The sequence below is a fragment of the Eubalaena glacialis genome, chromosome 15 (genome assembly GCF_028564815.1).
Source record: "Eubalaena glacialis isolate mEubGla1 chromosome 15, mEubGla1.1.hap2.+ XY, whole genome shotgun sequence".
NCBI lineage: Eukaryota > Metazoa > Chordata > Mammalia > Artiodactyla > Balaenidae > Eubalaena > Eubalaena glacialis.
In genome coordinates, this window is record NC_083730.1 from 27,982,180 (window position 1) to 28,500,223 (window position 518,044).

Consider the following 518,044-nt stretch of genomic DNA (forward strand, 5'->3'; position numbering starts at 1 on the left):
AGTGTCAGGCATGGCATGATATCAGAGCAAGAGCCCCTTAAGACCTTCTTCATCTAATTATTGATGCCCCTCACTTCCTTTACAAGAGAAAAATCCTTGACATAATAAGAAACATTAGTGTGAATAAGCACTGCTCCATGCAGATATGGACAGCTGCCATAGCAAAAAGATGAGGAAACCATGGAGGCCACTGAGGGAGTCAAGGTCATAGGAAAGGAAGGGTAGGTATACAGAAGACTCTGGGACTTCACAATTTCGTAGTGGTTTCTTGTTGTCATTATCTTTCTATCTCCATGTGTACAGAGAGAACAATGGGCAGATGTGAGCTGGGTCCAGAAAGATGCAGTGAAGCCTCTGATTATAGAGCCTTCATTTTTCTTTGTGGGTAAATTGGCCTGTCCAGCCATCATTTAATTGAGCATCTACTGTATGCCAGGTGCTGTGGGGAATATAGAGATTTTTAAAAAAATGATGCTTCCCTCAAGGGAGAAATAGGCAACGATCTCACAAAGATAGAAGTGAATGACAAATTCACTAGAAGATAACATAGGTGAAAATCTAAATGACCTTGGGTACGATGATGACTTTTTACACAAAACAACAAAGCCATGATCCAGGAAAGAAATAGTTGATAAGCTGGATTGTTTTTTTGTTTTTTGTTTTTAAACTTCCTCCTCACTTCGTCCCCTTTGAAGTCTAGCTTTTCTTTTTTTAATTAATTAATTAATTTATTTTTAAAATTTTATTTTATTTATTTATTTATTTTTGGCTGCTTTGGGTCTTCGTTGCTGCGCACAGGCTTTCTCTAGTTGCAGCGAGCAGGGGCTACTCTTTGTTGTGGCACGCGGGCTTCTTATTGCGGTGGCTTCTCTTGTTGCGGAGCATGGGCTCTAGGCGCGCGGGCTTCAGTAGTTATGGCACGCGGGATCAGTAGTTGTGTGGCTCGCAGGCTCTAGAGCGCAAGCTCAGTAGTTGTGGCGCACAGGCTTAGTTGCTCTGCGGCATGTGGGATCTTCCCGGACCAGGGCTCAAACCCGTGTCCCCTACATTGGCAGGCGGATTCTTAACCACTGCACCATCAGGGAAGCCCTTAATTTATTTTTTAAGCTGCATCGTGTCATGTGGGATCTTAGTTCCCTGACCAGTGATTGAACCCGTGTCCCCTGCAATGGAAGCGTGGAGTCCTAACCACTGGACCGCCAGGGAATTCCCCTGATAAACTTCTTCTGCTCTGCTAAAGACACTGCCAAGAGAATGAGAACACAAGGCACAGACTGGGAGAAAACATTTGCAAAATATATATCTGATAAAGGATTGTTATTCTAAATGTACAAAGAGCTCTTAAAACTCAACAATAAGAAAACAACTCAAATTTTAAAATGGGGAAAAGGCACCTCATCAAAGAAAATATACATCTGGCAAATAAGCATATGTAAAGAAGCTTAATATCATGTCATTATGGAATTGCAAATTAAAACAACTTATTAGAATGGCCAAAATCCAAAGCACTGATACCACCAAATGCTGACAAGGATGTGGAGCAACACACTCATTGCTGGTATAGACACTTTGGAAGACAATCTGCTAGTTTCTCATAAAATTAAACATGCTCTTATTATACCATTTAGCAATCACATTTCTTGGTATTTACCCAAAGAAGTTGAAAACTAATGTGCACACAAAAACCTGCAGCTTTAGTCATAATTGCCAAAACTTGGAAGCAACAAAGATGTCCTTCAGTAGAAGAGTAGGAGAGTGGTACATCCAGACAATGGAATATTATTCAGTGCTAAACAGAAATGAGCTATCAAGCCATGAAGACATGGAGGAAACTTAGATGCATGTTGCTAAGTGAAAGAAGCCAATCTGAACAGGCTACATACTGTATGATTCCAACTCTATGACATTCTGGAAGAGGCAAAACTATGGAGACAGTAAAAAGATCAGCAGTTGTCAAAGGACAGTGGAGAGGGAGGGATGAATAAGGCAGAGCACAGAGGATTTTTAGGGCAATAAAACTACTCTGTATGGTACTATAATGGTGGACACATGTCTTATACATTTGTCAAAACCTATAGAATGTATAACACCAGGAGTGAACCCTAACATGAACTATGGGCTTTGGGTGATAGTGACATGTCAATGTAAGTTCATCGATTGTAACACATATACTGCTCTGGTGGAGAATGCTGAAGTGGGGGACGTTGTGCATGTGGGGAGAGGGTGGGCAGCGGGTATATGGGCACTCTGTACTTTCTGCTCAGTTTTGCTGTGATCCTAAAACTTCTTTGAAGAATAAAGCCTTTTTTTTTTGTAAAGGCAAGGTATACAAGCAAACAGTTTAAACTTTATTAGCTTAAAAAATTGCATGGAAATACATCAACTGTCAATAGTCAGTTGCCTCTAAAACATGGAGAACATCTTTATAATCTCGTGTTAGGCAAAGATTTCTTAAGCCAACACCATAAACATTCACTAAGAAAAAAGATACATTGAGCTTCATCAAAATAAACTTCTGGGGGTTTTTTGCCTTTCTTTTGTTTAATTTTGTAATTGCATTTGTATCTTAATAATCCACATAATTGTAGTGTTTAAGACTATTTACAAAAACAACATTCATGGGAGGTCTACAAATCAGTACTTCTCTGGATGTTTTCTGTCACTTTGAAAACTAGTGACAGACTTTGTTATTTTTTAAAAAGAAATCATGTATGTGTGATAAAAAATTCAAAGAGGACAATGTAGATGCCTAGTCCACAGTGAAGGTGGCAAGAAGTTAGTTTCTTTAAAACCAAGGAGGTGCCCTTGCACCTGCAGGACAATTTGTTGCCCCATCCATAGGGAGGAATAAGCTTCCTGTTACGGCTGCAACTGCTAAGAAGCTGGCCTTGCTGTGATTTCTCCCAGACGTTTTTAGATACCGTGTGGCTGACAGGGTCTTGGTGCTCCGGCCGGGTGTCAGGCCTGAGCCTCTGAGGTGGGAGAGCCGAGTTCAGGACATTCGTCCACCAGAGACCTCCCATCTCCAAGTAATATCAAACAGCGATAGTTCTCCCAGAGATCTCCATCTCAACGCTAAGACCCAACTCCACTCAATGACCAGCAAGCTACAGTGCTGGACACCCTATGCCAAACATTTAGCAAGACAGGAACACACCCCACTCATTAGCAGAAAGGCTGCCTAAAATCATAATAAGGTCACAGACACCCCAAAACATACCACCGGGCACAGTCCTGCCCACCAGAAAGACAAGATCCAGCCTCATCCACCAGAACACAGGCACCAGTCCCCTCCACCAGGAAGCCTACACAACACACTGAACCAACCTTAGCCACTGGGGGCAGACACCAAAAACAATGGGAACTATGAACCTGCAGCCTGCAAAAAGGAGACCCCAAACACAGTAAGTGAAGCAAAATGAGAAGACAGAGAAACACACTGCAGATGAAGGAGCAAGGTAAAAACTACCAGACCAAACAAATGAAGAGGAAATAGGCAGTCTACCTGAAAAAGAATTCAGAGTAATGATAGGAAAGATGATCCAAAATCTTGGAAACAGAATGGAGAAAATACAAGAAACTTTTAGCAAGGACCTAGAAGAACTAAAGAGCAAATAAACAATGATGAACAACACAATAAATGAAATTAAAAATTCTCTAGAAGGAATCAATAGCAGAATAACTGAGGCACAAGAACGGATAAGTGACCTGGAAGATAAAATAGTGGAAATAACTACCACAGAGCAGAATAAAGAAAAAAGAATGAAGAGAATTGAGGACAGTCTTAGAGACCTCTGGGACAACATTAAATGCACCAACATTCGAATTATAGGGGTCCCAGAAGAAGAAGAGAGAAAGAAAGGGACTGAGAAAATATTTGAAGAGATTATAGTTGAAAACTTCCCTAATATGGGAAAGGAAATAGTCAATCAAGTCCAGGAAGCACAGAGAGTCCCATACAGGATAAATCCAAGGAGAAACACGCCAAGACACATTAATCAAACTAACAAAAATTAAATACAAAGAAAAACTATTCAAAGCAGCAAGGGAAAAGCAACAAATAACATACAAGGGAATCCCCATAATGTTAACAGCTGATCTTTCAGCAGAAACTCTGCAAGCCAGAAGGGAGTGGCAGGACATATCTAAAGTGATGAAAGGGAAAAACCTACAACCTAGATTACTCTACCCAGCAAGGATCTCATTCAGATTCGATGGAGAAGTTAAAACCTTTACAAACAAGCAAAAGCTAAGAGAATTCAGCACCACCAAACCAGCTTTACAACAAATGCTAAGGAAACTTCTCTAGGCAGGAAACAAAAGAGAAGGAAAAGACCTACAATAACATACCCAAAACAATTAAGAAAATGGTAATAGGAACATACATACCAATAATTACCTTAAATGTAAATGGATTAAATGCTCCAACCAAAAGACATAGACTGGCTGAATGGATACAAAAACAAGACCCGTATATACGCTGTCTACAAGAGAACCACTTCAGACCTAGGGACACATACAGACTGAAAGTGAGGGGATGGAAAAACGTATTCCATGCAAATGGAAATCAAAAGAAAGCTGGAGTGGCAATTCTCATATCACACAAAATAGACTTTAAAATAAAGACTATTACAAGAGACAAAGAAGGACACTACATAATGATCAAGGGATCAATCCAAGAAGAAGATATAACAATTGTAAATATTTATGCACCCAACGTAGGAGTACCTCAATACATAAGGCAAATGCTAACAGGCATAAAAGGAGAAATCGACAGTGACACAATCATAGTAGGGGACTTTAACACCCCACTTTCACCAATGGACAGATCATCCAAAATGAAAATAAATAAGGAAACACAAGGTTTGAATGATACATTAAACAAGATGGACTAAATTGATATTTATAGGACATTCCATCCAAAAATAACAGAATACACTTTCTTCTCAAGTGTTCATGGAACATTCTCCAGGATAGATCATATCTTGGGTCACAAATCAAGCCTTGGTAAATTTAAGAAAATTGAAATCATATCAAGTATCTTTTCCGACCACAGCGCTATGAGACTAGATATCAATTACAGGAAAAAAATCTGTAAAAAATACAAATACATGGAAGCTAAACAATACACTACTTAATAACCAAGGGATCACTGAAGAAATAAAAGAGGAAATCAAAAAATACCCAGAAACAAATGACGATGAAAACACAACGACCCAAAACCTATGGGATGTAGCAAAAGCAGTTCTAAGAGGGAAGTTTATAGCAATACAATCATACTTCAAGAAACATCTCAAATAAACAACCTAAACTGACACCTAAAGCAATTAGAGAAGAACAAAAAACCCCAAAGTTAGCAGAAGGAAAGAAATCATAAAGACCAGATCAGAAATAAATGAAAAAGAAATGAAGAAAATGATAACAAAGATCAACAAAACTAAAAGCTGGTTCTTTGAGAAGATAAACAAAATTGATAAACCATTATTAGCCAGACTCATCAAGAAAAAAAGGGAGAAGACTCAAATCAATAGAATTAGAAATGAAATAGTAGAAGTAACAAGTGACACTGTAGAAATACAAAGGATCAGGAGAAATTATTACAAGCAACTATATGCCAATAAAATGGACAGCCTGGAAGAAATGGACACATTCTTAGAAAAGCACAACCTTCTGAGACTGAACCAGGAAGAAATAGAAAATATGAACAGACCAATCACAAGCATTGCAATTAAAACTGTGATTAAAAACCTTCCAACAAACAAAAGCCCAGGACCAGATGGCTTAACAAGCGAATTCTATCAAACATTTAGAGAAGAGCTAACACCTATCCTTCTCAAACTCTTCCAAAATATAGCAGAGGTAGGAACACTCCCAAACTCATTCTACGAGGCCAACATCACCCTGATACCAAAACCAGACAAAGATGCCACAAAATAAGAAAACTACAGGCCAATATCACTGATGAACATAGATGCAAAAATCCTCAACAAAATACTAGCAAACAGAATCCAAAAGCACATTAAAAGGATCATACACCATGATCAAGTGGGGTTTATCCCAGGAATGCAAGGATGCTTCAATATATGCAAATCAATCAATGTGATAAACCATATTCACAAATTGAAGGAGGAAAACCATATGATCATCTCAATAGACACAGAAAAAGCTTTTGACAAAATTCAACACCCATTTATGATAAAAACCCTCCAGAAAGTAGGCATAGAGGGAACTTACCTCAACATAATAAAGGCCATATATGACAAACCCACAGCCAACATCGTTCTCAATGGTGAAAAACTGAAACCATTTCCTCTAAGATCAGGAACAAGACAAGGCTGTCAACTCTCACCACTACTATTCAAAATAATTTTGTAAGTTTTAACCACAGCAATCAGAGAAGAAAAAGAAATAAAAGGAATCCAAATTGGAAAAGAAGAAGTAAAGCTGTCACTGTTTGCAGATAACATGATACTATACATAAAGAATCCTAAAGATGCTACCAGAAAACTACTAGAACTAATCAATGAATTTGGTAAAGTAGCAGGATACAAAGTTAATGCACAGAAATCTCTTGCATTCCTATACACTAATGATGAAAAATCTGAAAGAGAAATTAAGGAAACACTCTCATTTACCATTGCAACAAAAAGAATAAAATACCTAGGAATAAACCTACCTTACGAGAGAAGAGACCTGTATACAGAAAACTATAAGACACTGATGAAAGAAATTAAAGACGATACCAACAGATGGAGAGATATACCATGTTCTTGGATTGGAAGAATCAACATTGTGAAAATGACGATACTACCCAAAGCAATCTACAGATTCAATGCAATCCCTATCAAACTACCATTGCCATTTTTCACAGAACTAGAACAAAAAATTTCACAATTTGTATGGAAACAAAAAAGACCCCTAATAGCAAAAGCAATCTTGAGAAAGAAAAACGGAGCTGGAGGAATCAGGCTCCTGGACTTCAGACTATACTACAAAGCTACAGTAATGAAGACAGTATGGTACTGGCACAAAAACAGAAATATAGATCAATGGAACAGAATAGAAAGCCCAGAGATAAACCCATGCACATATGGTCACCTTGTTTTTTGATAAAGGAAGCAAGAATATACAATGGAGAAAAGACAACCTCTTCAATAAGTGGTGCTGGGAAAACAGGACAGCTAAATGGAAAAGAATGAAATTAGAACACTCCCTAACACCATACACAAAAATGAACTCAAAGTGGATTAAAGACCTAAATGTAAGGCCAGACACTCTAAAACTCTCAGAGGAAAACATAGGCAGAACACTCTATGACATAAATCACAGCAAGATCCTTTTTGACACACCTCCTAGAGTAATGGAAATAAAAACAAAAATAAACAAATGGTACCTAGTGAAACTTAAAAGCTTTTGCACAGCAAAGGAAACCATAAACAAGATGAAAAGACAACCCTCAGAATGGGAGAATATTTTTGCAAATGAAGCAACTGACAAAGGTTTAATCTCCAAAATTTACAAGCAGCTCATGCAGCTCAATATCAAAAAAACAAACAACCCAATCCAAAAATGGGCAGAAGACCTAAATAGACATTTCTCCAAAGAAGATATACAGATTGCCAACAAATACATGAAAGGGTGTCTAACATCACTAATCATTAGAAAATGCAAATAAAAACTATAATGAGGTGTCACCTCACACCAGTCAGAATGGCCATCATCAAAAATCTACAAACAATAAGTGCTGGAGAGGGTGTGGAGAAAAGGGAACCCTCTTCGACTGTTGGTGGGAATGTAAATTGATATAGCCACTATGGAGAACAGTATGGATGTTCCTTTAAAAACTAAAAATAGAACTACCATACGACACAGCAATCCCACTACTGGGCATATACCCTGAGAAAACCATAATTCAAAAAGAGTCATGTACCACAATGTTCATTGCAGCTCTATTTACAATAACCAAGACATGGAAGCAGCCTAAGTGTCCATTGACAGATGAATGGATAAAGAAGATGTGGCACATATATACAATGGAATATTACTCAGCCATAAAAGGAAACGAAATTGAGTTATTTGTTGTGAGGTGGATGGACCTAGAGTCTGTCATACAGAGTGAAGTAAGTCAGAAAGAGAAAAACAAATGCCGCATGCTAACACAAATCTATGAAATCTAAAGGAAAAAAATAATTGTTCTGAAGAACCTAGGGGCAGGACAGGAATAAAGACACAGACGTAGAGAATGGACTTAAGGACATGGGGAGGGAGAAGGGTAAGCTGGGATGAAGTGAGAGAGTGGCATGGACATATATACACTACCACATGTAAAATAGCTAGTGGGAAGCAGCCACATAGCACAGGGGGATCAGGTTGGTGCTTTGTGACCACCTAGAGGGGTGGGATAGCGAGGGTGGGAGGGAGACGCAAGAGGGAGGAGATATGGGGATATATGTATATGTATAGCTGATTCACTTTGTTATAAAGCAGAAACTAAGACACCATTGTAAAGCAATTATACTGTAATAGAGGTGTTAAAAAATTCAAAGAGAAAAGGTAGTTAGAAAATAAAATGCATACAGGAAGATATTTCGTTCAAAATTTTTAAAAGCACCTAGCTGACATCAAAAGGCTGTAATCAATGAAAGAATACCCTCTCTTCCCTACCACAAAATTTACAATAATACATTCAATATAAAGGTGGCAATATAAAGGTGACTCCAACAACTGAATTTTCATTATGTTGTCTATAGCACTGTGAAATATCTGTCAAATGTAAGCAAGATGATTCCTGGGCTGGACTAACTCAGGCTTTCTGCTGTTGTGTGTTAGCATTGATCTCAGCAGCCCACCTGCTGATGACCAGTGTGACACGTTCCTGAGATGGGAAGAGCTAAAGTTCTGTGTTTTGAAACACACTGTTGAAAAGAGGAAAAGATGAGTTATAGACTGGGAGAAAATATTTGCGAAAAACATATCTATATCTCTCTTTATAATATACATGTAAATAATCAAGAATAAGAAAACAAGCAACTCAATTATTAAGTGGGCAAAGTGAACAGAAATTTCATCAAAGAACAGGTATAGATGGCAAATAATCACATGAAAAGATGTTCAACATCATTCGTCAGTGTGCAAATGCAAATTAAAGCCATAGTGAGACATCATTATATACTTGCTAGCATAGAAAGAAAAAAAAATGACGATACCAGTACTGGCAAGTTCAGCCCTCATACATTGCTGGGAGGAATGTACACCACTTTAGAAAACAGTTTGGAAGTGTCTTATGTTAAACATTCACTTACAATATGATCCAGCAATTCCATTCCTAAGATAAATGAATATTTATTCCCACCAAAACCACTATCCCCACTAAAACCTATACATAAATAGTTATAATAGCATTTTTATTCATAATTGCTACAAACTGGAAACAACCCAAATGTCTTTAAACTGGGAAATGGATAGATATTAACTGTGATACATCTATACAATAGAATACTTAGCAATAAAAGGAAATACTGCTGATATACACAATAATATGGGTGACTCTCAAATGCATTGTTAAGTGAAAGAAGATAGACTCAGAAGATTACGTAACATGAGATGCCCTTTACGTGACATTCTGGAAAGGGCACGAAACAGATTAGTAGTTGTCAGCAGATGGGGGTGGCAGGGGATATTGACTTCAGAGAGTCATATGGAATTTGGAAGGGGGGATAGAACTGTTTTATTTATTTTAATTTTCATGGTGGTTACACAACTCTGCTTTTGTTAAATCTCCTAGAACTGTATAGTTTAAAGGGTAAATCTTAAGGTAGGTAAATGTGATGGTTAATTTTATGTGTCAACTTGACTGGGCTAAGGGATGCTCAGAGAGTGGTTTATGAGGAAGTTTCCAGAAGAGATTAAAATTTGAATTGATAGACTTAGTAAAGAAAGTTGCCCCCACTGGTGCATGTGGGCATCATCCAGTCTGTTCTTGAGGGTGTAAATAGAACAAAAAGGCAGAGGAAGGGCGAATTTGCTTTCTTTTTTTTTTGCTTGAGCTGGGACATCCATCTTCTCCTGCCCTCAGATATCTGTGCTTCTGGTTCTTGGGCTTTTGGACTCAGACTGGGAATTATACCATTGGTCCTCCAGTTCACAGGTCTTTAGACTTGGACTTACACCATCTGCTCTCCTGGTTCTCAGGCCTTCAGACTCTGAATTACACCACCAGCTTTCCTGGTTCTCCAGCTCGCAGACTGCAGATCGTGGGACTTCTTGGCCCCCATAATAACATGAGCCAATTCCTGTAATAAATGTCCTCTTCTATCTATCTATCTATCTATCTATCTATCTATCTATCTATCTATCTATCTATCTACTATTGGTTCTGTTTCTCTGGAGAACCCTGACTAATACACTAATTATATATCAATAAGCCTGACCCGCCTAAATAAAAAATCCATGTCAACAGAATAAAGAAGAATCATATAATCATCTCAATAGATGCAGATAAATGTATTTGAAAAATTCATTAAAAACACTCATTCATGATAAACATTCTCAACAAACTAGGCATGAAAGGGAACTTCCTCAACTTAATAAAGGATATCAATGAAAAACCTACAGATAATATAATTAATGGTGAGATATTGAACAATTTTCCTCTAAAATGGGAAAAAGGATAGCCACTCTCCTATTTCTATTCAAAATTGTTCTGGGAGCCCTAACAAATACAAGAAGGCAAGAAAAAGAAATAATAGAGTTACAAAGGAAAAAAATATTAACTTTGTGTGCACAGATGTGATTGTATATGTACAAAACCAAAGGAATCAATAAAGAAACTTCTAGAACTAATAAGTGCTTCGTACTATGGGGCACAAGATCAATGTTCAAAATTATTCCTATTTCTATATACTAATGATAATTGAAAAACAGGGTTTAAAAGATGACATTTTAAAGCAACAACTCCTCAGACAGAGAAAAATACTGTATGATATTGCTTATACGTGGAATCTAAAAAATACAACAAACTAGTGAATATAACATAAAAGAAGCAGACTCAAAAATATAGAGAACAAACTAGTGGTTACCAGTGGTGAAGGGAGTGAGGGGGAGTGTACAAACTATTGGGTGTAGGATAGGCTCAAGGATGTATTGTACCACGTGGAGAATATAGCCAATATTTTATAATAACTGTAAATGGAAAGTGACCTTTAAAAATTGTATATAAAAAAAACAACAACAACAAGTCCTCAGTAGCAGTGAGCACATCTAGTGGCCAGATCTTTGTTTCTAAAACCATTCTCCAATGAACAGGAGCAGGGTCCTTGGTGAAATGGCTGATTCTAGGACTGGGGCAGGAAATACACAGGATGAACCTGGAGCATCCTGCAGTGCCAGAGAGTAAGTGCTAAGAGTAAGTGCAAACAAACAAAATCAAAAAACACTTTGATAGGGATATGTCAAAGCAACACAGAAAACTGAAAGAGCTCCCAAAGGCTCAAAGCTGGAACAATTTGTACAACAAAATAAATAAAGTAGTATTAGATTATAATCCAAAGTATGTAATAAATATCCATGAGTCCATACTATTATAAACAAATGACTGAATAAATAAATAAATGGGAAGGACAGATCACCCATGCAGAAGAATTCCAAATAATTTATGTAGATATACTACTTCCACACTCCCAAAGTGTGGCTGACCACAGTGACTTCTTTCCAAAGAGTATGTATGGAGTATAGTATGGAGAGGGGGAAAAAGTAACTTTACAGTGGAGAAGCCTGACCAACACTGCCTCAGCCAGGTGATCAAGGAAGGTAAAATCAAGAGTGATTAGTCATGTTGGTAGCATGTACCCTTGATATGATATGATGAATGTGGCACTTTACCTCTGCGGTCCTCTTGCCAAAAACCCATACTCCAGTCTAGTCACAAGAAAAACATCAGACAAACCCATCTGAGGGGCAGTCTACAAGATACCTGACCAGTACTCCTCAAAACTATCAAGGTCATCACAAATAAGGAAAATCTGAGAAACTGTCACAGCCCAGACGAGCCTAAGGAGACATGATGACTAGATGTAATGTGGTGTCCTGCATGAGATCCTGGAAAAGAAAAAGGACTTTAGTTAAAGACTAAGGAAATCTGTAAAACTCAGACTTCACGGAAAGTGAGGGGAGATGAATCTGAATGTGGAATGTAGAATAGTGGTTACCAGGGACTGGGGCGAGGAGTGGGGAATGGGGAATTATTGCTCAATGGGAGCAGAGTTTTAGTTTGACAAGATGAAAAAAGTTCTGTGGATGGATAGTGGTGATGGTTGCACAACAATGTGAATGTACTTAATGCCACTCATTAAACTGTACACTTAAAAATGATTAAAATAGTAAATTTTATGTTGTGTATATTTTATCAAAATAACAAAAATAAATTTTTAAAAATAAAAATAATTTTAAAAGGAGGCTCAATAGGATACTATTCCACAGAAGACTCAGATGAAGTGTGCAATGTTCACAGTCATCAAACTGAGTTGTAATAATGAGATGCCATGGCCAGTTTCATATTTCTGATTTTTGACTCTCTATAAAAGGTTGCTTAGCAAAATGATGTTGTGTCCAACTTCAACTTAATAACTCTATTATTAATAAAATTTGTTTTCATATTGCAAAGACATGTCCTCATAAAAGAAATATAATTATCTAATGATACAATAAATATTTGTTTAAAAAATTGGGGGGCAAAACTAATAAAAGCAAACAAAACCTGTATCAATGTCTAACAAATTAAATATTCTTAGGAACCAAATTTTATAAATGTAAAACATTAAAAACTAAAGTCATTAAACCTTCTTGATAAAATCTATACAAAAAAGACTAAGGAAGTCTGAATAAACTCTGGACTCTACTTAATAACAGTGTGTTAATATGGGTTGATTGATTGTTACAAACGCACCATACTAATGTAAGTTGTTGACAATAGGGGAAACTGAGTATGTGGGGTGTATAGGAACTCTGAACTATTTCGCAATTTTTCTTAAAAACTGTTCTAAAAATAGTTTATTTTTAAAATGCCACTCACAATAACATCAAAAACATAAAATACCTAGGAAGAAATTTAACGAAAGACGTGGAAGCCCTCTATGCTGAAAACTACAAAATATTATTGAGAAAAACTCAATAAAATATGAACAAATGAAGATGTATTCTACGTTCAAAGATTGGAAGATAATATATTTCAGATGTCATATTGTTAGGATGACATCCCATTTTTTTTTGTTTTTTTTAAATTTGAATTTAAAAAAATTAAAGTATAGTTGATTTACAATATAGTATTATTTTCTGGTGTACAGCAAAGTGGTTCACATATATATGAATATATATATAATCATTTTCAGATTCTTTTCCATTATAGGTTATTACAAGATATTGAATATAGTTCCCTGTGCTACACAGTAAATCCTTGTTGTTTATCTAGTTTATATATAGTAATGTGTATCTGTTAATCCCATACTCCTAATTTATCTCTCCCAGCCCCTTTCCCCTTGGTAACCATAAGTTTGTTTTCTATGTCTGTGAGTCTGTTTCTGTTCTGTAAATAAGTTCATTTATATTAATTTTTTAGATTCTACATATAAGTATTATCATATATTCATCTTTGTCTGACTTACTTCACTTAGTATGATAATCTCTAGATCCATCCACATTGCTGCAAATGGCATTATTTCATTCTTTTTTAGGGCTGGGTAATAGTCCATTGTATATATAAACCACATCTTCTTTATGCATTCATCTGTTGGTGGACACTTAGGTTGCTTCCATGTCTTGGCTATTGCAAATAGTGCTGCCATGAACATTGGGGTGCATGTATCTTTTTAAATTAGAGCTTTTGCCTTTTCTGGCTATATGTCCAGGAGTAGAATTGCTGGATCATATGGTAACTCTATTTTTAGTTTTTAAAGGAACCTTCATACTGTTCTCCATAGTGGCTGCACCAATTTACATTCCCACCAACAGTGTAGGAGGGTTCCCTTTTCTCCACACCCTCTCCAGCATTTATTATATGTAGACTTTTTGATGACGACCATTTTGGCTGCTGTGAGGTGATGGCTCATTGTGGTTTTGATCTGAATTTCTCTAATAATTAGTGATGTTGAGCATCTTCTTGTGTGCCTGTTGGCCATCTGTAGATGACATCTCAATTATAATTCCATCAGACTTTTTGTAGAAATATCAATTTCTACTTATTAAAGCTGATTCTAAAAATGCATATGAAATTGCAAAAGGACCTAGAATAAGCAAAAAAATCTTAAAGATTGAAGTTGGAGGACTTATACGTTCAGATTTCAAGACATATATAAAGTTACAATAGATGAGACAATATGTATTTGGCATATGGATAATTAAAGAGATCAATGGAATAGAATATCAAATTTGAGTAAACCCATAGATACAGTATAACTTGACTTTCTATAAAAGCACTAATGCATTTCGATGGGAGAAAAACGTCTTTAACAATAAATGGTATTGGAATAACTGAATGTTCTTATGGAACAAAAATGAACCTTTACCTCTACTTCACACCACACACAAAGATTAATTTGAGATGGATTATAAATTGAAATACAAAAGCTAAGTCTATAAACCTTCTAGAAGAAAACAGAGGGAAATATCTTTGCAACCTTGGGGTGGAAAAAGAATTCTTAGAACTCCGAAGTCCCTAATCAGAAAAGAGAAAAAAATAGAGAGATTTGACTTCATCAAAATTTTAAATTTCTAATAATCAAAAGATAATATTAAGAAATGAAAACACAAATCACATTCTAGTGGGAAATATTCATAAGCCACATATATCTGAAAAAGGACATGTATCCAGAATATATTTTGAAAACCTCCTACAAACAAATCCATAATAAAAGACAAATATAACAGCATTATGAAAAGGGCAAAAGTTTTAAATAGGCTCTTCATAAAAGAAGATATAAAAAGTTGTTAATAAGCATATGAAAAAGCTATCAATTTCTCTTCCTTTTCCTCCAACACCTTCTTTAGCCCCAGGTGTCAGATAAGTGTGTGTGTGGGTGAGGGGAAAAGGAACAAATAGGGTGAGTGTGTGTGTGTGTGTGTGTGTGTTTAGAGAGAAAGAGAGAGAGAGAGATTAAAGAATTGGCTTTTGCGATTGTAGAGGATGGGGAGTCTAAAATCTGCAGAGCAGGCTGGCAGACTGGAGACCCAGAGAAGAGCTGAAGTTGCAGCTCAAGTGTGAAGGCCTACTGGAGGCCGAATTCCCTTTTTCTCAGGGAAGGTCAGTCTTTTTTCTCTTAAGGCTTTCACCTGATTGGGTGAGGCCCACCCACATTATGAAGAATAATCCACTCTACTCAGAGTCTACTGATTTCAATGTTAATCTCATCTAAAACTTCTAGAATAGTGTTTGACCAAATATCTGGGTACCGTGGCCTAGCCCAGTTAACACGTAAAATTAACCATCACATTCAGCAAACACTGACTGGACGTAACATCCCTAGGTATGCCTATTGGTGATACAGTAATGAAGGAGAGAAAGGTTCCTGTCCTCAGCTCTCCATGGTCTGGCCAGGTAGGGCAGCTGCACGCAGAGGAGGAGGCAAAGAGCTTAGCCTGCAGGTGGGTATGAAGGAGTGAAGGCAGGGAAGGTGACATTTGAACCAAGTCTTGAAGGTTTATTACTATATCCTGAGCTCCTAGAACAGTGCTTGGCACATAGCAGGTGCTCAACAAGTATTTGTGAATGAAGCTGAAAGCCATAGAAAGAGAGGTAGATTAAGATAGTGACAGTCATCACATGCCTGGCTGAAGAGTTGAACACAATGGAGAGTGACGAATGGATTTTAAACAGCACATGAGATCAGCATTGACAAGCAGTTGGTGGCCGTGAGGAGAAAAGACTGTAGGGGCTGACAGGGGAGACTGGAAGAACCATCCAGAGTCTACTACACTAGACCAGGCATGACATAAATAGGAAGCTAGCTAAGGCGTTGACAAGCCTAATTGGTAAGGAGTGAAGAGGAGATTTAGGAGGTGGGACTGAATGTTAGAGAGGCTCCAGGGATGCACCCAGCACAGAAGGCCCTCATATACCCTTATTTTACAGATGAGGAGTCTGAGACCCAGAGAGGGGAAGCAACTTGCGTATGGCCACACAGCATGCTGACAGCATATATTGGACGGCAACCCAGGTTCCATCTCTGGTCAGGTGTTCCTTCCATGCCAGACAGTCTGTGTTCTGCTCTCTCTTGCTCTCTTAGCCAGCCTTGTCCTCAGGAAAGTTTCCAAAGTCATCCCAGCCTCTGCAGTGGGAGGGGAGTCCCCAGGCCTCCTTACTCAGAGCTGCCTCTGGCTGCTGACAGGCCGGAGAGGCAGTGGGTACTGTGGTAGGCGAAGGTCACTTGAGGCTTCTCCTGGAGCAGCTGCCGGCTCTGCACAGCTATGGGGCTGACCCCCAGCGGCAGTTGTTATTTTAAGTAATTCATGCTGGAGGAGGAAGTGACTGAGGAAAATGTGAAAATGAGTAGCTATTGCAAGATGTGTGTGATAAATGAAGCAGGGAACATAAAGACAGACCAAGAGGCACATCTGTTATTTTTGTTCCTTTTTATAGCAACCTCTAAGTCAAACTTTTCACACCAAGTAGGAACCTTAGCTGCTGAGCGATTTCCTGACCCAAGCACTCATGAGCCCGGATGGGAGGGGAGGAGGGAGGGTGCCGTCGGGGCCCTGGGAACAGTGTGTGAACCCTCAGAGCAGCACCCCAGGCCCAGGCGCCAGGCACAGCCGGATCTGAGGCTCTGAGCAGGAGGGGCTGGAGGGCTTCGAAGGCCGTGCTCCTCTCACTTCCCCTCTGTTTACTGAAGAGCAGGGTGGCGACCTCAGTCAGTCCCTAAAACCAGGGATGTCTGCACCCACACTGCCCCTCACCAGCAGCCAAGAATGCAAGGGGGCCGTTTTCACAAGAATATGGACCCGGTACCCTGAACCTGGGGGAATACTGGCTTTCTCTCTCGAGGCGCTTTCCCTCTGTTGAGAGGCAGAGGGAGTGCCCGGTGCCCACGTGCCAGTGGGGACTGAGCCTGGGGGCTGCCAGAACTGTCCTGGCGGAGGGAGCTGCAGGAGCCAGATTCCGATCTTCCTGCAGGGGGACTCTCTCTCTTCCGAGGCTCATCAGCGGCTCAGAGAGGGATTGAGGGGCTGCTGGGGGAACCCTATCCCTGAGATGGCCCCAGTCAGCCTGCTCAGGGCCTCCTCTGGATGCACATGGGAGGCTCTGGAGCATCATGGGAGCGTGTAGGGATTAAGCTGTTAGCCATGAGCGCCTTCGCTCTCATTGTTTGTTTCTGTTGATTGTGCGCTCAGCTCTGTGCTGAGCGCTACTGTGGGACTCAGGGAGAGAGGGGTCTGCCCTTGCCTGGGCATAGTCACCTCCTGGTTGGAGCTGGAGCAGCTTCGGAGAAACAAGAGGGACAGATGAGCGGGAGGACGGGAGGCAAGACCAAGGCTGGGAACAGGGGCGGGAAGAGGGTTTCAGGAAAATGATTGAATACCTGGAAAAATTGCAATGAGGCATGCAAAAGAGAGGGACATGGCCTTGTACAGGAGTGGGGCTGGAAGCCACAAGTCCACAGACTTCCCTGTCAGCATGACTGGGTCGTTTTCTCCAGCAGTGGGGACAGCCTGGAAGCAGAAGTGGATGGCGAAGTCATCACTCGCTGTGCATTGGCCAGGCAAGCACTGTACAGCAGGAGGACCATCCTCCCCTTCTCCCTTTTATTTGGAGCAGGAAGTAAGCAGCAACTAGGTGTGGCTATGTGACTGGGTTCTGGCCGATGAGAGGTAAGAGGAAGGTGTTGGATGGGAAGGTTCCAGAGCAGGAGGACAGACTGCTGGGGCTCTCCCTTTTGTTCTCCCCTCCTCTTCCTTCCTCCGTTATGCTGTCTGGAACGTAGACACCATGGCTGGTGCTCAAACAGCCATCTTGGACTATGAGACAATGTGCGAACAGTAAGAGAAGAGCATGGGTCCCCCATCCACTTAGAGCCACCATCCCACCTCGGGGCTAACTACCTCTGGATTCCTTTTATGTGAGAGAAAAATAAACTCTAATGACCTTAAGAACTGCTATTTTGAGTTTTCTATTATACGCCACTGAACCTAATTCTAACAGACACAGATCACGTATGAGGAAATTGTGGGTAATTATAAGGATGTCAATAAAGTGATTGACCATGGGGTTTGAACAAAGTAGGAAAGAAGCCAGGAGGTGGCCGGTACACTGGGAATGGGGACTCCAGCCCCCTTTGGGCACTAACGCAGCAGAGTAGCCTATTGGGGGCAGGAGATCTTTAAGAATGGAAAACAGGAAGTTGTGGTTAGAATTTCTGATTTTATGGTTTCAGAGTCTGCATGACAAGATGTGGTCATAGTAAGTGCTAAGGTTTCCTAAATACTTCCTGTGCGACCGGCTCCCTTTTAAGTAATTTGTGTGCCTACTCTCACTCCTCACTATAATTCTGGAACGTAGTTTCTTTTATTAGCTTATTTCATAAAGAAAGAAACTGAGGCTCAGAGAGGTCAAGAAACTAATCTGAGGGGACGAAACTGGTGACTGGCTGGGTTGGCAGTAGAACCCAGGTGGTGTGACTCCAGCACGCAAGCTCTCAGCCAGCCCTGGCTTCTGCCTTGCACGGCACTGGGGACCACGGGGCAGAGTGGGGAGAAGCGTGTGAGCCCAGCGGGGTGAAGGCCTGCGAGGCTGGCCGGAGGCTGGGTGTGCGAATCTTCCAGCACGGTGGCAGGAGGTGAGGTGGAGGGGAGGCAGCGAGTCACAGTACCAAGCGTTGAGTCGACAGACCCTTGCCCTGGGCCCTGGGGTTCTGAGGGCTTGGAAGACGACACAAGGTTGTAGGGAGCCAGCACCCTGCAGCGTGAGTTAGATTTCAGCTGAAGCAGAAGAAAGGTAGGCTCTAGAACCAGATGGCCTAGGGTCGGATCCCATGCCCACCTCTTCCTCACTGTGTCACCTTGGACAAGTTACTTAACCTTTTGTGCCTCAGCGTTCTCCTGTGTATGGGCATAATAATAGGTCCTACCTCATAAGACTATGCAGATGAAATGAATTAACACCGGGGAAGCACTATGGACAGCGCCCACACACAGGGAGCACTCGATACTCTTGCTGCTGCTGTTTCACAGAGCTTCGTGGAGAAGGGAAGGGGCAGGGACAGAGTGGATCAAAGTGAGGAGGGCAGACGGTGAGAGGATTCCATGGAGGAACCACGGGGCCAAACCACCTCTCAGGGAAGGCTCTCCTCCTTGTCCTCTGCACATCACTCTGAACGTGTCCCTGGGCCTCCTCTCCTGGGTTACTTGCTTGTCAGCCTCATGTTTATAATATGAGGAACGACCTGACTCCTTCTTAATAAATGTCTGAGCATCTCGGGAAGGGTGAGGAGTTTTCCTCTGAAACTCCCATGGGTTTCTGAACCCATGCCCAGGTATCACTAGGCACCTGTTTCATGATCACTGTCTACATGGTGTTTGTTGGATGATGGCATGAGCTGCCCAGCTTTGCTCATGTGGCCAGGATGGGGCCTGACTTTGGTCCACTGCCCTCCTCATCCGGCCAGGTGACCGGTTTCCAGCCCCGCCCCTGCCCTGGCTGCAGACACTACCTTGGCCCTGACTGTTTCACATTCCGTCTGGTTCCAGAGGGTCCCACACACTCTGCACAGCCAGTGATTTCCTCACTCATGTCTGCAGTTATTATTAGGCACTGTTGGAACGCAATTCTGCTGAGGGAACTGTTTTTATTAGCAAGTGTCATAAGGTTGGTATTTGTGCATCTGTTTAGGAAACATTCTGGCGAGGCTGAGACAAGTATTAGTGAGGACGACAGCGAGTCTGGGAAAGAACCAGGCATCCCCGGGCCAACAAAGCACCTGGATGGCTACAGGACTGTGGGCAGGTCAGAATTCCCTCCCCAGTCTCACCATCCCCCGGTCAGGAGGGCTGCAGCTCCAGGCAGTGGCTGGCCCAGCCTCAGAGCCCAGGGTCTAACCTTACCTGTGCCGCTGACCCGCTGTGTGATGATGGGCAAGTCATCTTGCCTCAGTGGGCATCACAGTGTCAATCTGTGAAATAGACATAATGAGTGTCATCTCACAGGGCTTTTAAAAGGCCCAACCAAAAGTATAAAAGTGAAAGTGCAGTGGCTGTCATATGGGCCACCACGTGTGGAGTGCCAGCACGCACAGGTATTGTGCGGAGTACAGGAACCAGCGGATTTGACCCTCAGGACGGTGTGTGGGCTGGGGTGAGAGAGGCTACGTCTCTTCCAGATTCACAGAGGCTGTGAGCAGAGGAGCTGATCTAGATCTTGGTGAGTCTGGCTCCAAAGGTCAGGCTGCGCCAGAAGGCACACCAGCCTCAAAAAGTTACCAGCACATGCCACCCCCACCCCTGGCTTGCCTGGGAGGCCCGGGAAATGAGGAGAGCAGAAGAGAAGACGGGGTAGGACAGAGCTGCAAAGAAAAAGGGAGAAAAGGGAAGGATTCCAGATGGGCGATTGGATTGGGGGAGCACAAGGAGGGCTCTGGGCGCCGGTGGTTTCTTTTTTTTTCTTAGTGGTAGTTACCTGGGTGTCTTCACTTTGTGATAATTTATGGAGCCGTACACCATGATTTTTACACTCTTCTGTACATATGTTATACTTTTTTAAAAGGTTAAAAAGAAAAGAGGAACTTTGTAGCATACAGTTAGTACAAATGTATTTTTAAAGTTCATACTCATTATTACTTATGCAGATCTCATCTGCGTCTATTCTAATGACACTAAAAAATTATGTTTAAGAATCTGAAGGTATCCAAGTAAAATTCCCAAGAGCCTGGGTCAATGTATAAATCCCAGAACTGAAATTCTGAGGATCATTGACCCTTCCCTGTGGCTGAGTAGCTCCTGACATGGAACCCACCAGCGGTTGTAGGTCATCTTTCCTTCTTCTCCCATCTAGAAGGTGATTTCCTCCAGCTTCCCTTTTATTTAGGTTGACTACAAAACTCAGGTTAGCTAATGAGATGTGAGCAGAAGTGTTATGTGAAACTTCAGAGAATGTCTTTTTTAAAAAAAATTTTTACTGGAGTATAGTTGATTTACAAAGTTGTGTTAGTTTCAGGTGTAAAGCAAAGTGAATCTATTATACATATACATATATCCACTCTTTTTTGGATTCTTTTCCCATATAGGCCATTACAGATTATTGAGAAGAGTTCCCTGTGCTATACAGTAGGTCCTTATTGGTTATGTATTTTATATATTGTAGTGTCTATGTGTCAATCCCAATCTTCCCATTTATCCCTCCCTCCCTTACCCCAGAGAATGTCTTTAAATGGAGAAAGACCTCCATTTCTTTATCTCTTTCCTCATCTTGTTAACTGGACCTTAGATCTGATGGCTGGAGCTCTGGTGTCTATTTTGGAACATGAGGACAAGAGCTACTTCCTTGGAATATTAAAGTGATGAGCTAGAAGGAGCCTGGATCTTCAAAGACTTTTTTGAATGAAGCCATTCTCCTAGTCCTAGATTGCTGTTGGATGTTTGTTATATAACAGAAAAGAATGTATAACTTTATTGGATTTCTGTCCCTCAGAGCTGAACCTGATTCTAACTCATATTCCCCCCATGAAAGACATGATGGCTTTTCCTTGTCCACCTTGGGCCTCACCGTTAACCAAGGAGCTGTTGGGAAGCCAAGTTGTCACTCACCAGCCTGAAAAATACCATTAACCACTTCAAACGATTAGGCCCTACATGAAAGCTGAATGGACAACCCAAGTCGTATGATCTTAGGGGATCCAGGGGGTCTCCCAACTACCTCTTTCACACACATGGTGCCTGAAATTCTATCTTTATGTATTAATTCATAAGATTATACAGCTATGAAAATTCCTACTCAAATACAAATGATTCTAGTGGGGGTACTATATTATATTATATTATATTATATTATATTATATTATATTATATTATATTATATTACTTCTCACATTAGCATGAAGGCTTTTATCTTAGAAGTAGAGACTGAGTTAGGGAATTTTAAAGATGAATGGGACCTTGGGGGATCATTTAGCCCAGTGTTTTCAAACTATGCTTCAGTAAGCCCATGCCTTTCTATGAGGGTGCCTAGGGAATGCCATTTGGGCTGAGAAGGGGCGCAAGGGGAGGGATGAAGAACACAGAGCACCCTTTTGCTTTGAAGCCAGGATTTTAATGCTGGAAAAAGTTTTAAAAACCAGAGCTCTCTTTTCTTTTATAGGCTCAAAGTCCAAGGTTGCCAATAGGTTAATCAAGCCTGAATTCAGATGGCCAGTTAATGGCAGAGCCAGACCTAGGATTCAGGTTTTTGATGCTTAGGATCATGCTCTTTCCATGATTCCATACTTCCTTAGGTCAGCTTCAGATGTGTAGTGAGACACAAGACAGGTAATCTTTGGTGGGAGGAAAGTGAAGCGGGCAGATCATGGTCTGGGCTCCAGTGGGGATGCTGGGACAGCAGACAGGCTGGACCCTGGGTGTGAGTGGTCAAGAGCTGACGGGGGAAGAGGAGAGCCACCGGGGATTGCTGACCACCTTCACAAATTCGTTAGGACTCAACTCTCCCTCTTTCTCCAGCCATAGTAAATACTGCTGTCTAGAGTTGTACAGCTTTATAGTTTATAAAATGCTCTTACAGCTTTACATTTAATCTTCACAGACCTACCTCCTTTGGGGTAGGTATTATATTTTCCGGTTTACATATGAGGATACCAGTGGGCTAGAGAAGGTAGCTGTCTCTCCTGAGCTCACAGAGCTGTGACCTAAAGCGTGTCACCTTCTGACTCCCCATCCCTAGCTCTTTCCCACCATCCAACAGCATCCCCACACTCCAGGGCACTCTCAGCCACTCTCTCCCGCCTGGCAGGCTTTGCAGCCAAACACCAGGACGTTCAGAAAACAAACATAATCTGCTTCCTCACTTGTAAGTTGGCCGACCTGTTGCCTGGCTTCTCTCTTTTCCTATGAGCTTGGTGACTGTAGTCATGGGTATAGCACCGGTAAACCAGTAACATGTGTTGGAGGCTGGTGGGATGGGCAGGAGACAGAGCCCTGCCCAGCATGGGTGATGCTGTACATGGTTCTGAAATGGCATTTCTGGGATGTTGAAGGGGCACAGGTCCCTACTCTCTCATTTATTTTTTCTCAGCACTACTCGGTCACAGCAACAGTGTCCTATTAAAAAGAGGAAAAGGGAAACATAAGTGAAAAAAAAATGCTGCTCTTGGTGGACACGGCGATTGACTCTCCAACATTCATTCCATCTTCAACTCTGTAGCAGCAATGTGGTTTCTGGAATTGACCCCAGCTCTTGGGGAGGGTTCTTAGTAGACTAAGCCAACTATGATAACACCATTGCCTTGTCAGTGATTGGTTCAAGGACCCAGATGTAAGCCAACCCCGTGCATGGCATCCGTCCAGTTATTATGGGTCCCAGGTTGGGGGAGGGTGTCTTTCTCTTTCTTCCTCTCTCTCTCTTTCTCTCTCTGTTCTGTTAATGTCTCAATTATTGCTGACAGCCACTATATAACCATGAGGACAGCCATGCTTAGGAAGAAGCCTATACTTTACATGGCAGAGCTAAAGATAAAAAGAACCTGGGTTCTAGAAATACTGATTAGCCAATTGTTGATCCCACCTCACCTCTAGTTTTTCTGTTATGTGGGAACATAAATTTCCCTATGGCTCCTGTATTTTACTCAAAAGCTCTTAACTGGTGCACTGACCTTCAAGACACAAGATTTATTATCTCCAGAAGTGAGATGGAGTCTCATCAAGCAGCCCATATTCATGCTCAGTGGTTCCTGATGACCAGGGGCATGTATTTATGGTACAGCTGGTCAAAGTTAGAGGGCATTCTATGCATGGGAATGTCATCCTGTGATCTCCAGGCTGCACTTCAAGGATAAATGAATCTGTGCTAACCTGTTGACAATGGATAATGGATTAACATGTTATAATCTATCAGGCCTTTGTGGACATAATGCCTGAACGCAGGGGAATGCCTTTTACAGTGACTCTTTATGTCAGTGGAGTAGGGCTTTTGCATAGGGTTCTGCCTATCACATGATGTGGATCAGGGGCAGCCACCTACAGCCTGTAGGCCAGCTCTGGTCATGCCCATTCGTTTCTGTATTGGGCAACGGCAGAGCTGCCTGCAACAGAAGGGGTATGGCCCATGAAGCCTACAGAATCTGGCCTTTCCAGTAAAAGCTTGCTGACCCCTGGTAAACAGCACCATCTGCTTGGCCTGTAAGTAACAACGGTCTGGGCAAACCCACCACATAGCAAGGCCAGGCCATCCTACTGGTGACTATGCTTGTGGACGAGGCTCTGTTTTCAGGGTCTTCAGGCAGAATACATCAATCCTGTTGTTTTTCATATGAAAGTATTGACAAGAAAACATTACAAGAAGTTTCCTTTAAAGAGCCCTGTTTCCACTAATTCCTATCATAACGTCAGATCCATGTTCCTCCAGAAAACCACTCTCCATTAGATTGCATTGAAGACACAGGAGGATGTGGTCAAGGTGCTGCTCACCTGAAGCCTTCTTTCCAGTACTCTCTGTGCAGCTGTCCTGGGACTGGCCTTTGTTACAGGCACAGACGATACTTCACATTACATTTCCTTCCATCAGGAGCACTGAACGAAAGCTATCAGAGCCTTTCCCAAGAGGAGGGCTTTAAAAGGGAGGGGGAAGAGAGGGTTTTTGTACCAGGAACCAGAGGGAGCCCTGGGAAGTGAAAACAAAAAAAAAAGTGTATCAGAGACAGGCTCTGAGCTGTCCCAGTATACAGTGGACCTGCTCTGAGCATGCTTACCGATTTCCATGAATAGCAAATGAGCTGGACGGTGAAGCACTGACTACGGTGACAGCTTTCATGAAGCAGTGAGCCTGTGCCTCTACTCCTTGCCTGCTCCCCTGGAAGGGGCAGAGAATGCCTTCTCAAGTTGGTACAGTAATGAGAGATCCATGGTGGGGCTGCCTGCCAATGGGGTGTGGGGCGCTGCAGCAGTGGGGAGGGGTCTGGTGTTGGCAGGGAGCAGGAAGATAAGCTGTCACATCCGTGTCTTTGCAGGCATTTCTCCCTCAGACTGTTCTCCACCAACCTGCAGATTGATTTATCTAAAATGCAAATCTGAGCATATCATTCCCCTACTTAAAATCTTGCAATAGTTCCGTGGATAAAGTCCCAGCTTCCTGTGCTCTGGCTCCTGCCACCCCCCAGCCTCATCTCCAGCCACACTGAGCCGGCTGTGCCACGTCTGCTGCTGCCCACATGGCTCCTCTGCCCAGCATGCCTCGTCCCAGTGCTCTACCTGGCCAACCTCCTTACCTGTCACAATTCATGTCAAACACCGCCTCCTCTGGACATCTTCCTTGCCATTCGGCCCCTGCCCACCTCCCCACCCCTGACACCCTGATTTGGGTTTACAGTCACACTTATCCTGCTCTAGGGCGCTGTGTGTCTGTCCTCACTGTGCTGTGAGCTCCTTTAAGGGCACAGACTATGACTTACTGATCTCGTTTCCCTGGCATGTCATACAATACCAAGAACATGGGAGCACCTCCATCACGGCTACCAAACATCTGGAGCTTTTAGGACCCAGGACGGCGGGTAAATGACACGTGCTCTGCTGTGGCCATGGCGTTAGGGCTGGGAACCTCCCCTGGTGCTTTAGAAATCGATGATCACAGGGGAGAAGTCATCCCTTTCCATTTCTCAGGTACCTAAGGAACATTAAACATTTCTAGGCAGCTACATTGATAGGCATTTTTTGAAATTCTAGCATTATACAGACCAGCAGCAAAATGTGTCTCGGGGCCAGCCCTGGGTTGTAATGAAAAATGTTCAGCTGAATTTGTCAGTGCTCTTCCTCAAAGGACAGGACCTGATCCCAATGTTTCTTCCCCAGGACTCTGCCTTTAAGGTGAGCAAAGGAGATCCCAGGTCCCTTTTTGGCCACCATGTCACCTAAATGTGTTCGATTTTTGGCTGCGCTGCACGGCTTGTGGGATCTTAGTTCCCCGAGCGGGGATTGAACCCGGGCCCTTGGCAGTGAAAGTGCAGAGTCCTAACCACTGGACCACCAGGGAATTCCCTCTAAAAGTGTTCTGAGTGACCTTATTATAAACCGTGTAGCCGTTTCTATCTGTGGGAATATGACATGCCCGAGGTAGAAATGAATCTCTCTGCACTGCAATGCCCTGGATGCATAAACTATTATGGAATAATAATAACGTCTCTACCTTTTGAAGCAAACTGGATAAACTGGGGCAAGTGCAGGAGAGAAATACCTGTGTAAACAAAAAATTTTGCCCGCCTTTCCAGTCCTGCAAGTATAAAGCCATTAGCCACTGCAGTCACCCACCGACAGTGAGCCCTGAAGAAAATTCAGGATGGAGAAAAACAGGAAGCATTCTGTGCTTTGGATATACTGGCCCCTAGATAGTTAAGATGCGTATCTAAAGAAAATTTTCAAGTGATCCCAGATTCTTGCATCTTCCCATACATAGAAAAGCACTAAAATCGTTAACTTGAAATGTCTGTTCTTTGTGATTAGCAGTCATCTTTTGATGTTTGACTACATGTTTTTTCCAGCAAAAAAAAAAAATTCATGTATCCTGGCTCCTCCCTTACCTCTTTGGCGTAGTTCCTCAGAGCTGTCTGAGAGGCTGTCTCCTGGGCTATAGTCCTCGGTAGGGTCCCCGAATAAAACTTAACTCACAACTTTATGTTGTGCATTTTTCTTTCAGTTGACACCTGGGAGGTGGTGCTGAGACAGAAGAAGGACGTTTCTCAGGTTGGAGATGTGAAGGCCGAAAGGTGACTTCATATCCATGTTCGAGATTATTTCATAAATTATTTAGAACAAAATTCGTACTTCATAAGGGAACTGAACAAGGAGTTTAAGTTATAGTTACAGTCTATAATAATAATTTATTGAAAACAAGACTGATGGCACAGAGTCCAGTGTCTGAAGCTGCCCATGCAAGTGGCAAACCCTGGCTCTCTGGATTACGAGGCCATCCCTGGGCATTTCTAGTCAGTGGCCACAAGACACCCTCATCCCAGACAAAGTGTCCCCAAACCACAAATCTGCCTTGTTCATACAAATATAAAGATGCACAAGAACGGCATGTTCTTATCACAAACTCCTTGAACACATGGGTGGAATGCCACTTACATAATCTGGCAGTCTGCAGTTGTGCCATTTGTTATAAAACCCAGCTTTCTTTTTCTTTTTTTTCATCAAAATTAAAAACCTTTTGTTTTAAAGGAAAAAAAATCAAGAAAGTAAAAAGACAACCCATACAACAGGAGAAAAGTTTTGCAAATTATATATCTGATAAGGGACTTTTTTTTTATAGTGGATGTACTTTTTAAAATTTTTTATTGGAGTATAGTTGCTTTACAATGCTGTGTTAGTTTCTACTGTACAGAAAAGTGAATCAGCTATACGTATACATATATCCCCCCTGTTTTGGATTCCCTTCCCATTTAGGTCACCGCAGAGCATGGAGTAGAGTTCCCTGAGCTATACAGTAGGTTCTCATTAGTATCTATTTTATACATAGTATCAGTAGTATATATATGTCAATCCCAATCTCCCAATTCATCCCACCACCCCCGTTTCCCCCTTGGTAAACCCAGCTTTCTTAAACCAGTAGAAACCTCTAAGATCTTTTCAAAATAGGAATCTTTCCATTTTCTATTGGAGACAATGCTCACAGCATGAGTAATGCCCATCAGTTATCAGTTATTTAGCAGATTGTGCCAGTGTTGACATTTATTCTTGGCTTAATTGTGCATGAGTGTGTGTTTTAAACAATGATGCAGCTGTCCCCATTCCCGGCAATTAGGATATAAAAATGGTGTTCGCTGAATCTGGCAGAGGGACCAGTTCTCCATGTGTTTACTCTTTTGTTTGCAAGGCCTTCTGAGTATTTGCTGCAATTCTACAATCAGAAGATCAATTTGGCTTAAAATAGAACCATGTTTCCATTAATAGAAACAACAGGGACTGCAGACCTCCATGTTTCAAGATCTTCAGTCTCTTGACTCCATCATAGATGCTTGCGATTGCATGTATGTGAAAGACACTTCTTTGACTTCCTGTGGAGACAGGTTTAAAATGCCATTAGGATCAGAAGAGCAGTGTCAGCAGAGATCTGGACTATTGCTAATCATCTGCAGAGTATCAAGCGATCCAAATTCCTCCCATATGTAAGTTCCAGGGCCCCAGTGGACACCAAAATCCACCAGTGCTCAAGTCCCTTACATAAAATAGCATAGTATTTGCATAAAACCTATGCACATCTCTAGATTACTTATATTACCTACTACAATGTAAATGCTATGTAAACAGTTGTAAATACAGTTTAAATGCTATGTAAATAATTGCTGATACACAGCAAATTCAAATTTTGCTTTTTGGAACTTTCTGAAGTTTGGATTTTTTTCCAAATATTTTCAATCCCTGGTGGGTTGAATCTGAGGATGTGGAACCTGTGGATATGGAGGGCCCACTATACTGCCACGAGATTCTATCTATGGCTAATGCCAGCATCAATATTCTTCGCTGCTGATTCATGCAGGTGACCAGGCCATTGAGGAGAGACAATATCCAGGGTTTAAAGCTGTTATTTTCTCTTGACTATTTTGGTTCTTGGCTTGGTGGGCTTTTTGCTATTAGATTAGCTAGTTAGTATCAGCTAGGATGGGACCAGTTCCTTATTTGGTCATGGCAAGTCTGAATAAATTACCTACGAAAAAGTAACTTATCCCTTTGGAAACTGTTTAGCAGTAGTCACTAAAGCTGAGCATAAGTACTCCATGCCCCAGCAACTTCACTTCTAAATCCTGATAGCCAACAGATACGCACGCATATATGCACCAAAAGACATGCACTGGAATATTCATGGCTGCAACTATGCAGACGTCCGTCAACAGGAGAATGGATAAACAAGTTGCACTACAGTCCAACAATGGCATACTATAAACTGAACTCTAACACACAAGGCATTAGTTTTCTGTTGCTGTGAAACAAATTACCACAAACCTAGCAGTTGAAATCAACACACACTTACCAGCTCACAGTTGTGCTAGTCTTAAATCTGGGCCCGGTGTAGCTGGGTTTTCTGCTGAGGGCCTCACAGGCTGAAGTTAAGGTGTAGGTGCTGAAGCTCAGGATCCTCTTCCAAGTTCATTTGGGTTGTTAGCAGAATTCGGGCCCTTTTTTGTGACTGGAGGACTGAGGTCCCTATTTCCTTGCTGCCTGTCACCAGGAGCCAATGTCAGCTCCTAGAGGCCGTCTGTATCCATGAGGACCCCTCGATCTTCAAAACCAACAATGAAGAATTTCCCTTGTGTCAATTCCTCTCATACTTCATTTCCCTTTCACCAGAAAAAGCCCCATACTTTTTCAGGGCTCATGTGATCAGGTCCACTGAGAACAATCTCCATACCTTAAAGCCAACTGATTTGGGTCTTAATTACATCTGCAAAATGCCTTTACAGCAGCACCTAGATTAATGTTCAATTGAATAACTGGGAGAGGCTGCGAGTACAAGAGAGGATGAGGAATCTTGGGGGCCGTCTTAGAATTCTGCCTACCACACAACAGGGATGAATCTCACAGTCAATGGTGGGCAAAGGCAGTCAGACATGAAAGAACATATAATGTATGATTCCATGTCCATCTTCCATAAAATGTAAGAAAAGGAAGCACTGATCTTTGGTGTTAGAAGTCAAATGGTGGTTATTCTTGAGTGTGTAGTAACTAGAAAGCTGCAGGAGGAGATTCTGGGGGACTGATAATGTTTTTGTTTCTTGATCTGTGTGCGCTGGCTACATGGTGTATTTAACTTGTGAAAACTCAGCAAGCTGTACATTTTTAGAATAATTTGGATTTATTATTTTAAAATAGACTCGTTTGGTTTTTCCAGGGAAGCGTGCATCCAAAGACAGCTATAAGTGTCGGTACCTGATGTGAGTGGAGAATAAGCAGGAAAGGAAAGGAAACAAGAGAGTGTCTTGCCTGGCGTGATGGTGATATACCTTATGCACACTGCGGGCAAGGGCCAACTAAGTGAAGAGCTAGGACTCTGTTAACTTGAGCCTGCGTGCTGGATCTGCTACATAATTTATGTGGCCCATTGCAAAGTGAAGTACTGGGCCTCCTTGTTCAAAAATTGAGAATTTGAAAACAGTAAGAGTGGAACGTTAAGCCAAGGCTGAGGGTGTGGGTTATGGCACTGGTCCCACTCCCTGGAAGCCAACCCTGCCTGTGGGTGTGGGAGAAAGAGCTACCTCTCGGATTCCAGTCTTTGAGCTTTGAACCTATTGACTGTAGACTGGGTTAGCCGGAGCCTAGGAGGTGCTAACTCATTAGTATATGCAAAAGCAAGCACTTTGATGTGCAAGACACCAATCAAATGTGGGGATTATAATAATAATGGACCATCTAAATGTTTATGTATTATTTCTTTCGTTGGCTAAAACGCCTACTGGCAACCTCATGGATAATATGCATTTGATACATAGATAGCACAGGGTCCACTTTCACCTTGTAAATTAGCATGAATTCCAAGACATTGGTGGAACCCTAATCATGAGATTTAACCATGTGTTCTTTGGTCTTTTCAGTTCAAAGAGCAAACTATTAAATGCCGAGACCAGAATATTGGAGTCTGGGCACTTCACCGTCAAAGTTCTTTTTCTTGCTGAGAGATTCGAGTTCCAGTCAAGTTCCAAGTTGAAGCCCCGACCTGACTCTAGAACCTCCCCGACTGGCTGGAGGGCCCTGGGAAGGGGCGCCCTAGAATCATCCAGTGAGGGCTACTTGGTGACCGCCGGGGGCACGTGACTCTCAGGCGGTGGAGACTCGCAGTGCCAGGCTGCCAGGGCTGTGGCTGGGCGTGCGGGGTGGGGTGCGGGGGGAGGGGAGGAGGGGGGAGCACAGTTCGTGGTTAGGATTTCTGATGCGGTACGGCTTTGGCATTGCATTTCTGTTTATTTTTCCCTGGTGTGCACCCCTGAAGCACAGACCTTTCTAGACAGTGACTTACTAAAGCTTTGGGGGACAGTGGCTCCCGAAGGCGGCCAGCTGCCTGACCTAAGATTTACGAGTGGTTCCAAGGATGAGACAAGGTCCCAGTGTCTCGGTGACAATGAGGTCTTTCTTTGACGAACAGGCGGGAGCTGCGGCTGGGGAGTGGGAGGAGGCCTGTGGCCCTGGCGGAGAGCCCCTGAATCTCCTCCCTGCTGGAGTGGGGCGCCCGGGACGCGGACGGGCGATCCCGCAGGCCATCAGCATGCAGGAGCCGCGCGCTCCGTCCTTGAAGGGCTACCCGGCTGACCTTGCTCCGCTTTCTCCGGAGAAATCTCCCCGAGAGCGCGAGGACGCGGCCGCGGCGGTGACTCGGTGCCTTGCGCGCCGCATGCAAATGCTCCCCTCCAGCCAGCCCAGCTCCGCAGTCGCGGTTTCCCTTCCTGCCTCCTTTTTAAATTCCACGATTCAAACCCGGCATTTTCAGCTCCACCCCTCCCCCTTTCCATCGCCAGCCTGTCTTCACCCAGACTGTCCGGGTGTTTTGTCCCCTACCTCCCATCTGCAGAACTGAAGGCCGACCTTCGCGCTCCCTCGCTGCAGGCCCGGGGATCGGACGTGGCCCGCCAGGGCCGGGCACTGCGCTCGAAGACCGATCCGAAGCCTGGCCGGAGGGGGCGGTGTGCGGCGCTCTCGGGCGCACAGGCGGACCTTGCCCGTGCCCCGCTCCCCATTGGCCGCCACCTCGGCAGGAGGGGCCGCCCGCGCTCAGGGCACCTGGCGTCGCCCCTCCGCAGGGAAATCGGAGGCTGCCGGGTGCGGACGCCGGGAGGGAAAGGCATCCGGAGGGAAGGCTCGGGGCCGCTGTCGAGTTCCCAGAGGCCTGCCCTGTTCTGCCAGCCGCACCGCCGCGGGCGATGCTCGGATGCCCCTGCTCCGGCTTCGCCAGCCGGAAACTTTGCCCGGAGAAGTCCCCCACCCTCCTGACCGCGCGGAGAGGCGCCTGGTGGGCCGCGCGCCCCCGGGGGCCCCGCAGCCCCGCGCGTGATTGCGGGGGCCCCCAGGCGCCTGGCGCACGCCGCGCCCCGCCGTGCGCGAGCGGCCGCCAGGATGCGCTACGCGGACCCCTCGGCGAACCGGGATTTGTTGGGGAACCGAACTTTGCTCTTCATCTTCATCTGCGCCTTCGCCTTGGTGACCTTGCTGCAACAGATCTTGTATGGCAGGAACTACATCAAGAGGTAAGAAAGTCCGAGCGCGGGTCGGGGCGCGCGGAGCCCGCGGGTGAGTCCCCAGGGGGCGGCCGCAGCATCCGCCTCGGCGTCCCCGGGGTGAGCGACCGTGGGGTCTGCATTTAGCCTCGAACACCGCCGCGTTAGGTTCGGGTCACCGCGCTCTGAAGCGCATCTCTCCTCCCAGCTAGAGGAGAACGCCTGCCCAGCGCTGGCCGGAGGCGCCCAACAACTTTGTTCTGTTGTGAAAAATGCGGGACAGGTTGGAGTTCGGAGCGGCCAAGCTGACGATAAATCCATGTGAATGCCCTGAGCGGCCGCAGGGGTCAGATCGGTGTCCCCAAATCTACAGCGCCATGACCATTTGGTTGGAGGGGAGGCTGCCGGGTGTGGAGGGCTCAAAATCGGATAGGGTTACCACTCTAGTCCTGAACTTTTGTGGGGGCCCTTAGGGGAAAAAGCATATTGTTCCCCGCAGGAGTGCCGGGTTAGGTTGGGGGGATAATGGGCTAGGACGATGCGACAGAGATAGTGAATCCTTATAAACCAGTAACCACTGGATCTGTGAAACTCACAACCTGATCCCTCTGAAACAGATGGTTCTTTCTCATCCTTACGCAGAAGGTCAGAGCTGCAGCAGAAGTTAACCCTCCCCTCCTGGGCTCTCCTCCCACCCCACCTCATCCACGGGCCAACTCCATTAAGAGATAGAGCAGTAGGAGGTGTCACTCAGAAACTCGGGCCCAGCCTCAGTCCCTGTGTGTGCGGAAAATATATGGAAATGCCAACCGTTTTCTTCTGCCTGCCCTGCTGGCTGAGGGGAACAGCTTCGGGTTACTCTGCCTGGTTTCAGGGCTTGGGGAGAGGGCTGCCCTAGGATCCTCCCATTTCAGAGCCTCTTTTGGAAAGAACCCGCCTCTCTTTTCTGCTGGAGGTTTTTCCTTTGCTGTCAGTTGTCTTCCTACTCTCGCTGCCCCTCCCCGGCGAGGCTGATAGAAAACAAAATGCCTGGCTAGCTATATAAACATCCCGTCTTCTCTGAACTTCTAAATAATAAAACAGTTGTTCTCTTTTCATCCTTTGGATTCCACATCAGTCATTTGTGCCCCTAGTCTGGGCGGCAGTCAGGGATGGGAGAGTGACATTGCTGCTGGGCCTTGGCTCACAGTAGGAAAGCCAAGCAGTTAGGCCATTTTCCGCTCCATGTCCCAGAGCTGGGTAGGATGAGGCCCCTTGGCCAGGACATTTGTTTCCAACCAGCCACTGCTCCTGACCTTCCCAGAGACCGTTTTTCTCTGGTTGAGGGCAGCTGACGAGCTCTGCCTGGTGCTGGTATCTTTAAAGGACATTTTCAGAGAGTCTCCTGGCTTGCTGGAGCCCATTGGGCCTGCTGCCCCCCAGAGATGACCCTGCTGGGCCCCAAATGGCCTGCTTGCTGCACTTACTCCTCAGCAGGATGGCTCTGGGTTCCTACCCCCTGCTGGCACCTACCCAGAGCTGCCGGGGCTGCCGAGATCATTGCCGCCTCGTCAACAGTGGGAGAATATCCATGCCCACGGCAAACGGCAGCTCAGCTTCTGAGTGCTTGCCCCGGCAGGCCCTCCCTGATCTTGGGTGGATGCGCCGGCTGCCCGGAGTTCAGCGGGCATACCAGTTGCATCCCATCCTCTCACACAGAGACCCTGAGCCCCTCAGTCTCAGAGGCCACCTCACAGGCCTCACTCCAGGGACTGGATAAATCCAATCAAGCAAGCAAAAGTTGCATGTATTCAATCCTGGAAGGGCACCATGGGGTCTTTAAAGAAGATGATGTGGTCCTGGTGTCCAGGGGGCTTGATGTCTACTTGGGGAAACACAACGGCCACAAATGAGATAGGAATGAGCGTTGAAATGTTTAAGGCGGGAGGCACCACTGGGCTGGAGCTGTTAGGGAAGACTGCCCGGAGAAGGCTTGACCTGAGTGGGCCCGTGATGGAAGGAGAAGCTTTGGGCAGGTGAGCGGAAGTGCACATCAGGAACCGAAGAGGGCAGGAGCAAAGGTGCGGAGATGTGGCACTGCCTCCTCGCACCTCTCCCAGGTTGACCCTACCTGTGCTGTCGCACTTGGCTTAACCTTTGGTTAGCTGCTCCTGGAGGCTGTCCTGACCTTGAACCAGGTTGCGGCTGCCACATCGGAGCACGAATAGCACCTGCTCCCCTATCTTGTTTCCTACACATCTCATCACTGTAATGAATAGACTTGATGGGATTATTGGTCTGTCTCCTGTGTAGAAACACTTGAGTGTTCCTCCAGCAGATGTCCTGGAACAGCCTGCATCAAAGTCACCTGCATGGCCATTGAAATGCAGATTCCCGGGCCCCTCTCTGGGGGTGGGATCCAGTAACCTGCTTTTTTAACAAGCTCCTCAGATGATTTTAACAAGTCCTCTCTGCTGCTCTAGGCCCCTGGTTCTCAATAGAGGGCAGTGTTGTTCCCCAGGCAATGCCTGGAGACACTTGCTTGTCACAGTGGGGAGAGGAGAGCATCTGACATCTTGCAGGCTGAGGGCAGGGATAGGGCTAAAGATGCTGCAATGCATGGCCCGTCCACGACAAAAGACTTATCCAGCCCCAAATGTCAGCAGTGCTGAAGGGGGAGAAACCCTACTCTAGATGAAAATTCCATGAGGTAGGGGTTCAGTCTGTTTTGTCCCCAGCTGTACCCTGAGTGCCAAATATGGTGCCTGGCACATAGTAGGTTCTCAAAATATTGGGTAATGAAGAAACAATTGAAAGTGGTGTGTGCGTGCACACGGGCAGGGGTAGTGATCACAGGGACACAGTGAAGATGTGGATCCCACTGGCGTAAGGGGGAGTGTAGGGAAGGAGGGGATGGACGTAATATTGGGTCAGCGGCTTCAGTGAAGTGCTTTGCAGATTGGGAAGGACAGTTGGAACTTGGTTCATTAGGCCATAGGGAGCCACATGTGATCCTTGAGTAGAGTAGGGATGTGATGAAAGCCTTTTAAGGAAGAGGTAGAGAAAGGGAGAGAAAGGGAGGCGTTGTCACAGCCTGGTCAGAAGTGAGGAGAACGTGGTGCTGGGGGCAGGTCTACTTTGGAGCCAGGGATTCATTTGTCCATTCTTTGCTTCTGTGCTGAGCTGTGTGGATGCATTCGGCAGAGCCTTCATTGTTTGATGTGACACAAAGAGCTCAGGGGCACAAAGAGGGCCAGCTGTTCCGGTGAGAATCAGGGACAGATTACACCAGAAGGAAGTGGGGGTGTGAGTCAGTCTGCATTCTTTCTTTGGGCCCCTGGCTTCTCCCTCCCGGAAGGGGACACTTCCGGGAAAGGGAGTGGAGGGGAGACGGAGGGGAGGAGGAGGGAGGAGGAGAGGAGGAAGGTGGGGCAGCGCAGGTGGCTTAGCGGGCTCAGGGTCTCTACAGGAGAAGGTGTGCTGTATGTGGATTAGGAGGGAAAGGCAAGAAACAGAGCTGTGAAGTTTGCCCTTGGTGCTTCTTGGCTCCACATCTGTTCTTGATTGAACAAATCCTTAACGAAGATTTCCTACACGCTGAACACCACAATGGTGTGCAAGACAGACACAGCCCAGGGTTCTCGGGAGCTCACAGTCTATGGGGAAGACAGAAGGACACATAACACATACACAAGCCACACTGGAGGTGTGGACAAGGAACTCTAAGGATGTGGAGGGAGCCATAGTGAACCAGGGTATCTTCAAGGTGCAGGGAGGCATTTGAAGGAAGTCTTAAGGAAAGGGGAATGACCCCTAAGAACATGGGAATATGGAAGGATGGGGGAAGATACCCAGGTTGAACAACGGTAGAAAGGTGCAGGGGAGACTTGAGTAATTCTTCATACCTCATATATAGCTGGGGGGAGGGTGGGGCAGGGTGAGGCAGGCAGGGCCGGGTTATGGAGAACTAAGTGGGAAATATGTGAGAAGGAGCTTGTCTGGAGCAAAGAGGGTAACAAGTTCGAGTCTAGATCTGCTCAGACACTGCAAGGCAATCCACTTGGAACTCTCCAGCAGCTCATTGGAAAGGAGCTCGGGAACTGTGGGTGGACAAGAGCCAGACTAACAATGGAGATTTTGGAGTCGCCAAGCATCAAAATCAGCATTTTTCCAACTTTTATGATTGTTATCCACAGTTAAGAAATATGTTATACCCAGAGATCCAGGACACACTCACATACACATCCAACTGCATTTTGTGAAAGAATATTTGGCCTTATTATGAGAAATTCACTTTAATATTTTCTATTCTACTTCATTAAATAATTCTGTTTCACTTCATTTAAAACATAAATTCAGCCTTAAAAAGGAAATTCTTTTTTTATTGTGGTATAGTTGTTTTACAAAGTGTGTTAGTTTCTACTCTACAAAAAGGACATTCTGATGCATGCTACAGCATGGACGAACCTTGAAGATGTTATGCTAAGTGAAATAAGCCAGTCACAAAAGGACTAATATTGTATGGTTCCACTTATATGAGTAGTCAAATTTATAGAGACAGAAAGCAGAATGGTTGCCAAGGGCTGCAGGGTGGAGGAATAGGGAGTAAGTGTTTAAGGAGTACAGAGTTTCAGTTTGGGAAGATGAAAAATTTTGGAGATAGAAGATGATGATGGTTGCACAACAATGTGGTTGTGCTTAATATCGCTGGACTGTACACTTGAAACAGTTAAAATGGTAAATTTTATGTTATGTATATTTTACTGCAATAATTTTTTTTTTTTTTAATTCTGGGGGCAAACCACTGAATTGATTTTATAATCTGTTGGTTGAAACCCTTAGTTAGAAAAACACTGGCCCGTGTGATGGAATTGGATGAAATCACCCAGGAGAGAGCAGAGTGAAAGATGAAGATGGGCAGGGAGGGGCACAGAGGAGAGCCTCGAGGGGTGCCTGCACCTAAGGGCTTGAGAGAGGCGAGCTGGCCGGAAGCTGTGGCCGCAGAGAGGTGCAGGGGAGGGAGGAGATGGAGGTGTTGAGGAAACTAGGGATAAGGGCACCAGGCTGAGAGTGGGCACCTGTGACTTGCACTGCAGAGGGATCAGGTATGAAAGGGCCAATCGGGGTTTGGCACTAGAGGCAAGGGAGGTCTTGGGGTGAATGTTGGGGACAGGGCCAAAAGAAGGAGTTTCTAGAATGAGGGCATGGAAATTGTCCCCTCTTCCTTTGAGCCCTCCACTGCTCCAAATTCCCTTTGTTAGTGCTAAAATCTTCACATAAACTCATATCCCTGGAGTGTTAAGGACTTCAGTTACTCATACTTTAACAGAGGGGCAGGGAAAGGGCAATGTTTCTGTTTTTTTGTTTGTTTGTTTTTTTTAAGGTAGAAAGGACACTGTGTGATCTGGTCGCAACCTGCCTTTTAAACTTAATCTCAGAGGACGACTAGATAGGCATGGGCCTTGAATGCCCTCCTTCACTGTCTCTCAGTGGAGCTTTATAATTCTCCATAAAGAATTTGAACATTTTTTGTTAGATTTATCTCTAGCTGCATAGTTTTTACTGCTATTGTAAAAAAAAATCTTTAAAAAATTATATTTTCTAACCATTTGTAGCTAGTATAAAAAATAAATTTGATTTTTTTGTATATTGATTTTATAATCAGCAAGCTTGAGGATAATAATAATAATCAACACATAATAATAATAATTTATCTGTAGAGTCTTCTGGGATTTCTTTGTAGACTTTTTTTTCCCTTTCATTACAACCATCATACCTTTTTTTAAAAAATTAATTTTTATTGGAGTATAGTTGCTCTACAATGCTGTGTTAGTTTCTACTGTACAGCAAAGTGAATCAGCTATATGTATACATATATCCCCTCTTTTTTGGATTTCCTTCCCATTTAGGTCGCCACACAGCACTGAGTAGAGTTCCCTGAGCTATACAGGAGGTTCTCATTAGTTATTTATTGTATACATAGTTTCAATAGTATATATATGTCAATCCCAATCTCTGAATTCATCCCCCCCCTTTCCCTCCTTGGTGGCCATACGTTTGTTCTCTATGTCTGTGTCTCTATTTCTGTTTTGCAAACAAGATCATCTATACCATTTTTCTAGATTCCACATATGTGTTAATATATATTTGTTTTTCTCTTTCTGACTTACTTCACTCTGTATGACAGTCTCTAGGTCCATCCACGTCTCTACAAATGACCCAATTTTGTTCCTTTTTATGGCTGAGTAATATTCCATCATATATATGTACCACATCTTCTTTATCCATTCCTCTGTTGATGGACATTTAGGTTGCTTCCATGTCCTGGCTATAGTAAATAGTGCTGCTATGAACATTAGGGTGCATGTGTCTTTTTGAATATGGTATATGTCCAGTAGTGGGACTGCTGGGTCATATGGTAGTTCTATTTTTAGTTTTTTAAGGAACATCCATTACTGTTCTCCATAGTGGCTGCACCAATTTACATTCCCACCAACAGTATAAGAGGGTTCCCTTTTCTCCACACCCTCTCCAGCATTTATTGTTTGTAGATTTTTTGATGATGGCCATTCTGACTGGTGTGAGGTGATACCTCACTGCAGTTTTGATTTGCATTTCTCTAATAATTAGTGATGTTGACCATCTTTTCATGTGTTTCTTGGCCATCTGTATGTCTTCTTTGGAGAAATGTCTGTTTAGGTCTTCCGCCCATTATTTGATTGGGTTGTTGTTTTTTTTTGATATTGAGCTGCATGAGCTGTTTGTATATTTTGGAGATTAATCCTTTGTCCGTTGCTTCGTTTGCAAATATTTTCTCCCATTCTGAGTGTTGTCTTTTTGTCTTGTTTATGGTTTCCTTTGCTGTGCAAAAACTTTTAAATTTAATTAGGTCCCATTTGTTAACTTTTATTTTTATTTTCATTACTCTGGGAAGTGGGTCAAAAAAGATCCTGCTGCGATTTATGTCAAAGAGTGTTCTGCCTATGTTTTCTTCTAAGAGGTTTTATAGTGTCTGACCTTACATTCAGGTCTTTTATCCATTTTGAGTTTATTTTTGTGTATGGTTTTAGGGAGTGAAGTAAAACTGTCACTGTTTGCAGATGACATGATACTATACATAGAAATCCTGAAGATGCCACCAGAAAACTATTAGAGCTAATCAATGAATTTAGTAAAGTCACAGAATACAAAATTAATACACAGAAATCTCTCGCATTCCTATACACTAACAACGAAAGATCAGAAAGAGAAATTAAGGAAATAATCCCATTTACCATTGCAACAAAAGTAATAAAATACCTAGGACTAAACCTACCTAAGGAGGCAAAAGACCTGTATGCAGAAAACTATAAGATGCTGATGAAAGAAATCAAAGATGACACAAACACATGGAGAGATATACCATGTTCTTGGATTGGAAGACTCAATATTGTGAAAATGGCTATACTACTCAAAGCAATCTACAGATTCAAAGCAATCTCTATCAAATTACCAATGACATTTTTCACAGAACTAGAACAGAAAATTTTACAATTCGTATGGAAACACAAAAGACCCTGAATAGCCAAAGCAATCTTGAGAAAGAAAAACGGAGCTGGAGGAATCAGGATCCCTGCCTTCAGACTATATTACAAAGCTATAGTAATCAAGACAGTATGGTACTGGCAAAAAAACAGAAATATAGACTAATGGAACAAGATAGAAAGCCCAGAGATAAACCCACAGACATATGGTCACCTAATCTATGATAAAGGAAGCAAGAATGTACAATGGAGAAAAAACAGCCTCTTCAATAAGTGGTGCTGGGAAAACTGGAGAGCTACATGTAAAAGAATGAAATTACAACCCTTATACCTTAATTTACTTTTCTTATCTTACTGTGCTGATTAGGACCTTTGATATCATGTTCAATAAAAATGTCATAGAGAATATCCTGGCCTTAATTCTGATATTTTTCCTTAAATTTTTTTAAAAAAAAGAATAGCTATATTGAAATATACTCATAAATCCACCCATCTATAAATTCATAAAATTCACCCATTTGAAGTATACAATTAAATGGCTCTTAGCATATTCACACAGTTATGCATCCCTCACCACAATCAATTTTAGAACATTTTCCTTACCCTGCAAAAGAAACCCTGTACCCCTTAGCCATCACCCCCTAGTACCCCTATATCTCCCAGCTCTAGAAATGAATAAATACACTAATCTGTCTCTATGGATTTGTCTATTCTGGACATTTCATATGAATGGAAACATACAATATGTGGTCCTATGTGACTGGCATATTTCACTAAGCGTATTTTCAAGGTTCATCCATGTTGTAGCATGTGTCAGTTCTTCATTTCTTCTTTTTTAATTTTTATTTTATATTGGAGTATAGTTGATTAACAATGTTGTGTTAGTTTCGGGTGTACAGCAAAGTGATTCAATTATACATATACATGTATCTATTCTTTTTCAAGTTCTTTTGCTATTTAGGTTATTACAGAATATTGAGCAGAATTTCCCGTGCTATACAGTAGGTCCCTGTTGGTTATCTATTTTAAATATAGCAGTGTGTATATGTCAGTCCCAAGTCAGTACTTCGCTTCTGTTTATTGACGAGTAATATTCAATTTATGGATATACCATATTTTATTTATCCATTAATGATGGAATTTTTGGGTTCTTTCCACATTTTTGCTGTTATGAATAAGACTGCTATGAGCATTTGTGTACAAGTTTTTCAGTGGACATGCGTTTTCATTTCTCTTAGGTATATACCTACAAGTGGAATTGTTGGGTCATATGGTAACTCTATGTTTTACCATTTGAGGAATTGCCAGGCTGTTTTCTGAAGTGGTTATACCATTTTACATTCCCTCCAGCAGTGTATGAGGATTCCAAGTTCACCACATCCTTGGAAACACTCATTATTATCTGTCTTTTTGATCAGTCATCTTAGTGGTTTTGAAGTGGTATTTCATTGTGGGTTTGATTTTGTGTTTCCCTGATGGCTGGGGATGTGGAGCATCTTTTGTGTGCTTATTATTGGCCATTTGTATATATTCTTTGGAGAAATGCCTATTCATATTCTTTGCCCATTTTTAAATTGGACGATTTGTCTTTTCATTATTGAGTTTTAGGTGTTCTTTATAGATTTCAAATATAAGTCTCTTGTCAGACATATGATTTGAAAAATATTTCTCTCATTTTATGGGTTGCCTTTCACTTTCTTGATGATGTCCTTTACAGCATGAAAGTTTTAACTCTGATGAATTCCAATTCATCTACAGTTTTCATTAGTTGCTTGTACTTTAGGTGTCATATCTAAGAAACCATTGCCTGTGTACAATATCCAGTGTCACAAAGATTTACACCTATGTTTTCTTCTAAGAGTTTTTATAGTTTTAGCTCTTATGTTGAGGTCTTTGATCCATTTTGAATTAATTTTTGTATATGGTGTCATTAATCCTGATTTTAAGGGAAATGGTGGTAAAGTGTCACCATTGAGTCTGTGTGCTTAGTTTTGTTTTGTTTTTTTTTTTTAAACATCTTTATTGAAGTATAATTGCTTTACAATGGTGTGCTAGCTTCTGCTTTACAACAAAGTGAATCAGTTACACATATACATATGTTGCCATATCTCTTCCCTCTTGCATCTCCCTCCCTCCCACCCTCCCTATCCCACCCCTCTAGGTGGTCACAAAGCACCGAGCTGATCTCCCTGTGCTATGCGGCTGCTTCCCACTAGTTATCTATTTTACATTTGGTAGTGTATATATGTCCATGACACTCTCTCACCCTGTCACATCTCACCCCTCCCCCTCCCCATATCCTCAAGTCCATTCTCTAGTAGGTCTGTGTCTTTATTCCCATCTTGCCACTAGGTTCTTCATGACCTCTTTTTTTTTTTTTTTTTCCCTTAGATTCCATATATATGTGTTAGCATACTGTATTTCTTTTTCTCTTTCTGACTTACTTCACTCTGTATGACAGACTCTAACTCCATCCACCTCATTACAAACACCTCCATTTCATTTCTTTTTATGGCTGAGTAATATTCCATTGTATATATGTGCCACATCTTCTTTATCCATTCATCCGATGATGGACACCTAGGTTGCTTCCATGTCCTGGCTATTGTAAACAGAGCTGCAATGAATATTTTGGTACATGACTCTTTCTGAATTATGGTTTTCTCAGGGTATATGCCCAGTAGTGGGATTGCTGGGTCATATGGTAGTTCTATTTTTAGTTTTTTAAGGAACCTCCATACTGTTCTCCATAGTGGCTGTATCAATTTACATTCCCACCAACAGTGCAAGAGTGTTCCCTTTTCTCCACACCCTCTCCAGCATTTATTGTTTCTAGATTTTTTGATGATGGCCATTCTGACCGGTGTGAGATGATACCTCATTGTAGTTTTGATTTGCATTTCTCTAATGATTAATGATGTTGAGCATTCTTTCATGTGTCTGTTGGCAATCTGTATCTCTTCTTTGGAGAAATGTCTATTTAGGTCTTCTGCCCATTTTTGGATTGGGTTGTTTGTTTTTTTGTTATTGAGCTGCATGAGCTGCTTGTAAATCTTGGAGATTAATCCTTTGTCCGTTGCTTCATTTGCAAATATTTTCTCCCATTCTGAGGGTTGTCTTTTGGTCTTGTTTATGGTTTCCTTTGCTGTGCAAAAGCTTTTAAGTTTCATTAGGTCCCATGTGTTTATTTGTGTTTTTATTTCCATTTCTCTAGGACCTGGGTCAAAAAGGATCTTGCTGTGATTTATGTCATAGAGTGTTCTGCCTATGTTTTCCTCTAAGAGTTTGATAGTGTCTGGCCTTACACTTAGGTCTTTAATCCATTTTGAGTTTATTTTTGTGTATGGTGTTAGGGAGTGTTCTAATTTCATACTTTTACATGTACCTGTCCAATTTTCCCAGCACCACTTATTGAAGAGGCTGTCTTTTCTCCACTGTATATGCTTGCCTCCTTTATCAAAGATAAGGTGACCATATGTGCGTGGGCTTATCTCTGGGCTTTCTATCCTGTTCCATTGATCTATATTTCTGTTTTTGTGCCAGTACCAAACTGTCTTGATTACTGTAGCTTTGTAATATAGTCTGAAGTCAGGGAGCCTGATTCCTCCAGCTCCATTTTTCGTTCTCAAGATTGCTTTGGCTATTCGGGGTCTTTTGTGTTTCCATACAAATTGTGAAATTTTTTGTTCTAGTTCTGTGAAAAATGCCAGTGGTAGTTTGATAGGGATTGCATTGAATCTGTAGATTGCTTTGGGTAGCAGAGTCATTTTCACAATGTTTATTCTTCCAATCCAAGAACATGGTATATCTCTCCATCTATTTGTATCATCTTTAATTTCTTTCATCAGTGTCCTATAATTTTCTGCATACAGGTCTTTTGTCTCCTTAGGTAGGTTTATTCCTAGGTATTTTATTCTTTTTGTTGCAATGGTAAACGGGAGTGTTTTCTTAATTTCAGTTTCAGATTTTTCATCATTAGTATACAGGAATGCAAGAGATTTCTGTGCATTAATTTTGTATCCTGCTACTTTACCAAATTCATTGATTAGCTCTAGTAGTTTTCTGGTAGCATCTTTTGGATTCTCTATGTATAGTATCATGTCATCTGCAAACAGTGACAGCTTTACTTCTTCTTTTCCGATTTGGATTCCTTTTATTTCTTTTTCGTCTCTGATTGCTGTGGCTAACACTTCCAAAACTATGTTGAATAATAGTGGTGAGAGTGGGCAACCTTGTCTTGTTCCTGATCTTAGTGGAAATGGTTTCAGTTTTTCACCATTGAGGACAATGTTGGCTGTGGGTTTGTCATATACGGCCTTTATTATGTTGAGGAAAGTTCCCTCTATGCCTACTTTCTGCAGGACTTTTATCATAAATGGGTGTTGAATTTTGTCGAAAGCTTTCTCTGCATCTATTGAGATGATCATATGGTTTTTCTCCTTCAATTTGTTAATATGATGTATCACGTTGATTGATTTGCGTATATTGAAGAATCCTTGCATTCCTGGAATAAACCCCACTTGATCATGGTGTATGATCCTTTTAATGTGCTGTTGGATTCTGTTTGCTAGTATTTTGTTGAGGATTTTTGCATCTATGTTCATCAGTGATATTGGCCTGTAGTTTTCTTTCTTTGTGACATCTTTGCCTGGTTTTGGTATCAGGGTGATGGTGGCCTCGTAGAATGAGTTGGGGAGTGTTCCTCCCTCTGCAATATTTTGGAAGAGTTTGAGAAGGATAGGTGTTAGCTCTTCTCTAAATGTTTGATAGAATTCGCCTGTGAAGCCATCTGGTCCTGGGCTTTTGTGTGTTGGAAGATTTTTAATCACAGTTTCAATTTCAGTGCTTGTGATTGGTCTGTTCATATTTTCTATTTCTTCCTGGTTCAGTCTCGGCAGGTTGTGCATTTCTAAGAATCTGTCCATTTCTTCCAGGTTGTCCATTTTATTAGCATAGAGTTGCTTGTAGTAATCTCTTATGATCGTTTGTATTTCTGCAGTGTCAGTGGTTACTTCTCCTTTTTCATTTCTAATTCTATTAATTTGAGTCTTCTCCTTTTTTCTCTTGATGAGTCTGGCTAATGGTTTATCAATTTTGTTTATCTTCTCAAAGAACCAGCTTTTAGTTTCATTGATTTTTGCTATTGTTTCCTTCATTTCTTTTTCATTTATTTCTGATCTGATCTTTATGATTTCTTTCCTTCTGCTAGCTTTGGGGTTTTTTGGTTCTTCTTTCTCTAATTGCTTTAGGTGCAAGGTTAGGTTGTTTATTCGAGATGTTTCCTGTTTCTTGATGTAGGCTTGTATTGCTATAAACTTCCCTCTTAGAACTGCTTTTGCTGCATCCCATAGGTTTTGGATCGTCGTGTCTCCATTGTCATTTGTTTCTAGGTATTTTTTGATTTCCCCTTTGATTTCTTCAGTGATCACTTCGTTATTAAGTAGTGTATTGTGTAGCCTCCATGTGTTTGTATTTTTTACAGATCTTTTCCTGTAATTGATATCTAGTCTCATAGCGTTGTGGTCGGAAAAGATACTTGATACGATTTCAATTTTTTTAAATTTACCAAGGCTTGATTTGTGACCCAAGATATGATCTATCCTGGAGAATGTTCCATGAGCACTTGAGAAAAATGTGTATTCTGTTGTTTTTGGGTGGAATGTCCTATAAATATCAATTAAGTCCATCTTGTTTAATGTATCATTTAAAGCTTGTGTTTCCTTATTTATTTTCATTTTGGATGATCTGTCCATTGGTGAAAGTGGGGTGTTAAAGTCCCCTACTATGATTGTGTTACTGTCGATTTCCCCTTTTATGGCTGTTAGTATTTGCCTTATGTATTGAGGTGCTCCTATGTTGGGTGCATAAATATTTACAATTGTTATACCTTCCTCTTGGATCGATCCCTTGATCATTATATAGTGTCCGTCTTTGTCTCTTGTAATTGTCTTTATTTTAAAGTCTATTTTGTCTGATATGAGAATTGCTACTCCAGCTTTCTTTTGATTTCCATTTGCATGGAATATCTTTTTCCATCCCCTCACTTTCAGTCTGTATGTGTCTCTAGGTCTGAAGTGGGTCTCTTGTAGACAGCATATATATGGGTCTTGTTTTTGTATCCATTCAGCCAGTCTGTGTCTTTTGGTGGGAGCATTTAATCCATTTACATTTAAGGTAATTATCGATATGTATGTTCCTATTCCCATTTTCTTAAATGTTTTGGGTTTGTTATTGTAGGTGTTTTCGTTCTCTTGTGTTTCTTGCCTAGAGAAGTTCCTTTAGCATTTGTTGTAAAGCTGGTTTGGTGGTGCTGAACTCCCTCAGCTTTTGCTTGTCTGTAAAGGTTTTAATTTCTCCATCAAATCTGAATGAGATCCTTGCTGGGTAGAGTAATCTTGGTTGTAGGTTTTTCTCCTTCATCACTTTAAGTATATCCTGCCACTCCCTTCTGGCTTGCAGCGTTTCTGCTGAAAGATCAGCTGTTAACCTTATGGGGATGCCCTTGTGTGTTATCTGTTGTTTTTCCCTTGCTGCTTTTAATATGTTTTCTTTATATTTAATTTTTGATAGTTTGATTAATATGTGTCTTGGTGTGTTTCTCCTTGGATTTATCCTGTATGGGACTCTCTGTGCTTCCAGGACTTGATTAACTATTTCCTTTCCCATATTAGGGAAGTTTTCAACTATAATCTCTTCAAATATTTTCTCAGTCCCTTTCTTTTTCTCTTCTTCTTCTGGGACCCCTATAATTCGAATGTTGGTGCGTTTAATGTTGTCCCAGAGGTCTCTGAGACTGTCCTCAGTTCTTTTCATTCTTTTTTCTTTATTCTGCTCTGCAGTAGTTATTTCCACCATTTTATCTTCCAGGTCACTTATCCGTTCTTCTGCCTCAGTTATTCTGCTATTGATCCCATCTAGAGTATTTTTAATTTCATTTATTGTGCTTGTCATCGTTTCTTGGTTCCTCTTTAGTTCTTCTACGTCCTTGTTAAATGTTTCTTGCATTTTGTCTATTCTATTTCCAAGACTTTGGATCATCCTTACTATCATTATTCTGAATTCTTTTTCAGGTAGACTACCTATTTCCTCTTCATTTGTTAGGTCTGGTGTGTTTTGACCCTGCTCCTTCATCTGCTGTGTGTTTTTCTGTCTTCTCATTTTGCTTATCTTACTGTGTTTGGGGTCTCCTTTTCACAGGCTGCAGGTTCGTAGTTCCCGTTGTTTTTGGTATCTGTCCCCAGTGGCTAAGGTTGGTTCAGTGGGTTGTGTAGGTTTCCTGGTGGAGGGAACTAGTGCCTGTGTTCTGGTGGATGAGGCTGGATGTTGTCTTTCTGGTGGGTTCGTCCACGTCTGGTGGTGTGTTTTGGGGTGTCTGTGGCCTTATTATGATTTTAGGCAGCCTCTCTGTTAATGGATGGGGCTGTGTTCCTCTCTTGCTAGTTGTTTGGCATAGGGTGTCCAGCACTGTAGCTTGCTGGTCGTTGAGTGAAGCTGGGTCTTGATGTTGAGATGGAGATCTGTGAGAGATTTTCGCCGTTTGGTATTACGTGGAGCTGGGAGGTCTCTTGTGGACCAGTGTCCTGAAGTTGGCTCTCCCACCTCAGAGGCACAGCCCTGATGCCTGGCTGGAGCACCAAGAGCCTTTCATCCACACGGCCAAGTACGTGGGGATTTTCTTGCCTTTTGGGAGGTCTGACGTCTTCTGCCAGCGTTCAGTGGGTGTTCTGTAGGAGCAGTTCCACGTGTAGATGTATTTCTCATGTATCTGTGGGGAGGAAGGTGATCTCCGCGTCTTACTCTTCCGCCATCTTGCCCTGTTGTTGTTTTGTAGATATCCTCTAGTAGGGTAAAGAAGGTTCCCTTGCGGAGTATGCTAAAAAGTTTTGTTGTTTTACTGTGTTTGGATACTAATTTTAATCAGATGCTTTTTCTACATCTATTGGACGATATGGACTTTTTCTCCTTTACTCTTTTGATGTGGTAAATTGTACTAATAGATGTTAAACTTATAATTTTAGAGATAAACCCATATTGTTCATGGTACATTATTTGTTTTATATGATGTGAGATTTTATTGACTAATATTTTTATTTAGGATATTGTGTCTCACGTTCTTGAATGATATTGGCATGTAATTTTTTAAACGTTATTTTTGTCTAGTTTTAAAACCAGTCTTGTAAAATGAGTTGGGAATGTTTCCTCTTTATCTGTTTTCTGGAATAGTTTATGGAAGCTTGACATTTATTTTTTGAAAGCTTCGTAGAATTCACCTGTATAGCCACCAGCACCTAATGTTTTCCTTGTTAAAATTACTAGAATTTTAGAATTAAATTATGGATTATTAGAATTAAATTACTAACTCTTTTTCTTTAATGCTTCAAGACCATTCAGGTTTTTATATTTCTTCAATCATTTTTTGTCAAATTATATTTTTACAGAAAATTTTCAAAAGATTTCAGATTTATTCGTACAAAGTTCATAATATTCTCTGTTACATCTGAGTTTTGGCCACTTTTTTTATTCCTAACATTGTTTATTTGTTTCTTTTTCTATTTTTTTCTGATCTTTATTAAATGGACAGCTTCAGGCTTCGTTGATTTCTCTCTTGTATCTTTACTTTCTATTTCATTAATTTTTATGCTTTGGTTTTATTCTAGTATTATTTTTCTAACTTCTTAAGTTGGATGCTTACCTCTTTAATTTTCAGTCTTTAGTATTTTCCATTGTAAACTTCTAAGGTTATAAAATTTCTTCTAAATAATTCTTTAGTTATAGCCCTATGTTTTGGGATGATGATGATGATAACAGCAATTTGGTGTTATAGTGCATTTACCATATGCCAGGTACCAGCCCAAGTGGTTTATATATTACCACACTGAATTCTAACACAAGTAATAGATGCAATTACTATTCTCATTTTATAGGTGAGGAAACTGAGGAACAGTGAAGTTAAGTAATTTGTTCAAGGTCATACAGCTTGTAACTACCAGAAGTATTTTCATTGTCTTAAACTTTTTATGTATTTATATATTAAAAAAATTTTTGGCTGTGTTGGGTCTTTGTTGCTGTGCGCGGGCTTTCTCTAGTTTCGGCGAGTGGGGGCTACTCTTCATTGTGGTGCGTGGGCATCTCATTGTGGTAGCTTCTCTTGTTGTGGAGCAAGGGCTCTAGGCGCGTGGGCTTCAGTAGTTGTGGTGCGTGGGCTCAGTAGTTGTGGCTCGCAGGCTCAGTAGTTGTGGCACACGGGCCTAGTTGCTCCACGGCATGTGGGATCTTCCCAGACCAGGGATCGAACCCCTGTCCCCTGCATTAGCAGGCAGATTCTTAACCACTGTGCCACCAGTGAAGCCCCTTTCATTGTCTTGAATTTCAAATATTTTCTAATTTCTCTCATGATTTATTTATTTTTGCTCATAAATTTAGAAATGTTTTAAAATTTCCAACTACTTTATTTATTTATCTTTTTGAATTTTTAACCCAAATTCATTGTGATAATATGAGAATATGGTATTTATAATGCTGATTCTTTGAGATTTGTTGAGATTTTCTTTGTGATCTAGTATGTGGTTGATTTTCATAAACATTAGGTGTGTACTTGAAAAAAATGTGATTCTCTCATTGTTAGGTGCAGTATTCTTACTTGTCTTTTCTATCAAGTTGTTTTTTTTAATTTTTCAATCTTCTGTATCCTTATTTTTTTTGCTTTTGGCTCAGTTGTTCTGTCAATTTCTAAAAGATGTGTATAGAAATCTTCCTCTGTGATAGTGGATTTATCAGTTTCTCCTTATCATCTTACCAACTTTTACCTTATACATATTGAAGTGATGTTATTGGATGCACACTAGTTTAGACAAATTGTCTTTCTAGTGAACTGAATCTTTTATTAAAGTGTAGTGAGTTTATTTTTAGTAATATTGATACATTGAACCTTAAAGTTGATGTTGTCTAATATTAATATAGTGAAACAGCTTTCATTTGGCTAGTATTTGCTTGTCATGACTGTCTCTATCCTTTTGTTCTACATTTCCATGTCTTTCATTCCATGTCTATGTAACCAGCATATAGTTACAGTTTTTATATCTAGTCTGACAATATTTATCTTTTACCTGGAAAGCTTAGTGTATCTACATTTATTGTGATTACTGATGAATACCATATGATATTAGAATATTATTTCTACCCTCATATTTTGTGTTTTTTATGTATTCTGCTTTGCTTTTTTTTCTGTCTTGCCTTTGGATTATTTGTGTTTTCCTGGCTGTAGGAAGAGGTTTCTAACAAGAATCTTCATCTTGGGTAGGCCCTGTTGCCATTGCAAGGGAAGCATGAATCATGGGGATTGAGCGATGCCCCTAGGACAGCCACTGGCTTTAGAACTCATCTACTACTTCTTTCCTTACCATATTATTCATCCATTTAAGAAGGAGTTTTACACACATTATGTGTATTTTAGTTGTATTTTAGTGTTTTGTAGTGGGAGATGTTGCAGATTGGGTTCCCTGGAAAGCAGACTCTTTGCCAGAGACTAGAATGCAGAAAGTTGATTAAGATGTGCTCTTGGGATCAACACCTGAAGAAGGGAGAAGGAATAAGATTGAGCAGGGGGAGAAATTGAGCTGCAGTGCAGTCCCAGAGAAGGCCTTAGCCACCCTGTAGGATTCCCTGAGTTGAGCCTTCCTCAGGGTGAGGAGGCTGGGCCTTTGTACATCTGGGTTGAATTTTCAGTCATTGGATGCAGCTGCCTCTGGAAGAGGCTGGTCTTGACCAAGTTGGCTCTCCTTGCATGAGGCAATTCCCAGAGGGAACTGAGAGCTGGGGGCTGTCAACTCTGGGCACCCCCAGAAGGTGGGGGAGAAATCCTTCATTCCTGAAAGGACACCTGCCACGGAGGGTTTTTCAGTCTGTCATTTTGCCAGAAATAGAAGTCCTCGAATGTCTCCATCCCCTACGCCCTCCCCAAACAAAAGTCTTACCCCCATGATCAGCCTGTGCCTGAAGCCCCACTATTTTCTTTGAAAGAACAGAGTTCTCAAGGCTTTTCAGAGTCTCAAGTGACTTTTCCAAAAACTTGAGGAGCCCACTATACCTCACCCCTTTAGTGAAGACAGAACAACCCACCTTGCAAGCCCCAAAAGGATCACCTGAAGCCCTACTCTTAAGGAGAACATCACTCCTGCCAGCCAAGGGTCTTTTATACACATCACGTCTGTCCTGACTCTGTGCCTTTACCCACACTGTGTTCCCACCTGCTATGCCTCCCCGACTGTCTCTCTGCCAGTCCAAATCCGGCTTCTCCTTTTGTTCTCAGCCCACAGTGTGCTTCCCCTGCTCTGAATTCATAGCGCTTGTGCTGTCTGTACTTAGCACAGGCTGCCCAGCACTGTCGTGTTGCCTTCTGTGTGACTGCACAGCAGGCAGGAGCCCAGGCTGGGCCTGCCTTGTCCTGCCTGGTGTAGACAGGACTCCTCTATACTCTGTCTTCCCTCCAGCCTTCCTCTTTCCTGTGCCTCAAGGGGGCAGATCTGGGCTGCCTGCATATGCTGGTGCAGGCCTGAAGCTTGAGGATATGAAACTGGGTCAAGGAAAAGTACAGCCTGACTTCGTGCTGTATCTCAAGTGCACGTTCGAAGACTCTCACCGCTGATCCAACTCTCCCCCTACGCAGAGGCAAAGCCCTCTGTTTGACTGCCTGGAGAAACAGGCACAGCCCCAGGAGGTGGGTATCACAGGCACTGGAGGATCTACCGGGGGGTGGTTCTGGAGCGGGACGGTGCCTAGCGGGGACAGGGTGGAGATGGAGGGCGCCCTAGAGAGGAGGAAGGGGCTGAGCTGACCACCGCCTGGAGTCTGTGCTTGGCTGGCAGAACCGCTACAGTTTTGCTGGTCAGAGCAAGTTTTGATGGGGCACCTGCTGTAGGTTTGGGACTGGGGGGAGGCAAGCAAGGAGCCCAGGGAACAAAGTTTAAGGAGGCTCCCTCTCAGGTGTCGACCCTGCGCTTGCACGAGGTGGAGGGTGGGGCCGCCCTCGATTTTGTGCCCTGGGTGCCTTGCTTGCCTCCCTCTAGGCCTGGCCCTGGGCTCTCTGTGCCCAGCTTGCACTAGGTGGTGGGTTTTAATCAGCTTCCTGTCCCTTCCCCAGATGTCCCTCAGGGATGCAGAGCTAGCCTCTCACTCCTCGCCCTTGCCCATCTCTCTCTCTAGTTATTTTCTTTTTGATATTTGTAATTTCCAGGCAAATTTTACCTCTTAGAGGATCTGGTTTCTCCCCTTTGACTCATCCAGGCCTATTCACTTCTCATCTAATAGGCTCTCATCCAATAATTCTCAAATTTAGCTTTCAACCCTATGTGTAGGGACCCCCCCCCGACCCCTCCACATACATACACCTACAGGTGATGGATTCATCAGGTAATTACATGAATTATTAATATTCATTAGGGGTTCATGAGCCAGGCTCTAACCTAAACAATAATCCTAAATGAGGATTATCTCATTTAATCTTCTCCATAGTCCTGTTAAACAGATACAATCCTCCTCATTTAATACTCAGAGAGGATGAGTAACTTTTGTAAGTCCGCACAGCTTGTAAAACCCTTGTAAGAGATATTTTATTCATCTCTGAATTCCCAGGACCTAGCACAGAGCCAGACATTAATTGTTGAATGAATGGTGCATACAAAGAGAATCCCCCAATTTTTCCCCTACAGTCAATGAATGTCCATTAAACACTCATTCAGCTTTGTGCTGGGCGAGAGGGGATGTTACTCAAGAATTATTATGCTACATGTCCTTAAGGAACTTACAGAACCCTGAAAGAGACAAACATGAAAAATAGGTAAGATGGTATATAAATACATTTGGAATTGTGTGACATAGACTATAAATCTTGTAGGTTTCAGAGGAGACAGCAATCAGGATGGTGAGTAGTGAGGTGGGACTTGATGTGGGCTTCGGAGAACTAGTGGGTTGCAGAGACTGGGGTTGGAGATACTCTGGGGGACAGGCTGGGGTGCTGAGGCTGGAGGAGCAGGTGATGGAAGTCACTGAAGGCTTTTACATTTCTCTTTGTTCCCTGGCGCTCTGAGGCCAATGGCCTCTCTGGTCTCGGTTTAGTCTTAGGTAGTAAGAGTAGGTGGCCTAGATGCTTTTGTCACAGGCTGGGCTTTGCCAGACCCTTTGAGGGGGCCCACAGGTCCTGCCGAGGCCCTGGACTGTGGAGGGATGGAAGTGAGGCAGGTAAGCCAGGAGGTGTGTGTGTGATGCCATGCATAGAGGGGGATGGCGTTATTGGGAGAAACAAATACCCAAATCCACAGACGCTCAGGTTCCTTACAGTCAGCCCTCTGTATCTGCGGATTCCACATTCATGGCTTCAACCAACCGTGGACTTGGAACCTGCCAATGCGAAGGGCTGACTGTACCACAGTCTGGGGGCTTAAACAACGGAATGTTATTGTCATACAGTTCTGGAAGCTGAAGTTTAAGATCAAGGTGTCTGCAGGGGGGTTCCTTCTGAGGACTGAGAGGAAGAAGGAACCCCATGCCTCTCCCCTAGTTTCTGGTGGTTTGCTGGTAATTTTGGGCATTTTTTGGCTTGTAGATCTCTGCCTTCATCTTAACACAGGTTTTCTCCCTGTGCACATGTTTGTGTCCAAATTTCCCTTTCTTTATAAGAGCACCGGTCATATTGGATTAGGGGTCCACCATACTCCATTGTGACCTCATCTTAATTTAACTAATTACATCTGCAACAACCCTATTTCCAAATAAGGTCACCCTGGGATTAGCACTTCAACATATGATTTTTTTTGGTGGGGGCAGGGAGACACAATTCAACCCATAACAGCCAAAGGAACTAAGAGGAGCCAAGGCTGGGGCAGGAATGAAATGATTGGGGAAGTTTAGCTGGACTGGGTTCCACAGGTCTGGGGAACAGTGTAAGGTGCTAACCTCGGAGACACCTGCACACGTAGAACCTGGGGGCTGCCATAGGATGGAGAAAATAGAATTAGTGGGCGGTCTTGACAGAGAGAGTAGTTGGAATGAATGCTTGGATGAGTGTTTGAGGGAACCCTCCCCCATGTCCACATCACTCCACTGCCATCCAAGGAGGGAGGGGGTCCCCACTCTGCTCTCTGTGGTGTGCTGTTTGCGGCCTGAGTCCCGGAAGAAGCTGGAGGGCTGGCGTGCACATCCCCATGGTACCCCATGCTCCTCCTGAAAGTGGCCCCCCTCCTTGAAATAAATGTTGAGCAAAGATTTGACAAAGAGTAGTTGGAAGGGCTGTAACATTTTTGGATGGCCTAGGGTACCCACTCTTTGGGTCTGGCCCTGACAGTAGAGGTCTGAAACGCCAGGCAGGGGAGCAGGACTGTTTGGAGGTTGGCCAGGGGGGAGCCCAGCTTCTCTGTGATGCAGAAGCTGGGGTGGAGCGAGGTTGCCCCAGAGTTGTGCCTGGAGCTCATCTGGTTTCTCTCTCTGGAGCCCTCCCATGGCTGGTGCCCCCATGTGCACCCTCCCCTCCCTGCACCTTGGCACTGGCTGTACTTGGACTCCCCGCGGGCCACTCCTTAGCCAGAGGCTTCTGCAGAACCATGGATGGCCTTGGCATCCAGGAGGCTCACCGGCACCAAGGGCCTTTCAAGGAGGTCAGCCCTTTGCCACCTGCCCGCGGACCCCCACCCATGCCAGTGCCCACCACTTGCACCACCAGCCTTCTTTCTCCTCTGGGGGTGGAGAGCATGGGGGGGTCAGCCTGGGGAGTGCCCCCCCATTCCTGTCCTCAGGATGCTTCACCTGCAGCATCTTTTCTGTTGCCCCCAATGAAAGGCTCCACAGGCAAACCCTGGGGAATGAATGCACTTCCCTTTCCCCCTGAGGTTCTTCTTGGGGGGAATGTTACCGTCAGGAAAATAAAGTGAGTCACTAGTGAGTCAGGATGGAGACCGGGTGAGGGAGTACGTGGAACCTGGTAATTATGCTCATTAATCCCCCTGCAAAGGCTTCCCAGCAGGCAGGCACGTCCTCTCTGAGCTGGGTGGGGAGGGCCTGCACCTTCTCTGAGAGGGCCTTCCTGACCACCCACCCCAGCTCCTTCTGTGGACCTGCGGACAGCGGAGGACTGTGGGAGGAGAGGAGGGCAACATGCAAGCCCTGGGGGGGAGGCCAAACCCCCAGACTCCTGGGGGCCCAGCTGAGTTCTTTGCTCAGAAGACGACATTGGTCACCACCCTCCTAGATGGCTTAGAGGGGCTGCAGAAAGGTAGCGCTGCTTCACCTGCCACCTGCCCTGGACCCCTTGCCAGCCTCAGAACGAGCCACGGTACTCATGCCTCAGGCCCCTGCAGGTGCCAGTCTTCTTCTGGGCCATTCTTTTCCGGATCCACCTGTTTCCTCCTCACCTGCTTCATATCCTGCTCAGATGTCACCTTCTCAGGGAGAAGACCACCCTGTGTGGAGTAACTCCTCACCCCAAACTCCTTATTCCCCTTGCCACCCTTTATGTTTTCCACAGCACTTTTCACCATTTGACACATTATGTGTTGTGTCTCCTATTAGCTTATCTGTCTCCCTCTGGTCAAAATTAAGTGTCACTGGGGCAGGGCCTTTGCTAGTTTGTTCACTGTTGAACCCCAGCCTGGCATGGCTGTTCAACAAATATAGAATAATAAAATAATATATGTATATGTATATGTATATGTATACACACACACACACATATACATATATAATGAAATAAAAATAGCATGAATGGATAAAGGAAAGCTATCATGTCAGCTGTGGGGTACAACATAAGTGCTTTGCTGATTATTTATAGAAGAGTGGTTATACATTTTATTTGACAAGCTTGGTGTGAAAGAAATAGCTCATTTCCTCATTTTTTTTTAATTAAAAAAAAAAAGACTAAACTGTATCCACCAGCTGGTGGGAAACTTAGTCTATCATTATTGAGGTGCCTTCCCTCCGCCCCCCACAGGGTAGTGTGAAGGTCCTGGAGGCTTGTGTGGAACAAAACAGTTGGGGGGCTCCCCGGGCCATCCCGGCCTCAGCCAGTCCACTTCTGCTCCCTGGAGGATTCTGGAACCCTGGGTCCAGCCTCCCACAGTGCCCCAAGCAGCAGTCTTTTTGAGGCCCCGCTGTCCATTTAGAAGGGGACAATGGAGAGGAACTCCAGACCACCATCGTGGGCTTTCTGGACTTGAGGAATCTCCTGCTCAGCCATGGTTCCACCCACCCATCCCCAGACCTGAAGGGCCTCCCACTGCCTTCCAGGTTGGCCTTGCACAGTTTCTTCGGTGAGCTGGGAAGCTTTCAGCCTCCACAACCCACATGGTCCTAAAGTAAGAGGTTGAAAAAGCCAAGCTACCTTCTTGGAATGGAGGAGGGAAAATACAAATGAATAATTCAATAGGTTAGCCTCCCACGAAAGTTAAGTACTGATGTTTTGTGAATGATTTTCTTCTCTTATTATTCTTTTCGAATAGAGCCGACTCAAGGTTATCTTGTCATAACAGCAGCTCAGTAATTTGCATTCCTAATATATGCTTTGTCCAGTGGGCGGGAAAGGGCGGTAGCAGGCGGGGCTCGGGAGCTGCACACCCCTGGGCTTCCTCTGTGGGTGCCTTCTGTGATGATGAGGCTGCCTGTTGTGCAGGAGGCAAAGGCTGAGGGTCGCTGACCCAGCCCCCAAGATGGAAGACCCCAAGGTGTGCTGACTCCTGGCATAGGATCCCGCACTTTGGTGGCTGAACTGGGAGGCCAGACTCCTGAATTCCAGGCCTAGCTGTGTCTCCAGCTGGCTGAGAGGTAACTCCCACTCTCTGCCTTAGTTTCCTCGACTGGGAAGAATGATGCACACTCTGTCTCCCTCCTAGGACTAGGGGCAGCATCGAATAAAAGGATATAAGTCAAGGGCCGTCAGTGGGGGTCCCCAGGCTGCGTGCAGCCCTCAGCAAGGGGTATTTGGTCTGCACAGCATTTAAATTGGAAAATTAAAAATAAAATCTGGGTTTCCGGCATCTCTTGGAAGAATGAACAAAATGGCAACACAGGGCCTATCTTCTCATATGGCAGCAGCAGGCTGGGGCTCAGGGCACCCACCGGGGCAGGAGTAGCATAAGAATCCCAGTTCCTGCTGCCTTTGCTTCACTCATTCTCTTCATTCACTGTCTGCCTCCCGGGAGACTTGACCGCTCACTGGTGGAAGTGAAGCACTTTGTGGGAGCATAAAGTTTTGATGTACAGTTGGATTTTTATTGGATGTTTTATCCAAGGTGTGTTACAGGTGAAATGGCCCAAGGAGAATGAAGATGATGATTGGTTAAGGGAGAGTAAGGGTGTTATGGGACCATCCCCTGCTTTAGAGATCAATGTCAGGGGATGAGAGTGGCCCTTCTGACCAGCACGGGGTCCCTCAGGGCGGTAAGGGCACCATGTTCTTGGTGGCCCACCAGCTTGACACTAAGTTGACTCAAGGAAAAGAGGTGGATTTGGTTCTGTTCTTGGTCAAGACCTGAGTCAAGAAGGGCTTTTAGTTCAACTGCTGCAGCTGCTTCTGGCTGCTGATCCCTTGGTCCCCATCCTCGTAGGGGCCTGGGCTCTCCTGATGGTGCGGGGGGAGGACAAGGGGCCACAGTCTGGGTGACCCACACAGCAGGTCACTGGCCCCGGAGGGGCTTGCGTGGCAGCAGTTACTCAGGAGAAAGGCACAAAACTCTCTGGAGCAGATCCTCCTCTCAAATCTCAGCATGAAAAAACTTTCCCTGCTTGGGTTTCCCCATTTTTCCTTTCTGTGTGAATACAAGCTGTCCTCATCACCATCCCTCCTGTTTGTGCAACATGAAAGAGTTACCCGAAGGCTTTTGCATCTGCTTTTTCTTACTTGAGAAAGTCCAAAAATCATTTACTAAGGACCTACTAAGTGCCTCCAAAGGTCTATACAGTTGTCTGCGATTATTGTTATTTATTATTATTATCATTATTATTGTATTGCTCTGAGTTTGCATTGTTTCTACTTTTTTAATGTGATTATAAAAATAATACATGTTTGTTTTAGAGCTTATAGAAAGGACAGAAAAGTATAAATAAGCAGGGAAAAAAATCCCTCATCATACCACATTCAAAGACGTATTAGCTTTAGGGAATGTTTTCTTCTAGGCTTTCCTCTGAGCATTTTTTTTAAAGAAATGAGATCATAGTGAACTTACACATATATTCTATTTATTTGTTTATTTTTTACTTAAAGTTAATGATTTCCCTGCGCCTTTTTAAATGACTTCATAGATATGATGTTTTGGGGGCCACATGGCCACCTGTCATTTAGCACCACAGTTCCTTAGCCTTTCCCCAATGTTGGGTATTTAGGACGTTTCCTGATTAATAAAAGATTCCAGACAGCTGTGTGTCTGGTTCAAAGCCCTCTGATCTGTCGACGAAAATTCAATTAACTATCAAGTTAAGAAGAAAAAAAAAGGGGATTTTATTCAAGCCAAACTGAAGATTATAACCAGGGAAGCAGATTCTCAGAAAGCTCTGAGAACTGTTCCACCTGTTAGAAGTCGAAGGCACAGTCATATACGTTTTTGAGACAAAGGATTGTACATCAAAATGACATACTGATATTTTACATAAAGTTCACCATGGATACATAGTCCACGTAAACACATACAAAGCGAACAGCAAGTCACCATGACCCCCTACAGAAGTGGGAAAGAACATTACTCTTTTAAGAAGTTACACTGCTAGCTTCAGCAGAAAGAAAAAAAAAAAGATCTTTATTGAGCAGGCACTCCCGTCTTTGAGGAGCTCTGCACATTAATGCAGCTGCGCCCTGCACATTAGGGAGGGAGAAGGCCCAAACAAACACAGAGAGATAATTTTATGTTTAATTTTTCTTGTGCTGCCTTAAAATATAAATTTTATTTCATCAGATCAAAGTTTGATCATTTCCTGAGGATCCTGGAAGGGTTATCATTGGGACTGAAGGTATAAACATTCTAATACCCTCTGATACATATTCCCAAATTCTCTTCCTGAAAGGTGATTGACACCAATGACCAGCCCTAGGTATTAACATTACATGTATTTTGTCAACTTGATAGGTTAAAAAAACAGAATTGCATAACTTTCATTTGCATGCCTTTGGTTACTAGTGAGATTAAACCCACACCACAATTTACCTTGATTTTGCATGTGTAAGATTCACAAAGCACAAAAGAGTATGGATGTGGAAAGTAAGACTCCTTCTCACCTGGTCCTCCAACAGCTTTCTCGTCTCCTCTGGAAGAGAACACTGAGTTACATGCCGTTAAGTTGTATGTTATTAGATTTAAGCTCTTACACGTTTGTTAGAATTTATATATCTGCTTTTGTGGACTGTTTATATCCTTAGGTCGAGGATTATTTCTCCCCTTGGACAGGTGAGGAAATTGAGGCTTCAAGAGGTGAAATGCCAGGAGTCACATAGTTAGCAAAAGGGGGTGAGCTCCGGGGGTATCTCTATCCGGGAATCTTTGGAGGCAGGAATGAGGCGGCTGCAGGCACGTGTGACTGGGAGGGAATGCCTTCTCACCCAGGAATGTCTCCCTCATCAAACTGCGGCTGCTGCCCGAAATCCCACCAAGGGCTGGCCCGCAGTTGGGCCATTCCAGTGTCTGAGAACTGGGAACTGGCAGCTTCTGAGGTGAGCACTGCACGTGGCACGTGGCCGAGCCCTGGCCCTGCCTCCTCTGCTCTGCTTTTCTGGTCCCCTCACACCCCACCCCAGGCCAGTTCAGGCCCCCTAGCCAGTTGCCCTTCAAATCCAGCCTCTCCCTGCCTGGAAGGGTGAGAGTTTAGAAACACCTCTGTGTCTACAACCCCTCTACCTGCCCCAGGAGGGCTGCACCCAGTGAGGCATCTGGAGTGTGTCCCCCCACCCCACCTTGTTTCTTCCTCTTTCCTGGGACGTGAAAACCTCCTGCTCTAAGTTTCCTCAAGAGGGACCCTGGAGAGGGTGGGATTCAGGATCCTGGAGTTCTAGAACCTAAAGGTACCCGAGTCAGCCCCCTTTCCCGACTCTGCTTGCTTAAGGGATCTTGGGTAAGACAATTTTACATCAGGTTTGTATACACGTCTCTGCTCTAGAAAGGGCTATAAGCATGTAGGGATGACACACAGAGAGGTAGGCAAAGGGGACCAGTGACTCAGGGCAGAATGTGTGGTGCCGAAAGGCTTATGAGAGAGTGCTGACTGGGCCGGGGGCTCAAGGAGGAGAAGACACTTCAGCTGGACTTTGAAGTTTGGGTGGGATTCGAGTAAGTGGGGGATGGGATGAGGGTGAGTGGGAATGCCAAGGGCAAAGGTGTGAGAGTTGAAATGCCATGGTGGGTCACGAGGCTGCAGGCAAAGCTGCAGGCAGCTGCTGGAAGGGCCCCTGAGTTGAGGGTTTGGAACTTGTCCTTTGGCGATGGGGATTCTTGGAAGGTTCTGGAACAGAGGAGGGGTGCTGCTGGCATGGTTCTTAGGGAGCCAGCTCTGAGGGAGCATAGGAGTGCGTGAAGACTGGAGATGAGGCTCGGAGGTTGGTGCCTTCCCATCCTCTACTGACCTGGGGAATGTAGAAATGACAGTGGCTTCAGTCTCCCCCTGCAGAGCCCGAGGAGGCATGACCTTCCTTGGAGGTGGCTTGTGAGGACAGGATGCAGATGCCATTTCATCCGGAGGCACCCGGCCAGCCTTTGTGTGATCTGGGCTGCAGGCCCAGTGCCCCACTGGGTTGGGCACTCAGCGCCTGGAGTCCTGGGCTCTGGCATCAGGGGTGCGATTTCCCAAGGAAACCCAAGTGTCCACAGTGCCCAGCGCCCTGCACCCCACGGATTCAGCCTGTTTTGGCTCAATGTCCCTGGTGATTCCGACATCTGAGGGGGCATTTCCTGACACTTGGCCCCAGGGCCTGCTGTATGCAAAGGCAGGTGGTGCAGTTACCCACACACTGTGAATGGAGCGCTATGGATGCACCACACCCCCGCCCCCATAAACCATCTCCACTGGCCTCCTCCAGTGCTGAAGCCCCAGGTTAGGAATCTGTGACGCTGGGTCTCCCATCAAAATGGGGGAGGATCTCAGAGAATATTTAAGCAAGCTCCTTCATTTTACTACAGTCTATGGTTTTGGTTTTTTTTTTAAACTTATTTATTTATTTATTTATTTTTGGCTGTGTTGGGTCTTCGTTTCTGTGCGAGGGCTTTCTCTAGTTGTGGCAAGCGGGGGCCACTCTTCATCGCTGTGCGCGGGCCTCTCACTATCGTGGCCTCTCTTGTTGCGGAGCACAGGCTCCAGACGCGCAGGCTCAGTAGTTGTGGCTCACGGGCCCAGTTGCTCCGCGGCATGTGGGATCTTCCCAGACCAGGGCTCGAACCCATGTCCCCTGCATTGGCAGGCAGATTCTCAACCACTGCGCCACCAGGGAAGCCCTATGGTTTGTTTTATAGAAAAATATTATCACTAAATGATTGACGGCAAAGGCAGCAGCTCTAATACTTGAAATAATAATAATATAAATTTATAAATAGTTAAAAATATTGGATAATGACAGATACTGTATGATATCACTTATATGTGGAAGCTAAAAAATAAAACAAACTAGTGAATATAACAAAACAAAAATAGACTCACGGATATAGAGGACAAACTAGTGGTTACCAGTGGGGAGGGGATGAGAGGAGAGGCAAGATAGGGGTAGGGGATTAAGAGGTACGAACTATTATGTATAAAATAAGCTACAAGGGTATATTGTACAACACAGGGAATACAGCCAATATTTTATAATAATTGTAAATGGAATATAACCTTTAAAAATGGTGAATCACTATGTTGTACACCTGAAACATATAATAACATTGTACATCAACAATACTTCAATAAAATCTTTTTGTAGAATATTGGATAATAGAAAAGTCGTGTGTGTGTGTAAAAAGCATGGGGACAAAAGGGGAGGAAGAAGCAAGGGCCTTGGGATCAGACATGGACTTGAATACTTTCTCTGCTCCTTCCAGGTTCTGGGCAGATTATGAATCTAATCTTATGAGCCTCAATTTCCTCATTTGTGAAATGGGGGGATAATAATACCTACCTCCAAGCTGTTGGGAGGATTCAAAATAAGAAAAACCTATCACGGTGCCTGGAACATATATATATATATATATATATTTTTTTTTTTTTTTGGCTGTGCTGTGCGGCTTGTGGGATCTTAGTTCCCCGACCAGGGATCGAACGCGGGGCCGTAGCCATGAAAGTGCAAAGTCCTAACCATTGGACTGCCAGTCCTAACGCTGGAACATATATTTTTTAACTCACTGCCATACATCTTAGTAACCCTTCATAAGTTTTGGAGGATATTATCAATGGAGGTAATGCCACTCTCATGGGCACTTCTGTCTGTTTTTAAATTGCTTCTCCAATGTATGATTTTGTCTTTTGCCCTGAAACTCCCCCTGGCAGTTGACTCTGGGAAGCCTGGGCCGCTTTTGCTACCCTCCGACGGCTGCAGGAATTACTGCCATGAGAGTCAGGGGTTAAGAGACATGACTGTGGGTTACACAGCAGGAGACCTAGCTAAGCAGGGCTGTCATCAGCGACAACAGAGTAAAGCTGAGCCTCAGTGAGCCTATCACAGATTTCATAATCAGAAAATCTAGACCGAAGCTATTTGAATTTTAACAGTCACAGAACTTTTAAGTAAGTACAAGGTGTGAAGTGGCACCCTAAGCTTTTCAGTGCTCAGGGCCTTAAAATATCTGAATCCAGTCTTGAATAACTCAGTTTAAATAATTCTTTACATGTCACATTTCCCCAGGTTTAAGGCAACGTTTAATGTTAGTTTCACCAGCAAGGTGCAAAGATTTCTCGAGGCTGCCACAGCCCAGGAAGTTCCCTGCAGCGACTCCAAGTCCTGTGATTGCAGTTCTGCACTTTGGTTTTAAAAAAAATTATTTTAACACATTTTTATCATGAACAAATTGAGAAGAAGATGGAGAACAATGTGACAAACAACCATGTAGTCACGACTGTGGATTATCAATGTTAACAAATGTTAACATTCTGCCCTATGTATTTCAAATCTTTTCCTCTCTTTTAAAATAAATTAGACATAAAAAACAGAGCACCCTTTGTAGCACTTGATTGCTATATTTTCTATCTTGTTTGCTAATATTTTCATGTGTGTTTGTGTAATCACCGGAGCTGTAGGGTAAGCACTGAGAAAACATGAGTTTGCTCACCTTGGGGTCCTGACCCAGGCCCCGGCACAGTTGCTGGCACAGAGTAGATGCTCAATAGATTTTTGTTGAATGAATGAATGAATGAGTGAATAAAGCTTCTTTTTCCTTTGTTATCCTCCTTCATATCTCCACGTACCTTTTCCTCACTGGAGTTTCGTTGGCTAATAATGGACAATTCTTACACTTAGCTCAGGAATAGAATTCAAATTACTGTGTAAAATATATTGGTTTTGAAAATTACACAATCAGGTTTTTTGGAGATGAATTAGAAAATGTTGCTAAACTGAAAGAAGGAATAAACCTGAATCCTCCCTTTCAAAGATAACCAGCTTTATGGTTTAAAACCCTACAAAAATGGGATCATTAATGCATATCCCCTTTTATAACTTGCATTTTTCACTGAATTTATTATGCACATCTTTATGTGTCATAGTTCCTGCTAAATATTGTAATAACTGATGTCTTCTTAGTAGTCTGTCACTTCTACAACCCTGGGAGGACTGTCTTGTGAAGGGACACCCGGGTCTCACAGGGGCCAGTTTGGGCGGGAGAGTGAGAATGCTTCTGGCTGACCCCTCGTGCGCTCGGTGGACACAAGTCTCGCTGGCCGGACTCTCTCTAAGGAGCCTGTGAGTTTCCTAGCTGAGTGCTGGGCTGGGAATTGCTTGAATATGCTTGTGAACCAGCTTATTTTCAAAATCGCAGGTGGAAATACTACTGTTTTCTTGGCCTATAGACAGTCTGGTACAGGCTTTTAGGAATAAAGGTTTTTACAGTGAGAAAGCCAGAAAGTGCTGGGTTTAAACCTTAGGTTGGCCACTTGTTAGCCTTGTGGCCTTGGGCAAGTTACTAAACCTCTCTGAGCTGCACATGTCATCACCTATAAGTGCAGAAAATGGGACTTGCCACATTAGCCTGTTGTTGGAATAGAGATAATGTATGTGAAGGGCCTGGTTCACTGTAGGTGCTCAGTAAATGTTTCCCTTCCTGATAAACCAAACCCAAATTCTCTCTAAGAAATACCTCGCAATATTACCTCGAAATATCTCTTTGAAAGGAAACATAACAGATAAATAAATAAAGGTATTTATATTATAGATGTTTACAATATATTTATAAATGCATATAAGATAGATTTATATATTATACGTATATAATATTTATATTATGAATAGATAAATATATAAAGAACTTGAGCCAGAACCAAGTGGAGCGCTGCTCTTCCCTGAACACTAAGAACGGGACGGGCGTTTTGCTGTGGCTTCGGGCTCTGTCCTGTGAGCTGTGCCTATTCCTCCCCCAGGCCGGCTCCGCTCCGCCGAGGAGGCTGGCGAGTGTGAGAAGAGAATCGGAGTCACGTGGCAGAGCATCGATTGAGCGCCTCCTGTGTGCAGCCTTCTGCTCACGGGCCCCAAGGGCGTCCTCCGCCCAGCGTCTGGTTGGAAATGGGGCAGACTCGCAGGCGGGAGGTGACCTGGTCTTGCCATTGAGGACACAGCTCAGCCCTGTAAAACTTTCGGTCAAGAACTTTGGAGACATCGAGACAGTTCTCCCGACTTGAAAGATGGGAATAGAGGCCTAGAGAGATGTAGAGACTTGACTGAGGTCACTCAGCTCATTAGTGGCTGATCCGGGTGGACCAGAGCCCAGCTCCAGCCACTGTCGCTGCCCCATTTCCCTTAGTGTAGAGACTTTATTAGAGGGCTTTATTTTTAGGGGTTTAACTGTTTTATTTTTGTTTGCTTTATTCTCTACTTAAAAGTTAAAGTTTACCCCACGTACCAGGGTCTTTAACGGGACTTTAAAATTCTAGAAGGTGCACTGGAGCTCCGTGTTGTGGGCAGTGGTTCTTAACGAGGTCGATTGTCTCAACAGGGGACACTTGGCGATGTCTGGAGACAGTTTTGGTCATCACGGCAGGAGGGTGGGGGATGAGGAGCTGCTGGCCTCAGAGAGTAGAGACCAGGGGTGCTGCTCGCCAGAGGATCACAGGACAGTCCCACAGTAAGGACTGTGCAGCCCCCAATGTCAGCAGCGCCAGATTGATGGGGCGGCGGCAGCCCTTTCCTCTGTAGCCTTCTCTTTTGACTTGGTCAGCTTCCCTCCGGGAAACCCATCCATGCCCAGACCTTTGTGGGGGCTGGGTGGCTGGGACCAGGCGTGCTCAGTAAGCTGACTTCCAGGTCAGCCCAGCTGTTTTTAGCCTGGTATCTCCGTATATGAAGAGTGCCGTCTGCAGGGTGGGCAGGCAGAAGGCCCGGACTGCTTGGGCTTAAGGCAGGGGACTTGGGTGTGTGGAGGTGGGGAGTGTTTAACACTCCTTATAAACCTGAAGCAACTCTCCTGCCCGCGGCTCCATTCTGCAACCCCACCTTCAGTGGCCCCGGCGCCGTGATTTCCCGAGCCTTCCTGCGTCCTGCATGGAGAATAGATTTACTTCTTACAGGCGGTCAGGGCTCCACTGTCTCTGGCCTAAGGCACTTACTCGTCTGCTTTGCATCTTCCAAAATGTTGTCGCTGGCCCCTGCTACTCCTCTCCATCCATGCTCACGCCCTTGTTATGCCTTTACTGTCCTTTCAGTCAGGTTGGGGGAGGGAGCGAAGAGGACCATGTGTGTTGAGTCCATTATCTTAAACCAGGAGGCGTGTCCTTATGAGTTGGAAACTAGATTTCATTAAAAGCTTTGCCGTGTGTGGGGCCTCTGGGGAAGGCAAGGAGCTGGCGAGCTGGAGCTCTTCTGGTGTGAGTCTCTGGAGGCGGAATTGAAGGGCGCACCAGGCGGGGTAGGGGAGCTCTGCGACCTTGATCTCACTAAGCCTCAGGTTCCCTGCGTGTACAATGTGTAACCCTGCCCTGCCCGTAAAGGTGAAGTAAGGGCACGGATGTAGACGAGCAGAGAACACTGTGAAGGGCTGTGATTTATTACCGTCATCCTGCTGGGTGGACATCTCTCTCTTCTCCACTAGGCGTGATCAAGGCGAGGTGTCATGTGGCACGCGCCAGAATGTGACTCTCTGGTGATGGGCTTACCCAGCACGTGAGCATGAGTACCGACTGCCTCGTTCTCTTGCCAGAGGTCTCCAGTTTGGTTGGCAGAGTGGTGATCAGCTGGCCAATTGGACGGGGATCTTTAATGTCATGGACGACCCAGCAGTGCAGAGTGGCAGTGACTCCAGCTCCAGGTACAGACCCCGGCGAACGACCAGGGAAGGGGGAAGCTCATCCCAGGGTGACCCTGCATCCCCTGCCCCATGGCCTACCCCCCAGGGCTGCCCTCAGGGAAGAAGCAGTCTCAGCACAGTGGCCCAGAGCTCACTTTGGGATCCTGCCTTGTCTGCTTTGACAGGAGGGGTGAGGGCTAGGACCCAGCCAGAACAAAGCAGGGACTCCTGGGCCCCTCTCTTTTGGGGTGGGGGCTGGGATGGGGGCTGGAGAGGGTGTCTGGGTCTCCAGCCTCCATTTGAGATGGGGGCAACATTCCACCCCTGCTGCAAGGCTTCCGGATACCAGGCCACAGGTGTGTGTAGATTTGTGGGGGTGAAATCGGGCTGGGTGAGGGTCGTGGGCTCCCTGTTCCTCTGAAATCCCACTGCACAGGCCATCCCTACTCTGCCCATCTGTGAGGCTGACCTTGGCTGGGGAAGAACGTTTTCATCAAATACGATGTTGAGGGCTTCCCTGGTGGCATAGTGGTTGAGAATCCGCCTGCCAATGCAGGGGACACGGCTTGGAGCCCTGGTCCGGGAAGATCCCACGTGCCGCGGAGCAACTAAGCCCGTGTGCCACAACTACTGAGCCTGCGTGCCGCAACTACTGAAGCCCACGTGCCTCGAGCCTGTGCTCCGCAACAAGAGAAGCCACCACAATGAGAAGCCCGCACACTGCAATGAAGAGTAGCCCCCGCTCGCCGCAACTAGAGAAAGCCTGTACGCAGCAACGAAGGCCAAATGCAGCCAAAAATAAATAAATAAAATAAATAAATTTATTAAAAAAAAAAGATACGATGCTGAGAATTGACATTCATACCATCACATGGTTATTTCTTCTTGATCGGCTGTAGTGTTTGGAGTTAAATAAGTAATTAAGGGCACTCTGTATATTCAGGAGTAGGAATTCAGGAACTATTTGTAGAATGAATGAAAATGGAATATTCTCAGGTGGGGCACACTCATTGCGGGGGGCAGGGGGGAGCATTGTGGGGAATTTTTCTGATAAGATGGGATGCTCTCTCTGTTTGGAGCTGGGTGTGGCTGGAACTTCCCAGCTAAGGGTTTCCTGGGGCTAAGTTGTTTGTTTCCTTAATTTTTGCATTTATAAGTATGGGCTAACTTTCAGATCAGTTTCCCTGGGAAAGAGGCCTGAGTTTTCACTGCTGTTAATTTTGACACCAAAACATCAAATCGACCCTGCAGAGGAGACGTAGTATGTTTTTCAGGGACCTCAATGCCTATGATTTTGTTCAATGCTTTGAAAAAGAACAGATGTGGCTCCAGTGTCAGAAGCCATTTGGGAAGGTGTCCACAGACAGGCCTTGGGGTGTGGTGGGCGGCCTCGGGCCGTGGCCTGGGATCAGGGTCTTATTCTGGCCTTTTAGGAGCCCAGTTCTTTCCACATATGCGTGGTGGGAGCCCTGGCCAGCCGCTTGGCCCCTGGGATGTCACCCAGTGAGAGTGACAAGTCCAGAGCTGTCTGTTCCATATGTTGAGCCTCCAATGTTGGTCCTTCTGCTGTGTGACCTGCCCACACAGATGGGGAGTGGTCTAGATAAGTCTTCAGGTGTCTCCCTGGGAAGGACTCCTTGAAGAGCTCACTGAGAGGTGAGCTAGAAGGTGCTAACAAATTGAGCAAGACAGAGCAGGCCCCTGGGAGGCCATTCTGGGCAGATGTCCTGGGCAGGGGCTGCACGAATTCTAACTTTTCCTCCTGCCAGCAGCTTTGTTCTCTCTGCCCTTTTCCTGCAATCTTGTCTCTAATTTCTCTACCTATCTCACCCCACCTAGTGTCTCCTCTCCCTTTCTTCCTGTTACCCTTTTTTGTCCACTTTTCTTTCTCAGTCCCTGTGTTCTGCCTCTCTCCTCCTCCCTCTCATCTCTCTTCCCCTTTATCCTCTCTCCCTCTCTCAGCAACTCAGGCCAGCCTTCCCTTCCCTGTCTCCTGGGGTCCCTCAGGGCCAGAGACACCTCTGGCATCTGTCAGGTTCCCTTTATTCAACATTGTTACCAATTGAGTTGATTTCCTTCCAGAGAGCCGCCATTTGACCAAGAGCTCCCTTAGCCACTGAATAAATGTGATGGCCACACATTCCAAGTTCTTCTGGGACACTTCCAACTCATATCCCAATTTCCAGTTGACCGCCAAACTCCCCACATATGTGAGAAAACACAGTATGTATTTCACACGTGTAGAAAATAATGGTTAATATAATTAGAACTGACCTGTATGTTGGTGATTCTTTTCTTTGGCGTGGGAGCAGCTTCTGCCTTCTTTAAAATGGACAGGACAGCTCCTGGCAGCAGACGTTCAGGGCTTGGGGGACACTGTGAAAAGGGCTCTGCAGAGTGAAAGTGCATCATCCCAGCGGACAACTCTCTGTGCCTGGAATACGGATGAGCTTTGTGGTATTGTTCACCTACTGAATAATTCAGCGTATGCCGTATTTTGCTATCTGTAGCTGTGTGGTATGTTGAAATGTGGTACACCTGATGTCATTTTTTATTAACACTGTTGGAAGAGAGGTCAGGAGGTACCATTTATAACAGAGGATAAAGAGGGGCAAAAAAAGAAATGACTCGTAAATTGAATACTCAACCAGGAGCCACAAGGAGAAGGAGCAGGTCCAAATGATCGGTCTGGAACACTCCAAACAGGACCGCAAAGGAAATCCAGGCCAGATGGTGCTCATAAAGGCTGTGGCCAGGTCTTCACTTTGGACATGAGCTGGGGGAAGTCCAGACCCAACTGGAAAGTGTATGAGTTACAAAATATACACTGACATATAGCTTTATTGATTTCAAATCTAGATCTAAAAGCGTCCAATAAACATCCCTAGGAGAACTGCTTTAGTGAACAGATAGGAATAATTGTTAATCAGCCAATGCTTCTATTTAAGTGGGTGCTTTGAACAAGCAGGAAGGTCTTTGAAGACAGTTCTCATCATGTTCAAATTATGTGTTTATGTTTCTGTCTCCCCACCTAGACAGTGATTGTGCTTCTCCATTTTTGAATTTTTAGCACCCAGTATGGCAGCGGCTCAATAAATGTTAATTGAATAAAAGAATGCATTAAGCAAGAACATAGTAAAGACTATTGTTAAGAACGCAAACTTCAGTGTCAGTGTCCTGGAATTCTCCCTTAGAGATTTATTCCTTTGGATTAAACCTTGTCTTCTGGCACTGTCTTTGAAAATTAATCCCTGGGAAAGGGAAACACTTTGGAATCATAAACTCTTTCACAGTTTGGAATGACCAGAGAATGTTTTCTTTTGAGAAGAGCAGGTAGTAAGGAAGTCTGAGAGTTCTGGGTGGCAGAGTGGGAAAGGGGAAACATAGTGGGGGAGGGGTATGTAGAAAAATAGAAGGCAATGAAGGCAGATGATGTAGTTTTGCAATAACTGACTGAGAACTACACCCCCCCAAACCACCCCCACCACGGCACATGGTGATTCTGGAAAGGGTAGATAGGGGAGGGGAAGGGGAGAGAGAGCACTTGTCCTGTCAGCTCACTGCTTTGACCTCTCCAGCCCGGCCAGCTGCCTGCAAGACCAGTGACCACCTGGAGGGCAGGGGAGGCACAGCACCCGTCTGTCTTGCAAAGTGGATAGGCAGCGTTGCCTCCGCTGCCTCAGGACATCCCAAGGGAAGGTCCCCCGGTCACAAGGGCTGAGGGCAGTGGAGGCAGGAGTCCCCCAGGTGCTGACTCTCAGCCTGGCTTGTAGCCACAGCTCAAAAGCCTTCACTCAACTTCTGCCAAATGGATCCTGCTCCATATCCCAGTCCTGTCCTCCTGCCGGGATCCACCTCCCACTAGGCCTCCTCCTGGAAGCCTTCCCTGATAGCCCCTTTCACTCTATGTTCACTCTAAGATGTGTCTGCACAGAGGGCTATTTCTATCATTACACAGGCAGAGAACTCTCCAGCAAGTGCACATGAACCACTCTGTGTTTGCTCGGGCATTCCCCAAACCTCGAGGAGCCTCCTACCCTGGGGAACTGGGCTGGACTGCCTGTGAATGCAACTTCAGGGCCCCCCGGACACGATAGCTTCAGACACAGCCCACAGGCAGCCTGGCTGGCTGGCCCCATCAGCCCCTCCTCCCAGGGTGCACACAGCCTTGGCCTCCTGCTCCGAGATGGATGGCAGGAGATGGCTTGCAAAGATAGCTCAAGGAACACTTCTCTCTGAGGTCTAGGGCAGAGCTGGCCCAGACTGCCGCCCGCCCAAGCTGTCTGTTCCCGGGACAGCATTTTTCCTGTGCTGCTGGGCTTCTGACTGGGGTGCTGGGGACTTTCCACAGAGGAAGGTAGCACCAGCCACAGGAGTAAAGGGCAGGCCCCAAACTGGTGACACAAGAGCCTCTTCGCTCCGCAGAACAGCAGGCCAAGTAAGTGTCAAGGCTAGAGCTTTTCTCTCTGGGTCAAGGTCTGTGTTGTGCCTAGCATGTACCGTGAAGTATGGGGTGTGGAATCGTCATATTTCAGAGCTGGAAGGAACTAGACTGAATTCAATTTAGCACTTTATTATGCTATATTGAATTGCTCCCTAATTGTTTCAAGACAGTGTATAATTAAGGAATAAATTGTGTGATACGGATGGCAAGTGCTCCAGGAGCCTAGTGTAGAAGTCAGAGGCGCTTCCATGGAGGGGCTAGACTTGGCTTGGATGTAGATGCGTGATGCCTGTGGCCGAGTGCTACTGGGGGCTGGCTGTGTGCCAGGCATGGTGCTGGGCGCCTGACACGTATTACTGCAGTTAATCCTCACACTCAGAGCTTTGAGGTGGGTACTGTCATTGCTGCCATTTTACAGAGGAGGAACTGAGTCCCCACTTCCAGGTGTGGTGGGTGGTGCAGCTGGAACACACCCCATGCAGTGTGACTCTGAGTCCTAGCACTAGTGGGCCATGCACGACGGAGGGGTTCTTCTTTCTGGGCTGTGGACAGACATCCAAGGTTGGGTTGGGTTGGGTCCCCTCGGTTCTCCTTGCCAAGTCCTCTCAGACCGTCTATTCCTGCCCTCAGCTCCTGGCTGTTAGACTGGACTAAAATGGCCATATTGATCTAGGTAGGTGATTACGCGCATATCTTCTTCGAGTATTGTCATTAACACTAGAGGCAAGACAGTCTTTAGGGTCTTTCATCCCTTCCTCTCCTCTCTCCCACTTTTTATATTCTGTGTCCACCCACCCTCCACCCCCAGCCTCTATGCTTCGTGTTTTCCTGATTGTTATCCCTGAAAAATGCTTCCTTCCATCTGCTCCTGGGGGTCCTGGATTTCAAAGAGGAGCCCTTGGTGGCAGGGTTAGCCCAAGGGAAAGACTTTTCCATGGTGGACTTACAGGTGTGGTGACAGCTGTGAGGGGTGGGGTCTGCATGCCTGCATTGTGGGTGCAGGCTGGCTTAGCATAAGCCTTTCTGGTCAATTTTCACTTCTGCAGAAAAGGACCTAAATAAATAAATAGCCGGAACTCTTGGGCTCCATCCAAGATGGCACTGCTTCCTCCTTTCCTCCCACGCACCCAATGTGGGCCTCTGGTGGCAGAGAGACAGAAGAAGCTGACTGTGAAGGCAGGGTTGTTGGGGCCCTGAGACTCCTCGGGTGGTGCCATTCCATGAGCTTTGTGGCCCTTAGTTTAGTCTGAATTGAGTGTCCTGGGCAAATAACCACTTACATGATCCTTTCTGTGCCTCAGTTTCCTCCTCTGTGAAACTCCCACCTCGCTCAGTCACTGGTGGAGTCCCCTGGGTGGGCTCACAGCTGGCAGGAGGTGCTCCCTCTCGGGGCCTGGTTTCCACATCAGATGATCGCGGCCTCACCCTTTCCTCACCCCCCGCCAGCTCCTCAAACCCTCTGTTCCTCGCTTCTGTGGCCTGTTCTCCCTCCTCTCCTTCTTCACAGCTCCCATGCTTCCTGCCTCCTGGACCGTCAACAAGAATTTTATACCAGTCACTTAGCACGGACAGGAGGCCACAGAAAGGAGTGAGAATGGAAAGAAATGGAGAATGGAAAGGACAAGAGATCTGGGGTCTGGCCGAGAGGACCAGCATCCACCTGGTAATCAGTTTAGGGAATGCTCAGAAGGTAAGACACCAGGGTCGTCCAGTTGTCCACTCTGTGTAGCCATGCATAGCCCACACCACCTTCTTCAATGGCCATGAGGTCTGTGGGACAGTGGGCAATGGGGCTCCCAGAGCCTCACAAAGAGGCTGTCTTCCACTGCAGGCTTCCCTGGGTGGACTGAAAACCTTCCCTCCCTCCCACTCAGCTGGAGCTCCTAGGTTTACCTTTTGAAGCCTCACAGAACACTTAAGTCTGTTCTTCTTCATCCAGCTTTTCCTTCACACATCAGGGAACCCCATTCTCTCCACCTTACCCACGGCCAGCTCTGCATATGCTCACTATCTTAGTCAGTGCAGGCTGCTATAATGAAATACCACAGGCCAGGAGGCTCATAAACAGAGATTTATTTTCCACAGTTCTGGAGGCTGGAAGTCTGAGCCTGCATGGGCGCCAGCATGGTCAGGTTCTGGTGAGGCCCCTCTTCTAGGTATCAGACTGTCATCTTCTTGTTCTGTCCTCACATGGTAGAAGGGGCTAGAGAGCTCTCTGGGGGCCTCTTTTATAAGGGCACTAATCCCATTCATGGGGGCTCCACCCTCATGACCTCATTACCTCCCAAAGGCCCCACCTCCTGATACCATCACCTTGGGGGTTAGGATTCAGCATATGAATTTTGGGGGACACACATTCAGCTCACTGCATACACTCATTCCTTCACATTGAGCCTCCACAGTCTCTGTCTCCAGCTTCTCCTACTTCTGGCCTTCTATCAACCCACACCAGTGAGGCTTTTGCCTCCCTGCTCCCCCAAATCTGTTCTTCTCAAGGTCACTGATGACCTCCTAGTTGCTAGATCAGTGGGGCCTTCTCCATGCCCCTCTTCCTTAACCTCTGTTAGCATTGGATGGAGCTGACCTGTTTGTCCCAGAAACGCTCTCTGCTCTGTGCATCCACGTCATAGGGCTCTCCCGGTTTTCCTCTGTCCCACAGGACTTCCTTTTCGGTCTCCTTTGCTGGCTCCTTCTCCCCTGCCACCAGCTGAATGTCAGAGCTGACCGCAGGCCCATCCTCTACCTTCTTCTCTCTTATGTTTGCTCTCTGTCCTGGAGATCTTATTGAGTTCTTTGTCCCTTGACTCTGGGATGGGTATCTCCAGCCTGACCTCCTCACTGGGCTGCAGACGTGTGTATCTGACTGCCTAACCGATCTCCTCTTGGGTGTCTGAGAGTCATAGCAAGCTTAACATGGCCCAGGAACCTTTGATTCACACCCAAACCTATTTGTCTCCATCATTCCCACCTTCTTCAATGGCTCTGTGATCCAACTAGTTGTCCAAGCTAAAATTCTGGGATTTACTGTGATTTTTCTCTTTCTCTTTCACTTTCTAAACGTTGCCTTCAGCATGTCCTACTGGTTCTTCCCCTAACCTCTTTCCTGGTCCGTCTCCTCCCCACCATCTTCTCATGCTGCAATCACTTCCTGTCTCCATGTTTCTTCTCTCTCTTTACAGGCTGTTCTCCCTACAGCAGCTGGAGGGGAACTTTTAAATCAGATCATGATATTCCCCTGCTTGGATGCTCTGCTGTGCTGGGTGGCCCATGAGGCCAACTTGACCTGGTGTTGCTCACCTCTCTGACCTCGATTCCTCTCACTTCCCACCAGCCCCTCTGCCCTGGCCACACTGCTGCTGCTGTCCTGCAGCCTTCTTTGGCCTCCCATAACCCTTCCAGGCACCCTCCCATCCCCTGTCCTGCTTTACTTTTATAGAGCTCATCACTACTTGGCCCTATGCTGAATTAATATTTTGTCTTTTCTCACGGAAGTCCACGAGGGTGGGGCTTTTGTCTGGTTTGGTCATCGCTGTATCCTGGCCTCAAACAGTACCTGGCACATGGTAGTGGATCAGTAAGTCTTTGGTGAGTGAAAGAGGAGAAAAGCTGTCCATGGACGGGTACAGACAGGCAACAGAGGAGTTGCACGTAATCTGGTATAAGGACTGGGCTGGAGGTGTGCCCAGGGGCTGTGGGCACAGGGGAGGGAGGGCAGGGAAGGCTGCCAAAGGAAGCTGACACCTGGGCTGACATCTGATGGATGAGCAGGTTGTAACTAAGAACACACAGCGAGGAAGAGTATTCCAGCCAGAGAGGAAAGAAGACTGACTCACATCCCTGTCCCTGGGAGAGAGAAGAGGGCTCCTAAGGAAGGAGGAGTGGCGAGATTGGGGGGGAGATGAAGTGGGTGGGGGCTACTAGGGAGCAGCTCTTGGCTTGGGCACCTGGGGATGGTAGTCAAAGCCACCAAGAGCTGTGTGACAATATGTGCGTAGAAGATTGACCAGAGCTACTTTAGACCCATGAAGGCTCCAGGCTGCTGAGCCGAATTTTACAAAGGGGAGCTTTTTAGGGCTCCCTGGTCTGGCCCAGAAAATAAGGCCGCCATGTATGTACTCTTGCAGGGAATGTGCTAGATACGGATCTGGGGCCCTGCGGAGCTGCTGGCTGGGGAGGAGGAGTGTCAGCATGAGGCTTTGCCCCTGACCCTCCCCCTAACCTGTGCCAGGAATAACACTCCACTGAGGTTCACACTGGAAGCAGATTAATCCCAGTACAATCAAGGGTTGCGCTCAGAGCGTTAGGCTATGTAGCTTTCAGTTCTGATTTCTCAAAACAGCTCTGGGGATTCCTGTGGACAAATGAAGAGACACTGGTCCAGAGAGGGCCCTGGTCCACGCAGGGGTCGGAGTCAGGTCCCTCCACCACCCAGGAGGGGCAGTGTGTCCTGGCAGCTGTGACTTGCTATTGTTAACAGTCAAACCCTTCTTGCTTCTCCCTGCACCTATCTGAGAAGACACTCCAGTCCTCTGTGTGTCAGGCTGTAATTTCCAGACTTTGATTTCTGTGTGTTTGCCCTCACGGTTAGTATGGTATCTCAAGATGGCAGCTGTTCTGCTCTAAAATAGCACTGAGCTCACTGAAGGGCCGTTGGCCTTGGGAAGGGGAGGGGGCTGCTTACTGAGAAGCTCCCAAATGACCGTGGCTTATGCCAGTCAGGGAGACGGGCTGCACTGCGGTGACTAAGGACATGGGTTCTGGGCTCTTGAAAGTGTGAGATTCCTTTTTTAGTGCCTCCATCCACTGGCTGAATGACCCTGGGCAAGTTACTTTACCTCTTGTAGCCTGAGTCTCTGGTGTAAACCGGGGCAGTAATGCCTGCCTTATAGGGCTGTTGGGAGGATTAAGTGAGGCCAAGTTAAGGATCTAGTATCAGGCTACCACATACAGTTGTGCAAGGTGGGCACTGCACAGAAGTATCTAGCCAAGTGGAGTTGAAATCCAGCTCACTCTCATTGACAAGCCATGTGCCTGGCATGTGAAGAAAAAGGTGCTTTTTCCTAATTCACACAGAGGTGCCATACCCACACTGTTCCTACCCAGTGTGGGATAAATAAACCACTCTGTGGTTCTCTGAGACTCTGCACCAGGCTTGACAGGGGCCCAGGGGTTCAGATTGCTGAGCTGGGGCAGCTTCCCTACTCCTGGGGCTGGTGGAGGTCCAACAGGTGTGCTCTTGCATGACACAAGGACTGCCCTGGGCTCCTGTTTTCTTGAACAGCATTAGTATCTGGGGATGAAGCGGCGTATTAGATAGAAAGCTGAATGCATGGGCTTCATCTTGTACCAGCCAGTGGCTTCTGGGTCTCAAAATATTGCGGCCTCTAAGGAAGATCCCACAGTCCTGAAGGAGCTCTGGAGGTGGGATCAGGTGAACAGAGGAGCCCTCTGTGGGGCAGGCTCATGTGGAGGGGCTGGGAGGAATGACAGAGCCAGACTCTGCACACTGGATCCTGGGCATGCTGAAACGAGGCCTCCTCAGCCTTCCAAGCTGGAGCCCAAGCCTGTGTGGGAGGAGGGGAACCAATATTCAGAACCGTTGCGGTCACGTCTTCATCTGTCTTCTCGCTTAGTAGGGGTCATTGCCTGCTGATCAGGCAGCCAGCGCTGCCCAGCTATGCCCCCACACTCCTGAGGGCACAGAGATGGGGGCAGGATGGATGCAGCCTGGCACCAGCATTGGACTTGGCTGCCAGAAGCCAAGTGGCATCTGAGATGAGCTGGGCTCCTGATCTGAGCGGCTGGGACTATTTATACCTGTGAGGTGCCCGAATGTGGTGCCAGCGTCCCCTCCCCTTTGAGGTGGGTAGAGATCGTCTTTCCAGAGTTGAAAGAAGAGACAGTGACGAACTCACCTTGAGAGGCTAATGGAGTTGAGGAAGTTGGAGAAACTGCTGCTCTCAGTCTTCTAGCAGCTCAAGGGAAAGCTTGAGATATTTAGAGAGAGATCCATGACTTAAAAGGACATTTGTTAGTGGTTTCTTATAGTAAGAGAAAACTTATAAAAATATATGAAAGTGTTTTTAGAATCACTCATAATCCCATTACTCAGAGAAACCTACAATTTTTTTAAAACATCTTTATTGGAGTATAATTGCTTTATAATGGTGTGTTAGTTTCTGCTTTATAACAAAGTGAATCAGCTATACGTATACATATATCCCCATATCTCCTCCCTCTTGCGTCTCCCTTCCACCCTCTCTATCCCACCCCTCTAGGTGGTCACAAAGCACTGTGCTGATCTCTCTGTGCTATGCGGCTGCTTCCCACTAGCTATCGGTTTTACATTTGGTAGTATATATTAGTCCATGCCACTCTCTCACTTCGTCCCAGCTTCCCCTTCCCCTTCCCTGTGTCCTCAAGTCCATTTTCTACATCTGTGTCTTTACTCCTGTCCTGCCCCTAGGTTCTTCATAACCACTTTTTTTTTTTTTTAGATTCCATATATATGTGTTAGCATACGGTATTTGTTTTTCTCTTTCTGACTTCACTCTGTATGACAGTCTCTAGGTCCATCCACCTCACTACAAATAACTCAATTTCGTTTCTTTTTATGGCTGAGTAGTATTCCATTGTATATATGTGCCACATCTTCTTTATCCATTCATCTGTTGATAGACACTTAGGTTGCTTCCATGTCCTGGCTATTGTAAATACAGCTGCAATGAACATTGTGGTACATGACTCTTTTTGAATTATGGGAGAAACCTACTATTAATATCTTGTTACAGTCCTTACCTTTTCCCATGTGTTCATGTATGTATATATAATTCTTTTTGGAGATCATAGTTTGGTAACTTGCTTTTTTCACTCAACATTATCATGAGCATCTTCCCATTACACACAAAAATTTAAGCATCATTTTTGATGTCTGCATGATGGTCAGTATCCAGACCAAAAAGGGATTTCTATGGCTTCCTCCAGAATGCCATCCTTGGGCCTCCTGTCAGAAGCAGAATCGAGGGGTGACTCATGTGGCAATGCTTTTTGCAGTCTTATTTCCTCAAGTCATTCGTCTTTAAAGACTGAAATGGAGCAGCACAGCCTCCCAAAAGCAAAGCCCAGATATGCTGGAGAAAGAAGCAAGGGCTATTAGCTCCATTTTTCAGCTGGAAAACTAGGCTTTAGACCCAGGCCTGGAGTGATTTTGATGACGTGGCTGAGGTACCACATGGAGTGTTTTCAGAGTACCTGGGATTTGTTATCATCACATGTGGTAAGACACACAGACATGGAAATGACTGTCATGAAGGAAGAGGTTTTTATACTTACAGATCTCTAGAAACAGGAAGCACACCATGCCATGTAGGACCACACAGGAAGCACCAGAGTCAGTCAAGAAGCAGAAGGAATGAAGGGGAAAAGTGGGCAAGAGCCATATAGGCAAAGCCTATATGGAAGGAATGGATGCGACAGTGTATGCAGGCTTAAGATTGACTAGTGTGAATAATTTCAGTGGGCTCTGGGGCAGAGGGCTGTCCCTAGTTGTTTGGCAGCTGGCCTTGGGGTGATTAGGGCAGAGGGATAAGTGGCCCTAAGTGTGAGAGGAGGAGGTGGTGGTGGTGGTGGTGGAGTATAAGCTCTGGATTGCTTGGTTTGCGTACGAAAGGTGTGCTCATGGGCTGTTTACCATCTCTAGGAATTGACTAGTTCTAGGAGAGGCAGTCTCTCCAGGGCCAGCAAGGCCCCAGATGTCAAAGCATCAGAAACACATAGTTAATCCATGGAGTCTGCAGCAGAGATGGGTGATCAGGGACATCCCCACGTCCAAGCAGAATTCAACATGGGCTTTATCCTCAGGGTGGTAGGGGAGGGGTTTACTAATAGCAGCAGAAGAAGGATGGCAGCCAATCTAGATGGTGGAGAACTTCCTGAGTTATTCATCTCTGACTCAGCTCTGCCATCAACTAGCTGAGGGACTGTAAGCATGTCTCCGACTCCCTGGGCATCCACTGGCAGCTCTTGCCCTTTAACGGCAGGAGAAAGGGAAAGAAGGGAAATGGACATGCCTTGGGCACTTCCTGTGTGCCAGGCACTGTACTAGTGCTTTCTCTGAAATTCTCATCAATTTCTTCTCTCAGCCCTGTCACAGGTGTACTGCACTTTTAATGCTGATTTTGCAAATGAAGAAACTAAGGCTCAGGAAAGTGATGGGCCTAAGGTGGCTAATGAGGGGCAAAGAAGGATATGAACCTTATTCCAAAATCCTCTCCACCTAATAGCCACTAAACACACCACACAAGACCATTTGGAATCATTGAACTGCCTAGTGATGTGCATATGAGTGATGTTGGGGATTCAAGAAAAAGGAAGACTGAGTGGAGGCTGGCAGAGGTAAGGCCAGGATGGCCTTGTGAAGGCAATGGAAGGGCTGGCTGATCAAAGGGAGGTGCTGCTTGGTTTTAACTTCCTTTGAGAGTTTCTTTCTCCTGTTTGTGGATCATTAATTCATAGTATTGTTCTGGCTTGGTTAGTAAGTGGGAAAAACTAAGGGAACCTTGGGGATTGTATTTAAGTGCTGGCTGGAACTTTAAATACCACCTCGTTCAGATTATTTTTAGGAGGAGAAAAAAGAGGCCCAGAGAGGGGAAGTGATTTACCCAAAGCCACACAGCTGGTTTAGAGGCATATCCTAGATGTGTCTGCAAGTGTTCCAACTCCCTGAGAACGCTAGGATAAGCCTCCTCTTAATTATCTTCTGCATCATTATAATCTGGAGCTTTTCTTAGTAGCATCCTGAGATCATGGCTTCAGATGACCCAGTGGATTCCAAAGGGCTTTGTGTCACTGGCTCTGGTTGCAAATGATGATCTTTGTGATAAGACACCAAACCTCACTTACTGTTATGTGACTGGAAAAATGACATGAGTTGGAGCCAAGGTCATGGACTTTTTTGTAGCCCCAGGCTGACACCTTGTTCTTAGTTGCAGATAATAGAATCCATTTTAGCTAAAGCAGAAAGGGATTTATTAAGGGTAGAGCTAGCACAGAATCATTGGGAAAGCTGAAGAAAGACTCTAGGCTAGCTTCCAGGAATGTCTCTGCAGACTGCATCATGAAATTGGGCCACCGTGGAAGCTGCTGCCTCTGATATAATCGCAAAGGTGCTGCCACCACTACAATTTCCAAGAGCCATGCCACCTCTGCCACATTCTGCACCAGCAAAACAATACCTTGAGCTTTGTCATTCTTCTAGAACATGGCTCTGACTCAGTCTCATGCTACTGATTGCTGAACCTAAATTGCTTCAAGGACCCTAGCTACAAGGGAGTCTGGGAAATGTAGTTTTTAGCTTTCTTGTGTCTGTAGTACAAAAGGTGTAGAGATACCAAAGACAAATTCCCTGTTTGAGATACTCCTCATTTGGAAGGGGAAATAGATATATAAACAGACTATTATGATACAATGGTATCTGCTCTAATTAGGGGCAAATGTATAGAGGGACCCTGAGAGTGAGCACTAGAAAAGGCTTCCCAGAAGTGGGGGCATCTGAGCTGGGTACTGAAGAATCAATATGAGTTTGCCAGGTGAGAAAGACAGAGAAAGGAGTTGTAAAACACAAGGGAAACAGAAAAAGGAGAGTGTGATATTTTGGGGATCCTCAGTGCCTAGTTCTTGTGAAATCTGCTTAAATTCTTTTAAGACATGAGAGAAAGGAGAGGATTTATTTTGTATAAATAGGAGCCAATTTGTTGTATAAAATATTTTAATATTCTAAAATATTATTTAAAATTTATTAAATATATAATTATATTTTTAAAAATAACTTAAATCACATTAAAATGATAAAGAACAAATATTTACAAATATAATAGTTTTAAAGTGTTAAATATTAAATTATATTTTTAAAATATTTAAAATACCGATATTTTAAAAAGAAGCCAATTTATTGGATAAATGTCTCAATATTTCTAAAGCAGCACAGACATAAGTTTGTCTACATAAGTTAGTGAGAATATATGTGAAATAGCTGCTGCCACATTTTGGGAGGTTTGTGGGAAATGCTCAAGGACTGACTTTATTTTAAATCCTTGGTTGTGGCTTGCAGTGCCCAGCAGCAGTCCTGGGGCTCCATCCCCACCTCCTGTTCTCCAGGGCTACCTGTCGAGAGGCCACTGCCCCAAGTTTAGAGAGGCTGACCCTGCAGGCTTCTTGATTCTGGGCTGTCACGGGATCCCACCCTCCCAGCTTAATCTGCCCAAGCATCTTCTGAAAGAGAGGCCTTGAGGAAAGGGTGCACCTGGCCTCTGCCCTGGAGGCCCCTTCTGCCTCTGTGGCCAAGTCCAGCAGTGAACTACTGTGTTTTACCTTGGTGGGAACCCTCCCCCCGACTCCCCCCGCCCCCGACTCCCCCACCCCCCAGGCAGGCGGATGTTCCCTGGGCTGGTGCAAACTGTCAGGTGCGGCTATGGGAGGCCAGAGGGCACTCTCCAGGGGATACCATCTGTCCTCGTAAGTGGGTGGACAAGAGCAGTCTTGACTGTATGCACTGGTTCACAGCGCAGCTTTGCCACCTGCCACTCACACGGCTCTGGCAAATGAGTTAACTCCCAGAGCCTGCATGTGATGACCACTTTCCTGGTGGGCTAGTAATAAAGATTGAAAGGGAATATGATGCTTAATGAAATAAGTCAGACAGAGAAAGACAAATACTCTATGGTATCACTTATATGTGGAATCTAAAAAATAATACAAATGATCGTACATGCAAAACAGAAACAGACTCACAGACTTAGAAAACAAACTTGTGGTTACCAAAGGGGAGAGGGAAGGGGGGGAGGGATAAATTAGGAATATAAGATTAACAGATACAAAGTACTATATATAAAATAGATAAGCAAGAAGGATATACTGTATAGCACAAGGGATTATACCCATTATCTTGTAATAACCTATAACGGAATATAATCTGCAAAATACTGAATCACCATGCCGTATACCTGAAACTAACATAATTCTGTAAACAACTATACTTCAGTTAAAAAGAAAGAAAAGTGAATGCTTCCATGTAGAGTGCCGGGCCCTGAACGTGGCCCATGACAAGGGCTCAGCAGTATTGGCTGAAATTGCTATTGTTATTCTGCGTGAAGCTGCAGAAGCTACTGTGAGGTGGTTCTGACATGCCTGGAGCCAGCTGGTGTGTGGGAGTGGGCTCGGGCCCCTCTACACTGACAGCACCACCTGGAGTGCCACCTGTTTAGCCTCAGTTTTCTCAGCTGCCAAATGGGGAGAAAGAAAGAGTCTCACCCAGTCACAGCGTGAGCATGGGCATCAGTGAGCTAATGGAAACAAATGCTTTTTATAGTAGAAAAAGCAGCTTGTGTTTTTTCAGCTATGCTTGTGGCTGTCATTGTGTGACATTTTTCCCAAGAGGAGGAGAAAAGAGAAAAGAGCAGGAAAGGGCAGGACCAGCTGAAGGCCTGTAGCCTCACTGCCCCGGCTCCCAGGGCTGCCTCCATCAATGACTGGTCAGAAGAAGACCGCAAATGAGAACATGCCCAGAGCATCCTCTTTCTCCTTCGAAGCCACCACGTGGAACCAAACCTCCTTCTACATGTCATGATTTACTGAAATGGGTTCATGCTTATACTTCCAGGTTGATGGGGGTGCTGAGAGTAATCAGCCACCAAGTGATCAGGCCAGAGGGCCCCAGCAGTCCTGGAGACAGACCCTCATCAGGTCGTCTGCTGGGGTGGGCTGGTTTGCTCTATTAATTTGGCCAGATACCACCCCTCTGCCCCCCGCTCCCTGACAACAAGAGCCCCGACAGGTCCCTGAAAGTCTGGCCGCTGCTCTGCGTAGTAACCTCTGTCCCTATTGGTCCCCAGGTACTTTGAATTTTACGAGGGCCCTTTTGAGTATAACTCCACGAGATGCCTGGAGCTGAGGCACGAGATCTTGGAAGTGAAGGTGCTTTCCATGTGAGTGTGGCCGGGTGGGTGGTGGGCGCAGGGCGGTGCATGTGGGGACGGGCAAGGCAGGGTCGGGTGGGGGGTGAGGGATTGGCCCAAGGAAACTGGAAACTTGGTGCATCACTACAGAGAAAGAATTAGGGTGCTTCCCCGGGGCCTCTGGCATTCGGAGAGCTCTGGAGGGCTCGACGCAGGGATGACTGTTCGTGTTTTATGAAAAATGCCAAGTTTGCAAGGTTACCTCTGGTGACTGGGCGTTCCAGTCCCCGGCTCAATTACCAGCCTCCATGATTATCATCACTGGGCTCCTCTTGGATAGAAATCGAAGTGGGCACAGGAGCCTCTTATCTGAAATTCAGTACTTTGTGGCTTAAGCATTGCCCTCTTGCTATTCATTAATTTTTTTTTTATTATTTAAAGGATACAACATTCAAGTGGTACAAAAAGATATACAGTGAGAAGTCCCCTTCCCACAGCTACCCCCCTCCAGTCTCCCCCTCAGAGGCCACCCATGTATCCTCATGCATCCTTCCAGAGGGTCTGCATAAACCAGCACCCATGGGTGGATGTCTTTTACCTTTTTTTTTTCTTTAATACAAATAGCAAGAGAACTGTGCTCCCCACTCCCCACCAACAGTGTATCACCCGTGGCTCTTTTACAACCTGTGTGAGGGAAAACGCATTACATGCTGGACTCACTGGTGTGTATGTGCCTCCCTCACAGGACTGCCATGAATTGAGAGGAATCTGTGTCCTGTTAATCATGGTAGGATATATGTTTATTTGAAAACAGTTATCACTGACCCTTGAACAACATGGGTATGAACTGCGCAGGTGCACTTATATGCAGACATTTTTTGAGAGTAAATGCTGCAGTGCTGCTCGGTCCAATGTTGGTTGAATCTGCAGATGCCAAGGAGCTGTGGCCAGGGAGGGCTGACTACAAGCCCTGTGCTGTTCAGGGGACAACTGTACATCCGATGTGGGAGAAGTACAGCTGATTCGGAGCCGGCAGTGCTGGGTGCTTATGTGGACTCATGGGCCCCTGACACGAGCCCAGGACTTCCATCCATGGCCCACAGGCAGGAGCCACTGCCCCTTTAGCCACTTGACATGATTTCCAGGTCATGTGGGTCATTCATTGAAAGAGCTTGGAGCTTGGGGTCAGACAGACTTGGGATCCAAAGCTGACTCTGGGCCTTAGAAGCTCTGCATCTTTATACAAATTACTTAACCTCTTTGAGTCTTTCCTCACCTATAAAAATGAGGACACAATTACCTACTTGTAAGGGTTGCAGTAAAGACTAGCTGAAGTAACATATGTGAAATAGATAGACCAACAGTGCACATCTACAGCAGCACACGTAATAGGTGCTCAATAAATGTTAATGTGCTCTCTCCCTCTCCTCCCTCCCCTTTCTTTCCGTTTTGGAACCAGCAGCAGCTTTTCTGGGCTGACATTCACAGACTCCAGCAGCTTAGTAGTGCAGGAAAGCCCCGGGGATAAGGCCAAACGTCCAGCTGGGATCAGCTGCGTTGTTCACGGTCCTTGTTCTGATCGAGGGTCTGTATAGCTTCTAGAGGGACCGCAGGAGGCAGCTCACCCTCTGTCCATCCCACCCAGCCCGGAGCGGAGCACACCATGGAGGCGCTAGGAGTTACCTGGGCCAAGAGGATTCCAGACTGAGGGGACAGTTTGTGCCAAGGCCTGTGTCAGGAGGGGCCCACTGTGTCCCAGGCTCTGAGAGCTGGCCTGAGGGGGAACAGGAGCCGTGTCCCTGGAGGAGCAGGCAGGGCTGGACCTCGTGGAGCCTTGCAGTGCGGACCGGGATTTAGATTTTATCCTTTTCTTAGGTCCATGGGCACCCATGGGAAAGGTTTTAAACAAGTGGGGGCAAGGGGGAGGATTGGTGTTTGGTACACTCTGCCGAGGAGCTGTGGCTTAGTGACGAAGACGTCTGCCCAGCCCGCAGTCAGGAGCCAAAGGTATAAGCAGAGAGCCTTATCTTTTCTCAGAACTCAGAGATCTCGGCCCCTTAAAGGTCTCACTGCGGAAAGCTGGAGCATTCTCACAGAGAGCATACCTTAGAGTTTTCAAAGGGTAAATAATTAATCTTTTAAATTGTAAAAGGCAGACAGGTTCTTCATGGTTACTTCAAGATCTAGACAGGAAGTCTGAGAGACCATATAAATGGGCCATGCTTCGGTCACATCCCATCCCTCTACCCATATATTTTCTCTACATTAGTATAAGTCCTTGTTTTGGTTTGCTATGGCTCCCATAACAGAGTACCACAGACTCGGGGGCTTAAACAACAGAGCTTTATCTTCTCACAGTTCTGGAGGCTGGAGGTCTGAGATCAAGGTGTCGGCAGGCTTAGTTTCTCCCGAGGCCTCTCTCTTTGGCTGATACATGGCCATCTTCTCTCTCTGTCTTCCCAGGGTCTTCCCTCCGTACCTGTGTCCTAACTTCCTCTTCTTATAAGGACATCAGTCATATTGGATTAGGGCCCACCTTGGTGATGTCATTTTAGCTTAACCACCTCTTAAAGACCTTACCTCCAAATAGAGTCACATTCTGAGATATTGGGGTTTAGGGCTCAACATATGAATTTTGAGGGAGATATAATTCAGCCCATAATAATCCTTATCACAGCTTCCATTTAGGGACCATATTAGAAGTTACCAGGCCCTTTGTTTCAAGCCTAAGTCTTGAACATTGCGGGGTGTGATGGGAACCTCATTTCCCCCCATGATCTGTGGCCACCCTTTGTCCTTTGTCAGGGACTTGTGTTGGTGACAAAAGGTCCTCTGCGTGTTTGGCTCTACTTCTTGTCTCTGCCTTTGGGACACCCTCTCTGGTCTCCTGAGCTGAGCGGCCATCCCAGCTGGCGACTTGTGAGCTTTACCCCATCTGTCTCTTCCATGTCAATTGCCCTCCATGTGGTCCCCTGGCCCTGGAGTCTCGGCGCTGGTGGTACTGGGGGTCTGAGAGGAGAGAGGCCAGGCTGTTCATGGGGCATGTGAGCCTGCTGGGTCATCAGGGAGCAGTGATACCAGTGGCTCCTTTCCTGAGTCCTCAAGCTGAGGTCAGTGGGCTCCCGCAGGGCTGGAATCGGAGAAGCCAGAGGCTGGTCTCTAATCCGAGTGGTTCTGATGGTTCTGGGCACCTGTGGGCTTCACTGTACTCCAGCCCAGAGCCAGGAGTGGTGCTCACGGCGGAGACCCTGAGTCATCCGGAAAAGGTTAAATCTCCATCTGTGCATGGAGGGGGCTGGACGGATGTGCCCAGAGGCCCTTCCGGTATATGAACGTCAGCTGGCATTCCGTCTGAGGAGACAGTGGGGTGTGTGATTCATCTGGGAATGATTCTGATCCAGAATTGCTCCAATCAATGGTAAAAATCAGTCAGCTGGAAAATTCCCATATGGTAAAGGCCTCGTTCCCAGACAATGTCCAATACAATGAGGATTTACTCTGTGATGATTTGTTACGAAATCACAGTGTCCCTAATACTTGTAAAAATTATATATGCTGACTTTTAGTCATTCTAGGGCCGCTTTATTTTTAAACCATTTGCTGCCTGTGCTCGCACACTGATGGGGGCCATGCCTGGGACCTCACCCTTGGTGTCTCCTGCCACCGCTTCCCCATCTTTCTGGGCTGGGGAACCCTGCACAGAGCCCTGTACTGAGACCAGGAGAGAAGCTGGGAGCAGGGCTGGCTGGGCAGAGCTTTCAGGGCTGGGATGTCCCTTTGTGCCCACACTTTTCTGAGTCATGTTGCCTGATCCTGCCCAGGCTCAGGACGTGTCTGTTAAATGAATGAGAAAGTGGACGAAACCTAGGTGGGAACAGAAGAGGCCATGGCGGGAAAGGGGGAGAACGAAGATGGAGAACGAGATGATGGTGATCATCTCCTGCACACGACTAGGAAAACCAGGTAGAATACAAAAGTTTATAAAAATAAAAAGCAAAGGTCCCCTTCCCCACACCCTCTCCCCCAGGCCTGCTACTTGGCTGTTTCTTCTGGGAATTACCTTGTACCTCTCAGTCCTATGCGTGCCACGCATGCCACGTTTAGCATTCATTGACGTCCTGCTTTGGTGGGTGAGGATTCAGCTCCCTTACCCAGCCCAAACCATCCCCCCACTTTTCCCAGTTGAGGGGTACTGCTATTTTTAGTTCTTCTATCTATAGATTGTCTAAGTAACCTATTTCTTGTTCTACCAAATATTGGCAGTATCTCTTGATCCTGTACTTTGTAAGATGAGGCTATTAAAATTACCCCAACTTTTTAGTTCCAGCCTCTGGCTTCAGTCATCCGTGAGTTTACCTTTAGAATGTCAAGGCTGATAACATTTACATTCTGTTTGTAACCATAGCAAGCCTGTTTTGGGGCTGCTATGGGCTGACTCTAAAATGTGAAGATCAGAAAACAGTGATTCTCATCTTTTTTCCTATTCATTTTTTCCCCTTTTTTTCTGGATCTTCTAGTCATCTTTTCCCTTTTGAACACTTTGTCTCTATCATGCCCCATTTTTTTTTCCTGCCTGTCCATCGACCAGGCATTCCCCCAGGGTTTCCCTTCATCCTCTTTCTCCATCCTGGACAGGCTGCTCTCTTGGTGGGTCACACACTGTTGTCACTTCCCTTCTCTGCCTCCGTAGGTTAGATTCACCTGGAGTTGCTTCTTTCTTGGTTTACTCCTTCATTTTGATTCCACCCATCTTCAAGTAAATTCCCCCCAAGTGGTGGGTGGAAGGTAAGGGTTTGAGTCCTTCTGTGTCTCAATGACCTAATTCTTCTCTTAATTTTTGGTTTGGTGGGGTTGATATTTTAGGTGAAAATCATTCACCCCCAGAATGCTGAAGACCTTCTCCATCATCTTCTGGTATCCGGGGCTGTATGAGCACGGTACTAGTTGTTCCTTTGGAGGTGACCTGTTTTCTTCTGTCCAGAGTCTTTACAGATCATGACAGTTCTGGAATATCCAGATGGTGGACCTCAGGATACACGCTCATGGAGACCTCTTAATCTGGAGCTCACTCCAAACCCTTGAACTTTCTCTTGGATTTCTTCATATTTCCTCCTCTCCAATTTTCTCCACTTCCTCTTTCTGGTACCTCTAAGAGTGGTATGCTTCTGGATGGCTCCTCGAATATCTTTTAATCTCATCTTTTCTATCTCTTTGCCCTTTGCTTCTATTTTCTGAGAAATTCCTTGACTTTACCTTCCAACCTTTCTAATGAATTTTTTTCCCCCCAAGAGCGCTTTCTTTTTAGATTGTTCTCAGAGCAATCTAGTCTTTTTTATCTCTCTTCTGGAATATTAGTCATGTCTTGGGATAAAGGAGGTAAGTGGTTGGCTCAACCCTTCATCTTAAAGTAAAGGTGATCTCTGCATTTGTAAAGCAACTTATAAAATTTTTTAATACATATTGTCTCATTTGATCTTTCTGACAGCCTTTGAGATCAGCAGAGCAGAGGTTATTATATCTGTCTTACAGATAAAGCAGCTGAGTCTCAGAGAGATTAAATGACTTGTCTGAGGTCATAATGCCAGTTAGGGATGGAACCAGGATTCCAGGCTGGGTATCGAGGCCCCGACCTTGGTCCAGTGTGTGACAAGGACATTGGTGGCACAGAGAATGGGGCCTGGATACTGGTAACAGTTGAACTTGGGACCCTGGCCTTCAGTGTTGCCAGGGTTGTGTTTCTGGAGGCGTTAGAGGCATTGGCTGTGCAGGGTGCTGCCCTAGGGGCCTGTGAGTTGCAGGGAGTGAGGGAGGGCAGCAGTGGGTGAGCAAGGGTGCCGCTGTGTAATGGCACCTCTCCTCCAATGTCACGTGAGCTAAAGAAGCAAGAGCTGCTGTGGGAGGTTTGGGAAAGCTGGAAGGAAGGCATCAGGATGAGAGGAGGGACTCCTCCAGAAGGAGAGGAGGGACTCCTTCCAGCTCTTTAAAGCTGCCAGGCAGGTTCCTGCCCCAGGGCCTTTGCACTCACTTTTCTCTCTGCCTATAATACTCTTTCCCCAGATGTCTGTGTGGCTCACTCATGCATCATTTCAGTTCTCTGTGCAAGGTTCCCCTCTTCAGGGAAGCCTTCCCTGATCAACCCATCCGAAATAGTCACTTTTCAACCCCTGATTCATTTTTCTTTTTTTTCTTATTTCTTTTTTTTTTAAATTGAAGTATAGCTGGTGTACTATATTATATAAATTACAGGTGTACAATATAGTGATACACAGATTTTAAAGGTTATACTCCATTTATAGTTATTATAAAATATTGGCTATATTCCCTGTACTGTACAATATATCCTTATAGCCTCTTGCTTCATTTTTCTTTTTTCTTTTTTTAAAATGGATTAACTTGGTTTTCTCTTTGTTTGTTTTCTGGGCTGCACCGAGCGGCTTGTGGGATCTTAGTTCCCCAATGAGAGATTGAACCCGGGCCCTCGGTAGTGAAAGCGCAGAGTCCTAACCACTGGACCACTGGGGAAGGCCCTTGCTTCATTTTTCTTTGTAGCACTCACCACTCCCTAACATGGCATTAAATATCTGGGTTTGTTTTTTTTCTGGTTGTGGTAAGAATACTTAACATGAGATCTACCCTCTTAAATTTGTAAGTGTCCAATGCAGTATTGTCAACTGTAGGCATTAAGTTTTACAGCAAATCTCTAGATCTTATTGGTCTTACATAACTGAAACTTTATAGCAACTCTTCATTTCTCCTTCCCCGAGCCCCTGGTATCTATCATTCTACTCTGTTTCTATAAGACTGACTATTTTAGATACCTCATACGAGTAGAATCATGCAGTATTTGTCCTTCGGTGACTAGCTTATTTCACTTAGGATAATGTCCTCCAGATTCATCCAAGTTGTCACATATGGCAAGATTTCCTTTTTTTTTTTAAGGCTGCATAATATTTCATTGTATGTATATAATACATTTTCGTTATCCATTCATTCATCAGTAAACATGTAGGTTGTTTCTATATCCTGGTTATTGTGAATAATGCTGCAGTGCACATGGGGGTGCAAGTATTTCTTCAAGATTCTGATTTCAATTCCTTTGGATATAAACCCAGAAGTGGGATTGCTGGACCATATGATAGTTCTATGTTTAATTTTTTGAGGAATCTCCATACTGTGTTCCATTGTAGCCACACCATTTTACATTCCCACCAACAGTGTATGAGGGTTCCCTTTTCTCTATATCCTCGCCAATACTTGTCATCTTTTGTTTTCTTGATAATAGCCATTCTAACAGGTATGATGGAGTATCTCATTGTGGTTTTGATTTGCATTTCCCTGATGATTAGTGGTGTTGAGCACCTTTTCATGTACCCGTTGACCATTTGTATGTTTTCTCTGTAGAAATGTCTTTTCAAGTCTTTTGCCCATTTTAAAATCAGGTTATTTGTTTTTTTGCTATTGCATTGTAGGAGTTCCTATGTATTTTGGATGTTAATCCCTTATCAGATATATGGTTTACAAATATTTTCTCCTGTTCGGTAGGGTTGTCTTTTTACGCTGCTGATTATTTCCTTTGCTGTGCAGAAGGTTTTTAGTTTGATGGAGTCCCACTTGTCCATTTTTGCTTTTATTGCTTGTGCTTTTGGTGTCATATCCCTGTATATTTGCTTCCCATTTGTAAGGTCTGTGTGGGCAGGGACTTGTTTTGTTCACCACAGTATCTCCAGTTCCTGCCATATCGAGGAATTCAATAAATAGTTATAGAATTTACTTGAACTCAGACTTATTGATTCATTCATTAATTATTGATATACTCAACAAATATTTGCCACTCATCTGCTATGTGCCTTAGCACTGGAGTCACAGTCAGGCATGATCCCCTGCCCTAAGGTATTTACTATTTAGTGGGAAATATCAGGCATAGGTAATGACAGCTTATGGGTTTTACAGAAGGGGAAAGTACAGGGGGCTGTGAGTCAGCATTGTCAAGACAGCTTAGTTTAACAGTAATAATAACTTACACATGTAGGGCGCTTTCCACGTGCCAGACACCATTCTTAGTCATTTATTGCATTGTCTTGTTTAGTAGTCTTAACAAATCTGGGTGGGTGAGCAATAATCTTGTGTTATGCCCATTTTCTAGGCGAGAAAACTGAGGCTTAGAGCAGTCACATAGCCTGCCTGAGGTCCCATAGTTAAGAAGTGCCTAAACTGGGTCTGAGGCCCAAGTCCCCTTCTGTTTCCAAAATCTATGTACTTAGTCACTATCCTGTATGACTTTTCCTGCAATCACCCCTCCCCGCACCAGTCATATACTCTCTCTGTAGGTGAAGCTTGCCTGGTTTGGGAACAACTGTGTCCCCCTCCAGTTAAACACAGGGGGACACAGCTCTGCAGAATGAACCTGTTTTTTTACTTTACAGTTAAGTATTTGCCTTTTTTTGAAATCATGCACCTAAGATTTTCCCTAAGATGTGCACATGGGTGGACAGACAGGGGATTTTGCCTATAATTTTGAGGGTTCATAGGTTTCCGTAAGACCTTTGGTGGACCTCAAAGTAAGAACCGCAATTAACGGTAGTTTTTTGATAACACTCAGCTCCTGGGGGCTTGTCACTTTCCCATTCATGACCAAACCAGAATGACCTTTAAAGGTCTCCCCTTGCACCAGTGTCCAAGACTAGCCAGCATCTGAACTGGGCCACAGCCAGGTAACCCTGGACAACTGTATAATGCCTAACTGTGAGATGGGGAATGTGGGAGGTCAGGAGGCAAAAGTCATGGCTCTGCCTTTAAGGAACTTATGGTCTGTCCAGCATCTCCCAGCATTCCTGAGAACTCCAGTCAGAGGCACCGCTCAATGGGAAAAGGGTTCCATGATCCAATTCTTTTTGCTGGTTTCAGTCAAAGGAAGAATCCTACATGATTTAGACATTCCCTTTCCAGGGAGTGCTTTGGGATGTCACAATGCTGAGATGTCTAAACCCAACTGGCATAAAGCCTTGCAGATGGTGGTTCAGACAAAAGGCTTCTCATCTCTTCCTCTCTGTCGCTGGAAATTGTGATCTGCCCTTGAGAAAAGAGAAAGAGAAGGGCATTGTGCCCTTGAAATGAGCCCTACTGTGTGCTGAGCACAGTGTGGGGTGATCTACAGACCTTAGGGAAGTGGTCTTACACCCTCTATAGACAGATGTTCCTGGGAGAACTGTGAAGGCCCTTGGGGGTGGGCATGTGAGGAAGGATGTTTTAAAATGTGCCGGGATTTGTTTTGATCACATATAGTAAGACACACAGGCATGCAAAAGGCTATTGTGAAGGAAGATGTTCTTATGCTCACAGATCCCTAGAGACAGGAGGCACAGCACACCATGTAGGGACACATGGGGAAGCACCAGGGTTGGTCAGGAGGCAAAGGGATGAGGGGAAAGCAGAGGTGAGACCCTTTGTTGTGGTTTTCGTGGAAAGGAATGGACAAGGCAGGATAAAAAGGTTCAGGATTGGCTAGTTTGAATAATTTCAGTGGGCTCTGGGGCATAAGGACTGCCCCTGGTTGTCTGATCCCTAGCTCTGGGCTGATGAGGGCAGGGACTAGTGGCTCTGTTCATAAAGGAGGTGGTTGAGGGTGTGGGCTCTGGACTAGCTGAGGTGTGTATGGAAGGCATGCTTGCAGGAGAGTGGTTTGCTATCTCTAGGAATTCACAAGGCCCCAGATGCCAGAGAATCAAGAGTATAGCAAATTAGAAAACACAGTTAATACAAAGGACCAGCCCAGGATTTGGCATAAGGGGGAACAGGAAGGGAGCATGTTTGGGGATGATGACATTGTCCAGCCTGGCCCTTTCATGCACTCTCTGTCCTCCACTCCCAAGGGTGAAGCAGTTGGAGCTGTTCGACAGGTGGAAGAGCCTCCAGATGTGCAAATGGGCAATGAACATCTCTGAAGCCAACCAGTTCAAGTATCTATGACTCGTCTGTGCTCCCCAGCCCTCTGCTCATATGGTCCTCCCAGCCACCCCTTCAGATCTTCCTCGTCCTGCAAGGCCAGCCCCCAGGGACATCTTCCCCAGAGCTGGCTCTGATTGGGCTTTGCAATCTGGGAGTGGGGAGGTTCTGACTCAGCACACAGGCTGAGGCTGGCGTCTTGCTGGGTGTTGTCCGCCATGTTCCTGCCCTTAGTCCTGGCAGCAGCCCTGTGTGGTCAGTGCTATTGTCTCCAGTACAGCCCCTGACTGTGAGGGGAGGTGCTTGAGGTCTCCAGTAGGCCCGTGCGTTTAGGTACATTAAGCATCTTCCATGGCCTCACCCCGTTCCCCACCCCGCTCCTCGGGCAGCTGCCCTAACTTAGCAGTCCTCTCCTTCTCAGAGCACTTGGGCTTCTACAGCCTAGACCAGCCATTTGAGCCCTGCTGTAGCTTATTCCCTAACTGCTCTCTAACCGAAACTGACAGGTTATAAGCTCCCAGGAGGCAAGAGCTGTATCTTAATGTTCTGTCTTTGAGAGCCTAGCAGATGTCCAGACAGTCTCTGCGATTAGTGGTGAGCTACAGGGGCCTCTCCACTCTAAAATTCTAGGAGTTAATGGTATGTTTTTAGTGCAGGGTAGACCTTATTGAATGGAATTGACAGAATCCTGGGAATGTGTGTATAAATTGGATTTTAGCAACTCAGGCTGTAGTTTGAATGTGCTGAGGAGCCATCTGCATGAAGGAATCCTACATGGGAAGCTGTGAAAAGCAAATAACACTAAGTATTTTGTATTTTCTGTATAAGTCATTTGTTCCAGTTTGTTGCAATTCTGGGCCAAGTTGAGAGGCAGTTTTAAGCGGCACGTTTTAGGAACGTACTGCAGGTGCCAACAGCCCCCAACCAGAGGCCTCTAGGAGACTGCAGAAACCCAGCTAAGGCCCGGCAGTAGTTTGCAGAGACCCACGTATCATAGACTAGAATGTGGGCAACAGGTCCAAGGTCTGTGCTGTAAATGCAGCCCCAATTCCACCTTTAGAGCGAAGCGATACTGCGGGTGGTGCACGACGGGGAGGCCCAAGCACACCGAGGACACACTGATAAGCACTCAGCGTGGACGAGGTCAGTGAGATGCCAAAGGATGTTGTCCAGGCTGAGAGCTGGACAGAAGCCTCGCCAGTGGGATTCACATACCTAAGGAAATAATGTAGCAACGGGAAGATGATGTGGCAAGAGAAAAACCAGGATCCGCGGGGGAGCCTTTGGCAGGGATCAGCCAGCACGATCCGGGGAGAGGCTCTGGGGGAGCTGAGACCTTTCTGGCGGTGGGGGAAAGAGAAGTGACATCCAGTCTTGCTATGCTCTAAATGGGAAAAGCTTCAAGGCCAGTTGGTCGTCCCCCTTTGCTCTCATTACAAGCTCATTGCATGATGATGAGATCCTTAATTTAGGTGCAAGAACCTGGTGCAGTGAAGCAGGGTGGGATGGGGGAGTGTGCTAGAACACAGGCATGAGCATTCCAGTGACAGGAAAGGAATCCTGTAACAGAGGCCTTCCCCCGCCCTACTGCTTACAAATGGACACACTGGCATTCTGGTTTATATATCAGTCACTCGTGAGCTTGGTTAGTTTGAGTCAGTCTCCCTCACTTGTGTACTCGCCAGTGGGCTGACAAGATGGAGTTTCTGGACCAGCCAGATGCTGGTTTGTAATGCTGACCTATGGCTCCTGCCTGGCCAGGCCTCTGGCCTTGCCCCTGGGAAGACTCAGTCACATTTTAAAACCCAACCCTCCCTAGGAAAGACCGCTCTCTATGGCCAGCAGCCAACTGAGCTCCCCAGTGAAGTCCCTGCAAGAGATAAAGTCACAGAAAATAATGTGTGCAGCCTTCCTGGCTTTGGCAATCTGGAGTCACAGGATTACAGAGGGTCAGAAGAGCCAGCCCTGCATTCTACAGATGAGGAAACGGAGGCTCAGAGAGGGGAAGAGACCTGCCCAAAGCCCCACAGCTGGTGGGGGCAGAGCAGAAACTAGAAGCCAGGCCTCTTGACACCAGGTTGGCGGCTCAAGTTTCCAACCCACACCTTTGATGTGGATTTTCCAGAAAGTTCGTCCTCAACTTTAGTTAGTGGTCATCATCCAGACTCCATTGAGATGGTGTTCCATTCCTCCCAGGGCTGCCCAGAGGCTGGATGTAACTGTGCCCAGAGCCAGTGTTGGGGAACGAAGGCCAGTGTGTACTGGCCCCCTGCTACTGTTTGTGGAGAAAGTGGGTCCTCATGGGCTCACAGCCCCCTGTGAGAGGGTGGCATTTTGCATCCTTTGTCAAATCCAGCCCCTCTGCAGCCAGAGTGGGGCTTTGGGTCCCCAGGATAGGGGAGCAGGATGTGCCTAGGATCTGACCCCATCACCAAGCCTTGCAGGCACCCTGGGAGAATACACTGCCGGGCGGAACACCAGCTGCAGAGAAGAGAAAATCAGGATTCTCTGGCCTGGCTGGCTCCCAAGCCTGCCTCACAGCCCCACTCTCCCTTGAAGGCTGTTTTTTTAAGCCTGCTTGCATCGTCTGAGCTTTACCCTTTCTGTAGCTCATGTTTGAGTGTTTTTGTCAGTGAAAACCACAGTGATTTTTTTTTTTTTAAATAATGAACTCCTTAAAACTTTCGGAAGCCAGGTTCCACTTTCTGCAGGCAGTCATCCAGTATCAACCCACCATCCCAATTTCTGACCCTCCCCTATTCCTAAGACAGTTTGTAAATCATTGAAATGGCACATTTCTGTTGACTGTGTATGTCTTGCTTTTTGACCCCATCAGACAGGGTTAGCCTTGTCTAGAGTCAGATATGGGGGCCAAGAAACAAGGAAGAGCTCTCATGCCTGTGTTTTCCTTTAGAGCTGGATAAGGAAGTGTTTCTGGGAAGTAGTAGAAGGCTTAGCGGCTCTTGTGAAATCTCACCTGGGGAATGCTTCAGCCCGCAGTTGGCAGGACTTGATAGTTGACCCCCACGTGTCTGACATTGTGCAGGATCCAGAGAGGCAGTGTCCCTGCCACGCAGGGGCTTTCGTTCAAGCAGAGAGGGAGTTGACAGATGATGAAGCGAGTGATGCCCAGTCTGTGCTCTGGGCCTTTAGAGGCCAATGCGGCCAGTGGGGACAGGGCAGCTGGGAGCTCACAGAGGGAGACCAGGCTGGACCCTGAAAGGCTTGGGCATTGGGAGGAGTACTGAAACAGAAGTGCGGGGGCAGGGGAAGGGGTGGGTGGGAAAGTATGGTGCTCCCTGGCCTCCCCAAGGGACCTCAGTTCCATGACCCCTCTGTTCTCTGAGAGGCTCTGCTCTGCCCTGTGTCACTGGTCTCTCTCCATCTATCTCCTGCCTGGCAGGTCCACTCTGTCCAGGTGCTGCAATGCCCCCTCCTTCCTCTTCACCACCCAGAAGAACACGCCCCTGGGGACGAAACTCAAGTATGAGGTGGACACCAGCGGCATCTACCACATCAACCGGGAGATCTTCCACATGTTTCCCAAGGTGCTGCTTTGGGCAGGGCGGTCCGGGTGGGACAATGGAGCTGACCCAGGAGGGCCCTCTGTGGCCATGCCCGTGTGGCGTGGCATCACTCAGCTGTGCCCTGCACCCAGCTGTCCTGGTCCTGGCTTGCCATTCTCTTAGGCTCAGTACACCGTCCTCCGGGGTTCCTGGGGGTTCTGTCTGAGCACAAAGAATGCCAACTGGCTATTATTTGAATGACTTTTGGCAAGAAAGTGGTTGTGAGGTTTTGGTTATTGCCTTGCTTGCAAAGAACATCCCAAAGCTATCTGGGAGCAGGATTAAGCATTTGTCCCCAACCCGAGGGAGGCACAAGAGCAAAAATGTACACGCAAAGGTTGTGTGCACAAGAAACCTCAAACCGTACAAAGTAAAGCACTGAAAGATTGATCTCATATTGGCTGACCTTGGGCAGTCCTTTTTGTCTTTCAAGGCTTCACTCTCACTGTCTGTAACGCTGGGGTTCGGACTAGGAATAGGTTTGGCTGCTTAGAACAGAAAATCTAAAATATCAGAGACTGAAACAAGAGAGACGTTTATTATTATTTTTTCCTTCACCTATGAGAAGCCTGGAGGGAGGCTGTTCATCCAGGGCCAGCACGAGGCTCCTTGGCCAGGGGGACCACAGAATGAGTGACCCACGTGAGCAAAGCGCTCAGATCACAGAACCCAGGCGCAGGCAGGCGCTTCTGGCCTAATCGTTGCACCAGACCCTTGGAGAAGGGACCCTGGAGCCTGTATGTTCAGCAGATGAGGATGGTTACCACCTGAAGAGGAAGGTTCCATGCAAGGTGTTTATAGGCACCCCCTGGAGAGCGCCAGCCCAGGGCAGGGTTTAGTGGGTCCAGTTTGTAGAACTGCTGGCGTTCTAGCAAACTAGGGGGCGGGGCGGGTTCAGTTCTTGCTGGATGAAATGTGAGGGGCTGGGCTGCCCTGCTCCGGGGAGTGCTAATGAAGCAAAGCCCAGGGGTTCCCTGCATTCTTGCTCCGAGCACCAGAGTGCACTGGTATGACTGGGCCTGGGGGGGAGGGGAGCAATGGGGAGGAGCTGGAGGTGGACGGGTGTCAGACATATCCTCCCACAGCAGCGCTGGAGGACGATGGGGTGTGAGTCGTCTTTACGAGGTGGGTCTTTCAAGGCCTGGAACGTGAGACTGGTGACAGCAGGTGAACTTGCAGGTAATGCCAGTGGGTGACACACAGCTCGGGTATAACATATGGATCCAAGGAGGGCCATGGGGATGGGCCACTGAGGCCCAGGGAAGTGGAACAGGGGTTGCCAAATGTGCAAGCCATATGGTCTCTGTCACAGCTACTCACCTTTATCATTCTAGCATGAAGCAGCCACAGACACGAGTAAGCAACAGAGTGTGGCTGGGTCCCAATAACGCTTTAGTTCCCATTAGACATTGAAATTTGAATTTTCTATGTTTTACACATCACAAAGTACTCTTTTTTCCCACCCTTAAAAAATATAAAATCTATTCTTAGCTTGCTGGCTGTACAGAAATAGGTGGTGGGTCAGATGTGGCCCACAGGCTGTAATTTACCACTCCTGAATTAGAGTATGTGATGTAGAAGTATTTCCCGAACTTCCTTAAGGTGAGTTTTTTTTGGGGGTGTTGAAAAATATGCAGCTTCTTGGGCTTCTACCCCAACCCTGAAGATTCTGATTCTGTGGTTCTGGGATGGAGCTAAGAATGTATATTTTCAGAAAGTACCCAGGTAGTTTCTGATTTACAGAAGTGTGAGAAACACTGACATAGAACATAAAAAGCCCTTGATGATCTCTCCAAAAAGGACTTTGTTTTTATTCTTTCTCTGGTCAAAGTCAAACAGTGCAGTTCCCCCCACTGGCCATGAGACGCCCTTGTTTTCCCCGTCGCGGTTCCTGGAGCCTGTCCCTCTAGGGAAAATGTGCCATGAAGAAGGAGAGTCTCCCACAGACAGGTGCAGCATCTCCTTTGGATTTAGCCTAATTTCTGATGATCCCATTGTAGTGGGATTTTCCGTGACGCTTGTCTGGCAGTTGGTTCCAACGGAAGCCCCAGGTGCTGACCAGGGCCACTGTCACGCAGGGCTGGCCAGCTGGTGTGAGATAGGAGGAAAGCTGCCCGGCAGCCTCTGGGTGACAGAGATGGAGGGTAACTTCAGGGCCATCCCGTAATAACCACCTGGTCCCCTTGCAGAGACACCTCGGCGCCAAGCACTGCAGTGGGTAAGCTTTTCGTCTGCTCCAGTGGTTCTCAACGTGGGGGGCAGGGAGGTGGAGACATTTGGCAACATCTGGAGATGCTTTTGCTTGTCATGACCGGGGGGTACTCCTGGCATCTAGTGGGAAGAGGCCAGAGATGCTGCTACACATTCTACAGTGCACAGCCAGCCCCCGCAACAAGGAATGATCTGGTCCAAAGTATCAGTAGTGCTAAGTTGAGAAGCTCTGCTTTACATCATCTCAAATTTAGAGTCACAGGAAATACACGTTACTATTCTTATTTGACAAATTACAAAGTTTAATTTGTAATAAATTTTACAAAATTTACAAAACCAAGTCACCGAGAGCTCAAAAAACTTGTCCATGGTTTCCTCACCTCATTGTGGGGCAAAACCAGGATTGGACTGGGTCCGTTGACTAGGGTGCCCAATCCTGGTTTGACCAAATATAAGTCCTGCATCCCAAGCAAAGTGCCCTAGTCCTGGGCCAACTGGGATGGTTGGTCACCCTACCCTGGACTCTGGGTCTACACTCATGCCCTGAGCCTGCCTGGTCCCACCTGCCTCAGGATGCCCACGAGGCCTAGAATGGGGACGTGGCCTAGAACCACAGGCCAGTATTTGCTTTTTCCTGCCTACTTGCCTGTGGTCCCCTGGAAAGCATGCCCAGGGAGTCTCTGTGGGCAGCCAGTGCCCAGACCAAGGTAACACCACCAGCCGAGGTATGACCAGGTTGGAGTGCTGGGGGATGCTCCCTCCCAGTGCCCCCGTGGGTGCCATCATTACTAGACTGAGTCCTGGGCTCCCTGTGCTGAACGCTTTTTCTTGACAGAGATCCCAGAGTCCCTGCCTCTCACTGCTCCCCTGGTGTGGCCTTGCTTGCCCACCCCTGGTCGCTTGTCTCTGCTGCTGCCAAGTCCTGGCATCTGTCCCAGTCTGTATGACCTTTCTATCCCAGGCCTGTGCCCTCCCCATGGAGCAGAGGGAGGGTCTGCACCTTACCCCGAGCTGAAAGGGGTGAGGCTAGGTTTAGGGCCCTGGTCCCTGGTGGCTCTGCCACATCTCTGCTGCTGTCATCTCCCAGAAGGTCTGCATTAACCATTAAAATATGTGGACTAAAAGTAAAAGCTGAGCTTCCACTGGGAAAACCAGAGGCAAGCAGGGTTAGCCATAACTCGTACTCTCGTCTTTCTGGAAACCGGAGGCATCCCAGGGCTTATCGAAAAAGGCTGTGGAGATCTGGCTTCCAGTTCTAGCTCATTCCTAATTGCCTGTGGAACTGAGAACGAAGCTCTTGACGTCTCTTTTCATCTGCAAAGTGGAATAACCGCTTTTCTCCCACATTTACTACAAGGCTGTCTTGTGCGGCTACGAGGAGTGGAGGTGGACGTGGACACAGAGGTGAGAGCACCAGATGAAGGCAGGGGTGGCATTGCCTCTGACAGCTGTGCCCCTGTCTCCCCAGGACATGCCCTACTACCGGTCCCAATTTAAGAAATGTGCCGTGGTGGGCAATGGGGGCATCCTAAAGAACAGCCGCTGCGGGAGGGAGATCAACAGCGCCGACTTTGTCTTCCGGTAAGAATTGCCCTGGGTCTGCACCTGCCACTTCTACCCCCACGGCCCTCCCCCTCCATGCCTGCCCCCTTTCTGGTTCCCCAGCCTGCTAATGCTGCCATTTACATGATTAATCCCCACTCCCCACCCCTGCAGACCTCATGCTCTGGGTGGTCCCTTCCCCCTTTAGCTCTGTCCCTTGCAAGGGGTTGAATCTCTCAGGTCCTCAGTCTCCACATCTGCAGAATGGGAGCAATGGCATAATAGATGTGAAGACACTGAGGACTCCCAGGGGTCATGCAGATCTGTTGGTGAGGTCGTCTGGGCAGCCACCTCTCTGGTTGGGTTCCACTCTTCTGGAAGCACTGCTTGGAACCAGGGTAGTCTTGTGGCTGACACCAATATGAGCTTCACCCTGGCCTTACCTAAGCTAGACACTTGTCCTTGTATTTCTTCTTCCTTATGTAGAAGCCCTTCTTATCTCTTTGGGGATCCTCACTTACCTCTTTAGCCTGGGTGAAGAAGATAGGTTGAAAATGAGAGCTTAAAGCAAAGAGACTGGGGTTGAGGCTGCAGTGGGATCTCATGGATCATGGATCTACAACCATTGGGCCACCCAGGGTTGGTGAGGGAAGGGGTTGAACTTGCCCTTCCATGCCCAGGCACAAAGATTCCACCCAGCTGGTTTCCTCTGTGTTCCTCTGCCCACATGATCACCAGCCCTTTCTTCCCCATACCCCAGCTCCCCAGCTCCATCTAGAATGACATACCACATGCAGTCGGGCTGCCTCATCTCTTCTGCAGGTGCAACCTACCCCCCATCTCGGAGAAGTACACCATGGATGTAGGGGTGAAGACAGATGTGGTCACGGTGAACCCCAGCATCATCACAGAGAGGTCAGTGGCCCTCTTTCTAAACCTGTGCTGTCCAATATGATAGCCATTCATCATGTGTGGCCACTGGGCACTATCCAGATTGAGATGTGCCATCTGTAAGTGCAAAACACACGCTTGATTTAAAAAACTTAATATGAAAAAGATGATGGGCCATACCTCATTAAAGTTTTATATTGATTACATATTAAAATGATAGTATTGGGGGTATATCAGGTTAAATAAAATCTATTGTAAAATTTAATTTCACCTACTTCTTTCTACTTCTCTAAATGTGCTTCCTAGAACATTTAAAATTACATTTGTGGCCTGCATTATATTTATTTTGGACAGCACTGGTCTAGACTCTCTTCCCCTAGAGATGGGTCAGAGAGCTTTCCAGTGTGTGACGGGGGCAGGCAGCTCCCTACACAGTGTGTCCGCCAGGCAGTGGGGAGAAGCCTCATGCAAAGACCTCAACGCCCCCTCCTGACTCCCCTCCTGGGGTCTGTCTGGGAGGCCTGGGGGAGGGGCTAATGGGGTTAAAACTCCAACTGGGGCATAGTCACACCTCCAGGTCAGATGAAGGGTAAGAGGAGGGGGAGTTGTTAAATTCGGTCAGATGCCCGGGCACATTTACAAGGAGTCAGCTGAGTGAGGGAGCATTCAGAGAGGTGCGCAGTGAGCCAGCTGGGAGGGCTGTTCAGTGTAAAGAGAAAGGCGAGCGAGGGGCTGCGGTGGAGGAAGGGCTCAGAGGACAGGCAGCTGGTTTGGTGTTCTTCACTGGGACCTTGGGGAAGGCAGGACAGGTGAGTCCCGAGGGCTCTAGGGAAAGCCTCCACTTCCTCGCGCCTTCCCCTCTGAGCCCGCCCCGGGCACTCTCAGCCGTATGGGTTAAGTATTACCCTTCCCCTGCAACCACACACTAGATATTTGTCCCTTTGGGTCCAGATTGCTCTCTCCGGCACTCGTTTACAAAAATATAACCGTCCCGGAGGAAGGCGGACATTCATCTGCTAAGTGACTGAGCCGAAAGAAGGCGGGGGTGGCCTTGAGAGGCTCCTACGTCCTTTGAAAAGACCCCAGGGTGCAGGGGTGGGGCAAGCGGAGGGTCCCGGGGCCCCGTCTCACCCTGCGCCCCCGCCAGGTTCCACAAGCTGGAGAAGTGGCGGCGGCCCTTCTACCGGGTGCTGCAGGTGTACGAGAACGCGTCCGTGCTGCTGCCTGCATTCTACAACACGCGCAACACCGACGTGTCCATCCGCGTCAAGTACGTGCTGGACGACTTCGAGTCGCCGCAGGCCGTGTACTACTTCCACCCGCAGTACCTGGTCAACGTGTCGCGCTACTGGCTCAGCCTCGGGGTGCGCGCCAAGCGCATCAGCACCGGCCTCATCCTGGCCACGGCGGCGCTGGAACTGTGCGAGGAGGTGCACCTGTTCGGCTTCTGGGCCTTCCCCATGAACCCCTCGGGCCTCTCCATCACCCACCACTACTACGACAACGTCAAGCCCCGCCCGGGCTTCCACGCCATGCCCTCCGAGATCTTCAACTTCCTGCACCTGCACAGCCGCGGCATCCTGCGCGTGCACACGGGCACCTGCAACTGCTGCTGAGGGCGGCGCAGGCTGCCCGCCAGCCCGGCACACGGAACCTCGCTCCTCGCCCGCCCGCCCGCAGGGCAGGGCGAAGGCCTGGCGCTGAGGCTGGCACGCCCTCGGACGCTCGGCTTCGGGCTTGGGTCCTGTGGGCTGGGAGGCTGGGCTGGGGGCCAGGCAGAGTCAGCTCCGTGCCCAGCGCCCCCCACCTGCGCACGGGTAGCGCACTGCTGGGCCACACCTCCAGGTCGCGCCCTAGGGATTGCAAGTGAATCAAGCACATTTCCACTCAGTTTTAGCAACCAAGAGAGCACAAACTGTAAGCCCTCTTTGCAGCTAAAAGAAGGCCCCAGCGGGGACGGAGAAGAGGGAGACAGCACATGTGAGCATGGTTAGGATTTAACTCAGGATTTTGGGTTCCTGAGTCTTATACCCAGGCCTCAGCCCTGAATTGTTGTAGAGAACCTCAGAGCTTAGAGGCCAACCCAGCGGCCAGACCTTCCTGTGGGGACAACGGCTCAGAGAGGTCCAGGGATTACCAACCAAGGTTCCACCAATCAAGTCCATTAAGCGGCACTGTGAGATCTGATGCAAGCCCTGTGTGTTACGATCTTTGCCGAGACACGGTCAGCCAAGGAGAGGCACACCCTTCAAACACATCCTCAGGCACACACATAAGTCTTGGTGCCTCCAAGTTCAATCTTGCATTTGATCTTTTGATGAGAAGGAAATAAACCAGACCAGCCATTTGCACTAAGGTTTCCAAGCCAATGTTATCGACTCAATAAGTGCTTAGCGACTTGCTTCCTCTTCTGTCTCCCTATCTTCAGCTCTGTTTTAACCAGGAGTTATTTATAAGATCCGGCCCTCTGTGTGTTCCTGAATACTGCAGAATCCTGCTGTATAATGTTCCTGAATTGGAATCGTAAGACTCCAGACTGGAAAGCGCTGACATGTGACTGGTGAGCTTAGCGGTGGAAGTGAGCCATGGTCTCAGACACCAGCATCACTGAGGTTCTACTGTAAAGGTGGGACTTCCCACAGCACTCAGCCTGGTGACCTTCACACGCATGGACCCACAAGGCCTCTGCTTTGGGAAGTCAGCTGTACCTAGGCTAAAAGGGGTTCACATGTCATTTCACATCCCTTTGCTTCCCCCGTGGTATTTCCACCATGAATGCGGCTGTGCCTAATACACACCGTTGGTGAATTGCCTTAGAATTTAGCTTTGTGGAATCGTAGAATATTAGTCCTGAAAGACCTTCAGCCCCCTCCCTCCTCCCTCCTTCCCTCCCCCCTCCCTTCTTTCCTCCCTTCCTTCTTTCCTCTCACCCTTCTTCCCTTCCTCCTTTCTCCCCTCCTTCCCATAAACATTTCCAGAAGCCTATTCTACTTTGGTTTGGGGCTGGGCTTGGGAAGACATGATGACACGTAAAGGCAGTATCTCTGTCTTCTAGGAGTGGAGGGCAGACCATAGACAAATTCTGGCCCCGCCCACTGGGTGTTCAGAGGGGGAGGGACTGTGAGAGCGCAACACAGCAGGGAACGGGACCTTTCATCTGATCACCTCATTTTACAGGCAGAGCAATAGGCCCAGCTGGTGGGAGACAGGAGGGCACAGGCCTTGTCCCGGGCCCCCAGGCTCCCCATCCAGGGCAGAACCCTTTCCTCTTGCCTGGATTTCATGTTGGTGGGCCAATATGGAGCAAGTGCTCCATGCACGACACTGTTCTAGATGCTGGCCTTGGTTCTGAGCTCTGGTCCTCACTGGGAAAACCTGGGGCTGCTCTGAGCCTGTCTGCTTGTCTGCAGAGCAAGGAAGTAGCCAATGAGGTAAATTAGGCCCAAGCACTTGGCGAACCAGGATACACTACTAAGGACGGTGGATGGTTATGCTTCCTTGTGCTCTGCCTATTTCTCCCAAGGAAGGCACATCTGGAAAGATTCCAGTTAACTGAGGTTTCCAGCCACTTGTTTATGGTTAATTGAGCCCCTTTCTTGAAACTACAGAATGTCAGAACTGGAAGGCTCTTAAAGACCATTTTGTCTCACATAAGGAAACAGGCCCAGAACAGGGAGGTGATCTAGGTCAAGTCGTGCCAGGGGCTCTATTGAGTGCCTGCTGAGGATAGAACCCTCTGCCAGAAGCCCTCTGTTTATGTTCCAGATGAGGCAGTGTTTGGGGGCAAGAGCCTTGGTGAGTCAAATACCACAGTTCTCACAGCCAAGGGTGTCATGCGCTGGTGTCTGCCCCAGCCAGGTCCCTTGTAGGGGCTGGGGATGGAGCATCATGACCCACCCTGTGAAGGAGCTGGACTCCTTGCTCTCGGTCCTATTTAAGTCTCTGGGTCTTAGGGCAAGTCCCTTCCCCTCCCTTAGGGTCTCCGTTTCCTCATCTCTACAACTAAAGGCTTAAAAAATATCCCTAGGATCTCTGTAATCTTTAATTTTATTTAAGTTTTTGGAAGTACTCATGATGTATGGATCTAAGCCATAAATAATATTTATTACTATAATAGCTAAGATTTACTGCACGCTCATTCTGTGTCAGGCCCTACACTGGGCACTTTCTTTGCACTGTCTCCTGTGATCATCACAAGACCCCCTTGGGTAAGAAGGCTCCATTGGGCAGGTGGGGAAACTGAGGCTCAGAGCCATTCAGTGTCTTGCTGATGGCCAGGCACCCGGTGGAGGAAACTGCACCTGCGTCTGTAGAACCCCAAAACCTGTGCTCCAAACCTGTCTTAGCTGCTTCCTAGCCAGTGTCACCAGGGCTGGAACAAGAGGGATCCTGACTGAGAGGCCACTGTAGGGTGGTGCTGGGCCCTGCTCTAGGGACAGTGCTCTGGGAGGCTGTTATGGGTCCAGGAGGGAGGCTGCTTGTAGGTGCTCCCCCACCCACCCAGCCCTGGCCCTGGCAGCAGTACAGATGCACCCACAGTGCAATGTATGCAGGGGAGTTGAGGCCGTCTCCACATTTTGCAGAAGGGGTACATATTAAAAGATAGCATGTTGGGGGACTTGCCCAAGGCCACATGGCCGGCTAGTGACTCAACTGGGACTCAGCCTCCTGACTTCCAGGCTACACTTTTCTCCTGCAGCCAGTGTTTGTAGGCAAAGCACCTTTTCAAAGGCTCAAAGAGACCTGGGCGTTGACTCAGGAAGCCCCACCCCACCACTTTCCTCACAACCCCACCCCCATGCCACCATGCAGACTACCAGTGACACTCTTGTATAAGGGAAATCAATTCCCCAAAACAAAACAACCATCGTGTCTTCCTTTGTGCTAAGCCCACTGCTCCAGGCTTGAAAGGCAGCAAAAACAAGTAAACGACTCTGTGCTCAGCCAAGCAAAAAGGAAGGTGGCTCAAGGTCAGATGTGGCCTCTGAGACCGTTTCAGCAATGCTGCTGCGGCAACTCTGCCCACTAATCACCTGGTGCTGCAGAGAGCAGGGAGCCCATTGCCCTTGACTCTGCTGAGTATGGGGGGGAAGCAGTGGCAGCACTTCCTGACAACTGAAGGACAGCACAGAGCTGGCTTCAGCCAGGCATTCAGCAAATTGTTACTGAGCGCTCATTTTGTGCTGGGCATCGTGCGAGGGGCCGTTGAACTAGTGATGCGCAGAATGTAACCCCAGCCCTCTTGGAGCTTATGGTCTGGTGGGCATGTCCAGATGCTGAACTGAGTCCCCCAGGCACACGTAGGAGCTGAGCTGAGTGCTAGCAAGTCTGGGCTCAGAGACAGCACGAGAGGAACACCTGGCCATGCCGGGGTCAGTCCTGAATTCTGAAGGCTGGCAGGATGATTGTAATTGTCAAAGCAGTGGATCCATGTCAGGCCTCATCCTCAACAGCCATGTGACGTGTGACAGGGTGACCACACTGGTCTTTTGAGTCCTCTCTTCCTTTTCATTTTTTTATAAGGAACCACTTTCCCCCGACTTTCCTCCTGCCTCTCTGAACGCTCCTGCTCAGGCTTCTTTGTTGACTCATCTTCTGTGAAGCTTCCTCAGGGTTCTTCTCTCTTTCTAGGAGCATTTCTGCAGAAATCACATCTGTTCGCAGCCTCAAATCTCTCCTGTCCTTGCATCTTACACCCCTCTCCTGGAGGCCGTTTCTCCCTTGGAGCATCAGGAACATGCTTGCCGTGGCCGTCTGAATGTCTGTACCTGCTCAGCATCTCAGACCTCAGCATGTCCTCAACTGGTACAGTTAAAAGGACAATCTGGATTCAAAGTCATGTGCCCTTACTTACTAGTGACCTTGGGGGAGCTACCAAAGCCCCTGGAGGCTCTGATTCATCATCTGAGGTTGAGGCCAGGACACCAGCCTCACCAGCTGTGGAATAGGGTTGCACAATGCCTAGCACAGTGCCAGCACAAACTAGACACCCAGAGAGCAGTTTCCCTCTTCCTCCTTTCTTCCCCTGCTGAATGGCTCTACCACATCACTGGCCCTTCAGCCCCAAACCTGGGTCACTCTTGGCTCTTCCTTCTCCTTCACTTTCTATGTCTATTTGTTCACCAAATTTTATCAATTCTGATTCATAAATATCCCTTGAATTCATTCCCTACCTGCATTCCTTCTGCCACTGCCCTAACTCAGACCCTTTTGACTGACCATTCTGCTTCTAGAGAATTAACTTCTGGAAACACCTTTGGTGGAGCCCATTGCCAGCTTATACCATACAGTCCAGAGTCCTTAGCCAGGTGTGCAGAGCATGTCCCAAGCTGGCTCACTCACCTTTCCAGAGACCCTCCTGCCACCACCATCCCTCTAATACTCCTCTAGGTGCTGTGCCTTTGCACAAGCTATTGGAAATGCCTGGAATGGCCCCACATTCCAACCTCCTCCCTCCTCCCCTTTACCCCACCACTTTTGCAGACAATGTCAGGTGATGGTCCCCACCTCTTCCTCTCTGTGAAGCTGGGCTGGGCACTCTCTGTGCTTCTGCAGCAACCATCACTGACTTCTGTTAGGACGTCCTCACAGCATACTACATGGGTGCCCCTGTGTCCTTGGCCGAGGGTCTGTCCTTTCCCCAGGAGAATGCATTGTATCTGGCTCATCTTGGTGCCCTCAGCACTGGCACAGAGCCATGTGTTAACTATAGCAGCGGTGTCTCTTGTTAGCTGGTGGGTTCCAGTGGTTCAGGAGACCCCATTAATAAACCGAGTAACACCCTGGGGTAATTGTAAGCTTAAGAGAGTACTCTGCTGATTATTTTTTTGCCTGGTACCTTCTATGTGGGGAGCACTGAGCTATACAAAGACTTCCCCACCTGCCCTTGGGGAGTTTGGGGCGCAGGAGGCTGAAATGTCCCTGTTGCAGTTGCTTGCCGGTTCCATCACCCAGTCTCCACTACCTTCTTTTTGCCTCCTCCCATTATAATCTTGCTCATCTGCTTCTTGCCTGTTCTTCAACCCTCTTTCTCTAGTTTAAACAAAAGAGGGAAAGATTTTCTTTTTTCCCTTCCCTCCTTCAGAACCATAGAGATTTGTCAGGATCTGAAATCGCTGTGCTGAGGTACAAGCTGGGTAGCAGTATACGAGGGACTTATCAATAGTGGCTCAAGAACAAGTGGAAAGTGCTTTAGTTATTGGCTGGGAAACAGATGAGTTGAGCTTTGCAAAATGTCCACTCCAGTTGCCCAGTGGAAGGCCAGGAGCTTGGGGGTCTCCCTGTGGGGAGGGGATGGTGCTGCTCTGAGCTCAACACACACCCTGGCCTCTCTCCCTGCAACCAGGGCACCCTTCTAGGAGGAGGCTGGCTGTGGCTTACAGCCAGGTGAGGCCAGGCTCAGGGTGTGCCGATGCCCAGGGTGTGCCCTGTTCTCTTTGTTCTTTGGAGGGCTGGTCAAGCCAGGCCAGTCTGAGGTTGATTACATCCTACAAGGCGTCCTGATAAAGCAGTGTGTTCTTCAAAGGGTAGACTGTAGATCACCTGTATCAGAATCCCCTGAGTGTTTGTTAAAACCCCTGCCTCTGGACTCAGAACCTGGGGGAGGGGTGGTGATTCTGAGCAATCAGCACTGTGACATCTCCCGGTGGGTGGTCTTGGAGCCCATGTCCGCTGGAGAACTGGGCTCTGCACTGCTTGTGGGTCAGTGGCTACTGCCACGTGAGTGGTGATGTCTGGCTTGATATTCAGACTGGAGCCTTAAGTGATAAAAGAGCAAAACCAAGAATCTGGCACACAACTTCAGCGAGTTCTGGAAATATGAATATAAAATATAGTCCACTATTAAATTAGCAACAAAAATTAACTGCTCAGGAATCTATAACATTTATGAAATCTGTTTTGGCCTTGACACTATCAGAGATTTTTTTTCTATTTTTCAACTGTGGTAAAATATACATGAGATTTACCATCCTAGCCATTTTTAAGTGTACAGTTCAGTAGTGTTAAGTTGTGTAGCCAATCTCGAGTTCTTTTTTAGTTGCAAAACTCAAACTCTATACCCATTAAAGGGCAATTCCCCATTTCCCCTCCTCCCAGCTCCTGGCAACCACCACTCTGCTTTCTGTTTCTTTGAATTTGACCACTCTAGGGACCTCGTATAAATGGAATTGTACAGTATCTGACTTTTTGCGACTGGCTTATTTCATATAGAATCATTTAGATATAAGCTGTTCTCAAATGACATGAACTGTTTTTAGTGTCCCTATAATAGGATTCTGATTTTTGCCTGGAGCAGTTGTCCTGGGCCCTTGGTTGGTCCCTAGCTTCTGGCAACCTCAGCATCCTTTGCTGAGGGTCAGAACAGTCCTGGTCTTGCTTTGCTAGCTTGGCTCAGCTGTGCTGGCCAGCCAGTGTCCTAAGAGGCAACAGCACAGCTTCTATAAGTGTTTAGATATTTCCCCTGCATGGTCTCTTCAGTGAACCTTCTTTTTTTCACTAGAGAGAGAGAGAGACAAACATACATACATACATACATACATACATACATATATTACCGTGACTTAGCTCTTGGCACAAAAGCCAGAAATCAGTGACTGTCTCTCTTTCCAGTAGGGGGATGGTTCCCTTGGCAACCAAGTAACATTTTTTTCAACTAAATGACTTGCTCAGCTTTGAGGTAAAAGTTTTATTTCCTCTAGAATTATAGTTCTCAACCTTATATGCACATTGGATTCACCTGGGGATCTTTATAAAACCACCCCCATGCCAGATCCTCATCTTCCCAGAGAATCTGATTCACTTGGCCTGGGGATGGGACCCCATATTCTTATTTTTAAAAATCTCCTTGAGTGACTCTGTTGCACAGTGGTTGAGGCTCATTGTCCTGAGGCGGAAGGTCTCTGCCTTAGCGGCACATCGGGGTCATCTGAAGAGCTTTAAGAACCACTCGTGCCTGAACTTTGCCCCCAGAAGTTCTGACCCAGTTGGTCTGAGGTGTGATCTGAGTATGAGGGCTTTTCTGACTCTTCAAATAATTCTACTATGCAGCCGAGGTTGAGAACTGTTGTTCTAGGTCAGCAGCTCCTGTGTCAGAATCACTTGGAGAGCTCATTGGTTCTTGGGCCCCTCCCTGGAGTCTGATTTGGTGAGCCTGGCGTGGAGCTTCCTCTCTGGTTCCTAAGCGGTGCTGAGGCTGGTCCTGGGACTACGCGTTGAGGAGCCCTGCTCTATATGATATTGTAATAAGCTCAGCCCTGCTCTGCTGCATTTGTTTCCTGGTTAGGGGTTGGGAGCATCGATTCACGCTTGAGATTTCTGAAAGGTACCAAACAGCTCTTTTTCTGAACATTTTCAACATTTAAATAAACATTATGAAATCTTTTTAAAGCAAAGTTATGTAGGTTTCTTCTCCCAGGGTTAGTAGGCTCAGAGTGTACCTGAATTAAGAATTCATCTGTGCCCAGGATCAGGATGCGTTTTGGGATCAGAGCTAAGGGGTTGGGTCTCTGGAGCTTGGAACCAGCCTGTGACCAGCTGAGGGTCACCCTGTAACTGATGTTGGGGTAAGATCAGAGCACAACAATGCTCTCTTTAACACAAAGCTGGACCAGGCGCTCTGCCTACCATGCCCATGGAAAACAAAAAAGGAAGGTGGTGATGAGGAAACATCTCACAGAAATGGGCTGATGTGACCCAGGGTTCACACCTGCATTATGTTCCTCCTTCTTTTCCCACCTTCCGCTGGAAAAGGCTCCAGTTGCAACCAGCGAGCTAGTGCCTGGATCCTGCCTCAATCTCTTCTGTCTCCAACTGGAGGCAAGTCCCCTGCCCCTTCCCTCTGAAGATGCCCCCAGCAGTGTGGTCCCAGCGAGCACTTTATCCCCATGGCAGCTCACAATTCCTCATTCAGCCGCAAAAATTTGTTAAGGGAGGAAATAGTTACTGTGTTATTGAAACAAGGTCAAAGCACACCTCACTTCCCAGGGCCACTTACCCAGAAAGTTCACTCAGCCCCAGGCAGCTGTGGACTCAGTAAAGGAAAATTAATTTTAAGCCCCCAAAGTAGCTGCTATAAAGCTCTGTATCAAAGACCAAATATTTTGCTAACAGCAAATCCCTCATGGCATTCACTTTAATTTTAAATTCAAATCTAGTGAACTTGATTCTGGTTTCTAATAATAAAGCAAATTAAGAGAATGATAACAGGTGCTAGATTTAGCAAGAAGTGGCAGCTAATAGACTAATAATAATGGCATTAAAAAGACCAAATCTATACATCTCAGAAAATACCAAGTGATCTGAGGCTATTTAGTGGAGGGGCAAGTAGTTTAGTGGAGGGGCCAATATGTAGTAATAACCCCAAGGGCAACAAATGACCCCTCAGAGCAGCCCATCCTGTGGTATCCACAACCACGTAGAGGTACGAAAACGCTCAAACAACGTTCGGTAGACTGTGTTTAAGCAGGCAGAGAAGCGTTTTATCCACTTGGAATTATTTCCATCCCCAAACACTTAAAACACATTCATAGACATCTTGGTGCTTAAAGGATTAGCCCTTAGTTATCTTGAAGTTCAGGTAGGTGAACTAGTTCGTTATCTGATAATATAGGATTCATGAGATGGGTAAACTCACTCTTTTAGACTTAGTTTCCCTCTGACATTTGCTGCCTCCCCCCAGAAGGAGGGAGAAGGGCACCCCTTCTACCTTCCCGTCTTAAAGGGGACGTGCAGCGAGGCTGGTTGTGGTGGCCGGGGTGTCTTCTTACTGCACCTCTGCTTCCACCTGTGGTGTCTCTATTGCACGTGGGAGGCGGATGGGGATCTCAGCCGGGGCCAGGGCAGGCTCTGCAATGACTCGGCCTGGATTTATTTGTGAATTTAAGAATATGACTATTTTTTTCATATTCTTATGAAAGTGAACACTTCTACTTTCTACACATCTTCATCATCCAATTTCTCACCAGCCCTCGCTGTGTTCCTAGGAGGAGGGTAAGGCAGGTGGTGGCATCCCGACTGGATTGAGGCCCAGGAAGGTGACAGAGGCGTGCCCCGGGTCACATGGAATGGTGGTGAGCTCCGGTTGGGTGCCCAAGCTCCCCAAGGGGCAGGGGGAGGCAGCCATGTCTTGCTCTCACCCCTGAAGCCCTTGTGTTTTCTTCCCTCTGGGTTGTTAGGCTGACTGCAGTGTGGTTCAGGCCTGGGCTTTACCCCTGGCCTCATGCCTTGCCCAACGTCGGTGAGGAGGGGCCTTTTGGGGCTCCGTTCCCCTCCGGGCCCCAAGCATGGGGGCTGTACCTGGTGGGGGGAGGGTGGCAGCTGCCCTTGGCGGAGGGTCACCCAAGGCCGCGGCAAAGCAGGAGTGTGGAGGGCGTTGGCAGCAGACACAGTGACGCAGCCCCCTGGTGCTGTGGCCGTTTGCGGGGAGGCTGCTGGGATCCCAGGTGACAGCTCCTGTCAGCCCTCCTGCACCTTCTCCGGCAGGACCCTCGGCCCCCACTGTGGCAGGCTTCTAAGCCAGTCCCCCTTCCCAAGGTTTGGGGGACAGCTGGTCCTCCCTGAGGCTTCCACGCTCTGCACACATGTTTTAGGGGTGCAGCAGGGTCTTGGTGGCCTGCAAATTCCCTTTCTGGACCCAACTGACCTCCCTTCAGAAAGCCATAACTCTTCTTCAAAGCCGTATTGTTTGAACTGTGAAATATATGTAAATGTATATGTATTTTTTAAACTAACACTTTAACTCAACGAGGGTACAACTGTTCAGTGCTACAGTGTGGACTCAAAAACCCCCGCCACCTTGCTCCCCAAATGAAGTCAGGACAGGTGATGGCGGACCACAGGGGAGCTGCGGAAACCTCGGCCCTGCAGCCGCGTGCTCCCTGCCCTGCGCCTGCACGTGCTTTCAGCCAGGCTTGATGGCAGTTTCCAGGAGCGCATGTGTAGGCAGCCAGTGGAGTACCTCCGAGGGGCTGGTAGCACCGACTCATCCCTAAGTGACCCCCTGTGTGTGAAGACAAAGTGGCCACGCGGACGTGACATCCATGTGCTCTTCAGGGCCATCCCTCCCTTGCTTTCCTCTCTCAAGAGCCGCATCACATGGCACTGTGTTCTGTAGAGCCTTTCCCATTGGAGAAGAAAAGGGAGACTGAGATGTTGTTTGCTGGGGTGTAGAGAAACTCGATCTGGGTGTGGAGCTGGAACATTGCTTTAAAAAAACTCCCTCCCTTCCTCTGATTGATTTGCTCCCTCTGTTTGCCCTGGAGAGAAACACTCTGTGCCATTCCAAAGCGTTGGGGAGATGGGGCTGCAGCCCGTTATCTTATTTTCATGCAAATTTTGTTGAGGAGCAGGGGTTTATACAAACTCCTGCAGCATAATTCTAGCTTGTATGTATGTGGCTGTCCTTGAGTGATCCTGAAGTGGTGACTGTGACTTATGCCTAAGAACATAATCAGGGTAATTTGTATCTGTCACAGTGTTTGAAAAGCCCTCAATTTCCATCCAGCAAAACCAGTCAAATGGTTCATTTAGCAAAGACTCTCTGGCTGTGGCCGTGTGTGTGTCTGGGGATGAGGCTGGACTAGGCTGATGCAGCACAGCCTAATGTGGGGAGGCTCCCAGCTCTTGTGAAGAAGGCATGGCCACTTGGGGCCCATCTTTGGGCAGCGCTGGCCTGTCTGTGTCTGGCAAGGGTGGCAATGTAAGCATAGGGGCTCACAGGAAGGGCTCAGAAACCAGATCTAGACTAAGTTGGGTGGAGTGCTGAATTGACAGTATACAGGGAGCAGGAGGACATGGAGGACCGCAGGCTTCCACTAAGGAAGGAGGGTCCCTGAGGGCTGGAGGGCTAGGGCAGGTGGGATCTGAGATGTGCTCACACCTGGAAACAGACCCATTAGCTACATAGACTTGTCTCTCTCTAAGCAAACTAGCTCTGTCAAGGTCCGGAGTCACAGCAAAGGAATCTGAACACTAATTACCCTCTTATTTAAAAAAAAAAAAAAAGTTCTTTCAATGCCAATATCCATTAGTGTGTTTAAAATAGGATTATATTAAATAAATAAATAAAATATTCATGCACAAACTGCCTGGCTGGGTCTGGCCTGCCTTATGAGATGTAGATAAAATTGCTTGGATTCCACAAATCTGCATTTTGGTAAGTCCAAAGCCTTTCCTATGATTTCTGCAAGCTCCCAGGGGCTAACGTTTTCATGATCCCTCGGCCTTCAGACTTTTGAGCTTTTGAGCATGTTTCTGTTTTATATCCCTTAACCACCTAGATTAGATGCAGACTTTTCCTTGACATCAGTGATCATATAATGCATTCCAGAGTGATGTGGGAAGAGATGGGAAAGGGATGGAAAACATTCCAAACAAGCAATCTCAAATGTAATGTTGGGTGTCCTCTGGCTAACCCACTGGCCAACCTCCCGATGGGGATACTTCATGTGGCCCCAGCCTCAGTCCATCTATCTGGCTCCTCCTCTCCTCCCCCTTCTTTGGCCTCCTGTTCTTACTCCCCAACTCCCTCTCAATGGAGAACACATTTCTGCTATTTCTCTTTGGAGCTGTTTAAACATTCTCTGTGTGCTTGGTTTCCTGCAGAGCCTAGATCTCAGCTCGCCTTTTACCTTCCCCCTAACAAGAACTTCCATGCCAGCTGGAAGATATTTAAACTTTCCTTATTACCATTGTAAAATGCCAAACACTCAAACAAGCAACTATGGAACCTAAGGATACTGTTTGAAGGTTATTCCTGAGACCTGGACACTGTCTATTATAGGAAGAAAAAGAGCTGAGCGTCAGGGAAATAGGACTTCAATATATATTTTTGAATAAATGAATGAATGAACCAATGAACTGGGGAAAGAAGTTGAATGTAGTTCATTTATTTAATAAATAGATGCATACTATTTGTCACTTCATTCATTCATTCAACAAGCATTTCTTGAGCCCCTACTTTGGGCCAGGCGACTTGAGGATTTGGGAATACAAAGGTGAGCAAACACACATGCCATCTCTGCATTTACAGGACATAGAGTCTGGCCAGAGCAATAGAGGTAATAAAAAAATTCCACAGTTCAAAGTTTAATTATAGACAGTGCTTCAAACGAGTATGTGGTGCTGCAAGATGCTGGACAAATCTCCCTGACCTGGGGTTGAGCACAAAGAGCACTCTGCTGGAGAAGGGACAATTGAGATGAGAGCTGGAGAGTGAGGAAGGGTTAACCAGGTGAAAGGTAAGGGTGGAGTTGTGTGGGAAGTAAGTCCAAGTAGAGGGACCTGGATGGGGAGAGAGCTTGGGACCTTGGAGGAAGGATTTTGCAAGGGTAGGGAGGGGGTACATGGCAGGAGATAAGTCTGGAGGGCTGGATGGAGGCAAGACTCTGTGGGGAAGAGGTGGGTCATGTTAATGATTCTGATTTTGATTCTAAGAGAATCAAGTAGCCCTTGAAGGATTTTGAGGAAGAGGACATAGTCAGATTTACACTGAAAAAATTCCTGAGAGGTGAGGACAAGGTGGCAAGTAGGAAGACCCTGAGCTCACCTCCTCCCATGGGCACACCAAAATTACAACTAATTACAGAGCAACTATCTATGAGTATGACCTAAAGACTGGCAGAAAAGATTTTCCATAACTAAAGATATAAAAAGGAACAGTGACATGGGTAGGAGGGGCAGAGATGAGGTATACTCAATACCTACATCCCTGGGTAGGTGACCCACAAATAAGGGGAAGATAATCACAATTGCTGAGGTTCTCCTCAAGGAGTGAGGGGTCCAAGTCCCACAATGGGCTCCCAGCCCAATCCTGCACTGGGAAAACAAACCCCCAAAATGGCTGGCTTTGAGGGCCACTGAGGCTTGCATAGGGGAGAGCCAGAGGACTGTAGGAAACAGAGACTCCACTCTTAAAGGGTGCACACAAAATCTCACACAATCTGAGTCCCAGCACAGAGGCAGTAATTTGAAAGGAACCTGGGGCAGACCTACTTCTTGATCTTAGAGAGCCTCTTGGAGAGGCAGGAGGCAATTGGACTCCCCCTGGGGATGGGAATGATAGCAGCAGCCATTTTTGTGAGTTTGTCCTTCTGCTAAAACATTCTGGCTCGCAAGTGCCATTTTGGAGTGCTCTACCTAGCCTATAAGTGCTGGGAGCTTACCCACCCACCAGCAGGACAAGGCCCCATCCACTAGGGGGCTGGCAATAACCCCAAGATGTTCCCGGGTCATTCAGCCAGCTGCCCCAGGACCTGGCCTTCCCCATCAGTGGGCTGGTAGCCACCATGCAAGGCAGGGCCTGGCAGCCAACTGGACCAGAGTCCAGCCCAGCCTACCAGCATGCTCACAGTAGTTGACCCCACCACAAAGAAGCGCCCACACAACCCACATAGGAGGTGTCCCTGGAGCATATAGCTCTGGTGACCAGAGGGGAGCATGCTGCTGGGCCTCATAGGACATCTCCTATATAAAGCTACTTCTCCAAGATTGGGAAACATAACTGACCTATTTAATAAATAGAAATAATCACAGAGAATTAGGCACAATGAGGAGACAAAGGAATATGTTCCCAATAAATTAACAAGATAAAACCACAGAAGAACTTAGAAAAGTGGAGATAAGCAATATATCTGATAAAGCGTTTCAAGTAAAAACAAAAAATGTTCAATGAACTTGGGAGAAGAATGGATAAACACAGTGAAAATTTTAACAGACTTTTAGAAAATATAAAGAAGAACCAAACAGAACTGAAGAATACAATAACTGAAATAAAAATGCACTAGAAGGAATCAACAGTACATTAGATGATACAGAGAAATGGATCAGTGACCTGGAAGACCGAGCAGTGGAAATCACCCAAGCTGAACAGAAAAAAGAAAAGGAATTTTTAAAATATGAGGGTAGTTTAAGAGACCTCTGAGACAACATCAAGCATGATAATATTTACATCATAGGGGGTCGCAGAAGGAGAAGAGAGCTAGTGATAGATAACTTACTTCAAGAAATAATAACTGAACACTTCCATAAGCTGTGAAAGAAAACAGACATTCAGTTCCAGGAAGCACAGAGAGTCCCAAACAAGATGAATCTAAAGAGGTCCACATCAAGATACATTATAATTAAAATGGCAAAAATTAAAGATAAAGAGAGACTCTTAAAAGCAGCAAGAGAAAAGCAACTAGCTATGTACAAGGGAACCCCCATAAGACTATCAGTTGACTTTTCAACAGAAACTTTGCAGACCTAAAAAAGTGGCATGATATATTCAAAGCTATGAAAGGAAAAAAACCTACAACCAATAATACTCTACCTAGAAATGGAAATAAAAACAAAAATAAACAAATGGGACCTAATGAAACTTAAAAGCTTTTGCACAGCAAAGGAAACCATAAACAAGACAAAAAGACAACCCTCAGAATGGGAGAAAATATTTGCAAATGAAGCAACTGACAAAGGATTAATCTCCAAAATATACAAGCAGCTCATGCAGCTCAATATCAAAAAAACAAACGACCCAATCCAAAAATGGGTAGAAGACCTAAACAGACTTTTCTCCAAAGAAGATTGCCAACAAACACATGAAAGGATGCTCAACGCCACTAATCATTAGAGAAATGCAAATCAAAACTACAGTGAGATATCACCTCACACCAGTCAGAATGGCCATCATCAAAAAATCTCCAAATAATAAATGCTGGAGAGGGTGTGGAGAAAAGGGAACCCTCTTGCACTGCTGGTGGGAATGTAAATGGATACAGCCACTATGGAGAACAGTATGGATGTTCCTTGAAAAACTAAAAATAGAACTACCATATGACCCAGCAATCCCACTACTGGGCATATACCCTGAGAAAACCATAATTCAAAAGGAGTCATGTACCACAATGTTCACTGCAGCTCTCTTTACAATAGCCAGGACATGGGAGCAACCTAAGTGTCCATCGACAAATGAATGCATAAAGAAGATGTGGCACATATATACAATGGAATATTACTCAGCCATAAAAAGAGATGAAACTGAGTTATTTGTAGTGAGGTGGATGGACCTAGAGACTGTCATACAGAGTGAAGTAAGTCAGAAAGAGAAAAACAAATACTGTATGCTAACACATATATATGGAATCTAAAAAAGAAAAAGAAAAAAAATGGTTTTGAAGAACCTAGGGGCAGGACAGGAATAAAGACGCAGATGTAGAGAATGGACTTGAGGACATGGGGAAGGGGAAGGGGAAGCTGGGACAAAGTGAGAGAGTGGCATGGATATATATACACTACCAAATGTAAAATGGATAGCTAGTGGGAAGGAGCCACATAGCACAGGGAGATCAGCTCGGTGCTTTGTGTCCACCTAGAGGGGTGGGATAGGGAGGGTGGGAGGGAGACACAAGAGGGAGGAGATATGGGGATATGTGTTTATGTATAGCTGATTCACTTTGTTATAAAGCAGAAACTAACACACCATTGTAGAGCAATTATACTCTAATAAAGATGTTAAAAAAAAAATAAAAAATAATAAAAAATTTAAAAAAAGAATACCTAGCAAGGCTTTTATTTAGTTTTGAAGGAGAGATGAAGAGTTCTATAGATGAGCAAAAGCTAAGAGTTCAGTACCACTAAACCAGTCTTACAAGAAATGTTAAAGAGACTTCTTTAAGCAGAAAAAAAAAGGCCACAACAAGAAATATGAAAATTATGAAAGGAAAAGTCTCATTGGTAAAAGCAAACATACAGTAAATATAGTAAATCAATCACTTATAAAGCTAGTAGGAAGATTAAAAGACAAAAGTAGTAGAATAATCTATATCCACAATAAGTAGTTAAGGTATATATACACAAAACAAAAAGAAGTAAAACATGACATCAAAATAATTAAACATGGGGGGGGGAGTAAAAGTAGGGTTGTTAGAATGTGTTCAAACTTAAGAAGTCATTAACTGAAAATAATTATATATATATATAGATGATCTATATTTATACCTATCTCTATTATCTAGCTAGCTAGCTAGCTAACTATGTTGTTATATATGAGCCGCAAACTATGGTAACCGCAAACTAAAAACCTAAAATAGATACACAAAAAAGAGAAAGGTATCCAAACATAACAATAAAGATAGTCATCAAATTACAAGGGAAAAGAACAAAATAAGAAGGAAAAAAAGAACTGTAAAAACAACCCCCGAACAATTAACAAAATAGCAATAAGTACATATTTATTAATAATTAGTTTAAATGTAAATGGACTAAATGCTCCAATCGAAAGACATAGAGTGGCTGAACGGATACAAAACAATCTTACATATATATATATGTATATATGCTGCTTACAAGAGACTCACTTCAGATCTAAAGACACACATAGATTGCAAGTGAGGGGATGGAAAAGGTATTCTATGCAAATGGAAATGAAAAGAAAGCCGGGTAACAATACTTATATCAGACAAAATAGACTTTAAAACAAAGACTGTAGCAAGAGACAAAGAAGGATATTACATAATGATCAAGGGATCAATCAATTGTAAATATATATGCACCCAACATAGGAGCACCTAAATACATGAAGCAAATATTAATAGACATAAAGGGAGAAACTGACAGTACTACAATAATATAGGGGACTTTAACACCCCACTTACATCAATGGACAGATCACCCAGACAGAAAATTGATAAGGAAACACTGGCCTTAAATAACACCTTAAACCAGATGGATGTGATAGATATATATAGACCATTCCATCCAAAAGCAACAGGATACATGTTCTTTTCAAGTGCACATGGAACATTCTCCAAGATAGGTTGCATGCTAGGCCACAAAACAAATCTCAGTAAATGAAAGAATATTGAAATCATATCAGGCATCTTGTCCAACCACAACACTATGAGACTAGGAATCAATTACAAGGGGAAAAAAAAAGCAAAAACCACAAAAACATGGAGGATAAAAATATGCTACTAAATAACCAATGGATCACTGAAGAAAGCAAATAAGAAATCAGAAAATACCTGGAGACAAATGAAAATGAAAACACAATGATCCAAAATTTATGGGATGCAGCAAAAGGGAAGTTCTAAGAGGGAAGTTTATAGGAATACAAGCCTACCTCAGGAAACAAGAAAAATCTCAAAGAACCTAACCTTACACCTAACGGAATTAGAAAAAGAACAAACAAAACCCAAACTTAGTAGAAAGAAAGAAATCATAAAGATCAGAGCAGAAATTAATGAAATGAAGACCAAAAAAATAACACAAACCATAAAAAAGATCAATGAAACTAAGGGCTGGTTCTCTGAAAAGATAAGCCAAATGAATGAACATTTAGCCAGACTCATCAAGAAAAAAAGAGAGCGGGCCTAAATCAATAAAAGTAGAAATGAAAAAGGAGAAGTTACACCTGACACCACAGAAATACAAAGGATCATAAGAGGTAACTACAAACAATTATATGCCAATAAAATGAACAACCTAGAAGAAATGGACAAATTCCTATAAATGTACAATCTCCCAAGACTGAAACAGGAAGAAATAGAAATTATGAACAGACCAATTACACCTAATGAAATTGAATCAGTAAAAAACAAAACAAAACAAAACAAAACTTCCAACAAACAAAAGTCCAGGACCAGATGGCTTCACAGGTGCATTCTACCAAACATTTAGAAGAGAGTTAACACCTATCCTTCTCAAACTATTCCAAAAAGTTGCAGAGGAAGAAACACTTCTGAACTCATTCTCTGAGGCCAGCATCATCTTGATGTCCAAACCAGACAAAGATATCACAAAAAATAGAAAATTACAGACCAATATCAGTGATGAACATAGATGTAAAAATCCTCAACAAAATATTAGCAAAACAAATTCAACAGTACATGAAAAGGATCATACACCATGATCAAGTGGTATGCAAGGATGGTTCAGTATCTGTAATTCAATCAATGTGATACACCATATTAACAAATTAAAGACTAAAAATCACATGATCATCTCAATAGTTGCAGGAAAAGCTTTGACAAAATTCAACACCCATTTATGATAAAAACCCTCAACAAAATGGATGTAGAGGGAACATACTTCAACATAATAAAGGCCATAGATTACAAACCTATGGCCAGCATCATACTCAATGGTCAAAATCTGAAAGCATTTCTTCTAAGATCAGGAACCACTCTTGTCAGTTTTATTCAACTGACAATTTAGTATTGGAAGCCCTAGCCACAGCAGTCAGACAAGAAAAAGAAATAAAAGGAATCCAAATTAGAAAAGAAGTAAAACTGTCACTGTTTACAGATGACATGATACTATATATCGAAAGTCATAAAGACGACCCCAAAAAACTATTAGAACTAGTAAATGAATTCAACAACATTGCAGGATACAAAGTTAATACACAGATCTTTTGCATTTCTATACACTAAAAATGAACTATCAAAAAGAGAAGTTAAGAAGACAATCCCATCTACAATTGCATCAAAAAGAATAAAATACCTAGGAATAAATCTAACCAAAAAGGTAAAAGACATGTACTCAGAAAACTATAAGACATTGATGAAAGAAATTGAAGATGAGACAAACAAATGGAAAGATACACTGTGCTCATGGATTGGAAGAATTAATATTGTTAAAATGACCATACTATTCAAGGCAATCTACAGATTCAAGGCAATCTACAGATCAATGCAATCTCTATCCAAATAACTGTAGCATTTTTCACTGAACTAGAACAAATAACTCTAAAATTTGTATGGAACCACAAAAGACCCTGAATAGCCAAAACAATTTTGAGAATGAAGGACAAAGCTGTAGGTATTAGGCTTATGTATACAAATCGTAGTAATCAAAAAGTATAGTAGTGACACAAAACCAGACACATAGATAAATGAAGCAGAATAGAAATCCCAGAAATAAACCCACAGTTATATGATCAATTAATTTGACAAAGGAGGCAAGAATATGCAGTGGGGAAAAGACAGCCTCTTCAATAAACGGTGTTAGGAAATAGGACAGCTATATGCAAAAGAATCAAACTGGACTTCTTTCTCACACCATGAATAAAAATAAACTCAAAAGGCATTAATGACTTATATGTAGGTACCTGAAACCATAAAACTTCTAGAAGAAAACAGTTAGTATGCTCTTTGATATCAATCTTAGCAAAATTTTTTGGATCTGTCTCCTCAGGCAAGGGGAACAAAAGCACAACTTTAAACAATTGTGCTTGATGGGACTACATCAAACTAAAAAGCTTTTGCACAACGGACACTATCAACAAAATGAAAAGGCAGCCTACTGAATAAAAGAAGATACCTGATAAGCAGTTAATACTCAAAGTATACAAAGAACTCTTATAATTTAACAACAAAAAATGAACAACCAGATTAAAAAATTGCCTCAGGACCTGAATAGATATTTTCCCAAAGAAGAAATACAGATGGCCAACAGACACATTAAAAGATGCTCAACGTCACTAATCATCAGGTAAATGCAAATCAAAAACCACAATGAGATACCATTCATATCTGTCAGGATAGCTATCATAAAGAAAAAACAACAAATAACAAGTGTTGGCGAGGTTGTGGAGAAAAGAGAATCCTCGTGTGCTGTTGGTAAGAATTGAAATTGGTGCAGCCACTATGGAAAACAGTATGGGGTTTTCTCAAAAAAATGAACACTAGAACTGCCATATGTTCTGAGTATTTACCAGAAGAAGACAAAAACACTAATTCAAAAATTTATATGCACCCCAATATTTATTGCAGCGTTATTTACAATAGCTTAGATATGGAAGCAATCTAAATGTCCATTGATAGATGAATGGATAAAGAAGATTATAGATATAGATAAATAATGGAATACTACTCAGTCATAAAAAATAAAATCTTGCCATTTGTGACAACATGAATGGATCTAGAGGGTATTATGCTAAGTGAAATGTCAGTCAGAGAAAGATAAATACTGCATGATCTCACTAACATGTGGAATCTAAAAAATAAAACAAACAAACAAAACAAAATGAAAACAGACTCATAGATACGGAGAACAAACAGGTGGTTGCCAGAAGGGAGGGGGTGGGGAGATGGGTAAAATAGGTGAAGGGGATTAATAGGGACAAACCTCCAGTTTTATAACAAATAAGTTATGGGGATGTAATATACAGCATAAGAAATATGGTCAATAATATTATAATAACTTTGTATGGGGACACATTGTTATTAGACTTATCATGGTGATCACTTCAAAATGTCTGCAAATGTGAAATCACTATATAGTACACCTGAAACAAACATAATATGTATGACTATATTTCAATTAAAAAATATTTTTAAACAAAGGAAAAAAAGAAAATTTTCCCTTCTGTGATGTGGAGTGTGGAATTGCTGGGGACCAGTTAGGAGGCTACTGATGGTGATGAGGACTAGGGTAGAGCAAAGGGGTGGAGTTGAGAGCTCCTGAGGAGATAAACAGAGTAAGCAGACCATGGAACAGGTTCAGAGATGTATTGGATGGGGGTGGGGGAGGGGAAGTGAGGTGTCAAGGATGACACTTTCTCAGCAGAGACACAGAAGGCTGAGACACCAGCTCTGCCCTGAGTATGGGATTGCCCGGTGGAGGAGAGAGATCAGCAAGTGTGACAAAGTCACCAAATCGGAAGTTTCAACCGAGGCACCAACCAACAATGGATGCCACCTCCCTAGGAGGTGCTGGACCATGTACACAATTTTTAGACAAATTAGCTCAAAACTAGTTAAACTGTTCTTGGCCCCTTCATGCAGACTGAAGATTATAAAAGAGGTGGCAGAGTTGATAGAATAGTTGGTTTTTGAGAAGGATTTCCAATGTAGAGACCGGTGACACCCCTCTCAAGATAAAGGAGTGGGGTGGGGGTCAATGCTACCTCTTAACCCCAGGCTTAGTGAGAGGGGCTTCCATGGGACCACCTGGGGAGCATGTCATGGATTCCCTGCACCTGGAATGCAGGGCACTGGAGCCCCACTCTTGCCTGGGGAAGGTAAAGTGGCCCAGGGCAGCATGGTCCAGCGAGTGGGGAAAGTTCCGATAGAGTCCTGGAAGAGATGTGCGGCAGAGAGGTCAGCCAGAGGTCATTTGAAAGGGGATTTCTGTGGAAGAGGGCAGCCTGCCAGGGTGAGGGACCCTTGGCAGTGGGGGGTTGTGGGGATGCACTGCTGGGACAGAAGCTGAGGTGGGATTAGGAACTGTCCATCCAAAGGAGGGGCAGGGAGCTGAGTTGGAAGGAGTCCTGGGAGCAAACCCACAAAGTTTCCCAAGGAAGAGTTGGCCTTAACTATCCAAGGGGCCCAACCCTGCAGTGGGGTGGGGGTGGGGTGGGGTCAGACCTCCAGCCCCCAAGAGAGGGAGGAGGTCAGAGGGATAGAAGGCTGTTCCACACCTCCTCCCCGTCCCCGACCTTGTGAAAATCACAAAGAATGAGTTTGGTGAGTGTGGTCAGGCGGGGTGGGGTAGGGTGCAGGGGCCTGGGACTGGGCTGGAGTAGTAGACAGTGCCAGATTTGGGGGGCCTAGTTAGCGGAGCTAAGGAGTGGGTACTTTGTTTTCTAGGAGATGGTGCAACAAGGGAATAATGTGTCCGCATCAATTTTCTGGAAAAGCAACCTGGCAGGAGTGCAGTGAGGAGGACGGAGATTTGCTGGGCATCCAGCTAGGGGACCTGGTCCCAGTGAGAGAGGAGGAAGGTGGGGACTAAGAAGGTGGCACAGGGGACAGAGAGGAGGGGTCGACTGCAAAGACGTGCTCTAAGGGTTTTTGTCCTTGACAATGGGTGTGTATGTGCATGCACTTTTTTGATTGGGACAGGAAGAGGAGTGGGTGGAAATGGGGGTGGGGGGTTGGAGCCAGCATGGCTGGAGAATGGGGGGGGCATAGGGAGGGGTGAGGAGACGAGAGCCTACGGGCCTTGAGGAGGAATCAGGTCTCTATTCTAAGGGCATGAGAAGCCTTTGGAACATATACACTGGGGAGTGACATGATCTGATTTATTTTTAAGTAAAATCCCTTGGGCTGCTCTGAGCTGAGTGGATAGGAGGGAAGGGGACAGAAGTGGTTGAAGGTGTGCTTTCCTGATACACCAGGTAGCAGGAACAGGGACAGGGTTTGCCTAAAATGTCTGTGAGAACTAACATTTCAGTGAAATAGGAAAACCGCCAATCCCACATCACTGCATCACCTGTCCTGCTCCCAGAATAAGAGGTGGTACATTTTGAGATACCAGACCAGCTGGTCCCTTGAATGAGAAATTAGGGACACGAGGTGGGTAGGGAGCCACGGGAGGGAGCCAGAGCTGCCAGGACGAGCACTCCTGTTCTTTGCACTTGTATATGCTCTGTACCCACCCCCAACACACATACCTGTAATTCACTCATTCACTCATCATTGCTTGAGTCACACTCACACTCTGCTAGGCACTGGGGATACACAGGACCTCCTGGGAAGGAGCTGTGTCTGGTGGAAGAGAGAAGTCATTGGGGAAGATGAGTTTTTGCCCTCGTTCTCACCCCTCACCGTGTCCACACCCTTTGCTATGTACGTTTACATCCCTTGACACTGGGCTCAGACATGTGCATTGCTTTGCTTGGTTGAGGTTGTTAGCAGATTGATGAAAGTGCTTGCCTTGTCAGGGTGGCCCTCCTTGCCCTTCGACCATGGCCATGAGAAGAACTTTCTCTGGGCAGCTGAACCCATTAGCGCAGGCCTGCCCTAGCCACAACCAGCTGGTCCTGTAGCTGGATGCAGAGCAGTTAAGCCCGGTGTAGATGTCACCCCAGCTGAGCCCCAGACATGTGAGAAATAATGCTTATGCCACTGAGATTTCTGTGGTGGTTGTGTCGCAAGAGCTGGCTGGTACGGAGATGCACACTCTAGCTCCAATGTCAGAGTGGACTCGGGCTTGCACAAGGAAAGCACCAGGCATGTTTAGAAAACAGAACTTCTTCAGTTTAATTGCAGTGTGGGTTTCCTAAGGGGGAGGTTGGGTCAGATTACAGGACCTCCAATGCCATGGAATTCTATTAGTGCTGGCGATATTTGTTATTCTTTTTTTGGCAACCCAACATCTGAATGCCCTTCTAAAGTTTGAGGAGAGCACAGGTCCCAGGGTAAGAGGTGAAAATGCCAAATCCTCACTTTCCCAGCCTCCTTCCCAGCAAGGTGTAGGCACACCACTTAGGCTCGACCAATCAGATGCACAAGCCCCAGACTCTGAATTGGCACAAGGCAGCAGAGTCCATTCTGGTCCAGCATCGGTGGCAGCGGGGTCCTTACCCAACCACATGACCTCAGGCATCTTTCCAGGGTGCAGCCCCTAAGCATGGTTCTTAGCCCTCTGGAAAATGCTGAAACCCCTCTTCCCCCCATTAACTTTTAAATAAATAATTTTTCTACTTAAACTAGCCAGTGTTAGTTTCTGTTGCTTGCAATCCAGAATCCTGGCTGATAAAATTTGGCTGTACTGAGGTGTAACTGATGGTTTTTGAACTGGAGAGTGACACGACCAAAGGCAAGCTTTAGGAGAATTGATTCAGCAGCAGGGGGATGTAGTTAAAGGGGAAGGAGACTGGGGCAATGAGTTCGTTTTGTGTGTGTGAGAGAGCATGTGTGTGCAAGCATGCATTTGTGCACATGTGCCAGTGGTCAATGGGATCAACAGGCCCCTCCTTTAAGCAGAAGTTTGGGGTCCCAATAATTATCCTGTCTGCCCTTTGTGTCAGCTTTATCAGAGTGCAGAAGTATACGTCCATGTTCAGGGCCTCATGGTAAGCCTAGGTTGGACGTGGCTGACACAGACCTCGCTCTGCCTGGGATGGAAGGTAGGTCTGCAAATCATGCCCGGAGCACCTTTTCCCAAGTCAAACACGTGCAGGGTCCTCACACCAAAGAGCCTGGGATGGGGATGGGGTCAGCAGCCAGGACTGCACCGGGGGCCTGGCCCAGATAAGCTTTCATAGTGGAAGACAGCAGATGAGGCAGGCCAGTGAGAGACAGGGCAGAGCCTGAGGCCCAGCACTGCCCTCTCATGCTCCCTTCCAGTCAATCCCCTCCCCACGTGCCTAGCCCCTACAACCACTAGGCTAGTTTCACCACTTCTAGAATGTCAAATACATGTGATCAGACAGCATGTAGTTTATTCTGACTGGTTTCTTTCGCTATGAACAATGCTTTCGAGACTCATCCGTGTTTTGGCATGTATCACCTCTTCTTCCCTTTTTTATGGCTGAATAGTCTTGGCCAGTCAATGGGCATCTGAGTTGTTTCTAGTTTGTGACTATTATGAATAAAGCTTCTATGAACATTCAAATGCAGCTTTTGTGTGGACATGTATTTTCACTTCTCTTAGGTAGATACCCAGGAGTGGAAATTATGGGTTACGTGGGAAGAGTCTTTATAAGAAAGTGCCAAACTCTTTTGCAAAGTGGTGGTACCATTTTACACTGCCACCAGCGGTGTAAGAGTTCTAGTTGCTCCACGTCCCCATCAACACTTGGTATTGTTTCAGACTCTGCTCTCTTAATCATTGTGTTCTAAGGCCATGGGATTCTCTAAAAATATTTTGATTTCAGTTTTTTGAAAAAATTCCAATGAAAATTTAAATTATTTTTTCTCTGAATGGGTCCTCATGTAAAATGAACACTTCATTTCATTTTTTTTCTCTGAATGGATCCTCATGAAAAATGATATTTCCCTAGTGATTTCCCAGTAATCTTTAAGGTCTCCATCCTGAAGAACCGAATGCATAATTAACAACGGAGGTCAAACCATATGGTGCCAGCAGGGGGCGTGCGTCACCCACACTTAAACTTCACTCCTATTCCTCATTCAGTCTTTGAGGGGACCCTACACCATCCCTCAGCAGAACAGAGGCGGAGGTAAAGTTGATCTTTCCTGAGTGATGACGTTTAGGGCCAGAAATGCCTTCCCCTGGTAGGGACTTGGGTGGCTCCAAAACACAAAGCTGCCCCAGGCTCTGGGGAGGGATGTGAGTGCTGACTGCTGCTTGGATGTCCTGCGTCACCCAGGAGCTTTGAAAACTCCCACTGCCCAGGCTGCCCCAGACTGAGTAAATCAAGATCTCTGGGACAACCCAGGCATCAGCATTTAAAAACTCTCCAGGTGGCTCTGATGTGCAGCCGGGGCTGTGCACCCCGGGATGGAAGCTTGTTAATCCTCCCCCATGGCCCAGGTGAGCTGATCAAGTTAGTGAGTTCACCTGGGACATATAGGTCACGGTGGCTCCAAATTTCAGTACATAGAAAAACGCCTGGGAGGAGAGGGGGTTGTTGAAAATGTAGATTCCAAGTTTCCCCCTCAGAGATTTTGATTCAGTGGTTGGGGGTAAGGGATCAGAAATTGTCATTTTGATGAGTTCTTCTGCAGAGTCGAATCCAGAGTCCTGGAATCCCACGTTAGGAAAAATTGACCTTGACAGCATCTCAGGGGTAGGAGACTGAGAACAGAGAAGGGGAGGTGGTGCCAGGGGGTCCTGGGCACTGCGGCTTGGGGCTAAGGGCACTGTAGGTGGGCTCAGCTCCGGGCAGAGAGGTTGTGAGACACAGAGATGACGGAGAGGAGCCGTGAAAGTCTTGTGGCTGTTGCAGACCAGCTCCCTCCTCTCTGCATCCCACCTCAGGCTGGGGGGCCAGGCGTGGCGGGCAGAGGCCCTCCTGCCCTCCTCAGTCCCCGGTGGTCTTGGGACAGAGCCCCCTCTGTCTGATCTAGGTTCTGCAGCAGAGCCTAGAGCTGGCGCATCACGGTGGCCACTAGCTGGGTGGCCTGTCATGGTTCCTTACTGTGCACCTGCACCTGCCACTCAGTGTCATAGAATGTCCCAGCTACCTGATGGAAAGTCTGCCAGGTCCAAATCCGCAAAGGCCCCTGGAGTGCCCTCTGCTGTAGGCAGACAAGCAATGCTATCCAGCCCTCATATCTCTTGTGACACTGTCACCCCAGGCAGTGCTCCCATCCTTCTTCCTGGATTGAGCTGAAACCTGCCTTTCTGTAATCACCACCTGCGGGTGTAAGATTGCCCTTTCAGCCTTAGTCTAGACAATCATTCACATTTGTAGGCCCTTGAAATGTCCTCTTCTCCAAGCCAAATGTGCTCAGAACGATATTGGTTCTGGAACATTTTACCAATACATCGTGGTAAAGTGTGTTTGCTTTTCAGCTCATTCTGTTTTCCTTGTAGCTGCTTTAGAGCTCTGCTGCAATTTGTTCATTCGAGCATCCATTCATTCACTGAACAAAGGGGTACTGAAGGCCACAGTGTGCCAGGCATCTTATAGGTACTGGGAACCTAACATGAGCAAGGGGGCACCAGCCCTGCCCCCACCGAGCTCAAGGCTGGGAGAGGCGGGAGATGGGTAACAAGTAAGCAGGACCTTACAAGACAGTCCTCCCAGGAAACTGGATTTTTGATCTGTTCACTAGTGTCTTTGATGTGTTAGTGTGGGTCGGGACCCACAGAGGAAGGAGGACACCGGCGGTTGGTCTTTGCCTACGGAACCCGAAGGAGGGCTTCTGGGACAATCTGAGATGCTAACGAAGCATCACACACAACCCACCACCCCCGCCCCCGCCATACAAAATAAGAAAGAGAGAAATCCTCAGTCATGAACATTTATTAAGCTTCTACTGTCTTCCAGAGGCTTCTGCTTACTGAGTATTTTCTCCAAGTGCTCAATATGCTTTAATGAGTCATTCTCCCCCTTTTATAGGTGGGGAGACAGGCTTGCCCAGGCTGCACAGCCAGGAGGTGGTGGGCAGACCAGTTTTGTCTGATGACCTCACGCCTCCAGGACAGAGGAATGAGAGTTCCAAGTGGATTGAAAATTTCTAGCTTTCAGGATTTACATAGAAATCTTAAATTCGGGTTGTAAGAAATCTTAATAAAATCTTAATAAAACAAAATAAGCAAGGAAGAGGAGTCCAGTGGCCCTAAGGGAAACTTTCTTGCTGATCAGAGGTAGAGAGGGGCCTCTGGTTCTCTCTCTCTGACTCAGAATCCCCATGTGGGGCTGCAGGGAAGGTAAGGGCTGAGTGGGGTGGGCATCCAGGTGAGCTCTCAGGGTTTCTATTACCTCCTTGCAAGTGCAGAGGGCAATATGGGTAAATGGAGAGCTCTTGTTAGAACAGATGCTGGTTAATCTTGCCGGCCTGTCGGGGCACTATGGGGGTCACCTAGGACTCGATGGGTTTTCCCAGTGCCCTTGGCTCTGGCTACAACACCAGGAACTCACGACTCAGAAAACACTTTGTGGGTGGTCTGAGTGCTCATCAGAGCAGCAGGTCTCTCCTGGTGGAATGGCCACTTCCAGAGCCAGCAGTCTTGAGGAGATGGAAGCAGAGAGATGGAGAAGCATCCAGTAAAAACATTGCCTGCCCCGTAAGATGAGCAGAGGTCATGAATAATAGAGAGAAATGGAGTCCTCTGAGTCCTGGGGGCCCAGCTTGTTTGGGGCCCTGCCCTCCTCAGAAAGGTCTCAGGCCCTGGGGGCATCTTTCACGGCCCTTGGGGCTGTGAGGCTGGGGCATCTTTATGGGAAAGGCCCCACCTGCCCCTGCTGTGAGGCCAGGTAGGGAACAGATGCCAAGGGCTTGATGTCACCTGATTCTCCATGAAAGGAGGAGGGGGGCGGGTGGGGAAGGGAGGGGTAAGGAGGATAGCCTGTCCTCAGTCCCCATGAATAAGTCATGAGACCCAAAGAGAACCACACGGCAGGTGCAGAGGAGGTGGTCAGGGAGAGGGTGCCAGAGAGAGGGGCCAGAGACAGGAAGGGCAGAGATAAAGCACCGAGGTTCTGCTCAGGGGCCAGCGAGGAGAGGGGAGCAGGACAGCTCTGTGGGCCTGTGTGGGCTCTGGCCCACCCAGGCGTGTGCACGGGAGCTCCAGGTGAGAGGGCCGCGGGTCCAAGGAGGTGCAAAGGGGTGGCAGTGAGTGGCAGGAAGGGACGGCGGGCAAAATGATGCCCCAGAAGAAAAAGAGGAGAAAGAAGGACATCGACTTTCTGGCCGTGTACGAACAGGAGCTGCTGAACTACGCCTCGGAAGATGATGAGGGGGAGTTGGAGCACGAGTACTACAAGGCCAGAGGTGGGCGGGGTCCTGGCCTGCAGGGACGGGGGCACAGGCAGGGGCAGCGCGGCCCATACGATCCTCTCCCTGGTGCTGAGGGAGGAATCTTAGGTTCCAACCCAACTCCTTTCTCGTGGATTATCCTGTTGGGTCTATACTACATCCCCTTGCGGTACACTGGGGCCTCCACCGTACCGAGGGTCACAGAGTCTTAGTGGCACAGAATAGACTAGAACCAAGGTGCCCACACTCTCCAGGTCCTACACGTCCCAGAAGCCATGTTCCCGCCTGGTCTCTGAGGGGTGGCCTGCATCAGGCTGTGCAGAGGCCTGTGGGAAGAGACCTGGGCACTCAGCAGGTGCCGAGCAGGGGCTGGGGGCCGCTGCCCACTGTGGCCGATGGAGGTGAGGGCCTGGGGCTTTGCAAGGCGATGGCCCTGGCCCACATGGGGGGGGGCAGTTGGTGCTTTGGACCCAGGGCCCAGTCCTTCTCCTCTGGGGTGTATGGGAGCTGCTTAGAAATGCTCTATCTTCTTGTCAGGTAAACCAGAGAAGGGGTGAACTGGGGATCCAGGAGCCAGGGTTGGCTTGCAGACAGCTTTTTTTTTTTTTGCTTTGTTGTTTTTGTTGGTGTTGTTTTACCTTTACAATTAAAAAAAATATGATTGACTGTGAATGCCCATAGGCAGCGGACTTTATCACTCATAGGTCTGTTTTACTCCTCAATGCTGCCTGCCTGGTCCCTGAAGGCATTTAAGTTCTCAGCGCTTCCTCTAAACTGGCTCACTACTCCCTGTAAGCACCAGACTCCCCCATTCATTCACCAGATAAGTATCGAATGCTTGCTCTGTGCCTGCCATGGGCTTGTTTGCCCTCCTTAATTCCTGTCTGCTGGGAGTTCCTTGATTATATCCGATTCTGTTGGGCTTGTGGCCTCAGCCATCCTGACCTCTGTGCAGGGTTGGGGGGTCCTCCTTTATTTGTCCTGACTCCTAACCCAGCTCCCAGCACAGACCCAAGCTCAGAGAAGGTGGTCGCTGCTATGGCACTATGAGGCTGTGACTCTGCCGAGGCCCCTTTCCCAGCGTGGTGTCCTGGGCACCTTCTGGGGTGGAGGTGGGTATTGTGGGGAGGAAAGAAGGACCTAGAACAAGTGAGGTGTTGCCGCCTTTTCTCAGCACGTGTGCTCCAAGCTCTGTCTGGTGGGGCTAGGGGCATTGAGGCTAGATGTGCGGGCAGCACCCATAACAAATACTCTCAGCTTTGGGGTGATTTGCCCCAGCCAACACGACTGCTGGTGAGAACACTTGAGAACCTCTCATAGCCGCCATCCCATCCACTTCTGTTCATGGGTTCTGCCTGCCTTAGTGTGACTATATGATCCTTCACAGCTTCCCTCTTCTTTTTACCCTTCTCAAAGCCTTTTCACTTCCATTCTCACTTTGAATCCTCAAGATCCCTGAGAACAGTCAAGGCAGGTGTGATTAGTCTCAGGTTAAGGACTGAGGCTCCGAGAACTGAAGTGATTTCAACAAGGTCACAAGCAGGAGAGACAAGAACTTCAACGGTTCCCAAGACAAGTCCCCACTTCAGGTCACAATGCTGTTCAGTAGAATCATGTATTTAATGCATCAGGCACCACGCTGAGCACTTTACCCATGTGGATCGGTTTAATCTTCACAACAACCCAACAAGGTGGGTTGGGTTCTTAAAATCTGCTTTTTCAGGTGAGGAAACTGAGGCACAGTGAAGTTAAGTAACATGCCTAAGATCACAAAGCTAGTAAGTAGCAGAGTTAGGATTTGAATCTTGCTGGTCTGGCTGGTCCTTACTCTTGTACTGCCCAATCTGCTCTGCTAAAAATAGCTGGAGAAGAGCAAGCCAGGGTGGGTGCCATGCTGACATTTCTAAGAGACACAGACCCACTGACTCCGCAGTCAGCTACAGGACTGGGCGATAAATGTGTATGATTTTGACAGTAGTCACTATCTGAACTTTACCTGCACTGTCATTGTTACCCTCTCTGTTGTAGAACGATGTGTCGCCTACTCCCTTTGAGCCCTGGGTTCTTGCATTACGTGGAGAATCTTGATGAGTGTGATGGGGAAGAAGAAGAAGGAAGAGGAGAAAGGCCTAGGTTTCCTTCTCTGTTCCTCAGGTCGCCTCCAGGCTACACTGGAGTTTACCAACAGCCAGAGGGAGGAGAGCAGCTCCCTCCATGCTCTGAGGGTAGGCTGAGGCCGGTGCACTGGTCTACCTCCTGACTAATACAGGGCCCGTGAGGGCAAGAGAGTGACTCCTACCAGAATCTGGGATCCGAAGGGACCTCAGAGGCCATCCTGCACAAGCTTCTAACCCTGGGGCCCTTTTCTCTCCTGTATCCCAGACAGGGGGCTACCCAGCGTCTGTTGGAATACAGTTTCCCAAGGCAGCCTTCCTTCTTGGGGATGTTGTTAATGGAGATGATGGTAGTGATGTTGAAGATGATATTGATGTTGATGATGACAACAATGGAGATGATGGTGGTGGTGATGATGGTGATGTGATGATGGTAACAGTTTACCACTTCTGGAATGAATATCTTTCATCCAACTGCGAAGGAGTATCTGTAAGATAAATTCCCAGAAGTGGAAATATACTAGGTCAATGAGTATGAAAGTTGAAAACTTTGTTTTATTTGATTTAATCCTTATGATAATCCTTCAAGGAAGAACTTCTCTCTTTCAGTGATAAGGAAAATGAATCTCAGTAAGAAATTTGGTTGAAATCATACAGCCAGTATGGTAGAATTGAGATTTACATACTGGTCAATTTATTTCCATAGTCCACATTCATTTCATTGATTGTTTCATTCATTCATTTGTTTTTTCATTCATTCATCTATGTAATTATTTATCGAGCATCTCCCATTTGTCATGCTCTGTGCTAGGAGCAACCCTTGTTGCTGTTGACAGTTCTTCTTTGTGCTGACCAGGGGATGTTACTAGTTGGGACCCTCCTCTCTGGACCAAACAGAGTTTTGTGTCTTCCATGAGATATTTGTCTTCTCTAAGATAGTTCTTCAGCTGTCTGAACTTTTTAAATTAAAAATTTTAAATTGAGGAATAATATACATATTATATATATGTATATACAGCATATTATAGAATATATATAATATGTATGTGCACATATATATTATATATGTTATATATATATATATATATATATATATATATATATATATATATATATATATATATGGCACAAAACTCAAAAAGGAACAGCTGATGAATTTTTACACATGTGCATGCTTGTGTAACCACCATTCAGAACAGGACACAGAACATTTCTAACCTCCTGAAAGCTCCTTTACTCTTCTTCCCAGAGGTAATGGCCCTCCTGATTCTATCACATACATTAGTTTTTTTGCTCTTGAGCTTCATATAAATGGAATCACACAGTACACACTTTTTTGTGTGTCTAGCTTCTCTTTCACTCAACATTATATCCAAGAGATTTATCCATGTTGTGACTCGTTATATAGCTTGTTCTTTTTTATTATTTGTGTACTACTGCATTTTATAAATATATCACCATTTGTTTAACCATTCTATTGTTGATGGAATTTGGGGTTATTTCCAGTTTTTAGCTATTATGGATAAAGCTGCTACAGATCTTGTACACATTTTTGGATGGACACATGCACTCATTTCTCTTGGATTTATAATTGGAAGTAGAATCACTGAGTCATAGGGTGGGCTTATGTTTAGTTACCAGGGCTTGTACCAATTTATATTCCCACCAGCAATGTATGAGAGTGCCAATGGCTCCACATTCTTGACAATACTTAGTATCTGTCTGTCTTTTTAATTTTAGCCATTCTGGTGAGTATATGTAGTGTCTCATGGTAATTTTAATTTGCATTTCCCTTATGAATAATGACGCTGAGCCCTTTTCCCTATGTTTATTGGCCATTTGGATATCCTCTTTTATGACATGCCTATTTAAGTCTTTTGCCCATTTTTCAACTTTATTGAAATATAATTAACAATAAAATGAATCTGCTTTAAATGTGCCATTTGATAGGTATTGACAAATGTATACATCTATGTAACCACTAGCACCATTTATATATAAGGCATTTAAATTATCCCTCAAAAGTTCCATGTGCCCCTTCCCAGGCAATTCCCCCTAACTTCAACCCTAGGCAACCATGCTCTGCTTTCTGTTATAATAGATTAAAGTTCACATAGCTGGCATTACATATCGTGTAGTGCTTTGTGTTTGACTTCTTTTGCTCCACATCGTGTGCTTGAGATTCATCTGTATTGCATATGTCAGTTGTTCATTCCTTTTTATCACTGAGTAGAATTCCACTGTATGGATACACCACACTTTTTTTAATTCATTCACTTGTTGATACATTTAGGTTGTTTTTCCAGTTTAGAGCTATTATGAATACAGCTGCTATGAAAGTTTGTGTGCAGATCTTTGTGTGGACATGTTCTTATTTCTCTTGGGTAAATACCTAAAAGGGGAATTTCTGGGTCTTATGGTAAGTGTATGTTTATCTTTAAAACAAATTATTGCTCATTAAAGCAATTGTGTGGTCTTTCTTTTTCTTATTGATTTGTGTGAATTCTTTACATTTTCTGAGTATGAGTCCTTTTTTTTGGAGACAGGCAGACCCCGGAGATATTGTGGATTCGGTTCCAGAGCCCAGCAATGAAGCAAATATCACAATAAAGCGAGTCATACCAATTTTTTGGTTTCCCAGTGCATATGAAAGTTATGTTTCACACCATATTGTAGTCTATTAAGTGTACAATAGCATTATGTCTAAAAAATGTACATAACTTAATTTAGAAATACATTATTGCTAAAAAATACGCTAACCATCGTCTGAGCCTTTGGCAAGTCAATCTTTTTGCAATAGTAACATCAAAGATTACTGATCATAGATCATCATAACAAATATAATAATAATGAAAAAGTTTGAAATATTGTGAGAATTACCAAAATGTGACACAGAGACAGGAGTGAGCAAAGCTGTTGGAAAAATGGCACCGATAGACTTGCTTGACACAGGATTGCCACAAACCCTCCATTTGCAAGAAACACGATATCTGTAAAGCACAATAAAGGGAATTGTGATAAAACAAGGTATTATGGTGGGATGCCTGTGTGTGCATTCCAAATATCTTCTAGTCTGTGGCTTGCCTTTTCATTCTCTTGATGTTCTTAATTTTAACTGTCTAATTTATCATTTTTTAATGGTTAGTGTCTTATTGGGAAGTAGCTGCGTACACTTGGAGCAGCTATGGAGGTAGTTTCTTTATCCCTCTCCCATACCCCAGACTTGTTTCTCTAAACCAGGCATCTCCAGGCCTATATGTCTTCTCTCATGTGATGTGGTTCTAGAATTTCCACCGTGCTGGTCATTTTCCTATGAACACTCAGTTTGGAAACATCCTTGTATATGTGCAAACCATATGGGCAACACTTCAGGTCCTGGAGTTATCTCAGGGAGGGCTCTAGGAGTTGTTTGCCGATCAGGAATCCCTGTGGTGTAGACTGTGAAGAATGAAGGCTTTGGTTACCACAAGAGACAGGGAGTCACGCAAATGTACTGCTTCCTTTCTCCCCCTCACGGGGACCTTCATCAGAACCAGGGACATCAAAAGGAAAGACATCAACAGCAAACAGAACAAGCTTCAAGGGGACAAAGAGAGGGGAAATCAGTGCCCCTGCCTACAGGGACTCACTGGCAAAGTTCTGCATCCCCCTTACTAAGATGTGTTATCCTGAGATTGCCATGGCAACACCCAGGAGGTCACAGGAAGTGAGGCCTGCAAGGCAGCCTTGTGTAGAGGGCAGAGAGAAAGGTGAGAGCCAGGGGCAAACTCTGAAGAAGGTCTTGGCTAGGATGGCACCCATGTGCTGTGCTGGAAAGATCACAGACAGGCATTGGGAGGCCTTGGGCTGGGCTCTGGTGTTGACATTATGTATTGTGTGACCTGGGCTTGTCCCCTTGTCTGCAGGTTCCTTACCTGTAAAATGAATGTGTCGCATTAAGTGGGAGATTGTGGTCTCACAGCAGGGCTTGGTGTGGGTCTCACCCTGGCTCAGAGGCTTGCGGGTTGCAGCAGGGTCAGAGCGTGCTCTGTGGCTGGGCATCCCCCTGTGGATCCGGCAGGAGCTATGGCTTCTCCGAGCCCACGTAGGATTCTGGGCTTTCTTCTGAGCCTGTGGTCTGTCTTCTTTCCTCCTCCAGTGTACGAGGTGGTCACAGCCACGGGGGATGTTCGTGGTGCAGGGACGGATGCCAATGTCTTCATCACCATTTTTGGAGAGAACGGGCTTTCTCCCAAGCTCCATCTTACCAGCAAGTGAGTACCAACTCAGCCTTGGCGGGGTCCTGGGCTGTTAGTGGGGGTTGATAAAGTTCTGGAACCCATGAGAGAAGACAGGTGTGTCCACAGGTGTATTAAGTGGTGTGGGCCTTACTAACAACTGATCACATGCCAGCCAGGCCTCTCCCAGTGATTTCCTTAGCTCCTCTCTTGATTTTTTTGTGTATAGTAATGCTTACTTTGGATCTCAGAATTCCCAAGAATTCATATTAGCTGTCCTTTGATGTGGGAGAATAAGCCCTCAGGATCAAGAAACCTGATCTAGGCCCAGCTTTACCATTTAGTTGCCATATAACTTTGGTCAAATCTCTTGGCATCCAAAGCCTTGGCTTCCTCATATGTCATCTGGAAGTGATAATCCTCATTTTACCAAACTCATAGGACTTTTGGGAAGAGGGGACAAGGCATGCATGTGACGGAGCCATGAGCTTAAATGCTCTGTACCTACGTCTCACCTGGGACCAGCATCATACTGAACCTGCCTGCCCGCTAACGCACACTCAAGTCAGTGCGTGTGTTTGTGTAGATGTGCTTGTGTGTGCGTGTGTGTGCACACTTGTGCCCTCCATTTCATTGTGTCCCACTGAGAGCAGAGGCTGCTGTCTCTTCCTTTCCATCCCCTCTGCCCCACCACACATGTGCACACACAGTTACTACACATGGCAACATTCTAGCTGAATCATGGAATTCCAGAGATGGCCAGGGGCCTTACTGGTGGCCTGGGCAGCTGTCTTTCACCCTGTGCTGAGTGGAACAGGGGATTGGTCAGTTGGTTTTGGGATCCCAATACCCTAGCATTCCTCCCCCTGGAGCAGCTTGACTTATGCTTATCATATCCACCGAGTTTCTCAGTCAGATTCTCTTTGCACCAAGGGCTCTGTAGCCAAGAAAAATTTGAAAACAACTAAATCTATTCCAACCTGCTCACGGGGAATCTGGGGCCTAGAGGTGAGTGGTGAGCAGCTCTGAGTCATGGAGCTTTTGATGGTAAAGCTGGTCCTCAAACCCCAGGGTCTTGATGCAGACATTTCCTCAAGCACATGACCCCGTGGCCCTAGAGGGTGTGTGGGAGACTCCCCTGCAGGCCTCCTGGGGCTCCAGGGTGTGACCTCTGGAGTTAATAGCTTGGCACTTCCAGGGGCGGCAGGCGAAGCAGTAGAAAGGTGGGTCCACAGGCCAGGAGATCCACAAACTCTGTGCTTAGCAGACTGACCAGGCCCAGGGGAACACATTTACCCTGAAGGCAGCCTCTGGTGTAAATGCGGCAGCGTTGAGGCAGGCATAACGTCCTATTTTGTCCATTTCCGCAGAACAGGGTACCTGCCTTCTTGTACTGCTTGCACTGCCGAGTGACTCGCTTGTGGAAGCCCTTTTCTCCAGTGCTGTGGGCACGGTAAAGAGAATACATGAAATGTCCATCCTCTCTGCCATGTGTTCTCCCCGGAGTGCACCCCTCTAGGGAGAAGCCACTAGACCCTGGGGAGCTGGCCGGCTTCGTTTCTGGAGTCCCCAGCCTGTCTTTCTTTTTTTTTTAAACAAAAAGTGCCATTTCCCCTTTTGTGGTGGTTCCTCACTGCCTTTCCTCCTTTCATGCACCTGGATCCTCAGACTCTCCCCCCTCACCTTTTTCCTCTGTCGAAACACCTTCTCAGGAAGGTCCCCAGAGTCAACTTTTATAACCCCATGTGAAGGTCTGTCACTGTGTCCCCTCTCCCTGGGAGTCTGAGTTCCAGCCTTCCTTCTCAATGGGAAGGAAAGGCTGCGTCACGATAGAAGGGTCTCAGGCATGACTGAGCTGGCAGGGCCAGCAGGTCTCCGGGTGGTTCTGAAACCACACAAAGGCAGCCAGCTTCTCTGAGACAGCCTGCATGTAGGAATCAACTTCCCCCCAATTACTCCATGGGTCTGCTGGTGGGGGTCTCTCCTGTATCTGTGTCCTGCTCCAGGCTGGGCACCAGGGGCACAGATTAGGCCAGGATCCCAATCCAGCTGGTCCAGAGGGTTCTTCAGGATCCCGCAGGAAATGGGTAGTTTCAGGGATACAGGCACGTTTGCAGCATCAGCTGTATGTCCTTGGAGAGGCTGGAGAGGTGATGCATAGAGGGATGCATAGGTGGAGCCAGAGGATGATGGGAGGTCTGTTTTGTGCCTGCAGCATCTATCCCAGTTCTTTGCAAGTAGAGCTCACTAAATGATTTGGTATCAGTGTGGCTAGAATAGGACTTTACAGGGAAGGATATGTGATCTGAACCTCGACAGGTGAACAGGACTCACAGAGGAGGGGCAGAAAGAGGGTACTTTAGATGAGGGGGAACAGCTTGAAAAAGTATGGAGGCCACAAGGGACACTGCAGGCCAATGGGGGCTGGATTGGGACTTACCGGCTGCATGGAGGGGCAGAGAGGAGGGAGGTGGGAAAGGCAGGGGAGGACCAGACTGGAGAAGGCCTTGTGGAGGCTTGACGTACTGTGCAGACAAGAAGGGTTAATCTGACCGCGGTGAGCAGGATAAACAGGGAAAGAGGAGACCAGAGTCTGGCTGCTGCAAGACCTGAGAAATTGTCTAAAAAGAGAATTGCATAGACACAATCCTCACCATCTGAGACCCTTCCAATTCAAGATGGAGACCTCGAGTCTGGGAGAGGAGCACTGCTTTCCGAGGAAGTCCAGGTTGCCGTGTAACCAACATGCAGGCGGCCACGGAGGTCACCAAGCTCTGCGAGATTTAGATGCAGTGAGCCCAGCCCAGCCCTCACCCTCAGCAGTCCCTGGGGTCTGGCTCAGAATGCCCACTGGTCTCGAAATCTCCTCTCCTCACACTGTCTGCCACTGTTCCCTCCTCGCCACACTGTGTCACCCCAAACCCACACCCACACCCACACCCATGTGTCAACTGGAACTGAGCTCCTTTTCCTTGTTTTACACCCACAAACACACACACATACATCCACGCAAGCACACATATACACATGCACACCTACACACACACACACAAATTACAAGGCATTTTGGTGTGCATCAGACTTCACTGATAACTCGGGGTGCCAGAGTTCACATGGAAGCAACACAGACAACTTAAAATAGAATACTAGATAGACACCCCCCCCCCGCCTGCCCGCACCAAGGTCTTAAAGTTAAGCCACCACCCTTCCTGGAATTTCTCCCCAACCCCTTTCTCTGCAGCCTCTGGCTGTGTCTCTCACCCAACCTTTCTCTCCTGCCTCTCCCTTGTCCTCTTTCTTCTCTCTCCCATCAATTCCACTCTTTCTTGTGGCCTTTCTCCTCTGCCCCAGGCCTGTACCTTCTACTCCCGGGTGGCTTATTAGGATTTTTTATTCTCCAATACAAAATAATTCCTGCTGCAAGAAGAACCTCGGTGCCTGATTGTTCTCACCCTCATGGTCTGGGGTCTAAATTCCTTGGCACACATTGGACCCTCTCTTAGGCAGCAAAGAGTGGGACACGTTCACTTCTATTCCGCTGCTAGCTGACCTCTGCCCTGACCTCCACACTAGCGAAGTGCCAACAGCTCTGGATCCCAGAGGAAGCCCTGTTCCCCGTTACCCAGGACCACCCCCAACAATGAGTCACATGTTTAGGATATGGCAGAAGGATGGGATCTCATGTATCTTCTGGAACACGGTTCTCCTGTTGAGAATTCACCAACTGCGAGTGTGGGAGAATCCTGGCATTTTAGCCTGCTGGCTCTGCCCATGGGGCAGCTAAAATGCCCTGTGCTGCCTGGAAAGGGTGGGATCCCTGTGAAACGGCAGGCACGGGCAGGGAGCTGTGTCCTGCATTTGAGGATTGACCAGGAGCTGTGGAAAACCTGCCATCTCCCACAAGGAAATGTGAAGAAGTGTCTATTTCTGATGTTTCTTTGGCCAGGGACCTCAGTCGTTTGCTGTTTCCACACCGCCTTCAGTCAGTTTTCTGAAACCCACCAGCATTTGTATTCTGACTTATTGGAAGGGGGGATTTCGGAGTCTGACCCCAAGTGGGCTGGGGTTGGAGCTCATCTGGGATTGTTTTGGCCCCTCCCTGAGATGAGGGAGTCTGTAGAGCCCTGTCTCTGCAGTCCTTTGCTTTCCCTTCTCTGAAGAGAGACCGCTGCAATGCAGAAGGCTTTGCTCTTGTCTGCCAGGATATTGGTCTCCATGTTGTAAACACTGTGGATGATTGCATCACATCCTGTGATGCCCTGGATGCTCCAGTGTGGTCCTGAGACAGCGTGGAGCACGCCTTCTGCCCATCCTGGCAAACCTTTCCTCCTCATTTCCCTTCTTCCACCTCGCTTTTTAAAATTTCTTTTTTGAGTGACTGTAAAGCAGCATGGTCGATTATTTAACAAACATGCTGGAAAGTACAAATCCACATTCCACCTGGTCGCGTGCACAGGGCCTTTTTGAAGGTGCGGAGCTCCCCTTGCTGGATGCAGCTGCTGGAGCTGGAACTCTTATGAGAAGCACCCTAAAAAGCCAGCTGCTTTCCTTCCAAATCACACCTTGTCTTTTCTTTTCCAAATCACTCTCCTCTTCCCCTACTCATTGGCATTGGTTGTTTCCCAAATTCCATGCACCCTCAGCAGATGAAGCCCAGCGAGCCTCAAATTCATTCCGAAGAATTCACCACAAGCAGCTGTGGGCCGGATGGAGCGGGTGTTTCTGAAACAGGGGACTGTGCTTTTTTCATAATTATGAAAACAAGATGTGCTCCCTTCAGAAAACTGAAAAAAATGAACACAAGAATAAATAACCAGCACTTCATAATAGTCTTATTATGTAGACATGATGTTTTTGTATAAATCCTCCCCCTCTTTATTGTTTTTAAATGAACTTGGTGTCCTTTTTGTATTGGTTGTTGTTTATACATTCTATTTTTAACCTGCTTTTTCTTTTAAGCCTATTTCATAAACCTGTTTCTGTTGTATTAAATACTCTTTCACAATAGGATTTTTAATGGCTGCATAATATTCCATCATAGAGCTTCCCAGTGTGACTGCTTTGTAGGGTATTTATATGATATAGAGACTCCTGTCTATTCTAAAAATCGATTTCCTTGTCTTGTATACTGAAACAGAAAATACCTCTTATCCATTTCCTTGTTTCCCATTCACACAGTCCTGATGCACATAATCGATGTTCATGTGTTTTGCAAGTCGTTTAACAACTGCTTTGACTCTGCAACAGAATACAGGCCATGTTGTCACTCACCCTTGGAAGTGAGATTCTGACAGGTCCATGTCGCCAGCCTGGGGGCGGGCCTTTTCACTCCAGCAAAACCCGGATGTTCCCGCCACTCTCTCCTCTCGCTCTGTTCCCCGGGCTACACCACTGGGGGCTCTTCTCCCTGACAAGGCGGCCTCGATGCACATTTTCACCTGATTTTGTGAGCTCTGCACTGCTTTAGGAGGGCCCTGGGCCCCATGTCTCATGACGTGCCCACCATAAGGAAATATCTCCCCAGACCAGACTGTTTGCCAGAGTGGGTCTGTTTGCAGAATCACAGCTTCTGGGTCTCTAGAACCTTAAAAGCCTTCTGTTACTGAGAGAGTCTGAGCCTTTGCTGCCTTGGGGAGAAGCCCTTTCACCTCCCTCTTTATTTTGAAACACGTGATGGCCAATAAACAGACATATCTTCTGCATTTTTCTTTTCCCATGGGCTGTGTGCCGGTGCTGAAAGCCCTGGCCGGGAGCACTGAGGGAGGTCCATAGCTCTCAGCCCTGTGAGGCCTTCACTGTGGGAGCAGGAAGAGCTGCAAGCAGGCCTGGGCTCAAGCGGCGGGTGTCCTGGCCTACACAGAGGACAGAGCAGATGTCCACGTGAGATTCAGGCTTCCACTCCCAGAGGACTCGGTGCTCCAGCCTTCCTGTGTCTAAGCTGATGGATGCTAGGACACTCCCGAGTCTGGACTTGCTTGGGCATCTCATTGAGAAACATCTCAGGGGCACTTGCTTCTGTTTGCACCGTCTGTAGGATGCCAGATATGCATTCCCTCACTGCCCGCACTTCCCTGGTCGCTGGTTTGGGTTGAGTGTTTCCTTCCTTGGAATGGCAGGACCATGGCCCCCCACCCAAGGTTTGCATCCACTTGGGGCTGCCATTGCAACTCTCCCCAGCAAGAGCAAGGCAGGTGAGGAGGAGAGGCCAGGAGGCCTGCAGACCCAAGAGCACCATGGCATTTATCACACCTTCCTTCCTCCTCCACTCTCCCAACCCAGAGCAGCCACAGAGCATTGGATCATGACTTTGGAGAGCCAGGTTCTGGTCCCAGCTCTGCTACCAACTAGCAATTTACTTGTTTGTAAAATGGGGCTAATGTTGCCCACCATGCTTGCCTTAATGACACTTAGCAAGGATCCCATAAGAACCTGGGCATGAAAGCAAGGAATGAATACTAACCATCCTTGCCCTCCACCTCTCCAAACCATGTCAGAAAGGAATCTCAGAATGGGATTGGCTGCCAGTAGCACTTCCTGGAGTGGGATGGTGGAGGAAGTAGGGGGATGCCAGCCTTTGGCTCTCCTCCAGGGCCTGTGAGCCAAGTGCTGGTCTGTGCTAACTGTGCATACCTTCATTGCAGGGGCGAATCTGCCTTTGAGAAAGCCAACATCGATGTGTTCCGGGTGAGAACCAATAATGTGGGCCTCATCTACAAAATCAGGTGAGAACCTGGTCCCTGACCAGGTTGGGGTGAGATGAAGGCAAGTAGAATAGGAACTGATTTCACTACTGGTACTTTTGGGTGTTGATTGCTCTCCTGACGTCATCTGAGGGGTGACCAAAGACCCAAGTCTTTCCCTCCCACTCTGAGTCACTGTTCCCTAAACTTGCCCATTAAAGAGTTTCACTTCTTTGGGTTAAGACAACTTGAGACAATTTTTCACACACTTGGGAAATATGCTCTGAAAAACCCTAGCAAAGTGGTTAGTAGACTCAGTCCAGATTGCCTTCGTTCAAATTTCTGCCCTGCCATTTACCAGCTGTGGGCCTTTGGGAAGGTTTCCTCTCCAAACCTCAGTTTCCTTGTCTGTAATAATAGTGCCCAGCTCCTAGGGCACCATTAGAGTTAGTGAGAACTCAATGAGTCAGTGTTTAGAATATTAACTGGCATACAGTAAGCGCCCAGTGAGTGTTAGAGATGCCAGGTCACATTGCAGGATGCCTTTTGACAGAGATCTCCCCTAATCTTGCACTCTCTGGTGGAGTTTTTGTGAATGTGTGGGGAGGGATAACTCTGCCAGCCTGGTTGCTGAGGAACAGCCTTCAGTTGCCCCTTTTTGCCCCCCTCCACCTACTACCACCCCCAATCAAGTCATGCCCATTTTCCAGCATGTCAAGATCACTTATGGTCTGACTGTACCCAGACTAGAGGGCCTGGACAGAAAGGAAATGCTGCCTCCATTCAGTCCTTGTTTTTTTTTTCCTCCCACTAGAAAATATAGGGCCATGAACTCTCTTTACTGGGAAAATAAGGGACTTATGAGGGCCCCGGCACTGGTTGTGTGGGGAAAGGGGGTTATGAACAGGGAAGGGGCTCTTATGGGGGAGGGTCGGGAAGAAGGTGTCAGTGTGTGGGAAAGGCAACCACTAAGCTGAGGTCCACTATGTGCCAGGCTTCATGCCAGGCAGAGGCATGCATCCTTGCGTATATCATGTGTGTCATCCATCTGTGTGTCATCCATGTGTGTGCTGTCTTGGACTGTGGTTGTCCCGTTAAGACCTGCAAGTTGTAAGGCCTCACTGTGATGGGATGCTTGGTGCAAAGTGAGGTCATCCAAGGGTCAAGTTCTGGGGAAGAAACTGGGCCTCAAAGAGAAAACTGGACTGTCAAGGATGAAGAGGACTTTAGGAAGTGGGAGAAGATAACGGGGGCCAAATTTTGAAGAGTCTGGATTTCTGCTGCCCAGCACAGTAGCCCCTGGCCCCATGGGGCTATTGATCACTCTAATGTGGCTAGCCCAACCAGATGCACTGTGTGTGCAAAAACACACCAGATCTTTGAAAAACTAGTATGAAGTAAAGGATGTAAGATAGCTCATTAATAAATGTTTACACGGATACCCACTGAAATGATAAATGAATTAAACAAAATATATTATTAAAATTGGTTTCACCAGTGTCTTTCTTTTTCAATGTGGCTACTAGAAAATCTAAAATTACCTATCTGGCTCACACATGAAGCTCATGTGATATTTCTATGGGGCAACACCAGTCTATGTGGCCATGGGGGATCCTCTGGGTGGTGGGACTGAGTATCTGGGGTGAGGGGGTGGGTCTGGGAGTCAGGGAGAGAGGGGAAGCTCAAGATGGTCCCACTGCAAGCCTTAGCAATCCTGGATTTTCCATGGAAGGCAATATTTCCTTGTGGGCAATGTAACGATGCAACATTCATTCATAAGCTCATCCACCTTGCAAGGAGTCCCCACTTTGTAGATAAAGAAACTGAGGTCTGAGAGGTAAAGTAACAACAACATCAAAATGATTAAACCTCTCTTTGGAACAAACATTGGGGTATTTCAGTATGGAAGAGGCGTCGTTTCTGTTCTGCCAGTGATGGTGTGGGTGTCTGTTTCTGCACCAGAATCGAGCATGACAACACAGGCTTGAACGCCAGCTGGTACCTGGACCATGTGATTGTGACCGACATGAAGCGGCCTCACCTCCGTTACTACTTCAACTGCAACAACTGGCTGAGCAAGGTGGAGGGTGACCGCCAGTGGTGTCGCGACCTGTTGGCCAGTTTCAACCCCATGGACATGCCCAGAGGTCAGTGCCCAGGCTGGCTTGCCCGCCATCCCTCCCTGCCTGCACTGGGCTCACCCAGGCCTCTGCCTTGTTCTGGGCAGCCCCATCCCCCCTTGCCACCTCTTCCTGTTGGCTAGGGCCCAGGGGAAGCCCCAGCTTTTCCTTGGGTCCCTCCCAAGAGCACGTTCTGGGGGCTCATGAAAGTGGGAGATGCAGGAGGCCCTGGACCCGCGATGGAGGAATGGGCGCAGCCATGAGCGTACCCTGTGATTTCAACAGCTCTTGTTGATGCGTATGTATCTACGGAGCGTTCCCTCTGAGTTCAAAGGCAGTTTCCCCTGTCTTCCTATTCCCTAGCTTTTCTTCTGATGCCCAAGGAAGGTGAGTTCCAGCCAGGGGGGCATGGTGGATGTGAATCGCAATCTACAGCTTCCAGAGTTCCATTGTGCTGCCCCCAACTCCTCCTGATTTTATGAGGAGTAAAACAACTTATTTCAAGTACATTTCTGGCCCAAATCCTTAAATTCAGTCATTTTTAGCTCTACAGGAAAAATGGGAAGCAGGGGATCAAAGCATGTAAAAATACACATTGTATCTCATGTCCTATTTTATCACTCCTTTGTCACCTAAAGTCCTGACCTCACCTCACCCCATTATTGAACGTATTTGTCTTTTCAAATAAGGGGACATCACATGTGGGTACCATCATCATAATAGCCTGCTTGCACAGAGTCATGGGCCATCGGAGGGGAAAGGAACTTGGCGGCCAGGAGAAGAGAAGTGACTTTCCCACGGTCACCCAGTAGAACATATTTCACCTCCCAGCATGTACCCAGTGGTCTCCAAGTGCCACTGGCTCTTGCACCCCAGCTGAGCACATAAACATATCCTCTCTTCCAATGGACTTCAGCTCTCAATTTCTCTGTCTACCTCTTATCTCCCACCTCCCAGTTGACCTTGAACACTTGCCCCATTCCTTTGTTGTCCCCATCACAATAACCTGCAACTTCACTGATTCTTTTTTTAAAGATATGTTATCCATCTTTTACTACAAAAGCCAAATTTGATCATTGCAGAAAATTTAGAAAATATGGAAACACAATTATATAAGAAGAATACCTGTAATCCCATCACCTGGAAAAACATCACTGATGAAATTTTTGCGCACTTATTTCTAGTCTTTTCTATGAATATATAGTTTGAAAGGATGGGCTGTTACAACATCCCCTGTTTTAGAGCATGTATATTTCTAAGCCATTAAATGTCACTCAACACCCCTACTTGTAATGGCTGTGTCGCATTCTGGTGTAGGGAGATACCATCATTTATTCATTGAATCCTTTATAGTTGAACATTTATACTGTGTTCCCCCTCTAAATTTTTTGTTATTATAAATAATACTATTATGAACAATACACCTAAATCTTTGCACAGATAAATGGTTCTTTCCTTAAGATAAATTCCTAAGTGGAATTTCTAGGTCAGATAGAATACACAGGGTTAAGGCTTTTAATGGGTATTCCCAAAGTGTGCTAGAAAGGACCCATCAGTGCACAGTCCCACCAGCTGTGCAAGAGCACCCACTCCACTCGGCCTTGCCAACAGCTGGTAGTTTTGTTTAATTTCCCAGCTGGATGGGAACAGGAGCTTTTATTATTTTTTTAAATTAATTTTTTATTGGAGTATAGTTGATTTACAATGTTGTGTTACTTTCAGGTGTACAGCAAAGTGAATCAGTTATATGTATACATATATCCACTTTTTTTTAGATTCTTTTCCCATATAGGCCATTACAGAGTATTGAATAGAGTTCCCTGTGCTATACAGTAGGTCTTTATTAGTTATCTGTTTTATATATAGTAGTGTGTATATGTCAATCCCAATCTCCCAACTTATCCTTCCCCCCACTTACCCTCTGGTAACTGCAAGTTTGTTTTCTACATCTGTAACTCTATTTCTGTTTTGTAGACAAGTTTATTTGTACCCTTTTTTTAGATTCCACATATAAGCAATGTCATATGATATTTGTCTTTCTCTGTCTGACTTACTTCACTCAGTATGACAATCTCTAGGTCCATCCATGTTGCTGCAAATGGCATTATTTCGTTCTTTTTTATGGCTGAGTAATATTCCATTGTATATATGTACTACATCTTCTTTATCCATTCCTCTGTTGATGTACATTTAGGCTGCTTCCATGTCCTGGTTATTGTAAATAGTGCTGCAATGAACATTGAGGTGCATGTATCTTTTTGAATTATGGTTTTCTCCAGTTATATTCCCAGGAGTGGGATTGCTGGATCATATGGTAACTGTATTTTTAGTTTTTTAAGGAACCTCCATACTGTTCTCCATAGTGGCTGTACCAGTTTACACTCCCACCTATAGTGTAGGAGGATTCACTTTTCTCCACACCCTCTCCAGCATTTATTGTTTGTAGGTTTTTTGGTGATGCCATTCTGGAAAAGGAGCTTTTCAATGTTCTCTCTTTGATTACTGGTGAGGTTGAACATTTTCATATGTTTATTGGCCATTTGTGGTGTGTGTGTGTGTGAATTGTCTGCCCATGCCCCCTGTGCCTATCTTTTCTATTGGGGTGAATTTCACCAATTCTCCTATAGACCTTAAGCACTTTAATCCTTGATCCAGTCTCTTTATCAGGATGAATCCTTAGCAAATTTTCAAGCTTGCCATCTTTCTCTTTTGTTCTCTTAGTTTCCTCTTTCTTGGCCTTTTCCCTCCTTTTAGCTCCTTATCCAACCTTCTGCTTTGGTCACATGAAAATCCATTGCTCCACTGTTAGGAGAAGAGCTTCTGAAAATCACCATTGAGAAAGAATGAATGTAACTCAGTGGTTCCCCAACTTTCCACAAGAACTGTCCAGGGTAGTGTTTTCTTAAAGTCTCTGAATCAGGCTGCCTAACTGGGCTCCCTGCTCCTTTATGGGCTGGGGGGCATTGGGTTTTTAATATTTCCAGGCTAGATTCTGGGAGAGGGAATGAAAAACATGATCTTCAAATATTCAGGGACTGCATTGGTAAACAAAAGGTTAAGTTTCTTTTCTTTTCACCTGGAACTATACTAATTTGGTGTTTGGAGGTCTTTGATCATCAAAATGAGGAAGATAATTATTTCTTTATTCGTAGTTTGACAGGTAAAAATATTTCAAAATGTGGGATGTGAGCCACAATAGAAGGAAAAGAGAGGAAAGGGGGCATTTTCAGTGTGTATTCCATGCCCTCCTCCCCTTGTTCCCCTCTCCCCACCCCCAAGGGCCATCTCCCAAAGTTCTGGCTAATAATCGGCTGGAACCTTCTTTCATTCCAGCTCCTCAGGGAAGGTAGGTGTTCCAGGCTGATCGACCAACCCTTTGACCAAGGTGATCAGCAGATAATAGTGGAGTGGAGGGGACTGGGCCTTGATTAGTTTTCTAGATGGTTCCTCTACAGGGGATCTCACATATAATGCTTAAAGACACAAGTGCCTGAGGGGAGCTTGCCCTCCCTGGTGCAGAAGCTAAGCCGAGGTGTACTGGAACTGCTGCCCTGGACAAGAATGTCACCCTCGCCGTGTGGCACAGAGCCTGGCATTTCCTCTCTAGGCTTCTGTTTAAGTATACTTTGGGGGAGGGACCCAACATGTTCCTACCACCTTGAGGGGAATGGCTGAGTCAGGGCTGTCCTCTTCCTCATGGAGCCACTGGCATGAGTACGAACAGAGACAGCAGGTTCAAGAAGAAGGAGGTAGAAGTCGACAGTCATGTGGATGGAGGATCCAAGAACCTAGTTCTATTTCTTAATTGTCAATCGGTTGGTAAAATCTGGCACCTTAAGGAAACCAGGCAATAGGACCAACCAAAAAGGCTTTTTCTTTTGGTTTTCTTTGCATCTGATCACCAGGCCTGGGGGCCCAGGCTGTTATATCTCCCCAATCCATCTGGGGTTCCCAAATCCCAGCCACTCACATTCCTCCTTCAAGACTTTTGCTTTATTCAGATATCACTTTCGTTATTATTACTCTTCTTTAACTCACTTTTTACAACTTATATTAACTTGTAAGTATATTTTAAAAAGAAAGTCGATATCGCTATCATTAAAAACTTTATTGTTATCCTTTGCTACAAATATCAAGGATAATTAGCACATATTAAAATAAATACGCAACATTAGATAAACCTCATGTTATCACCCCTAGCATCGCACGTACCACCAGTGGTGTGCAAACTGCATCCTTGGAAACACTACCAGCCCTGCTCTGAGAGAAAGGGAAAGCAGAGGCCGGGAGGGAGGGGAGGAGGGCTGCGAAGGTATCTGGGCTCTCCTCTTCATGAGTCTTTGCTTCACTTTGTCCTTGCCACACTTCTGGGGGTGGGGGTGAGGGAAGGCAGGCAGGTGTTAATTACACAGATGAGTAAACTGAGGCCCGGGAGGTAGTGACTCATCCAAGATCAGACAGCCAATCACTGACAGAGCTGGGACTCGAAGGCAGGGCTACTAGCTGTTGGTGGAATGTGCCTTCTGTCTGCCCCTTGGACAGGGCAAGACCAAGGGCACCTGAGAGATCAGAGCCTGAGGGATCAGAGCGAGGGGCTCATGGAGGTCAGCTGGCCCAGTCTCCTGCTGTCACAGGAGTCCTTCCACAGCATCCCTGCCAGTTGCTTCTCCAGCCTTGGTTTAAATCTAGCCTTTCTTGAGTGGGGCATGCTGCCCAACCTCCCAGGGCAACCCATCCCACTGCTGAGCAGCACTTGTTGTCAGAAGGGTCAGCCTGAAATTAAACCCCCGTGAGTCTCCCTGAGATGTTTGCCAGTCTGATTCGGACCTCCCCTCACCCGGCGCAGGAGGTTTTCACGTCAGCCCTTAGGCTGTAGGAAGACAGGGCTCTCTCCTCTCGGGATTGCACCCCCAGGTTCCTCAGCCTCTCCTCTTGTGGCTCATCCCCAGCCTGGCTCCTGCGCAGCTCTGGTTTATCACTGCCCCTCAAGAACGTGCCTCCTAAGCTAGAACCCTGTGTTTCAGATGGGGCCTCATCAGAACAGCGTGCAGAGGGCCTCCCTGACTCCATTGCCTGCTTCTTTTAAAAAATTATTGTGGAAAAATATACATAATATTTATTGCCTGCTTCTTTTAAAAAATTATTGTGGAAAAATATACATAATATTTACCATCTTAACTATTTTCAAATGCACCATTCAATGGCACTAAGTACATTCACATTGTTGTGAAACCATCACCACAATCCATCTCCAGAATTCTTTCATCTTCCCCCACTGAAATTTGTACCTATTAAAGAATAACTCCATTTTCCCATCCCCTTCCCCCCACCCCTGGTAACCTCTATTCTTCTTCCTGTCTCTTTGAAAATGACTACTTAGGAACCTCATATAAGTGGAATCATAGAATATTTGTCCTTTTGTGACTGCTTATTTCACTTAGCATAGTATCTTCAAGGTTCATCCACATTGTAGCATGTGTCAGAATTTCCTTTCTTTGTAAGGCCAAATAATATTCCATTGTATGTATAGACTGCATTTTATTTATCCATTTGTCTGTCAATGGACCTTTGGATTGTTTCCACCTTTTGACTATTGTGAATAATGTTGCTGTAAACATTGGTGTACGAATATCTGTTTGAGTTCCTGCCTTCAGTTCTTTTGGATATATACCCAGAAGTGGAATTACTGGATCATATGGTAATTCTATGTTTAACTTTTTGAGGAACTGCCACGCTCCTTTCCGCAGCAGCTGCACCATTTTGCATTCCTACCAGCAATTCCAATTTTTCCACACACTCATCAATACTTGTTATTTTCTGGGGTTTTTATTTGTTTATATTTGATAATAACCATCTTAATGGTTGTGAGGTGGTATCTCAACTGTGGTTTCGATTTGCATTTCCTGGGGATAAGTGATGTTGAGCATCTCTTCATGTGCTTATTGGTCATTTGTATATCTTTTTGGAGAAATGTCCATTCAAGTCCTTTGCCCATTTTTAAATCAGGTTGTTTGTTTTCTTGTGGAGTTGTAAGAGTTTATCCAGAATATATTTCTGGATATAAACCCTTTATCAGACATGATTTACAAATATTTTCTCCCATTCCATGGGCTGCCTTTTGTGCTGTTTGTGTCTGCTGGTGCATAAAAGTTTTTAATTTTTATGAAGTCTAATTTATCTAGTTTTTCTTTTGTTGCTTATGCTTCTGGTGTCATATCCGAAGTCACTGCCAAATCCTATGTCATGAAGCTTTTGTCCCATGTTTTCTTCTAAGAGTGCTATAGATTTAGCTCTTACATTTTGGTTGTTGATCTATTTTGAATTAAATTTTGTATATGGTGAAAGGTAAGGGTCCAACTTCATTCTTTTGTATGTGGATATTCAGTTTTCTCAGCACCATTTGTGGAAAAGACTGTGCTAAGACCATTCCCCATTGAATGGTCTTAGCACCCTTGTTGAAAATCATTTGGCCACATATATGAGGGTTTCTGGGCTCTCTGTTATATTCCATTGGTCTAAATGTCTGTCCTTATGCTAGTACCACACCATTTTGATTACTGTAATTTTGTGGGAGTTTTGAAATCAGGATGTGTGAGACCTCCAAATTTGTTCTTCTTTTTATTTTATTATTTTATTTTATTTTTTAGATTTTTTGATGTGGACCATTTTTAAAGGCTTTATTGAATTTGTTACAATATTGCTTGTTTTATGTTTTGGTTTTTTGGCCCTGAGCCATGTGGGATCTTAGTTCCCTGACCAGGGATCGAACTTGCACCCCCTGCATTGGAGGGCAAAGTCTTAACCACTGGACCTCCAGGGAAGTCCCTGTCATTCTTTTTAAAGATTGTTTTGGCTATTCAGGGTCCCTTGATGTCCTGCTTCTTTTTTTCTACTTTTTTTGTTAACAGCTTTATTGGGATATACTTCACATACCATATAATTCACCCTTAAAGTGTACATTCAATGGTTTTTTGTATATTCGTGAAGTTGTGCAACCATCACCACAATCAAATTTAGAACATTTTTATCATTCCAAAAGAAGTCCTATATCCTTTAGCAGTCACTCACAACACACCCCTCCCAATACTCCCTAGCTCTAGGCAACCATTAATTTACTTTCTATCTTTATAGTTTTGTCTATTCTAGACATTTCATATACCCAGAATCATATAATACGGGGCCTTTTGTGACTTGTTTCTTTCATACAGCATGTTTTCAAGGTTTATTCATGTTATAGCATATATCAGTACTTCATTTCTTTTTATGGCCTAATAATATCCCTTTTTATATTTATACTACATTTTATTTATCCATTCGTCGGTTAACGGACATTTGGTTTATGTCCTCCTTCTTTTAATTCACCCTAAATTCTCATTAACTATTTTTAACAGTGACACTACACCATAATCACCTGGAAGAAAAAATGAAAATGCTGTCTCCACCCCAGGTCCTCAGTCCTTGCCCAGGACTTAGAGGCTGCTGGAGAAACCTATGGATTCTCCTGACTCATCCCCACGTGAGTCAGCAGGTGTGGGTGTCCCAATCTTGGCTGGCTCTCCACCACTTCTCAACAAAAAAATGATCCAGGCAGACATCACACCTCCTAATTAAGCATCTCAGATATATATGCAGCCTGAACAGGGAGTTTGCAGTCACCTCTATGCTCATTTCCTTCTTAGAATGGGTGTCAGGGGTCCTGGCACCTTCTGGGGCCTGGGGAAGGTTGGCAGCTGCTTTTTCAGCATATCTGTGTTGATTATACCTGGAAACACAGTCCTGACTCTCGAATCGTTCCAGAAGCGTGGCGAATTTTCCCTCCTGCCATCTGCTTCTTTGCATTCCCCCACCTCCATTGACATGGACACCTGATTCCCTTCCTGGAGGATTTATTTCATCCTGTCTGGAATGGCTCACCCTTTTGACACCCAGAACCCAGAGGGGCATCGACATTTACACACTGATGAAAGCCCTTGGACAGGATCTAAGGACAGTCTCCCAGACCTTGAACTGAAGCCTCACCATTAGCAACTGCCATTGGTGATGCCCCCCTGAGCTGCTCTTAGATTCTGGGTCAGGGTAAAAACATGGTCTTTTCCCTCAAGGTGCTCACGGTCCAAGAGAGGACAGACATTGCCATAGTACAGGGTATTCACAAAGAGGGTGGAGGGCATGATGGCTCAGAGCTCCCGTCTCAAGTCACAGAGTCCTAGGTTCAAATCCCAACAATGCCACCTACTAGCTATGGACAAAATCCTTCTTCAGACTGTGTCTTCGTGTGCATATACCTTACAGTTAGTATCTTATTTAAAATTCATAACACCCTGAGGAAGTAAGGTCTATTATTATCTCCGCTTTACACCTACAACGAAGGTCAGGGTGAACTTTCATGACCCTGAGTAGTCTCCTCCTCTGTTTCTTGATCTCAGGCCAGCAACTTCCCTTTCTCAACCTGTTTGCTCAGACTGTGTTGGCTCTAGTGTCTGGCAGGCAGTGCTCTGAAAGCTGTTCTCTCCGACACTAATAAACCATGAAGAGGTTTCAAGGGACCCATGGGAAATGGGATTGAAGCCTGAGGCACAGGATGAGACACCCTCTCCCCACCTGTTCCCAGATTGTGGAGTGGAAGCCAGACTACTGAGAGCAGTTTCTGGGGTTCAGGCCCCACCTCAGTTACCCCAAAAAGGACTGAATAGGACTGCTCTCGCCAGAGCCCCAGGGCCTGCCTGCCTGCCTGCTGCCTTGAGGGCTTCTCCTTTCTCCCAGACATATGTCTCAAGTCAGTTAGAGAGAAAATTGTGGATCGCCCACTAAAACATATACCAGGGTCAGAGGAAACCTCAGGGCCCGTGCCTCTTCCCCCTCACCTGCTCTCTTTCACCCTTTCCTTCAGTTTTCTCCATGCCACCCAAACCCCATTGGGTCTAAAGCCCCAGCCTCTCTGGAAAGCATCACCTGTGGCCTTGCCTTGGGTTTTTCTCTCCCTGCAAACTCTGGAGAATTGAAGTCTGTGCCTTCCACTGTAGTGCAGTGATTCCCAGCGTAGTCCCCCCACCCCAAAGGCAGTTAGGGGATGTGTAAGGAATCTCATGGGCAGAGAGGAGGAACTTTTCCACCTGCTCCCTGAGGTTCAGATACATTCTGGCTGAATCAGATACAGCCAGAACGAGCCACTGTGGCTGATGGGGGTGTGCTGTAGCCCTCAGGAGTTTTGAGATGGATAAATGGCTGAGAAACACCATATCTCAGGGACCGCTATTTGCCTCTTTGGGCTCTAACTCCTTAATATGTATCTATCTGGTGTCTCCAGCTAAGCTCAGGTTTCTCTGAGGGTAACACTTTCACTTGTGCCTGCGCACTTGGTAACTTCGGTGGGGCTTGGGTGAAGATCGATAGGACGTGGGCTCGTGTGTGTATGGGTTGTGTGCAGACACACCCACTCATGAAGACCAGCAGCAGAGATGGGTGGAAAGAGCTCTCCTGGGGCACAGAGAGCTGGCTTCTAGACTTGCCCCTCTGTAATTGTGCCCCTTAGGCAGGTTACTTGTCCTCTGGGTTGCCTCCTCATCTTACCAGAAAACCCGGATGTTGTCCAAGGTCCCTTGAGGCGCTAGCTTCCTCTGGTACTCTGCTAGCTAAGCATCTCTCGGCCCTTTCACCTGGCTCCATGTTTCTTCCGCCCAATGATCCCCTTGATGCTGGGTCACCTTTAGTGTGACATTCATGGGGCACAGCGCCCACATGCAGTTGATAAGCACACTGCAGACTTACACAGGCTGAGAACGCCGGGCTACCCATGCCTTTCTGGCCCCAGGGAGGCTCAGGGCACATCCCTGAGGCTGGAGGTGGGATGGGGGTGGCCTTGAAAGATCAGGGGTGGGGACATGGAGGTAGACAGGCAGGATAAGATGGAGTAGATTTGGAGTGACCCAGTGTTGGGGCTTGAAGGAGCATAAGCCAAGGGCTCTCACCGGTAGGGAGGCACGGGCAAGACCTGTTTAGGGCAGACATGGCTTTCTCACTGCCAATATGACATCATTTCCTGCCTTCTGGCCAAGTAATTGTCCCTATCCTGGTGCCTACCCACAGACCCTCCCACCTTGAAAAGCACTGAGTTGATCACGTGGCTTAAATCAGTACCGAGCCCACATCGCAACAGGAGAGCCTGCCAGCTTGGCAGTGAGACAGGCCTCTGAAGGCAGGAGCTGAGTTCCAGCTGGCCTGGGGGCTGTGCACACGCCAGGGCTGTCAGAGCGCAGGCACAACAGTTCATCAGGGTTTCAGACCAGGCCTCACTGACAGCCGAGAGGGCCCGTGCATTCAGAAGGGCCCGGAGTGAGGTGGGTCCAGCCACCACCCCTGCTCCCAGCTGGGACCTGTTCGTTAGGGACAAGCCTTCTTCTAAGGAGCATTTAGTCTTCTTTGGTGGATTAATAATAAATACGACTGCAACCAGTTTTGTGTTGTGCTCCAAAGAGACTGAGGGGCTGGTAGTTGGAGGAAAGGGAGCCCGAAACAGCTTGGGCAGGTGGGCTGCAGTGTGCAGGCAGCGGGGAGGCAGATGACATTCTCATTGCTTCCCAGTCTGGAGCAAATGGATTGGCTTTTTATTTTTTGGGCTCTACCAAATGAGACAGCCAGTGCTGGGGGCCCAAAGTTGCCCAGAGCTGGGGACCAGGTAAAAATGACATTGTGTTCCTCTGGCACAATCACTGTTTCCACTCCTGTTTATTTCATCAGGTAACTGGGTTATAATTTCCAGCCCAGGCCATGCTACACAATGATTATGACACAGCTCCGGGTGTGCACCAGGTCTTGGCAAGACCGTGTTGGGCACAGTGCCCAGGGTGCATTTGAAAAAAGGACAACACAAGAAAGGGATCGTGATTAACGTCTTAGGGGCACGTGCAGACTGTGCTGACCTGCAGGGGATTACGGACAAGCCAGAGGACTGCATGGTACAGGAGCAAATGCAAGCAGCCTGGGTGACTGATGCAAAAGACATCCATTGTGAGAGCCTTGCCAAATAAACCGGCAGCCCTGACCTACTCCCAGATTCTACTGGATGATATCATAGAGTAGCTAGATCATTAATTTAAAAATATAGCTCTCTGGGTCAGAAAGCACATGGGCTGTGCACTCTGGGTTCTAGTTCTGGCTTTGCCCCCAGCAGGGATGGGACATGGGGCAGAGCTCAGTTCCTCTCCTGTCCTCAGTTTCTTCCTCTGTGGAGTAGGGGCACTAGGTGGCCTCTTGGGTCTTTTCAGTACTAGTAGAGTGTTTATTTTCACAAGCCAACAGAGGATTGTCTGGGGCTAGCCTTCCTCTACGGAGGCAGGAGGAGAGTGGCTTTTGGCCCCTCCCCTTCTGCAGTGGATGCTTCTTCCCCATTTCATCCTCACCCCCTAGTTTCTATTCTTTTACACATGCCCGTCTCCCCACCAAGAGCTCTGTCTCTGAACCCCCAATCTCTGTGGTCAAAACCTGGCTCTGCCTTTCTACCAGTTAAGCATGTACAGATGCCTTAATCTCTGTACCTCTATTTCCTCATCTGTAAAGTGGGGATAACATTAATTCCCACTTCAGAAAGTGCTTGAGCTGGTTAATTAGGGGAGTGAACATTAAAGGACTTAGTGCAGTGTAGAACATAGAATAAATGGTCAGTACATGAGGCAAGTCTGGTTGTCGCTGTTGATACAAAGCCAGTGTTTCTCCCCCTGCTGCTTCTTCCACATCTAGGCTCACGCTGACACTGAGATGCACAGACTCAAGATTCTGGCCTCTCAGACTCAGAAAGGACTTTGGAGGCACTAAGTGCCAGGATCCCCTCTAGAATCCGGCAGGCTCATCTAGACAACTGGGGATAGGCTCATGACCTTGACGGCAGCCAAAGCTTGCGAGGGGCACCACTCTTCCCAAACCCCTTCCCTCTCCCTGACATTTCCCCTGAACCCAGCTCAAATGTTACTCAGGGTCCCCTGAGCTCTATTTGCTGTGGCTGCTGCATGGGAATCATGATTCCTTGGAACCCTACAGAGGTGGTCCTGGGTCCACAGACTCACAGCCACGAGGGCTTCGGGGTGGGGAGAGCAGGGCCAGCCCCGCAGCACTCTCCTCCTCTGAACTTCACAGCAGCTTCCCACCCACCCCATCTGCTGCCTCCTAGCATTGCAGAAAGTCATCTCCGGAAAGAGTGGGAAGAAGAGAGCTGCTTTGAATGAGGCCCCAGTGAAGAGTATCAGATAATTTCCAAAAACGACCTTATCTACCCTCCTCTGTGTTACAGAGAAGAAATCAGAAGCCCAGGGAAGTTGAACAAGCTGCTTTTGGTCACACAGTGTAACTATAGGCAGAGCTAGAGCTTTGGGCTCAAGAGGCCGGCTCATGCTCCTCCAATGTCATTCAGTGATTCAGTGGGCAGTGCGCATTTATTGGGAATCTTCTCTGCACCAGATCCTGGGCTCTGGGTAAATATATAAGGCCTTTTCTCTGTAGGAGCTTAGAGTCTAGAGGGGAGAGAGTCAGGCCAGTAAATAATCACAGTACAAAGGGATAGAATGTTGTAGGTGGGGGATGACCCAGCCCAATGGAAGCACAGAGGAAGGAGGAATCAGGAGGGCTTCATAGAGGAGGTGATGCTCAATCTGCGACTTCATGGGTGAGGAGTTCGCCAGGCTTTCAAACAGAATGAGGGCACTTTAGGAACTGATGGGTCCTGGTGGCACAGTGTCTCATTCACAAAGCTGGGGTCAGACCCTCAAATTTGCAGCTTCACTGTGGCCTCAGGTTCCCTGGGACCACTGCCAGCAACATTCTCTTTCAACGAACCAGCCAGAACCTTTGGGGGAATGCATGGAATTGTATATTTGCCCCATACTTGGTTATTTTGGTTTTCAAATAGGTGTTTATAATAACCTTTGTTTCTATTTTTGGAAATTGCACTTTCGCAGAGCTATATTATGTAATCATGAAAATGTGAATTTATGATACAGATATTGCCTTGGCCTGTGGGTGTCCATTCCAGCCACCAATGGTTTCCTACTTGACCCCTCCCCTGAGCATCAAGTGTTTTCCAGATTCTTTTCCATTATAGGTTATTACAAGATATTGAATATAGTTCCCTGTGCTAGACTGTAGGTCCTTGTTGTTTATCTAGTTTATACATAGTAGTTTGTATCTGTTAATCCCAAATTTATCCCTCCCCTGCTTTCTCCTTTGGTAACCATTAGTTTGTTTTCTATGTCTGTAAGTCTATTTCTGTTTCATAAATAAGTTCATTTGTACCATTTTTTTAGATTCCACATATAAGTGATATCATATGGTATTTGTCTTTCTCTGTCTTACTTCACTTAATGTGATAATCTCTGGGTGCATCCATGTTGTTGCAAATAGCATTATTTCATTCTTTTTTTCTGGCTGAGTAATAGTCCATTGTATATACGTGCCACATCTTCATTATCCATTCATCTGTTGATGGACATTTAGGTCCATGTCTTGGCTATTGTAAATAGTGCTGCTGTCAACATTGGGGTGCATGTATCTTTTCAAATTAGAGTTTTTGTTTTTTCTAGATATATGCCCAGGAGTGGGATTGCTGGGTCATACGGTAACTGTATTTTTAGTTTTTTAAGGAGCCTCCATGCTGTTCTCCATAGTGGATGTACCAATTTAACATTCCCACCAACAGTGTAGGAGAGTTCCCTTTTCTCCACACCCTCTCCAGCATTTGTTATTTGTAGACTTTTTGATGATGGCCATTTTGACTGGAATGAGGTGTTACCTCACTGTAGTTTTGATTTGTATTTCTCTAATAATTAACAATGTTGAGCAACTTTTCATGTGCCTGTTGGCCTCATGTGCCTATATGTCTTCTTTGGAAAAATGTCTGTTTAGGTCTTCTGCCCATTTTTTGATTGGCTTCTTTGTTTTCTTTTCTTTTTTTTAAATTAAGCTGTGTAAGCTGTTTGTATGTTTCGGACATAGGGAGGTATTATCACATCCCCATTTTGCAGATGAAGGAAAGGAAGGCACAAAAAGGTTAAGTAATTTGTTTATAAGTGATGGAGCCAAAAGTGAACCCAGAGACTTGAACTTAATCACTGTGTAGGACAGCTTTAGAGACACCTCTGTCAACATTTTGGTGAATTTCTTTTCTATTCTTTTTTTGTGCATGAATGTATTAAACACTATATATTGATGAAAAATGGTACTATATTATAGTCAGATTTATAACCAGTTTTTTTCACTTAATAGCATTGACTAATCTTCTAAACTATTATTTTAAATGGCTGCATGGTATTCCATGAATGAGTGAATACTATAATTCACCCCCAACAATCCCTCATTTTGGGTATTTTGAAGTTGTTCTCAATTTCTTGTTATTATTAACAGTGTTGTGATAGACATCTTTTTAGGTAATCTATGAACACAATTATTTCCCAGCATAAACTAATTGTTATGCACAGGGATTGAACTGTTGGCTCAAGGGGTTCGCAGAATGATAAGTCTTTTGACACATATTACTCACCTCGGGCAGCAACTGAGAAGTGCTGGCTTCCCAGCGCTGTGGGAGGATAAACTCCAGCCATGGAGTGGAATCTGGGTTGGAAAGAGAAGAAATGCAGCCACAGTTGCTGAGTGTGCGGGTGGAAGGGAAGGACCTTCGGCGGCGCAGCAGGAGTGGGGCAGGCGAGCAATGGGGGTGCATGTGGAAATAGCTCCGTGGGGCTTGGCAATGAGGGAGGTGAGCACGAGGAAGAGTAAAAGCTTATCTACTCCATACTGTTAAAACACCTGATAGCATTAGGCTGACATCACGGTTTCCTAGGAAATATATGAGCTGTATATTTATTTGGGGGTGGGGGGGATGAAAAGAGCAGAGTATTTTTTCTTGATTACCACCCAAGAGCGACTATTCATGACTGAGTGATGTTTTAATGTCATGTAACCAGGCTCAGCTGAGTTCAACCCACGGCCTGTGTTCTAGCACGTGTTAAGTGCCAAATAAGTGATGCAGACCCCAGAAGTTCTGGAGTGGAGCACTTAGGGCTTGGGAGGTAGGGCCCTTCAGAGAGAATCTGGGGTTTAAGCTACACCCGGTAGGGTGGGTGGAATGACAGCTAAGGAGAGAGCCTTCTTGTCTGGATCCCTTGAGTCCAGGTCTGGGCTTCAATCTTTTCCAACTGTGAAAACTTAAGTGTCTCAACCTCCTGCTTCCATCGATTGCCTCATCAGTAGATGGTGATAATAGTCATTGTGAGGATTACATGAGATAATAGGTGTGCTGGCCCACACTAGGTTCTCAGCAAGCCCTGGAGACTCTTATTATCTTGATTAGTGGGTGTGTCTGCAAGGGCAGCGAGGTCGAGGGCCTTATAGAGAAAGCAGAGGTGTTCCAGTCCTGTTTAAAGAACAGGGTGAATCTGGGTGAGAGATTTGGGTCTCTGGACCCGAGGGAAGAAAGAGGAAACTGTCTGGGGACAGCACTGGGGGAGGGAGAATTCGAGTCCATGGGCCTGGGAGGGCATTCACTGATCAGTGGCCATGACCTAGCTCTCAGCATGGAGCCTTGGCTCCCATCCTTGGGTTCTGCAGACCACATTCTCCCCATACCCACGCAGGCTTGAGTAGTTAGGGGCATTCCCTGGCTGGGGGGAGAACGTTCCCCCTCGGCTCCCACCCCCAGGGCAGCCCCCCCTGAATCTCTCTCCCTGCCATTTTCATCTCCTCCCATGCAGCGCCTGTGAGATCTCACTTCTGTGTGTTGGCATCCTGGCTCTGGGTGAGCGGAAGTGCCGGGTGTCAGGGTGTGAACCTGGCAGATGCGATTCGGGGTGGGGTAAAATCAAGACCCGTCATCCTCCTTCCAACCCTCCTCCCCAGTCTCACCTGCCAAAATAAATAAAGCCACGTTCTAATTAAACAGGATCTGGGGATGGGCGAAAGGCAGGGAAAGAAACTCAGCCCATCATTAGCTCATTCAGGATTCTCTGCTTCCTGAAAAAGCCTGGACCACGTGAGCTGCTCGGAGGCTCCAACCATGTTGGGCATGGGATGGTCTCTTCCTTGGCAAGTGGGACAGAGGCTTAGTTATGGGGTCTTTGCTAGGCTTCTGCTGCTGGGCACACGAAGAGCAACTCAGCCGGCTCAGTTGTGCACGTGGCACCAGGACTTGGGGCTTCCGGCCCCCTCAGGGCTCTGCCTCCCCCTGCCACCCAGGGTTGCTCTCTGGAGATGTGTCCCGTCACTGCTGTGTGCTGACTGTTCCAGACAGCGTGCCGGGGAGGCTGTGGGAGTCGCTGGCACACCTGGCGGCGCAGGAGGCATCTGGGGCCTGCCAGTGCCTGCCTTTTCTGGAAGCCTGCACAGGCAGCTTCCAGCTGGTCCGCAGGGGCCAGATATCCTGTTTGGAAGGAGTAGCCTTGTGCCTCTGCAATGGGGCGTGCAGAAGCAAAAAAGGACAAGGGCAAGGCTGGACTTGGGTATCCCCTGGGCAGGGCAAGAAGGACACAGACAACCCAATGATGTGGCCTTGAGGTAGCAATCTGTCTTTAAGCTGTAAATGATACTATCTGTACAGGACCCCAGCTCAACGCTGTTTGGCTTTGGAAGGCACCATGTGATCGGCACCGTGATCTGTATCTGGTGTATATTGTTCAGATCAACGTTTCAATTAGTTTGTCCACTTCGAGCTCCCGCTGCCCTTTAGTGGAAGGAGGCTACTACCTGAAAGGTAGGGTTGCTGAGTTCAGATGTACAGGCTATGCACTGCACAAGTGCAACTATGTAAGGAGATTCCTTTCACATCATAGAGCTTGTAGATTTATGCATTTATTATGACAGTTATCCAACAGATGGCAGTAACGTGTCTTGAGGAAGGGATCCCTTTATCTAATTTGCACAAAGGCACCGTTTGGGCTAACGGTAACCCTGCTGAAAGGCCAGAGAGAAATCAGTTCTAGGGAGAAGTTTATAACAGATAATATGCCAAATGGGTAAACCACAGGCCAACTCTAGGGCCGGGGTGGGCCATCTCCAGTCCCTGTTTCTCCCATGCTCACTCAGGAAGGGGGATGAACTCCTTGTTACCTCCTCCTCCGGCCTGACCTTCCCCTCTCTTCCCATCTCTGCTCCTTGCTCGTTCACAACCAGGCAATGAGCTGAAAGGCATAACACCTAAGGTTGCAGAACTGGACCTGCCATCATCCCCACCTTCAGAAAACCCCAGACCAGACCCCCTTCTCCACTGGACTCAAGGGAACACCAGACTCAGCCTAGTCACACAACATTGTAAGAGCAGGAAAAATGGAGCACAGGACCTGCTCCTTCTCACCCCTTCCACCCCAACAGAGCAAGGGCAATAGTTCCCCCACCTTCAGAGCCCTGAGCTGCTTAGCTAGTGGTTAGGATGTGCTGTGATTATCCTGCAACCAGCAGCTGACTCCCCTGCGCCAGGCAGCTCTGTTCCCATCCAGGCCACAGAGAGCAGAGTCGCCTGCAGTCCTCTGCCAGAAACACACAGGACGGTGCCTGAGAGCACAAGAGAACACAGGGCAGGGGGTGGCCAGACCCGGCCTTCTACCTGTCTTTGTGTGGACCATGAGCCTAGAAAGGCTTTTACATATTTAAAGGGTTGAAAAGAAATCAAAACAAGAATAATATTTCATGACACAGGAAAGTTCTGTGAAGTTCAAGTGTCCATGTCCATAAATAAAGTTTTCTTAGAAAAAAAAAACTTTCTTTTTTTTCCCCAAGAAAAGTGGGCTGGGCCCAGTTTTCCAGCTGGACCCATTTGCTTATGTAGTATTTACATAGGATTGTATCCAGCTGCTTTGGTGCTACAGCACCAGAGCTGAGTAGTTGCAACAGAGACCAAGTGGCCTGCAAGCCCTAGAATATTTATTATCTGGCACTTACAGAAAACTGTTGCTGACCTCTGGCCAAGAGCATGAGAGCCCATGAGCTATTCTGGAAACAGCCCTGGATTTGGAGACAAGAGACATGGCTTTGAGCCCTGCTGGCAACGTTTAGCAGCTGTGTGTCCTCAGCTAGGCCACCTTGCTCTCTGAGCCCCAGTACCTCGTCTGTCAGTAAGAATGTCCACAGTACCTGCCTCCTCACGTGGCCCTTGCATGGATCAGACTCCATCAAGGACACGCAAGTGCCTTGTGAACTGCAACACCTGTGTGAAGGTTTAGTATTATTTGCCAGGGAAGGTGAGTCATTCCTGGCCTCTTCTTTCCACCTTTCTTCTCATCATCTTTCTCCAGACTGCCTTGCTCCCTTGACCTCTGGGGCAGGGATTATTCCTGGCCCTTCCCCTTTCCCCCTGGCCGAACCACCCACTGTGCCAGAAAGGCAAGTTTGCGTTTGTTGAAACTCTGATCACGGGAAATTGGGGGGCTCTCACGTGACCACTTAAGAGGAAGCCTTGCTGTACTGTGCTGGCCGTCTGCCAATGGCGAGGGAACGGAGCCCTGCTTTTATTCTTTCATCAATATATGCACTTCATCACAACTTAGAATGGGCGCTGGGCCCTAGGGCTTGCTTGGAAAATGGCAAATCAGATATTATGGGGTTCTGCCTGAAGAGGAAATATGGGAAAAAGGAGAGAGAACAGTAATAAAAGAAGCTTCTTTGTCTGTCTGTGGGGCCTTTTAAAGAGCAGATTTAAAAGGCAGTTCTTGGCCTCTCCTCAGTGTGATCAAGGGTGATCTATCCATCCAGCCAGCTACATGGGGACCCAGCGCCTCATCTTGCTGTAGAAAGTTCCACAGAGTTTAGAAGACAGTCTAGCCTTGTTCCAGAATCTACTTCCTCCTGCATTCTGTTCATCTGGCTTCCTGATCCCTGGGCACGGGCCCCTGATAGCCTCACCTGGCAAGGCCTGGAAGCTTTCTCTGGCCTATTGGCCCCTGACCCTTGGCTAATCACCCTGCCGCCTCACTTTGGCCCTGGTACTCTGCTTCTCTGGTCTTTCCAAGGATGAGGATGTGTGTTCCCAAAGCCCTTCGTGGGCTCCTGCTTCCCAGGCCTCGTCTGCATGGGCCTTGGGTACCTCTCCCATCCTCTGAGATGTTTCCTTGTTCTCCTGGCTTCCCTCCATAGTCTGCAAGGCTGTCTTTCCTGGTCAAATGTCATGGAATTGCAGATTGAAGAGGACCCTTAGTGTTCTCACATCCCTCACCTCTGCCATTTTCTCCACAGCATCCCTGACAGGTGGCTCCCCACCAATGTGCTTGGCATAGAGAGACTGCTTAGGTGTCTCTGGGATTGGGAAACTCACTTCCCCCGAGGGCATCCCAGTCCTTTGTTGGATAGCCCTAGATACTAGAAAATGTTTCTTTTGGTGAGCTAAATTATTCCTCTTTATAATTCAACCCACTAATTCAAATTCCGCCTTCTGGAATGATTCAGAGTGTCTGCTACTCTGAATCATTCCACAAATATTCCCCGGCCCCCTCATCCTTTCTCCTGCTTCACTGTGCCCAGTTCCCTTTGGGGTCCTGTTGCCCCTCTGACTGATGCTTAGCAGTGGCCTTCAGAGCCTCTCCCAGTCCCCATGCCACCCTGGCACCACCGGCCCTGCAGAGGGGTTTTGCCTCTGTGTGAAGTGAGCCCTGGACTGCACCTGAGAAAGAACTTGAACCAAAGTGAGTGGCTCTCAGAGGCCCTGCCAGCCAGATGAGGAAAGAACCCCTGCAGGAGGCCTGTGCACCTTGGAGGATGACCAAGAACAGGATCCGCTGGATGAACCCCCTGATGAAGGGTCCCTGGAAGGCAACCTGGAAATCTGCCTTGTTAACAAGCTCCCCTGGGAGCCTGAATGTGGCCCAAGTTTCAAGTCACTGAGCCGGGGTTTGCCTGTCTGGACTCTTCTGAAGGCCCTGGCTCCGTGTCCCATCTCAGAAGGGTCTTAGTGGTGAAGCAAGAAGGGGCGGGAATCTGAGAACAACTGTCCTACTGAAGCCTTCATTTGGGGACAAAGATTGGAGGGTCTTCCCTCTCCCTGGATGGGTTTCACCAAGTAAAGATTGAGGAGAGAAAGAGAAGACTTTGCTCCTTCTTGGCTCAATGTCCTCAGCAGGTCAAAGGCCAACCTTCAGGGCCGTGTGGGTGGAGTGTCCTCCGTGGGTCCCCTGCAGGATTCTGCACTGTGTCATCTCTAGAGGGCAGCCCTGTACTGCTGGACAAGATTCGAGATGGGAAGGGATGAAATTAGTTTTCTTCTCACCTTCCCACCTCAGTCCTTTGCCCTGAGCAACTTCACGAAACTTTGAGATTTAGGAAATTCAATTCAATTAGCTTTTCAATGTACTCAGTGAGACTCTAATATGTGCCCAGCACTGTGCTAGGGGCTGTGAGAGAAGCCATATGAGAGAAGGAAGTCCTGCTCCCAGACCTCTTTTAAGTTCTTGAGGAACATAGAATTCTCACCTGCAGGAAACAGCAAACAGCACAAGGAAGAGATGGTGAAACTTGGAAATCATTGACACAGACAACATGGCAGAGCCAAGGAGCACAGAGGAGCAAGACACGTGGGGGCTGGGACATGGAGGAAGGCTCTAGGGAGGAGGGGGGCAGAGGGGCCCTGATTTGGGCCTCAAATAAAACAGCTCTAATTTTTATCAGCTTCATATACTAGGCATAAGACATCTAAAAAAAAAGATGCTGGTACATGAAAAATAGAAAGCTATTGTAGGAAGGGAAAGGGAAGTGAAAGTTGTCTCAGCCCTTAGAATTGTTGGCACCCAAAGAAAATCTAGAGGAATCTCCATTTCACACCACATAGCAACCCTTGGCTTTTGCTACCCGACCCTAAGGCAGGCTCCGGTTGGGGAGACCCGGGCAGGACTCAACATGTTGTCAAGTTTACCTTGAGCTCCACCACCCCCTGACTTGAGGCCATGGCCAAGGCTGAAGCATTCTGGGGTTACAGAGAATGGATTTCTGTTCAATAAATGGAGCAAAGATACAGGAAGCTGATACAGGTCTTTAAATGAGGTAATGCCCGAACATGCATTTGCTAGCTATTATTGGTTCCTCTGGTCTTTGCATTGGCTATGGCCTTGACAACTTACATATAAATTCGATTTTTATTTGCATAATCAATTTTCCCCCATGAATTTTTATACTGTGATGCAGCATAGAGAACAGATTGGAGAAGACAGAGTAGAGGCTGGGAACCCAGTGGGAGTCATTTCAGTATCCAGGGGAGAAACGCTAGTGGTGGGTTGGTTGTATTTGGGTTGATTCATGCATCCCAAGGCAACAAGTTAGTAGATGAAAACAGAAGTCCCCTCTACCTCTGATTTCTGCTCTGCATGCAGTTCAGCCATGACCATTTAGAACCAACGTCAGGCGACTTGTGTCTTGCTTGGTTATTGAAAGTAATGGTGACAATTCATGCATTGCTGGAGGGAAGGGTGGATGGTTGGTAGCTACTTTGGCCTCTGTTCTTCTCTACTCAGGACCTGAATGAGCTGAGACTTTCTCCGTCTTCATTTCCAGGTAACAAGTATGAAGTCAAGGTATACACTGGTGATGTCATTGGTGCAGGGACTGATGCTGACGTCTTCATCAATATCTTTGGAGAGTATGGAGACACAGGTAATGGGTTTGAAATCCTTTCTTCAAAAGCCATGCCCAGAACTACTTCTTAGGTGGGCTGTTTTCCACCCTCCTGGCAGAGGAAGGCAACTCCGGTTTCCTCTAGGCTCTCCTGTTGAGCCTCTCTCTTCTTCTTGCGACGTGGTTTGTCATGGCCTTCCTTGGGCAGCATGGTGTCCGTCTTGTCAAGTTTGTGTGTGTGATGTGTTTTCAGAATAAGTTGTGCTTGGTTTTTTGGTTTATTTAAAATCATCCTGCATCCTATAACAGACCCAGGCTCCACATCTCCAGGGGACTCATCCTCACTTACTCTCTATCTCCCTAGGCTCCATGCCCATCTTGAATTATATTTTGGGATGTGACTGGGCATGGTCTGATTCATTGCAGTGATTTGGGACAGACAAGAATGGGGCCAGGGGATAGAATTACACTTGGCCTCATAGGTGGAGCAGGAACTGAGGGCACAGACACAGCTGCCGGTGTTGGAAGGAAGTTCAGGCCAGCAGAACTGAGACAGGTGGTCTTGTCCTGTTGCTGCCAATTTAAGGGAATACTATAGGAGTCAGAAAGCTACAAAGACATGAATTTTGGACACAGTATATTAAATAATTAAAAATGCATTGCTGGGATTTTAAGAAAAAAGAGAAATCTCCAGGTGTCAGAAATGAAGAGAGAACTTAAACCAAAGTATCAGCTATGAATTGATGCTGTGGATCTTGGAAGCAGGGAGCCTTTATGTTCAACAATCTATAGGATGGATTTCCATACACATTTGGGTCAGAAAATGATATTTTGGCTGTGTATGAGGCAAAATATGCAAAAAATTAGAACCACGCATAAAGCCAGGATCCCTGAAGGTTCACAGGAACATCTTCAGTGAAAAAATAGGCTAGGAAAAAAATTGCTCATCAGTATAGTAAACTTATCTCTGTAAGAACTCTAGATTAAAAAGACAGTTGATGGGAAATTGATATCTTAGGCTTACACACATGTGGGCTTGAGGTCTGATTTTACACTACAAGTGTGATTTGGGAACCCTCCCCCTCAGGTACAGAAAATTCGTTCCATGCCAGTAATACCCTTCGGTGCTTGGCAGAAGCACTTGCAAGACTTCGTGAGATTCCCACAGATAAAGTACTGGAGATGAGTTCACTTTCCAAAACTACAAAACACTCAAGAACACAATCCACCATGACTAACCATCAATAGACACAACAGACAATAAGACTAAATCCTCCAGAATTTCAGGTAATAGAGTAATCTGAGAAAGGCTATAACTTAAGTATGTTTAAACTGTCTATAGACATGAAGGAAACAGTTAAGGAAAACAACAAGGCACTATGAAAAATATAGCAAACAGAAATACAGGAAATGAAAATATAGTTACTAAATATAAACACTTAATGGATGGGTTAAACAACACAATTAGAAACTGTTGAATAGAGAATTATTGAACTGTAAGATAAATATAAACAAAATATGCAGATGTGGCAGAGACATAAAGGGTTGGAAAATATCAATGAGAGGTCATGAGATGTGGAGGAGAGAATAAGTTCTGACATGTTGAACAGGAGTTTCAGAAACAGAATATATAGAATAGGTGAGAGGAAATATTTGAATAGATAATGGCTGATCACGTTGTTTCAGAATTAAGCAAAGATATGAATCTTCAGATTAAAGTAACAAAAGACATTGAACATGATAAATAAAAACAGATCCACATTTAGATTCATTGTAGTGAAGCCAAAGGCCAAGAGAAAGATCTTAAAAGTAACCAGATTTGGTGGATTATCTTCTATAAACGCAATTAGATTGATAGCAAATTCCTATCAGCAAGCTATAGAGGATATAAGTTCATGGAATAATATCTTCAATCTTCTGGGAATTCCTTGGTGGTCCAGTGGTCGTGGAACTAAGATTCCATAAGCTGTGTGGCACGGCCAAAAAAAAAAAAGCAAAAACAAAACAAAAAACAAATAAAAAAACCCCAAACTTCAATCTTCTGAGCAAGGACATATATCAACCTAGAATTCTGTACTCAACTAGGTTATCATTCCAGAGTGAGGGCAAAATTAATGGATTTCCAAGCAAACAAAGAGAAATAGGACTGACCACTCACTCATAGACCCACGCTTAAACGACCACTGAAGGATATACTTTAAGAAAAAGAAAATTGTACCCAGAAGAAAAGTGTGAGATGCAAAAAAAAAAGGTGAGCCCCAAAAATGATAATTATATAAGAAATTTAAGCAAGCATTGACTATATAAAATGATACTAATAATAACTATTATCAAGACATGAGAAAATGTGGACCCTAAACACTAAAAGATAGTGCTCTTTGAGAAAGGAAGGAGATAATGAGAGTTAAAACATAACTTGGTTGTAGCCCATTCCCCTGCCCTAGGAGAGCAGAGAAATTAACTTTAGACTTTAATACGTCAAGTATGCATATTAAAATTGTAAAAGTAACCACCCCCAAATAGAAATGTATAATTTCTAAACCAATGGAGGGAATAAAAGGGAATAAAGACCCAATCAACAAAATAGAAGTCAGGAAATGAAGAAAGAAAAAGCATGGCTACTAGCAAAAAGTAAGATAAGTGTGTAAATAATACAGTAAATAGAAATAAACTAAACTCATCAATTAAAGAATAGATATTCTCATATTAAATTAAAAGAAATAAAATCCAGCTTAAATATATGATACATAAATGTCTGAGAATATATACAATGGAATAAAGTATACCAGGAACATATCCACTACAAGAAAGAAGCTGGTGCAGCTATATTAATATCCATCAAATTAAACTTTCAGACAAAACATTTCATTAGAAATAAGTATATTATACAATGACAAAAAGAGCAATTAACCTGGAAGATATGATAATTCTGAACTTCTACAGTTTTAACAACATATTTTCAAAATATGTAAAGCAAAAAATAATAAAATTCTTGGAGAAACTTGACAAGTACATAATCATAGTAGAAGATTTTAATACCACACTCTCAGTAACTGATAAGTCAAATGGATAAAAATTTAGTATGGATGCAGATTTTTTTTTTTTTTAAACATCTTTATTGAAGTATAATTGCTTTACAATGGTGTGTTAGTTTCTGCTTTATAACAAAGTGAATCAGTTATACATATACATATGTTCCCATATCTCTTCCCTCTTGCATCTCCCTCCCTCCCACCCTCCCTAGCCCACCCCTCTAGGTGGTCACAAAGCACCGAGCTGATCTCCCTGTGCTATGCGGATGCTTCCCACTAGCTATCTATTTTACATTTGGTAGTGTATATATGTCCATGACACTCTCTCACCCTGTCACATCTCACCCCTCCCCCCCCCGTATCCTCAAGTCCATTCTCTAGTAGGTCTGTGTCTTTATTCCCGTCTTGCCACTAGGTTCTTCATGACCTTTTTTTTTTTCACCTTAGATTCCATATATATGTGTTAGCATACTGTATTTGTTTTTCTCTTTCTGACTTACTTCACTCTGTATGACAGACTCTAACTCCATCCACCTCATTACAAACACCTCCATTTCATTTCTTTTTATGGCTGAGTAATATTCCATTGTATATATGTGCCACATCTTCTTTATCCATTCATCCGATGATGGACACCTAGGTTGCTTCCATGTCCTGGCTATTGTAAACAGAGCTGCAATGAATATTTTGGTACATGACTCTTTCTGAATTATGGTTTTCTCAGGGTATATGCCCAGTAGTGGGATTGCTGGGTCGTATGGTAGTTCTATTTGTAGTTTTTTAAGGAACCTCCATAATGTTCTCCATAGTGGCTGTATCAATTTACATTCCCACCAACAGTGCAAGAGTGTTCCCTTTTCTCCACACCCTCTCCAGCATTTATTGTTTGGAGATTTTTTGATGATGGCCATTCTGACCGGTGTGAGATGATACCTCATTGTAGTTTTGATTTGCATTTCTCTAATGATTAATGATGTTGAGCATTCTTTCATGTGTCTGTTGGCAATCTGTATATCTTCTTTGGAGAAATGTCTATTTAGGTCTTCTGCCCATTTTTGGATTGGGTTGTTTGTTTTTTTGTTATTGAGCTGCATGAGCTGCTTGTAAATCTTGGAGATTAATCCTTTGTCAGTTGCTTCATTTGCAAATATTTTCTCCCATTCTGAGGGTTGTCTTTTGGTCTTGTTTATGGTTTCCTTTGCTGTGCAAAAGCTTTTAAGTTTCATTAGATCCCATTTGTTTATTTGTGTTTTTATTTCCATTTCTCTAGGAGCTGGGTCAAAAAGGATCTTGCTGTGATTTATGTCATAGAGTGTTCTGCCTATGTTTTCCTCTAAGAGTTTGATAGTGTCTGGCCTTACACTTAGGTCTTTAATCCATTTTGAGTTTATTTTTGTGTATGGTGTCAGGGAATGTTCTAATTTCATACTTTTACATGTACCTGTCCAATTTTCCCAGCACCACTTATTGAAGAGGCTGTCTTTTCTCCACTGTATATGCTTGCCTCCTTTATCAAAGATAAGGTGACCATATGTGCGTGGGCTTATCTCTGGGCTTTCTATCCTGTTCCATTGATCTATATTTCTGTTTTTGTGCCAGTACCAAACTGTCTTGATTACTGTAGCTTTGTAATATAGTCTGAAGTCAGGGAGCCTGATTCCTCCAGCTCCATTTTTCGTTCTCAAGATTGCTTTGGCTATTCGGGGTCTTTTGTGTTTCCATACAAATTGTGAAATTTTTTGTTCTAGTTCTGTGAAAAATGCCAGTGGTAGTTTGATAGGGATTGCATTGAATCTGTAGATTGCTTTGGGTAGCAGAGTCATTTTCACAATGTTGATTCTTCCAATCCAAGAACATGGTATATCTCTCCATCTATTTGTATCATCTTTAATTTCTTTCATCAGTGTCTTATAATTTTCTGCATACAGGTCTTTTGTCTCCTTAGGTAGGTTTATTCCTAGATATTTTATTCTTTTTGTTGCAATGGTAAACGGGAGTGTTTTCTTAATTTCACTTTCAGATTTTTCATCATTAGTGTATAGGAATGCAAGAGATTTCTGTGCATTAATTTTGTATCCTGCTACTTTACCAAATTCATTGATTAGCTCTAGTAGTTTTCTGGTAGCATCTTTAGGATTCTCTATGTATAGTATCATGTCATCTGCAAACAGTGACAGCTTTACTTCTTCTTTTCCGATTTGGATTCCTTTTATTTCTTTTTCTTCTCTGATTGCTGTGGCTAACACTTCCAAAACTATGTTGAATAATAGTGGTGAGAGTGGGCAACCTTGTCTTGTTCCTGATCTTAGTGGAAATGGTTTCAGTTTTTCACCATTGAGGACAATGTTGGCTGTGGGTTTGTCATATATGGCCTTTATTATGTTGAGGAAAGTTCCCTCTATGCCTACTTTCTGCAGGGCTTTTATCATAAATGGGTGTTGAATTTTGTCAAAAGCTTTCTCTGCATCTATTGAGATGATCATATGGTTTTGCTCCTTCAATTTGTTAATATGGTGTATCACGTTGATTGATTTGCGTATATTGAAGAATCCTTGCATTCCTGGGATAAACCCCACTTGATCATGGTGTATGATCCTTTTAATGTGCTGTTGGATTCTGTTTGCTAGTATTTTGTTGAGGATTTTTGCATCTATGTTCATCAGTGATATTGGCCTGTAGTTTTCTTTCTTTGTGACATCTTTGTCTGGTTTTGGTATCAGGGTGATGGTGGCCTCGTAGAATGAGTTGGGGAGTGTTCCTCCCTCTGCAATATTTTGGAAGAGTTTGAGAAGGATAGGTGTTAGCTCTTCTCTAAATGTTTGATAGAATTCGCCTGTGAAGCCATCTGGTCCTGGGCTTTTGTTTGTTGGAAGATTTTTAATCACAGTTTCAATTTCAGTGCTTGTGATTGGTCTGTTCATATTTTCTATTTCTTCCTGGTTCAGTCTCGGCAGGTTGTGCATTTCTAAGAATCTGTCCATTTCTTCCAGGTTGTCCATTTTATTGGCATAGAGTTGCTTGTGGTAATCTCTCATGATCGTTTGTATTTCTGCAGTGTCAGTGGTTACTTCTCCTTTTTCATTTCTAATTCTATTGATTTAAGTCTTCTCCCTTTTTCTCTTGATGAGTCTGGATAATGGTTTATCAATTTTGTTTATCTTCTCAAAGAACCAGCTTTTAGTTTCATTGATTTTTGCTATTGTTTCCTTCATTTCTTTTTCATTTATTTCTGCTCTGATCTTTATGATTTCTTTCCTTCTGGTAGCTTTGGGGTTTTTTTGTTCTTCTTTCTCTAATTGCTTCAGGTGCAAGGTTAGGTAGTTTATTCGAGATGTTTCCTGTTTCTTGAGGTAGGCTTGTGTTGCTATAAACTTCCCTCTTAGCACTGCTTTTGCTGCGTCCCATAGGTTTTGGGTCGTCGTGTCTCCATTGTCATTTGTTTCTAGGTATTTTTTGATTTCCCCTTTGATTTCTTCAGTGATCACTTCGTTATTAAGTAGTGTATTGTGTAGCCTCCATGTGTTTGTATTTTTTACAGATCTTTTCCTGTAATTGATATCTAGTCTCATAGCGTTGTGGTCGGAAAAGATACTTGATACGATTTCAATTTTCTTAAATTTACCAAGGCTTGATTTGTGACCCAAGATATGATCTATCCTGGAGAATGTTCCATGAGCACTTGAGAAAAATGTGTATTCTGTTGTTTTTGGGTGGAATGTCCTATAAATATCAATTAAGTCCATCTTGTTTAATGTATCATTTAAAGCTTGTGTTTCCTTATTTATTTTCATTTTGGATGATCTGTCCATTGGTGAAAGTGGGGTGTTAAAGTCCCCTACTATGATTGTGTTGCTGTCGATTTCCCCTTTTATGGCTGTTAGTATTTGCCTTATGTATTGAGGTGCTCCTATGTTGGGTGCATAAATATTTACAATCGTTATACCTTCCCCTTGGATCGATCCCTTGATCATTATATAGTGTCCTTCTTTGTCTCTTGTAATAGTCTTTATTTTAAAGTCTATTTTGTCTGATATGAGAATTGCTACTCCAGCTTTCTTTTGATCTCCATTTGCATGGAATATCTTTTTCCATCCCCTCACTTTCAGTCTGTATGTGTCTCTAGGTCTGAAGTGGGTCTCTTGTAGACAGCATATATATGGGTCTTGTGTTTGTATCCATTCAGCCAGTCTGTGTCTTTTGGTGGGAGCATTTAATCCATTTACATTTAAGGTAATTATCGATATGTATGTTCCTATTCCCATTTTCTTAAATGTTTTGGGTTTGTTATTGTAGGTGTTTTCCTTCTCTTGTGTTTCTTGCCTAGAGAAGTTCCTTTAGCATTTGTTGTAAAGCTGGTTTGGTGGTGCTGAACTCTCTCAGCTTTTGCTTGTCTGTAAAGGTTTTAATTTCTCCATCAAATCTGAATGAGATCCTTGCTGGGTAGAGTAATCTTGGTTGTAGGTTTTTCTCCTTCATCACTTTAAGTATATCCTGCCACTCCCTTCTGGCTTGCAGAGTTTCTGCTGAAAGATCAGCTGTTAACCTTATGGGGATTCCCTTGTGTGTTATTTGTTGTTTTTCCCTTGCTGCTTTTAATATGTTTTCTTTATATTTAATTTTTGATAGTTTGATTTATATGTGTCTTGGCGTGTTTCTCCTTGGATTTATCCTGTATGGGACTCTCTGTGCTTCCAGGACTTGATTAACTATTTCCTTTCCCATATTAGGGAAGTTTTCAACTATAATCTCTTCAAATATTTTCTCAGTCCCTTTCTTTTTCTCTTCTTCTTCTGGGACCCCTATAATTCGAATGTTGGTGCGTTTAATGTTGTTCCAGAGGTCTCTGAGACTGTCCTCAGTTCTTTTCATTCTTTTTTCTTTATTCTGCTCTGCAGTAGTTATTTCCACCATTTTATCTTCCAGGTCACTTATCCATTCTTCTGCCTCAGTTATTCTGCTATTGATCCCATCTAGAGTATTTTTAATTTCATTTATTGTGTTTTTCATCATTGCTTGGTTCCTCTTTAGTTCTTCTACCTCCTTGTTAAATGTTTCTTGCATTTTGTCTATTCTATTTCCAAGATTTTGGATCATCTTTACTATCATTATTCTGAATTCTTTTTCAGGTAGACTGCCTATTTCCTCTTCATTTGTTAGGTCTGGTGTGTTTTGACCCTGCTCCTTCACCTGCTGTGTGTTTTTTTGTCTTCTCATTTTGCTTATCTTACTGTGTTTGGGGCCTCCTTTTCACAGGCTGCAGGTTCGTAGTTCCCGTTGTTTTTGGTATCTCTCCCCAGTGGCTAAGGTTGGTTCAGTGGGTTGTGTAGGCTTCCTGGTGGAGGGGACTAGTGCCTTTGTTCTGGTGGATGAGGTTGGATCTTGTCTTTCTGGTGGGCACATCCACGTCTGGTGGTGTGTATTGGGGTGTCTGTGGCCTTATTATGATTTTAGGCAGCCTCTCTGCTAATGGATGGGGCTGTGTTCCTGTCTTGCTAGTTGTTTGGCATAGGGTGTCCAGCACTGTAGCTTGCTGGTCGTTGAGTGAAGCTGGGTCTTGATGTTGAGATGGAGACCTCTGAGAGATTTTCGCCGTTTGGTATTACGTGGAGCTGGGAGGTCTCTTGTGGACCAGTGTCCTGAAGTTGGCTCTCCCACCTCAGAGGCACAGCCCTGATGCCTGGCTGGAGCACCAAGAGCCTTTCATTCACACAGCTCAGACTGAGGCACAGCCGTTAACCTTTGTGGTGTGAGCCATGCTGGCTTGAATCCAAAGACAGATACAGAAAGGAGTGAGGAGTCATGCAAATTTTATGCATCAAGTTCCCAAATGCACTCAACCTAAGTATGTAAGGCCAGAAATTACTGCAATAAATATCTCAACTCCATGGACAATTTCCTAGTGTGGTCAAAAGACAGAAGTAATTCAATAGCTCAGCAGTCCGTCCAGTATAGTGACAATCATTCTCCAGTAGCTCCTCTCAACCTGCGGCACCCAGCCAGCCCCCTGGATGCAGATTTTAACAACACAGTTAATAGCCTAGATCTAATGGAAGTATGTAGATTCCTAAATCCAACTGGTAGAGAATACACATTCTTTTCAAGTGCATAATGACAAATACAAATGAATCAATAACATAGAGACAACATTCTTTGATCACAAGTCAATAAAATTAGAAGTTTCCTTCAACCTCTGGCCCCATTTAGAAATAAAATTTAATTTTCATAAAAACTAATGATCATCTATAAAATCATTAGAACTTAAAAATCATTAGAACCAATGAGAAAGTTTAGTAAAGGTGTTGGATACAAGATTAATACACAAATATTAACATAAACAGCAAGCAAATATTTAATTTAAAAATATATGATTTACAATAGCAATTATATGTCTAAGAAAAACTAGCAAAAGCACATTCTGGAAAAAAATAAAGATTTCTACTTAAGGATACACAAGAATAACTAAATATATGGAAAAATATATTATGTTCATGGATGAGAAAAGACTTAAGTTCAGTAAGATATCGAAATTTCTCAGATTATTCTATAAATGCAATGCAATTTCAAATTCCCAAAAGGCAATATCCCACAGCTTAAGCTGCTATTAAAATTCATGTCCACAAAGGGCTAAGTATTGCCAAGACAACTTTGAATAATGAAAATAGTATTAATAATATGAGGATATTTACCCTGCCAAATATTAAAACATTCAGATCTCTAAAACTAAAACAGTGAGATATGGATAGAAGGATAAACAAATAAACAAATAGAATAAAGAGTCTAGAAACACACAGAAAGTGGTATTATAAATCAGAGGGAAGAGGATGAAATATTCAATTACTGATGTTTAAACAATTGTCTAACCATATGAGAAAAGATAAAAGTAGATCTTTTTACCTTTCATCATACACAAAAATAGGTTCCAAATGGGCTAGAGACTTAAATGTGAAAAAGCAAACTATGAAATTTTTAGAAGAAACTTTGAGTGTCTTTTTAAAAATCTCAATTTAGGATGGAGTTTCTTGAACAATTCACTGAAAGCACAAACAACAAAGGGAAATATTGATAAAGTCCATTAAAACAAGAAAAATGTCTATATGATAAAAGCCATAGACAAAGGAAAGACAATAGAAAAATATGATAAAGTACATGATCAGGAAAATTATGGAAGAGCAAGGTCTAAATGGCCAATATATATATGAACCAATCTCTCAAATGTATGTATTGAATATATATATGAATGTCTTTCCAAATAATCTTTTAACCATTTCAAATAATCAAGGGAATGCAAATTAAAACCATAATTAGACGCCATTGTACACACACTGAAACAAAATTTTAAATATATGTGTTAATAATGATTATGGGGAATGGGAACCCTCATGCACTGCTGGTGGTAGTTGATGTAGTACAACCATTTTGGAAGGTAATTTTGCAATACCTAATACATTGAAGATGAATACACCTCAGGACCCAGCAAATCTATAGGTGTCTATTCAGATCAGTTCTTACAAATATGTAGCAGAAGGTAAGTACAAGAGAGTCCAATTCAGTGCTATTTACAATAGCAATCAGCTAGAAACAATCAAATGTACATTGGTGAAAGAATGCACACATAATAGTGTTTTCTTCATTCAATGACTATTATACAGAAGTTGGACGAATTCTGTTACTAGCATCAACAGAATAATTTCAAAAGCATGATATTAACTTAAAAAAAAGTAAGCTGCACAAGGGTGTGTGATGATAGGACGATGGTAACAGGAGCAATAGCAACGGCCCCGTCCCTTATACAGCACCTACCATCTCCAGGCGCTGCCCTAAGGGCTTTGCACACATCCATTCACTTAATTCTCACAGCAGCCCCAATGAGGTGGAGCCCTTATCATCCCTATTGTACAGACAAGGAACTTATCTTAAGACAGAGCGATATGCATTATGATGTTATTTATGTAAAATTCTAAAACATGCAAAAATAATATATTTTCTTTATGGATACATACATGTGCAAGCAAAAATTCATGGGAACAATGGATACCAGTTGACGATAGTGTTTGTTTGTGGGAGGGTGTGGTGGGGGAAGGGATGGACCATGAGACTTTAGACCTACCCGTCATGTTTAATTTCCTTTAAAAAAGAGAAAGGCCTAAGTTAATTACACAAAATATTAATATCTGTTATACCTCTTACATCTGGGTGGTGGGTACATGGATGTCTATTATTATTATTTATATGTTTGAATTGTGGCAATTTAAAATTTAGAAAAATTTAAAGAATCAAATTTTGGAAAAGAAAGAAAACAGAATGGCATAAGCAAAAGGCTGGTGCTTAGGTGGGGTTGTAAGGGTTAATATGACTGGTAGACCTCAGAGGGTAATAATGGAAAACTGCAAAGTAGAAGGAACAGGTTAGATCAAGTCCTAACTATGTGTTCAATACCTGTGGACTTTTGGCCAGTTGTTTAACTTCTCCAAGTCTCAGTTTCTTCATCTGCAAAGCAGAGTTGATAATACTTCCCTCCTAGATTGTGTCGTGGAATAAGTGAGGGAAGAAACCGTGTTAAACACCCAGCAGTGTCTGATGATAGTTATCATTGCTGTTTTCCAAAGAAGGAGTCAGGCCTAAGGAAGCCTGCTGGCTGATGTCAGGGTCCCAGCCACAGCCCCTAGACCAACGACCATGGTTGTGCTCCTAGTTCAGGACCAGCAGCCGGTAAACAAGGCAGGGCCTCAGGTCAAGGGATGGGGGTGCAAATCAGTTTATTAGGGTGGGGACTCTGGGCTAAGGCAGAAATCAGAAGCCCAGCTGTGGGTCCTGGGCACAAGCCACACACAAGGCAAGCCTCGGCCTTGACTGGTGGCTGGAGGGATTTAAGGAGCCTGTAGATCTCAGGGTGAAGCTACCCCTTTTTTTTTAAATTAATAAACTTTATTTTTTAGAGCAGTTTTAGGTTCACAGCAAAATCGAGTGGAAGTACAGAGAGTGTCCACATACCGCCTGTCACCACCCACAACCTCCCACCGTGGTGACTTTTGAAACCATCCTTCAGTGGGCAGCCCATTAAAGTCTGGAGCTGTTTCTCTCTCCTCCTCTGGTCTCTTTTGTAACTTTCTCATGTGTCTGTGCATACAGGCGAGCGTAGGCTGGAGAATGAAAAGGACAACTTTGAAAAGGGAGCGGAAGACAAGTTCACACTGGATGCCCCGGATCTGGGGCAGCTCATGAAGATCAATGTTGGCCACAATAACAAGGGGGGGTCTGCAGGCTGGTTCCTGTCCAAGGTGGGTTCAGCTGACTGTCTGTGGTCCCTTGGCCTGGGAGGCAGGAATTCTGGCTCTTCAGAAGTTATATTTCAGCCCTAACTTCCCTCTTTAGATCTGTCTCCACTCTTCTGCCTAAGTCCACTGGCCAACCATGCTGCCCTCCCAGTAGCCTCCAAGGCTTTGCCTGTGTTATCACCTTCCTAGAAGGACCACTTCTGTCATCTGAACCCAGCCAGGGTCTGATCATCCTTAAGGGCTCTGCCATGAAGTGTTCCCCCTCTGGCCACCAGAACCTCTCCCTCCCATGAATGTCTATAACCCTGCCGGCTTGTAGCATTCATTTCACCTTAATCATAAGCTACATTGTGACTTATCTTGGCCTGCTGCTTTGTACCTCAAACTTCTGGATCTCAGGTCCTCATAATTTCACCTACCCAGGACAAAGTGAAGAATCAAGAAGAAAGCAAAAAGGCTTCTGAGAAGCTAAGACATATCTGGCTCAAAGTTCATGAGGAGAGCTTATGTCCCTGGCACTACCTTGCCCTGCCCTGATTTTGAAGGCAAGACCCCTCAGATTCTCACTCAGTGCTTGCTTATAATCCCTTCTAGCAAAACTTGCTACCTGTAATTTTAAACCTATAGCAGAAAATTAGAAGGAAAAAGAGACACTGTAATTGGTAGGGTTATTGAGAACTGTAATGGGGAGTCAGAGAAGATATAAAAAGCCAAAAGAATACTGAAAAATTATGGAAGTCTGAGGTCATTTAGAAAATGGGCTACCAGGCCTTTGTATGTATTTTCCTTAGTCACGAGCTTTCCATATATTTCAGCTCATCACAGAATGATAGGAAAAGATTGATGTGTAACATATTTTGAAAAATATTTTGAAAAGGTCTTATGGCCTAAAAACAGAAAACCCTCGGATTATAACAATTTGACTATTTAGAATGAAGCTGTCTGATAGTTGAGGTTTTGTTATTCCTTAATTTATCATCTTGTGTCAGTTAGGAACATATCTGGCTGCAAGTGTCAGAAAATTGAAGTGCAATGTTAACCAATCAGGGGTTTATTTTTCTTATCTCACATGAGATACAGATATGGTCAGCTCAGGGCTGGTGCAGCTGCTTTCTGAGACACCTGGTCTCTCTCTGTGTCACCATCCTCAGCACTGTGGCTTTCATCCTCCAGCTTGTTGTCTCATGATCACGTGGCGGCTGCTGAACCTCTCTGCATCTTATCTGTGTTCTAGGCAGGAAGAAAAGAGAAGACCAAAGGGGAAAGACATTTTTCTGGCAAGTCTTGCTTTATTTTGAGAGAAACAAAGCTTTCCTTGGAACTTTTTCCTGTGTCACGTGGCCACCCTAGCTACGTTGGAAACTGGGACTTCAAGTAGGCTTTCCAGCCCTCATAGTAGAAGTAGGCTAAGAAGGTGATTGGAAAGGGTGTTGAGTAAGCATCCTTGAGTGTCTGCCACACGTCTCTCCATAACTAGCCTCAAAGTTCCTTGAGGGCACCTCCCAGCTCTTGGCATGGGACAAGGTGCTGAATCAGTGAAGCAAGGAATGGCCAAGTTTCCTTTGGAAAGAGGGGGCTGGCCTGGCCCTAAGAGCAGCCAGCCTAATTCTGAACAGGGTTCTGGGAGGCTAAGTGGAACTGCTGCTAGGATTGGAGAAGAAATGAGGCAAGAGTCCAGATCCCAAAGAGCCAATGCACGAGCAGAGGTGTGTCTTCAGGGCAGACAAGGGAGAGGAGGCAGGTGTGTTTTAGGACCTCAGCCAGGATGGGGCACAGAGCAGGTAGCTTGCAGCCCAGTTCCTTCATCCTGGGAAGGAAGACTGAATGAAAACACAGGTGTAGTGGAAGGAGCTGCAAAGTGCACCCAAGGGCCTGAGGGAGGCCTTGACGTAGTCGTTGCAGCTGTACTTTGTGAAGGCAGCTTGCTTCTTGATCACCTGGGCTCTCACCCCCTATGCTCTCAGAAGCTACGTGAAGGAGGCAGGTTTGCACACCGAAACAGGTCCTTTTGTCATCTTCATGCTCAAAGGACAGGGCAGCTTGGCAAGATGTGAAATATATGGGTGAGAACACTTTTTTCCTTTAAAACATTATAAATCTTGTTCCATTACCTTCTGAAATTTGACATTGAAGCCAAGCAGACTTTTGTTTCTTTCTGGACAAACTGTTTTGTGGTTTTTTTGTTTTTCAGCCAGGATGCTTATAGGATTTTTTTCTTTTTATTTATAACTTAAGTCTTGCCAGATAATGTCTATGAGTAGGGTCTTTGTTAGTTCATTCATCTCCCCTCCTCTCCCTTCTCCTTTCCTCCCCTCCTCTCCCATTTCCACCCTTCCTCCCTCCTTTCCTTCCTTCCTTCCTTCCTTCCTTCCCTCCTTCCTTCCCTGTTTTTAACTTCTCTGGAACAAGATGGGTCTTTTCCGTGATGCCTAGGATTATTTGTTTGTTTATAGCTCAGAAAAAAGATTTCCTATTATATACTAGATTCTTGCTTGAATGGCTTTTTTCGCCTCTCTTCTTCAGGAGCACCAGTTATCCATTTATTGGATCTCCACTCTCTGTCTTCCAAAGATCTCAGTTTCCCTTTTATTCCTTTCATCTCTATTTTCTTTGCATTCCATAAGAACTTGTCAAATTCTCCCCCACCTCATCATTGATTTGCTTTTTCACACTACCAGTTGCATTTCTTTCTCCTATTAATATGCATTTTAATTCTGAATGTCTCTTCTAATTATTTTTTTCTTCTTACAAAAGTAATATATATTTATTGTAAAAAGTTTAGGAAATACAAGTAAGCAAAAATAAGATAATCTGAACCACCATTATTTCACCACCCAGAAATTACATATCCTCCAGACATTTTTCTGTGAATGAATACACATATGTCATTTTTAATAATGGGTTCATAATAAGCACAATGTTTTACAAACTGCTTTGTTTTTACTTTCAAGTGTAACATGCCTGTTTCCCCATGCTATTGAAATAGAATAACATTGATATTTCACAATGTAATTTTTAATGCCTGTAATAATATTTCATTGCCCAGATATACCACGAATTATTAAACCAATTCCCCTTTGTTGAACATTTCAATTTTTTTCTCAAAATTATTGATACTATAAATTGTGCTGCAACAAACATTCTTGTAGCTTATCTTTATACACATCTATGATTATTTCCTACAATTAATTCCTAGGAGATGGTTAAAGGGCATGCAGAATTGTAAGAACTTTGATGTATTTGCTGCTGTACAGTATTGCTTTTCTGGATACCTTTCCCATGTAATCTAGCTCTCTTTTCATATCATTTTATTGCCTTTTTACTGCAACCCTTTCTATTTAAAGATGTTTACTCCTGTTCATAAAGACCATATCTTCTCATATCCTATTAAACATACCCGTTTCTTGAATTCTTTTTCTGTAACCTTTATCCAGTCCTTTCCAGAGTTCTGCTCTTCTTCTGATTCTTCAGAATGATGTTTCCTTCCTCCCTCCCTCCCTCCTACTCTCCCGCCTTCCTTTTCTTCTTTTCCTCTTCTAACTGGTTGCTAGTCAGACACTATTTTAAACCAGAAGCCCAAGCAGGCTACTTTCAGTGTGAGATTGGTTATTCTCTTTGGAGCCAGTATTATGTGTAGGGGCAAGTTCAGGGCCTGGTTGGCAGGTCCCCACCTGCCCCCCCGAGTGCCAAGGTGGGTGTCCCTCCAAAGGTTCACTGGCTTCTGAAGAACTCCTAACAGTCTGTTCCTTTAACTTAAGCCAAACCAAAATGCTCCTTGGGGATAAGACATAAAAATAATTCAAGAATTTTGCAGGTCAGAACACCTGGATTTACTAGATATTTTCCTGAAGGAAGAATTATGATGAGAGAGGAAGAAGGAGGGTTTTAGGTCCCAGGCAGGGTGGGCTCAAGCTGAAAACCAGAGGCTAGGGGAAACCCTGGGCCACCTCTCATTACTTTGTGACTACCCAATGCATAGCCAGCCCTAACCTCCTGCCTTCCCTCTTGACTGGGTCTCCATGCTGCCCCTCCTCACCTAACCTCCACAGAGACACCAATTAAAATGCTGTTAAATTGTCTGCATTTCCAAATTTGACACTTGCACAGCAAGTGCTCCCATTCTCGAAGTTGCCCGGTTGGTTGCCTTGGACATCACATTGACAACTGCTCCTTTGGTATTTATGTGTGAGGGCTTGGTGGGATAAATCTGAAAGCCAATATAATTAACCCCTTCATAAGTCATCTCCCTCCTCTTCTTCCTTAGTCAATTGCCCATGTGTGTTCCTCAGCCCCCTGTTCTTCATCCCCTCTCCGGGGCTGGCATCCTCCCTTCCCCAGGCTTTGCACATGGCTCGGGTCCCCGTGTCTGCTTAGTCCAACAATTGTGACTGACTCAAATGATCAGTTCAGCTCAATGACCACCTCAGAAGGGCAAGAGTCACAGGATGGAACATTACGCTGCCAGTGGGCCTTGCCCTTGGCCCATCTGCTTCAGTAGAGGACTTGCTTGAGGCCCCGCAGCTCTTCAGTGGCAGTACTGGGACCTGCCCCAGGTCCTCTGGGCTCTGAGTCTGGACTCTCTCCACTGTGCCATGCCTTAGAAAATCCAGAATTGGATGGATCTCCTGCCACATGCCTTAGGGAGCGTAAGTTCAACCAGTACCACTGGCTCTAACAGGAAGAGGAGACAGAGGCTAATGAACAGATTTCAGGGACCTCAGGAAGCCCAACATGGCCTCATGTCACCAATTTATACTCAACATTCAACAAACATTTACTGATTGATTATTATATCCTAAGCCCCGCGCTACCAACCGCAGCTGTTGCAGTGAACATGGTTCTGCTTCTAAAAGAGATAAGACGAGTTCCTGAATACTTCCTTACTGTAAGGCAGGTTACTTACTTTAACCTTATGTTCCAAAACTTCAGGGAAAGTCCAGCTTTCAGTGAACAAACATTCTGTCCTAAGTGTCCCACATGTGTTGATCAAACCAAATTTCCCAGTTTGAAAATCAGAAAACAGAATCACCCTAACTTTAATACGAAGCAGGATGAGATGAGTCTTACGTGAGGTACAAAAAAAATGTTGGGTGTGTTGTGCCTGGTTGGGCAACAGAGAAGGCTTCAGGGAGGGTCTGTTGGAGCTGGGCCATGAAGATGGGCAGGGCTTTGCCAGGAGGAGAGGGGAGGAGGACTCCTTTGGGCAGAGGGGATGACAGATGAGGGGCAGCTGGAAGGTGGCACAGGGATACTAAATAACTGGACCAGGGCACAGGGCTCAGAGAACTGAGAAATAATGTCAGGGAGAAGGTGAGGGCAGGACCACCGCAGGCGCTGATCAGAATAAACCATCAAAGGTCTTTATTGAATGAGGCAGCCGAGGCAGTAATGAAGGAGTGGGTGTGTGGGCAGGCTCAGAGGGGAGGGATGAAGTGTAGAGGAAAGGGCGAGAGCATTGGGGATGTCACCATTCAAATGCTGTCATTTACTGTTAGTCATATTTGTGGTATGTTACACAGTAATCGACACAGTATTGCAGTGTGATGAATGAGGTGCAGAGCGTGTGGGGAAGTAGGAGGACACCGGCCCCCCTTCCTTCACTGAGCTTTGTTCCCCCCATAGAACATTCCCTTGTTCTTCCATGATCCCAGGTCTCCCCTGCTAACCCCTGGATGCCAAGATTTTTTCCAAGTAGGTTCGTAAACTCCAAAGTCTTCCTCTTTTATTTTTTCCTGTGTCAAAACTTATCTGTCCCTTGCCCTATGATCTAAGAACTCCAAATGTAAACCACAGTTCAATAGTGGTTCCTGGAATGTGGCAATGACTGCTTATGAGTCAAGCAAGGGCCACCTTTACTGGATAACAGATATGCATTTTCAAAGGGATGATTGGAAACAGGGATAGGTCTTACATTCATTTCCTGCCCCGTGGCTGGTACAGAGAGGGAACACTGTGGATCACCCAGACTGTCTGCATCTCAGGCACCTCGGCATGTGGGCGGGAAGGAGGAGACCCTTCAGCTTCTCCAGATTGCCCTATGTGTGTGGGGTTTGTTTCTTCTGCCCAGAATGGGTCTCTGCTCCAATCAGGTTATGGAAAGTTGGTGGAAATTATTCCCATATGGAGGAGGGAGAGCTGCTGTGAGTCATGGTTGACTCTCTACATTGATCTGCAAGGTATTGACTCCAAGACAAACCCCATGTGCTCATGCAGACATGTTTACCCTGTGCGGGAGGAAATGCAGGCCCCCGTGTCCTGGACTGTGTGGGTGTGTCTGTGAACCATCTGGAGAGAACAAGAAAGAAAGAACCCCTGCTTGGCAGCTTCATCTTTTCCTCCTTTTTTTCGGGATTGGTTTATCCTTCTTGGCTTTTCATAACGGTGGTCTCGCCTCGTAACTGCTGTGTCCCTGTTGCTGCAGGACAGAGCGGGCTCCACCGTGGACAGGCCCCCTTGTCTGGCTGCCATCTCGCCTCCCAAGGGCTCATGTCCCCTGGTTTCCCTCTTGCTTCTTGGAAGGTCAGCTCAGCCTATAGGCTTGTCTGCAGGTGAGAATATTCCTCCAGGAGATAACAGCTCTTGTCTTCCATTAGGTTATTGCTTCTGTCTGTCTGTCTGTCTCTCGCACACACACTCCGGGTGTGTGCTTCTATCATTCATGATAAAGGCCACTCTGTCTTTCCAGTCTTATTTTACAGTTGTCTCTGCCAGAACAACAGACTCTGTGAAACTGTGGTCTGGAGGGAGCGCCACCATTTCATTCTGTTAGCAAAAACCATTCCTGAGCTGCCTTGAATTCTTAAAAGGAACTTTATGAAAACTCAGGGATGTCTGGGCAACTTGTGAACACAAGTGGAAAATCTGCTTGTTCTCCCCCAGAGGGGCCCTTACTAATATCCTTTAAGCAACAGGGGTCATGGGTCCCAAGCAACAGGACCCATATCTGCAGAGGCCAGAATGCCTTTGGGAGAGCCCTCTGCCACGTCCCCCTGGACAATCTTCCTGTGCTGACGCAGGCTCCTTCCGCATCTCACTTCTCTGCTCCTTCCTACCGCACTCACCATTTGCTACTAGATGTGTTCCAAAATGTTGCACCCTCTGGGAGCCAGCTTCCTCCAGCCTCATCCCGCAGACCTTAGGACTAACAGACGTCATCAATAATTGTTTATATATTTCAATACACATTTGGAAAATTTCCACAACTGTTCCTGGACTTTTATATCAGTGCTTAAGTGTTTATGTCTCAGCCTTTCTTTGTGATTTCGTATTTTGGAATGTCTAATTTTTAGAATCTTGGTGGTTATTCAAATATTCATTCATATATTTTCTCTTCCCTTTGTGGTTTAGTTGTGCAAGCTAGTTTTGTCCTACAGTTATTTAATGGCAACACATTCTATTTTTCAGATTAGCTGAACTTCTCAAGCCAGGAATTTCCATCAGCTATCAGGCCAGGAGAAGGCCCTTTATTGATGACATCTTTGTGAACTGTGAGGGTGGTTTGTCATTTGCTCTTGGAATTATGGCTGGCACACCAGTCTGTGAACATTTAAAGACAGAAATGGTGAATCTGTGTATCTGTCAATTAGTAGACTTGACAGCTTATCTGATAAACTAAGCCTTTTCTTTCTTCACCTTGCTTTTCCAACTCTGTGAGGGTCAGAGTAAAGGGGGTCAGGAGGTATAGCCCAGATCCGTGGCTCCCCAATCTCCCCACAGCCTCAACCCTGGGAGATGAAAGACATAGAGAAATGTGCAGATAGGTGAATTGGGAGAGGCTGGACTTCCTTTCAAGGCAGAACCCCTTCTGGACAGGCCACAGAGGTCTCCAGGCACTCAGCTCTGAAAGTACAGACACTCGATAAAAATCAGCAAGCTCTGAAGGCTGACTCACACCAACCAAACTTACAAGGGACTGATTTATAAACCAGAGCTTAAATGCTGGTGTATCTGGAGAGAGAACCCTCGTGGGACGGCTGGTCCTGGCCACTGGCTCAGGCCACTTGTGGGTGGTATCTCTGGTGGGTGGTATCCTCAGGAGTCCAGCTCTCAGCCCAGAAGATTCCTTGATGAACATTGCATTAGAACAAGGTGAGGTGCCTTTAGGCAGACCAAGACATGCCCTGTTTCCACACCACAGACACTTTGATCTTAGGAAGTGAGTCTTTCACTGAAAATCGGAGCCCCACTCTGTCAGGCAGTCCTGGGAGTACATGGGAAGATATTTTTTACTTTCCAACTCACCCTGTCTGTCACCAGATGCATCTGCCTTCCCATTATGACTGGAGGACTTGGTCTGGTTATTGATGATCACACTTATCTCAGAGTGAGTTTTCAGTTGGATGTTCCTGGGACATTTTAGGAGGGCCCCTCAGCTCCTTGGTGAGCTCTAGAAGACACATTTGTCTCAGCCTCACCAACCTAGCTCACATGTGAGTCCCTGTGGGGGCTTCATGGATGCTCAGTTCTCCTAACCTCACTGTCAGTGGCTGACCTTTTCCAACCTGGTCACCAGATAATGGGATTCTGTGTGCCGGATTCAGCGCTTGTAGTTCCCTTTGTGTGAACTCTGCTTCTCAGCAAGAAGGTCAGAATCCCAACCTTCAGCAGGCGAGGAAGATGGTGATCTTGATGCTGTCTGTAAATCCAGGCTTCCAGTTCTAGCACCCCAGTCTCACAGGGTACATCCTGCTAAGTTTCTTGCATAGCATTTTTTTAATGATCCTTAGCAGAGGAGGGAACAAGGCTCAGTAATTTAAGGAGTTAATTGTCAGTCATCCCTGTTTGACTCTCAGTGCTTTGTAAGGTTTTCCTGACAAGAGGTGTGTCCTTGTGATAAGCTTTCCTTGGGCCACGAGGAAGATGAGAAAGTATACTTGGAGTTCACTCAAGTGATGGAGGAATGGATTCGGTCACCAGGTGTGACCTCAATGACACTTAACCTTCCTTCCCTCTCTTCTCCTTCCCAGATTGTCATTGAAGATATTGGGAACAAAAGAAAATATGATTTCCCTCTTAACCGCTGGCTGGCCTTGGATGAAGATGATGGCAAAATTCAGAGGGATATCTTAGTGGGCGGAGCTGAGACCACAGGTAGAATGGAAGAAAGGGGAGGCCCAATTGGCTAATATTTCACTCTGCCTGAGGGTCAGTGTTCTCATCTGTGGGTCTGGAGGCCTGCAATCAAGTGGGAAGCAGCCATGTCTTTAGACAACATTCCTCCTGCCCCTGAAAGTGTTCTGTCCCCCCGGGCTGGAGTCTGGGGCTCTGCTGATACCAGAGGTGATGGGGAGGCGCCCCTGAGCAGACACTGACTTCCCAGGGCAAGAGAAGTTAACCACAGGATGGAGCCAGGATGTGAACTCCCGACACATGTGGATGTTTATGAGGATGTTGGCCGACTCTTACCTCCTCCTACTATTGAGTGCTTCCTATATGGCAGACTCTCTCTAGGCACCTGACTCATGTCATCTCCTCTAATACTCACAACAACCCTATAGTATGGGAATGGTTACTGTTCCCGTTTCATAGTAGAGGAAACTGAGTCACAAGTTAAGAGACCTGTTCAAGGTCACACAGCTGATAAGTGACAAATCTAGGATTTGGTCTGCCTCCTAAATCTCTACCCTGTGTGAGTTCCATGGAAAACCTGAAGCTCCCAGCATGGAAGTTCATAGATGTTCCAGAATATCAATGTTGGTGAACACACACAGCTGAGAACATGCTCTGGGACAGACCCTCCCATGGCTCCCACTGCACAGAGAATGAGTCCAAGTTCTGAGGTATAAGATAAAATTGCTCCACGATTGGGCTCCAATTGACCATTTCAGCAGCATCTTTCAACGTCTTCTACTACCACTTCCACACACACACTCCCTCTCCCTCCCCCGATCTGCACACCTTTCACTCTTTCCCACACCTACCTCCTCTCCCCGCTCCCCCCACCTCACCCACATGCCTTCCCTCTCCCCTCCCCTTAGCTGCTGGCCTTACTCTTTCTCTTCGGAATATGCTTTCTCCTCAGCCTGTGATGCCATTTCTCTTCTTTCTGCTTCTCAAATTCCTGCTTCCAGTCACTTCCTCTGAAACTTTCCCTACCCTCTCTAGACAGAGCCATCTCTCCCTTCTCTTGCTCCAGACATTTTGGGAAGAACGTGATTGCTATTGTTTAGGACACCAAATGCTCCTCTGCTCCAGTGCTTTTCAACCATGGCATTATGGCGCCTTGGCCTGGGTGAGGGGCGCCACATTGTCGGGTGTGTCACGACTTTGTATTCTATAGTTTGCAAATTATTTACTTAAAACATCCACTAGAGCAGATTTAATATGCCCCCTTTAACTGTGTTACTATTACTTGCTTCCAGTGGTAGACGAGGAGAAATGACAGTGAGAGGCTGGAATTGCTGACAACCTAGGCTATGGCAGTATGTCTAGTGTGAGAACACCATCTGTCCATGTGTTGTGAAGTAAAGCTGGACATCCACTCTTTGAGGGCAGTGGCTATTCCTTTTTATCTTCATAGTCTCCCAAGGCCTGTCATAGAGTAAGCAATCAGTAAATGTTTGTTGAGCAAGGGAAGGTGCAAATGTATGAATGAATAATGCGTCCATGTAGTTGCATGTGCTATCTCCCAAAGACATTTTATTTCTCTGAGATCAGGGGATGGGGGTAGGATGAAAGGGAGGTGGGAGACTAACAAGGCTTAAAGTACCACTTGCCTTAGACTCTGGGACAGTGTGAAAAAAGGCAGACCACACCTTAGCAGAATTTCCTATAGTTTCCTGTTCAAATGTTTGTCTTTGGTGTTTTCCTTTAGTCTGTCTCATTTCAGAGTTTAATCTCCTCTTGCTGGCTCTTCCCCAGAACTCCATGTCCTCACATTGCCTTCTGACTGACCAAAACCCCAAATGGCCCAACCCACAATGTCCTCTCCCTCCCTCAATCTTCGGCATCCTACCACCTCAGGTGTTAAAGGAGGACATTAGTGCCCTCTATTAAGAGTTATGTTTTTAAGTTATGTGCAAAAGAGCAAGCTCCATGAATCAGATAGTCCTGAATATAAATCTCTCTTAATCGAATTGACTATTATAATTAAATGAGACATAATAGAATTCATCTGGCAGCTATTAATAATATGCACATGGTAATTAGCATTAATAATAAGTACTATTCTTAACCAACCCAAGCTCTTCCTTCTCTTTGTTAGTTTCCTGTAACGGGGGCTGGCAGCTTCCTGTAACCTGCAGTTTGTTCCTAAACTCAGATGCACTGAAACACCAACTCCAAAAAAGATAAAGTGAAGTGGAAAGGGGCACTGGATGTCGTCTGGGGGAGGAGGACTTAGGGGGATGGGGATGTACAGCAGAGGGAGGGCCTAGGGAGGTGTGGCCAGGTGGGGGAGAAGGTGGGTAGGATATTGTTGTCAGCTTGCACTGAACCCTCTCCTGCCCCCTGTTGTTTCCATACCAGCCATCTCATATATTGTCACCGTCTTCACTGGGGATGTCCGGGGTGCTGGGACCAAATCCAAAATCTACCTGGTCATGTACGGGGCCAGAGGGAATAAGAACAGCGGGAAAATCTTCCTGGAGGGCGGTGTGTTTGACCGTGGCCGCACAGACATCTTCAACATCGAGCTGGCTGTCCTCCTCAGCCCATTGAGCCGGGTCTCCATTGGACATGGCAATGTGGGAGTCAATAGAGGCTGGTACTGTGAGAAGGTAAGGGAGGCCGGGGAGGACCCTGCCCTGATTCAACCCTTCTCTTTAACTTGCAAATACAAACTCTAATCTGAATCCTACTTCCTACTTCCTTTGCACCAGTTACAAAGTACATGAGAAATCCCTCTCACGGGCCGTTTTTTTTTTTTTTTATTCAAACAGAAAGTCACAAAAATTATAATCATCCTCATCAGTTCACTCAGTCCCATATAATTAATTTTTTTTCATCTTGATCTTCTGTTAGCACTTTTATGAATTCATCAGTTTTCCATTAGAGTTCAGAAAATGCTTATTCATTCAATTCAGCAGTATAGTCAGTTACCAGAAACCTGTACTTGTCAGAGTCTTTTCCATGAATTCCTTAAAGATGAAACCCTTTTATAGGAACATTTTTGCGAAAGCATCAGAGTACACCCAGAACTGTCTGTAAATGACAAAAGACTTAAAAATGACCATGGTTAAAGATTAGATGAAATTTCATAATAATGCAATTGACAAGGAAATTTAGTTATTTCTGAGATATACCTTTTAAAGTAATAACTAGAATTATGACTTATAACATTATACCAGAACGTATAAGATTTTTAGAAATTTCATGTAATGTCTGAAACATTTATATTAACATATTTCCATACAAGTAACCCAAAGAACGTTTAGTATTAGTTGCTTTTTTGTTTGTTTGTTTGTTTTTTATACTGCAGGTTCTTATTAGTCATCAATTTTATACACATCAGTGTATACATGTCAATCCCAATCGCCCGATTCAGCACACCACCATCCCCACTCCACCGCGGTTTTCCCCCGTTGGTGTCCATACGTTTGTTCTCTACATCTGGATCTCAACTCCTGCCCTGCAAACTGGTTCATCTGTACCATTTTTCTAGGTTCCACATACATGCGTTAATAAACGGTATTTGTTTTTCTCTTTCTGACTTAACTTCACTCTGTATGACAGTCTCTAGCTCCATCCACGTCTCAACAAATGACTCAATTTCGTTCCTTTTTATGGCTGGGTAATATTCCATTGTATATATGTACCACATCTTTATCCATTCATCTGTCTATGGGCATTTAGGTTGCTTCCATGACCTGACTATTGTAAATAGTGCTGCAATGAACATTGGGGTGCATGTGTCTTTTTGAATTATGGTTTTCGCAGGGTATGTGCCCAGTAGTGGGATTGCTGGGTCATATGGTAATTCTATTTTTAGTTTTTTAAGGAAGCTCCATACTGTTCTCCACAGTGGCTGTATAAATTTACATTCCCACCAACAGTGCAAGAGGGATCCCTTTTCTCCACACCCTCTCCAGCATTGGTTGTGTGTAGATTTTCTGATGATGCCCATTCTAACTGGTGTGAGGTGATACCTCATTGTAGTTTTGACTTGCATTTCTCTAATAATTAGTGATGTTGAGCAGCTTTTCATGTGCTTCTTGGCCATCTGTATGTCTTCTTTGGAGAAATGTCTATTTAGGTCTTCTGCCCATTTTTGGATTGGGTTGTTTGTTTCTTAAATATTGAGCTGCATGAGCTGTTTATATACTTTGGAGATTAATCCTTTGTCCGTTGATTCGTTTGTGAATATTTTCTCCCATTCTGAGGGTTGTCTTTTCATCTTGTTTATGGTTCCCTTGCTGTGCCAAAGCTTTGAACTTTCATTAGGTCCCATTTGTTTATTTTTGTTTTTATTTCCATTACTCTAGGAGGTGGATCAAAAAAGATCTTGCTGTGATTTATGTCAAAGAGTGTTCTTCCTATGTTTTCCTCTAAGAGTTTTATAGTGTCTGGTCTTACATTTAGGTCTCTAATCCATTTTGAGTTTATTTTTGTGTATGGTGTTAGGGAGTGTTCTAATTTCATTCTTTTACATGTAGCTGTCCAGTTTTCCCAGCACCACTTATTGAAGAGACTGTCTTTTCTCCATTGTATATCTTTGTCTCCTTTGTCATAGATTAGTTGACCATAGGTGCATGGGTTTATCTCCGGGCTTTCTATCTTGTTCCATTGATCTATGTTTCTGTTTCTGTGCCAATACCATATTGTCTTGATTACTGTAGCTTTGTAGTATAGTCTGAAGTCAGGGAGTCTGATTCCTCCAGCTCCGCTTTTTTCACCCAAGACTGCTTTGGCTATTTGGGGTCTTTTGTGTCTCCATACAAATTTTAAGATGATTTGTTCTAGTTCCATAAAAAATGCCATACCAATTTGATAGGGATTGCATTGAATCTGTAGATTGCTTTGGGTAGTATAGTCATTTTCACAATATTGATTCTTCCAATCCAAGAACATGGTATATCTCTCCATCTGTTGGTATCATCTTTAATTTCTTTCATCAGTGTCTTATAGTTTTCTGCATACAGGTTTTTGTTTCTCTAGGTAGGTTTATTCCTAGGTATTTTATTCTTTTGGTTGCAATGGTAAATGGGAGTGTTTCCATAATTTCTCTTTCAGATTTTTCATTATTAGTGTATAGGAATGCATGAGATTTCTGTGCATTAATTTTCTATCATGCAACTTTACCAAATTCATTGATTAGCTCTAGTAGTTTTCTGGTGGCATTTTTAGGATTCTCTACGTATAGTATCATGTCCTCTGCAAACAGTGACAGTTTTACGTCTTCTTTTCCAATTTGTATTCCTTCTATTTCTTTTTCTTCTCTGATTGCCATGGCTAGGACTTCCAAAACTATGTTGAATAATAGTGGTGAGAGTGGACATCGTTGTCTCGTTCCTGATCTTAGAGGAAATGCTTTCAGTTTTTCACCATTGAGAATGATGTTTGCTGTGGGTTTGTCGTATGTGGCCTTTATTATGTTGAGGTAGGTTCCCTCTATGCCCACATTCTGGAGAGTTTTTATCATAAATTGGTGTTAAATTATGTCAAAAGCTTTTTCTGCATCTATTGATATGATCATATGGCTTTTATTCTTCAATTTGGTAATATGGTGTATCACATTGATTGATTTGTGTATATTGACGATTCCTTGCATCTCTGGGATAAATCCCACTTGGTCATGGTGTATGATCCTTTTAATGTGTTGTTGGATTCTGTTTGCTAGTATTTTGTTGAGGATTTTTGCATCTATATTCATCAGTGATATTGGTCTGTAATTTTCTTTTTTTGTAGTACCTTTGTCTGGTTTTGGTATCAGGGTGATGGTGGCCTGATAGAATGAGTTTGGGAGTGTTCCTTCCTCTGCAATTTTTTGGAAGAATTTGAGAAGGATGGGTGTTAGCTCTTCTCTAAATGTTTGATAGAATTCTCCTGTGAAGCCATCAGGTCCTGGACTTTTGTTTGTTGGAAGATTTTTAATCACAGTTTCAATTTCATTACTTGTGATTGGTCTGTTCATATTTTCTGTTTCTTCCTGGTTCAGTCTTGGAAGGTTATACCTTTCTAAGAATTTGTCCATTTCTTCCAGGTTGTCCATTTTATTCACATAGAGTTGCTTGTGGTAGTCTCTTAGGATACTTTGTATTTCTGCGGTATCTGTTGTAATGTCTCCTTTTTCATTTCTAATTTTATTGATTTGAGTCCTCTCTCTCTTTTTCTTGATGAGTCTGGCTAATGGTTTATCAATTTTGTTTATCTTCTCAAAGAACCAGCTTTTAGTTTTATTGATCTCTGCTATTGTTTTCTTTGTTTCTATTTCATTTATTTCTGCTCTGATCTTTATGATTTTTTTCCTTCTGCTAACTTTGGGTTTTGTTTGTTCTTCTTTCTCTAGTTCCTTTAGGTGTAAGTTTAGATTGTTTACTTGAGATTTTTTTTGTTTCTTGAGGTAGGCTTGTATAGCTATAAACTGCCCTCTTAGAGCTGCTTTTGCTGCATCCCATAGGTTTTGGATCGTCGTATATTTATTGTCATTAGTCTCTAGGTATATTTTGATTTCCTCTTTGATTTCTTCAGTGATCTCTTGATTATTTAGTAACGTATTGTTTAGCCTCCATGTGTTTGTGTTTTTTACGTTTTTTTCCCTGTAATTCATTTCTAATCTCATAGCGTTGTGGTCAGAAAAGATGCTTGATATGATTTCAATTTTCTTAAATTTACTGAGGCTTGATTTGTGACCCAAGATGTGATCTATCCTAGAGAATGTTCCATACACACTTGAGAGGAAAGTGTAATCTGCTGTTTTTGGTTGGAATGTCCTATAAATATCAATTAAATCTATCTGGTCTATTGTGTCGTTTAAAGCTTCTGCTTCCTTATTTATTTTCATTTTGGATGATCTGTCCATTGGTGTAAGTGAGGTGTTAAAGTCCCCCACTATTATTGTGTTACTGTCGATTTCCTCTTTTAGAGCTGTTAGCAGTTGCCTTATGTATTGAGGTGCTCCTATGTTGGGCGCATATATATTTATAATTTTTATATCTTCTTCTTGGATTGATCCCTTGATCATTACGTAGTGTCCTTCCTTGTCTCTTGTACCATTCTTTATTTTAAAGTCTATTTTATCTGATATGAATATAGCTACTCCAGCTTTCTTTTGATTTCCATTTGCATGGAATATCTTTTTCCATCCCCTCACTTTCAGTCTGTATGTGTCCCTAGATCTGAAGTGGGTCTCTTGTAGACAGCATATATATGGGTGTTGTTTTTGTATCCATTTAGCAAGCCTGTGTCTTTTGGTTGGAGCATTTAATCCATTCACGTTTAAAGTAATTATCGATATGTATGTTCCTATGACCATTTTCTTAATTGTTTTGGGTTTGGTTTTGTAGGTCCTTTTCTTCTCTTGTGTTTCCCACTCAGAGAAGTTCCTTTAGCATTTGTTGTAGAGCTGGTTTGGTGGTGCTGAATTCTCTTAGCTTTTGCTTGTCTGTAAAGCTTCTGATTTCTCCATCGAATCTGAATGGATCCTTGCTGGGTAGAGTAATCTTGGTTGTAGGTTCTTCCCTTTCATCACTTTAAGTATATCATGCCACTCCCTTCTGGCTTGTGTAGTTTCTGCTGAGAAATCAGCTGTTAACCTTATGGGAGTTCCCTTGTATGTTATTTGTCGTTTTTCCCTTGCTGCTTTCAATAATTTTTCTTTGTCTTTAATTTTTGCCAATTTGATTACTATATGTCTCGGCGTGTTTCTCATTGGGTTTTTCCTGTATGGGACTCGCTGCGCTTCCTGGACTTGGGTGACTATTTCCTTTCCCATGTTAGGGAATTTTTCGACTATAATCTCTTCAAATATTTTCTCGGGTCCTTTCTCTCTCTCTTCTCCTTCTGGGACCCCTATAATGTGAATGTTGTTGCGTTTAATGTTGTCCGAGAGGTCTCTTAGGCTGTCTTCATTTCTTTTCATTCTTTTTTCTTTATTCTGTTCCGCAGCAGTGAATTCCACCATTCTGTCTTCCAGGTCACTTATCCGTTCTTCTGCCTCAGTTATTCTGCTATTGATTCCTTCTAGTGTAGTTTTCATTTCAGTTGTTGTATTGTTCATCTCTGTTTGTTCTTTAATTCTTCTAGGTCTTTGTTAAACATTTCTTGCATCTTCTCGATCTTTGCCTCCATTGTTTTTCCGAGGTCCTGGATCGTCTTCACTATCATTATTCTGAATTCTTTTTCTGGAAGGTTGCCTATTTCCACTTCATTTAGTTGTTTTTCTGGCGTTTTATCTTGTTCCTTCATCTGGTATATAGCCCTCTGCCTTTTCATCTTGTCTATCTTTCTGTGAATGTGGTTTTAGTTCCACAGGCTGCAGGATTGTAGTTCTTGCTTCTGCTCTCTGCCCTCTGGTGGATGAGGCTATCTAAGAGGCTTGGTGGGAGGGACTGTTGGTGGGTAGAGCTGACTGTTGCTGTGGTGGGCAGAGCTCAGTAAAACTTTAATCCACTTGACTGTTGATGGGTGGAGCTGGATTCCCTCCCTGTTGGTTGTTTGGCCTGAGGCAACCCAACACTGGAGCCTACCTGGGCTCTTTGGTGGGGCTAATGACAGACTCTGGGAGGGCTCATGCCAAGGAGTACTTCCCAGAACTTTTGCTGTCAGCGTCTTTGTCCCCATGGTGAGCCACAGCCTCCCCTGCCTCTGCAGGAGACCCTCCAACACTAGCAGGTAGGTCTGGTTCAGTCTCCCCTGGGGTCACTGCTCCTTTCCCTGGGTCCTTCACAGGGTCCTTTGGATTGTAACATGCCCATCTGTCTTGTCTTGCTGATGGTCAGGAATGGAGGCTGTTCTGTACTTGCAACCAGCAGCCAAACACAGAGTAGGTTATCCAGAAGCGCTCAGTTGATGGTTGTAGACTGTCCTGATTACTGATATGGTGTTCTGCTTCAGGTTTTAAATTGCTCAATCAACAAGTATTTTTAAATACATGTTTGTATTGTGGAATATCTATGCTTTAAAAAATATACATAATAAAAGTAAGATATAGAGAATGATTCAAAAAAACAAATATCAATTTTTCCTACCACTCTACTTAATAGAACATTTCCAATGCTTTCGAAACTCCTCTGTGTCCTTCCCCAATCATATAATCCTCTCTCTCCCAAAGAGATATACTATTATGAATTTTGTCTATGTGTGTATTGTTGGTAACTAGCAGTTTACACTCAACATTATGTTTTAGTGATTATCTGAATTGATAAAAGGAGTTATAGACCATCCATTTCCCATCCATTCCATTGCATGAATAAATTCCAACTTATTTGCCCATTCTTCTATTGATGGACATTTTGGGGTTGTTTCTTTTTTCTTTTTTTTTTTTTTTGGTTATGAAAATGTGCTCTTTTTTTTTCTTTTAACATCTTTATTAGAGTATAATTGCTTTACAATGGTGTGTTAGTTTCTGCTTTATAACAAAGTGAATCAGTTATACATATATATATGTCCCCATATCTCTTCCCTCTTGCATCTCCCTCCCTCCCACCCTCCCTATCCCACCCCTCTAGGTGGTCACAAAGCACCGAGCTGATCTCCCTGTGCTATGAGGCTGCTTCCCACTAGCTATCTATTTTACACTTGGTAGTGTATATATGTGCATGCCACTCTCTCACTTCATCCCAGCTTTGGGGTTGTTTCTTGATTCTTGCTATTATAAACAATGCTTCCATGAAATTCTTGTACGTTCATCTTTGTATAAATGTGCAGGATCTTCTCAGGATGGAAGTTCTAGGTCGTAAGGTAAGTGAATCTTTAGTTTCGCAGCTCAATTGTGTTTCCAAAGTATTCCAGTTTGTTTTCCAAAGTAGTTGCGCCATTTTATTCTCCTATCAGCCATGTATAAGAGACAGCCTTGTCAACACTAGATATTGCTTGAATTTTAAATTTTCACCATTTTGGAGGTTGTAAACTGATCTTATTGTGATTTTAATTTTTATTTTCATGATTACTACCTAAGTTGAAAATCTCTTCATTTCTTTTTTTTTTTTTAATGAAAGCTTCTTTCTTTCTTTATTTATTTAATATTTATTTATTTTTGGCTGTGTTGGGCCTTCGTTTCTGTGTGAGGGCTTTGTCTAGTTGCGGTGAGCAGGGGCCACTCTTCATCACGGTGCGCGGGCCTCTGACTGTCGCAGCCTCTCTTGTTGCGGAGCACAAGCTCCAGACGCGCAGGCTCAGTAGTTGTGGCTCACAGGCCTAGTTGCTGGCCTGCGGCATTTGGGATCTTCCCAGACCAGGGCTCAAACCCATGTCCCCTGCATTGGCAGGCAGATTCTCAACCACTGCGCCACCGGGGAAGCCCTCTTCATTTCTTTATTGGCCATTCATGTTTCCTTTTATGTAAAATGCATGTTCATATCTTTTGCTGATTTTTCTGTTGACTAATCTATTGCTGGATTTATTTTTAGGGGTCCTTTATTAAATCTGGATGTTAATCCTTTGTTGATAGTGTATGTTCAAACATCTTCTCGTAGTTTGTTTACAGTGTTCTTTGAGGGAGAGAAGATTTAATCTAAAAGTAATCTGTCTTATCTTTTCCTTTATGTTTAATGAATTTTGTATTGTTGAAAGAAATTTTTCTTCTCCTAAAGCTATAAAGACATTTTAATGTATCCTCTTCCAAACTTTGTAAAGTTTGATTTTCCAATTTATATATTTACACCTTTAATCTACCAGGAATTGATTTTTGTATGAGGTAGGGATCCAACTTTATCTTTTTCTATGTAGATATCCAAATGTCCCAGCAACATTTATTGAGAGGCTTTTAAAACGTGAGTAAAGTTAAGAATCACCTGGAACTCTTTTTAAAAATAGAATCCTGGGATCAAACCCAAACCTACTGAGTCAGAATTTCCAGGTAATATGGATTTATAAGTGCTTTAGATAATTCTTGTCATTAAGGAAGTGTGGGAAGCACTGATTTACTAAATAGTAATTCTCTCCCTACTGTTCTGAAAAGGTAACTGTCATTCGTCAAATTCCCAAAATGTATGATTTGCCTCTGAGCTTTCTAGTCTGTTCCATTTATTGATTTAGTTTATTGCTACACTAATGCATTACTCACTATCTTCATTTTATACCTTTATACTAAGACTTGGTATCTGCTAGGGCAAATTTGCCCACTTTATTCTTCTTCCTCAGGTGTATGTTAACTTATTCATGAGCTTTTAACTTCCATAGAAATTTTACAATTTTCTTGCCAAGTTCCATGAAGAACTGTTGAACAGAATTCAACTGGATCTGTAGATCCATTTGGAAGAACTGACATCATTACTATATTAACTTTTCCTATTTATGAACATAGAATAATATCTCTTAAATTTTAGCTCTTAATATTTTTCAATATAGTTTTATATTTTTCTTAATAAAGGTCTTGCATGTCTTTGTAGATATACTTGTAGAGACTTTACAACTTTTGTTGCTATTATAAATGGTATCTCTTTGAAAATTATATATTCTAATTTTTTTTTTTTTTTTTTTTTTTGCTGCTATAGACATAGAAGTACTTTTTGTACATTGAGTTTACATATAGCCATCTTGCCAAACTCTGTTAGTAAGTCTGATCATGTCTACAGATTTTGGGGGGGGATAGTTTCTCTGTCCTCAGTCATATTGTCCGTGAATGATGACAGTTTGGTTTCCTTTATTTTCAAAGCTTATATATATTTTTTTGAATTTTTGAATTTTATTTTATTTATTTTTTTACACAGCAGGTTCTTATTAGTTATCCATTTTATACATATTAGTGTATACATGTCAATCCCAATCTCCCAATTCATCCCACCAGCACCCCCACCCGCCACTTTCCCCCCTTGGTGTCCATACGTTTGTTCTCTACATCTGTGTCTCAGTTTCTGCCCTGCAAACCAGTTCATCTGTACCATTTTTCTAGGTTCCACATATATGTGTTAATATACGATATTTATTTTTCTCTTTCTGACTTACTTCACTCTGTATGACAGTCTCTAGATCCATCCACATCTCAACAAATGACTCAATTTCGTTTCTTTTTATGGCTGAGTAATATTCCATTGTATATATGTACCACATCTTCTTTATCCATTCATCTGTCTATGGGCATTTAGGTTGCTTCCATGACCTGGCTATTGTAAATAGTGCTGCAATGAACATTGGGGTGCATGTGTCTTTTTGAATTATGGTTTTCGCAGGGTATGTGCCCAGTAGTGGGATTGCTGGGTCATATGGTAGTTCTATTTTTAGTTTTTTAAGGAACCTCCATACTGTTCTCCATAGTGACTGTATCCATTTACATTCCCACCAACAGTGCAAGAGGGATCCCTTTTCTCCACACCCTCTCCAGCATTGGTTGTTTGTAGATTTTCTGATGATGCCCATTTTAACTGGTGTGAGGTGATACCTTATTGTAGTTTTGATTTGCATTTCTCTAATAATTAGTCATGTTGAGCAGCTTTTCATGTGCTTCTTGGCCATCTGTATGTCTTCTTTGGAGAAATGACTATTTAGGTCTTCTGCCCATTTTTGGATTGGGTTGTTTGTTTTTTTAATATTGAGCTGCATGAGCTGTTTATATATTTTGGAGATTAATCCTTTGTCCGTTGATTCGTTTGCAAATATTTTCTCTCATTCTGAGGGTTGTCTTTTGTCTTGTTTGTAGTTTCCTTTGCTTTGGAAAAGCTCAAAGCCTATATTTAAAATTTTTTCTTTTCTTATTTGACCACATAGATGAGAACCTACAGCACAATGCTGAGTAGAAGGGTTAATAGTGGGCATCTTTATTTTGTTTTTTGTTTTAAAGGAAGTGCTTCTAATGTTTTATTTAGTTAATTATGTTTGTTGAGAGGTTTTGATAGAATCTTAGCTTAGATTAGGGAAATTCTATTTCTATATTGTTAAGAGTTTTTATCCTGAATTGGTGTTGAATTTTATCTAATGCTTTCTCTGTAATTAGTTAGTCATATGGTTTTTCCTTTTTATTTATTAATTTGCTAAATTATATGACTGTATTTTCTAATGGTAAACCAACCCTGAATTTCTATAAGCCAAACTTGGTCACAATGAATTTTAATTTTATATGTTTCTGGAATTGGTTTCCCAACACTTTATATAAATTTTTTGTATTGACGTTCATGAGTAGCATTGACCCTTAATTTTCCTTTCTCTAATAGTGCTTGTCAGGTTTGATCCTAGGATGAAATGAAAAGTATTTCCTCTCCTGAAAGAGGATATATAAAATTGCAATGATCTGGTCAAAAAAGTATGGGGTTTTGGGTGCATGCCTGTATGAGGGAGAGAAAGAGAGAGAGAGAGAGAGTGAGAGAGGAATTACTGATTTAAAAAAAGGTTTTGTTTTTGTTTTGCTGGTTATAGAATTATTCAGTCTTCCCTTTCTTCTTGAATCTGAATGAACTATATTTTTCTTGGAAGGTGTGTATTTGTAAGCTTCAAATTTACTGGCATAAAGTCAGATATGGTATTCTCTTACCTTTTAACCTCTGCTACATCTGTAATTATAATCCGCTTTTCATTCCTAACATCATTTATTCATGTATTCTTGCTTTTTAAAAATATAATTCTCACAAAAGTATATTTAGCCCTTTCAAATAACCAACATTTGCCTTTGTTTTCACTCTATTATAACTCCATTTTGTATTTTATTTTTCTTAATTTTATTACCTCTTTTAAATTTCTCTGGGTTTCAGTTGTTGCTATTTTTCTAAATTCTTAAGTTGGATTCTTAGCTCATTAAATTTTGGTCTTCTTCTTTTCTCATACTATAATTTTTGATACTATAATTTTCTCTCAAAGTAGTGCTTTACCTGCATCCCACATGTTATACTTGCATTATCATTCAGTTTGATTTTATTGTTTCATTTTAAAAATCAATTTTGTTGAGGTATAATTGACATAAAATAAAAATGCACTATTTTGAACTGTACAGTTCTATGAGTTTTGACAAACTCAAATACACTGTGTAACCATCACCAGAATCAATATATGGAATGTTTCCATCACCCAACATGTTCCTTGTGCTCTATCCCAGTCAATCTCCCCAACTTCAAGCAACCATTGATCTGATTTCAGTTATTAAAGGTTAGATTTGTCTTTTCTAGCATTTTCATATATTAGTACTTCATTCTTTTTATTGTTAAGTAGAATTCCATTGTAAGGGTATACAAAAATTTGTTTATTCATTCAACTATTTGAGTATGCTTAGGTCATTTCCAGGTTTTGTTTTTGTTTTTCTCTATTATGAATAAAGCTGTTATGAACATTCATGTACAAGTTTTTATAAGGGCATGTTTGTAATTTTGTTGGGTAAATACCTAAGAGTAGAATTTCTGTATCCTATGGTAAATATACATTTAACTTAAAAAAAAATCTTCTAAGCTATTTTCAAAATGGCTGTACAGTTTTGAATGCCCACCAACACTGTATGAGAATCCCAGTTGCTCTATATCCTCACCATCACTTGGTAATGTCAGTCTTTTAAATTTATAGATATTCTTATGCGTATGTGGTGGAATTTAATTATGGTTTTAATCTACATGGTTCTGATGACCAATTATGTTGAATATTTTTTTTCACATGCTTATCAATCATTTGTATATCTTCTTTTGTGAGGCATTTTTTGCCTCTTTTAAATTTTTTATCTTTTTATTATTGAACTATGGGTTGTTTATACATTCTTTTATTTTTTTTAACGTCTTTATTGGAGTATAATTGCTTTACAATGGTGTGTTAGTTTCTGCTTTATAACAAAGTGAATCAGTTGTACATATACATATGTTCCCATATCTCTTCCCTCTTGCGGCTGCTTCCCACCAGCTATCTATTTTACGTTTGGTAGTCTATATATGTCCATGCCACTCTCTCACTTTGTCACAGCTTGCCATTCCCCCTCTCCATATCCTCAAGTCCATTCTCTAGTAGGTCTGTGTCTTTATTCCCGTCTTACCACTAGGTTCTTCATGACCTTTTTTTTTTTTCCCTTAGATTCCATATATATGTATTACCATACTGTATTTGTTTTTCTCTTTCTGACTTACTTCACTCTGTATAACAGACTCTAACTCCATCCACCTCACTACAAATAATTCAATTTCGTTTCCTTTTATGGATGAGTAATATTCCATTGTATATATGTGCCACATCTTCTTTATCCATTCATCCGATGATGGACACTTAGGTTGCTTCCATGTCCTGGCTATTGTAAATAGAGCTGCAATGAACATTTTGGTACATGACTCTTTTTGAATTATGGTTTTCTCAGGGTATATGCCCTGCAGTGGGACTGCTGGGTTGTGTGGTAGTTCTATTTTTAGTTTTTTAAGGAACCTCCATACTGTTCTCCATAGTGGCTGTATCAATTTACATTCCCACCAACAGTGCAAGAGTGTTCCCTTTTCTCCACACCCTCTCCAGCATTTATTGTTTCTAGATTTTTTGATGATGGCCATTCTGACCGGTGTGAGATGATATCTCATTGTAGTTTTGATTTGCATTTCTCTAATGATTAATGATGTTGAGCATTCTTTCATGTGTTTGTTAGCAATCTGTATATCTTCTTTGGAGAAATGTCTATTTAGGTCTTCTGCCCATTTTTGGATTGGGTTGTTTGTTTTTTTGTTATTGAGGTGCATGAGCTGCTTGTAAATTTTGGAGATTAATCCTTTGTCAGTTGCTTCATTTGCAAATATTTTCTCCCGTTCTGAGGGTTGTCTTTTGGTCTTGTTTATGGTTTCCTTTGCTGTGCAAAAGCTTTTAAGTTTCATTAGGTCCCATTTGTTTATTTTTGTTTTTATTTCCATTTCTGTAGGAGGTGGGTCAAAAAGGATCTTGCTGTGATTTATGTCATAGAGTGCTCTGCCTATGTTTTCCTCTAAGAGTTTGATAGTGTCTGGCCTTACATTTAGGTCTTTAATCGATTTTGAGTTTATTTTTGTGTATGGTGTCAGGGAGTATTCTAATTTCATACTTTTACGTGTACCTGTCCAGTTTTCCCAGCACCACTTATTGAAGAGGCTGTCTTTTCTCCACTGTATATGCTTGCCTCCTTTATCAAAGATAAGGTGACCATATGTGTGTGAGTTTATCTCTGGGTTTTCTATTCTGTTCCATTGATCTATATTTCTGTTTTTGTGCCAGTACCATACTGTCTTGATTACTGTAGCTTTGTAGTATAGTCTGAAGTCAGGGAGCCTGATTCCTCCAGCTCCATTTTTCGTTCTCAAGATTGCTTTGGCTATTCGGGATCTTTTGTGTTTCCATACAAATTGTGAAATTTTTTGTTCTAGTTCTGTGAAAAATGCCAGTGGTAGTTTGATAGGGATTGCATTGAATCTGTAGAGTGCTTTCGGTGGAATAGTCATTTTCACAATGTTGATTCTTCCAATCCAAGAACACGGTATATCTCTCCATCTATTTGTAACATCTTTAGTTTCTTTCATCAGTGTCTTATAATTTTCTGCATACAGGTCTTTTGTCTCCTTAGGTAGGTTTACTCCTAGGTATTTTCTTCTTTTTGTTGCAATGATAAATGGGAGTGTTTTCTTAATTTCACTTTCAGATTTTTCATCATTAGTGTATAGGAATGCAAGAGATTTCTGTGCATTAATTTTGTATCCTGCTACTTTACCAAATTCATTGATTAGGTCTAGCAGTTTTCTGGTAGCAGCTTTAGGATTTTCTATGTATAGTATCATGTCATCTGCAAACAGTGACAGCTTTACTTCTTCTTTTCCGATTTGGATTCCTTTTATTTCTTTTTCTTCTCTGATTGCTGTGGCTAAAACTTCCAAAACTATGTTGAATAATAGTGGTGAGAGTGGGCAACCTTGTCTTGTTCCTGATCTTAGTGGAAATGGTTTCAGTTTTTCACCATTGAGGATGATGTTGGCTGTGGGTTTGTCATATATGGCCTTTATTATGTTGAGGAAGGTTCCCTCTATGCCTACTTTCTGCAGGGCTTTTATCATAAATAGGTGTTGAATTTTGTCGAAAGCTTTCTCTGCATCTATTGAGATGATCATATGGTTTTTCTCCTTCAATTTGTTAATATGGTGTATCACGTTGATTGATTTGCATATATCGAAGAATCCTTGCATTCCTGGAATAAACCCCACTTGATCATGGTGTATGATCCCTTTAATGTGCTGTTGGATTCTGTTTGCTAGAATTTTGTTGAGGATTTTTGCATCTATGTTCATCAGTGATATTGGCCTGTAGTTTTCTTTCTTTGTGACATCTTTGTCTGGTTTTGGTATCAGGGTGATGGTGGCCTCGTAGAATGAGTGTGGTAGTGTTCCTCCCTCTGCTATATTTTGCAAGAGTTTGAGAAGGATAGGTGTTAGCTCTTCTCTAAATGTTTGATAGAATTTGCCTGTGAAGGCATCTGGTCCTGGGCTTTTGTTTGTTGAAAGATTTTTAATCACAGTTTCAATTTCAGTGCTTGTGATTGGTCTGTTTATATTTTCTGTTTCTTCCTGGTTCAGTCTCAGAAGGTTGTGCCTTTCTAAGAATTTGTCCATTTCTTTCAGGTTGTCTATTTTATTGGCATATAGTTGCTTGTAGTAGTCTCTCATGATCCTTTGTATTTCTGCAGTGTCAGTTATTACTTCTCCTCTTTCATTTCTAATTCTATTGATTTGAGCCTTCTCCCTTTTTTTCTTGATGAGTGTGGCTAATGGGTTGTCAATTTTGTTTATCTTCTCAAAGAACCAACTTTTAGTTTTATTGATCTTTGCTATTGTTTCATTCATTTCTTTTTCATTTATTTCTGATCTGATCTTTATGATTTCTTTCCTTCTGCTAAATTTGGGGGTTTTTTGTTCTTCTTTCTCTAATTGCTTTAGGTGTAAGTTAGGTTGTTTATTTGAGATGTTGCTTGTTTCTTGAGGTAGGATTGTATTGCTATAAACTTCCCTCTTAGTACTGCTTTTGCTGCATCCCATAGGTTTTGGGTCGTCGTGTTTTCATTGTCATTTGTTTCTAGGTATTTTTTGATTTCCTCTTTGATTTCTTCAGTGATCTCTTGGTTATTTAGTAGCATATTGTTTAGCCTCCATGTGTTTGTGTATTTTACAGTTTTTTTCGTGTAATTGATATCTAGTCTCTTAACATTGTTGTTGGAAAAGATACTTGATATGATTTCAATTTTCGTAAATTTACCAAGGCTTGATTTGTGACCCAAGGTGTGATCTATCCTGAAGAATGTTCTGTGCACACTTGAGAAGAAAGTGTATTCTGTTGTTTTTGGATGCAATGTCCTTAAAATATCAGTTAAGTCCATCTTGTTTAATGTGTCATTTAAAGCTTGTGTTTCCTTATTTATTTTCATTTTGGATGATCTGTCCATTGGTGAAAGTGGGGTGTTATTAAAGTCCCCTAGTATGATTATGTTACTGTCAGTTTCCCCTTTTATGGCTGTTAGCATTTGCCTTTCATATTGAGGTACTCCTACGTTGGGTGCATAAATATTTACAATTCCTATATCTTCTTCTTGGATTGATCCCTTGATCATTATGTAGTGTCCTTCTTTGTCTCTTGTAATAGTCTTTATTTTAAAGTCTATTTTGTCTGATATGAGAATTACTACTCCAATTTTCTTTTGATTTCCATTTGCATGGAATACATTTTTCCATCCCCTCACTTTCAGTCTGTATGTGTCCCTATGTCTGAAGTGGGTCTCTTGTAGACAGCATATATACGGGTCCTGTTTTTGTATCCATTCAGCCAGTGTATGTCTTTTGGTTGGAGCATTTAATCCATTTACATTTAAGGTAGTTATCAATATGTATGTTCCTATTACCATTTTCTTAATTGTTTTGGGTTTGTTATTGTAGGTCTTTTCCTTCTCTTGTGTTTCCTGCCAAGAGAAGTTCCTTTAGCATTTGTTATAGAGCTGGTTTGGTGGTGCTGAATTCTCTTAACTTTTTCTTGTCTGTAAAAGTTTAAATTTCTCCGTTGAATCTGAATGAGATCCTTGCTGGGTAGAGTAATCTTGGTTATAAGTTTTTCCTTTTCATCACTTTAAGTATGTCCTACCACTCCCTTCTGGCTTGTAGAGTTTCTGCTGAAAGATCAGCTGTTAACCTTACGGGGATTCCCTTGTATGTTATTTGTTGTTTTCCCTTTGCTGCTTTTAATATTTTTTCTTTGTATTTAATTTTTGATAGTTTGATTAACATGTTGCTTGGCGTGTTTCTTCTTGGATTTATCCTGTATGGGACTCTGCGCTTCCTGGACTTGATTGACTATTTCCTTTCCCATATTAGGGAAGTTTTCAACTATAATCTCTTCAAATATTTTCTCAGTCCCTTTCTTTTTCTCTTCTTCTTCTGGGACCCCTATAATTCAAATGTTTTTGCATTTAATGTTGTCCCAGAAGTCTCTGAGACTGTCCTCAATTCTTTTCATTCTTTTTTCTTTATTCTGCTCTGTGGTAGTTATTCCCACTATTTTATCTTCCAGGTCACTTATCCGTTCTTCTGCCTCAGTTATTATGCTATTGATTCCTTCTAGAGAATTTTTAATTTCATTTATTGTGTTGTTCCTCACTGTTTGTTTGCTCTTTAATTCTCCTAGGTCTTTGTTAAATGTTTCTTGTATTTTCTCCATTCTATTTCCAAGATTTTGGATCATCTTTACTATCATTATGCTGAATTCTTTTTCAGGTAGACTGCCTATTTCTTCTTAATTTGTTTGGTCTGGTGGGTTTTTACATTGCTCCTTCATCTGCTGGGTATTTCTCTGTCTTCTCATTTTGCTTAACTTATTGTGTTTGGGGTCTCCTTTTTGCAGCCTGCAAGTTCGTAGTTCCCGTTGTTTTTTGTGTCTGCCCCCAGTAGATAAGGTTGATTCAGTGGGTTGTGTAGGCTTCCTTGTGGAGGGGACTGGTTGCCTGTGTTCTGGTGGATGAGGCTGGATCTTGTCTTTCTGGTGGGCAGGACCATGTCCAGTGGTGTGTTTTGGGATGTCTGTGAATTTATTATGATTTTAGGCAGCCTCTCTGTTGATGGGTGGGGTTGTGTTCCTGTCTTTCTAGTTGTTTGGCATGGGGTGTCCAGCACTGGAGCTTGCTGGTCATTGAGTGGAGCTGGGTCTTAGTGTTGAGATGGAGATCTCTGGGTGAACTCTCACTGATTGATATTACGTGGGGCCGGGAGGTCTCTCTGGTGGTCCAATTTCCTGAACTCGGCTCTCCCACCTCAGAGGCACCGGCCTGACACCCGGCCAAAGCACCAAGATCCTGTCAGCCACACAGCTCAGAAGAAAAGGGAGAAAAAAAAGAAGGAAAGAAAAATAAAATAAATAAAGTTTTTAAAATAAAAAGTATTATTAAAATAAAAATATTTTTTAAGTAATTTTAAAAAAAAGAAGAGAGAAAACCAAACTAATAAACAAATCCACCAATGATAACAAGCACTAAAAATGATACTAAGTTAAACATAAAAATCAGAAACTAGTCAGTCACATACAGCAAACCCGAAGTCTACAGTTGCTCCCAATGTCCACCACCTCAATTTTGGGATGATTCATTGTCTAATCAGGCATTCCACAGATGCAGGGTATATCAATTGATTGTGAAGATTTAATCTGCTGCTCCTGAGGCTGCACAGAGAAATTTCCCTTTCTCTTTGTCCGCACAGCTCCTGGGTTCCAGCTTTGGATTTGGCCCTGCCTCTGCATGTAGGTCGCACTCTGGCATCTGTTCTCCACCCACACAGGAGGGTGTTAAAGGAGGGCTGATTAGGGGGCTCTGGCTCACTCAGGCCGGGGGAGAGAGGGGTATAGAATGCGGCACAAGCCTGCGGCGGCAGAGGCCAGTGTGACATTGCAACAGCCTGAGGTGCGCCATGTGTTCTCCTGGGGAAATTGTCCCTGGATCACAGGACCCTGGCAGTGGCGGGCTGCACAGGCTCCCGGGAGGGGAGGTGTGGATAGTGACCTGTGCTTGCACACAGGCTTCTTGGTGGCTGCAGTAGCAGCCTTAGCATTTCATGCCCGTCTCTGGTGTCTGCGCTGATAGCCGTGGCTCACACCTGTCTCTGAAGCTCTTTTAGGCAGTGCCCTGAATCTCCTCTCCTTGTGCACCCCGAAACAACAGTCTCTTGACTCTTAGGAAGTTCCAGACTTTTTCCTGGACTCCCTCCTGGTTAGCTGTGGTGCACTAGCCCCCTTCTGGCTGTGTTCACGCAGCCAACCCCAGTCCTCTCCTTGGGATCTGACCTCCGAATCCCGAGCCTCAGCTCCCAACCCCCACCCATCCCGGCGGGTGAGCAGAGAAACCTCTCAGGCTGGTGAGTGCTGGTTGGCCCCGATCCTCTTTGCAGGAATCTCTCCGCTTTGCCCTCTGCAGCCCTATTGCTGCACTCTCCTCCATGGCTCCAAAGCTTCCCCCAAGCCCACTCCCGTCTCCACCAGTGAAGGGGCTTCCTAGTGCGTGGAAACTTCTCCTCTTTCACAGCTCCCTCCCAGAGGTGTAGGTCCCCTCCCTATTTTTTTGTCTCTGTTTTTTCTTTTTCCCTACCCAGCTACGTGGGGAGTTTCTTGTCTTTGGGGAAGTCTGAGGTCTTCTGCCAGCATTCAGTAGGTGTTCTTTAGGAGTTGTTGCACATTTAGATGTATTTTTGATGTATTTGTGGGGAGGAAGGTGATATCCACGTCTTACCCCTCCGCCATCTTGAAGGTCCTCTCAATGGTGGATGCCATTTAAAAATTTTTTGACATTTACTTTACAGTGTGCTTCAATTTATGTATATGTTCCAAGAGTTGAATTTAAGATTTTGATTTTATTTATTAAATTCAGTTTGTTACTTTTGTTTTTGAATCTTCTATCTCCTTAATAGCATTTTGTCTGTTTGATCTATTAATTACAAAGAAAGATGTGTTGAAATTTCCAATGTCGCTGGTAGATATTTAAACTTCTTACTGTAGAACTAACAATTTTTGCTGTATATAGTTTTAGGCTACGTTGTGAGATATAGAATTAGTATAACCTTCTGGTTAATTGAATCTTTATCACAATCCTATCTGATGCTATCTAGCTTTTAACTGATAAATTTAGTCATTTATGTTTATTATAACTATTAACATGTCTGTTTGTCCTGCTTTTACTATGTCTTTCTTTTTTTTTTTTTATTAACTGATTGGTTGTGGTTTTTTTTTCTTGATAGTGATTTGGAAATTATACACTCTTTCTGGTTTTTTTAGTGGTTACTATTGAAATTTTAGCGTACATACTTACTGTGACAAGACCTAAATTTAACCACCATCTCTAATTCCCTCTTAGACAAATCAAGAACCTTAGAAATTTCTAATGATAATAACCCTGCATCTAGGTTGCATGCCAATTTTGAAAGTAGAGTATTTTAGCTCTACTTTGAATTATTTTTAAACTCACATATTATATGCTGTTGTTTTGTAGAGTCATATTTGTTCAGATTTACCTACCTGTTTGCCAGTGTGTTTGCTTGCCAATTCTTCTTGCATCTAAGACCTCTTTTCTGGTGTCAATTTTCTTCTTCCTCCTGAAGCACTATGCTTTAGAAGTTCCTTTGGTTAAGTAAGGTCTATTGGTGGTAAACTCTGTTTTTGTTAATTTGAAAATTATTTTATTTCATTTTAATTCTTGAAAGAAATTTCAGGATACAGAATTCTAGATTGAGTTCTAATGCCCCCACCCCCCAATATCCTCTGGCTTCTGTTAGTCCAATTGCCATCATCTGTCTTTTCTCTCTTGATGTTCTTAAGATCTCTGTCTTTGGCATTCTGATGATTCTCTTCAAAACGTCTAGGTGTGTCTGGGTTAGACAGAATGCCATGTTCTAAACCCATAAGTTCAGAATGTGGGTAGAGATGGAGAAGGTGTAGGAGAGAAGGTTAAATAAGGATCAAGTCCTGAAGAGGTAGTTAGTTTTTGTATTAAATTATAGATATTAATTACCTTTTATGTGATTGACCTTTTTTCCACAAGACAAATACAGGGTATTAATTTAGTATTCTAGCTAATTTGGTTCAGATGGAGATTTTACAATGTGCATAAGGAAATATGGTATTCAAAAAGGGTATGTGTATAGAGAAAAATGTTTGAGCTTTGGGCTAGTAAATTGGAATATGGATGATACCTACTTGGGAAGATTTCTTAGAGGAGGTATTTCTTGATCTAAGATTTAATGAGATAGGCAGTGGGAAGAAAAGTGACATTCCCTGAGGGTAGTAATGCAGACAACCCTAAATGTGGGGCTAAGGAGGCTGTTGAACATTACAAAGAAGTCCCAGCCAGGGGACCTACTGTAGGAGATGTGATCTGCTCCCCCAGGTGGTGATTTTGTGCCCCTTCACTGGCATCCAGCAGACCTTCCCTTGCAGCAACTGGCTGGATGAGAAGAAGGCAGATGGGCTGATCGAGAGGCAGCTCTACGAGATGGTGTCTCTCAGGAAGAAGAGGCTGAAAAGTAGGTGGAGGGGCCCAGAGTGAGCAAAGGCCAGGATGTCAAACCACTGGGCACTCCTTCTTCTCAATTCTCCTCTGGAAAGGAAGGGAAAGGGTCCCCCAGGCACCTCAGTTCTCCAAGGTACAGACCACACAGAGTTACAGACGTGGCACCAAGGCTGGTACTCCAGCAGCCCCAAATCGTTAAGCTGCTGTGATGGGCTAGTTGTTAAACTGAATGGTTGAACACAGTGCACTCTGAATGTACTGGCCACAGGGTGGGTGGAGTCAACTCTTCCTCCTATTTAAAACATACTAATAGACTCACCATTAAAAGGAACATTAAGGCACACTCTTTCAAATAGCAAGGAATCCTTGACTTCCCAAATTTAGTATTTGTTATAATGGGTTTCTGAGAGTAGGACACACCTGTATACCACCTGCACTTCAGTCCTGATCACCTTTGATTTGCTTGTCTTCCCCACTGGTAGCTTGAAAATCTCTTTACTTTTGAAGTTTATGGTACAACTTGACCTGTCTCTGCAGAATTCCCATGGTCCCTGTGGGTCTGGACGACCGACTTGAAGAAAGCTGGTACCAACTCTCCTATCTTCATCCAGATTTATGGGCAGAAGGGGCGGACAGATGAGATTCTCCTGAATCCCAACAACAAGTGGTTCAAACCCGGAATAATTGAGAAATTTAGGGTAGGAAGTGTGACAGAGTGGGAGGGAAGAAGGAGGAAGGGGTGTAAGAAGCATTTGTCATGGGATTCTGGTTTTCTAAGCCAGGTTTGGATCCAGTTTGAAGACAAAAAGGTAAAATAGAGTCCCTAGACCCCTGCAAGGAATGCCACATTTAATGTACGGGCAATGTACTGATGGGGTGCAGTTTAGATCTGGCCCTTCATCTGAATCAAACAGTCCAGAACCAAGCATGGGAGAAGAAGCAAGTATGTAATGGCTTTGGACATTCAGGAGCCTGGTGACTTGGGGAATCATTGTAGAGCAGAGACCCTGAGCACAGTTAGTGTCAAACCAACCAATGTGGACTGAATTAGAGAGTGAGGAGCAAATTTAAAGGAAAGTATACATTTTGGAACATTTAAAAAGAAATTCAGCTTTAAATTTTCAGTATGTATGTAAGCAGAGCAAGGCTTGTTTTGTCAACGGAAGTGCCGCTCTGACCTTTAGGTAAGAATAATTTGTAATTTGCAGCTCTCTTCTCAGAGCACCCCGTTGGTGCTTCTATTATACCTTCAGTTCATTGCTCTTTATGTATTTGTCTTCCTGGCTAGACTTTGAGCCCCTAGGGAAAGGGCATGACCACTGTATTGATCTTTTTGTCTGTTTCAGTGCCCAGCAGAGTCCTGAGGCTGTGGGCCTGTGCTAATTTGCAGGGCTGCCATATGGATTTTGTAATTGAAAGCTTATTGCTTGGAAGATTTTATTTAGTCTGGATCCTACTGTGGGTCAGTTATTTTTGTTCAGTTTCACCAGCCCAGACTGAACCTTAACTCTACATGGCTGTCTCTCCCTCATGTGCCATTGGTTAAAAGAGCACAAGAAGATAGAATATATGAGGGTGGTTTGAAGCAAACCCACCCTTGATGCTGAAGAAACAGCTCAAAGTGGGTACCCTCCTGGCAGGGGGTCAGCTATGAGGATAAACACATTTCACTTGGTTCTGTCCACTCAGGCCTTGTTATCTCTCACCATAGATTGAGCTCCCAGACCTCGGCAGGTTTTATAAGATTCGGGCATGGCATGATAAAAGGAGTCCTGGTTCTGGATGGCATTTAGAAAGGGTGAGATGTACCATCTTGGGGGTTAGAAGGTGGTTGGGAGAGGAACCAAAATGGTCTCTTTCTAATGACCTTGTCTTGTTAGTTTGCCTTTATCTGTTGGGAGTGTGGGTGGGGAAGGGTTGTAGTGACACCTAAATTTGGACACATGACACATGGACTTCCTGATGGGGACAGGACTTCCAAAGTAGACTAAGAAGTTGTTTAGGTTTCAGCAGACTTGCACTGTGTCCTCATCACCTGGCTGCTAGGCAACTGTGGGTCTCCAGGGGACCAGAGGGATAGATATTAATCTGGCACTCCATCTTCCACAAGAGTCATCCCTAGGGGACGGCCTTGTCCTCCTTGAGATGAACTAGCAGAACGGGAACCTCAAGGCATGGATGAATATCTCCTGTACAGCCACTTGCTCACTCCAGGGCTTCATTCCAGATGACCCTGATGAACACTCTGACCAAGGACAAGTATAACTTCAACTGCAATCGCTGGCTGGATGCCAATGAGGATGACAATGAGATCGTTAGGGAAATGACTGCTGAGGGTCCAACAGTACGGAGGATAATGGGGAGTAAGTATTGACTGGGTCTCATCCTGGGGGAGGTAATGGAACTCTTACTTGGTGTGCCAATGGGTGTCTAGCCCATGAGCTGGTAGTCTTGTCCACTATGCATCATCAGGCTCCCTCTGAATGAGGAATGGGTTTAGAAGGTCCTAGACTCAAGACCAGCTTGTAGGAGCCATCTCCAAGGCATGATGCTAAGGCTTTATGATGGGCATGGGTGAGAATGGGGAGATTTCTGGGTCTTCAGGTTGGCTATGAGGGGATGAGAAGAATCCACACTTAACAATATTTCTGCAGACACTCCCTGAAATTAAAGGGAACATCCTCTTCAAATTATGCATAAGATGGTCCTCAAAAAGGAAGGCTGGATCTGGGTTCTTTATAGCCACACTTGACTGCTCCCTTGTGAATCCTCTATTTCTTTTTGAGGCTAGTAGGAGAGAGCTGAGCTTTTAATCTGGAGTCTAGCATCCACATTCAAAGAGGGAAAAGGAGATAATTTTGCCTCTAGGTTATACCACCAGAGTGCTGGCAAATACATGGCACATGTCCTATGCTTTTCCCTTGGCAGACATTACTGAGTAATCACAGCATTCTCTCCCATTTAGTCTGATATGAGCTTCATAGCCCTCAATATAGCACTGCAAGCAAACATTAGCAATTGATCGGAATTGGCACTTAATATAATTAACCTATTTTCTATCCTTGTGGCTGTGCTTAATTTTTTTAAATAGTAAAATAACATTGCAAAATTACAAAAAGTAAATTACAATGTCACCCATAGTTCCAGTAGTCCTTCTAGGTATTTGGATAGTGTCACTTCTCAGGCATTTGCACACCAAGTAGAAGCTCTGTATATATATTTTTAAACAATTTGAACAGAGTTAAATACACAAAAACATAGAAACCCCAAACAGCAAATATCTAAAAAGGGATCACCCTGTTAGTCTAATTAGGCAATGCTTGCAATTAGTACTATTTTATGATTCTTCTTCATTTTTAATTAAAATGGACTATGGAATTAATTAAAATGGGCTAATTAAAATGGACTATGGAATATTTGTGTTCAAAGGTCCTTAAAATAGACTGATGCAGATAAGGAAACTGAGGAAGTTCTTGCCCTGATTACACAGTTAGAGACAGAGTGAGACCTAGAACAAGATCTCCTGCCTCCTGGGTCAGCAAACTATACTCTGCCTTTTCACATTCAGCAGTATTTTCTTTGGAAACAAGGCTATCATCTCCCTGTAAATATGATAAATAACATATGATTCCTGCCCACCCCCCAATTAGGACTCCAGGTAACATGTATCCCACCAAGGCAGAAACACACCCGCTGTTACCTGATCTGCCCTCTTTATGTGCCAGAATTGAGCCTGCAGATATGAACAATTGAAGAGATGGTCTTGGGATCTAACTGCTTTCTAAATTCTTCTAACCAGTTCTCATAATTTTAGCTCCTCACTCCCTATTTCTGAAGTTACCTGGTGCTGTCATTCCTGAGACATTTTGCAACCTTACTTCTCAAATTTCACAGCTGATAGCGCTGATCAATTCTCTCTGGTCTGTTAAGTCAGGGGACCTCAAACTTCAGCATTGTCACCTGAAGGGCTTCTTAAAACACAGATTGCTGGGCCCACCCACAGATTTTCTAATTCAGTAGGTCTGGGGTGGGAGGCTCAGGAATTTGTCCAACAAATTTCTAGGGGCTGTCAGTGCTCCTGGTGAGGACCCACTGTGCTAAGGCACTGTGAAAAGCACACTTTTCTAGCTGTGCTCCAGCTTCTGAAATTTGGTTGCTGTTGTCTATATTCATCCCTTTCCCCGAGCCTTATTGGTGAAAATTTTTTGTTTGGTTAAATCTTTAAAATACTTGTATCCTATCTTTTTAGTGAGTTTTTTTTCATAGAGAAAGCTGCCATTTTTACCTAAATGCCCAGGATGTTCTTTTACCTCCATCTCCTCCTTACCTTGACTGAAGCATGGCTCCCCTCCCCCCAAAACCCAGTTTTCCGTCCTCACAACTGTGGGGCTAGCGGGAGGGGGCATTCTCCTGACTCCCTCTGTCCTTTCGGCCTTGAGGCTCACACCACCCACAATGTGGCCTCTGCCCCAGCTCATTTCCATCTTCTGTTCACTCTGGACATGTTCGTCTTTTGCAAGGTGCCCCCTGGTCATTCTCTAGACCCCTCAACTCCTACCATTGTTCTAGGACAGTGAAATAGTCTGCTTGGGCTGCCATAACAAAATACCACAGACTGGGGGGCTGAAACAACATAAATTTATTTTCTCACAGTTCTGGAGGCTAGAAGCCCAAGATTAAGGTGTTGGCAGGTTGGCTTTCTCCTGAGACCTCTCTCCTTGCCTTGAAAATGACCATCTTCTTGCTGTGTCCTCACATGATCTTTCCCCTGTGTGTGTGCTCATGTCTATGTCCTAATCTCTTCTTATAAGGACATCAATCATATTGGATTAGGGCCCACACATACGACCTCATTTTACTTTATTTACTTCTTTAAAGATCCTACTTCCAAATACATTCTGAGGTACTGGGGGGTTATGACTTCAACATATGGATTTGGGGGAGGGGGGACACAATTCAGCCCGTAACAGATAGTGTCTCTGAAAGTATGCTCAAGGTCCCATTTATATAAAAATTGCCTAGAGTGTTTGTTAAAATGAAGATCCCTGGGCCCAATCCCAGATATACTGACTAGGCTCTCTGAGGGCTATGCCTGGTAAGCGGTATTTTTATCAAGCACACCAAGTAATTTTTGCGCATATCAAAACCTGAGAGCTTTTGTTCCGCTTCCATCAACGTCCATGTGGAAAACCCATTCATCCACGTGCTGGTCCTCATCCACTCTGCTCACCTCCACCTCCCTCCCATGCAACCAGCCACCACCCAGTACCTCACTTGGGCTCATCCCACAAAGCTGCTCCTCTGAACTCTGACTCAGTCCCCACCTCTGACTCAGGCTCCTGCCCTCCCAGGCCTCTCATGACCTTGATGACACTCACACCACCCTTGAACTTGAACTCCATCCAGTTCCTTCCTCCCCACATTTCTCCTGCTCTGTCAAGGACTTGTGGGTGTGTGGAGGATGTATTTCAGGGACAAGCCGTTAAGAAATCATCCAGGGGAAAGAAAAAGTGGTCCTGAAATTGGGCAGGGTTCAGGTAGACTGCGGAGGAGGACATAAATTCAAGAAATACTCTGAAGGTGGAACTGGTAGGAGTTGAATGAATGCTGTAGACACAGAAGGGAGGTAAACTCCCTGCTGAGGAAGATGGGAGAAACTTTGTTCAGGCATTTGGGCTAGGTCTTCCATGGTAGGGATTTGATAGATAAGGAGAGATCACGGTGGGAGGGGCGGGGAGGAAGAGCATTTCTATAGGTTACATACAAAAACACCCTTGAAACATTTTAAACAGTGTATAAGATATGGGGCTATCATAGCTGTCTTTTGTTTGTTTTTGCCTTCTGTGATACTATTAAAGAACAACTGCAATTTAAAAACATTCTCTAATGACTAGTATTGGATTGAAGTGAGATAAGCTGGGACCTGGCACCATTTACTGGAGTGCTTGAACCTCTAGCAACAGAATACAAAGAAACTATAAGGGACTAAAAATAACTGCACACATAACTGCAGTTGGGGGCAATTATAAGATACAAAAAGACCACAAACCAACTGCCATTGCTGAGGTACCGGGAGCGAAAGCATAATCCCTGCACACAGCACCACCAAGGGTGTGGGCAGACACCTAAGCCACCCCTCCAGCCTGACCCACCAATCCGCCCCCACCCTCACCCCATTTAAGGGACCAGCTTGCCCTCCTCAGAGAGCAAGCAAGGGCACCTCTTACTTGTTTTCACTCCCTCGTGCTGCAGCACGAGTCCCAGTAAAGCCTTGCCTGAATTTCTCTTCTGGCCTCTTATCAATTTCTATTGATTAAAGAGTTCAAGGACCCGGGTCAGTGACAGAAGGGCTGTCTGTCCTGGCTATAAGGGCAGTTTAATGCCTTCTGGCAGTCCTTGGCAGTACTTTGGAGCCCATATCAACTCGAATTTCTTTTCCCCAACTGTTCTTTCTGGCCCACATAAATTCCTCTTGTTCTTGGAACACTCCCATGTCCTCACTCACCTCTACAGGAACTCAAATCTCCTTTTCTGGTCTGGATGCTTCTTTGTAACAGTAAATAGAGCTGGTGGCAACATCTCACTTCCCCGGTTGGTACCAAGGTATACCAAGGTATAATGTGCAGGGCTTCCTGAAAATCCCTTCAGTGGAGAGTCTTGGATTCATGTAAAATGAGTAAATACCAATTTAAAACAAATTCTCTAAGTTTGAAATTGTGTACTCCTAGTTTACTTAAAAAATAAGGGCCAGTCAAACAAGCAATTAACACCACGTCTGAGAGCCAAGATGCCTTCGGGGGTGATTGCACTGATTAACACAGACCAAGAGACACAGACGAAACACTCACCAGCCCACAACTTATCTCCACCTTGCCTTTCCCTCAGGAGCTATGTGAGATAGTAAAACCAATGAGATCTGCATTCCCCACTGCATGCCCAGCAGAAGGGATTACATACCACTGATGAGCGACAAGAGACCACTGGACTCAAGTGCTGAAAACTGTAGCTTCTTGCTAATCAGGCTGAGCTGTAATTTTAAAATTAAAGTACAAGAGGCTCTAGGACTTACCTATCTGTTTAAAGTCTTTCACTGCTGATGGCTAATATAATTATTTTTAATTGTCCACAGACTTCTTGCCAGGAAGGTGCTTAGAACCTCAGTGGCAGGTGGGCTGGGAGTGGCCCCTAGAGAGAATTGGGACCCCTGACAATGTCCAGCCAATAGGACCTTTGAGCTCCTGAACAAAGGGGACTGGAATTCCCAGGCATAGAGATTTCTAAATTCCCTTATCAGCTTGCCTCTGGGAATGGCCTTATAGATACAGCCCAGAAAGGCAAAACCGACCTTCATCAAAAGTCAGAATGAAGTGAGACTGGTGCCCTCCCTTCCCTTTTGTGCTTCCACGTTACAGTACTCACTCCAGTTAATGCTATTTGTTCCTCTTACTGTTAACACAGCCTATCATTGGGAGCTTAACACAAAAGCATCAGCTTCATTTATGCGAAGGCTAAAAGTTTAAAACATTTATCTTTTGCATTTTAACAGAGTTGATTGGAGAGACAGCAGTGGTTGAATTTCAGGTGCTGTCCCTCTGAAGAGGCAGTGTTGGGGGCAGGAGACTCTTTACCAGCCCCATTCAGGCAGGTCTGTGGATAAGCAGTTATCCTTGACCTTTTCTTCTAACAAATGCTTTTGCTATAGACACTATATATTCAGACCCACATATGTAAAGGTCAAATTTAATTTTCAGATGTCTTCATATCTCCAAATAAAAATGGGTATACAACTGAAAAATTAAATTAAACTTACTGGTGATTTGTCTCATTCCTCATGTACTTTATCTTCATTTTAGATGGACCACCAATGAGTAGTGTCCATTTTTTAAAACAGCTTTATTGAGGTATTCATTTTCCATACAATTCATTTATTTAAAGTATTCAGTGGCTTTTAGTATATTGATAGAATCATGTATCCATGACCACTATCAAATTCCAGACCATTTTCATTGCATACCCATACCCATTAGCACTCACACCCATTCCCCCACCTCACTCCTTATCTCTGTACTTACCCATCTGTTTAAACCAATAATCTATTTTTTGTCTCTATAGATTTGCTTGTTCTGGACATTTCATATAAATGGAATCATTTAATATATGACTCTTTGTATCTGTTTCTTTCACTTAGCATAATGTTTTTAATGTCCATTCACATTGTAGCATGCATCTGTATTTCATTTCTTTTAAATGCTGAATAATATTTCACTGTATGGATATACCACATTCAACTGTTAATGGACATTTGGGTTGTTTCTACTTTTTGGCTATTATGAATAATGTGGCTATGAATATTCATGTAAAGTTTTTGTGTGGACATATGTTTTCAGTTCTCTTGGATATACACCTATGAGCTGAATTGCTGGCTGTATGGTAATGCTGTTTTGAGTTTTGAGAAACTATCATACTATTTTTCAAACAGCTGCAGCATTTTGCATTTCCATCAGCAATGTATGAGAGTTCCAATTTCTCTACAACCTTGCCAACACTTGTTATTCTTCTTTATTATTCTTTTTTGCTATTGTTTTGGCTATTCTGGGTTCCTTGAAATTCCATATGTATTTTAGAGATGGCTTGTCAATTTCTACAAAGAAATCATTTAAGATTGTGATGGAGATTGCATTTTATCTGTAGATCAGTTTGGGAAGTATTGCCATCTTAAGAATATTGTCTTCCAATCTGTGAACATCTTTAATTTCTTTCAACAGTTTTTTAGTTTTCAGAGCTTAAGTTTTTCACTTTTTTCTTTTTTACTGAGGTATAATTGACTTACAATGTTATATTTAGTTTCAGGTGTACAACATAATGATTCAATATTTGTATATATTGCAAAGTGATCACCACAGTAAGTCTAGTTAAAATCCATCACAACACGTTGTTACATAATTTTTTTCTTGTGATGAGAACTTTTAGGATCTACTGTATTAGCATTTTTAAATATGCAATATAGTATTATTAACCATATTTGCCATGCTGTACATTACATCTCCATGACTTATTAATTGGTTTTCACTTGTTTTTTTAAAATTTATTCATAACTATTTTATTCTTTTTGATGCTATTTTGAATGGAAATGTTTTCTTAATTTTATTTTCAGATTGTTCATTGAAAGGTAATAGAAATACAGTTGATTTTGTTATATTGATCTTGTACTCCACAACTTTGCTGAACTGTTATTAGTTCTAATAGTTTTTAGTGAATTCCTTATGATTTTCAATATACAAGATCATGTCATCCATGAAGAGAGATAGTTTTACTTCTTTCCAATCTGGATACCTAATTGCCTTGGCTAAAACCTCCAATACTATGTTGAATAGAATTGGTGGGAGCAGAGATCCTTGTCTTGTTCCTGATCTTAGGGGGAAAGCATCCACTCTTTCACCATTAAATATGATGTCAGCTGTGGGTATTTCATAGATGACTTTTATGGGTTGATGAAGTTCCCTTTTATTCTTAGTTTGCTGATTTTTCATCAAGAAAGAGTGTTGAATTTTGTCAAATGCTTTTTCTGAGCCTATTGAGATGATCATGTGATTTTTGTTTTTTTATTCTATTGATATGATATATTACATTACTTGATTTTCAGAAATTTAACTTGTATCCCTGGGATAGATCCTACCTTGCCATGGTGTATAGTTCTTTTTTATGGGGCTGGATTTGTTTTGCTAATATTTTTTTGAGGAATTTTGCATCTGTATTCATAACATTGGTCTGTAGTTTTCTTTTCTTGTGGTACCTTTGTCTGGTTTTGGAGCAGGGATATGCTAGCCTCACAAAATGAGTTCGGAAGTATTTCCTTCTACTTTATTTGAGAAGAATTGGTATGAATTCTTCTTTACATGTTTGGTAAAATTCAGTAGTGAAGACATCTAGGCCTGGGTTTTTCTTCATGTGTAGTTTTCTGAATTCTGATTCAATTTTTTACTTGTTATAAATTTATTCATATTGTCTATTTCTTCTTGAGCCATCCTTTTACTCTCAACCTATTTGTGTCTGAATCTAAAGTGTGTCTCTTCCATATATCAGATAGTTAGATGCATTATTTATTCTGCCAATCTCTGTGTAATAAGGAGTATGACTTCTTTTTCATACTTGACTGCTGACAGCTTTCCAGTTACACCAGTAGCTTTCTGCCTCATGTCTGGGAAATTTTGTAAGAAAGCCTGGATGCTCCCTTCCTTCACACTTGTGGAAAGTTCAAGCCATACAAGGACCCATGTGAAGAAACTCTCACCCCTTAACCACCATAAAATGTCAAACCAGTCATCCCTCTCTGCTGTCTCCAGCCATTTTTGGACCTGCTTGAGGGCCTATCATGCTCTCCCCAGAACTCCTCATTATGTGAATAATCATTTTATATTCACTCTTGGTACATGCGTGGTATCATCAGCCTTGATAGCTGAGCAAATTTGGAGTAGGGAGACCCATCCTGTCTCTGCAGGATTACCACCATATTTTGCCTTTTGATTGAAATATTTAGTCCATGTACATTTAATGTAACTACTAATAAGGCAGGATTTATGTCTGCCATTTTGCTATTTGCTTTCTATATATCTTGTCTTTCTTTGTTGTTTCTTTATTCTTCTTTCTTTTGTGGTAAATAGATATTTTCTAGAATACCATTTTAGTTCCCTTGTTTCTTTTAATATATATATATATATACATATATATATATATGTATGTATAGAGAGAGAGAGTTATTTTCTTAGTAGGAAGAATTACACTTAGGGAATTATACCAGGGAATTACAATTAACATCTTAACTTATAACATTCTAGTTCAGATTAATACCAACTTAATTTCAATAATATACAAAAACTCTGCTCCAGTGTAGGTTTGTTTCTTTTCACCTCCTTTGTGCTATATTGCCATACAGATTATATCTTTGTACATTATAAACCCACCAATGCAGTTTTATATTTATTGCTTTATGCAGTTGTCTTTTATATAAGATTTGAGAGGAAAAGAGTTACAAACAAAAATTAAAGTATACTGTCTATATATTTACCTAAGTCATTGCTTTTCCTGGTTCTCTTTATGTCTTTGGGTGTGTTCAAGTTACTGTCTAATGTCCAATGTGAAGGACTCCCTTTAGTATTTCTTGTAGAGCAGGTCTAATGGTGATGAATTCTTTTATTTTTGTTTATATGGGAATGCCTTAATATTCCCTTCATTTTAAAAAATAGACTTTTTAGAGCAGTTTTAGGTTCAGAGCAAAATCCCTCTGCTTCACTGACTGCTGCTTCTCATCTGAGTTGCTGGCTTCTCCTGGGCTTGACCTCTAATGTTGGTATCCCTCTATAGTCCTTGTCTGCATCCTCTCCATAGGGGATCTCATCTGGTCCTGTGACTTTCAATGGAATCTATATGCCTATGATAAACAAAGTCAGGTCAACACTCCTGACCCTCCACACACATATTCAACTGCCATCTTGACCTCTTTTTATGATCATCTAATAAACATCTCAAATTTATAATGAACAAACAACCATTGATTTTTATCTCCAAACCCATCATTCTCCCCAAGTGTCACTATGTCTTGTTGCCAACACTATTCACCGAGTTGCCCAAGCCAGAAACCCAGGAATCATCCCTGGTTCCTCTCTTTCCCTCAATTACCTATCCAGTCCATCACCAAGTACTGTTGTTTTTACCTCAAAAATATATCTCTAATCTACCGACTTCTCTCCATCTCCACTGCACCCCCAGTCCTAGGCATCCTCCTCTCTTTTCTAGACTACTGTAATTATTCCACTAACTGGCCTCTCTGATTCACTCTTTCTTCCCCTACAATCAGTTCTCCACATGGCAGCCAAATGCTCTTTAAAACATAGATCAGACTAAGTTACTTCCTTGCTTAAAGTCCTTTAAAGGCTTCCTGTTGTATTAAAAACAAAAACACAAAGGAAGCCACATGTCTTACCTTGACCTGCCACACATCACCGGTCTTAACCCTGTCCACCTCTGGGCCTCATCTCACCCCCTCCTTCTCCCTCCACTCCAGCCATATTGGCCTTCTCTCTGCTCTTGAAACATAGCTGCTCATCTCCACATTGGGGCTTCACACTTACCAGCACCCTCTTCTCTCACTGCGCCTGTGGCTGGCTCCTATCACCAACATTTTAGTCCAAGCCTTGCCTCCTTGCAGCAAGCTTTTCTGCATCTCTAAATCATCTTCACCTCCTTACTGCACACCTCCCTACTTCCATCACACCCTATGGCATCACTCCATTATACTATCTTTGTTACAGATACAACTCAGAAATTTTCCTGTTCATGATTTATGATTTTACTGTCCATCTCTCCTTTCCACTCTTCCATTCTCAACTTTAATATAAGTGCCATTGAACAGGAGTCTGTTTGTCTTGCTCACTGCTGAATCCCTGCACCTATAATAATGCCTGCCACTTACTAGGCTTCAGTAAACAGATATTGGGCAAAGGAATGAATGAATGAATTTCACTTTTAGCTTAGGAAGTAAGGCCGTGATGTGCCAGATGCAGGTTTGCCTCCTCCACTGTACATTTTCAACATGGGAAGAAGATGCTGCCCTTCCCACAGAAGCTGCACTTTGTGCCTTTCTTTCTGCTTCTCTTCCTGGCATGTCCATAGCACTGGGGAGTTCTGAAGAGAAGGGAAGGCTCAGTTCTGGTTCAAAAGAAAAGTTATCTTACTTTTCTTAAGAAGACAGGACTCATGAATTGGAGGACAACCTAAGGCAAAAAGTCTACTGGGTTGGATAGAATCAAGTGCCAAAATGTTTGAATTAGACCCGTGGTCCCCAAACACTGCCAACTCCACCAGAGTCCCCTGGGGGAGCTTGTAAATAATGCAGTTTTAGGGGTCCCGCTCTGGAAACTAAGATTTGGGAAGTCTGAGGTGGTGCTCAGGAATCTGAATTCTTATAAAAGTTTCCCATGAGATTCTGACAATTAGCCAGGATTGGGAACCTCTGGTCTGTCTGGGACAAGGGGTTTGCAGATGAGCTGGCCCTTGACTGGTGTGAGGCAGCTGGCAGAATGAGCAAGGTCAGCCCAGATGAGAGCTGGGGGGAGAGGGGGAGGCAGTGCTCAGCGGTGGGGAGCAGCAGGGCCAGTGCTGGGAGCAGGGGGCTGCCAGCCAGTTGTGTCCCTCTCTCTGCCTGCCAGTGGCCCGGTACCGCGTGACAGTGTGCACTGGGGAACTTGAAGGTGCGGGAACGGATGCCAACGTCTACCTATGCCTTTTTGGTGATGTGGGGGACACGGGGGAGCGGCTGCTCTACAACTGCAGGAATAACACCGACCTGTTTGAGAAGGGCAACGTAAGTTGCAGCAGTGCACCTCCCTCAGCCCCGCCCCACCCCTTCCCATTCCCTTGTCTTCCCTGCTCTAAGTAGAGCTGATCGCTGGTACTGGTGCCTCGGCCATCAGAGAGGCTGTCTCTGGGTGTGGGAACAGGGAACTACATGCATGACAGCCACCAGGCTCCTAAGACTGGGAGCTGGAGAGCCACCTTAGAGAGGTCACGGTCCCCTTCCCACACCTTAGCTTTGAGAAGAGGGCAGAGCAGGAAGACACTTGGGGTGGGCAGGGAAGGAAGCTGGGCACCTTATGTATGGACTGAAGGTCCCAGGCATGCAGAAAGCTGGGACACCTGAAGGAACATTGCTTCTCCACTAGGCATGACCACTGGAGGCAACTTGTTCGTTTCCTTTTTGAAAAAGAAATCTGGAAAGACGCTAAACATGGAAGTGGGAGAACTGGGTTCTATTCCTAGCCTCACTACAAACGTGCTGGGTGTTCCCTTTGGTTTCCCCAACCATCACCTGGATTTACTGGGGAGGCTGTGTGAAACAATGGGGAAAGAGTCAGGCGGATCGGGGCCAGACACTCCATTCTCTGAGCCTCAGTTTCCTTGCGTCTGAAATGGGGGAAAGGATGCCTACCTGTGGCTGGCTATTGTGAGGATTAGAGATGATGAATATACTGCCTGCCAGCAGACCTGACCCTCAGCACACAGTAGGTGCTCAGTTAAGAGTCATATTTCAATAATGTGAGACCCAAGGTTGCTCATCAGGTGAAGAGATTTGGTAAGCCTTGGTCCTCTCCTTCCTCTGCCACCTCTTCCTTAGCAAGGGCAGGGCAAGACCTGGAATTCAAGTGGAGGTCTTTCTCCACCCTTTCCTACTCTTTTCTTTCTACATCTTCTGATTCCTTCCTTCATGAATCCCACCCTCGAGTTCCTGTTCCCAGAGGGCCCCAGGTACACTTGTGTAGACTTGGCAACTCTGCAGCCCCTGCTGCATTCCTGCTGCTTCACTGGCAGGCAAAACTGTGAAATTAATAAGACCACTGGTCCCCCTAGTCATTCCCTTTCTCAAAAGGGAGCCAGTGTCCTTCTGTAGCAAGGAGCCAGAGGAGATTAACCAAGGAATTAATTCATGATAAATGGTTAGTGACTGATAACAGCTTAATATATTAATCCTCCTAGGGGATTTGCCTTTTAAAAGGAGATCACAGGGAATGGCCATCGTTTATCCAAAAATACAGATCTCAGTTGTTGGGAACTTGACATCGAACATAGTCCAGTGGGAGAAATTGAGGGAGAGGTGCAATCTGTTCTTTATGGGTAGCCCCTGGCCCACCTGTGAAATAGCCCAACCCATTGGCTATGGCTTTTAGGATTTCTGGGCCTGTGTCTTCCCTTGGTGTTTGGGTCCCAGGGGAGCCACCGTCTAACTGGCCTTGCTGTCTTCCCCACAAAGGCCGATGAGTTCACCATTGAGTCCGTCACCATGCGGAAGGTAAGGCGGGTGAGGATCAGACACGACGGCAAAGGCAGCGGCAGTGGCTGGTTCCTGGAGCGGGTGCTGGTGAGAGAGGAGGGGCAGCCCGAGAGCGACAACGTGGAGTTCCCTTGTCTCAGGTACATGAGTCCTGTCTGTTTTGATTTTCTCCAGCTTAGGTTATGGGCCTTAGCTTTGGGAAGACTCAGCCTATTCCAGGTGCAGGGAGCAAAATAGTAGCTTAAGGATATAGCCGGTGCAAAAAAAGAGGTGGCCCTGCTGGTGGCACTTAGACCTGAGCCTCATATCCCCGTTGCCCCCAACACACACAGGTGATGGAACAGCAGCATTGGGTGTCCCAGTGTGGTGCTACTAAGTCTATTAATTACCAAAATGTTGGCATTTTTCAATGATAAAATATGTCAACTTCAGACTTTAACTGAAAGTTACCTCAGAGGCTTTGTTACATGCTGAACTAAACTTTTGAATTAAAGGTGGTTTTTTCCCCATTTGGATGGCCTTCTACCACATCTTTTCCCTTTTAATATCTTGTCAAGATATTTTACTTTGTTTTCATTTCCTTACGCCAGCTTACTAGTGAGGTAAAATTTCTTTTCTCTTTTGCCTTAAGCATTTGGATTTCTTTCACAGCCAGTTTGGGCTCTATCAGACGTTCCTGATAGAGACATTTCTATAATGAGGAGCAATACCAGCGTTTTTTATGCTGTCTGGTTGGCCATTCCCATTCGCCCGTAGCAATGTCTGGGAGGTGCATGCTTAACTGGAGCTTTGGATCAACTAGGCTCTGCAAATCCCAGGCCCAAGCTGAGTCTTGCACCTATGGACGAGGTGCTGCGTGTCCAAGGTCACTTCCTTAGGGCTGGCCCAGGCTTCTCGCCTAAGGGCAGCCCTCCTCGGAGTGGGTGGGAGCAGGTTGCCGAACAGCCCGGCAGCAAATGCATTGCTCTTTCTCTACCAGGCACACAGACACACTCGTGCACACATGTGCATGCAGACACATTTACTACAGCTGATTTGCTTACCACCACACCAGCCCAGGAAGAGCAGTTTCCCAGCTATGGAGGGCCACTGGGGCAATCCCAGCGCACAATGATTGTGAAATGTTTTGTCCATGACAAAGGCATCTACAGTCTTCAAAGTATGGCCACTGTTAGTATTAAGAGGATTACATTGGAAAGATAGGTAATGATGCAGGCAGTTCCAAGTCAGTGGCACTAATAGACAGAAAGAGGCTCCAAGTAAGGGTTGGGGAGCCAGAGAAGGCTTCGCAAGAGAGGTAGAACAGGACCTGGGCCGGGAAGGAAGATCGGAGAGTGACTGGATGGTGAAGAGAAGGGAGGGTGGGTCATCCAGGCTGGAGAAGTGGTGAGAGGCATGGGACTGAGGAAGTGGTTCGCAGAGGTTGATGAGGACTGCCTGGCACATGGGGAGGGAGCACGAAGAAGGAGGGGGTGGGAGAGTTCTGGTCTCTCTTCAACACTGACCCGTTTGCTCCCTGCTGGACCCGGAGGCTGCCTGGCTGGGATGCTGGATGGAGCAGCCTTCCTTGTTTTATTCCCATCCACTCAAAAGATATTTATGAAGCATTTATATATGCTTGCTCCCTGTCCTCATGAAGTTTGTTGTCTGGAGGGGAACTAAACAATAAGCAAATGAATACACTAAGAAAGCCACAATTGCTAACTTTCAGGAGTGGGCTGGAGGAAACACACAGTGGTGGCAGCAGCTGCTGGACAGGCCACACTGAGATGGAGAGGGTGGGTCAGAGATGGAGAAGGTGGGTGGGTCTGTCTTCATGGGGACATTTAGGCTGACTTCTTGCAGGATGAAAAAGAGAGTGCCAGGGGAAAGAGCTTGAGGGTTCTAGAACTCCAATGAGACCAAAGCAGGTGGACAAAGGAGAAAGCCACCCGGTGGGGTCAGAGGTGGGCAGAGGCCCATATCAGGAGGGCTTGGTGGGGCTCTTCCATTTTAGGTGGTTCCCTCTGGTTTCTGGGTGGAGGACAGGTAGTAGGGAGTCCAGAGAGGAAACAGAATGGCAGGAGGTGTTGTGGGGTCCATGACGGTATGTATTAGTTTGCTAGGGCTGCTGTAACAACGTACCACAAACTGAGTGGCTTAAACAACAGAATTTTGCTTCACAGTTCTGGAGGCCAGAAGTCCAAACTCAAGGTGTCGGCAGGACCATGCTCCCCTGAAGGAGCTCTGAACAGGGTCTGCTCCATGCCTCTCAGCTTGTGGTAACCGCAGGCGTTCCTGGGCTTGTAGATGGCCATCTTCTCCCTCTGTCTTCACATTGTCTTCCCCCTGTATGTATCTGTCTCTGTGTCCAGATTTCCACTTTTTATAAGGATATCAGTCATTTTAGATGAGGGCCCACCTTAATGACCTCATTTTAACTCAATTACCTCTGTGAGGACACTATTTCCAAATAAAGTCACATTCTGAGGTACTAAGGTTAAGGCTTCAACAGATCTTTTCTTGGGGGGGGGGACACAATTCAGCCCGTAACTTGGCAGCCTGGCCCCAGGTGGTGGCAGTGAAGGTGGGGGGAAGGGCTACACCACAGGTGGATCCTGGAGGTGGAGTTCATAGGACCTGCCACTAAGAGAGAGGAGAATTGGAGACCCCAGGTCTCTGCCTTCAGTAGGTGGGCAGAGGTCACCCTCTCTACCAAAATGGGAAGCCTGGGGAGCAAGGGCTGAGGGTTGGGGAATGGGTGGACTCTGCAGGTCCAGTGGGGCCATGTTAGTTTTGAGATGCTTGTGCATCAAGTAGGCAGAGTCAGGCCTTGAGAAATAAATTCAGGAAATGAGAGCATAGAGATGGAATTTAAAGTCAGGGAAATGGAGGGGATCCTTTAGGGAGAGTGTGGATAAAGAAAATGAGGACTGAGCCTTGGGACAGATAAGGAAGAAGAGGGGGAATGTGAAAGGGGGATGAGGAAGAAGTCTGAGTGTCCACACTGCCTGAATTGCCACGAGCATGGTGCAAGGGCCAGAAATCTGGCCACCTACCTGCTATGTGACTTTGGGCAAAGCTCTTAACTTCTCTGGTCTTCTGTGCCTTCCCAACCAGCAATTGTCTTACGGTGATTATGAGGGTGAAATCTGGTTGCACTTTGAAAGGAGCCAAGTCTGCTGATGACACAGGTGATGCTGTTGCTGCTGCTGATTGTAGGGCCGACTAGGAGCTGAAGCCTCTGACATACCCCAGGGCTCTCCACGCCCCCAAACACTTAAGAGTTCACACATTTTTTAGAAAATTGATTCTTTTTTTTATTTCCCTGATCTATACAGTAGGTCCTTGTTGGTTATCCTTTTTAAATACAGCAGCATGTACATGTCAATCCCAAACTTCCTAACTATCCCTTCCCTTCACCCCTCCTCTCCGGTAACCATAAGTTCATTCTCTAAGTCTGTGAGTCCATTTCTGTTTTGTAAATACACTCATTTGTATCATTTCTTTTTAGATTCCTCATATAAACGATATCATACGATATTTCTCTTTCTCTGTCTGACTTACTTTATTCAGTATGACAATCTCTAAGTCCATCCATATTGCTACAAATGGCATTAATTCATTCTTTTTTATAGCTGAGTAATATTCCATTGTATATACGTATCAAGTCTTCTTTATCCATTCATCTGTCGATGGACATTTAGGTTGCTTCCATGTCTTGGCTATTGTAAACAGTGCTGCAATGAACATTGGGGTGCATGTATCCTTTCGGACCATGTTTTTCTCCAGATAAATGCCCAGGAGTGGGATTGCAGGGTCATATGGTAGCTCTATTTTTAGTTTTTTAAGGAAACTCCATACTGTTCTCCAGAGTGCCTGTACCAATTTACACTCCCACCAACAGTGTAGGAGGGTTCCTTTCTCTCCACACCCTCTCCAGCATTTATTGTTTGTGGATTTTTTGATGATGGCCATTTTGACTGGTGTGAGGTGATATCTCATTGTAGTTTTGGTTTGCATTTCTTTAATCATTAGCGATGTTGAACATCTTTTCGTGTGCCTCTTGGCCATCTGTATGTCTTCCTTGGAAAAATGTATTTAGGTCTTCTGCTCATTTTTTGATTGGGTTTTTTGTTTTGATGATATTAAGCAGCATGAGCTGTTTGTAAATTTTGGAGACTAATCCCATGTCCGTCCCATCATTTGCAAATATTTTCTCCCAATCTGTGGGTTGTCTTTTCATTTTGTTTATGGTTCCCTTTGTTGTGCAAAAACTTTTGAGTTTAATTAGGTCCCATTTTTTAATTTTTGTTTTTATTTCCATTACTCTGGGAGATGGATTGGAAAAGATATTGCTGTGATTTATGTCAGAGAGTGTTCTGCCTATGTTTTCCTCTAGGAGTATTAGAGTGTCTGGTCTCACATTTAGGTCTTTAATCCATTTTGAGCTTATTTTGTATATGGTGTTAAATAATGATCTAATTTCATTTTTTTACATGTAGCTGTCCAGTTTTCCCAGTACCATTTGTTGAAGAGACTTTCTTTCCACCATTGTATAGTCTTGCCTCCTTTGTCATGGATTAATTGACCATAGATGTGTGGGTTTATTACTGGGCTTTCTATCCTGTTCCATTGATCTATAGGTCTATTTTTGTGCCAGTACCATACTGTTTTGATGGCTATAGCTTTGTAGTATAGTCTGAAGTCAGGAAGCCTGATTCCTCCAGCTCCATTTTTCTTTCTCAAGATTGCTTTGGCTATTCAGGGTCTTTTGTGTCTCCATACAAATTTTAGGGGGTTTTGTTCTAGTTCTGTGAAAAATGCCATTGGTAATTTGATAGGGATTGTATTGAATCTGTAGATTACCTTGGGTAGTATAGTCATTTTCACAATATTTAATCTTCCAATCCAAGAGCATGGTATATCTTTCTATCTGTTTATGTCTTCTTCAATTTCTTTCATCAGCATCTTATAGTTTTTGGAGTACAGGTCTTTTGTCTCCTTAGGTAGGTTTATTCCTTAGGTCTTTTGTCTCCTTAGGTAATTTATTCTTTTTGATGCAATGGTAAATGGGATTGTTTCTTGACTTTCTCTCTCTGATTTTTCATTGTTAGTGTATAGAAATGCAACAGATTTCTGTGTATTAATTTAGTAGCCTGCAATTTTCCCAAATTCATTGATGAGCTCTAGTAGTTTTCTGGTAACATCTTTAGGCTTTTCTATGTATAATATCATGTCATCTGCAAACAGTGACTGTTTAACTTCTTCTTTTCTAATTTGGATTCCTTTTATTTCTTTTTCTTCTCTGATTGCTGTAGCTAGGGCTTCCAAAACTATGTTGAATAAAAGTGGTGAGAGTGGGCATCCTTGTCTTATTCCTGATCTTAGAGGAAATGCTTTCAGCTTTTCACCATTGAGTATGATGCTAGCTGTAGGTTTGTTGTATATGACCTTTATTACATTGAGGTAGGTTCCCTCTATGCCCACTTTCTGGAGAGTTTTTTATCATAAATTGGTGTTGAATTTTGTCAAAAGCTTTTTCTGTATCTTTTGAGATGATCATATGGTTTTTATTCTTCAATTTGTGGATGTGGTGTATCACATTGATTGATTTGTGGATATTGAAGAATCCTTGCACCCCTGGGATAAAACCCACTCAATCATGGTGTATGAGCCTTTTAATGTATTTTTGGATTCGAATTGTTAGTATTTTGTTGAGGATTTTTGTGTCTATGTTCATCAGTGATATTGGCCTGTAATTTTCTTTTCCAGTGGTATCTTTGTCTGATTTTGGTATCAGGGTGATTGTGGCCTCATAGAATGAGTTTGAGAGTCTTCCTTCCTCTGCAGTTTTTTGGAAAAGTTTCAGAAGGATAGGTGTTAGCTCTTCTCTAAATGTTTGATAGAATTCCCCTGTGAAGCCATCAGGTCCTGGACTTTTGTTTGTTGGGAGTTTTAAAATTATAGTTTCAATTTCAGTGTTTGTGATTGGTCTGTTCATATTTTCTAATTCTTCCTGGTTCAGTCTTGGACAGCATGGACATATGGGTCTTGTTCAGTCTATGGACAGAATACATACGGGTCTTGTTTTCATATCTATTCAGCCAGTTTATGTCTTTTGGTTGTTGCATTTAATCCATTCACATTTAAGGTAATTATCAATATGTGTGTTCCTATTGCCATTTTCTTAATTGTTTTGGGTTTGTTTTTGTAGGTCTTTTTTCTTTCCTTCCTCTTTTGTTCTCTTCTCTTGTGGTTTGTTGACCATATTTAGTGTTGTGTTTCTGTTGCTTTTTCTTTTGTGTGTGTGTATCTATTGTAGTTTCAGGTTTGCTGTTCCCATGATGTTTTGATATAGCAGTCTATATATGTACAAGGTTGTTTTAAGTTGCTAGTCTCTTTCCCACCTAGAGGAGTTCCTTTAGCATTTGTTGCAAAGCTGGTCTGGTGGTGCTGAATTCTCTTAGCTTTTGCTTGTCTGTAAAGCTTTTGATTTCTCTGTCGAATCTGAATGAGATCCTTGCCGGGTAGAGTAGGCTTGGTTGTAGGTTCTTCCCTTTCATCACTTTAAATATATCATGCCACTCCCTTCTGGCTTGTAGAGTTTCTGCTGAGAAATCAGCTATTAAACTTATGGGAGTTCCCTTGTATGTTATTTGTCATTTTTCCCTTGTTGCTTTTAATAATTTTTCTTTGTCTTTAATTTTTGTCAGTTTGATTACTATGTGTCTCAGGGTGTTTCTCCTTGGGTTTATCCTGTATGGGACTTGCTGCGCTTCCTGGACTTGGGTGGCTATTTCCTTTACCATATTAGAGAAGTTTTTGAGTATAATCTCTTCAAATATTTTCTCTGGTCCTTTCTCTCTCTCTTCCCCTTCTGGGACCCCTATAATGAGAATGTTGGTGCATTTAATGTTGTCCCAGAAGTCTCTTAGGCTGTCTGCATTTCTTTTCATTCTTTTTTCTTTATTCTGTTCCGTGGCAGTGATTTCCACCATTCTGTCTCCCAGGTCACTTATCCATTCTTCTACCTCAGGTATTCTGCTATTGATTCCTTCTAGTGTATTTTTCATTTCAGTTATTGTATTGTTCATCTCTGTTTTTTTGTTCCTTAATTCTTCTAGGTTTTTGTTAAAAATTTCTTGTATCTTCTCAATCTTTGCCTCCATTCTTTTTCTGAGGTCCTGGATCATCTTTGCTATCATTATTCTGAATTCTTTTTCTGGAAGATTGCTTATCTCCACTTCATTTAGTTGTTTTTCAGGTGTTTTATCTTGTACCTTCATCTGGGACATAATCCTCTGCCTTTTCATTTTGTCTATCTTTCTGTGATTGTGGTTTTCATTAGGCAGGCTGCAGGATTGTAGTTCTTGCTTCAGCTGTCTGCCCTCTGGTGGATGAGGCTATCTAAGAGGCTTAGAAAATGGATGCTGATATCTTGCTGAGGTGTGTGGTGATGGCATTTGCTGCTTCAGGACCCAGGAGGACTCTGAAGAACCTGGAGGTAGAACCTGGGCTCACAGACTGCTTCTTTTTTCACCTGAGCTGTTATTTTACTCCCTGGGAGAGGAGAACAAACAAGGTCTATTTATCAGAACTTCTCTGCCAGGATCAGGAAGTGGTGAGCATCTTAGCTGTGGTAGGTGTGTGTGTGTTTATGTGTGTGTGTGTGTGTGTATGTGTGTACATGTGTGTTTAGGTGTATTGTTTATGTGTGTGTGCATGTGTTTATGTGTGTACATGTGTTTATGTGTGTGTGTTTATGTATGTACGTGTGTGTGCACATGTGGGCATACTTGCACATTTTTGTGAGCCCAGGGAAAGAGTAATAAAATCTCCAGCAGACTGGCTTATCCATTTAGCAACATCTCACTCTGAAACTGGGCTGAAGTGTTTGAAGCTGAAAGAAAATGACTATATTTGGAAATACCTATTAATATCCTGCAAGTATTTAGGTGGAAACTGAAATGACAAGTCATGGTTTCCTCTGCTGCTGGGGAGGGCCTGGGGATGGAGAAGTGGTGGAGAGAAAGAAGAGAGAACAGATGGGATTTTGCGATGGCCAGTGGCCTGCTGACTATCCACCCTCTCTGTCCCTGTGAGCACACTGACAGGGCCACATCACCGCCTCCTCCTCCGTGGTCTCCAAGTCTGTAGGAGATGCTGCAGTGACCTCAGCATGACAATCAGAGGTCGATTGAGGAGCTCTAGCCAGCACTCCCTTGTTCCCAAAAATCTCTCCCTTACCCTGTCATCAAAGACATGAGTTTGTACCTTCATGTCTTATAATCTCAAACAGTTTTTGTTGTTCTAGATTCACAGCACCAAAGCTCATGGGAAGCATAACAACTTAATTGTCAGCTAATGTTTTTTTTTTAATTGAAGTATAGTTGATTTACAATATTGTGTTAGTCTCAGGTGGTGATTCAATTATATTTTTCAGATTACTTTCCATTATAGGCTATTACAGGATATTGAATATAGTTCCCCGTGTTATACAGTAGATCCTGTTGCTTATCTATTTTATGTGTAGTAGTCAATGATAGCTAACAGCCAGCTGACAGCAAGGTCCCATGGGAATGTAAGATCATGTGCTTGGGGGGGAGGGCGAGAGCGAAGAGATGGGAGAGACCACAGTGTTGCCTGAATTGACCCTGGGGAGGGGGGCAGTATATTGGCAGAGAGGACTGTGGTTTAGAGAAGCCTGAGCTCCATGTTGGGAGTGCTGGGGAGGAGGCTGTGCCTTGACTTCCTTTGATAGGTTCTGTGGCCCAGGAATTGTCTCCCTCTAGGGAGTATAATAGGAGTGGGCTGCAAAGACAAGCACCAAGATGTAGACAAATGGTCAAGAAGCAAGTATGTTGGTTTCCCCATTGCCCTGGAGAACACTGAGGGTGTCTCTTCTCTTGCCATCAGCCCATATCACAGACTGTCTCAAGTACTGGGGCCTGGATAACTCATGCTTGCACGATTGTCTGATTTCCCAGCCTGGGTCTCTGTGCTCCGTGGGAGCAGTGCTTTTCAGGCAAATTGGTCCAATGTCTTTCCCACTGGCAGATGCCACGGCCCACTCCGACATATTGATGAGTCATAACCATCAAATCCCAGCCTTGCAGGGTCCAGACCCAGCTTCTCCTTGGTGGCAAATCTCATTCATCCTTGAGGACTCAGATCAGAGGCCCTTCACCATGAGCCCTTCTCATTTCTCTACACTTCTGTTGCACTTACTTTGGTTTAACATCCATCCTTGTCTTGGTCTCTGGTACCTCAGCCAGTCTATCCTGCCTTCTTAACTAGACTGCAGGTTCTCCAGGGGCTGGGCTGTGTCTTATTCATCATAGTGCATCTTCTCTGCCTTCTCCCCACCCCAGAGCTCTCATCACAGTGTCACGCACATGATGGACTCAGAAAAAGAGGTGGGTTTTTTTTTTATGATAATGATGACACAGGTGTTCATGGCTTTTAGGACAGACTCTTTACCATGATTACCGAGGTTCCACATCAAGCGACCCTGCCACCTCTCCAGCCTCATCTGCCAGCACTGCACCGTTCACTCGTTCCATTCCATCCACACTGGCTGTCCGTCTGCTCCTGGAGGCTCCACTCCGTCCTTGCATGTTGTTCACTCTGAATGCGCCTCCCTCCTCTCCTGGTTAACTCCTTGTCATCCTTCCAGTCTCAGCCAGATATCACCTCCCCAGGGCAGCCCTCCTTCCCCAGTCTGGGTTGGGATCCTTTGTTCTGAGCTCTGGTAGAACCATTTCCCTTTGCTGAGTTCAAAGCTCTGGCCTCCTGGTGACTCTGCATGAATTGTGTGATGGTTGGTTGTCGGGCTCCCCCACTCAAAGAGCTAACAGCCCCTCATTTGCCCACCAGGTGGTTGGACAAGGATAAGGATGATGGGCAGTTGGTCCGAGAGTTGCTGCCCAGCGACAGCAACGCGGCACTGAAGAGTAAGTCGTCCTGAGGACAGGTGGTAGGTGTGCCCTGGGCAGGACAGATGCCCTCCCTTGTCTGCTTAGAAGGCAGTTGGAGAAAGCACACGCCCTTCACTCCACGGAGGCAGCACTGGGCAGGGTGGAGAGGAAGAGGCTCTGAGGGAGGATCTGGAAATCTGTCTGTGCTGTGCACACAGCCACTTTACGGCCCTCAGTGTGGGGCCCTGACGCATGTGGGCCTCTGTCAATGAGAGTAACAAGAGCGGTAACACAGGCTAATGTTGCCCATTGCTGGGGGTACCTATCATCCAGGGCCTGGAGAGGATAAGCACGTTTGGAAGGGGCTGTACAATGAAAACATTGTTTTCAATGCCAAGAATTATCCTGGAGGCCTTACAGCTTTCCTTACTGGTGTTATTTCTTCAAGTGCCTTGGTTTGATCATGAGCATTAGACAAAATTTAAAAGAAACATATCCAGAATCCTCAGTAATACCAACACCTCATTTCTTTTCCAAGACCTCATATTTATCATTTATTATCTCATGTGAGCCCTGCGATAACCCCAGAAGGTAGGCAGAGCTGATGTTGTTACGCCCATTTGTCAGATGGAGACACATCTGGCGGAGCTAAATATCTTTGTACGGTCAGATAGAAAATTGAAGAGTTGAAATTCTGCATTCTCTGAATGCAGAATTACAGAATTTAAGAGCTGGGATGATCCTTAAGAGATGAACTAATGCCCCCACTGGACACACGACCCATGCCTATGGCAAGGGGATCCCCTAGTACAGCCAGGTCTGCACCCAGCAGTGGAGCTGGTACCAGCGCCCAGGAGTCTGTGTCTTCCTGCCTTGCCCTTCCCACTCCAGCAAGCCCTGCTTTACCACATGGATAGGACCCTTCAGGCTCTCCACTCCCAAGTCAGAGCTTTTGAAAGGATTTAGATGGAAAATGATGTAAAGAAGAGGTCTTTTTTTCTCAGTTCCTGCTATATCTTTACAGCAAGAAGGACAAAAGCCACTTCCTCGGTGCCCTCAGGTGCCCCTGGAGGAGCTGATCTGGGCCAGACCCACAGGTCTGGCCTCTACCAGGGCCTGGCGGGTCTGTAGGGCTGCCCCCGCAGCAGCTGTGCTCAGCTGCCTTTCTCTGAGTCTTTTTTGCCAGTTCTGGAAGGCCCTGAGACAGCCATGCACAGCGGGCCTTGGAACTAGCATCACTTGCCTTCTCAGTGCTTCCCTCCTCATTCCCAAGACCCACACCCTGCACCAAACCTATAGGGCTTGGGGTCGTGGCTCAGGTTATCCCAGGACTTGCCTTTTACCAGGCATTTGTATCCTCCCTTGTGGACAGACGATGAAGACCTTTCTAGGTCATAAGATGGAGTAACATCAGCATGGCGTTTCAGTTGAGAACGGGGCCGAATGGGGTCCACGTTAGGGTTTCACTCATAGCTGACTCCTTCTTCTTTTTTTTAATATCGCCAACTATTTTACTTTAATATATAAACCTTAATACATAATAGTTCAAAGAAGGTAGTTGTGGTTATTTCAATATCATGCCAGAAAGTTTATTTGATAAAACTCAGCTTCCATTTCTCAATTTTCTCAATTTTTAAAAAATGAATACAAGGTTACTTTCTTAAATGATTGTATAAAACACAACTCTGAAATATGCTTAATGATGAACTCCTAGTGTTTAATGCTAGGCTGGCTCCTTCTTAACTGTTGCCATCTTGGGCCAAATACATCATCTTCTGAAGCTCAGATTCCTCACCTGTAAAACCGCGGTCAGAACACTCAGCACTAACACGTGTAAACGTGCTACACACTGTCTGCAGGGAGGCACATGCTCCCTTTGCCTCAGTTTCTTCATCCATCAGACAAGAAATTGCATGAGGTGTTTGCTTTAAATCCTTGTAACCCTTACATTTTAGTATTCTTTGCAAGCCTTCCTGTTCCCAGTGCATTCACACCCTGTGGGGCAGGCCAAGCAGGTATTAGAATTCCGATTTTGAGATGAGGGGGGCTGGTGGGAGCCACCCTCCAGTCTCAGGGCTACGGAAAGAGAGCAAGACCCTGGGCTCCCAACCCCCAACCGAGCGCCCCAGCCCTGGCGGAGCGGCCTCCTGCCCCACGCTCCCTCCCGCTCACCCCGCACTAAACCCTCCCTTCCTGCCTCCTGCCTCGGGCTATCCAGACTTCCGCTATCACATCAGCCTGAAGACTGGGGACGTCCCTGGGGCCAGCACAGATTCCAGAGTCTACATCAAGCTCTATGGGGACAAATCTGACACCATCAAGCAAGTTCTTCTTGTCTCTGACAACAACCTGAAAGACTATTTTGAACGTGGCCAGGTGGATGAGTTCACCCTGGAGACCCTGAACATTGGACCCGTAAGTCTTCTTCCTGAGACCACGTGATGGCATCTTACCCGTTCACCTGCGTGTATCTGCACATGGGTTCACACACACACACACACACTCACAGACACACATGAACCCACTTTGAAGGAAAAAAATGCCCAGGGGCACGGGTAGTGAAGTACATTGTTTTCCAGTTATGACCTAAGCAGCAGAAGACATGTGAACAGTGGTCAAGCTTCCAGCATCTCTTTGGGGCTTGAAGATGTATCCTTAGTGGCTGTAATCCCAACATTTCCTTTACCTCTATAGCCAGGACTGATGGACCTGGGTCCCAAACACTGGAGAAGGGGACACTGGTGTGCAGGGAAGGAAGAGAGGAGGAAAAGCTGTAAAGAGGGGCTGAAAATACTTCCCAATTCCAAACTAGAGTGTGAATCAGAGTGACACTCAGGAAGCCTGTTTCAGTGTTTACTCCCAGGCCACACCTGAGAGACTCTGCCTTGGAGGATGGGGCCCCCAAGAGTCTCCCTCCATCATGTCTCCAGGTGGCCCTGCTGCAAGGGGTCTGAGCACTTCACCTGGAGAAGTGTGGGTCTGACTGCCTGCACACAAGTGTTGGAGACTTTTCTAGAAATGTCTGAGCTGGGCTTCATGTTACCACCTACTCCTCTCAGGGGGTGGCTTGTGGAAACTGAGAGGGTTACAACCTCCCCTTTGCTAACCCCTTCCCCTCTTGGTGAGCCCTACCTTATTTCAGGTGCTCTGGGGAATGATCTCATGTCAGTCATTTATATCTTGAAGGTAATGAACTTAAATCAAGATTTTCCTTGATCAAAATGTATTGACATTTTAAGCTGAATTAATAATTGTAGACTGAAATGCTGTTTGCATTACTAAGGATTTCTGGCAACAGCCAACAGATAAATGAGACATCTGAGGGATGGGGGAGGGCGTTTGGGCCCTTCTTGTGTTTCTGAAACCCCCTCAACAAACAGTGTGGCCAAGAGAGGGGGAGCATGGTTTCAGGCTGCCGACTGCCTGGGTCTGAAGCCCAGTGTTTCCACGTACCTGCCGTGTGCAAGTTACTTGATCTCTGTTTGCCTCAGTTTCCTCATTACTATCAAAAGGGATCCCAATGTGGTTGTTATAGCATTAACTATGTTAGTAACACCCACATGCAGTAGTGTGTTCAATAAACACTAGCTGTTATTGACTGAATCATTGCTCATGTCCGGTGCTGGTCGTTGTGGAACTGACAGGCAGTCCCTGCCATTAAGGTGCTTTCTGTCACATCAGGTAGAAAATACCTGTCCCAGTCTTTGCTCTGTCACAGTCCCAGCACCACAGAAAGACAACGAAGCTCTCCCGTGCCCCTTGGCACACACCCCAAAGGCTCTCAGGCTGTGTCTGTAGATATAGTTGGTCTCCTTCCCACAGTTCCAGGGGATCGGGCTACATGCACTCAGTTGCGATAGTGTTTCCCTTACCAGCTGCAAAGGTGCACTTAGTATGCATAAGAGTGAGAGCAAGGCTTACAGGGACAATTTTCTAAGTCTAGCCTTTGGGCACCAGACTCACGGCAAGCGTCACTCCTCCAAACCACCACAAAGAGAATCTAGGGGGTGCTGGAAGGGATCTCAAAGGCCATCTGATAATTCCATCTGATGTTAGAATTGCCCTGTATACAGCATTTCAAAAAAAAACATAAAAGTCATTTGAATGTTGAAGAACCAGGTACAGTTAAGGATGGTAACATGATCATTTATGTGCTCATCTATGTTACCTGTGGGCAAAGATGAACATAAAATATAAAATAGTGAAGCAACTGAACTATGGAGTATTATAGGGAAAAAATGCACTTCAGTGCTAAGAGTGAGAGGAAGAATTGGACCCAGAATGACAAAGCCCTAAGAGGTTGTCTGCATATTCTGTCACCTATAGGATGGGTGTGTCGAAGAAGACATGCAAAAATACGTACAATAGTGTATGGTTTAAAACAAAACAAAGCCAAATCACCAACGTGGCTATCGGAAGCTGATGGTTAATATTTTGAACGTGTGCTTTCTTGTGCATTCACCACATTCTTAGGAAGTCCACCACCTAACTTTCAGTACATACTGGAGCTTTCAAAGCTCCTGCCACACCTGTTCCCCCACTTGTTTCTCACAACGTACCCAGGAGGTGAGCTGGACTAAAGACTTGAGGACAGAGGCTCCAGGCAGGAGAGGTGGTGCCCTGGTCCCCTGGCTGGCTGCTGGCAGGCAAGCCTGGGACCCAGCCTCCTCCTGCTAAGCCTGCGTCTCCCAAGGAACTGGAGACCGGGTTGAGGAGGGCCATTTGTGCCAGTGTTTAGGGGTGGGCAGGGATGGAGGGATGAAGGTTTCTACACAGTGGCTCCTCACTCACCTGCACCCTGGGTTTCCTTCCAGATCAACCGGCTGGTGATCGGGCACGACAACACGGGCATGCACGCCAGCTGGTTCCTGGGCAGCGTCCAGATCCATGTGCCCCGCCAAGGCAAGCAGTACATCTTCCCTGCCAACCGCTGGTTGGATAAGGACAAGGCCGATGGGCGCCTGGAGGTGGAGCTGTACCCCAGCGATGTCGTGGACATCCAGAAACGTACGGAGGTGGCCATGGTGGGACCGTCAACAGTGTTCCCCGCAGGGTGGGGCAGCAGGGAAGGAGGAGGGACTGTGGGCGACTTGGGTCTTGTCTCAAAGAGGGGAAGCTTCCAGTTGTCCCTGGTACCAGGGTTCTGGGAGGGAAACGGGGCTCCTTTTACAGATGGGGAAACTGAGGACTCAATGGATAAAACATTATTTTCGGGGATAAAGGCAGCAAATGACTTTATTAAGAAATATACTTTCTGAGAATTCCCTGGAGGTCCAGTGGTTCGGACTCCACGCTTGCACTGCAAGGGACATGGGTTCCATCCCTGGTCAGGGAACTAAGATCCCACATGCTGCATGGCGCGGTCAAAAAAAGAAATATAGCTTGTCAGCCCTGTGTACAAGAGGCGTTTGAGAAATAGTCTTCTCCCCGGGAAGATTGGTGAGGAGATAAGCTGTTTATTCATTTATTTATTCAATAAATATACGTTGAATGTTTCTTGTGCCAGCACTGCCCTAGGCTTTGCAGAGGCAGCCATGAGCAAAACAGACCAAACCCTTGTCCTCATGGACTTTACATTCCACCAGAGGAGACAAACAATAAATACATAATATAATGCCAAGAAAGAGCTAGAAGAAAAGGAAGCAGGACAAAGGGTTAGCAATGGCAGGGGGTGAGGGACCTTTTTGGACAGGGTGGTGACATCTTTGGATGGAGGTGAAGTTCAAGGCGATCTGGCCACCATTGCACATGATGTGAGAGCCATAGATTAGGTAGGGGTCAGAGAAACAAGAGGTTATCTAGAGGGTCAGGAAGACAGTGGGACCAAACCCTGGTACAGACAATGTCCCTTCCCTCACCTCTGCGTTTCCGCACCTACCCTGAAAGCAGCCATCCAAGGCTCACTCCCACAGGAAGCTTCTCTGAGAAAGAACCCCACTACAAACTCAGCTCTTCCTCTTCCAGAACTCCTTGTGTCTTTTCATTGTGTGCATTTTCTCTCCCCAACTAACCTGTAAACTCCTTGAGGGCTGTGTCACATATACATGCTTTGTAATGGTACCTGCCAGTATGAAGAATTAACTCCTTCCCTCTTTTTATGAGTTAAAACTTGATTTCCATCATAGTAATACAGGTACTAGTTAACAAGATAAAGATAAAAAAGCAGGAGTTCCCTTACCGACCTCTTCCCTCAACCCATCCCCTTTCTTCAGAGGTAACAGCTTTTTAATTACTTTAGCTTTTTCCTCTGAAATGTATCTCCATATTTTCAATAATATGCTTACCAATTCCTTGATTTTTCAGTCATAGACATTAATTATTGACTTCCTACTATGGAAGAGGAGGATTTAGCTTTTTTAACACAGGCTCATGTGCATGCATGCACACACACAATCCCCTCCTTCCAGCCTTCAATAATCAATATTTGATTTGTACATTATTATAACCATGTAAATATTCTTCACTACTGACACCTACTTATAACAATTATATTTAATTTGTATACAACTTTTTGTTTTTTCTGGAGTTAATAATAGCCTCATTTATTCATTAGCAGAGTTTTCGATATACCCATCTATATTTCTATATACCCATCTGTGTACCCATATATCTGCATTAGTGTGCTAGGGCTACCATAAAAAATAACACAGACTAGGTGGCTTAAGCAACAAAAATGTGTTTTCTCCCAGTTCTGGAGGCTGGAAGTCCAAGATCAAGGTGTCAGCAGGTTGGGTTTCCTCTGTGGTCTCTATCCTGGGCTTGCAGATGGCCACCTTCTCACTGTCTCTCACAAGGTCTTCCTGTGTGCATGTGCATGTCTGTGTCCCAATCTCTTCTTACAAGGACACCAGTCATTGGATTGGGACCCACCTTAATGGCCTCATTTTAACTTAATCACCTCTATGAAGGCCCTGTCTCCAAATACATTCTGAGATACTAAGGTTAGAGTATCAACATATGAATTTTGGGGGTACACAATTCTGCCATTACACCATCTTATCTCCATCTTCCCAATAGAACTAAAATTCTTTTCATATGTTCAAACCCAACAGGAATTCTGTTGGTTTCCTCTCTGCACTCTTCTCCCCCACTCGCTGTCTCAAGGGAAACTCTGTCCTGTTCTCTAGGCTGCCATGAAGCTGTCCTTTTGAGACTTCCTTTCTACTATCTTTTGGACATTCCATTCTTCTCTCATCTGGGTCAGATCTCCCGTTTCCTGGATTTCATGCCTTCCTCTGCTTTGGTTTATTCCCTCATTTTAGAGAGAACACATTCTCCACTGCAATGGAAAATTTGAATGTCTGCAAATGTCTTTGGTCTACTCTCACCATTGATCCATAATTTGGCTTGTTAGAGAATTCTGAGTTAGAACTCAGAGTTTAGAAGGAATTATTCTACAATCTTCTAGCTCCCAGGGTTGCATTTGGGAAGTCTGATGCCATTCTGTTACCCAACACTTTGGGTTTTTTCTCTCTAAAAGCCTGTAGGATCCTATTTTTATCCCTAGCATTCTGAAATTTCATGATGTCCTCACTGCCTTTTGTGATTTTAGTTTCATCCAATCTTCTGGGAACTCATGGGCTCCTTCAGTCTAGAAGCATTTTTTAGTTTTGGGACCTTTTTTTGTATTTATTTCTTTGACAATTTCCACCTCTCTATTTCCTCTGTTTTCTTTAGAACTGAACTTCTAGTGAGATGTTGGACTTCCTCTGATTTTCTTACCTTTCTATCATTTGTTCTTGGGAAATTTCCTTTTTGTTCTTCAGAACTGTCCTTGACTTTACCCTTGCTTTGGAATATTTTATTTCAGCTACCACATTCATTTCCAATAGCTGGCTGTCGTTCTCTGAATGCTCATTTTTATCTATCCTAATTTTGTATAATCCTGGCTGCTATTGTTCTAAGAACCAAGAGAGGGAACTAGGTTCAGGGTTCTCTCCATTCAGAATGCTGGTTTTTCCTGAGTCCCCCTGTTGTCCATCTGCTAGCCCACCCTCACTCCCAGCTGAGGCCAATATCTCTAGTTCAACTTCTTCAGGCTTTCAGCTAGTCCTCTTGTTTTCAGCCCCCAATTTCTCACATTGCTATGGTAGTGGGAGATCCCTCATCTTGTTGAAAATAACAGTCTTAACTTGAAAAAAATTATGATTTTGTCTTATAGCATTGCTGAGAGGGCAAGTCTTGTAATAGTCACTTTGAATAAATATGGTCCCATAGTTCTGGGAGACATTTTGCTCTCCTATGGGAAGTGCCCTCTAGGGGTAAATACCTGTAACACATTTCCACCCTCTAACAGCTTGATAAAGTATTACTACTTCAAAATACAGACAATTCTCTGTGTAGCTGTATCTGTTGATATCATCTGAAAGGTACATATATTTAAATGAAAATTATCATTTCAACCCCTCCTCCTTTACTGAAAATAAGGAAAAGAAACAAACACACAGCCTTTTACTTCTTTCTGCACTGTGGTGTCTGCCCAGGGGTAGGCACACAGCAGAGGGTGCCAGCTGGTGTACTGACTACTCTTCGTCCCTGGTTCCAGAGGACATGTGTGACACAGAGGATAACTGAGCTTTGGAGTCTGTTGGCTTGGGTTTGCCATTTCCACCACCGACTCAATTCTTCTAAGCCTCAGCTTGGCAATCTTCAAAATGGAAATAATGGGGTTTATGATATTGATGGGAGGGTTGGATAAGATAATGCCTAAGAAGCACCAGACACATGGTACAGGCTTGTGTAATGTTTGCTTTGTAATGATTATTACTACTGTTATTACTAAATGTCCCATTTCTCCCCCATGTGCCCACCCAGTGATCCACTACGAGGTTGAGATTTGGACAGGGGATGTGGGCGGCGCAAGCACCACTGCCCGAGTCTACATGCAGATCTACGGCGAGGAAGGCAAGACAGAAGTGCTCTTCCTCTCCAGCCGCTCAAAAGTGTTTGAGCGGGCATCCAAGGACACATTCCAGGTGTGTGTGGGCAAAGCAGTGGGGTTGTCAACAGAGGGCCCGGCAGATGTCTGAAAGTGGAGGGATTGGTTCTCAGCCCTGGCTTCTTATTAGAATCACCTGGGGAGCTTTAGGAAAAAAGTGCCGCCTGGTCTACACCTGCATCAGTTAAATCAAAACCTTTATGGTGGGATGTGTTTTCTGGGAATGTTTCTGAATGCTTTACCAGAGATACTAATGTGCTGCCAATTCTGAGAACTGCTGGAGCAGCTGATTCTAATTTAGCAAAATACGGCACGAGACCCTTGGTTACTACATTCTTTCCCAGCCTTGGCCTTGGCCTTGGCCTTGTACTGATTCTACCACTCACTCAGGCCGAGGGCAGGGCCGTGCCTCCCAAACAGGTTACTGGGAGTCTTGGGGTCTCCCGGCTGTGTTCTGAGGGCCCCAGGCCTCCTCACTTCCCTTTGAGTAGAGGAGAAAAAGAGATGAGAGTGCGAGCATGTTGTTGGCAGGAGAGGAGGGAGGATGCAAGGGTGGTGCCCCTTGGGGCGGCACATGAATGTTTTATGTGGAACATGAGTGCATGTGTGCATGTGTGTGTCTGCAGACCTGTGTGTGCATGAAGTGTATTCATGCTGGCTGGTCTATGAGTGTCTGTGTGCCACCAGCGCCTTGGCCCTCAGCAAAGAGTCCTAACCCAGTGCCCAGCAGAGAGGGTCCTGGCTGAGCTGGGCCAGTGTCACAGGTGTCTGGAATGTTAGCACTGGAGGGGGCCTCCGGGAGTCCAACCCCTCATTACACTGCTGAGGATGCAGAGGCCCGAGCGGTTCACCTCTCTGAGCCTCAGCTTCTTTATCAACTCAAACCTAGCTTCCTAATACCTGCCTGGCCTGCTTCACAGCCCCTGGAAAGATCAAAATAGTCAAAGTCAGGGAAAGTACTTGGGAAATCAAGTCATGGAGATGTAAGAGCAGGGCATCTTCTGCATGTGAACAGACTGCATGGCTGGATACGGTGGTGGCTGCATTCACGGCTGGGCAGACAGATGGGGGGAGAGGGGACAGCAAGTGAGCTGGCTTGCGAGGATGCTGTGACCTGGAAAGCACTAGAGAGGAGATGGAATGTGCTGAAGAAGGGACTTACCGTAACCGGAGCCCATCCCCTATGTAGCTGAGAAGAATACGTTCCTCTTCCTGGGGGCCCTGGGCTCCATTCTGGCTAATAATTTTCTCACAAAGGTGGTTTTGACTGCATTGTGGCTTCATGAACCGGGAGTCAGAAGGCCCGAGTTCTCATCTGGGCCTGGGTTCCAATTATGGGACACTGAACAACTCATAGGACAGCCCTGGACCTCAGTTTCCCCAGCACACAAGCAGAGAACTGGTGGGACTGGGCTTTGAGGATTGTCAAACACCCAGGCAAGGGCCCGTCAGCACAGGGAGCCCTAAGAGTGGCCCGACCGGCAGGAACTCCATGTGAGCCGTCCCCTGAGCTCTGCGGGGGCCAGACCTCCCCTCAGTATGAGGCTCAGAACAGAGTGGCAGATCGAAGGTCGAGGACCTGATCCTCTGAAGCAAAGCTAAATCCACGGACACTGCCCTTTGAGCCAGCCACGTGCTAGGCCCAGTGGGAGAGAAAAGCAAGAACGAACAGTCCCTGCTCTCAGGAATCCCCACTTGATGTGCAGACACCAGCGCACATGGGCAAAGAGGGCATCCAGGCCGGGCCAAGCCCTGGGCCCCCTCCCCTCTGAGCTCCCAGGGAGAGGAGAAGCTGGTGTGCGGGAGGGGCCTGGGGGAGACTTCCATTTTTTGAAAAATAACACTTATTTTTTTGCTTCTTGCAAAATTTATATATAATTAATGCTGAAAAAAGATGTTCGGAAGGAGAACACAGAAAAGCACAAACTAAAAAAAAAAAAAGTAATAATAAAGCTCAGGAATTAGAATGAGTAGGTTTTAGAGGTAGAGGAAGGAATGAAGGCATTCTGCATGAGGGAACAAAGATGAAGATATGGAATTTAAAAAAATAGGAATGAGTGTGATGTGCGTGGTGTGTATGTGTATGTGTGTGTGTGTGTGTGTGTGTGTGTGTGTAAAGGGGGGAAAGAGAGAGAGAGGGAGGGAGACCATCTTTACCCTCTGGACAGGGGTTTAGAAGGACACCCGCTTGGGGGGAGGGGGAGGCGGGAAGGGAAACCAGGCTTGCGTGGGGGAGAGGAGGAGAGGGGGCAACTTTGAGCTCAGAGGTCCCAGCCTCTTTATCCCACGCTCCTGGCACAAGAGGTGCCAGGGTCCTCAGGGGGCGGGGAGGATGCCACCCCCGACCCCCAGCCACTGCCCCGCGCTTTGAGCAGCTGGAGGCGGCGGACGTGGGCCAGGTCTTCAAGATCCGGCTCGGCCACACGGGCGAGGGCTTCGGACCCAGCTGGTTCGTGGACACCGTGTGGCTGCGGCACCCGGCAGTGCGGGAGGCGGACCTCACGCCCGAGGAGGAGGCGCGGAGGAAGAAGGAGAAGGACAAGTTGCGGCAGCTGCTCAAAAAGGAGCGTCTGAAGGCCAAGCTGCAGAGGAAGAAAAAGAAGAAGAAGGGCAGCGACGAGGAGGACGAGGGGGACGAGGAGGAAGAGTCCTCGTCGGAGGAGTCCTCGTCGGAGGAGGAGGAGGAGGAGACCGAGGAGGAGGAGGAGGAGGAGGAGTTCGGACCGGGGATGCGGGAGGTGATCGAGGAGTACAAGTTCGACGCCCACCGCTGGCTGGCCCGGGGCAAGGAAGACAATGAACTTGTCGTGGAGCTGGTGCCCGCAGGCCGAGAGGGTCCTGAGCGTAAGCCTGAGGAGGTGTCAGACAGTCCCCTGGGGGGCGGGGCCCAGGGAGGGGGAGGGTGCCCAGCTCTCCTCTCACGTGGGGGGCCCATGGCTCTCCTGAAATGCCTCCACGGACAGTTCTTTGCTGGGGTCGGCATTGCCCTTGTCCTGAGACTCTTGGAAGGAGCCCTGGTATAACTTGCTGTGACTCAACGTGGGGGACATCAGTAGAAGGGTTGCTGACTGTGAGTTTTGCCAGGACTCTCAGCCTCTTGGGCTTCATGGCAAAGGGAAGTCTTGGGTAGGGAGGAGGGATGGGTTCAATTCTAGGTTAGTGTAGATGTGGGTGTACCCGGAGGTCCTTCCCACTCCCACCATCTGGCTGGATCAGAGGGGTTGAGCCTCAGGTCCACCCCGAGGCCCAGGTGTCCTCAACACTGTGTCTTTTGTGTCCCCAGCCAACACCTACGAGGTCCAGGTGATCACAGGGAGTGAGCCCAAGGCCGGCACCGATGCCAATGTCTTCCTGACCATCTACGGGGAGGAGTATGGGGACACGGGAGAGCGGCCCCTAAAGAAGTCGGACAAGTCCAACAAGTTTGAGCAGGGGCAGGTAGGGCTCGGGCTCTCTGACCCCAGGCGATGGGTGGGACCCAGATGGAGAGAGCCCTCTGGCGATTCCTGAGGCAGCTCCACCCAGCACAGCACTGCTGTGTCCAGTGGTGTGCTCTGTTCAATCCAGCCAGGTAGAATGGAAGTGCCTCTTCTGTAAGCACCGGTGCTTTGTGGTGGGGACGAAAGAAAGGCACAGGTGGGGGTCAGTGCCAGGAAGCCCACAGCAACTAACTGGAGATAGTATGGGTAGCAGATGCTCAGGTGCTGAGTGAGTGGGGCAAGGGTTCAAGGAGGAAGTGCTGACCGTAAGATGGTGCTTTGGGGGAAATTAGTGAGAAGGAGGGATGTGAACTGGGCCATGGTGGATGACTATGGTGTCGATGTCTAAAGATGACAGTGAGAGGTGTTCTCTGAAGATGTGACTGCATGACAAAGACGTGGGGGTGGAAGTGTGGAAGGCCAGTTGAAGGACAGTGGGTCTTCTCGCTACGCTGTGGTTAATGCCAAGCCATGGTGGGCGCTGCCTCTGGGAAGCTTGACGGGACCAATTTAAGGGGTGAGGGCATGAGATCCTTGAAGGACAGGCTGAGAAGCCCGACCTGCGTCCTGAGGCAGTGATGCCACGAAGGCTTTTGAGCATTTAGAGAAATAAATGCCTCTCCCTCTTCTAGGTATAGTAGGAAAAACATGGAAAAATACATCTGTCATTCTTGTCCTTTGAGATTTTACTCCATCCTCTGGCTAGACTGTCTCTCATCTCACCTTTCCCATTTCTGCCCCATCCCAAAGCCAGGTTCCCTTATCAACACAGAGGAAAACCAGAAATAAACCAAATCCATTAAAAATACTTCTGGGCTCGTTGCTTGATTTATTTCAGATATCCCTTGCTTTTTCCTTCAACACTGCCTTCCCATGACTTGAGAATCAGGATTTATTTCTGTGTTTCAGTACTTTCCTTTAAAAATTATAGCCACTATGATGGCTGGAATTGGAAGAAAATTGCTATAGAGGGTGTAACTGGTACAGTTGACGAAATTTGAATAGGGACTGTATGTTAGATAATAGTGTGTTGACTTTAAGTTTCCTGAATTTAGTAATTGTACTGTGATTATATGAGAATGTCCTTGTTCTTAGAAAATCTATGTTGAAGAATTTGAGTGGCGAATCATGATATCTGCCATATACTTTCAAATGATTCAGAAAAAAAATAGAGAAAGGGCAAGAGAGTGTGGGAGAGAAAGCAAATGTTGCAAAATCTAAGTGAAGGGTATACAAAATTTCAATGTACTGTTTCGGAAAATTTTCTGTAGATTTGGAATGCTTTTCAATATAAATAGTTTAAAAAGTTATAGCCAAGAAGATCTCATTCACGTATCGGGTCCTGGTATCATCTGCTTCCTCCAGTGCGTATGTGTATACTTGTATCGTACACAGTCTCTCTTGTCATCTGAATGGTGAGCAATCCAAGTCTTACACTCCGAATTCTGTCAGTCACTTTAGATTTGCACTTTGGCTTATAGTAGGTACTTAATTAAAATTTATGTTTGAAGGAGTTTATGCACGTATGTGCACACACAGCACGTGGCCTCAGCACACACCCAAGCAACAGGTCGTACACACACAGACACACACACACACACACACACACACACTCCCCATAACACAAGTGGGAGCACCCAGCCAACCTGTTTTCTCCTCTACTCCTCTCTTACGGTCACCTTCGTCACCCTCCTACTCTTCCCTCCACCTTGCGGGACACAGTGAAAGTGAGACCTCCCTGGCAGGGGCAGGTGTAAAGACAATAGTGCAATAGGTGGAGGGAATTAAGAGTTGCAAACTTCCAGCTATAAAATAAGCAAGTCACAGGAATGGAATGTACATATAAGGAATATAGTCAATAATGTAACAACTCTGTATGGTGATGGATGGTAACTGGTCTTTATGTGGTGATCATTCCATAATGTATGAAAACATCAAGCCACTATGTTGTACACCTGAAACTAATATAATATTGTATAGTAATGATAACTCAATAAACAAAAACAAAAACCAATAGAGTAGACCAAACACCAGACAACTGGCTGCATTTTCCATTCCCCCTTCCCCCTGATGCTTTGGGTCTTACAGCCGGTCTCAGGCTGCCCAGGTCCTGGGAAGGTGAAGCTGATGGCGAGGTGGGGAGGGCTTCCCCCCAGTGTGCTACTCTGACCCTTCCCAGACAGACACCTTCACCATCTACGCCATTGACCTGGGCCCCCTGACCAAGATTCGGATTCGCCATGACAACTCGGGCAACAGACCAGGCTGGTTCCTGGACAGAATAGACATCACTGACATGAACAACGAGATCACGTGAGTGAGACTGGAGGGGAGGGAGGGAAGGCCATGCCTGCCACTAAGTAGTCATGGAAAAAAGGGTGGGGGTGGGGTGGCTGTGATGGGTGAGAGTGGGGGTGGGGTGGCTGTGATAGGTGAGGGTGGGGGTGGGGTGACTGTGATGGGTGAGAGTGGGGGTGGGGTGGCTGTGATGGGTGAGGGTGGGGGTGGGGTGGCTGTGATGGGTGAGGGTGGGGGTGGGATGGCTGTGATGTGGGTTTGGCCCATGGAGCTGGCTGGGTGGGCATTGCCTCCCTCCCTTCCCTCTCCTTGAGCAGCCCCTCAGCTGCTTGCCCTATCAGGTGACAGTCTGGTAGGACATCCAATCCAGTTCTTGACTCCATCATTTCAGAAAGTCAGGTTTTCTGTCCTTGCCATGGCCCAATCTCCATGGCCAGACTTAGAACCCATAAGTCTCTCCAGGTACAATGTGACTTCCAGGACATTGTTTTAATGTTCTAGACTAGGAATAAGCAAACTTATTCTGTAAATGCCAGAGAGCAAATATTTTAGGTTTTCAGGGCCATTTGGTCTCTGTTACAACTGCTCGACTTTGCCTTTGCTGCAGAAAAGCAGCCATAGATGATGCTAAGTGAATGGATGTGGCTGTGTTTCACTAAAACTTCATTTATAGACACTGAAACTTGAATTCCAAGTAATTCTCACATTTCACAAAATATTATTGTTTTTAGATTTTTTTCAACCATTTAAAGATGTAAAATCTCTGCTTAGTTTGTGGGATGTACATAAGCAGATGGGCCAGATTTGGCCCACAGGCCATAGTTTGCTGGCCCCTGCTTCAGATTCACAACTAGCCCCAGGAGCCAGGCTGGGAAGGGTGAAGAAACCATACCCCAGGAAGGCAAGGCCACAGCCCCAGCGTCAATTTGTGCTAGAGCCAGGACCAGATCTCCAGACCATCAAAGATGAATCTGATGTGTTTCCACCACTAGGCCACATTGCCTTTTGGGCAAGAGAGGCCAAAGGGCAATAGACAGGAAAAAAGCCTGGAGCTGTGGTGGGGAGGAGTGGAGGGAAGCAGAGAGGAAAGCAGACAAAATCTTGAGGGGGTTGTGGAGCTGCCGAGGGCCCGCCAGTGCCTGGAACATAGCAGGCACTTAAGTAAATATTTGTTGAATTAAGCAGCTTCTTGGCCTGCAGCCTGGAGATGGGGCTCACCCCATCTCCCACCTCCACCCTGCCCCACCAGCCCAAGAGATTACTCCAGACAGGGACACTGAGGCACAGCTCACACACAGCCTGAGGTCATGGATTCCCATGAGGTCATCATGGTGGCACAGAAGGGTTGTGGGACTAGCCCGTGGCTGGGAACCAGGGTCCTGACCTGGGGTAGGTCCTCTGCCAGAAACTCACCAGGTCACCCTGGAGAAGTCGCTCCATCTTTATGAGCTTTCATTTGCCCTTCTGATAAATGGGCTTAAAGATGCCAGCCCAACTTCTCAAGATGTTCTCAAAATCTAAGGCATTTAAGCTTGACAAGGATAAAGTGCTGCAAAAAAAGTAAGGACAGGGACAAACTGTGAACATTCTGGCTTCCCCTTGCAGCCTGGTTAGGATCAGTGAACTCTGTTCGGTTGATTTGGCATTTCTAGGCCAACCCAACAATTTTTAAATTATTGTAGTTTTATAATCTATTTTAATATCTGTCAGTACTTGTCTTCTTTCATTATTCTTGAAGAATATTAGCTGTTCTTACCTTTTCAAATCAAAACATTAAGTGATTTTTTAAAAAATACCCTGTTGGAATTTTAATTGTTTTGCTGTTAAATGTATGTGTGGAGAATTGCATATTTAGAATGTGAAGTGCTCCCCCCGAGCACACATTTCCATCTATCCAAGTGTTTCTATGAGGTACCTCAGTAGTGCCATTTTCTACACATTTTCTGCCACTTGCTACACATAGGCTACATGTTCTTGTTACATTTATGCTCATGTGTCATATTTTTATCACTCTTGTGAATGGAACCTTCCCTTTACTCCTCTCTCCTCTTCCCCTCCCTTTCTCTTTTTCCTTCCTCCACTCCTCGCTCCCCTCATCTCCCCCTCTTCCCTCGCCATCCTTTCTCATTGGTGCTGTACAGTTTCTTTTCTTTGTTTCCTTGGTATTGAAGCAGCAGTAAGGGCTCTGTGCTGAGCCAGCTCCAACTACTTGCAAGTGGAGAGAGCAACTCTGAGCAAAGCCTGCCCTGGGAGATAGATGTAAAATCATGGGAGACTGGTTCAAGATGGTGGAGTAGAAGGACGTGCGCTCACTCCCTCTTGCGAGAATCACAGCTAACTGCTGAACAGTCATCGACAGGAAGACACTGGAACTCACCAAAAAAGATACCCCACATCCAAAGACAAAGGCAAAGCCTCAATGAGATGGTAGGAGTGGTGCAATCACAATAAAATCAAATCCCGTAACCACTGGGTGGGTGACTCATGAACTGGAGAACAATTATACCACAGAAGTCCATCAACTGGAGTGAAGGTTCTGAGCCCCACATCAGACTTTCCAATCTTGGGGTTTGGCAATGGGAGGAGGAATTCCCAGAGAATCAGACTTTGAAGCCTAGCAGAATTTGATTGCAGGACTTCGACGGGACTGGGGGAAACAGAGACTCCACTCTTGGAGGGCACACACAAAGTAGTGTGTGCACCAGGACCCAGGGGGAAGGAGCAGTGACCCCATAGGAGACTGAACCAGACCTACCTGCTTGTATTGGAGGTTCTCCTGCAGAGGAGGGGGGCAGCTGTGGCTCACCACGAGGATAAGGACACTGGCAGCAGAAGTTCTGGGAAGTACTCCTTGGCGTGAGTCTTTCCATAGTCCACCATTAGCCCCACCAAAGAGCCTGTAGGATCCAGTGCTGGGTCACCTCAGGCCAAACAACCAACAAGGAGGGAATTCAGCCCCACCCACCAGCAGACAAGCATATTAAAGTTTTACTGAACTCTGCCCACCAGAACAACACCCAGCTCTACCCACCACCAGTCCCTCCCAACAGGAAGCTTGCACAAGCCTCTTAGATAGCCTCATCCACCAGAGGGCAGACAGCAGAAGCAAGAAGAACTACAGTCCTGCAGCCTCTGGAACAAAAACCACATTCACAGAAAGACAGACAAAATGAAAAGGCAGAGGACTATGTATCAGATGAAGGAACAAGATAAAACACCAGAAAAACAACTAAGTGAAGTGGAGATTGGCAACCTTCCAGAAAAAGAATTCAGAATAATGATAGTGAAGATGATCCAGGACCTCGGAAAAAGAATGAAGGCAAAGAGCAAGAAGATGCAAGAAATGTTTAATAAAAACCTAGAAGAATTAAAGAACAAACAAACAGAGATGAACAATACAATAACTGAAATGAAAAATACACTAGAAGGAATCAATAGCAGAATACCTGAGGCAGAAGAACGGATAAGTGACCTGGAAGACAAAATGGTGGAAATCACTGCCACGGAACAGAATAAAGAAAAAACAATGAAAAGAAATGAAGACAGCCTAAGAGACCTCTGGGACAACATTAAATACACCAACATTCACATTACAGTGGTCCCAGAACGAGAAGAGAGAGAGAAAGGACCCGAGAAAATATTTGAAGAGATTATACTCAAAAACTTCTCTACCATGGGAAAGGAAATAGCCACCCAAGTCCAGGAAGCGCAGAGAGTCCCAGGCAGGATAAACCCAAGGAGAAACACCCTGAGACACATAGTAATCAAACTGACAAAAATTAAAGACAAAGAAAAATTATTAAAAGCAACAAGGGAAAAATGAAAAATAACATACAAGGGAACTCCCATAAGTTTAACAGCTGATTTCTCAGCAGAAACTCTACAGGCCAGAAGGGAGTGGCATGATATATTTAAAGTGATGAAAGGGAAGAACCTACAACCAAGCCTACTCTACCCGGCAAGGATCTCATTCAGGTTCGACAGAGAAATCAAAAGCTTTACAGACAAGCAAAAGTTAAAAGAATTCAGCACCGCCAAACCAGCTCTACAGCAAATGCTAAAAGAACTTCTCTACGTGAGAAACACAAGAGAAGAAAAGGACCTACAAAAACAAACCCAAAACAATTAAGAAAATGGTAATAGGAACATACATATTGATAATTACCTTAAATGTCAATGGATTAAATGCTCCAACCAAAAGACACAGGCTCGCTGAATGGATACAAAAACAGGACCCGCATATATGCTGTCTACAAGAGACCCATTTCAGACCTAGGGACACATACGGACTGAAAGTGAGGGGATTGAAAAAGATATTCCATGCAAATGGAAATCAAAAGAAAGCTGGAGTAGCAATACTCATATCAGATAAAATAGACTTTAAAATAAAGAATGTTACAAGAGACAAGGAAGGACACTACGTAATGATCAAGGGATCAATCCAAGAAGAAGATACAACAATTATAGATATATATGCACCCAACATAGGAGCACCTCAATACAAAAGGCAAAGGCTAACAGCTATACAAGAGGAAATCGACAGTAACACAATAATAGTGGGGGACTTTAACACCTCACTTACACCAATGGACAGATCATCCAGACAGAACAAAACTGGAACAAAAAATCCTAAAATTTGTATGGAGACACAAAAGACCCCGAACAGCCAAAGCAATCTTGAGGGAAAAAAAACAGAGCTGGAGGAATCAGATTCCCTGACTTCAGACTATACTACAAAGCTACAGTAATCAAGACAATATGGTACTGAAACAAAAACAGAAGTATAGATCAATGGAACAGGATAGAAAGCCCAGAGATAAACCCACACACCTATGGTCAACTAATCTATGACAAAGGAGGCAAGGATATACAATGGAGAAAAGACAGTCTCTTCAATAAGTGGTGCTGGGGACTTCCCTGGTGGTACAGTGGTTAAGAATCCTCCTGCCAATGCAGGGGACACGGGTTCAAGCCCTGGTCCGGGAAGATCCCACATGCCGCAGGGCAACTAAGCCTGTTAACCACAACTACTGAGCCTGCTCTCTAGAGCCCGTGAGCCACAACTACTGAGCCCGTGTGCCACAACTAACTGAAGCCCACGTGCCTAGAGCCCGTGCTCTGCAACAAGAGAAGCCACTGCCATGAGAAGCCCGTGCACCACAACGAAGAGTAGCCCCCACTCCCCACAACTAGAGAAAAGCCGCACGCAGCAACGAAGACCCAACACAGCCAAAAATAAATAAATATAAATTAAAAAAAAAAAAGTGGTGCTGGGAAAACTGGACAGCTACATGTAAAAGAATGAAATTAGAAAATGCCCTAACACCATACACAAAAATAAACTCGAAATGGATTAAATACCTAAATGTAAGACCGGACACTGTAAAACTCTTAGAGGAAAACATAGGAAGAACACTCCTTGACATAAATCACAGCAAGATCTTTTTTGACCCATCTCCTAGAGTAATGGAAATAAAAACAAAATAAACAAATGGGACCTAATGAAACTTAAAAGCTTTTGCATAGCAAAGGAAACTATAAACAAGATGAAAAGACAACCCTCAGAATGGGAGAAATATTTGCAAACGAATCAACAAACAAAGGATTAATCTCCAAAATATATAAACAGCTCATGCAGCTCAATATTAAAAAAAACTAAACAACCCAATCAAAAAATGGGCAGAAGACCTAAATAGACATTTCTCCAAAGAAGACATATAGATGGCCAAGAGGCACATGAAAAGCTGCTCAACATCACTAATTATTAGAGAAATGCAAGTCAAAACTACAATGAGGTATCACCTCACACCAGTTAGAATGGGCATCATCAGAAAATCTACAAACAACCAATGCTGGAGAGGGTGTGGAGAAAAGGGAACCCCCCTGCACTGTTGGTGGGAATGTAAATTGATACAGCCACTATGGAGAACAGTATGGAGGTTCCTTGAAAAACTAAAATTAGAATTACCGTATGACCCAGCAATCCCACTACTGGGCATATACTCAGAGAATACCATAATTCAAAAAGACACATGCACCCCAATGTTCATTGCAGCACTATTTACAATAGCCAGGTCATGGAAGCAACCTAAATGTCCATCGACAGACAAATGGATAAAGAAGATGTGGTACATATATACAATGGAATGTTACTCAGCCATAAAAAGGAACAAAATTGGGTCATTTGTAGAGATGTGGATGGACCTAGAGATTGTCATAGAGAGTGAAGTAAGTCAGAAAGAGAAAAACAAATATCATATATTAACACATATATGGAATCTAGAAAAATGGTACAGATGAACAAGTTTGCAAGGCAGAAATAGAGACACAGATGTAGAGAACAAACATCTGGACACCAAGTGGGGAAAGCGGGGCTGGGGTGGGGTGGGGTGGTGGTGGTGGGATGAATTGGGAGATTGGGACTGACATATATACACTAATATGTATAAAATAGATAACTAATAAGAACCTGCTATATAAAAAATAAATAAATAGAATAAAATTCAAATTAAAAACAAAATCATGGCCGTTCAGAGGAAGCAAAATTAGAGCAGCGAATCTGCTCTCTCTCTCGGAGAGACACCATCTTCCCCGACAGGGCCTATGGCCTCCCATGACCTTTAGTAGCTCAGGAATAAGCCCTTTGCAGCCAGAAGGGTAAATGAACACTGACCTCATTCCTCAGCTGCCCCTGGACCCAGTCACATATCTCCATGCAAACTGACTCCACCCTGCCTCCTCTTTGCCGCTCATTCCCCACCCCCAATCCATCGCCACTCTGTCAGAAAAGCTCAGCCAGACCCCCTCTCCCCATCTTCAGCACCCCCTGGTCAGAGCCTCCTGGCTGGTCCCTCTGCTTCACCCAGGCCCTCCTAGTGTCTACAGCCATCCAGCCCTCAGGCCACGTCCCTCCTCTGCTCACACCCCGCAGAGGCCTTCTTGGTGATGAAACTCGGGGCCCAGCAGCCACACAGAGTGTAAGGGGAAGGGCAGGGGCACAAACCCAGAGCTCTGGAATTCCAGACCCACTCTGTTGCTACGCTGCTCTTCCAGTACCACCAGTTGACATACTTGATGTGCTCCAGCCTTTATGCACAAAATGGGAAAGGCCACTCATTAAATAGATTTTACAGCGTTCAGTTTTGCAATCCACTCATTCCAGTTTAACTTTCAAGTGAAACTCGTACTTTTAGTGGCCCCGAGCTTTGTTCCAATGCTCAGTTTAAACCTCCTGCTGACCCAACCCCTGGCTCTTCCTTCCATTGCCCTTGCTTAAGTGGAGTGGTGGGCATACCTGGCCAGAACACCTGCATGCCTCTCTTCCCCTTTGCTCCTGAAAAATCCCTACCTACTCCCCTCCGCAGACCTGCTTGAGCAGGATTTATTCCTGTGGGAGGAAGGGGAGGGGGCCAGTAGGCCCAGTCCTCCACTAGACCTCCTGTGGGTGCTTGTTGTTGCTGTGGGGATAGAGGCTAAACGTCCAGCGCTCAGGCCCATCCTGGCTCCGGCTCTGGTTCTCCTGCCTGCGGAGGCTGCAGCCATGGGCGTGCTAAGGGCCTTTAACTTCATGGTGCAGGTATCTCAGGGACCACGGGGGTGGTGCCAAGAAGCCAGGCTCTGATTCCCCGCGCATGCGCTCTTCACGGGTGTGGGAGGGCTTGTGCCTTCCCCTCTTACTGACTTTTTTCTCTCCCAGCATCAGTCTCCCCCAGCTCTTTCTTTATGCATCTCTCTCCCTCTGTCCCTGTCTTCCTCCAGCTTCCCATACTTTCATTACTCCACCTTGGCCCCAACCCCACTCTTTTCTTTATCTCTGTCTCTCTCCCTTAATCGGCCATAATTTAGAACTAAAGCCTATTATTCATAAATTAGTAAAAGTTTAACTTTCCCACTCATACATTTGAAAGGCAGAGAAGTGGAACGATATACATTTTTCACTTGAACACTAATTTCATAGCAATTTAGTTTATATCTCCCAAGGTTGAGCTCCTCCCACCCTTTAAATCCACATCCGTCGATACACAGTTGCCCCTCTGTGCCCCATCCGAGCCCCCGGGCCGAGGTGGCGTCCTCTGGAGCTGCCCCACTACCGTGCTGATGTTGGCAAGCAGTAAGGACTGTAGGAGGATGTGGGGCTCAGACAGGGACGAGACCCTTGGCCTACACTGCTCCCACCTCTCTAGACTTTGACCAGACCCTGAATGCATCTTATGCACCTGGACAGTGGTGGAGAAGGGGTGCAGGTGGGGCTGTAGAGATGGGCTGCATCCCCAAACCCTCTGAGTTGTTCTGGAAGCTCAGGGGCCCAGTGGGAACGGTCCAGCCCACAATCTCCAGAGATCCCAGGCATGGACTGAAAAGGAAGAAAGGAAGTGTAAGAAGAATCACCATCATCATCTTCACAATAGTTTTAGCAAATTCCTAACCAAGAGCATACTGAGAGCCAGGCATTTTTTTTAAGCACTTAAAAATGTTTAAGTCATGAAATTCTCACAACCACCTATGAAATAGGCATTATCATCCTCATTCTACAAAGGGTTGCCTGATAAAATGCAGAATGGCCAATTAAATTTGAATGTCAGATAAGCAATGGATAATGTTTTAGTATAGGTATGTCCCCAATACTAGATAGGACATACTTATATTGAAACATTATTACTTGCTTATCTAAAATTCCACTTTAACTGGGAGTCCTGTGATTTTATTGGCTAAATCTGGCAACCTTCGCACAAAGAGGTAAAGAAACTTGTTCAAGCTCACATGACTGTAGGCGGCAGAGCCAGGATTCAACCCCAGTCTGGCTCTAGAGGCGAGTCCTCAGTTCCCGCGCTCTGCTGCCTCTCTTGGCCCCCATCCTTCTTTCCCTTCCGTCCAGGCGCCTTCCTTGCTCTGGGTTCAGCCTCTCCACTGAGGAGTCTACCTTGGACCTCCCTTCCCTGGGTGGCGCCTGCTGTCTGCTGTGCCAGCTCCTTGGCCATACTCTTTGCACCTTCCAGAAGCATAATTGGGTCATTCCATTAAAATCCACTAATTCAGCCCTTGAGTATGAAGCCCCTCCTACGTGTACAACATTCTGTACCAAAGTGGCTCTGGCTAACAGGTTGATTCTAGAAAAGGCTGGAACAGTCCCCAGAAGCCCCTTTTCCTCTACATTCCTCCAATAGGACCCTGATTGAGGGTCTGCTGTGCTCCAGGCACTGTTACCCAGCCATTTTCAGTGGGGTTGTATGGAAACCACATCCCATGTTTGTTGTCTACTCCAGGCAAGTGACTAATGGGGTGACTCCCAGTCTAGGTAGGATGGGAGGGCAATGCTGGGGGTGTGGGGGAAGACAGGGGAGCATTTGGGCCCCATGATGGCCTCTCGTTCCTCAGCCCATGACTACTGTTTCATGAGACCTTTCCAAAGAGCCATTCCCCAATTCTCCTCACCCCCTGTCCCCACAGGTACTACTTTCCATGCCAGCGCTGGCTGGCAGTGGAGGAGGATGATGGCCAGCTGTCCAGGGAGCTGTTGCCAGTGGATGAGTCCTATGTGCTGCCACCAAGCAAGGATGAGGAGGGTGGGGGAGATGACAACAACCCCCTCGACCACCTGGCCCTGGAGCAAAAAGGTTTCCTAACCTAGAGCTGATTTCTCCCCCTCCAGCACCCCTCTCCTCTGTCTCTTCCCCACTAGGTCTCCATCTTCCCTTCCCCTGTGGGCTCTGGGCACTTCCTTCCCTGGGAATCTATCTGTTCTCTCATTCCTCCATGGCAAGAATGGGGAGGTGAAGGGGGTGTATTCTCACATGTCTAGCATACGGCTGGGTATAAATTACATGGCCTAGCATAGAGTTATTGTCAGGAATAGAATGGAATGGAAGGAATGCAATGGAATGGAATGCAATAGAATAACTATAGCTGACTCTGACTTAGTCTTGTGTCTTCCCCTCCAGGCACATTATAGACTCTCAATATGAATATTTTTGTCAAGGGAAAGAATGAACTTTCAAGAGTTCTATGATGCTTGTGCTCCCTTCCTTGAAACATGCATCCCTAAAACTTCCCAACCTGAAGGAGTCAGACCAGGGCTCCTGGCTGATGAACCTCTGAACCCCACAGTCACCCCAAGTCTTCCCCAAGCATCCTACAACTTTACTGATTGAGGGTTTCCTGTGTGAGCTGGACATGGGGTGGGGGGACCTCATCTCTGCCTTCAGGAAGTTTCCAGACTAAAGGCAACTGCAGAAGAACACATGCTACAAGTAAAGTGATTCATGAAAACAGCCAATACGAGCAGAGAAACATGCTCAGTACGTTTTCTTCCTCCTCCCTTCATGGGAGGTGCAATCTACCACTCACTTCTCCACACTCTTCTCCTGGCAGATAAATCTACCACATTCTCAGTGACCATAAAGACCGGGGACAAGAAGAACTCGGGCACCGATGCCAATGTCTTCATCACGCTCTTTGGCACTCAGGATGACACTGGTAAGAGGGCAATGCAGGGCCGAGGTTCACCCACATTCCTCTCCAGGGAGACTGGGAGATTTAGTGCAATTTTCCAAGAAAATACTGGACATGACTCTCCCTCTTTCTCCCTCTCTTTTAAGAAACCATATTTTAAAATTCTCTTTATTATTTTATTTTATTTTATTTTATGAAGAATACTTAACATGCAATCTATTTTCTTAACAAATTTTAAATGTATGATACATGGTCATTGACTATAGGTATGTGGTGTACAGCAGATCTCTAGATCTTATTAAACTTACTAAACTGAAACTTTATGCCTGTTGATTCTTAAACCCCCATTTCCTCCTATCCCCAGCTCCTGATAACTACCATTTCCGTCTTTGATTTTATGAATTTGATTTTGATACCTCATTTAAATGGAGTCATGCTGTATTCATCCTTTTGTGTCTGGCTAATTTCACTTAGCATAATATCCTCAAGAACCATCCACATTGTTGCATATTGGAGAATCTCCTTTTACAAGGCTGTATAATATTCCATTTATGTATATACCATATTTTCTTTATCCATTCATCTGTCAATGGACATTTAGGATTTTTTCCATTCTTACCTATTGTGAATAGCGCTGCAATGAACACATGAGCGCTAATACTTTTCAAGAATCTGATTTCAATTCTTTTGGATATATACCCAGAATTGGGATTGTGGGTTCATATGGTAGTTCTCTTTTTAACTTTTTTAGGAACTTTCATACTATTATCCATAGCAACTGCTTCATTTTTCATTCCCACCAACTGTGTGCAGGGGTTCCAATTTCTCTACATCCTCACCAACACTTGTTGTCTTTTGGTTTGTTTCGTTTTTTTAAAATTTATTTATTTTTGGCTGCATCAGGTCTTACTTGCAGCACATGGGATCTTTCATTGCGGTGCCCGGGCTCTTTGTTGCAGCACAAGGGCTTCTCTCTAGTTGTGGCACGTGGGCTTTGTAGTTGTGGCACGCAGACTTACTTGCCCCGTGGCATGTGGGATCTTAGTTCCTGACCAGAGATGGAACCCGCATCCCCCGCATTGAAAGACAGATTCTTAACCACTGGACCACCAGGGAAGTCTCCTTTTGTTTTTTTGATAGTAACCATCCTGACAGGTGTGAGATATCTCATTGTGGTTTTGATTTGCATTTCCTTCATGGTTAGTGACAATGAAAGTTTTTTCTTATACTGTTGGCCATTTTTATGTCTTCTCTGGAGAAATATCTATTTAAGTCCTTAGCCCATTTTTAATTGGGTTCTTAGTCTTTTTGTTATTGAGGTGTAAGATTACTTTATATATTTTGGTGATCAACCCCTTATAGATATATAGTTTGCAAATATGTTCTCCCATTCTGTATGTTGCCTTTTCACTCTATTGTTTCCTTTGCTGTGCAGAAACTTTTTAGTTTAATGTAGTCCCTCTTGTTAATTTTATTTTGTGTTGCTGTGCTTTTGGTGTCATATTCATGAAATCATTGCCAAGACCAATGTCATAAAGTGTTTCTTTTATGTTTTGTTCTAGGAGTTTTACAGTTTCAGTCCTTCTGTTTAAATCTGTAATTCATTTTGAGTTGATTTTTATGTACGGTATGAGATACGGGTCCAAATTAAGTACTTTACATGTAGACATCCATTTCCACCATTTATTGGAGAGGCCATCCTTTCCCCATTGTGTATTCTTGCATGCCTCTGACTCTTAAAAGATTTCATGCAACTAGCCCCAACAGAGAAAGGCAATTCTTTTTTTCTTAAAAATCTCCCTGTGAGATGACTTGCCTGCCTGGGTTGTGAATGCCAGTTCTTTTAAAATTCTTCCTAAATCTTACTAAGTCAGGCCTACTGCACTCTGGGGGCAGAGAGCTCCCTGCCCTCTCTTGGGCCTCACTGCTGCCTCTACCACCCTACAAGTGTTTGGAAGCCATGTGAATCATCTTCCCTTCAGTATCCTCTCCCCAAGTAATGGTGCCCGATTCTTTGTCCAGGCTTTTCTGAAAGTTTTTACCATTTCCTGTGCCGTTCCTTGAGGTGTCACTCTGTTTGCCTTTCAAAACTGTAGCAAAGGGGCTCCTCAGTCCAAACAGCGAGTGATCTCTTCTCTGTGTCTTTTGCCAGCTTTCTCCTTCTGTTCTAAAGGCAGAGGTAGCCCTAACTCTATCTCTACCTCAGTAGCAACCTGGGAACCAGTGGCTCTTCCCAACCTCCAGTGAGATTCAGCCAATGGGTTCCATGGTACTCTCTGTATGAGATGCTCAAGGAGTCTCGGGGTCATTCTGGAGCCTCTGTCAAGGCAATCAGAGAAGGTGGCATATAGTGCTGGAGTCAGCCATCCACTTGGACCACGTGTCCAGCCATTCTGTCTGAGTTCAGAGAGGAACCAGTCCCTCAAATATGTAATCATCACATATTTACTCAAAACCCTGTGGGTCCAGAGCTCTATGCCAAGAATTGCTGAAGAATGAAGGAGTTTAATCCCTGACTTTGGGGTGCTCATATTCTAATTCAGCACTGTGCTGATATAGAGCATGGACTCAAGCTTGACTGATTGGTTTAAACTTCTGCTCTACCACTTATTAGCTGTGTGACCTTGGGCAAGTTCCTTAATCTCTCTGTGCTTTAGTTTCTTCCATCTGTAAAATGGAGTTGCCTCATAGAGTTGTGTATTTAATGAAATTGAACGTGTAAAATATTTGAGACAAAATGACACTCAATAAAACATTTATTATTATTATTATTTACTAGGTTAGGTAATGCAGATATAATGAATGAATCAGGCCAAAACTTATAAATGTATGTCCTTGCAATAGTTACTGAGCAATGGTCAATGAAATTGAGGGGCCCTAACAACTGCTTTTATTTGCCAAGGGATTGCTATGTGTTAGGCACATTCTTGAAGACGCAAATCATCATCTTATTAAATACTCACAGCAACTCTATGGGGAAGACCATCCCTTTTGACATTCGAGGAAACCAGTTTCAGAGAATTAAGTAATTTGTCCAAGGCCACCCAGATGCTAAGTGGCAAAACCGGGCATCTAACCAAGGTCTGTCTGACTCTTTGTGTGCTGAAACCAGTCTGCAATGAGTCTAGATTATCAGAAGACTTCCTACATGAGGTGGGACTTACAGGGTTAAGGAGACTTGAAAGCTGAGACAGGAGGAGATGGTGATGATCCTAAAACCACCTTAAATTTCAGACTGACACGCAGCCAGAGTCCCAGGACAGATAATGTATGTGAGATGGCTGGTCAGGGGCATTTGAAGCCAACCCACCTTCTGTCATCCAGAGAAGAGTCTCCAGAGAATTCACACATGCCCCATCCCTGCAGGGGAGGCCCTGTTTCCCCAGGGAGCGTGGGAGGGTGGCTCTGTCACTGGCTCCCTCCCCACCATGGAGAAACGTGGGGATTGTGAAAGGGGAGCACACATTGACTTAGGGCCCCACCACTTCCTCCTGGATGACCTTGGATAAGGCACTTAATTTCTGGGTGTGTCTCCTTTTCTTTAGATGCAAACTAGGAATAAAAATATATATATGTCAAAAGATTATTGTAAAGCTTAATAAAAGGACATACATACACATGCACACACAAAATGCCAAAGACGCCTAGTGGATGGTAATTGTACAGTCTAAATATGATGAAAGTTCAGAAATTTGGTCATTATGAGGAGAGACGAAAAAAGGTGGTCAGACTAGGTTGGAAGGTCTCAGGTCCAGCCAGTCATGTTGGGGTCATTTGGTTGGCAGGAATGACCCTCCTGAAATCCTCCAAGACAAACAGTGACAAGTTTGAGAGGGACAGCATCGAAATCTTCACAGTGGAGACCCTGGACCTGGGAGATCTGTGGAAAGTCAGGATCGGCCATGACAACACAGGTTTCTGCCTTCCCTTCCTCTTTTCCTGGCTAAGAACGTGAGGACCATGGGCAGGTCCCCGTGGGTGTCTAGGCAAGAATCTGAGGTAGACTTGGATGTCATCTGCCTTCCATAATGACACAGCTTCCTCAGTCCCTTCAGTCTGGTGGAGTCCTGGCTGCATGCAAAGATTCTGGTCTAATTGATCAGGGAGGGGCCAGGACGCTGGTGACTTTTAAAGCTTTCCCCAAAACTGCACTCTCAGAAATTTCAGTGGGCAGCTAGATTTGAGAATCCCTGATCAGTGGTTCTCAAATTTGAATGTGTATCAGAGCCACGCAGGGGGCTTGTTAAAACACAGATTTCTGGGCCCCACCCATAGCCTTTGGTTGGAGTAGGTCTGGGGTGGGACCTGAGAGCTTATGTTTCTCACTGGTAATGCTGAGGCTGCTAGTCTGGGGGCTTCACTTTGAGGACCACTGATGGAGCCAGTTCTTCCCAGAACCCACTGACACTGCAGCCAGACAAAAGCTGTGCCCAAGTTTGTTCTCTCTCAGTAAAGCAGACTCATTTTCTTGGTCTTCAAACCATATCTTCTAAGCCTGAGGAAGGAGGCCTTCCTCCTTCCCTCTGGAACTGAGGGACAGGGTCTCTGCCTGGCTACCATTTCTTTCTTTAAACCTGAGCACTCATTTTCCCAGGGAGGAACATCGATCCTTCACTAGTTTCCCTTGCCTTCATGCATCACAAACTGAGGCCAGGGACCCCAGCGTTTCGCCCCGTCACTGGGTGAAACTACGGAGTCCTTGTTAACACAGGCTCTCTCTGGCATCTCTGGGCTCCCTCTTTGGAGCACCTTCCACCTTGGACAGTGTCCTTGCTTCCCTCCCCTCAGACTCTCTGCCTCCTGTTATCTCCTCCCCATGCTCCTTTGCTCTTGCTAATTTCACTGACAGCAGCCTGGAGTGTGATCCACCTTCAGCTGGGTGCAGGGGAATCAGTTCAGTAATGCTGTAAGCAAAAGGGATGGCATGTTCACGGTGGAGCTATAAGCACCAGCCGTCGAGTAGGGAAGGATGTTTGGAGTCCCTGAAGTTGTTCCCAGGAAACCATCTGTGTAGAGGTCCTTGATGAGTTCTGTGTCTCCTTCCCTCCAGGCAAGGCTCCAGGCTGGTTTGTAGACTGGGTAGAGGTGGACGCCCCATCCCTTGGAAGGTGCATGACATTCCCCTGTGGCCGCTGGTTGGCCAAGAATGAAGACGATGGTGCCATCGTCAGGGACCTCTTCCACGCGGACCTTCAGACAAGGCTGTATACACCATGTAGGAATCGTGCACAGCAAGGCTGGGCCTCCTCCTGCACCCCATCCCTCACCACCCCAACTCAGTCTCAGTCCATCATCCAGTGTTGACCCTTGGCCAGGCGCACCTTGGAAATTCCCCGGGCCCTGTGCTGGCTGTGGACAGAGCCCTGGACCCAGGGAAAGGAAATATGGGGTGTATTCCACACTGTACCCCAAACTAGCTGGTGACAACAGGCAAAGAGCCTGACTTCTCTGGAGTTCAGTTCTCTTGTCTACAAAATAGAGATAATAATGTAGAATAGTTGTAAGACCCGAAAGGAAGAAAAGATAAAGGTCTAACAGTGAAGGATCATTATCAACCCCTTCACCAATCCTCACTCCAGTCATTAACACACCAAAGAAATCACCACTATAAGATTTTATCCTGATTGGGGGGAAAAAGAACTTTAAAAGGAGGTAAATGTAATTCCTTTACCAGCTAAAGGAAAGGAGGAAGTGGAACAACTAGGTGAAGTTTTGACACTTCCCTTCCTCTATCATCATCAGAAAGTCTGTGCTGAGGGGTTGGGGGGCAGGCCAGTTGGAGCCAGTGGATGAGTAGCAAGGGGTGGGAAGAGAAAAGAAAGGACTCTCACCACTGTAGACTGGCTGATCCAATTGGCTGTTGTCCCCTGAAACATAATGCTACTGTGTATAGAGTGTCTAGAGCCAAGGACCCCACTGAGGACACTTTACAAATGAGGAAACCAAGGCTTGTAGGTGACTCGTCCAGGTCACACAGATAGTCAGGCTAGAGCCTGTGCTTTCAGCCAATCTGTTGTACTAGCTCTGTGATGGGAAAGGCATGGAGACCCTGGTCTGAGGTGACAGGAGCTTTCTGTGGGCACTAGGCATGACAAAACACCTCCCCGCACCCTGTGGTTGCTAGGCAACCATGTGAAGGTTCAGGTCCCTGGGTAGCAGCTCCCAGTGAAGGGACCATCTGGGGTGGTGGTGCTGGTGAAGAACTTGACCTGCCTGTATCCTGTTTTCACCTCCCCTCTGACTTTGCCCTCTGTCCCGCACCCTTAGTTGTCCCTTACGAGATCACCCTCTACACCAGTGATGTCTTTGCCGCTGGGACAGACGCCAACATCTTCATCATCATCTATGGCTGTGATGCTGTGTGCACGCAGCAGAAGTACCTATGCACCAACAAGAGGGAGCAGAAGCTGTTCTTTGAGAGGAAGTCCGCCTCCCGCTTCATAATGGAGGTACCTGGGTGTGGCAGGCTGCCGGGGGAGCCAGGACTGGGGGCGGCATGGGCCAGAAGACAAGGAGAAGGAGCCCTTTGTCCAGAGTCTGACATGTGCCTTCCCTCTGATGCACTGCTGTGAGTGAGGGAGACAGGCAGCCCATCCAACCTCTCTGAGCCTCAGTACATCTGAGTAGCCAGGAGGACAGTGAACCTGCCCTTCCAGGACCAGTGTCTGAATCAAAGGTGATCATGAGTAGATAGGGCTTAGGGAGCTAGAAGCACAATTCCAGTTCCATTGGGGCCATCTCCAGTGCTACCAACAACAGAGACCCATGGAGAGAGCCGGCTTCCAGACTTTCTCGTCATATAATTGTCTCCCGTTCATCTGCTAAGCTATGGCCAATCCTCTCATATACAAAAGAGCATCCGTATATTCCTCGGTTCCCCCTCAACTCTGGCCTGAGAGTTGTTCGACGCTTACTGTGTATGTATGTCACCACATCCACACCTTGGTATTCTCTGCACTCAGTCCCGTGCCTCCCTGTGCACTCCACTGAGTGCCAGGTGGGGTGGGAGAGACAAGGGAAGAAGAGGACCCGGACTATGCCTGCAAGGGGCTTGCAGTCCAGCTGGGGAACTCCAGATCTCACACGAGGCTAATGAGAGAGTCTGGCGATCATCATAGTAACTGATCCTGGGGGTAAGAAGGCACCGTCATAGGGCTTTACCCATATTACCTCACTTAACCCTCATAGCAACTCTGCGCTTTAATTATCCCTGCTTAAATATGGGGAAACTGAGGCACAGAGAGTTTAGTAGTTTACATGAAATCACACAACCAAGGCATAGTGGAAGCAGGATTCAAAGCCAGGAGGACTGGCTCAGAATATGTGCTCTTAGCCGCTGTAGTAGACTAGTCCATGGTGATGAGGGCAAACAGTGGGGCTGGCTGAGCGTGCTATAGGTGTTCAGAGATGGGAGAGGGCTCCCTGGAAGTGGTGGTTTTGAGCTGGAACTGAAAGTGGACATGAGCGGGAACAAGGAGGGAAGGCATTCCTAGCAAGGGGAACATCATGGCCAGAGGTGGAAGTAAACACAGCAAGTGGTTTGAGATTTGGCCAGAGGGGATAGGAGGAGAGTGATGTGACTTGGGTAGAGGACGAGATGGAGAAGGACTTAAAGGGGATGACTCTGAAGGACAAGAGATGGGAGCCTGGGGAGCCTGGGCTCTCCAAGTAGTGGGGACCTTTGGAGATGTGCCCCTTATTTTCTGGTGGGAAACAAAGTCCAGAGCCCCTTCCTTCTTCCTTGGGCTGTGTCTGCCCCAGGAGACTCCCTTTCCCCTCCCCACCTTCTCTGGGAGCAGTCAGCACTTGTGGGAAGTTTGCCACCTTGGTGGAGTTTTTTAACAAGGAAAATTCAAGGGTGATTCATCTATGCACACAGAGCAACACCTGACCCACCCGAGATGTCATGGCGTGTGCGTCATCCAAGCCTGATGCCGTCAGGGGCCCGAGCTGTGATTACACCTCAGCATGGCTTCCGGGGAGTTTTATCAATGAAGTCTGCTAATGGGCAGCTATAATTTGCCAGCAATTTGTTGCTATCTTATTTCTTTTTTCTTTTCAAATCTATCTGGGAGCTGGGTGTATGAGAGCTTAGAAACAAATGAGATCGCTCTGTGTCCCTGTCTCTCCATTTCTCTTTTCCAGTTGATCTTCAGATAAGAGGTGGAGCGCTGGATTGCGAGCCCATGACCCTGGGTTCTGGTTCTGCTCAGCCTCTAACTCATGAGCAAGCCCCATCCTCTCTCTGTGGCCTCGTCCTCAGACACACGGATCGGCTGGGAAAATAACAACAATAGCTAATATTTACTGAGCACTTCCCATGTGCCAACCTTGTTCTCAGCACTTGGTGTGTGTCAGCTCATTTAATCCTCATCACCATTCCAAGAGTTAGGCTGGCAAATTATTCCATTTGCCAGCTGCCTGGCAGCTCAGTGTCCTTGCGTGCACATTCTGTGAGCCACGATCTCACCCGTAGCTTCCTGTTTCTCCTGTTGTCAAAGGATAAGGCCCTGTGAAATCACTGGTCTCTGTTTAATGATTCAGAAAGCCTGGGGACTCATGGGGGACACCACTTCTCTGATGAAGCATGGGTGAGCTGGCCAGCGGGGAGTTGGAGCGGAGCTGCAGGGCAGCAGAAGCAATGACAGTTATAGCATCTTGTTAACTCAGGGCGTCTCCAGCAATGTGGTGCCATATTGGTCACCTGGAAGGAGACAATCATTGACAAAAAGAAGCATGTCTGCAATGTTAGATGTAGGAGTGACCTCGAAGTGTTGCTCTGCCCATGCCTCTGCCTTCAGCTGAGCAATCTTCTTATTTGATAGATGAGGCAGTTGAGGCCTGGAAGGTCAAGTGCCTTGTCTAGATCACACAGCTCGTAGGGCTGCAAATGGGAAGGATGGAGATGGGGTGGGAATAGGGGGAGGTTTCTCAAGCAGTGCTGATGGGCCTCCCCATGGCTGCTGACTGTGGGTGTGTGTGTGTGGAGGGTATGCAGTGGTGGGAGCTGTTCTAGTTCATTCCCAGGTCACATCTGTCTAGGGTTATAGAGGCTTTGCATTTGATGAATGACTCAATCACTCATTCAGATGCCATTCACTCATCAGGAGCTCTCATCCATCCTGGAGCCGTCTCCCTGTAGCGCTGAGAACTTGATGGAGCAGGCCAGGCAGGTAGCTTTGCACAGTTGCTGCCAGGAAACTCAAGTCTGCACACCCTCTTTAACCCCCAACTGTCAAAGCAAAAGGCATGAATTCCATGGACCAACCTTGAGCCAGGGCACCTGGGTATTACCGTATTTCCCTACCCTCTTTTCCCTTTACCCCGACTCCCTTGTTTATACCCACCTGTGATTGCCCAGATCCCCATAGGGATGAGGCAGGGTGTGAACTGATACATACAGCACCATTTCAGAAGAGAATATGACACATGAGAACTGGGAGAGGCCCTGGAGTGGGACCTGGTGGGATGATGGATGGCAGCCTGGAAGAGAGAGAGCCGGGGAGGCAGGTGCCAGCTGAGTGGCTGCCTTGCCTTGTGTCTGGCCACCTCCCTGCTTCCTTAAAGGGCTCTGAGGGAAGAAACTGGGGATCAGTCACTCCTGGCTGAGTTCCTCCCTTGCACCTTATGCCCATAGGCTCCAGGCAGGAGATACAAGAGATCACAGCTCCTGAATTTCAGGGACTCACTGTGGCACGCACGTAATCAGCTTTTTCATTCAAGGGGACGTTCATACATACCTTGGTGGTTAAGGTTCAGCACTGCATGTGAGAGAACCCAGCTGACTTTGTCACACCCATTTTTCAAATAAGGAAACACTCATTCTTTCATCCTTCCAGCCAATAGTTATTGAGAACCTAGGTTCTGGGCTTTGGGGATGCAGTGATGAGCAAAACAGATGTGATGCCTGCCCTTGTGGCTTTCAGTTGTAGAGAAGAAGGTATCACACCTTCTTTATCACACAGGTAAATGCAAACTTCTAAATGAGAACTGCCATGGAGGGTGGTTATAGGGTGCTGTCAGACCCTATCATGAAGAGATTTGACTTTCTTAAGGTGGTCAAGGGGATTCCCTGAAGAAGTGATCCTTGAGCTGAGACCTGAATGATGAGGTTGAACAAACACTGGTTTAGGTAAAGAAGAGAAAAGGGAAGGGGTAGGGAGAGCATGTGCAAAGGCCCTGTGATGAGAGAATGTAGAGTTTGAGGGACTGGAATTTGAGGGATATAGAAGAGGAGTGACTGGAGATGAAGGGGGCTCTTGGGGGCCAAGGAGAAGGTAAGGGCGGCAAGAGAGGGCATGGGCAGAACTAGAACTCATATTCTGATACCCCCCAGTCAGTTCTTAAGCCACTGCTAGAACAATAATTAATAGAAGACAAGGGGCTGGGCTCCACCATGAAAAGGGGGGGGGCAGCCTCCCAGAGCTTGAGTGAACTGAGTTCTGAAGTCTAGGCTGATGTTAAGCTTGGGGGGAGGAAGGGAGGTATGAGCACGGCATATGTAGGGGAGGACGGGGGCTGGCTTGACTGGACAGGAGGGACATACTGGGAGAAAGTGACCCCAGGAAGTTCAAAGGGACTCAAGGGTGGATGCCCTGGGGAGGCAGGGTTTTGCTGAAGTTGTACTTTCCAGGACCTTTCAGCCAGCATCTGGTACATTTTCTCCTTTCCAAAGTTAGAAGACGTGGGAGAAATCATTGAAAAAATTCGGATTGGCCATGATAATACAGGCATGAATCCTGGTTGGCACTGCTCCCACGTGGACATCCGCAGGCTCCTCCCAGATAAAGATGTGAGTTTCTGAACTGATCTGTCCTGCTGTTTCTTTTGTCCCTTTTCAGAAGAGATTAAAGACAGATTCTTTATAAGAAACTGTAGCCTTTTTAAGTTGAGATAAAATCATCTAAGGAAAATTCAGCCAGTTCACTCCGAGTGCAGGAACTAACTCAGGTCCAAGGCAGAATCTTTTAGAACCTGGTTTATGGGTCAAGAAGGAGGGTCTGGGCAACCATGTGTCTGCTCCCCACCCCCAAAGCCATAGTACCAGTGAGTGACCAAGTGTGCCCTTCCTGCAACTCAAGGTCAACTCAGAGAAAGAAAGCCACCTAACCAACTTGGAAAACATTCCAAAACCACGAAACCTAGGAAGCAGCTGTCAGTCATGGCTGTGGTATGAGCTGGGAGCTGAGAGCAGTTTAAAAAAAACAGAGCTTCCTCCCCTTGCCTGCTGAGTCTGAGTCTCTGGGATGGGGTTCAGATATCTATTTTTAAGTGACTCAGGGAACTCCACCTTCAAGAGCCTACCCCTGACATGGTGTGGAAAGTGCTTTAAGTAAGACTGGATCTGCTGGAATTGGGGCAGGCCGGGGGGGCCCCTCTGTGGCTTTTGTATTATCAGTGGGGCTCCATCACCCTTGTCCTTGGTTGGTCCCCATGAGTGTTGACATGGTGATGAATGACTGAAGTTGGCAGTTTCCACATTAAGGGCTCAGTTTCCTCCTTCCTCCTCACCCCAGGGCACAGAGACCTTGACCTTCCCTTGTGATCGATGGCTTGCCACCTCAGAGGACGACAAGAAGACCATTCGAGAACTGGTCCCTTATGATATCTTCACTGAGAAATACATGAAAGATGGGTCTTTAAGGCAAGTCTACAAGGAAGTGGAAGAGCCTCTGGACAGTAAGTGTGGTGTGATCGCCCTCATCACTGTCAGCAGAGCCCTCCCTTGTAGGGCACCTGCCCTGTGCTGGGTGGAGCCTTTGCACCCAGGAGGTAGAGTCTATAATTATCTTCACTCCATAGAGAGGGCAACTGAGGCTCACAGAGGTTACATAACCTGCCGAAGTTCACTCAGCTAATAAATGGCAGGGCTATTCTTCAAAGTCTCAGCTATCTCACTCCGAGTTTTGTGCTCAAATCCTTTCCTGGTCTGACAGTGTGATCATCCAAATATGTGCTCTCCTGTGCCTGGACTCTGCTGGTCCTTGTTCTCTCCCTTGCTTAGTTAATTTGGCTACTAATCTGCAGGGCTTGGTCCTCTCTGCTCTTGCCGGATCCAGCTGTCCCAACCGAGTATGAATCCAATAGCATCCTGGCTTTGTACAGAACTGGAGCTGTGGTGTGTTTGTTCTCAGGGGCTGGGTGCAGCTTCAGTGTCCAAGGTCATGGGTTTCTCTTCTGTATGTGCCAGTTTGCTTGTTCTCATTGATGAGGTTTTCTCTGCCTGATTTGCCCCAGCCTGGCCACACACTTCTTGCTCTCATTCTTTTGCTTTTGAACTACCATTTTCTGGTTCTCTTCTTACCTCTCTGGCTGGCCCCTGAGTGCCGTTCTTCCTTCTCTTGCCGGGTGGTATTGCTCCAGACGCAGCCCTCAGCCTCAGCTGAGCCTCTGCTATAGCTTTCACATTTCCTTTAGTCTGAGTTGCCATTTGCTTAAGAGATAAAAACAAGTGTTGCCTCAATAACATGCCTTTCCCTACGCATATCCCTTTCTCCAAATTTGCTTTGCTATTGAATCTGGCGGATAATTCCCTTTTCTACTTGGATCCCAGAGGATGCCCAGGAAAGCTGGCCCGGCGGCACACTTGGCTGTTCTGTATTAATAACATGCCACAAACCCACTCTGTGCTGGGTGGTGTTTCTAGGGAAACATCTTTCCACGGAGAGCTGTGTGGCCTTGGTGGGACAGGGAGGGAGGAGGATCCAGAAATAGCAGGATTTGACTGCATGACCGCATTGCTCAGCACCCAGAAGCTGAATCGGTTTTCCTAATTCCCAAAGGACTGGAGAGAGTGGCGGGGGGGTCGGGGGTGGGGAGAAAGGGGCAGGAAGGCCATTTAATCACAGCTCTGTGGACACAGCGCCCCTCTCTGGGACGAGGGCTCCTAGAAGAGGTCCCACCCAGGTGTGAAGTAGGGCTGAATGCACAGCCAGCAAATGGATAGGGAGAGAAAATGAGGGGGGTGGGGACAGTCGACTGTCGTGTCTAAACTGTGGCAAGATTCCTAATGTTACCTCATGTCAGTATTAGCCAGACAGGCGTGGGTGATGTTGACTCTCTTCAACATGAGAGGATTCTTTTAATGCACACGTGAAATGCTGGCCAGATTCTGAGCTGAGCCGAGCAAGGTGGGGGGGCTGCCTCCTGTCCTTGAGGGGACAGGCCTCTGAGAGCAGTTCTTCCAGTGCGCCGAGGAGGTTTAGCCAGCAGAGTGCTAGGTGGGGCGGCAGAGAAGGGAGGATGGGAAAGGGGACGTAGGGAAGGGACGGAGTTCAGGATTGGATGTGAGTTTGTGCTCTGTGGTCTAGTCAAGGTGGACATGGGGGGTGTGGGTCCAGAGCACAGGAGGGAACTGGGCTGGAGATGCAGCCTCGGGGAACTCACAGAAGTCAACACCCGGAGCATGCAGGGTAAGAGCTGCGGGAAGTGGACTAACCTGGGAGACGTGGGCATCCAAGGGTAGGCAGACGATCAGCAACCTATAAAGATGCTCAGGGAGCAGCCAGAGAGGCAGAAGGAGAGCAGGAAAGAATAATGCTGTGGAATCCAAGGGAAAATGAGGATAATAATAGGAACCGTGTTGTGGGTGTGAGCGTGTTCCATACCAACGGGTAAGAGCAGCTCACATCACCTTACTCTCCTACATTTAATTACATGTGGTTTTGAGCCCACTTGCAAGGGTTGGTAAGAAAGTCCATCTCAGTCACTGCAGGGAGGGGGCATCCCCTTTTCTAGGGTCTTATAAAAATCCTGAGGCTCACATCAGGGGCCTGGCCCTTAGTCCAGGTGGGAAGAACCTACACCTGTGGTCTCCTGCCGCTCGGTGACACTGCTGCTGCTTGCTCCCCGCCGACATGCAGGTTTCATCTCTCTGGATGGCCAGCAATGCTTCTGCATGGACCCTGGCTTTGTCAAAAGACCCTCTCTCTCTCTTTGTTTTAATAAATTTATTTATTTATTTATTTTTGGCTGCTTTGGGTCTTTGTTGTCGCGGGTGGGCTTTCTCTAGTTGTGGCGAGCGGGGGCTACTCTTCATTGCGGTGCCCGGGCTTCTCATTGCGGTGCGCAGGCTTCTCATTGCAGTGGCTTGTCTTTGTTGCGGAGCATGGGCTCTAGGCGCGCGGGCTTCGGTAGTTGTGGCTCGCAGGCTCTAGAGCACAGGCTCTAGATCGCAGGCTCAGTAGTTGTGGCGCGTGGGCTTAGTTGCTCCATGGCGTGTGGGATCTTCCCAGGCCAGGGCTCAAACCCATGTCCCCTGCATTGACAGGTGGATTCTTAACCACTGCGCCACCAGGGAAGCCCAAAAGACCCTCTCTTCAGCCTGGAGGCCTCCTTGCTTCAAGTCCCCAGATAAGCCAGGCAGCTGTCTCCTTATTGGGTCCCTTTGTGCAGGTGAGGATTTTCTACCACCCATAGGGACTCTCGAACCCTCACCTGCTCCCAGGCTGGGGAAACTGACCTTCTTCCCAGTTGGACCATTTCCGCCTTCACCTCAAAGCCACAACTTTCATCCTTCCCCTTGGGGATAATCCAGCTAAGTACCCTCTTCCCTGGCCTGAAACTCCAAAGCTCCTAGGATAAAGGAATATGGAGAGGAGACAAAGAATGCTCAGCCTTCCTAAAAACGAAGACTTGCCTTTCCCTCCTGGGGTGGGGATTGGGAAAGGGGCTACTTTGTTCCTCCCTGATGAGTGTATAGCAGCAAAACAAAAACAAGACGGTGTTTAGTTTCATTTTCCTGAATAATTTTTAATAACTGTCACACCAGTATTTATTGAGCCCTTTCCAAAGGCCATAGGAGATAAAGGAGTGGGTGGCAGTGACTGTGGCTTTGGTGAGGGGGGTTTCCCTGGAGTGCTGGGGGCAGGCTGGTTGAAGAGTAAATGAAAATACGAAAGACACTGAGGGGAAGCTATTCTTTCAAAAATATTTGATTTTTTCCATAAACCGTTTAGAAGGATCTGGCATTGATATCGGTCACCCTCACATGGGAAGGCACCTTACTGTCAGTGTGTCACGGTAGATAGATTTAGTGACCAGGGTGTGCATGTGTGTCAGGCAGTTTCCTGAGTCTCTCTCCCGGAAGCTGTAAGCAGCTGGAGGGGTGGATGGTTTGAGGTGGCTGGAAAAGTCTCCATCCCTTGGGTCTCTTAGAGGTAAACTTCCCACTGGTGAATCCACTCCGACCTGTAGCAGAATGTGCGTAAGGGAACAGACAAAAGGAGGACACTGAGTTCTCCTGGAGTCCTGGGCCACAAGCTGAATACCGCCTACAAATCCAGTTCCCCCAAACCTAAACAATGCCATCCCTTTCTTCCCTTTGTCTGTCCGACTGCCCACCCAGTTGTGCTGTACTCGGTGCAGATCTTCACAGGAAACGTTCCCGGGGCAGGGACGGACGCCAAGGTCTACATCACCATCTATGGAGACCTCGGGGACACGGGAGAGCGGTACCTCGGCAAGTCAGAGAACCGCACCAACAAATTCGAGAGAGGAACGGTAGGCGGAGCCCGCCAAGTTACCCCGCCCCTCTCCTCCCTGTCCTGTTATCCTTATGGGGTGTGGGGATGAAAGGGGCCAGCTCCTCTTGTCTTGGAACTTTGAGGGATGTCATGCACCCTTATGTGGGCATTTGCCCCCCACGGAGTCTGCTCCCCTTCTCTCAGCCTACGCAGGGTCCTGCATGTGGAGTAGGGGTGGGGCTTGAGCAAGCAAGAGGCCATTTGAGCCCCAGGTTGCTGACTGTAAGGAACTGGGTTGTCTTCAAAGAATCCAGCTCACTGCAGTGGGTCGTGAGCGTGGAGTGGTGAGCGCCTGCAGAGTGGCAGCGTTGCCTGGACAGCAGCTTGAACTAGGGGTCTGGAGGCCTGCCATCCACTCCTTACATGGCTGAGCATCTCTGGCCTCAGTTTCCTCATCTGTGAAATAAGGAGGCTGATGTGAATCAGCTAAACTGTGTTGTGCAGAGTCCTGGGCAGCACCGAGGCCCACGGGAGCCACAGAAGGGTAGGGGCAGCAGACAGGCACCCACTCCTCCCGCATGGGTCCACTCTGACCTGGCCTATCTGTTGGAGTGCCAAGCAAGCCCTCTATTAAGCAAGGGGCTCTGTGGCTACAGAAAAGCTTGAAAACCACACCACTGGATGGTGTCCAAGGCCCTGCCAGCTCTGACCTAACAGTGGTTTTACAAAAAAGAAGATATCCGACCAAACTTGCCTTCCCACCAGCTTGGCCTCCCTCTCCCCGCCACAGCTCCCCTCTCCTGTGCCCCTGCCGCCTTCCCCCTTCACTGCTCCTCGGCCTCTCTTCCCCCTCCGTTCACCGAAATCTGCCGAACCCCCCCAGACCAGGCTACAGCTGTGGGGATGAGAGCAAGGTGATTGGCTCCTAACTGAGTCTGCAGCCCTCCCTGTGGCCGAGTGCCTGGGGAGATTCCCGCATCAACCAGCGGGTGTTTATCACGGGTCTCCTGAGCCTGACCCCCAGCCGGGCATGACCTTTAGTGCTGAAACATTCGCTACTTGGTGAGGAGGAAAGTAGCTCTGGGCCAAGGAAAGCAGGTGTCACTAAGCAGGTCTGCAGCTGGTGGGTAACCCCAGGAGCCAGGCCCCCTGGAAGGAGCCCCAGCCTGACCTCGAGGTCTGGGAGGAGTCAGGCCCCAGGGCTGCCTTTGCTCTATCATCCAAATATGAACCCATTACCTGTAGCTTTGGTTTACTGCTTCTGGAACGGGAATAGCTACTTAGACCCCTGAACTGAAAAACTGGACAAGAGATAGAAGAGCACTTTGTATCAGGGAGAAAAAATTTATCACACACACACACAAAATATAGTTGTTTGCCACACTTATAAGGTAGCTAATAGGAGGTCTATTCATTTTGGAAAAATAGAATAACAAAGAGGTCAAGTGACTCATGTGGTGTGCCTGACTCTGAAGTAGGGACGTTATTATCAGGCTGACTCACATATGCTGCTCTGGCACATGGCCATGCCATGCGGCGCAGGCGTGCCCAGACCTGTGGCTGGGGCCAGATCACATGCGTTCAGCTCCTGTCTCTGACACTGACTAGCTGTGTGATCCTGGGCAAGTTCCCTAGCATCTCTGTGCCTCAGTTTCCTCCACCATAAAATAAGTTCACTGAATTAAAACATGTGCAGTGCCTAGAACCATGCCTGCCATGAAGTTAGCTCCTTGTTAGTGCTGGCTGTTGTTGAGGCTTGGGAGAGCCCACCTTTCCTGTAGCTCATCACAGTGCCTGGAAAATGCACCACCAGACAACAGTGTGCGCCATACAGATGATAGGTCGCTCGTTCGTGGCTAAATCCACAGGGCCTAGCAGAGTAGGCGCATAAATATCTTTTGAGTGAATAAATGAATGAAGGTATAAATGAAGGTGATGCAATCCATTCTCCTCTGTATTTAGATTCAGATTTTTTTCTCTCTTAGCAATTATGACATCACAAGAAAAGTCTCTGCCTCATCCCTTTCTCTTCCTTCCCTCCTGTGTTGATGTCCCACTGGGGGAGCTGCAGCTACTTCTGGCTCAGTCACTGATGAGTTCGGACTTTAAGTTCACTGCTGAGCATCTAGAAGCTTCCACTTCTCTACTTATTTGCTCCAGAATCTAGGAGTCACCTGGACACCCCTCTCCCTATCAGCACTCCCTTCCCACCCATATCCAATCAATCTTGGAGAGTCGTGGAGAGGATCTCTTCTAAATAACTCTCAGATCAGCCCGGTCAACTTTGTCGCCACTCAGCCCTTCCTTATTGCACCTTGCTTAGTGAACCAGTCTGGTCTCCCTGCTCCAGGTCCCTGAAATCCAATCCATCCTCCAGCTTTCCCCAATTAACCCATCCAAAGGTGGCCGAGTCACTCCCTCACTTCAACCTGTCAAGCTCCCCACCAATCCCAGAACTGGTCTGAGCCTTTCATGGGATTCACAAACCTTCACTGCCTGCCCAGCCAGCCTGCATAGAATGTCCCCCTGGGCCCCAGTTTCCAGAATGCTCCACACTTTCTCCTGTCTCCAAGTTTTTCCAAGCCTTTTCTCTGCATCTGTGCACATACGCACATAGGAAATACATAGTGCTGCTCTGTGGTTTTAACTTTTTACATAAAAGGCATCATCCTATATGCGTGCTTCTTGCAGGCAATGGGGTATCGTCGAAATCTATCTGTCAGGAGAGTCAAACACAGATGTTGTTGTCTTGTTCTTTGTAACCACTGCACACATAACATTCCACACACGACATTGCCATGGTTATTTACCATTCCCTAAGCACTGTGGACTTAGGGACTGTGGTGGGTCCCAATTTTCCACTGTTAAAAATTATCCTGCAATAAGCACCCTTGTGCACATATGAAGGTGTCCCCCCAGGACAGATGCAAAGTGGAATTGCTGTGTCGTAAAGTGTTCCCATTTTTTTTTTTAAGTTTAATTAATTAATTAATTTATTTATTTATGGCTGTGTTGGGTCTTCGTTTCTATGCGAGGGCTTTCTCTAGTTGTGGCAAGTGGGGGCCACTCTTCATCGCGGTGCGTGGGCCTCTCATTATCGCGGCCTCTCTCGTTGCGGAGCACAGGCTCCAGACGCGCAGGCTCAGTAGTTGTGGCTCACAGGCCTAGTCGCTCCGCGGCATGTGGGATCTTCCCAGACCAGGGCTCAAACCCGTGTCCCCTGCACTGGCAGGCAGATTCTCAACCGCTGCGCCACCAGGGAAGCCCAGGTGGACCCATTTTTGGTCTAATGGACTCAGCCACTTGCCAGTGCCCCAAGGCCTGCACAGGCCCACACCCGCCATCAGCATCACACCATTCACCTGCACTTTCCTCAGCCCGCAGCCTGACCTGCCCCGGCTGCCTAGAAGGCCCAGCCCCCCAACTTCAGCTTAATGCCTCCACCTGGCAAGTCTTGCCAACCCTGCCCCTAGTCCTCATGCAGGTGGCTGTTCCCACCACCTGGGCTGTCCTGAGGAGGAGCACAGGGCGTCCTGTCATCCCTGGGTTCCCAGCACTCAGCACAGTGACTTAGCACATCTTTCGGAAGGGAAGTGGGTGTCATTCAGGGTCACCTCTCCCTCTTCCCCCTCCCCAGGCTCCTGCCAGCTGTGTTTTGACCCCACTTCACCCAAAGCCTAGAACTCCACATCTCACTGAGCAATCCTAAAAGAATGCAAGCACCCAAGAGTGCAATGTCACGTCACTAAAGATATAATCAGGGACACAGAGAAGGGCCAATGTCACACCCCTGACAAAATCCCTCATGAACCCACAGCCCAGGTGATATGCCCTGTGCTCTCCCCAGCCTGGCCTGGCCTCCACCACAGCCTCTCCCCTCTCTGCCTGCACTCCTGCAGCCTGACCTGGCTCCTCCAACTGCCAGCTTCCCCTGGGAATTTCAAGCCCCCTCTCATTATTCAGAAAGATTTCACCTCTTCCATAGCTCTTACCGTCCAGCCTCCCACCTGACCTCAAGCCAATACTCAGCATCACGAAGGATGTCCAGGTAGCAGCCTGAGCACACCACTCACACAGCTCGTCAGGGTCCATATTCCAAACACCCACAGGGCTTAACCCAAGAGGAGCCGGACTGCAAAACGGGGCTGTTGTGGAAGCGAGGCCTTGGAATACCAAGCTCTCTGTGTTAGGGATTTGGGCCTGGAAGGCTCCTGGCTAGGAAGGGTCTGTTCAGCCCAACAACTGAGGGGGATGGAAGGTACTGGATGGATGGGGTTGGAGTGGGTGGAGGTGGGGAGCGCCCCGCCACCCAAGTCCACACATCTGGACTCCCCAGGCCGACACCTTCATCATCGAGGCTGCTGACCTGGGTGTCATCTACAAGATCAAGCTCCGCCACGACAACACCAAATGGTGTGCAGACTGGTACGTGGAGAAGGTGGAGATCTGGAACGACACCAACGAGGACGAGTTTCTGTTCCTGTGCGGGCGCTGGCTGTCCCTGAAGAAGGAGGACGGGCGGCTCGAGAGGCTCTTTTATGAGAAGGTGCGTGAAAGGCAGCCGGGTGGCTTGGTTCAGCCATGGCCTGTTATCCTCATACCTGGGGTGGCTCAGTGGAGCCCAGGGTGCCAGAGGTGTAATGGGCCTGGGTTGTACTCCCCAGGAGTACACTGGGGACCGGAGCAGCAACTGCAGCAGCCCCGCTGACTTCTGGGAGATCACCCTGAGCTCCAAGATGGCCGACATCGACATCGCCACAGTGACAGGACCCATGGCTGACTACGTTCAGGAGGGCCCAGGTGAGTCAAGCAGAGAACTCATCAGAGGAGGAGCAGGCACATGGATGCGTTTCAGCTGTTCTTGGACAGGCCATGTGTTAACCCCACCATCATTTGACCTACATTTAACACTTTGTAATTTACACACAGCTTCCTCACATGTTGTCTATTTCCATCCCCACAATAGCCCTGTGAACTGAGAGATGCTGACCGAAAACAAATAGGTTGCCAGTCATTTCTCCAGTGAAAATGGGTTTATTCAGGATCAGCAGAGAATTGCAACTTGGAGTCTGCAACCAGGGCAAGCTACATGCAATTCCCCATAGAGCAAGGGAAGGAGAACTCTTTTATAGAGGAGAAAATGAAGTTGGGAGGGCTGTAGTAAACAAAGAGTCCATGGATTTTCACTGGCTGAGTTGTTGCCAGGAGAGAAGAGGAGTCTTTCTTCTTCCTGTTGGGCTCTGCCTGTTGTCACAAGGCATGAGAGCTCCCCCTTCTGGTCTCCTGACTCTATTTAATTGAGGTTTCTATTTATTAATTTTTTACATTTTCTCCTCTTGATCAAGACCTTTCTATGAAAGTATCGCTGATCAAGAGTCAGGTCTTCTGGTTTCAGCAGCTTTTTGTCCCTTAATGTCAGGAAGGGCCTTTCCTGGGTATAGTGTCCCATGTTGCAGAGAGAGTGCACAGATTGGAATCCTAATGAGATCACATTTGAGTAACCAGGAGGGGTAGGAGAGAGACCTCTCAAGCATTTTTTTAATCCAAAGTCTATGTTACAAAGATAATAGACTCTGGAGATTATCTGAAGTGTTATGTCATCGTCAAAGGTTTGGAAAGAAACTTCTGACAGACCTGATCTGGATATCTTGGGAAAGTTGTCTCATCAGATATTGTATGCTTCAATTCCAGGAAATATTTACTTTCATGTCACTAGATGATGTGCAAATCCAATCAGGATTTGGTTACCTTCTTTGTCACATGAATCCAAGAGTCTATTCCCTGGAGTTTGGCAGCACAAGTGTTGGTTAGCAGTACTTGATAGGGGCCTCTCCAGCAAGATTGAAGATAGTCTTTCTGGAGATATCTTTTCCAATAGACAAAATATCCAGGTTGTAAGGTGTGATGCTTAAGGTCTTTGTCCCCAGAGAGCACGCTGTGAAAAGATTGCTCTACAAAAAACATGATTATTTTTAACAAAAGCAGTATTAGAGTATCTCTCCTTTTATTGGCTGTGGATCAGGAAAAGCAGAAGCCAAGAGCTTTGGGTGTCCTGTGACTGTCTCAAAGGGCGAGTGTTTGTGAGTTCCAAAAGGAGCGGATCTAAGATTTAGAAGGATCAATGGCAAAGCTTTTGGACAAGGTATTTGGAGGGTTTCTACAAATGTTGCCATTGAGTCTTAATAATGCCATTAGTGCATTTGACTAAACCAGAGCATTGAGGGCTGTAAGCACAGTGAAGTAAAACCAGCCAAACAGTGCAGACTTGTCAAAGTACCTGACTAACAAAATGAATTCCTCAATCACTATGAAGTTCGAGAGGAGTTCCTCAGGTAGGGATAATCTTTTCCAAAAGGACTTTAGCCACAGAAGAGGCAGTAGCCTGTCTACAAAGGAAAGCTTTAGTCCAGTGTGAAAACATACAGACCATGACTGAAAGATATTTATCTCCATGAGACGGAGGAAGTTGTATGAAATCCATTTACCAGACCTCAAATGGTCCATTAGGAAGTTTAAAATGTCCAGGAGTAGTACAAACAGGCTTCCCTGAGTTGTATTTCAGATAAGTGGAATAGTGAGGTAGGCACTTTTTGTGGCCTTGTTAATGTTTCCTCACTAATATTGATTCATGGATGCTATCTTTTTGCCAGTAGACCAATGGTTTAATACATGTACAATGGTGATTAGTGGGAATTTTAGATCTCTAGTAGGACTGGGTTGTTATTTGGTCCAAATCAGAGCTTTCTCTTTTTATCAAACCAACAACTGTTGAATTTTCAATCTTGTTTTTCATTCTTCTGAGGCCAGTTGTTGGGCTTCTCTAGCCAGTTTCGCTATGTTATCATTTGGGGAAATATCCCTTTGGACCATGACAGAGGTTTGACTGCTTTCAGTTCCTTTAAGGTCAGCATTCCTTGCAGAAATGTCAGCAAGGTGATTTCCCTCAGCTTCCAAAGAGTCAAGTTTAGAATGCCTCAGAATCTTATCAATAACTAAAACATTGCATCCAATAATTCCTGAACATAGGGATCATTTTAAATTTTATTTCCACTGGAAGTAAAGAAGCCATGCTCTTCCCACAGCATTCCAAAAAAATCACAAGCTATTCCAAAAGCATATCTACTATCAGTATGAATATTGACAGTTTTGTCCTTGGTTAAATTACGAGCTCGTGTAATATTGTAACCTATTGAGATCACTTTTGAGAAACCATATGAACCACAGGGCTGAAGTAGCCATAGGTAACAACATCAAAAGAAGTTGCAATCACATACCCAGCACAATATTTGTCATTGTCACCTTCTGAATAAGAACTATCAATGAACCATGAGAAGTCAACAATACCCAAAAGAATTTCCTGAAGATTATCAGGAGGAGTCAGGAGGTGACCCATCACCATTAAGCAGTGGTGAGGGACTTCATCACAGAGGGAGAGGAGAAGAGTAGCCAGGTTAAGGTTATTACAATGTAAAAGAGTTATGTGGGGACTTCCCTGGTGGCACAGTGGTTAAGAATCTGCCTGCCAATGCAGGGGACACGGGTTTGAGCCCTGGTCCGGGAAGACCCCACATGCCACGGAGCAGCTAAGCCCATGCGCCACAACTACAGAGCCTGTGCTCTAGAGCCCACGTGCTACAACTACTGAAGCCTGCGTACCTAGAGCCCGTGCTCTGCAACAAGAGAAGCCACCGCAGTGAGAAGCCCATGCACCACAACGAAGAGTAGCCCCTGCTCGCCGCAACTAGAGAAAGCCTGCGTGCAGCAACAAAGACCCAACGCAGCCAAAAATAAATAAATAAATATATTTTAAAAAAAAAAGAGTTATGTGAGGAGCAGTTAACAAAAGGACTTCATAGGAAGCAAGGTGGCTGACTTAGAAATGTTGAGTATGATGAGAATTCAGGAGGGCTTCTACTTCATGAGGTACAAAAATGGTTAAAGAAGATCCCACAATGATTTTCTCAGTAGCCCTTAACCAAAAAGGCAGTGGCTGTAATGGCTCTAAGGGAAAGGTGGTATCCCAGTGGCACAGGCTCCAGTTGCTGGCTACAATGCCCTATGGGCCAATGGCGGTCCTTGTGTTTTGGGGTAAATACCCCAGGGATAGCCTCTTCCTTTTCATATACAAAAAGGGAAAAGGAAATCTGATTTCCATTTGGGATGCCCAAGGGCAGGTGGGTTCATCAAACTCTCCTTTAAGGCCTTAAAAGCTATGTAACTGGTTCTTCCCATAATATTAGGTCAGGGTTGTTATTGTTTAATAAAACATACAGAGGTTTGGCCCTAAGAGAGAAATTTGGAATCCAATTTTCGCAATAACAAAGTAGCCCAAGAAAACCGAGCAGTCAGTGCTTAGTTTAGGGTTTGGGGAAACTTGGGACCCCATGAAGTCTATCTGGAACTAGGTATAGCTCTTGTTCTGATATAAAATGCTGTAAATATTGAAACTAGGTTTGGACAAACTGCAACTTTTCTTTGGCAATCTTATGTCCCTTCAAGATTAAAAGCTTTAGCAAGTAGACACTGTCTTCTTATGAGGAAGCTTGAGAAGGAGAGAAAAGAAACAAATCATCCACGTATTGCAACAAAATAGATCCCTATGGAAATTTATATCATCCAGATCAGGCTTCAGGATTTGTGAGAAATAAGGACTCCTAGAAAAACCCTGAAGCATTGCTGTCCAGGGGAATTGTTTTTCTTCCCAAGTGAATGCAAAAAGGTATTGGCTAGCTTCATCAACTGGAATACTAATTGATGTACTGCATAAATCATTTACAGTCAAGAATTGGCTCCAGTGGGAATGAATATTAGTAACATTTGAGGTTTAGGAACAATAGGGTGTTGAGGGATAACTATGTTTTCTATTGCTCGAGGTCCAAGACGAACCTCTACCCTTGACGCTTAGGTTTTCTCACCAGCAAATGGGAGAGTTACAGGGGCTAGTACAAGAAATAATGAAGCCTTGAGCCTTGCAATCTTCTATTATTGACTTTATGCCTTGAAGGGCTTCTTCACTTATACGATATTGATTAATTCTGAGAAGAGATTTTTGGGAATCTATTTGAATCTTGGTGGGAGGTACACTGTGAATTTTTGCCAGTATTGGTTGGAGGTTTTGCCCTTAAGGAAGCTGGTAGCTGATTCAATAGGGACAAATCATCAGTGTTTCCAGAATCATCTCTAGTACTGTCAGAGGTGGAACAAATAAAAAAAGTCAAAGGGGCATTTAACTCAACTGGTTGGCTGCTTTGATGACTACTGTCAAGTTCTACAATTATTTCCCCTTTGGGGGAGAAATTCCAACATGATACTTCTCTAAGAAGTCTTGGCCTAATAAACGGGAGTGGAGGAACAAAGGAGAAAAGGGTGTGTATTTCTCAAAGGGCCTAAACAAAAGGGAATAGGTTCAGAGACAGGAACCTCTTGAGGTTCATTAGAGATCCGCACTATTTGAAGTGTTTTAGTACTCTGGGACAGGGGCTGCTTGAGTAGGGGGGTTGAGCATTGGGAGTGTGGCTCCGTGACAGTTAGGACTGGGAGAGATTCATTCCCAACCTGGAGAAATGTTTCTCCAAGCTGATTAAGAGGGAGGATTGGGAAGAGCTCCTGTATTTTCTGTGAGCCCTGTCACTGAGAACTGGGAGGACGTTGGAGGGCTGAAGGTGCCTGAAGCACTTAAATCTGTAGCAATCTCTTTTCCAATGTCCTGTATGTTTGCAATAATAGCAGAAACTAAAGGGTTTAAGTTTTGTTTAGGGGCCTTCAATTGTGGAGATGAAGAATAAGAATTTTGGTGGTCCTCCTTTTAGGTGGCTCATCTAGAGTGCGAGAGAGCTGGTGTGCCAGGTTAACTAACCTGGAGTGGACATAGTTTACCATTCCATCCTGGTCCTTTTTTGCTAGAAGTGAAAGTTTCCTGTTTAGCTATTAATAAACACAGAGTTAAAAGCTACTCAGGTGGAATCAATAATCTGAAGTCAATTATAATAGTTATGAACAGGTTCATCAGATTTTTGTGTGCAAGCCTGAATTTTGTTCCAATCAACAGGCTTTGGAAAAGCCTTAGGAATTGCCCGATGAAGTCACCTAGTGATTGCCTGAGCCTGATCATATACCTCGTTTTATTGCACTTTGCTTTATTGTGCTTCACAGATATTGCGTTTTTTACAAATTGAAGGTTCGTGGCATCCCAGTGTAGAACAAGTTTATCAGCGCCATTTTTCCAACAGTATTTGCTCATTTCCTTGTCTTTGTGTCACATTTTGGTAATTCTTGCAATATGTCAAACTTTTTCATTATTATTATATTTGTTCTGGTGATCTGTGATGAATGATCTTTGATGGTACTATTGTAATTGTTTTGGTGTGCTACAAACCTGTATAAGATAGGTGAACCAATATAAGATAGTGAACTTAATCAATAAATGTTGTGCATGTTCTGACTGCTCTACCAACCAGCCACTCCCTGTCTCCCTCTCCTGTGGCCTCCCTATTCCCAGAGACACAACAATATTGAAATTAGGCCAGTTAATACCTACAATGGCCTCTTGAGTGGTCAAATGAAAGGAAGTTGCAAATCCCTCACTTTAAGTCAAAAGCTTAAAATGACTAGGCTTAGTTAGGAAGGTATATTGAAAGCCAGGACAGTCTGAAAACTAGGCCTCTTGCACCAAACAGTTGTGAATGCAAAGAAAAAGTTCTTGAAGGAAATTATTATAAACGTGCTACTCCAGTGAACACATGAATGATAAGAAAGTGAAACAGCCTTATTGCAAATATGGAGAAAGTTTTCATGGTCTGGATAGAAGATCAAACCAGCCACAACATTCCCTTAAGACAAAGGCTAATCCAGAGCAAGCCTTTAACTCTTCAATTCTATGAAGGCTGAGAGAGGTAAGGAAGCTGCAGAAGAAAAGTTTGAAATTAGCAGAGGTTGGTTCATGAGGTTTAAGGAAAGAAGCTGTCTCTATAACATCAGAGTGCAAGGTGAAGTAGCAAGCGCTGATGTAGAAGCTGCAGCAAGTTATCCAGAAGATCTAGCTAAGGTAATGAAGGCAGCTACACTAAACAGATTTTCAATGTAGGCAAAACAGCCTTATATTGGAAGAAGATGCCATCTAGGACTTTTATAGCTAGAGAGAAGTCAATACCTGGCTTCAAAGCTTTAAAGAACAGCTGAATCTCTTGTTAGGGGCTAATGCAGCCAGTGATTTTAATTTGAAGCCAATTCTCATTCACCATTCTAAAAATCCTAGGGCCCTTAAGCATTATGTTCAATCTACTTAGTCTATGCTCTATAAATGGAACAACAAAGCCTGGATAACAGCACATCGCTTTACAGCATAATTTACTGAATATTTTAAGCCCACTGTTGAGACATACTGCTCAGAAAAAAAGCAAAAAAAGATTCTTTTCAAAATATTACTACTCATTGACAATGCACCTGGTCACCCAAGAGCTCTGATGGAGATGTACAGTGAGATTAATATTGTTTTCATGCCTGCTAACACAACATCCATTCTGCAGCCCATGGATCAGGAGTCATTTTGACTTTCAAGTCTTATTCTTTAATAAATACATTGTATAAGGCTATAGCTGGCATAGATAGATAGTGATTCCTTTATTAGATCTGGGCAAAGTGAACTGAAAGCCTCTGGAAAGAATTCACCCTTCTGGATGCCACTGAAAATATCTGTGATTCATGAGAAGAGGTCAAAATATCAGCATTAGCAGGAGTTTGAAAGAAGTTGACTCCAGCCCTCATGGATGACTTCGAGGGGTTCAAGACTTCAGTGGAGGAAGTAACTGCAGGTGTGGTGGAAATAGCAAGACAGCTAGAATTAGAGGTGGAACCTGAAAATGTGACAATTGCTGCAATCTCATGATAAAACTTTAGCAGATGTGAAGTTGCTTCTTATGGATGAGCAAAGAAAGTGGTTTCTTGAAAAGGAATCTACTCCTGGTGAAGATACTGTGAAGATTGTTGAAATGACAATATAAGATTTAGAATATTACTTAAACTTAGCTGATAAAGCAGTAACGGGGTTTGAGAAAAGTGACTCCAATTTTGAAAGAAGTTCTACTGTGGGTAAAATGCTATCAGAGAGCATTGCACACTACAGAGAAATTGTTCATGAAAGGAAAAGTCAATCAATGTGGCCAACTTCACCGTGGTCTTATTTTAAGAAATTGCCCCAGCTGCCCCAGCCTTCAGCACCACCACCCTGACCAGTCAGCAGCCACCAACACCAAAGCAAGACCCTCCACCAGCAAAAAGGTTATGACTCACTGAAGGCTCAGATGGTGGTTAGCATTTTTTGGCGATAGAGTATTTTTAAATTAAGGTATGTATTTTTTTTTAGATATAATGCTATTGCACACTTAATAGATTACAGTCTAGCATAAGCATAACTTTTATATCCACTGGGAAACCAAAAAATTTATGTGACTCACTTTATTGCAATATTTGCCTTATGGCAGTGGTCTGAAACTGCAATATCCTCAAGGTATTTCTATAGTGAGATAGCAGGATGGCTTCCCAGTTGTGAGTCTAGACACCTTTCAGGATTTTCCCAATTAACAGTTTTCTTTTTTAATAAATTTATTTATTTATTTATTTATTTTTTATTTATTTATTTTTGGCTGCGTTGGGTCTTTGTTGCTGCGCGCGGGCTTTCTCTAGTTGCAGTGAGCAGGGGCTACTCTTCGTTGCAGTGCATGGGCTTCTCATTGCAGTGGAGCACGGGCTCTAGGCGTGCGGGCTTCAGTAGTTGTGGCTCGTGGGCTCTAGAGCGCAGGCTCAGTAGTCGTGGCACACAGACTTAAGTTGCTCCGCGGCATGCAGGATCTTCCCGGACCAGGGATCGAACCCGTGTCCCCTGCATTGGCAGGCGGTTCTTAACCACTACGCCACCAGGAAAGCCCCAATTAACAGTTTTCATTCAGTGCTGGGCCTGGCCTTCACCACCAAGCATATGAACTAGCTGATATGTCAGAGAAACCAGGTTGATGAGTTTGAATGACTATATTCAATTCCTCCTCAAATCTGTAAGGATCATTGGTTACTTTGGGAAAATCTTTGACTATGGCTCAAAGTTCAGCTTTATTCCAGGGAATATAAGAAATTAAGGGGCTTCCCTGGTGGCGCAGTGGTTGAGAATCTGCCTGCCAATGCAGGGGACACGGGTTCGAGCCGTGGTCTGGGAAGATCCCACATGCCGCGGAGCAACGAAGCCCGTGCGCCACAACTACTGAGCCTGCGCGTCTGGAGCCTGTGCTCCGCAGCAAGAGAGGCCGTGTTAGTGAGAGGCCCGCGCACCGCGATGAAGAGTGGCCCCCGCTTGCCGCAACTAGAGAAAGCCCTCGCACAGAAACAAAGACCCAACACAGCCAAAAATAAATAAATAAATAACTATGCCCTAAAAAAAAAAAAAAGAAAGAAATTAAGGATTTAGGAGGGAGGAGATCAAGATGGTGGAGTAGGAGGAGACCAAGCTCAACTTCCGCTATGAACACATCAAAAATACATCTACATGTGGAGCAGTTCTCACTGAAAATAAACTGGAGGCTGGCAGAAAGACACTTATCAACCAAGGCTGTAAAGAAAGATCCACATGGAAGTCAGGAAGGGAAGAGAATCGATCAGGTCAGGACCTGTGCCCTAGGAGGGGATTACACGGGCTCAGAGATCCTCCTTGGGGAGTGAGCAGTTCAAGTCACATACTGGACACCCTTGCCCCGGGGTCTGACACCAAGGAGAGAACTTCCCTTAACTGGCTTGAAAACCAGTGGGACTAACATGAAGGCTGTAAGAAGCCTAGACTCTGCACATAGGCCTGCTTTCTCCCAGGGACAAGGCAGAGGAAGCAGATTGACACTTCCCAGGACTCCAGCCTGTTTCCCACACCGAGCACCCACTCCACCCCTCTAGCTCCAGTGCAGCTCCACTAGGGTGAAGGCTGTCATTGCCAAGGAGAGTGTGCAATTTTGTGGGGGACAGAGCCAGCTTGGACCTGGCACTTCATCTGAATAGGGTGAGCATGGCCATTACTGGCGCTCGCAGAGATGGTGGATCAAGAGCACACTGGAGCTCTGACCGATGTACCAGAACCAGCCAGCACATGCCCTGGCCCACACTGGGTGCCCACTCTGACCTCTCTTGCTCCAACACTACTCCCCTCTTGGACAAAGGTGCTAATGCTAGGAGGGGGGAGAACCCACTTAGAAGGAACGGAACCAGTTTGGACCTGACCCTCAGGACTTCTGCCTCAGCACCCTGACACCTGACCCCAACCCCAAGAGGGTGGTGTTGGCCACTGAGCATAGCAGAAGCCCTGGCTCATAACCGGCTCTGGCTCTAGCCTCTCCATCTCCAGCCCCACTTCCCACCAAGGTGATAGCTGCCAGCACACCCCAGGGGACGACATGACTTGTGCTGACTTCAGATCCGGCTCTCTCCCCAAAGCCACTGGGCACACACAGACTGCATAGGATTGCTCCCACACAAGGACACCCCTTCAAGACTGGGATAGGTAACTGTTTTACCCAATTTCATAGAGACAGAGAAAGTTAAGCAAAATGCAAAAAGACAGAGGAATGTGTTTCAAATGAAAGAACAAGACAGAAACTCTGAAAAAACAACTAATAAAACAGAGGTAAATAATTTACCAGATGAAGAGTTCAAAGCATTAGTAATAAGAATGCTAACTGAACTAAGAGAAAAAAATGGATGAACACAGTGAGAATTTTAACAAGGAACTAGAAAATATAAAAATAGAACCAATTAGAGCTGAAGAATACAACAACTGAAATGAAAAACACACTAGAAGGAATTAACAGCAGACTAGGTGATACAGAAGAATGCAGAAGTGATCTGGAAGATAGAATAATGGAAATCATCCAATGAAAACAGCAAAAAGAAAATCAAATTTAAAAAAATGAGAAGAGTTTAAGGGACCTCTGAGAGAACATCAAGCACACTAACACTCACATTATAAGGATCCCAGAAGGAGAAGGAAGAGAAAAAGGTCAAAAATGTATTTAATGAAAGTATGGCTGAAAACTTACTGAACCTGATAAATGAAACAGATATCCAGATATGGGAAACCCTGAAAGTCCCAAACAAGATGAACCCAAAGAGACCCACAGCAAGACATATAATAACAATGGCAAAAGTTAAAAGTAAAGAGAGAATTCTAAAGGCAGCAAGAGAAAAACAGAGTCACATATTGTAAATCAACTATACTTTAATTAAAAAAAAAAAATACCAGACACTGGGGAAAAAAAGAGTCACATACAAAGGAACCCCCATAAGGCTATCAGCTGATTTTTCTGCAGACACTTTGTAGACCAGAAGGGAGTGGCATGATATATCTGAAATGCTGAAAGGGGAAAACCTACAACATAGGACACTCTACCAAGCAAGACTATCATTCTTGCTGGAGAGATAAAGAACTTCTCAGACAAACAAAAATTAAAAGTTCGTAAATACTTAAACCGGCCCTAAAAGAAATGTTAAAGTGTCTTCTCTAAGTGAAAAAGAAAAGGCTGTGGAGACTTCAAGATGGCGGAGGAGTAAGACGTGGAGATCACCTTCCTCCCCACAAATACATCAGAAATACATCTACATGTGGAACAACTCCTACAGAACACCTACTGAATGCTGGCAGAAGACCTCAGACCTCCCAAAAGGCAAGAAACTCCCCACGTACCTGGGTAGGGCAAAAGAAAAAAGAAAAAACAGAGACAAAAGAATAGGGACAGGACCTGCACCTTGGGGAGGGAGCTGTGAAGGAGGAAAGGTTTCCACACACTAGAAAGCCCTTTCAATGGTGGAGACAGGGTGGTAGGGGGGAAGCTTCGAAGCCATGGAGGAGAGTGCAGCAACAGGGGTGTAGAGGGCAAAGCACAGAGATTCCCGCACAGAGGATCGGTGCCGATCAGCGCTCATCAGCCTGAGAGGCTTGTCTGCTCACCCGCCGGGACGGGCGGGGGCTGGGAGCTGAGGCTCGGGCTTCAGAGGTCGGATCCCAGGGAGAGGACTGGGGTTGGCTGCGTGAACACAGCCTGAAGGGTCTAGTGTGCCACAGCTATAGCCAGGAGGGAGTCCAGGAAAAAGTCTGGACCAGCCTAAGAGGCAAGAGACCATTGTTTCAGGGTGCGCGAGGAGAGGGGATTCAGAGCACCACCTAAACAAGCTCCAGAGACGGGTATGAGCCACGGCTATCAGCGCGGACACCAGAGACAGGCATGAAATGCTAAGGCTGCTGCTGCAGCCACCAAGAAGCCTGTGTGCAAGCACAGGTCACTATCCACACGCCCCCTCCTGGGAGCCTGTGCAGCCCGCCACTGCCAGGGTCTCGTGATCCAGGGACAACTTCCCCAGGAGAACACACGGTGCACCTCAGGCTGGTGCAACGTCACGTCGGCCTCTGCCGCCACAGGCTGGCTCCGCATTACATACCCCTTCCTCCCCCCCACCTGAGTGAGCCAGAACCCCCTAATCAGCTGCTACTTTAACCCCGTCCTGTCTGAGCAAAGAACAGACGCCCTCAGGCGACCTACATGCAGAGACAGGGCCAAATCCAAAGCTGAACCCCAGGAGCTGTGCGAACAAAGAAGAGAAAGGGAAATCTCTCCCAGCAGCCTCAGGAGCAGCGGATTAAATCTCCACAATCAACTTGATGTACCCTGCATCTCTGGAATAACTGAATAGACAACGAATCATCCCAAAATTGAGGCGGTGCACTTTGGGAGCAACTGTAGACTTGGGGTTTGCTTTCTGCAAATAATTTGTTTCTGGTTTTATGTTTATCTGAGTTTAGTATTTAGAATTTATTATCATTGGAAGATTTGTTTATTGATTTGGTTGCTCTCTTCCTTTTTTTTAATATATAGACATATATATATCTTTTTCCTTTTTCTCTTTTTTTGAGTGTGTATGTGTATGCTTCTTTGTGTGAATTTGTCTGAATAGCTTTGCTTTTATGATTTGTCCTAGGGTTCTGTCTGTCCTTTTTTTTTTTTTTTAGTATAGTTTTTAGCACTTGTTGTCATTGGTGGAATTGTTTTTTGGTTTGGTTGCTCTCTTCTTTCTTTCTTTTTTTCATTACTTTTTAATTTTTTAATTTTTAATAATTTTTTTTATTTTAATAACTTTATTTATTTTATTTTATTTTTCTTTCTTTCTTTTTTTTCTCCCTTTTCTTCTGAACCATGTGGCTGACAGGGTCTTGGTGCTCCAGCCGGGTGTCAGACCTGTGCCTCTGAGGTGGGAGAGCTGAGTTCAGGACATTGGTCCACCAGAGACCTCCTGGCTCCATGTAATATCAAACAGTGAAAGCTCTCCCAGAGATCTCCATCTCAACACTAACACCCAGCTCCACTCAACGACCAGCAAGCTACAGTGCTAGACACCCTATACCAAACAACTAGCAAGACATGAACACAACCCCACCCATTAGCAGAGAGGCTGCCTAAAATCATAATAAGGTCACAGACACCCCAAAACACACCACCAGACGTGGACCAGCCCACCATTTACATTTAAGGTAGTTATTGATCGTGGAGCTGGGAGGCCTCTGGTGGACCAATGTCCTGAACGTGGTTCTCCCACCTCAGAGGCACAGCCCTCATGCCTGGGTGGAGCACCAAGAGCCTGTCACCCACACGGCTCAGAATAAGAGGGAGAAAAAAAGAAAGAAAAAGATAAAATAAAATAAAATAATTTTTAAAATAATTATTAAAAAAATTTTAAAGTAATAAAAATAAAAGAAAGAAAGAAAGAAGAGAGCAACCAAACCAAAAAAAAAATCCACCAATGATAACAAGCGCTAAAAACTATACTAAAAAAAGGGAAAAAAATTTTAAAAATGGAGAGAGAGAACCCTAGGACAAATAGTAAAAGCAAAGCTATACAGACAAAATCACACACAGAAGCATAAACATACACACTCACAAAAAGAGAAAAAGGGAAAAAAATATATATCATTGCTCCCAAAGTCCACCTCCTCAAGTGTCCATCGACAGATGAATGGATAAAGAAGATGTGGCACATATATACAATGGAATATTACTCAGCCATAAAAAGAAGCGAAATTGAGTTATTTGTAGTGAGGTGGATGGACCTAGAGTCTGTCATACAGAGTGAAGTAAGTCAGAAAGAGAAAAACAAATACTGTATGCTAACACATATATATGGAATCTAAAAAAAAAAAAAAACTGGTCATGAAGAACCTAAGGGCAAGATGGGAATAAAGATGCAGACCTACTAGAGAATGGACTTGAGGACACTGGGAGGGAGAAGGGTAAGCTGGGACAAAGTGAGAGAGTGGCATGGACATATATACACTACCAAACGTAAAATAGATAGCTAGTGGGAAGCAGCCGCATAGCACAGGGAGATCAGCTCAGTGCTTTGTGACCACCTAGAGGGGTGGGAGGGAGGCAGACGCAAGAGGGAAGAGATATGGGGATATATGTATATGTATAACTGATTCACTTTGTTATAAAGCAGAAACTAACACACCATTGTAAAGCAATTATACTCCAATAAAGATGTTTTAAAAAATGTAAATGGATTAAATGCTCCAACCAAAAGACATAGACTGGCTGAATGGATACAAAAACAAGACCTGTATATATGCTGTCTCCAAGAGACCCACTTCAGATCTAGGGACACATACAGACTGAAAGTGCGGGGATGGAAAAAGATATTCTATGCAAATGGAAATCAAAAGAAAGCTGGAGAAGCAATTCTCATATCAGACAAAATAGACTTTAAAATAAAGACTATTATAAGAGACAAAGAAGGACACTACATAATGATCAAGGGATCAATCAAGAAGAACACATAACAATTGTAAATATTTATGCACCCGACGTAGGAGCACCTCAGTACATAAAGCAAATGCTAACACCATAAAAGGGGAAATTGACAATAACACAATCATAGTAGGGGATTTTAACACCCCACTTTCACCAATGGACAGATCATCCAAAATGAAAATAAATAAGGAAACACAAGCTTTAAATGATACATTAAAAAAAGATGGACTTAATTGATATTTATAGGACATTCCATCCAAAAACAACAGAATACACTTTCTTCTCAAGTGCTCATGGAACGTTCTCTAGGATAGATCATATCTTGGGTCACAAATCAAGCCTTGGTAAATTTAAGAAAATTGAGAGCAGAAGCAAGAAGAACTAAAATCTTGCAGCCTGTGGAACAAAAACCACATTCACAGAAAGATAGACAAGATGAAAAGGCAAAGGGCTATGTACCAGATGAAGGAACAAGATAAAACCCCAGAAAAACAACTAAATGAAATGGAGATAGGCAATCTTCCAGAAAAAGAATTCAGAATAATGATAGTGAAGATGATCCAGGACCTCGGAAAAACAATAGAGGCAAAGATCGAGAAGATGCAAGAAATGTTTAATAAAGACCTAGAAGAATTAAAGAATAAACAAACAGATATGAACAACACAATAATTGAAATGAAAAATACACTAGAAGGAATCAAGTGCAGAATAACTGAGGCAGAAGAACGGATAAGTGACCTGGAAGACAGAATGGTGGAATTCACTGCTGCGGAACAAAATAATGAAAAAACAATGAAAAGAAATGAAGACAGACTAAGAGACCTCTGGGACAACATTAAACGCAACAACATTTGCATTACAGGGGTCCCAAAAGGAGAAGAGAGAGAGAAAGGACCTGAGAAAATATTTGAAGAGATTATAGTCAAAAACTTCCCTAACATGGGAAAAGAAATAGCCACCCAAGTCCAGGAAGCACATAGAGTCCCATACAGGATAAACCCAAGGAGAAACACGCCAAGACACATAGTAATCAAATTGGCAAAAAATAAAGACAAAGAAAAATTATTGAAAGCAACAAGGGAAAAATGATAAATAACATACAAGGGAACTCCCATAAGGTTAACAGCTGATTTCTCAGCAGAAACTACACAAGCCAGAAGGGAGTGGCATGATATACTTAAAGTGATGAAAGGGAAGAACCTACAACCAAGATTACTCTACCCAGCTAGGATCTCATTCAGATTCAATGGAGAAACCAAAAGCTTTACAGACAAGCAAAAGCTAAGAGAATTCAGCACCACCAAACCAGCTCTACAACAAACGCTAAAGGAACTTCTCTAACTGGGAAACACAAGAGAAGAAAAGGATCTACAAAAACAAACCCAAAACAATTAAGAAAATGGTCATAGGAACATACATATCGATAATTACCTGGAACATGAATGGATTAAATGCTCCAACCAAAAGACACAGGCTTGCTAAATGGATACAAAAACAAGACCCACATATATGCTGTCTACAAGAGACCCATTTCAGACCTAGGGACACATACAGACTGAAAGTGAGGGGATGGAAAAAGATATTCCATGCAAATGGAAATCAAAAGAAAGCTGGAGTCGCAATACTCATATCAGATAAAATAGACTTTAAAATAAAGAATGCTACAAGAGACAAGGAAGGACACTATGTAATGATCAAGGGATCAATCCAAGAAGAAGATATAACGATTATAAATATATATGCACCCAACATAGGAGCACCTCAACACATAAGGCAACTGCTAACGTCTCTAAAAGAGGAAGTCAACAGTAACACAATAATAGTGGGGGACTTTGACACCTCACTTACACCAATGGACAGATCATACAAAACAGAAAATTAATAAGGAGACACAAGTTTAAATGACACAATAGACCAGATAGATTTAACTGATATTTATAGGACATTCCATCCAAAGACAGCAGATTACACTTTCTTCTCAAGTGCGCACGGAACATTCTCCAGGATAGATCACACCTTGGGTCACAAATCAAGCCTCAGTAAATTTAAGAAAATTGAAATCATATCAAGCATCTTTTCTGACCACAACGCTATGAGATTAGAAATCAATTACAGGGGAAAAAATGTAAAAAATACAAACACATGGATGCTAAACAATACGTTACTAAATAACCAAGAGATCACTGAAGAAATCAAAGAGGAAATCAAAAAATACCTAGAGACAAATGACAATGAAAACACGATGATCCAAAACCTATGAGATGCAGCAAAAGCAGTTCTAAGAGGAAAGTTTATAGCTATACAAGCCTACCTCAAGAAACAAGAAAAATCTCAAGTAAACAATCTAAACTTACACCTAAAGGAACTAGAGAAAGAAGAACAAACAAAACCCAAAGTTAGCAGAAGGAAAGAAATCATAAAGATCAGAGCAGAAATAAATGAAATAGACACAAAGAAAACAATAGCAAAGATCAATAAAACTAAAAGCTGGTTCTTTGAGAAGATAAACAAAATTGATAAACCATTAGCCAGACTCATCAAGAAAGAGGAAGAGGACTCAAATCAATAAAACTAGAAATGAAAAAGGAGAAGTTACAACAGACACCACAGAAATACAAAGCATCCTAAGAGACTACTACAAGCAACTCTATGCCAATAAAATGGAAAACCTGGAAGAAATGGACAAATTCTTAGAAAGGTATAACCTTCCAAGACTGAACCAGGAAGAAATAGAAAATATGAACAGACCAATCACAAATAAGGAAATTGAAACTGTGATTAAAAATCTTCTGGCAAACAAAAGTCCAGGACCAGATGGTTTCACAGGTGAATTCTATCAAACATTTAGAGAAGAGCTAACACCCATCCTTCTCAAACTCTTCCAAAAAATTGCAGAGGAAGGAAAACTCCTAAACTCATTCTATGAGGCCAGCATCACCCTGATACCAAAACCAGACAAAGATACTACAAAAAAAGAAAAGTACAGACCAATATCACTGATGAATATAGATGCAAAAATCCTCAACAAAATACTAGCAAACAGAATCCAACAACACATTAAAAGGATCACACACCACGATCAAGTGGGATTTATCCCAGGGATGCAAGGATTCTTCAATATATGCAAATCAATCAATGTGATACACCATATTAACAAATTGAAGAATAAAAACCATATGATCATCTCAATAGATGCAGAAAAAGCTTTTGACAAAATTCAACACCCATTTATGATAAAAACTCTCCAGAAAGTGGGCATAGAGGGAACCTACCTCAACATAATAAAGGCCACATACGACAAACCCACAGCAAACATCATTCTCAATGGTGAAAAACTGAAAGCATTTCCTCTAAGATCAGGAATGAGACAAGGAATGTCCACTCTCACCACTATTATTCAACATAGTTTTGGAAGTCCTAGCCATGGCAACCAGAGAAGAAAAAGAAATAAAAGGAATACAAATTGGAAAAGAAGAAGTAAAACTGTCACTGTTTGCAGATGACTTGGTACTATACATAAAGAATCCTAAAAATGCCACCAGAAAACTACTAGAGCTAATCAATGAATTTGGTAAAGTTTCAGTATACAAAATTAATGCACAGAAATCTCTTGCATTCCTATACACTAATGATGAAAAATCTGAAAGAGAAATTATGGAAACACTCCCATTTACCATTGCAACAAAAAGAATAAAATACCTAGGAGTAAACCTACCTAAGGAGACAAAAGATCTGTATGCAGAAAACTATAAGACACTGATAAAGGAAATTAAAGATGATACCAACAGATGGAGAGATATACCATGTTCTTGGATTGGAAGAATCAATATTGTGAAAATGACTATACTACCCAAAGCAATCTACAGATTCAGTGCAATCCCTATCAAATTACCAATGGCATTTTTTACAGAACTAGAACAAAAAATCTTAAAATTTGTATGGAGACACAAAAGACCCCAAGTAGCCAAAGCAGTCTTGGGGGAAAAAAGCGGAGCTGGAGGAATCAGACTCCCTGACTTCAGACTATACTACAAAGCTACGGTAATCAAGACAATATGGTACTGGCACAAAAACGGAAATATAGATCAACGGAACAGGATAGAAAGCCCAGAGATAAACCCACACACCTATGGTCAACTAATCTATGACAAAGGAGGCAAGGATATACATGGAGAAAAGACAGTCTCTTCAATAAGTGGTGCTGGGAAAACTGGACAGCTACATGTAAAAGAATGAAATTAGAACACTCCCTAACACCATACACAAAAATAAACTCAAAATGAACTAGAGACCTAAATGTAAGACCAGGCACTATAAAACTCTTAGCGGAAAACATAGGAAGAGCACTTTTTGACATAAATCACAGCAAGATCTTTTTTGATCCACCTCCTAGAGTAATGGAAATAAAAACAAAAATAAACAAATGGGACCTAATGAAACTTAAAAGCTTTCACACAGCAAAGGAAACCATAAACAAGACAAAAAGACAGCCCTCAGAATGGGAGAAAATATTTGCACATGAATCAGCAGACAAAGGATTAATCTCCAAAATATATAAACAACTCATGCAGCTCAATATTAAAAAAACAAACAACCCAATCCAAAAATGGGCAGAAGACCTAAATAGACATTTCTCCAAAGAAGACATACAGATGGCCAAGAAGCACATGAAAAGCTGCTCAACATCACTAATTATTAGAGAAATGCAAATCAAAACTACAATGGGGTATCACCTCACACCAGTTAGAATGGGCATCATCAGAAAATCTACAAACAACAAATGCTGGAGGGGGTGTGGAGGAAAGGGAACCCTCTTGCACTGTTGGTGGGAATGTAAATTGATACAGCCACTATGGAGAACAGTATGGAGGTTCCTTAAAAAACTAAAAATAGAATTACCATATGACCCAGCAATCCCACTACTGGGCACATACCCTGAGAAAATCATAATTCAAAACGAGTCATGTACCACAATGCTCATAGCAGCTCTATTTACAAAAGCTAAGACAAGGAAGCAACCTAAGTGTCCATTGACAGACGAATGGGTAAAGAAGATGTGGCACATGTGTACAATGGAATATTACTCTGTCATAAAAAGAAACGAAATTGAGTTATTTGTAGTGAGGTGGATGGACCTAGAGTGTGTCATACAGAGTGAAGTAAGTCAGAAAGAGAAAAACAAATAACATATGCTAACACATATATATGGAATCTAAAAAAAAAAAAAAAGGTTCTGAAGAACCTATGGGCAGGACAGTAATAAAGACGCAGACGTAGAGAATGGACCTGAGGACATGAGGAGGGGGAAGGGTAAGCTGGGACGAAGTGAGAGAGTGGCATGGACATATATACACTACCAAATGTAAAATCGATAGGTAGTGGGAAGCAGCCACATAGCACAGGGAGATGAGCTTGGTGCTTTGTGACCACCTAGAGGGGTGGGATAGGGAGGTTAGGAGGGAGACGTGGGAGGGAAACCCAAGAGGGAGGAGGTATGGGGATATATGTATATGTATAGCTGATTCACTTTGTTATAAAGTAGAAACTAGCACACCGTTGTAGAGCAATTATAGTCCAATAATGATGTTAAAAAAAAAAAAGCTGCAACAAGAAGTAAGAACTTCTAGGAAAGGAAAAATCCCACTAGTAAAGGCAAATAAATACTATAACTATAATAGCTAAAAGACATGAAGATATAAAATATGACATCAAAAACGCAAAACATGGGGGAGGGGAGTAAAAAAAATGTAGATCTTTTAGGCAGTATTTGAACTTAAATGACTACCAGTTTAAAACAAAGTAGATATAGTTATGGGTCAACATATCCAAACCCCAAGATAACCACAAATCAAAAACCTACAATAGATACACAAAAAACTAGAGAGAAAGGAACACAAGCAAATCATCAAACCAAAAGGGAAGAAACTAAAAGAAGAAGAAAAGAACAAAGAACTACAAAAAAACAGAAAATAAGTAACAAAATGACATAGCTATCGATAATCACTTTAAATGTCAATGGATTAAATGCACCAATCAAAAGACATAGCATGGCTGATTGGATTAAAAACAACAAGACCCATCTGTACTGCTACTTACAAAAGACTCACTTGCAGAGAGGCAACTTTAGGCTTATGATAATGTTTGGAAGCCGCAAAGTACCAATCTAAATACACATTCCATTCAGTTCTAGAAATTTTAGCACTATTGTATACCAATTTGGTTTTAAAAAAATTCAGTTTGGGGATTTCAGAAGTTCCATTTGGCCATTGATATTCTAAATTGCCTTTGGTCAGGTAGATCCATTTAGTTAGAAATGTGTATGAGGAAGGACTGAGGTTTTTACACATAAAATTGACCAGATTCCCTGTAGGAGGGGTGCCCTCAAAATATTTAGATAACTGGGATCCTATTTCTCAGAGGTTTTTCTATAGAGTAAAAGAATAATTTTTAAACAGCTTAAAAAACTCAACCATCTTACATTTTAAACAACTCAATTCAATAGCTTAAACAGTTCAAATATCTCAAACAGCTTGCAAAGGAACTGCAGGCCTAATACTAGCCAGTTCTAAGGGAACAGGTTGGTCCTGGAGGAACCAGGCCAAAGGCTTCTCAGCCCACTTCTCATAGAACAAGCCCTACTCCAAAGGAATGGGTCAAAGGCTGAAACAGCACAGTTGCAATGAAACAGCCCCTGTTCCAAAGGGAACAGGTTGAAACCTAACCAGTTTCAGTTGAAAGAGTCTGATCTCAAAATCTGACCAAGGTGGCAAATGAGTACTTGTATACAGAACAAGGCCTTAACCAGAAAGGACAAAACCTTAAAATAGATCCCAGATAAAGCCTGGAAAGCTTCAAATGCAAAGAGAGTATGAGCTCAGATCCAGGAAAAAGACATACCTTCAAACTCCAGGGTTGACAAGAAAAGCAGTGGGCACAATGGGCTCAATTGTGGGTATCTCACCTGTTTGCTCACCAGCCCCAGACCTGTCGGGGCTCTTCTCTGGATCCCTGTACGGGCCACCAAAATGTTGACCTAAAACAAATAGACTGCCAGTTATTTCTCTAGCAAAATGGGTTTTTGGGGATCAGCAGAGAATTGCAATTCGGAGTCCGCAACCCTGGCAAACTACATGCAAGTCCCCACACAGCAAGGGAGGAGAACTCTTGGAAAAGGCAGTTGGGAGAGCTGTAGTAAACAAAGAGTTCAGGACTTTTCATTGACTGAGTTGTTGCCAGGAAAGAAGTGGAGTCTTTCTTTTTCCTGTTGGACGCTGCCATCATCATAGGGAGTGAGAGCTCCCCCTTCTGGTCTCCAGACTCTATTTAATTGACGTTTTTGTTTACAGAGGGCAGCAATTAGCCTCCTTTACACATGGGGAAACAAAGGCTAAGAGAAGTTAGGATGATGATATCCTTAATCTGCTGAGCTACCGCCAGGAGTGTATCATCCTAAACTCTGCCCTCACCCAGACTCCCAAGAAATCGATTCAGCCCAGAGAGCCTAGGACAATTCTCATGAGACAGAAATCAAGAGCAGCAATGAGAATTCCTTGTATGTTGTTTAGGACTCAGCCATGCAAATTTTAGGCATGAGCAGTGTGGGGGGTGGGAAGAAGAAGTCCTGAGCTGGTTTTTTTGGAGATTTAAGTTCCATTTCTGGCTCTGACAAGAAAACATGTGGCCTTGAACAAGTCACTCTTTTAGCTTCAGTTTTTTCCTGCTCCTTAAAACAATATTGTAATCCCCTGAGAAGTTCATTTTTTCCAACCAGATTTTTGAGATAAGGCAGTTGTATATTTTTCTGTTGGACATTTAAATCCACTGCTTTTCTGTTCAGTTCTCTTAGATATAAGAGTATGTCAACCACTATATTTTTCTCCAGAAGACCACATGGAGGGTCTGTGGGGTTGGGCAGAAAGAGCCAATCTTTTTATACTCTACCTTCTTAGACAGGACCCACAAGAAAGTGCTTCTTAATTAAGCACGATGATCAACTGTGGAAAGGCCAGTGGGGCTCTCCTTGTAAAGATGAAATGCAGCCATGGGCAGAAAACAATGCAGGTAATTCCAGCCAGGAAGATCTAGTCTGGAAATTTTTCAAAGGGCTACAGATTGCATAACCTAACATCTACTACCCCAGGGCAGTGTCACCCAAGCTATTGAGGAAGATGAGCCAGGAGAAGGTTTTCCAACCTGTTTCAGTTAGTAACTGCAAGTAACAACAGACCTAAAGACAGTGGCTTAAATGAACAAGGAATTTTTCTTTTCTTACACATAAAAATTCAAAGAGAAGCAGTTGGGAATGATATAGCAGCCCCAGTGAATTCAGGGACCTAGGCTCTTTCAACCTGACCACTCTGGCAATCTTACAAGTGGCTTCCATCCTAAAGGTTGCCCATGGTTCCAAGATGACTTGGAGCTGGAGCTCCAGACATCACATCCACATTCCAAGCAGAATGAATGGAAGTGTAAGGGGCAAAAAAGGTGCTCCTCCCAGTTGAGTCAGACCCTTTAAAAGAAATTTCCCAACATCTTATATATCATGACCACCCTTAGCTGCAAGGAGAATGGAAACTGGCTGGGCAACTAGAACTCTATGCCATACTACCTGAGCAAGTTTTTATGCTGTTTAATCTGATTTGTTTTGGAAATGAGTACCTTCTAGAACTTTCATTTACTAGGTTACATATATAAATACTATTTTATTGTCTTCCCTAAATTCCTACTTTCTGTGAGACCTTGCATTTGCCAACCTCATTTTTGCTGTGATAAGCTTTTCTTATCTATGATAAGCTTTTCAGGCATCTAACCCCTGTACTTGGCTAGCCATTATTGTTCTCACCCCACTTCACATGGGAGTGCTAGGTGCAACTAAGATAATTGGTCAACAGGGCTTTTAGATGTGGCAACAATGCTCTCTTTGATTTTCTCTTGGGAGTTACCAGCTCACTCAGTCCTTGGAGGGTAGATACTTGCCAGTCTGAAAAGCTCTGTTGTACTTTGTCTCAGAGGCAGGGAGCTGAGATCAGTGCCTCCAGAGGTCATTTCCAAGTGTCCGAGCCCACCCTGGTCCACCTGGCCCGTGATGAGGCTGGGCTCCCATGATCTCTTGCAGTTATTCCCTACTATGTGTCAGTCACCACGGGGAAGCACAAGGACGCAGCCACCGACAGCCGGGCCTTCATCTTCCTCATCGGAGAGGATGACGAGCGCAGTAACCGCATCTGGCTGGACTACCCCCGAGGGAAGAAGGGCTTCAGCTGCGGCTCCGTGGAGGAGTTCTATGTTGCAGGCTTGGATGTGGGCGTTATCAAGAAAATAGAGGTGCTGGGCCCTAGGACCTCGGGATGGTGACCACCCCTAGGGAAGGAAGGAAGGAGCTGACCAGTACACAGGTGGGAGGGTGAGTGGGCCCGACCTGAGCCCCACTCAGAACAGGCAGCAGAGGAAGAGCTCCTGGCCTCTGCCATCAACAAGCCGGGTGACCTTGGTTGCATCACCTGCCCCTCCAGGTCTGTTTTCCACCCACCCAATGGGGATGCCTGTGTATTAGTTTTTTATTGCTGTGTAACAAATTACTACAAACTTAATAACTTAAGGCCACACAAATGTATTATCTCACAGTGTCCTGAGTCAGGAGTCCAGGTCTGAGTTAGCTGGGCCCTCTTCTCAAGGTCTCACTGGGCTGAAATCAAGTTGCTGCCACAGCTGGGGTCTCATCTGAGACTTGGGGTCCTGTCCCAAGCTCAACGGTTGTTGGAAGAATCTGTTTCCTTGTAGTTGTAGGACCAAGGCCAGAGGCTGCCTGCATTCCCTGCCAAGTGACCCTCTCCAAAACAAGGCAGTTTGTTTCTTCAAAGCCATTCAGAGAAGATCTCTTCTGCTTCAAACCTCTCTGACTTCTTCCGTCTCTGACGTCTAGACCCTCTTTTAAAGGGCTCACCTAATGAGGTCAGGCCCACCTAGAATAATCTTTTGATTAATTCAAAGTCATCTGATTAGAGACTTTAATTACATCTGCAAAATCTCTCCACCTTCACGGGAGGGACTCTGGTCAGTGAGTGCGAAGCACATTGGAAGGCAGCGCTGAGGGAGGAGGCAGAAGAATGGGGAAGCAGATGCTGAGCAGGGAGGGCTTCTTTCCCAGTTGTGCCCTGTCCTCATGGCCCCTGTGTGTCCCCTCCTAGCTGGGCCACGACGGGGCCTCCCCTGAGAGCTGCTGGCTGGTGGAGGAGCTATGCTTGGCTGTGCCCACCCAGGGTACCAAGTACACGTTGTGCTGCAATTGCTGGCTCGCCAAGGACCGAGGAGATGGAGTCACCTCCCGTGTCTTTGACCTCCTGGATGCCATGGTGGTGAACATCGGGGTGAAGGTATAGAGGGCACCTGTGTGTGTGCATTGTGTGGCTAAGGGCAGTGCAGGCTGAGGTGGGCGAGCAACAGGGGAAATGGAAGTGAGAGAAGCAGCAGACTCACCCCTAGGGCACTGGCAGGGGCTGCAGCCCTATATACCAGCCAGACCCACTTTGCTAGGAGCCAAGAGAATCAAGTCTCTTCTTGTCTGCAGCTCTGTGACCTTGCACAAGTCATCTGGCCTCTCCGGGCCTTGGTTTTCTCATACAGCACATGGAAATAATGCTTCCTATCCTGTTCCATGTAAGATCTTGATGAGAACCAAAGAGACCATGAACAGTCCAGAAAAGCTTTGCATGCTCTACACAGACATGCAGAGTCATTATTCTCCGAAGGATGCTCCAACAACACCAGTAGGCCAGTCATGAGGACAGATGGCATTTGGGAGACTGTGAGCCTCTGGGTCTCATAGTGTAGTGAATGCTGTCTGCACAAGACCCCCTTAAGGGGAAAAAGCTGGAAGGCAGGTGCTCTAAGCTCCTGTTCCATCTCCACCTCTAACTAGCCAAATGACCTGGGACAGGTTGTATAAAGTCACAGGTGGGTGTCAGGCAGGAAGCAGGATGCCTGGGTGCTGGGGCCCAAGGAAACCTGGCCAGCTGGTGGCGCAGAGGCCTCTGTGTCACATGACCCTGCAGGTTCCCTTTCTCTCTGAAAAGCTGTGGGGTAAACAGAAGGTCCCAGCCCTCATCTCTATTCCTGAATCCAAACCAATGCGCTACTAGATTTAGGTCAGAAGCCGTCACACAAAGGTAAGGAGAAATCGCTCTGGGCCTGAGCATGCCCTGCCTATATAGTATATGGAAACAGAACGAAGGGCTGAGTTATGGGCTCTAAAACTCTTGCCAGGCAGGAGTGTGGATGCCTGCCCATCCCCTGCTTGAGAGCCAGAGAGCAGAACTTTCTATGGCATCGATACCCCCCTCCCTTGCTCAGCCATCTCCATCTGTGGGCAGACGGTCAGTGTAGGAGAGCACACAATTCACCCAGGGACCCCCGTCCTGACCCAATTCCCAGCACGCACGTGGGCGTGTGTGTGTGCCACTCCCAGCGCGTACGCACACCCTGCTCGGTACAGCTGCATCTCCCTCTGAGCTCTTTAGTCTGTGGAAATCCAGACCCACGCCCCAGTTATTCATGTTACAAAAGAACACACGTTTGTCACTTTACAAAGAAATGTAGGGCTCTTTGGACTGGCCACCTCCCCAGGACATCTGATATCAGACTGGAATTACAAAAGCCCTGTTTCTGTGTCTCTTTCTGGAAACACACCTATGACATAAAAAGAGATGTGTCTGCATAAAGGAGAGAAAGATGGACACAGAGAACACAGGAGTCTGGAGAGATCAGCCTTAAAGAGACAGTCTCCATGGGGCCACCGAGCACTCACTTTGATCATTCTGTTTCTATGTCTGCTGGATTAGAGCAAAATAGTGTCAGGCTTCTGTTTTCATTTCTGATAGCTCCATGCCCATCACAAATGCCCTTGTTAGGTGGTCTAAGAGGGTTTTCCTGGTAAAGCAAGGTGCTCTTCAATGACTCCCTTGGCAAACATGTCCTCCTGGCCAGGCCTGAAATACTACTTCGAACCTTGCAGTAGCGTGGTGAAGATTCTAGATGCTGCTTGAAAAGGCACAACATCAGGGGCATGATCACTGCCATGAATAACTTGGGTTATGAGTCCGAAAGCGTCTGGGTGATGGGGACCTAGCGCCTGAATGAGTGACAGCAGCCACTGGGGAAGGGAAGGGCCGGGTACAGGTATATGCAGAGGAGATGCTCAGCCTGGCACGTCCTTGGCCATGTGTGCAAGCCTCTCCTGAACCTTCGAGACCTAATTGCTAGTCCTTGGGCTGGTGAGAGGCGTGGAGTAAGAAGCCAGGACCAGAGAACCTTCCAGGTCAGGGGTGAAGATGGCCCCTCTTGACACGAGGCTGCCTCTCGGAGGAAGAACCAAGGCAGGGGCCTCGGTGAGGGCACCGTCCTTGGAGGAGTAGGCTGCTCCCTCCCCCTCCAGCAGAGGCAAAGGGAATACGTCCTCTTTGGAGCAAACCTCAGGCAAAAGGGCAAAATTCCAATCTAAAGTGAAAACCACATACAATAGGCAGCTGTCCCACTTCATAAGTGAATGGAGGCAGAAGTCCCTGAACCATCAGACTGGGTGCGCTTCCCACTCACTGATGTGCAGGGTGCGTACTGGCTGCAGCAGGAAGGAGGGAGTCCCCCAGAACCATTGCCGCTCCTTGATGCCAGGCCCCAAGGCGAAGTGTCTGTAGCTCTCGCAACTCTACAAAGTGCTTACCCCTATTTTATGGGGGAGGAAGCAGAGGCTGGAGAAGGTGGGGCCTCTGCCCAGGTCAACAGCTAGCACAGGACGGATCTGAGACTCAAATGGCGCCCTGCGTGGCTCCAGAAGCCACTGTCTGGCCAACACACGCTGCTGGGATGAACAGACTTAGGTTGCGATTCGACTGACAAAGACATCGGTTAACGCTGGGGCTTTTGGCATATTCCTACTGCGCACGTGTTCTCTATCAGAAACTGAACTCCTCTCCAGCACTGAACTGGACACAGCCAGGGACACAGACGGTAACAAGGCCTAGCTCTTGCTCTCCAGACATTTACAGTTGATTAGGGGGAGGTCTCTATTCAGAGCCATGGAGCTTGGAGGGCGTGTTGTCTTGCCCCAGTGAGAGTGAGGCAAATCCTTGGGGCTAACGGTTGAGACCAATGCCCAGGACCCACATCCCTCTCGTGGCAGGTGCTCTATGAAATGACGGTGTGGACGGGTGACGTGGTTGGTGGTGGCACTGACTCCAACATCTTTATGACCCTCTACGGCATCAACGGCAGCACAGAGGAAGTGCAGCTGGACAAAAAGAAGGCCAGGTATCTGGAGGTGGCCTGTGCCCCTTGCACCTTTGCCCCTCCACACACCCAATCCTCCACCATCCAGCCCCATCCTGCCTTTAAATAGACTGCTCCCCTCACTCTCCCCTCATCCCCTGGGGCCTCCATGCCTCTGTGTGATTTCTCCCTCCTGGAATGCTCTTCATCCACTCTCTCTGTCTCAAGACCCTTCTGTTTCAAGGGCTAGCTCAAATCCACCTCCTCCAGGAAGACTTCCTTGATCACCTCAGCCCACAGCACTCCTTCCTTCCTACTTTCCACCTTTCCTTCCTTCCTTCTGTCACTCAAAAATGTTTACTGTAAGGTCTGTGTTAGTTGATAGCATTGTGTCATTGTGAATCTCCTGCTTTCATTCTTTGTATGGTAGTAATGTAACCTGTTCACATTAGGGGAAGCTGGGTGAAGGGAACACAGAAACCCTGTTCTATTTTGCAACTTGCCTACAAGTTCAAAATGATTACAAAAAGACTAAAATAATTTTTAAAATATTAAAAAACAATTGTACACCCATGTCAGACACTGTCTCAGACACTGGAGAAACAGTATAACCGGGAAGAGAAGATGCTCAAACTCACAAAGCTTAACACCTGAGGGAACCACAGCAACAGCATGGACCCTGATGTGGGCTTATTTTGTGCTGGACATTTTTCTAAGCCCTTTGAATGTATTGATACACCTAGTCCTCCCTACAACTCTATGAGGACCATTATTATCATCCCCATTCTATAGGTAAGAAAACTGAGGCACAGCAGGGTCAAGTCATGTTGCTCAAGGTCCCAGAGCCAGTAAGCTATGGCACTGAGCACTGCACCCAGGTGGCCCCAGTCTTAAGCATTAGGTTCTACTGCCTCTTAAGATAGTTATTAGTAATGGCAATAAAGGTGAACCTCCTGTAGTGCTTCCTGTCTGCGCCTTCCATCAAATCCTCAGCTTGGTCCTGGGTTTTGTTTGGTTTTCTATGTTCAGCCATTGTCCCCCAAACCATCCCTAGCCCCTGATATCTTAAGCATCAGAGGGGAGAGACTCAGAGCCCAAGCCTAGGATTTCTAAAACCCATCCACGGCCACTCACCTCTGAGCCCACACTGCTGCCTCCCCAGGCTGGAGGGCAGGATCCAGAGAAGCCTCCTTTCTGAGTCCTCACAGCTCCTGACTCTGGCCTTGCATGTAGCAGGCCTCCGTAAGTACTTCTGGATGGTGGCAGTGGTGAGGATGGTGAGGACGATGCTGAGGATGGGGATGGCGATGCTGAAGCTCTTGGGAGCCAGGCAGAGGTTTCTTCCCATGGACAGAGCAGTTCACGAGAGCGGGAACTCTGCTCATTTTATGCAGCTCGCGCCTGGGGGGTCTGATGAGAACAGTTTTTGCCTGTCTTCTCTTAGCACTTCTACACTCTCATTATGCAACTCCTGTTCCCTCCTGGAATTCTCCCCTGACCAATTCTCCCCTGATGATGATTGTAACAATGGCTAACATTCAATGAGCACCTGCTCCCTGCCAGGCACCATTGTAAGTGCTTTTTAAATATATATTAACTCACAACCAATAAGGTGCCTGAGACACAGAAAGGTGAAGTAACTCCTCAAGGTCACTCAGGTAGTAAGCAGGGGAGCTGAGATTCGAACTCCTGAAATTGTGGAAACAAACGAAGGCCGAATGAGAACAGAGGCTATTTATTTAGAGCTTGCTATAGCAAGGGTGTGAGCCACCATCACTTTGTTTGGCAGAGGCTAAGGCTGTCAGGAGTCTAGCAAAGCTTCAGAGTGTAGCATTACTGGGGGCATGGCGAAGCTGGAGGGGAGCTACCTAGAATTGGGCGTCTTATGTGATTGGATTGGGGAACGTATCTGGATTTCTCTGATTGTCTTGAGTTGGGAGAGGGGGCAAATCAGGGAAGCTGGCAGTCATTCCCCACATCCTGACCATCATGGGCCCACTGCTGGTGAGGCTGCAGTCTGGCTGCCTGGGATGGCTGCTGCTGCAGAGGTGGTGGGTCAGAGTTCTGTTATCATCTCTGGTCTAGCTAGTGTCTGTTTGTATCTTCAGTCTCTCACAATCTTTACCGCTATACTTTGACCCTAATCTCCACCCAGACCCCAAATTCCTGGAATTTCTCGGATTAATTATCCCACGCCTACATTCCACCTTATTTTATAGACGTACGCAGACACAGTTGCTGGTGGGAAAGATAGATACCTCCTTTCTGGTAGTATCTAAATTCCAAAAATGTTGCTTGAAAGTCACACCATATTGTAAATGCTTCGAGGCACCTTGCTAAAGAATTTTGGTTTTCCAAATTAAGATTTATTCTGTGAGGAGAGCCATCATTTCTTAATTATTCTGGAGGGCAAGCTCAGGGCTCTTACCCAAGACATATTTTGCTTCATTGCATTTGCAAGTGGCCCGAAGTTTGGCCTGTGTCTTGGAATCCTCATTATAGGTGTCAGCATCTTGACTCAGGGACTTGGATAGCAAGACCCACTGGGCTTGTGTCATGCACACAGTTTACTGTTGTGCAAGGGAGCCTTTCCCAAGAAATGGCGTGTGACCAGAATGGAGGCAGGAACGTGCATGTGTCACACAGAAAGCATTGTGTAGGTTTGCCTGCTGCAGCGCCCCTGTTGTAAAATGCTATACCCAGAGGCCAAATTTGATAGCAATTCCCTCAACCCCACTCCCCAGCTAAAGTCCCCAACTTGTCATCTTGCCACTTTGGGGGAAACTGTTCTGGTAAATTCATTCACAGTGAGATGGTCGTGAATGGATGTGGCATTCAAAAAAATGATGCCCTCAAAAGGTAATGCTTAAACCCAAGGAATGACTGTCTAACAGTGGAATTTGAGGCAATTAGTTTCTAATGGATGTAGGGGCTATATTTAGGCAAATAGATGTGGTTTTTCTCTAGAAGGAAGTAAGTGCCTGTAAGGAATCATTCCTAGGCCCAGTGGAGACCCCATGAACTGGGAAATTCTTTGGTCTGGAAGCAAACCAGATTCTCAGAGTTCTGTTGGGTTTGCCCTTCTGGATGGCCCCCTGGCTTCCACTAACCCTTACTGCAAAGAAGATGAGAAGAGACTCAGCTCAAGAGAACGCAAACGGAGGGCAGAGCCCAGATGGCTTTCCAGTTGCCATTTCAGGAGGCAGTTGGGAGCCACCAGTGACAGTGGCCTGGGCTTAGCTTGTAATAGCTTGTAAGTTTTGAATCTTTCCTTCATATCTTTCTCACTTAGATCTCACACTGCCTGGTTAGTGATAAAGCTCTGAGAATGGAAAGGGCCCATCTTTGGGGACTTCATGGGCAGGGGAGTTGGTGGGGAGGCTCCTGGAGTTGGTCAGGCTTGGAGGGAGGTCTCAGGGCTGAGTGGGAATGGTGGTAGTGTGAGAGAAGAGGCAAGCGGGCTGAGTTCCAGGGACGGGTGCCTTTGAAAGATCAGGCAGTTGGAAAGTCCTAGCACCCACTGCTGGGTGACCCCTCTTGACACATCATCTTCAGCTCAGAGTCTGCCCTTTAAAAGGACACTGGAAGATTCGAACCTGTGCTGGGCCTGATCATGGCATTTGAGGATGGTAGAGACTTAGAATCTGTTTGAGATTTCTTTAACTTTGATCTACTCTCAAACCAGGGCAAGGATGCTCGTGAGGTATGGATGCAGATGGGTTGATGCAGCTCCCTGCTGGGCAGCAAGTTCAATGATCTTATTGGTCCCTGAGGAGCCCGGTTCAGAGGAGCCAGGGCCTGTGGGCTCTGCCTTTTACCCCTCAGTCACATCAGCACCTGTGGACACCTACACCACCACTGAGGCAGTCCTCCTGCTACTCACCAATGCCTGGAGTTCTCTCTGTGCTGGGTCTCTCATCTGCCCCCCCTACAGTCCCAAAGTGTACATTCTTGTCACTTGGGGCTGTATTAGTTTCCCAAGGTTATGATAAAAACTTACTACAAACCTAGTGGCTTAAAGCAATGCAAACTTATTCTCTAACATTGTGCTGATGAGCACTTCGGGCCTGGAGAAGAGAGGTCTGGTGGCTACTGCAAGGGCCTGGGGAGGGGAGACAGTAGAGGCACCGAGCTTGGCCAAACTGTTGACAATTAAACAATTGGCTCTTGGGGCAGAGCTGGGGCTGACTTATGAAGGGTTGGCCAATGCTGTCCTTAGAGGGACAGCGCTGCCCCCAGTTGCTGTGGGATGGAGCATGGGCTAGATGGCCACTGGTACTGGAACGAGCTGGGTCTAACACAAAGCTACAGGTGAGCCTCTGATCCCAGCCAACTCCGGGAGCCCCAGCCCTACCTCTAAGATGCACAGAGGCAAAGTGCCTGAGCAGCTGCCCCAGGGAGGCTGGCTTTGAACCCCATAACCTTCTTCCCTATCTTCCAGCCACCCCCTCCCCAGGTTCCCTACCCATAAATCTTCCCCAGCTTCTTAGCAATGTCTAAAACTTTTCCATTAAATACTGGCCCTTCCAGCCTAAGGCTTTGGGTTTGGTTAGCCTTAGACTGTCCTCCGTCACAGAGACTGGTGAGTGAGTGGGCGCTAGGCCCTTTCCCAAGGACAGCCTTTGATGGGGTGGAGAACAGAAGGAAGGGATAATAGGAAGGGAGGGAGGGGCAGCTAAAGCTGCTGAGCTCCTTCAGGTAGATGAGCAGGGCAAAGCCTGGGCCACTTCAGCAGCCCCGTCCTTCTGAGCCAGAGGCAAGGGGACCTGACTCAGAGGCTGACCACTTCTCCGGCGGCGGCCCCTCAATGTGGTGGCTCTCCCTCGTGTCAACTGGGGTGTCTTGAGGGGGTGTGGAGCAGCGGAAAAATGTGGCTGGTGAGCTGTGGAGGAATGAAGGGCCAATGAGGGGGTTTCCTTTCGGATACAGGCCTTTTACCCTGAGGAGAGGGGTCTATCCAGGTGTAATCGGGGTTTAGCCTTTAATGAAGGGTGAGGGGGCAACTGTAACCCAGTCTTCAGTTTTCTAAAACAAAAGCTTATTTCTCTCTCCCTTTTTCCTTACACCTGCCCCACCATAAAATCTCCATAAAAGGGAGATATTTGGCTAAATTCAAAGGGCGAAAATTTTTTAAAAATACAAAGCACAGATTTCTAAAGTTCCTTTGTTCTGCAAAATTATACACCTGGCAAGAGTAAGGAATCAATGTGTTGAAAGATTATTTGAGAGAATCTCCACTATGTGAGATGAGCTTGACAGGGGAGTTTGTGAGCACCGCCTTCTATTTCCCACGTGACCAGAAGGACAGACAGTTTAAACTAGAGCAGGAGGGATTTAGGGCAGACCTCTGGGAGAGTGTTTTTACTTCTAATAATCGTAAAGTGCACATAAGCAAGTTATCAAAGGGATTAGGCCTCTGTTCCACTGCTGTCTTGAAGATGAGGGGTAGTTAGTTCTCAGTTTGCAGCATTTGTAGTCCCAGCTCCCACTGGCTGTGGCCTCTGTTTTTAAAAGTATGTTTTGTTCAGGGAAGCATAAAATTGCCATGCAGTGTCATATCTTCAGTGATACCTGCGTTACCCCCAGGGGCTTATCAGCAGCAGCATCTGGAATCAGTGAGCAGTCAAGCAATGTCAGCACTGAAGGTTGCATTTTGCATGCAGCACTGTGGGAAGAGCAGTAAGAAATAAAGATAGAGCGTCTCTGAGATGGATGTGGTCATTCGGTAGAAAAATAGTAATAGCAACAAAAGCAATGTTAACTGCCATTTTACGGTTATTAGTAGTATTACCCAACCTAGGGCCACTGCCTTCAGTTATGCATATTCTGTACAGAAAAATGTGAACAGCACTATCTAGCGTTGTGCAGTGCGCAACTTGCCCCACCATTCGTGGCAGCCATGTCACTCATAGAGTCTCATTTAAAGCTTTGCAGGTATGGAATTCTTTTCACATTTTAAGTTGATTTCACATCCATTTGGTCCTCATGACAGTTTTATGAGATTGCCGGGCCAGTGTCATTTTCCCTAGACTACAGATGAGGAAACCAAGTCCCAGAGAGGAGCTGGGACTGTTCCATGTGGTTAGCAGAATGAGATTAGGACCCAGAACTGGTACCTCTTGATTCAGGACCATGTCTGCCAGCAACTCACTTAACCCAGTCTTTTGGGGTTCAAGAGACAGGCTAGTGGGGAGTCACGGGGAGCTGAGAGGCCTCTTCTTCTCTCCTTACCCTGAATCTGGTCTCTGGCATGGCCTCGCCCTCTCACCATGGCCAGCCTCCCTTCTTCATGCCCCTCCCCTCCACCCCCAGATTTGAGCGGGAGCAGAATGACACCTTCATCATGGAGATTCTGGACATCGCCCCGTTCACCAAGATGCGGATCCGAATTGATGGCCTGGGCAGCCGGCCCGAGTGGTTCCTGGAGAGGGTAACATGGCTGGACCCTCACCCTCCCTTCCACCCACTGCCCACCCCTTCTTCCTGCTCCTTTGGGCTGTCAGTGGGCCTTGTTAAAGTGCAAATGTCACCTTAAAGGGTTGTTATGCGAACCTGGCCCAGATAATCAGTACGCCCTTTGGTGTGAATTAATCAGAGAACGTAGTTTTATTTATTTGAGTCCAGTCAAAACTGAATCAGCTGCCAGGGAATACAGCCTGCCCTGTCAGTGCAATGTGGACAGAGCCAGGGTGTGGGCTTCCTGGAGGAAGCGAGTTGGGAGGGGTGAGAGGGGAGCAGCAGGAACGGGGACGGCAAGGCTCCAGTGGTGGGAACATTAGGCAGACGGCAAGGAGGCTTCCGGTGCCCCCGTGATCACGGTTAGCCGGCTGCCTCTTCTTCCATCTTGGGCCAATGCTCCCCTCTGAGTCATCCTCTCATCCCTCATCCATCAAAGGCCATGTGTCCCAAGTCCCCTCAGGCTCTGCTCCCCTGTCCAGCCTTTAGCAGGTTTTTCTTGAGCCAACAATATGGTGCTCCCACCAAGGACAATCTGGCGAACTTGGGTACACAGTTCCAGGGGTCTATGGCTGACAGTGGTTTGGTTGGTCTGCTTTTCTGTCATTCATTCAGCAAACATTTCTCATGCACAGTGATGGGCACCTCTCGGAAATATATTTAGACGAATTGCCCATTTCCAACTCCCCAAGTGAGGGTAGACATGGCAGGGGCTTCAGACCCTGTGCCAGGCCCGAGGGGCAGGGTCTTTTTCTGGAGAGGACCCTTTCCTCATGCCTCGAGTCTAAATCAGAAGAACTTGTCTCAGGCCTGGGATCATGGGTCCCGGTGGTCCAGATGAGGGGGCTGCATAGCGGGTGGGCAGCTGGCAGAGGTGAGGGAGGTATTCCCACACTGGCCCCTCTCCCCCAGATCCTCCTGAAGAACATGAACACTGGAGACCTGACCATGTTCTACTACGGAGACTGGCTGTCCCAGCGGAAGGGCAAGAAGACCCTGGTGTGTGAGATGTGTGCCGTCATCGACGGGGAGGAGATGATGGAGTGGACTTCCTATACCGTCTCAGTGAAGACCAGTGACATCCTGGGTGAGTCAGTGGGTCCCCCCCTTCTCCTATACCCACCTGCCACTAACCCTGCGCCTCCTTAAATTCTGGCTCAGGTCCTGGGCTCTGGTCAAGACATTTTTCTCTGGATGGCCTTCCAAAAGTTAGTCAGGCCAGCTCCTTTCCACAGTGTGCCACCTTCTACCTGAACAAAGTATTCCTGCCAGTGACTGACTTGGCTCTGTCCTTCCTGCCTCAGGGAAGTGGGGGAGAACGTCATCAGGCCATATCGTCAGCACTTTTGAAAACGGTGCAAGAGCTTGGCTCAGAGGCCCTCTGTCCTCCTGCTGCCTCCTGACACCCCTCACCCAGGTGCCATGCATCTTGGATGCCCTTGGGTTCCTTCCCACATCTTTGTGCCTGGCCACCATCTGCTGTGTGCCAGCTTTGGCCTGGGGTCTTAGGATGAGATAAGTCTCTGAGCCCGTGTGTGACTGACATTCGAGTGCAGCAATGACAGTGAGGCTGTGACAGAAGTTGGCACAGGTGCTGGGAACCCAGAGGAGGGCACCTTACCTAGCCTGAGATCAGGGGCAAGGGTCATGGAGAGCTTCCCAGAGGTGGTGCCAAAGTCTGGCCCAGAAAGACAAACAGAAGCCGGTGAGGCAGAGGGGACACCAGAGGAGGGGCCTTCCAAGCAAAAGTACGAGCGGGCTCAAAGGCCTGCAGCTGAGAGGAAAGCAATGCCTCCTGCCTCCCCTCCCCTATACCAAGCCTGTTCCCCAGCAGCTGGTGCAAGGAATCTGGCAAACTCACTCACACTACTTATAAATGGCTAGTGAGAGAGCCCCTTGTTGGCCCTGGTAGCTTACATTTTCAACAGAGAAGCATTCAGCCAAAGAAATGAAGCATCTCCGGCATACGTGATGGGTCAGGACAGCTGGCAAAGTTTTTTTGGCACCTCCCTTCTTCTTTTCCTCCTCAGAGTGAAGCCTTCACTCTCTTCGCTTAAAGTTCCAAGTGTTCACGGTTTTTGAGTCCCTCATCCCTTCATGATGTGCTCTCAGAAAACAATAACTTCATTTTTAACCACAGGGTGTGTATCAGAAAATCTTCAAGGAGTGACCTCTTCCAGAACCCTTTTCTTTTCAACTGGGGTCAATACCTCTATTTGGCTTAAGCAAATGATGTGAAGCTCTAGTGTAGAATGTCAACCAGAGGCAGATTTGGGAACAAGGAACTTTCACATTGTACAGGAGGGAGTTTATTTCTAAACTGTAAAGCCAGTCTACACAGCACATGTTTTAAGTATGGGTGTATTTTACCCAAACTAAGTGAGTTCTTGTACCAAACCATTCACACTTGCTAATCAGGATCCCAGTGAGCCCAACAGCATTTACAAGCCACAGAGGTGAGATGAAGGATAGAGTTGTAGATCTGGGAGCCCTATGACACTGACCAGCCCTTTCCGACCTCACCCCTGGCCTCGATGACTCTGAACTTGCCCATGTGCCCCCCTGGCTCCTCCCAGGATTCCGAGAGTGAGGCCAGAGCAAGAGAGCTATGATTCACAAAGGCCAGCACCCAGAACCCTTGTCTTGTGCACCCCAGGAGCGGGCACTGATGCCAATGTGTTCATCATCATCTTTGGGGAGAATGGGGACAGCGGGACCCTGGCCCTGAAGCAGTCGGCCAACTGGAACAAGTTCGAGCGGAACAGCACCGACACATTCAACTTTTCCGACATGCTGAGCCTGGGACACCTCTGCAAGCTGAGGGTCTGGCACGACAACAAAGGTAGCTCAGGCTCAAGGTCAGGGTGGGAGGGAGGGCAGGCCTCAGCTCTCCACCTGAGCCCCACCCCGTCTCCCTGGCTGCACGTGGACCCTTCTACCCCAGGGTGACAGGGAACCGAAAGCAGTTGATTGCCACCATTTTTTAAAAATTTATTTATTCATTTATTTATTTTTGGCTGCGTGGGGTCTTTGTTGCTGAGCGCAGGCTTTCTCTAGTTGTGGCGAGTGGGGGCTACTCTTCATTGTAGTGCACAGGCTTCTCATTGCGGTGGCTTATCTTGTTGCAGAGCACAGGCTCCAGGCACACGGGCTTCAGTAGTTGTGGCACACAGGCTCAGTAGTTGTGGCTTGCGGGCTCTAGAGCGCCGGATCAGTAGTTGTGGCACACAGGCTTAGTTGCTCTGCGGCATATGGGATCTTCCTGGACCAGGGATCGAACCCGTGTCCCCTGCATTGGCAGGCTGATTCTTAACCACTGCGCCACCAGGGAGGCCCGATTGCCACCATTTTGACTGTTCCATCAGTTAGAACAGCCAATGTTTCTGGGCAAATTTTAGTTCCTCCTGCTCCCCCCTGCCCCCTGGGGTGATGAGTAGCTCTCAATTTTCTGTGATGTCGGGGCATTAATTCTACTTAGTTCAGATATAAAAATTAAGAAAAAAAGGGCTACATCACCAAATTCACTTCCCATGGATTTTCTATAAAGGATTATATTTGTTTATTTATAATAGCAAGTCTAAAATTAGTCAAATTCACTTATAAATATGAATGATGGGATAGAATATAAGCCAAGCAAGAAATTTATTTTTAACTTCAAAATACCTAAGGAATACTTTGTCATATCTGTAATTGTGCTGAAGTTCATGTTCATTGCTTTTTCATTATCCTTTTGTTGTCTTCAGGCCACTCTGAACATTGTTTTCTGGCTTTGGGTCTTTATGTTATACATTATATAATTAGAAAAGAGTTGTTAAATACTAAATTTCACCTCCTTGAGACACATTACTTTCTTAATTTATGTGTTCTAACTCACCCTCTTGTCTTCCATTGAAACTGGCCTCAGCAAAGCTATTCACTCAAATCCTTCTCCAGTCTTTCCTGAGTTTCCCCCATGAGTGGCCCAGAGGTGTTCTGAGTGTTGTATTTGTCCTTACTTCTTCCAATTCCTGACAGAGGACCAATACGTCTGTCATGGTATCAGATGAAGCCCAACTTGGCAGCTTTAACATGGGTTAAACAGTAAAATTTTTTCAATAACATGGGATAAGCTCTGATTAAGCACAGAGAAAGTACTCAGTCTTCAGAGCAATAATCTAATGAAGATTTGCACAGCCCTCAGTTTTCAAATCTCAGTGTACCCATTCAGTCATTCATTGAGCGAACATTTACAGCATTCACTATGGGCCTAGTGCTCTGTTAAATATGAAAGATACAAACGTTTGACCCTTACAACAATCTTGTGAATTCCTGCAACAAAAGCACTGAATCATCTCTCTTTTCTACAACCAAGGAATATTGAGGCCCTGTGGAGTTTGAACAACTTACTCAGTATCACAGCAAGAAAGAGACACAGCCAAAACTCAAATCCAGGTCCTCTGATGCCTGTTCTGGGATACCAGCCCATCCTGCCAGTTCCATTCTGCACCCTCACCAGCCACTGTGCCAACAGGTCAAAAAAGAAGATGAGGAAATGAGGACAGCTTCTTCTACCTCTCTTCACTATGTCCCCCATACATGTTTATTGTCAGGGTATAGAGGGAGGATGACTTCTCCAGAAAAGTGGAAGGGGATGCTTATTCCTCTCCTGTTCATTCTGTGTCATTGTAAGTCCATGGAAAGAAACATACTTGCAAAATATTCTCAAAATATCCCTAATGAATCTCTACTCTTTCCCAATAAGAAAACAAAACAAAGATCCCTGAATTCTTTCTCACTCTCTCATCATCCATTATGATTGTTTTAGAACTAGTAGAAGGTTGGCCAGTGGTCGAAAGTCTGGCTTAACAACAAGAGCCAAATTATTAAGATCATCTCCTGCCCCAGACAGTTCATAAGATCAAGATGAGCCGCTGCCCATGACACTCCACAAATGGATCACTCAGTCAAGACAATCACTTCAGTGTTTGAGCAAGATGCCAGGGGCTCAGTAAAAGCACTGAACCCCATTGTGTGTGTCACCACAAGCCTAATTAGAGTGCTTTGACAGACCAGATTGATGAGGGTGGGTGGGGATGGGGTTTGTCTACCCTAATATCCATGCAAACGGTTTCCTGTTGCAGTGTCCACGCCAGAGGCAAACCATAGTTTAGGAAGTATATTCCTGGGAAGTGTGCCCCTGTCCTAATCAGAAAGAAGCACATTTTATCTCTGGACTGCCAACACACCCTGGCAAGACATTACTCTTGAGAGCAGGGGCCATGGGTCATTCATATTTATTTTCGTAACTGCCTACAAAGGTGCCTGTGGCATAGTGGAGACTCACTAAATCTTAGCTTAGTTGAGACTCCACCACCTCCCCCACTCCCAGGAGAGAGCTGAGAAATACCAGGGCCTTTAATTCTGTTCTTCCACAGCTCCTACCTCAGAAGCAACAGAGAAGCAAAGGGACTAAAGCCTTGAGAAGGAAGAAATATTATTCCCAGCCAGTCTGAACAATCCCCTTAGGGTTCGACCACATGACGGGATCAGAGGTCAAGGGGCTCCCTGATCACCTCCTGGTCAGGTCAGAGAACTGGGCAGGGAAGAACTTCATGTAGACCATGATGACCTCCATCCCTTTTCCAAGAAGAGAAGACAGTGTCAGGGCCATTTTTAATATGAAGGTTTCACTCACAGGGTTGTGAGGGTGGAGGGGATGACCAGAAAGACTGAGGATGCCCATGTTGAAGACCACAGTTCTGGGTAAACACGCTAGAGCCTTTGGAGCTGTGTAGCTGTCCAGGGTACTGACTTCTCTCTGGTTTCTCTCAATTCTGGACTCTGCCACCTGTTTCTAGGGTTCCCACCTTTGAGGCTGACTATTTTCAGCCTGGACTGTTATAGACTTCCCTCAGCTTGCCAAAATGGTTCAATTTACCATACGTCTCATCCTCAATTCACAGCAATAAAAGACAGATAATTGCTGATCCAAGATCAGAGTTCATCTCTGTTTCCTGCCTTCAAAGGCTGCTATCTTGAACTCCATCTAATCTAACTCCACCTGACTAAATATCTGAAACCCTACTGGTTCTTTGTTCCTTGGATGACTTCTCCTGTTGCTACCACACCTTCAAAGTCTGCCTTCTCCTTCCATCCCAATCTGTTTCTCATCACAGACTTTCCAGAGTCCTCTTAGGCATTCCTGCTCCATGTGGTATCCCTCCTTCCAAACTATCTAGGAAAGCAAAGGCTCACATATTTGAGGAGAATGTTCCAGAAAGTCAAGCAGTAACATTCCAGGAGTCAGGGATAATGTTTGCCTGTAGTGATGCCTATGTTGCCCCCTTTCTTGTTTTTCTCCTCCTACCTGACATGTCCTCTCCCCAGACAACACGAGCCTTTCAGTTCCTCTACTACTGTAGTCCTAATGATTCCTAACAAGTCCTAACAAGTTTTTATATTGATTTCAGTCAATAAATCATATATAACCAATTCTCATTATCCACTGTAGTTTTGCACTCTAAAGTTGCTGCAAACACTGAACCACTGCTCCTAGGGAAAATACAAGATTAGGTTCCTGCAGGCCTCTGGTCATCAACCAGTCAATACATAACTTTGTTTTATGTGTGTTCCTGTTTAAAGACACCTCATCTAATATATATTCTTGATGTATTAACAGTGAACTCATGGTCATCAATACTATAACTCATGCCTAAAGGAACATTATGTGACAAATCTATTTTCTCTGTAAGGCACATCACAGCCTTGTTGTACTTAGAAACACTAGACAGCCCTCTAGCACTATGCTTGGGGGGCATTTAAAGCAGCAAAATTACCAACAAAACGCATAAAAATGTAAAAAGAAAAAACCACAGCACTAAACAGACCACACAAAGGACACTTATTCGTAGTGTGAGAGCTGAAACAAGGAGGCAGAGCACCATCTTGTTTAACCTCAGCTGGCAACATGTGCATCAGACAGCTCAAAATTTTTGCCACTCTGCACATGTCCATGAATAACTGTGAAAGCACTGTGAGTATTGATTTTAGGGTTACAAATAAATTTTAGCAAGTAGGTTAATTTGTAAATATGGATAATACACAAATAATAAGGTTCAACTGGATCTATCTTTGAAAAGGTGATATTTATGCTAAGACCTGAAGTATTGATAGGAACAGACATTTGGTGAGGTGTGGTGTTTACCAAAAATGAAGTATATTTGAGGCAGAGTGAATAGAAAACATAAAAGCCCTGAAATATAAAAAATATTGATATGTTCCAGAAATGAAAGAAGAGTTCAGAATGACTACAAAATAGGGAATGGGGATGGGAGCTAGAAAGTAGACTGGAATCAGGCTGTGCAAGGTATTATAAGCCGTGTCAAGGATTGGGTCTTTATCTTAATTGTCCTGAGAAGCCATCAGAGGATCTCAGAACAGTAGTCACATGGAGAAGATTATCATAGTTAGTATCTGTGGGGGTAGGTTAAATGGAAAAGAAAACAAACTTCAAAAGACCGGCTAAGAGATGATGGGAGATAATGATGATTTACACAATGATGATAGCAGTGGGGAATGGAGAAAATGTAGAAAGATTTGAGAAATATTTAAGGCAGAAAGCTTATTAAAGGTTTGGCTAAGAAGGAAACTTGAGCAAGAATGGTGAGGATGCTTGAGGAGTTTCTTCATCTTGATATGTTTAATTTAAAGGTCTGGAAGACATCTAAGAGGTGATAGCTAGTAACAGTGGGGTCTGGAGCTCAGGAGGAAAACTAGTTGGGAGATATTGATCTGAGATATTGATCTAAGAGTTGTTACTGCAGAGACATTACTGAAGCCACGAGAGTGATAAGAGCATTTGTGGAGGAAGTGCAGCTTGAGAAAAACAAAAGTGGCCGAGAGCAGATTCCTGAGAATTCCAACCTTTGAGGCTAGATAATAGAAGGGAAGGAAGAGGAGAAGGAGGAAGAAAAGGGGAGGAAAATGGATTGCCTCAACATTTTTTACTTCCAAAGGGGAATGTGTCTGGGGAGATGGACCCTGTCTGAGGAACTCTGTAATGTTGAGGATCGTTCACTGGCCATGAAATCCCAAGAAGTGGTGTGTTGGTTCATGATGCCATAGTTTCCTGGGCATAAATTTAATAAAGGAAATATGAAACCACATTTGTTTTCAAATAGCAAAGCAATTTAAACTATTTAAAATGTTTATTTCTCCCTAGCAAATTCCCAGAATCCCTTGATAAGAAATTTTTTTATGCAGCCAAACATTTAAATCACTGTAACAAGGGAAAAGGAAGAGAAGATAAAGAGCCTTCTGTCATTTATGGATTCATGTTTATAAGGTCATTGCCTCCTAAGTACTCCTCCCCCCCCCTCCACACACACACACAGATTGTCAGGGAAACTTTCTCATCTAGCCTCACCCTCTCTGTTTTCTTGTCCTTTCTGTAATGTGGAATTGCCTTTTGATTCCTGGCTGTTCCAGCCCATCCAGTGAATGGTGTGGTACATATGAATTTGCAACAATGAGAAATCTCTAAGATGAACTTCCATTAAAAAGGTTTTCTCTTCTCTTCACTCTCTTCTCTTTCCTAGCTCTCTGAACATCAAGGCCAGCCCTTGTTTAAATTTTACTTGGCAGGAAATAACTTACACCTTTGGCCAAGATAACAGTTATTCATAAATAGATACTCAAGAGATGAGTTTTCACCAGAAATTCTCTTCCCCTGATAAATTCTAATGCATCCTTCAAACTCCAGATTAACTACCACTTTTTACATGAAATGAAATTAGATGCTCCTTACTCGATGCTCCCGAACTGTTCTGTTTATATATCTCTATTCGTAGCTCTTACTGTGCTGAATTGTAATTGTCTTGCCAATTACAACTGGCAGATTTTGAGTCTCTAAACAGTAGGTCTCTAACTTGTTTGATTCAACTGTGAATTCTCAGTGCCTTGCACTTAGTAGCTATTTAATAATTATGTGAACAAATGACTAAATTCATGTCAAACATCAGCTTGTAGCAGCTTCTTAAGCCTAAATGGATGACTCCAAATGCCATCCTTTTCTGGACTCCCAGGGAAATCTCTTTCTCCTCTCTAAGTGTTTGAGAAGCCTCCAGATGTAGCACATCCTATCAGACACTCCTTCAAAGCATTTGTAATTCTCCAAAGGCAGATTTAGTGGGTCGAATGTTCCCCCTGAATTCTTGGCCACCTAGAACCTCAGAATGTGACCTTTATTGCAAATAGGGCCTTTATTAGTTATGGATTTTGAGATGAAATCATCCTGGATTTAGGGTGGTTCCTAAATCCAATGACTTCTGTCCCTATAAGAAGATGAGAGGACACAAAGAGACATATGGAGAAGAAGGCCATGTGAAGATAGAGGCAGAGACTGGAAATAGAGAACACAGCTCAAAGACATTGAATGCCAGGGATTGCCAGGAGCTACCCAGAGCTAGGAAGAGGCCAGGAGGATTCTTTCTTGGAGTCTTCAGAAAGATCATGGCCCTACTGACACCTTGTTTTCAGACTTGTAGCCTCCAGGGTGGTGAGAGAATAAGTTTCTTTTTTTTTTTTAAGCCACCAAGTTTGTGGTAATTTGTTACAGCAACCCTAAGAATTGAACACAGTAAGGAAGAGGCCCTTCCAGGGAATAGTGAAGACTTCCTGAGGGCTCCAATTCAATCACCTCTCTGCAGCAAAATATCTGCCTCATGATTTGCTGCTGGATAGAAAAATATTCAAGGCCATTGGGCCAAGATAAAATGTACCAAATCAGATTGAAGTCCCATCAGAGAGCCTGAAGTCAGCAAGGTTAACTGCAGCAGCTTAAAGTACAGTGAGGTGGTCCAGAGCTATAATTCTCAAGGTGGTGTCAAGTTGGGATCTGCTTGACAAACTCATTGCTCTTAACTTTTGCAGCTGGGGTCTCCATAGCCCTGCAGGCAGTTCAGTGGTAACTGGGGCTCAGAAACCAACTATTCTTCTAAGCAGGAAAAAGAGGAAGAATCTAGAACTAAAAGGCACCAGACTAGCTTCTGTTTCTACTATGTGCTCGACATTTAATTCCAGCCCCTGAGACTTCTGCCTTGTGACCTAACTCCCAACATGCACCCTGCCATGATTACATCTCCCTGTTTATGATTAACAAACTCTCTTATGTACTAATCTCCTCACTGTAAGTTCTTCCTATTGCCTTATCTTACTTAAACCATCCCCCAGAATAGTCATTATATTTGTAACTACATGCTTAGTCTCTGTCTCCCTTACTTATCAGCTCCATGAGTACAATTGTCATATTCATTGCTCTTTCCCTAATGCCTATCACACTGCCTGTAATATAGTAGGAACTTAATATAGAATTTATTTATACCTCTGTTTCGGTCCCTCTGATCATTCCTGTCTTTTTATGCCTCCACCACAAGGAACCCACATTTCTCCCAAATCAGAATTTTTCCTTGTGTCTTAGTACTTTCAAAAATTGAGTACTGGCCATGAACCTCAGGGTCATCACTAGGTCCTCTAATAATGGCTGTCCCCACTCCTTAGACACTATGCACATATCTAGACTTTCTCAGTTTTCTCAAGAAAAAAACTGCATTTTTCTGCATTTTTCTTCCATGCAAAAGCTCTGCCTTCAAATCTGTCTCATCACTGTCAAAACCTTGAAAGAAAAAGGAGGCAGTTCAGCACCTTGGACAGCTCTAAGCCATCCTAAAGATTGTTTGTTGCTACTACTTTGGCTCTTCAAAGAACTTGATGCCTCCCTTGGGTAGCCCTAGACTGATTGCTTTGGCCCCATAATGGCTCTTGAACTTAAAGAAATCCCAAGTCATTGATGTTGATCTCTTTCCTTTGTAAGCAGAGAAGTGGCCTTCTCCTCTCCAACCAGACTTTGGATCTGAAAGCAGGATCCTATCATCGGCAGGGAAAGAAAGATTTTTGTGTCTTCATTGAGCCCAAGTGGTTGGGATACTAGGGTCAGGAGAGGAACAAGGTTCTGTGCCTAACTTCTTCTCTATAGCAACTCTCTCTTCCAGAGATGAAAGTTTAAATATTAATATAAGTCAAGACAGCTAGATATGTATAAAGAACTTCCACATACCCATCACATGGATTCAACACATGATTTGTCATACCTGCTTTACACTTTTAACCTTTTTTTTTCTTTTTTGGTTTCTTTTTGGTTGCTGAAAGATATAAAATCAAATCCTAAACCTCATGTCATTTCGCCCAAACATATTTAGTATGCTTCTCTTTTAAAAGTAGATATTTTTCTCAATGCCATTATCACACTTAACAATGATTTATTTATGTCATCCAATTTCCACTCCATATGCAAATTTCCTTAATAACATAAAAAATGTCTTTGTACTTTTGGTTTTATGTGAATCAGGATGCAAACAAGGTCCACACAGCATATTTAGTTGTTATGCTTCTTTAGTCTCCTTTCATGAAGAGCCATACTTAATCCCTTTATTTTTTCATGCCATTGACTGTTGAAGGAACTGGGTCCAATGATCTATAAAATTTCCACACTCCAGACCTGCCTGTTTGCTTCTTCATGGTATCATTGCTTCTTTATTCCCCATATTTCCTACAATCTGGAGGTCAGCTCTAAAGGCTTGACTAGCTTCAGGTTCAACATTCTTTGGCAAGAATGCCTTATAGGTGGTATCAAGGCTACTTTAAAATGGAACCTGTGTCCTTCATATTACATCACAGCTGTCTCAGTCTTACTGATGCTCACATCTAATGGTGGATCCAGGGGCTGTCTGCTTGATTCCTCCATTGTAAAGTTCCCCCCATCACTCTTCATCTAATGGTTTCTCCCAGTGATGATCAATTAAGGTTACAAATGATTTTCTAATTGTCATGTCTTATCCACTTATTAGCTAGAATTCTTCTGTAAAAAATTGTCCCTCAGGCTATTTGATTACCATGAAATATAGTTCATAGATGAAAATCAAGATAAATGATTAATTCTTCCCCTTAATTCCAATTACCCAGATAGCTTTTACAACACTGAACAAATTATAACAGAGTGTTTATTTTCTAATTCATCTTGTTCTTCTTGCTTGCTTCCTCTGAAAACTCTGATAAGTGAAGAATTTTTTTAATCCCAGAATGAATTTATATATTTTCTTTTGAATAAAATAAATTCATAGAAATATAAAGGACCACAGAAACCACGTACTTTAACCCAGTCACATTGCTCAAGTAAGGAAACTGAGGCATGGAGATATTATAATACGTTCAGTATGGTGGGTATGCTGAGAATGCAGTCCAGATTTGCCAAATCCATGTGTGTCATTCTGGGCATCCTAGTTTGGATGATGTACATGTGAAAGTGTTTGTGGAAGACTAATAGCTAGATTCTTGTATTCTTTAATAGCTAGGACTGTGATGGTTCCATATCTCATTTCAAACCATCTATTTATCTTATTTAAGAAATTTTGTTTACTCACATGGACCTTAGCTTGACAAAAAAAAAAAAAAACCTGAGAGTTCACTATAGAAAGTAAATATAATTTATCAATTCTATGTTTATTGAGCATTAAGTCAATATCCCTGTGATGCAATCAAGAAGTCATAAGACATGGTTCCCACACCTTAAAATCTAACTGGAGAAGTCAGACACACAACATAAAATCACCATAAAAGAGTTAGTTCATGTTCATGACCTCAATAGCAAAGATTTCCCAAGCCATCTGTGTTCATAGCCAAGTGAATGGACAGATGATGAATGCTATGGGACTGGGGAGTTTGGAGGGTCTCATGGAGGAGGTGGGGCCTAAGTTGTCCAGAGGATAAGTGGGAATTTAGGGCAGGGAAATAGCTTGGAGCCTTAATGAAGAGGAAGGAAATGTTAAAGTGGTGCTGAATAAATCTATCTAACTGGGGTGGAGGATTTGCATTAGGGGTCTTCCTTATTGAGGTAAGGAATGAAGTGTATGGAGACAGGGTGAAGAAAGCCCTACATATGAAAACACAGAATTGGGCCCTTTTTTCCCATCAGTTATGGAAGGCCACTGAGCAACTGCAGATAGTAGATGGCATGATGAAATCCAGGAAGCATGTAGCAGTCAGTCTCGCTCCCATTCAGAATCTGCCCTCTCTTGGCTGGAAAGATTGGGACCCCATGCTCATTCAGTTTTTAAGCTTTTTTCTTATAGTAAACCTTAGGACATTTGGGATAAAATAATCAATTCTACTAGGGCAGGCCACTGCTCCCTGGTGGGGCTTTGAATTATTTTCCCCCTCCACTCACAGAATGTTACCACCAGTGTCCTTCTTCCTTGTTCTTCCCTATTCACTAATAGTGCACACTCATGCATTCAATAAACATTTGTTGAATAATGTGCTAAGCATTGCTCTAGGCACTAAAATATAGTGGTGGATATATCAGGCAAGACCCCTGCTTTCATGGGACTTACCACCTAGTAAAAGACAGACAATATATAGACAATGTGCAAGGAAATAAAAACAAAATTATTTCAGATTGTGAAATGGGTATATGTTGATGTGATGGCAAGTAATTGAGGATGAGGAAACCTCTGCAAATAGTGTGGTTAGGAAAGGTCTTCCCAAAGACAGGACATTTGATATGACGCCTCAGTGATGAAACACTATGGGCATTCAGAGCCTGGGGTATATTGTTCCAAGCAGACAAAAAAGTATATGCAAAGTTGCCAAGGCAAGACTGGATTTCATATATTAAGGTACTAAAAGGCCAGTGTAAGTGAAATATAGTAAGTAAAATTGCAAGTAGTATGAAATGAAATCAGAATGGAAAGGGACAAAGTCATGTCGATTCTTAGAGTTGTTAGTGAGCTGTTTGTATTTTATTCTGAGAGTGCTGGGAAGCCATTGAAGGGTTTTCTATGGAGAAGTCACAAAATCCGATTTATGATTTTAAAAGATCACTATGATGCATGTAGAAAGATAGTAATTATACCATTGCATATAGAAGTAAAAGTCTGGTTAGCAACTAATTAGCCATCAATAAAAACAAGGTAGAAAATTTCTTTTGTGTGCATACAATGGAATACCATGCAACTGTGAAAAAGGATGGGCAGATATTTATGTACTGATATAGATTGTAAGTGAAAAGGTAAGATGTCAGGCAGTGTGGGGTGTTTGCTATATTTGTGTAAAAAAATAAAGTAGGACTCTAAAAGAGGAGACTTTGTAAAGAAATGGATTCTCTAATGGTGCGATTCAGATGGTTCCCTATTGGTCTATGGTGGAGACCATCCAGGTAGTGCTGGCCACACAACTAGCCATGCTATAACTGTGGGTCTGTCAACTTCTCTGGTGTCTTCCCCAGCAGAACCCAGCCACATGGCATCAGCCTGCCCAGAGCTGCCTGTTGCCGTGTTTGATAGGTTATTAGTCTAGAAAGTTGTGGTAGGATCCCTGTTAATCACAGCCAACATTTCCAGAACAAGGCAACTAAATAAGCAGTGAGCATGAAGCTGAGAATGAAGCTTCTTTATCTCAGAATGGTTGGGGTTAGCCTGCTATTTACCATGGAAGAAGTTTCTTTGCAGAATCAAACTTGAAAAGAGAATTGGGGATAGGGTGAGACAATGCCATGCTTTCAGAGGAGAGAGGAAAGGGGGATGCGGAGGGAAGGGAGCAACATGCCAAGAAGCACCAGGGCAACCCAGGCCAGGTAGGTTCCTCCTCTGGTTGTCTTCAGCCACACACTGGGGCACTGGATTGGCTGTGGATAAAGTCAAAGCCAGCCCAGAATCCACCCTTCCCATCAGCCCACTGCTTTCCTCTGTCACCACCCTGCCTGGAGCTCAGGAAGTGTAATTCAGGAGTGAAACCTGCCCAGGATGTAGAGCAGGGTGAAGAGTGCATTCCAGCAACAGAAGTGATCTCAGGATGACCCACCTCTCCGGTTAATGTCATCCCCCTCCACTAACACTCACACACACTCATGCACACACTAACACAAAATGCTCATTGATTCCCATTGATCATTATTGCCATGATATCATAGAAAGACCATCATCCTGGAGGAGAAGAGATGACTGTGATACATTAAGCCAAGGTGTGGCTCTGGGACCAGCAGAACCAGCAGCACTGAGAACTGGTTAGAGAAAGAAATTCCTGGACCCCACTACAAACCTACTGAATCAGACTCTCTGGGGGTGGGGCCCAGTTATCTGTTTTAACAAAGCCCTCCAGGTAATTGCGATGCAGGCTCAAGTTCTCAGCCTTGGCTACACACTGGAATCACCTGGGAAGCTTTAAAGACTGTTGATGCCTGGGTCACGCTCCAGAGATCCTGTTGTAGTTGACTTGGGTAAGGCCTGGACAGGGAATCACCTCATTCATATTCTCTATCTCTATCTCTATCTCTCTCACACACACATACACACATACACACACACATACACACAGAGTAGGGGATTGGGGGAGAGCAAAGAATGTCTTCCACTGGGACATCTTCCAACAGGACCAACGATTTGTCTTCTCTTCCTCTGCCTCCCTCTTCACTCCCTCTTCCTTCCTATGTTCTGCTCTCGAAGCCTGTTAGGACTGCTTCCATGGGTCTGACATGCACCATCTCTAGACTGAATACTTCGAGCCTTATTAAGCAGTTTAATTAGTGTGTGATAGTATCAGGAATCATCTCAGAAAGCAACCAATTTACAAACTTACAGATGGAGCTGGCCCTAATGCAGGAAAGTAAATATATTTATTGAGTTTTAAAAAGTTTATCATGGGCTTCCCTGGTGGCGCAGTGGTTGAGAATCTGCCTGCCAATGCAGGGGACACGGGTTCGAGCCCTGATCTGGGAAGATCCCACATGCCGCGGAGCGACTAGGCCCGTGAGCCACAATTGCTGAGCCTGCGCGTCTGGAGCCTGTGCTCCGCAACAAGAGAGGCCGTGATAGTGAGAGGCCCGCGCACCGCGATGAAGAGTGGCCCCCACTTGCCGCAACTAGAGAAAGCCCTCGCGCAGAAACAAAGACCCAACACAGCCATAAATAAATAAATAAATAAAATTAAAAAAAAAAAAGTTTATCATAAATACTGACATTTTAAAATAAAGCACTTTAAGTGTATCTAATAGAATGTAAACACTCGAGCAGTTTGATGCCCACATTTATCCACTTAAACGAATACCCAGACTGTTACTAGTCAAATATTTTACATCATTTCTTAATCTTTTTGAACTTATATTCTATGTAATTCTGAAAAGATGAGGAACAGGGAGGTGAAGTAACTTGCCCAAGGTCACATAGCATGTATATGGCAGCTGTGGGTATGAATCCAGATATCTTGCTTCGGATTCTGTTATTTCCATTTATTACTAACCATTTGTTATTTACATTTTGAATTTAAATAAAGCTTAAAATATGCATGCCAAAAAAATTTTGTTGATAAAATAACTCACCACTTTTTAACTCGACAGAACTATTTTAAAATTTAACTTGTTTTAGGACTCGCTGTTTTCCACTTTCAGTAAAGATCTGTGTTTTAAAACATATGAAGTACTTTTTACACTGGGAATGAAGCTATACTAGGACTGCCAGTACATATGCTCTGCCCATGAGCCTTAATATCTACTACCTGTGGACTGGGCAACTGGAGGTGTGTGTCCATCTTTGTGTGTCTCTTTGTGTTTATAACCCTTGAGACCAATGGCAAGATCTAGAGTTGTTTCTTTGAGCAGTGTCTGATCCTAGAGAATGGCTTTTTGGTGGGGACAGTGGGACTGCCCCCACGGCCCCAAGTGGCACGAGAAGGCAAGATGTGAGACTAGAATATATACATGCCTTCCTTGTAGGGTTGCCTTGGGCACATACTATAGACATATACATATTAAAGGACATACACAGACCCTCTAAGTGTTCATGAACCCAAGTTAAGGATTTTGCAAAGAGAATTATAGCCTCTGGGCTAGAAGTGTCTCAGAGATAATCTAACCCAACCCTTCATTTCATCAATAAGTAGACAAAGGCCCAGGAGGACAGAGAACTTGTCCAGGGCCACACAGCCAGTGGGCAGGGGGAGTGGAAGTCTGATAGGAGAGGGAGAGCACGTTCAGCTCCCAGTCTCCGTGTCTCTTTCCTACAGGGATATTTCCTGGCTGGCACCTGAGCTATGTCGACGTGAAGGACGATTCCCGCGATGAGACCTTCCGTTTCCAATGTGACTGCTGGCTCTCCAAGAATGAGGGAGACAGGCAGACGGTCCGCGACTTTGCCTGTGCCAACAATGAGATCCACGATGAGCTGGAGGAGACCAGTACGTTGGGAGACCGATGGGCCCTGCTTAGATTCAGCCTGGGCTGAATCTTCAGTTAAACGAGAGTTAGCTCAGGAGGGAGGTGGGAACAATGTTGGAAAATCTAAAGAAGGAACTCTTACAGCTGCAGGGGAATCAGATGCCCAATGAAGGAAATAATATTGGAGAGGTGCATAAGTAAGCACCCTAAATGTTGTTTCGTGGACCTGGAACAGCCAAGATACTGGTACCAGCTCATGGCCCCAAATCACAGGGACTAATTAGGTAGAGGAAAACCCACAGGGGACAAGCTTACTCTGCCCTGAGGGCTGGGCTGGGCAGTTTGATGTGATGCTCCCTCTGGTTTATTTTTTTGTCATGGACTCTCTCCAACTGATGTCTATGACAACAGCCACCAAATCAAGCCTTCCTGGAAACAGAATGTGCAGGGCAGCCAGCTTCTCCACCAACCACTTTCTCTTTGGTTCCTTCTTCAGGGGATGTTTAAAGGGAAAGAGTAATTGGTCCCTAAGGTGGATGGCCATCCAGGACCAGGGAAGTGTTTCTTTAATACGCATGCTAGTATCTGCGTCCAACAGATTTGACAAAGGCTTATCAATAGCACAGCCTGATGTGAAGAAAGGATTTTCCAACCTTAGTTATTAAGGTAACACTAGCTGCATGAAGACATAAACCCCCAAATCTCAATGGCTAAATACAACAAAATTTGTTTCTCACTCACGTAATAAACTGTCCAGTGCGAGTGTTTGGCAAGAGGCCTTCCACACTGTGATTCAGGGACCCAAGCTCTTCTCATCTGTCTGCCATTTTCAACACATGACTCCCACATTTCTTGCAGGGGAAAAGAGAGCATGGAGAAGGCACACTCCCCTACCTTCTTAACATATTAACTCACATACTATTAGTCATGCAGCTCCACCTAGATGTAAAGGCATCTGGGTAATGCCATACCTGGCTGGACAGTCACTCCCTGGCAAGCACTGTACACCACGTGGCAAGGGAAGCATGGATCCTTGGTGGAAAGCCATTCAGCCTTCTCCACCATGCCGTCCAAACTACCCAATGATGGACTTAGCTACTTCGAGAGGTAGTGAACACTGATGTCCCTGGGAGCATTCAAACAGGGGCCAACTACTCATCTGTCAGCTTTACTGCTTGGGGATTCCTGCCCTAATTCAGAGGGTGAACTCTCAGCTTCTGTAACTGCACTTACTGGGAAGTTACTGGGGGCCCAGTTTTATTTTAGATGCTAAGTGCGATGCACACTGCTTTGTGATTTCTAGTATATTTGTATTGACCTTTGTCCATGTGTAGTTCTCCCTACACAACTGTAAGCTCCCAAAGGTCAAGGACAAAATCACTCATGTCTGTAGCCCTCTGCAGCTCTCTAGGCTTTGGGACTTAGTAGGTACACAAGTCTTTAGTGCTCAGCAAACGGAAGAAGATGCAGTCAGTCGTTTTCCTCAGAGCCTCACAATCTCATTAGAGGGAGAGGCTAATATACAAATGCCAACACAAGCAATAGAGGCTCCTTGGGCCATTGGTGTTCAGGGGAGAAGAGATTCGTGAGGCTGGGAGCATAACTACTTAGCTTCCTTCCCAGATTTCCTGCCAAACAGCTGCTAAGACCTACGGGATTTGGGTTGGCAGGGAGATTGGCAGGGGGGAAGCGGCACTTGCATTATTTCCAGAAGGATGTGTGTGGGCTAGAGATGGGAGGGCAGGGACACGGAACCCAGGAGATGGCCTGGATCAGTCCGTCTTTACTAGGAGCCTGCAGAGGGCAGAGTGGCGCCCTCTAGGCTGCCCACAGGGGGACAGACAGTGACACCCATGTCCTAAGATGGAGGCTTATCCTGGGGAGAGCCAGGGACGCAGTTCAAGCCAATCATTTCAACCCTCAGCTAATTTTATTTAACCACTTGGCAAATACTTATTGAAAACCTACTAAGTGCCACGGCCTAGTGTGGGTTCTGGGGACACACTAATGAATAAAGCAGAGACCCTGCCCTCGTGGCACTTACATTCTGTGTCTGTGTCCCCAGGGGCACCTCTGGGCACTTGGCTTGTGAGAATAAACATGCTCTCATACTTGAACAGAGCTTCACGTGTGTGAAAGCATTCCACACATCCCCTGCTCTCACCGGGTCCTCGCCACCCCACTCCCACCCTATGAGCTAGACAGGGGGCAAATTCACCCCTCTATATCATAGGTAAGGAAAACCAAAAACCAGAAGGTGAAGTGACATGTCTAAGGCCTAGCCATAGCTATTAGGAGTCATATATCCTGATTCCTAGACCAGGACTCGTCGCACCACCGCAGCCTTATTGGGCCTGGCTGGTACTCCAGATGGATCCATTGCCCCACCTTGTTTAGCCTCCTGTTTTCTGCCTTCGCCTCCAACTCTTGTTAGCAGTTCCTGAAGCTGCTCCCCATCCTCTGCAAGCATCTGCCTCTGCAGGTGATTCCAATGTGCAGGCAAAGCTGAAAACCATTGGCAGCCTTCAAATAATACTGATGTCTGAGTCTCACCCCAGAGATTTTGTTGTAATCAATCCAGGCTAAGTCCTGAACAGTAGGATCACATGCTCATATGTGCATACACATGCACACAGCACACACACACACATGCACACCCTCATGCACGCACACACGCACACACACGCATGCGTACACACATGCACACCTGGGAGGACAAAAAATATCTCTCTCTCTCTGGAACATCCTCCAACAAGACCAATGTCTCCCTCTTTACAGCCCTCCTCCTTCTTATCCACCCTCACTTGAAGCCTTTTAGGGCTGCTCAGTCAGCCTTATCTGCAACATTTCCAGCGCAAATACAGTCCAACTTGATGGCCAACTCCCCAAGGATGGAAGACTCACTGCTCCACAAGGCAGCTCTGTTTTTAAAAAAAATTCATCTTTATATTTATGTTCTTGAAGTTTCTATCCCTTGGCAGTCCCAATGGGATGGGGTCAAACAGAAAATTTCAGGAGTGGTCAGGACCCTTGGTTGTACATGCCTGAACCCCAACCCTAAGCTGGCTCCAGCAAAAAGGGAGCATATTGGTTCCCAGAACTTGGAAGTTTCAGATGGAGCTGGCTGGGACTTGGCTGTCTCCAGAGGCTACAGTGGTTTTAGTATGTTTGTCCCCCTTTTCCTCTTAACTGTTTCTTTCTCTACATCATGAGAAGATGGCAGCTGGTACCCACAACCCCACAGCTTTCTAACTTAACAGCTTCTGTGGAAGGGAAGAGAGCGTCTCTTAGGGAATAATTCTGACTGTCCAGGCCCAGGACTCTCAGCCCCATGCAAACCACATGGTAGGAGCTCGCCAGAGAAGGGTCCTGACAACATGAGGTGGGGAAGGCGATGTGGAGCAGTAAGGTCCTGACGCCCACCAGATGCCCAGGTGTCCTCTGGTGCTCCTCCATGGAATCACGTGCCCCTGCAGTCCTGGCCTCAAGGCAAACACCTGTCTGGTCAGGGGCTGCTCACCTGATAGGATGTTGGATCCTCTCGGTGCATCCTGGGTTGCTGGTTCATCTCCCTCTGAGGGTGCCACGCCCAGAGCCCACGCAAGATGTCAAAGGTGGCCAGATCTCCTCTCTCCTCTCCTGCCACCTGAACCACATTCACCACATTCACTAGCTTTGCTGGTGACCCCTTCATGTGAGTGACTCGCACGGTGGCTGCTGAGCCGCTTTCTCCAGCCGGGCTGGTCCTGGGGGGTGTTGGCCCCCGGGGTGAGCCTCATACGGACCCTTCCTAGGCTGAGCTCCTACCGGCCCCACTCTTTCAGGCCCCTGGTCCTCCTCTGTCCTTTCCTCCCAACAACCTATAAACAAAACTGAGAGTCATGCCTTCCACATTTTTATCAAGCCATTGATGAAATGACTTTCCAAGGTGGACATATGCTGATTGAAAGATCGTTGGTGCAGCTGGCCACATTTGTTTCTAATCTGTCTAAATGTCCTCACTTACACACTTTCCTTCTCTACCTTCTCCCCGGGGCCATGAGGAGAGGATTGCTTATGGTCCACATGTGTTGCTTCTCGAATGTTCCACTTGAGTTGATCGTAGAGAGCAAGTAGGTTCCTAGTGCTCCCTGCCTCCTCTCCTGGGCGCTGACAAACCATTTCCTCTACAATGCCCAGGATCCACTTTGAATTCACAGGTGTCTGGTTTGCAGACATACTTTACCGGCTGCTGGGAAAGCAGAATGGCAGTGGGACCACCCCCTCCCTGCAATGGCTTCGAGCCGCGGGCGGTGGCTCAGCCATTTCACGTCCCTGGGCTGTGAACGGTCGGTCCTGCAAAGCCCCGCTCTTCTTCCAGGGCTTGTGCTGTGGGTCTCTTCCCCTATTGTGGGATTCATTCTACCTGTGACTTGAGAGAAATCACAAAGGCAACAGTTTGCTGAGAGGCCGGGATTGACGTTACATTGAGCTGTAGGCACAGCCATCCCTTCTAATTGTCTTTATCACATCTCTGAGATAAAAGCACAGAGATCAAACTATCCCTTTGGATCCAGAATCCCAAATCCTCAATGATTCACTTACTGCAGCAAGAGCTGTATGCACAGGGAAACCTCCAGACAAGTATTGTGTCCTCCTGTGTGCCAGCTCCATCCCAGCCTGGTCCCTGGGGAGTGGGGCTGGATCATGTGGATTTCAAGCCCCTCTCATGCCCCTCAGTATCTTTGCTTACGCTGCTGCCTCCTCCTAGAGCATCCCTCGGTTTTCTGCTGATCATAATCATGGCTCTTTTTCAAGGCCAAGCTCATACGCCATCTTCTTCACGAAGCTCACTGCGATTAGCCCAATCATTCATTGTTCACTCAACAAATATTTATTGAGTGCCTATGTGCCAGGCACTGTTCTGGGCTCTTGGGATCTATAAGTGAGCAAAACGAAGACCCCTGCCCTCATGGAGCTTACATTCAAGTGGGAGGGGGGAATACAATAAACGATAAAATAATAAGTAAACTCCTTAGCATGTTAGAAGGTACTAGGTGATAAGAGAAGATAATAGAGCTCAGTAGGGCCGGCGCTGGGGAAATCAGGCAGGAAGTGTGGTTAGGGTGGTCTGGCAGACTCTGTGAGAAGGTGACATCTGAGTAGGGAGGAAGGAGGGGAGGGAGGGAGCCAAGCCAACATGGGTGGGGGTGGAGAGAGAAAGGGGACATGCTCAAGGCAGAGCTCTAAGGCCGGAGTGTGCCTCCTGTTCTGGAACGGCACGGAGGCGGAGCGGAGCGAGCAAGGGAGAAAGTACTGGAAGGTGGTTTGAGGTACTGAGGTTTGAGAGGTAATGGGAGCCTGCTTTACCCTCCCTCCCATGCTATTTTGGCCCTTCGTTTAAGGTTATTCTGTCCTGTGGTGCAGTCGGTGTTTCTGTCTGGGGCTAGAGATGAGTTCTAGTGTCACCCAGAGTCTAGCCCAGTCCTGACACTTGGCAAATGCTGACATGCTTGTGGGAACTGCGGGGGAGGGAGGTCGTGATGCTGAGCATGACACCAGAGTGAGAGCTGAGACAAGACAGGGAATGAGACTGCTTGCTACAGAAAGTTCGAGGCAACTGGATCTTCCCCTCCCCTTTCTGTAGCTGGGCCCCACCTCTCCTCCCTTCTCTTTACACACCATCGCCACTTTGCATCTCATAGACTCTTCCATCCCTGAGAACCAGGCCCCAGCGTCTCTCCGAAAACTCATCCCCACCTCATGGATCCTGGAGGCAGAGGCGTTTGGCCCTTCACTTCCAGTGGCTCCCATGCTTGCCAGGCAAAGAGATTGCTACTATAAATAAAATGAGGACACCACTCTAGACCCCAAATTGAGGCAGGTTCTATTTATAGTGCCTCAGTTGTAGTGATTTTAACCTGCCCCCCCCACCCCCCGCTTAAGGCTGTGATCTAAGACCAGATGTAGGACCTGCAAGGAGTGACCAGTTTGCTCCTGCTCTGATGGTGGGCGCTGCTTCCCCTCTGCTGACCCTCTCCCACCTTCTCCACCACAGCCTATGAGATCGTCATAGAAACCGGCAACGGAGGCGAAACCAGGGAGAACGTCTGGCTCATCCTGGAGGGCAGGAAGAACCGATCCAAAGAGTTTCTCGTGGAAAATTCTTCTAGACAGCGGGCCTTTAGGAAGTAGGAAGAGGGGTGCCCACAGGGGAATGTGGATGGGTGGGGCGGGTAAGAGAGCGACCCCAAGAACCAACCCTTTTAGTGGGGGCCATAAATATACAAATGGTCCTAACCAGCAAGAATTTATTGAGTACCTACTGTGTGCCCACCCCATTCGAGCTCCAAGGGATGAAACAAGGAGATTTAGAAGAGGGAAGAGAGAGGACTGTCATTTAAAGAGAGCCCCCTCTAAGAGACTAGAATCTATATTATTCCAACTACTGGAAAGAAAGGATAATTATGTAATATGATAGAAGTGCTAATTATGGCTACAATGGCAATCACAGTACAATATATAAATGTTTCCAAGTAACATGTTGTACACCTTAAATTTACACAATAGTGTATGTCAAATGTATTGCAATTTTTAAAAAGTTAATGGAAACTACAACAAAAATCAGTTAATAAATTAATTAAAGCAAGCCCACTATGCGGCAGGACTGGGAATCACACAGACATTATCCTGTGTCCGTGCAGATGAGGAGCTCACAGTCTAGTTGAAAAGGGAGACATTCACCCATAAGAATGCAAAAGGTTCATGTAAGACAGCATAGACTTTTAGGAGGGAGAGAGGGGAGAGCCTCTAACATGCTTTATAGGAAAATCAAAATTGGGTCTCGTGTAACAGGTGCCTCTGCTCAGCACTCCCGACTGCCTGCCACACGCCGGAGACTCTCACCTCCTCCTGCACATCTGAGCCACCTCTGAACTGCTCAGAAGCCCCCTTCATCTCCCCGCTCCCTCCAGAATTGCCTACATAGTCTCCCCCTGCCATAACCCCACTGTACCTTCTATTCAAACCCCCTCTGAGTGGGGATGGTCGGAGCTGACACCCCCCCGGAGACTGCCCCTCCCCCTTCTTTTCCACAGCGCTTTCCCTCACTGAACCCAGCCAAGTCAGCACTCCCCCCAGAAACATCTGCACCTCCAATCCCACTGCTCCCATCCCTTGACTTTGCCAAGTCAGATCTACATCAGAGGACCCTTCCCTTCCCCTGCCTCTGCGCTCTGAATCTCATCACCCTCTTCAACCCAATGCCCAAGGCCCAGGACCTCACCCACCTCCAACACCATCCGATATTTCCAATCATTGATTCCGGGACCAAGTAGCCGGAAGGGCTTTTTAATGGTTATGATTGTCTTGTTCCAAAACTAGACTGAACCCTTAAGCAGTGGAGACCTGACATCAGGTCTCGCTTGCTATTCTATCTCTGTTCTTCAGACCAGTGCTCAGGATACAGTTGGCACTCAGTAGATGCTTACTTCCTTCAGTGGGCATGAGCAGTTCTCACTGGCCATATCTTTGCATCCTGCAGGGGGACCACAGACACATTTGAGTTTGACAGTGTCTATTTGGGAGACATTGCCTCCCTCTGCGTGGGCCACCTCGCCAGGGAGGACCGGTTCATCCCCAAGAGAGAGCTGGTCTGGCACGTCAAGACCATCACCATCACCGAGATGGAGTACGGCAACGTGTATGTCCTGGGCCTCTGCCCTCTTCCCCAGGAAGTGCCACGCCCTCAGCGGGGAGGGCCTGTGGCCAGACCAGATGGCAGGGTGTGAGGTGTCCCCTTTGAGGCTGAGGTCACCTCACTCAGGAGGTGTATGAGGCAGGAAGGGAAGAGGCAGCTGTACTGGTTCTTGAGCTTTCTGAACCAGAGGCTTACGCCAGAGGCAAGGAACTAGACTGGATGACCTTGGGTGTTCCAGTGATGCTTCTTTGGAAGGAAAGAAGAGCCAGTCAGACAGGGCCAGACAGCTGAGTCTTTCCTTCCCTTCCCCCATTATCACTGTATAATGATAAAGAGATACAGCTTTGAAGGCTGCTGCTCCACAGTCAGAGTGAAAGCCCGTCATTCCTGTGGGCAGAGTAGAGACCAGCTGGAGTAATCCCATGGCCCACCGGCCCTGAGGACCCCAGATAAGGAGATTTACATTTCCCCCACCAAGGCCTTCTGGGGACTCAGGCATTTCTGGAGGATTAAGGGTCTTAGTTACCTGGGTAACAGTTCACAGCCATCAGTTTTTCTAATTAAAACCACTTGGTAACCATGTTGGAAGACAGAAAGAGCCCTGAGGCTCTGGAAGGCAGGAAAGACACTAAGAAGGAACCAGGAGATGAGGAAGGGGAGGCCAAGGGCAGCGCATGCCTCGGGGACGGTAGGCCCAAAGAGCAACTAAGGCAGTTGGACATCCCCCCAGAACCACTGCCGGCCCCTCCAAGCTCCCCTCGTGCCCCTCCCAGCCTGGGCCTGCTCCTGGCAACGCCTTTCATAAGAAGCGCATGGGACAGAAGCAGCAGCCCTGCCTGACCAAGCGGGTCCCAGCTTCAGGCTCCAGCCTTCAGGAGCCCAGCTTCTCAGAGAAATGTCTGTCCACATTCGACCTGCCACCTTCAGGATCCCTGGAATTGGCTGCCTCTGACCAAGCTTCCACTTTGGGAATTAAGCAGGAAAGCTTCTCCCATTTGAACTTCTGTCTTAGCCATCTCAGGCTGCCATAACTGAATCTACAGACTGTGTGGCTCAAACAACAGGCATTCTTTTCTCACAGTTCTGGAGGCTGGAAGTCAGAAATCAGGGTGCCAGCAGGGTTGGGTTCTTATGAGGCCTCTCTTCCTAGCTCACTGTGTACTTGCATGGCAGAGAAAGAGAGAGGGAGATCTGGCATCTCTTCCTCTTCTTATAAGGGCACTAATCCCATCATGGGTCCCCACCCTCAGGACCTCATCAAAACCTGATTACCTCCCAAAGCCCCCATCTCCAAATACCATCACTTTGGGGGTTAGGTGCCTCAACATGTGAATTTGGGAGGAGAGGATTCAGTTCATAGCAGCTTCCCTCTCAGGCTGCAATGTTATTTATTGCTCTTTTTGAGAAAAGAACAACAGTAAATCCTGTAGGAGTCACTGGGTGTGGCTGCTAGGAGCAATACTGATGAGGACTTGAGAGCTGGGATACAGGGGCCTGGAAGAGTTCCAGCTCACCCAGCGAGCCAGGGCCAGGTCAAAGCCCCTTCTGCAACCTGAACTGTCTCCCTGTGGCAAGGAGCATGGCTGCTGATACTGCACCTCTGCAAATGCCCAAAATAAACAAAACAATACAATACAATAATAAGTCACCACCTGAGTTAGCTTTAAACCCACAGTGTTGGCTGTGAGAGAGAAAGAGCCAAAGATCTCAGCACCACTCGGCACCTTCTAGTGTCAGGAGGAAGGGGGTGAAGAACTTCCCATCCCACAGTCCTGGGGCCGTTATAGGATTTTTCATCCAGTGGAAAGAATCTGCCACTCCCAGTGAAGCATCTTTTCCTACATTCTCAAGAGTGTGGCCTTTTGTCAGCATGGTGCTTGGGCTCGAAGGGGAGGGAGGGATGTCCATGGGGTGGGGATCTTCCCAAGGGAAGTGGGTGCAGGGAGTGCAGACACCCAGATGCTAGAGCTGTCACGGATCAGCCGTGTAGCCTCAGGCCATAACCCAGCACCTCTCAGGGAAGAGAGCTGGATGCCCTCTAGAGACTGTGGGAGGGGAAGGATGGCGGGGGTTCGTCTGGAGGGCTCTCAGAAGTCATACTCCAGCCTACCTACCTGCGCTGGTCTCAAGCCTGTGATTCCTGGTGTATGAGAGCCTCCCCCCAACAAAATATCACCTCTATACAGAGAGGGGACAGTACAGGGGTGTTCCATCATTGTGGCTATTTACATGTCACCATTCTAGAACATATTTAAATTCTGCCATGTAAAGACCACTTAAATAGCACTGTATATGGATCCACAGTTCCTTTCTAACCAGCATGTTGGACCATAATATTTGGATTTCCATGAAATGCAAATTAATTTAATCTCAATCTCATAAACACAACAATCTCAAATTTTTATGTTGCAACCAATTCCAGTCCTGACTCTTCTTCTTCAGCGTTTCTGACCAGCTCTTTTTTGTCACTAATATCCTCAGGACCTCGGTGGAAGGACACACAGAGAGGCTTTTGTTTCTTTTTTTAAAACCCAAAGTGGAATCGTTGTTTTATCCCATTATCATATATAATACATAATCATTTTAAAATTCAAATAAGGCAAAAAAGTGTGTAAAACAAAGTAAAAATTCTCTAAAGCCCTACCCATCAGAGATGGCCGTCTTGAGCATTTGGTGACCCTGTTCTCTCTGGCATATTTCTAATGTCTCACACACACACACTGTTCACAGAAGTGTGATCATATTCTACTTGGTTTTTTTAACATGTTCATTTTTTTGTTTGTTATTCTCTGCCTTGCCTTTATTCTCGCCCATGACCCTACCCCCATTGCCAGTGGGAACAGCCTGGCATGTTCTTCTGCAGCTGGAGTCTTAACTCCACAAAGCCCTGAGGTCCCACATTTTGGTGATCTTATAATTACGTCTATTAGGAAACATTTCCTTATAACTACACCAGTGAATATTTTTCAGCCATTAAAAACAACAAATTAGGTTTCCCTGGTGGCACAGTGGTTAAGAATCTGCCTGCCAATGCAGGGGACACAGGTTCGAGCCCTGGTCCGGGAAGATCCCACATGCCGCGGAGCAACAAAGCCTGTGCACCACAACTACTGAGCCTGCACTCTGGAGCCCGTAAGCCACAACTACTGAGCCCACGTGCCTAGAGCTTATGCTCCTCAACGAGAAGCCACGGCAGTGAGAAGCCCGCGCACCGCGATGAAGCATAGCCCCCACTCGCTGCAACTAGAGAAAGCCCGAGCGCAGCAACGAAGACCCAACGCAGCCAAAAATAAATAAATAAATTTATTTAAAAAAAAAAAAAACCGAATTAAATATGTACCAGAAGACTTGGAGCAATTCCCAGGAAGTATTGTTGAGTGAGAAAAGTAAGATATGGGAAAGAATGCATTATATGATCCATTTTGTAAAGGGAACACTGAAGTCCCGAATGTGTCTGTGTCTATGTGGGTATGTGCAGGGTTGGGTGAAATGGAGGGAAATTTGGCAAGATACATCTACAGCTGTTACATGGGTTATCTGAGGTGAAGGCGAGATGCAGGAGGGGTACGGAAAGAGAAAAAGGAGATAGAGCCAAGCAAAAAGGAAAAGAAAAAGAATGCATTTAGAAGAACACCCATATGATCACAGGATTTTTGCATTTATGTAGAATTATGTATATTAGTGCATTTGCATAAAGAGATACATTTTAAGTGAATGTTTAAGCAAAGAATGCGATTATATCTCCCTCTTAGAAAGTATGGTATGTAACAACAATCTAGATTTATCAAGTGACAAGTTGGGGGCAGAGAGATCTCAAGACAGAATAATGATTTCTTGTGAAGTGTCTTTAAATGACTGGCTCGTCAGGTGGCCAGGCAGGCCGTCTCTGGGCCCCAGCTCTGTGTCACCTTGTGCAGTGACTTCTCTTCTCCAAGCCTTCATTTCCTTTCTGCGAAATGGGAAGACGAAGTCTACGTATGACTCAGGGCTGTTGTGGGAGTTGATGAGATGCACGAATGCAAAGCCCAGGCATTTAGTGAGCATGCAGAAAACCAAGTTCTTTTTGCTGTTATGTATTTTCATCTAAAAATTGATTTTGCACCACTGGGCACGCCCTTTCAGGGCTGCGTTCCTGAAATCATTAGCCAGTGCCAGGATTGCTTATTTCCAAAGCTGTTAAAATATTAGCAATTTGGATGGGAAAAAACCATGGCAGTTGTTCAGTCCAAACCTCTAGCACTGCCAATGGGAAAATCAAAGTCACATAGGTAGTAGGTGGCAGGGCTGGGGCAGACCCCAGGCCCCCTTACACCCTATGCAGTGTTTTCTCACCGTGACTTCTTCCTTGGTAATTATTGGACTCACTGTCATTACCCAGAGGTTATCATTGGGGGTGGGGGGTAGAGAAGGGACTTTTTGGTCCAAGACCATTTCTCTTGGCCCTGGACTTGCTTCTGCTTGTGGTAGCTTCTTCAGTACTTTGTACTGAAGTACTTTGCACCCCTTTGTACTATGTCGTCCATGAGCACATGCATGTATGTGTATGCACACGCAACACACACACACACACTCATAGTTCAACTCAGCCAAGCGCGAGGGGTTTGGGAGCATACATTTCACAGCTACTTTTCCACTTGGCTTTGCCTGAGATTGTTGTTCTGGATCCCATAGCTCCTCTGAAGGTGACAACACTGGGTAAAATCATTCATCAGTCCCTTTGAAGGGGCAAGGGGATCAGCCTGGTTGGCGTGGAGTGAGCTTATAGAAAGGCAGACAACAAGTCAGGAAGGTAAACACCGGGAGGAGGGTCAGATCATGTAAGGTCTCGCAGGCCTTTGTAAGGTGGTGATTTTTAATTATTCTGGGAAGCCAGTGGAGGGTTCTGGGCAGAAGGAGGACATTCTTGGGCTTACATCTCCACAGGATCACTTGGATGCTGTGGAGAGCATTCACGGTAGGTAGCGAGAAGCAGGAAGACCAGTTAGGAAGCTGACAAGTTCCAGGTCAAAGATGATGGTGACTTGGATGAGAGGGGCAGCAGGGCGGAGAGTGAGATAGCGCCTACTTTTTCAAGTGGGCTGATTCTGGACATATTGTGAAGATGGGGTCAATGGGAATTGCTGGTGGATCGGATGCGGAGTGTGAGGAGAAAAAGAAAAGGAAAATCAAGGAGCAGCTAAAAATATGGAGATGTCACTCACTGTCAATTTTCAGATAAACGAGACCCATCTTCACATTTTAATGCAGACATTTCCCGCCCTAAGATCCTGTCACCTGGGGAAGGAATCACTTGTGGATGCCCAGTGTCCTGGGGGAGGGCGTGAGCCTTGGCTGGTGCGCACTAACCTCCCCGACTCCCCCCCACCTTCCAGGTACTTCTTCAACTGCGACTGCCTCATCCCCCTCAAGAGGAAGAGGAAGTACTTCAAGGTTTTTGAAGTCACCAAGACTACGGAGAGCTTTGCCAGCAAGGTCCAGAGCCTGGTGCTGGTCAAGTACGAGGTCATCGTGACGACGGGCTATGAGCCAGGGGCGGGCACCGACGCCAACGTCTTCGTGACCATCTTTGGGGCCAACGGCGACACGGGCAAGCGGGAGCTGAAGCAGAAGATGCGCAACCTGTTTGAGAGGGGCAGCACCGACCGCTTCTTCCTAGAGACACTGGAGCTGGGCGAGCTGCGCAAGGTGCGGCTGGAGCACGACAGCAGCGGCTACTGCTCCGGCTGGCTGGTGGAGAAGGTGGAGGTCACCAACACCAGCACCGGCGTGGCCACCATCTTCCCCTGCGGCAGGTGGCTGGACGAGAAGCGGGGCGACGGGCTCACCTGGAGAGACCTCTTCCCTTCCGTCTGAGGGCTAGAGGCCCTCGCTCCCCCGTCCCACCAACTTGCCCCGACCACACCCGCTACCCCCCACCTTGGCTTTCAGCAGTCCTTTCCCGAAAGCCTCCTGGAGCTGGGACTGGGGGCCAGAGCTCCATGGTCCTTCAGAGGCCATTGTGGGCAACGGCTTGTGGGGTCCTACACCTTCTTGGGTCTCCTGGATCCAGGTGAATCCATCAACCTGTGTCATAATCCATTGCTGCACAAAAATAACTTTTTGCATTTTCTTTTTCAATAATGGCAGTGACCAGGCCGAGGCTTGCTGCCAGGCGTGGATGGGAAATTGGGGCTTCACCCAGGGGATAGAAGTGGGGAAGAAGAGGCCATCAAGATGATGTATTTTAAGCAAAAACTAATTAACACTTTTTTCCCAGAAAAGCTGGGCTAATTAAATTATTACCAACCACACCCTGCAAAGGACTCATCTGGGCATCTGCTCACTTAGATATACATCCTTTTTCCCAGTTTCAATAAATCCAGTGGCAAACAGAGAAAAACATCAGGAGGAAGAATTTTAGCTGGAAAGATCTATGACCCTGTGAACAGGTACAGGATTCTTTCCATCACTTTACAAAGGACGCATTGCCAAGTGCCGGCTGGCTGCCCCAGCCAGTGATAACACAGTTGAGAGCCGGAGACCTGAGCAGGTGATAGGGTGCCGGGAATAGGGGGAAGAGGGTGCCTGGAACAGTGCCAGGAACTGCCTGGTCCCTAATGTACCCGGGCATGGAGGGGAGGAGGGCATCGGCGGTGTTTAGCACGTGTCACCTATGGCTCGCTGTGGGCAATGTGGACTGAAAGCTGAGAAGGGATTGGAACAAAATAAAGATGTGGTCTCTGCCCTCGAGGGGGATGTGACCCTGATGGAGAGGCAGCAAGAGAACCATATATTCATGTGCGTGCACAGATGTGCACATACACACACACACACACACACATCCTGATCAACAATCACAGCTGGAGTGCAGTACAACTCAGCCCCTGACTTCTGATTTTCCTGCGGAGGCAGGGGTGGGACTGAGCAGAAAGGTGCATCAGGCCAGGAAGTCTTCCTGTAGGAAGTACCCAGTACCAGGGTTTCTGCTGTGTCACCATGGACCCTCTAGCCCAGACAGGTGTAAACTTGGTGAGGCTTCATGGCTCTGAGCTCTCGGAGACCCTTGGAGAGAGGCTGTGGCAGTAAGCACAGGCCCAGAGGCAGCAAGAAGCAGTCTTGAGTCCCAGCTCTTCCTTTTCCCTGCTGGGAGAGCTTGAGCACATTGCCTCATCTCTCAGGCCTCAGTTTCCTCATCTGTCAAATAGGAAGAATGATAATACCAACCTCGTAGGCTACTATGAGGACTACGTGAGTTAAAATGCGGACAGTTAATTCAGCGCCTGCACTGAAGGGTTTGTCCATCATGTTAAACAAGCAGGACTTAAGGGGGCTGGGGTGGGGTGGGAGAGAAGTAATCATTAAACAGCTTTATTTGTATCTTTTTCTGGAGCCGGTTCTTCCCTTGTCCCTGGATGAAAATTAAGGCAAGCCTTATAACTCTTCTGGACTCTCATAGGTAATAAAACGTCCAACAACCACTTTAAAGTCACAAAGTCCATCTCAGTTCTGTAATTTAAATGTGTGGCTCCAATACAAAGGCCAAAACATTCCACTCAGAGTGGAGTCTCCTCCCATCCCCCAGTTCAGTCCTATCACAAGTGGTAACGAGAGTGAGTGAAGAGCAAGCGTGTGGGTGTGTCAGTGTGCACACACGTGTGTATGTGTGTGTATGAGTGTGGGGTCAGCCTCACCTCTCGTCCCCACCTTGCCCTTTTACTCCTGCTTCCCGCTCTAGCTGACCCCGGTTTCCCACCCCTGGGGGGGAGGGAGGAGAGGTGATGAGGACAGCTTCCTGTTGGGGGCGCTACTGTGGTCAGTGTCCTTTCTGGACCGGCAGCTGTTTGGAGCCTTCCTCCCATGAGCACTTGGGTGGGTTCTATCTCAGGCCCTTCACCACCCCCCCACTCTGTCTTGCTTAGGATCTAAGACACCCAACAGGAGGTCTTCTGGCATCCTTTGCTCTGACAGACTCTGGGCATTCAGGCCACTTGTCTCTGCCGTCAGCGGCCATTCAGCCCATCCCTCATCCCCACGATTTCTCTGGACACATCCCTCTCTCCAAATAGCCCCACTGAAACTCCAGTCACTAGCCTTGGGCAAAGGGCAGCCAAATGGAAGGGAGGGAGGGAGGAAGGAAGGAAGGAAGGAAGGAAGGAAGGAAGGGAGGGAGGGAGGGAGGGAGGGAGGGAGGGAGGGAGGAAGGAAGGGATACTCCCAGCCCACCCTCAGCTCTTTCTGAAAATCCTGCCCTCAGTATCCACGGCCCCTTTCTCAGGTTCTCCATCCTCTGTCATACCTGGAGGACGAGGCTCAGCTCAAAGTTAAAATCGCTTTCTGCCGTGTCCTCTGGCAAGTGCTACTCAGTCTCCCTATGGAATGTATCATCTATTGTCTTGTTGAACCAGCCAAGATTGTATGGGAAAAGCCCCTTGTTTTGTCAGTTGCTGATGTGCTCAATAAATGTTGGCTCACTCTTACTGGGATAGGGCAGGTCTGGTTTGGGGACATACCCCATGACCTGAGTCAACTTTCTTTCCATCCCTTCCCTTCCCTGCCTCCTCTGCTTCCTCGCAGGGGACTTGTTAAGACCAGATGAAACTACTGCTGTGAAAGCCCCTTCGAAACTGTTATGCCTTCCGTTCATCCGGGTGCACTTCATCTCACACAGGGCACCCCCCACCTGCCTCGTTCCCCAAGTTCTTGGGACCTGGGCCGGTTGCCCACAGCTCCGCGTCCAGCATGTTACCCTCCAGCAAGGCCACACCGTCCCCTCTGCTGTGCCGCCTCTGGGACTGTTCCTTGTGCTCTAAGTCTCCTCGCCACCGTCCACCCCTCCCTCCCACCCTGTTCTGAGGCCCCAGGCTTGGAGGGTATAATGGTCAGTAAAAAAAGTCAGACAGAGAAAACAAATATGGTATATCATCACTTAGGTGTGGAATGTAAAGCAAACAAACAAACTGTTGAATACAACAATGACAAAAAACAGACTAGACCAGTCTAGCCTCCCTGCTTTGTAGGGGCGGGCACTGAGGACCAGAGCGGGCCTCTGACTCACCAAGGGTCCCACAGGGCAAAGCTGCAATTGCACTCGGCTATCTGACGCCCTTCACACTCTGCGGAGGAGGTGGGGGAGATGTGCACATCGGTGGAGCGGGGAGTCTTGCAGAATCCACGTGTGTCAGGTCCCATCCCCACAGCCCTGCGTCTTTGCGCTGGCACTGCCTTTCCCTTGGGGCCTACACTTCTCCTTCCTCCACCCAGGTTGCAGGCAAAGGTCGAGGGAGACCCACTTACCAGGGTGTTGGGGAGAAGGGTAGAGAAAGGAGGAGCCCCTGCTGCCCTCTGCTCCCACCTGCTGCCCCCGAGCCTGCCCTCTGCCCTGAGGAAGGGGTGCCAGACACCCATGAGAAGCCCCCAGGGGAGGGCTCCCTCAAAATCTCACACCGTCTGCCTCTGGGCTAGGCTTTACCTCTCAATTCCTGCCGCTTCCTTGCAAGCCGGCACAGGAATCCCCCTTTTGGCGGGGCAGAAAGGAAAGCTGGGATTGGGAGAAACAAGCAGGCAGCCCAGGGTGCAAACTTGAGGGAGGCGCTAGACCTCAGGCTTATGCAAAGGCAGGGCTGGCACCCGAAGCTGGGGCTTCCTTAAACGTTGCACCCAGGGCATCTCTCTTGCCTCACCCTCAGCCCTGGTCCTAGAAGAAAGACAATCTTCTACCCAAAGCCCCCACAAAGCTCTGTACCCCAACAGTCCGAATTCCAAGGCTGAGACCCAGCAACCAGCCATGGGGAAGATGATGACATATGCTTCTCTTGGGAAGGTCCCTCCTGAACCCCTCTCACCCCAAGGCCCCTGCTGCCGACATGGCCCCTGGTCATCACTGGGGCGGTTAACCATGGCAGGTGGCCCTGGATGCCACCTCTCCTCCAGCCAAGACCAAACCCCTCACCAGGGCTCTGGGTGAAGAAAACAAAAGAAGGAATGGTCTCCTTCTCACCTGCACCTCTGTTCCATTTCTATGGTCCTCACCAGACCTACTCATTCCTTCCCCAACCCTACCCCACTCTCACACTGACAGCTCACATTACTAGAAAGTTCTTTTTTATAAGGATGGCTTCTTGAGTGCCAAGGTTTTATATCAGTGTGATCTTTCCTCACTTGATTTAGAGATAAGTCGGCATTAAAGAATATTTGGAGAAAACCTTAAATGTAATGCTACAAATACAAACAAAGTACTTCCAAATAAATATCCCGGGGGTCCACATTAAAGAAAAAAGACTCATTCGCAGTTAGCACAAGCTACTTACACAGGAACTGTTGCACCAAAGTCTAAGAAACACTTGCTCTTAAGCAGGTTAAACAAAAGCCTTCGATCTTATTTCCTCAGCTCTTTGGCTGAACAACACTTTTCTTCCAAGATTTTGATATAAGTACACTCAGCCCAGTTCAGATACACCCCTTCTGAATTCTGATTATGTGGGCTCCAATGGCATGAAGTCAGAAGTCCTATGGGTGCCCCACTTCCTGAGGACCCTTGGTGCTGTGTGTCTGTCCTGAACAGGGACCCCCATTAGTCCCAGACCCTTGACAGAGCTCGGCACCAGGCATCACTCACCCACAGACACCCAAATGCCCTGAGTGAGGGCAAGATAAAGCTTCCAGGGACAGGTAGGGGACCTCAGCCCTGGACAAAGGGAGTAGTGGAGCCTAGAGGAAAGGAGATTTGACATGATGGGCCTGAGTGAATGACTTTTTAAGGGAGGAAAGAACATTTTACCCTAAATTTAAAAGGGGAACTTTGGGCCCTGGGATGGTGGAGAGGGGGTAGGCAGTGTACCTAATGAGCTGGAGGGAAGATGCTTCCAGCCTTGAGGCCTCAATGTGGCTTTTCTTCTAGAATCTCCACCTGAATGTGGAAAAGACTTTTAATGAAGCAGCAATTCCTGGTGTCTTGGTGTTGAGGCCTCAGCCACCAGCCCTCCTACTGGATAGACAATTACTAGTGGCTGACCATGGCATGGAATGGCCCGAGGGGAAGAGCAGACATTGATGGGGCCTGGGAAACTCTCCAGGAAAAGGAGACGGAGAGAGGGACAAGAGGAGAAATACCATGGAAGGCAGGGATCTAACAAAAAACAAAACAACATCACCATCATCATCTTCTACACGGCTAATATGTATAGAGCGCTGACTATATTCCAGACGGTGCCTTACACACGTGAGCTCATTAAATCCTCAGAAAGACCTATGAGGCAGGTGCTATTGTTATCCCCACTTCATAGATGAAGAAACGGAAGCACAGAGAATGTAAGTAACTTGCCCAAAGTCACACAGCTAACAGGTGCCACAGGAAGCCCAAGGGCAGGGGTTCTCCTCAAATGAAATGTTAGCTGGAAGCTCGAGGTATGTAAAGGTGGAAGAACTTCAGCTGTGGCTGGTTGGGGGCAGGGAGGGTTCTGGGACAGAAAGCGCTCAGGAAGTGCAGGCCCCGTGGGAAGGAACGTTGCTTGCAGGTGAGGCTCCGCGCAGGGCAAAGGGGAGTGCAGAAAGGACAGTGCCTGGCGGGGGAAGGCTCTGGTTTTCTGCTTCCAGGTAATGGAGAATGCGGGGGAGAAGCCAGGGCCAGAGGCCAGGTGTCATCTTGGGGCCACGCAGTGTCTGCTGGGGTGCAGCATCTGGGGAGGCCTGGGAGTGAGGCGAGGACAGGGTGCAGGTTAACTTGCTGTGTCACCTTGACTGGCCACGGGGCACCCAGATTAAATATTATTTCTGGGTGTGTCTGTGAGGGTGTTTCAGATGAGATGGGCATTTGAACTGGTGGACTCAGTAAAGTAACCAGCCCTCCCCTGTGTGCGTGGGCCTCATCTAATACCTGGAGGGTCTGGATAGAGCCAAAAGCAGAGGAATGGAGAATGTATCCCCTTCCTTCCTGCCTGCTTGAGCTGGACATCGGTCTCCTCCTACCAGCAGGACTGGGATTTTCCCCATCGTTCCCTAGCTCTCAGGCCTTCTGGACTCAGACTGAATTATACTGTTTGCTGTACTGGGTCTCCAGCTTGCAGAGGGCAGATCATGGGACAGCTCAGCCTCCAGAATCATGTGAGCCAATTCTTCCTCAAAATAAATCTCCACATATATAATATACATATGATATATTCTATCATATTATATATGATATATTATATATATATCATATCCATCCCATTGGTTCTGCTTCCCCAGAGAGCCCTGACAATCACAGCTGGACTCTGTCCTCCTTAACTTCCTGAGGGTTATGGAGACTAGGAGTCATGGGCAGAGCTTGGGTGTTTTCTGAGAAGTCTGTCCTCCTGGGCACTGAGATAGGAGGTGGGAGAGGGGTGGAGATTCGCAAGGCTGCCCGTTGGCCCATGTGTTGGGTAGGCAAAAAATCCGAGGAAAGAGAGCCACTCCCCCAGCCCCAGAAGGCCATGACCCAACAGAGATTAAGTAGACAAAGACAACAGAGGTAGTCCAGGGAGATGTTGGGGGAAGGAGCCTGGTCTGCCATCCACATGCTTACAGTTGGCAAACCAGGGATGGGGAGTGTCCACACGGCTGGCTAGTGGCGGGGCAAGGACTAAGAAGCTATGGTTCCTGAAGGAAGAGACACAGATGGAACTGCGTGGAAAACAACAGACAGCATTTTGGATCATCTCACTCGAAGGAGAACTGGGGATTCATTAACCTAATGAAAACCATGGACTTTAGTTAATAATAATGTATCAATATTGGCTCCTCCACTCTAGCAAATGCACCTAACCAAGGCAAGATGTTAATTACAGGGGAAACTGGGTGGCCATGAGAGAACATATGGGAACTCTCTTTATTTTCAATTTTCTGTACACCTAAAACTGTTCTGAAAAATAAAGTCTCTGACTTAAAAAAAAAGAGTTCATTAATATGGGTTCTGCTTGCAGTTTATGAGAGAAAGCCATCTTCCGGTTCACTGACCCACACTTTTCTGAGAATAGACTCTAGACACCGCAAAGAGTGTCTGACTTTGGGCTCTTAGGAAGGAATAAAAAATCCACTCCAACTTTCAAAAATCAAATTCCTTCTCTCCTGTGGAGAAACTGAGGAGCCTCCAGTTCAAAACACAGAGGTTACATTTGAAATTGATCAAAAATGGGAACTTTCCGCTTTAAGATCCATAAACTAAAGTTCAGGAAACAGGTTAATGAGATGAGTCTTCACAGAATAGAACAGATTCTTTGAGAGATAAAGAGGTAAAAGAAAATAATAGATAAGAGAGGAGGAGGAGGGAGAGGAAGGGAGTTGGGAGGGGGAGAAGTGGGGAGGCTGAAGCGGGGGAGGGAGGAGGGAGAAGGGAAACAGGTGAAGGACAGGGAGAGGATGAGGAGACAACAGACACTGCCACGTGTCCTGGATGAACACAGGTCTGTGAGCGGCTTTCTCTGGACGTTTCCTGGGTGTGCACAGAAATAAGCACCCTCCACGAGTGAGGTGTAGTTAGCAATGCAGTTCATTTTTATTAGTTATAAATAAAGTACAAAAAATCCACCAAAAGTGAATCTAAGCATTTACACAATTCCTAATGTCTCCGCCTTTTCATTGATGCACTATTGCTTTAATATTCATAATAAATATTCTTCTGGCTTTCTGCTATAAAATAGTCTATGTAGCAAAATGTTGCACAGCACAACAGAACAGAACAGCAGGAGGATTACAAAAAAGGACAATCAACACTGAGGATAATCCTTTCACTTACCAGGGGCAACCAAATTACCCCCTCGAGGGCCTGGTGTCGCTGGCTCCATAGCTGAGAAATGAGCCACTACCAAGGCCAGGGGTGGGGCTGGGGAAGGGGAAGGCCAGGGTGAGGAAGGGCGGGGGACAGGCCAGCCAGGGCAAAGGGCACTTCCCACTCCGACCCCACAGAGCAGCATAAGGCATGTCTGTCCAGGAGCCCTGCCAAGGGGCAGCATCCGCCAGGCCCCCTGCCAAGGGGCAGCGTCCGCCAGGCCCGGCAGTGTGGTGGTTATGCCCCAGTGGGCAACTCCACAGGCTGCCTTCACAGAAAGCAGGTAAGCACAGCTCCAGGGTGGAGGCAGAGGGGAAGCTGGGCAGGCAGCAGGCCGGAAGCCCAGGGAATTGGACCCACAGTCCAGCCAGAGCAAAGTTGGGGCTTAGGCACCCTGCACGGCCCAGCCACTCTTACAAGCCTGGCCAGGCAGCATGGTGAATCTGGGCCTCCGCTCCCTTCCCAATCAGCACCATCCCAGGGGCCTCATGTGGAGGGTGGATTTCTCCACCACGCAAAGGCAGTGATGTCAAGAGGCAAGAAGGAAGGATGAGCTGGAAAGAAACGGGAGGAGGCGAGGAGGGACGAGGCTGACATGCAGAGTCGGAGCAGCTCAGAGGCTGCCCCTGGAGACAGGGACCTCCTCTTTCCCTTTGGCTCAAAAACTGCTGGGCTCACCGCTGTGCCAGGCTTTGAAGCTACTGCTTCCTCAAACTCTCCCCTCCCACTCCTCCTGGGGGGCAGTGAGATTGGAGGCCCACACCCGTTCTCCACAGCAGCCCCTCCTGCCCACAGCCCCCTTGGAGCAATGGCAGAGGGTGGAGGAGATGCTGGGAGGAGAGACCATGGGTCCAAAATCTGTGCCCCAATCTGCTGTCAAGGGTGATGCCTCAACAACAAAGCCTCCTGGAGCGGGTAGGATGGGGGTGCCAATCCCAAACGCCATAGTCTGGGGCTTATAGTCTGCCAACCCCGTCCCCATATCTAACAAGACATGGATTTCAGCTCACTCTCCAAATGACCACCAAACCTTGTGAAAGCACATGTCCAGGGATGTGTCCACCCATCTTGCTGCATGTAAAAGGACAGACATCCTTCCAGGTTTCTCCTTTGAGCAAATCTGCTGGATAAATTCTCAGTCCACTCTCTTCCTCTCCTCACCTCTCCTTCCCTCCTTCCCTGCACCCTCCCTTTCTTCTCTCCTAAGAGGATGAGGGAGCACAGAGTGGTGGGCTCCCACCGGCTCTGTGTCATATTCTATCCAAGTCTGAGGGACCCTAGAGAAACCCTTCAGTTCACCTTCCTCACCCCAGCCCAGAAAACTGAGACTCAGGGAGGCCAAGTGACTTGCTCAAGGTCACGGGGAAGTTTGCAGAAGAGCTGCTGAAAACCCAAGCCTCCTGACCCCTGGTTCAGAGCTCGTTCTAATAAATCAGGCTTTTGGCCCTCAGACGCTCCTACTGGTAATGTCCAAAGGGCCCAGTTCTGGAACCAGAGAGATTTGCAGCCCAGGTGGAGAGAGTGCCCCCGGACCTTCCTCAGAGGATGGGGGCAGGGTGGCCTGAGGTGTGGAAACGGGGAGAAGGAGAAAAAAAACAGGGTAATGATGGGGGGTTGGGGAGAAGGGGCAAGGATAGCAAGTGAAAGGCTTACCCCAGTCTGCCGACGAGTGCAAATTATATTTATATATGTGCTAAATACAGTCACTATATTGGAGTTTTTCACTAGGATCACAGCATACAGAATCAAAGGTTTGCATTTCGTATGGAATGTATCCAAAGAGGCCAGCACCACAGTAGGACAGCTTGCAATCACACACCCTGATAGTCTGGACGAAATAAAGTTCGCGGAATTTTATTTAAGTTTTTTTTTTTTTTGTATTCGTAGTTGTTTGTCATCGTACCAATGCATGCAAAGCATTCCACTCCCAGAAACAACGCCAAAATGAGGTAATAGGAGTAATAAAAAAAATTAGTATCCTTTCTAAATAAATAAATTATAATTAAAAATGCAAAACAACTATAAAAATAATTAAATAAGAACCCACGATATCTACAAGTTAGTCATAAATTATGATTGTTAAATATAAGGCATTTAAACTCACAAAACCCTGTAAACTAGCAACGTGCCATGTTTTTTGTTTTTTGTGTTTTTTTTTTTTTTCATTTTTGTTTTTCTATCAGCTGAAATCGCTCTAGCATTTGCTCTACGCGCGCGCAGGAGATGAAACACGAGGGGGGGACCTGACAGACGTTGCTACAGCCCCACGCGGGGAGTGTCTGTCCCGCCGGTAGGCGGGGGCTTGGGGGATTTCTTCAGGAAAAAAAAATCTGGTGCTTTTTCTTCACCGTTGAAAAAACTGTGCTTGTTCATTAGGCGTAAAGAGTTAAGAATACTTGCACGGAGGCTGGAAACATTTGCAGAAGAGGAGCTTGAGTCCCGCCACGGGTAGGGGGCGAGGGCTGGGCCGGGGGCCCAGCTGGAGGACGAGCCCAGCCTCCGCCCCCGCCGCGCCAGGTGGCCTGGGTTTGTGGGTTTCGAAGATTGGCGTCCTTGGCGACCCGCTGCGGCCAGGGCTGCGCTGCGGCTGGAGGCCCAACTGGAATCCTGGGGCAGCTCTCGCCCCAGAAGGCACTCATGCGTCTCAGTCAAGAAAGGGTCTGAGTCCCTTGAGTTGAGCAGGAGGACGACAGGGGGCTGAGGCCGAAGCCTGCCTCTTCTCCAGTCTTCCCAGGCTCCCGGACGTTGGGGGCAGGGGGCCTCGAGGGAGGAGAAGCACAGACCCCTCTCCTCTCTTCTCACCCGGCCTGGCTGCCGGCTGAGGAAGCCGGGGGCTGGGAGGTGCCCACCTGCAAGGTAGGAGGGCCCCAGAGAGATGGGCATGGGGGGCTCCAGGATCTACCCCCAAAGTCAGAGCTGACCTCTCCCCTCTGGGTGACCTTCACCCCAGTCACTGCCTAACGTTAGCCTGGGGCAGTCAGGGAGCCTGCAGAGAACTGGGGGGAGGAGGGGACCCATCCCACTCTCAGCCTATGATACAGGCGTTAGTGCCTTCGGGGAAGGTTGTTGTCAACAGCTTGGTGGGCACACAGCTCTCCCACCTTGAAAAATGTGTTGATGTTAGGGAGGATCAGAGAATGTGATTGTTGGAAGGAAATTTAGCAAGCATCCAATCCAACCTCTTTGTGTGCAGCTGAGGAAACTGAGGCCCAGAGAGAAGGAGGCAGGTTCTAGAGCTGCCCACTTTGTCAGTCAAGAGCCAAGACGGAAGCCAGACACCAGCTCCCGTTCCCTCCGGCCTCCCCACCAACCCACCACCTGCTGGCCTTCCAAGCCAGCCTGGGAGAGAAGAACAAAGAACTGAGACTAAGTGGGGAGTGACCTTCCCTGGACCGCCCTGCCTACCTCTGGGTCAAAGCAGGGTAGGGAGAGTTCCCAGCTTCCCGGGGCTGCTAGTAACCAGCTCTCTCCAAAATCCCGACAAGTACTTTCCCACTCATGGGCTCTCCAGCCGTTGGCCCTGGAGACGCTGTTCACACACTGGAACCACTGAATGGGACAGTATAATGCTCGTGCCATTAACCTTGGATCAGACTAGTCACCCTTTGTGCACTATCGCCTTGGTTCCTCAACCGGACTGTAAGCTCCTGGGGGCCGGGGATGCTGTCTCCCTGGCTGTTGTCTCCTCCAGCAACTGCACTGGCAGGTACTCGGTACAGATGCTCTTGGTCTGAGTGAGATCCTTGAGTCACCCTCCTTCCAGAAGCCATGACCCCCACTCTCTGCCTGCAGGGGTCCAGAGCAGCCATCCCTCCACCTGACAGCTCCACATGTGCTAGAAGGTTCTACCTCAAGCCAAAATCTGCCTCCCCATCATTTTTACCCATTGGCCCTGGTTTCACCCTTTGTAGCAACAATGCAGACTCAAATTTTCTTAACCTTATGGAATTTCTTCATATATGTGATAAGTATCCTGTTCCCCTTAGTCTTCTCTTATTGATATAAAGGCATTGAGACTGGGGCAAGGGGTGAGGGGAGGGGGAGGCTTTGAGGGCAGTGCAAATGAGAGAGAGAAGCAGTGAGCAGGAGGGGCAAAGGAAGAGAGCAGAATTCTAGCTGAGCTGGTGTTTTCCACAGATGGACAAAGAAAGTTGGGTTGGGGTTGGAATTTGGTGGACTTTCGCATCTCCATTCTCTTGTCCTCCCATCTCTCTGCTCCCTTTGAGATTCAGAAAAATTATGGAGTGGTTCAGAAAAACACACTGTATGGTGTCACTTGGAACTTCCAGGTCTTGTCTCCCACCACCCCCATCCCTAAACCCCAAGGAGGTTCCCAGGAGAGAGCACAGAATGCGTTGGGCAGAGAGTGTTAATCCTCACAACATCTAGGTGAGGTAGAAGAGGTGGAAATGGGGATGCACTGTTGTTTCTCCCCACTGTAAGGAGAAGGAAACTGAGGCACAGAGAAAGAAAGGGACTTGCCCAAGGTTATCAAAGAGTCAGAGAAAGAGCCAGAGGCTAGGAACGCAGGGCCTCCCAAACCCAGCCAAGGTGGTCTCTGGGCCAGGGCCATCTCTGAGTGACTCCATCAGGATTTGAGACATTCCAAAGGAAGCTCAAGGTCCTCCTCGAGGTCCACGGTGTTTGACCTCAGCCCTTGCGTGCTAGCTGAGAGCACTTTGGCCAAGACCAGGTGTCCATCACCTATGCTACTTTATCTTTAGCATCTGGTTAATTTTTTGCATTAGAGAGGCAGTGGCCAAATTGCCTCTTTGTGACAGGGCATAAGCACAGCCGAAAGGAAGAAGCTGGCGTGAGCAGGGGTATCCTGGCTCCGAGGAACCTGGGGCAGCTCTAGCTGAAAGCTGACGCCTCCTGGTTCAGTGTGGAACTGGGGGGAGGGGGGGATGGTTGGAGCTAAGTAGATGGGCTCTGGAAGTGGGGAGCCCTCCTTCAAGACAGACTTCTCCCCTTCGCCTACTCAAATGCTGCCTTCCCAACCCCAGCTGAGCCCCTCAGAGGCCCATCTAAGTCCCCATCTGCTCCTTTTCCAGTCCTCCTCTTTCCTGGGCGCCCCTCCACGCTCCGTGCACTGTAAACATGAGAAAAACAAAAGCCAAGAGAAAACAAAAACAAAAACAAAACGAGAACCCCCTCCCGCCTCCCAACCTGGGTGAAAAAAAATCATCCTTTTTCACCGTAAACAGGATTTGGCTTTTTTCTTCACCTTTGATTCCTTTTTCCTTTTCTCTCGTAAAGACGGGAAGATTCGGGCTGTCGTTGGTTGGTTCAGTCAGGCACCAAAACAAGAAACTCAATGAGAACTATTTGGTGCGGATTCGGTAACAGCGACATGTCCACCACAGATGACTAGAGCACCACACACGACATTTTTCTTAAGCTAACATGCTCTGGCTGCCATCCACAGAATTAGCTAGAGACCCCTACATGGTTTCTACGTGGTCAAGAGGTATATATACAATCCTTCGAAGGACAGGATTGAGGGGCCGGGCTATCAGCTAGGACCTGCAGGATCACATCTAGATTCTCAGCAGCATGGGCCCCCCCTTCCCACCCCTGCTCCGGGCACTGCCAGCTCCCTCCCTCCCACAAAGCAGGCAGATGGACATGGACGGACGGACGGGGCAGTCACCACTCTGCACAGGTGGGCCTCCCCCACCCCCTCCTTTCCTCAGACACGGATACCACCAACTCCTCTTTCCACAAAATGTGCTTGCAGGCTTATCCTCTACATCAAATGGCTCAGAAGGCAAAGTTTGGCTGCAAGGGCTATGGCCGTGGGGGGACCTGGTGAAGGAAAATGGGGCGTCCACGGGCTAATTCCTCCCTCAGCTGTCAGCTCCCAGTTGTGTCTCAATGTCCACTCGGCAGATGGGGCATTTCTTGCTCATGGCGAGCCACTGGTCCACACACAGTTGGTGAAAGAGATGCATACAGGGTAGGCGCCTGCAAGAGAGGAGGGTAAGTCAGAGGAATGGTCAAGGAGAAGGGCCCTGGGCTGTGCCAGGAGCCAAGGGACACTGATTAATCGGGGAACCAGGAGACTCACACCCAGGACCACTGGGGGACTGGCCAAACAAGGTTTTGGGAGCTCTGCCATGGAGTAAGGCTGTGGCTGGGATGGGAATTCATGACAGGAAGGAAAGCCCCAAGGCCCTCCTCCTCCTGGTCCTCCAGATCAACCTGAAATGAAGCCAGGACTTTGTCTGAGATCCATTCAGGCCAAATGTCTCCCCGTTCTCCTAGCTTTGTGTACGGGAGTCCACACCATGGGCGCCACACATCTAGAATGTTCCACACCCCCACCTTCCTAGGACAGCCACAGAGCACACTGTGCACACTTGGCACGTTCACACACGCGCACAGGCAAACAAGCATCCCTGACGCACGGTGCAGGACTGATCACCAATCACCATGAAGGAAGAGGGGGGACTCAAAAGGCGGGGCTCCTACCTCACATCTTCTCCATCTTCCAGCAGAGACAGACAGATTGTGCATTTCTCATCTGTGTCTGACTCCTCCCCCTCTTCCTTCTTGCCCTTGCCGTCCTGGGGTCTTCGCTGTGTGAAGCAGAGGAAGAGCACCGACTCACCTGGTGGCCCCTGTCTTTCATCCACAGCCTCCCCCTCCCTTTCAGCCTCTCTTCCCTGTGAGTCAGTCACTTTTTAAGTTCTGAAGTAACACCCAGACTTCTGTGCGCTTCCCAGACCCTTCTCCCTGCCTCCTCCCCATGCCCCCTCCTTGCTTCAGGATACAGAGTGCAGGAGTGGAGCAGGGGAAGAGGCCAAGCAGTTTTTGTTGTTCCAGGCAATTTATGTCCCAGGTATAAACTTTATACTGTCCTAGAGGCATAGAGTTTAGAAAGGAATTGAGTACCTAATGAACCAATCTTTGGAAAACTATGGCTTGTGCATAAACAGCTTCCTCTTTTCTAGTCCCCCTCATGCTGTCCACTCCTCCTTACATCCTTTCCAGCCTATATCCTTGCCTCCAGACTTCTCCCTCCACTTTCAGGTTCAGCATGCTTCATCTATCCATCCATCCATCCATCCTTCCATCCATTCATTCTTCTTTCCCTTCCTTCCTCCCTCCCTCCCTCCCTTCCTTCCTTCCTTCCTTCCTTCCTCTCTTTCTCTCAACTAATGTCTATTCACTTATTCATTCATTATGAGATGAAGGCAGATTTCCTCCACTGGGCATTACCTCCTATAATTTTTTTAAAAAGGTATTAATTTTTAAAAAAGGTAAGCACTAGTTCTAATACCATGTTAGACATCATGCAAGCACTCTGTTTATACTTGTTGACTTTAATTGTCCTGTTTTAAATTCTATGCTAATTATTTGAAGATAGTTAACTACTATGTAGAAAGTTCCAGGTTCTTAGATGGTGTGGACCATGGCTCACCCTACTTTAGATACTGCCCCACACTTGGTCAAGTACAAGGCACATCATTGGTGCTTAAAAAAATATTCTGGGGAGGAAGGAATCTAATCAGTGAATGGAATCAGCCCACTTTCTTGTTCCCATCTCCATGCTATGCAGTGAAACATTCTGATAATACCCACGGGAAGAAAACTAAACCTTTTCTCCCCTCTCCAGGGATAAGCAGACTTAAAGGTTATTTTGCCAAGAGAAATCTGAAGAGTCACAAGATAAAGACCACCCAGAGAGTGACTATGACCTTCGGGCCAGGCCTAAATGCCAGGTCTCCCCAGTCTGGTCCCTGGTCCTCAGCTCCGGAGTCTGAAGTAGTCTGGGGAATTGTGTAACCTCATTAGAACATACAAGAAAATCTATACCTTCTGCTCTCAGCCTCCCTGTGCCCTATACACCCCACTGCAATAAGTTTACCCTTAACCAGAAAATCAGAATTACATCCATAGTCCCATGTAATTGTCATGGGTTTGGAGTGTGAATGGAGTCATGATGATCTGCCTGCCTAAGAACCCAGCTCTGTTTGCTGGCGGAGTGGCCTTCTTTTAGTTGGCCCTTTGAGAAAAGGGAGTTCCATAAAAACTACCATTGAGACTATTTTCTATTGTTTTCTCCCATCATTATTCAGGATTTCCTTTTTATAGTTAATAATTTTAACTTAATAGTCCTACCTTGTTTTACTATATCTAATCTATATTTCTTTAAACTATATTGTCTCTTTTCAAATCTTATCCTATTTCTTCCTTTGTATTTTTAATCTTTTAGGTCTTCCAGTTTTTGTCTTCTCTTTTCATTATCTATGTAACTTTTATTTTAACTATAAGTTTCTTCAGCAGTTTTAATTTAGTATGTATTTTAAAGGTTCCCACACAGAACCTTATGTGGGAACTGTCCCTTTTGCCCTTACCTTCTCATTTTCATTAACATTCCATTTTCACTTTGATGTTATTGACATTAATTTTGTATGTAATTTTCATATCTTTTCCTAATTCTTGTTTTTTTGTATTTTCTTTTTGACTATATTTTTATTTATTCTTATCATATCATTGCTATTTTAAAATATCCTTTTTTGTTTTATATTATTTTACTCTCAGTTTAAATTTTTTAATTTTTTTTATATTTTGGGGGATCTTAAATGCTATCATTTTGCATTTTTAATTCTTCTTATTCCTGTTTTTATAATATTTTATTCCCCTAAGTCTCCTTTTATTCTCATAATTTTTTTAGCTCAACTCTTTATCTCATTGGTTCAGTCCATTTTCCCTTTTCATTTTTAGCATTAGTTCTTTTCCTTATCTCCTCTCGGCCTGTTGAAGTAATGACAGCTGAAGTGTGCATCTCTGGCAAGAGTGAGCCCACCCTGGTCAGGAAGGTAGAAGTTGTTCCCGGGCTCCTGAACGCACCTCACTCCCTTCCACGTCCTTCTGCAGAAGCTTCAAGCTCTCCCTCCAGAGAATGATCATTTTCTCCATGCAGATGACACGCTTAATTACTGAAATACTGTTGTTTCTTCTATTAACATACTATCCATGACTGACACATAATAGATGTGTCAGTAAATGTTGATTGGAATCACTGATGGATAAATCCAGTGCCTCCATGAGGAGCTGCATAGACCAAGGTTCATGTCTTTGACATTGACACCATGGGTACCTGGGCAAGCCTAGAATCAAGGTGAGAGCAGCTCCCTACTCCTGAGCACTCACCAGGCACTGGGCACTGTGCTAAGCCGTGTAAACGCACTGTCCCACTGAATCCCCAGAGTCCCCCTATGGCAGCTACTAACATATCTTTCCCATTTTGCATGAAAAAGGGCAAGGGAAGGGCCAGAAAAGCCAAGTAAGTTGTCCGGAGTTACACAGCTATAAGTGGTGGTTAGGGACTGAATGTTTGTCCCCCTCCCCCAAATTCATATGTTGAAGCCCTAACCACCCCTCCCAATATGATGGAGATGGGCCCTCTGGGGGGTAATTAGGTCTAGGTGAGGTCATGAAGGTAGGTCCCCCATGTTGGGATTGGTGCCCTTATAAGAAGGGGAAAAGACACCAGAGCTTCCTCTCTGCCATGTGAGGACACAGCAAGAAGTCAGCCGTCTGCCAGCCTGGAAGAGAGCCCTCACCAAGAACCAAATCTGCCAGTGCCTTGGTCTTGGACTTCCCAGCCTCCAAAACTGTCAGAAATAAATGTCTGTTGTTTAAGCCACCAAGTAGAAGGTATTTTGTTATAGCAGCCCAAAGACAGTAGTAAAACTGAAATTCAAAACTGGCCCCGTCTGTTTCCAACACCTAGTGCTCACAACCACTGCAGCCTATGGCCTCCAGAGGGGGTGAAGATGGGCTCCGGCTTGACCACCGGGAGCATTTTCCTGCTCCAAGTTTCTCAGTGCTTGTCAAGCTTTTAATTCCTAAATTTTAAAAAGTATTTATTTACCTGTTTTCATAGCAGACTTTATTTCATAGAGCAGTGTTAGTTTATTCGAAAACTGAGCAGAAAATACAGCGTGTTCCCTCCCTTCCCCTCTCAAAACTCACAGAGTTTGCCCTATTAATATCTTGCACTAGTGTGGTACATTTGTTACAACTGATGCACCAAGAGTGATACATCATTATTAATAAAGTCCATTAATTTACATTAGGGTTCTAAGGGTTTAACAAATACATAATGTCATGTCATGTCCACCATTACAGTAGCATAAAAAAATAGTTTCACTGCCCTAAAGGTCTCCTATCATCCACCTATTCATTTGCCTATCCCTCTCCTAAAGCCCCTGGCAACAATGGATCTTTTTACTGTCTACTCTTACCTTTTCTAGAAAGCTGTGTATTTGGAATCATACAGTATGCAGCCTTTTCAAGTCAGCTTCTTTCACTTAGTAATATGCATTTAATACATATTTTCTGCATCACATCTATTCATGGCTTAATAGCTTATTTTTTTAAATCATGGAATAATATTCCATTGTATGGGTCTACCAAAGTTTACTTACCCATTTACTTATTGAAAGACAGATTGGTTACTTCCACATTTCTTATTTATTTGAATTTTTTTTTAATTTAACTCCAATTCCTGGGCTCCAATCCTACTCCAGAGTCTTGAGCAATAACCCTGGAGAGTCTTCCTCCACAGGCTTAGGGTAGAGCCTGTGAATCTGTGGCTTTAAAAGCAGCCCACGTGAACCTGACGCTCACCGAGGACTGGAAACCTACGCTCTGAAGCCTTAGCCGCCTGTTTGTCCACATGCGAGATTGGACTTGGGATCTTTTCTAAGGTAAATCTTAGCCTTCAGTGCAGGTGCTCCCTTGGCCCTCCTCATTCAGATACAAACATTCATCTGCCTGTACACCCACCCAGTACACCCACTCACAAGTCCACATGCACACACACATACCCAGCTCCCCTCCTGGTCACACCTGGCAGAAGCAAGGGAGAAGACCCTGGGAAGGTAGCAGAGCTTCAGAGCATCTAGCCAGAGCAAAAGCTTCTAGATTTCGGACCGTGCCTCTCGGTGGAAAGCTGGGCCAGGGTCAACTAGATCGTCCCCACCCCAACCCCAACTATGCAGGCTGACCTGCTGGTTGGCTCACCTTCTTGTACTTGTGGGGGAAGGTGAACCTCTCAATGGTGTTCTGTACGGCTCCCCGAGTCACATTTCCCAACCTGTCCTCGAGCTGCAGCAGCTCCTACAAAGAGAGAACATGTGGATGTGTGCATTCTGCACGTGCAAACACGTACATGCACTCATGATAAGGAGGAGGGGCACTGACAGACTTCTGCAAAGCATTCACGTCGTCGGGAAGAACTTGTCAGATGCTCAAAGACTGCGAGATCTCTACTCACTCTCTTTTTCTCTCTCCTACTCTCAACCCTGAGGCTACGCCTACCACCCATGCCCTCCCCACCAGCCGGGGAAGGAGGGGACAGTGGCATCTCCACCAACCCAGCGGGAGCCAGGCTGACGGGAGGGTCCCCAGACAGAGGGGCGGGGCGTACCTCATAGCTCTCCCGCACAGCGGAGGTGTGTCTGCTGGCATTCAGTCCCTGGAGAGCAAGGAAGTGAAGCTGAGGGTAAGGGTAGTTTCGGATTTCATGGACGACCTGTTGGGGAGAAAACGCCTCAGACAGGATTCCAGGCTCCAAGAGCCCAGCTTCTGACTCCCCCTCCCGTAGCCAATCAGCGCACCCCTGAGATGTTGCGGTGTTCGGAAGCGCTGTGTTTCCTCCTCCTGTGTCCCCCTCTCCTCATCCAGAACCAAGCCTGGGCCGAACCAGCCCCAGAAAGAATGACAAAATCAGTAAAGTAACAACTAACCTGACTGGGCATTTATTTCATGGCAGGCACTGTTAAGCCCTTCAAACGATTAATTGAATCATCTCACCTGATCTGTAACCTGGGTGCAATTACTATTCCCATTTTGCTGATAGGGTAAGTGAGACACAAACGGATGAAGTAAGTGACAGAACCGTGGTTTCAAACCCAGGCAGTCGGATGGCAAAGTTCACTCCCTTCCCCTCTGCTCTGTACTGCCCAGAACAGGGTGGGGCAAGTGAGGGCACAAAATTTAAGGAGACACCGAATGACTCAGTAACCAAGATAAATAATACTTTAATGTAGTATTTTAAAATCAAAATTAACGCAAAAAATCCATAATGAACAAATTATCAAAATTTTAAATAAAAACAGGATCTGATCCTTTCCTTGCACGGCCCTGCCTCACTCACCTCACCCTGACCCTCACCCTGTCTCCAGCTGTGAGTCAGACCTCCTCAGCTTACTCCTGCACGATCCTGGACTTAATCTTTCTATGCCTCAGTTTGCCAATGTGTAAAACAGGGATAAAACCTTCCGTGTGGTGTTTTTGCGAGGCTAGTGATTAGAACAGTGCCTGGTATGCAATGAGTGCTCAATAACCACTAGCTTTTATTCTTGGGAGATGGTGCCTCATAAGGCGAACCTTAGAACTTCCGAGCTGACAAGGCTTCTGGGATTATTCATCCAAGCCTCTCATTTTACAAATGAGGAGACTGAGGTGCTGAGTGGTTAAAGGGCAAAGGCAAGGGCTGGAAGGGCCGAATTATGCTCTAGGGCAGCAGCATGAAGAAGCTGTCTGGAAATAAGATTTTCAATCAGCCTTTCACTGCTTTAGTGGACTATCTTCACCTTCATTCCACACAGCTCGGGATGCCAGGTATACAAAGGCCCCAAACCCAACCAGATCCTCCCACAGTCGCCACACCCTGCAGCGCTGAAGGCCGGCCCTCTGCACAAGGCAGCACCAGATCAGCAGGCAGCCCCAGGCGCCACTTCTGGGGTCTCTTGTGTTCCCCACACCAGGCATCTTCATCCCACTTCACGGATAAGTAAAACCAAAGCCCCGGGAGAAGCTGACCCAATAAATTAACTAAATGAGGCCACATGGGGTCCAGGGACTACGCTGCTTGCTCTTAGCCCTGAGCCTTCCCCCCACCCTCCCTCACTTCACCCCCCACCCCCCCCAGACCGGGGCCTGCCACAGGGTCCCTTGCCCCACCCCCAGTGCCCCACCTCCTTTCAGCAGCGCTGGCTTCTGGTCCAGCAGCTTTGCTTTCTTTCGCCTTCAAGCCCAGTTGGGAATAGGAGCTGGGAGGGGAGGGGAGCGGCTGACCTGCCTGTGCTCAGGACACAGCCGGGCAGGACACAAGGGAGCCACAGGCCTCAGCCCACCATTGGCACCAACAGGCAGCAAGGGAGTCAATTTCCTGGCAGAGCCTCTCACTCACCATCTGCGTGGAGGAGGAGTTTCGGGGAAAGTGGTGCATTCGAGGAGTCGCTAGGTAATGCTGATAGTGCTGAGGCATGGGCCGCACCTGGAACTGAGCGGGACTCAAGCCGGTGTCCACACTGAGATCCCTGCAGGGACACAGCCACGGTGAAGCACAGGTGATCCGGCCATCGGGTTGCAGAAGGGACCTCAGACATCAAGCCCGTCGAGTAGAATCAGAGTCACAAACTGCCAGAGCTGCAAGGGATTCAGTCTCGCCTAGCCCTGCCCCTCTCTTTATGGCGTAGGGAACCGAGACTCAGAGAAGGAAGGGCTCTGCTAGATCGAAGGAACTAGAATAGTCTGGGCCTCATACTACTTGAGACTAGTGCACCAAAGCTCCCTCCCAAGACAAAGCCCATCCCTGAGAGAAATGCTGAAAGAGGAATCCAAATAAGCCGATCACAGATACAGAACAAAGGAATGACAGCTCCAGATAAAGTGGAGGGGGGAAGAGGCCATACTTTTACCACTTTGAGAAAATAATAGGAGAGGGACCTGCAGCTGTGAGGCAGGAAAGCTTTCCTGGACCACCGCCCCTGCTCCTCACCATACAGGAAACTCATTTCACTTAAAAATCAATCAACTGAAAAGAATCCAGTGTTCCTTGGAAAATGGCTAAGTTCCGGTCTGAGACAGAAAAAAAAAAAAATGTGCAAAATGAGATTGAAACATCTTGTCATAACTAAAAGCAAGGAAGTTATCAAGGTCAAGTCAAAAGGATTCGGGAACCATCAGATTGAAACATCTTGTCATAACTAAAAGCAAGGAAGTTATCAAGGTCAAGTCAAAAGGATTCGGGAACCATCCTGGAGAGGCTCCCACTGGCAGAGTTTGGGCTTTTTGTATCAATGAGTGTAACTGCAATAGACTGAAATACATCAAATAGGTTCAAATCCATGAGAATGAAATGATGCTAAAGAAAGCTGGTCCCCTTTGAAGGATGCTAGGGAACCAATGCTTCATTTTGAAAACTAATAAATAAAGGGGAAGAACCAAACATTTATCCTGCCTTTCCTCCGTTAACTGTACTTCAGGGTAACCAAATCGTGGATGAAGGAAAATTGCTCTTTATGAAAGTTTTCTAGCTAATAAATGAATAAGGAATGATTGAATTATTTGTCACCTTCTTTCATCCCCTAAAGAAATAAAGGATCTGGGAGAAGATTATCAATTGCTACTAACATCACACAGGAGAGACAGCCAGCTATCTGCTGGAAGCACCTCATATGAAGTGTTTTTTGCCAAAAAATGCAAGCTGAAGCTGAATCTGCTCAAGTTGCAACCTGGGTGCCAGTGTAGAGTGAGTTTAGCAAACCAAGGGGTGTCTGAGGTGACACCTCCAGAGCGTAACCAGCAAAATCCAGATGAGGGAAAACTACAGGAGAAAAAGCCTGATTCAACAAATACATTTTTTTTTTAATATGAGGAGCATTAAAGGAATTTCTGCTTCCAGCTGTGATGTCTATACAGTATGACATATATATATTCCTACATTTCCTCTCTATATTAGCCCACATCCCTGGAACAACTCCGGATGAGTCCGTCACTTGGGACATGAGGTAACTCTTGGAGCCAGTTGGAAGCAAACTCAGAAATTCTCTTAGTCCAGCCCCTCACTTTCACAGGCCCAGCGGAGGCCTGAAGAAGGCCAGTGCCTAATCCATGGCCCCGGGCTAGCCAGTTAGGGGCTCCAGGGTTTCCGATCCTCGCCTGGGCTCACCCCATGACCTGCCTCGGGGAAAGGAGTTCCCCGGGGCACCTCACATGGCAGAAACTCTGACTCTTAGCACCTGCCCAGCAGTCCCAGGGAATCCAACAGATTCAAAGTAGCAGAGAGATGTTCAGGGAATTCTACCAAAAGCAAAGTCCCAAGGAACTGGGAACAGAATCCCTCCAATTCTAGGAATGCTGAGTGGAGAAGCAAAAGGCACCTCAGCCCTCAGATGAGAGGGGTGATCTGCCCAGGTTGGGCCTGAGTGGGCTCTGGGATCCCCTTTTATCATCTCATCAAAAATCCCTTCCCAAACCCAGGATCCTCGAACAGGGCTCCTTTGCTGAGTCTGAGCTGCTTGCAGGGGAAGGACGGTAGGAAGCTCTCACCACTACCCCCCCTCTCCCAGGTGCCCAGGCAGGGCTAGGGCTGGGTGGCCGAGAGGGCTGCCATCTGCACTGGGGGCAGAGTCAGAACTGTGAAGCCAGGACTGAGTCAGAGGAGCACGATGAGGACGGACACACTGGAGCAAGGCTCAAGGTCAGGGTCAAGTTATCGGGCCCAGGCCAGAAAGGGGGGGTTGGGGGGGATTTACCCCCCAAGGCCTGCTGCTCCCACACACTCCCAGGCCAGGATGCTCAGTGAGAGCAGCTGCTTGGGTAGGGCTAGAATCTCCTAAAGTAAGGCGGGGAGGGCCAGGCAGCCTCAGGCCTGGGGCTGGCCGAGAGCTATTGGGGCATGCCAATTCCTGGAATGACTAGGGCAGAAGTCAGTGGTTTCTGATGATTCTCTAAAGGAAAGGGGGGTGCGCAGACACACTCCCCACCTCCTCCCTCCCAGGGATCCTTGCAGAGGGTGAGAGCAGCCCCTCCTATAATGCATTTCCTGTCATCTAATTTCCAGACCTCACATCTCCTGGCAGAAGAGGCCTCCCTGGAAAAGAGGGGTGGGATGAAAAGCCCCTCGTCACCACTTGGCTGGCCCTTGCTGGAGCAGAGCTGATTACAGGGAGGAGAAAGGGCCTCCTATTTGGGAAGTGGGGACAGGACAGGCAGAAAGGGCCCAGGGTGGACCCGGGAAGGACTCAGCCCAGGGGCCTCCCAGCGTCCCCTGCTGGGGCACAGGCCAGCCTCTCAGGGCCCCAGCCTCTATGTTTCTCCAGGCAAGCAGGGATCAGGAATGCAGAGCAACAGAAATGAGTGAGGAGCACAGGAGATTTGGCCAAATAAAGCAAGCTGGCGGCCTAACCCGCACCGCCCCTCCGGCATCTCAGCAGCACCCCCCTCACTGCGTCTCCCATCCCCTCCCACTTGCCACGCTGGACCTTGTTCAGATCCCTCAGCCGTACACAAGGACCCCAGGTGCTCTGTGTGCTGAAGAGAATTAAATTGGATTGACTTGCCTGCTGAGGGACAGAATTTCATCCAAACAACGATTAAATCTTCCTAATTTGAACCTGCTAATTAGAAAAAGGCTGGGCTGAAGCTGGCCGTGGTGCAATCTATCTTTTAGGAGAACGTTAAATCTAACAGAGAAAACCTGAGAACTACCAAAGGCTGGAGACACGGAACCTGTTAAAGCAACAATTTCCTGCACCTAGAAGCACCTTTAAGCGTCCAGTCAACCAGAACTACCCTTTTGAACCATTCCTGGGTGTCCGGTCCTAGGCTGCTTCCAAAGCAACCCTTGCCCACACCAGTTTGCCTGACTAAATGGCTGAGTAATGACACTAATGCACGTCTGTTTTTTAAATAGCCCATCCCTTTCCGTTGAGGTTTTTTGTTTGTTTTTACATTCTTTAAAACACACACACACACACACACACTTTTTTACCTCAAAGTTGCAAAAAATTCCTGGATACTCTTCACTCAGATTCCCCAAGTGTTAAAATTTTACTACCTTGCTGCATTTCTATTTCCTTCTCTCTCTCCATGTATACATCCATACATACAAACACACACACAGAGTTCTCTGAGGATTTTTTTCCCTAAACTATTTAAAAATAAGTTGCAGGCATGATGCTCTTTACCTCTAAATACTTTAGTGAACTACACATCTTTTTCAAGTGTTCAGGTGTTTAGATCCAACCCTAGTTTAGGTCAGCCCTCCCCTGAGCTAGAACCTGTGAGTAGGGTGGGACCAAGTACCCAAAACAAAGCAATACTGCATCCCAGGGCAACAAAGACCTCTGTCCTGAGTGCAGGAGACTGTGGGAAGACTTCACAGGGGCCCGCTGCCTACAAAGACACCACAACCAAACCCTCAACCTCTCCCCAGCCAATCTCCCCAGTCCTTGCCTCCAACCCAGCTGGCTCTATCTCCATGAGCCTGTTTTGCCTGGCTGGCATGCCCTGGCACTTCTCTCTGGACTCCTCAAGTCCCATCCCCTCCAGGAAGCCTTCCCTGACCATGCTAGCTCCTGAGACTCTCCCTTCCGCCCCCCTCCCAGGGACCACTGGTTCACAGCACTCCCTGAGCTTGGGAAATGCTTTGCATTCCTGTCCCCTCCTCCCCTGCAGTACCATGAGCACTGAGCCCAAGGCTGGGCACATGATGGCACCTAGCCACATCTGAGCTCATTGCTGGAACCAGGACCTTGGGGGGCCATCTGGCCCTGAGGGTGGACAGGGCAAAAGCTGGGGCTTGAAGACTAGGACTCCGGCATCATTGAAGTGAAGGAAACAGGAACTCCATGGATCAGACAAGACCCTCCTCCCTCCCTCCCCCAGGGACCCCACTCACCAGTCAGTGCCCTCAGCCAAATACCTGGGCTGAGGTGTCTGTAGTTGGTGGCCAAAGTCGAAGCTGGGGTGGAGGCGGTGAGGGTGGACAGACACTCGCTCCTGACTCCGCCTGCACCGGAAAGGAAGGAGGAATCCAGGTGTCAGGGCTGCCCAGGGCCAGCCCAGCTCACAGGAGTGCTCAGCAGCCCCAGCCCACAGCCTACGTATGGAGCAGTGGCCTTCAGCCCTCTTCCCAAACTCCAAGGAAGCTTCCTGGGCAGCAGCCAATGACTCAGAAATTCCTGCTGTCTCTGGGCTGCCCACTATACTGAGCCTCTCCCTGGGTGCGACTGCTGCAGGTCAGCTGTCTCACCCGGTCTCTTTGGCTCCTCTGCTCCTTCTCCTACTACTCCCCTCTGTCCTTGGTGGGATGTATTCAGGACACACAGACCGGCCTCCTGTAGGCTCTCCCACCTCTGTGCACCCCCTCTGCTCCCACCATGCTCTTCTCCTCTCCTCCACCCTGTCCACACTCTTCCCAATTTTCATGGCCCAGGGCAAAGCCACCTCCTCCAGGAAGGCCTCCCTGAACACTCCAGATCATGGTGACCTCTCCTTCCTCTGACCTCCTACAGCACTCACCTTCTGTCCCAGGCACCCCAACCTCTATAGACATGGACGCTTGGGGCCTTAAAGATCATCAAGTCCAGAGGTGCTCAAAGTGTGCTCCAAGCACCCCTGGCAGTCCCTGAGACCCCTTCATGGGGTTTGCGAGGTCAAAATGATTTTCATAATAATACTATCATGTTATTTGCTTTTTCACTCTCATTCTCTCACAAGTGAACAGTGGAATTTTCTAGAAACTACATGACATGTGATTCTGACACATTTGAGTGCAGAAGAAGACTTGAGAATACAGCCATCTTCTATTAAGCCAGGCATGAAAAAGATTTGTAAATATGTATTTTTTAAAAGTCACTCTTTTCACTGATTTAGATGCCAAAAATACAGCTATTTTTTGAAAAACATAATATTGGTGTTAACATATAACTTTGTTATTGTTATTTTTAAATGAATTAGTAAGTATTTTTAAATTTCTCAGTTTTAATTTCTAATAGGGTAAGTATCAATAGTCATAACCCACATAAACAGAAGCTTGCTGTAATCCTCAGTAACTTTTCAGAGTGTAAAAAGGGTCCTGAGACAAAAAATGTTTGAGAACCACTTAACTTGTACAGCTCCTTCTCTTAACAATTGAGGCTCAAAGGGGTGAAGTGACTTGCCCAGGATCCCACAGCTACTTCAGCCCCATTTGATTAGTATTATCTCATTTTACTCTGCACTTGTTTCATAGCTGGTCTCTCCAACCAGACGGTGGGCTCTTTGAGGGCAGGGCTGACCCAGCCCTGTCCTGATGTATCCCTTAGGGACCTCCAATGTTAGAAACTGGTGGCCATGAAGTTTGAGGGGACGTGAGGGGTCCCCTAGTCTAGTCTCCCACAGCGTTGAAAAGTCCACTGTGAGCATCCTAGCCCACCACTTACCCAGCTCCTGACCAGTTACCTGGGCGATATGACAGGGACACACACTAGCAACAGAGGGAACCCGTATCAGGTTACGGCAGCGCTCACTGCCCGAAACAAATGCCTCTAAGTGGAGCAAAAGCTGCCTCCTACACAGAGACTCATTTGGTGACTGACTGCTGGCCAAGCCTGGCAGGGCAGAAGCCAGGGGTCCAGCGCTCGGCCCCGCCCCGGCCCCGCCCCGCCCCCGCCCAGGTAGCACACACACCTGGGGTGCGAGAGGAGCCTGCGGTGCTGGGCTTCCAGGAGCTGCTGCTGCAGGAGGTATTGCTGGTGCAGGGCCTGAGGTAGGAAGGAGGGACCTGTGACGTCCTGGAACTGCAGGGTGGGCAGCGGGGTCAGCGACTGGTGCAGGGCGCCGCTGTGCTGGTGGGCCGGGGCCATGTGGGCGCTGAGGCCCGGCTGCGACTGCACCGGGTGGGCCAGGGGGAAGTCGGGAGCGAGCTGCTGCGGTTGCGGGGGGCCCAGATGGAAGTGGCGGCAGGAGGTAGCGTGAGGATGCTGAGACCTTTGAAAGGGGGCACCTGGAGAAGCAATGACAAAGACTCCATGAGGACCAGCCCTGCTACCCTCTCCCACAGACCCCGTCTCCCCCTACCCCCAAGCTGCAGCTGGTGAAACGCGAGACCTTCATTAGAACACACAGTGTCATCACTTTTGTATACAAATGATCATCGGGGCGCTCCCTAGTAAAGGCTCTGTGCAGTATGTGTTGGAGGGGGGGGGGAGTATTTTGTTTAATAAATAGATAAGCATCCTCTTTTAAATTAACACACTTGTTAAAGGAATTTTAAGGTCCCTGGAGGCAGTTTGGCTTTCTTGAATTTCTCCCATGCAACCTTATTGACCCTACTACCTTTTTAAATAGATGCCTAGAGAAAATTTAGTCCAGCCTAGTCAAGCTCTGAACTTTACTGAAGACTTGGCTAGCCAGGACCCAGCCGACAGGGAGCCCAAATTTCCAAAGAGAAAACAACCAGAAGTTGTTTTCCATGCAATTTTAAGAAAAATAAAAAAACTAATCCCACAAAATTTTTAAGTAATAATGAAATAATTTGTTATAATTTATTTAAAAGCAAAGATTTCCAGCAATAAGCTGGGCTCACGCTGCATTTAATCTAGTCTCCACTACCTTCTAAATAACATTGACCTTGATGATGACAAAGCCTTACAAATTTTCCATAAGCAAAGATCCAGCTCTCAGCGCTGGAGTCCTTTAATAAGGAAGGAAGTGGACTTGGCACCTCAGGAAGCTTTACAGAGGCTTCCTGCTAAACATGGCAGGTTCAACATATATCTGCTCCTTCCCAAACCCCACTGAAATGAGAGCAAAGGCATAAAGAGAAAATAAACAGACAAGGACAGAGAGAACAGGAGAGGTGACATCAGCAGGCAACAAATGTCAACAGATTTTTGGAAGGTGGAAAGCAGATGGAGGAATTAGCAGAGCTGAGGAATTGGAAACCAAGCACCTAATGAAGGCGCAGTCAACGAGAAGCGGACAGATCTTGCCACACGTGCTGGAAGGGTCAGGACAACTCCTGTGGTGGCAGGAGAGATGGCGGCGCTGAGAACAGGGAGGCTGGTGGCCAGTCTGTATGAGGAGCAATTCTGCCCAGGGCATCTCCCCTCCCCCATGCAGGGCAGTGACTGCCGCTCCCTCGCCCTGGCATTTTGCAGGGAAACTGAGCCAGAAAGGCTCCAGTAGAGGAGGACAGGGGTGCAGCACCGTGCTCAAACAGGGGGGGTTAAGTGAAAGCCTTATACATGGAACTTTGGAAACCCCTGCTCCCTTCTGCCACTTGGTTCAGAGGGTGCTGCCACTCAGGTGCCCCTCCCCTGCACACCCCACAGCCCCAGGCTGGAAACTGGCCTCAGAAATAGCTCTACAGTTCCTTCTGGTTGGGAGTACCCCGTAAAATGGTTGAGTCCCCAACTGGCGACTCCATAATAAAGCCCATAAGTTGAAAGGTCCATATCCATACACACACACACACACACACACACACACACACACACACACACACACACAGATTCTGGAAGTTTTTAGTGACCTACTCTTCAATATGAACAGACAGCCAAGGATGACCAGTCTCTTGAGGAAGATTACAAAGTGAAAAGAGAGAAAGAATATACTAAATTTAAAAAAAAAGAAAAAGAAAAAGAAAATAAACTCAGAGGAACAGAAGTAATGCAAGGATCCGAAAAAAATAAACTTCAAAACACTTTAATTAATATCCTCAGAAAAATGATGTTGGATCCATGAGACAACAACAAGCTCCTTTAAAAGGAGCGATGAAAAAACAAAAGAGCTCTTGGAAATTAAAAATATAAGAGGTGAAATATGAAATTCAGCAGAAGGGTTGGAAGATAACGCTGGGGAGATTTCCCAGGAAGCGGAACAAGAAAACAAGGTGTTGAGGAAAAAGATGCCAACGTTGAAGGATGCTGTCAGAAGATTCCACAGTTTTCTAGTAAGAGAGAAAGAATGGAGAAAATTATGGAAAAAAATTATTTAAAGTATTTCCCAGAACTGACGGTCAGTTTCTAGATAGAAAAGGCCCTCTGAGTGCCCAGCAAAATGGGGGGAGCGGGGAGAAGAACCACACACCAAGGCATCTCCCTGGGAAATGTCCAAGCAGTGGGGCAGAGAGATGATTCTGACGCCTTCCAGAGAGAAAGCAAACTGGTCCCATTTGAAGGGTCTGGAAGCAGGATAGCACCAGATTTTTCAAGAGCAACACTGGAAGGTTGAAAACAGTAGAGCAACTGCTTTCAAGGTGCCGAAGTGGTGTCGGGGGAAGATTTTCAATCTAGAATTCTGTGCCCAGCCAAACAATTAATCAGGCGTGAGAGTAGAATAAGGCCATTTTCAACCATGGAGGGTCTCAAAACAAATTAATCTTCTCACACCCTTTCTCAAAGAACTACTGATGCAAACCAAAAGAAAGGAGCAAAGAAATAGGGGGTGACACCTGGAAGAGGGGGCTTTCCCAAGCACGTGGCTGTACAGGGCCTCCAGCAATCGTTTCAAGGCGGGGAGGAGGGAGGGCGCTCTGAGGGGTAGCTGGGGGGTGGATCAAAAATATAACATTACCATCAGATTTGGCCACATGAAAATAGTATTTGAAGGAATTTTCCAATTTTGTAGAGCATTTGGTAAGAATTTGTAAAAATGCCACAGAAAGCAGGCAATTATTACCTCTAGGAAGAGAAAAAATTGTTCAGAAAGTGTAATTATTACATAGTACTTGGTTCAGCAGTGAACAATGTTTATATATTAATAATACAACAAGCATTAATAAACTATTTTAGAACAGAAAAGGACATTTCTTCCATAATAAGAAGAAAATAGACAATGTCAAAATTGAAAAATCAACAAAGAGCAGTAAAAGAATTTATTTAGAAATTTACTTAGTAATTTATGTATTTCAGGAAGTAAATACTCGAAGAAGAGTTGGAAATGTTGAGCTTCTAGTGGTGGGACTAGGGTGGGGAGGGCAAGGGGCAGACAATTGCTGTTTTACTAAATGTGTCTTATATTGGAGCTATCTGACTTTGTAAATGACATGCATGTCATTGATAGTTTTTTTTAAATCTTTTAAAAATAAATATTTGCAAAACAAAATGGAAATAAAATGTATTTCTGGCTCACTGCAAGTGAACCAGAAAAGAATGATCTAGAACCTTAATTCCCACAAGCATTCCAGATCAGTGGGGCCTCCTCTGCCTGGTGAATTCTGGCTTCCATGAGTCCAGGGGCTGTAGCCTGAGCAAGCAGGCTCTGGATTCCCCCTTCTCCCTCACCACCATCTACCATACCGTAAAAAAGGAGGAGAAGGTCCACATGACCAAAGGAAGGAGGGCAAGAAGGGAAAGGAGAGCTGTCGAAAGCTAACAAAGTGAAAGACAGGCATGACTGCAGAGGAAGGGAATGGGGTTTTAAAAAAAGGATATTGTAAAGACTCCAATCCAGCACTGTCTATTAAATTACAATGTGAGCCACATATGTAATTGTAAATTTTCTAGTAGCCACCTTTAAAGAAGTAAAAAGAGACAGGTGAATTTAATTTTAATAGTGTATGTTATATAACTCAGTGTATCCAAAATATTGTTTCAACATGTACTCAATATAAAAAAATTATTGAGATATTTTACATTGGGTTTTTTTTCATATTAAGTCTTCAAAATCCAGTGTACATCTGGCACTTACAACACACCTTAGTTCGGAGAGCCACTTGTGGTTAGCGGCTTCCATGTTGGACAATGCAGCTCCAAAAGAAAAAGACCAACTCCATACATAGAGCAAAGAATTTTAGCCAAGTTTGCTAACTGGTCTGCCTTCGGAGGGGGAGTCCCCATTGCTTACTGGTGAGACGCACACCCCTTAGCCTGATTCTCAAGCTCCATCCCCCCGATCCCCACCGCCCAAGCCCTCCCCGACATCAAATCTCCAGACACTCCACGCACATTCCCACCCTGGGGCCATTGCTCATGCTGGTTGCTGCCTTCCCTGTCTTTAAAGGTCATCTCTCAGCAACTCAAAAAATGCCTCCCCTGCCTGCCAGCCCCCAGGGACGCCTTCCTCCTCTGCATTCCTGTAGAAGGCCCTGTCACTACCACTCATTTGGCACCTGGCAGTAGCTACCTTGAGCTGTTTCTTCACACTCACCACCCCCAGCTGGCTGAGCTTCCTGTCTTGCTGTTTCTGGATCCCCACGCACCTCCCTGGAGCTGGCACTCAGTAAATACCTGGTTGGCTGACTGCTGGAGGGACTGAGGGAAAAGCAGTGGCTCGAGGGGACTGATGCACTGGGGCTGGTTGAAGGCAAACTGATTTGAAATCGAGAGGGAGAGTGGCAAGTAGGCCCGGGTGAGCTCCAGGTTTTAAAGCTGCAGTGCACAGGGGCTGGGCAGGCAGAGCAGGCCAGCGTCCTCCCCCTCGGGGGCTGGTGAAGCCTCTCCCACCACCAGGAACAGCAGCTGCCTCCCTCCCACAAGCCCCTCCTGCCAGGAGGGCGCCCACCCTGTGAGGGGGGCCCTTCCGGTTTCTATGGAGGCCCATTAGGGAGAGGACCGACCACCACCCTGGAGAGGTTTCCACTCTCCTGTAACCTGTGTCCTCCAACTGATGCACTGGGCAGTGAGAACAGCTGCCCTCTCTCCTGGATTGGCAGCAAGAGAAAAGTGAACAAAAGGATCTATATGTCTCATAATATTTCAGGCAATTTCTACCTGCAAAAGTCCTTTGACTTCTGTTCTGGGACTTTGTGCCCCTCTCCCCTGTCATCTCCATCCCCAGAGGGTTCTCAGTCTCATCAGCTCTGCTCAGAGGGGCATTAAAGGCAGGAGACATCCGTTCTGGGGCCCCTGACTCTCCCCAACCCTGTGTGCTGTAGGGTCTGTGAAAGTAGCAGCTGCTGTATTCGGTCTCTAAGACCAGAGGAGTGAAGTTCTTAGGGTAGACTAGTCGGGCCCATGACAAGCCAGTGACCAGTGACAGCTGAGTAACACATCCCCAAATGCCCCCATCAACAAATAACCTACAATTTTTCCCATTAGAGTTACTCCTTTGGGTTAAAAAAATAATCTCCAGGTGTCCTTGAATATATTATCCATTTATCTTATTTCCCCAGGACTGAAATGCCATCAACTGGAGGATTCATCATGAACTAAATAACATTCTTAGGGAGTGAGGAGAAAGAGGGGTTACATTTTTTAAAAACCACCACATTAAAGAAACACAGCAAGTGTAAGACACAAATTAGTTTCAGAAATGTGTAGAAAAACATGTGCACCTTAGAATTCTGGAAATTGATGCTATAGGACCCCCCTGAGAGCTAGCTGGGAGGACCCCCCTGAGAGCTAGCTGGGAGGACCCCCGAGAGCTAGCTGGCAGCACCTTCAAGCAGGGGTGCTCCCCGGGGGCCTGAGCAAGGCAAGGCAGGGCTGGGGCAGGGGGAGGCCACTGTGCGGGGGCTTGCCTGACGGCCACCTGGCACACGCAGGTGCTCCACAAGAGCTGGTGGCTGATTCGTGCCTCATGGGCAGGGAGCCAAAGAGGCTGGCAGCTGGAGAGGGGGCGGAACAGCAGAAACCACACAGCCCCATGAGGAAGGGAAGGTAAAAGAGAAGCGGAGGACGTGGGGGCCAAAGGCTATGGGCAAGGTGGGTGGAGATGACAGTGACAGAGGTCTCGAGTCTCTGGAAGGTTCATTGACACTCATCTGGTAAATGACAGAGCAGAGATTTGAACTGAGGTCTTTCCTGAAAGCCAATTGTCAATGGGAGGGAGGGGCAGAGCCAGGGAACTAGAAGGCTTGATAAAGTGAGGGGCCCTGCTGAGGAGGAGAGCAGGGCAGGAACAGGGCCTGGACACCCAGAGGACACTCTGGGCCGGTCCAGGTTTCCTGGGGACAATGGGGATGGAGACAAGGGGGCCAAAGGAGCCTCAGAGCTGGGCCTGGGTGGGAGCTGAGAGGAGCCAGGCCAACAAGTCAGAAAGCCAGAAACGTCGGTGGCGACAGCAGAGCCGTGTGGCCTGATAGGCGTCTCCGGAGCAGGCAGCATCCTGAGCTGGAGGAATGTTCTAGCTGTATCCTAACCTGCACCAGCTTGCTCACCTCAGGGTAACGCGGCTTTCATCCTTCAGACTCCGGGGCTGAGAGGCACTGCCTTCAAACCCTCAGGTGAAGAGGGAAGGGGAAGAGCAGGCAGTGCTGGAGGCAAGGACCAGGGGGGGCCCGCCTCCCACCCCAGTGCCCCAGGTAACTGCCTCCTGCCAGCGGGGGCCTCAGGGACAAGGTTGCTGACCCACGGGCCAACCAGGCCGAACGTCCCCCACTCCTCCAAGGGATGCAGGACCCTGGGAGAATAGGATGGGAACCAAACCTTTCCGCATCTCCAGGGAATCTGGCAGGTCCCGTCCTCCCCAGGCCAGTTCTCAGGCGTCAGATTCCCGCTGTCCTCAGGTCATTGACCCGCATCACTCTCCCTTAGAGGTGGGGGCAGAACAGGAGGGCGGGGCCCACAGCAGAGTCACAAGGGAGGGGAGGGCCAAAGAGAGCCCCTCCCAAAGGCCCCCGGGATGGAGGGCAGCCAGCCAGCAGGGACAGGAGGCTGATACTTGTCTCTGCTGAGCACTTCCTTGAAGCTGGGCTGGAGTCAGAGTGTACTCCTCTCTGAAAAGCCAGCTCTCAAGCAACAAAGAAAACCAGTTTTTTGAAAGCAGATTTCTGCCCACAAGAGGCCAGGGAGGAAGGCCTCTGCTACCAAAGAGGCTTTCAGAGCCAGGCAGAGTCACACGGTGTAAGGGCTCCGTCCTAGAGGCCTGGGTGCCTCCCCTCGCTGTCAGACCAGGCGGGACACTGGACTTCTCTGGGCCTCAGTTTCCGAGACCATGACCCACAATGATGCGCCTGATGCTACACACCTGCTAACATCTCTCCGCTGAAGGGGCCACAGGCACCTTCTGGCCTGGCCTCTCCTCTTGCTCGCGGGGAAACCAAGTAAGAAGCACAGGAAGACCTTGCGCACTGAGTGTTGTGACTGCCCCTGGAGTCCCCCAGCAGTCCAGGCCAGACCCAGGTCTCCTGCCCCACCTCCTGTTGGGACAAGCCTGTGTGTTCTGTCCCATGTCCAGCACCGGAACTGAGCTCAAAGCAGGGAGAGGCAGAGTAGACCAGTGCTGAACTTCTAAGTCCATCTTCCAATGGCTGCCACATCATCCTAAAGCCAGTTCTGAGTGTTCCATCCCTTGCACATGCCCCTTCTGGCCTCTCTCTCTCTCACTGCTCCCTGTGACCTTCCCTCTCACCTCTCCTGGACCCCCAGGGGTCTTACCTGCCCCCTGGCCCCATACCCTGCCTCCCAGGGCTGTTGCATTCTGTCCAACCTAGACCACCCAGGGCAGATGTTAACTCTGGGATGGAATCTCCCAGCGGATGAAACTTTTCTCTCCATCAGATTTGTGGCATTTGCCTATTATACTTGGCATTTTATTTCTGGACAAATTTTATCTCCAATAATCAGCTGTAAAGTGAGTGATTTCAGGACAAATACCATGCAGTAAATGTCCTTTGTTCTTAGAAGGATTAAGGAAACTTCCAAGAAGGGAGGGAGAGAGAATGCAAGAAAGTGAGAGAATGGAAGAGAGAAGGAAAGAGAAAGAAGCAGGGAGGCGTGAGGAAGAGAGGGAAGAAAGGAAGAAGGAAGGACAAAAGAGAAAAAAGACCTTCGTTATCTTAGAAAAGTTAAGTATTAGATTATTAGCTAGCAAGGAAATACAGTTCTTCATGGAATCATCGAATATTCAAGCTAAATGAGGCTAAGAGATCATACAGCCTTTGATCTACAGGATGAGAACCCCAAGGAGGCTGGAAAATGGGGGGTGGCTTGTCCGAGGGCTCCCAGGTCGTGATGGCCGAGTTGGGATGGAGTCCAGGCCTCCTGAGTCCCAGTGCAGTGTGCTCCACCTTGTGCTGCATTTCAGAGTCGCCCTGCCCAGCGCCCAGCTCCTCATATGCCCACACCCATCCACACGTGCTACCCCAGCTCCTCATATGCCCACACCCATCCACACGTGCTACCCCAGCTCCTCATATGCCCACACCCATCCACACGTGCTACCCCAGAGAGAGGAACCCGCCTGCCCAGGCCCTGGTGGGCCCACCTCCCCTCCCCATGCCCATCCCCATCCCAAGCTCCCCCAGGAGGAAGCCTTTCCTTCCTAGTAACCATGAGATAACGAGGGACCAGCTGCTGGTGCCATGGGGAAGCAGTCTGAATCTCTGCTGTGAGAGATGCTGGGAAATGGCCGTGGTGGCTGACATTGCGTAGGTTCGGCCCAGTCCACATTGACCAGCAGCCCCAGGCCTCTTCCCTGGCCTAAGAAAATGCCAAGGACAAGCCCCAACTTTTATGCAGTAGACCAAGGTCTTTCCAGCCCATTGGGTGCTCCTGTCACAGGCAACTCCTGCAGGGTCCCTGGAAATCCTGTGAAAAGCTTTAGATCGTACAATTCATAGGGTTTAACTGATAAAGAGGGATAGAGGAAAATTCTGGGGTCTTGGCACAAATTCTGGGCACCTTGTGTTAACATGCACAGGGATAAACTGGAGTCTGATGAGGAGACCAGGGTTGGGAGGGGACTTGAGTTGTCTAAGAGGAGGAACAGCTGAAGAATCTGGGTGTGAGCAGCAAAGAGGAGACTCAGGGTCAGGTAATAGCTGCAGGCAAAGGGATTAGCTCTTTCTGGTAGATCTGGGTCAACGTAAGGAAGACATTTCTTAGAATTCACTTTGTCCTCCAAGGTTCCTCATCACTGGTCATGTCCATGCAGAGGCTGGCTAGCTGCCAGCAGAGAAGTGTGAACACTGGAGGGGAAGATGGCCTGGAGCACCTCCAGGGTCCCTTCTGTGCCCGCCATGAGATGATGCAAATTCACTGCAACATCTACCCCCTGCCTGAGCATAGTTAGGCCAAACTGGTCTTTGAAAGCACAGAAAGGGTGGTCTGGGTGATGGGGAAAGGAGGAAGGAACATGGCAGCAAGCAGAGAGCACACCCGAGTACTCAGGGCCCAAGCCTGCAGATGCAAGGAGGAGAAGCAACCCACAGGCAGGCGTCCAAAGACAGACTCCCTCTTCTACTCAACATAGCCCCAGGAGCCTCCTCTTCCGTCTGCACTGATACCGCTCAGAACTTTGTTTCCTGCATATTCTGAGCCTCCCAGTGGCCCCCACCAACTTCTCCAGCTTGGGACACGTTCAAGTTTCATGTTGCTAGGTAATGCATCCTTTGTGAACCACTCAGATTCAGGATGGCTGGAGAGGTGATACAGGAGAGATGGAGGAGGGGGCAAATTGTGGGATGTCTGAATGGCAGGACCAGGGGCTGGGGTATACCTCGTGAGCTAACTACTTGAGTGCAACCCAGAGAAATCAGAGATGAAGAATATGGAAAGTGGGTCATCTGCCCAGAACCCAGCTTCCTAGACTGTTCTTTCTGGCTTCCTTCCTTACTCCAGGTAAATCGAATTAACCTCTTTTGCTCCAGTTGATCACCCCAAAGAAGCCTATTCCCTGGCTCAGTTTCTTGGCTGCCAGAGGTCTGCTTTCCTCCCTCTGCATAGTTTGGTTCCCTGACCAATGGGAACAAACGGCCTAGAAAGGAAGTGATATGACCAGAGGGATTCTTTACAGCCGCTTTGTGAATGCTTCCCCAAGGCCAGCCTTTGATCTCTAAAGAAAAGCTCAGCTTCTTCCAAGGAACTGAATTCCTGGCTCTCAAAGCACGGTTGGGAGGGAACTTACCATCCTAAGGAAGCCTACTTGCTCATGGGCATGAGACAATTAAACAGCAAACTTCCAGCAAGCAGCAAAGGACCAGTTCTTCAGTTGTGGTTGCAAACCAGGGATAAAGGAAGAGAGCCCAGGAGCGGGAGGTCAGCTAGAGACAGGATGCAACTACAGAAGAGGAAAGAGCCTATAGGTAATGGAGCAGTCTTCTGGGCATCTTCCAACCCAGAAGATCCTTTTTTCTATCTAATGCCAAGGAGCTCTATGAAAACATTCCCACTATAGTCATAAAAGGGCATTTTGTAGAGGGTATCTATGGTCAGAAGACCTAACCCCATGAGGGCAGGACCTGGCTCTAGCTCATGCACCTGTATTCCTAGAGCTTGGCACAGATCTTAATATGTAGTAAGAACTCATGGAAGGAAGGAAGGAAGGAAGGAAGGAAGGAAGGGGGGAGGGAGGGAGGGAGGGAAGGAGGGAAATGAACTGTTGAACATGTAGGAAGTAGCATCTTGCTAAAAGCCTTGGGAGTGTGCAAAACAGCTGCCTCCCAGCATTTCAGCACTGGGGGGTTTCATGGTAGCAGAGGAACAAATGTGACTCAAGGAGGTAAAGTGTAACGTAGAAAGACTGATGTGGGAGACGCTGCAGACAGAAAGACTGGGAATTCTTTCAGCGAGTCTAGGGATCCAGTTGCAAATCCAACGTGGACTGGGGTGGCCCAGCACACCAGCTGGTCAGTGTGAATTACAACCAACGAACCCAGAAGAAGAAGTGCTTTCAAACCCAGAACAGAAAGCCTCCTGCCATTCCTGGCCGAGGAAGGAGGGGTCTGCACTGTTGACGGCACTGGTTAGCTTTCTTGTAAACCATATGTAGTTCGTCCTAGGTCATGAGTTTAGATAATCTTCTAATATTCTTGATAACGACTCAAGTAAATTAAAAAAAAAAAACCCAAGCCTCAACAACTTTCAAGAAGTGTCAGGGCAGCTACCTGGGCCCATCTCACATTAGCATTGCCTGGTATCCAAAATAGGCAGACCAAGTTCAGAAAGCCACTTTAACTCGGACTCTATTGAGGTTTGCAGCACACAGGTTACACCCACACAAAGGCCCAGCCCTAGGAATATTGTGGGCAGGACTGAGGGTAACATCATTCCTCGGCCTCCCATTTCCCCAAGGAGAGTTCTGTTCCTTCTGACTCTGTGTTCTCCTGTGCCTCCTCCGCCCTGCTGCCAGCCTGGCTCTCAGGGCCCGCTCACTGTGATGGGCAATGACAGACGTGCAACGATGGCTTTCCCCAGGAGCAGTCATGTTTTAGCAAGGTCACATCATGAAGTCCTAATGGTGGGATTTCAGATGACAGCCAGTGAGTCTAGGCACAGGGTGTGGGGGGCTCCCGGCCTCCCCATGCCCTGAAATTAAATTCCGCCAGCGGGTGGGGTGTACCTGCTTTCAGAGTGAGCCAGAGGGAATTAAATTAGATTCCCAACTGTTACTGCCCATGGGCACCTCGGTCTGGCACCCTGGGATGCGGTGTGTGTGTGGGTGTGTGTGTGTGACGGGGGGGGGGAGGGAGTGAGGGAGGACGTTGGTTGAAATATATGAGAGAGGAGAAAGGAAGGCAGGAGAGTGGCTGTAGGAGAGAACAGGAAGGGGGACATCTAAAGGGAGAGAGGGAAGAGACAGGAGCGCAGGAGGGAGACGATGCCTGGAAAAGACTGCGCTGTCACCATCTCAGAACTAGCAGGCCCCAGATGCCGAAAACAGCAAAGGCCCCTCTCGGGTCACCTCAGGGGACTCTGTTGGCCCTGGCTTGGCCTGTGATGGCATCTGCTTCCACCAGCCTGATCGCCCCCCACCCCAAGCAGGCCATGTCTGGCTGTGCCCGTGTCCACTCGGCTCATCGCCTGGTGTCCTGCGTAGGTATCACCCCAGGCCAATGTCCCTTTGACCAGGTCCCCCCAGTTGGACCAAGAGTCCCCACAGGCCAAGACTGTGCCTCAGGAGAGCAGCTGAGGCACTTCACTTCCTAGCTCTTCACTGAGCTTTCTGATATGCAAAATGAGTGCATAGTGGCTCACCTGGCCACCTGACAGGGTAACTATAAGATGCCAGCTGTGAAAGTGCCTTACAGAGGACAAGCGCTTCTCACCCTCCACTGGGCTGGCTGCAGGGAACAGGCTCAGGGAAGACCTACTTCTTCCAAGTCCCCCCTCTCCCCATCAAGTCCCAAGCACGGTCCACAGTGAAATGGCAGGCAGAGGACAGTGGCCAGGGCACCCAGCAACCAACCACCACCCAAGACCTCCCTGTCAACGGAAGCACCCTGGCTGGCCTGCTGCTCCTGGGGTGAACTTAGGACACGAGAGATAGTCATGGGCCAGTAATAACATTCCCACTGGAGGCAAAAATTCTCCAGGAGGGAGTCATTGCTTTGGATTAAGCTTTACTCTCTCTCACTCCTGCTTTTAAGATACAAACGTCCCCAAGAGGGTATCACATTAAGTCCTTAATGTTGGGTGTGGATGAACTTGCAAGGCTTTCTCTCTGTCCAGAAAGAATGGAAAAATCATGGAGATGCTGAGTAAGGTGGCAAGGCTGGGAGAGAAAGACTGACTTTATCTCCTTCACAGATCTGCCCCTGCAGCCCTAAGGATGAAGACAGCCAGACAACAGATCTTTTCTGGGTCTAATGCTGTCTGGCCACATGCATTTGATTGGCCAATTGCATTTGACTTTAAACTTGACTTATCCACTCACCAAATATTTACTGCATGCCTATTACTTGCCAGGCACTGTTCTAATGCTGGGATTAGCCGTGCATAACAGTCAAAAACGTGTGTCCCCATGGGACTGTGATCTCGTCCTGCACTGCCCTGTGTGGTCACCACATGTGAAAGTTCACCCCGTGAAATGTGGCTAGTCCAAACTGATAAAGGCTGTCAGTGTAAAACAAGCACCAGACTTCAAAGGTTTAGTACCAACAAAAAAATGTAAAAAATACTAAAAACTTTGCAAATGACTTAATGTTGAAATGATAAGTTTGGGATATATTGAATTAAATAATGTATATTATTAAAATAAATTCCATACTTTTCAAAATGTAACTGTTAGAAAAATTTAAATTTTATATTTCTTACACTGTATTTCCATTGGACAGTGCTGGTCTAGACAGTAAGTAGGTATAAAAGAAAATATGTCATTTATTGATGATGATAAGAGCTAGGGAGAAAACCAACAGGGAAGGAGGATGAGTAGGCAGGGGGTTAATTTTAGATAGGATGGCCAGATGAGCCTTCACTGAGAAGGTGACTTTTCCATAAAGAGCTGAAGGAGCATGAAGATATCAGGAGAAGAGTTTTCCAGGCAGACAGAACTGCGGGTGCAAAGGCCCTGTGGTGAGAGTGTGCCTGGCATTTTGAGGAACATCAGAAGGCCAGTGTGGTTGAAGCAGAGTGAGATAGGGGAGAGTGGTAGGAGTTTAGGTGAGATAAATATTGGGAGCTCAATAAATATTGAGATCATGCAGGACCTCATTGGCCATTATAAGATGTTGGCTTTTACTCTGAGTGAGATTAGAAGCCAAAGGAGGGTGTCTGAGCAGAGAAGTGAAAAAATTTGACTCCCTCTGGCCACCATATTGAGAACAGGCTACAGGGACAAAAGGGCAGAAACAGAGACCAAGAAAGAGATGATTGTTCCTTGGACGAGGGTGGGAATTGGGGCAGAGAGAAAAAGAGGCAGTCACATCCAAAATATATGTCAAGGGTAGAGGTGACCAGATTTGGATGGATTGGACATGGAACATGATAGACAGAGGACAAGGACTCCAGATCTTTTGTCCTGAGCAACTAGAAGGATGGTGTGTTAACAGTTTGCAAAAGTGGCCCCAATCCTTCCCTCCTGGTATGCACGCCCCTTGCAAGGTGACTTTGTAGCCCCTCCCACCAAGAGGCGGAATCTATTTCCCCACCTCTTGAATCTGGGCTTCGCCATATGACTGATTTTGACCAATGTAGTGGAAGTGGCATCATGCCAGTTCTGAGCCTGGGCCTCAAAAGACCTTGCCGTTTCCACTCTCATTCAGACTCCCATATGACCAAGCCCAGGCTAACCCACTGGAGGATGAGTGAGCATGTGAAGCAGAGATAAGTTCCCAGCTGAGGCCATCTCAGAGCAGTCTGTCCCAGCTGATCGTAAAAATATAAGTGAACCCTATAAGACCAAAAGAACTCCCAGCTGAGCCCAACCCACTAAATTGTGAGCTGAATAGATGGTTGTTGTCTTAAAGCGAAGCTTTGTAATGGTTATCATGCAGAAAAATGCAAACTGATACAAACGATGTTGCCATTTATTGAGGTGGAGACTCAATTTTTTATTATGCTGTGATTGTTTTGAATGTGAGTCTGGATGCTTACAGAGCAAAAGCCTTGTCTTCTCTCCCTGCAACACTCAGAGCACCCTCAGGAAAGGGCTAGATGGAATCTGGGTGCTCAGTGCACACTTGGTGAATGGATGGATGAATGGATGGATGGATGGATTCATTCGACAGATGACTTATTAATCGGCTCCCTAAGCACCAGCCAGGTCCCCGATTTACCCTTCTCCTGACAAAGTCAGAAGAGCTTTAAATGCCTCTCCTCCTCCCCGCCACCCGCCTTCTACTCTGTCCAGAGTTTGCAGTTGAACCTCGATTTCCTAGAGCTTTCATCAGCGATAGCAACAGTGAATTGAAACCCACAGATCCGTGTGTTTCCTTGAGAACGTGAAGCACTGATTTCTAGCCTGTTTTGACCTCCCACACCCAGCCTTTTCCCAGATGTGCTAGCAAATAACAAATCAATTGTTTTGAGTTTTTCTTTCTCTCCACCCCCATGACATGTTAATTAGCAGGGGAAATGCCAACAGCAAAGTCAAAAGGGCTGAGGACAATCCCCAGCCCTGAGGAGCCAGCTGGTGCAGCACTGGGCGTCCTGACTTTCCACCCAGGGCTGGTGTCCTTTTCCAGGGCTTCGGGCACTGTTTTCTGCTTCCCTGCTTGTCTTTCCTCCACCCCAGGTGCTCCAGGTCCCTCAGGAACCCCACACGGGTGCCTCTGTGATGCTCTCAGTAATGCTGGTGCATCATGTCACCTCTTACAAAGCATTTCCCAAATGCAGCCAGCCCCACAATCATCCATCTCGGTGAATTATGACACTAATGCCATTTTAGAGATGAAGGAACGGAGGCTCAGAGGGTTAGGCAAACTCACCCCACATCATTTGGCCCAGGGCTGGGAGTTTGGAGCCTGGTTTTCTGATTCCAAACCTGTCTTTCTTTCACTGTCAGCACCATCAAAGTATGTTCTCAATAAAGGGCCAGATACACTGAGGAGGCGGGGAGGGGGGCTCCTTAGGCAAATTGCTGGTAATTTTAGGTTAGGTCTCCCATGGACATTTAACGGATGTCAATCTCTGGCCAAGGTCATCCAGGCCTGGGGTGGGGGCACTTTGAAGAGACACGGGGACTCTCCCAGGCCCTGAAACTGCACCAGCCTGCAACACTGGGGCTCCAGCTGTCCTCTGAAGCTAGCAGGGTATCCAAGAGCCGAGAATAAAGGCCAGTCGCCAGGTTCTTCAGAGGCCTCATGGGACTTGTAGCTCCAGTCAAGCCCTGATCCCACAGTCCCCATTTGTAAGGCTGTGGTGGATGAAATGAAGATGTTTATTGGAGGCAAGCTGGCCCCCACCAAACCTAACATGGCCTCTCAAGAGACCCTCCCCAGCTACCAATGCACCTCTCCCTCTCCGCCAGGGCAAGGGACTCCACATGCTGTGTGCCCTTCCCGAGTCTGGGGGGACGCGTGTGGGTGTTGAGTGTATGTGAGTGTACACATGTATCCACAACCTGCCCCATGGCCTGCTGGGATTACTCAGGCCTGCCTTTTGGCTGTGCCTACACACAGTCCAGGTTTACCAGGTCAATTATTTTTTGTTAAATACCTGCTCTATACCCAACACAATATGGGGGAGTGAAGTATTTTCCCTCAAGGGAAAGGCAAGTTGCATTTAAATGGGTCTTAATCACTCACTCGCTGTGTGGCCTTAGGCAAGTAGCCTAGCCTCTCTGAATCTCCACTTCCCAACCTGCAAAATGGGCATAAGGATATTGCCATCTCTACCTTCAGGACTGTCCTGGATTCATTTGAGATACACTGGGGTAAAACACCTTGAAAATTGTAAAGTGACTTACACATAATGAGGCCTAGTATCAAAGATGTTACAACAAGCACATAGATGGGAAGAACCTGAGGATGCTGTAACAGTTTGAATTACATTGTGCGGTTTAGATTTCAGCACATGTGCAGCAAAAGCAAATACTCAGATGATTTCTGGAAGGATCCATGAGGCCTGGCAACGGTGGTTCCCCACGAGGAGAAACCTGGGGGCAGAAGAGGGAGGGGAATGGGGTTTTATCTGTTTGTATACATCATTTTGTGCCATATGACCTTTGTACCACATGTATGTATTTTGTGGTTGTTAAAATACAGAGTAGTTTTAAAAATAAAATTATAAAAAAATGTCCATATAGCAAAATAGGAAAGGTGGTCAATCTTCAGGGTTGTTCTGCCCGCCTTTCTCAGGTTGTTCTGCCCTCCTTCATCCCAGGTTCCCAGGACCTCCCACAACTGTCTCCCACTCCTCTCCCCAAATTTCAACTCTTTGTCTCTCCCCACTTAAAAGACAAGCAGGCTGAAGTGCAAAGAAAGTAAACACCTTGCTGTCACACCTCCCAGGTGGCAGGGCTAACGCAAGGTGGATTTGGGCTCAGTTCTGTGGAGCTTCTCTGTTCCACAGAGCGTCCACCACCCCCGATCTGAAACTATAACTCAGATCTGCTGAGAAAGCATGGGGAGGCCCTGTAGCCGTGAGTTCAGGCCTGACACCCACAGCAGGTGTACTCTGCGGTGGAAAGGGTCTTTCCAGGGCCCCTCGGATGTCACCACATATCTACTTCAGGATAAGGCTGGGTTCCGGTGACGTTGCTTTACAAAAGGTGCTTGGGGTGTGAACTTGGGAATCAGGGCCGTTGGACAGGGTCAGGCAGCTGCCTTATTCTAATTCCACTCGGGAGAGAAGAGGCCTTGGCAGGCTTCCCAGCTTGCAATGTTTTAACCAAACAATTTTGAAAACTGAGTTCAAGACCTGTCACCCGAAGCAGCAAGCTTTAGCAGAGTGCCAAGGAGCCTAGCTCCCCCTGGCTAAGGCGGGAAGGCCAGGAACACCTCCAGCTTCTGAAAGAGAGGGAGGTATTGAACGTGAGGCATCCCTCACCTGAAGCGGCCCAAGGCCTCAGGAATTCTGTGGGGAGTGGGGGAGTTGAGAATACTTGTCAGGGACAGGGAGGACCTGCCAGTGACCTTGGCCAGGGGCTACACTTTGGGCTTCTGTGGCCTCATCTGTAACAGGGCACAGTGACACCTAGCCCACAGGTATGATGTCTGGGGCATGGAAGGCGTGCACTCCATGTTGGTTGCTGGCAGTGTCTCCACTTCCATGACAGCTCCTGCAGAGGTGGCCTGTCCTCCTCCGAGAGTGCGGGGTGGTCAGGCCCTTTGGCAATTGCCATTCCTGTCTGCCCTGCATCCCCCGGTGGGGGAACGTTTCACAGCCAACGTGTGTCTCAGAGACCCCGCAGCTGGGGAGCTGGGGAGAGGAGCGCGGCACGTGAGAAGCGGCAGACAAACGAGGCAGCCTCCTGGGCAGCATGACTGAGCGCCGGCCTCCCGGGAGCCCCCTCCACACCCTGAGCTGCATGCAGGACGGGGCTCAGCTCCCAGAGCGAGGTTTGGCAGGAGGGTGCCTGCTCTCTGCTCTGACTCCCGCTGTCTTCAGAGCCTGACAGGCAGCTATGAGCTGCTCCTGAGAGTCAAAGACAGTGGCAGACAGGCAGGGACATGTTTGCCAGCAAGCTTAGTGGTGAGTCTCCGAGGCTGCCAGGCAACCAAGAGACCAGGGTTGCTGGCTTGTCTCCAGCCAGCTGAACAGTCAGCCCAAACCAGGATGTGTCTCCACAACCCTGAGGCCCCTGGAGTCCACACTTTCCCCAACCAGGACACGCGGTCGTGGCAGGGTTCATGGACAGTTGCCCAGTGTGAGATCTGATTTTGAAGGATGGGGGTGGGGAGACTCAAGCTTGGGGGCAGGGACTGCGCTTTGATTCCCAAGGCTCTGAGATGAGATGAGCCGTCCTCTCCTGCTGAGCTTGAGATCTGCACTTGGGGAAGAGAGGGCGTTTAAAAATAGCATGACTGACTTGAATACCTCTGCTTCCTGCCTGCTGCAAGTCAGATCCAATTACTCTGCTGACATGAGGCTTTTAGCCCGGGGAGCCTGGCATCCTGGGTGCCACTCCAGGGTGCTGGACACCATGGTGCCCTAGACCCTCCCCTCCCAAAGGGCATCCAAGGGTCCAGGAGAAAGGGACCAAGGAGAGGCAAAGGTCACATACACACATGGCCCAGCCCAAGGTCATCATTAGGGCACATCCAGCTACTTGATTGAATCTGGTTTCCTTGAACAACCTCCAACTTTTGTTCACATTGGGTGAACAGTCCTAAATATCTGACCCATGCCTGAGATTCCACCAGTAGAGCTCCACCCCTTCGGAATCCCTCACGAAGATACAAGTGACCCTCCCCGGGATAGGTACTTGCTCAGAGTTGAAGACACACATAGAATGTCAACTCCATGAGGCAAGACTTCCACGGTCTAGTTCATTGCTGGCACACAGTCGGTACTTAACAAAGCTGTGTTGAAATGAATGGATCAGTAGTAAAGGGGATTTGGCAGGAAAATGCAAATGGCTCCATGCAACCCCTCTTACTGCAAGGGTGAGAAATAATCAACTGACCCAGAAATACGTGTCCTATTAATCATGGCCGCATGGCATCACCTCATCAGCAAAGGCCTAATACAGGGGCCTCTAGGAAATGTGTCTCTTTCCTTTCTCCAGCCAATGTCACTACATCTTTCAAACTCACCCAGCCCAAAGCAACTTGCCAGTGACCCTGTTAAACCAGCAAATGCTAGAGCTGTGGCTCTCTCCTGCCAGGCCTCACCCCACCTTCTCCATGGAGTGGTCCTCTCCTTTCTACTCTGGTTCTCTCCCTTCCTTAAACTCTCGAAATTATTGGATGCTTGGGGAAGGCAAAGTAAGAGAGCTGCCACTAAGTAGGGGAGGAGGGTGCCTGGAACCATCAGGTATGTGTTGCATGTCTTGTCTATGACACTTGTCACTTTCCACCCCATTTTTGTCACAAGGAGCCTTGTCTTAGCAACTTCCCCAGGGTAGAGGCAGGGTCTTGGTCATCTGCCACCTACACACAGCCAGCACCTGGCACACACTGGTGCCCAGGAGATGTTTAATTAATGAGTGTGTATGGAGGGGACCCCGGGGGTTCCTGTAAACATTACAAAGGCACATGTAGAAAATCAAGGGATTACTTGCTGACTACTTTTATTAGCCTGGACAATTGAAGAAAGGATGCAGAAAGCGAGTGCACCATGTGCCACGTCAATGATGAAAACTGGAGGACAGTGGCACTTCCACTCTCTGGGTCTGTTTACACTTCCTCTGTGATGGATTTCCACTTGTTTGTCTGTCAGGGAGGCCCTCCCTCGAGCTAAGCCCATGGACGGTTATTGGTGACAGCTTTGAGTGTTTCCGGGCAGGGCTCCAGGTCACAAGCAAGATCTAGGCCCCAGCACCTCCCAAAGTTAAAATTCCACCAAGAATCAGGAGTCTCGTGAAGCTAATGAATGATGATCCCGATCCTGAAGGCAGTATGCCGGACACTGGACCGTGAGTTTGCCCTTCAGTCTCATGGCCTAAGGGGCTCTGACCTTCACCGTAACACACACAGCCGGCTGGCCGGCTCCTCCTCCACCTCCACCCTGACTGTGGGGAGCCAGGTGTGTGGACACAGAAGTTGGAATGATGACAGTTGCTGGCATATCACAGGTGAGACATTGAGCACCTAGAACTCTCTCTCATTCAATCATTCTCATTCTCTCTCTCTCTCTTTCACTGGGACCAGCTGGAGAGCAGAAAAGCATGGTGCGAGGAGAGGAGCATGAAGCCAAGCCCAGCTAAGCTTTTGGTGCCTTAAGAAATGCAGCAGAAGCAGAGCAGGACCCTGCCATGTAATCTTAGAGGTGGAAGGTGTATTGGAGGGATCATCAAGACCTCCCGCCCACCACGCTCGCCACATCAGTGAAATGGCAGGGCCCACAACTTGGCAGTAGGATTCTAATTTGGTGCAACCTCTGTGGAGAGTTATTTGGCAAAGGCCATGAAAACCACAAATGCACAACCCTTGTCAGCAGGCAACTCCACCTGGTATCCTACAGGTAAACGCATACATATAAAGGTATGTGCACAAAACGTGCACCATTTCTCATAAGTGCAAAAGACTGAAACAACCAAATGTCCATCAATAGTGAACCCTGTGTTCAGGGAACATTGTACAGTCATGAGAAAGAAGGACCATGATCTCCAGGATGCCTTGAAGTGGAGAAAGCAAAGACTCTGAAAGGCCCTCCAAATCCCTCACTTATTAATGGGAAGGCTAAGACGCAGGGTGAGGAATGAGTTGCAGAAGCAGTTCTGTGCTGGGACCCAGGCCACCTGACGCGCAGTACAGAAGTCCCGCCACTGCACCACAATTTCCACCCTACTCAGATGTGGCCAGGAGTCCACAGCCTCTTAGCCTCCCCACCCCGATACTTAACGACCCAGAGTCAAACTAGTCTTTCTCTATGAAATCCAAACTTGTAGTGTCAGTGCTTTAGTCCCTTCCCTCCTGTTCCGTCCTTGACTAAACCAAGGAAGAGTGTGTCACCACTTTTCCCTATAGATGTGCCCCAAACCTCAAAGCATCCTTTGATCCCCTGCCTTCCCGCCTTCTCAGAAGATGACACCAGTCAAAGAAGATTGTTTATTCTAGATTGTGGCGGCTGCTCCCTAGAACACCATCCTGTTCGGTCAAAGTATCTCATATCAATGTGTCCTTTTTTCCCCCCTTAAGTGGAAAAAAACCTTGCAGGCTATCTTTTCTTTTGGGGCAGTGGAGCCATCAACATTCTTTTTCTCAATCTCAAAGGCTTGTGGTTATAATGATGGCTCACATTTATATTGGACCCACTGTGTGCCAGGCACTGTCAGACGCTTTACACATATTGACTCCTGTAATCCTCAGGACTCCATGGTGTAGCTACTGTTATTATCCCCTCTTACTCAGTGAGGAAACCTAGGTAGAGCAAGGGCACATAACATGCCCACAGACAAACTTGAAGTAGGAAATGGCCCTGAGGGCATCTAGGCAGTAAGTAGAGAACTGAGACTTGAAACAGAAACCACAATTTGCAAAAAGGCCTGTGCAGTGACTCATAAAACAGTTAAATGGCACAGCACAGACTATCTAAGCTCAAATTCTTTTGACACCAGCTCATTCACACCCATATGTTCCAAGATAAGACCACAGACAAACTGATCTGACAGCAATTCCAAATAGGCTTGTGTGTTCTAAAGATATGACTTCTGACTGTTCCAGCAAGGCCCTAGTTTAGCAACTCTGACCAAGACCGTGCTATAATTAACTCCAGCCCCCAAACTCCATAAGCGCCTCTTCTTTAAGGCCCCCTTTTGAGGTGCCCCGCAGTTTCCCATGGTGTGTGCTCTCCCTTGCTGCATCAGGCTAATACGCCTGACTTTGTTTGGCTACGGGTACATTTTTGGTGGTCTTGGTTGGTGGGCTTTAATGGGATAGACCTGGAATTTGAACCTAGGAAGTCGGTCTGTGTGCTGAGTGTTCTACTTCTATAGGCGTTCTACGCTCCAGGCTGTCATTATAGATGCCAGGCATATTGGCCCAAGATCAGCTCTGGCTCTGGGTAGGAGGGAGGTTGGGCCAGGGATGGCAAGGCAAGGCTGCTCCTTGGCAGATCCCCCCTCCATCTCCTGCGGCCTCTTCACTGTTCCTTAAAGCAGACCTGAGATTCCTCCTGCCCACCTTCCCCTGAATCAGCAGCCTCTGTGGCAGCATCTTTATCAGGCACCTCCATGGTTCCCTACTCCTTCCAGGGCAGATGCTACCCTTCACATCTGCCTCCAGCCTACTACCCCTGCCTGCCCAGCTACTTCCAGGCCTCCAGACATGCTGGAGCTTTCTCACCTCCAAACATCTCCCCAGGCTGTTTTCCCAGTCTGAAATACAACCCCTCCCCGAACATCCATCTGCAAAGACTTCAAAGCTCAGCCACAACCCCACCTCTTCCAGAAGGGCTTCTCTGCCCACCCCACTGGGCCTTCACCACCCTGGATTCCTGAAGATACCATCAATCTCTGTGCTTCTCAGTAGGCAAGGCTCTCCCAAGCAGCCTGTGACATTTGTGATGACACAATACCTGTGATGTCACCCAACTTTTTCCCTGTGTGGATCTTATCACTTCAAGTGGAAGGTATGCTCCTTCCAGGCAGAAATAACCTGACATGCCTCAAGGCATCAAGCCCAGTGCCAGCTCTCAGCAAGTGCTTCCCTGCTCTTAATTTTAAAAATCCAGCTATGAATAGCAGCTGTGATTCATTTTTTTTTCCCCATGTAAGCCATGGCTAGAGCCGCAGGTCTGGAAATGGCATCTGCAATATAAGGGATTAACCTTCAACTTAAAAAACAAAACTAAACTAAACAAGACCTCATCTGCCCAGAGAGAAAATCTAGAGGGAAGTGCCAACAGGTTAGGCATGGTCCTGTTGAATGATGGGATTAGGAATGATATTTTCCAAATTTATTGTTACATGATTTTATAATGGCAGAAGAAATAAAGCCATATAATAATAATAAAGACAATATGTACTAAAGAGGAAGCACAGGTGAGCAAGCAAGAAAGAGCTAATCCCCACGCCAGCTGTCGGCTGCAGAGCTTGGGGGGGATGTCAGGAGACTGGCTTGGGGAGGGGGGGCGGGGGCTTACACCTCCAAAGGGCTGGGTGGGTCTGCCGCCGATGCCTGGGCCAGAGCTGGTCTCCCACCCTGCGGAGTGAAGGTCGCATGTGCCCTGGAAAGGGAGGCAGCAGCCCTTGTCACCGATCCCTGTACTTCAAATAGATCTCAAGCACAGGGGAATTCAAGCAAATCAAAGGAAGCCCAACTGTATGCGGTAGGATGCAATTTATAGTCCTCATGTCCCCCCAAGAGGTGGTAGAGGCAGGGGCAAAAGAAAAGTTCTAGAAGGTTTTAGATAACTCTTAAATAAGAGCTCCATAAATAGTCATTTTCAAAGGGAAACTAGGCTGTTTGGGGACAGAACGAGGATGATGTCAGGAAAGACAGCCCTGCTCTGCCTACCCTATCCCCGGGTGTCCCCGTCAGCATCAGGATTCCGGGCTGGGCAAGCCAGCGCCTGGAGCTGTCCAGGCCCGGGTGCCAGCCATGCCCTGCCCCAGGGAGGCAACTCCCGTGGGACAGGACAGGAGCATAAGGGCCCCCGACATGTAACCTCGTTGCCGACGGGGTGCCCTGTGGCCAACCTCAAAACTTGGGCTCACCTCTGATCCTTCTCTGGTCACCCTTGTCAGCCAGGGCGCACTGAGAGCCCCCTGCCCCAGATCTTGGTGCTCTAGTCCCTAACCTGCCACCAAGGGCAGGGTGACCCAGGCAAGTCAGGCTTCTCATGTCCAACGAGCCAGACAAGAGGCTCACAACGAACTCTCGTTCCGACCCTTGGTTCCACTCCAAGGACACCCTGTCTCGTGTTTCCTGGAAGCCTGGAATCAGGAAGGACAGAAGGGCTGCAAGTCCCTCAGGGGATAGGCCTCAGTCAGCCAGCTCCAGCCAGCACCCTAGCCAAGAGCCCGCGGGGTTGGTGGCAGTTAGGGGGTGGGAGCCACCCCAAGTGGGGCCCCCTGACTGTGGAGCCCGGAACTCAGTGTCCTGATGGCATCCTCCCCAGGAGGACGAGGAGGGGCCGGCTGAACGCAGCCAGAGCAGCTCGTGGGTGGGGGTGGGGATGAGTAAGGGCAGCCGTGTGCGAGTGAGTGCACGAATGTGGGCAAGTGAAGGAGTGAGGGTGAGTGTGTCAGGATGATGGGTGTGTAAATGGATTGCAGGAGTGCATGAGTGAGTGAGGGTGTACACGATACGTGTGTGTGTGAGTGTGTGTGTGTACAATGGGAGTGTGTAAGTGTGTCTGAGAGGAAAGTGGGTGTGGATGTGTGCAAGGGTGTACACTGTGTGTGTGAATGTGTGAGAAAAGTGTGGGCTGAGTGTGTAAAGAGGCACAAATGTGTGGGTGTGTATGTGAGTGTGTGGGTGAGTGTGTAAGGGTGTATGGCTATGTACACATATGTGAGCTCATGTGTTCTGTGTGTGGATGCGTGTACAAGGGTGCACACATGTGCACAGCCCCAGGGAGCAGCTCACCTGGGAGGCAGGAAGGGAACATCGGTTCTGCAGGGAAGTTTATTGCAGGGAAGGTCGTGCACACAAATAACTGTACGAAACATCCGCCCTCACAACAGTAAACCCAGAATCTCTCCCACCAGCCCAGACCATAAGAAGCTCTTTGTCTGGGTGTCCCATGTACACTTCAGACTCAATTCATCCAAATCAAATTGTTTTCCCTTCCTTCCCACCTGTTCCTCTGCCCTGGGGGCGTACAGAACTCACCGGGACCCATGGCTGGGTCCTGGGAACCTTCCAATGGTCTCTCCCTGACTCTCTCTCCTCCACCCTTTCTGTCCACTCCCTCACCCACTTCTGTGGTTCCCGTCGCCTCTACAACTACTGGCCCCCTCCCACAGCCTCAGCTGTGTCTGCTGCTCTCGTTGTCCCCGCCTGGACCACTACTCTGGCCCTCGCTGGCCCCTCTGCCCCTCGGGCCTCCACTGCCATGCACACTCCAGCCAGGCCACCTTCCAGGAGTCAACCCATCAGCTCGCAGAGCTCCGCGCCTCCCAGCAGCTGCTCCGACTACGTCCCTGGCCACAGGCACTCCTACTGCTGGGGAGCCTCAGAGCTGAAGGCCAGCTCACCTCTCAGCTAAAAAGTCCATCACGGGACACTCAACAAGTCACTCAATTTCTGTGTTCCAGAGAGCAGCAACCCAGTCTGCCATGCTATACACAGTAGATGGGTTCCAAAACAACAAACTCATGTGATGAATCAGCTCTTACATCAGAAGGAATTCTATGATGAACCTCATCCCGCCCCCCAAAAAATGGGTTTTGCCATATTAGACTTAAAGTAAAGCTTAGCTCTGCAGGACGGTAGAAAGAACGCAGATTTGAAGCTAAACAAAGCCAGATGTGAATTCTGCATGTATCACATAGCCATCCCAGCTGTGTGACCTTGAGCACCTCCTTTAATGTCTCTGAACTTCTCAGCCTCAGTTTCTCCAACTCAAAAATGGGGCTCTACTTCATCAAGTTTGGTGAGAGTGAAATGATATACTGAATACTGAATGCATTGCATGTCTGACACAAAGTAAGTGTTTAATATCTGTTACTCTCCTTCCACCACCCTTTCTCCTGTCCTTGACCTACATCCATCAAATTAGTGAGAATTCATTGGATTAAGTTCAAAAGAGTAAGGGAGTCACTCAGCCCATTCACTGAACTACATATTCCAACTACATTAAATTACAGCGCAGCACAAACAAGGAACTTGCCAATGGGACCCCAGAACTACTGTGCAATTTCTGAGGAAACAAGAATCGCAGCAGAGGGGCAGATGTTTCAGACTGTAAATTGTGTTTAAATTTTCCCACAAGGAAAAAAGATGAAATCCAGAAATTTTAAATTAGAATATAAAACACCTTGACAAATTTTTAATGGATTTTTAAATGGTTTGTGATGACTTAAAAAGGGAAGGGGAAGCAAGAGGGGACTGATAATCACCAGGGACCAGCAAGTTCCCTAAAGAATGAGCTTTTGTGATGGGGTCACCTGGGCTGGGAGATGAAGAACACCAGAGTGTAATGGATCTGATTTTCACCAGGCATCTGACAGATTGCACAAGGAAGCATGCAATAAGTATCCACTGAAATGAATGAGTGAGAAAATTGAATTAGACTGTTATGAAATGTTTGTAGATAAAAATAGGAAATGTCATGTGGGTAATAGATACTACACTCAGACGAGTTGGTCCAATGAGCGTTATTGTCAACCTGCAGGAAGGGAAGAGGGGAGGAGGAGGGGGCGGGAGGGCTCTCTCCAGGGCATGCCTTGGGCATCTGTGCTTAGGCTTGGTCTGTCCACATTTCCACAAGTTACTTGACTGAAGATCTACTGTCAGATTTATCAGGTATGAATATATTCTAACCTGGGAGGGATGGAACTTTTGCTAGGTGACAGACCCCTGCTTCCATGACATGCCAATGGCCTAGAAGCATGAATAAACCAGCAAGATGAAATCTCATCGGCATAGATGGAGAAGCTAATGCTTTGTTCAAAACCTCTGCCTGAGGGCTGGAGGGGAGGCCTGCCTGATGGCACCAAAGTAAACATGAGCCATGAGTTTTTGAGTGTGACGAGCTCAACAGGAGCCATGGTACTTGACTGGAAAAGGGTCACACAATCTTAATATCAATAATTAGACTCATGGCACTGAGACCAGAGCAAACGCTCTCCAGCGCTCTGAACACCAGGAAGGTTCAAAGCACGTGGGAGCAGTGGGACCCATCTTCAAACACTAGAAGTGCTGTCCCAGGACAGAGAACACGTGAATTCTATACAGCTCAAGCGGGTAGAGCTTAGGGTTGCCAGTTAGCAAACAAAAATACAGGCTACTTAGTTAAATCAGAATTTCAGATAAACAATGAATGATTTTTTAGTATAAAAATGCAATATTTGGGACATACTTATTTAAAAATCCATTCGTTGTTTGTCTGTGATTCTAATTTAACTGAACATCCTGTATTTTATCTGGCAACCCTAGTGAAGCTGGGGTTGGAGAGTAGAATTTAGAGGAAGGCAGGTTCTAACTGAATGTAAAATTGTTTAACAGCCCATAGCATATAGTACATGCTCAATAAGTACCTGATCTAATAAATGAATTAATAAGTGATCAAGAAGAGCTAACCAACAGGGAAGAGATGATTTCACAGGTATATACATATGTCCAAGCCCATCAGATTGTACAGTTTAAATATGTTCAGTGTATTGTCTTTTTTTTAAATGGAAGAGGGAAGACTGGATTGCCTCACACATGATGTGGGAGACCTTTCCAAGACAAAGTTCAGCCCAAAGCCTCTTGTTGGGTAGCAAGAAGATGTTTTCTGAGTTTGCATCAGATTTATGGTTTCCGATTTCTTTTCTGTGTAAATAGATCTTACTGAGAGCCCCCCCACCTCTGCCCAGCATAGAGTAAATAAAAGCAGATGGCTGCTCCCACAGTGTAAAGCCCCCCATTTTGGCAGGAGATGCTTGTCATCAGCTGGACTCCTGGACCCTGCATGGGTCTTCCTGCCCTATTTGAGGACCATAGGAGGCAACACCTCCAAGGCCTCCTCAACTCTAAGGTCCCAGGTGCCAGGAAGCTCCACTAGGCTGATGCCATGATTTGTCACTTAAAGGGCAGCCCTGCTGGTGGCTGACATTTGTTAAAGAGGGTTTAGTGGGAAGATCAGAGGACGGGGTGAGACCCAGCTCCCTTCACGTGTGCCTTCACTGTTGTCTGACCCAGGTGTGGGCCAGGCCCTGTTGTTCTGAGTAACACGGTGACCCCGGGCCAGTCACTTTCTCATTCAGAAGGGGATGAGGCACTTGCTTAGGTCCTTTTTGCTCTCGTGCTCTTGGATCCATTATAGAATTTAAATACAAAGAACCTTCATTCTTAATTAAGGGACACTGAGATCTGGAAAATTCCACAATAAGGAAAAAACGTCCTTGAGTGACCCCCAGTGGTTGGAGAAGTGGCGGCGGGGGAGGAACGCTGCTTCATGGTGACCTTGGACCACCTCGGCTGGAATCTGCTGATCTGCTGAGTTTTGTGTGGCCTATAGAGCAACTGGGAGGCCCCAGGCCAGGCCTGGGCTGCTGTGGCAGCTGAAGTGGCTCCCTGGGAAATGGACTCACTTCCCGGGTCCTCGCTCTCAGACAGGGCCTGGTAGCAGGCTTTGCCCTCACCTCTGAGCAGGACCGAGCAGGCCCCTGGGGGCCTAGGCCCAGTCTTCCTGCGCCCTTGCCTTCCCCTGGGTTCTAGGCTCATGTCCCATGGCACTGGGACTCTCAGCCTACACAGTACGCCCCTCCTTGCCTTGTGGGGATGTCTGACCTTCCAGCATTTCCAGTACAAGGCTTAGCTTTGATGGTGACAATCTTTGCCTCTAACGGCTTCAGCCTCCCTATAGCCCATCCCCCCCACACACACACCTTCCACCTGCCCATCCAAAACCTGCTCTCCCCAATAATCCCAGGGTGGGGTGGGGATTGTAAATGCCTCCAAACCTAATCCTGAGCCCCTAACCAGCATATTTTATTCTAACAGAAGACCAAGGAGAGAAAAATGCAAATGGTGGAGGGGCAGGATTTAGCCTCACAAGCATAGTGACAGGGCTGCTGACAAGCTGGCACAATCTAGGCTGTGTTCAGACCTAGGGAGACGACAGCAGCCCTGGCAGACTCAGGCCACCACACTAACAGACACAGGGATGTTCCGTACAGCTGGGGACCACGCGAATGGGGCGGTGTTCCAACTGCCTAGGAACAACATTATACAGGCGATGTTTTCCCTATTTCTGTGGGTCACACAATCTAACAAATTGCCCATCAACAGACCGAAGGTCCCCATTTGATCTGAGTCAGAGAGGGATGGAGGCCGTACAAGCACTCCTTTAGCAGGCCAGGAAGAAGCTGGCAGAGTCCTTAATAAAGTCAGAGCTATTTGCCAGGAACCTGCTGGGTGGCCCATCCCTCTTCTGAGGGACCCAGAGAAGTGAGCAATCACGTCTCTGCCCTCCATGCAGACACTGGCCAAGCCCAAGTACAAAGACGTGGTCAGAGTAAAAGGCTCAGAGGAGAGAAGCTGATGAGAGGGGAGAAATATCCGGTCCATTCTCAAAAGTCAGGGCTGGAGCTAAAGGGCAAGGCCAAGACATCCAACCACAAGAAATGAAGCCAGCTTAGCGTAAGCAGTGGGATGAGGGTCCCATCTGAGCTTGGGGGTGCCCTGTCTAAGAGCCATAGTGCCCAGCATTCCAGGGGCCTGAAGACCAGAACACTGAGTCTGGGCCTATATCTGCTCCTCACTAACCCTATAAGCCTCAGTTTCTTTACATGTAAAACAGAGTGAGGTCGCTTGTCCCAATAACCTTCCAAGAAGGTGTACACAAAAGTGCTTTGGAAAAGCCAAACACAGTATAGAATGTGAGGGGTCAGTATCAGGGAATTCGAGAGAAAATGAGAGTAACTGTCAGAGACCGGTGAGAAGAATAAGAGTGGGGCCTGGACCCCGAAACTGGATGAGCGGCTGTTGAATCTGAAACACAGAATCTGAGCATGTGTCCTGAGGTGTCGTTAACCAGGGCGTGGCCTCGGGTGAGTTAATTCCCTGCTCTGCATCTCCACATCCTCACCTATAAAATGAGATGCCTTCCATTTGAACAGTCTACGACTCCAGGGACTCTGGTGGCCCTCCCGGAGGTAAGAGAGGAAGAAGCCAATACCTGCCTCCAGGACAGGCCACAGGCCACACTGGACACTGTCATTGTCAACTGACCCTGCCTTTCATTGCTGCCCCCTTCTTTTCCTTCCTATCAACGCCTACCCATCCACATTAGTTAATCAGATAAAACAGGTCTCCCCAGGGAGTCACATGCCTTCCCTTCCCTGCCCACCGCCCCCCCCAACCCCCGTTCAAGTGTACACATTCCCAGGAGGCCTCACTGCCTGATCCAGTCTAGTGGGGGTGTTTGATGGAAAAGTGCACCCGAGTTCCACTACCTATTTACTGCCTGTGTGACACTGGGCAGTGCTTCTCCTCTCGGGCTCCACTGTTCCCATCCAGAAAATGGGCACAGGTATCCCTACTCAGCCAACCCCATAGGGCAGCAGAGAATTCTAGGAAAACCCTGTAGCTGAAGGTATTGCACAATCATAAAACACCAAAGCAGTTTCTCAGGTCCTCCTGGGGACTTTGTTAAATGCAGGTTCCCAGGCCCCGTGGCAGGTTTGCTGAGCCAGCATCTCTGGAGCCATTCCCAGGAGCCCACACCTCAACAAGAAGTCGCTGGAGCTGCTTTAGCACGTGCCGTTTCAGGACCACTGCCCTACACATGTGTCCTGTGCGGCTACTAGATGTTGGTGACATGTCTCGTGTGAGATGGGGATCCAAGGAGGAAGGACAGAAGCCAGAGAGAGAAAGGACAGGGAGCAGCCACCCACCCAGGAGCGCTGAGTGGAGGAGGGAGGAGTCACAGCATTCAGGCTATTCGGCCTCTCCTGTCTCAGGCAGCAGACCCCTTGATGGCGGCAGCTTTAAGGCCACTAGTCTCCATAGAGCCCCTGGGGGCTGGACTGTGGGCTCTCAGTTCAACAGCAGGTGGACCCCCTGCAATTCAAGGCCCACCAAGGGCACAGTGCCAATCCAGCCCAAACCATCCTCTTCCTCAAACTTTCCCTGACATCCCTCCCCTGTGTCCCTCCTACCCCGAAGTCCCGGCCACACCATCTGACACTTCGTGGGACACTGTCCATCATGGCTGGTCAGTGGTCTCCCCTGTGCCAGATTCATGGCCTCAACAGTGATGGGCACCTTGCGGGCAGGCGGCTGGGTTTATTCTGCTGGACCATCCACAGCTTCTGGCAAAGGCTCAGGCCACCAGATAGGCACTTAACAAATGATACCGGGTCTCCTGGTATTTGTTCTTCCCTCTACCTGCCTCCTTCCTCCCCACCCAACCTCCTCCCTATGACACACAAACACACACACACACTCCACACACACTGCCTCCTCCCCATCACACACACACACACTCCTCCCCATGACCCACACAAACACACACACTGCCTCATCCCCATGACCACACACACACTGCCTCCTACCCTTGACAACACACACACACACATCCACACACATTGCGTCCTCCCAATGACCACACACACACACACACTCCACACACACTTCCTCCTCCCCATTACCACACACACACACACACTCCTCCCCATGACCCACACACACACACACACACACTGCCTCATCCCCGTGACAACACACACACACACACACACACACACACATCACATCCTCCCCAGGACTAGACACACACACAAACCCTACTCCTCATGACCACACACACTGCCTCCTCCCATGACCAGACACACAAACACTCCACACACACTTCTTCCTCCCCATGACCACACAGACACACACACACTCACACTTCATACTCCTCATTACCACACACATATACACACACTGCCCCCTCCCCATGATGACACACACACACACTCCACACACACTGCCCCCTCACCATTACCACACTCACACACACACTGCCTCCCCCCATGACCACATATACACACAAACACACACCCTCCTTCCCATGGCCCACCAACACACACACACACACACACACACACACACTGCCTCCTCCCCATGACCACACACACACACACACTGCCTCCTCCCCATGACCACACACACACACGCGCACACACTGCCTCCTTCCCATGACCAGACGCAAACACACACACAAACTGCCTCTTCCCCTTGACCACACACACACATGCGCCCACTCCACACACACTACATATACTCCCCATGAACACACACACACACACTCCACACCCACTGCCTCATCCCCATGACCACACACACACACACCCTCCTCTTCATGACACCCTCCCACACACACACTGCCTCCTCTCCATGATACACACACACAAACACTGCCACCTCCCTATAACCATACACACACACAATGCTTCCACCCATGACCAAACACACACACACACACACACACACCCTCCTCCCCGTGACCACACACACACACTGCCTCCTACCCTTGACAACACACACACACACACATCCACACACATTGCATCCTCCCAATGACCACACACACAAACACACACACTTCCTCCTCCCCATAACCACACACACACACTCTACACACAGTGCATTCTACCCATGACACACACACACACACAACCTCCTCCCCATCACACACACACACACACACACTCCACACACAATGGCTCCTCCCCAGGACCACACACACACACACACACACAACACCCCACTCACTACCACCTCCCCATGACCACATGCACACTCACACTGCCTCCTCCCCATGACCACACACTCACACACACACACACTCCAAACACACTGTCTCCACCCCATGTCCACACACACAGACACACAAACACTGCCTCATTCCCATGACCACACACACACACGCACACACACCCTGCCTCATCCCCATGGCGACACACACACTCACACACTGACTCCTCCCCATGATCACAGACACACAACGCATACACACACACACACACCCTCCTCCCTTTGACACACACACACACACTCCACACACAAAACCTCTTCCCCATGACCACACACTCACACACTGCCTCATCCACATGACACACACACACTGCTTGCTCCCCATGACCACACACACAAAGTCCACACACAATGCCTCCTTCCCGTGAACACACACACACACTCCACACACACTTCCTCCTCCCTAGGACCACACACACACATGTTCCACCTCCCCATGACACATACACACACACAAACAGCCTCTTCCCCATGACCACACACACACACACACACATATACACTGCCTCCTTCTCATGACCATACACACACACACTCATTCCAATGACCACACACACACACAGACACTGCCTCTTCCCCATAACCACACACACACACACACTCCACACACAGTGCCTTTTCCCCATGACCCCGACCACACACACCCTCATCCCCATGACCACACACACACTCCACACACACAAGGCCTCGTCCACATGCCCACACACACACGCACTCCACACACACTGCCTCCTCCCCATCACACACACACACACACACTCCACACACATTGCCTCCTTCCCATGACCACACACTCACACACACACACTCCACACACACTCCCTCCTCGCCATGACCACACACACACACACACAGACACACTGCACACACTGCCTCCTCCCCATGACACACACACACACACACACACACTCCATACACACACACTCCACACACCCCTCCCTAAGTCTGACATGGTGATCTCTGCTCTTGGTCACCACTGAGAAACCACACACACTGGTCTGATTATTCTCTGATCTGGAAGTAGTCCCACTTGACCTCCCAGGCTGAAGGTAGAGATGAGGGAGAGGAATGACCTCTAATTAATGTCCGTTCCTTCCTCTTCCAAGCTGGAGGGCAGGAAGGAAGGACACCTCTGAGGCGAACCTCCGTGACTCCTGGCAGAAGGCAGCTTCCTGTTTCTAATAACCTGGTGTTTTGAAAGGCTTCTCCTCTCCCAGCCAGCCTTACACAGACAGCATTGCAGGGAATCTCAATTACAGTCTCAGATTTCCCTCCCAGAGCTCTCAGGCTTTCAAAGGAAAAGGGAAGCCAGCAGGCTGCTGAGACACCTGTTGGATTTGACTAAACTGAGCCTTTTGGAAAAGCAGCAGAAAATCCACCCGATCCACATGGTGCCAAGACTGGGAAGAGCTTCCAGAGCCCCTGGCATCCACCACGCCCTTCCTTGGATGGCCCAGGCTGTCACAAGGGTGCGGTTTGCAAAGGCAGCACTTCTAAGGCTGTCTGGATCCCTTCTCTGGATCCCCCGTCAATCATGCCGACCTTTGGTCATGGTCCTAATGTCCAGGCTGAGAACTGGACAGCCTTCTGACTCTCTTGGATTAAGCAGGGTTGAGCTCAAGAGGTAGTAGGTACTTAATAAAGACCAGTGAAATCAAGTTATGTTGAATTGAGTTGAGGAAAAGTCACTGAATTAATTTCATATTTAACAACTATTAGCTGAGAACCTACTGTGTGCCAGGTACATGCTAGATTCTTTGAACTCAGGGGTGAACAAAGTCCATATCCCCAAGGAGCTCACCATCCTGAGAAGTGCATCCAGGCAGCTAGAATCTCTGCAGAAACCTGAACCTGCTAGCATTCCCCTCCCTCTCTCACTAATGCGCCTGGGCCTGCAGAGACTGAGCCGGATGCCAGCCGGAAACCAGCCAGATGCCAGCTGAGCACCAGGAGAGGAGGAAGACAAAGACGGCCTCAGCTGCCCCTCCCCATCTCCACTCCCTCACAGTGTGACATTGCAGCCGCTCCCAATAAGAGGAAATTCTAGATTTCCTCATTCTAGAATCTAGGCTGGCTTTGTGACTTGTTTTGGTCAACAGAAGGCAGCAAAAGTGGCTGCTCCAGTTCCAAGCTTGGGCCTCAGAGAACCTTGCACGTTTCCTCTCTCTGTCTCTCTCTCTCAGATGCTTGCAAGCCTGAGCTAACCTGCTGGATGATGAGACGGCAGAGAAAAAAGCCGAGACAACCCAGCCAAAGAGCAGGAAACTACACATGCATGAGCCCCGCTGAGCTGCCACGAGGCCAGGCGAACTATTCAGGTGTCCCGGAGAATTGTGAGCTACAGTAAATGATTATGTTCTCAGCCACTGGGTGTTGGGTGACAGTACGCAACAGACTGTGACTCTAGATATCAGTACAAACCCCTCCAGCCAACCTGTTGCAGACGGAAAGCAGGTTTACCTCCCAGCTACTTCCCATCCCCACCTGGCCCCGGACAGCCTCAGAGAATTCAGAGAATTCAGGGCTGGGACCCTTGCATTGAGTGCTGCCTACTAGCTCACTTCTCTGAAAACCCCAGCTTGGGCATGTCCCCAGGTGAACACCAGGTGAGATCCAGGGCTCCTTGGAGCTTCAGTGTGTGACCTAGATGTCATCCTCTGCGGCAGGAATCAGGGTAAAATCATGGACTTTGGTGTCAGACAGACTCAGTTTTGAGACCCGGCTCTGCCATTTACTAACTGCAGATAAGTTACTTAACTCACTCAGCCTCAGAGAATTCATCTGTAAAGTGGGGATGATGATAAAGTTGGCTCCTCAAAGGACTGCTATAAGGATTACATGAGATGACCCGTGTAAAGCAGCAGTTCTCAAGTGGGGGCGATTTAGCCCCTCAGGGGACATTCAGCAATATCGGGAGGTATTTTTGGTTGTCACAAAGTGGGGCGGGGCGGGGAGGGGGCGTGGGGCGGACAGGTGCTGCTACTGACATCTAGTGGAGAGAGGCCAGGATGGCCCCCACAGTAAAGAATTATCCAGACCCAAACATCAAGAGTGCCAATGTGGAGAAACCCCGGGCACAGGGCAAGCCGGCAGCAGTGGAGATCGTCACACAGACCTCTGGAGAAGTGGGGCTCCAGGACCCCTGCACCCTTCCTGGGAGGTTCAGGTAAAAGCAATAGCAAACTGGGTGCTGATAGTAGCCGGCCCACCTTCCATCTCTGAGCCCATCTGCCCTAAAGGTCTGTAAAATGGGAGTCTAGCTAGTCTTGACCAATATTAAGTGTCAGCTTGAGTTCCAACAGGGGAAATGACATTTCTGAGTTTCTGGTAGTTAAGATACTATGGCCCGAAGGTAGCCATCTCCACAGGGTAAGGGAGGCTTTGCATGGGATTTGTAGCACATTTGGCACAAAGCCACACATATATGAAAGTTCATGTTAATTGAAGGTTGCAAGTTCACAAAGTTACCCTGCATCCTCTACTAGGGGCTTGTTTTCAAAGAACTAGCCTATAATAAAATACACTGGAATCTTCCATTGTTGATTCAGAGGCCTTTGGTCCTACAGAAACAACCATGGGGCCATTTATTAGGACGCATGGTTGTCCGTGTGCAGTACCAGGGACGTGAAGGGACAGCTCTGCCTCCTTGGATTCCTGTTTGTTCGGATTTAGGGTAGGTTGTGGAGAGGCCTATTAAACCCAAATTAGAAGTAAGTAGGAAAAACCCACCAAGGTAGTTAGCTTGTTATGAATACACTTCAAACCAGCTGAAACTGCGTTCCATTTGATCAATATCAGTCTCTCAGAAACCTCCTCCACTACCCACATTATCAAAGGTCTTGGAGGATCACTTGGGTATCAGTCAGCAGACTATTTGGGAGGGAGAGGGAGAGGCATGGCCTTCCCAGGAGTGAACAATCCAATGTCAGGAACACCTGGCAGACTGGGAGGAGCGCTGTCTCAGTCTTGGGTTGTGACCTAGTGCAGGGGCTGGGACACGACTTCGATGGCCAGGCCGGGGCTCTCGCAGGTGCCCCAGACAGATTGTGCTTCCACAGTGAAAGCAGGCACGAACTTGATCACTTTAGGTTCATGTTTTCACCCTGCTTAAATTCTGTTCTCTGTAGGAGGGCCCCCATCTGTCTCACCACCCCTAGACATTTGCACCTTTCTGGAGGAAGGAAATCAGTGAGGGTCTGGTTTGTAGCAGGGAGTGTACCCCGCCTCCCCAGGCAGCAGGAAGCCAAAGAGGAAGGTTGGGGCTCCTGAGACAAGCTCTCCCTGCTTCCCAGCAGCCAGCCCCACTGGAGCCACCTGGATCCCTGCCAGGCAGTGGGCACCTGATCTCTTCCAAGCCTCATATCAACCAAGATTCAGAGGGGTTAAGTAACTACACAGCTAGTAAGAAGCAAAGACAGGCTTTGAACCCTGGTCTGCAGACTCCAGAGCCCGTGTGGGCAAGATGAGTTCTCGTGACTTCCAGGCTCCCCACACCATGACTCCACGGTCCTTTCTACTTACTGGACCATCTGTCTCCCTACTGACCTCTGCACAGTAGCTAATGCCCCTGGGGATTGGGACATGGCTTCCCTGGGTAGAAGGTTCTAGAACCTGGAGGATACATCAAGGTTTAAGAAGCATTGGGAGTGAAGAGACAACAGGTCTGAGACCTCACACTTTGATGAGTTAAACCCTAGGGTCCAGGTCTAGTCCTGCCTGGAGGGCAGAGGAGGGGACCCCGGCCCAGGCAGAGCATGAGGCTGAGGAGGAAAGAGGAGAAAGCCTCCCACCACTGAAGACTGGGTTTCTAAAGCCCTGGGAGGGAAGGAGAAAGGGAGGGATAACAGTATAGCCTGGGGTCCACCCTCCGGAAGACCCCGTTTAGGCAGCCGTTGACAAGGAGGAGGATGTCATCTGGTCAGATGCAGCCTGGTCAACTTCCCAGGCCATGGTCCAGCCCTGTCACCCAGGACTGCCCTCCGCTGCCCAGAATAAGAGCTGGGAGGATTCATACAGAGAAGCTCTCTCAAACTTAACCAGATGTTGTCAGGATGATACCGTGGGCATATCCTCTAGACAAATACCAGATTTCATAACCCAGGGCCCTTTCTTGGTGCCATGTCCACCTTGAAGTGAGAGAGTGCAGGAGCCAGACTCTGTGCTCCTCCTTGAGCCGCGATGTCCTTCCCACTGAGGGACCGCAGACACGCTGCAAGTTCATGACGGCGCTGCCTCAAGACTAAACAAGACAATTCGTGTGAATACAACCCCCGAGGAAGCGGTTGTGAAGAGTAAACTGGAAAAAATGAACAGAGAAGTGGTGGCCCCCATTTAGGGAGGCTTGACTGGCACCGTTTTGTCCTCAGCCCTGTGAGCTAGGAGCCCCCATGGGCAGCCACCAGCTGGTGAAAGCTGAGCTCGATTCCAACCCAGTTCAGCACACTTTCAGACCATTATGAAACGGGAAGTATTTCCATTGTGCTCATTGCTTTCAAGAGTTTCAGGGACGCTTTCATAAACGGTGGCGGTTCAAGTCAATGAAGATCCCCTTTAGTAGAAAAATCCCTCCCGTTCACTGAAGGCTTCCTAAATGATTTACATTCATTGTCTCCGTTGATTCTTGTGGCCCTGTGAGGCATCCACGTCCCCCTCCTACAGGTGAGGGAAATTAACTACCAAGCCCCAGGGCTCCCAGCTCAGAAGTGGAGCAACAGGCCAGTCTGCAATTCCGAGCTCCGCTCTCCCCGTGTTCCCTTTGTTCCTCCTTAGTCTTCACTTCCACACGCCATCAGCGCCCATGGATGGTGCAGATGGACTCGTTGTCCTGTACGGGGGTGGGGTGGGGGGAAGAAGAGAAGAAACTGGCCTATTTCCAGCACTCAGAGAAGGGTTAGTGTTCGTTTCACAGAAAGCTTGAGGTCCACATGCTTTACATTCGAGTTCCACTGAAAATAGAATATACGTGCCAGAGCTTCTATGAAACCAGCCACACCACCTGAGGACACAGAGGCAGTGACCCATCTCCAACCGCTGTCATCTGCTGTCAGACGAGTGACGGCTGATGCAGTCGTTTCCTGGAGAGACCCCCGAAGCCCCACAAGGCCCCATTCCTGTGCCAGCTCCACCCTGGGGAGGTGAGGGTGGGGCAGGAAGAGGAAAGTGAGTCACAGGGTCCGGAGATGCGAGGGAAGGTTGAGGGGCTTATTGGCTGAGGGAGACAGGGGAGCCTCAGACTATTCCTGCCTCCAGCAACTGAGCACCTCTGACTGGGTGGCTCCCTGCCCCCCGCTTCTGTGCCTACAAAACAAAGGGCTTGATCCCGATGACTCTAACATGCTTTGTTTCTTATAACATACGATGTGTCTGTCTCTTAATGTGACCCATAGGAATTTATCTAGAGTGTTTAGAACTTTCAGTGATGTTTCGTTTATCAGCCTTGTTGAAAGATTCACATAAGTGAATTTTCCCCGTAACAGAAACTTATCCATTTAATCCCCGTCATTTAGTATGGAAACCTTTCCTAAATGCTCACACACTTAGCTTTCCCAGCTCCTTAAACAGTGACTAAATACAATGTACCCCTCCCTATTTCCTTGGGGTCAGAATCACCTAACGGTGAGTAATGGGACAGGATAACTCTGTCCCCATTCCTTCCCCGAGCCTGTCTTCCCTCTTCCCATTGGTTGTTTCCAATCCATTGTGGACTATAAACTATATAAACTACAAAAGAAATCCAAGAAACTGGGCCCCAGAGTTAAGTACATGAGTTCCATGATAGCTGTTTCAGTGTTCTGTATCTTTTTTTTTTCTTTTTTTCGCCCCTGTGTTCTTAGATCTGTTTTTGACCACCCTGAGTGGGGTGTTAAATTTTCACTCATACCTACCTCTCCACACAAACACGTCTCTTGGAGTTCTCTAGGTTTACTCCTCACTCCGGGAAATGGAACTTTCTTTTTTTCCCTAAAACCACCTTCCAAAAGAGCTGCTTTTTCTTGTTGGCTAGGATTTGATAGGCTCGTTCATGCCCCCGCCACGCCCCCCACACACACACACACACACTCCCCACCTGAGAAGCCTAAATCACCAGAGTGCAAAGAAGCCATAAAGGCCAAGGACCACACAGACCCCGACCAAGGGCAGGTTTGCGTAGCGCCCAACCCCTGCTTCCCATGCCCTCCATCACGGCTGAGGCAGACCCTGAAAGCAGAGAGCGGGCGTCTCGCCGCCTCATTTCTTTCTGCTCATCCTGCAGGTCCCAAAGTGTGTTTCAGAAACAAACTGCTCTGCAGGATTGAGAGGTTTCTATGACACAAGAGGGTCCCAGGACTAAATGCATCTAGAAAGCAGTGGGTTTAAAAAGGTCCAAGCCTGTAATATAACAGTGAGTGGTAAACTGTGATGGGATACACACAGGATATGTCAAACTTACCAAGCCAGGACCCAAGCACCCCTCAACAAGGCCACCTTGCTATGCGGCTACCTCCTTTCACCTCCCAGAAATAATTCTATTAACCACTGAGCAAGCCTCTCTCCCTCCCCCGGCCGCATGTTCTTCATGTGTCAAGTGGGGGACTTAATCTAGATGGAGAATGGCAAAGAGGCTTGTATGGAACTCACATGCCAGCTAGGATCTTAGAACGTCCTGGCCTGCAGTGCTGGGTTAAGAAGAATTCTGACGCTGCCTCCAGGCTTGAGGGGAAAGCTGCCATGGTCAATTAAGAAATCTGCCCCCTGTCCCGGAGACAGACTGGCATCCTGCGTGCCCCACATTGGCTGTCCCTGTAACTAGACAACACCTAAGGTCACCTTCAGCTTCAAGAGTCTGCTTTTGGGGCCCTGAGCCTGGGGTTTCAGAAGTCCTCGATAGGAGGACTGGAGAGTGGAAGGCTATCCCTCAGCCTTGGCTGCCTCAGTGGAAGTTGCCTGGGTTTCTGTCTGCTCCCACTGGTGGGCCCTTGCACGGCCCATCGACCCGCTTGCTCGGCTCCGGACCACCCCCGGTTCTGTGATGCTGTCCTCACTGCCCACCTTCTAGACCTGCACTCAAGTGGAATTGGAAGCAAGGAGTTTCCACGTTTTGTACAGCCTCAAGGGGACTTTGGCACTGAAATTTGGACAAATTTCTCCCCTACAAGTCCTGGAATCCTGCAAGTTCTGTACAGATTCCCTGTCCCAGAGCTAACTGCTGTTTTCATACTGGATTCACTTCCAAAGATGTCGACTGTCCTGAGGAAAGCTGTCTTCCCATCCCCAAGTGGCCCGGGAACGCTGCACTGGAAGCACGGCATTGGGGTCAGGGGAGCGGCTTATTTTAACACAGGGGCTTGTGTTAACCTCTCACACCCATCATGGGACTCTCTAGAGTTGGTGCCTGGTTATCTGTCTTTTTTCACACGTGCCTCGGCTGGACACTGAAGGTGAGAACCACAGGGCATCAGGAAATTTGTCTGCTGAGCTGGCCAGACCGGGGCTCTATGCTAACAAGGCAGGATGTCACTGCAGGAGACCACCAGGTACCACTGTCTCCCTAACTGGTCCACTCTCAAGGAGGTGGTAAGAAATAAGCTGTGTTTGCAGAGTGCCTGGTCCGGGCCAGCGCCCAGTGGTGCCCATAAACATCAGTGTCTTTCTTCCTCTCTGTTAGCGTTTAGCTGCTCCTCTACCACCCAAACCCTGCTCACCTGCCAAAGGTTCTAGAAATCAGAAGCTGGAGGGCTCCCGAAATGACCTAAATCCAATCTGCTGTGGACAGAAGGAAGGATGAAATGTAGGAAGGGAAACAAGATCTTCCTCTGAGAGCTTCATGTCCAGACTCCCACTCCACACCCTGGATCTTTCTATCTACAGAGAAGAGAATCTGCACTTAACTGGCAGCAACTAGGGGCAGGGAGCAGGTCTGTTTTTGTTTACTACTCTACCACTACTACATGTTTGGCATGAAATGGGCTTTTTGTAATTATCTATTGAGTGGATGGATGGATGGATGGATGGATGGTTGGATGGATGGATGGAAGATGGATGGACCTGAGATCAAGGCATAAGATACCATAGAAAGAGACCTGAATTCTAGTGCAGGCCCCAGTACTTACTGGCCCTAGAAGAAAACTGATATTAACCTCTCTGAGCTACTGCTTCCTATTAAACAATGATGGTTACATCTGCCACAACCCCATCCTAGTGGGAGTTTGTGCCTCTAATAGGATGACTACCTATGGTGGTGCTACTTGGTAGACTATCAGATTACACAAATGCCAGAGGTGATGGTGATTATGATGATAAGGCTCATCAATACTTTAAACAGTAGCTAGGGTGTCAGAGTCTCCAGATCCTCATACAAGGATGGGAAAGCCTTTTACTTCAGTTGTTTCACCAGTGTGGGCACTGAGGCAGCCAGAAGAAGAAGGAAAAACCCTGGCACCACGGTTACCCGTTTCCTTCTCACCCATGAGAACTTTCCCCCTGAACTGATGGGCCCAGACATTTGCTGCCAAGGCCCCACAAGGCTGTGGGTAGACCCCAACACCTCTTTTTGGCAAAACAACTGAGAGGCAGGCCCAGATGGCAGGGAAGCTCCCTCCTGTGAGGGAGGGGCGTCCAGTGAGCCAGAGTGTCGGAGCTGGCAGACACCACCACGAGGTCATCTAGCCCCATCCGCTCATGTTATAGAGACAATATTACAGTCTTCTTGGCACGTGTTAATAATAGCAACTCCTCCAGCCCCAGACCCCTCGCTGGGATCAGCTGAAACACTTATTACTTGCAGAGGGGGGAAAAAATCACTTTTCCAAGAGGAAAGCAAACACTGATTTATTAACTAATTACCTCCAGGAGGTCCTGCCAAAACTGCAAGAGTGGAGCGAGAGGCTGGGGGCTGGGTGGCAGCGGAGAAGCTCTAAGAGGAGGTGATGGGTGCTCGGCTCACACGCCAGAGGGTGAGAGCTGACACGTTCCCCTGAGGGGCTGTGGGACTTGTATTTAGGTGTTCTCTCTGTGCATTTTAAAACAAGGCTCGTCTTCCTTCCAGCCATCATCAGAGAGGAGCAGTTCTCTAAATCTGGGGATCTAGAGGCTCTAGGGGCAGCAGGGTCCAGGAGGGTCAGCAGCGCAACCTGGAAAAATCCCAGTCTCAGTCTCAATGTCCTTGTACAGCACTTCCTCTGCAGACCCCTCCCTGCACACACACACACACACACACACACACACATGCACAGAATCTTCTTAGAGCCCTCCAGACCAGACAGTCTGTCAGCAGTCATTTACACCCAATTGTGAAGATACGTCACCTCTTTCATCTCCCAAGAAAACACACCATGTTACTCTCATTTCTGTGCAATTTAATTTAGAGTTCAGGAAGAAACTGTAATTGGTGGGGTAGGATGGGCTCTCCTGGTCCCTGACATCACATCACCCGGGCAACCACAGTCTCCAGCCTAAGAGAACAGAGTTGGCACCAGTGTGGTGAGCAGGATCTCAGGAAACATATGCCAGTGTGGGTTGGACTATCTCCCCGTTGGGACTTCAAAAGGTGCACCAACCAAGAAGGTGAAGGGAGCCCTGGAGACTACTCTGGAAGTCTCCAAGGAGGAGGGAGTGGGGTCACTATATGTAGACGTGCCATCTGTACCAGGCACAGAGATGTCCTGCGAGGGGGTGAGTGGGGCTGAAGCAGCCATGTGTGCCCTGGCACCCGCTGCAACTGCCAGCAGTGGGAGAACCATTTTCTAATTCATGCAAAGGTGCAGAATGGGCTAGCCTTGGTCCCAAGGGGAAAGAAGTAGAAGGCAGAGGTAGGCCGCCTCTCTGCTGGAGGTTGTGCTGCCTCACAGGGCATCTAAGTGATTGTGTCTACTTATATAGGAGGTGTTATGTGTGGGTCTCTGTGGTGGGGTGGGGGGAGGAAGGGTAATATGTCCGTGGGAAAAATTCAAAGAAAGAGCAATGGATTTGGGAGAGGATGGAAAATAGGGACCAAGAAATAAGAGGTCCTCAAGCCCCAGTTCTGGGCACAGTCCTGAAGGAGAAAGTCTCTGTGATGAAAGGAGGTGGGATCCCACGCGTACGCACATACACACCAGCCTGCAGGTCCCTGGGGAGACTGGGCACCTATGGGAGCCCCAAGTGAGCTCTTGGCATCCCCAGTCTCCCGAGACTCATGTCCATCATAAAATGCCTAGGTTGTTCTAATAACCAGAGTGGGGTTCTAGATGGAGGGAGAGTGGGGCTGGGTCCAAAGAAAGGATAAAAACCCTGGACGGTAAAAACCTGCCATGCCATCTCTGTCTTGGGCTTTCTCTGGCTGCAGTCCCTCAGTTTTACCTTCTGTTTCTGTCTGCCGTAAAGCAAAAATATCCAAAATTTTGAAATACAGCAAAAAGAAGACTGTGCGTCCTTTCAAAGTCATACTAGAAACACTGTCTAATAGGTTTGCCTAAGAGTCATCTGGCTTTCTAGGGAAATATAACTTTATTTGACTTAACTACTTACTATTGGTAGTCTAATCACTGTAAAGTTAGACATTACCATTAGGAACCTGATATGGGTGCAAATGATTTTTGTCCCATGGAGAATACCAGTTTTATCTCTAATTTAGAGATATTATTTCAGCCTTCCTTTTTCTCCCATTAACATGTGTGTGTATATGTTATGTGTGTATGTGTACCATCCTGCTGGTTCCCTCATTAATGACTTGAATAAATCTTTGGCTCATGCTCACTGTATATTTGTAGGAGAATTATGTTTTTAACATTTTGTAAATTTGATTTCGACACTATCTTGGGCTGACCCTCTGTCCTCAGCCCCCAACACCACTGCCTCCCAAAGCTGGACGGCATCTGACCGTGTCTCCCTCTTGGGCAGCCATCGTCCGGCCCGAGTCGGTCTCACCCACCGCTCCTATCCCAGCCTGGCCTGAACCTGGCCCAACACAGTGAGAGGAAGGAGGGCACGGGTTGTGTCCCCTGCCCCGGCCAAGCTGGCCCAGCAGGTAAGAGTGTGCGTGAGTTTCCAGACCTGGGGCGGGGAGAGTGAGATATGTCAGGCTCTGCCTGGGTCCGCTGACCAGCACTGAAGCTCCATGAGCCTCTTCCTTTCCCTGCACACAGAGGAAATCATACCTCCCAGGGCTGTGGTGGCATCAGAGGAGATGGACTATAGATGGAGGGTGGTTGGAAACGCTGGAAACTTAAGATACGCAACTGTCCGCAGAGCCTGCCGGGATTCACGGGTGGGTAGGATCTTACCTTCAGCAGTAGGCGAAATAAACAATGGGGAAACAAGAGATTGACACCAGGTGAATGTATTAATTTTAAAACACTAAATGACATACAAGGGGTGGAATTCCTCTTTGAAAAAAAAAAAATTCTCATGTCATCTTGAAAAGCCACAGCTTTCCAGACACCCAGCCCCAGCAGGGGCCCAGCCCAGGGCTCTGAGCTGTGCAGTAAATCTGAAGCCAGACAGAGCCTGCGGGGTGAGGCCCTGACTGCAGCGTCTGACTTCCTCTCCAGCTGTGGCCTGAGGGACCTCTGCCTCCCTGGGGCCTGCCCCTCCCAGGAGGAGGGGAAGATAGCGGTCCAGGAAGGATCCGTGATGCCAGGGACCCAACTGCTCAGATGCCAAAACTTGCCTTTGAAATCCTCGCAGCCTCTTATTTCAAAACCAACCCTCCCAGAGCCGGCCGGCTGCACAGACTGAGGCTGCGCTGAGGAGGCCTGCACGATCACTACAGCTGTTTCCCAGAGCCTCGGAAGCTGAGCTACAGGGCCCTTCGGGAGCACCTCAGCCACGAGGCCTGAGGGAAGGCGAGGCACTGCCAGAGCCTGAGCTGAACCTGCGGCTGAGCCGGAGAAAAGCGCATTTCTCCAAAAACTCCTTCTCACCGGTGGCACCCGTAATTCCACCACAAGAGTTTTGTTCCTGAGAGTCTTAAAGGATATTTTTCCCCTCCAGGAGGCCTCTCTGGAACTGGGAGGACCCTGAGAGGGGACAAACCTTGATGCAGTCAGAGCCCAGGGAGCTCTGGGCGAGGGGCAGCCTGGGGAAGGAGGGAGGGGCAGAGAAGCACAGCATTGCCTGACACAGGTCACTGGTTCCCGGGGCTGGCCCTGCCCTTGTAGCCTGAGATGGGAGAGCCTGGCTCCTCAGAGACAAGAGCCAGAGCAGCCAGGTGTGGATGGAAACCTGGCAGCAGCTGTGGACGGCAGAACACATGCCTGGCCTGGCAGTGACTTCTGACCAGCTTGGCCTCCCTTCTCGCATTCTATGGGGAGGGCAGAGTGATAGTACTGTCCCCTTTTTACAGACGGGGAGACTGAAACCCAGTGACGTGTCAAGCCCAAGGCTTCACCACACTCCCACACATGGCCAGAGAAACCCAAGAGTCAAAGATGTTCTCTACAAGTTGTTTCAGAGAGAAAGAAATCCAAGCTGGCTGGGTTATGTTCTGTGTAACTCTCACTCTGTCCCTTTCCTTCCTTCTCCACCAAGGGCCTGGCTCTGGGCTTTCTCTGATTCTTTGGGGAGGAGGGCTGGAGGGAGTGTGATGGGGACCTGACCCAGGAGGCAGCTCTGCCTTCCGGCCTCTGTTTCCCCTTAGCTAGTGGGCACCACTCACAAGCACTAGCCCCAGGTACCAGGCGGGGTTCAGAGCTCCAGAACCCCAGATACGTGGAGTGGGGGACCTCAGAAGTCACCAACTCCCAGCTCCCACCCACAGGAGATTCGCCAGCACCCAGCAACGGGCAGCATGTTCAGAAGCATCCGGCCTGAGGAATGACAGTCCCCTGGGGCCAGAGTTCACAATGGTAAAGCCCTGAGAACTGAGCCTGGCAGGTGTACACTCCACGCAGTGTCCATCAACAGGATGACACTGCTACTGGTCGTGATGTGTGGCTGTCACCGTCATCACTATGTTTACTTCCCTCTCAGTGAAACCTGAGGCAAGGTCTTTTGGGCCTCGTCCAGTGGATGTCCCTGCTCAGCCCTACCTCGGTCAGCGGGGGAAGAAGGAAGGTTGCCCAGGGGACATGCTCCTCCGGAGCCCACCTCCAGTCCCATCCCTGGCAGCACCAGATTGGCCACAGGTTGGTCAGGAGGGGAACCCTGAGACCAGAGCCCTGCCCAAGGGCAGCCCTGCCCAAGGGCAGGTGCGCATGCACACAGGTCTCTTGAGCGTTTCCCATACTTCTGATGATGGCCTCTTCATCTCCTTGGGAGTCACTGAGTGAGGGACCGGTAGAGTTGAAGGCAGTGGAGACACCCTCCAGCACCACTCTTCTATTTTACAGGGGAGGAAACTGAGGCCCAGAGGTGTGGGGTGGAGAGAGAGGTGAGGTTCAAGGCCCTTCCACTCTGCCCCCTGCAGGGAAGGGGTGGCTGGGATCGAGCTATTTTTAAAAAGCTGTAGCAAGCACAGATCTTGGATGAAGAGAATTTGAGATCAGTGGTCAGGAGGAATTTCAGGGTGGGCGTGGCCTTCGTCTTTGGACCCTTATCTCTTCTTCCCTCACATTCCAGTTCCATTTGAGATGAGGTCAGCAAGCAGACTTAGAGGTGAAACCAAGCAGGACCCTGTGGGGCTCCTGGGCACGGAGGCCTTTCTGGCCCCCGTTTCTTGTTTGTAGGGAACAGACTCCAGACTCCATGATCTTCCCTGAGTTCCAAAGGGCAGATTCAAACAGTTGCTGATCAGGGAAGGGAGGGGATGCAGAGACAAGGGAGGAACAGCCAAGACACAATACTGCAGCCTTGGAGCAGGGTCCTGATTCCCCCTAAAGAGATACACATAACAATATCTTTAAGGTCTTAACAGAACTAAAACCTCCAACAAATGGAAGATGTCAGCATTCTTCATTCCAGAGAAGACCATATGAGGCCAGATTAAAGGAACCAGAGAAGCTCATCAAAAGATTACCAGATTAAAGGAGTGCAGGCCCTGCACACACCCTAATTTTATCAGCAACCCCACCCTTGAACTATTGTTATAAAACTCCTCACCAAATCTTCCTGGGCTGGGACACAGTTTTTGAGGGCAGGAGCCCACTGTGTCCCCCTTTGCCTGGCAAAAAGCAATAAAGCTACCTTTTTCTACTTCACCCAAAACTCTGTCTCCAATATTCGATTTGGCATTAGTGCACAGAAACTGAGGTTTTGGCATCAGTGGCAGGAACTTCCCCGTGGGCCAAGGACCCCTGGGGCAGAACAGCCCCTTCTGCAGTTTGCTCAGTAGCTACTCACAGGGCACCATCTTGAAGCAACCCTGAAACAGACCCTTTGCATCAAGCTCCTCCTCCCCTTCTGTGTCCTGAGTTATATCCTGTAGGTTCAGAAAGCTCATTAGCTCCCCAGGGTGGCTGCTCAACTGTGGCCACCCCTAGAAAGGCCAGACCTTTGCAGTTAACAGGGAGGACACTGGGCAAGGAGAAGAATCTGAAGGTGGCCTAAAGGAGGAACCTTGCCCTGGGGGCCTGGTGAAAAGAGACGGCTCAGGAGAAGATGAAGACCAGTGCTGTTGTCCAGGCCCAGAGGCCAAATTACTGTGTGACCTCAGGCAGGTCACTCAACCTCTCTAGTTTCATTCCCTCACATGTAAAATGGATTATTGTGGGGGGGGAGGGGTGTTATGGGAGATAAATAAGAAGAGGCCTCTCAGAATCTGGAGGGATGAGGTATCAGCCCTGAAAAGAAACCAGCACTTTGTCCTATGAGACTGATTTGTTCTCTCAAATTTCAAGTTAAGTTTAAAGGAGAGGATATTGTGTTTGTCAAAGTGGGGACAAGCGGGGTCAACAAGCTTAAAATCGTCTGGACTAGATGCCCCCCAGAAGGAAGATAAGAGGGTTTTCCTTGGCCGAGTGACTCGCTAGGGCCTTTGCATTTCCAGGTCCCCCTTATCACAGGGTAGGGCGGGGGGACTGGGCTTCCAGCAGGGATGTGAGGCCCCAAAGCCTCCTCTTTCCTTCACCACCTCCGCCACACCCATGGGTCCTGGGGACCAGATGCTGCTGCTGCCCTTTGGCGCCCCGCTCCCATCCCCACTCCAGTCCTAATTAGGAGCAAGTGAGCCTCGTACAGGCACCAGGGTCCCTCTGAAACAGGACGGAAGGAGGCAGGGCACAACCTTTGAAAGAATGATGTAGCCCGAGGACAGGACATAAATTGATTAGATCCAAATGGGTCCAAGATGGCAGACAAGTTGACTTCCACTAGACCTTGAGCCTCAGTATATGCTCACTATAACACATCAGCAAGCTAAATGACACACCCACAGGCACCATGACAGTTCCAAGGCCAACCATAAGGATCAAACAGTGGGCGGTGGCCCAATTCCTGGAAATGCCCACCCTTTCCCAAAATAGCTGGAATACTCCTCCCACTCATTAGTCTATGAAATTACCCACTCCTATAAAAACTGACAACCCCATACCCTGGTGCCTTTCTCACCTTCTGAGATGGCCCACACTCTGTCTGTGGAGTGTGTTTCTCTCTAAATAAATCCACTTCTTACCCATCACTTTGTCTCTCACTGAATTCTTTCTGCAGTGAGACATCAAGAACCTGAGCTTCATTAAGTCCTGAAACCAGGTGTGTGATCTCAGTTGGAAGACCGTGGGTTTTGGCCAGGTTCGAGTCCCAGCCACATGAGTTCAAGTCCCAGTCAGGGTTTTGGCTGGGTTCAAGTCCCAGCCGTGTGGGTTCAAGTCCCAATCTGGGTTTAGGTTGGGTTCGAGTCCCAGCACATGGGTTCAAGTCCCAATCTGAGGTGCATGGTGTCACCTCCACTTGACATATGGTTAGTTTCAGCTGTTTATCCACCTGAGCAGTGCTAGGGGAAGGGGATGGGGAGGGAAGTTAGACACCCGGCAGCAAAGACCCCTCAGAGCTTCCCCCCAGGCTCCCTGAAGGCTTTCCAGTCTGGGTGGTGATTTAGAGAAAGAGGTGCAAAAGGTCACAATTTTCACCCTTACCCCTCCCACAGAACGTGTTCAGAGGGACGAATGTTCTACAGGGTGTGCCCCAGGAACCTGAATGCTAGGCCTGGCGCTGACCCTAACTGCTATGTGGCATTCTGCAGACACCCAGCCTCAGTTTTCTCATCTGTAGTATGGGCAAAGGGAGAAACTATTGTGTGGTACTGTGTAGACTAGAGCTAGGTGGCCCAAGGGAGTGTGTGGAGTCCTTATCTCACTTTCAAACACCGCACCCTCAAACTTGCTCCCTCAATACAAATTGATAAATGGCTGGGAGCCCCTTGGAGCATTAATGAAGTCTGCACTGGGATCTGGGAAAGCAGTTAGCTAAAATGAAACCCCAAGGCCATCTTCCACTGGCCTCATCTCTCAACTACTGAGATTCATCAGCTGCCAAGACCCACCACCCTCTTCCCAAAAGCCTCTTTTGGCTTTTGCCTCTCCATTCCTGTGCCACCTCCCTAATGCAGCCCACCATCACCTACTAGCAGTCCTCCTGCCCCAGATCTTCCTCACAGAGGCCTGATCATGCCAAGTCGCACCTTCTTGTACCTTTTGCCCTAGACATGGTGTCCTGAACATCACAACCTAAATATACCATTCATTGTGTGTCTAGCATATAGCAAGTTCCAATAAATACCTGTTGAAGGGAGGGAGGGAGGGAAAGAGAGAAGGAAGGAGAGAGGGAAGGAGGGAGGGAGGGATGACATTAACTATAAGTCAAATTTCCAGTCTCAGTTTTATGAAACATTCTTCTTTTCATTAAAAGTTATCTACTAAAGATGTAATAAAATGTGATACAGTCTGTATCTTCTTAAGATTGTCCCTATAAATATATTCACAGTTTAAAATAATCCATTGTCAGATCACATGCTGACTTGAACTTCGGATGCAATGGCCACACTTGAACTTCTCTTAGTGCATATCCAGTGTCCTGCCACCTCCTTCCAGTAGCCTAGATGCTCGTAGGGGCAGGAGTAGGTTGCGCATCTTTGAGTCTCTCCCAATCCCTGCACTTAAAACATTCTTAACTGGTGCTTGCTGAATTACTTCAGATGAACTGGATTGAAGCCTCAAAAGAAATTCCTTTTCAAGTCACAGGGCCATGATTCTGCAACATTCCACAAATTCTGGTCTAATATTCCAGTGCACAGGTGAAGTCCCCCAACTGGGAAGCTTCAAAAGACCCTCCCCTCCAAGGGGCTGCATCTACTGTTTCCTTCATGCCTGTGCTCCTCCTCTTCACCTGCCAGGAACAAAATTCAGTACTGGGCAGCCTGGGCCTGACTGTGGCCTCTACCACGTCCTGACCACGCTGTCCTGGGTATGCTCTGAAGCACCCCGAACCTCAGTATCCTTGTCACTACATTCGGCATGCTAATGCTTGCCTCACAGAGATTCTGACACAGAGAAGGTACCCAACTAATATCAGTTCCATCCCTATTGTATGTTCACTTTAGAAAGGACAAAGTGGATAGGAAGCGCAGGTGACAGCTTTGCCGTTTGAAACCAGGGGCCTAACAGCAGTACATACAGGAGCCTGTAGTCCCCTCAGCCACAGGCGAGGGTGATACTCAGAGTGACCATGGCTGTGACAGACTGTGCCCGTCCCTCCAAAGCACTCCACACGCTCCATCTCACTTAATCCCCATAAAACCCTAGGAGAGATTACCACCCCATTTTACAGATAAGGAAACAGAAGCAAAAGGAAATGAAGTAACTTGCCCCAAACCACACTCTCACTGAGGGCAGAGTCTAAGCCTGTTTGGTTGTTACCCCTGCACTTAGCACAGGACCTGGAGTGTAGTAGGTGATCCATACACAGCCGTATGATGTAGCAGAGTCACTGGTTGCCATGATGGATTTTGGGATGTCCAAAATGCATTCATTCTACTCCACGTGCTGCTGCTATCCCAAAATATTGCCCCCACCTTGCCTCTCATGCGGTCTGAAATTCTGCGTGCTCTGGACCTCACATAAAACTGCAGGGAACCAAGAGTCATCTGACAAATGTAGAATTCCCCAGAGAGCTTAAATTCATGCAGCAACTAATATTGCAGTTAATACTGCAGTTAATTAATACTCACAAGATTTTAAGGAAATGGAACTCAGGACACGTAATATTTGGGGAAAAGGAAAGGAACTGTCTAGAGCCAATATCTAGATGAGGCCAGTGGGAGCAGAACAGAATGGGGCAGCGGCAGCCTGGAAGGAGCTCGAAGACTCTGAGGGCAGGGAGAAATGGGAAGATACAAGATGTGAGTGGGGGTCGGAGGGGAGGGGAGGCAAGGGGCTTCCATCAGGTCCCGGAAGAGACTCAGACAGACAGATGCAGATAAACCCAGCCTGGGGAGGTTTGCAAGAAGAAACTCCAAATCCCCCAGGCAAACGAGGTCTTTAACTTTCTCTGGTTCTTCACTTGTGTTGGAAGAGTCCTGGGGTCCTGGCCCAGAGACATGAAGAGGCAGTTAGGAGGAAAGCAGAGGAGGCAGGAGGGAGTCCAGGTCCCCAGTGCCAGCATGTGGGCCCACCGTCAATCAAATTGTCACCCCCTGTCTGGGACATGCAGGTCCAGCGGGGGCAGAAGCCCTGTGGTGTGCCCGGGAGCTCCCGGAAAGGATCTTCAGGGATGCCAAGGTCAGGCTGTAAGGTCCCCTGTTCTCCCCCTTGTTCAGCCAGAGCACCTCTGCTTTGTGTGCCTTATTTACTAGGTCTCCAGGTAAGATTTTGTTTGGGAAAGAAAATAGCTGGAGGAAGATTCCATTGCTTTGTTTCTTTGTTTGTTTAAAAACCAAAGAATTAGAGCAAAAGAAAAGGCATAAAACTTCCTTTTCCTGTCTGGGGAAGGAAATTCTGACACATGGTAAAACATGGAAGAAACTTGAAGACATTAAGTGAAAGAAGCCAGTCACAAAAAGACAAATACTGTATGCGAGGTTCCTCGGTAGACAGACTCATAGAGACAGAAAGTAGAGTAGAGGTAGCTAGGGCTGGGGGAGAAGGGGCTGGGAGTTAGTGTTTATTGGGAACAGTTTCGGTTTGGGAAGATGAAAAACTTCTGGAGACGGATGTGGCGATGGTTGCACAACACCGTGAATACTTAATGCCACTGAACTGTGCACTTAAAATGGTTAAGATGGTACATTTTATATTATGTGTATTTTACCACAATAAAAATAATTAATTAGATAATTAATTAATTAAAATACAACAATTTTTAAAAAGCTGCCTGGCTGGTGCACAAGCTGCTTGGGCCCCAGTTTTCTTGTTTGTGAGAAGGGCTCCATCCGGGGACACTTGGTGGGGAGGGGAGGAGGGGGACCAGGATGACAAGAATGCCCCAGCCTGGCCATGCTCACACGAAGGAGAGAAAAGCACACCAGGAGTAATTAGAAACATGAGGGGCCTGAGTTTGCCATGGGAACTGCAGCACGGGCACCACACATCCCTTTTGTGGGCGCAACTGTCCGTCTGCTTCAGGAAAGCAGGCAGCTGCCGGGGCGTTCAAGGCCACAGGGCTGGGGGCTGAGCCCAGCTTCCCACATGCGTGATGCAGATGACAACTCCTCCTACGGCCCGGATCCCGAGGAGGGTCCAGTCCGGGGAAGAACCCAGAGGGCTGGGTACACAGGTGTCTGCTCGGGCGGTCACTGCAGGCGGTCCTGGAGCGCATGAGCCACTGCAGGAGTGCTCAGCCCCATCTTCGGCACCAGCAGTGGTTTATTAAGCCCTCCGTGTCCCTGGCACTGTGCTCTCTTTTGTCACGTCACTGTCAACTGAGTCATCAACAGCAAGAAACAACACTGCGGTGACAAGCTCTGTGGCATGCAACCAGTTCGGCCAGTCCTCCCAGCCACCACAGGATGGGCCGCTGGGGAGTCAGGAGGCCTGGACAGAGCCCCCCACTGGCCACTCCCCACGGTCCCTCAGCCCCCCTGGGCCTCACTTTCCTCACCTGCCTAGTGGGCCAGCCGTCTTCACAGGTGCTTGTCAGGATGAAAGAGTAATAATGGAAGCTTAGAAAGCTCGGTTGAAGCTCTGAGGAAATGTGAGCTGCTATTATCCCCAGGCTCTGGCTGGCTTCCCCATCCCCCGAGACTGAGCACTAGCCACACCAGACCCAGAGCCTTGGCATCCAGCTCACGGCCCTGGAGGCCCCTAGAGGAGACCACAGCCTTGCAGGGCCCAAGTGAGTGGCAGAGGGCTCTTCTGCTCAGCCAAGTGTTTGTGATGAGAAGGCACATCCTCCTACACACACACACACACACACACACACACACACACACACACACACAGGAGAGCTGGTGGTGCAGTGGGGAGGCTATGGGAAAAGAGGGGAGAGGTGGAGGGTGCAGAGGTGAGAAATCTTTTCTCTGTGCCCCAAGGCTTCCTGGACACCACGCAGTCCTTACATAACAGCACTGCAGTGTGGTTAGAATAAAGGAAACACACAGATTTTGTCCCTTTCAGGTTTTAACAAGTATGGATAAAACAGCTCAGCCAGAGGCAGCAGAGCCCTTGGTTCCTATCGCCAGAGCAAGAGATGTCTCGCTCCCCAGCCCTGTCTCCCCTCCACCAAGTCCTAACAGGAGACCCCTAACCCCACAGGCTGGCCCCTCCCAAGGCTCTGTCTTCCTGTTGCCATGGTGACATGGGCTAGTTCAATAGCTGGTGGCCCTCTCCTCCAGGACAAAACAAGCTAGAATGTGGGGTGAATGAGAGTGAGCTCACACAAGTGGCCCACACAGGGATGGTGGAGATGACTACGATACTCTCGAGGTCAAAGAGCATGCTTTCTAGTATAGTGTCCTGTGCACTATTTTTCTGGGTCCCCACGTGGGCTTCTGGGAGGGACCGTGGCAGGCTTATGGCTCCCAGCACTGGGGCATGAAGAAATGAAGTGACTTGCCTAGGGATACACAGCAAGTGAGTAGTGGGGTCAGCATTAAACTTAGCTCCCCATTCTCCAGCCAGGCTCCCTCCAGAAAACTATGCTGTCACCCTGATCAGCGTGCTCTGAAGGACCCCATGCAAGACCTGGTGGGTTCTAGAGCACCCCTGGACATGGCAGACAGTCCAGCCGGCGAGGACCTGCCAGCCAACTCCCAGCCCACCAGCACTGCCCCCATGGCGCACTCCTGCGTAGACACTCCCTTGTTGTACCCTAGAAAAACTCTACCTATTCCCCAGGACACCTCCTGACATGGCCTGTCCAGGGCTCTGTATCCAGTTCTCAGAAATGACATGTGGCCAAGTCCAGCTCACTGTGAGTAGGTATTTAATAAACAGCTATTGGTTGAATGGATATGAGTAAACAAACATAAGGACATGGAGGTTCAAAGAGGTTCAGTGACTTGCCCAGGGTCATTCGGCTGGTGAACGGCAGAGCTGGGGTTTGAACCCAAGCATTCTCGCTCCAGACTGTACTAGACTCTCAGCAGAGGCTGACTGCTTCTTTATTCATAGCCAGGCCTTGGTCCATGGTTAGCGCTTCATGACCCCTGTGTGCCTGAAAAGACTCAGCTCCGTGGAGTTGTCCTGAAGGGAACAGGACTGCAGACCCAAGTCACCTCAGGAGAAGGTCAGCTGTCTTCTCCTGGACAGCCGAGGGCACCAGGGACAAAGCTCGCGCCAAACTGTGACCAAGGTGACCTAGGTCCCCCTGGACCCCAAGGAAGCTGGGGACACTCATGGGCTTCTCCCTGCTCCTCTATCCCATGACTAGGTCCTGTCCCAAAAGTCCCGGTTTCCCACCCAGTGGCCCTGGGGTTTAGGTGGTGATTTGGGCAGGGTATGGGGGAGAAAGGAGGCAGATTGGGGAGAGCGAATGATCTAACCAACATTATCTATTCTCTGTTCGGGACCTCATGCCCCAAATCAGTCTCAGCCAACACCAGACAGGCATAACCTACATCTCCAGGGATGAACCCTCAGTGAACTTCCAATAAACTTCAGCTGGGAAGGATTTCTTTGCACGAGCACAAGGGTGCGTAGAGGTCCAGGGGAGCAGACAGGGCCTGGCGCGGTGGTTCTCCACTATTTGTGTGCATCCGAATTACCATGTAGATTCTTGTTCAGTAGCTCTGGGGAGGAGGCCCAGGAACCTGCATGTTCAACATACTCCCCTGGTGAGAGCACTGCTGAGGGGACCACAATTGGAGACTTGCTGGCCCCAAGTTCTCAACCCTAACCAGGCATCAAAATCAAGTACGGAGTTGGTTAAAATATACAGATGCCTGCCCTGCCCAGACCAGCTGCAATAGATACCAAGAGAGCCCAGCAGTCTGCTTTGTTTAAAGCACTGACGACAAGCTGATGCTAAAGAAGGCTTGAGAAGCCTACCTCTGATCTGCTATTCAGTGGAGCTGGGGTCTGGTAATGACTGAAGCACAAAGTCACACGCTGCTGGTGGGGGAAAAACCAAGGCCAGTTGGGTAGAGTGTGTTGCCAAAGGTTGTACAAACACATCTTGCTCCTTGCTGGAAGGTTTATGCAACGTAAGTTTTAAGGCCCAGTTTGGGGGCCACATTTTCATTGAAACTGCTGAATTATGGGTCCAGTAGACCCATCTGTCATTCAAGAACCAAGGCTACCCTGTCTCAGAGAGGATCAGCATAAGGCTTTGGCTCAGATCCATGGAGCAGAGAGCCACTTTTCTTCTAAGCAGGAGCCCACTTCCTTTCCAGGTCACTACTCTGGACAAGTTGTTCCCCACCACCCGAGCTGAACATTAATACAATCCTCCAATTTGAGCTCAGATCCTGAAAATCCCCGAACTGCTGAATTTTAAAGCAGATGGAGACCTCAGGGGTCATCTGGCCTACTGTACATCTGGAGAGGGTTGAATCAGTTGAATAAGAAGCTAAATCCCAAAAGATCCTTGGAAAATCCCCAAAACTCAGCATCTGTAAGGAGACATTCTACATCCCCCAGCAGGGCAGCCTGGAAGGAGTCTTTCATCCACCCAACCCCAGTGTCTTCCTGTTATGTTTGCTTTATAAGGCCCACAGTGTTGTTTTGCTTGGTGATTTATTTCCTTTTTCTTGGAAATTAAGTATATGATGAATTTCCTCTTGGTGTGAATCCCAGAAGCCCAACAGGAGGACTGGGCCCTAAGCCAGTTCCAGCAAATCCATTCTCTCCAGCAGGACACAGAAAGCCTTCTGCTGGACTTGCATTTTCACTCTCCAAGACGGCTTTGTTTGCTCTTGTTTCCCTAGCCCTTAGCACAGCGCCTGACAGACAGTGGACAATCCACGTGTGTGTCAGTAAATGAATACATGAGTGAATGAATGAATTTGACCTAATCTCAGGACTAGGAAAGGTAGAGAACAGTCTCAAAGCAGAGCTGCACCTTAACCCTTGCAGAAAGAAATACCTTTCTCCCAGTCTAGAAGCTTTTCAGAAATCTGACTCGTCTTCCCAGTCAGGACTCCAGGGTTTAATAACCATTGTGCTGTCAACATATCATTGATATCAATGATATCACTGTGCTATCAAGTTCTCCCCCAGAAGGCATTGCTGGGTACTCCATTTACTCAGAGCGTAAGGAAACCGGGCAGCAACTCTCCATCACCCTCACCAAGCTCTCAGGGGTTTCTCATAAAATGAACTACAGCGTCTGAGGGGCACTTGGGAAGAACCTGATGTCCTCCGGGCTGGGCTGGGCCTGGGGAGCAGGAGGTGGTAACACTGTCAGTTGTTCCCAGCTCATCCCCCCTAATCTTCCAGAGGGCTTAAGTCTTTGTCACAAGAGTCATCTCTTAGTTAGACCCCAATGTGTACTGATCCCCCTTTGTTTGGTCACAAGGTATGACATTTCCTTTGCAAATGATTTTGACTTCCTTCAGGGCAACCCCCTTGCTTTATACCTCTTTTGCCATTGTTTCTATCCCTTGCCCACACCCTGCACTCTCAGGAAAATCTAGCCATGGAGTTAGAGCTCCCCGTTACTGAATGAGGTTGTGGAAGCCCAGGGTGAAGTGAGATGTCCGAGGTCACAAAAGAGAAGTTATCCAGCCAGATTTTAAGCTTGGAGCCCTGCATATCAAGGGCCCACATCCTTGTGAAGAGACAACTACATGTGTTCACTTAGCATAGAAAAGTTTCCTCCAGAGACTTCTGGAGACAGACATCGGTCATCCCAAAACAGAACCCCTGGACTCTTGACCCTACGTGACCCTGAGTCAGGGGTGTGGGGTGGGTAACACAGACAGGAGACAGGTTCTGGAAGAGTCCACATTGGAGCCTCAAGGCGTAGGCTCAGGCCACCTGTTATCCAAGCCCCTTCCCCTCTCATCCAGGTCTGGTTCCAAAGAGAAATTCCCCTCCCTCTCCTCTGACAAGAAGGCAGGAAACTGCCTGAAGAGAACACAGCAGGAGAAGCAGGGGAAGGTGATAAAGCAGGATTACCTGGAAGAACTAGAGACTTGCAAGGCATTGGAAGCAAGGGGAGTCCCAGAGACCCCCAACCCAGCCACCCTTCTCTTGCCAGAGACAGAAACAGACCCCCAAGAGCCAGGGAGGGGCGTAGCAGGGACCAGAGGGCCCAGCTCTCCTGAATCCTGGACCAGGGCTCTTTCTCACCTCCTGAAGCACCCTGAAGGCCCAGGAAACCAATGAGCCTCCTGAGCCTCCAGCCTGCGGCCCAATGAGGAGGTGCAAAGAGGGATCCATTGGCCTTTGTTCTCCTGGTGTTTCTATGCTCTGGGGGCCCCCCAGCCAGTTCAGGTTGTCAGAGGGAGCCAAGTGCAACCTTTTGAAACCACCAAAGGAGACTCCATGGTACCTCCAGCCTCTCCTTTGGCCTATTCTGAAGAAAACAAAATCCAATTGTAAACCAATCCTAAAATCTAGGCACCAAGCAGTAGATGGAGGAGGACATCTAACAGTGAGCGGTGGAGATGACCTGAAATCACAGGCCTGGGTGGTCACCTCACCTATGCGTGAGGGGGCATCCCCAAGGGCCCTCTAGGGACCCCAAAAAGTGAGCTTCCCTGAGGTCACGTTAGAGTGTGTGTTCTATGTCCCTGCAGCTTTTTCTCTGAAGCTTTGCTAGACCATGCCAAAACACACTTTGGGTAATTCTTGAGGATTTTTGACCAAACAAACTTCTGGTTGGGGAAGAAGTTCGTGGGTACAGGGTGGAGAGCACACGAAGGTCCTGAAAGATCTCTTGTCCTTAGGGAAGCGGTTCATGGAGAAGAGCCTGGGCCTCAGGCCCTCTGAGAGGTGAGTCTAGAGGTCACCCTCTCACTGGTGGCCTCAGCTACTTCATGTGACCTCTTCATCTCCGCTCAGAAAGTCCAAGGAGACCCAAGACACAGAGGCATGTTCCCTGCCCTCAAGGTCAGCTCATCGTGGCAATGAAAGGCGTAACTCCTTGACCCGCTCCCCGCCCCCAAAGAGGGCTGGGCTTCAACTTGACCTCCTGGTCTCCCCACATGAATCAGGGACCCAGAGAGCAAAGGTGAACCCTGATTCATGGGTGCCTCAAGTCGGGGAGCAGCTAAGGCGCTGAGAGAAGCCAGGCAAAGGCACCACTTCAGGGCTGGCAAGATTCCCGTGAAAACTTTGCAAAGAGAAGATCTGGCTGGGGGACTGCAGTGTGTTCCTTTCAATCTTTTTAACACCTAGAAAAGAGCCACCTTTTCTGCTAGGATAGAAGACTTGGCCTTTGCTTCCTCTGTGGCCAAAGGAGATAGAAGAATTAAGAGTGCTCATCTTCGGGGCCACATTCAAAGCCCAGAGGATGAGGGATTTTCTTGGCTGACAGCACAGCAAAGCCACATCTATTTAAACCCTGCTGATGTAGAATGTGTTGTAATTCCTATTTATTTGGTCAACGAATACTTATTGAGCACTAGCTCTATGTCAGCCCTGGGCCAGGCACTGGGGATACAATGAACAATTGGGCAAAGCCCAGATCCTCGTGACCCCCATCCTGGGTGCAGTAGAGGCCAACCTCGGTTTAACTCTGCGCTCTTTCTGCAGGTGTGGAAAGATCTCTGTGGGCTCCCCACAAGAGCCCTGGAGTCTGGCTTGCCCTTTGCTCCTTATCTCATCCTGTGATTTTCCCCTTCGAGACTCAGTCTCCCCCTCTGTGAAATGCAGGAGCTGGGCAAAAAGCTCTCTGAAGTCCTTTGGGCTCTGATGTGCTGAGCTTTGGTAATTTAAGGAAAAGGACCGGAGGGGGACTATCGGAAAGAAGAACTTGTCAAGGACTTCGAACACACCGACTTATGTACCATTGAACTTGGTGTGGTTATCACAGATCCCTCTTATTTGTTCACCGAAGCAAGTTCCCAAAGTTTTATTGGTCAAGGCCACGTGACCCTGTGTCTGTAAGTAGCAAAGCTCTGAGGCTCTCCCTTGTTCACATGAGTGAGGTGTGGCTGTACCACCACTACTTGGGCTGCTTCTGGGCTGCGTTCAGGGTTTTCAAGAACAGAACACGAGTCACAAGGAAGAGACAGAGGACGGAGCCGCAGGCAGTCCAAGTGAGAGGGCCAAGCCCCTGGAGCCAGAGCGACCCTCCACTCACACCAGCCCCCGCCCACTCCTGGAAGGCAAGCTTCGTGGGGAAATTCTGTTATTCCTTTTAGGAGCGCCCTAAGGGACTCGCCCAACTGGCTCTAAGTTAAGAAAACCCAGGCCTAAAAAATTGTGGGTAGAAACCAATTTTTTCACAAAAATTTGATGGGAAAAACTGGCCTCCTCAAGAATCCATCCCAAGGGCTTACAGGGTGCACAGCACGGCCTGGTGGAGAAAAGAATGGCCTTGGAGGGGAAGCCACTGCCCCCTGATCCCCTTGTCACCCTCGACCGAGAGCCTGGGGCCTCCCCTCCACACCCCCATTTCCAAGCGGGGAGAGGGTGGGAGCGGGGCCGAGGGCAGGCCAACCACAGCTGAACTTGAGCGGCATTTTGTTCGCACACTGTAAACCCCTTTGAAATCCTTCGGGGCCATAAATGAGCTATTATCTTCAATGCTGCCCTATTTCTTAATTTCTTTAAGTGGGGAAACGGGGCACGAAGTAGATAATAGGATCGTGGAAATTTGAGCTAAAAAGGATCTTCAAGAGCATCTCACCCAACCCTCTCATTCACTGGTGCACAAGACTGAGGTCTGGGGAAGGTCAGAAATTGGTTCCCACATGAGCCAGCTGGGGCGGAGGACAGCGGCCTCCAGAGCCTCCCCGCTCGCACCTGCAGAGGCTCAGGCCTGGCACCCAGGCCACCACTCTACTGTGGGGCCTCAGAGAGTGACATGGATCTCAGGCGAGTTGCTGTCCTCTTCCTGCCCTGTTCCCATCAGCTGCTCACTGCGCGGCTGGCCAGCGTCCAACGTTCTCTAGTTACAGAGACCTTCCTTCAAACGAAATGGCTGTGGGAGCCCACTTTGAAAGCTGATGGGAAGTCGCCTGCTGCGGGGCCGAAGCCCAGCCCCTGAGCTCCTCCACAGCCCTTCTCTACAGCTCCACAGTCCCCAGGGGTCCCCAAGCCCAGCTTGAACACCCCAAGGCTGGACAGCTCCCTCCCAGCCTGAGTGCTCTGGGCCCAGCTTGAGTGCTCCCGTGCCTGACCCTGCCTGGCACCACCCCACGCGGAATTCCACACCTCACCTCGTGTGTCTGGGAGAGGCAGCCCAGCGGGCAAGGCGGTCTTCTCCCACCACACCCCCGCCTCCTCTCCCCTAGGGGAGCCCTGACAACTTTCCTAACGCAGGGACCTTTTGCCTGGTGCTGCCTGCTGCTGCCTGGTGCCACCTGGCGCTTTGGTCCCAAAAGAGAGAAGAGGAAGGCCAGGCTGGAAAGCAGGGATTGCCATGGAAATGTCTTCGAGAAAAGGACACAAGCCACCTGGTCTCAAGAGTTTGTAAACAAGTTGTTTGGAACTCCACTTGTATTTTCCCAAGGAACCCCGGGCTCCCACCGAAGCAGGAAGACCATTTTTCCAGTTGGGCCTGACCACCAACCTAGTCCACTGTCTGTAGAACAGCTTCTGTTCCTCCAGGGCTAGTCACAAACACACGGTCCCTCCTCCTCCCATTCTTGCAGCAGTGAAGACTTCCCACAGCCTCAGCACCCGCGGTGGAGAGCGCGGCCCATGGAGGAGAGGAGGATTGCTCTGATGAAGCACGTTGGTGGGAGGGAGGAAGGCTCTATTTGGAGGAGTGAGGTGGAAGCCCCTCAGTGGAGCCAGCACATGGATTCATGATGCATCTTGTGATATTCTGGACCTAGAGTGCCCTCATCAACTGAAATACTAAACATGGTGACTATGGTAGAGGCCATGAGTTATCCCCAATATCCAACTTCCTCTCTTTCCATAACAATAGAGCCCCTCATACTTAGCTGGCCCATGGCTGTCTGGAATAAAGACACTTCCCCAGTTTCCCTTGAGGCTAAGTGTGACTACATGACTAAAATCTGTCCAATAGGATTTAAATGGAAATGGCGTGTGCAACTTCTAGGAAGTGCCTTAATTTGAGAAAGCATCCCCATCCCTTCCTCCTTAGTATTTGCTGGAATGCAGACACAAAGGCTGGAGCTTTAGCAGCTGTGTTGGGCTATGAGTGACTTTGGGAATGGAAGTCAAGAATGGCAGAGCAATTAGTAAGAGCCTGGGTCCCTGACACTATGGGGCACCACACCAGCCCTGGATTATTCCTGCCAGACTTCTTCTAGCCAAGTGAGAGAAATAAATAAACTGTATATACTAAACCAAATATAACGCTAACTAATACAATGGCCCATCCACTGGAGTCCATCTGGTCTCTCTGGCCTCAGTTCTCACATACCCTTTGCTCTCTTTGTTCCAACCACACCAGACTGCTCTCTATTTCTAGGACAGGCCATGAGCTCTAGCTTCCAAGATGCTATTCCCTCTGCTGAGAATTCTTCTCCCACTCTCTGCCTGGCTAACTCCTCTTCACAGGCCACCTCCTCAGGAGGACTCCATTGACCCTTGAGCCAGCTGAAATCTTAGTCATGCCTTCTCAGAGCTCCCTGCACCACACCCCCTTGTAGTGTTTCTCATTTTGTGAACTCCTTACACATGATCCATCCCCTCCGCAGGCAAGGTGCAGCCTGCCTGGTCCACCCTGCATTACCTAGCCTGGCGTAGGGCTCAGATTACAAAGCAGGAGTGCAGATGGTCGGGCTGAAATAAATTGCTCAATTCTAGCTTCGTGACAGCTATTCACATGTAAGCCCTGCGAAGTGGGTACTACCACCTCCATACTACAAGGAGGGCTACTGAGGCCCAGGAAGGGGAGGTGCCTCTCCCAAGCATCAGCTCAGCTCAGTGGCAGTGGTAGGACCTGGGTGCAGTCCTCCTGACACAGCAGTGTGTGTGAAGGGCTGGGGGAGCTGGGTCTCTGCAGGGACAAGATCTAAGCATGTGACTATCAGGATGCTCTCATCTCATTGTGGTTTTTCTTTAAGTCAAAGAATATCTCTTGCATATGTGCTCCGAGCAGACCCTCTCTAGACACTGGGCATACAATGGCAACAGGGTGGGGGTCAGCCCACACACAGGTTTCTCCCTCAGTGTGAGAATAAAAGGGATGGAGGACTTCCCTCGTGGCGCAGTGGTTAAGAACCCACCTGCCAAAGCAGGGGACACGGGTTCGATCCCTGGTCTGTGAAGATCCCACATGCCATGAAGCAACTAAGCCTGTGTACCACAACTACTGGGCCTGTGCTCTAGAGCCCACAAGCCACAACTACTGAGCCTGTGTGCCACAGCTACTGAAGCCTGCGAGCCTAGAGCCCATGCGCCGCAGCAAGAGAAGCCACCGCAATGAGAAGCACACGCACTGCAACAAAGAGTAACCCCCACTCGCCACAACTAGAGAAAGCCCGCGCACAGCAACGAAGACCCAATGCAGCCAAAAATAAATAAATAAAATAAATTAATTTTTTAAAAAAAAGAAAAGAAAAGGGATGGAAAAAGAAGCTGGCTGGTGTGGGCATAAGAATAGGAGGAACGGACAGTCTTGGGTGTTTGGAGCATGTCATCAAGGGCCAGAGGCTATGAGTTTTGCAGACATGTGTTAGCTCATCCCAGGAGACCAGGTGGCAGTCACTCCTCCTTCTGCAGCCACTACACCTGAAAGCCAGAGCCAGGGGGAAGGAAGGTCACAGAGGAAGGCTAAGAACACCCAGGGCCCCCATCACTTCCTGTAGGGGAGAAACAAATGGGTTCCCTTTAGGATGCGCTGAAGACTTCATAACTGGTGGCCTCATTTTACTGAACTCACAGTTCCAGAAGGCAGCTCTGAGCAGGTCCTGGGAGCCTCTTCCCTATGGCTGTGTGTGCTTTGTGCATTCCTGCCTCTGCAGTCTTTTACTCATTCACTTGTTCATTCTCAGTCCTCCTCCCCATGTACCTGGACCCTCAAACCCTGGAGACCTTCCCTGAATCCTTGCAGCCCTCACAGGCTGTCCCGCTCCCTGGGCCTACGTGTCTCATCCTTGTTGTGGATTGAGTTGTGTCCTGCAAAAAAATACGTTGAAGTCCCAACCCCCGGCACCTTATTTGGAAATACAGTCTTTGCAGATGTGACCCAGTTAAGATGAGGTCATCCTGGATTAGTGTGGGTCCTAATCCAATGACTGATGTCCTTATAAAAAGGCCACATGGAGACAGAGAGACACACAAGAAGAGCACCACATGATGACAAAGGCAGAGATTGGAGTGATGGGTCTGCAAGGCAAAGATTGCAAGCAACCACCGGAAGCTGGAAAGGAAAGATCCTTCCCCAGAGCCTTCAGAGGAAGCACGGCCCTGCCAACTCCTTGATTTCAGTCTCTCAGCCTCCAGAACTGTGAGGCAATAAATCTCTATCGTTTCAAGCCCCCCATTTATGTGTCAGGACCGTCTTAGGAAACCAATACAATCCTTATCATGGGTGATGTCCTGTCTCCCTAACTAGATGGTGACTCCCAAATGTCGGGAGGGGTCTTGCTCCTCTCTGTACCCCAGACGTCGAGTGAGAAGTGAGTGGAGAGGGTCCTGAGAGCCTCCCCACCTCCCCCGGCCCCGCCCTGGCCAGCCCCACCAAGGGTTCCTTCAGAATCCCCTGAGATTCTGGACAGGAGATCGGGAAGCCTCATTCCATCCCACCACCTCCTCCAGCACAACCCACCAAAATGAGGTTGTTCCTGCTATTCTGCCCCCAACACCCCATTCTGATCATGCCTGGTCCTTGTCACACGTCATGATTATGCATGTATTTGTGGGTCATTTGTTTATTCCCAGTCGCCTCCACTAGACCATAAAGCTCCATGAAGGCAGGGACATACGGGTTCTGTTCAACACAGTACACGTGTGCGTGTGTGATGTCTAGTGCAGCGCTTGCTGCTATATCAAAGGTGAGCATTACAGTCATTGCCTCTGGGGAGGGGCCTGGGGGCAAAGGCGAGGTCGGGGAGCGGGAGTTTGGCAACGAGTCTTCCACGCTGCTTACACTTTCCCCACATGCGTGTCTTTCCTCTTTAATGGCAAAACAACCAGCTTGTATTTAGCTTGTATTTAAAATTCACAAATCCATATTTTTATAGATGTAGATTCCTATTTCAGAAAGTTAGCTCTGCCTTGGGGGCTGGGAATATGGATCTTTGCAAGCTCCCCAGGTAACCCTAATGACAGATAAGAGAACTACTCAAAGTCAACACTGCAGCTCAAAGGCAAAGAATGTCGCCTTTCCGACGGGCTCCATCTGGCTCTGAAGGAACCCTCTAATCTTTGGGGGTCTCAGTTTTCCCTGAGTGTAAAACCTCGGACACCTGCACCATGACTGGATGTGACCAAGGTGTAGAACAGAGGCAGGGAGTCAGGGGGCAGAGAGCTGACACAGTGAGAAGAGCAGATGGCAATGCCATTGAGTGTGGCAATGCCTGGGGTGTGGCAGAGCCCTGGAAGGGGTTGCTGAGACCCCGGGTGCCCTCTCAACCCTCAACTGCTCGTGTCTCGGATTTGATTCATGGGAGTCCTTGGTGGAATCTGAATATACACACACGTGCACGCATGTGCACACACCTTCATACACAGAATGTGCACGCACCAATACACACACGTGCCCACACATGCACACAAAGACACGTGCATTCACATCCACGCACACACCTTGTCCTCAGAGATGGTCCCCAGAATATGGACAGACCCATTGTGCTTCCACCTCCTCCCACCCCCAACCATGCCCCTGCCACGAGCCCTGAAGCTTCCGGGCAAAGAAATCAAACAAAGGGAGGAGAACGAGGGAGAGGAGAGTCCTTGAACCTCTTTGGTCATTAATCAGTATATGGTTTGAGCAAGTCAGTTCCCCTCTCTGGGCCTCAGTTTCCTCATGTGTAAGAGCCACAGCAAGACGTGCACTGAGAAAGGTTTGGAACGCCATGCCGGGTGCCACACCCGCCAGTCAGCACCCCTGCCGAGGGATGAGGGTGGGGGAGGCAGCCATCTGGCCCCAGGGCTCAGAGAACCACTGGGCCCAGGGGTGGGACACAGATATACAGCGGCCAGTGTAGCAGAGTAGTCATAGCTCAGACTCTGGGGTCCCCTGCCTGGGTCTGAATCCTGGCTCCACCCCTACCAGCTGTGTTACCTTGGGTGACCTCTCTTTGCCTCAGCTTCCCCATCTGTAAAATGGGGGTAATGACAGTCTCTACCTCTCAGGTATGAGGACTGTGCTGCTAGGGTGCCTGGTACAGAGCAGATACCAGCAGTGTGGGCACCCTGTCCTGATCAGGAGGCAGGAAGCAGCCAGCCCCACCCATAACAAGTGAGGCAAGATTCACCCCGTTACATCCTCTGGGTTCCCTCTCTCACTGCCCTCAAGTTTCGGGCTCTGGTAAGCATGGCACTGACAACAGGGTTCTTCCTGAGTGTGGACATAAAGTGAGCACCTCCTGCCTCTCCCCCACCCCCACCCCAGCATCACTGGCCCCCTTACCCTGTGCTATTTTGCACCCTAGCCCCTGTCACCTCCTACATGCTGTCTGTTTACCTGCTTACGTATTTGCTGTCTGCCGTCGTCCCCCACAAGAATGTAAGCTCCCTAAATCCAGAGGAGGGGTCCTGACTGTCTTGTTCACTGTTGTGTCCTCAGTGCCTGGAACATACCTGGAACAGGGTGGGCCATTCAATCAACATTTGTGGGATGAGTGAATGAATAAACAAACAAATGAAAGGAAGGAAGATAAAGCAATTTTTTTCAACTTCGGCACAGACTCTGGGGTCTCCTGCCTGGGTCTGAATCCTGGCTCAACAGTTCCTGGCACAGAGCAGGGGCTTAATAAGTATTTAAGTAATAGATAAAGGAGAGAATGAGAGAGGAATGGTAGAGATTTGGACCGGCATTGAGCCAACCTCATCCTGGCCTAGAGCCAAGGGCCATGAAAACCCTGCCAAGGACCAGCCCGTGGCCTTGACTCAGCAGCCCCCATCACCTGGCCATGCCTCCACCAGCACAGAGGTCCTTCTGTGTCATCCTCGTCACGTCCTTATCATCCATGACAGTCAGATACCCCCATGCAGTGGGGCTGTACTGGGCATTTAGGTACAGGGGTCCTGCAGGAACACTGGGGCCATGCAAGGCTTTGGATCCTGTGTACAAAGCTGGGCTTAGGGAAGGTCTTGAGGGGGCAGCTGAGTACACGGGGTGGGGGCGGGGAGGAGAGTGGGAGGGGGGAGGCCAGGCAGGCACCGAATGCAAGGGTGGCAGAGGCCCTAGGAAGGGACATCCCAGGGTACTGGGAGACTGCAGCTGCTGGAGGAGTGGGAGGAGGAGGGGTCAGCATTCCAGAAGGGTCACCTGTGTGTCTAGAAGATTGGTGGTCCTCAGATAGGCACAGGAAGAGGGCTTGGACAGCTGGTTTGGGGAGAGAGGGAAGGTTAAGGAAGTTAGCATTTTTTCTAGAATATTAACTCTAGGGCACATCTGTCCTTTGCAAAGCTTTTTAGACAGCACGTTTCCCTGAGGTCCTCACCAGCCCCTGAAGAGTGAAGCAGAAAGGATGCTCTTCCCCTTGGACCAGCAAGGAGCCCAAGGCCCCCAGAGAGCTTAACAAAGCTCAGAGAGGTCCCAGGACTCCTGTCTCCAGATTCGCTGCCTTCTGGTCCTCCAGGATGTGTTTATCCTCCTGAGTCCTTGGATGTGAGGGGTCGTGAAATGTTAAAAACAAGATAAAGGGGGATGTTTGTGGTGAGAAAGAAACCGAGATCTTATGAATCACAAACGTGGCACTGAAGTTTGCCTTTGAGGGTTTTACAGACTTAGCTGTGGCCCCCAAAGCTTTGTGAATGGGAAGCATTAAAAAGAATGCTAAATTTCAATTCTAAGAGGCCATCAATTGGACAGTGCACCATCACTTTATGAACCCCCGGAAGATTTTTAAAAGGCAATTAAACTGGGATGCACGGGCATCTAGAAAAATCACATCCCAATTTCAGAGACGGGAAATGTACAAATGCACCTTAGAGCTTACTGACTGATTGTAGTGGTGTGTTTTGTGAAAACCTGAAGTGTCACGCAAATGCCCTGGAAATATTGTAACCAATTATTGAGATGCTTGTAAAGATTTCTCCTGTTTGGCCTCTAAGATATAAGTAGACCCTGTATTGTCAATAGCACTGTTGGATTTGGATGCCTACGCTCCCTCATCAGCCCTTCTCGTCCTGTGCTTTGTGTATGAGAACCTCATCTTTTCAGCCTGAGTGAACGGAACCTCGCATCTGAATGGCCCCGCATAGTCTACAAACTTATGTGGGTTAATCTCCACCCTAACCTTGGGAGCGGGTCCCATTTGCCCACTCTCGCCTTCAGAACACACCGGTGAGCCTCGGGACTGGCATCGGAGCCCAAGCCCCATCCCTGACCCTGCGACGCTCCCTCCACATCGCAGCTGCTCCCTTAAGAGGTCGTCCCTGGCCCCTGCAGGTGCCTCTGCTAACATGCCTGACCCTCCCTGGCCTCCCACAGACTGGACACGAGGACTGTACTGGGATGCAGGTGCCTCTGCTAACATGCCTGACCCTCCCTGGCCTCCCACAGACTGGACACGAGGACTGTACTGGGAAGAAATGACATGATTCACAACTGGGAGCAGAAGGAAGAGAAGAGAAAGAAAGTGGGAAACATGGAGCTTTGTGGCCCCTGCCCTCCTGGTCCAGGAGTGGGGGGCGGGGGGGCATGGGTCTCCACCCTGGCTGAGTGCCCTTGGCCACGTACCCTCCTCTCTCTGGGTATCTGTTTTTGCAAAATGGGTCTGGTTGGAAGGGGTGGATATCTCTGGGGTCCCTTCCAACCCTGCCTTTCCAGGCTTCCAGTAAAAACCCTGAGAGCTGGGTCTTGGTGGACAGGGTCCAGCCAGGCCCCCAGGTCTGTGGGCCCTCGACATGGGATATCCGTGTCTCGTTGCTGCTTCTGGAGAGCTAACCTCCTTTCCCTCACCCTCCCTCGGGGAGGACCTGAGGTAGGAGCCTGGGGCGGTGGGCACCACCCTGGCCTGAGGGGCCAGAGTCCTGGGTCTCTGCCTGCCAGCAGCTCATGTCTCCTTGGCCGGTCACTTCTGCTCTGATTCTCAGAGTCCTCCCCCTGCCTCCACCCACCATCTGGGGAGGGATGGGGTGACACCCCTTGCCCCTGGCAGCAGGGAAGAGGACAGGGAGCAAACTAGCATTCACGGAGTGCCCACCCCTTGCCAGGTGCTGTGCTAACGCTGTCCGTACCCCACATAATCCTCACAAAAGTAACCTCTCCGGAGAGTACTAAGCCTCACTCGCTCCTGGCAGCCTGACCTGGAGCCTATGCTCTTGACCCCCAGGCCACCCCACTGCTGTGGCAGCTTCCATTCCTGCTCCAGGCGTTATGCCGGTGCTGCCTGTGGACTCTCGCTGAATCTCGCCCACAACCAGGGGCGGGTCATGGTTACATCCCCATTTCTCAGATGAGAAAACAAAGTTCCAAGAGGTTACATACCTTGCCTGAGGACACACAGCTTCTGTTGAGGGTCTGTACACCACACCCCTGGCTGGGCACTCATAGTTATGACCTCCTTCTTAGCTCAAACATTCTACTGTATTCTTGTGGACAAGATGGAAAATGCAACCTAGTCACCAGGACAATGAGGAGAATTTGTAAATAAATGAATGAGCACATCCTATCAACACAGGTCAGGGGTTTGACACCAACCTGGACAGTAGCTTCTCACTTCCTGTCTTGGTGTCTGGTCCTTGCCTGTTAGGCGAAGCCATGATGGGCATGTTAGCCCCATCCACCACAACACTCAACTGAGAGGAGTGGACACAGACAATCTCTTTTTAATTTCCATAGGCAAGGAGTTTGCTTGTGAGACCATAAGCTTCTCTCATAGGACAGTCTTTAAATAGGATCAATGTAAGGCTTCATCTGTGGGTACTAAGAACCAACTGAGGCAGAGGTGATGAGCTGTCTCCCAGTATCTGTTTTCTCCTTCTATGGTAATAGAACCCTCAAATTTAGCTGGGCACATGGCCTTCCAGAATAAAAACTACATTTCCCAGCCTCCTTTGCAGCCATGTGTGGTCATGAGACCAAGTTCTGGCCAATGGGATACAAGTGGAGGTGCCAGGCAGCAATATATCATGCTCTTCCTGCCCTTTCTCTTCTTCCTCCATCCTGCTGCTTAGAAAGTGGACATGGGGTGAACTGTCCTGGACATGCAGAAAAGGGCCATACCCCAGGGAGGGTGGAGCAAGAAGAGAAGAGATGCCTGTGTCCCTGACATCAGCACCTGCCCAGGACCACTAACTCCAGGCTGATTGAGATAGTTGGTACCCCCTTTAAGCCACCTTTATTTTGAGTCTCTGGCACCAGAGCCAAACTAAACCCTACCCAGTAAACTGACTCCACTAGGTGAAAACATAAGTGTCTCCAAACAGGTGTTATCAGATTCAAGAGTTCAGGTCTGCATGAATTAAGCTCAATAATAGGGTGACGTGTACTCAAAACATCTGATGCAAACTTAGGCTACGTTAATGGAAGCATAGATTTTTCAACGAAGGGAGGGCATCTGATGGAGTCCATACTGGCTTCCTTCTCATTTTATGGACTTTGACCAGCTGGAGTTCATCAAAGTCAGCATCTGGATGGAACCAAAGGCACTGGAGGAACCAGGGATGCTTGGTCTGAAGGATTCTCAAAAGTGCCTAGCAGAGCCCTGCAAAGGCTGCCAAGAGGAGAGTCAGTGGTGGGAAGGAAAGGCCAGGGCCTGGGAGGCAGAGGACACAGGCTGGCATCCTGGGACAGGCCGAGGAAATGCAAGGAAAGGCAAGGGGCAAGGTCGCTGCCCATGGGCCACTCACTTCCATCAAGGCAAGTCAGGGGCCATGTGTGTGAGTCAGGCCCTCCTGCCCCACAACCATGTCCCCCACTGACCTGCAGCGACAGAGTCTGCCAGGCCACGAGTGGAGAAAGATCTGTTGCATTGGGCCCAGGGGCCCCAAGGAATGTAGCCCCCATCGGAGAGGAAGACTTCTCAGGAGCGGGGGCACCTCTTTAACACCTCGAGTTCTCATGGACCCTGTCCCCACACACCCCGTAGATTCACTGTCTGCTGAGGGATGCAAAGTCTGGTGTGTGCAGCCCTGCCCCCAGGGTAGGAATACTGCCTCGGGTCATAGAAGGGACCAGGTGTCCCAGCCTCAGTTTCTAGCCCATGAAATTTAAAACCACCTCTTACCTTGCCTCGGTTTTCTCATCTCTCAATGGGGTTTAATAAAGGGTAACCCAAAGATCAACATAAGAAGACAGAGAGATGGTGCCTGTAAGCCCCAGCATGACGTTCATGAGCTGATGCTTCTCTCCTGCCCGGCAGGAGAGGCTCACAGCTGAGGCGTGACAGTGCTGGGGGCTCCATGGGAGGAAGGAGACAGCCTTTGCCGACTTTACCATTCTGCTCAAGACCCAACCTCTTAGCTTTCCACTCAGGGCCTATTTTTTGCCAGCCCTTCTCCTGTGTCTTTCTCTTCAGACACCCAGGGAAGGGAAGCCACACCTGGAGCAGGGGGAACCTGGAGGGGCCACTTATCCTGTTCACAGGCCAAGGCCTACTGAGGTAGGACTGTACAAGGCAGGCCTCCTCCGAGAAAACTCCAGACTTGGGAAAGTCAAAAGCCCCATCCCCCAGAGGTGGTGACTCTGTAGGGCTGGAAAAATCCGTGTTTTAACAAAGTTCCAGATGATTCTTACTTGGTGTAGACTCTAGAGTTTGAAGGCTCCTTGCCCAGGTGATGCCCCAGATCTCTCTCGCAGCACGGATGGTGTGCATCCCACCAGGCTCCATGGGTCTACAGACCCGCCCACTTGCCGGGACATCCCTCTCCAGCACGTGGCCGGATCGGGCAGCTCCCGGGCCTCTGGGCTCAGCGTTGCTGGTGCCTTCCGTGATTTATGGCTGAGACTCCCACACACACTCCAGGAACAGGAGAACCCAGCACACTATTCACAAATTAAATTCAGCCCTCCTCTCCTCCCAGGTAGTGGGCCCATCTGATGATAGAAGAGCTTATAATCAGCTGTCGTCAAATTAATCTCAATGTCAGAGAAATAATAGCAGCCGTAAATAAGACTGAGTGTGCCCGGCTCGCCAGCTTGTTAGGGCACTTTATAAAACAGGGCAGCGCCATTCATACCGCATGGTCTGTTTAGTTCCCCCAGCCACACGCGCAGAGGCTGAGCACCGGCTGAGGAGTCTCCCAGGCGTCAGCACCAGCACCCAGGGTGGCGGGTGGAAACCCCAGCCGAGCAGGGCTGCTGGCCGTTTCCTGGCCCCCACTGCTTCTTCTTCCACCTCTGCCCAAACTGTCCTCATAACCGCTGCCAGGGTTCTCAGGGTTGAGGGGCCACCAGCCGTGCTCAGTCCTCCCCGCGCCCCTCACGCGGCCTCCCACCTGGGTGCCCTCCCCTTTCTCACCTCTTACTGACAGAGACCTCAGCCTTCAACACCAGCTCTAGGCCCACCTCCTCCACAAAGCCCCCCAGGCCACATAGCATCCCAAAGGAGCTGGGCGATGTTTGTCTCATCCATCACTAGGCAGCTATAGCAGAGACCACGGCAAATCAGGGGTGCCCCCCTCAGTAGCCCACACAGGTCACTGCCCCTCCCAGGCCGCAACAAGGGCTCATGGAGACAGTGGAGCCCTGAGGACAGTGACAACTGGGGGCCACAGGCTCTGCTGGGGCACGTGGCCATGTGCAAGCCCGGTGGCGTCATCCTGGCTCAAGGCTTGTTGGAATATTAATTTTGTGAATCCAGTGATGGTGTCCACCTCATGGGGTTCAGGAGGCATGTCAGTGGAAAGAAGGGGAAGCAGACATTTAAGTTGTATCTCCAGAGATAACGTGCGTGGGTATCATGGTGTCGCCGTGTATACTCACATGTGTGAGCAGCAAGTGGCTGTGTGCATCTATTGTCACCTGTGCATGTGACTGTGTAATGTTCTGTGTGTACAGATATTTATGAGTGTCGATGAGTGGACTGCTGACGTCACGCAGGTGTGTGGCCTGTGTGCAAGTGTGTAAATGTGTATGACTCAGGGACTGTGTACAGATGGGCATGCGTCAGCCTGAGCATCCGGGTGCACTATTATGTGCACGTCACGTGCTAGACGGGTCGTGTGCAGTGTGTCAAACGCAGCTGTGGGTCCGGGGAATAGGGGCTCACAGGTGGGTAGGGAGAAAGCCCAACCCGAGGAACGTGGGCAAGGTCATAAATATAAGAAGGTGGGAGGAAGTCCTGAGCAGAGTCAGGTACAAGTCCCTCCAGTGGCCAGGAGCTCCCTCCAGGGCCACCTCGGCTCCCTGGCTGCTGGCAGAGCTTCCCCGGCTAGCCTGCAAGGGTGGCACTGGGAGTGAGTGACCGGGTCCCCACTGACCTTCTGATCTTAGAGTATTCTCTCAAGTAGGTAAGGATGGCACTCCTGGGAGGAAGACTGGGCTGGAGGGGGTGGGTACTTTGAGACGTGCAGTCACCTACTGACGAGCCATCTTTTGCAGCCTTTTTCTCCGTCTCCATTTCCCCTCAGTATAAGGAGTTGCTTTTAGCCAGTCTTGAGCTAGATGACCTGGCTCCCAGGCCAGCATTTGCCAAACTGTGCTCCATGTTCAAGACATATTTCTAGGAGTCACACACACACACACAAACACACACACACACACAAACACAGACACACACACACACACACAGTTCTGTGTTCAGATAGTTTGGGGAAATGCTACTGAAGCAGAACCAAAAGGGGGTTCTTTATTACAGGACTTATCAGAGCCTTTAATAAGCTAATAGACATAAGACAGGGGTATAGTGTGTAGCATTTTTTCAAATTGTTGGAACACATAACCCTTTTGCATAAACAGCTTTTAACAGCTCAAGAGGTCCCAGGATTTGATTGGACAGTGTGTTCGGAAATGCTGCCCCAGACCCCTGCTTCAAGGGTCAGCTCAATCCCCACATTTTCCAGGTCTCCCAGATACCACGTTCCCCTCCCCTTCCCCTCCTCTGAACTGCTCCATCTCAGCAGTAGACCATGATAACATTATTATTATTATTATTATTATTCCCCATTATTATTATTCTGGGGGTCTGTCAGGATTCCAGCTTGTTTTCTGGACCTTCAAAGGCATCGCCCATGTCTCATCCTCAGCCCTTATTTCATACCGGACATACCAGAGCTCCGCGTAGACCGTGTGCACTTCATTCTTGACAAAGGCCAATCAGCCACCAGCAATGCTGATTAGCAGGCAACACTGATATGGTGACAATTCGGAGTGACAAGGGCCCAGCTGCCCCACAGGACATTAGCCTCCTCCCACGTCCCCTCTGCAGTACTCTGCTCCTCAGCCCGCCCTATGCCTTGCAGTCCTTGTGCCCTGCAGCCCCTCTGCCTGCAACACCCTGCCCCCGCCTCTCCCCCTGGTCAGCCCCACGCATCTTTTAAGACTCAGCTCAGCCTGAGCTCCTCCTGAGAGAGCACACAGCATGTACCTTGAACCACACTTTCTTGATTGTTCAAGGGTCTGTTTCCCACGGGACGACACCCCCAGGGCAGTTAAAGTGCTTAGGAGAGCGCCTGGCACAGAGCAAGTGCTATGCGAGCATTTGCTGATGCTCATGTTGTTGTTATTGTCGTCGTGCCTCCAGTGCCTGGCAGGGCACCTGGTCGAATGCCGACATAAGGTATACATCTGTGTGGTCAGCTGAACAAATCTGAGATCAAATCTGAGCCTCATTATAACCCTGTTGCAGGGGTTACTAGGATTGTCCCAATTTTACAGATGAGAACACTGAGACTCAGAGAAGTTTTTCCCCTACGCTTTGTTCCCCTTACCAAATTCAAAGTGCCTCCTAGGAGCAGTCAGGGGATTCTGTACGTGGCAACTATCTAGCAGGTAGCCGCGTGTAACAATAAGCGTAGCCCCGTGCTCTGTGCCAGGTGTCATGGTGGGTGCTTTCTATTCACCGTCTCATTTGACTCTCACTCAGCCTGGCAGGTAAGAATAGTACCCAATTCTGCAGGGAGAAGAACCAGTGCCTGAGAGGGTTGCCCACTTCACAGGGGGTCACAAACCCTCAGCTCCTCCCAGGCAGCATCCCACTCTGTGTGGCCCTCCCAAGGGGTGGCACGTTGATCCATGGGAGCACTCAGGCAGTCCAGCTAGGCAGAGGGGTGGGAGGAGGCAGGGGATTACAGGGGAAATGACTGGGGCTGGGGGATAGCAGGGAAGAAGGGGACTAGCGTGGGTGGGATGACAATGAAATGAGAGGGCCCAATACTCCAGAAAAGAAAAAGAAAAATCAGACAAGGTAACAGCCACAGGACTCTGAACATTCACCTCTTGAATCAGATCTGGGCCTATGTGGGAGAGGGGCAGGGGGCAGGCAGACCTGATAGCTCCCCCATGCAGCAAGCTGCAGATCACTCCCTCCTTGGGGAGCAGCTCCAGTTCTGTCTCCTCCAGGAGGCCCTCTTGACTTACCAGGCCTCAGTGACTTCCCATCCCGGGCACCAACCCTGGCCAGCTGCTCCAGGCTGGGCCACACTTTCCAGCCAGCATGACCATCAGCCTGGCCCTCAGTGTAGCCCAATCTGCATTCTCCACCCCACTCCAGGGGTGCTCGGGGGTCTCCCCAGCTAGGCTGTGGGCCAGACGCTATCTGTGCCTCGGTTGCTCACAGCCCAAAGTAGATTCTCAGTAACTGCTTACCCAGTGAAGCTGAAACATGCCAGTTCTTGTCTGTTCCCTTTGCACTCCCTTTGGACCCCTTAGACTGTTCCAGGCCCAAACAAACAGGGATGTGTGTTCAGAGGGGACGGGGTGAGTGAGGAGCTGAGAATGACCACCTTTTGCTAAGCACTTCCCGGAGGTCCGTGTGCTTGTACTTTAAATGCATCATAACTCTCTTTCACCCTCACCTCCCCATGACACTAGTATTAATAGCAATTATCTCCATTTTTTTCTGATGAAGAGACTGAGGCTCAGAGAGGTCCAAAGTCACCCAAAGTAGGTGGCAAGCCCAGGCTTGAACCCTCCCTGAGGCCAAAACCTGTGCTTTCCTTGCTACCACGTAATCTCCCCCACCGTCCTGGAGGGGGCCCAGCAAGCACAGCTTGGCCCTGCCTGGGAACAGGCCTCAAGGTCAAGGGGGCCCTGAGTTTCTGTTGGGGGTAATGAAAAAGTTTTGGAAGTAGAGAGTGGTAATGGTGGCACAACATGATGGATGTACTCAATGTCACTGAAGTGTACACTATAAAATAGTTAAAATGGCAACTTTTATGCTATGTATATTTTATCACTGTAAAAAAAAAAAAAAAAGAGTCCTTACAGTATCATGGACAGCCCTCTGCTGAGTGTCCCCCACAGGAAGGCCCTCCTCCCACACCAGTTCATGGGGTTGTCTCCGTCTGCTGCCCTCTCCTCTCAGACTGTGGCTCCCACTCCTGGCCTTGGCTCTGCAGACTAGGAATATATGTGAATCGGCCACCATGTGGAAATGCCACCCTTCTCCCTCTGCCCAGTTAAACCCCATGCTGTCTTCAGCCTTGCCCAGTCCTGTCTCCCACAAAATGCCCCTTGACCATCCTGCTGGAGTTACTGGAGCTTGGGCCGCCTCCAGCTGGCCTAGAGTCAAGACCCGAGAAGAGCGCTGGCCCTCGGGGTCAAGTGGCCAGGGTCCCAGTCCTGACCAGGCCCCTTGGGAGCTGGCTTAGCTACTCCAGCCTCTGGACAGGCTTGGGTTCCCACTTCTGCAAAGAGGAGGCCTTGGATTACCCAGGAGCGCCCCTCACGCTCTTCCCCAGGAGGGCCCAAATGTCAGAGGGGTGTGAAACGACCCCAGCCCCCCAGCCGTAGGGGTATGGACTGGCCTGGAGTATATGAATGAAATATGTCATTAAAGTCCTATGTTTTCACTCAAAAGTCCATGCAAAATTTGTAACTGGTGGCTTACGAGTTCCTTGCTTAGTTTAATATAAAGATCTCCTTTTATCCAAATTTAGCAAGAAAACTGAAAACCACGCTGTGTTTATTCTGTGGTGTGGCAAGGCCCTTTTTTTGACCCAAGTCAAGGGTTCTGCCGTTTGTCCGTTGCACACCTGTCCAGTCTCCCGTCTAGTCTGGTGGGCAAGCCAGGCCCACCCACCCAGGCGAACACAAGGCAGGACTCTGCAGGCACCGGCACAGACTTAGTAAGTACCCAAGAGATGGGTGCTTCCTGCTGAGAAGTGAGGCTCAGTGACGAGACAGTGCCTCTCTAACTTCCTCCTCCTACCCTCTATCCTTCTCACTCCTTCTTTCCTCCACCTCTCTCCTGTGGGAAGCTTGGGCTGGGGGGGACCCTTCAGGATGGGATGGGGATGGGCTGGGCAAACATCGTCCCAGGTTCATGTCTGGGCTCCTCCTCCGCCTACGCCATCACACTCCCAGCTCACCTGCTCAGGCGGGGGCTCATGGCTGTTGCTCCCTTTACACCCACGTGACCTCTCTTCCCCTCCCGCCTCCTGCAGCCCCATTCCTCCCGGTGGGGAGAAGGCTGGATTCCGCAGGTGCCAGAGGGCCCAAGCTCCCTCTTGGGGCCTCCTACTACCTACCTTCCCCTCCCCCTCCAACTCCGGCTGTGGCTCTGTGGCCGCCCTGCTTCCTGGCACCGCTGCCTGGGAGCCTCAGTTTCTCCTCAGCCAAAAGCAGTCAGGCAGGAGCCGCCTCCCAGGCCCAGCTTCCCTGTGGACCAGCTGACTGAACTCCTCTTCATGCCTGACTCCCTCCTATGCCCCAAGGGACTTGAGTCCACCAAAGGTGAAGCCAAGGTTGGGCCTACCCACCCTGGTGTCCAAGAGGGGCTCTGGCCACCACCAACTGAACCAGGGCCAAAGTCCTGTCCAGCTACCTCTTCTGGCTCCCTCCCTCAGTACCAAGTGAGGCACACACGCCGCTGGGCCAGGGGTGACCAGCAGTTCAGGGAGCCTCGAGGGAGGGAACCGGCCCGTGGACCCAGGTCTTTCCATCACCGCCTCCCCATCCCCAGAATTGGACCTCTCAGCTCTGGTCCGCAGGGCCGTGCTGGAGGAGGAGTAGGCCCGCCCAGGCCAGCTCCCCTTCCAAGGAGTGCCAGGGAGACTGAGGGCCCCGCGGGAAGGGCCACCCCTCGGCGGAGGGAAGCCCGGTGCCCCCAGCCCCGGCCGGGTGGCCACATTCACCCATTAGCACCCTGAGAGTCATTGTTCTAGGAGGCAGCACGATGGTCCTGGGGGCAGGCAGCACGGAGGGCCCCCTGAGCAATGGGGAGGGCGTGGCCTGGAGGCCCTGGCAGATGCGGGGAGGAGCGCTGGAGCCAAGCAAACATGCTGTGGGGGGACGGGGAGCCCTGAGCGGGCCTCCACCCCCTTCTCTCCCACTCGCAGCCCCAGAGAAGGAACAGCAGCTGCTCCAAAGCTTCCTGCCCTTCCTTGAGACAGGTGCTGGCTGAGTCCTCACTTCCTCCCAGCCTCGGAGAGCTCCTCCACCCCCTCTCCTCCCGCAGGCTGGTGCTGAGTCAGCAGCCGCCACTTCCTCTCCTCCACTCCACTGCGTCCCCACCTCCTGGGAGGCGCAGCTGAGCCCTTCCACGTGGGCGACTTCCTGGAGGGCTGACTCCCCTGCTGCCCCGAAGTGGCACACCTCAGGGGGAGGTTTAAAGGAAAGGATGGCAAGAGGAAGCAGCGACGCCCCAGGGAAGTTCTTGCTCAGAGGCCTAACGAGAGCAGCAGCCCAGGAAGCAGGATGGAGCCCAGGCTCAGGACTCCCAGCGGGAGAGCTCACGGCCGGGAGTCCCTGCTGCCCCCCTGTCCCTCCGAGGGCGGCCGGTGGGAGGGCAGGTGCCTATCTACTGAGCACCAAACTTCATGGCTGCTGCCCAGTGAAAAGGCCGAAAGACAATGGAAATGTAAGTTATTCTCATCAAGAGGAAATCACAGCTTTTTAGAGCAGGAAGGGGCAATTAGGGGCAATTATCTCCTTTGGCAGATAGGAGGTACAGACCCAGAGCAGTCAGACTCGCCAGCACGTCACTCGGGGGGTTACTGGCAGGGCAGCCTCAAAGCAGGGCTGCGCCCACCGTCCTGCACAGCCTGTCTGAGCACTACCTCCTGAATAATGGGCCATTATTGTTACTGTTGTCTCTGGCTGGCTTCTTCCTTCTTTTCATGTGTATTACTTCATGTGACAAGTCCTGTACGGCAGAAACAATGGACCCATCGTCCCCATTTGACCGATGGGGGAACTGAGACCCCATGAAGGAAGCTGACTTGCTCAAGATCACAGTGGATGTTTGTCGCAGAACAAAGACCAGAACCCAGATCTCAGAAGAATTTATCCAAATCTTCCTTCCCCACACCCTCTTTCCTGCCCTTCCTTCCCCCTCTTTGGGCCCATTGATGGAAGGGGCTGATGGTGAGCAGAGAGGCCTGGAAGCTGTCAGATTCCACTAACCCCCTACCCTCCAGTGGCCAAACAGCAGCCCGCGGGAGGTCACAGGTAGACCAGCAGGAGTGGCCCGTGACCCAGGGCCATTGGGTGCCTCACAAATCACCGAGCCCGAATGCAGAGCCACCATTCAAGTGGAATATGGTGAAGCCATTCAAAGTGATGCTGGTGAAAACCGCTTAGCAAAACATGAAAAGGCTTTCGATATGTTAAATTTGAAAAACTGGAGAATGAAGAAGTGTATATTACTGTTTACAGCTCTACAAAAAAGACGTATATGAGTATGAACAAAAATGTGGAAGGCCTTTCACTAAAGTGATCACAGAGAGGTGGACTCCTAAGAGATTTTTTTCCTTTTGGTCTATTTTCTAAACTTTCCAAAATGTGATTCTACTACCTGATGATATAACATAGACAGAATCTGTGAAGGCATCACAATGACCTAAGGAAGCTTGGGAAATGTGCTCATGACTTGGGAGCCAAAGTCCTCAAAGGGCGACACCTGGTTATTTAGGTGGCAATCAGAGCAGAGTGCCCCCCAGTTAAGCTGGCCAGGCCTCCTCCGAGCCAGAGTCTGCAGGCTGAAGGACTCACCACGGAGTTCCAGCCCCTGCTCATTTCCTACCCAGGGGTCTCTCTGGTCCACTATGCACCTTCCCTGGCTCTCAGCCTCCCCTTCCAGGAGGAGAGCTCGAGGTTGGGGACTTGACCTGCCTCACAGCATGGTCGTCTGTGAGCTGGACAGAGACCTCTCCCAATGCGGACAAATTGATGCCCCCAGACATGGAGGAAAAGCAGGGATTCCTTTCCAATGCTTGTCTTGGTTTCCAGAGGTTTCCTAACAGTGTACAGGCCATGGAGGCAGTGCAGGGAACCACAGCCGGCCGGCTAGTCACCTGGCATCCACTTCTGGCTCAGCCATTTCCTAGCTAGGGGCGGGCAGGGATGGACTTTCCCCACCCTTGGCCTCAGTTGCCTCCTCTGGCCCCCAATTACCTCCTCCCGGGCTGTGTTGAGGAGGAAATAAGATAACAGAAGAGAAAGAGCTTTGAATTAGGGAAAATCCACTCTCTGCAGACAGGACGAATCCTGAAGTCTGAGCCCGGGCCCCCCCTCTCACGCCCTGCCCTTGTCCCCAGCTGCCAACCCCCTGCCCCATCCTTCTCCCCGACTCTGCTATCCTCCTCACGTGGGGAGGGCCGACCTTTTCTGCAAAACTGTGGAGGCAGTGATCCTGCCACCTGCCGGCCTTGGGGTTCTCTCTGCTCAAGAAGGGTGAAGTTTGATAAAAGTTGTTCAAACTGAGATATGGGGGCACAGCTCCCTGAGGGGGTCAGTGTCGGCAGAGAGGTTGCTGAAAGTGTGACCTGCATAACTAAAGATGCATCTGTATAGCCAAATAAGGCACAGAGGGAGAGTTTTTTGAGGGTGTGTCATGTAAATATGATACATTTTTATCATCAAAATTAATTTTCTACTCCATCCGGGTACTAGAAGTCTCAAATCCCAGGACGTTGCCATGGTCCCCTTCCCTCTGCCACTTTCTGCACCTCAAATTCTATTTATCTGCACGCTGAACTAACCTATCCCCCAAATTGACTGTTCCTCCCATCTTCCCTGTTTGTCTTCATGGTCTTACATTTTCCCAGGCACCCCCAGAACTCCCGCCCCTGAGCCCCTCTCCATTGACTCAGTTCTGCTCACTTCCTCCTATGGGAAGGCCCCTCTTGCAAGCCCTCCTCCCCCGGAGCCCTGGTTTGGGCTTCCAACAGCCCTGGATGCCCACCACGGCCTCCTCCCCGGCTCAGCCCCCTGGGCTCACCCCCTGTCATCAGTTGCCAGAATAAGAAGTTGTTGAAGCACCACTCTCCCCAGACAGCCCCCAGTGGCTAAAGGAGCAAGTCCAAACTCTGCCGGAGCTTCCAAAGGTCTTCAGAAACTGACTTCAAAATATCTTCCAGCCTTTTCTCCCTTATTCTCCCAACCTCATGTTGCTTATCCCCTGGAGTTGTGCTCTCAGGAGAACCATTCAAAGACAGGACAATGGTCCCAGTGCCTCCCGAAGATGTGCAAGGCAACAGGTCTGCACACATACCCCGAGACACACATACACAGACACACACACAGACACACACACAGACACACACACACACACACACACACACACACACCCCTCCTCATAAGCACTTTCTGTTCTTGGCAAATCAGCAGAGCCACTTGGCCTTGGCCAAAGTCTCACTCCATTCCGGTCCCCACCTGGAGCTCTCGCTCCTCTTCCTCCTGTATACATACCAACCTTTGAGGCACATCTCAACCCCACTTCCTCAGCAAGTCATCCCTGACTTTATTTGATCCCTTGCCCAGTAAATTCCTACAGGTGTGGGGGGACAGGGGCAGCCACCTAGCATGCCCTAGGCACCCGCTCTGTGCCAGGTGCCTTTGAAAAGTCTGCACACCACACACCCTATCAGGTAGGTATAATGATAGTCATTGTTTAGATGATGCTCAGAGCAGTGGCCTAAGTTCACCCTTCCCAGTCAAGACTGGCATAGGACTCAACCACTGGACTGCTCCAAGCTCCTCCCACCTCAAGTCAGGACGTTCTTGCCATCCGTTTGGGTGCTGTGGCACAGAACATCTCAGCGTCTGGTTTCCTAAGCATTCATCTTCCAGCCTCAGCATAAGCCTCAGGAGGGCAGGCACCCAGGTCCTACACTGCTTCACTTGGCCCCAAGTAGGAATTCAATGAACACTCATTAACTAAATGAACAAAGAAGTGAGTCAGTGAATGAATGAATGACTGAATACATGAAAATACAGGCATTGCAAGTGGTTCAGCTGTGGGGTTCTGAATGTTTGCTTTTAGTTTTTAAATCATCCAGAAAATCTGAGCCTCTCTAAGGTAAGTTTTCCCCTCTGATTCTCTTAGAAATATATTGGTTCATCTGTGGCCAAACCATACCATACTAACAAAAACTAATTCACATTCATATTATGTTAAGCCAGGAATTTTTAAAGAGCTATTTAGATTCAAAGAGAAACCAAGGCACAAGTGTCTTGCACATTTGAGCAACTGTGGTCAGCTAGGACTGAGACATCCAAAGTCACTCCCTGAGTCGGAGTCAAGGGCCTGTGTCTCCTGGCCAGGAAAGGGGTTTCACATTGCACTTGGATCCAGCACAGAGCTGTTGCTTCCCTAGCCCAGAAAAGCATTAAGGTTTCCAATGGACACCCCAGGCTGCTTATTTAAAGATGGGAAGGACATAGTGGGTAGGGCAGGAAGTGAGCAAACTACGAAAGGAAGAGAGGTGAGAGGTGGCCCAGTCTCTGTTATCAGCATATTAGGGCATGGAGACTCTTGGTGGTCTTTTCCCCTAACCTTGAGTGATTAATAGTATTTGCTGATTTATGAGAAACTATTATTCAAGTAAGCTCCTCAATTAGGTGGACCTTATCTGATGCTAGTTTCAGGAAAGAAGTTCTCTTATTCAAAAGGAAAAGCCATAAACAAGAACTATGTTCCATCTTATTACAAAGTTCGGTGTAGGGTCTATGGAGCAGAAAGCTTTTCCAAAATCTTTTAGAGTTAAACTTTATTAAAACAGGTACACATCTGTTGGCTGAGAGAGTAGATATAAAGTACAATGGCTTTGTAATGACTGGATCATCCAGTCAGAGGAAAAGGCTCCTTCAGATAAATATGTTTATTCTGACAATCTGGATGAAAACACAGTATGCATTTGATAAATTGCTAAAACATGACTTCCCACTAACCCACTAACTTTCTTTGTTATTACTAGGTTACTAAACCATCCTCAGAACATATTGACCAAATAATTCTAACATACATAACATTCACTTAAAGAAATAAAATCTTAGAGTTGCTTAATAGCAATGTAATGAACTACTGCTCTCTAGGACAAAAATAACGGCAATCACCTGAGTTGGGGTAGTTTTCCTTATTGTTGAGGTTGGTTGGAAGATGGTTTATTTTGCTTTCTCAAACTAGGAACAAAATTAAACATTTCATGAAAACCAAAATAAAATGAGAAGGAGAGGAGAAGAAGGAGGGGGAGAAACAAAATCCTTGAAGACTTGCATATCCCTTCTTACAAAAACTACAGCATGAGCCTCTGCTGGGAACTTGCATGTGTGTCCATGTGTCACAGTAAATCAGCTCAGCTTTCCCTTCTGGGCTGGAGAGAGCATGAGAACAAAGGGCCAGAGCAGAAAGGGCAGCCATGGGGGGAGAGGAGAGCCGCACCAAGCCACAAAGAAGGCAAGGAAGCGCTGTGGTCAGGCAGGGGTGCGCCTGCCTGGGAAAGGAACGCTGGCAGGGGGCAGAGGCGGGCCAGGAGACAGCCCACAGGAGCGAGGAGGAAGCACGTTGGCCCAAGGAAGAGCGGCTCCAGAACGATGACCCTTTGAAGGAACCGTGAATTTCTTTAATCAACTAATTTCCGTGGTGACTAAAACGCCTCATTTGTCAAGGCTTGTTCTGAGCTGAAATTGAATAGGTGTAATTGACAAATGCTTGAATTTGGGTTCCACTCTGGGGAAAAAAATACCTCTCCACTGGCTCCTCAAATATAATTATGGAAAAAAGACATATTTTAAGGGCTCTTCTTCCAGTTCAATTTGGGGTAAGGTCATGACTTCCCTCCTGATCTCCCCAACACACTCTGACAATGGCAGAGACCTGGCTTTCTTTCTCAGGACGGGCACTACAGCCACAGATGAGGCAGCTGTCAGGAAACTAGGCTGGAATCAGCTTTAACTGGCTCACAGCCTACAGAGGGGGCACAGACCCTCTTATTCCTACAGTAACAGGTCAGGCTGCTGGCCCTGGGATGAAGGTGGGAGTGGTCTGAGTTGGTTTCTGTTTCAAACATCTTCCTTATGCAGAATCTCAAAGTAAAACTTACATCACAGGTCCCAACAATTTAAATATGCACACAGAAGAGGGTACTTTAAAATTCCAGATCATGGCTTCAACTGCATGTAACATGTCACCCCCAGCATGACTTATAAGGACAGTAAATCAATAAAACAGTAAAAAGAAAAGTTAAAACACAACTGAAAATGGGTTTTTCAGGCGAGTCTGAAATGCTACAAGATTGCTAGTTAAGAACAGTATCCCTTTTCTCAACCTAAGTGTTAACAGCCCCATCTCTTCACCAGCATCATAAACTGAGTGCCCATGTAACTTGGAAACTGAGATGAAATGTGGAGGCTATTGGGTGGGTACACAGGTAGCCAAAGATAGGAGTTCCTTCTATGCAGTAGAGCAATTTTGGTGTGACAGGACAACTGACCCACCCCCGCATTGCCCCAGACATCTACTGTAGAAAGATATGGACTAGATGAGATTAAAGTCACCATATCTGTACCACAAAACAAAACAAAACAAAACAAAAGTTAAAAAAAAAAAAAACCAGAAGGCATTCACTCAAATCTTACAATGGGAGGTGGGAGTGGTGGGTGGGTGGGTGAGGGCGGGGATAGAAAAGCAAGGGGGAAAATCTAAACAGCAGGATACAACAATAAATGGGAAAACAGCAAGAGAAAAAGCACACTAGGTTAATATAGGAAACTAGTTCTTTATTGAGAGATTGTATATTAGTATTAGTGGATTCTGTGTGTAACAATGTCGTCATGCACACGATACAAAAAAAAAAAGGCTGGGCCCACCATGCTTCGGAAGGGCAACAGAACAAAAGCAGCGTACAATGAGCAGATGGCCCGGGCTACACGAGCACAGTACGTTTCAGCAGGGTAACATCTCTAACCGAGCGCTGTACATTGTCAACTGGGGGATGTAAAAAAATACAGATCATGCTTTAGTTTTAGTACAAGAAAAGGTGAAAAAGATACACAACCGAAAGGATATTTGATACAGAAAAAATTACCCACAAAATAAGAACAGGAAGTAATTCAGCACAGCAGAACACGCTATCCCTGTTTAATGGAAAACCATTTTGCTGGGGATCCTTTTTCTTTTCTTTTCTTTTTTCTCTTCTCTTTCTTTTCAGATTGCCAAATGGCAATCTGGGGAGGCCACTTGGGACTTTATTTTGGAAGGGCCCTCGAAGTAGGGGCCTTATTCTTTATTGCTGCTGTTTTGTTTCAGTTTTCAAGCAGGTCTGGCCAGCGAGGCAGCAGAAGGGAGCCGGCTGTTAAAGGGGCAGCTCTGAGGGCCAGGGCGGATGTCCAAAGATGCTCTTGACATTGTACAATTAAACAATTAAGACACCATGGCTATGGCTCCCCCTTAAGTCAAGGACCTTGCTACACCAAATTTTCAGGGTAGCAGCAACTGTCATTTCATCAAAATTTTTCATATCTATATTTATTATTTTTTGCCTCTAATTGTAATCTCTTCACTTATGCCTGGGTGCTACCAGGAAGCTAGCTGATGGCCACCCAGATAAGTGGGAAATGGGGTGCTACAGCCTCCAAGCCAAGGCAAAAGGAATCCACTTAACAGGGATTTACAGTGCAATGTACTCGGCTAAACAAGATGAGATACAAAAATGGTTATTTCTCTACATCTATTCTGAAATGGCCTACATCCTATACTACTACAATGGAAACTAAAAGGAACAGATTTAAGCTGGCAAGCTATCTAATAGTTTTACAAGAAGATTGTGGTTTAGGACCTTGTTGAGTTAAGCATTAGTATCCTCTATCGGAAGGTCATGAATTCTTGTCACATTGTGCTAAATTTTACTCACAGCCCAATTAACCCTCAGCCCTTGAATTTCCTATGGGCGTGTTTGCCATGAAAGTAAACTTTGACTGACTGGCAGAATTTGTTTTCTTGGGTGTTTTTTTTTTTTGAGGGGGGGGTGTATTAAAAATAAAATTTAAAGGCAGCTGAGCAATTTGAATTTCAAAACATGGAATCAGCATCCTGCAATGGTATTTAGAGATTGGTGGTATTAATGAGGATGATAATGATTTAATCAGGATAATTATACTTTCAGCCTCAACATCCTTCTTAATCATTTTTGAATTTCTGCCTAGTGTAATGTTCCACACCCGTTTTAAGAGGAAATGCCAAGTAATAAGATATAATTGTGTATTGGGGGAGGGGTTGGCATTTCAAGGGAGATCTCACCCAGCCCCCCCATTCCTATTCTTCACACACCCACTCCACCACCGCCCCCCACTGCTAGGCTGGCCTGAGATAGGGGATACTGCCGCTTAAATAGCAATGCCTTCCTCAGATGGAGACAGGAGATGGTTAGAGGGGTGTCACAATACAGCTAAATGCGGAGGCAGAAGGGTCACAGCGCACACAGCAGCGAGTTGACCATTCACTGAGCTACACAATGAAGAAAAAAAAAGATTTGATAAATGCAGAATGTCATCATTCTATCATCACACGAAAAAACTGTGGTTCAAACAGGCCTAAGGGGGCCAACCTTGCCTTTTAGGTTCTGGGGCGAGGCTGGGGCTGGGGACAGCTGGGCTGAAAGAAGGAGGGCTGGGCTTTCATTCTCTTGCCCAGTCGGGCCCCTGGGGCGCACTAAAGCGCCGGCTTGCGACGCCACCCCCCACTCTGACTTGGTGGAGCAGCCCTGGCCGCAAAGGGAAGACATCATTCTGAGCTTGAGGGAGGGGGAGTGGGGGAGGGCCTCAGCCAGCAGGGATTTAAGCAGACGTGGAGTGGGAGAGGATAGCAGAAACATTTCCAAGAAGAGAAATGTGAGTCCAGAGGCAGAGTACAAAAAGAAAAAATAATAATAATGAATCTAAATGCATCTCGGATTTGCTTTGGGAGGTGGGAGTTTCTGATTAAAAGAAAATGGAAGAAATGTGAAGGGAGGAGAAGAGGGGAAAATCAAGCTATTGTTGTAGCAGAATGTAAGGGAAAGGGGATGTGGGGCAGGGGACCGTGCAAACACACCCCATATATCACAGTTAAAAACAAAGCCGGCGCCGGCCTGCTGCTTTGTCAACGCCTGCCCGGGGCAAAGGCCTGGCTTGGGGGCAGCGTCCCACCTCATCCTCACACACAGCGCAACAGCCAAGGGCCGGCACCCCGCTCTGGCCCGGCCCAGGGGTGCACAGCAGTGCACGTCTGACTCTCCGAGGCGCGCACACACTTGCACACACTCACATACACACACACAAGCATCTTGAACCCATAAATGCAACTGTCATACAAAGACCATGGGGTGGGAGAGGTAGCACAAGGGCGATACACAAAAAGGGTTAAAGGGGAGGAAAAGATGGGACGGGAAATCGTGCAAGTGCCCACGAGAATGCGGGGGCTGGGGCATGGCATAGGGCACATGGGAGATGCAGATGCCAGGTCCCAGCTAACCAGCCATCGGTATCAAAGACCAAATGATGGAGAAACACAAACAAAAATGACACGAAACACACACACACCTCAAAAAAAAATCACAGGAAGCCAAGTACGCTTACACACACAAACACACGCGCGCGCGCACACACGCAGTCCTGTATCTCTCTCCGTCCTTCGATCACACAGGGCTAGGTATTGGGGGAAGGGGCTATGATTTGGGGGAACCGGTCCGTCGCAAAGAATAAATAGTGGGGCTGGGGAGGGAGGGAGGGAGGGACTCAAATCGCCAAATCCTAACTTCACTGCAAAAGCTCCCACGAGGGCAGCCACCTCCACACTGGGGGTCCCCCCAAAAGGGAGAGGGGAGAAGCCACCCCTCGCCCCGCGTCCTCGCGGGTGTGCCCTGAGCCCTCCGCCGCCCTCGGCGCCCGCCCCCACCCCGGTGCCCGCGGCGATCCACGCTCCGAAGCGGACCCCGAAAGGAAAAAGCGATACCTCTGTTTCGCACAGAGCCAAACACTGGAAGCACGAAATAGCCGACGTGGACCAGGACCATCCTGGCTCCTCGCGCGGCGGCGGCGGCGGCGGCTGCGCGCGGGCCCTTTGTGGCGCGGCTCCGGGGCGCGAGCGCGGGCGGCGGCGGGGCTGCGGGAGCCGCCGGGGCGGGAGGCGGAGCGCGGGGCGCGGGCGGCGGTGGGGCGGCGGCTGGCGGGGAGACAGATGGCCCATGGAAAGGCTCCCTTCCCGGCCCCTCTCGACATTCAAAGGCGCTGGGGCCGCAGCTGCCGCCACACAAAGGCGCGCGCAGCCAATGGGAGCGGAGCGCAGCGCGGCGCGGCCTCGCCGGAACCGCGGGGGACAGCGGGGACCGCGGGAGCGCGGGTGGCGGGGGGAGGGAGGGAGGGGTGACGGCTGAGAGGGAGCGGGCGGCCAATCGCGGTGGCCCGTGGCCGGGCGCGGGAAGGGGGTCAGCCCCGCGGGGCGCGTGGAGCCCCGCGCGGGTCCCTGGTCGCCCGCAGGCCGGAACTCGCGCGCGCGTGGAGCGCCCAGCACACAGACACGGGCGGCGTGCACCCAGACATGTGAAGGTGCCTTCGTGCGTCAGGAGAGACAGGCTCGAGCGCTCCAAGTGCACACGACCCGGAGGTCCTTGCACAGCGCTCCCGGGTCACTCGGGGACGTGCGCATGGAGGCTGGCACACGTGCAGAGCCCGACTGCGGGCACAAGTGGAGCTGGAAAGAGAGCAAGCGCGGCACACGGGACCCAGGCACTGCCACACAGACCTGCACACACCGAAAGCCTTGTTAACCAAACACGTGCCAAGAACGCATTCCCAAAGACACACAGAGAGGACACACAATGCAGATATGTACACTCCCAGGCTCCTTGCCTTCGCACCGCTTTGTTGCTTCTGCAGAGCACAAAGCTCACAACATTTATTTGCCGAATTGAAAACCGCTCGTACACTGAGGTGTGTGCACACGTTCTATAGAGGCACGCTCACCCAGAAAACCATTCGACCACCATTCTCCCCACTTGGACACAGGCACAACCAGCCATGTGCACAGACACGCCCACTTCCACAGCCCACAGGCACATATATGACATCAGGGCTAGGAGGCTCCTCAGATTCACACCTGGAGGCACAGCCACAGTGTCTCGCGTGGCCTGTGACTGGCCTGCCAGGTACAAGCAAGACAGAAGCAAAGAGCCTTCACCCCGCAGCCCAGTTGTCAGGTGGACTGCTAAGACCTAGTTCCTACACACTTAGCCCACCTGCTGTGAAAATCCCAGCACAACCCTCAGACCAGGCTCACAGTCCTCAGCAAGACCAGGGTCTGCTTGGCATCCACACGCAGAAAGACAGAGGACATTTCCTACACCGAGACTTGCCTTCAGTGGCTCCTTTATTTAATGAGTCTGGGAAAACTAGATGGTAAAATTGCAGTATGTGGAGCTGGAAAAAATCTAATCAACCAAACCTGCCTCCATTTTTGAGATAAGGAAAAGGTGGCCCATTCAGTGAATACACCTTGTGTTGTGTTTGAGGCCCCAACGCTTGCAGCCCAGAGGGGCCTCAGAAATGGAAGAGATGGGTATCAGCATAGGGTGCTGGGAAAGGGGACAGCTAGGAGGAGCACCTAGCTGAGTAGGTGGGAGGTAGGGAGGGCAGTAGGAATTGACTCCAGAAAAGTGACAACTTGAAGAATGCAAGTGCAACTTGAAGAATGAAGAATGGGAGAAGTGAGATCAGGGGAAGAAGAAGACAGCAAAGGGAACACTGCAGATTGGCTTTGCCAAGACACCTACCATATTCCCAGTGGGCACAGCAGGGCAGGATCCCAGTGCACGCATATCCCTCAGACCTCTTCCCCACCCCGAACACCTCTGCTGCCCTCAGAGAACTCAAGGATGAAGGCAACTGGAGGAACACACCAACAGTTCCAGGCCCCACTTTTGACAATCCTGTCAACCCACTCCTGCCCAGCTCTTTCCTTTCTTCATTATCTATCAAATAAACATAATGCCACCACTAATGAAAAATCTTTTAAATGAAAAGAACTTAAACACCTAACTACTAGAGTTTTTTCCTGTTCTGTTTCAGGCTTTGCCAGTATGCTTATATATGGGTTTTGTCATCATAATCTGCATATTTTTTATCCTGCTTTTTAGACTTAACGTTTTATCAGAAATATTTTCCCATCCTTCTACATAATTATCTTCCTAATTTTCATTTTAAATGTTTTCATAGTATTCCAACAAGTGAATGTACTGTGAAATTACTTAATCATACCCTGTTCTTGGGCACTTAATTTGCTCCCAGTTTTCCATTACTGCAAATCATACAATGAACTTTCTCATGCCTCTAGCTTGTTGCTTTTGTTGAACTATAACTTCGAATAAACCTCTAGGATTGGCTGGCATTCTTAAATAGAAAAGCATGGAAAACTTTTAAAAGCTGCCTGCCACACATTTTAAAAGCTTTATAAAACTCATTGTCAATGCTACCAGCAATATATAGTGTGCCAATTCCTCTGCAACCTGGCTAGCTTTGGGTGGGCATTCTGGTTTTTTTCAACATTTAATTAATTATTTTTTAAATTTTATTTATTTTTGGCTGTGTCGGGTCTTAGTTGTGGCATGCGGGATCTTCACTGTAGCGTGCAGGATCTTTCCTTGTGGAGCGCAGGCTTCTCTGTCTATCTAGTTGTGGAGTGCGTGTTTTCTCTCTCTAGTTGACGCGCGTGGGCTTAGTTGCCCCGCGGCAATGTGGGATCTTAGTTCCCTGACCAGGGATCGAACCTGTGTCCCCTGCATTGGAAGGCAGATTCTCTACCACTGGACAGCCAGGGAAGTCCCTGGGTGGGCATTCTTTTTTTTTTTTTTTGAATTTTTGAATTTTATTTTATTTATTTTATATACAGCAGGTCCTTATTAGTTATCTATTTTATACATATTAGTGTATATATGTCAATCCCAATCTCCCTGGGTGGGCATTCTTTATTTTGCTTTATACCAGAGCAGCTCACAAAGGCTATGACTGCCCAGTCTGACCTTGACAGCAGAGTAGTTTGGGTACACACTCCAAAATCAGATTTCCTGGCTTCCCATTCTGGCTCTACCACTTACTAGCTTGGATAAGTTATTTAACTTCTCCAGGCCTTAGTTTCAATAGCTGTAAAATGAGCATGATTATAGCAACCTTCCTCATAGGATTGATGTGAGGACCAAGTAAGTTAATACTTGTAGAGAACATAGAATGGTGCCTAGCTCTTCAGCCCTTAGTTCTTTCCCCTTTACTTGTCCATCTCTCCTTGCCCACTACCTCTTGCCCTCCTGTTGTTATTTATGAGTGCCTAGTTAATGTGTTTAGTGGACATTGTACCATAACATGGAACATCCATCAGACGAAAGCAATCATCAAGGAACAGACCAGCACTATAACTAGGGAAATCCACCTACTAACCATACCCTTCATACCTGCATAGTCACACATCAGAGAAACATAACAGGCAGATGCCGACATTCACCAATATACCAACATTCCCTCACAGGCCTACGTCTCCTGCTAAGAAGGAATCACTGTGCGTCAGGAAGACAAGCTTCATTTGTAATGAAACCTACCATCTCTCAGCCTCAATGCACCCATCTGTCTAATATGGGTAATAATAACCCGCATTAAAGGTTTATTGTGAGGATCAAATGAGAAGATAGGTATGGATTCTGTAAATAATACAGAGAATTCTAGAAGCATAGATACAGTAGTGTCTCCAAGAATGAAACTTGATTACTGTCTTGTCCATCTCCTTGTTATACAGATGAGGAAACTGAGGCTCAGAAATGGGCTTATGAACAAGGTCAGAACAATTCAAGGCTGAGTTACAACCAGAATCCATTTTTCCCAGCATACAGCCTAGTACTGTCCTACTTCCCATTTTCTTCCCATTAGGCTGGGATGACTGTTTTCACTCCCCTTCCCATTACATAAAGTCCACAGAAGTACAGTAAAGCAGGTTCCTAAGAATAGAGAGATTTATAGAAATATTTCATTCATCGTGGTTTTTTCTTTCTATGTTCTTCCCACCCACTGCCAAAATCAATACCTAGAGCATGTTTGCAGGCTTAGCATGTAAGACTCAAGAAGAAATATTAAAAATGAAAGGTGAAGGTCAATCTATAATTCCTGATGCAAAATGGAGAAACTTGACTCTATAAAGTAGAAATAGCACTGTCACTTTGAACCTTGACCCACACTTTGATTCCTCACTCTCTTGTTTCCACTCTGGCCACCTGCAGAAAGGGTTCTATAGAGCATCATGTTTCTGGAGCCCAGAAGCATCTGTTTCAAGAACTACTCCTTTGAAGCCCAATATCAGATCTGGGTTATGACCACCACTGCCGTTTAGTCAACAAATGAAAACAAATCCACCTCTTCAGTCACGTAGACATCAAAAATTTTCCAAGACTGATGACCAGATTCCTGCTCTTCTCCAGGTTGTGTTGGCAACAGGTAGACACAGCTTTCAAAATCTGTGCACAACAGCAGTGCCTCAATCAATGCACCCCCATGATTGGTGTCACAACAGCTCCTGTGCCGAACAAGGCAGGAGGTCTAGATAGATGCAGCCTGCTGGGGACAGAGGCATGGCCCCTGGCACTGACAATCAGTGGGGGAATCTGGGCATAAACACAAGAAAAGAAAGGGATCCAAGAGGGGCTTAACCAGGCATGATGGTGAGTCAGATGGAAGTCAGGGTGGGCTTGAGTACTCAAGGAATCCTTCAGGATAGAGCAGGGAAGGAGAGGACCCTAAAGGCTGGGTCCATTTCCAATAGGCTGAGAAAACTGGGGAGGCATTGAGTCAAGGAGGCAAAACAGGAACAAAGGCCGGAAGTAAATGCAGAAGAAGGAGCTGGAGATGGGGGAAGGGAAGGGAAAGAGAAGGGGAGAAAAAGGAGGAGGAGAAGAGGGGAGGAGGAGGAGAGGGAGAGGGAAGGAAGAAGAAGAAGAGAGGGAGGGGAAGGAAAGGGAAAGGAACAGCAGCAGGAGGAGCTTGGGGTGAGTGAGGCTGCAGGAGGCAGCTCAGGGCCTGGCTGAATGGGAAATTGGGCGGTGGGACAGATAGGACCAGCGGGGACTGAACCTGTCACTCCTGTGCTCCTTGAGCACTCACTAAGGGCCAAGAGCATGTCTCAGCCCTCACACAGGTGGAGCCAACAGGAAACACAGCCAGGTACCCAGGGTCCACAACCCCCCTCTCCATTGTAACAGGGAAATTGTCTGAGCACCGGCTGTCCAGGTTAAATGCTGAAGATCCCAGACCACCTGGCAGGGTGGTGGGGTCCTGTAACTCTACCCTGGGGAAAGGGATGGAAGCAGGGATGGCTTTCTTAGAAAACAGAGCTGATTTTGAGGATGCTAGGAAGCCATTAAAAAAACAAACAAACAAATAACTGATAAATAGAAAGAATCAAGCATCTATCCTACCTTTTCTTCTATGAACTCCATTTCAGGATAATGAAAAATTGGATGAGGCAAGCTTCTCTTTATAGAAGTATTGACTAATAAATGAAGAAGTGATATAATGAGAGTACCATCTTAATGAAACAATAGTTCTAAACAATGACCATCAACAGCTGTTAAAATCACCAAAAGAGAGACATGGGACATGATTTGCCTCCTGATAAAAGAACAGACCACCACTCATAAAGTAGTCCTTCCAGAAAATGGAACCTGAGCCTAATCAAACCTCTAGGTCTAATTTCCAATTGATACGAAGCACCGGAAACAGAGAAACATATTAAAAGATACTATAAGTGTGCACTTAGCAAAATCCAGATCATGGAAACTCTATGGGACAAACATTGCGTTCAAAAAAAAAATGATAAAGGGAAAAAAGGAGATGGAGGGGGACCCTATAGAGGCATAAGGGATATATCAACCAAATGCACCACTTAGACTTTCGTGAGATGTGATGAACAAATAAGCTATAAAAATAATTGGGGAAATGCAAACACTGACTAGATACTAATGATATTAAGGAATTATTGGGTTTTTAGATGGAATAATGGTATTGTGGTTGTGTTTACACAACGAATCCTTATTTCCAGATGCTTTACAGATATATTAAATGATATGTCCCAGGGAGAGGGGTATAGATGAAACTAGATTGGCATTGAGTTGATAATTGTTGGAATTAGATGAAGGATACATGAAGGTTCATTATATTATTCTCTCTACTTTTGTTTATGTGATGGTTAATTTTATGTGACAACTTGACTGGGCTAAGGGATGTCCAGATAGCTGGACATTATTTCTGGATGAATCTGTGAGGGTGTCTCTGGAAGAGATTAGCATTTGAATGGGTAGACTGAGTAAAGGAGATCACCCTCACCAATGTGGGTGGGCATCACCCAATCCCCAGAGAGCCCGCAAAGAACAAGAAGACAGATGAAGGGCGAATTTGCTCTCTGCTTAGCTGGGACATTCATCCTCTCCTGTCCTGGGACATCAGACATCGTGCTCCTGGTTCTCCGGCCTGTGGACTCAGGCTGGGAGCCACGCCATTGGCTCCCCTGGTCCTCAGGCCTTGGGGTTCGGACTGGAACTACATCCACTGGCTTTCCTGGGCCTCCAGCTTGCGGACAGCAGACTGTGGGACTTTTCGGTCTCCATGATTGTGTGAGCCAATCCCTTATTGAAAAATCTCCTTCTATATATCTACATCCTATTTGTTCCATTTCTCTGGAGAACCCTGACTAATACAGTTTATATTTGAATTTTTTTTAAGTAAGAAATACACAAAAAGACAGCAGGCACACATCCTTCACTCTGCAGGCACACAAAAAGATGTTTCTTTGGGTTGGGCAGAGTAGAAAACGGTGCTTCTTCCTCATATGCCTCACAGCCCTAGGCCAGGAGCTCGGGCTGAATTTCAGTTCACACACCCATGGCAGCTGTGGACAGTTTACCTACTTCACAACCATCGTATGAGAGAGAAATAAACTCCTGTCTTGTTTAAACCACTGTTTCTCTGGGTTGTGTTCACATCCAAACCTAATTCTTGCTGAAGGTAGAAGTGATTCATACAAGAGGCACCGAAAATACTGCAAGGGTTCAGATGAGGAGAGAGGTATCTAGTCAGGTGGATGGGCTAGCTATTGCTACGATAATATTACATGATAAATACTTATAAAATTGCAGTGGCGGACAACAATAAGAATTTATTCTCACATACGTGCGGGCTGGCTGGGGATCGGCCTCACTGGCCAGCTCTGCCTGTCCGACGAGGCAGCTGCGGTGATGCTGCTGGTCTGTGGGTTGCTGGGAGCTGGGAGCTCTGCTCCACGTGTGTCTCATCCTGCCTCAGCCAGCCAGGACCTGGTCTTCTCCAGCAGTGGCAGGGGGAAACACAAAGCCTCTTAAGGTATACCAGCTATGAGAGCAGCTTACATGGAGGCCAGAGAAGCCAAGACACTGGGTTAGTTAAGGAAACAGCCAGAGGGTTTATTTGATGGGAATAAAGTCGCGGAGAGGGGGCGTGCACACCTGGTGAAGAAATTAGGAGTTTATTTGGTAGGCAGTGGGGAACACTGGAGGTTTCTGAGCAGAGGTGTGAGCTAATCAGGAAGAGTAATCTGTGCACAAAATGAAGAGGTGTGGGTAGATTGGGACTGGGAAATCAGTTAGGGAGATAAATCATGGGATGGGGTCGAAAGTCAGACTTCAGAATGGCACATTGATCCAGAAGTGTAAAGGAGGAACAGGGGACACGCCTGAAATTTCTAACCAGGAAAAAGAATGTTCTATAGGCACTCCCTCCTTTATGAGGATGTAGGATTCCAAAGGTGGTTCCCAAGCCCAATTGTTCCTAAATCCAAAGTGATGCCATTCAAGGAATCTCATATACTCATCTCTGAAAAGTTCCACTTTATCTCATTCCCTTTGTAATTATCTGATTCTAACTCTTACTCACTGTTCCACATTTTCTCCAAGTTTGCTCTTATTTGCATGAGGCAGTCATATATATTCATAAATCAACTCAAATGTAAGGACGACCACAGCAAACATGCCTCAGATTGACTACAATGGTGCTGCAGAGTGCTAGGTGCCCCCATTGTCTGTGTGACTACGTTCTGACCAGTGAGATATAAGCAGAAGTTCATGTATGATTTCCAGAAGGTGTTAAGGCGAGGAGGTGTGCCTTTCGCCTCTCCTTTATTATTTGCACTAACTGGAAGATGATGTAAGGGCAGGAGCTGGAGCAGCCATGTAAGACCATAAAGTGGAAAGTACATAGTGAATCTCAAGCAGATGGTGTAGAAGCAAGTTTGAAAGAGCCTGGACACTAGATGCTTTCATAAAACCACCCTACCAGCCCCAGATGGCCTCTCTGTGACTTCTTTAAAATAGGAAAGAATTAAATTTCTATATCATTGAAGCCATTGTTATTTTGCAACTTTCCCTCACTTTCTCCCACATGCAGCCAGGTGTCAAATCACTGTGTGACCAGTGATTCCTGTCTACATGGGTACAGACAGAGGTGAGATGTTTCTCCTGGGATGCAAGAATCTGTTCAGGCTTCTGGACACGTGTAAGCTCTAAGTTCCTAAGTAGAGGCACTACTTCCATGCACGTCAAGATGCAGAGAAGAAGGGAAGGAAATGTCCAACGTAGTCAACGAACGTTAGGGCAGATGGAACAAATTGAATGTGAGGGGATGAAAGAGTTAGCCTGTCCTTGAGGCAACGGGGGTGTTAGGACTTTTCTTAGTTCCTTGGTTTCCTCATTCTCCCTCCGCAGTGTCCACCTTGGTTGGTGGGGTGGGCGAAGGGTGGAAATCCATGTAGGAGGTGGAGGCCAGTCCCTAGAGTCGCCATCCGTAGGGGCTGCTTCTTACACTTCAGTGTGAGTAAGAATCATATGGAGATGTCTTAAAAGGTAGATACCCAGGTCCCGGTCCCTGAGATTCTCAGGAGGCCCCAGGGCCGGGCCCAGGAAACTGCATTTTAGCCAGCCCCACCTCCCTTCCCTGGTGAATCTCCTGCAGATGGTGAGGGGGCATTTGGGAAAAATCCAGATGCGAGACCTAGACCACCCGCCGCCGAGGGCTTTGCTCTCCTCTGTGTGCCCAGCACCCAGCACTCTGCTGGCACCAGGGGCTGCTCCATGCTGTTGACAATGGGGAACCACGAAGTGATCTTGGGCAAGAGAGTGACTTTAAAATCACTTCCGCTTCTCCTGACTCTGCCTCTCTGAGCCTGCTTCGAGAGAACAAAAGAAATTTTTAATCCAACCGGAATTGAGGATTTTCTTTTTTAAAAGAATCAGACTCTCAAGCCAGCATTTTGATCTTCAACCTACTTTCTGACTTTGCAGCCGTTGTGTGATCGGCCCACAAGGAACTTTGGCTAGAATGAGGTGATCCAGCCTTTAAGAGACTGGAAGCAGGGCTGTGGGGGTGAGGCAGAGCTTGGGGCCTGAGGCCTCCCGCTTGCACAGCCTGCCTTCTCTGTCCTCACAACTTCTCACACTCGCTCCTCTTCCCTCCCTGCAAAGGACGAGGTGGCTCAGCTTGTCCTCATTTCACGGCTGAAGACACAGAGGCTCCCAGAGGCCAGGTTGCTTTATCCAGGTCAAGGGCACAATATTCACACCCAGGTGTGCCGCCTACCCCTGGTGCTCCCCTCCACCATGGGATTCTGCTCTAGTTGCCATCATGTCACTCTTGGTCCCAACCCCAAGAAGCCAGGCTGGCCCTACACCTCATTAGAGGTATTGGCCTCACTTTTCAGAGGGACTTGAGGAGCCCAGAATTCCCACCCATCCCCTCAACACTTCTCCCCGAATCTGTCACAGAGCCTTAAAATGCCACCATTCCTCATTGCTTTGGCTTAAGGCATTGTCCCTGCTGAAAACCTTTCCTGCCTTGGAAAAAAGCAGTAAATGTTCAAGTAAATATATGCACCAGCCCCCTCTGACCTTCAGCCTTCTATAAGTTGAGTCTTCCCACAGCTCAGGAAGCACTGCTCAGCCCTCCTTAGCGTATCTACCATGGGAGCTGAATTTCCCTCCAGAGCCTTTGCCTCCCTGTCCCCTCTCCTGGGGCACCTGTCCCCGCTTCTCTAGGTAGTCATACCCTCAGATTCCAGAGATGGACTTTCCTTTTAGGCCTGGCAGAGAGGTGGATTTGAGGCCTTGGAGGATGATCCTGGGGATGTGGAAGGCGGAGGGAAAGGTTTAGGGCAGGGACCCAGCCTCTACCCCCTAACTGGGCCTGGAGGGAGGTGGGAAGAGGTCAGAGGCCAGCCAGACCTCCCGGGGCTGTCCCCCTGCAAGGCAGTTGTGGTCCAGGCTTCACCCCACATGTGTTCAGGTTGCGTCATTAGGGCTAAATTGATGGTTGATTACCAATAATAACTGCTCCAAAGCAAAGCCAGATGGGGAGTGTTCAAATTGAATGAACAAGGAAATGAGCTGCCATCCACAGGGAGAAGGGCTTCGTGGGGGGCCTGGGATCAGGAACTCTCAGAACCAGAAAGGATGGTTTACAAAGTCCAATCCATCCACCAACTCAGAAGGAGACTCCTCATTGTAGCGTCACCCACGAGTGGTCACTCAGCCTTTGCAAGAATACTTCTAGTGACAAGGGACTCCCACTTCACATTTCTGTCCTTCTGGGTCCCATCTTCACATCTGTACATCAAGGGGTTCATTCAGATGCTCTGCAGAGTCCCTGCCTCCTCCAGCACTCTCTGGCCCTCAGATTCTTAACCCCTTTTAGGTTTCTGAGCCAAAGGACTTGCCCTCATGCCAGCTTATAGCAGTCGTGGCTGAAGGGAGAATCTGCAGTGTGGAGCCAGGGTCTGCAGCATATTCATCCTAGATGCTTCCGACTGACCATGAGACACCTGGACACTACCCGAGGTGACAGCACAAGGGACCCTCGGCCATTTCCTGGCAGGTCACGATCTGGCAGCCACACAATGTTCAGGCCAGCAGATGTGGGGGCTTTGGTGGGTGTTTGTTTAGCCAGCAGAGCCTTGGCTGTGTTGGTTTTTATTGCAAACCTCCTCACTCCACCACATAACCTCACTCCCTATGGTCTTACTCCTTACCCAGCCTCACACGTCTCATTTCATTACCTGCACCCCCCGAAGGCGCTTGAATTTTCCATTCCTGGTCCATCTCTGCCAGGATAACCTCCTAGATAAACACCTCCCACAGCTGGTCCTCCCCTGCCCCCAGCTTGAGGCTAAGCCCACCTTGGGTTATTATTTTGCATGTGTTCTTAAATCCCTTCATCTGCCCTGCTTCCTCCAGGCCCAGGCCTCTCTGTAACATTTTTATTTCTCTACCTAAATCAGTGCCTGGCACATAGTAGGCACTCAATAAATATTGAATGAATAAATTGCTAGTTTATCTTCAGTTACCATGAGGTATAGCTTTTGTTACAAACTCACAGTTTGTGTCCCCCTAAAATTCATATGTGGAAACCCAACTCCCCCGCTTAGTGTGATGGTACTAGGAAGTGGAGCCTTTAAAATGTAATTATGATTAGATGAGGTCATGAAGGTGGGGCCCTTGTGAATGGGATTTGTGCCCTTTAGAAGAGTCACTAGAGAGCTTGCTTTTGCTCTCTACCAGCATGAGGATACAAGGAGAAGATGACAGTGTGCAACCTGGAAGAAGGCCCTCACCAGAACTTGACTATGCCAGCATCCTGACCTCAGACTTCTAGCTTCCAGGACTCTGAGGAATAAATTTCTGTTGTTTACAAGCCACCTGGTCTGTGGTACTATGTTATAGCAGCCCAAACTGACTAAGTTTTTTTTCCAGGCACCAGAAGAATCTAAGACCAGAAACATGGTCTGTGAGTGTTAATAGTCAGGCTTCTTTTAACTAGTGAGCAGAAAACCTTATTTATGGATGCTCAAACCACACGTTCATTTTTTGTTTTTGTTTGTTTTTTAAATAAACTTATCTATTTATTTGTGGCTGAGTTTTGTCTTCGTTGCTGCCTGCGGGCTTTCTCTAGTTGCGATGAACGGGGGCTACTCTTAGTTGCGGTGCACGGGCTTCTCATTGCAGTGGCTTCTCTTGTTGCAGAGCACGGGCTCTAGGCTTGCGGGCTCAGTAGCTGTGGCTAGGAGGCTGTAGAGTGCAGGTTCAGTAGTTGTGGTGCACAGGCTTAGTTGCTCCGTGGCATGTGGGATCTTCCCAGACCCGTGGGAAGATCGTACCCGTGTACTCGTACCCGTGTCCCCTGCATTGACAGGCGGGTTCTTAACCACTGCACCACCAGGGAAGTCCCCACTTATTGTTGACTTGGCAAGTCCCCTGGTGGAAGTAAATGTGGTTACAGGATGGGTTCAGAGGCTCAACAATGTAATCAAGGTCCCATACTCTTTCTTCCTGTGAGTCCACTAACCACAGTGTACAAGATTTACTTTTCTGGGTTCATTGCCTCATGGTTGTAAAATGGCTGCCTAGTTCAAGCATCATATCCTCACATGATAGAGTTCAAAACAAGAAGGAAAGGAAGGGGAGAAAGGTTTCATCTCTGGGCAACTCTCTTTTTTATCAAAAAGGAAAAATTTTCTCAGAAATTACACCACACGCTACACCATCCCCTAGCCTAGCCCAGACACATACCTCATTGGCCAGAACTGGGTGGCATACCCATCCCTGGAAGTCAAGACACAGGGGAATGGGATTGCTATGACTGGAATTGATCCCTCATGATCCACCCTCGGCATGACCCGAGCCGTACCAATGAATATTCTGTTAGGCAGGAAGAGAGGCTGCAGCTGTTGGGTGGGCAAAAACAGTGTCCCATGAATTACACTGCAGACTCCAGAGCAAGAGCTGCCAATATATGGGAGGCTATCATCACCAGGAAGGAGTTATCCTAACAAGCAAGAGTCGGCCCCAGTTCTGAACAGAAGGAGCCTGGACCCCCAAAATGATCAGGCTTCAGAAGGCAAGCATTTGAATGAAGACCGGAAAGAGCAATGTCAGTGTCTTTCCAGTGTGCGGTCCATCCTCTCTGCCATCCACAGCATCCAGCCATGTGGACCTGAAGGCAACTGTGCTGCCCACCCAGGCTATTGGGTTGGGTTGTCTTTGGCCACGCCTGGCTGGACTCTACCCCTCTCACAAAAGTAGTCACCAATGGCCAGGGCCTCCCTCCCTCCCTCCCAGCTCTCTGTGAAGGAGCTGCAGATCTGTGGGGCTCTGAGAGGCCTGGACAGGTTGGGGCTCTGTCTCTAGGGAACTTGTCTCCACCTCCCAGCTGCAGCAATTTGAGAAGCAGCCCATGGGGGCCTGGCCTAACTGCCAGGTGACAGACAGATGAAGTCAGCAGGACTGAGGCTTCTAAAAGGATCTGATCACTTGGTAGGATAATTAGAACATAGTGAGAGAGAAGGCAAAAAAAGCAGATTGAACACATACCCTGAAATTCACTCCCTTCCAAAATTCACTAAAACAAATAAAAAGATTTGTTTAAAGACACAAACCTACAAGGACAGGGAAGACAGAAAAAGAGAGTTCAGCAAAAAATTTGAGAGGCTGGAAAGCAAATGGACAAATGGTAACTGGAATGGGCAGGCCTAAGGGAGCTGAATATGAAACAAATGGGGAAAAAGCTGAGAAAGTATCCAATTCCACTGAAGAATTCTCAAAGGGCTCAAGAGCTGACCTCAGTGGTACCCTTGGAATTGGGAGTAAGGGACTGACAAAAATTAGGAGATTTGAGAAGCGGCCAGATTCCCCAGGTCCCCTTCCCCACTCTACAGTGCTGGGGATCCACCCCCTTCTCCATCGTGACAGGGTGTCTGGATGTTTATTCTCTGAAGAAGATAAAGCAGAGTCTTTATCTCTGCTTTAGGGGAGTTAATTAATGTTCCCACACCTCCTCCCCCTCAAGTTCTCCTCCCCAAATCAGCATCCACAACACTGGCAGCAGACCTTTACCCTCCAGACAGGAGATCAGAAGAGAAGTCTCCGGGCAACCAAGAGGAAAGATCTTCCCCCAACAAAGGGCTAACCAAGATCACCCTACAGCGAAGCTCAAAGTCAAAGAGCCCCATCCACCGCTCAGAGTTTCCAATCAGTATTTTGGTTCCTCCCTGCCCACCACTGCACTTAATCATAAGCAGACAACCAAAGGTTACTGAACTTCCCATTAAAACCTCCAGTAATGAATATAGAGACCAAACAAACTGGAGGCAGCAGAAACTATGCAGGAAGAAGGAAAAAAGATTTTTAAAGATCATTAATATCCCCAGAGAAATAAGAGAAGATGCTGCATACCAAGAACAGAATGCTATTTTTTAAAGAATATTTAGAGAACAAAAAAAGAGTTCTTGGAAATCAAAAACATGAGAGCAGACACGTGAAACTCAATAGAAAGTTTGGAAGATCAACTTGAGGAAATCTCCGAGAAAGGAGAACAGAGACCCAAAAAAACCCTGGAACTCCAGCGTCAGAATAATAGGGGAGGGAGAGAGAGAAAGAGATGGAGACAAAGAGACAGAGAACACAGAGAAAATAGAGATAATGAAATCATTCTCAAAAGAATTCAAGAGTATTTTCCTATCCAGAAGAACATGAGTTACAGAGCTATTGTAAAAATGGGTCCTTCAGGGTCTTCACCTCTGACCTGTGCCAGGCTTCAAGGAGAATTTCACAGCGTTTCTCAGTAAGTGGTAAGGGATAGTCTTTACTGGCGAAAGAGAAAGCCACAAGCCCAGGGTCTGTACGAAGAGACAGGAAGACAAGGGGTGGCAATCCCTGAATCTCCCATTATTTCACAAGGAGGCTTGTTGGGGCCAGGGTGCTGCTTGGATGCAGTGTGGGTCTGGTTCCAGTGGAAGGACCCCATCCTCACTGTGGATCTCCCTTGACAAGACTGCTTTCCTACAGTTGCCTACAAAAGGGAGACCCAAAGTGAAAAAGCTTTTAGGGAAAGGTTTTTAAAAAAAGGGTGATGGAAAGGGTAGTGAGGTGTGTGATCAGCTTGTGGATATTCTTCTGATTGGTTGGTGGTGAGGTAACCAGGAGTCAACATCATCAACCTTCTGCTTCCATCTTGTCTGGGGTTTATGTGCTTGTGGTCAACATATAGTTAACTTCTTCTACCTGGTTGGGGTTTCAGTATCTACAAAACAGCTCAAAGGACGTGGCTCAGAATATTATCTATAGCCTTTGAGGAGGAACTAAAGGTCCTTGACTTTGTCTAATGGCTAAACTATTATTATTTTGTCTTGCTTGACTTTTCCTTTGTTTCTGCATTTTCTCACTTCTCTGATTAAATTTATTCTTTGGAACTTGGGGAAGGCTTAGGATGCTAAAGTTTTTCTACAGACAAGATGCAGGTGGAAGACATGGGAGTGGAGTGTGGGTTTCTGTCCCGGGAAGGTCCCTAGGGTCCTGTGTAGTTACAGCTATGCTTAGACATAGCTCCTCCTACCAGGAGATAGGGATCCTGGAGCCAAGGTGGCTTATGTCTAGGCAACCCAGAGTAGGTTCCAGGGTCTTTTAAATCATTCTGCACCACGAAGACTGAATAGCCCACTGAGCTGCCAGCATAGCAGCTGAAAACAGTCCCACTCTAATGCATGACAATAGGAATTTTCAGAACACTGAGGATAAGGAGAAAGTCCTGCAGACTTCCAAGAAGAAAAGCACTGGTCACATATGAGGGGTCAGTGATCTCAAAGGATTTGAACCTCTCAGCGTCCAAACTGGCAGAGAAGACAATGAAGCAAGCCCCTCAACATTCTAAAGGAACATGATTTCCACCCCAGAATTCTATATCTAGACAAATTATTAAGCAGGTGGGAGAGTGATATTTTTCAGCCATGCAGTCTCCAGAAAGCACCACTCCAAACTCTTTCTCGAGAAGCTACTAGAACTTGTTCACCACTAAAACCAAGAAAGAGGGACACAGGAAACAGGAGATCCAACCAAAAGCCAAAGGAATTTCCTGGAGGATAGTGGAGGGAGACCCTGGAGAGCAGTCAGTCCAGACTGGAGCAGTAGTTATCAAGCCCTTTGCTGTTATACCACATAGCTCCCCTGATGATGTGCTTTATGAAAGCAAGGGAGTAAATCAAAGAAGAGAAAGCCGTGAGATGCAGGACATATAAGCACACACACCCCACAACTCAAGAGGAAAGCAAAGGAAATTTTAAGGATGACAGCAAAAGAAAGTCCCAAGATGACAACTGGATAGCAGGCCTAGAGGACAGCAAGTCTAGTCTGCAGCAAAATGAAAGTCTCCAGGAGGGACAACTCCAGGAAAAAAAAAAATTGGAAATGATAGATTACCTCCTACGATTGACCTTATGGAAAAGTGTACATTGGAGGAATATGCAATGGGTATAAAAAAAGTTAAGCAAATAAAAGCAACAAAGCAATTATTAATTTTGGGGGAAAACAAAAGCAAAAAAATAAGAAGGAAACAATAACATGCATTATAATGCTCAGCTGTGAATAATTTTTACATAGGCATAATGACAGAGTCTCTGAATGTTGTTTCAAGAAAAAATGTAAAAATAACCATATTGGGAGGATGGAGAAGGGAAGGAGAGAGGATACTGGTGTAAGACCACTAACCCTCCTCTGTCATGATAAGAAATCAGTTGCATATAGTCAGAAGCAGCCGCATAGCACAGGGAGATCAGCTCAGTGCTTTGTGACCACCTATAGGGGTGGGATAGGGAGGGTGGGAGGGAGGGAGACGCAAGAGGGAGGAGATATGGGGATATATGTATATGTATAGCTGATTCACTTTGTTATAAAACAGAAACTAACACACCATTGTAAAGCAATTATACTCCAATAAAGATGTTTAAAAAAAAAGAAATCAGTTGCATAAATATTTACAAATGTTATATCCTTTTGTTGAATTGAACCTTGTATCATTATATAATGCCCTTCTTTGTCTCTTATTACAATCTTTGTTTTAAAGTTGATTTTGTCTGACATAAGTATAGCTACCTCAGCTTTCTTTCATTTTCCATTTGTATGGAATATTTTTTCCATCCTTTTATGTTCAGTCTCTGTGTGTCTTTATAGCTAAAGTGAGTCTCTTGAAGCATCATATAGGTAGGACTTGTTTTTTCATCCACTCTACGTCTTTTGATCAGAGAATTTAATCCATTCACATTTAAAGTAGTTATTGAGGGACTTCCCTGGTGGCGCAGTGGTTAAGAATCCACCTGCCAATGTAGGGGACACAGGTTTGAGCCCTGGTCCTGGAAGATCCCACATGCCACGGAGCAACTAAGCCTGTGTGCCACAACTACTGAGCCTGTGCTCTAGAGCCCACGAGCCACAACTACTGAGCCCGCGTGCCACAACTACTGAAGCCCATGCTCCACAACAAGAGAAGCCACCGCAATGAGAAGCCCTCACACCACAAAGAAGAGTTATCTCCCGCTCACCGCAACTAGAGAAAGCCTACACGCAGCAATGAAGACCCAATACAGCCAAATAAATAAATAAATAAATAAATATTTTTTAAAAAAAATAAAGTAGTTATTGATAGGTATGTGCTTATTGCCATTTTGTTCATTCTTTTCTGGTTGTTTTTACAAACAAATTGGACTTACAAATGCACTCTCAGAACAGAACTCATTCCTATGTAGGGGACTTACTGTACATGGGCAGAAGATATAAATAGACATTTTTACAAAGAAGACATACAGATGACCAACAGGTACATGAAAGTATGCTCAACTTCACTAATCATTGGGAAATGCAAATCAAAACCACAACGAGATATCACCTCACACCTGTTTGAATGGCTATTCTCAAAAAAGACAAGAAAATAACACGCGTTGACGATGTTGTAAAGAAAAGGGAATCCTCATGCACTGTTGATGGGAATGTAAACTGGTACAGCCACTATGGAAAACAGTATAGGGAATTCCCTGGGGGTCCAGTGGTTAGGATTCAGCGCTTTCACTGTGGTGGTCCAGGTTCAATCCCTGGTTGGGGAACTAAGATCCCACAAGCTGCGCAGCACGGCCAAAAAATAAAAAAGAAAACGGTATAGAGGTTCCTCAAAAAATTAAAAATAGGACTTCCCTGGTGGCGCAGTGGTTAAGAATCCACCTGCCAATGCAGGGGACATGGTTCGAGCCCTGGTCCGGGAAGATCCCACATGCCGCGGAGCAACTAAGCCCGTGTGCCACAACTACCAAGCCTGTGCTCTAGAGCCTGCGTGCTGCAACTACTGAGCCCAAATGCCACAACTACTGAGCCCACATGCTACAACTACTGAAGCCCACGCACCTAGAGCCTGTGCTCCGCAACAAGAGAAGCCACCGCAATGAGAAGCCCACACACCGCAACGAAGAGTAGCCCCCGCTCACCACAACCAGAGAAAGCCTGCGCGCAGCAACGAAGACCCAACGCAGACAAAAATAAATAAATAAATAAATTTTTTTAAAAAAAAATTAAAAATAGAACTATCATATGATCCAGCAATTCCACTCCTGGGTACTCATCCAAAGAAAACAAAAACACTAGCAAAAGATACATGCACCTCATGTTCATTGAGCATTATTCACAATAGCCAAGATATGGGAATGACCTAAGTGTTCATCGATAGATGAATGGATAAAGAAGATGTGGTGTGTGTACACACACACACACACACACACACACACACACACAATGGAATACTACTCAGCCATAAAAAAGAATGAAATCTTGCCATTTGCAACAACATGGGTGGACCTTGAGGGCATTATGCTAAGTGAGATAAGCCAAGACAGAGAAAGACAAATACCGTATGATCTCACTTATATATAGAATCTAAAAACAAAAACAAAACAAAACAAAAAGCCAAGCTCATAGATACAGAGAACAGATTGGTGGTTGCCAGAGGCAGGGAGTGGAGGGTGGGCAAAATGAGTGAACGGGGTCAAAAGGTACCAGCTTCCAATTTTAAAATAAATAAATCAAGGGGCTGTAATGTGCAGAATGGTGACTATAGTTAATAACACTGCATTGTACATTTGAAAGCTATTAAGAGAGTAGATCTTAAAAGTACTCATCACAAGAAAAAAAAAAGGAATCAATTGATAATGCCTTAATGTGACTTCACCACTCTTCCCATACAGGGGTGGAGCAATCTGCCCCGTGGATCTGACCAGCCTTGGGAATTGTTTTAACCAATATAATATGGTAGAAGTGGCATTGAGTGAGTTCCACAGCCTAAGCCTAAAGAAGTCCTGCAGCTCTGCCTGTGCCCTCTGGGAACACTGACTGGACCACCTCACAGGAATCTGGTTTATCCTACAGGAGGATGAGAGATCACAGGGAGGGAACTGAGGCACCCAGCCAGCTACCGGGCATGTGAGTGAGGCTGTCTTAGACCCTCTATCCTGATGAGCGTCCAGCTGAATGCAGCTGCAGGAGGGAACCTAGGTGAGACCAGCAGACCACCAGCCAACCCACAGCATCATGAGAAATAAAGAACCATTATTGTTTCACACCATGCAATTTTAGGATGGTTTATTTCACAACAATAGATAACTCTTATATCAAGCCAGTTACCACTAAGGGCAACTGGAGCTCAACCCTGCTGGGGAGCCTGGGAGACAGTATGGAACATGCCTCAGAGTCATCTCAATTGAGGGAAGGGGTAGCTGGGATATTTATTTGCCAGCTTTCCATCTGTCATCGTTTGAGAGCTGCTTCCAAGGGCACGAACTCTCCAGCACTTTCCTTTGCCCTGCAAACAGGCCAAGCATGTTCCCTGTGGCCAGAGATCTGTCCACTGTGGCAGTAAGCAGTCTTCAGTGTGTGGCAGTGAATGCGGGGGTCTGGGAAGGGCACTGACAGAGCTCGCTACAGTGTGTAAACCAGCGTGCTTTTCAGAAACTTCTTTTCTGTTTGATCGGCTAGAGTCTATGCCTGTTGCCCGCATCCTGGGCCCCTGACTGATGAGTGTGTGCCTCTAGTCCAGTCCTTCCCGCTGCCAGCTGACCTGCTCCCTCTCTATTCCACAGTCCAAATTCTGGAGGCAGCCAAGTGGATCAACTCTGCACACCTCCATCACCCCTAACGAGCAGAGCTCTTCCCTCCACATGGTCACCAAGTGGCCTGCACATGGGCTGCCTGCAATCAGGGGCCTACCTGGACCAGTCAGGGTTCAGTTACTTCTTTGAGCAGGGCCACTGAGTGTGTGCAGGCACCATGACTGATCTGCTGCAACAAGGTGGGAGAGGCATTTGTGTCTGAATTCCTGTCCCTGCCCAATCTCACCGTGGGAACTTGGCCCATTGTTTCCTGATTCAGAACCTCTGGGGCATGGAGCCCTCTGTCCACTATGGGGGAGAAGTAAGGAGTTTCTGGTACCCAAAATACTCACCCCATCCCCCGGTCTCCCTAAGGAGCCCCCAGCCCCCTGATGCCACCTAGAAGTGAGATGCACGCCTGCACTCCAAATTGGAAACTAAAATGCATTTTCTCACATAAACCACACTATAAATGGTGACCAAGTGCAGTTAACATTGCACTGTTAATAATAAACTTTAGGAACATTATGAATTAAATAGAAATTTGTGGACTGGCCTGAAAAACCAACCACCATTTATAACTTGGTTTCTATGGGAAAATGCATTCTGAGTTCCAAACAACTGGCTCACACAGAGATTTCTGGAACACAGCCTGGTCACAACGTTGGGAATTGTAGGTGGCTTCTCAGTATACCCAGTTAACATGGTCACTGTGGGTAGTTAATAGTGGGCTTTTGCTCCAGGCTCAGAGAGCCCTGAAGAAAGGTATGGGATACTCTGGGCAACCTTGTGGGGCAGCTCATCCCTTCCTTCTGGAAGCTGATGGGGACCACAGAGCTGATGGGGAGAGCACAGGACACCTAGTCTGGCACACTCCCCAGGGTAACACTCCTGACAGCCTCTGCTTATATGCTCACAAGAGCAAGGAGCTCATTGCTTCACAAAAAGAGATTTTATAGGGCCAACTGTCACTGCTCAACAATTCTTTCCTATATTGAGCTGAAATCTGCCCTCCACTTCCTCCCACCCTGATTCCACCCCTGCAATTTCTACTCATCCTTCAAACCTTGCTTGAGTTTTAACTTCTCTATGAAACCTTCCCTAACCCCACCCTCCTCCATGTTAGAGTAATACTAGCTGCTGTAACAAGTAAACCTCAAACGTTTCAGAATATGTCTCTACTTATCAAAAAGTGGGTGTCTTAGCTCAGGCTACTGTAACAAAATACCATAGATTGGCAGCTTAAACAACAAACATTTCTCTCTCACAGTTCTGGAGGTTAGTTCGTGGAAGTCCAATGATCTAGTGCTGGCAGATTTGGTGGCTGCTGAGAACCTGCTTCCTGGTTCATACACAGCTGTCTTCTCACTGTCTGCTCATATGGTAGAGAGAGATTGCCTCTCTGATGCCTCTTCTAGTAAGGGCACTAATCCCACTTGTGAGGGTTCCACCCTCACAACCTAATTAACTTCCAAAGGCACCATCTTCACATACTATCACATTGGAGATTAGGGCTTCAACATACAAACTTGGGGTGGGGTGGGGGCATAGACATTCAATCCATAGCAGTGGGTGTTCCTGGCTGGCAGGCAGGCAGAATTTCCCATCTGGTGATTTAGGGTCCCAGGCTCCTACCAACCTGCCAACTTCCCCTCAGTAGGTGGGAAGGAAAGCAGGGAGAAGGCACACCTGCTTTTTTTTTGTTTTGTTTTCTGTGCTCCTTATGTACATAACGTACTTGTTTATTTTATTTTTTTAATCAGTCATCAATTTTATACACATCATTTTATACATGTCTATCCCAATCGCCCAATTCAGCACACCACCATCCCCACCCCCCCCCCACAGTCTTCCCCCCTTGGTGTCCATACGTTTGTTCTCTACATCTGTGTCTCAACTTCTGCCCTGCAACCTGGTTCATCTGTACCATTTTTCTAGGTTCCACATACATGCGTTAATATACGATATTTGTTTTTCTCTTTCTGACTTACTTCACTCTGTATGACAGTCTCTAGATCCATCCACGTCTCAACAAATGACTCAATTTCATTCCTTTTTATGGCTGAGTAATATTCCATTGTATATATGTACCACAACTTCTTTATCCATTCGTCTGTTGATGGGCATTTAGGTTGCTTCCATGACCTGGCTATTGTAAATAGTGCTGCAATGAACATTCGGGTCCATGTGTCTTTTTGAATTACAGTTTTCTCTGGGTATATGCCCAGTAGTGGGATTGCTGGGTCATATGGTAATTCTATTTTTAGTTTTTTAAGGAACCTCCATATTGTTCTCCATAGTGGCTGTATCAATTTACATTCCCACCAACAGTGCAAGAGGGTTCCCTTTTCTCCACACCCTCTCCAGCATTTGTTGTCTGTAGATTTTCTGATGGTGCCCATTCTAACTGGTGTGAGGTGATACCTCATTGTAGTTTTGATTTGCATTTCTCTAATAATTAGTGATGTTGAGCATCTTTTCATGTGCTTCGTGGCCATCTGTATGTCTTCTTTGGAGAAATGTCTATTTAGGTCTTCTGCCCATTTTTGGATTGGGGTGTTTGTTTCTTTAATATTGAGCTGAATGAGCTGTTTATATATTTTGGAGATTAATCCTTTGTCCGTTGATTCGTTTGCAAATATTTTCTCCCATTCTGAGGGTTGTCTTTTCGTCTTGTTTATGGTTTCCTGTGCTGTGCAAAAGCTTTGAAGTTTCATTAGGTCCCATTTGTTTATTTTTGTTTTTATTTCCATTACTCTAGGAGGTGGATCAAAAAAGATCTTGCTGTGATTTATGTCAAAGAGTGCTCTTCCTATGTTTTCCTCTAAGAGTTTTATAGTGTCCAGTCTTACATTTAGGTCTCTAATCCATTTTGAGTTTATTTTGGTGTATGGTGTTAGGGAGTATTCTAATTTCATTCTTTTACATGTAGCTGTCCAGTTTTCCCAGCACCACTTATTGAAGAGACTGTCTTTCTCCATTGTATATCTTTGCCTCCTTTGTCATAGATGAGTTGACCATAGGTGCGTGGGTTTATCTCTGGGCTTTCTATCTTGTTCCATTGATCTATGTTTCTGTTTTTGTGCCAGTAACATATTGTCTTGATTACTGTAGCTTTGTAATATAGTCTGAAGTCAGGGAGTCTGATTCCTCCAGCTCCGTTTTTTTCCCTCAAGACTGCTTTGGCTATTCGGGGTCTTTTGTGTCTCCATACAAATTTTAAGATGATTTGTTCTAGTTCCGTAAAAAATGCCATTGGTAATTTGATAGGGATTGCATTGAATCTGTAGATTGCTTTGGGTAGTATAGTCATTTTCACAATATTGATTCTTCCAATCCAAGAACATGGTATACCTCTCCATCTGTTGGTATCATCTTTAATTTCTTTCATCAGTGTCTTATAGTTTTCTGCATACAGGTCTTTTGTCTCCCTAGGTAGGTTTATTCCTAGGTAGGCACACCTGCTTTTTAACTTCACTTCTTGCCTTGGAAGTGAGCCATCATTTCTACTCAGTGCCATTGGCAAGAGTTCATCACATGGCTCCACCCAGATGAAGGCAGTGTCCTCCATAGCTAGACAGGCATTTCTAGTGACAAATGCAGAACAAGGAAGCAGAATTGCAAAGTTCTGATGGACATCAGCTTGTCTTTTACCTATTACACACACACACACACACACACACACACACACACTCACACACACTGCAAGTCAGCTCCTGGCAGGTAGATTCCCGGCCAATCTGCAAGTATTAAGCTGTACGCTGAGCTCGGTCTTACTGGGGCAAAAGTCCAGGCCAATCCCCCTGCTCTAAACTGATCCATGTGTCCCAAGAGTCACAGGATAACAGGAGAGGAAAAAACTCAATGCTCCAGGAAACCCTTGCTCTAGTTGGAGGCACAATGGGAACAAAAGACTAGAGCTGGATCTACCTGCAAATGCACAAGCTTGAGAGAGGCCCTGAGAACTCCTTGTCCCTAAAATATTCCCTATTGGCAGAACATCAGCAATTCCACCATTAGAGCAGCGAGGCTGAGGCTTAAGGCACTGCACATGGATAATGGGCAAACTGTAATAATCTCTCCCATTTAGTGAGCACTTACTATGTGCCAGCATTGTTCTGAGAACTTGATGCTATTAACTCAGTTAACCCTCTTCCACCTTATGACTGAGTTCTATTATGCTGTACTTCACAGAGAGGGATGCTGAGGCACTGAGGTTAAGTCGCTTGCCCAAGGTAACAGAACCAGGACGTGGTAGAGCTAGGCTACATCCCAAACCCTGGGGTAGAGCCAGGAGTTAATCACTGGGCCATACTGCCCAGCTGGACGACAGGAGGCCCTCAGTCCTTGGCACTTCTTTCTTTGTAAAGCCATTCTAGCCCCTTATATTGGGGGGAAGGCGGAGAGGGGAGGGAGCATGAAGACTCGAGCTCCTGACTCCACCTGGGTGCCCCCCTTCACGGCGGGGAGAGAGCAGCATTCGTGTGGATCAGGGGCTCTGAGCCCTCCTCACCCCAGTCCCCTGCCCAGGCTCCCCAGTCAGCCACCTGTCGCCTAAGCATCGCTGAGCAGCTGTGCCTGAAGGCCCCTCTGGCCCCTCGCAGTGAAGAGGCCCTGAAGCAGGGGAGGGGAGGCCAACCAGCCCTAATGGGCTTTTCTGCTGGGCTTGCAGCAAATCCTCCAGCCCAAGTTCACCAGGAGGTCGAGAGGTACTCCTTCCACCCCCATTGCCCCACCCCTAATCCCCACAGCCTGGATGAGATGCACAACTCCCGTGGCGGAGAGACAAGACAGTGTGGGTCCCACTGTCCCAGGATGGGAGGTACCCCAAGCCACAGCCCGAGGATCAGAGATGGAGACCCCCAGGGGAGCTGCCTCCCAGAAAGGACTCCTCACACAGGTGGTAGTGGAGAAGCTCAGAACACTTGGATTCCAAACTCCTCTGTCAATGACTGAAAAACAGCTTAGAAGGCACACTAGCATTTGGGGGTCTCGTTTTTCTCATCTACTAAATGGGCTTCCTTCCCTCAGTCTACGTCTCCCGGGGTTTCGCACGATGTCAGATTCTTACTGACCTGGCGGCCCCACAACATCCATCCTTAAACCCTTTGTTACTGTAACAAAAGAGCAGAGCTTTTTGTGTATGACATTCTGCAGCCAAGAAAAACACTCCATATTATGCAGAAACGGATACTGTATATTGTTGAATGAAAATGACAGGTTACAAGGCAGTAGCTTCATATGATCCAAGTTTCATTAATCTAGATATGACATATAAACAAATATAAAACTTGGAGATACCTACATACAGATATATAGATATATAAACTTGGAGAGATATATATACCATAATGCTAACAGGGTGGAATAATTATCGGGAAGTTTTAATTTTCTCTTTTGTGATTTTCAGCTTTTTAAAGTGCATTTTCTACAAGTATTCGTTACCAGATTAAAAACAAACTTCAGGTACCTAACACTTTAATTTTGCCGTGTTCACTCCCCGGCTCCCCAGCACACCAAAGGCTCCTTCCAGTCCACATAATTAAGCTAGTGAGAGACCTTCCTTGCTGGAAGCATCTGAGGCAGTGATTTTTAACTCTTTGGGATCCACCCACCTCTTAGAGAATCAGATGGAAGTTATGGGCCTCTCTCCAGAAAAATACACATAGATGCAAACCTTAGGTGATTTAGCAGGAGATTCTTGGACTCCATGAAGTCTGTCCATGAACTTCAGGTTAAAAGCTTCTGACCCGAGACTTCCCTGGTGGCTCAGTGGTTAAGAATCTGCCTGCCAATGCAGGGCACATGAGTTCGATCTCTGGTCTGGGAAGATCCCACATGCTGCGGAGCAACTAAGCCCACGCGCCGCAACTACTGGGCCTGCATGCCTAGAGCCCATGCTCCGCAGCAAAAGAAGCCACCACAGTGAGAAGCCCACGCACCGCAATGAAGAGTAGCCCCCGCTCGCTGCAACTAGAGAAAGCCGGCGCGTAGCAACAAAGACCCAATGCAGCCAAATTAATTAATTAATTTTTTTTTTTTTAAAAAAGCTTCTGACCCAAGTAAATTTCAAGCCAAGAGAGAGAAAGCAACTTACTGAATGTTGCCAGCAGGCTAGTGGCATTCAGGTTCCTTTAAGGTTGTCTACAGTCTGACCCCCGTTAACCTTCCCAGGTTTATCTCCCATTTTTGGCCTCCACTCAGCACACTTGGCTTTCTCCAGGCTTTTCCCAGCCATTGCTCTCCACCCTTCTGTTCAATACCCCTTCTGCTCTCTACCTTCCAAATCCTCTTCATCAGTATCAAGGTTGGCTTCAGCTGCATGTAAGTGACCCCCATCCTCCCCCAATAAGAGTGGCTCAAACACCCAAGGGTATATTCTCTCTGGGTAAAGTCTAGAGGTGAGCGATCCAGGGCTGGTAGGGTAACTCCATAAAGTTGTCAGGAAGCCAGGCTCCTTCTGCCTTTTTTGCTCTGCCATCCTCAGTGTGCACAATCAATACCCAATGTTGACTCAGGGACCAAGACATCTATCTGAAAGCAGAAAGAAGGAAGGCAGGAAGAACAATAAAGGCACACCTCCCTCAAGTTTTCCTTAAGAAGCTTTCCCAGAAGTCCCAGGCACCACAGTGGCTGTATCTCACTGATAGAAGCTAGGCTCCTGGCCACGTCTAACCACAAGGAAGGCTGAGAAATGTAGTCTTTCCCACTGGGCACTGCGCTAGGGTTCTGTCACTAGGGAAGAAGGGTGGGATGGATATGGGCCAGGCAGTCTTCAGCCTCTGCCGTGTCATGTATAAAGCACATTTCATTTGTGCAGCCTTGCCCACCCACTCCTACTGCCAGTGGTCTCAGCTTCCTGCGCGACCTTCTAGTCTGTGTCTAAGCCTTTTATTTTCCAATTCCCATCTCCAGCTATTATTTAAATATTATTGCTACCAAATTTGGAGGACTTGATACATTGTAAACACTATATACATTTGTAACATTAATGCAACTCTTTTTTATAATCTAAAATCTATGTTCCAATTTTGTAAATTGCCCCTGTGCTCTTTTTTTTTTTAACATCTTTATTGGAGTATAATTGCTTTACATTATTGTGTTAGTTTCTGTTTTATAACAAAGTGAATCAGCTATACATATACATATATCCCCATATCTCCTCCCTCTTGCGTCTCCCTCCCACCCTTCCTATCCCACCCCTCTAGGCGGTCACAAAGCACCGAGCTTATCTCCCTGTGCTATGCGGCTGCTTCCCACTAGCTATCTATTTCATATTTGGTAGTGTATATATGTCCATGCCACTCTCTCACTTTGTCCCAGCTTACCCTTCCCACTCCTCGTGTCCTCAAGTCCATTCTCTATGTCTGCATCTTTATTCCTGTCCTGCCCCTAGGTTCTTCAGAACCATTTTTTTTTTTTAGATTCCATATATATGTGTTAGCATACGGTATTTGTTTTTCTCTTTCTAACTTCACTCTGTATGACAGACTCGAGGTCCATCCACCTCACTACAAATAACTCAATTTCGTTTCTTTTTATGGCTAATATTCCATTGTATATATGTGTCACAACTTTATCCATTCATCTGCCAATGGACACTTAGGTTGCTTCCATGTCCTGGCTATTGTAAATAGTGCTGCAGTGGACATTGTGGTACATGACTCTTTTTGAATTATGGTTTTCTCAGGGTATATGCCTAATAGTGGGATTGCTGGGTCGTATGGTAGTTCTATTTTTAGTTTTTTAAGGAACCTCCATACTGTTCTCCATAATGACTGTATCAACTTACATTCCCACCAACAGTGCAAGAGGGTTCCCTTTTCTCCACACCCTCTCCAACATTTATTGTTTGTAGATTTTTTGGTGATGGCCATTCTGACTGGTGTGAGGTGATACCTCACTGTAGTTTTGATTTGCATTTAACGATTAGTGATGTTGAGCATCCTTTCCTGTGTTTGTTGGCAATCTGTATATCTTCTTTGGAGAAATGTCTATTTAGGTCTTCTGCCCACTTTTGGATTGGGTTGTTTGTTTTTTTGATATTGAGCTGCATGAGCTGTTTGTAAATTTTGGAGATTAATCCTTTGTCAGTTGCTTCATTTGCAAATATTTTCTCCCATTCTGAGGGTTGTCTTTTTGTCTTGTTTATGGTTTCCTTTGTTGTGCAAAAGCTTTGAAGTTTCATTAGGTCCCATTTGTTTATTTTTGTTTTTATTTCCATTACTCTAGGAGGTGGATCAAAAAAGATCTTGCTGTGATTTATGTCAAAGAGTGCTCTTCCTATGTTTTCCTTTAAGAGTTTTATAGTGTCTGGCCTTACATTTAGGTCTTTAATCCATTTGAGTTTATTTTTGTGTATGGTGTTAGGAAATGGTCTAATTTCATTCTTTTACAAGTATCTGTCCAGTTTTCCCAGCACCACTTATTGAAGAGGCTGTTTTTTCTCCACTGTATATTCTTGCTTCCTTTATCAAAAATAAGGTGACCCTATGTGCGTGGGTATATCTTTGGGCTTTCTATCCTGTTCCATTGATCTATATTTCTGTTTTTGTGCCAGTACCATACTGTCTTCATTACAGTAGCTTTGTAGTATAGTCTGAAGTCCAGGAGCATGATTCCTCCAACTCCGTTTTTCTTTCTCAAGATTGCTTTGGCTATTCAGGGTCTTTTGTGTTTCCATGCAAATTGTGGAATTTTTTATTCTAGTTCTGTGAAAAATGTCATTGGTAGTTTGATAGGAATTGCATTGAATCTGTAGATTGCTTTGGGTAGTAGAGTCATTTTCACAATGTTGATTCTTCCAATCCAAGAACATGGTATATCTCTCCATCTGTTGGTATCATCTTAAATTTCTTTCATCAGTGTCTTATAGTTTTCTGCATACAGGTCTTTTGTCTCCTTAGGTAGGTTTATTCCTAGGTATTTTATTCTTTGTGTTGCAGTGGTAAATAGGAGTGTTTCCTTAATTTCTCTTTCAGATTTTTCATCATTAGTGTATAGGACTGCAAGAGATTTCTGTGCATTAATTTTGTATCCTGCTACTTTACCAAATTCATTGATTAGCTCTAGTAGTTTTCTGGTAGCATCTTTAGGATTCTCTATGTATAATATCATGTCATCTGCAAACAGTGACGGCTTTACTTCTTCTTTTCCAATTTGGATTCCTTTTATTTCTTTTTCTTCTCTGATTGCTGTGGCTAAAACTTCCAAAACTATGTTGAATAATAGTGGTGAGAGTGGACATCCTTGTCTTGTTCCTGATCTTAGAGGAAAGGGTTTCAGTTTTTCACCATTGAGAATGATGTTGGCTGTGGGTTTGTCATATATGGCCTTCATTATGTTGAGGTAAGTTCCCTCTATGCCTACTTTCTGGAGGGTTTTTATCATAAATGTGTGTTGAATTTTGTCGAAAGTTTTTTCTGCATCTATTAAGATGATCATATGGCTTTTCTTCTTCAGTTTCTTAATATGGTTTATCACATCGATTGATTTGCATATATTGAAGAATCCTTGCATTCCTGGGATAAATCCCACTTGATCATGGTGTATGATCCTTTTAATGTGCTGTTGGATTCTGTTTGCTAGTATTTTGTTGAGGACTTTTGCATTTATGTTCATCAGTGATATTGGCCTGTAGTTTTCTTTCTTTGTGACATCTCTGTCTGGTTTTGGTATCAGGGTGATGGTGGCCTTGTAGAATGAGTTTGGGAGTGTTCCTCCCTCTGCTATATTTTGCAAGAGTTTGAGAAGGATAGGTGTTAGCTCTTCTCTAAATGTTTGATAGAATTCCCCTGTGAAGCCATCCAGTCCTGGGCTTTTGTTTGTTGGAAGATTTTTAATCACAGTCTCACTTTCAGTGCTTGTGATTGGTCTGTTTATATTTTCTATTTCTTCCTGGTTCAGTCTTGGAATATTGTGCTTTTCTAAGAATTTGTCCATTTCTTCCAGGTTGTCCATTTTATTGGCATATAGTTGCTTGTAGTAGTCTCTCATGATCCTTTGTATTTCTGCAGTGTCAGTTGTTACTTCTCCTTTTTCATTTCTAATTCTATTGATTTGAGTCTTCTCCATTTTTTTCTTGATGAGTCTGGCTAAATGATTTATCAATTTTGTTTATCTTCTCAAAGAACCAACTTTTAGTTTTATTGATCTTTGCTATTGTTTCCTTCTTTTTCATTTATTTCTGATCTGATCTATATGATTTCTTTTCTTCTGCTAACTTTTTTTGTTCTTCTTTCTCTAATTGCCTTAGGTGTAAGGTTAGGTTGTTTATTTGAGATGTTTCTTGGTTCTTGAGGTAGGATTTTATTGCTATAAACTTCCCTCTTAAAACTGCTTTTGCTGCACCCCATAGGTTTTGGGTCATCGTGTTTTCATTGTCATTTGTTTCTAGGTATTTTTTGATTTCCTCTTTGATTTCTTCAGTGATCTCTTGGTTATTTAGTAGTGTATTGGTTAGCCTCCATGTGTTTGTATTTTTTACAGATTTTTTTCCTGTAATCAATATCTAGTCTCATAGCATTGTGGTCGGAAAAGATACTTGATACGATTTCAATTTTCTTAAATTTACCAAGGCTTGATTTGTGACTCAAGATATGGTCTATCCTGGAGAATGTTCCATGAGCACTTGAGAAGAAAGTGTACTCTGTTGTTTTTGGATGGAATGTCCTATAAATATCAGTTAAGTCCATCTTGTTTAATGTATCATTTAAAGCTTGTGTTTCCTTATTTATTTTAATTTTGGATGATCTGTCCATTGGTGAAAGTGGAGTGTCCCCTACTATGACTGTGTTACTGTCAATTTCCCCTTTTATGGCTGTTAGCATTTGCCTTATGTATTGAGGTGCTCTATGTTGGGTGCATAAATATTTACAATTGTTATGTCTTCTTCTTGGATTGATCCCTGGATCATTATGTAGTGTCCTTCTTTGTCTCTTGTAATAGACTTTATTTTAAAGTCTATTTTCTCTGATATGAGAATTGCTGCTCCAGCTTTCTTTTGATTTCCATTTGCATGAAATATCTTTTTCCATCCCCTCACTTTCAGTCTGTATGTGTCTCTAGGTCTGAAGTGGGTCTCTTGTAGACAGCATATATACAGGTCTTGTTTTTGTATCCATTCAGCCGGTCTATGTCTATTGGTTGGAGCATTTAATCAATTTACATTTAAGGTAGTTATCGGTATGTATGTTCCTATTACCATTTTCTTAATTGATTTGGGTTTGTTATTGTAGGTCTTTTCCTTCTCTTGTGTTTCCTGCCTAGAGAAGTTCCTTTAGCATTTGTTGTAAAGCTGGTTTGGTGGTGCTGAATTCTCTTAGCTTTTGCTTGTCTGTAAAGATTTTAATTTCTCCGTCGAATCAGAATGAGATCCTTGCTGGGTAGAGTAATATTGGTTGTAGGTTTTTCCCTTTCATCACTTTAAATATGTCCTGCCACTCCCTTCTGGCTTGCAGAGTTTCTGCTGAAAGATCAGCTGTTAACCTTATGGGGATACCCTTGTATGTTATTTGTTGTTTTACTCTTGCTGCTTTTAATATTTTTTCTTTGTATTTAATTTTCGATAGTTTGATTAATATGTGTCTTGGTGTGTTTCTCCTTGGATTTATCTTGTATGGGACTCTCTGTGCTTCCTGGACTTGACTGATGATTTCCTTTCCCATATTAGGGAAGTTTTCAACTATAATCTCTTCAAACATTTTCTCAGTCCCTTCCTTTTTCTCTTCTTCTTCTGGTACCCCTATAATTCGAATGTTGGTGCGTTTAATGTTGTCCCAGAGGCCTCTGAGACTGTCCTCAATTCTTTTCATTCTTTTTTCTTTATTCTGCTCTGCAGTAGTTATTTCCACTATTTTATCTTCCAGGTCACTTATCCGTTCTTCTCCCTTGGTTATTCTGCTGTTGATTCTTTCTGGAGAATTTTAAATTTTATTTATTGTGTTGTTCATCATTGTTTGTTTGCTCTTTAGTTCTTCTATGTCCTTGTTAAACGTTTCTTGTATTTTCTCCATTCTATTTCCAAGATTTTGGATCATCTTTACTATCATTACTCTGAATTGTTTTTCAGGTAGACTGCCTAGTTCCTCTTCATTTGTTTGGTCTGGTGGGCTTTTACCTTGCTCCTTCATCTGCTGTGTGTTTCTCTGTCTTCTCATTTTGCTTCACTTACTGTGTTTGGGGTCTCCTTTTCACAGGCTGCAGGTTCGTAGTTCCCATTGTTTTTGGTGTCTGCCCCCAGTGGCTAAGGTTGGTTCAGTGGGTTGTGTAGGCTTCCTGGTGGAGGGGACTTGTGCCTGTGTTCTGGAGGATGAGGCTGGATCTTGTCTTTCTGGTGGGCAGGACTGTGTCCAGTGGTGTGTTTTGGGGTGTCTGTGACCTTACTATGATTTTAGGCAGCCTCTCTGCTAATGGGTGGGGTTGTGTTCCTGTCTTGCTAGTTGTTTGGCATAGGGTGTCTAGCACTGTCGCTTGCTGGTTGTTGAGTGGAACTGGGTCCTAGCGTTGAGATGGGGATCTCTGGGAGAGCTTTCGCCTTTTTTTTTTTTAATTAATTAATTAATTTATTTATTTTTGGCTGTGTTGGGTCTTCGCTTCTGTGCGAGGGCTTTCTCTAGTTGCGGCAAGCAGGGGCCACTCTTAATCGCAGTGAGCGGGCCTCTCACTGTCGCGGCTTCTCTTGTTGCGGAGCACACGCTCCAGACGCGCAGGCTCAGTAGCTGTGGCTCACGGGCCTAGTTGCTCCGCGGCATGTGGGATCTTCCCAGACCAGGGCTCGAACCCATGTCTCCTGCATCGGCAGGTGGATTCTCAACCACTGCACCACCAGGGAAGCCCGAGCTTTCGCCTTTTGATATTACGTGGACCCGGGAAGTCTCTGGTGGACCAATGTCCTGAACTCGGCTCTCCCACCTCAGAGGCACAGGCCTGACACCGGCCAGAGCACCAAGACCCTGTCAGCCACAAGGCTCAGAAGAAAAGGGAGAAAAAAAAAGAAAGAAATATAATAATAAAATAAAGTTATTAAAATAAAAAATATATATTATTAAAAATAAAAAAATTAAAAATTCATAAAAAAAGAAAGAAAGAAAGAAGAGAGCAACCAAACCAATAAACAAATCCACCAATGATAGCAATCGTTAAAAACTATACTAAAAAAACAAAAAAAAGGACAGACAGAACCCTAGGACAAATGGTAAAAGCAAAGCTATACAGACAAAATCACACAAAGAAGCATACACATACACACTCACAAAAAGAGAAAAAGGAAAAATATTTATATATCTGAGACAGTCATAGCTGTTTTTAGGATTCCAGACAGAGATTCAGGGAACAATGCAAAGATGGTGTGCTCCATCCAAGACAACCTCCCCTTTGTCCTGAAGCCATCTGTAGAGAATTACTGCACCCTGGTAACCGATAGCCCTCTGGTGGTCGTCTTGGCATTGGTGTCGTCGCTCTTCCTCTTCTTGGTCCTGGTGTTCGTTGCGGTGCAGCTGGGCAGGCCCCAGTGTTCTTTACACCACTACAAAAAGTAAGTTTAGTAAGAGATTAAGACATTTCTTGTTCTTTCTGTCTGTAGATTGAGGGACAAACGACTGTGTTCAAAAATTACATGGATTACTTCTTTCTTTCAGTGTGTTTATTTATTTAAAATACAGTTGGATTCACTTATTTCCATTTGAACTCAGTTTTATAGCTCCCTCCATCCTGGTTGATTTAATACTATTTTTTTTTATTATATAGAATATTAACATAATTCCCAAAGTCAAACTACATAAAATGTACACTCAGAGAGGCATCACTCTCCTAAACTTCCCTCTGGCCTCCCTCCCCCACCACCCCTTTGTAGATAACCAATTTCAGTAGTTTCTAGTTTATCTTTCCTTTGTGTCTTTTGAAAAAAATAAGCAGATACCATTATGTTTTCTTTTCCCTTCTTTCTTATAAAATGTAGTATACTGTATGCTCTTTTTTGCATTTTGCTTTTGTCACTTAGTGCAGCCTGAAAATCACTTCATATCAGTTCAAAGAGATTTTCCTCACTCATTTCACAGTTGCATGGATGTGGATCCACTGGATGGATGTTTCCGAGTTTATTCAACCAATCTCTCATGCTTTGACAGTTAGGTACTTTCCTATATTTTACAGTCACAAATCATGCTGCTGTGAACCATGTGTACTTATGTATATCCATGTGGTTGAGGTGTATGTTCAGGGTAAGTTCCCGCAGTTCGGTACTGGGTAGGGGGTAAAAATGTACGTAGTTTTCTTCGGTGTGACAAATTCTCTTTCATGCAGTCTTGCGTCCTGCAATCCCACCAGCAATGTCTAAGACCGCCTATTTCCCCACAGCCTCGCCAACAGAACAGATTATCAAAAGACTGGATTTTTGCCTATCTGATGAGTGAGAAATGATATCCATATCTCAGTGTAGTTTTAATTTGCATTTCTCTTAATACTTTCACTTGTTTAAGGGCTATTCTTATATCATTTTGTGTGTGTGAATTGTCTGTTATATCTTTGGCACATTTTTCTACAGAGAAAAATCTTCAAGAATTCTTTTAAGATTAAAAAATTTTTTTAATATTTTTTTCTTTCTGTTTTTATTCTTTATATATTAGGGATATCTCATTTTATTATTGCTGTGTAGCAGCTACCTCCTCTGTGCCAGGCACCATACAAGGGACTAGGAATCCTACACCTGGATGGTCATAGTTTAGATTGAGAGAAGAATTTGACACAATGTCCTAAGAGTTATAATAGAGACATGAAAAGGGTGGGAGGAACTTCTGTGCCTGATGAATCCAGGAAGGCTTCACAGAGGAGGTGAACTTTAGAAAACTATCAAGGAGGAACTTCTGTGCCTGATGAATCCAGGAAGGCTTCACAGAGGAGGTGAACTTTAGAAAACTATCAAAACTCCAAAACGTAGAAGGGCAAACCGACACAGGTGGGGAAAGACCAGGGGAGAGGAGGGCATGGCCCAGGCTCCAGGGCCCTTTCCAGCACCTTCTTACCCCCTAGGCTTGGAGGGTGAGCTCAGACCCCTCCCACCCAGCCCTCTTCCTGGGTCATCCCAGTGTCCTTCCATGAGTCATAGTTCTGCCAGCTGCCACAGCTACTCTTGTGTACCCAAGTTGGTTACACTAGTTGGGGCGGGGTGGGGGGGAGTGGAATTTTGTTCTTTACCTCTTTAGACCCAACTGCTCAGCTGTTTCAGGCACAATTGGCCTTGCTGCCTTGTTTGTGGGCCTGAAGACATCTGTGGCGGTGGTGGGGGGGGCACCTGCCCAGGAACACCCACGAGGAGTGTAATCTATTACTGAGAGGTCATGTTTCCTCCACATGCCTACAACCTGTGGGTTTGTAGCTAAAATTAGGACTCGCCTTCCCTCTGCCACCTGAGACTCCCGCCATCCCAAGCTGGGGAGGGTTCCCATTCCTGTCTCCCCCGCCTCTCTACCCAGGAAAGGGAGGGAACTCATGGATTCGCTGGGCAGGGAGGGACAGTCTATCAGAGGCTTGACCTGAAGTGGTCAGGGAAGGCTTGCAGGCAGACATGGGGTCTGAACTAGACTGTGAAAGACAAGTGGGATTTAGAGAAGCTGGAGAGGCAGTGGGGAGTGTGAACAACCCGAGAAAAAGACACGGATCCAGCGCCCAGCACAGAATGCACAGCGAGGAAGGTCCATGGGACCTATGGAGATGGAAGGTGAGACAGACACCAGCAGGTGCAAGCTGCTAACGCTGGGAGGGCAGGTGGCCTGCGGTTATAAACTGGCCTGAGATGTGGAGGGGCTTGAACACAATAGAAATCCATTTCTCCCTCTCTCTCTCATCTCCTCTTGGTCCCACTCCCTTTTCCCTCTGTCTCCTCTGCACAGGGCACCTTTCTAGCAGATTTCGTATTTTTTACACATGTACCTTCTTGTTCGGGCCCCATATAATTTTAATGAATGCAAATGGGTTGTGTTACGGATCTCCCTCTCTGACTTTTTTCTCTTCGGCTCTGTTTTAAGCTCCTGCATTTGGCTGTCTGTACATCAAATCTGTTACTTGTGACTGCCGCGTTCAGGGAGGCATCACACACATCTGAGGATAGAACAGGGAGCCTGGTGGCCAGCACACAGGACCTGTGAGCGCCCAGGGGCGCGGTGGGCGCAGTAAGTTATCTGAAAGGGTGCAGCCCGGAGGCCCTTGGACATTAGATTTGTCTCATCTAATCTCCAGGAGGGTGCAGCTCCTTAGCCACGTTACCAAATGGCTTCTGTGGCTGCCATGTGTCCAAGTCCATCTAATTAAGCTTGGATTAATTTCAGAGGTGTTGGCCTTCTGACCCCAGGGTGTGGGGCAGAGAAGGCCTGGCGCTGGGTCCACGTCCAAGCATCCAGGAGGGCTTCACAGGTCAGGAGCTGCCCAGCAGGGTGGGCATCAAAGAAGGCCATGCCTCAGTCCCTACTGCCCACCTGCCAAGGGCCCAACAGGAGTAGGGGACAGACTACTGATCAAGTGCTGACTCTGCCCTGACTGGCTTCAGGAGGGGAGGGCGCGGAGTGGGCCTCATGGCTGAGGAGACCTTCCCTTGTAGAACTCGCTTCCTCAGCCCTAGGGGCCCCAAGAGGTACCACGGGGAGGGTGCCAATCCCCCAGTCCCTCCCCAGTCTGCGCACTTGAGTGAGAGCATTTGAAGAAAGGGTTCTGCTGCCATTTGAAAATCACTCCAAGGCATCGCCTGGTCTTAGATGAAATGCATCTGGTCCTCGACACCTTCATGAGATGAGTTTAAGCCCCATTCCTCCTGAGCGGGCACTTTAGTAGTGTGCAGACCTGAGCACTGGGGGATCAGGGCTGCCAGACAAGAGGGAAAAGGGGAGAAGGGGACGCCTGTGAAGAACCGCCTCCTTCACCGTTCCCACCGCCCCTCACCCCCCAGCCCAGGTCCCTTCTCTGACTCCAGTCTTCCCACCTGTTCCGGCTGACAAGGGAAGACTGTCTGGGGGCTCTCCCCACTCCTGGGACAGCCCCCAGCTGCCCACAGAAGGGATGGGAATGGATGACACAGAGACTCATCCCCCAAACCCGTCTCCCCAGCTTCAGACAAAAGAGGGTGGTCCCAGAAGAGCTGAAAGGAGATTCCAGCTGGACTGGATTTCAGGATGAGCCTCTGGCCTCTGGCCTTTGGCATCTTGCCTCCTGCCTCCTCGGTGTGAAGGAGGGAGAAGAGCCCGCCACTTACACCTTTCTCTTCACCCGTGGCTGATGTCAACGAAGGAAATTTATGTTAGCACGGCTAACATTTTTGAGCGGTATGTGTCTAATTCTTTAGGTGCTAAGTGCTTTATGTGCATTAACACATTTAAGGTAAGGTGCTTCGATTATTTCCATTTTTTAGATAAGCAGGCAGATTCCAAGGTCAAGCGACCTGCCAGGGTCAAATGGCTAGCGAGGAGGTGGGTCAGCCGTTCACCCCAGGCGGTCTGGCTTTCAGCTCTACTCCATGCTCCTCTAGGGGCAGGTGGCTCCATTCAGTGGTGAGCAGGTCTGGGCCCCCGCAGGCTCCCAGTTACTCCCATGAGCCCCTCAGGCCATGGTTCTCATCCTGAAAGTGGGTGGGTATCAGATTTGCCTGCGAACTTTTCCAAAATGTCCCTGTCCTCTCCCTTCTCCGGCTTGTATCAGGATAGGCTTGTGTGAGGTGCACAGCACATAAGTGGCAAAAGCTCCCCCAGTGATTCCAGTGCTGTCCCTGCCGGTCCCCAGGCCTGCCACCCGGGGACCTGTGCCCATCAGGCCCCTGGGAGAAGCAGCCTCAATCCCATCTCATGTTTTGAAGGAGCCCCAAGGCTGCTGCGGCTTCTTGCACCTTTCCCATAGACCAGAGGTTCTGCCCATTTCCAAGCCGGGCAGAAGTGTGCAGATGTTACCACATAATCACACAGGCCCAGCACCAAGAAGCATGGGGCAGGGGGTGCAGAGAAAGAGGATTTAGCCCGCAGAGATTTAACTTCTGGCCCCCATGCCTAGCCCAGCGCTCCCCTCACCTCACCAAGCCCAGCATGGACTGGAGTTATTCCACCTACTTGTGCGTAAATGTGAACATTTCCATAATTAAAAATTGGGTTTTATTCTGAATGGTTTGCAGTAAGGATCAGATGAAATACTGGATGTCATGTGCTTTGCCTGTGCAGGCGTGAGGCCTGACGGCCGGATTATCTGGCTCATCTCTTAATTCTCCCTGGAGGAGTGTCTGGTGGAAGCTCAGGGCAACAGCCCTCACTGGGAGGAAAGACACAAAGGCCCAACGAGAGTCACAAAGTCATGCATCTGTGGGGCAGGGACAGAGGGGCCTGAAGCTTACACAGGGTGGTTATTTTGTTTGTTTGTACGTTTGTTTTGGTTGAAGGGGGGGCTCTGTAAGAAAAAGAATACAAAATAACAAAAACACAATTAAAATGAGTACAAACCTGAAAATTTATCTAGAATGAGGAAAAAATCATACTATATTACAAATATTAAAAAGCCAAGAGGGGACTTCCCTGGTGGTCCAGTGGTTAAGACTCCATGCTTCCACTGCAGGGGACATGGGTTCAATCCCTGGTTGGGGAACTAAAATCCCCCATGCCGCATGGTGCAGCCAAAAAAGAAAAAGGAAAAAAAAGCCAAGAAGTACCACAAATATCACAAAATCCAGAAAAATAACATAACATTTTAATTAATTTCCAGCCCAATCCACCTCTATTGTACTTCTTTTTTTTTTTTTTTTTTTTTAATTTATTTGCCTGCGCCGGGTCTTAGTTGCGGCACGCGAGATCTTTAGTTGCAGCATGTATGCAGGATCTACTTCCCTGACCAGGGATCGAACCCGGGCCCTCCTGCGTTGGGAGTGAAGAGTCTTAACCACTGGACCACCAGGGAAGTCTCTCTACTGTACTTCTATCTTTTTTTGGCTGTATACTCTTTGAATACCTCTTCCTGAGACAATTCTGTAACTGTTTTGTTTTCCACAGAGAAAATGGAAAGATAGCCTAGTCTTTCCTCTAACGTGGCTGATCCAAACTTGTTTTTTGATTATGGATAGTTTAGAAAATGTTCACATTCACAAATTATTATTGTATTGTCATGTAAATGTTGGGATTGTTGCTAAATTTGGGGAAAACCTCTATCAGTTTCTTTTGTATGTAAACTATAGGAATTCAGGGCATTTCAAGTTTTCTTGCTCAAATCAGCCAAAAAATTAAACACAAAAAATCTGATGAATTCTATTTCATGTGATTCCCATTTTGAAAAAGAGTGTGTATTATGTTAAAAAAAATCATTATTCGTGAAACTTGTTAAAGATGGTAAGGAAGACTTTATTCAAGGGGGGCTGGCTACTACAATGGGGTTTGTAGAAGGGAGAGAGATCAGGCTCAACTCTGAATACAGCAAGGAAAGTGGGATTTATAGCCAAGGAGCAGGGTGGTGGTCAGTGGATGGAAAATTACTAAGAGGAAGCATCAGGGGGAGGGGTTTCTTGCTGAAGGCAGGACAGGGTGATCAGACATCACTGGGGGATGCTGGAGGACGAGGGTGATCAGATAAGGAGGGGTGGATTCTGGCTAAACTGACTGACGTAGTAGGATTCTTATTAAAACTGGGCAATGCAGAGACAAACACAGAAGCCCAATAGTCAGGGCCCAGTTGATAAGGGAATTCAGAGGAGCCTGACTAGAGTTTGGTCAAGGAGAGAATCTTTATCAATTCTAGGATTGCACTTCCATTTTGAATAGGAATTGATAAGAACCAAAGTTTTTGATTTTATGCATTTGAAGATCAGAAGAATGTTCCCCAGACTAGCTTCCGGCTTCATCATTTCAAAGTTTATTCTCCTACAGTGCCCACGTGTTCACAGCCCAGCCTCAGGGGACACACTTAGTGTGATACAATCTCTGGCCCTGCACCTTTCACAGTGAGCCATAGGAATATTCCCAGTAGCCATTTCTACACCAGCATGACTAGCAATAAGCTAACTACAGTCAGTCCTCCATATTCTCAGGCTCCACATCCTCAAATTCAACCAACTGCTGATCAAAATATTTGAAAAAAAATTTCCAGAAAGTTCCAAAAAGCAAAACTTGAATTTGCCACACACCCAGCAACTATTTAAATATATTTTATTTACAACTATTTACATAGCATTTAAATTGTATTGGGTATTATAAGTGATCTGGAGATGATTTAAAATATATGGGAGGGTGTTCGTAGGTTATATGCAATTACTACACCATTTTATGTAAGAGATTTGAGCATCCCCACGGATACAGAGGGATGACTGTATACATGAAGTGACTGCAAGCCCTTCTTCTGCCACATTCTCATTTACTTGCCACATGTTTGTTGAGTGCCTGCTGTGCACTCTGCCTTGTTCAAAGTGCTGAAAAAGACCCTTAGTGCAACTGCAAGGCAAGCAAAGACTATCTCTAAGTATCACTAGAATTTCAATTCTCACCACCCCAACTCCTGAGACTCAGAACATCTCACCTAGATTTGCAGGGACCATCTAATAAGACATTTTATCCCCATGTTATCTTCTAGTGTGTCCTGCACTCAGCTCTCGAAGGACCTAATTGCATCAGGCACATAGCACAGTGTCTGGCATACAGATAGGGCTTAATAAATGATACTCGACTGAATGAATGAATCAGCAAATGAGTATCACTCCCTTAAGGACTCCATAAGGCTTCCTACTGTGATAATGCTTTTCTGTGAGTTTTACAGTTTCAGATACTGTATTCTGTCCTCTCATCCCCACAAATAGGCTGTTATCTGTCCAATTATCAGTCCTAGTTTGGCCCAGCAAATAGTCATTTGCTGACCTTGTCATTGCCATTGTAGTGACCATCAAACCTAAACAGTCTACCTGACTTTCAAGGCCTTCTACAATCAACCCCGCCCTAAATATTTATCTAGACTCTTCCCTCTTACCCCCTCCCTAGTTTACTGTTTCAGTAAAGAAAGTAGCCTCGGACTTCCCTGGCAGTCCAGTGGTTAAGACTGCATGCTACCAAAGTGAGGGGCATAGATTTGATCCCTGGTCGGGGAACTAAGATCTCACATGCTGCACGGTGCAGCCAAAAAATTAAGAAAAAAGAAAAAAGAAAGTAGCCTCACACATGTAAGAGACACATTTACTTTACTTTAACATGACATTGACTGTATTTTAAACAGGTCAATTGTAGAAAAGTTGGGAAAACCAAAACAAACCAAAGCACAGTACAAACACTAATGTTCATTTTCTTGCCATCTCTTTTCAACGAACACATGCTTAACTTTCTTCTTTCAACGAAGTTGAGAGCACAGCATTTTGCAACATGCTCTCTTCTCTCAGTGATAACACATTTCCTTCTGCCTCCATGTCTTCACCTCTAGATACACAAATCTGAGAGGTGAAAGGGACCAGAGCAGGCCAAGGGGTCTTCGTTAACATTCAGAGAAGAGAGTGCCTAAGAACCAGCTTCTGCTTAAATACTCCCGATGAGCGGGAACCTCTCCCTCCCAAGGCAGCCTGTCCACTGGGGGGCGCTTCTTTGACAGCGCTTTCATTCTTGGTGAGCAGAGATGGGCCTCTGGGAGCCTCTGTGTTCTAGTTCTGCTCTCTGGAACACTACAGGAGAGCCTACATGTTCTTCCTGTTAGCCTGTCCACTCTTCAAAGACTGATACAGCATGAACCCTTTTCTAGGTTCAACAATCCTGAGCTCTCCTCATCTTAGGTATCCCCTGAATTCCCATTCTCACCATCATTCTTCTTAGTCATACTATTAAACTATGCCATTCAGGGAAATTACAGGTATCTTTTAGGTACATCTTCCTGATCTTCTATAATTTCCAGATTCTCTACCATGAGCTTATATTATCCCATTAGAAAAAAACATTTAACATAAAATGTGATTTCTCTGCTGTTCTGCTATTATTTTTTGCTCCTAATTAGCTGAATCCTGAAGTGCCACAATGACTCTACTGTGTCCTCCCTCCCACCACATGTTCCTCTGGCTCTTCAGTGGCTGGACCAGAGTCCCGTGGCTGCCACCGGGGACAGAGCTCCAGGTTGACAGCCATCCACTGGTCCAGCTCTTGGGGCAAAACTGTTCATACTGTTACAGACCTCACCTCACTCTGCCTCACCTTGCTCACGTGTCTCTCTCATGTCCACACGGACAGCAAGGGAAGCTTCGCTCAGTGCTTGCCAAGATAACCTTTGCTTTTCCTAACATGCTAACAATAAATATGTTGAATGATTGAAAAAAAAATCCTTTGGTAATGGGGATTTGGGTTTGACATGATTTAATGAATTAATTCTGGAATGAGTATGGTTCTCTGTAAAGTGCTCCCAGACCATCTGTTTAATAATTCTAGAATGCTGTTGAGTGACATTAAGCTTATGTCCCAGGAACCACATTATTCTCTTTTTGAAAATCAGGACATTTTGCTCCCTCTGGCTTGTTAGTCCTTCTTCTCTTCTCTAACCCATCCTACAAGTCCTGTCTCTTCAGGCCATTCAGGATCATTCAGTGGATTCACCCTTTCCTGAACTCCTGTAATGACTCATAACCAGAAGGAAACAGCAGCAATAGCAATAGCTACCACTTATTAGAGCTTGTTCTGTGCCATACACTTGGCTAAAAGACTTTACATTCTTTATCATGTGTATCAATTAATCACTGTATCATACTTTTGAATATATATAATTAAACTTTTAATCACCTGAATAACAGGTGCTATTATCACCCCCATTTAGCAGATGAGGAAACTGAGATTTAGAGAAGTTTAGGTTCCTGTGTTGCCCAGTATCCCTTAGCTGGTGAACAAGCTCAGGTTTGTCTGGGTCCAAAGTCTGAGCTCTCACTTCCTATCCCCCAGGTATTAGCATCTGTGTTACACAATTTAGCCCTTCACTTTGTACCATTCTCTTATTGTTTCTGGAACTTTGGTCTTAATATTTCTGGCACCTCCTGGGCAGCACCTAACATGGCCTTAGGCACAGTCAGTGGGTCCTTAGCAGCTAACTGGTCTTTCTTGAACACTGCCCCTGGTTCTGTCCCTTGCTGGGAGCTGGCAGCATCCGTCACCTCCATGGCCAGCCACTGGGAGAAGTTTCCTTGGAGGGGGCTGGGCAGGGATGCACCAAGGGCCCAGCTGTCTCCACCTCTCACTTCAGGATGAAGAAGGGACCACATCACAGAAACCAGAGGGATGTGCCCAGCCCCCTAAGACCCTAGGAGGATGACACTCTCAAGTTTCCACCTTCTGTTCTCTCCCACTGAGCCTCCAAGGGCCCGAGGCCTCAGCTGACAATTCTGATAATCTAATTCTCAACAAGGCCCTCCTGGCCAGTAATTGAATTCTGTGTTTTCCTCCCAACCCAATCAGGGGGCCTTACCCGCACATCTGCTCGGCAAAACACTGGGCCAGTCTTGGTGGGAGAGGCAGAGGCATGCAGACCCTCCTCAGACTCCAGGTGCTTCTGTTTCAGGTGCCACAGGTGCAGGCCTGACAACAGGACTGAGTGGCACATCTGGGACGCTGTCCTTTGCAGGACAGTCTCTGTGCTTAGGAGGGCTTCGAGGACGCAAGCCCTGTAGTGTGTCTGTGGAGGAGGATGGACTGAAGGCAGGATTCTGAGAGGGAGGAGAGGGGGAGGCATGGGCCACGGCCTGGGGGTAGGAACATGCATGACACATTCAGTGACAAGAAGTCAACCCGCCCGGACGGGCCTTCACGGCCTTCAGCCAAGGAATGACTCTAAGATGCCCAAACCGTTGTCAGGAAGTATGTGTGTGGTGGGGTGGAGAGGCGGGGGGCCACGGTGTCAAAAGGCCCACTCTGACCATGCTTATCTCCAGCCCTCCGTCTACAGAACAAAGAGGAAACCTAGTGGTAGGGCTGGGTGTAGGGGGTTCCCCAACTCTGCACACGGACCACCCAGTTTGTCGAGCCCAGAAATGGGCCATTTCCTCACCTCCAAGTCCTGCCTATTTCACCATCTTGACAGGTCTTCTATCATCCCTCTGGCAGGCGGGCCACCGTCACATCTGACCTGTGTGGTGGCGACGAGCCCCCTCCCTGACCACTCTCCTCCAGGCATGTTGTTCTCTAGCACATTCTCCACACACATCTCCACACGCCTCCCCCGCACTGACAGTCTCCAGTGGCTTCCCAGGGCCTTCAGGTCAAGAGCATGGTGATAATGCCTTCTGCAGCTTTGTTCCCCCATCTCTCCAGTGTCACGTCTTGTCACACTAAGCTCCCAAGATATGGGGTCGCTGTGAGGATTAAGCACATACAAGAAACGTCACTTCTTACTGTTGGGATGACTTGCCTGAGGTCACACTAGCCAGTAAGTGTGCAGTGTGATTCACACCCAGATGGCTTGTCTCCAGAGCCCAGCTTCTTCAAACTAGATTACGGTCCCTTTGGAAACTTCTGTGGGCACCAGGAACCCCCATCAGCCCTCCATCCCAAGTTTACACACAAGCCCCCACTGCATTTAAGGCTTCTGCCTACGTGGCACCCCCTCCAGGAAGCTTTCTCAGATGCTCCACCCCATAGGTTTGGCTGGGGGCAGTGGTTGCCCTACTTTGCTACACATTGGAATCACCTGGGAATCTTTTTTAAAACTACTGATGCCTGACTCCCACTCCCAGATGTGATCAGATTGGTTCTGGGTGCCCCCAAGGTGACTCTAAGGTGCAGCAAAGTCAGGTAACTACTGGCAGTCCTTCTCAAATTGGAATATGCACCAGCATTGCCAGGAGGGCTTATTAAACAGACAGCCAGGCCCACCCCCGGTTTCTGATTCCATATACCTGGGTTAAGACCTGAGAATGTGCATTTCTAACAAGTTCCTGAGCTCTGCTGCTGCCCCGGGATCACGCTTGGAGAGGCCCTAAGCTAAGGAGTCCTCCAGATACCCACGTGTTCCCAGAGTGCTCAGTGCTCATCACCACCTCTGCACCCATCACATCTGTTGTCATCGTCTGTGTGCTTCTTGGCCACCTTGGCCAGGCCAGGAGCTTTCTACTCCGTTATCTTCAGTGACAGGTGTCAACACATATTAAATCAATGAACCCACGAGACACCGGGCAAGCTTTGACTGGCACTCTGCAGCCATCCTTGTTTCTGAGTGGGAAAGGAGCTGTTATTATAACTAGTGCTGTCTTTTACTGAGCACAGAGGGGTGGAGTAAGTCATTCAAGCCACAGATGGAGAAAAGGGCAGAGCTGGGATCACACGTGGCAGCCCCAGGCCCACACTTTCAACGGCTGTACCGAGGGGTCCTTTCCTAGGTGACCCCTAATCTCCCCACCCCATGCTGTCCCCACTCCCCCATCTTAGATTCCCAGTGAGTTTCAGAGTATAGGTCTCCATCTATTGGTAGGTGTGAGTGGTATTTTTCAACTGATCTAATCCAGGACAGAACTGAACAAACTAGATCAGAATGCACCCAGGTAGTAAAAGTAAGTATTGTTTAGCAAAATACACATGTGCGCAGACCTATGCTGGGTCGTGAGGTAAAATACATGTCTTACTGTGGATCATGGTCCAAAAAGTCTGCAAAACCCTTTCTTAGAGGCAGAGTCTCCATCAAATCTCCGTCTGCGGCTCTCAGCCCGAGAAGAGCTAGGCCGGCCCCTGCTGGGCACTGCCAGTATTGCACCAGGAGCCTCCACCGCCGTGAGGTTGGGGGTGGCCTGGCCTTGACTTGGTGAGTAGGTGTGAAAAGCAGCGCCAATTGTCTCATGGGAGTTCAAAATACAAAAAAATTTTTCAATAAAAAATTTAATGAAATGTTATCAGTCCCATACTGTCTTCCCTGTGCTCTGACCGCTCTCATCTCCCCAGGGAGAGCAGAAGCTCTTGGGGGCACGCTGAGATCTTGCGTCCCACCCGAGAGGAAGTTGTCTAGGGTCACAAAACACCTAGCTAATAATTCTGAGCACCCAGGCAAGAAATGGGTTGCAAAATCACAGGGAGACGTGGCATCTAGAACATATTAAGTAGCTACTATGAGGCAGATATTCATAGATCCTATTTCATCAAGTCTTTGTTCCTCCCTTATTATCCTCACTTTACAGACAAGAACACCGAGGCTTAAGATCACGAGGCTGATGAGGAACAAGTTCCAGAAGCTGGGCCTGCTGACTTCTAGGCCAGCACTCTGGAGACAGAGGAGGAAGTCAAGGTAATTGGGACCCTTTTCCCAGCCGGGCCTCTTCTTCGCCTCTAGCTTTGCTCCTGCACTGTCGCTGGAGGAGCTGATACCTTACAAGGTGACACAATAGTCTTGAAGAATGGGGCTTTCCTGGTTTAGAGTGAGTCACTGTCGTGGGTTTGGGCATAAATCTTAAAGGTCCCAAACCCTCTAAGACTGAATCTGCAGTCTTACAGAAAGCACATTTTCACAATTTTAAGCCATAACCATTTTCTGCTGGAGGATGAATCTAAGAGAAGCATTCTTGTCTACCGTGCACCAGGATGATTTGGGCTATGCCTGTTTGGGAGCTCAGGAGGGCTGAGTATACAAGGCGAGAAGGATTTGGAGATGAGGGCAATTTGCAGGAGACAGATGAGGAGCAGGGAAGGGAAGAGGAAGCGCAAGGTGCTTACCAAATGGCGCAGGTGTGGGCACTGCAAGAACCCAGACGCAGCCACACGCCCAAATGTTTGGTGTGGGGTGATTTCTGTAGAATGAGAGAAGGAGTTCATGTTCAAGCTTAAATCCATGGCAGAACAGGGCGTGCACATACAGACACAGGAACCAAGAGACAGAGGTGACCCCCAAAACCTAAAACCCAAGTCCGTAAACATCTTGAAGGAAACTTGGGATTTCCACAGGCACTCCACAGAGGACGGGCTCAGCTGACATCCTGGGGGAACCTGAGTATCCTCAATAGCCTTGTGCTCACCTCTGAAAACTACCAGGCAAGAAAACAGACAAACTCCCCAAGGAGACTTTTTTTGGCTGCACCATGCGGCTTACGGGATCTTAGTTCCCTAGCAGGGATCAAACCTGTGCCCCCTGCAGTGGAAGCACGGAGTCCTAACCACTGGACTGCCAGGGAATTCCCCAAGGAGACTTTCGGGAGAGCAGAGCAATACAAATCGCAATGCACTAAATGACCATATATAATCAATCAACAAGTAGTTATTCATAGCCTGTTACCCCACTACCTCTCCCCTGCAGATGGCCCTTTCCAAATCCCTTCTTGTTCTTTATCATCAGCATCTACAGGGTGTTTGTCTTTCCAATATCTTCTTAAGTTCTTCCTCCACTCTATAGCTCCTTGTAGCTCATCCCAACACCCCTTCCTTTTGTTCATCTCAAAGCTCCTGGAAAGAGTCTGTCCTCGTCTTCACTAACTGCCTTCCAGTCCTCCTTCCCTGACTCCAAACTGACCTCTGCCCCCATATCGCTGATGAAACTACATTAGTAAATGTCCTTGTTGCTAAACTAAATAGACAATTATCAGTTCCTACCTCTCCTGTCCCTCTGTAGCACTGACCTGCTGGCCCTTCTGGCTCTAGGAAGCTCTGGCTTTCACAGCACTGCTCTCTCCTGGTTTTCTTCCTACCACAGCTCCTTTGCAATCTTCTTAGAACAGTTTCTTAACCTCAGCACTATTGACATTTGGGGGTTGGACAATTCTTTGTATGGAGATCTGACCTATGCATTGCAGGATGTTTAGCAGCATCCCTGACCTCTACTCACTAGATTCCAGTAGTAGCATCGATCTCCCATCCCCCACCCCAACATTGCGGACAACTAAAAATGACCTCAGGTGTTGTCAAATGGCCCCTGGATGATAACCACTGCCCTAGAAGGGTGCCTTTCTTCCACTGGCCTCTTACTTTTTTATTTATTTATTTTTTTTGGAGGAGGGGAGGGGTGGCTGTGGTTTTTATCTGCCACCGTATGCTAATATGTAAGTCTACATCTCCAAAAGTCATACAGCCTCTGCCTGATGCCTATTTCCACTGGATGTCTCTACAGCATGTCAACTTCAGAGTGAACTCAGCCTCTTCCTCCCTGTCTTAGTTTAGATTCTCCCAGAAGCAGAGCCTGAGATAAGCACTCAGGTGCAGGCAGTTTAATTAGGAGGTGGTCTCATGAAACAGGAGGGAGGAATGGAGGAGGGAGAGCAAAGGAGGAAAAGCCAATACAAGGTCCAACATCAAAGTCACTGCTGTGAGCAGTGGGGGCTCAGTTCCACTGGGCTCTCCTAAGAAGCATGCGGAATGCCTCCCAGAATTGTCTAACCGCCACCGCAAAAAATGTGAGGCTGGGCATTTATCCCCCACCTAGGGCAGGTGAGGCAGGAGCATCCCCCCCCACTGGCTCCCATCCTCCACGACAGAGGGTTGTTCCAGGGCCATTAGCTCCCCCAACTTCTGGGCTGTGTTTGAGCTATGCAAGCCAAACAGACCTCTGTGGCTTTGAAGAAGGCTCTAGAATAGATATCAGAATGGTGCACTCATGTGCTTAAATTGGGGGTGCTGTCAGCATGAGTCTAAGCTCACGAACTATCACGGCTGCAGCTAAAATCAGAGACTGATGAAGGGGATGCGATGCAGGGCACCCCAAATAGTCTATTCCATCTGCCCTCTGCACCAGTCAGATCCACTTATGCCCCCACATTAAGTCTATTCAGTCACTGAGGCCTCACGATAGTGGCCAGCCATAATTGTTCCAATGAAAATGCTTTGTACAGGAGAGTTAGTGGGACAAGTTACAACCCAACTCACAGCTGCAGCAGGTCTAGAGGCTGACGCTGCTGATCATTATCTTCCTTCTCCACTACCTATTCCAGATTTTCCTCATTGTCAGCTGGTCTAGGTTGCTTGCCTGATGGGGTGACTCAGATCTACATCCCTGAGAGGGCTGAGACCTCAATGGACTTGGCCTTGTCAGGCCATAGTTGTTGCAAGGGCCTATTCTTCTGATGTCACCAGGCATGGAAGCCCTGAGTTCTAGACATATTCCTGAGTGAATCTCCTGAGTTCCAGACATCCTCTCACCTGGTACAAGTGGACCACTGAGAGTGATGGGGAGAGGGACCAATTCTACATCCACCTTTGATTCCTGGACCTGTGTATGCTAGCAACTGGGGACACAGTGCCATAGATCAGCTCTATTCTGGATGACAGCACCTAACCCTAGTGTCATCCTTGAGCTGGGACATTAGCTGAGTTTTTTTACAAACCATTCCATCATCCTATTAGGTCCACGGCTTCCAGCGATTTGGTATATACCAGACCTGTGGATTCTGTGATCACGTACCCGTTGTCACACTTCCTTTGCTATAAGATGGGGCTTTTAGTCAGATGTGATGTTATGAGGCAACATATGTAAATAAATCAGGTACTTTGTGAACCCTCAGATGAACGCTAGAATAGGTATCAATCCCAGGAAGGTGGATTCGCTGCTCTTTCCAAGGTGGAAGGTGCCAAGTAGCTGGCTGGTCAAGGACTCAGGGCCTGTGTCTGTGCTGACAGACCAGTCAGCAATGGCAGTGACCAGAGCCACCTTGAGAGGGAGCTCACGCTGTTGGGCCCATGCCTAGCCTCCATGCCTCGCCACGGCTACCCTATTCGTGGGCTCATCGTGCAAGCCCCGGCTGGCTGAGGACAAGGCTGACCTCCACAGGGCATCATGCTGTTCAGCACCTCCTCTGTGCTGGGTGCTCTCTGACAAACATTAGCAGGAACATAATAAAGACCCACACGCTTTGTGCCCACTCCCATAGGATCACTCACATGCCGCTTCCCCAGACCTCCTTGTCTCTCTTCTCTTTTTCCTTTCAGGCCTGACTGACCAACCAAGCCCTTTGTCACTGCTCAAAATACATATCCTTATGGAATACAGACTTCTCGTTCTAGACCACACTGATGGACAGATATACTTCTAGAAGTTCTGCCCACTGGGAGAGGTTCCACTAACCACTGTCCTTCAGGGCTACCCTGACTGGGGCTTTAGTGAAACCAGCAGTCTGTTTTTGGCTAACACCAACACATTGAACCAGGCCTGGGATCTTTCTTCCTCCAGCAGCTGGTCACAAGAAAATGCTTGGTGTGAACTGTGGGAGAGTCATCTGTACAACAGGGGGGTTGCCTTGGAGGTCTGAGGAAGAAGCCTGTGCAGCTAGCCTATCTGTGCAGCTCACCTGTGCCCCTTGGCCTTTTGCCCAGTCCTAGATGCACTACTTCCAGCTTAGATTGGACTGCCATTGGGCCTGCCTGGATTCATAATGTGAACGGTACAGGACCCGTCTCATGATGGGCAGCTGATGTTTTGGTCACTTCATGTTGCACGGTCAGGGCCCAAGAGCAAGCTGGGCGCTGCTTTTCAAATGGTGAATAGCTCGCTGCTGCAGAAGGCATAGCCTTGCTCCAAAGCCTGTAGGATCCATAATACACCCCTCCTATTGGGGCTTGCCAGAGACTCCACACTGTACTCTAATCCACCAGGAGTGCCTCTAGCACCACTGGATTTGCTGTATTATAATGGTCCAAGCAGCAACGCAGCTTGCATTGTAGCCTGGGTTTGCTGCAGAGCCCTTCCTTGCTCTAAGTCGCTCAATGAATGGGCAGGAATGGTACTTCCAAATATGGTATGTATTGTGCCCCAAAGCCAAAGAGGTCCAAGTGCTATGTCTCCTTCTTAAGGCAGAGAGTACAAAGTGCAATAACCTGTCCTCATCTTAGAGGTCTATGACATGGGACACCCAAAAGCCTCTGCTACATTCTCCACACCTGATCCCTTTTCTGCATTTCCTACTCAGTGAATGTAATAACCTGGGAGCCTCTCTTCCTGACTCCTTCCTCACATGCTGAGTACCCCCAACACTCTGTAACCAAGTCCTCCAGAGTCAACCTCTTAAATTGATTTTTTCATTCTGACCTCTCCTCCCTTTTCTCCTTCCCACCACCTGATACAGCCTTGTTCTCTTATCTGTTCAATTCCTGCGGAAGCTTCCTAATCATATTCCCCACTTCCAATTCCATTCTCCTCTAATTCACTCCCCATTTTACTGCCAGGAAGAGCTGCTCTTATTCCTCCCCTCCATACAATACTTTAGTGTTCCCACCATTCCAGAGGTACACCTCCATTGCATGTATGTGCTTAGATGTTCATTTTCTGCCTCAAAATGCAGGCTTTTAGAGAGTAATATACATGTTCTATTAGTGGAGACCAACAGCTAGAGCATCTGTGAGATGTTAGTGAGGCATTCAAGGCCCTTTGCCTCACGGCTCCCAACTGTATCTTCAGCTTACTCCCCACCATTCACCCCCTTTCCCCCAAAATGCAGTTCCTCTATGAGCCATGCTTTCTCACTGCCATGCTTTGCCTGAGCTTTGGAACAGCACCCACCCACACCCTCCACCTTCTACCTCCCCTGACCTCATAGTTCCTACCCATCCTGCAAACTTAGCTCACCATCACCTTCTGCAGGAGCTCTTTCTCCATTTGTTCACTCCACCCCAAAGCTGGCTCAGGGAGCCTTCTTTTTGTTCCCACTGCATTGAGCTCTGTCTCAGCATTTGTCAGGCTTTGTGACCATGGTTTGTTACACCAGACGAAGTTACTTGAGGGTGAAGACTGACTTCCAGTCACCTTTATGTCCCTGGAGTCTGGCCCAGTGCCTAGCACATAGCAAGTATTTAGTATTTGCTGAACCAGTGAAATCTGCATCATACAGAGGCAGCAAACTGGCAGCCTGCAGGCTAAATCAGGCCTGCAGACAAGTTTTATTTGCCCACACAGTCCCTGGCTGAGCTAGATCAAATAGGATTGATTTAGGTTACAGGGCTGGTGAGACTGATGACACAAAATTGGCCTCTATTCTCTTCAGTTGACTGTCTAGCCAACCAGAGAGATGAACTCAGGCAATGCACGAGACCAAGGATGGGAAGTGACCACAGCTCCCTGAGGTATCCTCTGTCCCTTACAACAGAGATGCACCTGGAGCTCGGAAGTCTCAGCAGCCTCTACAAAATAAGGGTCAGTGCACTGGACCACCCCGGGCTCGTCACATTTTATCCCATTCCTGAAGGACTGAGGGGAGTACTCCTGTACCAACAGTTGTATTCAAGCTGTATACTCAGGAGGTCCGACCATGGCCACACAAGAGTGTCTATAAATCAGAAATTTCACATATACGTTTTTAAAATCCAGATGTCTTCTCTTGAAAAACCCACAGATCTGGCAACATCAAGCCTGTATCCTCTCATGACAAGTCACAGCTTTCCCCTTTGGACAAAGCATATGCTCTCTACAGTGTGCCACAGTCCCCCACTTGTCTGGCCCAATGTGTTAACTTCCATTACAGCCTTGCTTCCACAGTCATTTGGGTCTAAAACTTCTGAAGTGCTTTGAATCATCCTATACTATTCTATTACCTTATTTGATTGCCCCACCCCACCACAGTGGTAGGCCTGCAAGTGGCAGGCCCTTCAGAGGTGAAGAAGTTGAGATCCAGAGAGGAGGATGAGCTTGGTAGGTCACACAGCTTGTTAGCAGTTAAGGCAGACCTTGGGACATTTTATTTTTCACCACCCCATGCCAGTTATCACATAAACAAACTGTTGATTGCTTTCTCTGAAGTATTTCACTTCTGAAAAAAATGCTGTAAGGGTTTAACTTTGCTGCTGTAAGATTGTTAGTAGCCTACAGACAAGTTTAATTTGGTCTACATGCTTCCCAGCTGAGCTAGCCAAACAATGTTGACTGGTGCAAAGCTGGTGAGACTGATGGCGTCGACTGATGGCCCCCATTCATTTACTCCTTATGACAATCCCATAAGGCGGGTACTCTCATCCCCGTTTTATGAGTTAGGAACTCGAGGCACAGACAGGTTAGGTGAATGCAAGACTGACTCTCTGACAGTATACACTACTTTGGTTCTATCAGTTGTTAAAATAATGCCACATTTCAATCACAGTTGGCAAAGAGCCCCTGCCCGGAGCTGCCTGGAGTGCCCTTCCCACCGCCCTGGTTGCTCCCCAGGATCTGCAGTCTAGCGATGAGAGGGTAAATCCCGTACCTGCCACAGGAGCTTGTGCCAGCCCTACTTCCAGTGCTAATTCTGATTGGTTGGTGCCTGTGCTGAAGAGTTTGCATATTTCACCGCTGAGTGAAAGGTTCACATTTTTAATGGTACACAGTTTTAATGTCACAACAAACGAATGGACTCTGTCTGCCAAGAGCCCAAAGAGCTAATCAGTAGAATTCAGCCATCTACTTTGGGAAGTGGAAAATTACCAACTGGATGTAAGAGGAGAGGTACTACCCAGCACTGCATAAAACTAAGGTCCTAACATGTTTCCTGCCTCAGCACCCCTGAAGGACACCACAAACTCTCAGCAGTGACAGTGACTCTCAGGAGCTGGCAACCAAGAGAGAGTGTGGAAGTAGTTCCAGCAGAGTCTCCCAGGGGGCAGGGGCATGTCTAGCGAGACACTGCCCCCACTCTAACCCCATGTGACTCACCGCTCAAACGATGCAGTCAGGGCCACTCTAGCAGGATGTCAGCTATCAGAAATGGTCTCTCAGGGTGGCTGTAAACTTTCTGGGCAAAAACGAGGGGCAGGTCCCAGGAGCTCACAGGAAATGGTCCTGACCTTGCCTTGAGGGCAAGCACTTACATTTCAGTGGGGAACGGTTGGTTTCTTTCTGAAAAATCTTCACCCTCAGCAAGCCACACCTCTCTCCACGGAGGGTAGATCCCCTCCTAAAGTTGCATCTCAGGGTCAGGGCAGGCCACACCCAGTGAGAAAGTTGGTCGTGCCTGGCTTCAATTACCGTCATGTTGGCCTCCTGAGTCCCTTTTCATAGCTGGGTTGAAACTTCCTCATTATGCCCCAACTATCTAAATCCATTTTCTGCACCGTGTGGCACCCATTCATGCCAAGGTATTAGCAGCTTAAAGCATGGTACCCTGAGGTAATTGGTAATTTTTTTTTAGTAACAGCTTTAGTTAGATGTAATTCACATACCATAAAATTCACCCTTGTAAAATGTGTAATTCAGAGTGCTGCGCCATCACCACTATGGAATTTTAGAATATTTTCTTCACCCCCAGAAGAAACCTCTTACCCATTAGCAATCACTCCCTCCTTTCATCTCCCCCCAGCCCCTGGCAATCATTCTTCTTTGTTCCTATAGATTTGTTTATTCTGGACATTTTCTATAAACGAAAGAATATGTGGTGGTCTTTTGTAACTGGCTTTTTTCATTTAACATGTTTTCAAGGTTCATCCATGCTGTGGCATAAAGCATCATCACCTGATAAGACATCTGGGTTGTTGCCTCCTTTTGGTATTATGAATAATGCTGCTATAAACATTTGTGTACAAGTTTTTGTGTGGACATATGTTTTCGTTTCTTTTGGGTGTATACCTAGGGATAGAATGGCTGAGTCACATGGAAACTCTATGTTTAACCATTTGAGGAACAAATCGTTTTCCGAAGCCGCTGGACCATTCCCACCAGCAATGTATGAAGCTTCTGATTTCTCTACTTCCTTACCAACAGTTGCCGTTATTTGACTTTTTGATTCTAGTTATCCTGGTAGGTGTGAAGTGATATCTCATTGTGGTTTGGATTTGCATTTCCCTGATGACTAATGATGTTGAGCATCTTCTCATGTGTTATTGACCAATTGTATATCTTCCTTGGAGACATGTCTATTCAGATTTTTTTTAATTGGGTTTTTTGTCTTTTATTATTGAATTGAAAGAGTTTTATATATTCTAGATACAAGTCTCTTATCAGATATAGGATTTACAAATATTTTGTCCCAGTTCCACAGGTTGTCATTTTACTTTCTTGATGGTGTCCTTTGAAGCACAAAATTAATTTTGTTAAAGCCCAATTTATCAAATTTATTTTTTGTTGTTGCTTATGGTGACATATCCAAAAAGTTTTGAGGGCATCTAAAAGGAATCAGCTTCAGATCTTACTCATTTCCACTAATATCATCTGGAACGTCATAAAGAGCTTTTATTCCTTCTGCTTGAGACAGAGAACAATTTTTATTATGAAATATTTAAGATATACATAAAGGTACAACTAATAACATACATCTGTGTCCCCACTACCCAGCTTAAGAAATTTTGCCAGTAAAGTTGAAGTCCCCGTGTCCCCTCCTTACCTCCCTCTCCAGAGGCAAACATTACTCTGAATTTGGTGTTTATTGTTCTCATGCATTTCTTTATACTCTTCTTATGTGTGTATCAATT

General features: G+C 46.6%; 3 protein-coding genes across 6 annotated transcripts; 2 read left to right on the plus strand and 1 right to left on the minus strand.

Annotated features, from left to right (window-relative positions):
* The first annotated feature begins 32,274 nt into the window (after window positions 1-32,274).
* On the plus strand, window positions 32,275-102,480 carry ST8SIA5 (ST8 alpha-N-acetyl-neuraminide alpha-2,8-sialyltransferase 5). 3 transcript variants are annotated; one of them, XM_061169887.1, is made up of 8 exons: window positions 32,275-32,405; window positions 66,211-66,318; window positions 82,630-82,722; window positions 92,562-92,648; window positions 96,038-96,182; window positions 99,880-99,992; window positions 100,776-100,868; window positions 101,992-102,480. In XM_061169887.1, the coding sequence occupies exons 1-8, from the start codon at window positions 32,275-32,277 to the stop codon at window positions 102,458-102,460; spliced, it is 1,239 nt and encodes a 412-aa protein (XP_061025870.1). In that variant the 3' UTR covers window positions 102,461-102,480. The 3 variants fall into 3 exon arrangements, with proteins under 3 accessions (XP_061025870.1, XP_061025871.1, XP_061025872.1); XM_061169888.1 differs by lacking the exon at window positions 66,211-66,318; XM_061169889.1 differs by lacking the exons at window positions 66,211-66,318; window positions 82,630-82,722.
* A 28,347-nt stretch (window positions 102,481-130,827) lies between these two features.
* On the plus strand, window positions 130,828-347,129 carry LOXHD1 (lipoxygenase homology PLAT domains 1). Of its 2 annotated transcripts, XM_061169894.1 has the most exons (41): window positions 130,828-130,957; window positions 137,195-137,309; window positions 143,915-143,995; window positions 145,916-146,100; window positions 167,581-167,679; window positions 179,802-179,950; window positions 188,914-189,037; window positions 191,414-191,664; window positions 212,346-212,481; window positions 213,006-213,166; window positions 214,180-214,266; window positions 214,696-214,831; window positions 225,674-225,828; window positions 227,272-227,432; window positions 237,151-237,227; window positions 239,410-239,606; window positions 242,006-242,198; window positions 246,006-246,166; window positions 248,505-248,973; window positions 249,413-249,567; window positions 251,788-251,921; window positions 261,354-261,520; window positions 262,275-262,379; window positions 266,141-266,269; window positions 267,406-267,570; window positions 268,623-268,804; window positions 273,031-273,147; window positions 273,872-274,034; window positions 277,702-277,856; window positions 282,156-282,365; window positions 282,484-282,619; window positions 305,759-305,967; window positions 306,831-307,016; window positions 309,818-309,945; window positions 316,216-316,333; window positions 317,272-317,446; window positions 319,016-319,201; window positions 333,448-333,618; window positions 339,636-339,768; window positions 341,121-341,279; window positions 346,649-347,129. In XM_061169894.1, the coding sequence occupies exons 1-41, from the start codon at window positions 130,828-130,830 to the stop codon at window positions 347,127-347,129; spliced, it is 6,831 nt and encodes a 2,276-aa protein (XP_061025877.1). The 2 variants fall into 2 exon arrangements, with proteins under 2 accessions (XP_061025877.1, XP_061025878.1); XM_061169895.1 differs by lacking the exon at window positions 306,831-307,016.
* Window positions 347,130-360,627: 13,498 nt separating this feature from the next.
* Window positions 360,628-462,826, minus strand: ARK2C (arkadia (RNF111) C-terminal like ring finger ubiquitin ligase 2C). Its single transcript, XM_061170040.1, has 8 exons — window positions 462,720-462,826; window positions 374,521-374,836; window positions 372,749-372,859; window positions 368,252-368,381; window positions 366,485-366,589; window positions 366,079-366,174; window positions 361,513-361,619; window positions 360,628-361,005 (listed from the first exon to the last, which is right to left on the minus strand). The coding sequence occupies exons 1-8, from the start codon at window positions 462,778-462,780 to the stop codon at window positions 360,888-360,890; spliced, it is 1,044 nt and encodes a 347-aa protein (XP_061026023.1). The 5' UTR covers window positions 462,781-462,826; the 3' UTR covers window positions 360,628-360,887.
* Window positions 462,827-518,044: the final 55,218 nt, after the last annotated feature.

Coding starts and splice junctions, on each gene's coding strand:
- ST8SIA5 (XM_061169887.1), top strand. CDS start 32,275: ATGCGCTACGCGGACCCCTCGGCGAACCGGGATTTGTTGGGGAACCGA. Junction 66,319..82,629: donor GGCAGTGACTCCAGCTCCAG/GTACAGACCCCG, acceptor ATTGGTCCCCAG/GTACTTTGAATTTTACGAGG. Junction 100,869..101,991: donor CCCAGCATCATCACAGAGAG/GTCAGTGGCCCT, acceptor CGCCCCCGCCAG/GTTCCACAAGCTGGAGAAGT.
- LOXHD1 (XM_061169894.1), top strand. CDS start 130,828: ATGATGCCCCAGAAGAAAAAGAGGAGAAAGAAGGACATCGACTTTCTG. Junction 130,958..137,194: donor CGAGTACTACAAGGCCAGAG/GTGGGCGGGGTC, acceptor TTCCTCCTCCAG/TGTACGAGGTGGTCACAGCC. Junction 191,665..212,345: donor GAGGCTGGTACTGTGAGAAG/GTAAGGGAGGCC, acceptor CTGCTCCCCCAG/GTGGTGATTTTGTGCCCCTT.
- ARK2C (XM_061170040.1), bottom strand. CDS start 462,780: ATGGTCCTGGTCCACGTCGGCTATTTCGTGCTTCCAGTGTTTGGCTCT. Junction 366,175..366,484: donor CTGTGCGGGAGAGCTATGAG/GTACGCCCCGCC, acceptor CTCTCTTTGTAG/GAGCTGCTGCAGCTCGAGGA. Junction 361,006..361,512: donor GAAGATGGAGAAGATGTGAG/GTAGGAGCCCCG, acceptor CCTCTCTTGCAG/GCGCCTACCCTGTATGCATC.